At 40.3% G+C, this 576716-nt stretch overlaps 5 protein-coding genes and 1 long non-coding RNA gene across 19 annotated transcripts; 3 read left to right on the forward strand and 3 right to left on the reverse strand.

Annotated features, from left to right (window-relative positions):
• The first annotated feature begins 16235 nt into the window (after positions 1-16235).
• On the forward strand, positions 16236-174964 carry RAPGEF4 (Rap guanine nucleotide exchange factor 4). Of its 8 annotated transcripts, XM_037397424.1 has the most exons (31): positions 16237-16397; positions 29372-29514; positions 30627-30715; positions 39167-39313; positions 90669-90741; positions 91773-91837; positions 117111-117164; positions 117466-117572; positions 119447-119568; positions 121072-121255; positions 127505-127589; positions 130575-130635; positions 131377-131453; positions 132572-132718; positions 134014-134129; positions 137348-137436; positions 139690-139768; positions 144461-144611; positions 145981-146069; positions 146537-146567; positions 146812-146890; positions 148685-148831; positions 150057-150154; positions 153180-153305; positions 153762-153940; positions 158515-158605; positions 160846-160896; positions 161535-161622; positions 161935-161999; positions 170458-170512; positions 172048-174964. In XM_037397424.1, exons 1-31 carry the CDS (start codon positions 16333-16335, stop codon positions 172173-172175), a joined length of 3081 nt encoding a protein of 1026 aa, XP_037253321.1. In that variant the 5' UTR covers positions 16237-16332; the 3' UTR covers positions 172176-174964. The 8 variants fall into 8 exon arrangements, with proteins under 8 accessions (XP_037253323.1, XP_037253321.1, XP_037253322.1 ...); XM_037397426.1 differs by lacking the exon at positions 148685-148831 and having other exon boundaries at positions 16236-16397; XM_037397425.1 differs by lacking the exon at positions 117111-117164 and having other exon boundaries at positions 16240-16397.
• An 8904-nt stretch (positions 174965-183868) lies between these two features.
• On the forward strand, positions 183869-276770 carry MAP3K20 (mitogen-activated protein kinase kinase kinase 20). Of its 5 annotated transcripts, XM_037396408.1 has the most exons (21): positions 183957-184041; positions 184721-184940; positions 190528-190717; positions 215308-215395; positions 219687-219788; positions 220554-220619; positions 221582-221610; positions 221715-221852; positions 227870-227956; positions 231555-231629; positions 236588-236694; positions 242573-242708; positions 253962-254006; positions 254896-254926; positions 255046-255185; positions 256404-256466; positions 257450-257542; positions 268562-268678; positions 270237-270311; positions 271356-271506; positions 275110-276770. In XM_037396408.1, the coding sequence occupies exons 3-21, from the start codon at positions 190559-190561 to the stop codon at positions 275787-275789; spliced, it is 2382 nt and encodes a 793-aa protein (XP_037252305.1). In that variant the 5' UTR covers positions 183957-184041; positions 184721-184940; positions 190528-190558; the 3' UTR covers positions 275790-276770. The 5 variants fall into 5 exon arrangements, with proteins under 5 accessions (XP_037252307.1, XP_037252309.1, XP_037252310.1 ...); XM_037396410.1 differs by lacking the exon at positions 184721-184940 and having other exon boundaries at positions 183869-184046; XM_037396412.1 differs by lacking the exon at positions 184721-184940 and having other exon boundaries at positions 183870-184041.
• A 9540-nt stretch (positions 276771-286310) lies between these two features.
• Positions 286311-296116, forward strand: CDCA7 (cell division cycle associated 7). Its single transcript, XM_037398292.1, has 10 exons — positions 286311-286417; positions 288057-288197; positions 288595-288705; positions 290138-290395; positions 290841-290918; positions 291656-291841; positions 292243-292383; positions 292816-292965; positions 293544-293680; positions 293996-296116. The coding sequence occupies exons 1-10, from the start codon at positions 286397-286399 to the stop codon at positions 294024-294026; spliced, it is 1254 nt and encodes a 417-aa protein (XP_037254189.1). The 5' UTR covers positions 286311-286396; the 3' UTR covers positions 294027-296116.
• Positions 296117-340596: 44480 nt separating this feature from the next.
• On the reverse strand, positions 340597-343637 carry LOC119152624. Its single transcript, XM_037398163.1, has 2 exons — positions 343241-343637; positions 340597-342879 (listed from the first exon to the last, which is right to left on the reverse strand). Exons 1-2 carry the CDS (start codon positions 343316-343318, stop codon positions 342304-342306), a joined length of 654 nt encoding a protein of 217 aa, XP_037254060.1. The 5' UTR covers positions 343319-343637; the 3' UTR covers positions 340597-342303.
• Positions 343638-353638: 10001 nt separating this feature from the next.
• LOC119151999 lies at positions 353639-357419 on the reverse strand. The gene is made up of 3 exons (XR_005105642.1): positions 357281-357419; positions 355899-355974; positions 353639-353918 (listed from the first exon to the last, which is right to left on the reverse strand). It is a non-coding gene; the product is annotated as an uncharacterized LOC119151999 (long non-coding RNA).
• A 160427-nt stretch (positions 357420-517846) lies between these two features.
• SP3 (Sp3 transcription factor) lies at positions 517847-554399 on the reverse strand. 3 transcript variants are annotated; one of them, XM_037398600.1, is made up of 8 exons: positions 553953-554399; positions 553503-553627; positions 553208-553324; positions 542776-542866; positions 541504-542670; positions 528939-529131; positions 521889-522085; positions 517847-519607 (listed from the first exon to the last, which is right to left on the reverse strand). In XM_037398600.1, the coding sequence occupies exons 1-8, from the start codon at positions 553957-553959 to the stop codon at positions 519291-519293; spliced, it is 2214 nt and encodes a 737-aa protein (XP_037254497.1). In that variant the 5' UTR covers positions 553960-554399; the 3' UTR covers positions 517847-519290. The 3 variants fall into 3 exon arrangements, with proteins under 3 accessions (XP_037254497.1, XP_037254496.1, XP_037254498.1); XM_037398599.1 differs by having other exon boundaries at positions 541504-542866; XM_037398601.1 differs by lacking the exons at positions 553208-553324; positions 553503-553627; positions 553953-554399 and adding an exon at positions 545361-548028 and having other exon boundaries at positions 541504-542866.
• Positions 554400-576716: the final 22317 nt, after the last annotated feature.

Consider the following 576716-nt stretch of genomic DNA (forward strand, 5'->3'; position numbering starts at 1 on the left):
AATACAGTGAAATTCTGTGAGATTCTATTCTGAAAAATAGAAGGGGACTAATCATAGCGTTTAAAATTAGTGGTAGCTTATCTTGAAAGGATCATATGATCACATTTTTATCTGCAAATGGGAACAGTGAGAACTACTTAAATATATACAGTTGGTGAACTTGTGGCTAAGACAAACAATTATAAAAACATTCTCTAACTTTCTTGGAGTATGAATCATCTTCCACACAGTTTTACATGGTAAAATTGTGATCTTGTAAGTCATGATAATTTCAGTACTTTTTTTTTTTACTACATTACTTTATCCAGCAGAGAAAGCTCAGAAACTGCAACTACAGAATCTCACAAAACTAGAGAAGAATGAATAGGTACTATAGATTACAGCATATTAATCAGTGGCTGATAGAATCTCACAGCAAAATTTGGTATGATCCTTCAGCTGGTATTTAATTAATTAATGTGAGGAATCATTATGACAGATATATTGAAAACATCAGTGAAAAATTCCATTGATTCCTCTTTACGCAAACTGAGTCATCCAAAGACAGCGTCAGTACTTCTTAGGCCACGTGTTTATACTCACACTAGAAGATGCCTGAAATCTCACCAACATTTTTTCCCTGAAATATCAATATAATACTTCTTTTACTATCCTGAATACTTAGGTAGTTTTAAAAAGAATAATACTAAAGGATCAGTATGCTGCATAGGAAATACTAGTAACAATTCACTGTGATTGTGAAGTTTAAGTTCAGTTTGATTGTTTTGTCATTTCTTAGTCTGATTGTTGTCAGTTTTGTGCACCTTGTTTGCTTCTTTGAAACTACCAACCAGGGAAACCCTGATCATTGAGTACCATCTTTATATGATGGGGGCTTTTGGCTATTGTTAGAGATCACTGTTTTTTTTGTGAGAAATGACTTATTTATGAAATTAAATTACCTGTATTTCTGCAACACAATCACTGACAAAAAATGTTTACTGTCTGTAGTACCTTTCAGGTTTGGCCCTAATAAACTGGATAATAGTGTCAGAGACTTCTTGTTGTTACTTTTTAAACCACCACCTTCATAGTGATATGACAACAAAAACTTGAAAAGAAATGACAAAAAGAATAGGAATAACAAGATCACATAAAGTCTTCAGCATATGTATACATGACTCTCTTTATTCCACTAAAACCCAGGGAATTTTCAAATGCTGTAATACTACAAAGGTGCAAAAAATGTCAGAAATTAATGTAAAATGTTAATTGGTTTCTGCCTGCTTTTAAAAATAATTTGTAAATCTTCTTGACAACAGCTAGAAGGGTAAGTAAAATAACAGTGTTTGTCTTAGAATAATCTAGGAATATATTTCCATTGCCCCATATATTTACCCAGACAATTATTGTGTAGATCTGTAGTTTTCCAGATTCTTTTCCCTTGTTTCCACATTATTTGCAGAAGTGTAGTCTTATACTGAAAGGCTTTCTAATCCGGCTTTTGGATGTGGAAGGGAAGGTTGGCTTTTTTTCTGATGATTATGAAGTCAGAACATTTCTGGTGACAGCTAGAGCTTCCCTTACATCCAACAAGCTATTGTCCAGCAGCTTGTGAGCTGATAGATATATCTGTCTTCAAACAAAGTCTGATTTAGTTTTATCTAACTTCTCCAGTCTAAGAAGATATGCTATTTTTATCAGAAATTGAACAAGACCGGTTTCATAAATGAAGAAAGTTATTTTCAGATACTTTGTTTTGAAGAGGATTTCTGGAATTCTCAACATAAGCTTTTCAACACATTTCCCAGTCAGATGGTCCTTTAATTTCTGCTTTGATACAGAGCTGTGCAGTTCACTGTCTACTGTCTGGAAAGCTAAATTTAATTATATCCATAGAGTGAAGAATAAAAGCATGGACCACGCACACTGGTGAATGCAATTCACTTTGCAAATTGTTTTTATGGTAATGTTGGAGAAGGTAGCAGATACTCACTTTGCAGTGGTAGGAACAGGAAGAACAGTTCCGTTTCTTGCAGTGGAACAATGAACGGCAAAAACATTGAGAATAATAATAATCACCTTTCTACAGAGCCAGACTAGGGTCACTTGACTGCTGAGGTCACTTGGCTAAACTTCCAAACTAATTCACGTTCAGTTCCTTTTTTATTTAATTTACGAGAAATCTAAAAAGCTGTTGTTAAGATTGCATACAAATCCTACTTTGTGCACCATGAGGAAATAAGCAGTTTTGATTAAAACTAAAATTGGAAATATAAATAGGCCAAAACCAAAAGGCAGTAGTCGGAATTTCTAAACCAAGGCATGGTAAAAATTTAAGGAAAGCAGAAGGAAAGTATTGTCAGAAGTGATACAAATGTCATCACCTTCTTGCACTACAAATGAAGACAAGTGAAGCACAACAACATTACTTTCAAATCACTCTTTTATATATATATATATATAAAAGTGTTTATATATATAGTGTCTTATAATTGCCTTGTCTGCTATGGCATAAAATATTCTTCTGCCAGAAAATGAGCATCATTTTCATAAACTGTGCTTTTGAAATAATAGAAAATGTAGAGTATGTTAGAGCATAATGTTAGTTAATCTGATTTCATGTAGTAGTTGCAAGTGCAAAAGCATCATGCAACAGTACGATTTGTATCAAGCACATTAATCTTCTCAGAGTGGTGGTTAATAGTACCAAAATGCTGTACAAGGTGAATGTGTTTGTACTTCTTGTACCCAGCAGCCTTAGGGTGATGGATTACAGATTCCATTCCACTTTCTCCAAACCCCCATGCAAGACAGTGATAAGAAAAATGTTGTCTGTGCCCTGTGTTTGGGGTCTACAGGATCTACAGGGCCACTTCTGCATAGCTGTGCATAACACTTCTCTTCCACTCCTACTCCAGACTCACTCAGGTTAATGGCAAAACTTCTGTGTCCCTGAGAACTTTTTCTTGGGCTCTTGACACCATATGGAAGCAGTGCTGCTAGCTTGCTCTGGATCCTCTGTCAAACTGCTGCTGAACACTTGCTTCCCAGAAGAATCTGTATAAAACCAAAGCTTTCAAGGTTTTCTTCTTCCTATGCCTCATTCAGCTGTTAGATTTATTTTATGGATAAACTTTTATGGTCAAAATAAGAGATTGGGTACCTGTGTCAGCTAGAAACATGTAACAGGTTTGTGAATGTTAAGTAGCTCTGGGAAGGAAGGCTGCCTGCCTGCTGGAGTGCTTTTTAGTACCGAGGCTATTGCGTTAGTAAAGTACATGGTCAATAGAGATGGATGTTTCTCACTAAATATCTGCTAAATATAACTGTATTAAGGCTTCTAGACTCACCAGTGAGCAAACATAAGAGCCTTACCCTATAAGTAATTAAGATGACTAAAGCCACCACTCCACTGCTGCCTAAGACTGGAACACATATATGCTTGAAGCGTCAATACTAAAACCCAACTATGTCCCCAAAACAAGGCTGTATCACAACATCAGTGTAGGTGCACTCCATCACTGGTAACAATATTGTCATGTTACATATTTTCTTTGTAAAAAACACTACCAATAAGATAATGCCTGAAAATGTTTTTGTGGGAAGTGAGTGCAGCACTGCAGATTTTTTTACATTAGTTTGATCTCACACCGTGCTGTCCCTCCTTTCCTTCCTGCCCAATACAATTTTAGCAATGGTCAAGGTTTTTAAAAGATCAGGCTGGAAATCAAGAGCCTGTACTTGATTTCCATACTACTCACAAATGGCACACACAAAATTTCAAGTTATCACAATCAGTGCCTTTTTCCTACTAAAAAGACTCTGTATTCACATAGGGTAAACTCAAAGGAAAAGCACATAAAAATGCATTTTCTCTTCATAGTATTCCTTTGGCATGGATAGGAAGTATTTAAAGTACAGCAGATGTGCTTCTGCTGTACAATGGAAATGAAGTCTTTTATAACATCTGTTTAAATATTTTTTACTTCAATACATATTGCTGTAATTGGACAGTGGCATGTTATCCTCCTCTTGTTCTTCTTTCCCAGAGGGAAAGAAGCCCAGTGTTTGTTTCAAATATTTAAATGTTTTACAAGATTATAATAACATGACATCATATTTCTTGGCCTACTGAGGGCAAACCCAAAAATGCCTTAAAAAATGAAAGTTGTACAATCTGCTTATTTCCCTGGTTTGTCACCTAGCAAATATTAACTGAAGCATTTTTGGTGGATTTGTGTAACATGTTCTTAATGGAAGGATACTGTAAACTCATCTCTTCCAGAGAGGAGAAAGCCTAGAATAAATCAGACCCATTGCCAAAGTGAAATTAGATGATTTAGTCAAAGGCAATGTGCTTACACAGTGTACATCCCTCAAAACTCAAAAACCTTAGCTGAAAATCTAAAATTGGTGTAAGCCAGAAAAAAGATCAACAGCAGTGATTCAGCATTTTGCTTGTTTAAGATTTCCCGGGATCATGTTGCAACAGAAAGAGATGTGTAGTATCTGCATCCCTAATTCACTCTGATTTCACCCTAGGAAATTTATTCGGTTGTGTAAAAGGCATGAACTTAATAAAACTCTCCAAAACTTGTAATCACATTGTTTAGAAACTGTTTTGGCAAAGGTGGGCTGACTAACTACTGCTATTTTGAGGGCCTAAATTACTGAGTAGAGCAAATGCAGGTACTTCTATGAACTTATGTTTTGAGAGCTCTGCTAAGGAGGTAAAAAAGAGAAGGATGGGCACATGTGCTTCAAAAAATGTCTAGAGGTGACAACATTTTTTGATCAGCACATGGCTCATAAATTGACCAGTTTTAGCCCTCATACTGAGGCTGTGCCACAGAAGCATCCCTGGGGACTATGAGAACATGAGGGCTTCTGGATGTTCTGAACATCCAGTGAGGGCTGGAAGCATGCCAAGAAGGTTGTCTGAGGGTAGTGTTGCTGAACTGTACTGAGATCTAGCCCATACTCATCCTGCTGTGAAGCAAGAGAATCAGAGGGAATCCTGAAGTGAACAGTCCTCAGAGATCCTTTTCCATCCTAGCCCTCTGAGGTACCCAGTAGGTTCATTTTTATAGCTCTTAACTAGAGGAAGTATTCACATGCAGTAAGGAAAGCCGGCGACTACTGGTGGCCACAAATGACGTGTATCTGAACACTATTGAAATTGCAAAGTCAAGCACTCATAATCTAGGAAATGACTGGATTAAAATCATCCATGGCTAATGTGTATATGTGTGTTGATGTTATTTATGATCCATGCCCCCCCTTTTTTTTTCATTAGGATGCCTCTCTGATGCAATGAACAAATGGACTATGCTTCCCCAATGAACTTAGTTTTCTCTTTGTTGTTCATATCCTGTGTTTAACTTAATACAGTCTGTTCAGACCCTATTGTGACCACAAGATTAATGACATCTTTATGAGCTTTTCTTTGCACTCATCACTGTAGAATCAAAGTATTTTTCAAGTATTATTAACTTTCATAACAGTGCTGGAAAATAGAGGTATCACTGTTATTGCCTCTTTTCAGAGGGTTCAGTAGGATGAACTCAGAGGCTTTAGCTCCAGCCTCTGAGACATCCTGCATGTGTGTGCTCTCACTGGAAAAAACCCCAAAACCTGGACTGATTTTCAGAACGGACATCCTTTCAGATCTTAGGTCCCTGTTTGAGACCAGGAACACAATAAAAGCACTTAAAGAAAGGGTCACCAGAATGCTCACAATAGCAGAACAATGCATATGTTCTAAGCTGTTTGGGTGACTGAACAACATTGTCTGAGGCTTTCTGACAGACCCCAAATATGGAAAAATTCAGTTTAACATCTTAAAATTTGACAAACCCATGAATTTCTGAAAAGAGAGCCCAAGTGTGATAAATGTAAAGCAACCTTCATTTTGTCACCAGTATGACCAATGGTAGCTCTGGCAGTACAGACCACACGGAGTCTGGCAGGTTGGGGGTCCCAGAAGACATTCTCTAGTCCTGCTTCCTTTTCCACCTCCCATGGCTGGAATACTTCAGCAATCTTACAATGAAGCTTAAGCTTTCTAGGAACAGTCATCCAAAACAAACTCACAGAATTTTGCCTTTCCACGGGGAGCTGACTGTGCCAGCCTTAACTTGTGAACTACAATGCATTTCAAGATCCAGACTTGGAATAATGAAAGATCTATTTCCCATATCTGTTTTGTCTCATTTTATTTGAACATGAGCCAGTAAAGCATCTTTGTAGCACAGAAAGCCTACAGCATTCTGGGCTGCTTTATGGAGAGTATGGCCAGTATGTCGAGAGATGTGATTATTCTCCTCTACCCAGCACTGATGAGTCCACATCTGGAGTGCTGTGTCCAGTTCTGGGCTCCCCATATAAAACAGATATACAGGAGAGAGCCCTGGAAAGGTCAATGAAGATGGTTAAGGGACTAGAGCATCTGACATAGAGGGAGAGGCTGAGAGAGCTGGAACTGATCAACCTGGGGAAGAGAAGACTCAGGAGGGATCCTAGCAATATTTATAAATATTTGATGGGGGTGGAATAAGGAAGACACAGCCATGCTCCTCTCAGGGATATCCAGAGACAGAAATAGAGACAACAGGCACAAATTGAAGTGTAGAAAATTTCACTTGAATGTTAAAAAAAATTAATTACTGTTAAGAGTGATTGAATAATGGAACAGGTTAGGTTGAATAGAAATAGAACAAGAACACAAAAATCAAAATGTCAAAAAATGTTAATATGGAATGAATCCCTGCCTTGTCAGGAGCAAGATGTGGCTATGGGAGGATAATACAGGCTGCCAGCAATTATGCAATATTTTGTCACTTCTCTTTCTCTTTTCAGGTTTCAAATACCATAGTTGATGAGCCATTAGGCCAATGAGGAGGTGCTTCCTCACTGCATTTCTTGGATGCTTCTAGAAGCCCAACTTCTTCTGCTTAGTGTCTAAGAGGTCATTGTCTCCTGTTACTTCCCCAGTGGTAGCTTCATTTTTTTCTTTATCTGTGTGTAATTTTCTAAATTAGATTCTTCTCCATGGTCCTTGAGAAATTCAGAGCCAGTACAAATTTGGAGTCAATGAACTTCTGACCCAGCAATCTCTTTTCTTTCCTGATGCTCACCTCTTACCCTTTTTGTGCTCACCTCTCATTGCCTTTTTTTCCTAGCTTTTGTTTATCAACCTTTCCCATCTTTCCACTATGAAAGAAGCATTAGAAAAACGAGCACTTCAAGATAATTTAAAAGCTTCTGTCAGGCATGAATGTTGCTAATTTCAGAGGACAAGGAAAATCTGAAATGCGGTCTTTCTTCCATCAAGAAAATCAGAGAACACTGAAGATAACAGAGCATCTGTGTAAAGATTTGCTGTATGCTGTACAGTGTCCGCTTAAAGCCTTCAAATTTGTATAACTTTTCTCTAGAACCAATATGACTTAAATGGGAAACAATTCATGCTTCAAACTAGATATTTGTTGTTTTTATGCTACTGTCATGTCAGTAACATATTCTTAATCCATTCAGGTATCCTCCTGTTGTTTTTATACACATGGGGTAGCACCTCATGATTGCTATTTGATCACAGGGGTGCTATAGCTCGGTTTCCTGTTACACAGCTCCACAGTCTGGTTTTTAACCAAAAAATGCCACTAGACTGTACCAGCCAGGATGTAGCCCAAAGCCATGGCAGTTTTTTTCCCCACTTACCAAATGGGTCATCTTTTTTCTCAGCCAGAATACATTATTAGGGCTGCCTGGGCTGTATTCAGCTCATTCTTTAGCCATTTGGTCTGAACTATTTGCACGTATAAGCCTGCAAGCAAATTTATGATGAAGTGTATTTTCAAAGCTGTGAAAAGAAGACTATACACATTATATATGCTCTGAAGTGTATTGTGTCGTTTTTACCATGTAAATAAATGATTTAATTTGCTTTTCTTGTTTCATTTGCCTAATGTCATTATTTGTTTTTTTGTGGGTGTGTGCTGGTGCCCCCAGCAAGCTCTCAGAAAAACTAAATCTGTAATGCTGTTGAGTCAAACCTTGCAGAAAGAATTAACTCATTTACTGTATTGTGATGAATAAATAGCTGCATTGAATACATATGAAGCTGCATAATCAATTATTGTATACATGTGTTGTCATGTGCAAATGTCACATATGTTTACCTATAACAGACCATACTGCAGCGTACAAGTAAATAAAAGGTCTGAATGCTTTCATTAGAGTACTCCTATGATGCTAATTACAATCCTGTCTTTAGAGTAGTGAAGAACACCTATGTAAACAGGACAGTCTCAGGCTTATTGAATGTTCTTGACCTTGATTGAATGTAATTATGAAATTATTACTTGCACTGAAATAATTTGTGGGGTTTATCTGAGTTGTCTTTACAGAATTGGACTCATAGATGTCCATCTTCTTGACTGAAAGAATTTGCAGAAAACTAGAATTTTCAGAAAGTAATTGGAAGACTTGTTTCTTTATTCATTGCAGATCACAAGTCATTATTTCATGTAAGGTCTAATAAAATTACATGTCCCAGTTATATAGGACTCACTGACAAAGCTTTTAAGAAGTGTTTATTTTATGATAGTATTTCACAAATCTCAATTTTAAAAAGAAGGAATCAATGGGACAGCTAAGGCTCCTCACTTCTTTTTAAAAACAACAGGCAATGGGAACTATTGAAATCACCTGTGAGCCACAGGGCAGGAAAGTACCATGTCCCTTTTCCCTTGAAAACCTATTAATTCTACGGAAAGGTGTGGTACTCACATAAATATAATACTACTGAGAGGTTGTTTCGTGCATTATCATGAAGGAGCTCAGAAGGACTGCAGCTGACTGATTTTATGCCACACATCTTGTGAATAATACAAAAATAGAGATAAACAGAAGAATCTTGACATTGCATCAGGGCTTTGTTTTTTAAGCACCTATACATCACTACAAAATTGTGCAAAGAATTATAAACAGGTATATTTGATTTCTGGAACTGATTGCTAGAAGAAATGGGGAACAGACTTTAGGAAAAATAGATTTCCTAGTGAACAAGTAATGTTGAAAATGAAATCTGTTTCAATTGTCTGGAAAGATCAGTATTATGAATATAAAGAACCTAAGGAGGATCACCTTCTACAATCACAAAAAATTCTCTTGCTGAGCTATCTGCTCTGTGAAGACATGGCAACTACAGGGATGTTTAATACGATACCTTACACTTAAGCATTTCCAGGCTTTGCCTCAGACTCCACCTAGTAAAATGATGAAAACTAGTTATTTCATAATAACAAATTAGGATAGCCTAATGGCTTCAATAACAGCTGTAGCAAATGTAGGGGTAGGCCATGAACTAGTGCTATTCCTGCTGAGAAGTACATCCATCTGTATCTAGCAGAGAGAGCCGATGCTAAGTTGTGAAGATAAAACTTGCCCCGAACAGTTAAAAATGTGTTCATTGGGCTCTACAGCTAAGCAAAACCGCCTTTCCTTTCAGCCTTTGATGACAATTTATGATTGTTGAAATACAGCAAAGCTGACAAGGAAGGATAAAGGAATAAGGAATTATACATACAGACAGTAAGAAATTAATTTGCTTTTGTACCTTCGGTGAAAGAAAGAGTGAGTAATTACAATCCAATGATTAATTCTATTAGCCATGGTAAGTTAAGTATGTTCCAGATAAAGTGAGACATTTGAGCTGACGCTGCTGTGTGAATAAGGTACAGCGGAGGTTCTAAGTGCATGCTGGTTTGTCATAAATGAACAGTTGTAGGGTCAGGTCAGGCCTGGAGGCAGCACTGCTTTCAGACAGTGGGGAGCTAAAATAATGTACCTGTCAGGCCCTTGGGGGTACGTGGAGAGCCAGCCTAGCACTCTGTGAATCCTATTCCTATTATGGCATAAAGCCTGACCCTCTTGACCATGTCTATGATTCAGCTCCAGCTGATCAGTTTAATTCCGGTCTGTTAAGAAGCACTGTCTGCCCTGTGCTCATAGAATAAGGAGCATGATGGCAGGCTGTGTGGGTCTAGTGTGGCACTAAGTTCTACTGGCACATGAATGTTGTACTGAAAAGGGACATAGCACAGTGTGAGTCCCAGCCTGCCTTGTATCTCTGTCAACTGCTAAGTATTTTCCTGGTATTTATCATCTTGAAATGCCTTATGTTGTCTTGAGCTCTGTGTACAAATTTCTGTTTAAACCCAGTATGTTGATGTGTCTGTAGATCTAAACACTAATAAATTGAAAGAACATTTATGTAAAGTATTGCATCTTCAAAGTACTGTACTTCATCAGCTAATTAATCTTTACAATACTCTTGTGACTAAATTAGAACTTGTTATTTATTTAAATAGATTTTCTTTTTCCTGTGAAATAAGATTCTGAGATTCTGCCCTCCGTTTCCAGCCCAGCTATCTAAGACTTGACGTAACAGGGGAAGTGGATTAAACAGAATAGCCCCATTCATACCTTCCGCTGCTCATCTAGTTTTGTAAGACTGGAAGAAGTTGGCAGGGTTCCTATGGAGAAAACCCCTATTCAAAAGCAAGTAGTTAAAGTAAAAATATGAAGCCTATGCATACCCATAATGTTGTCAACTAATAATTTAGAGCCTACTTCTTACGGTGTTGTTTCTATGAGTCTTTTTGGAATTAATCTTAGCATATGGGCTCAGATTTCAAGTGTGTAAATCAAATGACCATCTGTTCAAAATGTGACTCCACAGAAAGGCTTTGATACTGGTCATCAAACAGAAAAATGTTGATAGCACTTCCATACAACATGTTGCTAAACCTGTGCCAAGTAATAATACAAAAGGTGATTGCTGCATCATGTTTTCTTAATGAGAAATGCTATCACATTATCATGCTATAATTTGAGAGTATTTTATTTCAAGGAATATAAAATGATACAATCCTCCTTGTGTTAGCTTACTATGATGTGGACAAAATTTTTATTTTACATTCATTAGGAAGGACAATGTCAAGCAAGGATGGGTAAAATGATGTAGCATACAGCACTGTATGTAGCGAATAAGCAATCCTTCACTGTTCAGAAAATCTGCCTAACTAGCAAGACAGATATAAAATTGGACATACAGTGTAAGTCAAATTGCCTCTTTTGCCTTCAGGAATTTAAGAACAGTTCTGGTCCTGCTGAATGCAACAGCAAATTGCCAACTAGTTTTAAAGAGCCCAGAATCTGAACTTCTTTGATTCACATAAACATCAACTCAGCTGTGTTTTCTCCATCTTGCACCTGTGCTTAGGCTACACGTTCTATATAGGAATCTGTATATTTTTTTCCCATTATATCTGTTTCTTATCAGTCTATCTGTATCTCACTTGTATCTGTTTTGTTGTTGGCAACACTAAGACCTTTTCCAGAATATCATGCTAGAGCTATCATGAAGCACGGTGTAAGGGTTTCCTGAAGATGGGGGAAAGGCTTGTGTTGCCATGGAATTTTTGAAAAAGGTGCTTTGAAGGGAACTGGGGAGTTGTCCTGATCAGTGAGGAGGACAGGAGTAAGAAAGAGATAGAACAGGGAACAATGCAGGAAGTTAATTTGGGAAGGAAGTCCTTACTTGTTCTAAAAATGCCTTTGCTATGTCATTTATATGCTGGGTTTAAGGATTAGCATTGGAGAAGAGAAACAGTATGTTGCTTGTAGGCTTTACAGGACAGTCTTATTAATGTAGGCACTAGTTTTAAGTTTGTACATCAACCCATCTTTTGTGCCCTCACAGCATACAAATCCCAAAAGAACTCACATGCAGATTTCTCTGTCTTTATTCCACTATGTCCTGATTACTCCTTTGAAGTCAGTAGGTGTTGTGTATGTACAAACGATAATACATTTTGGTTCCTATAACCCTAACCACACTGATTGTGGCACTGCTGAATTCTAAATACGCATGATAGTTCTCTCAGTCTGACAGACAAGTGACAAACTTGGGATCCTCTAGAGAATCAAAATCTTCAATGTTTTAAAGCTGCTGGAGCTGGCCTTATCTTACCCTGTATCCCAGTTGTATTTTAGAGACAAAGGATTGTAGCCAATGCCTTGCACTATCAATTAGGTTTAGTCAGTCTGAACTAGAAGAGTCCTGAGGCTGAGCAATACTTCAACAGACATAGGAATAAGGGGAGTATGCTGGTGGCTGGAAGCCAGCTGTTTCCCCTAGGTACTCTCAGGAACACAGACAGCCAGAACTGAGGACTGAGTTCAATGGGCAGGTTATAGATTGTATCTGCTAATTCCTCACTACGTCATAACTGCAACTTCATTGGTATGAAGTATTACATATTGCATCCAAAACTTCTGCAGAAAATAGGGCAACCTCTACTGTTCTTTGTTTTAACAGTATTATTGCAGTTGCTTGAAGTTCTTGATATAATTAGTGGTGTAAAGAGGTTTCCACATTTTTTACTCTATTACTGCGTAACACACACCTTAATAAATACATTTAGTGTTTTTTTTTCAAGCTCTAACAACCATCATTTAGTCTTTTGGTTCATTTTTTCATAGCAGGTTCCTGTTTGAGGGGAATGTATTTTTTTCTGGAAAATTTTAGCAAGAGCTCTTTGGCCATATTTGAGTAAAAAAAAAAGTGAAGGAATGAGTATTTGTATTGGCAATAAAAAGCAAAGAAAGAGTCAAGGTATGAAATTCAACATGATCTGCTTATGTCCCATAATGTAAACAACAGTTTGGACTCTACACTTTCTGCCTCTTAGTCTTACAGGCACAGGATAACTTAAAGGCTGCCTGATTTCTGGTTTTCTGTGGCTTAAGGGCTTCTGCTTGGCCATGTCACTCCTTTGTAAACTGTGAAAAGTTAAAAGGCCAGTTGATCTTTCACATACCTCAGCTGGCAAATCTCCATTTCCCAGCAGCAATCTCCTTTGAAAGCAGCTGCCATTCCAAATTTTGACTGCATAATCAAGTCTCACAAATCAGATTCTAAAAAGTCCCATTCACCTTCTATTCAACAGGGAGAAATTAAATCTGAAACATTATTGTGGAGTTCCACAAACGCTGAAAAAGAAGGATCTGTTTCTGAGAAAGATATTTTTGCTTTACTGGTCATTTTAATGATGCATAATCCTTTATGTTTTCTCAGGTAAAACTTCACAAAAGGTGTAATAGAAGGCATGTGTAGTTATAGACGAGACTAAGCATAATTGCATTTTTGGCCATTAACAGTCCTGGGTCTCAAATACCTTTTGGGTCATCTCTTTTTCACACAAGTGTGTAGCTGAAAAAAGTAATGAAGAATGGGCACTATGAGGCACCAAGAAGAGATACAGTCCTTGTACTAATGAAGTGTGGTTCAGCATTTTCCTTCTAGCATATGCTCTTATTCACAGATGAACGAGTATTTGACTCCATTAACATAAGGCCAGTACTCTCAAATTACATGTTTCCTGAGGTTGTTATGGTCTGAATTCTTAAGAATCACAGAATAATCTGCATTCAGTTTGACTTGTCATGTGAGATAATATACTGCTTATTTGGTACCTTATATCTCATGAGAACATGCACTGACCTGGGTCCAGGATTTCAGATTTCAGTAGTCAGGAGCTCCTGACATTTCTGTACAGTTTGGAGACCTCTTTGGTTGACACAGATACCTGAACCAATCAAATATTTACTCCCTGCTGCCCAAGTTTCTCTGAGAGGTTTCACTCATGTCTTAATCGGAAAGCTACATGATTACTCATACATAATCCAACTGCCAGAAGTATATTTTGGCTGTCATGCTCTAATTGCTGCCTAACTGAGACACTTCTGAATGAAGTATGGCTATACCCAGGGTTCCTAGCCCACTCTGGGCTTGTCTAACTTGCACAGCCTACAAAGTGTTAAACTCTGGCTTAACGACTACTTCCCAAAAAGGTACATCTCTGAAGGGTGTCTGCCCACAGCCAGGCACCTGAGCGACATCCCCTTCATGTCTACAGGCACTGCATTTCTTGGAATCAGAAGCATTATTAACTGCAGAGGGTTGTCCCAGGGCAGGTAGGTTCTTTGGTCAAGGGTAGGTTCATGAGCATTGAGAAAGGTTTTCACAAGTTGCATCCCAGGATAGCATTCCAAAGGTCTTGTCATTTCAAGCTCAGGCTACTTTCTCCCAGACATCTGCTTACCAAGGAAATATCCCGGCTTGCTACCTTTTACGGAGGCCTAGCCTGTCCTCTAGTGGTTGGGTCATTAAACGTTGCATGGATGGGAGAGGACAAGAGGTGGCTTGAGTGAACGCTGAACTGTTACAGCACCGTGGTTTTGCTGACAGCTACAGTGTTGCTATGTACAAAACTGCTGGTACTGGTATGCGTAATGCTGTTTGTGTCAATGTAACAGTCCGTGAGAAAAGATAAAGGCCTTCAGCTAGCAGTCATTTCTGGGCTCCTTCTCAGGCCTGATGCCAACTACAAGGAAAGAGCATCACTGCAGCTTAAACTGAGTTCAGGGGAGAAAGGGCTGTAAGGGGTGCCTTATGTGATTGCTCTGTAAGGAAAACTGTAATTATGTGGAATAATGTGATGAATGTTTTATAATGGAAGTACAAAATTAGTGAACTTTATTGATTCATCTGTAATGTACATACTATTTTATAAATAATTAATTTGAAAATTTAGTTTCTTACATTTGAAGCTCTTGTTCTGTTGGTTCCCAAACACTCACATATTGGGGAATGATAGCATTGATTTTCCTCAAGTAGGTTGATTTCTTAGTGCAAGAATTTCTCATTTTTTCCACCATGGAATATAGCAAAGGAAGAGCTGCAGCTTTGATCTCACTGACTGGCAGCCTCTTCTATTCCTCTGGCATGCACTTTAATTTTTTTAAGGCAAAATGAAAGAATTGGCTTTTGTGGCATTCTCCTCTGCTATGCCAATTTCTTAGCTGTATCCTTTTAGCAACCGGGATTTTTAGATTTATTTCCTTAGATTTTTCATCATACTGTTCAGTATCCTGATGTTAACATTTATTTCTATTAAAGTGCTGAAGAAGCTGTGGCAGCAATGAGGCCATTAAAAGGGAGATGTGAAATGTGAAGTAGTGCATGTATGTAAGAAAATTACACTTGGTACAGCAAAAGAGATTAGAACAGAGGGCAGAGAAAATCACCCATGGAGAACTGTAAGCGCACTGGCAGATTATCAGCATCTGAATTAAACATTTGTGTCCACACTGAGAGGAGTTACAAGCCTGAAGGAAGGCACAGTTTGAGTTTCACTTTGCTATCATCTACACATAACCCCAAACACCCTGCCAAATTTTTTGTAGCTTCCTAGCCTTCTACCACACGGCTCAAGGCAGGCTGTGTTGACTGTAAACTGAAGCTTATGGTTATACACAGATTACTTGGGAAGATAAAATCTAAATCCTGGAATATTTTGGAGAAAACATTTCATATAGAACTTTGCAAAACAGGGAGACCTGCTGCTCTGCATTCCTTCCTCTGCTCATCACTTTTTTAATCATGTATGCATTAGCATCCTTAAAAAACCTGCATCTTGCAGGCCACACTATCACAACAGAAGGGTGTGGATGGTTTTCATTGTATACTAGACTCATCTTTCTCATGCTGCGTTGGATTCCTTCCAATTGCTAAATCCTATTCAAAGGCTGTACTGCCCAGTTCATTTTTCACCTACGATAAACCAGAGCCTTCAGGACACAGTTTCATGGGCAATGACAGGACAGACAGCAGGCTGGAGGAAGGCTTCAGAAAAATTCCCGAAATGTGGACTGCACCTTCCTTCCACTCAGCTACTGTGTGTTTACTACGGGGGGACTGGTGCACAGGTCTCTGGAGAACTGCTAAAATACTCCTGAGCTGCTTATAATAATTGAAAAGCTTGTATTTCCCCCACCCCCAGAGTCAAGGACATCTGTGGTGAAGCAAGGGCAGGGAACAGTAAGCCGGCCTCAAGCGTGCGTGCTGAGGGGCTCACCGAAGTCGGAGGGGGACAACACCTTCCAGGAGGGAGTGCCTCCTTCCCGCCCCCTCCCCGGGCGGCTACCTGCCGGCTGCTGGGCGGCAGGGCCGGGCTCTCCTCCCGGCCGGGCCGGCAGGTGCCCCGGGCGGCCGAGGGGGCCGCCAGGTCGCAGGCCAGCGGCGGGCCGAGGCGGGCGACGGGCAGGCAGATCCGCACCCCGCTGCCTGCGGCGGGCAGGGCGCGCTGCCGCGGGGGCCTGGGCGAGCCCATCGCGCCGTGCGCGGAGGGAGGGAGCGAGGGAGGACGGACCGACCGACCGGCGGGCGGGCGGGGGGAGCCGCCGCCAGCCGGGTGCGCGGCGACCTGATCCCCGTCCAACATGGTCGCCGCTCACACCTCCCATTCCTCATCCTCCAGCGAGTGGATCGCTTGCCTGGATAAAAGGTATCGGCATCTTCACAGGAGCGGCTGCGGATGGATGCTGTGTGCGTGTAACCTGCCCCCCCCCCCCCCCCGGCCTGCATGCATGCATGTATGTATGTATGTATGTATGTATGTATACGTGTGTGTGTGCTGACACCCCCCCTTCCCTGCTCCTCATCAGATCCTGCCTTACATAAGGAGCGTGCCGGTGGGAGGCAAATGCCCGGAGGAAGTGGAGCCGAGGCGGCGGAGCCGGATAAGGGCTGGAAACGCTCGGGGCAGCGGAGGGGATGGGCAGTTCCCACTGGGATACTGCTCGGCGCCGGGCTCTGCTGCCCGGAAAATGCCGCACGTGGTGGAGGAGGGGGAGCTCCAGGGCGGGGAGAGGGCCCCGCGGCCCGGGGGCCTCGGGCTGCCGGCCAGGGACCCGCCGTGCCGGCCATGGCACACCCGCTGCCCGCGGCGTTCGCGCCCCAGCCCGCCGTCCTCCCCGCCTCAGCCCTTCGCCTCGCCTCACCTCAGCACACCGGCCCCCGCCTCACCTCAGCACACAGCCGTCCGCCCCAGCCGCGGCGCGATTGGGCGGGAAATGACAGACCCTCGCCTCAGAAGGCTCCGCGCGCAAGCGGGTGGGTGCAAGAGTGTTGGCCCGGGGCGGGGGGGAGGGGGGGCGGAGAAAATGTCCGCCCTGGCAGAGGCCGCCGGAGGCTCCCTCAGCGGCCACAGCCTCTCCCTGCTGTGGCGTCCCGGGGGCCTGCGGCTGGTCCCCGGCTGGTGGCGGCCTTTGCCGCGGGTCAGGTACAGGTGGGCGGCCAGCACTGCGTGAGTGGGAGTTAGGGCTGGCTAACGTGTGCTCAGAGGTGGTGTACAGGCAAATTATCTATTATTTAAAAAAAAAATAAAAAAAATGCTTCGGAGTGCTTTCCCTAGGTGTTACAGGTACAAGTGTCTCGCAATGTCGAGTTGCACAGGGGTGGTTTGAACGTCCTTTGCTTTAATTCCTCACCTTCAGTGCTTGCTGGCTTAGTTCAGAAGTGGTTTGATTTCTGAATGCTCAGTCGCCTGTAGTTTAGGAGAACGGCTAACAAGAATTTAGACCATAAATATGCTATAAGGTTCAAATAAAGCTATCAGAGTGAATTACTTACGTGATATATTGTGGTTTACGGAGCATCATTAAGCCAGCTTTTGACAGTTGATGCCACTTGGGGTGGTGCTGTGAAGAGAAACCTTTGTGCACACAGGAGGAACCTTCCCCTTCTCATAATTTCTACCATTTCCAGGTAACCTCCTAGTGTTGTAGGACTGCACCTCTTTGTAGGTTTTCCTTAACAATCCAGGCAGCAGACTGTTAGTAAAACTTCTGGTCTAGACACCTGCCACAGATACTGATCCCCCTCTTTAACACGTGACAAATTAAAAGAAGACTAACCTCTTAGAGGTTAGGTAATGTGTATAAATGTTGGAAGTACTCTAAATGCAAATGCAAACAGAGCTGATGATGGTAACCTAGGCATATAACAACCAAAATAAAGCAGAGGGCTCGATTCTCAGCTCTAAACTGACATTGAGCAGATGTGAAGAAGCAGAGTATTAGCCCTAGTACTTTTAGATAGGTGATCTTGTAATTTCTCTGGTTTCTTAGATGCAAAATACATTGTGAGGTTTTTGTTACTTGGAGTAAGCTAGTAAAACCAATTTGTTGAGTGGAAAGAATCAGTTCCAGGTGTCTTGAAGGATGATGTAGTATTATCCTTTTTTTCCAGAAGGCAATCTGGATGTAAGACAAGCTCAGGACGTGAGAGATTGTAGTTTTTTTTTCCTGGTCTCTACCATGCTTTGCTTTGTGATCATAGGAAATACACGTTTTTTTCTGATTTTCCCATTTAAAAAATAGTTAAAGCTATGTTGGAAAAGTACTGTAGGAATCAAAGTACCATTAGATAAAGCATTATTAATTAATTTACACACTTGTATTTCTAGAGTGTATTTCTTTTCTGAGGATGATGATCTATGAAAGTACTCACTTGAATTTTTATGTGATTTCTATGTATTTTAAGCCTTTTAAAACATCTTCTAGCATTTTCTAACCTAGTTGTGGATTTTGTAAATACAGGTTCATTTAACGAGTCAGTTCTCTGTAGGATACCATGTGTTTTTATTAAATAATACATTAGTTTTAATATGTTTTAGTTAATATATTAGTGTTTTCAGGAGGAAGGCATACTAAACCTGGTATTTTAGAATTTTAGGTGGCCCTCAGCAAAGACAATTAAAATGGCATGTAATATGGATTATCCATCTCCATTCTTTTAAAAAGCAGGAGAATTAAACCCTAAATGGAAATAACAAAATACATCACATACATAAATGATGTATTTTGTATATGTTCTTCATGTTTTTCCCCAAGTCGCCTATCAAACAGGAACTACTAACATCTAAAATGAAAGCACATATGAAGAACCATCAAAATGTTTCAGGAAAAATGTTATTACCGTATATGGTACTGTGGGCTAGGACCATCAGTGCTTCTACCATGCAGCTTCCATGTGTGTTTACTAACTACAAAAGCAAAAGATTAGTACTTCAAAACACAATACACAGGACAGAATTTATATATAAAGTCACAAGTACAAAGGTAAGGAAAAGCAGGGACAAAAAAGTTCTGAACACTGTGCTCTGTGAAGAATATTTTATTTTTGCAGGGGAGAGAGATGGTCAGTGGTGAGCAACTGTACATCCTGATTGTACCTGGAATTGTAAATATTTTTTCTGTTAAGGAAACCAGTGCTTTTACCTTTGAAGTGAATAGTTGCTTTACCACTGATTTCCTAGGGAGTAGAAGCATGCCTACCGTCTTGGCATTTTTCTGGATGTCCAGTCTGGAGATAATTAAAAGAAGGTTGCTGATTTATGCAAGCGTGTATAATTAGCTTAGGAACAATGCCTTCTCTACTGTCATGGTTTCTTTCACACTAAAGACTGTCTAACCAGGAAATTTCCATGTTGATATAGCTTTACTGAATGGTAGACAAAGTATTTTTTACATAACTATTCTCTAAACTTGATCACAGTTATGAATTCAGGTAATTGTTTTAATTGAATTAAAATACAAACTTTTTAATGATGTATAGCATTCACAACAGTCAGAGATCCCAGGATTTCATACCTGCCTATTGCACCTTTCGTTTTTCTCTGTGTTAATTGTAGACTTCAGTGCCTTAGCAGAGTGGAAGAGCAGATCACAGAGCAAAGCATCTAACTGCTAGCCTGCTGTGCTAAGAATGTTATGATCTTTGCTCAGCTATTTATGAATTATTTAAATATTAATGGGTGTTTAGAGGACATATAGTACATACTGAGCTTTTATATCCCTGTTAGACTTTTGACTTGCGTCATTTATACCTTACAAAACCCCAAGTAACACATACAGGGTTGTATCTCATGTCTGTACCTCAAGCCAGGCTCTCATAGATTTGAGTGTAAATTCAGACTGAAGCTTGTAACAGCAACATATTTGAATCAGGATTTGTTTTTTAGTTCATTGTAACATGTATTTGAGATGTAAGTTATTTGTATATGCTTAGCAGTCAACAGGTCTCTTGTGAGTATACAGATAGGCTAGAATGAAGAACTGATATTCTGAAAGAATTGTAAAAGAAATATGGAAAATGCTTGTCATCCTCTGTAACCTCTAACTATATCAATGATAATGGGTTATAGATTTATAATCAGGCAATATTGTGAATATTTTAGAATTGCATTATGATGCTATTCTATGTACTTTTAAAATATATTTTTATGTGATTGGTAAGACATAGACTTTTATATATTTTAAATTTCTACCATTGCTTTTTATTTGTAACAAATCCCTAGAAATACCACCACCATTTTTTACATAGTTTGAATCTGAACAAAATCATGGGCATACACTGGAGCTCCTAGCTCCTATTGGCCTGTGTGCTTCATGTTTTCTCTCTGTATGCAGTACGTGTCTAAGCTGGTGTATGCTTGGATGAAGTCTGTGTGGGGATATATCAGCAGCAGGCACCGTGGTGGATGTGGAAACCCAGAGACAGAGCAGTATAGACATAGCTGAAGTGCTTTCTAGCACTCAGACAAAAATGCAATCTTCTGAGAGTGATGAATAATAACAAGGTTATCTTCCTGCATCATACAACTCATTTTCTAGTCCAGTGCAAAGGTACAGTCTTTCATGAATAATAAAAAAACCCTTTTTCTTTCCGTATCTTCTCAGACAGACCAAAATAATTGTTCATATAGCTTGCTATTAGCTTGTAGGTCTGTGCATTTTATTGAATATATGAATTCAAAGTAACTCATAGTGAGAGCAGGAGTTGTATTTTAAACAAATTTGAGCTCTTCTATTCTCTGCTCACGGGCTTAGGCATTTCTAGTATCAGTTTCCATTTGTTACATGCAGTTACAGTAAGTTACACACTTGTTCTAAGGACAGGTATTAAGAGAAAGAGAAAGTGATTGCTCTAGCACTCATGTATATAAACACTGTCATGGCCCACCAGAGCAAACTGGTATGTGCATATGGCTATTAGATCGTGATATATTCAAATTCAGTTGATAGTCTTGTGAAGTGGCCACAGGATTGGTGTGGCACTTGTGCAACTGTATGTTTCACCAAGTGGTGTTGGAAACATATCTAAACTGTCATTGTCTGAATTATTTTTGGTGTTAGGCTTTGATCTCTAAAATTCTGTATTTTGAGGAGATTAATTTTCTTTTATAACAAAACCTCATATTTCAGCAAAGAAATAAAAAAACAACAAACCAAAATCATGCCCTCAAAGTCAGGTGGCCACCAGATATTTTTCAAAAAGTATTCTTATCCAGTGTGACATCTGTTTTTGTCTGCATCTTACAATTTGCTGCATGTAACAAACATGATACTTTATGATACTTTCTTTGTTCTGTTAGTATTTTCTGCACTCTTATTTGGCATGATCACTTACTATTCCTGCTGCTTTATCAGTATGAATGTTATGTTATATTTATCAACAAATGTTTCCTGAACTGACTTTCCACTTCATCTTTGAATCCAGAAGTTGTAAAAATGTATGTCAGTGTAAATCTGTAGAAGTTATTTCATAGTTACTGTAAGTTTTAAATTCTCATTAGCTGTAACAATGCAGATCCTAAATGGGTAAGGGTGCATTTAGCATAGTATGTTGGTGGATGGCAGTGGCTAGAGTTTGAATCGAAGGATATCATCACTTGTGCATATTGTTCAATTATAAATTTCGTTTGCAATGTATCTCAGAGTCTGTTCATATTTAAGTGCTTTTAATGCCTGTTATGAAGCTACAGTGCTGGTTAATGTAATTTCATCCAGATCTACTTCTGTCAAATAGAATTTTAACTGTCCTGAGCTCCAGTTCACAGTTATGGAAGTAGGAGGGTTTATTTAATAAGGTTTAGTCACTCTTTGGTTGCAAAGCATGCACCATACATAAAACTTATCATAAATGAAAGGAGACAATTTCCTTGCAATTTTACTTTTTCTCTTGAAGTATTTTGTCTTTTTAAAAAGCACATGAAGATGAAAAAAAATTGTTATGTTTAGTTTCTTATTATAGCTGTATTGTTCAGGTAGTGTGTTTTTAATTTAAGATAAATCTTTGCGAATGTCATTACTTAATAAATACATATTTTGCCATTCCATTGTTTATAAAGATCTAAAAGTTGACCTATGTGTATGTAAAGAAATGAAGCACACTTCATTACTCACTCTGTCAAACCCTCCAATAGTTTTTCAGTGCATTGGTCAAACTAAGTTGAAGGCACAAATGTAACTGAGTAATGATATGAGTGTGTAGGTAAAGGAGAGTCCCTCATATCTGCATTCTTTTGGCCCTCACCGAGGAAGACAGATTACAAATCTGTAACTATTACAAATTCTGTCACTGCAGCTGATAGCCAATCAATCTGCATTTAACCGGCAGGTCAATCAGTGCTTGAGTAGGTCAGGATTATCTACAGCATTTCTTGTGCCTTGCATAGCAGGACATGAGAGATTATCACAGGGGTTCTCTGTGTAGGTGACAGGGGTTCTGAGTATAGGTGATAGTAGTACTTTGTTGGAAACTAAGTATCAGCAGTTTTACTTGTGTTGCATTTTTTTTTTTTTTTTTTACTCTGGAATGATTTGTATGTCTGAAAATCCTAGGGTATGGAGTTTAAATAAATTTTTATTTACTGTGTGTCAGAGGAAATGTGAAAACTGGAATCCCAAAGTCTCATAAAATGGAAATCAAAAGAAAAGAATTTTATTATTGTTTGAAAACCTCATGACAAAGCTTTTCCCATGGCAAGGGAAAAAGAAGCTGAGATGCGAATGCTGAAAACATGGATTTGGTAGTACTACTGTGACAAGTGCAAAGTGCCTGTTAGGGAGAGCTGATCGCTGGCTGTCCCCACAGAAGTAAACCCTTAGCTGGACATTACTTCAGATTAAAAGTAACTTCATTTATATCTAGGATTTAAGTCTCTTAGCACAGGTCTAAAGTGCTTTGATAGGTCACTGGCATCCCTCTCTCAAACTTTCCTTGTACAAAGAGAGATTAAAAGGCAAAGAGCCTTACAGCATTGCCTGGAGGAGAGAGGTGCTTCAGTGTTGTCTTGCTCTCACTAAGGGAAAACAGTATCTTGCTACTAGTATTATTCTGCATCCTACTGCTTTGCTTTTCTGCCTGTCAGGAAAGGGTAGGAGAAATTACAGGTAGCATAGAGGAATGATCTGGTTTCAATGGCATTCCCTGCTGCTCTTAGCTAATGTTTCAAAACAGAATATGCTTTAAAATACTATTAAAATTCACCAAATGGTCCATGGTAGCGGTTACTGGTACGTTCCAGCTCATAGAGTTTGCCTTTGCATGTTTGAATAGATGCTTCAGTTTTAACCCTGAGATGAACAAATTTTATTTGTCTGTTATGTATTGTGATACTCTGCTTTCTATGAACAGCCTTGCCAGTGGAAGAAATACATCATATCTGCTCCTCTTTTGTGGGCTGTTCATTGCTGTATGAAATGCAATGTTGCCCTTTTAAACAGTTAAAAAGAGCAAGGGAAGGAAATGGACTGCAGTGTTTTCATTCAGTTAGAGGAGGGTTCAGATTTTTTAACAGATATAGAAAAAAATTTTTTTAAACTCTAATGGCATCTTGGCAAAGAAGGTAAAACTACATGTTTTCTGTTTTTTCTTTTTCAAGTGTCAAATCAATTATGAGGAAGAACTGAAAAAAAGGACTTATCATGTGGTAGTAGAGGAAGTAATAGGTTGTGGTTAGATAACCTTGATAAAAACAAACTAAAAAACCTCCAGCTTGTTCCTTCTAGGTTAACAAGTCTTTCATAGCATACATAAACATTCAAATATTTAATCTTAACACCACTGAAAGTTTTTTTATACAGCTGTATATGCTACACATGAAAACTTCTCCAAATTGTATGTGTGAAGAATTTTAGCAGTTATCCTCTGTCTGTATTTAAACTTTGAGCTTGAATAATTCGTTTGTACTTTAAAATAGCCTTTTGAAGATACACTTCTGGCAGATTTTTTGGTAACCTTCTCTTACAGATTCTCGAGCAGACATTGTCAAGAAAATTGTTATTTCTATAAAATACATACTTGAAATCTTCACAACCAAATAAATCAAGGGTAAAATATCCTTTAAAGAAGCCTTATTGACATAATTGGATAGAGATGTATAGCATTGATGCTGTCACGTGTATATGTGTGCTGTGATACTGTATTGAAGAAGCAGGAGAAGATCGATTGTGTCTTCTGTGAAAACATTACTGCCAGATAAGACTTACTGTGCTCTGAAGAAGCAAATCAGTAATATAAACAAGGAGCTAGATAAAGCGTTCAGTGGTCAAATAAAGTAGAAAAGCTTGTAGAGTAGTGAAAATAAATACTCTTGCTTTCTGTGATTTCCAGATAATTTTGTAGTCCTGTTTTGCAACACTGAAAATGTCCATCTCACTTTGGCCACAGTGAAATGGGATATCAGTGCAGTAACCTGCTGAGATACAAATTTAGGGACGATTGTATTAAACTGAAGACTGGAGTGGGGGTGCAGGAGTGTCATCCACGCATTATCCTTCATGGTAAGAGATACTGAGTGTGAAGTTTTCATTTCCAAATCAGTCATTCCTCCTGCATGGTTTTGTCCTGGTTTGCTATGGCGTGATACCTACCCAGTTTTGGTTGCTGGTCAGTTAGTGACTAGGTATGGTTACTACAACAGCTGCTAAAGCTCTTTCTGAACTTGTACGCTGCAGACTTAAGGGAAGTGGAGATACAGCAGCAGCTGCCCCACAAAGATACTGAAAAGTTGGGGAAAAGGACTAAGAAGCTGTTTTTTTAAGCAAAAAAGATTCAGACAAATGTAATAGTTCCACAGTCTGTTTTACTTAAATTTTATTTTGAGTGGGTCAGCTGAGGGAGTGGGTCCTTCATTGGATAGTCATAGATTTTCTATGAGAAGGATAGTGTTGCCTTAAAATGCTTTTACCCTAGCTCATAGATCTACCAAATTGTTGAGAGCTGAAGAATTTTCATTGATTTAAGAGAGCTGTCCACACTTTTAGATTCACCTAAAAGGTCCTATTCCATTCATTGTGCTAGAGCTTTCAGAAACGTGACTACACTTGGGAAAGGACAGCAGCTTTAGCAGAAAATCCAGTGGTATGAAATGCACCAAAATGCATTTTCTAACTTCTTATGCTCACGAATATCAAGTTACAACTCTGCTGCATCAGCAGCGAGGGGACACTTCAGAAACATACCAGCATCAATGTCACAGAACAGAACAGAAAAGCATCCCCACCAGCACTAGTTTAGCAGAGAGGAGCCAAACTCAGTGGGATTGCTCTCTAGGGAACAGCAGTGGTGATCACAGGAGTGTCTTCAGGTGCTCTGGTGTGGTCTGGAAAAAGCCTTTCCTGAGGCTTTTGGAGCCATGTAGGGGCTGTAGGGAGATCCACAAGATTCACCTCTTTGGGGTTGACTTCTGCAGCCCATCTCCCTGTTTTGAGGAATGGTTCTTTTCTGGATTAATACCACTGCCTCCTATCAGTGCTGCTACAGTCACATTAAAGCTTGAATAATTCTCCATCTGGCATCAGTAGTACTTTTCTAATTAATAGGTTTAATCATTAATGTTCTAAGGAATATATTGTAATATTAGCTGTTTAAATATTACCCTAAACTATGCTTTTATAAAGATGAGTTTACAGCAATTTAGTAGGATAGCTGCAATGAGGAAGTAAATTTATGTTGTCCTGTACTGATGTTGTTCCATGCTAGGCAGCTTGTACCTAGAATAGAGAACATAATTCGGCATCATAAATAGATTAATTAATGTTAATTTAATGATGATGACGATAGTTACCATGATGATAATTTTATTAAAAGATGGTGGAAAAGCAGTTAATTGATGCCATGGTATTTTATTATTCTTGTTATGGTCTCTCTAAGTAAAACTATCCTTTTAAAACCAGTGTTGTTGTTATAGATTATAAGCACTTCATAGAAATGAGTTTGAATGCTACTAGTATTACTGTTACACTGCAATCTGGAGTTTTTACACAGGCAAAATTCCATGTCCTAGTAAGGACTAAGGGCCAGCTCAGCTTGGGACACCTACTGTTAATTCATTCCTTACTCCTAAACTCTGAGGACTTTTCCCAGGAGCAATGATCAAATCCAAGGGCATTTTGTTGATAACCTGGATCCTAGTTCATTTTTATGCTAATTCACAATATTAACCAAACAGCTAAATCTTAATCTAGGTGTTTGTCTGTATGCCTCATTTAAGAGGCATTAATTAGTTGTGACTATGGTGTACAGTTAGGATTCCTGCTGCACTTTTTTTTTTTTTTTTTGGTAAAGCACAGCTCGGGAGAAGGTACCTTTTCTAAGATAGATTAATGGTTAAATCATTCACTGAAATCCTCCCAAATTCTAGCTTAGTTTCCAAATGTGGTGGATCAAAATGTATGCTCTCCCAGTAAAAATATTTCTGGAAATTTCGTTGTACACAGTAATATTAAACTTAGTATATTTTGAAGAGAGGCTATTGAAATAAATGGCTTGCAGTAATGAATTAAGAAACATTGAAACATTGTAAGAAATATAACAATTTTCAGACTACTGCTATGTGTATTACTTAGAAATTTGTTTAGAGCATGTCTGTGTGTCCCCCTTCAGGTGCCCACTTCATGCACTCCAAGTGGAAGTAACTGCTGCTAATGCAAAGCGCTGTAGCTCAGCTACTTGCTAACATAAACCACTAGGATCACACAACTTTAATCTGACTTTCCCAGTAAATATGGAGTTTGGTTTCTCACTGCTGTGCTAATGTTTAAAGCTCTGAAAAGCATGGCTCACCTACCTGTGAGAATGCTTGTTCTTCCATGGTGACTCATGCTACTGGGATCATGAAGCAGTTCTGTTAGAAGAGCAAGCTTTTTTCCTGCAGTTCCAAGACACTCCTTGCCACGTCAGTGGAAGTGAGCCCTGATCTTGCCACCTTCTGAACTAGAGAGAAGCTCCGTCTCCTGAGCCTTCAGCAACTCAGGAAAAAAAGCTACACAGTCTATGAATTATATCCCCCTAAATCTTATCCTTCTGACAGGATCAGAAGTGGAAGAAATTTCTGCACTCGCGTTTCAGAAACAGCATTGAGAGAACAGTGTTGATTAAGTTTATATGACCTAATGCATGTTGTTTGCTAACCTTGTTTGCTTTTTCCCTGTCCAACTGCATCAAACAATTAAAACCACTGCACGCAGAGGTCTTAGAGTCAATTCTATGCACATGAACTAGTGGACTTGAACAGAGTCAGCTGTGAGCAGTTGTATCAATGAAACAGTTTCGGACACACTTTTTCTAGGAAAAGGGGATAGCCTGAAATAATATCCCTTTTTTTCTTTGTCAGGTTTTGCTGTTAATTTTGGGATTCCATAAATCAAGGGTGTTAGAGTTTCAAGTGCTAGTGTAGTTTGGGTAGGCATCTTGTCTAAATGGATTTAAAATCTGTTTGCAAGCTGCGCCTCCTAATCTTCTTAAAATAATTTTGACAAGAGGGTTAATGCTTATTAGTACCTGTCAGCTAGTGCACAGTAAAAAAAAAGGAATGGGTGAAAATCTTACTTGAAATATTTCAAAAGGGAGCTGTTGTAGTTGGTTGTGGTTTGAAGTGTTAAGAGGATGCCACTGTGATGTAGAAGCAACTGTATACACCAGAGAGGAGTTATTCTCATCTGTAGTTAATAAGGGCAAGCTGGAGTATAAATGAGGATAGAGATTTAATCCCTTCTAGACTTAATTCAATAAGAAAGATGAGAGACAGAGATTCAATGTGAGTAGCATCTGGGCTTCTTTCTTGAGACAAATATTTGGATCCTTTAAGTCTTTGATTCTAAAGAGGAATCTTTAATTTTTCTTTTTTTTTTTTTTTTTGTGAGAAGGAGTGCTTAAACTGTGGATGTAACAATGAGATGATAAAGATATGTATTTGTGAACTTAGTCTTTGTTCATTGTAAGCTACCTGACTTCTGTTCATTTAGAAGCTCATCCACTGGCTAAAAGAACATTCTGTCAGTAAAATTAACGGACAGCATTCGAGTGAATGATAGGTTTAATGATTGCTGCCAGTCTTCTATCTTTCTGGTAGCCCTTTATACATAAATGATTTCTGCATCTGATCCAGCATGATCTTCTAGGAATGTTCTATTTTTCTGTGCATAGTGGTAGGCATTTAGTCTGTTATGAAAGATTCTTTCTAATGTTCTCAGCGAGTGCTTAGCTTACCTGCTGATTCATAATGTTTGACAATCACATTTAAAGTGTATGTTATGGAGCTAATTCACTTTAGTTTCATAAATATCTAGTAGTTTTCTGAACCTGCTGAACTGCTGGTCCATATGCTACTTTGCTGGAGGGAGTTCTACAATTTTATTTTCCTTGAAATCTTGGTTTTTTTAAAGGTGTTACTGTCACAGGTTTTAAATATTTTAAGTATTTGTATTAAGGCTCTTTACTCTTACTAATGAAGAGTTTAGATTCTTGCTTGCATATTTAATTTGTCCAACATTAAGAGACAGGAACTGCATAAAAGAGAATGTACTTTAATAAAGTTGTCTTTCTTGCTTGCAAGTGAGTAAACAGAACACTAAAGTTAGTTTGTACCCAGTGAAATGCCCAAGAGATATGGATATAGGAGTTACTGCTGATACCATAATCTTTTTGCCAGATAGATAGCTTCTATTTTGGGCACCGATTCCACAGACCTTTTGTATGTTTGGACATCTGATTTGTGGTGTTCCTGTATAAACTTGCAACTATGTCTCATTGTAAGCTCTGTAAGGACTGTGTAATTACTGCAGCAGGACTTCAGTGTTAAATGAAGCTTCTGGACACTGCCGCTGTTGATAATAATTATGCTCAAGTTGATAACAGTCAGTTGTTAGGATGTTTTGGAAGGGTTTTGTAGAGGAATGCAGTGGGTTGATTAACATTGATAATATACAGCTGTAGCCTTGCCTCGAAGGCATTGGGTTGATTGACATGGATGATGTGCAGCTGTAGCTTGTTCCTACTTAGCTTTAGTTAAGTAGTTTAATAGCACTGAGGATTGTGGGACACTGAGGTGGTTGGATGGAGGAGGGGTAGTGTAGTCTGGCCTTTGGAGGAAGGCGATACAGCACGGGCTGTAGAATCTGACTGATGGTAAAAGTCTTTTTGCAGCCTGCTGATTTGTTTGTGCTGCAACAATTTGTGCCCCGTGTGAGGCTGAGTTGGACTCCAACTACAACAGGGTTTCATTATGTACCTGTGAAATGGATTTTAATTGATTTATGTTATAATGTAACATTTGTAAGTTTGGTGCATGCAGATGGGGATGTTTCTCTGATGAAGCCGTTGAGAATTTTGTCCTTTGTTTTCTTGCAGACCGTTGGAACGTTCCAGTGAAGATGTAGATATAATATTTTCACGACTGAAAGAAGTGAAAGCTTTTGAGAAATTTCACCCAAACCTTCTCCAGCAGATATGTCTCTGTGGATATTATGAAAATCTGGAAAAAGGAATTACATGTAAGAGAGCTTCACATGATGATCTATTTTATGTGAAAAAATTGGGGGTTAGTTGGGATTGTCTCTAGGAGATTGAAGAAAGAGCACAATCAGTGGAACAGCCATAAAAACGTTTGCAGCCATAGTCATGGGGGAAGGCAGGACTAAAGTACTGCTTGCTCTACAAATACAGTGTGTAGTGAATCTATGGCAACAAGGAACGCACTGGATTTAGGACTATGCTACTGTTTCGTTGAAAGATTAGAAGCAAGTCATTTCACTTAAATCTCGTTTTTCCCCTGTAAATGTATTATTGATCTCTTTTGTAGGTGTGTTGTGATGTCAGGGGCAAAAGCCTATCACTTATGCATATCATTAATAGGATGTGGTTTGCAGTTGCTCTTGGTAACGCAAGACAGATTTGCAGAACTGTGTACTGCTGTGGGGTACAACAGCTCTGTGCTTGCTCTGGCAGCCCGTGTGCCAGATGAAGGTGGACAGCCGTACTTGGTCTGTGAAGCTGAGATGGAAATAAGTGGTGGACCTGAGATGGGAATTTGTGAGTTCCCAGAGCCGTACCATGGGAATAGTTGATGGAGACCTGTGGTGTTTAGTAGAGTCTCAGGTACCCCTCAAGTAAATTTAGCATGCTTTAGTCACACAGCACTGGAGTTTGCTTAGAGTAATAGGAATTCTAATGGTCTGTAATCACACAGTTGGAATGCCTGAACATCAAAGTCCTGCAGCTGCTTCTCAGCCAGAACTTTTACGGAAGTCAGTGGAAGCTGTGTCTGCATCAGAAGATTCTGAATTTCAAAGGGATAATGTTCAGAAAGTCTTTTTTTATTATTTTGTTTATTAACTAAGATCACAGTAAAAGAGAAGCAAACGGGATGAGTGAAGCAATTCTGTGTGGTTTCATTGTTTCTGTACCGTATCGACCAGTTTACTAAAATACATGCTTTCCAGTGTAATTTGAAATATTATTGTAATCATAAGTAACTAGTCTGATATGCCAAACTCTATAGTGCCAGTAGTATGACTACAGTGGTACACTAATATGAGGGAAAATATTTGTTAATGTTGTCAAACTTAAGGAGATAGCTCTTATTTACAAGATTTCATCTTTCCAGTATTCCGTCAGGGTGATATTGGGACGAACTGGTATGCTGTTCTGACAGGATCACTGGATGTGAAGGTTTCTGATACAAGCAACCACCAGGTAAAATAGATTTTTCATTGAAACCATCCAGTCAGTAGTACTAAGAAAGAGTATGACATACTGAGGTAGATAACGACAACATATATTGTACAGGTATTTCGTCTTGTCACAATCTCTGAGTCTCATTTAGTTTTAGTTGTCCTGTGTCTGTGGAGGCAAATCATGCCGTTGATTCCAAAAAACCTGAAATGTAATGCTCTAGAAAGGTGTCTACATTTTAATATGAAACAAGACTCCTCTGTCTTTTCTAATAATGTCATATGAAGTGAAGCTGAAGATATGAGAGTTGTTAATTCATTCCCTGGAAATATTTTAATTCATGCCTTGCTCAGAAAGTTCAAACCAAACCTACCAACAGTGCAGTCTTATAACAGCATACTGCAGTCTCCACTGCAAGAATGGGTATCATAGTAATAGCAGAGTATTGGAACTGCTGCCATGTTAGACCAGAAGGCTGGAGGTAATACCTGTTCAGTGGTAAGAAACAGAAGAACAAGTAAAATTCCCCCCCAACTGCAAGCAATTTCTCATATCTTGGCACTCCTGGATTTACAAAATTGGAAATATAGAGTAAATACAAAAAAAAGAAGTATAAGATTTCTTCTGGGAATAGTCTCCCACACATGTTGTCTAATGTCATGCTGACAAGTCAAGTACTTCCTGGTGTGAGCTCAGTCTTCTGGCAAGGCATCGTCCCATTCCCTACTTCCATGTTTGAGATCTGGGATTGTCCCATCAAGTAGCCTAGCATGGGGTTGTACCTCTGACATGTTACTCGTACCTTCACATGAGTGGTGTAGCTATCCTGGACCTGAAGTATAACACGACCTGTTTTTCCCACCTTGACTGAATATAGCATGCGTGGGGTGGTGTATTCTTTGCTCAAAGTTTGGCTGACTGGAGAAGATTTCTTGCTCATAGCAGACTTACAGAAATTAGATTTTTTCACTTTGTTGAGCACTGTATCACCAGCGAAATTGGGTCAGAATGCAAGTCAGGACAGTGTGTGAGCTCTAGGTCTTTCTACTTCTTACAGTAAAATGATAGCTACAAAAGGGACTTCCTTCATATAATTATTTTTGGCAGCCTCTTTACTGTGCTAAGTAGAGACTGATTGAGAGTATAATTAGCCTATTTTGAGCAATTCTCAGCATGGCCTGGCTGTCATTAGTATTGTCACAATTTGGAACGGTACTGGGCTCTTATGAGACCCTTTTCTGTGCAGGTCTAAAGCAATCAGGAATATTTTCTGGTGTTTGCCAAAAGATGGCACTATGCTGTTGTTAAGGTCCAAAGTTCTTTACTGAATGAGAAAAAAAATATACCCACAAAAGTATTCTGGATGAGGAAGTTAAATTTAAAGTCTGTTTGGAGTGTTGCTCCATTTTAGCCTTTTAAGAAATGTAATGTAAATGGTTTTTTTCTACTTGTTCAAGTTTACTGGATTTTCCTACCAATAGGAAACTGCAGAACTACAATTCATGTAGCTGTAGTTCTAGAAATTATATTCTGCAGTAATTTCTTAACTTCATGTTTCCTTGTCACAGGAACAATGAACTGAATTCTTACGGCTGCCTAGTTCTCTTATGATAGAGCCTCACTGCCGAAAGGACAGCAGCTCATGCATTTACCATTCCAGTTCTTGTTAAGTTTGGTGGTTGCAGACTTCTAAATAGTATTTGAGTCTAATATTTTCTCTGGTTTTCCTCCAGCTTGGTGTTTGTAGAATGTCCCTCCTTGGTCTGCTCCTTGTCCTGCCTTTAACCTCCTAGGTGCCCTGTTCCAGTCTTGTCAGTACCCCTTGTTGGCATGGTACTAGCTATTCTTGAGCTTGAAGTACTTGCTAGCGCTCCCTGCCTACTGTGCTCACTACAAACCCAGACGATGGAGGAAGTACAGTGTAGCTCCATAGGCAGGCAGCTCTGACAGACTCAGTTGCTGTAATTGTGCCAGCAAATTCCAGCTAGGAATGGATGACCAGTTGTGAAGATGAAAGGATGCTTGTAACCTATCTTGGAGCGCATTTTCCAACAACAGCACTCAGGAGCCAAAAGTTCATTCACAATGTCATAGTAATTATTAATTGCTCTGCCATTACTATGATACCATAAATTGCACAAATGCTAATGAGAAACTTCCAACAGAGCAGAAGAGATACAGAAGTTTGCTTGAGTTTACAAGTTTAGAAGTTTGGAGTCTCATGTAAATGTACAGAAAGAGTCTGACATCTTTCCTAGGAAGAGAGAAGCTAACTTTGTATTTAGGTTTCTGTTGTTTAAAAAGATGTAAGACATGACTAATAATTTTTTAATACTTAAGATGAGTGGGAGGTTGTACTCAATGACCTCCCGAGTTTTCCTGCAGCTTGAATTATCATATGATTATATGTTGATGCCTAAAGTGTTAATGTAAATACAGAAAATCAATTCTCTTGATTAAAAATTAGTCCTGCTTTACTAGGTGTTTATCTGTCTGCCCAGGGGAGTTAAATTTCAGCAAGCCTGGGAATAAATACATTGTGTAGCAGCTACCATGTGCTATCTCTTTATGCAGTCAGCCTTGGTGTTTGGTAGCTTTTGCCTATAAAAATGCAGTAAGTTATTGTGCACTTGCTGTTTACTAAGAATGTCTTAATGGCCTTTACTCCTACAGAGGCATGTAGTTACATCTTGCACTAGAAATTATATCTAAAAGCACTAATGAATCAATGCTTCAATGTAGCTAGTGAAGTATTAATTCATACACGTTCTTGCTGCACATTAGCTTACTTACGCAGGCCCCTGTGATTTCTCACAAAAAGTGTTAGTAATACTGATTAGGACCAAGTTAAGAATTCATATAAACAGAAATATAAACACTACCTATTTTTTTCTGTTATGATAGGAGGAAGCATTCCATGTACTGATTTAAATGTTTTAATAAAGCAAAACACGAATACTTAGGATCTCATAGATAGGTCTTGCTTTCACGTATGTAGAAAAACCTTCTGACTGCTTGCAGAACTGTATTATGTCACAAGAGGGCAGTGTTACAATACATAACAAACGGCGTATGGTCAATGTTTAATACTAAAATGACTAGTTTGAAAGCCATATTCAACTAATTACAATATATCTGTTTTAAAGAGTTTGACCAGAGCAGATTTCTCTGTTACTGTTGGTTCTGTTCCACTGCGGTGGTAAAATATGCTAGCTGCTGCTGATCATGGTGGTAATTTAATTTGCCATTGAAATGGATAGAGATCTGACAGGATTACTCATCTAGTGCATTGAGTGGTGGCTGGTCTGCTTTTGCTTTCTATACTCTTTTCTATACTAAATTTATTAATTTTCTGGGTATTCAACAATCAAGAAGAGACTGAAGATCACTTTTTTTTTTTTTAAAGTAAAAATGTCACACTATGAATTGAAGAGGTAAGTGTAATGAACTGTGTTGGTCTTGTCTCAACTTATTTGTAGCAAATACCCTGATAAATATTGTACTTAAGTCACACAAAGACTTAGTCAGTCCCCTTCAAAACAAACAGAAAATGCAGCCTCTTCAGAATCTATCAGAAAGAGGCCTTTGCCCTCAGTTATGAACAGATTCTGAATTTAATTTTTTTTGGCACTGTTACCTACTCAATGTTACAACCAAGGTATATAGTAATAAAAGGCACTCTTAGAGATATTCCTAGTTTGGTGGTGGTGTAAATATACTGCTGACTGCCTTGTGTATGTTTAATTTTTGAACCCTGTTTTTAAAACAAAACCCTGTTTTAAAAACAAAAGTTCTAACAGATAACTGGTAACATCTCAGCATAAAGCTGGGAATAAATGCATTATGACAAAAGCATCAGTGTGACAGTTTTCTCAGATTCTGCAGCATTGTGTTTTGCTGAATTAGATTCAGAGCTTTTCACCCCAAATGATTATGATTTATATTCCTATCTGATAAAACAGGAAGGCACAAAGAGAAGAAAGACAAAGACCAAATAGCAGTTTGATCTGCAGTTTTGCTGTAGTATGCCAGCTGAATCAGTGTATGTGCTGGAGGATATTGCTAGTTTGTCTTGCCTGTGTTTTTAGTGGAGTTTTTTTGAGCTGATCAGTTTTTAAAAATAGACCAAACTTTAGAAACAATTAGCCTTTTATAGAAAAGCTTTAAAGGAGGAGCTGTGTGTGCTTGGGTGGTACAGCAGTGTCAGTTGTAGGAAGATGCAGAGGGCTGGGGATCAAAAGCCAAGTGAGTTGGTGGGGTTGCTGAGAAGAATGTGAAGAAAGAGGTTCAGCTGTCCCTGTAAGAGGGGGAAGCATTTCCTGGCTGTTTGAAACTGAGGACAAAGCAGGTATGTGTTAAGATGAAGTGGAAGCAAGGAAGGGAATTTAAGCAGGACAGTCCTTGCAATATTGCATTCTGCATGTAAATGCCATTATATGTGCATGAAAACAGTAATTTTGTATTTTGGAGATTACCTATGTGAAGTTGTGACATAGGTTTGTGCTATATTCTGTAGCAGGGGTCCTCAAACTTTTTAACCAGTGGGCTGGCGTGTGGATGAAGTGGCAGGCGGTCATCTGCGGCTGCTTGGTTTCCCCCCTCAGCCCCCAGCGGGGCTGGGGGTGGGTGGGGCGGGGGGGTTCTGTAAATACCGGGGGCCAGATTGAGGACCCTGGGGGGCCGTATCCAGCCCGCGGGCCATAGTTTGAGGACCCCTGGTCTGTAGTGTAAATATGCCCAAGATAGCTAGCTTTAAATTATATGGTTTGAGAACTGCTCTACCAATTCTGACACAGAGGTTGGCTGCACAAGTACTCAGCTGAGAAGCAGGGTGTGTTTTCCTATGCTGAGCTCCACAGTGTTGTAGTTGTACTAATTTTGGTTTTGAATTTAGCTTATTGAAAGGTAATATAGAGAAATCATTTCTGTCTGCCAGGTAACCTAGGAAAAAGTTCAAGACATTGCAGGTAGCTTTTAGAGCTATAGAAAAGTATGGAAATAATGAATGTTATTACAGTCCCATTAATCTGTCTGTAAATATTTTACTTAGGAGCTAGGAGAGAAGTTGGTCACAATCTTAGAAGTATGCTTCCTTTGAGCAAATCACTTTGTCTTATGTATAAAGAGGATGGCCTATCGTATGTTGGCAAACTGCAGTTCTATTGTGGGAGTAGCAGTTTGATAAGGATTTCCTTTCTGAATGGCTGAAACATACTGCAGTTGAGGTAATCGAACAGTAAGTCCCCTTCAAAATAAACAGAAAATGCAGCCTGTTTAGAATCTATCAGAAAGAGGTCTTTACCCTCAGTTATGAACAGGTTCTGAATTTATTTTTTTTGACGCTGTTACCTACCCAATGTTACAAACAAGGTATATAGTATATTGAATTTATAGAACTGATAGTTTACGTTCATGTGAACCCTTTGGTTTCTCTGTTATAAAAGGAAATTTTTGCTCAGGACAAACTGAACTGTGTCAAAGTAATAATAAGCAAACTTCAAAATGCCAGCTTTTGCACAGCTCCAGTTAATCATGGAGATGGTATGGAGTCCTGGAGGGACACAGATGCAGGGGTGAGATAAAGGTACAAGGTGTGAGAGAATGATGAAATTAAAACTAAACTGGCTACATCAACTCCCTTATAAATTCAAAACATTGCATGAACTAAAGTTTCAAAGGAAAGTCCCCAATCCCTTTCAACCCAGAACCTGTAATTTTTTTTTCCTATTTTCTTTCTTCATTTCTCTTTCAGACACCATGGTTTTATTTACACACAGTACAAGAATTCTGTTTGCCACGTTGGAAAATAAAGTGTCACAAGTCAGGGAGGAGCATGTAGGGATGTGCCTTGTGATGGTGGGGGGAGTCAGGCAGATCCTTGTTTCTCATTCTTGTCCATTCCATAGAATGATCTTACGAATTCAATAATGTTTTAGGTTGATGTGAGGATGAAGTTTAACAGCTCTTTCACTGCATGTGTCTCACCTGCCAGTGAGTCAATGAAACTGAATACACAAACAGCCTCTGATGTGAATGCTACCATTTTATAGTGTGTTCAGTGGACCGCTATCAATGGAAACAATCTCATCTTTTTAAGTCTCTAATTCTGCCTTTTAAATAGCTGTGTGAATTTTAGCTGGTTACCAGCAGCTGGAACCCCCTGCTGCTTCTGGGATTGCAGAGGGGAACAGCAAACTGAGTTTTGAGCTGCCAGCAATCCTCCTGAAGTCTACACTGAACAGCAGGAGGTTCTTGAGTGCAAGGTTAACAGGTGTAACAGGAAATGCACACCTGATTCCCCGGGAGACTGGAGATACATGAACGTGGGGCAGAGGGAAGATGCATCTCTGAAGTCTTGAAGAAGACAGATGGGCTTGCTCCCTTGCTGGCTGTGAAACTTCATCTGTGTGGAGAGCAATGCTGGCTGGGATAAAAATCTGAAAGAACTTTCACTTGATAGAAGCCTGGACTTTACTTTAATGAATGTAGATAGGACCATTCCAGTTCCTTGACTTAACACCCCACAATGTTAATTTATTTCTCAGGCTGAACAGTTGCCTCATCAAAAGTTATCTTAGAAAGTGGTTCCTTAACCAACACCTTTCTTTTTCTCCTCTTCTCTTATCTCTCTTGGAAGAGATACTCTTTAGTGTTGTAAAGAATCAAAAAAGGTGAAGCATTTCAAGAGTTTGGTTTTTTTGGAGGGAGGGAAGGGAATGAGAAAGAAGTTGGAACTTTATTTAGAAAGTTAAGAATAATGTACTGGAGACTTGGACATCAAATTTCATGTGAGCAGTAGGCACATTTTCTTTGTAGCTCCTTTGAGTGCAATTGTGAGTATAGTAGCATGCATATAGTGTTTCAGCTCTGAAAGGTAAGCTTGTTAAGGCACAACTTTAGTCTATAACCTCTACTATAGACTATAGAGACCTCTGTTTAGGTGCCTAGGTGCTTATTCATAAATGTTTTTTCTTTTAAACAGTGCCTGTTCATATTTGCCTTCCTTGAAAATTTATTTCTGACAGTTGGTAAATTCTTCCTAGATCCTTTCTGAGACATAATTGATTTTGTTTTCCTGAACACATAATTTTATATGGTAAAATCTGAGCAAAAGCAATTTGCTATGGTTCAGGGAACTGGACTATTATGGGCATTTGTCTTTGTAATGCAATTATAAAGCTACTAACTTGATCTTAATAACATTTGCCTATTACCACTTATTAGATGCATGAAAGGAAAACAATGCAATTTTAAATACAGAAAATGATGCTGAAGTATGCTCATGCTTCTCTCCTGGATTATCAGCCACAAAGATGTAGCAGATGGGATGGCAAAATCTTCTGCTTTTATTTTTGTAGATGTTTCACGAATCAGTTTTAGAATTAAATTCTATTTATAATGTTGTATTAAGTAAAACTAGCATATTTTTAATATGTTTATGTATATTTGTGTGTGTGTATGATTTCCTTAGGTGCAGTTTGTATCAATTGAAATTATGAATGCTGTTGCTATTTTTTTCATTACTCAAAACACAGTCAGTTAAGGCCCAACTTAGAGATGTAGGTAAGTGTTCAGCTTCAAGCCTGTACTCAGGAACGTAGCAACTTGTAAGCCTAAAACAGAAAATGTATCTAAAAATCTTGATCAGCAAGTTATTTAATTGCTGGTAGTCTATTTTTTTTCTACAATAGCTCATAATTAATATTGGAACTATTACAGAGGAGTTCCTGGCCAAGGGGATTGATTTAGACATCTTTCCATCACATGAATGGCATGTGCTCATACAGACTTTTTTGAAGTGGACTTTGCTGCATGTTTGGGACCATCCTGAGTCCTCTGTTCCAGGTTATTTTGGACTTCGAGTTCTCTTGAAATCTCTGACTTATGTGAAAATATTATTGTTCTTTGTCTGGCACTTAATTGGTAGGCATCCATTAACATTTGAGATGGTTGAACTGCACGACTGTGTTGCTCACAGACCTTGTACAATAAAGAAATGCATTATAAATACAAGAAGATAGTATAATTGAAAGTTAGGATTACTGAGAAAACATAACTGTCACCTTTTCTTTCTGATGAGGGTAGCCAATGTAGGGCAGAAATTTATATTCCAAGATTGCATTTCTGATTTCTCTCACATTTTTAAAGAATCTCATCATTGCAACAGTCTTTAGAGGCAGATGAACAGAGGTCATAACCTTCTTCCAAAGATAAAGGTGACTTTTGTGTTCTCTGCTTTGCAGACAGAAGTGTCTATTTCAACTGGTCATAGAAAATGGAAGTAATGCTTGCTTCCACATTGAAGATTCATGTTTTGTTAATCATCATATTGACTTTTTGTTGGCATTTTTAATTAATATTCTTTTAAAGCAAATTGCTGGAAAACCATGAGGCAGTGCTATTAGAAAATGCGACATAAAGACTCTTAAAACATCCCGGAATATTTAATGTCCTTTTATTTTTGATTCAAAGGATGCTGTGACAATATGCACTTTGGGAATAGGAACTGCTTTTGGAGAGTCCATTCTGGATAACACTCCTCGCCATGCTACTATCGTTACCCGAGAACATAGCGAGCTCCTTCGAATTGAGCAGAAGGACTTTAAAGCACTTTGGGAGGTAAATTCAGTTTTATTTGCAGTTTATGCAGAAAAAGTGATACAATGTTTGAAGTCTTTATAATGAAATATAAGCACATTTATACTGTAAGCGAGGTAATAATTCTTTTAAATTAGTTTGGATAAAAAGTTATTTTTTCTTAGCGTTTCACGTTCTGCATGATTACATACTCTTGTATTTCTTTCTTGCAGACTTCTTCTAATGAGGTAGCATTAGTGGAATTCATTTGTATACTGCAGGTGTTGCTTTCTTGGCCTTAAACTTGCTTATGAGGAGAGTCTATCCTTAATATACTCTGGTATTATAAATTATTCTCCTTTACTCCTGTCTCATCACCAGCTGTACGAGGTTTAGAATTTGCAGATGGATCAAGATCACTTAAAAATTAAGTTACTGACTGTATGTGAATTACCCTAAAACTTTCCTTTGTGGAGAACATACTGCTGAGGTTATCAGTTTGTAATCTGTGTGTACTTTGGTATCCACACTGAGAAGACTTCATTAACACGTTACTGTGCAAAGTTATTGAACTTCAATCAGTTTGTGTTTTTGTAAGCATTACACTTGATTTAAAAAGTTCTGGAATTTGGAAGGCATCCTCTTGGCCTGGCCTATGCTGCCAGCTTGTTTTAAATGGTGACTGTACATATTTACATGTTGTTTAGAGCTGTCAGATGGTGTGACAGTGTCATAAAGTTGCAGATCTAGGGACACTGTTTAAGACATAGATGTTGGTTGTAGCATTTTCTTCAGCTTCTGTCCGAAGTGCAGACAGATGGATTTTTTTTTTTGGCTTTCTCTTTTCCTGAGAAAAAGCAGTGAGCAGTATTATACTCCAAATAATCGTCCTAAAGCAGTACCTAAAGTAAGGCAATCGGAAAGAAAGGCAAATCCACAAGTAGCTATACTGACTGAGGAAATGGCACTAGTATCACCTGTCTGCAAATACGTTGCCTTGAAAAGGTGCAGCGTGGTCAAAGCATGCAAGACTATGTGTAAATTAAATGTGCTTGCCACTGAACAGTCTCTGCTCTGACAATACCAGATTTCATCCTTGAATTGCATACCCAAAAAATGGTACAACTTATGGCTAATGTCTACAGCTAAAAAAAATGCTAGTAAAGTCTTATAGCAAATGTGAAGAAATTCACAGTGCAGTATTTTTCTGCAGTTAATGCTTTTTTCCATACAGGAACTGCATTATAGTTTTAGACCCTGGCATTAAAAGATTAAAACAGATGAGACCACTGGCTTATATAACATATACTATGCTTGCTGCTGGTTGGAAATTTTTATGTGGATAGTGCTTTACAAGCTCATGATGGAGGAGAATAAATCCAGTTGTAGGTTTCTCAAGACTATTTTTTTAAATTCACTTTTAATTGGCGTAAGCAGAGTAATTTCTGCTATGTATATGACTTCTGGTAAGCATTCAGAGATGTTAAGTTTCCTATCAGAAATACTGGGGGAGTGGAAGTTAAGTTCCCTTCTTAAAAACTGTGAACCTTAAAACAAACCTAAAGTTGTTTTAAAACAAAAATGCTTATGTGATTTGCTCTTTAATCACTAATACAACGTTATGTCTAACAGTTTTGCTGATTTTGATGAGTTTTTTGATCATAGATGCTTTTGGAAAAGTTCATGTGTTGAAAGTATTGGGAGCTGGGAGCTATCATAGGAAGCCTTAGTACGCATTTTGTATGGTGCTGATTTTATGAAATTGTGTGGTAGAGCATGTCACAGATGCTGCAGGTGTCAGTCACAGACCACAATTTAGCTTTGTGGTGTTTCTTTGTCTTTTGTGCAGTTTTACAGTGAATGCTTAAAGTATTTTGGTGTACTTTCTTTCAAGGAGGCTATCCCTGTGCTGTTAGTGAGTGTAAAATTATGGCACAAAATATATGGCTTTTCTGGTTAGTCTGAGGCAGAATTAAGTTGTTCATTTTTTTCAAGGTAATATTTGTTTCCTTGTAATCTACTAGTCCCAAAATGCACATAAACTGCAGCTAAAGTATAATAAACAGACAGAAGATTATTGAAGAAAATTTCCCCAAAAGATACTAGCAATAGCAGCAGTAGTATGTTGCTGTTGTTGTTACTATTATTATTATCTGAAGAAAAGAACATACTTTTCTTTAGGGCAACTTTTTGTTATGTTATGGATGTTGTGGTGTTTTGTCTGCCTTATCCTGAGATTCAAGTATATTTGCTGTGACAAAGACCATACGGGGAAATGGTTATTGACACAGTGTTGTGCTGTTCAGTTAAATTTTTTTTTTGTTGTTTTTAATGAAAACCCACAAAAAGTCAAGAGTGGATCACAGATATTTATTGTCAGTGGTATCATGGAAAAAATTGGAAAAGGCAACATTGTCAGTGTCATTTACCAGATATGGTAAAAACTAAAATCTAATGCATACACATTTCAACTCTCCAGACAGTGAGGAGTCAATTCCAAAAGGAAGTAGTTGCTCTGTTAAATTGTTGAATAGTTCTGAATAATGCAATACTGCAATTTAAGAACAATCTAAATAAACTGTAGGGTCGGAATTCTTAAAATAGTTACTGCTTTTATGAATGTAGGATTTTTATAATTAATAATAGTACTAAAAAAAAAAAAATACATTTTGCATATAATTAAGTTTTCTGGGTTACCTCCCTCCCCTGAAATGCACTTTCAGGGAAACTTTACTTTTTTCTCTCTTTTGAGGGAAAGAACAAATGAAAAATGTCTGTTAGCTGATGAAAGATTTTTGGCCTACAGAGCATGGAAATTCCAAGACTGTAATGTTTAATATTATTTTTAGGTTGTGAATATAATCTTGGAAAATGAATTGGTATCAATTGATACAGTACTGACTTTAATTTATTGTGCAGCTAACCTGAAATGATAGGAATAAGAGCTATGAACTATCTTCCTTTATAGTAAAAATTTGTTAACACAGAAACCTATTGATGATGAAGTTTGTGTTTGCAACAAATGCTTTTCTATCCCAAATCTATGCAGTTCTTTACAGACAAATAAATATGCATATATACTTCTTTTGAAATTTTCATTACAAATCCTGAGACTAGATTGTAAGAGAGAAAGATATAATACCTATCTATTTTAGTTATTTCTAAGTGTAGAAAGACTTTGCAGAATCTCTGTAACTTCATATTATGAATTTACTGACTCTTCTGAGTTTTGTTTAAATTGAAAAGTAACTTTTTCATGTATTAGCTGTCTCTAAGAAACAGTTGTATTGATAGAATGTTTCACAGACCAGGTGTGCTTTATTAACATACTTAATCCATAATATACAGCAAAGTGTATTAATTTCTTTGAGTACAAATTATAATTGCGTGTGTACCTGAAAGGAGATTGTACTTCTGAGCAGACTGTTTTATCATTATTCTTCTGTCAGTTTTATAGATTTAAATACTGTTTAAGGAAAAGATAGGATATTCTTTATTAAAAATGTAGTAAAATGCCTTCTGTAATACACAGAACCACATATTCAATCAACCCTTTAAATACAGAAATATTTTATATGACTTTCATTTTTAACAGTCAGGGAATGCTGATCAAAACAAAAGGTATTGTCCTGATAACAACCATTACCAGTTAAAATGGCCTAGTCTTTTCTTTAATGACTGTCTGCTGAAGTAGTATCCTGTTCGGGAACATAGGTTGAACTTCTAAGCTTACTTATCCTTGGAGACTTGTTTTCAATCAATGGCTGCTCTAGCAGATTGGAGATGATGGAATCTCTGGTTAGGTTCTCAGACAGCTGAATACTGTTCTTTGATGAAGAAGCTCTAGAAGGTTATGGGAATGACTGGTGACATGCTTTTATGCAGCAATTGCCCCTGGCTTTCATCTCTGAAGAGCACTAGCAAACATGAAAAAAGTTATTTATCACTGTTGTAATACTGTGGACTTCCAAGGTGCTCTATGAATCTATAGGACGAGGTACTCTTTGTGTTGATAACTTGCTTTTTCCCTCTTTAGCATCACTGAGTGTGGTGCTAGCTACCTTGCCCAAAAAACTGTTTCAAAGCACAAAGGAAAACACATCCAAAAATAAACATGAAAGCAGAAGGCTACACGTGAGGAGCTCTGGTCATGCACATCCTGTTGGGTCACTGGGTTGCTCCACCCCTAATAGTTGGATTCTTTTAAGCAGAGGAGGAGTGAAATACATCCATTTCAGTAGTGTTATCATTACAGAAGTTCTCTGTAGTTCATCCTCAAGATTTGTGCTTTCATGCAGTTGCAAACTGATTCAAACCCAGACAGGAAGGGAGTGAATCTGCTGAGAGGTGACTTATTTTTAGAGGTCTTTCCTACCACAGTGAATTACTCAGCCTTCCTTGGATAACATACAAATAACCAATTTCCTTTTGTGTGGAATAAGATTATGTTAGAAGTTACTGAACATGCCTTGAGAAACATTTGATCTTGAGTAAATGAAGAACAACTATTACTTCGGTATACAGTAACTTTGGAGAGAGGGAGTCTTGCCCCTGTAAGGTCAGAGTGAATATTTTAATTTGTTTTAATTCATATTCAGCACCACTTATGCGTCTTGTAGTCTGATAAAATGTAGCGTAACTTGCTTCCTGCCTTTGCTCATCTGATGATAATTCAGTAGCCTGTAGCAGACTTCACTGCTCTGAAAAGATAGCTTTGGGAGAAGCAGCTTTTTTACCATCTTTGTTTTCTGAACACTGTGGATGTTAGTTTTTAATGAGCTAGTTTAAAAACAGATCCTCTGTCAGAGCAGAAGAAATCTTACATACTGTTCTGATGGAATGCGGTGTAGGAAATACGTGTATGAAATGGCACGCTGACTTAAACTTTGTAGCACTGTTCCTGAGATTTCTAAATAAGGCTTAAGTTCATCAGAATTGAGACCACAGCTCTTACTGCATTTGCGTGTAATACCAGTTTGTCTTTTTAAGGTGTATGTAATCATATCCCTTCTATCAAGGTATAATATAATCTTATACCTCATTTTTTGTGTCAGGATTATGGCAGCAGGGATTTTGAAAGCACTGTAAAATGTTAATGAAAATGAACATGTAAGGATTTTTTTGTTATATCCGTATGGCCCTACTGTAAGTACATTATTTATCAAAGTATGTTACTGAATCTCTTGTAGGTGTTTTGCAGTGTGATTCAGTAGGCAGCATTTCAGAGATGCAATCTTTTACTCACCTTAGGCTGGAAAATACATGTTACATTGCTACTTGAGAATGTTCTTGCTTATTTCTCTGCTAGACTCCTGAATGCTTCAACATGTTTAAGGAGTATTAGGAATCTTATGTAAATGTCAGTAGTTTCTGATGTACCTTTTCACCAATGAGTATTCCATACCAGAAATTCTTTCCAGTTTAAGTGAGAGATTAGATTTGATCTGAGAAATTAAATATTGAGAGGGGGGGAATCAAACAAAAAATCAGATTCATGTCCAACCCTTGAGCTGTCAGCTTGATTTAAGGTATACTACTCTGCCAGTTTATAGCCCCATAATCAATTGCAGAAGTCTTTGCTCTGATTTACTGATTTCCAATAGGGAAACATAATAGAGATATAAAACTATAGTTAATAAAATATAGAATATTTAGCTTTACAGAATGGGTGATCATGTGATTTAAAATAGTGAAGTGCTTGGAGACTCACAAAAGTATAAAAAGGTGGTCTTGGAACACTCAGCTGTATTTGCCTGCTTCTGTCACACTCTCCATTGACTGCTGAAACTCTACCTTGATGATTTCTTCCTCTAATGAGGTTTTATTTGAGAAATGTGAAGTTGATCAAATTGTAAGAGCCTGTATTTGCAATGTAGCTAATACTGTGTTCACCAACCTCTCAAATAGCCATTTTGTCAGTATAAGGAAAAAATATTCCATGTTATCAGATACAGCATACAACACAAAAGGAAGTTGTGGAAGGGCCCAAGTGTGTGGAATCTGTTGCCTTATGCTGTCTGCAAATCTTCAGTTGATGACCAATTCAAATCTGTGTGCAAAGAAACAAGCTAGTGTGAGAAACATTGACAAATGAAGTGGTTAGGCAAGCAGGAGATTTTTTTTCCTAGAGTGACACATGGAAGAAAGAGGAATATAAAAAGTCCTTCTCCCCTCCCTAGCTTTAGAATATGACAGTAAACACAGAATAGGCAAGATGTGAGCAAAGCTTTGGGAATAACTAACATAACACCTTCATACCTTCTGTGTTAATACTGATAAAGCATGCAAGTGAGTAGCAGGGGAAAATTTCAAAATTGTTATGATACCAAGAAGGCCAGATTGCACTCCCAGTTTTGCTGGTGTGAATTGAGCATATTTCAGGTGAATACAGTAAAATTGCTTTGCTAAACGTGGAGCTAAGTGGGAGCAGCGTCTGGCCTTTAGTGCTTGCTGTTACATTGATTTTGACCATCCTTGTGATATGCTTTTACGGTTTTTTCTCTTGTTTTGCTTTGTCAATTTCTAATTTTAATGAGTGGTGCTCTGTCTGGTAGAGCAGATATAAATTACTATGGAATGGCATTCTATCCTCAGTAGACAGACTTACATCAGAACAAGCCATGTTTGTCAGCATAGCAAACACAGTGACTGCTGCTTTCATTCAGGTATATTAATCGCTTCATGTTTTAAAAAATGGATGCAGAATTTGTGAACGCTATTTATGACAGCGTATCTCTTAAGGTAACCTTCCTGGCCATTGGCAGTGGAGAAACATGTCTAGGAACTAGATTTTTCACTTCAGTAACACAGTTTTTCTCTTGACCTGACATGCACTGGTAGAAGTGTACAAGTCTTTTGATAGTCTTACTATGATCTGTTCTTTGCTAAATAATAGCATTATGACTAAAAAGTTTACGCTCGATATTTGTCCACTCTGTCAGATAATTTGCTGTGCCATTACATGTAGTATTTAGTAATGTCAGTGAGGCAGAACTTCTGCAGAAGACCAAGGGATCCAGTTAGTTTTGACTCTCTAAGTATCCTTTTCTTTGTTGTTATTCTTGGTTTATGGTGACAGGCACAGGCGCTTCAGGCACCTCTTAAGTGACTGAAAAGATTGAAAAATAACAAGCTGATTGGAAAGGCCTGATCATTCCTCATGTCTCTCTGCAACAAACTTACCTGGTGCATGTTTTTCTGTCATCCTTACAATCAGTTTGCACTTCAGTCTCCTAGCTTATTCTATTTCAATAGCAACATTTTGTAACTGTGTCACTGATCTCCGTGTGGAGGTGGAATAAGGCTTTGTAGATCTGATTTCTCTGAAATCATACTAGCATGCCATTTCTCATGGGTGCAAATCTGTATCACTGTAGTAATGCACGTCAGCTTGAAGCCCCTGTTGAATCTATTATACCAGACACTGTGCACAAATATATTGTCATTCTTATTTACAGCTTTTGTAAATGTTTATATGTTTATTTACACTTCAAAGGGTCTTAAATTATGTTGCAGAAAGCTTGACTTATTTGAGGTTCCTTCTTAGATAAAAAGAAATAGAAACATCCCGTTAGTCTCCCTGGTAAGTAATGCCTTTATTGGTTTTCTCATATTTTATCATGGTTAGAGGTAAAGTTGAAAAATATGAATTCATCCAATTTTCAAGTACAGAAATTATTTTGATTAATTCTTAAAATATTTAAATTACAGAAAAACATCTGACAAACTGAAATGTATACACTTAGTCTGCAGATGTTTTTGAGGCTGCTATCTTTCTTTGAAGCTTTACTGCCAAACTTGCACTTTCTATAACCAGCTTTTTTATTAGCAAAGGAATTGCTTTTCATCTTCAGCAGATTGTATTATTTAATGTGGTATTTCTAAGTGTGATGTGTTAAATGGCAAATACATATATTGCAAAACAACTGGGAGCCTGAAAATCTTATTTCAGGGAGCAAATTTCTGGCCTTTCTTCAGTTCATTTTTATTAGGTAAAAATGTCTTTCAGAAGAACTGTAAGTTTTGAAGCTTATAAATTTTTTTCTGACTTTTTTCCCAAATATACATTAACTATCAAATATGTGTCTCATTCTCATCTGTCGCAGAGAAAAAATGCATAACACAGAATTATTTGTTTGTAGAAATGGGTGTGTAATCTATCTACTATGTATTGTGTGTATGTATTACTACATTAAATTTATATTTGCCTTGTCAAATTGCCTGGAGCTTTAGTTCTAACTGCATTTGTGGTTGGCAGTGTCCTTTCCTGCCTTAGAATGGATACCAAAGTGATCAACTGCGTAAGGCTTTGCTTACACTTCTAAACTTTTGGATTTGACACAGACTATCTGTTCCTTAACTCAACTGTAGGATCATATGTGGATGAGATTATTTTGGAGACTGATACTTTCTGATCTTGTCAGTGTTATCATCTCAATCCTTGGTTTCTTTTCAGATGAGTGGTGATTTTTCTTCCTTACAGAAGAGGTTAATCTATTATTACTGCTTCCTCCAGGTTCTTGAGGAAAATAGTGAGACCTTAGAAGCTTTCTTTCAGCGACAAATTTTTTGTTGCTTTACAGCAATGGATATGGTTATGTGTTCCTTCAAGGCATTCCTATAGAATGCGTGCTTGTATGCTGCGTTTGAATGGGTGCTTTCTACTTGTGCTATATAAAGGGTCAGGCAAATAATGTGAAACCATTTAGTAGATCAATGGATATGTTTTAATATTGACATTTTAAAAATCCATTAGCTTAAACCTGCTGGCATTAAAAAAGTCTTTGACAACAAGATCTGTGGCAGTAGAAGATCTTATGCAGATTAACAAGCCGAAAGCAAGGTTTTTCCATTATATGATTATTTTTTATTCTGACAGTCTTGTTCTTGTTTATAAAAATTTTGTGAAAAATTGTGAAAAGCAAGGAAAGCGAGTCCTATGTAGTGGAATGTAAATTGCTCCTTCCTTAAGGAAGCACTCCCTTGAGTGAGCATTCAACACCTTAAAACTCAAAACAAGTTAAACCCCAGACATTATCAATTTATTAGGTATATGGATTAATAAATGGGCTCAAAAAAAGTGCCCTTTGCTTGCCTTAGTACAGTTCTGATAGATGTTTTTTTCTGGTCATAATCAGAGCTGTAATGCTCAGTGTTTGCCCTTTAGACTGGTTCCTCCCCTCTTTTCATCCATGGTGAAACCCTGCCTTATTGAAGTCAATGGGCATTGTGGGATTTCAACCCAGGTAATTACTAATTGCATCCCTCTCCTTGTATAATATACAGCACAGGCTGTTAGGAGTAGGCTTAAATCCTCTACCCACTTCCCTTCTGTAACAGTTCCTGTCCACTGACATAGTTGATGCAATGTGAGAGCATGAGGCTGGAATCATTCAAATGATTTTGTGGCTTAGTAGTAGTTCAGGAGTGCTTAACAAAGTGGTCAACCCAATACTTGTACTGAGGTAAATTATATCAAAGTCTTGCAAACCCTAGGCATTCCAGGGGTACGCTTAAAAATGAAAATATAAAGACTTGAAACTGAAAATGGAATATTTCCTGTTGCAGAGAATAATAACTACAGGGCCCAACCTGTCATCTGTGCTGATATGGCCAGTCCCAGATATCAAGAAGAGAAAGAGGTGTAAAAAAAACCCGAATAACCCATGTGCTTGCTCTTGAATCAATCCTTGTTTCAATCTGAGCAGTGGAACCCTGAGTTCTCGGGGTTAGTGGGTGTTGCTCTAATTCCATTAGTTCAGTGTGCTAAAAAATTCCTGGAAATCTGTTTACCAGGAATGTGAAAGTATCAGGCCTGAAACATCCCTGGGGCCTGCAGGCCCTCAGATCTTTAAATCTCAAGAGGATTTATGGAGCAAGCGGTTCATAGATAATTTTCTTTTCTTTTGGTGAATGATTGTTTATGCCACAAATAGTCAAGAGCAGGTGACTTTCTAAGGCATGTGGTCCTTGTATTTTTATACTCTAATGAAGTGGATGTTCACAGAACTTGTGTTTTCAGCTAATATTTCTTTTAAAGCCTGTTGTTGAAATCAGTGGTTTATCAGAATTTGTGGATTCATAGCATCAGTCTGATGTGATGCTTAAAGCTCATTTTCTTTATCCTTCGTCTCATGCCTGATTAGGTAAGACCATTAGTGTGTATTTCCTATGAACTATTTTAAGCAGAGTTCAGCAGTTAAATCTCAAATGAAGAAGTTAAAAGAAAACTGAAACTCACAAATAAAAGATTATACACTAAATATATTCTGACTGAATTTTACTTCTGTTCATTTTAGATTACACTGATAAAATAATCTTGTCCTTCTAGATGCTGTACTTAGCTTTAGGCCAGGCTTTTATAACATTTGTTTGGGGGTGATAAATAATTAGCATTTAAAATTAAACCTTGCCATTCTGCATTGAGTACTTATTGATACAATCCAGCTTGCCTGTGTTTCAACCTCTGACCGTTTCCTGGGTAATTTCTATTTAATTTTGCATTCAATATCTCTCTTGACCTTTGAAAAATATCTTTTCTGACTACCAATGCAAACCATTTTCTTGAAGTATTAACCACTTAATTTTCCAACATAGACAAACTTTATTAATTTCCACAAAGCCCTATCCAGATGTTCAGTACAGGTTAGTGGAAACGGGTAGAAGAATTTTGTTTAAGCATAATAAACATGTGCATGACAATACGGTTTTTCTGTGACCTAGTCTTTGAGAAACTGAGTCCTTCAAATAAGTCATGCTGTTCTGAAAGGACTGAGTTATAAGGGAACTTGTTTGAGTGACTTAGGCTTTTATGCTTAATTCTCTCTGGGGATAATGCTGGAGACTCTCAGTACAATTAAGGGAAGATTAAAAGCTCAGTACAGGCTTATTTTCTCTCTTCTTTCTTTCTGCCAATACCCTTCAAGCCTGTGTCCTCTCCAGAAGCATGAAACATTTTTCAAAGGCCTTTTTTCTTTCTGCCATCATTTCTTGGGCAGTTTTCTGGTATACATCTCTCCCACAGATTTATGAATATGGTTTCTCTTTCTGCTTTTGTTCCTGCTAGCATTTAGTGCCAATTTGGTTGATCTCTGGTTAAGAGTTCATTGTTATTTCTCCTTAGGTTTGTCTGTGACATTCAGACCTTATTAGATAACTGGGGATCCCCAAGCAGTTAGGAAATAACTCTTGCACTGTTGAGGTTGGTGAGAATTATGCCATCACTCAGTATTAGCACGTTTGCTCTGCAGAGCTGAAGGAGTGAAATGTAGTAAAAGTGTATACAATTAAGCAGATACGTCTGAATATGCTGATGGAGTAGATTTGATTAGTGAAAAGGTACCCATTTTACATGATGCTTTATCAAAGAAGAGCTACACTTCAATCTGAGTATGTAATAGCTGGGGCACTTACCTATGCTGTTGCTTTGGTATGGTTGAAAGATTCTATGCTTTGAGATTACAGCAGAAGTTCACACCAGTACTCTCATTTTTGCAGGTTGTTTCTGTCTGATGTATTTACATACATCTGTCGTATGGAGTTGCCTTATAGAGGATGTTACCTCTATCTAATTTCATATACAAAATGTACCTTGTGTCATTTTATTCCGAGACAGACTTTTCCTGTTTTAACAACAGCATGTAGATTTTTCTGCCTTTTAACCTTTCTGAAGGATTACTTGATATGACTTCAGAAAGTGATGCATACTAGTCAGCCCACAAGTAGTGATACTTGAATGGATTGTTGTCAAGTTTGTACTCTAAAATCATGTAAAGGTGTGAGGCACAGGAAATCCTGGAAATGCTTTGAGACCTACCAATGGTAGGAATATGGATTTTACTACTGTAAGAATTCTCTAAGGGATTGATTTTAGATGGACACCCATACTGTTAATCCAAGTATCATTACAGAATGGTGGGTGAATTACCTTTCCTGGTATCCATTAACTGCACAATGTCTTTGGATGGGAATTGAGTTAATCTGTATTGAATAAGCTGTAATGAATGGTTGTGATATCCAGAAGCAGACTATGAGTTGTATTTTGCCTCCTTATTTAACAAAATGATTCATACTACTAGTATGAATTTTATGCTTTATAATGAGTGAGGAAATAGTAGACCCACAAAAACCAGCCCTTGTCATGCTGTTCTGTTACAAACAGTTTCTGCAGGGAGATGGAGAGGTACTTCCTATCTCCCTACTCCCCTGAGGGAGAACAGTGGCAGAGCTCACCCTTTGTGGTAGTATGTGTATGTAAAAATAATATCAAATGTCTAAAAAGAAATAGTGTGATTGACTATTTATTCTTTCTTGTGTTCAGCTAATGCAAAACCTTAGCATGTTTCTTCCGTCCTTGACAACTAACATTTCTGTTGATTTTTTTCCTTTTAAGTATACCTTTACTGCTAAGACTTTCGCTTCTTTATTTCAGTCTGCATATGCATATCTTCATTATCTGATAATGCTATTGCCATGTGTACAGTTTAAAATGACTAATTTAATATGCTAAAGGGCTTTATGCAGAAGGAAAATGCAACTCTTAATTTGAAAGCTGTTAAAGTAATAATGAATGCTATCTTTATATTAGATGTGTTCTTTTTAAATGAACATTTTTAAATGGCTTGCTTTGTGTGAGTAGAATTTGCTATGAGATGCCCATCTGACTGTCCCCAAAATCAGATTGCTTAGCATGATAAAAATAAATAGAAACATCTATGGAAGTTTGGGTACTATAGAAAAGAAAATCTCTTAATGTTGCTTGTAAAATTTTCAAACTGTAAGCAGGTTATGTGCTTCACTACTGCTCATGAGTGTGCTGTGTTCTGTAGTGGCACCTTTATCTTGGCATTTTTACTGTCACAGCAGTGCTTGTCTATTTATGGTAGGCATTAATCACAAACTGCCACATAAGAGAAGTGGAGGGAAGATATTTTCTCAGATATTCTGCATGGTGAGAGAGCAGTGGCATGGAACAGTATTTGGAATCTCAAAACAGGATGGTTCAGTTCCATTAAGTTGTTTACTTTTTTAACAGTATCTAGAAAGGCACAATATTCTTAAGCCAAACCTGTCCAATTATACTCATATCGTTGCAGTAATGGACAGTAGAATTTGCTGTGCCTGTGGCATAAAGCTCCACATACTGTCTCCTGACTTTTGCTGTAACAAACACCTGCTTATTTCAGAGAAGCTTATAAAGTGCCCTTGATAAACTGTTTACGTGTTGTAAAAAAGGACCATAACAGCATAGCATACTGCATAAATAAAAACCTGTTGTGGTTCCTCCTCATCATTCTTATGTCTGACTGGTTCTGTCCCTTCTTTTGGAACTAAAATGAAGTCTTTATTTAATGAGATCTTGATTTCCATTTCTCTCACGCCATCACTTTCTCCATCTCCCCTCCAGAGAGCTATGGTATGTTCTCTAAAGTTTTGTCTTTGCACATTATAAGTATCCATGACAAATGGCTCATGAATGGTTGCTGCCTTTGGAGAAATATTCCAGAGTCAAGTGCATCCCATGCTACTGACAAATTTATTCTCATTTCCCCTCCAAATTTTTTTTGGAGTTCATTCTTTGGTTCTTGTCTGTACTGCTTTCTTGCCCCTCAGGTGATTTCTCTCTGTCTTCAGTACTTATATGCTTCCCTATTTGCACACTGTGGTCATGTCTATGTTTTGTCATAACAACAAAAAATTTTACAAAATTACATGTCTGTTCTCAGTTTTCCTGAAATGTCATTGTGCTGCTTTGTATAAGCTCTCTGGAAGACAAAATGATATCTTTCATGTATATCTGGAGCATACCTAATCTGATGTTTGCTGCCAGTGTTACATGCCAGAATTTGATAATTGTGAGATAACAGCATTTTGCTATTGTATTAATAAAGACTGTCACTGTAGTTGAGGTTACTTAAATATCTATACAGAGCTAGAAATGATGGCAGTGGGAGGCGTGCTGTATACTCCAACTATGTTCAGGATTATTGCTTCCTAGACTTTGCTCACTCACTAGCTCTATGTAAATGATGTCTCCATTGAATTTTTCCAAATGGATCTTTTCCTCAGCATTGCTAATTCCCGAGAGACTTATTCTATTTATTTTTTGTCCAGTGTTTTTATCTTCTCCTTATTTAGTGTTTTCATAATATGTTATCAAGCTGTTTATTCTCCCTTTGAGATTATGAATATAAAAAAAATCAGAACCCAGCCATTCAGTACTTCTTTAGACACCTCCCTTTTTGTGTTGCCACGTTTCGTTATCTTTGATTGCAGTCATTTAGCCAGTTGTTAATTTGCATGACAGTGCTTCTACCCAAGGCATTATCTTTTTTTAAGATGAACTATGGCTATTAAATATTTTACTGATACTAAAATATGTGACAGCTACTACATTGCTTTCTTCTACTACTTGAGTGATTAAAAGAAAAAAAAACAGCAACCCACATGTAAAGCCTCCAACTCTGATTAAATCTGTTTTGCTGCTTTACGGATTTGTTTCTGTTAACTATGAGTGAAGACTTTCTGATCCAACTGTAGCAATGTTTCCTGCTTCACTCTTGAAAAGTAATTTCCAAGTATTTTTGGGTTTATGCTAATTGTAAGGTACCTTAGGACATGGTGCTAGATACAGCCTGGTCTGAATTGAAATGATTAGTGATGGTAAAAATAATGCCATCCATGTGGATTGGATGGAAAATAGTGGAAAATTACTGCAGTTCTGGTATTGTAAAGGTCTTCAGAATCAATTGTGAAAATTCACTCCCAAATGAAGGGGAAAAAGTGTATTAGAAAATAAGGTACTGGCAAGGATACAAAATTCCAGTTATTTTTCTTTTACTCACCTGTTTTCATTTCTTTCCTGAGTTATTCCTAGCTGTGCCAGGACAAAATTCACCACAGCATAAACTGGTGCAACCTGCATTCCATTAATCTTTGGCATATCTGCTAAAACTTAAATTAAAGCAAATTAAGTTTTTTATTGGCACTGCCTCACAATGACCCTTTGTAATAATTATTGTTCTGCTACGTTTGCCCCTCTGTCAATATGTACATCATTGAATAAATACAGAATATAACTTCCGAATATTTTCTTGTGAATACATATTACTCTGTAATATGGTAAGTATTTATTTCCACTTGCTGCAGAAAGTTTCTGGTGTTTGTGGAGTATCCCTTTGTGCCCATGTTGCAAGAAAGCATGAAGAGGAAGGAGTGACCTTAAACTCACCTCCAACTTTACCTTTTTGTTTCATGTCCCACTTTGTTCTCCAGTCCAAAGCTGACTGGCTAACTGCTTAGTAGCAGCTAATCAAGGTCAGGAAGATAAAGCAGAAATACAATAATTATACACCACATTTTGCAGAAGCTGCAACATTCAAAGCATGCACAGTTGATTTCAATGACTAACAGAAATTATTTTCCATCTCCTTCTATGCAGGATTTCTGTAAATATTCAAGTGAAAGTATATTGAGTAAGTTCATTAGTGAAGTGGGTGTCAGTTTCTTCCCCCAAGTAACAAGTGATCGGACAAGAGGAAATGGCCTCAAGCTGCACCAGGGGAGGTTTAGATTGGTTATTAGGAGAAAACTGTTCACTGAAAGGGTTGTTAAGCATTGGAACAGGCTGCCCACGGAAGTCGCTATCCCTGGAGGCACTTAAAAGATGTGGCACTTAGGGGCATGGTTTAGTGATGGACTTGGCAGTGCTAGATTACCAGTTGGACTCAATGATCTTAAAGGTCTTTTCCAACCTAAATGATTCTATGCTCAGGTGTTTGATTGTTAATGTTGTGCTTATCCCTGTGACGTGGCTGAAACAAGTAACTTTTGTTTCTTTGTCAGCTCAACAAACCTGACGCTTTTTGGACATCTGATTACTCATTTATGCTGCTATGCAGTAAGACAGTTTATAACTGTCATCCTTTATTTCATCTGCAACCTGTAGTCTGAAAAGGACATTTCACAACACTGACACTAACATACAAGTCAACATAGGGACATTTTGAGGAAAGTGAGAAAGTCAGCTTCATTGTAACACTCCTAAGGAAAGCATGAGGCTGATGTTAGCTATACAGAAGGATAAGATGTAGGCTTGTGCTTTCTACCTATTCAACTTTTTCCAATGATTCTCAGTACAGTATTGTTTGGCAAGAGTGTTCTGGAGCCCATAGGACAACATATAATCTCTTCTATTTTGTTCTTAGTTGATCGTTGCTCCTTATGTAGCCCATGTCATGGTCTGTGCAGTTTGTACCTAGTAGACTCCTCTGATTTTTAGGGATCTGTGTTTGAAATGACATCTCAACATTTATTTTGAAAGAAGGATCCCCATTTTTCTTGGGTTTCCCTGCTCTTTTTCTTGCAGAGAGCCCTTGAAATGTAAACTGGATACCTGGGGTTAAAGCCTTCCTACTGATTTATTTTCCCTAAACATCATTGATTATTTGGTCTTCTATTCACTAAAGCCAAGGCTATACTAAAATTTTGCTGGCAGGGTTGTGGGGAAAATGTCAGTGTTATGTTGGGAAAACGGGTTTTGTGTGGTATAGTTAGCCTAATGTAGGGCTGGTATAAGAAATAGTTGCAAAAGAGCTTTTGCTGGCACAAATTGTATTATCACTAGGATAATTTGCTGGCTGAGGTTAAAATGTAGAGCAAGTGCTGAGTTGGCCTTCTGAAACTTGTAGTATATTCCCTTAATTTTTCCATGTCGTGGTAATGGTACAAGGGAGAAATGGGCCGTCACTGGTTAGACAGACTACCGGTTCTTCCCTGGGGAAAGCCTAAGATGTGCCAGCTATTGTGCAAAAGGCAGGTCATATAAACCTGTTGTTGAAAATAAGTTGGTTAGCAAATTTGATAAAGGCATTTAATTTTACCCTCTTGGTTTCTCCGTATGCAAGGTGAGAAGGTACTATATATGATTCCTGAAAGCTTTTTGATGATTAAGTAGTTGAACGTGCTATAAATGTTCAGATGTATCATATGCAACACTTACTTGAACACACAGACTCTCAACTGAAGAGACTGCCCTTTACTGCGCTTTCTTGGGCCTCAGCATGAGCAGCTAGGTGCCCTTTCTGTGATGGGACTCTTGACTGTGGCTTAAAAATGTGTGTGGGTGGGGTTTTTTTTGTGTGTAGCTTTTGCAGGGTTTTAGATGTCTCCCAGAAAATAACTTTATTGATTGTTTAACCTCCAAAATTCTTTCTGCCAGTCTCAGTCTAATATTTGACATTTTAAACAAATCAATTACTAGCATAAATAAGCACTCTTGATATCGTATCCGTGGTTTTGAGAACATGCATTTTTTTACATGCATGTTTTTATTTGTTTGAAATTACAGTGGGCTTGGAATCAAGAATAAATTAGAAATGCATTTATAAGTCTTCTAAAATAAATAATCTTTCCTGAGCAACACTCTCCTTACAAAACATTGTTTTGTTCTTTCATTTTCCCCCCAATTAGCTATCTTCCCTTTTAGTAAGGTTTTAATGTGGTTTTTGCAATAGAGAAGTCATGTTTAATTAAAACTTACTTGCATGTTTTCACTTACGGTTGATAATTTGTTCAACTTTACACTTTCAGTTGCCTTGAGTAATTTTCTGTAGAAATACATACAATCGATTGGCATGTTTGAAGTATTAGTGTGTCATTTGCATAGCTTGTGTAACATTTCAGCAAACCACTGGGGCTTAGGAAGCGCAGATGATGCTTTTTAGCAGCAAACAGTGATACGATGGCTATTCTTTCTTCTCTCAGTGAAGTTGGTTCCAGTTCTTCCAGCAGGGAGAACTGGAAATTGTTATCAAACCAACATGTTGTTTCAATAAATAACTGGGAACTAAGCAAGTGGGCCAGCAGTAATGTTCATATTTTTGCTTGACACAAGTGAATGCAGATGGATGTTAATTCTTGCTTCATGGCCTCGTGTAGTATAGCAGAGAAAAATACATACTAACACATCCCAGTTGGTATATGTCAGAACTCTATCACAGATAAAGCTGTTGTAATTTTTAGCTGCTGGAGATGAGATGGTAGGAGGCTTAAATTTTATTACAACCATGTATAAAACCCACAGTTTGTTTGGTCTACTAAAATAAAATCTATGGTAAGTCTTTGAGTGGAACATAGTATGTATGGTTCTGCTCACTCACGTTTAGAAGAGAAGAACTCAGACTGGGATAGGTGCAGAGAAGGACTACCATGGTAAGGGAGATGGAGTGTCTATTTTATATGGCAAGACTACAAGAGTCTTGGTTAGTCTGTTGATGTGAAAGGTGATAGGGAATAAGATTGCTGTCTATAAATGCATAAGACCACCACTCGGGGAGTAACTTCTTAGAGAACAGTGCTTCTCAGAAGCAGGTGGCTACTAACGCAGTTTAATCGTACATTAGAAGTTTCTTTCTAACCATCAGAGCAATGAGGTTCCAAATCAAGCTTCTAATGAGAGTCTGGGGGCAAAAAAATACATGTTTAAAGTGGAGTTTAATTCTTTTTTTAGTTTTCTGCATCTACCTGCAATAGTAGCTCCAGTGCTGTTCCTACATCAGATTCTGGTATCTTGGCTAAATACTTTTTTCCCAGTACAGCAAAGACCTACATGAAACCATGGGGTCTAAATTTTAAGTTCTTAGTGAAATGGCATCCTTAAAACTGATACTGCCTTTAGAGTTGACAGCACTTCTCACTTTTGTTTGCCACATTCATGTCATGCTCCTTTTTGTTGGTAGAAGCTGTTGGGAAGTTCAGTATCATTCTGTCCCCTCTCTAATGTTGTGAATCTTGAATTCTGTGGCACATTTCTCCACAGAAGGGGAGGAGCACTCCTAGCTGGAGCACTGTTGGCAGAGTAGCACCATTTCTTTTAGGACACTGCCCTGAGGCATGACGGTTGGAATTTGAATTTCATCCCCAGAGAAGGCAACTGAAGGTAGAACTAATGCTCTTTAAGTGAGTCCAGTCCTGAGGAGGATTTAAAGCCAGATGGAAACACAGAACCCTGCCTCCATCTTTCTTGAAATAGAGACCTTCAGGTCTTTGAATGTGTGATGGTAGGCTCCTATCATCCACAGAGACTTCTCAAATTCAGACTTATAAGAGGCTTACTCATGATGTGCAAGGGGCTGCCTGAAGGCTGGGAGGGCATGAGGTTGAATGTATGTCAGCTCTTCAGTGTTTCCATTTAGCCAGCTGCTGGCAGCTTGGCACTGCGGATGCCTTGAAACTTTCTTCAGGTACCTTTCCTCTGTAGATTCTCACTCTGGCTTCTGGATGCCCTTCTGTAGTCACTTATTTCATTCCTTATCAACAACACACAAAAAGAGGAGGAAAGCTGGGGAAGCTTGAAGTCATGTGCAGTCCCACACCTAGCTCTAAAACTGCTTTTGTAGCAATTCTGTGCTAATGAGCATGCTTAGCTCTTTGCTACGTTCTGTTGCTGAGGTTGCTGTGCCTCTGTGGCAGGTGTAAAAATAAGTATCTGTAAAATCCAGAAAGCACTCTGAAATGGATGTTGCCACATTTTGCCAGAGTAGGTTTTCACATTAGACCAAAAATAGCCCCTCTTTGTTTTAGGATTTACTATAATGAGTTAATTCTATTTCCTTCTTTCTTTTCTGATTTCCTGTTTAAGGTAAGACACTCCATGTAATGTTTTTCTCAAATGAATGCTGATAATAGAGAATAGGTCTTTATGAGTAGCTGAGACTTTTCTGCTATTCAAATATTACTAATGTTTAAGTGGCACATATTTCTTGTTTAATATTCAGGTATGGCATTTGTTGTTTAAAAACAGAGAGGAATACTTCTGTGATCAGGAGTAGTGGCTAGGAACAGCAATGATGTGAGTCATCTTGACAGTGAGCAAACTTGTCAGAATGTTCACATTTTCAAGATGGATGGTCTAAGACATCCATTTTTTCCTAAATATTTTTCAGAGTCCTAATGAAAATTTAAACAGCTGTGTCTCATGGTGTCTTGAATTGAAAAGACCATGAATTAACAATTGCATTTTAACGCTAAAATACTATTTGTTTACTGGAAAGTCAAAATAGTAACAATGAGAATGTCAGGTTCTTTGTAATACTTTTAATAGCTGGATTCCACAATCCCATAGTGTAAAAAATGTAATCTTAAGGAGAAAAGGGAGAATTCATAATGAACACATACACTATAAGGCACTGAAATAGTTTTTAACCAAAGGAATTTGTATGTTAAATAGCTTTAATGTATAAGGTACTTAGGGCTTATGAAATAAAGCAAGTTGTTTGCATTAACTAATTTTGCATTGTCTACTTCTTTGGAATAAACTAGAATTTCACAATGTGCATATAATACCTTTGTGTTACAGATTGAAAATCCTATGTTCCTGGCTGAAAAGTTGGTGTGTTACAGCTGCCTCTTGTCTAGGGCCATCTGCATAGGGTAATATTCCTTTAACAGAATAAATCACAAAAAGACTATAGCAGACTTACTGGAACCATTATTCTGTATCTCTGACTACTGTTCTTGCCAAAGATATTAAAAAAGGAGGGTCAGTGTATAAAAACATGATATTTGTGTGTTTCAGAAAGAAAAAAAAAAATGTTCTACACTCACTGGCTCTTTAATTCGGATTGCCAATGATAATGCAGAGTCTACTGCTAAAGAAAGGTAGGATGCAGAAGCAGAAACATTAGTGCTAATCTGCTGCAGAAGGACTAGATAAATCAGCACAGCTCTCATACATCACTAAGAGAGAAGCTGATTGCAACTTGACCATGTGCCTAAGTGGTCACATCAGCAACAAGCACGGAGCATGGATAAAAAAACTAAAATGTACCCTTAGGGCTACTTGCTGTGCAGGACCTATAATAACATATCAATGTAAGTTGAAGATTTCATTATTTTTTATTTCCTTCTGTTGTGATTATTGTTTACAAGACTGTATTTTTATTTTGCATAGATTTAGGGGAAATATAATGAAGTATATACTAAGCAGATAATAGTTTGATACTATTTGTCTGTGAATAATAATGGGCTTTATTACTGTGTGTCTCAACATAGTTCTTTCTTTGAAGATGTTTTCATTTTTAATCCTAAGTCATGTCTTAGAAATTGAGTAAGGTTTTGGATGAGATTGTAGTGAGATCTCTCTTAATTTCTGTCATCTTACATTTCAAAATGATTTGAAAGACAGAATGCCACAAATATATGTATGTATTGTACCGTGAGAATTTTTGCATGTTTTTATTCTTTCTGTTAAGAAAAATGTTCATAAAGAGTGATTTCTCTGGACCTTTTTACTTCTGAATTAAGTGCAGATGGTAATTTTCCTACAATTTTTAAAATTTGTGCAGTTGTTTAATATCACTTAAGCATCTGCAAAAAGGGAAGGCAGGGGTAAGATGGAAACTGAATAAGCATTGATTGCTAGTCTGAAAATTAAATTTTAAAAGTTTTTGCAGTAAATCTGATTTCAGTTCATTTTTTACTAAATTAATTATTTAAATTGAGGGTCATGTACAGCAAACACGTGTGAAACTATCCTGGGTAGCCCACATTTCCTGCTGTATCAGACTATAAACATGTTGGTTGTAGCTACTCAGGAATACCCTAATCATAGAATTCAGAGCAGAATGTTTAAATAATGCATGGGAGAATAAAAAGGAAAGGTGGAATTTCACTGTTCAGATATTAAGGTGGTGCTTTGCTCAAAGAGAAAAAATACATAATAAAAGCTACTGATGTGGAATTTCAGGCTTTCTCTCATGGCTTTAGGGCATGAGGCAGGGAAGCCCAAGACAGGTCTTGCTGTGCAGTCTGAAAGTGAGGGAAATTTGGAAGCATTTCTAAAAAATAAAAAGAATAATGTTTTATTTACTTACTTATTTTTAGGGAAAGATAGGGGCTTCAAGCAAACAAATTATGAAATGAAAAAGGAGTGAAGGATGCTTCAGTGATAGGAACTTGTGAAAATATGTGTACAAATACATTTGTTTTATAGTGTTGTAGATATGACCAAATGTAATAAGAGACTTAGAAGCAGAAAAAGCCTGCATGTGTTTAGTCTACAAATGGTTTATTTTTGTGGCAATTGAAAAATGTAGGGATAGTTGTATGGCAGTTGTCCCCTTCACAGAGCTAAAATACTCAGAATGTGGGCCAGTTTCTCGAGGGACAGATATTTTGTGTAGGTCTTAACCAAAACAAAAGTTACGGTTTATCTATTAATAGTTACAACAAGAATGATAGATGGGAATGGAGAAGGGGGAAGGTAAAGCTTTATGGCAAAAGGTTGCTCATTCTACCCAACAGAATATATAACTAACCTGGCCAACTGGCAAATGAAATGTGGACCAAGTGGAGAGTTTATTTTTGTACAAATATGCATATGCAGGATCATACGGGCTCTCAGTTGTACTTAGCCCCTGAAGCTGAATTCCCGTTGGGAACCCACAGCTTTAACAGTCCGACTTATGAAATAATAAACACATAAAGAGAGGCAACAGGAATCCAAGAGCATTGGTGATTTCTTTGACCTTGTTACTTCTGTGCTAATGTACCCAATGTATTAAGTTGTAAACTCCATGGCAAAGATTCCTATATTTTTGTTCTGGGAAATATTCTTCTTTCACGAGTGACACAGTAGTATAATCAAATCTGGCTTCTCTTAATGGAGTTGAGCTTCTGTTGGTAAAATAAAGGCATCCTTTTTTTTGTGATTTGTGTTTATCGGAACAGCAGGAGATGATTCTGATTTACAAAGATAATGAAACAAGTAAGTGATTTTCTTTCTTTTTTTTGTAACTGGACGCAATCTGTAAAGATTCCTACCAAAGTTATATCTGAACAGTTAGAAGTGCTGTGTCTGCTAAGATAGTCTACAGTTGAGTTCATATTGTGATCTTAAAAGAAACATTTGCTTCTGTGTGTTTCTGTGAAGTTTCATAATGCAGTCACAGTTAAAACTAGGTGCTAAATGAGTTACACTGCATATGACAGAACTTGGACTTAGGTTACTGCTTCTTTTAAGTTTCCTTTTTAGTTGAAGGGACTGGAGACTGCTGAGTGCCTTTTGTAGGCTGTTTGGTCTTGGATGCAGTTTCCATTAGTCAAAACAAGGCACATCCTCTTCCTCTAGAGTGAAATTCAGAATGTATCTGTTTATTATGCTGAGTGTTTCAGTGTTATCTGTAAGCTCTTCCACTAGACTGTTTTTTGTCTCGTTTCCACCTTCAGTTTTAGGCAATAAATTTATGCTAATTATAGTTTCTTGTACTTCAGAGAAAAGTGTGCTAATGGACACTAATCCCTGCACTTTCAGAGCTGCAGGGGGCTCACTGATGCCAATTTCAGTATATTGAATTTGCTTATACCTACGATATTCAGGCAAACACACAAAATATTCTTACTCCCATTGAGTTTAATGGAAAAGCTCCTATTTACCAAGGTTACCAAGGCAGGGCCTGAGACCTTAAAGCAGCATGAGCCCTATGGTGGTATCTCACACAAAAAGGCTGTTCTGAGAAAGATACCTGAATATAATCATAGGAGTTCAAGCATTTCTTCTAGTTTTCTGTCTACAAAACAGTACAACTTCGTGGAACTGGAAAGACTGGCCTCTGCTATCTGTGTTGGTCACAAAAGAAAATTGTATTGTCCCAAGGACAGGGCCTTCAGGTCCTGTGATATCGAAGGAGAAAGTGTATTGCTATAACAAATATGTTGTGTTTCCGTCCTGAAGCTTACCATTTCTGTTGGCCAGGACAAGGAGTGACATGGCTTTCCTTCTTCCTGCTCTTCCTTGTCTTTTCTGGGCACTAGTCACATCTGATAAAAGGAGACATCATTTTGCAACTATCCCAAGAGACCTAGGAACTGTTCTCACATACTTTAAAGATCTACAGTTCTTATCTTGCTTTATGCATATGCAGGCCTAAGAGCCCATTGATTTCTTCCACAAGTTCAATAATTGCTAATCCATCCACTGAACTGTCTGGAATACTCCATAGGACAACCAGCAGAAGCTGGCATAAAATGTTAACTCACAAGCTACAGTGTATAAAGTAGCCACAGATCAACTCGCCTACTTTCACAGCAGCAGTTACCTGCTGAAGTACACACAGAAAATTGTGATAAATGACTTTGTCCTCAGACAGTGTTGCACATTCTGTGAAGACAATACACATGGTAAATGTCTCAACAAAGTGAAGTCTCGTCCTAGTATTTTCTTTTAGGGAAACAGTGACTTTCTGGAAAGGGCAAAAGAATTTTACATGTAAGTTAAGAGAAACAGTACCAATTACAGCTTACAAGAAAAACAAACTTTTATAACTCAATTGGGTCCTCTAATCAAATCTTGGAACCTGTGTGGAAAACCATTTAACAGTTATAAGCTGTTACAGAAGATCATACCTGGAAAGGAATTTCCTTGGTATTTCTCCTTCTAGCTTTCATGTAGTTTTCCCAGCCTTGCTAAATGCTGTTTCTGAAGTCCCTTTCTTCCAGAACCTAGTGAACTGCATGGTATCAGACTCTGCTGTGGGGCACATACAACAATGATCTCAAGCCAGTAGCTCCTAAGGACAATGACTCCTCTGATCTTTCAGTCTTGTTTAAGGGAGACTTAAAATGAAAACATGTTCAAAATGGGATCATGCAGATGGATGTCTATAACTTTGCTATTCAGTGAAAATTATAGACTCCGAATTAGGATGACAGTGTCTCGTGAAGTTTTGTAAAGCTTTTAATAGTTTTTGTTACCTCTCTTTTACTATCCTGGAAAGTAAATAGTTACATATTGGATAACCATATGGATGATTTGTTAGTGTATTTTAAGAAGATTGCTCAGATGGCTCCGAGCCCATAATGGCAATGCCAGGATTTTTATGTACTGAAAATCTAAACAAATAACTAAAAAATGGAGGGAGCAATCACTGAAAGGAAGAGTGAATGGTAAAATGTAGAATCCATCTTTATCATCAGTGACTGAGATCAAGGCCATGGGAGAAGTATAGTGTGACTTCTCGTGCTACACTTGGGCCATGTCCCACTTAGCTTTCCAGTTTGAGCTGGGGAAGCAGTATGGGTGTCTGTTCCTTGTTTCCGGTCACAGCACTAGGCTGCCCCTGCTCTTTTTAAAACTCCATGTTCCTGTGTCTGTTTTTTTTTATTTCCTCAGTGACTCCAGCTGAACTTCCTAGCAGAAGGGGTGGAGACTCAGGTTGCACTTTTCATCAGAAGCCCATACAAACCCCATTTCTCAACTTACCACCTTAACATAGCAACTTCTTGTCATAACAAGGCCATTGAATAACCTGACATTTTCCTTGGGTAGGTGATGAGTGGTGGGAGTAAGGAGGGAGGCAGAAAGAAAGGTGTGAAGAATAATTCAATGAAAATTCTTGAGGGACTGAGTAATTCCTTCAGGGAGGTGTCTCATCATTTTTGTTTGGTGCTTGAACGCTGCTTATACAATTTATACATACACTTTTAGGCTGTTCAAGTGAAAAATGACCCTATAATCTAAGTCCGCTCATAGCACTGTAAATGCAACCTCACTGAAGGGAAGGAACTGTTTGAAACACTGACACTGTCATAGTTTAGTAAGGATGTATCATGTTTTGTAAAGCACATAATTCTCGTAACGGGAAAGCTTCAGATGTTTTAAACCCTGGCAATTTTTCATCCAGCGGAGAGATTTGAGAAATACCCAGGCAGCAAGCCTTTTCTCAGATGAGACAGAGTGGGTTGTTTTATATCAGGAGCTCCATTTCCTACTTTGCTTCCTCTGCCAGAAATTCTCTTGCCAGAAACTCTGTCATTTCAGCTTTTATCTGTTTTTGAGGGGAATGAAGTTAACCATCCCAGTATCATCGCCATCACTACAACAAAAAAACCTGCAGACAGTGGAAGGCTATGGAAAACTGATAATTGGACACAATTGCAGATTTCCTCAGGCCATGATAAGCAGTAATAAAATTGCCAGCTCCATTTTGCATTGGGGAGATATTTGGTACAGATCTATGCCTTTAATATTAAAGTAATCTGTGGACAATTCTGAAACAACAGGGTAGCAAATGTTTTGTTTATGTCTTTTACTACATTTGCTGTATTGCCACATATACAATTAACCGTTGCAGCCATATAACTATGTTCTGGTACTGGATCCGTGCCTTTGAAGGAACACACAGCACAGGTTAGATTTTTTCAGGAGCTTAAAAAAGTTAAATGTAATCATGAAAATTTTCAACATTAGGCTACAGTAATTAAAACTATTCCTCTTTAGTCTATATATATATATATGCAAGACCACATATGCAAGGACTTCCCCACTGAAGCCTGCATTTGACAGAGAATTTGATCAAGAGTATTACCAAGCAAGCAAGCTGGAAGCTTTAACACACATAAGACGGTGTGGTTTTTATACCATGTGATAACAGTGTTTCTGATTGCTGAGTTCTTTATGAGTAGTATAAGTTAGTAGAGAGTATTAGTATGGAAGTGTGGATGCTCAGCAGTCAGAGAGACCTCTGTCAATTTCATTTGTTGCTTTTCATGTCCGTTACTGCTGTGGTGAATGGCAGCATTCCAGATTGCATCCGAGTCAAATGTATTATTCTGCAGAGTGATGCTTTTCTGAGGAAGAGAATATCCAGGGTCCAGGTCTGAAGGGTTTTTTGCAGTTTTGGTGAACTCACCTGAGAAGAACAGTCAATATGCAAGTGTAACTGCTGAAAGTCTGTAACGTTATTTTCTCTGTATGTCAAGAGGCAGTCAGTGAATGCTTGCAAAGGGGTTTTTTTTGGCTGAGGAATAAAAAAGCATAACTGAGGAGACACTGTGCTGGGGGTTAACATGATTTGTCACTTTCCCCCCCCCCCTTTTTTTTTTTATTTTTCAAATTAATATCTGTAGTGTGCTAATAACTTCAAAGCAATGACGAATAAAATGGTTATTATCTTTGTTGTACATGCATTGTAGCCAATTTTGAAAGTGGCTAGCAGTTATCCAAAAGATTCTGTGACATTTAGACAGCCATGGTGGTAGTAGTGGTAGTGGTGCAGGGTGTCAAAAAACAAGAAAGTTGAACAGGAGTGACGCACATACTTCTTTAAGGAGCTGGAGCACTGGAAGACTAGCAGAAAGTTGTTAATGCAATAATAGATGTCACTTCAAATAGAGAGAGCAAGTGAATAAAAATACAAGCCCACTCACATTCTTTGGTAGCTGAGAACATTTGTACCCAGTGAACATAGTCTTGAAGGCACTGATATGGCTTTTCACCCCAATATGCTCTCCCTAATTCACTGTAGTTTTACTCCCATATGTATATAAAGTCCTCCAAATAAACTAAGCACAAAAATCCTCTGCAGAAAGGATTTTGTAAAAAAACTGGATGTTAATGCTCTAAAGGAGACTAGAGTATCTCATGGGATTAGTGAGTAGGTGGGAGGAGCCGATTGCCTCAGGCATAGCCAAGGGCCTTTAATTCCAGCTAGTCATTAATCCCCCTGTAATGCCCTATGCTGATGCCACAGTTCCTGTTACAACACAGAAATAGAAAGCTGACTGACCTATGGACTTTGATGGGTTATGTTAATCTTATAATGATTGCTTATATTTCTAAATGCTCATCACTACAGCATTGGACAGAGTTTCCGTTTGTAAGCTTCATGTCTTTCCAGAGAGTTAGTGCTTCATTTGTTACTCATAGGAAGCCTGCAGTGATGTTATTGGTATTCCATTCTGTCGCAGCCTTTAAATAAATCTTGAAAACATTATAGCCTATATGAAGTATGCTCTGTGTATTGAGTCAAAGTACTCTCTAAAAGTAATTAGTATACATATTTTCATATCTGGAGAAAATGAAAATTGAACATGTGGTTCCTTTACTCTGTGGTTGCCATGTAAGGCAAAGTGTGGTTTAAGTTGCATTTGTTTTAGGTTTTGGTTTCATTGTTTTTTTTAAAAAAGTCCTGATATTTTAATGATTTTTTTTCAATACCCAAAAAAAGGGAAATAAAGGACAGACTAGTTATAAATCATTTGGAAGCAGCTGCCATCACATGCCCTTTACATGTGCGCTTATGTACTCAACAGTACACAATAAAAGCATTGCTGGGCAGATCTTAAAGTGCAGGAGGAAAAAGTTCAAGAGCAAGAGACTGCCCCCAGCTCCCAGCTTAGCAGATCATGTGAACACACATGACTCTAAGCAGCACAGAGTTTAGGTAGCAAACAGCAGCTGTGAGAATTTCCAGAATGTTAGACTTGTGTGTCTGTTTAAAATTTTCTCCTAAAATGTTTTTGCTCAAGAAGAAAGCTATTAATCTGACCTTTACATAGAGTCCTTTTTTGTCAGGGATCCCAAAGTGTTTTACAGATGCAGAGATTTGGTACTGACATGCACAAGTCAGAGGGAAAGTTAACAGGCTGACTGCACCATGGCTGCAAAGAACTTTGGCAATGCAGAAAAATGACTGACTACAGGTGGACTTCACTACTACGTTCCCTGAAAGACCATACAGCAATACTGCGTAGCAGCTCAGGTCGGGAAGTGTGGGATACTTTACTCAGCTGAAAACATAGGTGAGTTAACAACACTAGACTGTACGAGAACAATGGTAAACTGCTTTAAAAAGAGAAGAGGCAGCAGCTGAGCTCTCTGTAATTGGCACTTGTGGTGAAAACATAGATTGTATTGCTGAAATGTGAAATTCCAGCATTACATTGATTCCAGGAAAGAGAGTATGAGGTTGTTTGAGGGTTGATTTAGAATAAATAACCACTTCCTACAGTGCTGTCTGTGCTCATTATTTACCCAGCTGGGCCTTGTTTAGTTTATAAATTCAAAATCCACTACAGCAGAGTGTTGGGGCATATTAGAACAAAAAAGGAGGCTTAGGATAGACTGTCTTTTGGTATACTCAAAATGTCTACAATTTATAGAATATGTTCATAGGAGAAGTTGTACGTAAAGTTTAGCAGTGGTAGGATGGTAGAAGGTTAGTATATGGATATTTTTACCACTTCTTGTATGTGAAATCTCATTACCCTTGTACCTGTCTCATAGACATAGAGGGAGAAGAGCCTAAAACCAAAGTTCTTTCATTTTAGAAAGACTAGTTGGAATTCTTTTACGTTCAGTTATGTTTGCTAATTCTAACATTTCAGCACCTTTCCTTGAAAACTAGTGTTTTTCAGAATGGGTGTTTTTCAAATCCGTTTTGTTATTCCTTTTCCTTCCTCTGACTTTACTGTTAAGTTTGGCTTGCCACTATGCAGGAGGAGGAAAGATGAAGGAAGGAGGAGGTGGTAACCCTCTTTGCTCTGCTTACTACCTGTTCTCCCTCTTTCCACTGGCACAAAATAAATTTTGTACTGTTTACAGAGCTGTCAGAGACAAAGAGGGGTGGGAGGGAGGAAGAGGACAACAGAAAAAGGTAAGAATGGGAAGAAACCTTTGCCCTCTGGAGTCATGGTGAGGTAAACATGCATCCATTCACCCATCTGAGAATGACTGTAGTGTGAATTAGATCATTTTAGTGCATAATGAGAATTTACTCTCCTACAACTGGGAATTAGCTAATAAAGTCTTAATTCCATTTCTCTGTGACCGAAGAATTTTTTAAAATTGTACAAGTTAAATGATGAATTAACTCAGCAAACTAGTCCCTTAGAGATGGTATTTACCAGGTGAATCAGGGGAGCTGACTGATGTAATCCTGATCTTCCATGAAGGTATGTATATGGCTTTATCAGGTACTCCCTGATGGCCTGGGCAGTCCTGCAGAAACCCACGGGGGGGATTGTGCTACCTGGCGGTGTATGCACAGTACTGAAAAATTCATGTGGAATTAGGGGTTTGTGTCTTTATCCCAGAAACCTGAAAGTAGTTTCCTTTGATTCTTTTTCTTAGCAGATCTCCTGTCCGTTAGCTTTGATGATCTGTGGGGTCTGAAATATTGCAGACTTCTGTTTCAAAGGTTGTTCTATAGGTAGGAGTATTTGAAACCAAAGGGAGGATGTTTGGAGCTCTGTGTGGACCTAACTCAACAGAGTTTAATGTGTGTTGGACATAAATGGAGGTCTGCAGTACCAGTACATACAGGCATGACTGGAAACCACCGGGCTAAACCCATCCCAAGATAGTAGTGACTTCCTACTCCCTGTCTAAAATGTTCCAGAGAGGGACAAGCAATCCTTATGTACTGTTTCTAAAGAGACATGTCACAGCAGTTTGATGCTGATTTACTGCTATTTGAATTATCTGGTTTGAGTTTCCTTTTTCTCTGAAAGGACTTTTTTCCAAATATTTTTAAACTTCCTTCCTCGTGTTTGTCTTTTTTCCAGATTCCAAAATTAGATCAAGTCACATTTCCTCATGGAACTTCTGCTGTAAGGAGGCATTGAGCTTTTGCAGCCCCTAATCTGAAGGTGCCTGCTCCAGTGGATGACCTGCGCTGTCATGCACGCTATCCAAAAACAATTGGACAATGGCAAACTTTAAAAGTTAATGCATGTCCTGATTACTGTCCCACCCCCCTCAGCTTGTGATTTCTGACTCTTTCTTGATGTCGCTGAGTCCTGTTTGTTGAAGGTACTATTTAATCCATGACTTGCCTGCTGCATTCTTGTTTGACCTGTTAACTGTTAAAGCAAAGAAGTTATTTTAAGAATGGGCTTGTCAAAGAGGGAATGTCTCATCCCTTCAAAGACCTCTAAGGATTAATATTTGATTAAAATGTGACTGCAGCATGAAAATGGGTGCCCTGTGTCTTTTTGTAAATGAATGACTAGCAAACTTGTGGACTGTCTGGTTTTTAATTGGCAAATTATTCAGTGAATGCTTCAGGGGGAATTGCAGGGGAGGGTGAGGAGTGAGTTGATTTTTAGATAAATTCATTGCTACTTTTATTCCTAGAGATAGTCTGAAGATGACTAAATCCCCAGATGTATCCACAGATGCAGTTTAAATTCCCTCTCTGGAAAAGAGGAAGAGGACATGCCCTAAAACATAGGATAACCCCCCAGGCCCTGACTTGTGCAGCCCCATATCAAAACCAGGAGGTTGGGTTTGTGGTCATCTTAGTGGTGGCTGTACATATGACCCAAGCAACTGCTGCACCATTCTTTTTGCCTGCTGCTTTCTTTATGAATTTCAGTGAATGTCTACTGATAAAATCTGCTCTCAAAAGGGCTTGGAGACCAAATTCCTGTCCATTTTCATGTTCTGATGGATCAGAAGGACAGCCAAATCTTTAGATATGATTATGTACGCTCTACAGAAGACTCTAGGACAGTTGGTACAGAGAGGGAAAATAATGGGTAGACTTACTGTATAGTTACCTAAATACATGAGTGGATAACACTGTATCAGTCTACTGGAAAATACCGCGGAAAGGGGTATCAGGACAAGGAAAGAAGCATAGCTTGAATTTGTTTAGTTTTACTTTTGAGTTTGTAAGTCTTGATAGCACTTTGTAAAAAGAAGAGACTGTCCCATTTGATATGTATGGGTTTGATGTTGCTATCTTTGCTTCTCTAAGTAATGTAATCCGATGTAACAGCTCATTAGACACAAAGGGCTCCAGAAGCAGTCTCTTTGAGTATGCCTCTTGCTGGGTCAGCGTGCGGCTTCTGCAGAGGTCTTTGACTAATTGTCTTTCCTTGATAGTTGGCTGCTGACTTCATAGTAGGAACAGAATAGCAGAAAGTATTTTGAAATGAAAGAACAAAGCCCGAAGGGCTACTTTTATTTCCAAAGCACTCTCTTTCAAACCATAAAGCTTGGTAGAAGTGAGATGTGCGGGCAGCCTCTAGTACCTAGATTACCCCTGCACTGTGGACAGGCCACGGAGTAGTGGTGCCAGCTGCAGTCAGAGACTTCTTTTTTTACATGCTCAATGATCTGGAAGACAGACAATTGGGAATGTTTGATTAATATGGGTATTTATCTTTATACAGCTGGAGACAATGAGACATTCCATGCAGATTCAGGGTGCATGGGAGTCAACTGTTGTTTTAGCTTTTCTCAGTGGAAAAGGGGCCATTATTTTTAATGACAAGAAAGACTATACAAATAGATCTTGAATCACCTTAATGTTACATTTTTCTTTTTTGCCTGATGTTAATTAAATTGCTTCAGCGAGATACTCTGAAATGCAATATAGGGTGGAATATATGCAATATATACGTATGTTTGCATCTTCTTCATTTCCATTGCAAGACTGCTAAAATGTTATATAAAAGATGTAAACCCAATTTGTTGTAACATTGGAAAGGAAAACCAAGTGCTCTGTTGCTTTTTTAGAGTTTTATAGAGTGCTTTGGTTACTTTTGTAAATGCCTTAACTGATCTTGTGTGGAAAAATGTGGCTATTTTCTCATGTTACAAAGAGGCAAATATTTCCTCAGGATTTGCCTTGCCCCTTTCTGGCTATTCTTTCTTGGCTTTGCAAGCAATTTCATAAAGTCCCAAATCTGTTCAGTGCTCCCTGTTCACAGTAGGCCCCCCTTCTCAATTTTTGCAGACCTGGCCAAGAAGATGACGTGTTGGGCACAGGAGCAGGAGCCAACAGTTGGCAGGGCATAGGCCATTGTTGCATTGAATGCTTTGTATTGTGGTACCACAGCCAACAGCCATGGGATGCATGGGAACGTGTGAAGGGATTGGATGTAATCTGGATTTGCTGTGATTCTTTAGAAAGGGATTTCCAAGAAAAGAGATTTATAGACAGAGTAACATCATGCATTGCCACTCAATATCATCAATGTCTAGTACAAAGCTTTGAAGCTGGGAATACACATAATTAGATGCTGTTTAAGAATAGACTGCATAAGGAAGCAAAGATGGTAAGAGGGTTGCAAGTGGGTGGTATTGCATAGCTGCATCCATTAGTGACTTGAACTCCTTGAAGAGTACATTAGACAGAGTTGTACCTGAATGAAAACTTAGCATTTGAGATCTTTGTGGAAGTAGGCCTTACTATGTTAAGGGAAAAAGAACATTTCCAAAAATGTTTTGTTACAAATTTATTTATAGTTTCAAGGTTGAAAAAGGTGTAGCTGCAATGACTTATATAGCTAACATAAAAGTCTCAGTGGGTTCATTCCAGGTGCACTCCTCTCTTAGGTCTCCCTGATTTTAGCCAGTAGCTTCTGTTTTACTAATATTGGTGACTTCTGTCACTTCTTAAGAGGACACTGAAGAGCAGGAATGGGTTTTCCAGTGATCTGCAAGATATATTTTGAAACATCACAGAAAGGTTTCGAATCTGGGCTGACCTTATTTGTGGGTAGCAATGTCCCAGACATGATGGACTGGCTGTCATCATATTTGTAGGGCTGGAAATTTCTAGGGTTGGTCATACAGCCTGGTAATGAGGCATATGCAGTATTGCCTCATTCTCTTTAACATTAACAGTTTGAACTCAATACCAGCTATATGTATCATGTACCCTTGTAATTTAAATTGTAATGGTGTGCAACAACAGCAATAGCTCAGTGAAAATGTATTTAGAAAATGATGCACATGGTAGATTAAATTACTGATCTAACTGGAATGTTTAGACTCCAGGTATGTCGTGTTGAACTTGGACAGAATAGAGGCCTGGGAGAAATATATAGTCCCTGTAATGCTGCATTTTTTTAGTCATAATGGAATTGTAACTAAAATTCCTGCTGGTCTTTGACTGATGGTCCTGGCCATCCTATGTGCTTCTGAAATACAGTTTAGCATAACAGAGTTTCTCCAGCTTTCACCCAGCTTACTCACAATAGGGAAAGGTTTTCCAGATAGCCAGGGAAGCCGTGTCAATCCCTAGTTACTCTTGTGCCCAAGCTCCTGTTGTTTGTGCCAGCTTGCTTGCTTACCCATAGCCATATTCATCTCCCAGGGAGACAGTGCTGGCTTGTCAGACTGCAGTTGCCCTGAACAGCCAGCATAATGGTTCAAATTAGGGCAGCTGTTTTCACAAGCTGCCTCTGACATTAAATGAAACAGAACTGGCCCAGTGCTTAGCACTTTGGAAAAGCCATCCTCTTTGCAAAAAGCATTTTAATTCTGAATAAAACATTGGGTTGGCTTTTAGCTCATGAATAGCACTTTATTCCACTTCAATAAATATCAGTACCGACAAGTAACCACATCATGTCATGACCTTACCTAAGTGTATGGCAACATTCCAAGTTAATTTTGGCTATTATTTCCACAAATGCTTAGGTCAGGTTTTCATAGGTATTTGATTCCTAGTTTGGCAGTGCTTTTGCAGGCACAAGGGCTGTAAAACAACCTGACCAACTATCAAGGCTCCATGGACTAGTTCTGGCACTTGAGAGTAACTCAGGTACTGCCTTCCCAGACTCCTCCTGAGGAGTTTGCTTCTTTGAGGAGCATGTGACAGTTGAGTGCTGAAAGACAACTGAAGAGCTAGAATTTTATGGGAAGGTTTGGAAAGCAGTATTGCTTTATTAATAGTGAAAGTTAAAGCAATTAAAAGTCAGTGGAAGACAAATGCACTCTTATCCTACTTGTGCTCTCCAGAGTCCATGAGGAAGGGATGTCTACCAGGGTGCAAACAGGGAAACAAGTTTTCTTCTTGCCTCACCAGGACCCTGATTCAGACAGTCTGCTTTCTGCTTGGACAACTGAATGAAATGCCTTGGACAACAGAATGAAGCTTCTAATGCTACTGTAAGATCATTCCCACTACAGTCCCAACCAGCAGTCGCTTGGTCTTGTCGTGTGCTATCATTGCAAAGATGAACTTCTCATCATGGTTCCCCTTTTTAAGACTGTATTTGAATAGAGGGTCATCTTCATTTAATAACCCTCTTATTGGAGTTGGAGGCTTGATAAAGATAGTTCATAACCTCACATGGAAGCCCGAAGTTATCATATGCTCATTGTGGGATTGTTAAGAGGGCCAGCACTTAGGTAACTGTGTTTCTGAATGCTGAAATACCTTTAAATTCTGTCCCTGGGATCACTGAATGTCAGTGCTGTGTAGTTTCTGAAACGCCTAAGTCGTTGCTATAAATGGAGCGTGGTTGCTTAAGTAATTTCAGTGCTTTAGGATATTTTGTACCCTCAGCTTGTTTGCCAGTTAAATAGGGAAGGTTATTTTGTTGCAGATGCTCTGTGTAGGCTATCACTCAAAATATTAACATTAGAAAGTGTAGACTCCTGCCAGATTTCTCTTGACATTTTTTATTTAGTGCAGAGAAAAGCAGATTGAGGTTCGCCATTTAGTGTTTGATGGAAGGCCCTCTCTCTGTCAGTGCTCTGTTCCTATACAGCAACGAAATCCCACATACTGTACTATATTCTGCCAGGAAATCTGCTAACCTTTCATGTAATATGTAATAGGTTTTATAGCCAGTGCTGCAGAGCTGTTTTCCATACAGGAGGTTTTTCAGCTATTTTTTTCTGCTGCCTTGGTAGGATGCAATGGTTCATTCTACAGTGCCAGATGTACATAAAACAGGAAATTATATACTGTTCTCTTGCTTATTGAGCAGAGAGAAGAATCTACTTTTAAAACCTAGCTGGGAGAGGTTGCTAGAAATGCCAAGTTTAAAGAGGCAGATCAAGTATGGGAGATGAGAAGGCAAGACAAAACTTGCCTGAATGTGATGATGAATGCTAAATCTCAACTGAAATGCAGTTGATGTACTGACATTAAAGGGAATGTACTGAATATATAATGACTGTGGATATATGCATGGGGTTTTGTATTGTAAGATAATAAAATGAGTAGTTCTTTGTACATACATTTACTGACACTGATGGGAATCTCAGGAGAGCTCTAATGATCTATATTTAAAGAGATATCAGCCCAGTTACATACTGTAGTGTTTGTCTATTCCTGAAGGAATGCAAAATAATATTATTTTGTTTAGCAGTTCTGTGGGATCCTTAATCTACATACCTTGAAGCGTTTTACAAATATTAAGTATTTAATTCAGTAGCATTCCACTGGGCTGTGTTCACAGGGATGGTGATGCACTGATTATAGAGATCAAGTTAAACAGTCCCTCATGAATAACCCTGGTGCCCAACTGGTCACCCCTAGCTTGCAGGTTCTTTCTATTTGGCCTCTGGCCTTTTCCTGTCAGGTACCAGGGAGCAGCTGCTTGGCTACCCTGCTGCCTAATAGCCAAGTGCCTCCTGCTGCCCATCAGGCTGTTTCAGTGTCTGAAAACTGAACTCTGCCACTTGTCCATGCAGGAAGAGAGTATGGCTTGGGCTGCGTGACAAGGAGCCACCGCAAAGCAGGCCTCTGGATGCTGTAGCTGCAGAGGTTTGACCATTCTGCTGCAAGGCATGAAAAGAGAACCATAAAGGAACATACCAAACATAGTATTCATTCTCATTAGTAAGCCATGCCTAACATGTGACACTGAGAATTTTAGTTCTAAGGAGATGAATCTTTTATCTTTCAGAAACTTCTAAAACATACTGATAAATTCAGAGATGATTTGGGTCAGGCTCTTTGTAGCATTTTCTACTAGACAGAGCCACTTTAGGAGCTGTTTTTTATGCGTGTGTTACTGTTCTTTGTACTGTTTAGGGTGATGGTGAGAGATCTAGATAAAATGTAGCTCTGCACAAATTAGAGAAAAGACAATCAGCTTCTCTACTGGGAGTGCTGCTCCAACAAAGGAAGTGTCAGTTCAGTCCAAAGTCTTGTCACTTACCTTTCATCTGGTAGCTTGAAACAGCTTTTCTGGTCACCATCGTCTCCTTCTGCTACTAGTATACACTCTGGAAACCCCTCCTGAATTACATCTCTCTGTTGTTCTAATTAAGCTGATATATAAGCATTATTTGAGTTTTATGTCTTTTGGAAAAAAGTCACACTGACTTGAAATTGGAGTAACACATTGGTGCATCAGACCTTTAGTTTCTGTCTTGGGGCGGAGGAAATCAGCAGGCTTGTGTTGGTCTTGCTTGGCATCTTATTTTGCTCACTTCTTCATTAAAATGGCACCTTTGAACACTTGTAGCTATTTTCCTTTGTAAGAGGCCAGATTTGATGCAGCTATTGTTGACAAATAATCCCCTATTAAGTATTCGGGCACTAGCACTTTCTTCTCTTCTCTGTGTTTTCCCACTTGTTTCTGTTTGCAGCAGGATTAGCTCTAGCTGAAGCTAGCACTACAGACACTCACTGGGCCCTGCAGTCATTCAGTAGGTCTGCAGGCCTGTTTGCATGTCATCTTTGTAACGCCTGTCAAGTTTGTTAAGCTTAGGTACCGGTGATTGGAAACCTTTGTGATTTTGCCATGAAAAACCACCACCAGATGTTTTTACAAGACAGTGGCAAGAGTATGTCATACCTATTCCATAGGGCTTTTGTTTACTGTTTTTGGAACCTACAGTGATTTCCTAAAGCTTGAGTTGAAAACAATTTCTGAAATCGTTATGTGGTTCTTCTGCGGAGGGACCTTTGAAGTCCTGTGCTTATCTGCGTTCCCTATTGCTGAGGCAGTGCAACAGTGCCTGGGAATAGAAGAGGGCCAGGACACAGCTGGAACATAGGCTGGCTGTATGTGGCCCTTCCCAAGGATGAAATTTCTCACTGCAGAAATGAACAGGAAATCTGTTAAAGGGTAGTCTGACTTCACATTTCCCAGTTTGAACCAGTTTTGGTTCAAGTATCAGTTATGGTGAGTGAGTGGCAACTTGGGAATATGACAGAGATCTCCTGAGATCTAGTCTTCAGTATTAGTTAGTGGACAATACGCCTTCCTGCCAGAAGGCAGGTGCTCGTTAGTGCTATTGGAACAGATCAATAAATACAAATCAGTTTTGCTGAAGCCAGTGAAGCTGTTAATTTATGTCAGCTAAGGATCCATTCCAACACAGGTGTGTATGATGGACTTTAACTCCATAGGAGTTATGCAAATAATGAACTTGCATAAAAGACAGAGATTACAGTGGCTGTCTTATCTAAAAGATACCAAGACTCTCACCAAGATACCAAGAAATCTGAAGTTTATGAAACTAAAGAGACAGTATAAAATTGCATTCTGTGATGCTCTTTAAAGAACCAGCTAGCAATGTGTAGGGGAATACTTGTAAATTGAAAACTAGCCAGTTAAATATGGTAAGCATATGTGTACAGCTTCGTATTCTATAACACTGAATTCCCCTCAGTACTTTCAAAGGAAGACAGATCAGATAAACAGCAGTTACCATATGGGGAAAAAAAAAATATATATTATATGGAAACAATATTTTTGCCTTATTTCTAATGTGTTTGATTTTTATTACAATATGGGTTTCAAAACTTGTCTCTAATACTGTTTTAGAGTTGTGAGTTAACAGAAGAATTAAGTGAAGTGAATTTAGATGTGAAGGCAGCGTTTTCTGTCTGTTAATGAAAACTTTCTTACAGGCTGTTCTATAATTACACTTGTGGCTTGGTGGATAATGCCTTGTTCCCATACGCAAGTCATTTGATTCCTCTGGTGCCTCATAATGCTCAAGAAGCATGGACTCTTGCAGTGACTCATGCTGTAGCTTATTTTACTGCATATTCTATATAAAGACTGTCTTTGAACGGTAAGTGGATACACAGTATCAAAGTGACAATAACAAGCTTTGTCTGTCTTGCTTCACGACAGAGAAAGAGCCCTACAAAAACAGACGGAAGTGTAGGTCGTTGCAAATTAGGTAGCCCTTCAATTAAGAAATGCTCTAACTCTAGTATTACCAGTGACCTCGTCTTGTCTTCTAGAGGGACTGAAAATCTTGTCCCAGTATAACAATATGCTTGCTTCAAGAATTAATCATTTTTCTTGCTGTCAGAAAAAGGGTGAAGTATAGCAGATTACTTCTCAATAGAACCTGCCTCTCTCCTATCAGAGGTGCATAACAATACCCATGCATATTTTTTACCACTGTAACAGCACGTAATAGCAATGTATTCCAAGCCAGAGCTGCCTGTTTCAGATGCTTAGCACCTTCATTACTGGTGCCCACAAAATCCTGAAAAATAGCAACTTTAGGACATGCCAGTGTGTGGTCATAATGAAAACACTTAGAATTGCTAAGAATAAGAATTGAAGTTGCAAGTAAGTTTGGGATATAAAGATAATCACAGCCAATGAAAATGATTGAAAAGTTTTTCTGTGAGTGGAAGGACTCAAAAAGCTGATTTCCTTTCCATTTTTGCTCTTTCCTGCCACCAATATTTACCATAACTTCCATGATGTATCTTCTTGATGGTAAACAACATATGTGGTGTTTGAAGTTATATCCTCAAGGATTAGCCAGCTGATGTGAGTGTACAGACTGGTCAGCTGGCTGTTACTGAGTGAATGGGTGACAAAGAGCGCTGCCTTCTTTTCCCTTAGTCGTAACAGAATATTTGGGATCTCTCTCCTATCAGTAATTTTTATTTAGTTTCTAGGACCTTATTTGAACCCTATCTCAAATTTGGTTAAAATTTTTCCACTGGAGTCAAAAAGTGACTGGGAAGAAGGGAGGAAAGGGAGGAATTTCCTGCCAGGCAAAGCAGTTACGTTTCCTTAGGAAGGCAGAGCAGCAGAATGGAGTCTGTTTACTCGGAGCTGAGTACAGAAGGTCTGACACATTTTGGCCACAATTATAACACAGACAGCAAGGTTTGTTTGGGTGTGCTTTTAATGAGAAGGTTGGGAAAATTATCAGGGACTGTTCAGTGTAACAGAAACAGACAGAAAGATGAGTGGACAAGATGCTTTCTCCTCCCAGCTGCCACTGCACAGCCAGACCCCGGGTTATTTACTGTGTCCTCCTAGCAGGGCCTTTAAAAAAACACTTTGTAATGTCCTTGTTGAGTCTCTTCGAATTTTCAAAATGTACTTGTGCAATGTAAGTCTTAAGCAATCCATTCATCTTCATTTGATAATCTACAGAAATTATTTAAAATCATAATGTAGTAATATTATGCACTGTTATTTTTCCTGCTCTTCTGAAAACCAATTTAGTTTGCTTTCCATGTAAAACCAGTGTATTTATCTAGTACAGCTGTTTTCTTTGTGTAAATATTATTCATTGCAATACATTGTTTCCAATGGGTTTGGAAGAAGAACAGCCAGGGTTCATGAGAAGCAGGTGGTAGCGCCTCCCCAGCACAGCCTGATTTATTTATTTTAATACCTTTTTGTCATCCTTTAAACAAACAAATGAAAAATGATTCCATAAAAAAGAAGGAAATAAGATATTTAAGAAGTGAACAATTGAAAGCAATGAACTAGAATGATGTTTTACTTTCAAAACTAATGTGTTACTCTACATCCTGGTTGTATTAAACCTATTAATCTAGTGGGGTAGGTTGAGATTTCAATATGCTAGTGAAAATTCTTTTAGCCATGTGCAAGGGGGTACCCAGAAGAAATGACTGTTTGCCCAAATGGAACAGAAACATAAAAGTTCAGAAAATTTATTCAGTTTCTAGTGAGCTTGCTATCAAATAGGTAACTTTTAAAGTCAAGTATAAGTTTTAGAATATACTTTTAAAAGCCAGGTTTTCCAGAATGGCAAACTTAAGTGCCACCAATGTTTCATGGAACATTTTTAGCCAGCTTGATAGAAGTTGTCTCTCCCCTGAGGAGCTGGTACTTGGGCATTTGTGTTGACAGGTTTAGGATGCTTGATCTTGGCAAATTGTTTCTGAAGGAGTCTTAGTGCAGGAATCAGATTTTCTCATTGCCTCTCAGATATGGAATTTCCTTGCCAAATTGCCTCACAGAACTGCTGTGTTTTTACATATGTGTTCTATGGCCAAGTTTAATGGTCTGTTAGTGAGCCTTCAGTGACTGCCTTTCTCTTACAGTTGATTACAGTCTTCCACCATCATCATTTGTGTAGTCCTTCCTCGTAAACTTATTAACTGTGCCTCTTTGAATCTGGTCATGTCTAGTTAAACCTCTGTTTGGGATAGTGTTGGCTCTGTTTCTCCTTTGCATCCCTTTTTGGTGGTATAGCTGTAGTGCAAGGATGTAACAAATACCATTCTTTTACATCCCTGAGAGTGTTTCCTAAGGCATTCTCATTTCAGCCTTTTGAGGTCTGTCCTGTGATGACTGCCAAAGCTGTGAACTTCTTGTTCTCAGTTTTCTCATGCTCTGGTATAATTTTATTTGCTTTATGTGAACAGAAATCCCCAGTGAAATATCCTCTTCTTGTATTTAGTTAGTTTGTGCCATTCTGCACCTTCTGTACTGTGCCACTTGCCTGCTTGCATCCTGTCTCTAAGTGCACTGTGAGCCTTTCTGGGTGGGAGGCAGGAGAGACAGGATCTGACCTTTCATATTGTGTGTAGAACTTAGCAACGTTGGACCCCAGTCAAGATGATTTCAGGGCTCTGTTGGACAGGGGAGGAGACTGATATGATGTCGTACTCTTCTCCTTCCACCCTTTTTCTTTTTCTGGAAAGATTATTTTTCAGTTTAGTTCAGTACTTTACCCTTCATTGTTGGAATTGTCTCCATTTTTTTATGTGCCTCTTGCTTCATTTTTTTCTTTTGGTCATGTGTAGATTCATCCTTAACATCTTTTTGCTATTTTTTCCACCTAAGAAAATCTACAGTGCATCTTTATTACTGTGCCCAGCTGCATGTCTCGAATGCTTTTTAATCTTGATGATAGATAACATGACAGGTTATAGTGAGAATGGAGGCTGATAGTGAGGAATGAAAATCAAGGTCACTGGTTTTTGTGATTATATATTTTACTGTGAAAGAAACTCCCATTAAAATAAAATGAAATAAATAGAAAACAAAGGCTTTTGAATATAAAATTCCTGCTCACACTGAAGTGTCAGCCTAGTCAAACTAGGCTGCAGGCTTGATACTCAGCTCAATTGGAAAAAACACAATTTGAGTAATATTTAAATGGTAACCAAAAGGATTTGGATTATTTTTACCCATCTGAATTGATCTGTGAGAATATTCTGTAATTTCTTTAAACAGGTCACTCAGAATCTCAGAGTAGTTTGGACTCTGCTTGTCTTCCTTTGAAACTCCCATTTTCTATCCTATTTTCTTCTAATTTTGCTTATAATTTACATCCTGGTGCCACAACATAAAAAAATAGCAAAGGAAAACAATGCTTATGGAAAATAGAGATTAAGCTTGTGATTGGAAAATTGGTAGAAGTTGTGTTATGTGCTGTTCATCTTGATCTGCAGAATCTTGTAAGCCTAGCCTGTCGCAACGACAGGCAGATTTAAGGAGCCTAGCTTCCGCCTGTTGTGAAATTGCTATCTAAGACATCAACAGGTAGAAGTGCTTCTTTGGTGGCAACAAGAGAGAGGAGGGAGTTAATTTATTAGGCATATCTGTCAGTCAGTTCATACTGTCTCCTTTTCTTAGTGTGCCGTCTTCCCTGAGCTCTGTCCACTCCTTGTGATACCTCATCTGCTCAGTGGACTGAAGAAATCTATTTAGGCTGTGTATTGCACTCCCCTGCTACCCTTCACCCATTGCTCACCAGAACATTTTCGCTTGCTTCTTATTTCTTGTTAATGTTTCTTTCTTAGCTAACAGTTAACTTTCAGTGGGACTTTCTTCATTCTTTTCCATCCCTGTGTGCCTCCGTTCCTCACTGTCCTCTCCTGTGATGAGGTTTAAAAATGTTTCGAGGGCTGAGGTGAAATGAATAATGTTACTGTACATTATGTCTAAAGAAATGATTGCGTGAGAAACAGCCACAGCAGGACTCTGGGTTAGAATCACAGATCAGCATTTGGTGTGCAAGCTTTTGTACTAAGTAAAATGTCGGAGGGAAAAACCTTGAAAACTTCCCTGTCCACGTAAGGCTGTTGTATTGAAGGTTGTTAAGGTATTTTACCTAATCTCTGTGTTACAGCACAACTGAATTCTTAACGTTGTCTGCATTTCAGTTTGATAAAAGTCAGTTGTTCCTCTCCAGTATGTTTTGATATCTTTAGACAAGATGCAGCTGTACAGGTCTATCAGAGGAGACTATGTTTCACAGGCCTTTTCAGGGAGCTTCAGAGGTGAGGGCCATGAGATGTTGGGCTGCGCATGTGGATGTCAGGCAGTATAGCTAAACACTGTGTTACAAAGTAGTTGAAATATTATTGTGAACTCTGGTGGGGAAGTACCACAGCCAGCATTTATTATAATATACTGTGCATGAAGGGGCCTCTGGATGTGAGCAGCTGGACCCACGAGAGATTTATGCTGTCAAGGTAATTCTAGTGGTGCCATTGCACTGACTGCTAGCTGAGTTGGAGCTCAGGTATTTTGGGGTCCTGTTGAGTGATACCAGTCTGATTGTGAGTGATTTTCTGTGTTGGAATACACTCGTTTCCATGCACTAGAAGGAGCAGGCTATGTTCAGTCATACTTCCTGAATTATAATTATTTAGTTTGTTTTTAGGTTTTCCCCTCTTATTTTATATGGTACATGTCTTTACTTCACAGCAGTGTTACTGAGTGAGCTGCACAAACTGCTTTTAAAGCAGCTCACACTGTAATCAAAATAATGCTTTAAAAACATTGAAGAAAGGCTAATGTTAGAAGGGAAATTCCCTTGTATGTTTACTTACTTACATTTATGAAATAGCCTCATTATTGTTAGGCAGAATCGAGTAAAAACAACCGCTTTGAGGAATTACCCATGAAAAGGAAGCCTTTAATATTAGAAGAGTATTGGAAGTTGTTATGTGTTTGTTTCTGTGAGAAGCAAAAGCATGGCATTAGACTGACCCAACAGAACTCATTAAGAGGTTTATATTGATTGTAGAGGAATTAATATTTAACCTAGAGTTTCCTTTCAGATGAAAACAAGTTTCTAGACCAACATAATTCTGTGCTTAGAGGTTTTAAATATGAAAAGCAGAGTTACAGATCTGCTCACCATTTTGCTTTTTCTTTGTTTCAGATCTCCTTGTACAAAAATACAAGGGGAGGAAAGAGAAGAAGCTGTTTATGAACAATAGATAAAGCCACTGCTGCACACAATGTCAACATAAGGCCAATATGTCATTTAAGTTGCATTTAAAACCTATTTTTAGGACTTAAGTACTGCACAGACCTTGTGGTGACCTTACAGAATTTCATTACAGAGGAGCATGACTTCAACCCACTGTCAGAGCACAGCCTGCACTGAGAGGTTTGCAGCTTCTCTCTATCTCAGTGGTACATACCTAGTTCCACATACATTTCTTCAGATGAAGCCTTTTTCATAACGTTAATGCAAAGATATGTTGGTCATATGTATCAGGCCTTCTGTATCTGCAAGGTGGTAATCTCAGGGTGGAACAAGAACTTGGTTTAGAGGCTCTTCTGACTTCTCTAATACACACAATCCTTGCTTTTTACTTGCGCTGCAGGTTAAGATACGTGATCAGAAACAAGGCACGTGTGTTGCTGCAATTACAGAATTTACCACTCTGTCAAAGCACTTTAGAAACATAAATGTCTTCTTGGTGTGACCTTTTGTCTCAGCTGACGCTCTGTTCCAGAAAAATGCCAAAGATCAGTGCAGGGAGGCACACCATATGGAAGAAACAGTGTAGGCGGCAGCCCATAGCTGCCCAGGCAAGGAGCTGGACAAAGCCAGCCTCATCCTGTGTTTGCAAGTCTCATATTACCTGTCTCTGATTTTCCTTGTACACTGTCTTCTTGCATAGCATACCCAGACTGAGCTCACCTGAAAAGGTGCATCTCTGATTCCCTCCTCATTAAAATAGTGTATCTGAAAATAGGAAATGTGACTGCTTCAGGGTAAAAGGAAGTATTTTGTGCCTAGCACTTTAGGAAATTGTTCTTGGAACAGGTTTCCCTTGTGCATGACCCATAAGATGATGCCAGACTTAGCTTGATCTAACTGCTGTCAATGTAGATTTAAAGGTTGGCTGTAGTGGTAAGAAAATTTATGTTAAAGTGGTAACTTCTAGTAGTTCTGCTCTTTGTTTTTGAGACATATTTGCTAGCTTTGCTAATAAAGATGGAGGTTTACAGTTGCAGGTATACATAGCAGAACAGTTTGAAGAAGAGTGAGATTCTATTCTGCCACTTACATAATACAGAAAATTCCAGCTAAGGTGTGATTTGCCACCTCTCTCCTACAAGTGATAATGAAAGGGGAAGGAAGGAGAGCACAGCTTTATTTTCTGATCTTGTATTGATATTGAAGCACTGCTGCTGACAGTCATCATCATCTGATTTTAAAGGGAACAAATTCAACACAGATACAACTGTGAAAAAGTAAATACAGAATTGTATGATGCTTTTTTTCAGCCACTTTTGAAAATTTGAACTTCACATTAAAAGCAGTTAAATTGTTACATTTTTTTTCCTTTAACTAGTTTATCTATTCTAGGGTTACACAAGTGTAGTAAAAGAAAACACATAAATCAAGTGGACTGTTTGTTCTTCTTCATTTATTTTCTTTGTCCTCTTTTAAGTGTATGCAATTTTTCCCACCCCTCCCAACCAAGTCCTGTCTCCACCCAACTGCATTTCCTGAGTGGATTCCTCTAGGAGAGAGAATCGGAGGGCTGCATGACGGCATTTCTATATTTAAATTAGATGGAGCAGAATAGACTGTGTAATTTGTTTAATCACTGCTCATGCTCTAATTTCCTTGGATTTGATTTTTTGCAGTGCAGTCTTATCTTCGGGTTTCTATCTGGTAGCCAAGTCTGCTATTTGGCATGATTTCAGGGAGCTGGGTGCATTTCTCTTCTCAACTAAATATCAAGGGGATTCTGTGGTGAAGCAAATTCTGCATACAGAGCTTTTCAAGCACGATAAATTGATTTAAGTGGGAATGTGACAGAAAAATATATGCCTCCAAAACAAAGAGATAAAATAAAATCTAAAGCATAGTTGATTAGAGCCATGCAGAAACATTCAGAAGATGGTAAATAGGTAAATAAATGGAAAAGATGCAGATTCATCTGCTGTTATATAAACTGTACTAATTCTGGGATCAGGATTCAGCAATTTTAGTACAGGCATTTCCTGTATTTATTTTATCTAAATATGACTAAATGGTACTTCACTTCTGCTATTTCAGGCCTTGTCTATCTCATTTTAATGACTTGATAGACTGACGTATACATAACAGTCTCTGTTCAGTAAGTCATGGTAAGATCTTCTATTTTTCCACCATACATAAAGATATGTTTTTGCTAAACAAAAGCATTGGTTTTTTTCCTGATTTGTCTTTATCCTTTCCTTTAGAAATATCGTAATTCTGTTCTCTTACCTATACCGTGAGTGACAGTGAATATATATATTTTGTGAATGACAAAGACAAGTGTTGAGTAATACTCAGGATATTTTGTGTTCTGGAGTGAAGCACCAGCTTCAAGCAATGATTCACTATCCAGTGTAAAATAGCCATGGGTCAGGTCCTTTTTGTGATATCCAGTTAAGTGACATTGACCTGAAATGTAGGGAAATTCTCTGATTGAGCTTGCTTGGAGAAATACGCTTAGTAATTTGTAAACTTAGAAGGTGGTATCTGAAATCAGAATTATGCCAGTCTCATCTGTGGGTCTCGGCACATACTATTGGGCAATAGCAAGTGTATTTTTTGGTTTCCCCTGTGTAACAAGATTGGGTAAAACCAGCTATGAATATGATTATCAGGGTTGGGTTTTTTTGTGGAATTCTGTAAGAATTAAGAATTAAAAACTTTTTATGGGAAAACACTAATGGATAGTGGGCAGATGACCTGAGATTTTACCTGTCAGTTCAGTAAAGAGCAACCTTTGGAGCATCAGATCTAAAGGCAAAGATCTAGACTCTGAGACAGCAATCTCTGCTTGCTTTGATGGGTGAAAAGAGAGTCCAGGGATCTTCAGGGGCTCATTCACACCTCTCCTTATTGTTCTGGAGAGAAGAGAAGAAGAAACAATGCACCATGGGAGTGACGCACCCTGATGAGTAATACTCACAAGGGAGGGTGGTTCATTGCCAAAATTATATGACTGGTGCAGCCAACTCAGAGAAAGAACAGAGTTGTACTGAGAGCATCAGTGATCAATTATTTATTGTCAAAAGAAAATAGAGAAGCTGGCTTACATTGTCAAGGTACAGCATATATTTTCCAAGACAAACCATTGCAGGAATATGGACAGCTAGTACTAGGAGGATTGCCAAAGTCAGGTAAGAGTCAACAGTATCTAATAAAACAGTTAACGTTTTGAAAAGTGTGTGTGGAAAGGGCACCTTGATGTTTGGCCTAGAATTCCTACAACTGAAATGAATTATTTTGTGTTACTTCCAAATTTGCAAGTAATGAAGTCTCTGCCTTGTCACCTTCTCTGCTGCCACTGCTAGGTGGAACAGGAGGCAGCAGAAGTGCATCTGGTCAAGAGTGACACTGTGGGTTGAGATTGTGAGTCAGGGAGAAGGAGAAAGAAAAAGAGAGTTCATGTATTCAACCAAGCACCTGTTGCGGTCTACAAAACTTCTTCCAATGTTACCAGATACTTCCTAGCATCTGGTCACATGTAGGTTCACATTGGCACGGGGAAGCATCAGAAACCTGACTTGACTCCCATGTGCTACAAACCGCCATTGCCTGGGTCCTTATCACACAGTCCATCAAATACTCTTTCCTGACTGGAGAACTGCTGCACTTGAGGGGAGTATCTGGTGTGGAACCTGCGTTCAAATATTTATTCCTTTCATCAGTCCTGAGTCTTTCCTGTTAAGAGTTCTCTGGTTTTGCTACACAATGCACATAGACAACAAAGGCTCATCATTTTTCTTCACACCTACCTGGCTTGTTTTGGAGTGTTTGTATTGTATAGATCTATTTTTTGCTCCTTCTTTCCCTTTAAACAGGTGTTAGCTCTTCAGTACATGCAGCAGAATAGAAGAGACTAACTACAGAGGCATATTTTATATACCTTATGTATGCTAGAAAAATTTGTAAGGAATTTATAGAGATAGCTTGCATCAGAATTATGGTAATTGCCTTTCTAAACATTAACATATAAAAATACACCAAATCATGTTCACAGAGTAGAAGAAAATCTATTGTAGTCATGAAAACCTCTGAGACTAACTGCAGCTAACTGTCAATGCAGTCTAAATAAGAGCATGTGAAGGAACACACTGGAAAATCTGACAATGAAGGGCCTTAGGAACTGTTGGTAGGAAGTTCACCCACAGCACCTCCTCAGTAAGGCAAGTGTGTGATTCACTTTCCTCCATTTCTCCCATCCCCAACTATTCCTTGTCAGCACTCTTCAGTGCTTCAGGCTGTATCAGTGGCTGAAAAGGTCGTGTTAATTTTCACCACTGCATGGATATGAGGTGGTCAGTAACTGGAAGAAAAAAATACTGTCTTTATTACTTGTGTTGTCATATTAGGTGCAGGAAGTGTCATCTTTAAGCTGTTGCATGGTAGAGTCTGTAAGTTGATAGAAATCTGAAGACAAAGTGAATAGGTCACAGTGTAATTTTAAAACCTGCTTGTCATGTTGGATTTAAAGAACTTGAGGACTTTTGGTAATAAACAAGCTTATGATGATTTGCTAACTGTTGCTGTCTTTCATAAGGAAAGCCTTTCCTGGCTTCATACTACCAGTGGAATACATTTTCAAAAGCCTTTTGTAAATATTTAGTCTGTTAATCTTCAGGATGATTTTAAATGCCACCTACGAGTACAATTTAACTTTAACTTGCATTTTCTTTTGATTTACAGACATTACAGTAACACCATAGGTCTCACAGTCAGTATTGTGTTTTCCTCATTTTCTCAGCTTTCAGAGCTCTCATGCATGGAACTTCATTATTCTGTCTGATACTGTGAATTTTTATGCAGTTACCAAGTCTTTGCATACTTGTTTCTCAGCAAACATTGTTTCCATGACTTCTTGACAAATAAGTGTCCCTTGACATTTAATTTGACTGATGATGTGATGCAATTTTAAGTGTAAATTATACCTCCTATGTCAACCCACACCCCACTGAGTTATCTTCACGGGAGACCAAGTGTAGGCAGTCGTATCAGCCCTCCCTCCAGATACCCAGATACAGAAGGTAGTTTCGTTTATGCAGAAGTCCCCTGGATGAGTCTGAACAACTTGAGTTTTCTGAGGGCATGTCTTGAATTAGTGCCTCTTCTGGTAATGCTGCCTGAACTCCTTTACAGGCAACACTGCTCACTGGGCTTGCTGTACCAGACTCGGAAGTAGACTCATCCTGTGGCAGGGTCAGACCTTCATGTGGAAGATGCCAGCGTTGAACTCCTTGTCAGTCTGTGCTTTTGTTTCTGGTGGGCTTTGGGATTAGCTGCCTACTTTGAAGTGTTATATGCAATTCTGGCTTGTTCTAACTGTAGGTATTTTTGTTAAGCTAGGCCTCCAGATCTTTAGGAAATTATATGGTGTGTTCTATGTTTCATTTCATGAGAAGAATAATCAGGAAAAATATTACAGAATTAATCAGAAGGGAAACTGTCATGTGGTGTATGATGATTGTGAACGTGGTATAGGAAATAAAAGAGAAAATGACGGTCTTCCTGCAATTCAAGTTCATTATCAAGGTAGATTAAATGTAGACTAATAATGTGTTTCTGGGAAAATGCTGTTTTGGGAAAAACAGAACAAAGAAACAAATATAATCTGAATGGTGAGGAAGAACAAAAGGAAAAAAACCTATAAAATTTGATTTTATCACATCCTATATGAAACATTTCAATTTTCCATCTCTAAGTCACATTTCAAGACAAAATTCAGTAGAAGGTAGAATAAAACATTTATCTACTGTTTGAGTAAAATGTTATTTCAGCCCCTTGTGACATGCTTTCCCTTGTTTCATTTGGCCAACCAAAATGAGTTTTTCTTTTGTTTTATGTATGCGATATACTAGTTGAACTGAGAAAATAATTATTTCTCATGTTCTTCCTCTCACTGAGTTCCAGGCATAGGACTGGATGCAGAGGATGGTAAAGTGAACAGTTTGGGAAAGAAAATAGGAGATTTTTACCCTCAAATGAGGTAGCATGTATTTTATGTGACTAACCAGGGATATAACACAGTTTTGCCTCTGTAAGTTTTCGGCTGGATTATGGATGAGATTTAGATAATGTGTAACTAAGCTATAGGATTTAATAGCTTGTCTAAAAGTAGGATTGGATTATTAAGATTAATGTAGTCTTTGTAGCTTTTGTTATTATTTGGAATGCAAGACATTCAGTCTTTAGTGCTAGAATTGATGTTATTTTCATACCCATTTCCAAGAAAAAGAAATGTTAACAGGATAATTCAAGCATCTGTTAAAATCCAGCAGACCACTTTCTAAAAGTTAATACATCCAAACAGCTCCATAGAGCAAAGGATAACATTTTCAAATTAAAATTGTACTATAAGGGAAATCTTCTGTCTCGGTTGTTATGTGTGCTTAGTTGAAACCTCCATGAATTTCAGCTGGTTGGTTGTTCACAATCAGCTCGTTGCACACCCTGAGGACTGCATGACACATTTTATTTATGCTGATAATCAGCATCCCTGTTGCACAAGCTTGTTTTCTGACAGTTCCAAAAGAGAATTATAAATGTTTACCCCTAAGCATGACAATAATACAGTATGATTGAAAACAAAAAATGTGTCACTTCTTCATTGAATGTTTTGTATTTGATAAAAGGATATTTTTTCCATTTGGTGTTATTTTTTAGCTTCTGTGAATTTCTTAAGCCCTAGACAGAGCTTTGAACCTTATTAATCATGTCACTAGCATTCACTGAAGAAAAATACCGGTTACTGATATCAGTTACAATTGTGTAGTTCACAGCAGTAGGAGGGACATTATTTTTATGGTTGCAAAGTTTCATCTATAATACAGTTTGTGTGTGTGTGTTTACATAACGCAAGGTTCTGGGTTTATGCTGGGTTTATGTGTTTCATAAACTTTGGTTTCTGAAAACCAAAGTTAGTGCGTTGGAATTAAATGTTTAGTAGTTTTGCACTAAATCCTGTATATTTCAAATTGACACCAAAATTGTAGTGGTACCTGATTCGCATGAATCCTTAGTTAACCGCCTTGTCTCCATCCCTACATTAAAGCGGCTTTCTAGCTTGAGTTCAGCTGAGTAGTGCAATTTCAAATGAGCTTTAAAACAGCCTTTATGGGAAATCACACAACTAAGTACAATATTGATTTATTAGAACCCTCAAAGTCATACTCTGGGGAAGATGGAGGAGGAAACTGTTTTAGCACAACTTTTGATAAAACAAAGGCAGCGTGCTCCAGTCAAGAAAGTAGGCTGTGTGGTGTTAAAAGACATGTCTGACTACCTCATATTTTGTGTGTGCATGTGAGGCACGAGGCAGCAGACACACAAATGTAAATACTACCTAATCCATTGAACAGCTTTATACATTTGTACCTGACTGAATGTGCCATTGATGTCTTTCAGAAATATCGACAGTATATGTCTGGACTTCTCACTCCTCCTTATGGTGTTATGGAAACTGGCTCCAACAATGACAGTAAGTGTGAGAAAATAGATGTTAAAGGTTAGAAAAAAAAGAAAAGAGAAGAAAGGGATAGATGAAAGTCCTCTAGTTTTGAGTGTTGGAATTTACATGTTAAATGCAATTCAGTATTATGACTGTATTAATACTGCATATAGTAGGAAATACTTTGGAACTTGCCTAACTGCATTCCCAGCTGTATCCAAGTGTACACAGAGCTGTACACAAATCTGCACTATGAGCCAGGCCTGTTGGTCAAAGCATACTGTATGATGTCACTTAACATTTAACTGGTTATAGGTGTTGCGTTATTTCCGTGGAACATGGCCATGAGTCCCGCTACTGAAATAAATATAACAAACTGACTTATTTTTTTAGTTGGGATGGGCTACACAACTTGCTTGGGAACCTAGGTTAGTGCTTGATCAGACAGCCTGCAGTAAACATGCTGCTGCCTGACCTTAGTTACATAGCTAAATAAGTTTGGGTATGTCTCTGCCTCATGAGAACCTGTCAAACTGTGGGACAGGGTTGCAGACACAAATCCAAGGGCAGCCTTTGGAATGCATCACTTCTGTAAATGAAGGTACTTTCATTTAGTTGCCAGAGGATTATTTAGATGCCTACCAGGACAATATCTGATGGCTAACAATTGCATCTGCAAATTTTGTCCCATATGTTATGTGTTCAGTATGTTCTATTTGTGAAACAATAGCATAGCATAGCATTTGACTCCAGGTACTAAAACACAGGTAATGTAAAATAAAAAAGCTGTAAGTAATTCCTGTATAAAGACTTCAAATATTACGTTGTGAGAAAGTACTATGTTTAGCAAGCTGTTTATAGTACTTACACAAGTTAGTTTTTTGTGTTCACAAGAGAAAACTTTTGTATGAATAAATCTGGTTTGCTCTTAAAAAATCGTAGATTAATGTGTAAGTTATCAAAGTATCGAACCCTCCAATCCCCTATTCTAGTAATAAATATCTCCACTGTTACTTAAAGAATGTACAGTATGTATCTATTTTCTGTATTCTTTTTTTTAGGAATGCCAGATAAGGACAGTATGTCAAGCAGTGCTCTTTGCCAAGTTTCTAAAAATTGTAATAAGGTAAATCACACCTAGTTTTGCCTTTGCTTTTTGACTGGGGGAGCGGGGGGCGGACGGGCAGGAATTTGGTAATAAAAATGCAAAAGTACAGCATAAAATTGAAAAGAACCAGGTGCAAATACAAAGCATGTCATTGCTGCATGTGAGTACAGTATAGCATTGTGCCATACAACTGGAAAAAGTAACTGGTTCTGGATCACCGTTATGAGAAAGTATACTGCTGCCCAAGTTTGTGTTACAATCTGGTTGTCCTATCTTTGTCAGAAAGGCGCTGAGGGTAAAGAAGAAAAGCAGCACTGTGACAAGACCAGTGCATTGCCGATGGATCGTAAAATTCATAACTAAATCCTATTTTAAGGCTTAACTGAGTCTTAACTGATGCATAGGCATTGTTCCGGCCCTTTGCTCAGGGTGAATTTTCTCCTGTGTTCAGAGAGCAGCTCTACATGCCAGTTCCCCTTTGTAAAATAGTTCTGTGCTTTCAGCCTCACCAGAGGAAGAACCCACATGAAAGAACTCATGAATATTTCTATGCCGGGTTTAAAGTAATTATAATAGTGGGAAGAAATAGTGTTGGGCGTTGCTGTAAAGATTAATAACTTTTAGAATTTTTTATAGCAGGAGTAGAAAAGTTACAGTAATAAATAGATGCTTGGATGCCTTCTTTCTGGACATAGGAGTTTAATTGGATGCATTTGTGTGATGTTATTAAAAGGTTAAAGGTATTTTTGGTACACAAAATACATGTCTTGACAGCAGATAAAGACAATGAATATTTTAGTGTGTTTCCTTAATGCGAAAATAACTGCTTCCACCTCTCCCTGTCTGTCTGTCCTGCTTCCTCAAGGGTACTGACCTTTCTTGTCACATTCAGCCTTTATTAAATGTATAAATGTAACAGTATGCAGTTCCTCTTACTAGAGTCTTTTTCACTAATGCTATACCACTTCCTGACACAGCCTTATCCTGCAGGAAAATAAACATTTTTCTATGTGGTGAGCAATAACGCTTAGATACTTAGATAGCACCTTTCATTCTGTAAGCATTTACAAACAATTATGAGTTAAGTCTCAGTGCTTCTCTAAGAAGGCAGAATCACAGAATGCTCAGGGTTGGAAGGGACCTCTGGACATATTCTAGTCAAACCCCCTGCTAAAGCTGGTTCTCCTAGGGCAGGTAAGGTGTTGGCATTTCAATGCTACACTTGGAGTTAGGTCAGATCAAGGGTGTTGCCTGACCTCTCAGTGAAAGCACTAGGCATAGAATCCAAACTAAAAGATGTTGTATTTTCTGAAACAGAGGTAGTAAGGTAAAAACATTTTTCTTTTCTAGAAGGTGGTATCCCCACAATCCTGGGCAGTGATGCACAGCTAAGGGTGGTACAGACCTTCAGGTAAAAAGTGTTTTAGAAACTGAGCAAAATTTAGTGACTAATACCGCTGCCAATAGCTGTGCTCTTCTAGCACAACAGGACTCTTCCCACACAAAGTAATGTTCACCTGGGTAGGAGACAGAACTTGGCTGGGGCAGGCTCAAACTGTTCAGTGACTTTTACAGGAATAAGATCCTTTGCAAACCATATTAATTTCCTTTCCAAGACACATATATAAAACAACCATCCTTCTCCCTCCCACGCTGTACACATTTCTGTGGAGAAGCCGAGAGAGTAAGTATGTAACAGATGCTTGTCACCTTGTCTCATGCTGGAGGAACTCAGACAGTCCCATGGCAAATGTGGCAGAAGAAGCTACACAGTGTATGAATCCTAGATCTGTGTTTTTGCCACATGGCCACAGTTCTCTTCAGTTACATTAAGTGAAAGGTAAACGCAGCAGAGATAAATATCTGAGTGTTTTGTTTACTGCATGCAAGCTTCATTCCCGCAATTTTAAGCTGGACAGCTGTTACAGTGCTTGCACAACATGTCCATCTTTGTGCTCGGCAGTCAGTTTTGAATGATCAGGGAGATACTGGGATTGCAGGGCCAAATTCCTGGAATTGTTGCCATCTATTTGAAATACAAAATAACAGCATACCAGAAAACAGCCCTGTGTTTGTGTATTTTATGTATTTTGCTTATTTTAGAGTGATATATGACTGTCAGGATGGCTACAGCATCAGGGAAGGGCATTCATCCAGGGAACGGGAAGAGTTTGCAGGACACCTTTAGACTACCTGATATCTTTAGATTGCCAGAATGATGTGGGACTGGCAGCAAATACATCTCAGAGAGGTCTGCAGGCTACTCTGTAATGTCCAGAAAAAGACTGAGTGAGGAGCTTTCTGAGATTCAGAGAAAGTTCCTCAAAATCTTTTGAATGGTAAGAAAACATTACACTCTTAGTGTAACCTTACTCCTTAGAAGGAGATAACACCTTCAGTATTTCTGATCATAATAATGCTTTTATTCTGGGGGATGTGTGTTGTTTTAACCTTCCAGGGAAGTTTATAACTATAAGTAATTTGCTTTAAATGAATTTTAATCTATTCCACTCTTGCAATACGAAAAGCATGTTTTTCTCTTTTAGCCTGTGCTGAGCCTTTTACAACCACCGTAATAGATTATTTTCCCTATTTGATAATTATTTGAGTTTCATCTTCATAGCTCAATTTTTTTTCTACTGTCACATGTATTAGTTTTTGATGAGTAATGTAAGATTTTTCTTTTAATACATGCCTTGAAATCTTCTCACCATATGGGGATGTTTGCTTTTCATTAGACTCTATAAAAAAAATATTTTTGGAGAAGGCAGCAAAGATACTTTTTTTTTTTTACTAAACACAAATTCATTTGCATTTAGGGTTACATTATTGCACATCATTTGATGCAATATAACAGTTAAATTGAGCATAAAATACTGAGACAGAGTATACTGCTGCCTCAGTTATATTTTGGGGAATGGAAACAAAGTCAATTTAAAGCTGTCTTACATAAGGGAAGATAACACAGCTTAGGTCTTTTTAACTAGTCAGTCTAATACCTGTACACTGGTCTCTCTAGCTGTAGTTTTTGAAAATTCCTGTGGGGCAGAGTTAGATATAACTGCATCTGTGAGATGAATATAACCCTCAAGCCAAAATTACAAAATCAATAATAATTTCAAATACATTTTTGGAAAAGATACAGAAGAGTACTTAGAACACAGGGGAGGTCAGGTTCCAGTGTGCAGACAGAATAGGTAGTGCTTCTGTTTCCATATATTACCAGCAGAGCTGGCAGCAGGGTTACACAGAGCTTCCCACTACAAGATCCTGTTCTTACAATTTGGCCACTTTTTCACTGTTTATGCTGAATTTGCCATGCTGAGAGTATGCTTCTGGCTGTTTTTTAAATTGAAATGGATCACACCTCTCTGACATTGAGTTTTGGGGAAAATACATAGCACATATTAAATAACTTTTCCCAGTGATACAGTAGCAATGCTGTCCTTTGGAATAGGAGGTTGACATCTGGGGCTTGTTCTGGCAGTAAGGAGTGCCATTTGCAACCCCCTACAAAATAAACTGTATTGTTAAGACTTGAAAAATCTCAGTTGAAACTGGCTCACTAGAGGCTCGTTACGGTTTAACTGCAGGCTTGTGCACACAGGCTGTGTGCGTTGTGTGTGCAGCATTCCCACACTATTCGTCTTTGGTTCTGGGCTGCCTGGGCATTCCTGTGTTGATGCTCAGTGGTATGGGTTTTCTCGCAATCATTCATTCTAGTTGCTAGAGCGACATTTTGATTATTATAAAGCCAGACAGTAACTGAAAAACAGTTGTCTTCCCTGTGCTTTTTCACCCCCTACTGGTGCCCAAGTGGGAAATGAGTAAAGAAATATCCCTTTCAGCTCTGGAGACATGAGATATGTGATAGTTTTAAAGAAGAGTGCATTGCAGAAATGTGTTGTAGAGGCACAGGAACGAATGTGGAGAAGAACAGAGGACAGACCCATTGAAAGCATGAACTACTCCTTTGCGATGGAGTGTGGTGCTGAATGTTTTTTTCTGCTAACAGTAAATGTCTTAAACTCCTTTGCAAACTGTGGATGCTATGTCTAAGATAACAGGAATGATCCACAGAAGGAATAGAAATCTGTAATTAAAAACAATTATTCAATTTACTCAAGTAGCTGGTAGTCAAAAAGTCCTAATCCTGCTAATGATCCAAGCTGAAGTTTTATATTGTTTTTCATAATGGAATCTCCATATTGCAGTTTGCTAAAAGAACCCCCACGTCCTCAAGAAACTGCACCTACACACACACACAAAAATTAAATAATTCTGCTTGAAAGGAAGGCTGAAAAATTAAGTGCTCAAAAGCAGAGAATTTCAAGAATGGAGGCTGACTGAGCAGTGTTAATGAAGTCCTCTTATCCATGTTTATGGTACAGACTTCAGTTCTTCATGTTTATTAAGGTACAGACTTTGATTACCTGCTCACATATATTTTTCCAGTGACATACTCAATTAAAACAACACCTCATATCAAAACCCATACTAGCTTTCTTTTTGTACAACTTAATCTCTATGACTGTTTAAAACCTACATAAATTTCCGCCTTCATTGAAAGCATACATCCTGAAAGAGGGAAAAGTGCTTCTTCGTCTCCTTTGTACTGATGAAACCATACTGAACGCAGAAGATATAAGCAGATTAAGTTGTACAAACTCATACAGTCATTCTTGCTATTAGGTAAACAATACGTCTTTTTGCTGAAATCTCACTCATGCTTTATTTCTGTTAAGTCTTTGGATTTCTATTGTCATCAAGAGTTGCAGGAACTCCCCCTAGTGCACGAATATTTGAGAAACACATGGATCAAGTTTGTGAAGTTTACAGGCTGAAATGTCCCCTTGTTGTTTTTCATGTAATGACCAAATGGTCTAGACTGGAAGCTTATTTGAATTGGTTTATTTGAAGGCATTTTGTATAGCAAAGCTACTATAGGATGTGCTGAAATACTCCTCTGAAAGTCACCTTTTCATCCATATTCTTCCCTGGTTAATTTGGTGTAATCTAAATGTAGATTACTGAATTTTTAATAAGGCTTAGGTGCCGTACTGATTTTTATGCATTTAAATAATTTGAGTGATTGTGAAAACATGATTTGTTATTTTATCAACTCTAAATGCATTTAATAAAATTATATCCAAAAGATTTTTTCAGTTGACAGAGAATGATATAATCTAAGTGTTAATCCTCAAAATACTGCAATTTTCAACATTGCCAGGCAAATGAATATTCACTTATTTCAATCTTCCAGCACTTAAGTATGGCTCTGGGCATTCGAAAGTATACTTTTTTTAAAGATGACATGGCAGCCTTGAAGAGTCTACACAAGACACCATTAATAATCATATTCATTCACCATATTAGCTACTCTAGCAATAAACCCAGTAATTTTACCTCTTATTTCCCTATATTTCAATTTATTTTTCCCAGATGACCGAGAAGAAGACTTATCTTTTAACATATTCGGTAGATTGTCAAATGTGGAATTTGATAAAGCATTAGCAGAATGCCAAGGGAAATGTTTCACATGCTTATGAAATTTTCAGCCTAGAAGAAACAATAAAAAGAGAGATAGAGCAGGGAAGCAGGCAGTGTTCTAGCAAGGTGCGATGACAAGGTGTTTGTTTGGAAGTGTTAACGTCTCCAACATGCATATGAAAACTGTGTTATATCAGAACTGATTTTCTATGTGGATGGTTTATATAACTGTCCAGTGGTATGTGTGCATTAATTCCTCTCCTCTCTCGGGCTCTGTGCCAGAGTCAGTTCTACTATACAATGTTAGCATAGGTTAAAAAAATAATTCCCTTTCATTTTCTGTTTTTGACGTGATTGCATAAAAGCACTATGTGCAAACATTTCTAAATAATGTCTTCATACAGTCCTAACTGTACCAATTACTTTTAGGGGCTGCTCTGATATTTTGGCACCAATTTCACATATATGAAAGTAATTTGCTTAGAGGTCTGTTCACGTTCTTCATTTTACTCTAAGTGGAAGTGCTCAGGGTTCAATCATTATCGCAGCCTGTAACAATTTGGCTAGTGCAGGGGCTGTGCATATAGTCCCTGGCAATGAGTCACATGGTGACAGCATATGGCAGGAGAGATAACAAAGACAGGAGTGTGAGATGAGTAGGAGTCTGCGAAAAATACATTTTTCATATGTTAGTAATGAACTTCATCATGAAAAATGTGAAGGTCTTTATATGTCATCAGAGCTCCTTAATATAAACAAAATTGTTAGTAGGTCTGCTGACTTACATAAGTAGACTTTGCATAAACTAAATTGTTGCAGAACCACAGGGAAGGTTTTGGTACATTGGTATCTCCAATTCCAGCCATATGGAGATGATACACAGCTGTAGGTTTCCCTTCTAAATGCCAGTGTGAGTAGCGATGCCTCAAAGAAAACCTTGCACTTGCACCACCCCATCTTCTGTTACCCTGTTCGGCTACCTGATAATCTATGAAATATCTGTGACCCATGATTTCATTGTGTACCCTGAATTCTGGAGACCCTAATGGCAGTTCCTACTGGCAACAGTTTTTTATGCTGTAACTAATGATATAATTGAGCTCCAATCTGACCAGTACAGAACTAGCCAGAGTAGTCCCGATACGAAACCTGCAGATTGGGTTAGTGATTCTCATTTGATCTATTATTATACAGAAATTAGTAGCATTGTGGAGAAAAAGAGCAGAATCCTTGGTCCAAGTTGCTGTGTATTTACCAGTCTACATGTCAAAATAATTTCTCTTCAGTGTGTACTTGATTCAGGTCAAAGATCCCTGGTCCTTGAAGCCCTCACATGAATTTGGAAGAAAAAACATGGTCCTTTCTTTCTACAATGAGTTTTTATTGTGGTGGTTCTAAGGACAGCTCTAAGGATAAATAGATCTGTCTGCAATGGTAGTGAGATTGGTAAGAGATGGAGACGGGACTTCTCTTGGTAGATGAATTAAACTTTTTGTAGAAAAGGGCAGAATTTTGCAATCTACAGATGCTAAAGGAGTATTCTTAATGTTAAATTTTACTCTCATTTTAGCAACAGAGGATTAAATATATGTAGGTGTATTTCAGTTTTAAAATATAAACAAATTGACACATTTATCTTGGGAGAAGATGAAATGGGAAGGATACTGAATAGTGTCCGATAGCACAGCACAGTTGAATTGTTACCACCTGAAGACAGGGCTTCCCTTTTCTGTCAAAGCTGCAAAACTTCAGAAGCAACCGCTGCCCTTTGCTCCGGAATAAAAAACTGAGCTTGGAAAGGTGTGTCTGCATCTATCCTTCTTTAAGTGCTGTAATGACTTTCTGAGTCATGGTGAAACTACCTGCAAGATCCAAATCAGTGTAGTGTGGGTTTTATCATTAGGGAGGGGGGAAGAATGGAGAATGAGAGGTTTGGGGGAGAGAGAGAGAGACCTCTGTTACCAGCAGAACAATCCATATACTCAAGTCAATATTAAAGCTAAACTATATGAGTTTTTAGTTGCATGACCTTTACATCTGAATATTAATATGAATTCTGAATGAACAGTCCCCTCAAGCAGTCATCACTGTTATTTTGGTGGTCTCCACTTCTCTTGCTTTAAAAAAAAAATATTATGTCAGTCTTTATTGCAATTTATGTGTATCCTAAAGCCCTGCAATTCTTGTTTGTGCGGGGTGCTGTGATGCAAAGGAGGGATGAAGGCTTCTGCTACAAAGAGCTTGCAGTCACAGAAAAGATGGAGTGACTGTCAGACAGAAAGGTGCTGGTTTACTCAGAACATTGTAAGGCATGGGATTTATATGTGTTCACACATTTCAAGTGACTTTTCTTGCAGGACCTTATTGTGATCAGTCCTTGGTGCGATAATCCTAAGAGACACTATGAATGGGAGGAAGAATTTCAGAAATCAGTAGACAAATGGAAAACTAAGTGATACATATTTCTTCATTGATCTTGTGATTTGGTGGGGATCTAACTCACACTGTTGGCTGCCTTCAGGGTAGCAGAGTAAGCAAGTACTCACCTCCTCCCTACTAACCTCCGCACAAAAGGGTGCTTGTGATAGGATGGGAAGGGCAGTTTGGCTGAAGAGATATTTTCCCTTTCTAACTCCTCTTGCCTAGCAGAATAACTGTTGCTATCACAGTTTAGATAAATAAAATAAATAATGTAAAAATAACAGAAATTATTAGAAAATACTAGAATTTGTAAAATACTCAATATTGTGGAGTAGGTATGGGACCTTCTTTCAACAGCAGCATCACTCTCAGTTCCAGTTGTCTGGGGAAACAGCATATTGCCTTACCTGCCAGTGCTGGCAAGGGCAGTCTGATAATATATACTGCGGAGTCACATTTGATGACTCCTGCTCCTTGGCTGTGTCTTCTCTGTGATTCTGTCCCAACCCATAAAAACCATGCACGTATGCTCCATTTATCTCTTGCACTTGAAAGGCAGAAAGTAATTATACTGAGAAAAAAAGATAGTCCTTTTCAAGGTTCATGTCTTCAGATAAGTCAAGCGTATACAAGTAACACATTTGGCACTTATATTTGAAACAGCAAAATGAATTTTTTTGAATCTTATAATTATTTTCTCAAGTTTGGCAGAAAAATTGGATCAGGGATCTTAAAATCAGATTCATTCTAGTCACTCATATAATCTCTCACAGAGCATTTTGACTGCCTGTCCTACAACGTGTGCTGGAAATTGGTATTCCACAAAGTCAATTATAGTTCTGAGTCTGTAAGAAGTAATCAATGTGTCTGATCTGATCATTTAGCAGCATCTTTTTTTGTCTGTGTACAGATGACAAAAATTTGAGAGGTTAATAAATAGTGGAGAAAAGCTGTCCAGTGATTTTGTTCTTCTTTTTGTGCTAGCTACTTAAGAACAGGAGCCTTGTTGTGCTGGCTCCACGTGAAGAGCAACACCACCAAACCAAGCGTTCAGCTTGTGGTGCTCATTTAGAGCCATTCTGAGTTAGAATTGCTGAGGCAAAAATGTCTGATATCTACGACAGAGCCAAAAAGGTAATTAGGACTATTATCTCCAGTGATGGTTAAGGAACAAGTGCTGCTCAGGTATTTAAAGATTTATGATTTCTGACTTTTCATTATTTATTCTTTTTGTAAATATCCTTCTGGAAGAGAGCTTGGCACAAGACTGTGAACATATTTGATGTTTGTGTGCTAGATCATCTGTGATACAGCTGTCTTAAAGATAACAGTTAGTGAAGAAATACAAATACACATAGCTGAATTGACTACCAGAAAAATACATAACTTAGATTCCAAAATATAAATGAAAAAAAACCCTCAAACCCAAAAGATTAGTCTTACTTCCATTACCAGTTATTACACTGCTTCTAATTAGGATTAATCAGCCACATTCGTTTTCATCTTAGGAAATTAAATTATATAAACAATTTGTATAATAACCTTAAATATGAACTGGATGGAGAAAGAGCCAGTAGATTAACAGGGGAGAATTATGATTAATTCTTTGTAAACCTCCCAGTACTGCTTTGTCCAACCTCACTCTTGGAAGTAGCTAAATTCAAATGCATGAATCTGAGTGGGCTGAAGAAACGTCATCTCTCATGCCACTCTTCCCTTGTAGGCTTTTGCACAACAGCTCAGATGGTTACTTTTCACCCAAACCTGTTTTGTGACACAGTCCATCTTAGAGCAGCATGAGGGCCAGCATTTACATCAGGAACAGAGGTGGGAGAGGGTGGCTGTGCAATAGGAAGATAGTGAGAGCATCATGTCCCAGAGCAGAGCACCATTTGGCCCAGGGAGAACCACAGGGCTGTGGCTGCCCTTCTACAGCAGCTTCCAGTGACCTGTACTGGGACTGTAGGGCACCTGTCCTCCCCCATGTCCCCTCTCTGACATCCCTTCTCTCTGCATCCAGCTACATGTGCTCTCTCCTCCATCACACTGACACTCCTGCTTGACTGGTGGTGGTAAGGGAGCAGAACTGACAGAAACACCCTTTATATGAGCTTAATTTTCTGCTGTTTTGGATGAAAAATAGCTTCCTGGCCAGGGCCAGCACGCAACAGGGCAGAGCCTGGGTGTGGAGTTCAAGGAGGGGATAGACCACAGTGGTCTTGTTTGAGGCTGCTGTGAACTGTCTGCAGCCTTAAACATCTGGCCTCTGCATAATGCACTACCAGGCCTGTCAGCTACAGGCTGAGGCTCTCTCCTGCCCCAAACCTGGCATTTCTGCCAGCCCATGTCAGCTGCAGGGGAAGCAGAGGGACAACTGGCAGGGGATCGCTTTGTCAGGGCAGCTTGCAGCTCTATTGCAGTTCACTGCTAAATCACAAAAGAAATACGGTCTCCTGTGTTTAAATACAAATTTGTATTATTTGTATAAATAACAATTTATTATTGCTGTAATACACATACAGATCCAGGCAAATATTTCTTCCCCTCTTCCCCCCCCCCCCCCCCCCGGCCTTGGATTGTTTTAATTGTGTGATGAGGGATTTTCAGCTTGTGGTCTGCAGGCTGCTGGGTTCTGGCAGCTTTTCCAAATGAATCTGGGAAATGAACCTAAGAAAAGCCTATTGTTACTTGCTGCATAAGGTTCCTCATCTTTACTGGCAAAACTATAGGGGTCCACAAGATAAAGGAGCCTAACACACACACACACCCCTCCCCTTTTGTTTCCCCTGGTTCAGTTCACACTCTGCTGAGTGTCAGTGTTAGCTGCTACAGATTCCAGAGCAATGTTGGAAAAACCTGTCGACAAAACTCTTAACAGTAAGGTTTCTGGCATTGCTTATACTAAACGTATAGCGACTGCTCCACAGCAGTCCTGGGCCTGTGTAATAGAATGGCTCTCTTGTCTTCCTGATACTGATCCAAACTGGGGGAAGGAGGAAGGAGAAGAAAATCAGGAGGTTGCCTTGCTAGAGCTCCTGAATGCTACTTAGTCTGTTCGGTTTCTTCAGTGTTACAGTCAGTGTTCTTGAAATGCTGTCTTTTGTGTTTTGTCTGGCTTTTCTGCTATGAGGTCTGGGGTGGAGAACCTGGATTGCTGCCTGGAAAGCTCTGTGTGACCTTGTGGTAGTACAGACACAGGAGAATCTGCAATAATATTGGACTTCACTGTACCAGAAATTCCTCAGGGGAGGATGCATCTTCCGTTCCCCCAGACAGTCTCCTAGACCAACTGTCATGGAGAAGCTGAAGATTCCTACATCACTGCACAAATTATATTTTTTGTAACATAAGTTAGCTGGGAATACTCTATGTACATTCAGTATTTCCAGGCAAGCTGTTTTGGATTACAGTAATTAAACTTCTCTGGAACAGCAAACATTTTCACACTGTGATTTCCTTAACATACTGCAACAGTCCTTATTAGAAAGAATACAGCCCACAAAGAGTCACTAAAGAGTCAATTAAGCCAGAGAAGATTTTTGGATTATGTCTAAAAAGGAGGTGAGTAGTTGACAGATGGCAGGGACAGAAATTCAGCTGGACAAAGCAATATTTTTAGCGATGATGTGAAAATTAAAGCCAACATTAAAGAGAAATAGGAGAAAGGGGATAAATTACAAAATACATACAATAGGTCCCTTTCCATTTCACAAGGACAGGGCTGGTTCTGTGATATCCCTAAAAGCCAGACATCACAGAATTTACACAGCTTGGGCTGCATACTGAGAGAGCTAAAAAGAGGTCATCTCTTTCAGAAACATACTATGGTGAATTGGGATGTAAAGAGATGTGGTTAGCTAGGGAAAATGCAGGTAGAGTAATTTCACCTTTCCATCAGTCTTGGGTTAATTATTGCAGTTTTCTGTGTGCATTGGTGGAGCAATTTTTTTTCTCAAGTTGCAAGAAAGATTCATTTAGCAACAGAAGCAGCTTTAGAAACGTCTGTCCCTCACTAGTTATCAGGGAGGATGAGCTGAAATTCAGAACAGTAAGATCAAATGTGAACAGGCTTGATTTAAATGATAGCAAGTTAGGCAACTACAAGCTCTGTAGGAAGTTAGGAGGAGGGAAAGAACAAATTTACAAATATGAAATATCTACTATTTTCCAGTGCTGATTATATTTTGTTCAGGTTGACAGGAATTAATACTGTTACTCTTTTACTGTTCTCTGGGGGAATACCTACTGTTCACACAGATGCACATTAACTCAATGTTTGTATTTTATTTACTGATTATTCCCATTGCATTATGGAATTAATGTGAAAAAAAGTGCATATTAATCCATGTTGTTCAGAACTAATAATTTGATTCCAAATACCTTTGTATGTTTTTTATCAATACATTTACTGCCGCTAAGGTATGTGAAGACCTCTGAATTAACTGATTAACTAATACAACAGCTTTGAGCTTCATTTCACACTAGTTAAGTATGTAAGACTACAATTGGATTTTACTGTAAAAGAAAAAGAAAAGTCCTTGCCCTTCACAGACAGTATTTCCCCCTGAATGTATGCTGTTGGACTTTGCTCTTTACTAAATTGGGTGATGATGTCCCCTCACAGCAGGAGGAGGTAATGATGTTAGTGGGTTGTCCTCAGAAGATGCGTGTTATCCCTCGTGACCAGGTCCCTTCTGTTTTGGTTAGATCTGTCCAGTCATGAAGGTTCATTGTGGTTAGCAGAGCTGTGGCAATGCTAACAAGTCACAGGAGCTGTATCTTGTGTTGGAAGCACTAGGAAGAAGGGTGCTACCCTAACAAGACCACAACCCAATTTTGAAAACCACCCAATAGATAAACTGCACAGTCTGAGAGGCTTGGATGAGGCAGCATAGGTAGCAGTCAGCACATCAGCACCCTCCACTTTGACAAGCTTTTTGTAGACATCATGGGAAATAGAAGTTTTAAGGAAGATAAGAAGGTTGTTTTGTGGATACTTGCCAAGAGCAGAATGCTTGTCTTTTCCACTGACGCAAAAATAGGTAAATTAAACAGAAGTGCTTGAATGGTTTTTATGTTTATGACAGAAGACTTAAAGTTGTTCAAGAAAAGAAATGCTTGGCTGAAAGAAGATGTTTATGCTCTTTTAAAAATGTGTTCTGGTCTAGTCATCAGTGTGGGATTTCTTTCCTCTATTTACTTTCACATAATATAGAAACAATAATTTACCTTTTTAAAGAAATATATTCTGTGAAGATGGGAAACCAATACAGATCATTAAAAATCTCCTGTGAAGTAGGATAACAGAAGGTGTTGATGGGGTATTGATAGATTATACCTTCTCAGTTTCATTTTTAGCAAAAATTCGTTTCTGAAAAGGGTGACAGAAAGAAGAGTGAGGACTAGATAGGGCAGCTGGAATCTGAGGCAGATGTGCCGGTCTCCTTCAATGTTTCTTCATTTCATGTACATTCACACAATGCACTGTCCTGAACTTGGAGAATAAGGAATGTGGGATCACCAGAAGAGACACAAAATGAGTTTAAATTAACCTCTCTTCCCCGCTTGCCAGAGGGTTTACCTTGTTGCTGACCTCCCCAGGGAATTCAGGAGGCAACCTTCAATGCCCTCTAGCCCTGCCTCACTTTGATGACTTTTCCTTTCTGTGTTAAAAACCATTATAAAAAGCTTAGAATGAATTTGTAGACACTACACTTCCAGGATTTCAGTTGCAGCGTTCAGCAGTGTTTTTAGTTGCTCGTTCTCATCACTTGTCAGAAATGTGAGTAGTTACTGTCATCCTCATTTTACAGATGGAGAAGCTGAAATACTCAGAGGTGGAATGGCTAGCTGGGGTCACACAATACATAAACTGCTGTCACCCAGGAGACAGGTGCTCTTGCCTCACTTGGGTGGTGTTTTGACTACCCTGAAGTCAAGAGTTTTACCATTGATTTTAATAGGTTCACAATTTCACCCACTAATTCACACTCCATCCAGGTTTTGGCACCCTTATGTTTGGCATGAAACCACTTCGTCTAAAATTTCACCACCTAGTCCTCAGAGGGCAGTTCTGGCATCTGGCTGTAATCAAAGTGCAAGAGAGCCCATCCTGCCTGTCTAGAGGCATGCCTCCTGGGAGGTGGGAGATGTGTGCAGAAGTTATAAAGGTATCTGGAAACAAATTAAATAAAACCTACAGAAGCTCATTAACATTTAACTTCCCTTTAGTTTGCCTTTTGAATAGTTGTGTACCTATAGCATGGGTCAGAGGCAGGTCTTAAAAACCAGTAACCTTGCTGCCTAATATTTACCATACTTTTTCATCTTTATCGTTATAGTTTGTTTCTCAAGAAGTAAATGATTTCAGGTAAACATACTATTAAAACCATGGATACCGAGAAACCAGGAATTCTCATGAGAAACAATGAAAAAAATGCTTCATTCTTTTATAGGTTAACAAAAATGCAGCAGCAGAGAAACCCGTGACAATGCTGGCTTGAGATACCTTATGACAACTGTAGTCATACCTCTGTCAGAATATTGGGAATGCTCACAGCAGAGTTAGCATTTTCTGGCATTTTATTCAGTGCATGCAGTGTAGTTATAGCAGCTGTTTCATTGTAGTGGGGAAGTAGAAAAATGACAGGAAAATAAGACATCATTAGCCATGTTCTCAGGGTTTTTGTGCACTGGTCATAGTCTGTTTCAATATTCTTTTTCCCTTTGACATTCACAGTGAAGTATCATTTTTGGTAATGGCTGAATCATTTTGTGTTAAAAGGATGGACATTTACAGTTTGTCAAATAAACATTGTAGAAGTGTTAATAATGCAATTTCAATTTAACTTTCTAAAATAAATTTGCTACACAGATTGTATTTGAGAATTTAAAGGGACACATTTTCCTGTTTATGCTATTAATACATGTAGATTACTAAAGAAAAGCAATTTTAGAATGTTTTTTAAAATACAGCTTAGTCTTCACATTGTATTACATTTAAAGAATATAGATTTTAAAACAGTCATCATTACTCTGAATATTTTGATAGTAGTCCATTTACTGACAGTATTCAAAGTGTTTTACAAAGGTAGAAATTATTACTATTCCTCTCTCTAAAAAGAGGAAAATGAAACATGGTGTGATTATGTGATTTGCACAAGGTCATGTAGTCAGAAAAAAAAGAATAAAACTGAGCTGTCTTAACTACTGATCCTTTCTACTAGTCTATTTTGCTTAGTTTCGTTAGTTAAATATATGGGTATTTAGATTACAGGTGCTGTAGTTTTATGAAACTCAGAAGATTTTTAAAATGTGATTAATTCCTGTTTCTGTGGATGTTCCTTAATTTTGCGAACAGCCCTGTGACTGTGTGTTCCTCCATTCATACCTTGCCCTGCTTCCCACTTTTGCTGCTCACAGATGTTTCTTAAGAAACTGTATGGTTATCTTTTGTGAGCATGGGTGGTTTGAAAATGCTTTGGTAATACAATTTTAGATTATCTAGACTGGCTACAGGTCCTTTTGATACTTGCATTGTTTGGTAAACATAGATGAAGAGCAGAAACAAGTGCTCTTTCTGAGTAATTTGTCCTTTGTTAATTGCAAAGTGTTGCTAAGTCACCTACAGACTTGCTGTGAGGTCAATCATTGGCAGTTTTGGACTTCTCCAGTTAGGAGATGTGAGCAGGCATTTTGCTCCAGTGCTGTCTCGTGGAGAGTGCTGGGGAGCACAGGCTGGTTCTCTCAGCTGCTAAATACATTTTGAGGAGATAGCAAAGAGGTCACTGAAATGTGTCCAGCATGGTAGTGATGATTGCATTTCTATTTCCACAGTTTTTGTCTTCTAGAGGAGCGTAGTGAGGTCTCCCTGCAGATATGGTGGTCTGGGTTGGACAGAGCTCAGTCCTTGTAACATAGAATCACAGAATTGTTTAGGTTAGAAAAGACCTTTAGCTCATCAAGTCCAAGTGGTAACCCAGCAGTGCCAAACCACTAAACCATGTCCCTAAGTACCACATCTACATGTCTTTTAAATACCTCCAAGGATGGTGACTCCACTACTTCCCTCGGTGTAGAGGAATGAAGGCAGTGGGTTGATTGTCATTGATAATATGCAGCTGTGGCCTTGCCAGTGGGCAAGTGGGTTGATTGACATGGATGATGTCCTGCTAAGTAGTTTAATAGCACTGAGGATTGTGGCAGAGGCGGTAGGATGGAGGAGTAGTGTGGTCTGGCCTCTGGAGGAAGGAGAAACAGCATGGACTAGTAGAATCTGACCAATGGTAAAAGCCTTGTTGCAGCCTACTAGTTTGTGCTGCAACAACTGGTACCCTGTGTGAGGCTGACTGAGTTGGATTGCGACTACAACACCTCGGCAGCCTATTCCAATGCTTGACAACCCTTTTGGTGAAGAAGGTTTTGCTAATATCCAACCTAAACCTCCCCCGGTGCAACTTGAGGCCATTTCCTCTTGTCCTATCACTTGTTACTTGGGGGAAGAGACAGACCCCCACCATGCTACAACCTCCTTTCAAATACTTGTAAACAGAGAGGGTGGGCTGTGTGTGAGTTCAATAGAAATCCCTAAAGCTAATTATATGCCTTTCTTTCATTGTTAAAAGCTCTCCTTCTCCTATGGGACACTATTGTGTAAGGTCTGTGGGAGGCTTATTGGAGGTAGGACAGAGATGATATAGAAAAGTACAAGGAAGAAAGGGATTCATACAAAGGTGAGCAAGGAAAATATTATAGACTGGATTTGGGAAGTAATTGCCTTCTGATGTGATCAAGAGTATTTTTTTCCCCTCATATCTTTCTCTTTCTCATTTTTAAAAGACTTTGGTTGGAAATTAACCTGTATTTCATCACTCTGTCCTGTCTTCTGTAAGAGGGTGGTGGCATGTCCAGACCAGTCTACACTGATTACAAACTGAAAATGTTTGATGTAGTTAGTATGTCATCGGTTACTTCCTCGAGTGTCACAAATAAGCAGCAGATCAGTTTTTGTGTGCTCTGCTAGTGTTCAGTTTGTTCAAGTACAAGCTTAAAAGCATAGAAAACAGCATCTAAGTTTTTTATTCCTTACAATTTTAGTACCACTAACTCCCTTATATTTTGCATTTAATTGCTGTTCTTTGGATTTTCTTTCTTACATGCAGTTTCCCAAATTTTCTGACCTATCCCCTAAATTAGGTTAAAAAACCAAATTTGATTGTTGAAATGTTTGCTTTTATCAGCATAGTAATTGTGAAAGTTAAAAAAAAAAACCAACAAAAAACAAGAACAAATGAAAAAAACCTTCATGACTGCTTTGGATTTGCAAAAAAATTTCAACATGTATATGTTTTATTTGTATTGGTAGATTAGGGGATTCTTGTCCAAGTTCTTTTCACTTGGAAGAGTGTCCACTTCTGCTCAGCTGCCTGCTGGCATGAAAAACCTTTGTATTTTTGGGACTAATTCAAATCAGACTTTTAAGCCTGTTAATGTAATGAGTATCTAAGGGCTTAATGTAAAGTTCTGCTGAGATCCTTTAATGACTGAAAGAGGATGGCCTGCTACGTTGTGCAAGGAAAATCTACCTCTTATAGAGTGTTGGCAACAGCCCTGTTTCTTGTAGGGTGTTTTTTTGTATCTTGCTTGAGGAAATCTACTGTGGGCATCAGAAACTCTTAAGAGTAAGTTGTTTTGCTAAGGTTGCTCAATGATTGAACTGATGATTCTGTTCCCTTAGCTTACAGATGGGAAGTAATTCAAACTACCTAAAATCATGTTTATTAATGCTGCTGTTTGGCATAGGGAAACGGATTTTGTGCCTGTATATTTAGGCTGTAACAGTGTCAATGACAATTCATTTATGCTTCCCCAAGGCAATAGTAGAAATAGTTGATGATCAAAGCAAAATTATGCCACCAGGTATTCAGGAAGATTCCATGTCAACATTCTTTATAACTGAATATGATACTACTGTTTTATAAACTTCACATTTTCACTTTGTCCTGGGATTCTGCCTTGACTTAAGAAGATAATAAGGGCAAAGACTGTTATGTATACATCCCAACCATGAGAAGTCCCTGTGGCAGAGAGTGTGTGCCAAGGTTTCTTGTGGACCATGCAGCCTGGGGGGCTGGTTAGAGGTCATGACTTGGGTTGTTTTCTGATGACAAGCATTGATCAGTGTATCAGCATGTTCTACATAGGGCTACTCCAGAGATCCAGCATAGGCTAACAGAGCACAGAAATTCCTACAATATTGGTTACATTTTCCTTCAAGTTTTGAGAAAAATAGTTTTCAAAGGACCTTTTAATGACAGGATCTTTGGCCAGCTGCTTCTCTGATGTTTTGCAGTAAGCTGCATTCACTAAGTATGTTGTCTTACCTGCAGCATCCTAGCAGAGATTGCTGCAGTCTGCATAGTCACATTCTCTCTCTGCAGATGGAAATAGGACCAATGGTACTGACTTCAGGATACTCTATCCAAGACTACTTTCCACCTGGAAATGCACTCCCACAGCTATACTGTATGCTCAGCTTTCTCTCTGCTATATGGTTATCCTGTAGCACTGGAAATACTGATTCATATTGGGAAAAATCATCTATACAAAGGCTCCTCATCTTTGGAGCTCTTATCTGTGCCTTTGGTCCGAAGTAGCTCAGATAGATGATGTATTACAAAAAAAGGCAACAGTTTGGAAACGGACATACAGATTTGAGAAAGAATCATAAAAGCAGAAGCAGGAGGTATTGTGTGGGAGGGCTGTGGGGACCTTTTCTAATTGTCAGCTGTATCTTACTGACTGGTTATACTTTCACCACTATTGTGGGAATGCTTTTTTGTATGTTTTATTTCCTCCCATGTGAACCAGTTAGGGCATTGATAGCCTTTCAGGAGATGTGTACAAGGATATTCAAGCATGTCTTTCATAAATGACAATCATCAGAAGTCATTTGGAATAGGTAAGAGCTAAAGATGCTCTGCTTCCTGAAATACACTTAAGAGAATCATCAGATGCTATGGGCCTGATTCAAAACCCATTGAGTCAGTTAGGGATTTACCAGTAATTTCAGTGGGATTTGGATTAGGCCCTAAATCACCAATGAGCAGTAAATACTGAGGATGTAAAACAAACAGATCTCTTAGTGATGTGGCTGTTGCTGCTGCCACCTTTCGACTTGTGTGGCTTTTGTCCTTTGTTTCTTCTGGATTCGCTGGCAGTCAGAGGAAAACAGATGTCACTTGCAATTCTTTTCAGTGCCCCAGTCGGAAATAAAGGGATCAACAGTAGTGCACAGGTTTAGCCGATCACCCTGGTAACCTCACATGCCATGCTTAACTCCAGTAAATACCAAAACTTGTTCTCTGTTCAGAGATGAGCTACACTGAGGTCATGGGAAAAACATGATTCATTGGCTTTTGTTTTATTTCATCTTAGTTCTTTGCAATACACATCTCCTACGTTAACATTTGAGAGTAGTAAGTTAGGTCCCCTCCATCGTTTCGTTCTATAGATCCAAACTGCTGTAGATCTAAAGCATTCATTCATATGTAAAGGCTCAGAAGAATCATCCCTTTACAGCTATTTAACAAGGGGAATAGAAAAATGTATTTTTATAAGAGGTGTTCTTGGATTTTATTTAGCAGATTCAAGTGACTTGACAAATGCAGACCTTGTCATTCATTATATTATTTCTTTTTTGGCATATGGCTTGCTCAGTGATGTAAGAAGCACAGAAATAAAGGCAGCCCTTGCCCTATAGTTTGAAATCTAAGGCCTATTTCTCTAGTGATTAAATGTGTGCATATAATTATACACATGAATAGTCCTATTTAAATCTATGGTATTGCTCTCATGCATAAATATTGGAATCTTCAAAGGAATAGAGTCTAAAGTTGTTACTTTACCTGGTTCACCCAGTTTAACTAGGGAGTTTTGTCATTGGCTTCATGAAGCATTTGTTTGAATGATACGAATGTGAATGCATAAATGTTCAGATATGGAGTTTGTCAATGTTAACGCTGAAAGCCATTTTATTACACTTTCTTATAATAATTTTCTGCTTCCCCCTACTAACACCTGCAGCCTTCCTTTCTCTACCCTCCAGACCCATATGCACCTTCTCCCCTACGGGGGCATCAGCATGTCATGTGCACTAGTTGGAAAAGGGCATGAAGTAGCTAAAGCTTCAAAATAATGCTGCTGTATTGCTTTATCTCACGCTGAAGGAGGGCTAAGAGCAGGTATGCTTGATACTGCTGTGGCCAGGAGATGGGTAATAATTTGTAAACTGCTCTAATTGGCTTGCATATTGGGCTGTTCACATGATAACTTTTCCCTTATTCAGAAGTTCTGAAAAATGTGGTTATCAAGTAGCTGTAGTCATACACCTCTGTGCAACATGTGTGTACTTAAGTCACATTAATTCTTCACAGATAGCATAATCTGTTAAGAAGGTAATCAAACATCTTCTCACTCTGCTTTTTTACAGGGTGAGTTAGTTCTAAGTCCTTTCTAAGCATCCCTTAATGGGAGAGCTGAGATTGTAGACTTACAAAACATTTCTTGGACTTCAGTCAAGTTGTGACTGTTATCCTAAGGTACGACCCTTTACAGAATCCTTTTTTTTCTGACGGGAAGTTGTTCCTGGATCACTGTATCTCTTATAAACTAACTGACGTTACATTTCTCCGCCTTTGAAGCATGACTGGCCTTTCTGTAGCAAACTCAGTCCAAGCCCTGTTGCATTGCAGCTCGTCGCTGGTGCAGCCAGAGTTCACTGCATTGGCTTTGAAAGGCTGTAACTTTGAGGGGACTCTCTGCTGGGCATGTCTTTTGGATGGCAACGACATTGTTCGTCAGTAGGAATGACTGCCTTTCTGTCTTGTAGACCAGGTTTGCTGCTCTGGGGCTTGTTCAGGCACCACCTTGTGGTTGAATTAATTTTAGACACGTAAGGGTGTCCTCAAAAATGGCAGGGTGCCACATGGTGAGGCTAAAAGGTATTTCAGGAAAGCCTCTAGTCCACCTCTGAGCCACATGCACGATTCATGATCACTGTGTCACTTCTGACAGATACCTTAGGTATCCTCCCAAGCCTCCAAAGATGGAGGAACCACACCTCCCTGGCAATCTGTGACAGTATTCACTGGCCACACTGTTAGAAAAGCTTCACCGATGCCTAACCTGAACTTCTCTTACAGCAATTTAATCTCTTCCTGGTCTCTGCACGATGGACTAGGTCACTTCTTTCTTCTTTTCAAAGGCCTTTTAAATCCAAAGACTCTTACCACACTTTTGCTAAGACTTGATTTTTCCTTAGCTGAACAACTTCGATTATTTATGTTGTGCTTTCTGATTAGTCTTGTTGCTCTCCTCTAAATTCTGTCCAGTTGGTTTAGATGCTTGTGAGGTGGGCAGGTGAGACACACTGCTTTAGCTTAGATCTTACCAAGGCTGACTGAAGCAGAACTGCATTATGTATCTAATCTGTTACTACGTCTCAGTACAGTATTGGTTGCTTTCACACAAGTATGGCATTGCTTATTCAGTTCTGTTTAATACTATTATAAACCTTATTTCTTTTTTCTATGGAACTGTGCTAAGACACTTGTTCCCTACCCTGTCTTTATACAGCTGATTCTGCCGCTTCAGAAAAGTAGTCAGCACTACCTGTGTTGCATAACAGCATCACAATTTTTTCAGACCAATGTCAAAACTGTATCAAACTCTAAACTTATTCCCCAAATGTACATGCAGTCTCTCCAGTCCTGAATTCTCCTGCAGAACCAATCAGTGTATGTTCTACTTCATCCTGTGTTAATATTTAATATTATCAGATGTGATATATTCTTGAGAATGCTGCTCAGGACAGACCTCTGGTATGACTGCCAGTTTGACTAAGCTTCACTGGTAATGGCTTTCAAAATACAGTTTTCTAGCTGACTTTGCACCTGTTTTAAAAGAATTTAATCTGCCCTTTGCAGGAAAGAATATCTTATGAGACAGTGCCAAAGTTTTACTGAAGCAAAGGGTTGAAAATCTACTGTTTCTTCCCTAATTGATCAATGTTGCTGCCCGGTCACGGAAAGAAATGAGATGTGTGGCATGATTTGTTCTTGATTAATACATGTCACGTGATTCATCTCCCTGTTCTTTTCCAGGTGCTTACAAATGGACTTTTTTCTGGGCAGACAACTTAAGCTGACATTTTTCAGCTCCTCCTTTTCCCTTATTTCTGTCTTCAGCTGCCTTCCTTAGGCCCCAGGAGCTGTCAGAGGTGGCTGCTGACCACCTTTTAGTTTCTTCAAGCTACTCAAGTTTCCTGCATGAAATTCTACAAACCCAGCCAATCTGGAAATAGCTAATTTATGTAATCTTTTCTCAATCATTCTTTTGGTTTTTTCAGGCTGAGGTTTTACTCCTGTCATTCTACTACTTAGCCATGTGTCTGCCACTGATCTTTCTAATGAACACTGATAAAAAATAAATCAACTGCTTCTGGCCTTCTTGAATTGTCTGTCAATAGATTTCCTTCTGTTGAACAGTAGATCAATGCTTTTTATTTTCTTTGCTTTACTGCTAAAGTACTTGTGGAATATTTTTGTACCTCTTGACATTTCTTGGTAGATCTGTCTCATTTTATACCTTTGATTTTCTAATTCTGTCATTTGTTACTCAATTTATTTTTTTATACTTTCCTTTTGTAAACCCCCTAGTTTCTGCTTTCTGTGCATTTCCTTCTTGTATTTCAATGAAAAGCTCTTTCATTAGCTGAGCCTTTACTACACCTTCTAGCTCTGTACTAGTATATATTGTATGTGTGGTTAGTATTGTTTCTTTAAGTAACTGCAAGCTCTCTTCAACTCTTTTTACCATACACTTGCTCCCCCATGACCTGCTCTAGGAATTTAGCTATCAGTATTCTGGTTTTATGGAATTTTTTTCTTCCTAGACCATTGTTTCCACTTTGATGTTCTTACTTCCTTCTGTAAAGTTCTGACACGGGACCATTTCATGATCACCTTCACCCAAGTTACATTCTGTCTTTGCACCTGATCCTTCTGTATTGGTCAGGATCAAATGTAGGTGAACAAGCCTTCCTGCTGCTTTCTGCAGATTCTTGTGCTGCACCTTAGCTTTCACCTTGGGTTTTTTCTGTACTTTTGGGTTGAATCAGATTTCCTCTAAATGCTCTCTTTTCTTTTCTTTTTTTTTTTTTTTTATTAGGATGGGAGGTTTATTGACAAATCTTCATCTATATTAATTTTTTCCCCTACTACTTTTATGCATTTTTGTTGCAGCTTAACGAAAACTCTTAATGAACAAAAATGTGTATTCATTTTCACTAGTCTATTGCTGTAAAAGTTTCTTATGTTTTGTCTTACACATTGTACATCTCCTTTCAAGTGTATTCTTAACTAGAAATAAAATCTGGAAGCTAGATTGAGTATATTGTGCTTTACTGATTTTAAAAAAATAATCTTTTAAGAGCATAGAATTTTAAAATGATTTTCATAGTGACTTAAATGCCAATTTAGCCAACCATTTAAGTATATATTTACCTTCAGTCTCATAGAGCTTGATGAGGACTTGAAATCCTTTAAAAAGAAATTGGAAGGAAAACTTATTACTACTCAGAGCGATATCTCTGACTTCATTGTTTATTTATATAGTTGTTTGAAACTGTTATTCAGTGGGTTTCTTTGCATTAGAGGCATCTTTCAAAAGATTATTGCTATTCATAGCATGCTTTAACTGCAAATGTAGACTGTCTAAATCATGTTCCACATAGTACCAGGAACCAAGAAACATTGAGAGATGTTCTACGGCTGTTCTGGTGGGACAGAAATATTTGTAATTTAAATGAGTCTTTGAAAAGTTGTTGACTTATCAATGAGAAAAATCAGGAATCCCAGTTTAATTGTATGGATTTGCCTTTTTAGAGACTTCTTGTAAGGTAGGAGTGGAAATGAAAAACCATTTGCATTACTTTCCATATACAGGCTTCTCCATTAAGATTATCTTATCTTTATTGATTTTTGTTATGTGCTTCCCTCATTCTCCCCTTCCTGTCTGACCTATAGTCTCCTGGTGCATTTGTAGCTCCTAGCACTATTTGATTACTAGAAGGTCTTTATCACATCATTAAAGCCCTGTGGGAGCTAACAAACAGATGTCCAGCTTAAGAAAGCTGATACCCGTCAACCCAGCCGTACATGGCGTGTGTCTCACCACACACATACTTCTGACCCGGTGTCCTGCCCTTGCTGTGTGGATTAAGGGACCCGTGGCTGCCACGGGCCGAGGTGCAAGGTCTTGCCTTGGTGGGAAACCTCTGTGTTTGGCATGATCTGCCTTCTCGGCAAGCGCAGAATCCCAGCCAAATCCAGCCCTTGTGTCATGTCTCCTGGCATTTCTCACTAGAAGTAAATTTGGTCCATGCTGTTAACTACCAGTCCCAACAAAGCAAAACATCTTCTCATCATCCTGAGGTAGCAGCTGAACTGCTGAACAGTTTTGCTCTCCTTTGTCTCCATTTATACTGTCCTTTAACCCTTTACTTTCCTTTCTCCTCTGGGTTGTGCTATATGCTTCCTGTCTCCTTTCACGTGTTTATTACATGCCTGTTTTCCCACTTCTTTTATCCTCCTTCCCTGCTTCTCTCTTGTAGCCCCGATAGTCTTACCTTTCACTTTTCCCTTTGCAGAATCCAGTCACCGCCTTTACGTTTTGCTTTTTCCTTCACCAGCCCCTTTGTGAAAGTCCTTACCCAGGTCTCTGCGAGTGGCCTGCATGCTCTTGCATTTCAGAGGGTGGCTATAAGAGGGTTGCCAGCTAGGCCTTACCATAGTTTAGAAGAGACAGATAGTGGGGCCAGAGCTTTTCTTTATTGCGGTTTCTTGTGCTATGCTGTAAGGGAGAAGAGAGCTGAGCAGGAAAAGGTGCTGAAGGAGGAGAGATTTTCGGGGGGGGGGGGGGCTGAATGGCGGAGGCAGCCACCTGCAGAGGAATGCTTTCATGCCCATTGTGGGTCAAAACCAGCAAGGAGAAGAGCTAGCTATGCCTGCGTAGCTTCAGATCTGGTGTGATGTTTGGCCACTGCACACTTCATTAGTACTTCAGAAAGTTTAACACGCATTTGTTATTCATCTTCACATGTCATGTCACTGTTTGAATTTGCTGAGCTTTAAGAGCAAAGTTTATCTCCAGGATGTCTTCAGAGAGCTTTTTCTACTCGCGTGCCCTGGGCAGAACTTGGACTTACGTGTCATTCTTTGTTTTAACAGCTTCTTTGTTCAGTTTTTTATTTCAGTCTTTATTTTATTTTACCGTTCAACCTTTAAAAATGTATTTCATTTAATTTCATTTTATTTTTCAGACACCTCTTATTGAACCTCACATCCCACAACGTCCTACTAAAACCATTACACAGGTAATAGGACATAGGTGTGCTGTAGAGCCAGGCTGCTGCTAGACAAATGGAAATAACTCCTATTTCCAACATTGTGATGTGTATCAGCTGAAGTAAGGCTTTCTGTTAGATGTGATAAGTATATGAGGCTTAAAATCCTGAATAAATACTACATCGCTCTGCAAAAGTAAGCATCTGTGCAAGGACTTTTACCTTAGGGAAAAGAGAACTTGTGGGGGTTTTTTGCAGAAAGCAGTATAGAGATTGCAGAAAGTTTAAAATCTGTGTCTTGGTCCCTTTTTTTTTCTCCATGATCACCAAGGTTCCTTCAGAAAAGATCCTCAGAGCTGGAAAGATTTTGCGGAATACAATTCTGTCCCGAGCACCTCACATGATAAGGGATCGTAAATACCATCTGAAGACTTACAGGTGTGTGAGCTGATTGTATAGAGGTCTCTGAATTTTTATGCCTGCCATCCTCTGATTTGTGATTTATGCCTTGCCATACTCGCAGGTCTCAAAAGGTCTGAAATTATTCTGTGATGCTATTTGAGTCTGGATGTTATGCAGTCTTTAATGGGCCTGGTAAATCTTTTCTCAAGTAATTTGACTGGAAATTGAGTCCATGATTGTGAACAGAGCGTTCACATTCAAAAACTCTTCCAAAGTTAATAGCATAGTTAGCTGGAATATTCTGTGCAATACCAAGTTAAAATGTAGATTCTGTTCTCTTTGTATAACAGTAAGAGATAATGGGAAAGTTCATTAATATATTACGTTACTGTACTGATTGCCACAGCAGTGTTGTTCAGCGTCGAGTTCTGAAAATTCAGCTGGTGAGAAACATTCCTTATGTAGGTTTTCTCCTCTATTTAAAATTATATTTGCTCAGTGTATTGCCAGGCTTTCTTATCTTCCTGCTGGTGGCAGCACTGCCTTGCTGAAATGAGATAACAATGGCACTTGTAGAATAGTAATATGACTTCAAAGAGTCAGAATCTATGTTGGCTTAAGAAACAATCAATTTGTTTTAGTCTCTACTGTTTAAATCAAATATCTAATGCATTATTTAGAGTATATTTAAATAAAAATTGGTTTAAAATCTCTGAGTATGTCTTTTTCTAAATAGTCAATCAAAATGTTGGTGATCTGCTTTTGAGATAAGTGCATTGATTTTCCATATTTCAGTCCAAAATGTGTTTGGAGTTTGTGAGTTAATCTGAGAATATATCATGATATGCCATTGCTCATTGTTCCAGAAGAATAAAAGAGCATGTATGATAAATGAAGACCGGTGCTGGTCTTATCTTATCTTTTATCTTATACATAATTGGGAAAAACTCTTACTGTTCTCTCTTTGATTTTTTTTTAAATATGAAAGGCCAAAATTTAGATTGGGTCCAGGTGAGAGAAAGTTTTGTCATCAAAATGGGATTTTAATTGGAAGAGCATTATTTCAGCTCAATTTCAGCAATTTCAGTATTACCTATTTCCTTAGTCTCCGAAAGTGATGCATGAATTGTGAGCCACGAGAGCCTGTCTAGAAGGACTAGCCAGCTTCCTCTCTGTTCTGCGTGTGATCAGTTACAGATTTGTATGGATTTGATCCCATTGCTTATTTGCTTCTGTTCTGCTGAGTATGACAAAAAATTTTATTTAGTTGACCATGTGGCTTTTTGGTTTTTTCCCCCCTCTTTGGGCATTCTCCAGACCTTGAGGCCTGTTGTTGTCTGCCTGTGGGTCATTCAGGAGCTGCGAGGTGACCAGCACCTACCATGACAGAGCCTCAGAAATGCTGTAGACAAACCAGTAGTCCCCAGATACAGTGTGGGCAGAGTTTGATTACAAATGGAGGAACACCCTCATAACACCCACTCTTCCCGTGGAGGCTGTTCTCATTGGCAAAGCTTTTACAGTGTTAGATGATTGTTTTAACACAGGATTCTGAAGAGCGTGTGGCTTTTGCTTTCCCATGGTATACGGAGAAGGTTTTCTTTGAAATCTAGGTTGGAGGTTATTGCACTGGTGCAACAGGTCTTATACCAGGTGCCACAGGCTCAATCTGATCCCCTGAACTTTGCATTTCCCAAAACACTTGTTATTCTGTTGAGGTGATCCTCTCAAAACTGAACACCTTCACTGGTATTTTAAGCATGTACGCATAGATGGTGGTATTGTGTTTTCCACAGCGAGATTTGACTAAGGTTAGACAGAGTTTAAGGTATCATTGTTCTTGGCAGACAGCGTGTGATCGCTCTCTGGCTAGCTGCCTTTTCATTTCTATCTATTCATTTGTCCTTCAGGCAGTGCTGTGTGGGGACGGAACTAGTTGACTGGATGATGCAGCAAAGTCCTTGTGTCCATTCACGAACCCAGGCTGTTGGCATGTGGCAAGTATTGCTGGAAGAAGGTGTTCTTAACCATGGTAAGATAGAGAAAATCAGCATCTTTACTAAAACATGGGCAACGTGTGACATCAGTGCCTCTCTAGATCTCTTTCATGAAAAACAAAGGGATCATGAGCCCAAAAGAAATGCTGCAGAACAGCTTGTTCGTTCGTAAATGCAGGTGCAACACACAGACAGTATTCCATGAATCTTGCTACCAATATACCTTTTTAACTTATGAGAATATTGAAAAGTAAACAAACAATTTATAATGATAACTCTGATACTTAGGAGTACACTGACTTGTTCATATATTGCAAGAGCTGGATAGCACTCAGGCCAAAACCAAAAGATGTATTACCATACACAAAACTGATCTTCATCAAAGATCTGCAGCATTTGGAAGTGAATGTGAGCACTTGTACTCGGATCCATAATTTTGGAATGATTTTTAGTGGATTTGGAATGGTTCCCAAATTCAGCACTCCAAATATTCCAGTGCAGATATCTGGGATTTTGTTAGTTTTCTGACTGTATTTTACATTGATTTTCAGTTTTCATTTGGCAGGATTTACTCAGTAACAGGATATTATAGCCCTCAAAAGGGTAGCTTTCTAAAGCAATATTCATATTTGAAGCTGTGCATGTACAGTTTTATTAAATTCAAAAGAGCTCCTCTATTACAGTACACTTCCTTTTATCCTCTGTTGTGCTTCCCACATCCCAGAGAGGAATTTCCATGCTGAGAAGACAGATTGTTTCCACCGCTTCCTTACCCTAAGGGCTTTAGCTTTAATTCCTGCCAGATATTCCCTTGAACTCCGAGTTGCAAGCTGCATCATAGTATCCAACACAACATCACTCTGACTTGCTTGGAAGACCAAGGGCTTGTCCTTTACCATATCATAGCCTCTTTTTAGATAAAGTTCTTCTCTTGGCTGTCTTTCAGTTCAGTTCTTCCACCACGACACAGGTCGATGAACTTGCCCCTGGGATTATATCCTGATGATGTACATTTCTGGTACATCAGAAAGAGTTTAAATGCTTTTGTTACCTTTTAGCCCAGTCTGAAACATGTAGGGTAAGGTGTTCGTGCTAGGGAACACCTCTTAGAAATTGATGATGTAACCATTTCCCCAGTGTGAATTATTTGCTTAAATAAAATGGTTTGAAACAAAACCAGATCTAATAAGAAAAAAACACACGCATGTATGTATACATGTATGCATGTTGTGTATATGCACACATACATATGTTGTAGAGAATAAGATCTGTCCCAGCTGAAATCGGGACACGCACAACACACATATATAGAAGCCTTTTAGAAAGCATTTGTAGTACACAATTTAAAAGTGTACCCTTCAAGCTACATAATTTGGATATATGTGAGAAATGAAGGTGTTTCATAATCTTGCAATTTCTCTGTAGCTTTCTTCCCTTCTTAACTAATAAAACTGTGATATATATGATGCTACACAAATTTCTACAAGGTTAAATTTAATGAGGAGAGCTTAGTGTCTCATATGTTGTGTTGTTCTCAGTGGACCAGGAACACCACTTTCAAGACAAATACTTGTTTTACCGATTTTTGGATGATGAGCGGGAAGATGCCCCTTTACCAACTGAGGAAGAGAAAAAGGAGTGTGATGAGGAGCTGCAGGATACTATGCTGCTTCTGTCTCAGATTGGGCCAGATGCTCACATGAGGATGATTCTTAGAAAACCGTAAGCACATTAATGAGTTAATATTATACATGAGCCTTCCTTGTGACATGGAAACAAGGTAAATCTACATTTATTGTCAGGCATCTTTTAGCCAGTTATTTCACTTCAGTGCCAGTTTGTTCGGTCTCTGAAGTTTTTAAGTCCGTATTAAGTCATTTCCAGTCCTTATTAATGCTTATAAGTTGAACTGTGTGTTGAGAATCACCATCAAAGGCTTTGAATGCCATCATACTCACCTTGAGGAAAATGCTACATTATGATTTTTTATCTTGTTTCTGAGCCTCCCCAAAAGTAAGTTGTAGGTAACAGAAGAGTCCTGCTCTGTTAACACTTTCTGTGTAGATGTGCCATTCAATTAACTATGCTGCTTTCAGTTATTGTGAGTAGAGTGGTAGGGTGGCAGCAGGCACCTTTCAAGTACAATTGTCAGTGGCAGGCATTAATTAGATTTATTCTTGATAGAACTTAATTGAATTAAGACAGGCTGGACGTGGCCTGTTGCGGTTTGCTGGCAAGGTGTGAAATGTGGATCTGTGGGTTTATTTATCCATTTTTATTGTTATAAAATCAACACATGCTCTCTGTACCTAGGCCACAGAGGATATCTGCCTAACCTTTTCATAGCTATCAGATCATGTCCTTTCACACATCGGTGGGCTAACCATCCTTTCAACAATATATTCTGGTCACACTGAAAACTGCGCTAAAGGCCTTTTTTATAGGCAGCTTTATAGTGACTTCAAAGCAACCAGTATAAACTCTGTTTGACCCTCCATTGAAGGCAACCTCTTCATTATGCAGGTAGTGTTTAAGGGCCACTGAGGACACATTTTACTGCTAATTAAGCACACTGAGAGTAATGAATTACTTAAACTCATCTCACTGAAGATTTACTTGTAAGGGTCAAATCAAGAAAGATACATACACAAAGCAGGATTCTGCTCCTTTGAGGCCATTGGAAAAGTTTGTCTTTGCTGTACGATAGAAGTGGGCTCTGCCTACATGAGAAACTTTTTTATACTAAAAATGTTTTGAATCTGCTTAACACAAGTGCTTGCTCCTGTTCTATTCCTGTCTTTATCCTTCCCCCGCTCCTTTCTTGTCTCTGTGTTGTCTGTTTAGATTGTAAGCTCATTTAGATGGCATTTTTCCAAAACCTGATAAAAGCATCTAGTTTCAAAAGTGTCATCAGATACTTGTGCCTTTAAAAATAGGTATCACTGCCATGCAGCAATAGTTTTAAAAGTATAAATTCTCTTTCCTCTGTTTAATAGATGCCTAGTCAAACACAACCAAAGGATCACTCACTCCCTGTCACAGAAAATACATAGACAAATCAGACTGGGAGCATGGTGATTCCATAAACCCTTATGGTGTCAGGGAAGCGAGTGAGGTGTTTTCCCCTCACATAGACGTCCTGTGCATTCTCGACTGGGGAGCAGAAGGGTTTCCTGCACCCGTGAGCAGACACCTTTACCTCAGACTGACTGAGCAGGCTGGCTCTTGGAGAATTGCCCCCTTAGGTTATCCTGGGTTTTGGCTGCCTACTACGTTTGTTTTCCATCATAACTTTCAGAGCAGACAGTGTAAGTTTACCCTGGCAGGATCGATGTTGATTATCATCCACACTCCTTGCAGACAGCTGAAAGACTGGAATGATGCTGTGGAAAGTACTGCTTTCCCCTCTGTGTTGTCACTTGCATAGCATCATCTGAAAGAATATTCATAGGAGCTTTTTCATGCAATATAGTGAGGGGAAAGAGGTTTTCTCAAGACTGACAGCTATCTGACATCTTTCCCTATCCGTGTCCCTGAAAGTGCTTATTTTTGCTGCCCTTTGCTCATGGAAGCAAGCCTGTACTGCCAGGCACTGTATTATCTACCGTTCTAGTATTCAGTTTACATACGTTATGATTTTTTTAGTTGAAAATCCACCCTGGGCTGAGCTGTGCCAAAGCTGTTAAAATCTCCATGAATCCTCAGAGTCCTGCTAGTTTTGAGTAGACATGGTTACAGCTGCCAGAAGTTCAAGGAACTGTCAGGGCTTCAGAGATGGTGGCTCTAGCTGACCTGAACAGGACCCACAATTTTCAAACCAACACAGCTGCATTTTATAATAGTCACCATTTCCAGAGAGGTTGCAGAACTCAGATAATTACCCTGAAAGAAATAAGACAATATTCTTTGATGAGAAGATTACTTTGAGAATTTGATTGTATAATGAAGCTGTTGCTTTGAAAGGTACTTTCTATTGTTCAAAATCTGAAAATCTCTAGCAAAAAGTGTCACTTGTTTTGACAGCAGACTTAAAAAATTCTCTGTTTATTACATTAACTGCAGCATTTTAACTGTCAAACTGTGAAAGAATGTTCTATAGTTTAAAAAACAGAATAGAGCTCAGGGAAATTTTTGGCAGGCTCTTGTTGCTATTGGGTGTTTTTTTTTTCTTTGGAAACACATACACTGAATGTGAAAATAGCTTTTTGTGAAGTAGCAAACAGCTCTCTGCTCCTTTTAATGCCTGGAGCGCAGTGCAGACCTTGAACAAGTCCCTAGAAAAATTATTATAGAATTAACACAGCTCTTCCTTACAAGTATTTCTGTCCTTCAGTATGAAAATACATCATGAAAACATTTTAATAGATATTTTTATTTGATTTTAATGGTGTTCAGATATAGGTAACTTGATGGTAAACCCTAATTAAATAGGTTGCTATAATACATAGCTAAACATAATAACAGGAGTCTTTAAAGGGAGAATGATATTCATCAGACAACAGTATTTAACTCAGACGATATTATGGATTATATTCTTTTTTTTAATACTCTAGGCTACAGTAAGTTAGCAGTATGACTGAAATAATAAATCTGTGTTATATATTCTTGGTGACTTCACTCAGCAAATTTTTTTCACAGTACAAAGACTGATATTACATGTGACCAGTAATCAAATTTTAGTGTCATTTGCAGAAGTAAGCTGGACAGGATGCTAGGGAGAGGAAGTGAAAACAAATCTAAACATGGCGAACAGCACAAAATACATACATAATCAAATAACAGTTATTGCTAAGAATCTATAGCTTTTTGAAGGTCTTGTAAAAATTAAGCAAGATATATTTATTCTCTTGTTCTTAAATTTTTTTATTTAAATATTCTACCCAGCTGTTAATGGTAAGAACCACACTGGATTTCTCCATAAAGACTGTATTAAGTTCCATAGTCCTTGATGGAGTTTCCTGCCAACAACATTTAATAAACCAAGTGTTATTCCTGGGACAGGAAATACAAATTATTTTTCCACATATCAGTTCACTTACATTGATGGGTACTATATGTGGTAAATGGTATTTATAGAGTTAATCAAGGAGCAGTGATTCAAGTACAAAGATTCTGTAATTAGCTTCCATGCTAGAGTAAGTGACCATGCATTCACTTTATCACTTTCACACTCAGAGGCAGGTAGTGGGTAAAATTATTAATGTCTCCTATATATTCTTTGTGGTACTTGAAAACAAAATTTGTATTCCGGAAATATATGCTTATTTGACATATAATCACAATGTCATGGGGTCTCTGATCTTTTGGCTTGTTCTTATTATTTGAGAATTTTCTGTTTAGCTGTGTAATAAAAATAATCAATAATATTGCTTGTATGTACATGGTTTGTCAATGGCAAAGTGCTATGTTATTGTCAACATCCTAGTCACAGAGAAGCTCAATGTCTCTGACCTTGATAAATTCTCCAAACACTGAACAGTTTTTATTGATCACTTAATATCACCTGAGTTCTGCTGTTCATTAATGTGTAGCCTCATTCTCTACCTATTCCATTTATTATCCTGTCTCTAACCAGCTATTGCTGTTAGAGTGTGTCCCCTGCAGAAACTAGGTCTTTACACAGCAGGATCCTAGAAATCAACATCAGTGGGTCACCACACAGGTTTTACGGAAGCAGTGATGCCTAATATCTCTCCATGTGACATCTGCAGGCACGGTAGTAAAGACTGGGTACGTCCACTATAGATCATCTCTCCTCCCAATGTGCTAACACAGGAGGCAAGTGAACATACCAAAAGAAGAGTGTACCCTTTTGTCTTGATAGAATTTGACGTATTAAGACATGATCCTTTTTATTTTAATTTCATGTAGAAATTTGTTAATTTTTTACACTGTTTTCCGTTTTCCAAAACATGCTGGCTTTGCAAGCATGTAATAGAGTTAATTTTTTTACTTGCTATGGGAAGTATTATTTGTTAAAATCCTTACCTTGTGTTTCTTAAATCTCCAGTGAAAGGTAGCCAGTGCTGGCTTAGCTTTATTCTGCACTTAATTAAGCTGCTACTGCCCCACATAAATCACTAGGAATGGCAGCCTTATAATTTCAAGCCAAATTTAGAAATAGTAAAGAGTTTTTTGAGTCACTAGAGGGCACAGCAGTACCAAACCACTTTCTGTTTCTCCCTTAACTGTATGAGAAAAGAATAGTTTCATCGAATTTTTATTTTTTTTCTAAATTGGATTTTAATTTGGGGAATAATAAATGCATGTCATTGGTAAGTGAAGAATGGATGAAAAGTACAGCTTGCTTAGCAGAGATGTTGGTTGTCCTTATGTTTTCTATGACTTCTTCAGTACTTCTGAAAATCTCCGTCAAGCTTCTTCTGTAAGAAGATGCAATATAACTGCAGAGTGGCATGATTGCTGGGTGCTTTCTCTACCTCACACATGATTAGGTGATTAGGCAGAAAACCTACAGAGCACTATATTTCTTTATATGACTTCCCTGATTCTCTAGATACTAGAATGTCCTGTAATGTTGACATTTTAGGAGGAAAACTTCTGTCAGAAAGGTTCATTGCAACATTTTTTTAGGACTGTCCAAAGATTCAACTGTGCTGTTAATTCTTTTGACACCACATGTTGCAGACAGCAGGATTTGGAACTGTGCACTAGCCTGCTCTTAATGTTGGCATGGAAACCTTCTCCTTTGAAACTCCTGCCCCTGGACTGGACTTCCTGTACCCCATTTCCTCATATCTTAAATGTATCCTTTCTCCCTGCTTATGACTAGATTGCTCTTTTCTTCTGTTCTTGGCCCATGGATTTAATTATTTATATTATTCTTTTCACAAATGTAAACCACATTGTTTGAAAGGACTTAGTCCTATAAAAGTAACTTGGGATAATGCTTTAAAGGATTTTTTTTCCTCTGTGTGTGTGTACGTAACTCCAATGCACTGCCTGAAATTATATCACAGGAGAATTTGTCCTTTTAGAAAGTAGGATTGTATTAGACACTTCAACCGAAGAGGATCTTGTCTGTGGGCAAAAGATCAGGAGTTACTCAAGCTCCTACAAATCCTTCTCATAGGTACCGTTTATTAGATCCTCCAAAGCATCTCTGGCACATGGTAGTCCTCAGAGTATTTATGTCCTTTTTTAGCAATCAGAAATTTTTGCAGTGCATAGACTACAAAAATGCAATTATTGCAGTCACAGTGAAATGTATAAATTCCTCATTCCTTGTTGTGCTATAGGATTATTCCTTCATCAATGTATGCTTTTTATTAATGGCAGCTTCTTGTATTTTTCAGTGAGAGAAGTTGAAACTACTGAGTGGTTCTGATTTACCTTTGTGGCTAAACAACAGCACTCAGCATTAACTCTGCAGCAGTCATTTACTGTCCTCCAAGATGCACTGCTGCCTCTCCCAATTTGTTCAGCAGAAATGCACGCACTCCTTTATAAACCACTACTCTCCCAATTTGTTCAGCAGAAATGCACGCACTCCTTTATAAACCACTACTCTCCCAATTTGTTCAGCAGAAATGCACGCACTCCTTTATAAACCACTACTACGGTCTGTTTGCTACAACTAATTAGCGGCACATGCAAAGAAGAGTGCAGGTCCCACACTCAGGAGTCCTTTTGAAAGGAACAGATCTTTATGTACCATTTCTGATTTATCTGACCATTTTACATATAGAACACTTGATTTCATCTGGAAAGCTGCCTAATCAGGATCTCTCTAAAGTGGTTGCCATGGCTGCTGCTCGGTGTCATTCAGGTGGTTTCGTAGTGCTTCCATCCTTTGTGTGTTTCAGTCCTCCGGCCAGAACCATTGTTTAGTCCCTGTTTATTGACAATGTACCCTTCATTAGACAGTACAACAGCATTTTGTGTTGTTTTGTACTTCTCTGATTTTGGGCATTTATTGCATTTTGCTGTCCTTTTATCTTCTCTGTATAGGCCTGGACAGAGAACTGTAGATGACTTAGAATTTATATATGAGGAACTTCTTCACATTAAGGCCTTATCTCATCTTTCTACCACAGTAAGTATTCTTAAAAATATAACTCATTGCCAAAAGGGACGTTGAATTTTGGCTTCTGATGCTTTACTAGAATTGGAGTGCCTATAACCCTTTCCATTTATACTTGCCATGCAAAGAAGTTATTTCCACCTGTGAGGACTGCCCAAGCACTATGCAGATTTAGGTTGTCTTTTGGATTTCAGATATAATTCTTTTCATGTTTCTGCACAGCTGCTACCTCGCCCACTTGGCGCAGATGCTCCCATCTGGGTCCATATCTGAGTTTAAATTAAGATGCATGCAATCTGACCTGACACCTGGGAATGTGGTGCTCCTGAATTTTGCAGAATAGATGTCTGATTTCTGAACTGTAAGAAGTCTTGGCTTGGACCAGTTAGGAGGGGGAATTACACAGTGCAGAAAGGTGTACAGTGTAATGCTGGCTGGTTAGTTTGGTCGTTGAGTGAAGGAAGCCTCATCAGACACCTTCTCTCTGAGTGGGCAAGAGCAATGTAGAGAACCAAGAATAGATGAAATGGAGAAAATGCCTTGGAGGAGAGAAGGTAAATGTTTAAAGTCTCACCATCACTGACACACTGTGTAGGTAACTGAAGCAAGCTAAATAGCCCTTGGTAGCAGCAAGATGCGGGTGCTTTCAGAAAAAGGAAGCCAGTCAGAAAGTAGATTTATGTTTGGCAATAGCTCCTTTGGAAGCTCTTGATATTTTCAGTAATTCTCAGCTAACTTGGACAGATGCAGCTAATAATGAAGCTACAGAAGTATTACAGAAAGATAGTGCGCCGTGCAAACATACAACACCTGAGCAATGTTTTTTGAAAAGACTATGTATCCAGATTTAGTAACTGAGCTAAGAGGGAACAGCTAGACAAAATCCTTAAGCATCTCCGGGATGCAGAAAGTATTTAAAGAAAGACTTCTGTAACATCCAGAAATCACACTTTTCAAATCAAACAAAAGAAACTACCCAAGGTAGAGAGATACTGAGAGGGTGTGGGAAACACTCAATACTACAGACATAACCCAGAACAAAAAACCTGAAACATGGAATGTTTCCAGCTCAGAAGAAATTCAGACTTAGTCAGAATCCACAGCAGATAGCATATAGAACAAAAATGGCAAATGATACAAACTGCAAGAAGTACTTGGCATTTTGAAGAAGTGCAATTAATTCTATGTTTAGTAGGAATTTGGAAATGCCAGCATATTACATGCAGCATGAACTAAAGCAGAAGACAGAAACCATGACTAGTCTAGAGGAAGCCTTCAGAGGAGCAACAAACAGCATTGCTTCTATGAACCATAAGATTAATGGTCAATCAACTTGGAAGCAAATGGAATGTATATTCATTTTAAGCAAGCTGTAATTCCTAAAGTATTAAGTTTTCTAGATATGCCACAAGCAGCGGGAAGTAAAATGGATAAAACTCAAGTCACATGGTGGTGAACCCTGCTAGAGAAGCCTGTGAAGTTAATATATGAATGAAAAACAATTACATAATACAGTGTTAAAAACGAAATTCTTGGCTTCATCAAGAGGATTCATACACTGAAGAGGCAAATGACTGAAACAACTGTGAAGACATCTCAGGACGTACAAGGACAGGAACGCTCTTAATGGGGCTGTGTTTCCAATACTCATGAAAGCATCATTGCCTTCAGGCAGAGGCTATAAAAGAGCTCGGTGAGCTAATAGTTATAGAAATCACAGACCTTTGGGTGCATTCACTGCTGGTGTATTAAAAAAATCTGTCCAAACACCTCTGTTTATCCCTCTTCTCCAGACTGCAACAAAGATTGCTTTGTACTGGCTGTCAGGAAGGAGTTCTGGGAGAGGTGGCTGGTCTGGTATGTTTATGCTTGGTGCCTGAGTAAAGGTTTGGTGGGTGCCCTTAGGACATCAGAGCCTAAGTTTGTCCACCGATCTTAGGAGATACCTCCACCAGACTCTCATCTTGATTGTGTCCAGAATTTGAGAGTTCCACCCCAAGTTTTTTCTTCATGGCTTAAATTTTTTTTTCAATTTAAACAGTTGGGAGAATAGTGTGAAAACATTGCTCTAAATATATGTTGGAGCCAGCTTTTGATGGTTAAGTTACACGGTAGTACCTCTGTCACCAGCTGACATTCTCTGAAAACAGGAATCCCACTACTTGGAAATCAGCCTCCAGGTCCTTGGAGACTTGCAGCTGTATGAAGAGAAACAGAAGGCACACAGGAAAACTCAGGATAATATGAGGTTCCCAGTGCTGCTACTATTTTGTGCAAGTAACACTAACAGTGTTTGCAGTGAGAAAAAGCAGTTGCGAACAGTGGCTCACTAGAGGTAGCTGCCCAGTCAGTCATAAGAGCTAATCACACCAGAGCAATCCAAACCCAGTGAGGAGCGGGCTGACACCAAGCCCAGTGTCACATTCTCTGGTTCCTGGATGAGGTAGTGAGCTGGCCGCTTTGCCCGGGAAGCTGTCAGGCAGAGAGGGGCCTCAGCAGGTCCAGATGGCTGTGCCTCACAGCTCAACACAGCAGAAGTGGCCAGGCTTGTGTCAGTAAGGGGAAGGATACCAATTTCTCAGGGAAGAGCAGGAGTCCTGCAGAGCCCTATGAAGTAATTGACAATTGCTACCTGTCTTCTGTGATAGATTAACTATTGCTGTTTGAAATTTTCCATCATGTTAATGTTAATGTTAATTGTTAATGATGGTTTCATGTGTGTGTGTAAGAAGAAAGATGTGGAGACCTGGATCTTAAAGATGCCCTTGTCTGAGCTATTTGGAACCAGGAAATGTGGAGGTTTATGTTCTGTCAAGCAGATCAGTAGGAAACAGGACATCAAATGAAGCAGCCCATTGTCTGGCTGTGTGACTCTGAATGAGTGCTGGACGATGCAGAGGGAAGGAAAGCAGTAACTGGGGTATATTATGTGACTTCCTCTCATCAGGAAGAATAAGATATATACAAAACCTATAATTTCTCTCTCTTTATTTTAAGGTAAAGCGAGAATTGGCAGGTGTCCTCATTTTTGAGTCGCATCCCAAAGCAGGAACGGTCTGTAAGTAAATGGAGTCCTGTCAGATCTTTCTCATCTGTGGTATGAACATTTAAATTCTTAATGTTTAAATTACAAGAGCAAAACTGGAATGCGCTCTTCAAACTTGAGTGGCCTTCAGTGTTTAAAACCTGATGTAATAGGTGTTGGCTTAGTCTGTTGCCAATTGTAGGAACAGTACCAAAATTAATTCTATATTCTTGGTTGGATGTATGTATCACTGACAGTTTGGGCATGCTTTTATCTAGAATTTTGGGTTGGACCAGTCTTTATTTAAATTGCATTTTAATGTTACCCCTGTATTAAAAAAGAAAATGCTGCACAAAATAAAGGATATAAAATGTTAGTTTACTCAGATGTGTTTATACTAAGAAGTTTTGCCAAATGAATGTCAAATTCACAGCGACTAGAGAACTGGGTTAGAGCACGGTGCTACTGGTGGGATCCAAATCTGTGTGCTGAGTAGTAGTTGATAACCTGACAGGTATCGATAGTTGTTACAATTGTCACGGAAAACAAAAGCAACTTTCACATCCATGTAATGAAATGGCTACTATATGAGTGTGGGGTTTTTTTCTAAAATCTGAAGGCAATTGCTTTTAAAATCATAGTGTGCCCTTTTTAAATGTAGACATTAGTATGATTGCAGTACAGTTACCTTAGATTTTATTGAGTGCAGAATCTGGCCCATTTATATTTTGAATAACTATATTCTCACTGTAACATCTTTTCTCTCTCTTGTAGTATTTAATCAGGGAGAAGAAGGCACTTCTTGGTACATTATCCTAAAGGGATCCGTAAACGTAGTCATTTATGGCAAGGTATTTTTTTCAGAAGCCTTTGTATATAATTCTTATTATTAAAATGTTAAGAGTAAACTGAAGGAATACAGTTTAATTTAGAGCAAAATTACTTTGTCTGAGGAAACAAAATGAATGCAATTTTTATTAAGAAATGATCCAGTGTTTTCACTGATTATACTTCCAGTTGATTGCTTTATAATTTCAGGATACATTACACACTTTCTGAATATAATTCAGAAAAGTTATAGGACAAATGTGCTGGAATTTGGTGAGTTGCCAGACTTTTGCCTCATGGGGGGTTTCGCCCTGTCCCTTTGCCACCATATTTTCTTCTATTTGTACATCTAACTTCTCTCATGGATGTCAGGCATGTCTGAAAGGAGTACTGCTTTGTGACTAGTCATTCTGAGGTTGGATGAATGGCTCCCAAATTTATGCCAGCTCTTCATTTCAGTTAAGCTGTAGACTGAAAAGCATCTCTATTAAATTTCCTGTTTATGAGAGAGATTTTTCAAGGCAAAAAATAGGACTTTGATACACAGGAATCCCTTGAGTCTTCAGAAATCTTTAAAAATTTAGAAATCCCTGCTTCCATACTGATTTCTCATTCAGTGACAGAACCCTCCATTCTGAACACCAAGCATTTCACCAAAATGTAGCATAGAGGCCCTGATGCTAAGTCATTTCCTAAGTAACCCATGTTTAGCTACATTATTTACAACACTGGGTAGGCTAGATCCTCTCTTACTATAAATTGGAGTAAATAGAGCACTGCTGATTTACACCAGCTGAGGATGTAGTGTTACATGTTATTTCTGCAAACTTAATTTTATTTTTTACGGCCTCTATAAATAAAAAACAAACAACTCAACAACTTTCTGTCTTCAGCAGGGGTAGAAGAGTCCTTCAAGCTGAATGTAATTTCAGAGAACAAGCCAATTCTTTTCTATTCTTGCTTTTCTTTAGTAATAACCAGCTATCAAGTATTGTATCCTCGTCATTACTTTGGCAGTTGATTTCCTGCCAAATAGATTTGATTTGGTATTTGATTGTGAAGTCCAGTGTTTGTACAAGGACTTTCAATACAATCCAGAGTAATGATGGTTTTTTGCATGTAAATGTTTTGCTCTGTGCAGGGTGTGGTATGTACTCTACATGAAGGAGATGATTTTGGCAAGTTAGCACTAGTGAATGATGCTCCCAGAGCAGCATCCATTGTTCTGCGTGAAGACAACTGCCACTTCTTGAGAGTAGACAAGGAAGACTTCAACAGGATCCTTAGGGTAAGAGTGGGAAGGGCCACCCCAACAGCATATCAGAACTTGCAGATTTTTCTAGAGTTTGTCTTATTTTTATGGATATATTGCTATTGATAACCCTGTTTGAAGCGTCCCTAATTACAGAACAGAGATGCGACAGTCTAGAAGATCAAGTGAAGAATATATTAATCAACTTTCCTCTTGTTCTGTTCATAGCTCAGCCATGAAAATGGAACCAAACGCAATCCTTTGTCTCTCACATTTCTATGGTCTAGAATTTTTCAAGTGCTCATTTTTTTCTTCTGCTGTCCCGGATTTCTGGGTGATCTTTCATCCAAATATTGGATAAAACAAGATCAGCCATTCTCCCAGATAGGTCAGTGTCAGGTACCTTAAACTCAGTAGATTCAAGGCAGAATCAAGTGGCAAATTAAGTAGGCTGCAGGTAAGTAAATACACAGATGCCTTTATCAGAGAGCTCTAGAAAGATACTCCCAGACTAATTTTACAGTTACTCACATTAGGGCAAATATGTTCCAAAGTCCAGCTGTAGTTCTGTAAATACAGGCAGTTTTGTGGTCATTCATAGTATAGGAAGTCAAAACCAGTATCTTTCTGTATTCAAATGTATACATGCCCAGTATTGCAGCAATAAAACCAGTCCAGAGTACTGTGCTAGAAAAATGATGTAAGATCATGTTTACTGTATAAAAGGAATGAGGATCCCATTGGCAGTAAGGCTGGGTTGGCCATGGAGACTCCCAGCTGATTTAGCTTTGGTTGATACTTCAAAGAAGATTAAAGTCTCCCTGATTTTAATCTGTGTTATTTGAATGCACATTATATTCAATTCTTTTTTTCTTTTTTCTATTGTGATAGGGTAGTAGAAAATGAAAAGTTTACTGACAGTTTACTGAGCCAAGACTTGCTATATAAGTGCCATTTTCTTTTCTTGTTGAGAAGACAGAAGTCAGATTATAGATAATCACGTTCATGTATAAGTGGGGACAGAGATTACATTACATGTGAAAGGTCTGGGATTTGGGCTCTGCTTTCTGGCAACCCTTTTTCCTTTGCATAGGCAGAGATTTTTTACATGGTTCTTGCTCTAGTCCCTCCCACAATTCTTTGCCTCTTCCTCTAGTGCCAGTGCTTCCCTCTTGATTCTGTCTGGGAGAAAAGCAGAATAAAGATAGATAAATACAGGGGAAAAGAACCAACCCCAGAGTCTTTTGTGTTCGAAAGTCATGCACTTTTTTAGAGTCACTAATCAGCCAAATCAGGTGCAATTACTTTATTAAAAGTAACTTGTCTTGCAGGATGTGGAAGCAAATACAGTAAGACTCAAAGAACATGACCAAGATGTCTTGGTGTTGGAGAAGATCCCAGCAGGAAACAGAGTTTCTAATCAAGGAAACTCACAGCCTCAGCACAAGTATGTTTTCATTCAATAGTTCAAATGTCAGACAATGATTAACCTTTTCATACGGTATTGTTATCCAAACAATAGCATATTCCCCCTTTCTGTGGAAGAATGCAGCGCATATAAAGTGGGGTTTTTTTAATCATCAGCTGATCACATGCCCCATACTGGATAATATATCCATTTCCAGCAGCACACCAGTTCTATGTCTTTACACAATAATTCTCTAAAGATCTCACTGTAAATACTTATCTCATGTAATAGCTTCTAAATAGACTGCACATGGAGAATGCTGAAACCTTATTAAGCTGAGCTACTGTGTAAAATACGTGAGGAAAATACTTTGTTTTATTGTTAAGTACAGATATTTTCATCTTGGATTTTGAGCTCTGGATTCTAATAAGAGTTTGCTAGGTACAATTTACGTACAAAACTAAGATCTCATGCAATGAACGTTGCACAGCTTATCTTACAGAATAGGTTTGCACTGTAATAACAATATTCATTATGTTTTCTTTACTTTCTTACTGAAAGGGCAAAAGTACAATTCTGTTTGGATACTACTGTGATAAGAGTAGAGTCAGGCTATTATCATTCCAAATGTTGGTAAAACCCCTAAAGGCTTTGTAAAAACGTTATTTGCAAATGGATGCGCAATTTTCTTCAGAAACAACTGCAGCAAAATAAGCACCAAGAAGTTTTGAATCCTTTACGATAGACCATACTTTTTCTCAAAGGAAAAGCTAATTTACTGTGAGATATTTTGAGTATAGTTTTTATCTGATCTGGGATTTCATATACCTGTTTTATCTGCCTAACTGAATGTAAAGATTTCTAAAAATCTGTGAAGGGTTGAATAAACAATTCCTTGGGGTTTTTTTATACACACATTTCACATATTTCAGAAACTGTCATTTCATCTTTCGCTTGATCTATTGGAAATAACAAAGTATGCCCCCAGGAAAACATGTACTCTTACAACAAATTTTTCATTGTCTAAATGGGGGGAACTTGACTGCAGCTGGTGGACTTGCATCAGCAGCTGCAACGCAGAGCAACTTGGTTATAGATTTAAATGCATTTTCTTGGGTCTGATAAATTTTTCATACTTAAAAAGTGAAAGTTTAATTTAAACATACGTCAAACACTACCTTCCTTGCAAACTGTTTGCACAAGCATTATTTGTATTACTTAACATTTTCTTGTTCAGAATTTGATAAAAATAGCTAGAGACATTGATGATCTTTGGTTAAGTTAGGCTGTATTTTAGAGCTTACATTCCAGAAATCTTTTCAGGTAAAGCTCAGAATTTCATTTCTATATATATTTCATGCATTTGGTCAGCTTTTTGGTACTAATCAATGTGCCAGCAAGGCAGCTTTTGCTGATAATAATGACAAATAGATATAAGCTACACAGTTCACTGTTTTTCGGCAGTCAGATTACTTTGTTAATAGTGTGTTGGCAGCATCTTTTTGTTTAATATATTTCTAAGTGATTTCACTGGGTTTGGAGATAACATTGTTTCTTTTGTTAGTAAATAGAGTAAGTGGTTACATTTATGCTCGAGAGTCCAAATCAAAGTTACTGATGCATTCTGATTTCTAGAATGTGTTACTGGAATGTTTAACTGAGTGTTCAGTACTTTTGAAAATCACTATGCCCAAAAAAGAAGCTTCACCAGGGACCTCTTCTTAAACTCTTGCTGCTTTGCCCTTAATCGGGTAGCTTACATCTGCTGTCCCTTCAGATGAGCTGCCCTTTGGGCTTTGCTCCCTAAGGAGATATATATAGCATTTGCACCAGAGAAATGTTCCGCATCAGAGTTGTTCCCCGAGATATCCAGTCAACCAAGAAACTTATTTTCTTCATCTTAGTCTTGAGGAAAACTTCACTTTGGGAGCAGATCCTCTCAGCTGCAGTTTGGAATCTACTACCTTCTCTACTGAGGAGGCATAGCTCCTACATAGCTCCCTGAGCTGCGCTTTCAGTGACAGTTTTGCTTCGAAGGACTAGCTCTGAAGTTCTCGCTCCCAAGATCTAACTCTTTATGGGTGATCACACTCATACAGGATGAATTCAGCAGCCCTGCAAGTCACTTCACTGTTCATTTTCACTTTCATATTCAGAGTACAGCAACCTGTGATTTCTCTGCTTCACTCACTTAGATACTTGGTTAGTATCTCTGCGAGAATGTGCACTGGCTTAACAAGTGTTTGTGTTCTTGGGACATCAATCCAGTTCTTCCAAAGGGGTTGGCAGGTAAAAGAACTGTGACGGTCAGCGCTCAAAGTGAGGAGGAGCTCCCAGGAGCTCAGCTCCACCACTTATTTCTCAGCAGGAGCAGAGTATCTTCACTTCTCGGGTTTTTTTCTTTCTTTTTTTTTTTTTTTTTTAAAGTTTCATACTTTATCAGTTGGATTCTAAAAAAAAAAAAAGGATGCAAAGATTGAAAGAATGTAGAGAAAGATAAAAAAATCTGATCTGCAAGGAAAGAAAAAAAAATATGACAGGACAAGTTTAGCATATCATGATATTCTGCTGGTACTAAAAATCTTGCCAGTGTTTTTGCATGAAGCAGAAAAACCTGACTATTGCACTACTTCTCTCACCTCCCTTAATTTACTGCAGGAAATGGTACAATCCTAAGTTCATCCACTTGAAAAACTTTACTTACCTCGGCTATCTAAGGCATTGCACAAATCTGAAGATACAGTGTGCTATTTCATAATCTGCCCCCATCTTCTCGGACCAACCCCTGTCAGTGATGCTGAAGGAAATTGTTTTCTTGCTCTGGCACTGATACATACCAGTTCTCATTTCATGCTCATAGTAAGTCTGTTAAGACCCTCTAATGACCGTGAATTGCTATCATTACTGAGATACTTATTTTCAGTGGAGAAGCATTTCTGATTGCACTTCCCCAGGTTTGCACCAGTGCAGCTCTGCTGATTGCAATATAACTGTGATGGTGTAATACTGGAGTACCTGTGCAGGGAGGGGGCCATCTGTCATCTCACACTCCCTGGATAGTGTTATTGCTCCCATTTTACAGGGGTAAGCCAACAAAGTTTTTGAGTGGTTTTGTCCTAAACCACGCAGAGATTCTGGTTAGGGGAGGTGTTTTGTACTCTGGCACTCAGCAGTCCTGGTCTTCTCACTGGTACACAGCTCTTTCTTGATTAGCTCTTTTGCCTATGAGACACTAACTGTTCCTTTCCGTCCCTCAGGTATATTGTGATGTCAGGAACCCCAGAGAAAATTTTAGAGCACTTTCTAGAAACTATGCGCCTTGAAGCAACTTTAAACGAAGCAACAGGTATCTACATGACAAAGGCTGTGTTATTATTACTGCATAAGATGGTCTTGCTGTGGGAACACTGCAATGTGATGCTTTGAAAAGCAGCTAGTGGTATTTTTCCCCAGAATAAGAACTATCCACTGCTCTGAAACAACCCCAAGAAAACCTAGGAAATCCAGAATTAAAGACAACAGTCCACTCCTCCTAACCCGCTCTTCTGTATTTGTACTTTCGGTTCAGAGTAGAAGAGCAAAATCCCAAAAGGTGCCTGACTGCTACTCATGACTTTAATTAGGCACAACAATAACAGGACAGAGCATATGTTACCACCCAAAGATAAAGGTACTCATACTTCTTGTTCTGGATGTCACTTCATACTGTGAACGATCTTGATACTTCTGGCCATTGCATTATGCTAGTATAAGTATTCCCAAATTTTCATCTTTTATTCAATTTAAATTACTTGTTTGTGATACTTTCCCATGTGCATTGGAAGAGTTGTTACTCAAAAGAGAAGAACTCAGCATGCCATGGGCAAAGTCCCAGGAATACAGGTTGCAGCAGCTGCACTTAGGCTGATTCTCGTTAGTGTAAAGAAAACAGAACAGAGAATTTACATCTAGGGTTATAGATATTTGCTAGCTTACTATTATTATTTTAATTTTTAAAAAGTCAGGCACAAAAAATTCCTCCTAATTATGATAAAGTAATGCAAATGCAGAGACTTTTATATTAAGCTGCATAATATCCCTTTATCAAGTTCTTTTTACATTGCAGATGTCTGAGAAGTATATATGTGTTCATAAATTCAGTTAATCTGTTACTGACCTCATAGTACTGGAAAAACCTGTATAGTGCTCCATAAATGGTGGAAGAATTGAAAGATTATAGAAATCCTTCTGCAGTGTGTGTTTTAACCACTTTTTTAAGAAGGAAAATGATCCTTTCATAGGTATCTGTTTGTTAGGAATACAAGCCAAATGTTGTTCTTTAAGCTTGCAAGTATATAATCACAAGTTTACTATTCATAGTGTGCATGCATTGTACATTTGTCTGAAATAAATCAGTTTTTAAATCTTTTAAAACTTTTCCCCAAAACATCCAATTACAAGATTATATGTATGTTCTAATGGCATACAAAATGTCACAACACAAAACTATTTTTAGGGTATGGAAGCTTAGAGTGCTGGAAAATAGAATCTTTAGTTTATGCCATTCCTTTAAAAACAGTAAAAATCCACTTTGCTCTGAATATTATGCAAAGAAAAAGTCCCACCCATCTGGACATGAGTTTTGTCAACTGAGAGATATTTTCATATATAAATTACAGTGTAAACAATGGTGTGATATTGCATTAGACAGTTATATTGCCATATTTTTTCTGACATCCCTTTCTTACAGGGTTTTTAAATGTTTCTCTTATCTCAAAAGTTGCAGTGTAGAAATGATACCCCAGGGTATTGTGTTTGTTGTTTATCAGTGGTTCCATATAAGACTTGCATAGTTTAGAAGTAAAATAAAGTTTATTCTTATGCCAAACGTATTCCAACCTCTGCAGCCAGGCTTTATGACTCCTTCTTCTTGTCAGAATATAAAGACAACACAAACTGGGATTTTCACCAGCACTACCACAGATCATTTTAACAGAAAAAATAGCATGCCATTTTTTGCCAGAGAAAATGTCAGTCATATTGTTCATATACATTTTAATGTAAATGTAGCAGCTGTGATATTTTTGAATCAAAATAAAACCAGAAATTTGACTGTCCATTTACCTCTTTTAGGCCTTCTGCTCATTGCTAGGAAAACAGCAAAGAATTAAATTATTTGCTTTCTCCTGTGTGGTACATCCTAAATGTGCTGTCTGGTAGTTCCCTGAAGCAAAATGCAGCAGCATTTCTTAAGTACCCAGATGTGGCAGGTCTGATTCTTCTTATGCTACTATCTCTACACCTATAGAGAAGTATGTCCAAATATTTTGCTTTAGCACAGATGTGGGGTTTTTTCTGTGGCAGATTTCCCTTTGACACAAGCAAATGCCTGTTAAGTGCAATAAAACTCATGCAGACAAGAATAAAAGCTTAATATTTCAGCTTATTTTTGTTCATTCCCCGTTTTCATACTTAATGCCTACAAACAAAGTGCAAAAATACCCCTTTATTATCTGCAGAGGGCTAATAAGATATTTCAGCTGAAAGAAAACTCATCCTTGTGAGCCCCAAGCTGTTTGCAGGGGCTTAATTGACTGTTTTCTTTCTTCTCTCTTCACAGATTCTGTTTTAAATGATTTTATTATGATGCACTGTGTTTTTATGCCAAATAGTCAGCTCTGCCCAGCCTTGATGGCGCAATATCCTTTTGTAAGGGAAAAGTAACATCCCTTTAACAGCTATCCCTATTGGTGATGAGACTGAAGCTTCTCTCAAGAAGTACATCATGTTTCATGGAGGCTGTGCCTTGTGGGTAGGTTCTCGGTGTCTGACTAACAGCTGTCCATAGCTCAACAACTCTGAAATGGATAGTGTATACCCATGATGAGATATAGTCCTGGAGCATGAAACCGGTATCTTTCCTGTATTAATTACCATTCCAATGGGAAGAAATATACTGTTCCTCCACCAGATAAGTGAAATCACATAAAGGTTTGGATTACTCTTCCTGTATCCTTTCTGTCTGGCTTGGTTTTTGCTGAACTACGGCATCTAGATTTTAACTAAGATGGTCATGTTTTAGTGATTTCAGTGGTCCACTATCTAGATTACAGCTGCAAACTGCCTTAAGCAAAAGGATGCCTAAACTAGTAGAATAATGAGTAAATAGTCCTAGGTGCTGTCATGGTAGTTAGGAATAAAAATAATAATAGTCTATCACAAGTGTTAACAAACTGCAAGAAACTTCAATTGCATGCAGATACCTCGGGGCTGAAAGCTTGCAGTGGATAGCATTGAGAACCAGAGGTGATTCTTGTAGCGTCTGCGTGTTTTACAGAAGGAGTCTGTGAAATGTCCATCAGTCAGTTACTGGCAGGTCATTTAGTTTGGGGAGCTGTTGGGCACTGAGAGTTTTCCTTGTGCACAGTGACTTGAAGCTATCAAGTGACAGGGAGTATTAAATAAACACACAATGTTTTCTGTTTTATAGAATTCTGACAGGAGTATAACAACTTCAATTCCCTATTTATTTTTTTTAGAATCGGATTGGTGTGAAAATGTGCTTTTCTTAAAGCTCAGTGGGGCGAGTGACATCTGGGAAAGCTAACACTCTGAAACCGCAAAATAGAGCATCGTGTCCTTGTCTGGCAAGCTTGAGAATCCATTTATGTTACTCCTAGCAAGGACAGTAATTGTTTTGAAAACCTTTGGACCCATAAACTGGTCTGCAGAAAATTGTTCGTACACCTGAAACAAGCACATATTTTAAAACGACATAGTTTTGGATATCAAAAGTATTGTGAAATGCTGTGGCTGACAGCTTTGAGAGAGGAAGAAAAGGGCAGCACTTTTTATGTTGTGGGTTTTTTTTTTCTTTCTGATTTATTTAGCTCATATTATTCAATCAGTCCATTTGAGACTCGGGCTTGTCTATCCTCAGTTATAATAGTATACCTCTGATACCAAATAACTGGGAAAATCGGATGCATAAGCAAAATGTACCTCATTGTTTACAGGGGAAAAGCTTTTCCGAAGATCAAAGTGGTAGTGTCACTTATGTACATGCATTCACTTGTGATGAAATTTATTCTGGAGAAGAGGCTAAGACCATGGTGTTAAGTGGGTCATGGCAGGCATCGTGCTAATTCTTTCCAGAGAGGAGGAGGGCTGGAAGTAACTGGTGTCCCACTGCTTTAGTGTTAGTTTTTCCTAGAGCTGAATTACTGTTTATTTGGGCCGTTCTGAATATGGAAAATCAAACTGCTCTGTTGATTGTACCATTGAAATCTATTGTTGGAGTTGAAAGGTTGCTAACAAAGCTCATCTTTTTTGAGCAAAATCAGTCTATAAAAATGTTTGCTGGTGCTGTGAGACTAAGGAAAGATTAGTTATGCTCAGTGAGGAAATTAAAAAAGAAGAAAGGTGATTCAGTCAGAGACTGCTTTTGCTCCAGCTCCCAGTTTTGAATCAATTCAAGTCTATTTTCCTACACCCACTTAAGATACTATTTTAGCTAGCAGCATGCGAGTGTGAGTACAGCTAGACCACTGTAGTGCTTTCAAGCATAGTACAGGGTATAAATTATTGGGATTTTCACTTCTTTTACAGCAGCGTTTTGTCATCTGTAATTTCTTTAATCCTGAAAGGAATGGAAGAGTACACCATTTTGGCTAAGTAACATCATTGCTTGCTGCAGATTCAGTGGTTATACTGTGCTGTCCCTTGGCACACTACTCTTTTTTAGTCATTAAAGCACATGGGTCCTGTAATATCAGAAAAAATCACATACTTCTTTTTTTATAGGGAAGCCAAGGGCATGCTCCCCTGTCCTGGATCAGGGCATCAGTTCTGTGTGTTGGACCAAGGCCCCAGGGCCCCTGTTTCCCACTCTTCACAGAGACGGAAATGGACACATTCTCAGAGCTTACAGCTTGTCAGAGGGAAGCAGGGCAAAGCCCAGAAGAAAACTTGAAATAGAGTAGATCTCCAAAAGTGCACTTGGCATGGTGCCAGCGTGTGAGCATGTGTGCAGGTGTGCATCTTTTTAAAGGACAGTAGTCCTTTAAAAAGGACTTTTTAGGACTTTTTTATTATTCATAAAATAATAGATCCTGCAGTAGCCTCATTTTACTTATGAGGAAATCAGAAGATCCCACTCTATCAAATAAAACATATTTGGGACACAATACTTTGTGACAGTTACTTTGTAATAAACAATAAGAACAAATGGGAAACGTTTCATTGACCTTTTTCATTAGGAAGTGTACTTTATTACCTTTATGTGTAATTAGGAAGTGTACATTACCTTTATGAAGTGTAAAATTCTTTTGTTCCTTGTAGAAGATAGCCCTTTGGCATGTTTCTGTATGAATGTTTTGTAAACCTCCTTTACCATCACACCAGCAAAGTAGTTTGCATTCTGTTGTAGTAATGGGTGCTGATTTTGCACAGCTCCTGGTATGGTTAAGTGTTCTTATGCAGGGAAGAACATACATCAGAATTACTTCCAGTTAGGAGTGTGTGCTAGACATAATTAGAAATAGATATATATATATATAAATCAAACCATGTTGGTGTTGATAAGTATTTCACAATTATCTGACACTTGTTGCAGGTATACATGATATTTTACTTCTGATTGCAGTCTGCAGTGAAGCTTCATCCTGTAGGCCCCTTAAAAATGGCAGAACCCTTCATTGACTTTCCCTGTGATAATGTTAATAAAAGAGCAATTAATATAAATGAACAGTAAAAAGACAGAAAAAATGACCAGTGCCTGTGGTGAGTCAGTTAATAAGAAAGTAAAAATACATGAAATTATTACAGTGTTTGAAAGGTAAAAATGGCATGAGAAAAATTACTCAGTAGAATATTAAACTTGCTCCCTGAGACATTAGAGCACATATCTTACGATATATTATTTACTTCTTATGACCCTTTGACTAATTTACTCCCATAAATTTACTGACATGTTTAGTTCTCTAGTAATTTTAAACCTTTCCAAATGAAATTACAATGCAGATTTCTGGAATTTTGTCAGTCAAACAAGCATCTCACTAACCCTGGTAGCACGTCAAATCTGCAGAGGTTTTGGGCAGGGGGATCATTTGAAAAGTGTGAGTTAATAGATGCTTTTTTCCATTATCTTTTATCAGTATTTGTTAGAGAAGTGCTTCTAAATGAGAAGCTTGAAAGAAATATCTTAGATAATGTTGATTTTAATTAATATTTTAATTTTCTAATTAATATTTTAAAATCTTTTGTTAGAGCAACTGAAAGTGCACCTTGAAAGGATGCTGGACTTCACTGTGAGTGAAAAAATGTCAGGATTTTAATATTAAGCATTGCTATGTGGTTGGGAATAGTATTATTCATGACAATCCAGAATCAGAATTTTGGTATCAGGGAAGGAAAGCTGAAGATGTTACTGCACTCATTCTGTGTTTACTTCACATTCAGCCATGAGTTTATTGGGAAGCAGTTTAAGTATTTGTTGATAACCTCTGATCAGTGAGAAGGCGGCACACAATTTTTCATATCCTGCTTCTGCTGGGGATTCTTCATTTTTGCATAGGTTAAAGGCTGAAATTATCTCAGTTTATTATCCATTGTGCCTTTACTTTTTTCTTGGTTTCTTCCTTTCAATAGGTGTTACTTTGGCCTTTTTGTTAGTTGCATATTTTTGTAACGTTTACACTTCTAATGAAAAAGGTCAATGAAACGTTTCCCATTTGTTCTTATTGTTTATTACAAAATAACTGTCACAAAGTATTGTGTCCCAAATATGTTTTATTTGATAGAGTGGGATCTTCTGATTTCCTCATAAGTAAAATGAGGCTACTGCAGGATCTATTATTTTACCCCATGCCTCTAGGCTGTGAACTTCCAGGTCCCCCTACCATAATGGGACTGAGGTTCACCTTGGGTTGCAGTAGCTTCTAAAAACAAAAAGGAATAACACTGGTCATTCAGTCCAGTGGTCTTCACAAATGGAAGACTGGATTTGTTAATATACACAAAGTGACATTTTTTGTTTTCTTCAGCTGTCTCCAAAGAAGAACAAGGAGAAATATCCTTCTTGTCTCCACAGTTAATACTCTTCCCTATTGTTCCAAATATCATTTGTGTTCTGCTACCCTACCACAAGTGTCTCTGTGGTGGGATTGTGATCGTTCCTGTGCTCTTCAGAGAATTCACTGTCTTTCTGCTTTTTAGTATGAACATGAAAGGTTTGCAAGTCTTTATGCTAGCGTCAGTTAGAAATCAAAAGTATATATTGGAAAGTTATGTTTGAACACCCTGAAAATGGTTTGTTGCAAGTCAGTTGTTTGTGAATTCTTACTGGGTTTGATATTTTCAATCACTGAGTGTTCTCCTTGACACCATGGCACCTATCATGCCCAGCCTTCCCAGGGTACAGAGCAGGAGAAAATGGATTATGCCCTCAACAATAAAAGGCGAGTCATTCGACTGGTTCTGCAGTGGGCTGCTTTATACGGAGATTTACTACAAGAAGATGAAGCAGCAATGGCCTTTTTGGAGGTATAAAGGAATTGTTGTATCATTGTACTGAAAAGTACCTACCAGGCAAGATAAGCTGAAAGCCCGTTTCCAGTCTGTAGGATTCTGTTATGAACTATAGAGAAATAGGTCATTTCCAAGTGCAAACTCATAACTATTTTCTTAGGTTTGGCTGCAGACAGCATATGCGCTACAACAGTGCTTGAACCATTGTCAGCCTCTGGACCTCTGAAAATACCTGCCAGAGTTGCAGACCCCTTTTAAAGCACTGCATGGGTAGATTGCTTTATAGCAATGGATGAATTTGCCTTTTTTTAGTGTTTTCTTGTGGATAGTTCAGAGGCTCTACAGCTTGAACTGGGGGGGCTCTTTATGCCTGCCTGAGGTGTGCCAGGAAGAAGCTGGAAGGTTCTCTCTACAAAACAAAAAAACCTTTCCAATTGAGTGAAAGCTGTACTATAACTTCTATAACTTTCCTTTCCAATTGAGTGAAAGCTGTACTACAGCTTTTATAACTTAAGACCTTTGTCCTCAGAACCCTTCTGATCCCTTAAAATCATAATCATTTAATTCTGTCAAACATTGGTTGTAAAGTCTTTGTGGTAGATGCCATATCCTTGTGTCTCTGAGATAAAATGCACTGCCAATGTCATGTTAAGTAGTCTTGATTGCCATTATTACTATATATTTTGTTTATGGAACACAGTCCCATACGTTACTGGCTGAATGGAAGTTCTCACCCCAAGGAGCTTAAAACTGAATCTAAGATAAGTGTTACAGGGAAACAGAGAGGGGCCTTAAGTATGACAGACATACAGCAAGCCCACATGGGAAAGCTTTTCATAATAGACAAGCTTTGGAAACAGACATAGTGTCTTTCATTATTCCAGAAGTTAAAGAACAATTACTAGTTGCAAGGACATAGATCCTTCTTTGGGACAGTTTTATGCAAGTGTGGCAGGAAGAGGTTTGAATAGGTTTATTGTCATGGATGGGAGCAGCTGAGAGTCAACAACTCAGTAGCACATGAACCGCTAAGAACTGCAACAGTGGTGAGTAAAAAAAACCCATCATGCCAGTTTATTTGTGAATTTTATAGTCTTTATCCTTAATAATCTCAAAATGCAGTTTTTGCACAAACAGTCAATGGTTACACAGTGAGCTAAGGAGCCTCATCAGACTTCCCTTCTGCCTGTGTAACACTTGCTGTAAATCAGCTGGAGATAAACATGTAGAAGTAATAGAGCGTTGGGCCCAGCATGTGTTCCTCTATGCAGATTATCATTCTTTATAATCATTAAGCTATCAGATGTCATCTCATAATCCTCTATCCTGAGTACTGCTCATTTACCCCTACGGTTATTTAAAGACTATTCTGTATCATTTACAGGAATTTTATGTATCTGTATCAGATGATACCAGAATGATTGCAGCACTAAAGGAGCAACTTCCAGAGCTAGAGAAAACTGTAAAGCAAGTGTAAGAACAGTTTTTGCTTCTTTCCTCCCCCTGCCCTTTTTCTCTGTAAATAGATGAAGAAAACTTATTGCATATATCTATTAAAAATCAATTCTATGAATGCAACTCAGTCATAGAAGACTGAATGTTTGCATGCAAGCTTGTTTTTATGAATGTCTGTGGCCCTCTTTTCACATCATTCTTGCAAACACCAAACTCTCATTAAAATGTTGACAGAAGGAATAAGAAATTATGTACACAATGTGAAACTAAACTGGATGCTTATTTCATGCTTACATGGACTTTGTATAGTATTTTCCCTTCCTTGATCATAGATAAGTATGGTGTCATCTTGTCTTTTCGTATATGCAAACATGAATATGTTGCTACTGTAGTTTGACAGGTGGTCCATGTTCTATAGGTGGTTTTGTACACAAAATCTTCCAGCTAATACTCAATTCTGTATTCTGTGCTTTACCTTTTTATAGTTCTGAAGAACCTAAAGCACCACAAAAGAAGGTAAGATAATTTATTTGTACATTTTCTAAAGTAAAAGCTTTAGCACAGCAAATCCATAAGCATCTTCTCTTTAGTAATCATGGATATATTAAAACAACACATTGAGAAATAGCTTTTAACATTAGGTATCAAATTCTGCACTGCTACTCTTTTTTGTGCCATTAGTAAGAGATCTAGTTTAGTTCATGCCTACCCCATAATGTTTCTTTTTGCATTAATGTCAGTCCTGATGATTCATTTTCAGCACAAAGTTCTTCTTCAGCTGTTCAACACAAGTGATGACAGAGCACAGAAACGCCAGCCTATCAGGGGCAGCGACGAAGGTGAGTTCCTTCTCTGCAAAATTTTCTTGAGCCACTGAGATTTGCACTAAATTAGTCTCTCCCTTAAAAAAAGTGGTCCAAACCTAAACAAAAGTACCTATTTAGAGTTTTGAAGCCTGGCCTGAAGCAAACTGTTTGCTTTTGCTCGCCCAATATTTTCCATCATTGATTTGAAGTGCTATCAAACACTGTGCTTCCTCAGAGAAAGATGTAAAAACCTTTAAAATAGGGAATGAAGAAAACAGATAAGAACCAGTATAGACAGTGTACTGCAGGTAATGGCAGTGCAATAAATAGTGAGTGCTGAAGGTCATGTTTGAGCCTCTGTCTGCCCTGCATAGTCTGAGCTAACATGTACAGCTGTTCCTTTGAGAGATAGGAGTGGAGCAGATAATCATGCCATGGATCTCTGCCCTGTGGCACACAGCCTACAAACCAAAATCTGCTGGTTTGCCCTATTGCTATTGTTTGATTCTCTACAGAGATTAAGGTAAAATTTACAGCAGTATCAGAATATAATTTTCAGTTGTACTGGCTTTTCATATTGTCTTTTACTTCAGGCAGGTTAAAGCACTGCTGTGTGAACAAAATCCTAAGCTCTGATGATGAGGTCTGTTCATTGTAAACAAAGATACATGCCCCTTAAAACTCATAAATCTGAGGATTTCTTTGCAACTGCTAGGGCCAGTCCCCATGCTTGTTTTGGTGCATCTTCATCACAGAAAATAGCTTCTGCTTCAAGGTATTTGATATTAAAGGATAGCTCTTGCTAGTGAACAGAAGTAAAAATAAGGGAACAAAATGCAAGGTCATATAGCTGAGAAAGCTGGTGGCATAAATCAAGCCAACAGAAGAGCCATTTCAAAGGCTGGAAGCAACTGCATATGAACAACAGCCATCCTGGCAGGCATGCAGCTTCTGTTGTCCATATCAGTAGTTTTTCTTCTAGGTCTACAAAGAGCAAAACAGTTCTGCTGCCAGGGAAGTACTACTTCTTGTGTCTGTGTGGACAAGCAATAACTGCCCCTTTCATATGGCTGCACCGTTCTCATTCGTAGGGCAGGCAGCACACTGAACGCTGAAAATCCAGTGGACAGTTATAACCCCAGGAACTGCTTGGCTTGGCAGCTGCACTGAAGGAATATTTTGCTAACTTTTTATGTCTTACATTCATGTCACTTTGGGCGGCCTTGCTTTTTGCAGACTAATATACTATCCTGTTGATTTCTAGGCAGCCAGGGGCCTGAGTTCATGTATTATTCTTGTGAGCCCATCTGTACTGTACACCCAAGTGCATGCTTATTCTTAGGGTATTTTTCTTCATTATCTACAACATTCTTGATCTAGCAATTACATATTTGCTTGTAAAAAACAGGTTGCAACACAGTTTGATTTAAGTTCTGATTGTAACCAAAACTATTTTCAAATACATTTTGTAAATATGAAAATTATTTTCCTGTAATTAAGTGAGTTTGCAGCCAGTTTTCCTGACTCTTGAAAAGAAGTGTTGATTTAAGATATTATAAAGTCTGGAACATAACACAGTGCCAGATTAAATTGGCAGCCATAAATAATTTAGCAGTACTGAAACACTAGTACTTCGTGGTTCACTAAAAGCTCTGGGAAATCAGCGATTTTTATACTAGAAATTGTAGAACATCTGAGGCATGGGGAGCTATCAAAACTGTAGTGATTTATTGTTCCTTTGTTTAATTTGTGAGGAGTGGTTACTGATGTAAAGTTGCATCTCTGGTTGTTACATGTGGCATGCACAGTGCAATCTTTTTTCTTTAGTTCTGTTTAAGGTGTACTGCATAGACCAAACCTATACCACTATCCGGGTACCAGTGTCTTCCTCTGTGAAGGAAGTGATCAGTGCAGTAGCAGATAAGCTGGGTTCTGGAGAAGGCCTCATCATAGTAAAGATGAGTTCAGGAGGAGGTACTGTACTTGCATCATCTTATACACTTCCTGCTTACGGTGGAGGAGAATGTTGGGAGGGATTGCAAGACTATTTCATTGAAGGCTTTTATATCCACGTGCATGTTTGGCTGGTACACAGGTTCTGTCTTAGAGGCAAGTCCTTTCCCTACTGCAGGCACAGAATGGAGCTCACATGGGAGGCAGGGAAAATGGAGAAGCTTGTGTATCTGCATGTTACAGACTAGAGATACGCCAAGTTTCCTTCACTGTAACACTTGTAAGAGTTTATTAACAACAGAAATAGGAGGTAAGCATGGATAATGTCAGGCTAGATATAAGAATCAGCAACAGCAGAAAACACAGCAGTGCAGACATTCCAGTAGTGGTCACTACCATTCTGGCCACTCTGTCCATGCAAACCACTACTGCGCAACTTAGTGCCAAGCCCACTGACCTGGAGTTTGCAAAGGGTCAGGAGTCAGCTCCCCACTATGGGCTGTGGAAACTGGAGAGTAACTGCAAGGTTAATTCTGCTGGAGAAGTGGTGTTGCTGAAGTGCTCTGGTTGAGTATGACTGTGTGGACACACACAGAGCTAATGAAAGCTGTGTTGGAAGGCATTTTTGCAAACAATGATGCCTGCCAAAACCAGCTCACTTCCTGAGAACTGACACCAGGCAGCTCTACTTTTTGCAATTGCAGCAATTTTTTATTGTCAGATTTGCTGACAGCCATCGCATGCTAGAAGAGACTGTTTTCTAAGTTACTTCATTATCTTTTCTTTACCTGTGATGCGATCCTCTTTTAGCACTGCTGTAATGAGATTTGCATACAGCTGCATTTCATCACCACCTTATGCAGTTACTGTCTTCCAAGCCAATTTCTATTAAGAACAGCTCTCCAGATGCTTACAGCTCAGAGAAGAATGGATGGAGTCCCTAATTATGGCTGAATTTTTGCAGGTAGTTTCTAGATACGGCAGCACAGGCTTCGTGACCTGTCTGTACAGTTTGGGGCTGGAATTCTAGTCCTCTGTGCCAGTTCTATAGAAGACTGGTTTGGGCTGAGCTTCTTGTCACATTTCTTCAATAAAGAGGACCTTGCTGTCATCTATTTTGTATCCTGCACATTGGTTTACTGTGAAAAAATTGTTCTCAGAATGGTGATCTGTGCAGCTGTTGGATCAGTCCTTGTTGTAAATCCTACATATATATAATAAACAATCTTTTGTTTCATGTTTACAGAAAAGGTTGTGCTCAAACCTCATGATGTTTCAGTGTTTACAACTCTCAGTGTTAATGGACGGCTGTTCGCCTGCCCACGTGATCAGTTCGATTCTTTGGTATGTATGTATGCAGTTCTCAGGAAGTTCAATTCTTCAGTTTCTTTGAACACTTGGCCCTTTTTGCATTATCAATGCTTTAGGTAAGAACTAGTGGTAACATTCACAACAAAGGGCTTGTCACAGTGCCATGGGATAAGCCCTGAAATGAAAACAAGGTAATGTTATAATTTCCTAAATTAGAGCAGAAATCCATCTGGTCCATGTGCCAGCACTTGATCCCAGAATTCTCTGTGTCACACTGAGCATTTAGGAAGAGCTGAATATTGTCACTAAGACACGCAGTAATTCCTGATTACAGAATTATCTCCTCAAGGCCACAGGGATATATTCTTGAAGATAGAGGTTACCGATTAAAGCATTCTGGAGAGTTGATTCCAACAGTAAATTCCTTAAAATCTTGTAATTTCTCATCCTCACAAAATACTGTGTCAAAATTCCAGATGCTTCTAAGCAGAATCACAGAAAATATTCCTGGTGGAAAGCCTGTTTTTCCTTAGGTAGAATTGATCATAAGTACTTACAGTTTATACAGTAATTCTAACAATCCCCATGGGGTCTGCTTTTATAGAGTTTGATTTGACTGTACTTTTTGTTCCTTTTATTTCTTTAAAAACAAATGTCATTGCCAAGTCATGTCAGCATGAACTCTATTACTCCTAGCCTTGTTTCAGCCTCCTGTATGCTTTTAACAAGCCACTTAGTATGTATGCCTGATTTCTTTTATAGATATGGTAAAATCTATGCTTTGCTGCTGCTTTCAATTTAGTAACCAGGGAATGCATATCCAGCATACTGTAGTTCCATGCAGAGACACCTCTTGTTCAGTTTATTAAATTCTGGTGTTCCCTTAAGGTTAATTAATCCTGCCAAGTAGATACCTTCATGGGGCATGCTACTTTAAAGCAGGGGTGTTGCATCAGTACAACTATGCTGGGTACTTTTATACGGCTCTGAATTGTCTGTGTAGACCTAGGTTTGGCAGCAAATTGTCCTGACTTTCCTTGCCTTTTCCCCTGTGCTATTTACTGTGGAGCAAGTACTCAAAATGCTACAGGGAGCTCTAAGACGTGGCTGCAATGTGCTAGTTTTCATCAACTGGACTGGATTTGGTAGGAATTAGGGAGGAACACTCAGCACCCTGAAAAAGGTTCTCAGCACTGTGTAACAGAATACATGCCCTTATCTGCTGCAACTTTTCAAGGAGGTATAAACAAATTGAATAATGTTACAGCTTTACCTGCCTCACAGTTTAATCCTTTTATGTTCCAATCTCTGGCTGCTGCCTGTGCATGCACATTTATTCACATTACACTTGGCAATTCCCATGTGAAAATTGTTCTAGGTTAGATGAATTTTCAAATATGCAATGAGTTTACCTTTAAGTGTTTCTTTCCTAGCCTTGGAAAACATGTGTTTGTTATGGTAACAGCTATGTTGTGTTTGTCTCCAAACAGGGGAAAAAAACCCCTTTTTCAGAATGTGGGTGATTCTCTTTCTACAGATTTCCACAAATTAGGATTTTCTACACAAAACTGCTGTACTTTTAATTCATACTCTGTCTTAAACTAAAGAAATTTTGTGTTTGTGCAAATCCCAATTTAAAGCAATCTGCAGCTGTAATAAGATTGATGGCTGTCCTGATTTTTTTTCAATAGTACTTTTCTTATATACACTATTTTTTGAAATTTTAGATGGAGCTTTTAAGGAAATAATACCTGTGGTTTAGTTTAATAATTTTAAATTCATTTGTATTGTGATGATATTTGAAAGGCAAGTTTTTCCTAGAGTACAAAACAAGAACTCATACAGAAATAAGGTTCCTACATACTGTGTGTTATTGAGAAAGTAATTTGATGTATTAATCCAGTCAGTACTTTTTCTAAGGATAATATAATATTTTTATATAAAAGGGAATCCATTTAGTAAGGTAATTTTTAATATTGCATTATGCAAATATGGTCTGTTAATCTTGCAGAGTCGGTTGAGTTTGTACTCAGGAAGGATCCTGCTGACAGTTCAGTGTTCTGTAATTATCTAACAAAGACCCGATGAGAAATTGGGAAACTTGGAAGGGAACTCTGCTGCCCTCTCCTGGAAACAAAACAATGAAAACTCGGGTTCACAGGAAGCTTTACTGATGTAACGTTATTTGAATTTGCAGGAGGGCTGGTTGATAGTATTTTAGCAGCAGTGGTTCAAACACTTTGACCCTAACATACACAACAGACTACTTCAAATCTGACTTGATCTCAAGTCATGTTTTAAATCTCACCTTAGTATAAGATTCACTTGTGTGCAAAACGGTGTATCACATCTCATTCATTGGGTGGTATGGAAGCGTCTTTCAAAAATGTTTTATGCCTGAATGATTTAAAGGATCCTTTCTCATAAGATTGTGTGCGTATAATTTTAATTAGCATAGCCAGGAGTTTTGCAGTCACAAACAGTGGATCCCTGTAGCGTCAAAGGGAAAGTATGAGGCTTATTTTATAAATGATCAGAAGATCTTGCAATCACTGCAGATTTCTGAAGTATGGCAGATGTAATAATTCTCATTATTAGAATCACTAACTTGCAAAAGTATTTGGCTTGCGCTTTGTGGTCTAGTTATTTGTATATGTGAAAAAGGAAACCGATAACAAAAGCTGTGTTGAAAGACCTATGCTCCTAAACAAACATACGTGCTTTACTTAGCACAACATGTATTGAAGTATTTATTTCTGGCTTCAAATTTTAGAACAATGCTAAAAATAACACGCTGAGAACAGTCTGTTTTATTTCCTTACATTGCCTCTGAAGAGCTTTCAGAATTTTCCTGACTATCCTGTGCATAGTGGATACTGATTTTGCACAGGGCTTCTCATTTCCTAAGCCCAGCCTGTGGTTATAAGCAAATTTCAATTTTACTTTAGAAACATCCTTAGGAAAGTGGTCACTGGAAAAAAAAGCATTATGGAAGAAAAGCACCAGTCATGCAATTTAGTATTTCTAAAACATTTTTATACCATTCTTACATTTGTAGGCACCGTTACCAGAACAAGAAGGACCATCTACTGGTACAGTAGGAACGTTTGAACTCATGAGTTCAAAAGACTTAGCACATCAGATGACAATTTATGACTGGGAGCTCTTCAACTGTGTGCATGAGGTATGAGGATCTATCTATTCATCAGATCAGAATCTGTTAGAAAATGTTTAGTTGTACATTGTAAGTTTGTTTGTTATTTGCGAAACTTTCTCTAAGCTTGAATTTCAAAAATACTATAATAAAGTCACCTACAAGTTCTGAAGGTATAAGGTATTCTTAATTCTATAGGTAAATTGCAAAAATGAAGTTAAGCTTTTCCTGGGCACATGCTGCTTATTCAATTGCTTTTACGTGTTTTAAGGTATTAAGCTATTTATACATATTCTGTAGTTAGACTTTTAGCATGCCTCAGCTATTGTCTGCTGGGTTTGTACCCTGAACCCTTGTCATCTGTACAGCAATAAACGTAAACTGCAGAGGAAGTTTCAGGCTAGATACTCACCTGCTCATTCTTAGCCTCTTTCCTCTGTCCAAAAGATTTCTTAAAAAAATCCCAAACTATTTTCTTTTTCCTAGCTGGAATTGATCTATCACACTTTTGGAAGGCATAATTTTAAAAAGACCACAGCAAACCTGGACTTGTTTTTAAGAAGATTTAACGAAATTCAGTTCTGGGTGGTCACTGAGATTTGTCTTTGCTCTCAACTCAGCAAGCGTGTTCAGCTGTTAAAGAAGTACATCAAGATAGCAGCCCAGTAAGTATACAATCATCTGTCAGCTGGAATGAGGTTCGGTATAGTCAATTTGTTGTTATTTTTCTTTTTTCAAGCAGCCATGCACAGCAGAGGTTAAAACCTTCTCTATTTGATAATTCTGTCCATTTCCTTATAGGGCTGTATATAACCTTGTTAATAGATACTCTTCTTTCCTGTCCTGCTCTCCATTGCTCCTTGATCTGTGATCTCTTAGGGCCATGTTTTCACATCAAATTTGTGAGTAAATATATTTTGGTTCGTTAGGACAATCCTTCATTTACCCTTACATGCATTAGCAAATATTAATACATGTGAATTGGTAAGTAGTAACAGAACTGAGCCTTAATTTTCTTGAGAACAGAATAGTTTCTGGTGCAGTTCAGGAAAACCATTCTCAGAATTTCCCTGAGTGGGAAAAAACAAGAGGGGAGAGCAAAGAGGTGTAGGTATGGAGATGATGAGACACGTTGCCCTCAGCCCACTTGGGATGTTTTTCTAATACTTTTGTTTAAAAATGCAACAGGATGAATGTCCTTTTTTGTTACTAAGTGCTGGGTCTGAGGTTGGATAGGAGGCAATTCTTGCTGTCTTCTGTTCTCTTACTGGTATTAAAACTGAAACTCTTTGGAGCCTTCGTGCCAGAGCTGCCGTGACAACTTGTCCCTGAAGTCAAGGCAAGGGTGTGCCTGGCTGAGGAGGGAGCAGGGGCAGGGCCCTGCCCGGCATAGCTGGGGGTTTTTATGGCTGTTGCCCTGCTCCTTCCTTCCTCCCTGCCCGGGTCGGCGGCGGCTGGCGGTGCCGCCTGAGCAAACAGCGGGCGCTGCCTCTCCGAGCGGCCTGTCACTCCGGGCACTGTTACTGGGGTCCTTTAGGCAGTCTCGCTGAACAAAGAAGTTATTACTTGCAGATAAACCACGAGGTTTAACTTCTTCGCATCGTTAAAGGCAGCAGTGTGAAGGCAGCCTGCCACAGGGCCGTGATGGCGCACTCCTGCCAGCGAGCAGGGCAGGCCCACGGCTGGCAGGGCCGCCCCCGGGCTGCCTGGGGCCGGCGGCTGCGCCCAGCGGGAGGCTCCCAAACCCCAATGCCGTCGGGAGCAGGCTGCTGTTCAGAATGGGGCAGAATTTCCCTCTTTAGTTCCTAAAAACACGCATTCGGCCTATGGGCCACGGGCCGGCGAAGGCAGCCGCCGGCCGGGCGGGCCGTGTCCAGCAGGGGGCGCTAGCGCCCGCGCACCGGCGCCGCCGCGTCTTCCCCAGAGCCAGAGGCGTGAGACGGGGAAATCTTGGAATGCGGTAAGTTAAGATACAGCAGCAATTTCCATAAACGCTTGAAACCAAGTCTCCTAAAAATTACAGTTCAATATCTCCTTAATAAGCCGCCCTAGCCCGTGGGTTCCTCAGTGTCATGGGTCTAACTCTATGCTATTTACAACAGCTTGACAACCTCCTGTTTACTTCCATGTTTCTGGTATCGCTGCAATGCTAAAAATAAACAGCTAAAAGCGGTCTGCGCCGCTGAGCCCTCTTTGTCTGCTAAAAGCAGAGAAATGCGAAGCACAAGATTTTCCTGTGTGCAAAGTAAGCGAGCGGGTTTAATTGCGACGGCTGGAAGGGCCAGGGAAGTTGTGCCAGGCGGCTGCCCTCTGCGCAGTGTTGCCATGGCAGCAGGTGCCACAGCCTGCCTGCAACAAACACGGCGTGCACCCAAGGCAGACAGGAGAGAAAGCCAAGGGACTGCATCAAAGATGAGGGCCCAGGCCTTGCAGCAGTATCTTTGAGGAAGTTTTGCTTGTGAAGATCCTTGAGACGTAATGAGGACTTTACCCTACCTAGAAGTACTAGACTCATTAGAAAAGTGTTTGGGGAGAACAGCTCAGTGCTGTGCCATTAATCTTAGGCATGACTGGTGGTAACGAGATGCCTTGCACATACCAATTTTCAAAGACGACTGTTAGTGAGCACGCTGTTTCAGTTCTGTGACTCGGGGCTTAGGCGGCATTGCAGAAGGCACATCATTTTGTGTCTGCCACCCACACACCCTGTGATACGTGCTCGCTGTCTGTGCCAGTAAGCACGAGGCTGAGTGCTGGCTCACGCAGGTCCAAGTGCTGGCTCCAAGTGCTGTGCACACGTGCTTTCTGCTCTAGGAGCTGGTTTTGCCTTTGCATCTACTGGGAAAGGATGCAGAGGTTACTAGGTTCGTCTCTGTTCTCCAGCTATTGTAGGAATAAACTTTCAACCAAAAGGCAGAAGTTAACTGTGTTTCCTACAGTGGGTTCTTCCCTTACTAATTGTATGAGAAAGGCCTTCTAGGATGTACTTGTGCATACTCTTACGGGTATTCACAAACCCAGTTTGTGTGCATTTCCTCTTCGCAGATAAACCCACAGGCTATTTAGAAGCCTTCTTGTGTATCACTGTACTCAAGACATTTTCATTCTGTATTTGAAAATCATTCTTTCCATACACACGCATATATTCTAAGCTCAGGAAGCCTGTAAGAAATTTTTGAAGGGTGTGTGTTTACAGAGAAAATGCCAAGACGAATATGCTCGTCTAAGTACTGAGAGATTTTAACCACGTGTGTGTTTGTCTTGGAGACAAGGTGTGTACATATGTCTCAGTTCACAATTCATACTAACAGAAAGATTTTTCCAATACAGTCTGGTTTGGGAGGCAGAGGGACCTCTGCTCTGAGCAGGCTGTGGTGCTTTGGAGGATCCACTTTCAGACATTTTACAGACAGTATATATGCAGCACTGTCCCTAGAGAACCACCTTACAGTGGTCTGGAACTGAGCTATATAGTGTAGAGCCCGTAGAATTTACAGAAAATTTGGTGTAGAATGTCATACATCTAGATGGATTTTTATTTTTAACTTTGTTAAATTACGTTGCTTAACAGGGTGTTTGGCAAAACTTTTCCTTTTTAAAATGAAAGATACATGGAAATTACATATTGCAGATACATTTGCAGCTGCTTACTATGTTTGAGCACTGCTGTTGTGTGGTACTAATTATTCTTACCATGCCACCGTTTATTCTCAATGTCACAGGCTGTGGACAGATATCCCTTTCTGGATTTAGTTGTACCTAGGGAAGAGGTTATCACTGACAGCCTATCCCGGCTGCTTTTCATCCTTGTCCCCTCTCACATCCACTAATGAGGCGCTCCTTGACCTGCTCTAGTCAGAATAAGTTGGCATAGCTTCACCATTTCAGCTCATCGTTGCTAACCTTGCTCACTGTCCCTAAACTGATGTGGGAGAATTTTGTATGAGCAGCTCCGCCAGAAGATCTGAGGGGGCAGCAGTCTCCAACAGACAGACCATCAGATAGGAGAGATCGTTTTTTCACATGCTCAGTGTTCACACAGTGCAGACACAAGTGAGGCCCAGATCTAAAGGACTCACCCACTCAATACAGCGAGTCTGGTGAAATGGAGGGACAGAGAGAACAGAATAACAACAGGGTGATGGGGCAATTATGGGGTCGGACAGTAGGATGTGATGACTGTACTAATTTCATCTGGAGCTGAGGATACCTCAGAGAAGCCAAGAGCTTCAACAACAGATAAAAAAAAAATCTATCCAAGAATCGTAGCTTGAATCTTGCAGAAGTTTTCTTGATAAACAGTAAAAGAAGCAGCAACTGAGGTGCTGAAATCAAATTTTGGCAAATCAGCTGTGAAAAACAGCAAATGATTTGCAGGAACCTAGTGTGACACAGATTTATAAGATATAGGCTTTATTCTTTCTCTTTTCTTCCCATCGAGTCAACAAGCCACCTGATGCGGTCCCAGTTGAGCAGTTGTGTGGGCTGTTCCTGCCCGATTGTGTCGACTCCTGCATATGGTGTATTGGATCTTCCATAATAATCACTTACATGTTCCAGTTTTTCCTGATTGATAACATAAGTTCTCCTTTGCGTTAGGGATGAAGTGTGACCTACAGCTCCAGTGCCCAGGACCTCCTTAATGATGCTGGTAACAAATGGCAGTTCTTTGTTTGAAACATCCTAGAGAGTTCCAGAATCTACGCATACTAGTTAGAAATCATATATAGCATTGACACACAGGCATCTCTAGACAGCCGGTCGTCTCCCTTTAAAAGGACTCTGTGCACCTGTAAATCGCAATGAAGACCATCTAGGGACAGCTTCCAGCATTCAGTAGCTGTTCAGAAGCTGTCGGTGAGTTCTGCAGCAAATGAGGTTGTAAAACAGTGGCTTCCCATTTCTGGTATTCCCTTGGACTGAACAGAGCCCCGTTTCAGGACTGTGTTTCTGGCCGGGAAGGAGCTTCAAAGACTCCTTTAATGTCCTTAATGTCCTTGCAGGATCTGGCACCCAGTGGAGTGGAAGCAGGAGGTCATTTTAGGAGGGGAAAGGAGCCTCCAGAGTGTGGTGAATTACTGACACATTGGTGAGGTGGTGTGCCGCAGGCATGCTGGCCGGGGCTGCCCATATTGTTCCATCTGTGCTAGATGCCTGAGTTCAGCTCTCTTAGGGTTGTCATGTGTACTTCTGCCCTGACTGATACATACAACTTAAAACCTGGCCCTTTTTGTTTCAGCTGTAAAGAATACAAAAATCTGAACTCCTTTTTCGCTATTATTATGGGACTGAGTAATGTTGCTGTGAGCCGTCTCTCGTTAACATGGGAGGTAAGTCTTAGCTAAAATCCACTTCCAAGAAGTTTGGCTGGGATTTGTGCTTTTAGTTAGCAAAAACATAACTGGGGCCTTTGTTATTGATAAAATTAGATCTACTAATTCAGCTCCTGAGCAGCTTTAGCCAAGGCTGACAATTTTTATTAGTAAGGCAGTATGCCCATAGATGTGTTGAATACTCACCAGCAGTTACCAGGAGTAACTTCTGCTTCAACTTCAGCTTCTAGTGGTGAGCTAAACGCCCAACAAGATGAGCAAGTTAGGCAGTTAACCTCTTAGATTAGCCCATCCTCTGTTTGGCTTTACTGATCATTTGGTGAGATCACTCCATAGATACTTCTCCAAAATATTTCCTCTGTTAATACACACTATTTTCTGATCTCTGTATGGACTCTGTTGCCCTATTAAAATGGGGGTTTGTCCTAGCCAGTTCTGGTTTTCTCTCTGACGTGCATTACCCTGCTTTCTGTCAGTTTGGCCTTCATTCTCAGAGCTTCCACCTTTTTCTTTGGCTTTGCTCTTTTGTATGTGAGTATATAAAATGGGTGTGATGTCCAGCAGGGTGAGGTAGTAAGCGCATGTAACCACTAAGAACACACTGGTTGTCAAAAGCAGTGCAGATTCGAATATGCGTGTATTTTTTTCATTAGAAATTCAGAACAGTTAGCATGACTGAGGTCATTGATGCAAGTGAGACCAAAATTTGAACAACTCTAAAAAAGTGCTCTGAAATAGGAGATCAGACTAACAGCTGAGAAGACACCAGCCCAGTTTTCTAAAGTACACCTTGCAACTGACAAATGCGATCAGTGCTGAAGGCAAAGATTTGCAGATCGGTTTCTCAAAATAATGACCCTTCGTTTGTGGCTACTGAGAGGAATAGTTGGGAGAGCTGAGGCAGTACAAGAGTAGCATGACAAGAGAAGAGGGAATTGAACTTATATACTATATACAGCAGTCTGAAGTGGGCACAGGGTCTGAGCTGGAGGGGCACAAATCATGAGTTCAGGGAAATGTTATCACACTCTGGTTCTGTAGGGCAGTCAGTTTATCAAGAGAATCTCTGCAGCTTGGTTTTTAGCCAGATGTATATACAGAATATAACTAAAACCAAACACATCAAGACCTGAATTTTTTGCTATGTTATCATGCATTTACATTAGTTGCATGCACAAATTAGATATTTGCAGGTGCAAATGTCCAATTATACCACTTATTTCACAAATACCTAATCTGTATGCATATGCAAACTAGGCACACAGTTGTTGACACACATCATTAAAAATTAGGCCCTTGCTGTGGCACAGTGTAAATAGCTTGCTAGGGTACACACTCCAAATGTAGAAAGTATTGCAAAAAATAATTTCTGCACTATAAAGTCTCTATTAATTTTTAATGTTACCTGCTGCCAGTAATAGTCCGATTTAATCAGCAAATATAGAGAAATTTCTTACTAAAACGAGAAAGCTGACATATTCTGAGTATGCATGAAACATTACTGTGATCTCTCAAACTAATTTATAACATATCCTATAGTCTTTATAGTAAAATTATTTAATATGTATAACATAACATGAGGGGGAAAGAAAATACTTAGTAAAGCCTATCGCGTTGCGACCACTGCATGATCAACTGACCATATTTGTGTAGGCATTTTGGACTGAAAAACTATTCATTAATTTATACCCCAGAAAGCAGTAGAGGCCCTTGGCTGCTGGGCAGGTCAAGAATTTGAGTGATAGTTGGTGAAACATCAGCATGAACAAAAAAACCTCCTGGAAATGCCCAGGCATGGATTTGAATGTTGCAAGGGCAGTTCATCATTGGTATGAATAATTAAGCTGAGCTACCCCTATGCAAGCCGTGTGTAAATTATATTTTCAGATAGCCTATAAACAGGAATGTCCTGAAACCATCGGCTTCAGCTTCTGCTTACTTTCTGAATTCAGTGATTGCAACGTAAGCCAAACAAAAACCTGAATCTAAACATCCCAAAGGAGTAAATTCAAGTTGGGGTTTAAATCAGGATCCAGGTTTCATGGCTGGTCCCGTCTCTATTTATAATCTGGTTGCTAGGAAACATGTTGTATTTTAGATTAGCACATTGTTAGAAATATCTGGCAAAAAGAGCACTTTCCTGACTTAGGGCGTTGTAGAAGGAACTAGCATTTACAGTAAAATCATCACACAAATTGGATTTAATTAAGGTTTGCTATTTTTGTTTTTATTAACAGAAACTTCCAAGCAAGTTCAAGAAGATCTATGCAGAGTTTGAAAGCTTAATGGTGAATAGCAATAGATCCCTTATTCTATGCACAATCTGAGCTAATTCAGTTTCTGAGTAACTGATTTGAATTCCTTGATTCAGAACATTTTATATGTCCTTGTTTGACTTTAAGAAGTTTATGATCCCATTTTAGAGCTGCTAAAACAAGTATGTATGACTAATAAATTATACTCTTAGGAACCTACTCTGAGAGAACTTATGTACCACTCAAAGTTAATCTGGGAACTCAGAAAAGCTTTATCACATGTTTTCCGACAGTACATATGGGAAATTATATTTTCCAACCTGGATTTTTCCAGGCAATACATTTTAGTGTTATGGCATATGCAAAACTGGATCTGCAGCTGCAAGGCGGGAGGAAAAATATGTGGTTCCTTTTATGAACAATTTGTTTGTAATCATATCTTACCTTGCTATTTGGCATGAAAAATGTTTGTGTTTAGCAGCTGCATTCTCATCATGTAAGCTGTATGGGAGAATGGTAGAAGGTGTCTTAGTTTGCAGATGTACTTTTGAAGCCATGGGAGAAAATAATTATTTTAAGAAATGCCATGACATCTAAATAAATGCATACAGTGTCTCAACACATATAATAATACATATTAGTAATTATTTTATTTCTCTTTTTTTCTTAAGGATCCATCAAGAAACCATAGGGCCTACAGACTAACTGTAGCTAAATTGGACCCTCCAATAATTCCTTTCATGCCACTACTTATAAAAGGTAAGCTTGGACATTACCAGAATTATTAACGTGAAAGCTATTTGTCAAATATTTGAAGAACAAGAGCAGCAGAAAGAAAAAGCAAAAATCATTCTCAGCGTGAGGTATGATCTTTTTCCATTATGAAAAGCATGACAAAAAGACAAGAAAAACTGCTTTAGTACATCTGAATATTACTAGTCTCAGAAATGCTGCAAATTAAAAACTACATGTTTTACTTTTATAGCTGCTTTGATTTTTATAAGGGATAGACAAAACATTCTGCTGTTTTGTATGGCCATGATTCAGTAATGGGCTTTTATTTCTATACAGACATGACGTTTACTCATGAGGGAAACAAGACATTCACTGACAATCTAGTAAACTTCGAAAAAATGGTATGTATGACATATTTGAAATGAAACTTTTAAAAGACCTCCCTATTCATCTCTTCAAGAGTGAACTTCTCAACAATGGCTACATCCAGGGCTACAGAAAGTGAAGGCAGGACCAAGAGCTGGCAGAAATAGTCTGCGTTGTGCACAGCACCTGGACATCTGAATTTCTGGAAAACTTCACAGAGGTGGAGAAGAAACTGCCCACTGAGCCATGCACAGCCAAAATGTTTCCTAGGAGAGGCAGCAGCAGTGACAGGAAGGAGAGCTGTTAGAGACAATTTTTAACAGCCAGTTTGGGACCAAGCTGTGATTTTAACTGCTGTTCCTTCAAACAGGACTGAACTGCCTCAGGCTGGGATAGCTCTGCATTGCTCCTCAGAGATTGAAAGGAGCTTTAACACAGAACGTGCACAACATCTTATTTTCTTCTTTCCTTTAACAAGTGACAGGAGACTTCTGTGACTTGATTGCTTTCATACTGGAAAGGGCGATCAATGATAGAAGGCTATCTGATTTATTTTAAATCCTGCATCTAGGCTCTCATCATTTCAAACAGTGTTGTCAAAAACTGCAGGTAGCCAACTTCCCATGGCAGAAATCTCAACTGAAACTGAAGCTTCTCAGCAGTAAGAAGCCATTTTCTTGGTTGCCAAAGCCACGTTCTTAATGTGGTTAATGACATCTGCATCCGAGAACCAGTGTTAGCCAAGCCTAGCTATGAGCAGCTGCACTGCAACATCAAACCCGAGTTACTGTTCCAGCAGTAAAGCTCCATTCAGCAGCCACACTAGAGGATATCTACTCTGGCACCTGTATCTGCTTGTTCTTAGTACCACAGTAACCAGGACCACGCCACGGTTATTTCCACTGCACTGCAGGAGAGCTTGTCTTACCTTCTGAGCATTGATGCCGCAGAGGGGAAAAAAGGAGGACTTTCAACTCTTTAGAAAATTTCACACAAAAGTGGTCATCACTCTGAGTCAATTCTTCTGTCAGATTTTAGTCTGTAGCTCCGGGACAGCCTCTGTCCTAGGGTGAAAATACCTCTCTACTAAGCTGAGACTTTTTTGTGGCTAAGTTGTAGTGCTAATACCTGAGTAAGGGCCTGACCTCACTTTGCAATAATGACATTCTGTAGTTGCATACGCAGACTGTGTTGCCATCTTCTTTCAAAGGCCTTGAGCCTTCTACCTGCAGAAAAGGACTTTTTTCCTAGACTGCCTGTTCTAATTAGATAGATAAATATATTTATTTTAGTGTAGGTATTAGTAAATTAGATATTAGTAAATATTGTGGTGAACACAAAGGGATCTGGGTCTTGGCTGCAGCACGTTCGAACTAGAAGGGATGGCAGCTGCCCTGCTATAGCCATGGCTATGTGGCTCACTCCAGGTTCTCCACCTCTCCTGGCCTACTTGCACCTCCTGAGCCAGAAGGGCCGGTACAGCCACAGGCCTCAGAGCTGTTTGCCTCAGGCTCTTCTTTATGCCTGATTATGTGTCAAAGCCATTATAGGAACCGGGAGCTTTCCTGTGAGTGTTTGCCCATAGACAGAAGTTCAAGCCAGGCTTGTCATTTAGAAATGGTTCTGCACCACTGTATACCACAGTTTGGCACTCCCAAGGCCAAGACTGAATTTTATAGCAGCTTAAACTGATTTATATCTAGGCTGCTGCATGTCTGCCCTTTTCACTCTAGTCTGTGTATTGCTTTTATCTTCCGAAGTATGCTGTCTCCAGAACAGGGATATACTAGTAACACCCAAAAGTTTTAAATAAAATTTTATACTGCATCACCCATTTTGATCAGTAATCTGAGCTTTGAGCGTTTCTTTTAGGAGGGGAAAGTGAAGATCAGTAACGTATTTCTGATGCTGAATTTTTTTTTTGAAGAATCAGTGTAATGTGTCATGTTCTTCCACACAACAGAAAGGGAAACATTATCCTTTCTCAGTACTCTAAACCTTTCTTCAGTTGGTGCTCTACCTCAAAACTTCCTCTGCTTTTTTTCCAGGCCTTACTACAAGTCTATCTTTTGTGGGTTTAATGTTCTTCACTAGCTATTCTGGGTGCTTCTATAGTGTTTTTACTGCTTCTTTCAACCCGTAGGTCTTCAAAGCAACATGTATTCAGATTCCACCCGCATAATTCATTCAAATCCTAATGTGGACCTGGCAGTTTTAGCTTTTTGCATGTGTCATCGGGTCAAGCAAAGAAGAAAAGCCTACTGTTAAACCTCAGTCGATACTGCCTACTTGCGTTAAGCTTACAACTGTCACATCCACACATAATTGCCAGATATTAACTAGTGAAGACAAGACCACCCAACCACATAACTCTCAGATAAATTCACCTCTCTTTTACCTAAGTATAAACTTGAGGTAAATCTATGACATTATTCTGCCATTTTCAGGAGAAAAGCTGAAACCATAGTTCCTCACAGGAATCATGTTCCGCCACTTCTGGTTTTTCTGTTGTTTCTGCCTGTTTGTTCTGCTGCGTGATGTTCTGTCACAAGCAGATGGAGATACCTCTGAATATTGCTGGGAGCCACTCTTACTGAGCTGTCTAAAACATCTTTGTTCTTTGGAAAATGATTTCCCTTGATCCAGCCTAACTTTGATGCGTGCTGAAGTTTATGAATAAAAATATCTGGGTAGTTGCCGCTGGTGGTGCCATTTGCCACCAGAGGAGGTGAGTCCCTCTGACTCTCATGTAAGCACAGTGATGAAACCGAGAACAGCCTCTGGCATCATGTCTGCATTCTCGCCACAGAGCTCTGATCCCGACAGCTGATGTGCTGCTGACAACTTTATTCCTGTAACTGGCAGCCAAAAGTAGAGGTTTGATCTGGTGGGATCTCTTCAGCTGAAACAGCTCCTTTTAAATCTTTTTTATGTTTTCTGATGTTTCTGTTATCATTTATATTAAGCGATGCATCTTAAAACAAGCAGGAGCTGTCAGACAGTGTCTGAGCCAGGAGTTCCCCCAGTGCCAGAAACAGTGAGGCCTGGTTTCCCAAACGTTTGTGTTTCATGGCTGCCCGAGCTCTGCTCAGAGCTTTCCTCGTGGCTGGGGCATGTGTGGTTTCTTCATGGCTGGGGAATTCTGTGTGAATAGGGTTTTGTCATAACATAGGAACTTGCACTAGAGCCTTTTCTCTGAAGGAGACAGGAGAAGAGGGCACTTACACAATCTTTCTCTTGTCCACAGCCATCTATTTTCATACAAAATTAGTAGGAGCTTTCCTATGTTTGAAAACTCTGGGTTCTTTTTTCAAATTTGACAAAATTATCTCAAGAAGAAGGGAAAAACAGACAGATGGTGTTAACCCATATTATCCTAGACTTTTTTAGCAAGTCAAGCTAAAAAGGAGAAGGACTGAATCAATTTTTTCCTGCTGTACTTTCCTATAAATCGGTATTTTCAGAGTATTGCTGAGCTTTACCTGCTGCTGCCTTTGTAACTGTCTGCTCCTTCTTCCCCTTCCCCACTCCTGATCACTATGGATGCCTCTTATTTGGAGGAGGCTGTGAGGAGTGGGAGGGCAGGGGCAGCTAGCCAGGGAAGAGAATACCATGTGTGGTAGAGCCACAGCTATGTGTAAAGAGGGCAGTTTGTAAGCAGACCCATTTGGCTTGTACCAGATGTGGGCATACAATATTGAAGGTGTCAGAAACAGGTGTACTCGGTATACTCTTTGTATTTGCAGTGTACTTGTGCTCTATACTATGCCATTTATTGCATGAAGCAAGGCGGGGTGGTGGAAGAAATGAGCATTTGGTCTTAAAATCCAGCCTGGAACATGTTTGTTATACTTTTGTCAGTAAGTAAATAGAATAACTAAATTACTAGTATTAGTAATATGAGGCTTTAGTAAAAGACTTTGTCTTCAATACCAAACAAGACATGATTTTAGAAAGGCATTGAAGGTCTTTACTTATCTCACAGTAAGAAGCTGATGGAGACAAGGTACAGGCCGTTTCCACCATGGTGTTGCTCAGATGTACCTTCTAGGTTGGCATATACTCCATGACCTAGTGTGTTAAAAACTACCTGCATCTTTTCTCCACTAGTGAGTCGACAGTAGATGTTAGTTATGTTGCTTTAGAAGACCCCATCTATGTAAAAACTAAAGACATACTTGTCATAGAGGAACAAGGAATGAATAGGCTTGTAAAGTTTTTAAAATGCTGTAATTGTAGTATGGCAGGTTGAGGACATTTTGAGAGCTGCAGGTAGGTGAAAGATAAAAAGATGGCAGCAGACAGCAAACACAATTAGTTTGTGATCTAGAATACACATTGGTCTTTTAGGTCCATTAATGACCCTCTTTTCAGGTGAAGGAGTGCCCCCAAAACTGTCAGTAATACTAGTTCCTAGAAACTCTGTATGATTTAGCAAATAGAGGACAACCTACAACCTGCAGCACGGTACATGGCAATATATAACATTCAAGTGACACTGCTTTTATAGCTATATATTTAGAGAAAAAATAATTTCAAGCCCTTTCCTAGAATTATGTCTGGCCAAGGAAAGAAGAGAAAGTGAGGAAAGTACTGAGCATGACTCTCCTTAAGGACTAGCAATATTTCATACTCTTGACTGATACCGATTTCATACTGATTCTGCTTTTTTCAAACCTCAGCTGCATAATCCTGCAGTCTGACTGCCAGTACAGAATTTTGTATACATAGGCAGAGGGAAGATGCAATTATTTGGGAGCTTTACCAGCACCATTTCTCAAATCATCAGGCAGCCCGAACAAAGATCACTTTCCATGGCACCATCTCCATGTCGCACTACCCAGCATGTCTCAGATGTGGCACCTGTAGAGGGAGCAGAAGTCCCGAAAGAGCTCTGAAAGTGCTGACCTGCCATGGCAGCACAAGGCAGTGCCATGATGCTGGCCACCGCTGCTTCTTTTTGTCGAGCATCTTCACCCTTCAGGTGTGAAATGAGGATTAGAGAATCTGTGCATATTGGTTTTCGGGTTTTGTGGAGATGAACAAAAGGGAATTCACACACTGATCCTTCTGCAAAAAAAGGGCAAACATTCTTTCATTTTTGGAACATAAAGATTATGCAAAGAGTGTGTGACTAAAGCCCTTAGTAGTTTTTTATGGCATATATGAATATTTATAACATTTAGAAACCTGGGTTCGGAATGGATTAGAAGATAATGTGCTGGCCTGCTGCCACTATTCCAGACTGCGTAAAACTTGAAAGGGTATTGTTGTGTACATATAGCATGCTGGTAGTAGCGTTATACTGCATTATATTTTGCAGTTGGTTCTGTTTCAGAAAGATCCAGATTTAGGTTTGTACGGCTTTTTGGTAATGGTCTGTCTTAGCACAGTGAGCAAACAGGTTAATTTTTGCAGGCATTAACTAGAGGTAATCCTCTATTTGAAGAAAAATTGTAAGAAGCTGGCAATTAAACTTCCATCTGAACATTTTCTCAGCACATGTTTCTGGTTTTCTTGACTCAAAAGAAGACAATCCAACTTATCTACAATATTTAGGAAGATAAATTAACTCCTGTTTCATGTGCTATTCTTCTGTTCAAGTTGCACCTTCCAAAGGGAGCTCTTTTGAGTTTATATTAGACAGTACAACAACACTTGGGAAAACAAATTGTGAAAGGAGTTCTGCGAGGATACATAATGCTCCAGAATCTCTCCATTGGGTTGCAATGCTGTCCTCTGGCCACGGTTTCTCAATTTATTCTGCCTGAACACTCGCTTCCTCATTCCTTTGTTTTATCATTGTCAGGATACTTCTGAATGCACAGATTGAATGAGATTATCCTCAGAAACAGCCAAAGTAACTCCTTAAAACAAAGCCTCTCAGCTAACTGAAGGAATGCAGGCAGTTCAGCCTTCAACCAGAAGTCAGACAAGTTCATTGCTAGTTCAGTTTTCCTTGCCTGGAAGAGCCCATATAATGAGAAATTTGGAAGTAGTGAAAACTTTTAAAAAACCTTTGCCACACACAGGATTTATCTTCCAGTACAATACAGCATTACAGTACTTATTCTGAATGCTATGTGTTTTTTTCCAAACAAATTCCCCACATAAAGAAAAGAGTAAAATAATTCCACAGAACACACTTTTTTGGCTAAATCTAAGTTTTCACTTAACTAATCAAACACTGAGCCTACAGTATAGCTCCAAAGATCATTATGAAATGGGGCTTCAAAACCTAAACTTTTACAAGTATGAAAAATTAGGGCATGTATTGACAATCTATATAGAAAGCACATCAAGCAACATTAACTATCTTCATAAAAATGAAGTGTCCTTAGCAAGGCTTCTCTTGAAGTTAGACGCTCTGGAAACTTCATCATGTTGGCTGGTCCAGTTCAACTTTATGTCTCCTTCACGTAGTTATTTTAGGGGAGTACTTTTTGAAATTATATAGATCAAAATAGCAGCATCATACAACATAACCTAATTTGAATCCACAGACCTATGAAACATTCATGTTTACATGTGCATGTTGTTTTGATTTTCATTTGATTGGATTAGACTTGAAGAACCAACGCTGCGAAATGCAGTGCGTTCTGTCTCAAGTCAGTACAATAATGTGTACTTATCTTTGAGTATTTAAGAGGTTCTGTCGAAGTCAATGGGGCTTATTCACATGCTTAATGCTAAGCACATACGAGAGTGTCTGCAAAGTAAGTGCCTTAGAAAATCTGCCTCATAGTAATGGCTTGCAGAGGTATGAAAATTAACACAGTATAAAAATTACTCTTACTTGAAATTGACTTATTTTCTACGTGTAAATACATACAATTTAGGAACAATATAAATAGACTCAAATTCCTTATAACTTCTGGGAACTTGTGTTTTAGAATGAAAATATTTTAGATCGGTTTCAGAATAGCTACATTTCATTTGATTATACAATGTGAAATCCACAAAAATTTAGGACATGATATATTAATAGTGTTTCTAATGCTGACCACCAGCCATACCCAGTTTTGCATGCTTGACAGTGCATTAAACTAAGATTATTCAGTAAGTGTGTAAGGAATGTTTTACACTGGTGCTTCCCACTTCTGGTGTGACAGATTTCACAAAGGTATTTTATTCATAACATCATTTTCAAGTAAGATTATAATTCTGTATGAATTCTGAGCAACATATGCCCCAGGTTTTACTGTTTACTGGTAAGAAATACATCATTCCATTGTGTGAGGGCTTATGGCTATCTTGTTAATCTCACACAAAATTTCAAGAAGATATGAAGCAGCCTGGTGAGAGTGTGCTGTGTTGAAAGATGTAGCTGTGTTGTAATTGTTGGACCATGTTAAAGTGCTGGAACAAACATTAGACTCTGATTAGGAATAGCATTTCCCTCCTCTGCTTTTTCTTAAACTCAGCAAAATAAACTGAAACAAATGTTGTTGTTATCAACAGTGACTGAATCAAACTATCTAGCTAAGGAATTCAGGTTTATTGCTGAAGTTTCAGTTTATTTGATATTATGCAGAACAACAAGTTTTGCTCCTGCACTAGTGGGTATACTACCTGTGTGGTACTAATCATACAAGCCAGTTAAAATTTTGTAGTCTAGAACTAGATCTGAAATGTTTTGCTTTATGACTTACCTTCATTTCTGTTCTTAAAAACTATTGTAAAATAGCATCTGATTTATCAGCACAAAATGTATTAATATTTTCTTACCTGAGTGAAATGAGGGCTTATTTACTGAAGAGCAACGACAGCCAAGAAGGACTGAAGTGACTTCTTTTTTTGTGAATTGCCAGTAGAAGTGTCCACCAAAAGTGAATCCACCCTTCAAGTTGAGTTAGACAGACTTGTGCAAGCTAACACTGACTAACAGGTCTGTTTGATGAAACTTGCCTACAGGACCACAGTTCTAATGGTGGCCTTCTCACCTGTAAATCGAGCATACTTCTAGAGGGAATCAGTGAACATACACCCTCACGTGCTCATTTTACACTGTCATTTTCAGGGAGGGCTGTATTTTAAACTCAAACGCATGTGAAAGGTGAAGGCTTTTTAATTGCTGAATATGTTCTAGAAATGGCCTTGCTGTTAGGAACTGATGGTCTTAAAATTAACATGAGTATATACTCCAAGGTGTTCTACATTATATTCTTTTTACTTTTTAATGTGGGAAGATGTTATCAAAGAAATGCACATCGAAGGGGCTGATTTTCATTCTTAGTTAAGACATTTTACAGCATCCAAGCAAGGGAAAGGGTTCTCTGAGCGCATGTAAATTACACTCATGCTCATTTAAAGCCTGTGTAAATGTAAATCACACCCTACATATGAGGGTACCAGCATTAAAATTATATTTTCATTCGTATGACTGCTTTTATTGGCATATGTCTTCACACTCAGGCACAGTTAGGTGCTTCGTTTAAATGATGATGAAATACAGTGCTTGTTCTCTGATTGCATCCCATCTTTTCTTTCCAGCGCATGATTGCCAACACTGTCAGGACGGTGAAATTCTGCCGAAGCCAATCTTTCAGTAAGTGCATTACAACATCTGCACAGTCAGCATTATCATCAGTAGCTATAGTAATTACAACTAATTCTGTCTGTACCAGAATTGGAAAGCCTGGTTTCCAGTGATTCTTCCATATTTGGATCCTCCCGTGTTTCACAGGGTGAAGTATCCTTCAGGAAGCTCTAATAAGGGCCTTCTGCTCCATCTCTTTTTCTAAATATGTGAAGGAGCTAAATATTAGTGAGGTCTCCACACATCTGTCAGATTAGAATCAGTTGAAATTAGCTTCTGGGTTCAAAAGTGGTTGAAATAAGGCTAGCAGACAGCAGCACACAGATACATGCAAGATACTTGCTTAGATAAACCCTGTTTTTATAGGAAAGCAGTCCGGAAACATGACGTTTATAAATGACATAACTGCATAAGGTGGTGAACTTAAAACCAGTTTGTCAGTATCATTACCAGAACTTACTTGAGGCCATGTAAGATGACAGAGCTGTATGGTCAAACAGGCTTGCTCTGTGGTTCTCATCCCATCTAGGCACACCGTCAGTCCCAGTCACACTGGCATTTCCTCAGTGCTTCATTCATATTGCTCACAGCGGCCTTCCTCTTTCTCAAAGAACAGAAAAATTAATATAAAACAATGTATTTTTCTAAAAATAGTTTATTTTTATCCGGATCAAAGCTTAACTCTAGAATATCAATGTAAGGGAGCTTTTTTTCCCCCCTTCTGCCAGCAAGGTTTTTCTGGCTACGGATCTTTTAATTTTAATGTATTAAGCACTAATGAGGCCTCCACATGTTTAGAAATGGAAGTGGATTTTCACTATACATGATATAAATTGTCAGTATATAGATGTACCTGATCTAGGTCCTGTGCTTTCTGTGTGCGGGTATGTGTATTTATAAATAGATGCTTCATTATCTTTGTTTTAGAGAAGTTTAAGTTACGTAGCACACATTTCGTCAAATTGTCAGCCGTTCACTGTGAGGCTGCAATATCCAGATTTTACCTCGGTGGTACTTCATTAATTGTTGTTGGAGTAAATACAATGCGGTTATGTTAAGTAAAGGGGTAGTAAATTTTGAGGCTTGAGTGGGGGCGCCATTAAGCACTACAGCATTACAAATATTTAATACTGAGCTAGAAATGGGAGTTTTTCATGAAAGGAGGCTTAAATCAATAATACAGTTTTGAATCTGTGTGAAAGCTGCTGGTTCAAAAGCAGATGGGCAGCTTTAAATCATACTAGTTAGCTATGTAATTTACAGCTATTGACTGGTAAGGTGATGTATAAAACTGTAACCAAGGGCCATCAAGTTGAGTAAATGTAGCCAAGGATATCTGAGAGAAAAAGTTAATTTGTGGGGGTAGTAACCAGAAAGACTATCAGATATAGAGGAAAGGTTTCAAAGAGAGCAATTTCTAAATATTTTCTTTTTAACTCACCGGTATCTGGTGTTTCCTGTGACAGCTTGTGAAGAGTTATGCATTCTGTTCAGGCATTTGTTCATTTAAGGGTATCAATCCTACATCATTTCTCTTTCACCAGATCCCGACGTAGCCCTAACTAATAAGAACCATCAGGATGTTCGGAGCTATGTGCGGCAATTAAATGTGATTGACAACCAGAGAACTTTATCACAGATGTCTCACCGACTAGAACCGCGTCGAGCATAAACATTTGAAGCAATGATGAGAAATGATCTTTTATCCTGTCAAGGTCACTTGTTAAGAACTTCACTTTCTCTGCTACCGCACTGCCACTACAAAAACAAGCAAAAACATATTCTATGGTCTTAGGCAACGTACAATGTACCAGCCTGTCAGAGAACTTTGGCTGAGGAAGAATTTATGCACTGTAGCTGTACCAGGTGGCCGTGTTGTGAACTGTTAATTCATCTTAAAGTATAGTAAATGATTTCTCACATGGATAAAAAAGGCAAAAGATAAAATAGAATAGGTAGTGAAAAATGCACAAAAAGCTTCTAACAATTCTAAGGGAAGCAGTTTTTCTCCCTAATTAAAAATCTGTATTTTATGATTTATTCTCCAGGTCAGGACTAAAACTGATTATCAGTTTAGCTTGCCCAGCTACTGTTGACCTCAATAGAAGATGCATGTAAGTATCAGATGAAAGAATGTAGGTCCAAGAGATGTCCAAGGTATAGTTCCATTCAGAGAAGACTTAGAAATATTTCCATTTGAAATATAACAGATACAAAGAAAATCTCCTAATCTTAATCATACTGCCAACTACTGCAAGCAGTATGGCCATTTCAGACAACTGACAGGACTGAAAATATTTTGAATGATATATAGATTAATCTGTGTTTACATTTTACTTCTTTTTTTAAACTACCAATCAGGTTTTTACAGAATTCCATTATGATAATAAGGTTGTTTAAATCAATAGCATAAAGGTAGCAAAGTACTGGTTCAAAAAGAGCACAATATGCACAAATAGATTTCAAGAGAGTAATTTCCTGGACATTAAAACCTTAAACTTCAGCTATAATTAATTGTGGCTGGTTAACACATATTTTCTGGTCTTAAGCATTTACAAATATCTTAATTTTCAGCCAATTGTTTTGCACTTTCAATAGACTGTAAATAAATTCTAATTCATTATGTTCTAGAATATTTATTTATGTAATAGCTATTGTGCCAAAATAATTCAGTTTTATTTATTTTGTTTAGCATGTTATGGGAGTGCAGCTTTTGTCTGTATACTTTTGTGCGCATTTTATGTGTAGGAATTGTGTGATGTATGTTTTCTGTAAATAACATGCAGTACCTTATTAAATATAATTGCTGGAAAGGTTTAGTCACTGGCCTTATTTGCACTTTCAGCTTCAATCCTGCATAATACCAATGCTATTAATTGGCTGATACTGCAAACTTCTCTTGTCATTTGCTGGGCCTCGAAACCGCAGTTAGCCTACATCCACTGTGATATGGGTGACCAACGTAAAGCCAGTCAGATCCATCCCTGCCACTGGGGATGGCTGTCTTGCAGTGATGTAACACTATGGTTTTATTAGCTGGTTTCTTAGCTTAGAAGTTTCTAAGGAGGCTTCCCACCCCCCCATGTAAAGACAGAAAAAGACATTTAAATTGGAAAGGTTTAAAGGAAGAAGGGATGTATTCTTAATTTTAGCTCTGACTGATTTGTCCTGCTCGGTCACTAAAGTGAGCACTACAGGTTGCTGTGTCTTGACAGGATTTTATCTCAGGGTGGTAACTCAAGTCGAGGCCTTGGCTAATATGGCACTCAAGAGGCCTCTGGCTTCGGTCACCTCAGGGAGGTCTATCAGGTCCTGCAGCCATGCAGGAAGAGGCAATCTGGCCTGTACGTTTCTCCCCTCCAGGATTATTTGTGCTAGCCCAAATACCCTTGGGATGGCTGCACTACTGCTGGGCGAGCGCTGATGGTGGCCAAGCACGTGCCAAGGGAACGATGACGTTCAAATGGCAGAAGTCTTTCCTATTGCATTCACACCAGCTCTGCTCTGCGAAGCTGGACGTCATAAAAATGATTAAGCCCACAATTAGAAGTTGCGACTATTATGTCATAATTAATGACCTCATTAATACAGTCTACATTTCGCCTCAGACGCAGAGTATAGTTTTCTTGGCGCTGATCAGGACTGTGTGGAGTCAGTATACACGTAAATATTTTACCTTTTTTACCTATAAAAGAATTACATCCTTTTAGTCAAAACACAAATTCTGCAAAAGCTGAGAGTCACCAGGGAAATGCTGACACACAGAACCACTATCTGCTCAGTACCTGCATTCTGGAAAGGAAAGAATTACACAGTTAAGAAATATTCTGCAGCATGATGAAATAATTTATTTTAACTTTGCTGTCTGACTAGAAGTTCAAGATGATTCAGAGGAAAACCAGCTAATAACGTAGAGACAGATTTGTGTCTTGCTATTTCAAGTGAGAAATATTCCTTATTTCCATTTGTACTTCTCTGTGAATATACTTCATATGGCCTTTTCAGATACAGAATCTTCCCAGAAGCAAAGTATGCAGTAGAATAAACTACAGGGACACAATTAATTCAAAAGACATTTTTATCTTTACCATCAATTTATAACATTTGTGAGTTCATGATTTTATTTGTTCCAGATTTGTTCCTATTGTTTGGACTTTCATTTATTTCTGTATTAACTGGTTTATAAAGCTGCCAAGTTTCAGCTTGGCTCTGCACATAGACCGATTCTTCATCCATTTAGTATGTTTTTATCCCCTTGGTTTATTCTTTTATTCCTTAGAACCTCTAACTGTTTTACTTACTTCTTGCCTAACAGTCTCTATCATGCAGATACATCCCAGTGATACAAAGAGAGGTTTTACGGCACCTCCTTATCAACAAATAAATGCAGTTTACCTACTCAATGAAACTGGTACCTGGCATTTTTTAATTTTCCAATAAAGGGTGCTGTATAAATAACAAGTGTTGCTATCTCTGTATCTAACTCATTCAAGTGGCTCAGTTGCTATGGTGCTGATCGCTATCTACATACCTAGAGATTAAATTAATAAAACTACCTTCTGGCTCTGGGATCCATAGTGGGCTTCTCTCGCTCCCTGTGTTGACTCTACAACAGGAAGGCAGCTGTCGATGTATTATTGCTGCATGAAGTCTAAGCAACTGTTGCAAAAGTGTGAAGAATGAATAGGCACTCAGGAAACACTGACATGTCAGAGCGCCCACGCTGCCTTCACCCTGTGCTTGCAGCTGCAAGTCACAACTTGATCCTGCTGCAGTGAAGAGCCAGCCCTTACCCGCTGACCCTCGGGGCCCGTCTGTAAGGCAGGGCTCAGATGCTGTGCCAACACAGCCAAGCAAAAGCAGGTGGGCACCGCTCGGGGTCCATGCTGCTTTACTTGTGGCACTTGGCCTGATTTTGGCCCACACCAACTAGCACTGCATGAGAGCATCCAGCCGTTATTTGTGGGGGAGCACGCGCCAGGGACTATTTCCAGCAGGTCTGGCCTTGTCTCCGTCCCCTCCCCAGAGTCGTCCAGCAGGACCCAGGATGCTTTGCACCTCCATCACATTGCTTGCATGAACAGCATAAACACTGTGGCACAGCTCCCTCCTTGTTTCAACACTGCAGACTGAAAAAACAGAAACCTGTTCAAACCCATGAGTATGTCTGAGGCTCACAGGTTGTACAGTGCGATTTAGCTGGTCCATGCTACTTGGCCTCAGGCTCCAGAGTCCCTGACCCTGTTTTATTTACTGGCAGAGTCATAGCTGTAATTTTAAGATGATAGGTGACCGGGAGGCAGTGTCCATGATAAACATCTGCTACCTGGGCCCACAGAGCAGGGATGGTGACACCTTGGGCACTTTCTGCGTTACAGGGTTCCACTGCTGATGTGGTTTTTTGCTCAAGCAGCAGTACAGGGCACAGACACCTCTATTTAGGGCTACAGAGCCTGAAGAGTCACAGGGTACAGCTCTCCCCTCTCGCCTGGCACATTTTGCTATTGCTGCTTTGTTAGAATTTGCTGCTTTTCTCAGAGACCAAGCCTAATGCTGGCCATCGCTAGACAGAGCCAGGGAACAAAGGTTAAATCCAGGGAGGCTAAATCAAACATACCAGGAGAATACAACTGTCTGGTGAATGCAGGATCAAAAATATTTTCCCTGGACATCTTGTTGAAACCCAATCAACCACAAAGACTTGACAGTGCCAGATAAAAGACTTGAAATGTATTTGCAGGACTCCACAGATGGAGGTTTTGGGGTTTTTCCTCCTAAGGAAACGCTGTGCAGGTGCACAGCCTCTGCAGACCAGGTACAAAGGGAGAGACAGAGACAAAAAAATTCCTCTTTTCAAAGAGACACTAGCAAAACAACCTTTTAAGTATAAGAAGTTTAAATACAATTTAGAAATCTTACAAAATAAGTTAGAGAGAAATCAAAAGGTTTAACCTGCAGGGGTACCAGAAGAGATAATGAATTTTGCTTTTTTTAAAAAAAAAAAAAAAAGAAATATTTTAACAAAATTATAAGTCTAAATTGTTAACATAGCTTCTTAGTAAGGTCAACTGCATAATATACTGTACCTTAACCTCTTCCAGCAATTTTTAAACACCACGCAGCTTAAATAGACTACTTCTGAATTCAGCGGTATTTCTTCTGGGAGCTCTGAATGCAAATCAAGAGGTAATAGTGGAAGAAAATTAAAAGATGTCCTATTCTCATTTCATTTTTTGTACTGATAATAAGGAAAGCAGCATAGAGAGTGGTATGGCAAAGTGAACCTCTAACTTGAATAGCTTTTCTTTCACTGTTAATCTGAAATGCATTACACCCTGCCTTTTCAAATAATCATAATGTTCTTTACTGTAGCCTGCATTAAAGTTTAGCAGGCACAAGCAGCAGCTGTCACCAGAGGTCAAGGTATTAGCAATCAAAGAAAATAATGACGAGATTAAAAAGTTATCATTAAAATTACTAAACCAGAAACTTCTATAGCAGCCTATCTTCACAGCCCTGCCTCGGGGGCCATAGCTGCACCCAGGGAACCCCCACCACTCTCAGACATCTCCCCAGGGCAGTGCCATGGGGCTGGCCGGCCCTCGGCTAGGGTGAGGGCACAGTTGGCCTTAGTGGCTGGAGGGGACCCTCACCTCCCCGCCTCTCTTGGGAATGGACACTGCTGCCCCAAACCAACTCCTGCAGGGCAGGGAGCTCCCCGACACGGCTGGTGGCTAAAACCTGACCCCCACCTTCTCACTGTGATGACAGGTCAGTGTGCTAGGGAGCATCCAGGGTATATCCTCCATGCATTTACCTACACGCCATCTGCCCCATGCACTGCTTTAGCAGTAAAATCCAGCTCTCACACAACACCGAACTAAGGAAATAACTTGTAAATTCACAAAGGAAAGTAATCCAACCATGGTCTTGGCCGTTTATGACTCAAGTGATGGGGGGACTATTGTAAAAAGGAAGATTCTTGTAATTAAAAGGGAAAAAAAGAGCACGTACAGCTACAACATCTACCACTTACATCTAACTTGAAGGATATTTCAACAAAAGGTTCGTCTTTAATAGGTTTGGCACTCAAAGGTAATTTCTGAATTCAAAATAAACTCAGAAAACTACATGAAAATGCATAAAGAATGCATAATTACTGACGCAAATTGGAGTATTTTTCTTGGAAACTCCATGTAATGAAAATGTGACACACAGGGGTACTGGTAAAAGACTGACCTTTATTTCCTGGCCCTAATCCATTTGGGTCAGAGTGACAAAAAGCAAAGCCTTTGTCACATGGCAGGGGTCAGCCAGTCGTGTTTAATTTTTTTTCTCATTTTGCTTTCAAATGCAAATAAAGCACATTACCAATGAAAATAATGATTGTAAATGAATACCTCAATTAAAGGAAATTTACATAAAGATAGGTAGGATGGAGGTGACAGTAGATACTCCAACGCCCTAACAGACAATAATCCATTTCTTAATCAACTTCTGTCAATAATCATAAGCCTTCTGCTCTCCATGGTTTCCTCATTATAACACCACCTCTTGTGTTTTTAAATAGTTCTTTCTTCAGATGCTGTCCGAGCCAGCAAGTGAATCTGCTAGCTGTATTTGCCGACTCTTTGTGGTTTTTCACAGGTGTACATTATTTCTGCACAGGAGTACTGTCGGCAGCATTGTGGATGTTCTCAGATAACAGAGAGCCAGTGTTGCCTTGGGTTTTCTTTAGATGTCCTCATTCTCTGTAGGACTGACCCTTGAGGGCTGCGGTACTGGCAGGTTGCTGCCTAGTGTCTGTTTGAAATCTAACATTTCCTTCCATTTGTAATTCCTGCCCTAATGTTTCTCCTGTTCCAGTTGTCTGGCATGTAACTCCTTTGTGATGCTCCTGATCAGTTAGCGCTGTTGCCAGAAACTAGTTAGAGGTTCGCACAGATTTTTATTTTTTCCTTCCTGTCGCAACTAGCTGTTGTTAATAGTGTGCTAGCGCATGGGGGAGTGGAAGGGGGGGTGGGGGTGTTCACCTTTTTTTGGAAACACAGGCAAAGGGACTGAGACAGTATGTACAGCTAAACAGATTTATCCAGAATAAGGGCTTTTCTGAGGCAGTCTAATATTATGGTCATTTTTAGTCTTATTTCATCTCTAAATCCAAAGAGAAAAAGATGTGATCTTCAATAGACAGATTTGGTTCTAATGAATGTACGCTGGATTAAACAAGCAGCAAAAAGTGTAAGCTACTAATACTACCATACATCATTAAAAGGAGCCAATTATTTTCTTTCTTGTTCAAACCGACTCCCTGTCAATGGTGGCCAAAGTTGTCATGATTCCAGTGGCTGCCTTTAGTTTCCAACAAAGGTAAATGTACTAACATGTTAGACACTAATTAGCTTTAATATAGAAAACAGCATACGATGCTTTAAACCAGCTGTTGAATGTTCTGTGTTGTCATCTTCCCTTGGTAGTCCTCAGAGACAGAACTGTGCCTGCCTTTCCCCAGACTCCCTAGGACCAAGCAACCTATTGGAAAAAAAGTACGAGGGAAATAGAAGGGACTGGTGCTTCAGTGAAGCTTGCAGTAGTGCGGATTAGAAAACGCAAATGGGCACGGCAACAATAAATTCAGCATGGCTTTAAAACAAAGAAAACAGTGTTAAGCCATATTGCATTTTAGAGAAAAAATGTGCTGAAATTAGAACAACAAATTAAGTCTATTGGACCACAAAATTTAATATAAGAAGGAGTACGAGCTATATATATAATTAAAAGTATGTAATGAAATGGTAACCGAGCAGAGTACTAGTGAGTGGATTACTGCTGAGTACAATGATCAGCTAAAAACTGTGGTGCCAGAAAAAGATAAGAAAACCATTCTTGTAAAACAATCAAGAAATGTATTTCTTGTTAATATTTTGCCATTCCATTGCTATCTCATTGTTAATTATATTGACATTTTTGTAGAAGTTATATGTGCTTTTATACTGCACACATGCCTGATCAAAAGACAAACAGCGTACAAGCTGTAGCCTGCCAGTTCTGAAAACCATTATGCACAAAGCAGGTATTTGATCCACATGTAATACAGCCATTGCACACAAGCCTCCTCTGCCACACGAATACCTGTATTTTATCATTCTAATCTGTATTTAATAATTCTGTTTAATAACTTTATAATTAATGATTAGTATTTTCTAATAATATATTTATAATTTTGTTAAATATAAAATATAGGCACTTTCACAAATTCCTTTTTTTTCTCTCCAACACAAAAAACAGATGAGAAAATAACAGCAGAAAAAAATACCCCTTGTGTGAGTCTAAGAGAAGTACGATGGTTAGTACGGGCTCTATCTTTCTTCATTCCCTGTGAAAGTCAAGAGTGAGCTGCTACCCACAGCACACCAAAGGCTGGGCTGCTGAAACAAACAGGAATCACAGCCCCAGCTGTGCGGGCATGGGGGCTGCACGAAGCATCAGGTAGGTATTTGTGGGTGCATGCTCACCCTGTCATTTACAGCAAGAAAGGCAGGATAGCCTCTGAGCCAAATCCAAACGCAATTCCTTAGATTTTCCACTTGTCATCTCTCAGAAAGATGAAATGCTGCTTATTTTGGCTAGCAGTGCTATGCAAGTTCTCTTTTAGTCATGAAACCAACCCTGCTCTTTATCTTTTGGGGTGTAACTGCAGAGGTCTGTGATGGCAGCATATCTGGACATACCTGCACAAATTTCAGTCTGGACAGTGCAAGCAAAAATAATGATGCAGAGAGGGTTTTCAGGCGAGCCACTCATCCACCTCTTCCAGGTCACAAACCTGATGGTATAAATGGCATAAAATTAATGCTACCATATTGTCACTCCTAGTATTGCTCAGACTAGCTAAACACTAGTGCATATGCTAGTGCTACAGCTTCTATAGCAATGTGTGTTCCTAGTACATCCCAGGCATGACTGCCACCATGTTTTCTGGCCAATTTTTTTAAGCTAAAAAGGGAGGCAAGCCACAGCAGCCAGAGAAGCAGAACTGCTTCAAAGAACCTCAGTACTAAGCCTGAGCTGAACTCTGAGCCAGTCTTGAAGGAGAACTGAAAAATACGGAGCAGGTGTCCACCTTCAAATTATCTGTGTCTAGAGTTTCACATAGTTTAAGCTGGCATAAACCATCGCTACTGCTAAAAAAGCACTTCCAGGCTCTGTCCCCTCTCAGCTGCTCATATCAGCCCCTGCGCCTCTCCTGCCTTTGTGCCGGCACGAGTCTTTGTGCAATCACCCGATGACCTGAATTCAGATCTGGGTGAAAACTGATTGCTTTTCCCTGCAGTAGCTTCGCCTCCGCAGCCCAGTTCACTGCACAGCCGTGCAAAAGCTGTGCTGGCAGAAGGCAAGGTGGGCAGCGCAGCAGCAAGAACAGGGCCTGCCAGGCAGGGGAGGGGTGTGACGGCTGCTTTCGGCAGGCAGGATGATTTAAACGACCTGGATGTACGCATGAAACTATATTTTCCATGCTGAAAGGTGGTAAGACACCACTGCACACCCAGTGTGGCATTAAGATGTAGAGACAATTCATATGAATCCTCTCAACTCTAAAACTGAGTTAAAAGTTACTAGAGCTGCCTTTATCTTTTGCCAGTGGCTGCGGCTTTACAATAACTTTTGTTAGCTTTTAAATATTTTCTTTTTCTGCCTGTTCCATATAAATTGAAGAAACCTGAGATTAGGATTGAGTTCTCCAGAGCTAATTTACAAGTTTCCCAGTTTGAATCTGCTGCCTCAAAAACAGGGGCAAACCATACTGCCATGTGTTGGCTCATGGGTTTATATGGTATTATGGCCAAGCAAGAAACTGCCATTACTCTGATTTCTGACGTTTTCTAGCTAATTTTTTAGTTTTCATAATGGAAAAAAACTTGAAAGGATCTAAAGACTCACTAGCCAGAGGGCAGAAAGAATACAAGCCCCAGAATTCACACTTAAAACCTTGTAGTAATTCCAGCTTCAGGATAGTGTACCACTGGGTTTGGATGGTCCTTGAGCAGGCTGCTTTTGCTCTCTTGTCCTCTAATACAATAAATGAAGTTACACGTTTTAAACAGCAGCATGTTAACACAGTGTCTGATGCAGACTCGGCACTCCTAGTCTTGGAGTAGGAAATATTAACCACCCCCTCATTTCTCATGCACTACTGGAATAGTTTCTTTCTTTCTGCAACCAGGGCCTAAAGTCAGACATGATAAATCCCAGCTCTGCAGATACACAGCCATAGACAAAATGCCTGCACAAAGTCCCCTAGGCAAGAGACCTCAGAACGCAAGTGTTCTGCTCTCTGAAAATGCCTATGAATCAAGAGATTTAACATGTAAATAGATTTTAAAATAATTTGACCAACTGGCAATTGCCTCAGACAGGAAGGATAAACAAGTTACAGCATTTAAGAGACTAAGTATGTGGTACCTCTCCCCCTCCAGAGCATGAGTTTCATGTGATTTGCATTTGATATTTGTTATTTCCTCTAAAATGTGGCACCTTTGATTGACCTTGTGTGGAGACTTCTCCAGGTTCACCAGAAGATCTGTTCACAATAAAGCACGAGCGCTTTCAGATCACACAGAACGTGCCTGAAAGTGCCCTATGAAGGGGAAGCCAGAGCATGCCGGCCTCCTTCACTGCTTATCCTGGCAATGCTGAGCCTGTCCCGTGGGTGAAAAGGAGCCACCAGCACCTGCTTTTTGACTTTCTTAGCATCTTCATGTACTTATTACTCTGAGTGCCTAAGATCTCGCTGAACTTTATTCAGGTTAGTTATTATGGCTCAGTGAAATAATATATCTCACTTTATGCCTATAAATGTATACTTGTGCTCCACTGGTTTAATCCAACTGTTTTTTTATGTTCCCTCATGCCAAAATAACACACCTTGGGGAAGAGCCTCTGATGTTCATGAAATTATTGTATTTGATTCATCGGTAAAGTGTTCTTCCATGATTCACCTCGATACCGTACTACATCTTTGTGATGTACAATTAACGTATATGATTCATTGCGATGCTGCACTCCTTTTTGTGATTCATTGTGCTACACAGCTGATTTTTATACGGCAGATCTACACATACGTGTAACAACAGTCAAGTATGAGAGATCATGAGGGGCTGCGATCCTCCGGTGCAGGTAAACCTGCAGTATACAGACACTACGTCAGCTGGCAAGTGCGGACACTACGTCAGCTGGCCAGTGTGGTGCGAAGTGGCAATGGGCGCTGCTGACTCGCATGACGCTGATACAAAAAGTGTACTGTCACAGTCCTGTGATGCATTTGCCTCAGCAGAAAAATTGTTTGCCCCCCCAAGTCTTTTGAGCCACTTTCCTCAAGCGTGACAGCTTATCTTCAATTTGCAGAATGTTTTTCGCAACAGCAGGGCACCTCCATGGCATTAAAACGTTTGGGTAAGGAAGGCTCCGTGTGGCTTCCCTGCGTGGAGGTGGGCTGACTGTGTTTCCTTCCTGACCTGTGGCGACCATCCCGAGGGCACGGGGGCCTCATGAGCGCCATGACCCAGCGGATGGAGAAGGGCAGGCCGGAGGCCTGGCTCCGGCAGCGGGACCTGCTCCCTCCCCACTCCCGGGGACCTCCAGAGCCCCTGACCTGCGCCCACAGCAGCCCGTCGGCCCCAGGCTACCCCCAGCACGGAGAAGATGCTGCTGCTGATGGGGGAACACCATCCCGGCTCTGGGGGCACAAAGGTAAAGCAGCAGATTTTGAAATCACCATCATCTGGTCACCTTGGTAATACTTTCAGCTACATTTTGCTAAGCTGCCTGTCACTGGGGCAGCACCCCTGGAAGGACGGCACCCGCGCCTCCAGGGCCGCGGCCACGGCGTTGTGAGGGGAAAGCATCGAGCGGGCAGGCCCGGCTGGGCCCAGGCGGCTCTCCCTGACCTCGGCGCGGGCAGCCACGGCGCAGGCACCCCGGCCCGCCCCGGGCAACCCAGGCCACCCTTGCAGCCCGCGCTCCAGCCCGCTCGCCTCACGGCGGCTGCCGCTGCGGCCGGGGCCCGGGCTGTGCGGGGCCAGGCGCTCCCCGCTCGCCAGTGCGGCGGGGCCGAGGGGTGGGCACGCCGCCCTCCGCGGCCGGAGGCGCCGCCCGGGGCCGCCCCAGCCTCGCCGCCCCGCACGCCGCCCCGCACGCCGCCCCGCACGCCGCCCCGCACGCCGCCCCGCACGCCGCCCCGCACGCCGCCCCGCACGCCGCCCCGCACGCCGCCCCGCACGCCGCCCGCCGGCCCCGCGCCTCGCCCCCTACAGGCGGGGCGGCACCCCCAGGCGCGGCCTCGCCTCCCCCGCGGGGCTCGGCGCAGAGCGCGGGGTGGCGCCGCTGCGAGGCGGCGCGGGGGCGGCGGCGGCACCCCGGCACCAACCGGAAGCGCGGGGGACGGAGCGGGAGACGCGGTCGCGCCGGTTCCAGCCTCCTTCGGCGGCCCCGGCATCGGCGCCGCTCGGGTCCCGCCAGCCCGGAGTCCCTCGGGGAAGGTGAGGTGGGTGAGGCGCCCCCCCGGCGCGCCCGGGAGGGGGCCAGCGGCTGCGCGGTGGGTGCGCGCTGCGCTGGGCGGGGGGGTCGGCCGGGCCGCGGGGTCGGACTGGGCCGGGCCGTGGGTGTCCCCGCCGGGCTCGACGTTTCCACCCGCCGAAGCAACTTGGCAGAGCCCTGGCGGGGGGGCACCCGGCCGGCCCGAGCCCCGCCTGACCTTGCGTCGCCCCGGGGCGCAGCCGCCAGCGCCGTCCCCCGCCGGCAGGCAGCGGCGCCCACGCGTGGCCGGGCCGTGCGGCGGGGCGGGGGTCCCGGGCGCCGCCGGGGGCCGGGCAGGGCCGGGCGCGGTGGTGCCGGTACCCGCCGTGGGGAGCGCGGGGAGCGGCGGCTGCGCGGGGCCGCCCGCCGGGACGGGGCTGGCGGCGGGACACGGGCGCGGGGCCGCTGGACTCCCCCCGCCCGCAGACGGGGCTCGGCACACGGTCACTTCACCCGCACCTGCTGCCTTCTGGTGATCCGGGCGTTAAATCCCGCGGGTCAGGCTGTGAGGTGCCACTGCCCTTCCCTTCCGTTTTTTTCCTCCCCCCCCCCCCCCCCCCCCCCCCCGCCTTCCCCCCGCCCCCGGAGTTCGCCCCTTTCCCACCAGTATGCCTTTTTTTTGCCTTTTTTTTTTTTTTTTAGCACGTGTGTGGTGCGAGCCATCCGTTCCCCCTCTAACCGGCATGCTTTGCTGTGAGGCTTAGACAGAGCCATCGCGAAAGCCATGGATCATTACTTTTTCGAAATTCCAGAAGCAGAAATAATTTGAAAGCACTGGATTAACTGGGTCGCTGCCTGAAAACATCATAGCTTTCCGCAGGAGGCATGCGGTTAGATGTTTTCAGGACTTTGCCCTGAAATTGTAAGTTCTCACGAGCCTTCTTGTCCTATCTGCCCACACTGTGCTTTGCGTACCGGTGGCGTTGTGTGAATCATGGCCTGGCACAGAAGGGCCACCAAACCAAGGACCGGGACCCAGCAGTCGCGCCCATGCAAGGACCCTGCGACCCAGTGGGCTGGGGTGCAGGTTCGGGTGCCTTGTCCTTCAGGTGCGTTGTTGCGTGCATGCTCCTGGCAGGCATCGCTGACAAGCTTTAATGTCAGCTAAGTGAGCAGTTTAAAGTTTCTCCGAGATAAAATGTTTTCTATTTAAAGTGAAGCCATTAAACCCTTCAGTCTGTGCTATTGACATAGCTTGGGTCGAAAATAGTTCTTTTCCTGAAGCACTCAAACTGTTTAGGCTGAGTTGAACTCTCTTTCTGTAGCACTGATGGTTATATAAATTCAAATAAAATTAGAAATGTTATTAATGGAAGTTATGCCGAATTCTTAGGTTCTGACAAAGGACAGGCTCAAATGTTGTTGCTCCTGTAACTAAGGTAGGCAGAGCCATGCGTCCAGTCTCACTGTCTGCAGGGCTGCTGCTTGGTCTGATTAAGAAAGTTTAGGAATTGTAGGGGTTGTTGACTTTGTTTTAACTTACAGAGAGATCAGAAGATTAAGATATATTTAATTTGGAGTTGTGCTTGGGGTTTGTTTGCATCTTATCCGTCAGCAGTTCATGATATGATAAAAGGGTCTTTTATTTATAAATACTTCCTTCTGCAGTGTCCCTGGTGGCTCACTATCGCTGTAACTCCTTTTCTGTTTTCTGTTTAGACAAGGCAGTGGTTGGCCATGTTTTGGCATTTGACTGGGGGGTTGGGGCTTTTGGGGAAGGGGGTGGCTTTTTTTTTCCTGCTTTGAAAAAAAGGGCTAAATAAATACGCTGCTGCAGAAATCCAGGTTGATATGCTCGAGGACTGTAGGCCATTGGTTGGATAGAAAGGATGATTTGGGTCTAAAAATGGATGGTCAAAGATCCTGAAAGCAAATGGGCTGTTTTCCCAAATAAGGAAACTTGGCACATTCTGCTGTGTATTTTAAGATAGCACAAGTGTAGTGTGCTACTACTTTATTGGCAATATGTTGGCAGCATGCCTTCCGGAAAGAAGCGCTGAATCCTGCTTCGTGGAACCAGACAGTGAAGTGAGGGCAGTGAGTTGTGTGGTTGTTTCCTTTAGTAAATCACAAAGGGTTTTCCTGAAGTAATCAGATATTTAAGGAGCATCAGGTGCACGTGTAAGATGAGGGATGCAATTTTCAGTTCAGCAGCCATACACTGAGCAAAATAAGAGTTGTAGTTACTGTGCAATTTGTGCTGAATTCTTTCCAGCCTCCTGTCTCTAACTTGTAAGCCCTTCAGTGGAAGCTCTCTATGCTCCGGGAGCAGTAGCTGAATGACAGATAGTGGGGTCTTCTGGCTTGTACGTGGAATAGAGCAGAGAGCTGGGCATGGCAGCACTTCCCCTGCAGTTCAGGCTGGTTTGTGGGAAGCTGGGAGGTACGAGTGCATGTGTCTGGATCTTCCAGTGTTACTGTGCTAGGATGCAGGTTGGGGCAGCCTGCTGCTGGGTTGGTTTGCAAGCCATCCGCTTGGGTTCTTGGGGGTTCTCTTACCCTGGGAGGGGGGAATCAGGGGGGAACAGGAGGTGTGGGACCTCAGCAGGGTCTTGGGAAGGGACCCCCATGCAAGTTACACCCACAAAGTGCTCTAATCGCAACAAGCCAGTGATGGCAGATTGTTTCCTACACCAAGCGCTTACTGCTGTACTGAACTGAGCTTATTGTAGCTCAATAGCTTTCTGCAAAGTGACTCTGCGTAATAGAGTCCTGACATGTTAAATACTAATGCTTAATAATGCAAAGCCTATTAAATGCCGCCAAATGTGGCTCAGATCTGTTTCTTTTTAGTGTGAAACCAACAGCTTCTAACAGCATGCTCAAGTAAGTTACTATGAGGAAAAAAATGACACAGGAGAAGGTGGGGATGTTGTTGCAAGATTACAAGCTCATGTTGATGAGTAGAAATAAAACAGAAAAAGGAGCAAGTTGTTGTTGTCGTCACCAAATAATAAAAAAAAAAAAGATCCCATAGGAATAATTGAAATAACCAACAATTGAGTTATTTCTTGAAGTACCTGTCATTCACTGTTTCTGAACTGACAGTTTCATTTCATCGACAACAAGCGACAAAGTCAGTTGCGGTTGACATGGTGTTCGCTGCTGCTACATGATGACAGCAGTTAAACACTTGAAACTGTGTTAGTGGGGAAGGATGGTGCTGATGCCAAACCTTGGTTGTGCTGTCTGCCTGCGTGCGGGGGAATTGTCGTAATGCTCCTGGCCCCAGCCTGGAGACCGTGATGCAGAGGACTGCTCTCCTGGCTGCAGAAGCGTAAGAAATGAAGAGGTGCCTTGCACTGTTGGAATGATGTGCTTGTTTTGGATGCAAGTGTAAGACTGTGGAGTTCAATGAAATACCTGATTTGTTTGGTTTTTTCTCAACCAATGGTATAAACTCAGATTGTTAAGTATCTTTTAAAAGAGGATGACAAGTTAATAACTGTGTGTGGATTTGTTGCATGCAGTTGTGACTCTAAACAGTTGTTTTCTCAAACATAACAATGAGATTGATCTGTCTAATTGAGGATTAACTACCTTGCATCTGCAAACGTGGAGTGATATTTAAACAGGTCTGTGCCTTCATCTAGAAGGAGAAAACTGTATACCTGACTTAGGCTGTCATTAATTCCAGGTCTCTAAGTAGTGTCCCATGCAAATCTACCTTCTCTGGAAAAAAAGCATCTGGAAGAATCTGATACAAATGAATGAATCATTCTTGAAATTATATTGCTTTATTGTATGCTGGTGCCCGTAGCATCTGCAGCTGATTGACTGCTGTAGATAAATTTGAAATTGGGGAAGGTGTTGAAGGAATGAGCAGTAGCTTCTGCAAATGCTTGTGTGCTGGGCACTGTGTTGCGGTTGCATAAATGTTTAGGTAAAGTTTTAAGCAGCAAGGCGTACCCATCAGAAAAGTACTCACTGGTATTTATCAAGTGTCTGGTGTGCATGTTATACCATCTTGAGGTCTGTTTTCTGTGAAACCTTGGAATAACATGTTCTATCTTAGCGTAACTTTCAGAAGTCAAATAATTTACTTGTTTATACAGATTATTTGGTTCTTCTGGATGAGCAATAATTTCAAATAATTTGACAGTTCTTCAGAATGTTGAATTTAGATAGGAAGGCTAGAAATGTTTGTTTCCTGTGACCTGTTTTTCTTTAGTTTTATGTTCCTTCTGCCATCCCAAACACAGCCATCTGCTATCAGCTGTTCACACTTTCCTGTCAAATTTATGGTCCAGTCAGTCCATACGCTTTTGCCTGTGAGTAGCATTACTTTTCTGAATAATTCTGTTGTCAGTAAGGAGACTGCACTGAAGCATAATTACCCATATGCATAAACATGTGCAGGGCTGTGGCCTTAAATTGTGAGGTCTCTGGGCTGGGAAGCTGACCTGTTTTATTTGTCTATAAAGTGTCACCTATGCTTGAGACACTGTGTACACAGCATTAATTTGGAGCAGCTGCCGGAGCAGAGGCGGCAAATGAGCTTTTGTTTCTGAAGCAGACCTGGCAAAGAGCAAAAAGTTAGAACTAGCTTTGCCACCCTCCTGATTTGCAGGAGTGACTGATTTCCTTTCCCTTGAGCTTTCTCTAAATAAAATGTGTGCAAGAGGGTGCAAAAGATGTCTCTGGGATGGCAGGAAATCACACAACAGTGACAAGGTTGAAACAAGAGCAAAAGGTCAGCAGAAGAGTTCAGGCACTTGTATCAGGGAAGGAACTGGCAGGCCACTGGAAGGATGGACTTTATTTCGTGTCCCATGGGTAACCCCTGCTCGTGACTCACGGAGCTGGAGAAAGAGCGTTCTTGTTCACTCACAGAGAGCTTTGTAGGCTGGCTGTTGCTGAAAGGTGTGCTTGAAGCCTGCCCCCTCCTAAACGCAATGCCTTCTGTAAACATAGGTTGTCACGGTCTTGTCAGTGCTTGCGTTTGCAGTTACGGGTGGTGAGGAGATGTAAAACGAAGCAGGCAGTTTCAGCAAAGGCTCTGTGCAATATCCCTTATGCAATATGTAGAAAAATGTTGGTGTCTTCATCTCTCATTTGGAGAATAGCTGCAACCAAACAGTGCCAGACATTTCTGGTCAAATGATATCTCAAAATGTTAATCAGATTAGCTGCACAGTCAGGAGAGCTCGGGGCGAAATTGTGTCTTTGTGTTTGTTACAGAAGGGACTGGGATAAAGGCGTTTTGGCAGTTGTCAGTGCTCGGTGTATTACAGGTGCATTTCCCAGCCCTGGACATGTAATGTGCGGGCTCCATCTCAAAAAGCCCTAAGGGCTGGAGGCTCCCAGAGGACACCGTATGTTCTGGTACTGTTGTTAGAGTGTAATTTTGGAGGTGTAATTTTCACCAGTAACCCAAAAATCTCTTATCTCTCTCTCTTTTTTTTTTTTTTTTTTTGAGGTGGGGCTTGTTTTATTCAAACCTGTCTCTTTCATTTTATGCTGGTAAGTTTGCTTTTGTTAATAGCAAGTATAGTAACTTTTGCTGGTAACGAAAACTACTTTGTCTAAGCTGGTGCAGGCATGCAGATGGTTCTGGAGGATACTGTGTCCTGCAGTCCTACTAAGGACCTGAGGCTTCCTGATCTTACACCATTAAAAAAAGATGCCTAAAATTAGTGATTATTCATGCATTTAGATGATAGCGTTTCTTGGAATTCGCTATGGGCATAAGCTTTTATCGCTGTGAAATCTCCAAGAAGGACGTTCTGTTCCCCTGGCAGCAGACATGGGATCATCTCTTGAAACTGCTGACACCGGTCTTGGCATAGGCTGCAGAATTTCACATACTGTAACCTAGATAAATTACCGTGTACTTGTGCTTTGTTACAACATGCGAACAGAACTGAGTCACTCGGGAAGAGACATTTACCATGGCCAGGTTTTTCCACATCCTCGCGCGGAGCAGTCCTACCTTGCCGCAAGCGCCGGCAGCACGCGTGGTGCGTGCCAGGTTGCCGCTGCCCGCCTGCAGGAAGGCTGCCGGCCCGGCCGGCATCGCGCGCTGTGTGCGTGGCCATCGCAGCAGGAGAGCTGGCATGCCAGGGCGTGCCTGCGCTCCTAGGCAAGCTCGGAGCAGAGGGCACGCTTCCCAGCCATCGGTGCGCTTCGCTCGCGTCGGGGAAGGCAGCGACACGCCTGCCTTTCACAGAGCCGCTTCCAAGGTGTTCGGAAAACGTCAGTATCGCTCTGAAGAGTATTTTTAGTCATTTCTGTCTCCCAGCTGCTCCTAATAGCTTGTGCAAATTATGCAAACATTTGCGCAGCCTGTTGGAGTGTGAGTTCCCAGGCTCTTTTCCCTACTGTTCCCCACGGATTATACTATAGCGTGTTTGTGGTGACAGGTTCTGGTTTTGGGGTGTTTGAGCATGAGTGAGAAAGTCCGTAAGTCCTCAGAGCATATGCATTAATGAAAGCTTTTCTCTTCACAGGTTTTGCTGTGGTATATTTTGTCATTATGAGATGTCGTCTACAAGTGCTTCATTTGTGCAAATTAGATTTGATGACTTGCAGTTTTTTGAGAACTGCGGTGGAGGGAGTTTCGGGAGCGTCTACCGAGCCCGATGGATTTCTCAGGACAAGGAGGTGGCTGTAAAGAAGCTGCTCAAAATAGAAAAAGAGGTAAGAGTGTACTTTTCATTCACTTTGCTGTGGAAACAAGGACAGAAATTATTTTCTGGTGTCTCCTGTCCTCTAGCTAATGGAGGCAAACTACCTTGGGCTGTTTGTTTGTTTAATTACAAAAACCCCATAACTGGATGATGTTACAGTAAAGGCACACTGAGGGAGCCTCAGCTGAGGATGCCGCTGATTTAAAGCATTATTATACTGTTTATTGCCCTCTCCCACTTTTCTTGTTTAGTAGCTCCTCTCTGCTGTGATCCTAAGGAGGAGAGCTAGCTGCACCTGTGGAGCTAGTAATTTCTCTTTAATACTGCTGGGCATGTTGCTAGATAGGAAGAGGTAGCGTTCACTGTCTTTGCCTGCTTCCATTTTCTCCCGTTTACATCTGGTCTTCTAAGCTCTGTGGTTTGTATCTGTACGTTCATGTGTGTTGCTTGGAGTTGTCTCTTCCCTGGCTGCTGCAGGTTGTGATCTGGAGCTCCACTAGCTCTGAGATAATCATAGCCGTGCTTCAGCTTGGTCTCACCTTGCAGTGAAGTTTAAGCCTGACTGTTCTACCAGTCACCTTCCCACACGGCATCCTGTGCACCTGAAAAGGCAGACAGGTCCTTGGCAGTCCTGTGGGAAAAGGCAGAATGAACTTACTGCACATTTACCAACTAAGGTTGGTTTGAGTTTGTGGGGGTTTTCTTTTTTTTTTTTTTCTTTTTTTTTTTTTAAGAAGACTTTTAGGTTTACCTAAAAATACCTCCTGATCCTCAGCTTTGTACAGTCCTAGCAGAGACACACTGTGTGTGGTCCTCACGGCGCTCCAGCGTGCCTGCTGCTCACCACTGCTGATGCAGCAGCGAGAACACACCAGTGTAGTGATGGGCTGCACAGTTACTGGACAGATGTTCCAGCACGTTTATATCCAACTTGTATACAATATTCTCGAAGTGTTTGAAGAAGATAGTTATAAGCTTGAGGACGGCAGGGCAGTGCTAGGCATAACATGCTTGGTAAATAATCAGACACCGAAGTTCATCCATCCACTGCTGCTGCAGCTGAGTTAGCATGATTACATCATGCTTTGAGGTGGGATAGGCATGTTTGATTGTGATTGAGCAAGTTGCTGTCTAAAATAATGTGGCTTATGATTTTTCCAGGATGGTTGGAGATGTACACCTTCAGTCCAATATTCATTTGTACCATTCTCTTTGATTCTACTATTTGTTAATACCAAAAGATATACAAAGACAAGTAAAATTGGTGCTATGCGGTATTGTAATGTGCTCCTTAAAAATCAACTGGCTGGCAGATCTTGGTACTGGTCAGTGAAGTATCTTTATTGAATAGGTGTGTTTGTGGTGGGATTTTGCAGGAGTCTGCTAAACCAGTTGCTAGATACTTCAGGCATTTTGAAAGAAAACTTAAAAACAGTATTACTGCATCTTGTGATGGCATAAACCTTAGTGGAATGGGAAATGATAGAGAAAGTAGGACCGTCATATGTTTTGCTTGACACAGTTGGGACATTCAAGAAAGATATAAACGGCCAAATACAATGTTTAGCTTGTAGTAATGAGGCATACAGGTTGCATGCTAGGAAAAGGAAACTGCTGGAAAGAATTTGGTACAATGTAAGGGTTTATTTAGTAATTCGTAAGACTTGCAGCTCATGAAGAGCTCCTATCATGGTGCTGTTAAGTAAGTTAGGTTAATGTCTTTGCATATCCAAGTGAGGATCAAGTCATTTGTAAGAACCAGGCGTCTTATCTTGGTTATGTGGCGCTGGGGAAATGGGCGTTAGGCAGTAGGTGCAGTCCTGGTTCTGCTGTGTTTAAAAGAATGTCAACCAACTGGAGGGGCAGCCCAAGGTGGACTGCAAAACACAAGGAGTGGAAGGCAGGGGGGCTGTGGATGGGTGCGTGTCGGAAGGGTGTGATGCACATCATTCAACAGGATGACTTGACAGAAGGGGAGCAAGTGCCTTCCAGCACAAAATTGTTTATTTTCCTTCAGACTGATCATCACTTGCAGCTTAAACTCAACAAGACAGGTTATAGTTGGAACAGTTTGTTGTGGGCACCTTCTCTCGAAAGTTTTCTGGGGAGACAGCAGATAGGCAAGTAGTGATGCCTTAAGTAAGTCTGGCTAGTTTTGCCAGAACTTGTCTGTCAAAAACCTTAGGAATTAAAAAGTAAAAGCTTGTTTAAAAAAAGTACATTTTCATATGAAGAAAATGCTGGACTCATTTAATCTAGTGCAAAAAGTTACTGCATGAACAAATGGTTGGGATCTGAAGCCAGACAAATTAGAATGGGAAATAAAGCACAAATTACAAGGAGTGAGGATGACTAACGCTTGAAGCAGACTACAGACTGAAAGAGCAAAGGTGGAGAATCCTTTCCGTCTCTTCATGTCTTCACGTTGAGATGTCTTTTTGGACAGTGGTTTTTGTCAAGTTGTTGAGCTCAACACAAGAGCAGCTTGCTGAAGTGTAGTGGCCCATGATGTACTAGAGGCCAGCCTCTGTGGCCTGAAGGTCTGTTCTGACCCTCACGGCTGTTGAGTTGTTTACACATGTAGTATGTTTGTCTGTAGTGTTGACAGTAATGAATGTCTGTGACTGAACTGTCCTGAAAGTCACGGTGAGTCAATGGCTTTTCTGATAACAATAGAAAAATAACTTGCCATAACTGTATGTATCTGTTTAGTAGATATTTGGATGGTTTCCATTTAGTCCAGAAAATTAATTATTACTCTTCCTGGTTTGTTTGAAAGGAAGTATCCTTGTAACTCTATGACTGATTGTCTTGTGTTTCTGTTAACTGCTGCCAATAATCCATAACAACTGATTAAAGGGAAAACAGGACAGTTGGGAAAAGCTTGCTCAGAGGAATTTCTTGCTAGCCTCGTCCAAGGGCACAAGCCAAGTCAATAGAGCTGTGGTATCATTCTGCAAATATGTTGTATCTGTGTTTCATTTTATTAAACAAGCCAATCGAAACCAGCAAAGATCCTGAAGACTTCATATTAGCCAAGTGGCTAACAAGTTCTAACATGTGAAACAAAGCAATTTTTGTTTCAGTATATAGCAGCATATCGAACTAAAATGTAGGCTCGGGAAAACTTACAAATACTTGGAAGGGTGTTGCTCAGACAGATTTCTTCAAAACTTTACAGTCTCAGAAATGGGAAGACATCTGCAAGGCATTAACTTTTTACAGACAGGCATTAAAATGTGACTGTATGGGAAGAGGTGCATGTTTATGTGAATAAGGTACAGCTAAATAGGTCTGCTGACAAAAATAAATGTGCTGCAAGGCCTTGATTAGAGTATCAGATTTGAAAACTCTGGACAAGACTTCTGCTGGTTAAGTAAACCATAGGAGTGTGTCTGGAGTGATTAAATAACAGCAAAACCAAAATTAAATTGCTATTTTACTATCCAGTCCAAGCACTTTAACAGTTTTAGGTTTTAAGCAAGGAACAGGAATTCCATGTGAATTGTTTTATGGAAAATCAGACCATCGGCATGATGTTTATGATGCATGTGGCAGGAGTAGAAATGCCTCCTGTAGTACAATGCGTGCTTGCTCCTTTTGCCCTAAGTGATAATTATGTGTACTCACTGAAGAAAATCGCACACCTACTACTCGGGAAGTTACTTGGTATTTTTGTGAATGATTTATATGAATTACTGGATAAGCCTGTAATTTGGCACCCACCGGAATGGATGGGAACGATTGGGCCCAAAGGCCTTGCTGTGCAAATTGCTGGCAGCTCTTTTGACTTCATTATCTTGAGCAGATAACTGGAGGAGTGAAATGTTACGGATGTTGCTTTATGCCTGGCCATGTTAGCTTTTCACTGAGTAGCACTCACCTCTTTTGATTGTACCTCTCTGAAGCTCACCTCTTGCTTCTCACTGCTTTTGAAGGCTGTGCTTTCGGTGGCTGGTTTTTGGCAGCTGGCATCTGATCTAGGCTGTAGTTCTTCACCAGGAGACTTATTACTGCTGCAATTTTACCTGAAACTTGAATTTAATTTTAATGTCACTGCTCTGTGGAAGTACTCCCTGATCCATGAACTGTCTCTGTGCTATGGATGAACAGCAGTATTGCACCTGATTTGCTTGCTTCAGCTGTTACAACCGTGGTACTTCGGTAGGAGTTTGTTTGGTTTCATGCAGTACAGCTGTTCCTGGATTCCTTCAAAATGCTGGTTGGTGGTCTGTGCAAACTGCAGGAAGGTGGTGGAAAAAAACCCCAGTAAAATGTAACTGTAATCTAGTTAGGAAATACTTCTGGTCAACTGACAGAACTGACTTCTGCATGAAAGATGTTAGATTGAATAGGATTAACTACTCATGCTTTTTGTTCAGTCATGTCTGTGCGATGCATTTGAGTTTTATGAGACTCAAAAATAAAAACATGTTTTTACTAGTTCTGATGCTATATTGCTGGAAGTCTTGACTACCATAGAAATAAATTTTATATTTTTATGTTTTCTTGTATGTAGTATGTGTGCAATAAGCTTTAGGGGATCTTTTAATGCTTCATAAAATTTTTTGTACATATATATAATGCAGGGGGGTATAATGCAGCTTGTTCACTTTTTCAATTTTATGATCCACTTCTGGAAGGGACTGTCCAGAACACATGGATTGTGCCCGTACCTTCCAAAGGGGATGAGTTAAGTATAACCACGTGCATGCCATTGGACTTACCTCACTCATGTCTGTAGTCCTAAAACAGAGCATGTGGTAATTTTAATGTGGGTCATAAGAGTAAGGACTGGGAATGACTTTCAAGAGTAATAAGAAAAACAAGAGAGTAAAACAGGGCAAAACAAACCAAACTGAAACTGATACTTAGCCCTGACAGGACTAAAAATAGTAGATGTTCTTTTTGCTCACAATTTGTATCTGGTATTGGTGCTTGGGTGCCAGCCTTGGCTGTAGCGAAGGACAATTTTGATGCTTTTTAACTATTTTATTAGCTCTTTCTAGGAGCTCCTACTCCTTTACCCCCCTCATGTCTGACTTGGTGAGTATTGAGAGTGGTTCAAGGTAATATCTGCCAGGAAATGTCTGGATTTACCTGGTTCCAGCTCGGAGCAGGGGGATGGCAAACCCTGTGTTTCCCACCTGTGGTCCTTTCGTGCAGGTGCTATTGCTAATGAACAGTGAGAGAGGGCTTAGAGTGCGTGCGGTATAAGGGTCCATAAGGTGCAGGAGTCAAATATATGAACTTTCCAGACGTATCTGTGCCTATATTGGAAAATTACAGACTTCATGAAAAAATGAAAGGTTGTACATCCCCAGAGTAAGTGATCTTATGGGAACCCTTCCAGCTCCATATTCATTTAAAGAAATACTGCTATATCATGTTAACAGCTGAAAGGAAATAAAACTGCATTTATTATACCAGAGGGGTGTCTGAAGATGTCTTTGTTTCTTTTTTACGGAGTCATTATTTTGCAGGCTTTTCTGTTTCTTTTTTATATTTTGGTAAAGGAAATGGCATAGAGCACTCCTCCTGGTGCTGACTGGCATATTCCCGAACAGTATCAAGAGGACACTCGGTACCCTTTGTAGACTGTGGAAGTTGTCAGAATGGGTTCAGATGCTCCAGCTGTTGCATAATATGTATCTTGCAGAATAAATCGTTTTGGATAGGGCAGACTTCTGCAATAAATCTCTGCTTTTGAGTTTGCCCTACTCTCGGCTTTCATTCAAGGGGGATTTTCTGGAGGCCTTGATTTTGTAAATGAATGTCATGTTTTCAGATGTCAAGAAAGTCACTGCATTAGATTTTCTTAGTGGGTGCTTTGCATAAGACTGTATAGTAAGTGTTGAGGGGTCTATGTGTTGCAAGCAAAATGATACCAAAACTCCATTGGTATTTGGGAGATACCAGTATAATGTAAGACAATGTAATATTGCTGAAGAACAGGCTTCAGTTCCGTTTTCTCTGCTTCAAGAAGAAACTTAATTCCACTCTGTCTCTGCTCCCCCAAAAAGATCTTAAAAATTTAACAATCCAGGCACAGAAACATGCTTTGTCTATATTTTGCTACATTTTATTGTAGCAGATTTTTTTACTTGTGTAAAACATTTTTATACCACACTTTTCATTAGATGAGTTAATGTTTTTCACAGTTGCTTCATGTAAATAATGAGTATTTGTAGCACAAGTTGTGTGGCTTACTGAGGTTTTTTGACCAGCTTCATTTGAGATTCTTACTTACAAAGGCTTGTGTATACTCGTTCTTTTAAATCAAGCCAGTTTTGGCTTAATTTGATTTAGACATCATCTTCAATGAAACTGGCATGTCAGGGCGCAGGCTGGCAGTCTGTGGCTTCAAAAGTTATTTTGAGTCAGTTGAGACATAGTGACTGTCAGCATTGTCATCTTAGCTTGCAATAAATGAGAAGCAATTTTGCAAGTGCTGGGAAGCTGGCTGTAGTCATATTTTAGAAGTTACCTTATCCTTTTTTTTTATCAGCTAAACCACCATATTTTGTACTGAAATTGTAAATAATTAAGCACACATCCTTCTGTTGACTGGTGTGCAGAACAGTGACTACATAAAAAAAACTTGATAAACAGGTAAATTAATAAGCTAAGATGCACCAGATATATCTGTTGTTCCCTATCACTTGACTCTTCAGTTGCCCTAAACTTTGTCCAGGTGAAGCAAAATTACCTTGCATGTGCTGCTGGTCAAGTTGCCATAGCTTGGTTGAGGCACAGGAACGTACTGTGTGCCTGATCCCTGGGTTAGGAATATCTCTGTGAGGTCTGGGGCCTCTTACCTCAATTATCTTTAATTTTGTTTTTACAGAAGGTGCAACAAGTTTTTATGCCAGCATTCTACAAATTATGGATAAATGTTGTTTAGAATAGGAGAAAAAAACTGTCTCTGATTATTTAGAAAGCACTCTTTCTTATCCTTTTTGCTATCCACAGTACGCAGCCTGTTAGGGTATTATTAAATATTATTTAGTTTCAAAATTAAATGCCATTGTGTCTTGTCTTAATTATTGTGTCAATTTGCTGCAAGTTTTTGTTTGACAGTGGGTTGCTCAAGTGGCCAGTAGATACCTAACCACAATTAAAGGGGATTTTTCCTAGTTCTTTATTTTGCTCTAGATATGTTTCTCCCTTTTCTGTTTTCTTTTTGCATGGGCTCAGTTATTATTTATAATTTGGAGGAGAGGTTCTGTTGCTTATCTCTCTGCCAGCAACCCTTGACATCAAACGGCAGCTCTTCTGTTTCCCCTCCCACGACATTCTCTGACCTCGAGCTTCTGTTAAAGTGATCAACTGCAAAATGGTATTTTTGGATGTATAAGCTGTCCTGAAGCTTTGCTGTAGAACTCTCATGGATATGGAAGAGAAGCTTTTCTGTCAAGGTGGTGTTTTAGGCTGTTGCAGGCTCAAGTAATCGAGGGTTGGTTCAAGTTAGTCTTATCTCTTCATTTGTCTGACTACATAGTTTTCTTAAAACAAGGTTACAGTACAAAATTGCGTGGCAGGTGAGATCTAGTGGTAGCTTTAGAGTATGGTAAGTGTGTGTTTGAGTCTTGGGTGCTTTGAGGGACAGCTGACAATCTGTCTGTGACATGCATTGAAGTCTCTTGGTGTTGCAGTCCCTGTGGACACTAATTAAATAATTTTCACTCAACTGCAGCATATGGAATTATTGTTTCTGATACTACCAAAGTTGCTTTTGAGGTGTGTGGAAGTATTGTTTGAGTCTAACACAGTTTCTGGCTTGTTGAACGCCTGTGTGATGGTACAAATTAAGTTAGGGATCTGTGCTGGAGTTGATGTGATCTGTGTCTGGGGTCATCAGTCTTGTGGAGGCTGTTTTTCACAGAGGTATCCGAAACCGAGCACTGAGGCCACAGTCTTTGGTTGGGGACCCCAAAGTACCTGCCATGCACATGGCAGCAATGGAATTTTGAACAACATGTTTCGCCCTCTTAAGAGGGCAGTAAAACACTGAATAGGACTAGGTATGTCCTCCTTTACTTGCCTTCCCCGCCCTTAATTTTTGACTGGCTTTGCATGAGTTGCATAAGGGTCTGGGGCACAAGATTACTTGAAAACGTTGAAGAAGAATATATAAAAATATATATCCTAACTTTAAGGGAAGCATAAAAATAAATCTTTTTAATTGTAATGATGCAACTAGGACTGTAAAAGTTACTTCACATTTACCTACTGTCACTTGTTAAGGTGCTGATAGAAAAAGTTTTCCTTTTTAAGTGGGCAGTATAAACAGTCACAAAGAAGCATTCGGACCTGTTTATGTTAGCTGAAAGCTGCAGAGGAGCCCAGGGAACAGCTTCAGCCTTAACTCTTTCTCTCGTACTCAATTAATTGCACTTACACACTGGGGAGATGGGGCCAGTAAGGGCAATACAGAGCTGCTGTCTGACCCAACTGCCTCCAAGCTGCCCTGTTTGTCTCCTAAAATGTGTTTCATCTGTTAGTGCTCAGCTACTGGGGAGGGATCCAGTTTGCAAATACATGTTCATTTATTAGATTAATGTTTAGTGAACCTCCATTCTGCATAATTTCTATTCAAGAAAGCTGGCTCCACTGGGAAACTGGGGGACTCGAGTAACGGTGATGGTTCCTGTGCCTCCTCTGTGTCCCCTGCAGCTATGGTGCCTGGTGAGCGGGGCAGCCCATGGCACACAGGAGGGACCCCCTATGGCTGCAGCTCCTTGGCGACATAGTGCCTGGACCCTGGATGTCACTGGAAGGGGACAGTTGCCACACATCTTCTGCTTCGCTTCTTCTGACTCTAGTTGCTCATTTATTTTACTCCATAACCTCTGAAAATTGAAGTTTCTTATGGATAAATGTTGTAAGTAGGGGAGAGAAAAAAAAAAAGTGTCGTGATACGCAAAACCCGCAGGTGTGTATCAGGCACTTGAGTTTACAGCAGCCAGATTGAAAATAAGCATGGTTTGTAAAAGCCCTTGAGCTGCTGTAGGAGAAGCGAGGAAGCTGTTAGTAGGTGCAGGAAGGCAACGTGTAGTTGCTTTGTACAGAGTTCATCTTTCGGAAGGTAGAAAAACCAAGAGGCAGGCATGCAGGCTGGGTGGGTGTCAGCCTTTCGATGGAAGCTGAAGCTCTCTGCAAGTTTTTATCTGGCACAGGCAGAGTAGGAGAGGTGAGTAGGTGGTTGTTCTGGAAACTTGTTAGAATAATCTAGTTGCTGCACCCTCGGGTGAGTGAGCAACATTTTCTGAGAGGGTATCTTTTCCTTTTCCTTGGAAGAATCACAGAGCAGAGAAAATGTAACTGTGCAGTTAGAGGGGGGAAAGCACAGAAATCATTCATTCTGTGTCTAATTGTATAATAACCTTAATTTTAGTAATGTCAGATGAATTTGCGGCAGTTGTATCAAAGATGATGGCTTATAAGTAGTGATTGGTGGGTTTCCTTTTCAGTGAACTGTGTACTTTTAATCTCCTAAACCATGGGAAAAGCTTTTTTACTTTTGACTTCTATGCAGTGTGTCTGTGTGTGCTGGGCTGCTACATGTGATGCAAGTATGTAGCAACAGATGGCTAACATTTGGAGCTGTTGAATTGCTCTTCCTTTTGGATGTTGCCTTGCTAGTACCCCCTGTAAGAGTTTGCAAGGGCCCTAAAGGCATGTATGAGATCCAGAACCCCACTTACTGGGGCCACACATTTCGGAGGTCTGCTCTTAACTTTTGCTTTTTTGGTCATTTATGTATTTATACCAAAGTCTTTGTTATTGTAAAGTCTTCTCTCCCTGCCAGTGACCCATCTGTCCTGAGCAGAAGTTGGCAGTGGTGTGGTTTCTGGCACCGTCCCCCAAGTGGTTTACTCTGTTCCCATTGCAAACAGCTTCCCTGTTGGTGCTACGGTTCTGGACAGAGTCCTGCGATTTGTCATGGACTAGGAATAAAGCTCTGTTCTCCCAGGGTAAACAAGCATATTGTTACTTAATAAATCTGAAATCCGAATGATGAAACCTCTTGCCTTTTCATTACTCTTGTTTCTGTGCTGTCCTGTGAGAAGGGAGAGATTCCCTGCCCATTACGGCTGTTACAGAGACGAATGTGGAGTAACAGCACTAACAGGGTGCCTGGCTCAAGAAATTCAGGGTGAGTGACACTTGATTCTGTAACAACACTGGCATCGGCTGTTAGCTCAAGTGACATGGTCGTTGCCTTGAAACTGTGACCTGAGTTCCCTTTCTGGGAAAGAAAAAAACCCGCAGACCCATTTCAAAGACCAGGGCAGCTGCTTTGTTTGTCTTTTAAAATCTGTATCTCTGCCTTTTTGCTTGGTCAGTGTTTAGAACCATTAAAATGTAAACGTGACATGGGGACTGAGATCCTGCAGCTAGAGCTCCTTTATAATTACATATTCAGCCACAACTGTACAAAGGAAAATGAGAGTCCCTTTTCCTTTATATACCGTGTTTCAGTTTTGCCTTAGGTTTAAATTGGCATTTTGGACTGTGTTCACTGGAGCCACTGAAGAGCTTATCAGAAAAGGAAGGAAACAGAGGGAGGGAAAGAAAGATTTCCAAATGACAACCTTTTGAATAGTCCAAGTTCAATCCCTAAAACAAAAAGTGGAATCTTTTTTTTTTCTAAATAATGTGCTCTACAGTCTCACCTCTCATCTTGAGAAACATGAAAGAGCAAGTTAAAGAGATGACCCAAATCACAGAGTTCCTTTGAGAGAAGAAATTCAGCTGTTTTGAACACTTACAATCAAAGGAAGTGGTTTCCCTAATTACATGAACTATGTGAAAGCTCTCAGAATAGCTCTTCCACCCCAGGATTCCTTGCACTTTAGAAGTTTGCATAAAAGCTCACATGGAGAATCAGATGCAAAGTGTTTGATTCAAATTTTATTAGGCAGAAGTGAGCATACATTCCTATCTCTGGGTTTGACAGCTGGTTGGGTTTGGACCACCGTCCAGGGTTTGATGGATTTCAGTCTTGTACTTTAAAATCTTTCACTCTTCAGGTTCTCTGGTGAGACACCCCTTTCAAGAGAAAAGTAGAAATGAAAAAATGGAGAAGGGGTAGAGGGGTCCCTTTGTGAGCTTTCTGTTGAGGATTCTTCTTAGGCTGTTCATGGTTGTGAAAATCCATCCCTGTACACAGCGTTTAAAAGAATGAGGAATTTTAATTCCTCTCATTTTAAAGAAGCTGTGTATCTTAAAATATATATTTGGAAGATCTGGGATCTGAATTCTACGACTTCAATGTTATTCTAGCACCACCATTTACTTCAACCCATCAGAATTCTGAATTCACTAGAGACTTTGAACAAAACCCCAGTATTTTCAGAAGGTTATTACACCTTGTGTTTCTTTTTGTGCATATAAAGGTATGTTAGTCTAAACTAAAAAGCGAGGACGTTATGAAAAGATGCAGGACACTTCTAAAGGCTTAAAAGCTCTGTTCCTAACAATTTCCTTTTCAAAAAAAGAGGTTTGCTTTTTTGCTGGTTTGGGAGTAGTGGGAGCAAGCAATGGAGAGCTTGAAGCAGTATCAAGATAATTTTCGAATGTAGGCACCTGAAGTTAAGTGCATCATTGGCCTAACTGAAATGCTCAGTTTTTGCCAAATTTTGGCAGAGTAGGGTATAATTTTTTTTTTGCTCTGTAGGAGGTGTTTTTATTTCTCAAACAGTTTATTAGCTAAAAATGTAGTTAGGTTTTTAGCAATTTATGAGCATTCATCACAAAATTATCTGTCCTGAAAGTGCTAAAGACAGGTATCTAATCTTTACCCAGCTAAAACTAAAAACGATTCTTCCTTTCCAAACCATCTCTGAAACTAACAATGTAGTACTGTCCCTGTGGATACAATATGGAATAATTCATGGTTGAATTATTAATAAATAATACTTGCAAGGTTTGCAGTTATATGTGAGACCATCACACTTGCTCTGCACAACAGTGATCACCAAATGGGTTTATATTCTCCACTCAGAGCCAACTATGGTAATTATATCCAGATTTGATAAAGATAGAGATAATTGATGAAATGGGCCTTGAAGAGAAATCTCTAAGCCCTCCGAACTGCAGCAGTTCAAACTCAGGAAGGCAGGCAGGCAGTGACTGCCTTGTGGAGATACAGGATCAGCTGAAAGCTCTTTATAGTAACACTGTATACTAATAACAAGATGCCACTAATTCCACCTGAAGAAGAAATGTTACTCTGGGTACCTTTTCCCTGCCAATACTGCATCTTTCTTGTAAGAGAGTTAGCCTTCCTAAGCTCCACGGTGGGGTTTTTTTTTCCTTCTCCTTTTTTTTTTTTTTTTTTCCAGGCAGAAAGGACTTTCCCTGGGATCAGGGAATTGCCCCCTGTAAGTGAACACCCTCAGCAGGACAGTGGTTTTGCAAGTAAAGTGCACAGCACAGCAGCCGCATATGTGGAAGGGGAGGGGAGATGTCATGTAGCATTATAGCACTCTGACAGGGTGGAAAAAGAGTTCTGGCTGTGCCCACTAGAGAGACGTGTCTCGGGCAGCGAAGCTTTGTGATCGCTATTGCTAGAGGATGATTTTGCTTGGACGAAAGAGAATGCTTAAAGTCGTGCCACCCTTGCTTGAGCTGAAGGCGGCATGGAAAATTATATCTGCTTGTGTCTGATCCTCAGTGGGAGCTGATTTCTCCCTGAATGTAAATTAGAATGGTCCTCAGACAAGTTTTGCATACCTTTGGTCTTGGAAAATGGGAAGCTGTGGTATATGGGATGCTGTTATTCTTCCACACCAAAGGAGATGTTGCAAGTTTGAATGTGCTCTGTGCCACCAAAACAGCACGGAGCTCCTGGGCCCTGGATCCAGCTCATGTGTGCGCTCTGTTCATTGCAGTGAACCTTGCCAATCTAATCCTTGTCATACTCAGAGCATAAATCAAACAGTAATTGTGCAAGGACTACAGGTATTGCTAGAATAGGAAGAGATGCAAATTCTTTATGCTGCACTCAGGTTCAGACTGGGATTGTCATTAGCTGCAGCCTGATGCCTCCTCTTTGGCTTTTCAGGTACAGCCCATGGGAGAGAGGTTTCATTAATGGTGTGACCCTGGTCCTGAATTTGCTGTGGGCTCATGTAATACATTCCCACTTCCTCTTCGCTGTTTCATGTATTGTAGGTCCTCAGGAAGCACAGTGCAGGGTGATGGAGGAAGTAGTGCAAGTCAGCTGTTTTGTAATCACAAAATAGATGATCCCCAATTTATTAACCGGCCCTTTAAATGTTCTTAATTCCCCCTTGGGTATGTGTGTGATGCTTCTCTCATATTTATTTCTGATGTGTCTGGAATTTTTCTAACAAAGTGGTGGAAGAAAAATTCAAATTAAGTGTGAAGGTGCACATTACTGGTGTGGAAGTAGAAACTTGAAAATGGAGAAACGCTAGAGCTGAGTGTGGTTGCAAGATGTTCTTTGCCTTTAGATGTTTACCCTAAAATACACTGTGGTTACACTGTGGAACTTTATTGCAGTACTGTTATTTTTGCATTCAACTGTATTCCGTTTACCACTTTTCCTACATCTGTCATCTTCTAGAAATTTTCATCTGTTTGTGTGTGTGAGTTAGAACAATTCTCAGAAACACTTTCTACATGTTAGAGGATGAGAATTAATGGTATGTGTGATGCTGTGATTTTTCCACATTTCCAGCTCTCCTTAGAGGAAATGCTTCCGGCTTGCATGTGCTCCCTTCGACCAAACCATCACAAAGCTGGAGCAGGTCTCAGGCTTTGTGTTCTCAGTTTGGCTCATTATTCAGTTTAGCTCTTTCTGGTGGGTTTGAACCACAGAGCCAAGGTTGTAGCACAGACATGGATGGAGGTTATAGTACCTCTGGTCGTTCTGTTGTAACTTTGGGGAAGGAACTGGCTTGGGATACTGCTCTGTGGTTGGAGAAGGGCAATGAGAAGGTCAGACTTTTGGCTTAATTTGGTGTCCTGTGGTGGTACAAAAACTGCGAGTTCTCTGCTCCTTTCAAGTCTGCGGCTCACAAAACTTACTGCCTCTGCCTTTGAGGGATACCAGGTTACTGTAACTAGTCTCTCTTACTCTTCTAGATAGGTTCTATCTAGATTTCCAGTTTTATACAAAGTGGATACTGATACTGATACACTGATACTGGTATTCAAGTTACTGCCTTTTTAGATGATGTATTTTGAGGCTGACCACTTCTATTCTTGTATAGATAATATGTCAACATAATTTTTTTTTTTAAGTTTTCTTTCTGAAAGCGATTTCTTAATAACAAGGATTAGAAATGAAATTATTTTGTCTTAGTAGAAAGAGCTTGAGCTACCGTGAAGGTAGGCAGAAGAATCCCAAGAAAAAAATAAACAGTTGATCTATTTTCCTATAAAGGTAAAAGCTTGAAGTTTCAGGTTTTGTTTAGTTTTAATTTTTTGACCATCACTACCCAGTAGGGGTAGCATTTGAGCCAAGTTTCTAAGTCAAATACAATTTTCAATCTTAGACAAAGAAGACTGACTTTTCTGAAAAGCAGATAGGGAATTTATGTCCTGAAACTTTAGTTTTGTTGGGAATGGAGACTCTGTTCCCTAGTGGTCTAGGTGGTAGCGTGGACGTAGCCAGAGAGCTGCTGTGGAGTTTGTTGTTCTGGCTATGGCATGATGGCATGGTTCTGGTTAAAGGGCAGTGACATGCAATTGGAGAAGGTGCAAATCAGATTTTGGTGGAGTTGGAAGTCCTGTGTTTCCAGAGGCTCTTCTTGCCAATCCCGGCAAGGTGAAAGGGAGATCTCGCTGTAACCTGAGGAAGGGTGCTTACTGCTTAAGTCATGGTAAAGAGAAAGAAGACTTGCTAAGTCACAAGAGAAAGCTTGCTGCTCGGGATTCAGGAAGGAAGGTGATCTGTCACTAATGCATAGTAAAACCAAAACTGGAAGCGGGTTCGTGATGAACCACCGTGATTCATGGTGGACTGTTTTGACAGTTGCACATAAAACCATGACGTGCATCATGCAGATAATGCATTCAGATAGTGTACAGCAGTCAGAGATTCAGATTATGGTGACAACTCATTTTCTTGAAAACCCCAGTTTTTGTGAGCTTGTGCTTATGGCATAGGTAAATGTGCCAGGAAAAATGCTTGTTGTCCATGGAGGACTCTCAGACGCTTCAGCAGGAGAACATCTGTAGCTGGCAGCTACTTTCTCTCCTTTCTTTTATGCCAGCTGGTCACAGCTAGAATTTCTGTGCTGAAAGTTTTATGTCTTTTTTTAAAGTAGGTGGTCTCTGCATAGGGGTGATTCTTTGCTTTTCTGCAGGGGCAGGTAATTTTTGAGTGATAACTGGGGAGAACCTTCCTACAGAGCTCTCATAGCCCATGTGAAAAGCAAAATCCCACATGGTTCCCCAGCAGCTGGTGTTAATATGTGAGAGAGGTAAGACATCTTGTGCTGTGTTGTTTCATGAGCAGGCTCAGCTGCCTGGTTGAAGAACTTTTTCTGGAATTGTAACAATCACTGGGATTCCAGTAAGAGAGATCCCCACCAAATTCTGTCCCTGTCATTAGGTACAGTAGGTTGGGTTTATCTGCTCTTAAGATGGGTCTGAAGTGAGTGCGCATCAAGAGCATGATGACACTTTTTCTTGGTTAAATTACAGTTTTCATGATGAAGTTGGAGAAAATACTTCAGTAGGAAGATCATAGCTGCTTTAGAGGAGTGGATCAGGATTCGCGAGTACAGCTGCTGCTGTCTCTGGTGCAGTCTGTACTAATTGCTCAGCAGAAGCCACTGTATAATGAGATGAGACTTGTTCTTCTGAGTTGTCTTATCCAGATTCCTTACTAGTACTCTGCAGGCCTCAGAAGAATCACTGCTCTGGCTGGATACGCATGGAGCAAGCCTTCCTGCAGGCAGCGTTTATTTGACGTTTCCTCTTCCGTTGCTCCTAAGCACTGCAAGAGACTTCTTGAGGGGATTGGGTTTGCCCGTCACTGTTGTACCAGAATGTCTTTTCAACAAGGTGCTGATGAGACTGAAGTGGCTTTGATCTCAGAAATAATTTCCTTGGATATTTTTCCATTGTTGGTTCTGGAAAGATGCGGGTATTGCGTATTAGCCATGATACCTGCTTACCTGTGGAGTGAGCAGGGAGTCAGTTTCATGTTTTGTTACTCCCTAGCATTTTAGAGATGTCGTGGGTTTTGTTGCTATACTGTACAGTTAAAGCAGGCTTGTGTTCATAATGATTGTGAGTAAATGGGAAAATTTCCTAACATCGAGAAGAGAAGTGATGATTGCTGAAAATAAACTGCTCTATGGGAGCTCAGGTATTTCAAGCCTGCTCTTTAGTCCACTCATCCATTGTTTCTATTCAATTGCTGGTATTGCTTTGCAGCTGGAGGCAGCTTCTTACTCTAAGTCTGGCTGAATGAAATATTTATAATATTGCAGGACATTGTTCATTTCTAAACTCTTATGCCATTACAAATACATAGTTTATGTGTGTTTTGAAGGGTTTTACTAACTGTGAATAACACTAATGAAATCCATGCTATTCCTCTTGTTCTTGGCAGATCTCCCTGTATCAGGTACTTTAATATTAAATGCTGATACAATCTCAGGCTGTATGCTGCAAAATGTAATGCTCCTGTGGGATATGTTTGGATGTTGTGGATTTCTAGCTGAAACTGGTATGAAAATGAGTTATTTTTCCATAATCTTTGTGCGTTTTCCTTTTTTTTTTTTTTGTTTTTTGTTTCGTGGTTTTTGGTTGGTTTTTTTTGTGGTAAATGGCCATGTAGTTGTAACTTTACTTTAAAAGCTGTTTTCAGTCATCTTAACCTTACTGTAAGGATTTCCTGCAGAAAATGCCCTTGCTTAGTTTTATCATAAATGCTGCAGCTTCTGGAAACAGCCTCATCTCTCACTGATAGCAAGTTTTTAACCCCCATCATGAGGAAGACAAACACCATAAACCTGCAATTGCTTGGGTAACGCTGGGTGGGTTCCACGTGGTGCTTGTACTGGGCTGATGTACGTCAGTGGCAGGATCAAGCCAGTTAACTTGATCTAGCTCCCTCTTTCTGCGTAAGGCAGAGGGTCCACTGCCACATCACTGGAACAAATCTCCTTGTGATTTTTGGAGGGACCAGCCTGCTTTCCGTGAGCTGAGCAGGCCTTTGCAGTGATTTGATGGGCATGTTCTGAATTCACTAGACAGTACTTCTAATTCCGTAGCCTTCACATTATCTTTAAAACTGCCAAGCTATGCGCAAAGGTTGCCATAAAAAGTTGTGGTGGAGTGTAAAATTCAGTTTTCCTTTCAAATGGTCAATATCCAGTACATTTTACTAGTAACATGTCCTACGGCGTTCCTTACTTCCTAATATGCTCATACACATTTGCTACTGCATGATGCAAATGAAATATTTTAAAGTAAATTAGATAAGATGTTATAGCACATAATAAATTTATGTCTGTTTTCCTTCAATATGGTACATTGTGACAGTTCAACAGAACTGAGGTATCTTGGTAATGTTTTTTTTCCCCCTTCAAGACTGCAACCTAAAAGTCAATACAAGGTAAAGTGTGTGTTTCTACCACAGTATTTCCAAAAATGAGAATTGTGTGGTGATATGAAACAGTGGATTTAAAATAATAAGATGATTATTTAGCAATGATAATTTAGTAGTTTCCTTTATATTTCCACTTTTTACTCTCTGGGACTTGTAACAGTGTAGGACATAATTTTTGATGCAGATTTGATGCTTTGAAACATTTGCTCACTCAAAATGCTTTTTAAGTACATTTTGTACATTATTGTAGATGTATTTACATTCTGTTATTTAGAGAAGTGCTGGTGGCATCAATATGAGAATGTAATTTAACTCTTCTGTGTGGTTTATGAAACTGTATCCCAATAACACTGAATATATATGGCTGTCTTCAAAGACATAACAAATGCTGACAAGAGTTTTAACTTGTTAATGGGCTGTAGAAAATATTTGGGATAAGTTATCCTCTAAATGAATACTGAAAAGAACGCCAAGCTCACACAGCTTCAAGTAACATGCAACCATAGTTTTAAGAACTATGATGGCCTTTTGAAATGGGTGGTAACATCCTTGTGCTGGGAGCGTGCCCACAGCACTTATCAAAGCACGTGATAACTCTTCTTTGCAGTTTTAAGATCTCTCTGAGGATTCTTTGGCTTTGCCATGTTCCTGTGGTTTTCCTCTTGCATTGTTAATAACAAAGACAGTTTAATAGGTTTAACAAACATTCTCTGAACTGGATAATCAGTGTGCTTTGCTTCTAGTTAGCTTTCTTCTTGGGGACCCCAAAGCACAAAACCTTTGTGTTTTGTTTTTGTTTTTCTTTTTCCTTACAAAACTTTATAAGAACAGACAAAGCAGTAGGCAAAGTCCTAGATTGTTATTTTCTGCTTGATTTTCTTTTTAATGTTCAAAACTGTAATAATTGCTTAACATCCCTACTGTATAATTCTTACTAGTAGTTTTATATTTCTAAAATTATTTAAGTATCCCTTTATTTATTGCATATTGAGAGGATAATTTGCTAGCAATGATAGAATGGTAGTTGTCTAAGGCTATGGCATGAGAATAGAAAGAGTTAAATTACATAAACTTTCTATATCCTGCTAATTAAGAATTGTATTCGGTTTAACTTTCAAAAGGTTAGAAACAATAAAGTAGTGAAAATTATCTGCTGCAGGTAATTTTTGTCTTCTATCAAAACCTTAACGGGATTTGAAAAGAATCATCGTATAGCTGTATAATATGTATATTAAAGCATATAAACCATAAATACCTTGTAAAAAAAGTATGAAATTTTTTGTTTTGGCTTAATGAGTTGTCAGCATTACATTTTAAAAAAATCATAATCCTGTAGGATTCTAAGATGCATATTTTACTAGTGTTTTCTAGCTGAACTGTAGCTTTAGGTGCTGATTGTCTTAGTATTGTGTCTGTGAAATGGTGTTTTGGGCTTGTTTACATAGAGAAATGAGTGTATTGTAAGAAACATCATCCATTATTAGACATCAGTGAATTCATAGGAGAGCATTCCTGAGGCACTGGAAATGGACACAGACTGAATGTATTTCTGAGCATGAATATGGAAATAAAGGTTTGAGATTGATTTGTGTTAGCATTCTGTGTCTTTTTTTGTATGTGGTTTCAGTGATAGAATGATTTTAATAAAACATCAACTGGTCTCATCCAGCTGCCCTTTTTATTAGAGTGTAAACCACCTCAAGAGCAACTAAGCTACAACACTCCCAAGAACATGACAAAGGTCAAAGACTTTAAAATGGTACAAGACTTAGAAAAAAATACATTTTCTGAGCTGTCTTAAGTGTGCCTAAATACCTACTTAATAAACATGGCAAACATTTATTTGGAAAAGTAAATAATCAAACTATTGCACAATGTAATAATAAATATTATAAGGCAGTTAAAGAAGTTGTGTTAACTGGACTCCTTAAGTAGCTAGCCATGTCTAACCCTGTAATTCTGCACAGAGCAAAGGTGCCTCTTGCTCTGCAGTTAACTGATTTATTAGCAGGAGAGTTTTTAGGCTGCTGGTTGACCCAGTGTTCTCCTGAGGGGCTACAGCTGTTTCCTGGGTTAATCCTAAACCAGCGTGCTCGGGCCAGCGTGGAAGGGTGACAGGAGTTTGCCTTTTCCAGCCAGCTGCTCCAAAGGCACCTGGAAGAAATGGTGGTTAAGTTGCTGTGGGCCCAGTTTGCCCAGACCCAAGCAAAAAAGTCTTTTGATACTGAGAAGACTTTTGATAATCTGCAGACAGATGTTCTTTTGCAGACCCAGCTGTACTTCTGGAAGAGCCTGACAGCCCAAACCCTTGATCACTTCTCTTGACTATGTGTGTGAATATAACAACTTTCTAACGTATTTCCAAGGAAGACCAGAGTAACTAAAATATGCTGAGTTGTGTGGTCTTTGCTAACTTTAGCTGCCTTGGGATAGGGAGCTCTAACGAGCAGCTGTGGCTGGTATGAGTAGCTGGCAGGCAACAACACAGCTGTATGCAAAGTGCCTCCATCCACATCCTTACTGCCTTTGTGGCTGCAATTAAAGATCTGACGATACGGCCTTGTCCGTGTTCCTGAGTAATGCTGGCTCAGCATCGGTGGCTGTTGCCTACGTCTGCAGTCAGTGCCGACCTTGAAGGTCTCGTCAGAGCTGGGATGCGTCTGCTGCTCCTGCTGCACCGGCACTGGATAGAGCAAAAGCAAGCTAGGAGTTGTGTCATGCCAGGGGGCTGAGGCGTGTGCTGAGCCTAACGACACCACTAAGACTCTCCAGGTAGGTTGTTTTGTCCCATTATCTGCTGCTGGCTATGCTCCAAATCTGTGTTGGTGGTTTCTGTCCAGAAACTGCTGAACGCAGACAAGGCTTCCAGGAAGACCCCTCTTTTTTACCTCCTGAAAATACTTCAGATACGATTATTCATGCATAGTTGTTTGTACTAGAAGGTTTAAGAGCAGTACTAGCGGGTCTAGAAGCATCTGTAGGGTGATGTCAGCCATAGATGATGTAATTGACATTTTCACATATGTCAATAAGCAGAGATTAAACAGGCATAAAAGAAATTGCCAGTTAAGCACTATGATCCATACCATGGTTCATAGGACACAATTAGTTTGTACACTGAGGGATTACCTGAGTTCCTAAGTCTTATACTGTAGTTTTCTTATGAACTGGGCTTGATTTACAGTAAGGCTACAGGAGTCGGTGAGTGAGAATTAAATTAAAATTTTCCAGTGTAATTTGATCTGACCTTGGATTTTGTGATAGTGATTAAATTACGTAAACAGTGGATTAGTTTGTATAGATTTCTGAATCCCTTTGCCTTTGAGAAATAGCATCTAGTCTATAATTCCCTTCAGTGGGACTTGAAAGGGACATAATTTCACCCATACCTGTGGTGTAAGTACATTGTGAATGGTTGTAGTGTGGTTTGATGATCAGTACCAGGCTGTGACTAAGTTTATCACAGGATTAAGCATAACGCTCAGCTCTGTTGCAGTCACCTTCTGTGTCTGAATGTGTCTCTCTGTTACGTCCAAGGAGTTTGTATTTATGTGTTTGGGTTGTGTCTTTCCTTCAGTTGAGCTTCCTCTAGTTCTGCTTCAATCCAACATAAAAAAAATAAATTTCTGTCTTTCACACAAAAAAGTAATTTAAGGAAGTAATTGAAGACTTGTTACTTGTAGTCACCATGGCTTTAGGAAGGAAATTAATGTTCATTTAAGTTGTGTGAGATGGATAGCAGCTTTATGGAGGGAAGTGTGTCTTGCCCAAGCCAGTGAGGGCTGCCTGCTTCAGAGGCCTTTAGGCAGACAGATGCATGGCAGGATTTTCTTCCAAGCATTTAGGCATTTTGGATTTAAGTATGAGTTTGATGCTTAAAGGTGATTCTAAATATTCTTGTAAGTGCCTAAGAGACCTTTGAAAAAAATGGTCTTTAACCACCACTTTGTAATTTGCTATCTGAAAGTCAGTCTTTCATTGAAATATTGCACCTCCTTGTCAAAAAAAGTACAAAAGCTTCAAAGATGTGGATTGATTTGTTCTCGCTGTAAGGAATAAGTGTCTTTAAATTGGCTAATAAGAGTTCACAGCTGATCTACGACAACTGAAAAGAGCAAAACATGAAAGGAATAGTCCAGAATCGCTAGTGCTAACAACAGCAAAGTGATTAAAAGTGTTTAGAAAGGATTTCTTTCAGAAGTAGTGGTCCTTAGAAAGAGTTGGCGTCTTTCTCCCCCCAGTTCTTAATTTGGAATATCTGTGGGCAATTAGTGAGTGCCTTTCCTTAATCTTAGATGGAAGCTTCCTTTGGTGTCTGTTAAAGCCCGGGTTAGAGTATGAACATGAATGTGAAGATGATATTATTAGCCATGGTCGACACAGCATTTCTTCTTACTCCTGGAATGTGATCTCAGTCTGTAATACGCTGTAAGTAAGATTATCTTAGAAAATAATTATTTTTGACTCTCCAAATAACAAAGCACTGTGTGTCGGTATGCCTGTGGCAGCAAAGAACTCATCCTCTTGGCCCGGTGCTGCTTGTGGTGGTTACCCATTCCAGGGTAGCACTGGGTGATGGCTGCAGTGCAGCCCCTCCTGTTGTCCAGTGAGCCTGGTGGGCTTCTGCTGGATCGAGCCACATGTTGTGTGAGACAGCAGATGGTCACTGGGTTCTGCACATTGCTGCAGTGGAATAGGGAGCTATGGCACTTGGGTGTGTTCATCATGTGGCATTTTTAATCGTTCTCTATGGAAGATTCATGTAGGACTACTTATGTAGTAGCCAGGACCTAAATATATTATGCCATGGGAACATTGAATGTGAGACCAGTCAGTTTAATTCTGATGAGCTGTTGAGGTACATCTATTGTAAACGCCAGCAGGTGGTGTGCACAGTGCTTTGAAGACACAGATTTTTAAATACTGTACAAGAAGATATTTCTATTCCACTCATCTTGACCAAGGTGTTCAAGAAAAGATGGTCTAGATAATTTGTCTAATGTTCTTTGTGGCCTGCTATTCCTGTCTCATTTCAAACAGTATTCAGATAGGCAGTCAAGGAGTATGAGGGGTCCTGTTTATGGGGTAGGAATTGGAGGACATTCCCCAATTTGGTACTTCCTAAAGAAGATAAAACCATGATACAAACGTTTTTGAAGTATAGGGATCTTGGGTTTGCTAGCCCTTGGAGATGGCATTTTGAATGACTAACTAGGCTGTAATCTGCATGTTCCAGCCTACTACAGAAGGTTGGAGGTGCAGCTCATGAAGCAGGCAGTGCTGGTGCCGGAGTCCCTTGCCTTCGGAGGCTGGTGGGGCTGCGGCTGGAGAGCAGAGCTCCTGCTGCTGACAGATCCCTTGCTAATCTGACAGATCCCTTCTCGGATCCCTTGACTGGCTGTAGGAGCCTTGCAATTTCCCTGCACATGAGTCTTCCCACATTTGCCTAGCTAGCTACCGATTAAGTTATTTTGTGGACTTGTCGGCGACTCAGTCTGCAGTATGATTTGCTGAAAACAGCGTATATTTTACAAATTACTTTACTGGTATTGTGAAAAAAGATTACTCACTTCATAGTAACACTGTTTCCCTTGCTGAGCAGGCTAAGCAGCATAAAGAATACTGTGACCCAAGTTAAGTTCAAAGCTATAGTTAAAGATTTAATTAAGTATGTATATATGTCAGTGCATTAGCTAAAGATAAAGGTCTTAATTCATAACTGTGTGGAAGTTACTCAAAAAAGGCTTTAAGCAACAACAGCAAAAAATTGAGCCATATGATGCCTTTATCTGTAATCATGCAGTTATGCACATGTATCATGGTACCAGCTATAAAACACAGGTCAAAAAAATACTGCTTTGCTATGGCTTTACATTTATTACAGGAGCACTAGCTGATGTACCATGGTCTTCTGCATCAAAGCTGCTATAGTGTTTCCAGTGAATCTACAAGGCCACAAAATAATTTAATTGGCAGCTATCTAAGCAAATGTGGGAGGACTTGTCTAGAGGTAAACAGTAAACTCCTACAGCCAGTCAAGGGATCTGAGAAGGGATATGTCAGATCAGATATTTTTGATAAGTTCAGAGAAATTAGTTGTGATTTTGTTCTTGTTAGATGATCTTGGCTGGTATAGAGTTAACATAATCTCAAAGTCTTAAAGTAATGCGTTGCTGTAAACAAAAATATGTATCTGTATTTGCATGGTAAGTATATTTGGGTAAAAACATCTGTCTAAAGTATCTTGAGTATTTATTTTAATATACTATAGAAGCAAAGCTATTGAGAGACCCTGAAGGAGATACCTGACCTGTTTTCTCAAAAACTGCAAGGTTTCTATTTCTGTGGATACATTCTCATTGTCTTCCAGTCTCATCCTCAAACCTAGAAGCATTGTTCAAGTGGAATTTGAAGGTTTTGTATATTTATCCAGAATTTCCAAACATCTGCAGTCTTCTCTGAGGAGCAGTGTCAACTGCACTGCTGGCTATTTGGCACTCTCAAGCTTGCTTGCTGTGTGTATTCCATCAAACCCTACAGCGCATGCCTGGAAACTCCACGTTTCCAGTAAATATTGGATGGAACTGCGTGTGCATGGTATGCTCTCACAGCCTGAAGTGCTGGACTTGCTGAACCCATAGTACTTTGTGCATAAACACAAATTCTGGATAGGGCTGCTGCAACTCTGCCAAAAATTGCAGATCCTTCTTTTGAACAAAGTTTTCCAAGGCCTTCAGTTTTTCCAAAGACTTAGCTTCTACATCTGTGCCTTGGCCATAAAAGAATAGTTGGGTTTTTTTTTTATATTTTTTTGCCAAACTCTCTCAGGATGTTTTCAAATGCCAAGCATTTGTGAACAATTTTTCCTAGATACATGTGTGTGTTTATATGTATGTTTTATATATGTGTGTGTGTGTATACCTGCTTGGGTATAAAATCAACTATTGTAGTAAATGTCCCATTCTTAATTGTCTAACTTGTTCGTTTGTTTTCAACAGGCAGAAATACTCAGTGTCCTCAGTCACAAAAACATCATTCAGTTCTATGGAGCTGTCATTGAACCTCCAAATTATGGCATAGTTACAGGTAAGGATTTTTGTCTGACCTTTGTTTCAATTTTGTAGAACTCCAGTGTTAGAAGGTATTGGCTTTACCCAATTTCAGTGTTTTGCTAATTGCTCTGTCCTTCTTGGACGTTAGAGTGCTCAGCACCACCTGCCTCAATGTAAGTTGGAGTGCTGGAGGTGGGAACCAGGCTGGGAGCGTGGCTGGTAGCAGCACAGAGACAGTTGGAGCCTGGGGTTGTCTTCATACACAAACTCAGCACTTCTTCAAATAGAAGCTTTTACTATGTTCTCTTACCCTGTTCTGTAAATTGATTTTCCATTTTAACTGACGTGTGACAGAAGTAGAGGTTCTCATGATACAAAGTTCTGGCATGTTTTGTAAAAAGGAAAGGCTTGAGAGTCTGCTTAGAGCAAAGGTGCACAGTGAGTTCTGCCTGTATTGAAAATAGGAGAATCTGCACTGGCAACTTCCCAGCTGTGGGAAGAGCTTGAAATAGTGGTTTATTAGACACCATAAGACAACTCCATTTATTCAACTGGAAACTAGGCTTCATTCGTTCTCATGTTCTCGGAATTATGCAGAGGTTGGCTTTTGTGGTTTTGTTGGGTTTTGGGATCTTTGGAGTTTGAGTGGGTTTGGTGTATTTTCTTCTATCACCGTTTTAAGCTCCCTTGGGAGTTGGTCCAGATACAAAATTACATAACAGATAATGTAATTAGTCCCTTTCCTGTGTGGGAGAAACTAGGTAAGATAGCAGTAGAAAATAAACCCTAAGCAAAGAAATCTACCATCTGCTGAAACACATGTTTGGAGAGGTAAAAACCATGAAAGCGTGGATTAGGAGACATGTTTTGGCATGTCTGTAACACTTCAAAGAGTGTTATGTGAAGAGTAGTCTTTGCACGTGGCACAGTGTAATACCAGTTTGAAACACTGCCATTCAGGTTTTTACTGGTTCTCGGATGGAGAGAATCTGTGAAAATTCAGTTATTTCTACCTGTCTCTTAGACATCCAATTATCACAGTAGATGGCAGTGTAATCCGGTGGGAGCACATCTGCAATACTGCGCTGTTCAGATCATGGGGAGCTTTACTTACGGAGCATCAGCCTACTGGAGGTCACAGTGTTGCAACCAGTACTCCAGAGGGGCATAGGTGACCACAGTCTATGCCACTCAGAGGATGCACTAGTGACAGCATATAGGCAGGAACTTGAATACCTTCTCAAAGCACTAAAAATTTTATAAAGCTAGTAAATCAAGTAATGTAATTTTACTATAATTTATAACATAAGAGTAATAAGTGTCGACCAGCAAGCAGAGTAACAAAGGAGATATGTAATCAACAACGCAGGGTGATGTCTGTGTCAGAAAGGCCTCAGTTTGGTCTCACAGAAGGTTAACGTTCAAAAGACATTTGACCTGCTGCTTGCCAGTCACAGGACAGAAAGCCGCTGAAGTAGTTCATTATGTCATTGGGAATGGGGACTCTAACCATCTGTGAGAAAAAGACTATGCTGTGTAGTCCAACCACTTTGTTACTTGGGGAGCTCTGATTCCACCCTGGCTAAAGAAAAAAGCTTTAACAAACTGCATTGGTTCTCCCTGCAGCTTCCAAGGAGACTGCAGTCCCGTGGGTTGGAAGGGAAGCAAGGCTCTGTTTTCCCACACTATTTTCAAATGAGAGAATGGCTACTGAGAGAAGAAATGTTAATTGCACTTGAAAGACCTTTTAGAAAGTTTTTCACTCCATGATCTTCTGGATGGCCTTCAGTGTTGCAGACTTAATCCCATGTTTAGTCAGAGATCCATTTCTTACAAGGGAAAATCCCAAACAAGAAGAAATCCCGAGGAACTAATATTTCTTCAGAGTGATGGAGATGAGAGGGCATTCAGCCAAGCATTGGCATGTACCAAGCGTTCACTGCCCATAACAGCTTGCGTGGGACTGTCAGAGAGTTCTCTGCGAAAGGCTGCATCTGCAGTCAAAACACGTTTCCCTGCTGGGATGTATGTCAGTGTTCTAACTGATCATCCTGCCTGGTGAGCTGCTAACGTGGATCACGTCATTCTAGGTGTGACTGGCTGTCTCTGTCAACAGCGGTCTTGATGTCTAGCTTTCAGATCTGGTTTTTGACCGCAGCTGCCACCTCCCAAAAGGTTTTCAGAGCCTGTGACCCCTGTCTGCACAGAAGCGTGTGGTGCATCCCACAGCCCATCGCAGGGTGGGTCCAGTCAGGCATTCAGAGCATTTCTTTCTAAAGCAAATACCTCTTTTCCGTTATTGACAGAAAATTATTGTTGTGATATGATTTCCAAATCTGTAGGCTCCTAGTAAAAACCTGTGGCACAATAAATACATGGAAGAAATACTAAAGGATTGAGCTTTGTTGATTGACACTTGCTTGCCTCTGTTCACACAGAGTGGCAAAGGGCTCGGGGAGCTGCGTTGTCCCTGACCCTGGTAGCTCAAGTTATGCGTTGTAAAGGCATGCAAAGCGTGCAGCCAACCTATTCCTGAAGAATCCATTTATAAGACAGATGATGACATCATGGGTAAAAAAAGCTCATGTTTTAATTGAGGAAATGTGCAGGTCAGCAGCTTACTCCTCTTTTGGTGACATCAGAAGCAACATTTCTGTCTCCTGCAGTGGCTCCTTTCAGCAGCAGGTCCTGAACCTAACTTGCCACTTGAGTGTTTACTTTCAAGGGAGTTCCAGTTTTCTCCCTCTTTCCTTCCATTTAGCGCCAGAATCTTCTCATATGACCTACCATGTTCTAGGCTGCAGAGCAGTTTTGTCCCAGAGCTTCCTGCCCCACGCAGCAATCTCCCAATGGTTTTGATTTCCTTGATAAGGACCAATGTTTATTTTTTATGCATTTAGTCTGTCACGTATCATTCATTAATATTATTAACCACAATTTGGATATATTTGATGTACTCTTAGAGGGAATGATTTTGTGGCTGCTTTGAAATAGCTGAAATTGAGCATTTCAAATGCCAGCTGCTTTGCCACCTTAGGTATGAAGATTTTGGGAGTCTCGCAAATAGGTGTTAAATTCTGCCTGAGAAGCATGCCGAATACCCTTGGGAGAGACTGATGAAAACTTAAAGTTGCTTCTTGCATCCCCCTGGTCTTTGTGCTATATGGGCTATACTGGGTGGCATGTGCCCACTCTGTCTTGGCCACCAGATAGAAGAAAACGTGTCAGCTGCTTCAACTGACCAACCTTCTCTTGTTTTTTCGGTGAAACATGAATGAATACTAAACAAGCATAAAGCTTATTTAATAAATACTAAGCAGAGGAGCTACAGCCTTTAGATTGCTGAACGTGACCTGCAGCACATGGAAATCTGGCCTGCTTACCTCAGGGTCAGATCTCTAGTTTCATCATTCCATGTTTTTCATGAACAAATGATTTGATCTGCTACTCTCTTCCTCCATGGAAATAGGAAAATAAAATTTTAATTTCCCTTTCTGCTTGCAAACCCTTTCTTCCTAACAGAATATTACATATATAACACCTAGTTTAAAAAAAAAATAAAAAATAAATCATCCTTTGTTATGGGGCATGATTTATATGCAGTACTGCTCACCAGTGGGGCGTATCCTCTTGTCTTTGGAAACAGGTTTTGATACCACAAAATTCTCATCCATTAACTGTTCTTCTGATCAGGAGCAGCAAGTTTAGATATGCCAGAAGTTCAGTTTATATGAAAGTGGTGTTATGGAGGTTTTAGTTGTCTCCAGTTTCACACCCAAATGCATGTAGGTGTAACTAGCTTGTTATTCCAGCTCTCAGCCCATGAGCTCTGACAGTTGGGCTGGATTCCATCTGCCACACTTGCAAACACCAACAGGCCAAAAAATCCCTTGTTTATATCCATGTAGTCCTGCTGTGGGTTTCTGTAGGTGTACTTGAGAGAAGTTAAGAAAAAGGTCTGTTGATCCTGAACAAGGAGCATCCAGAACTTTTTGCTCTGGAATTTGAATTGCTTTGCCTGAGCTTTCTAGACACCCGACCTTTCTAATGCCTTTTCATTTTAATGCCTATTGTTATACATAATTGTACCTTTTTTGTTTGTTTGTTTACCCGTAGCAGTAGATTATATCTGTGTTGGGATAATCAGAACAGACTATGACTCTTCTACTACTGTAATAATAATATTAACTGCTGAACCCAAATTCTTTGTCATTAAGCCAGAGGCTGACTGCTTTCTGAACTGGCAGAGTTTCCATTAGATCTTTCAGTTTAGATGCAGTGTTTTAAAATGTCATGTGAGTGAGTTTGTTGTTGTTTTTTAACAGAGTATGCTTCTGCTGGCTCACTGTTTGATTACATTAATAGTAACAAAAGTGAAGAGATGGATATGGATCATATCATGACCTGGGCAACTGACATAGCTAAAGGTAAGCAAGAGAAGCGGTGCATTACTGTCCTACACAGGCAGCAAAGTGTACAGCTGGAGATGCTTTCCTTAGGAAGGCTTTTCTGACTTCATATACTTTCTTATTCAAATCAAGAAAAAAAACCCAAACTAACCAAATGTACATAAAAAAAGCAAACCCTATTCACTGTTTTTTAATACGTTCCTGGGTTATTAGGAAGCCAATTTCTGGAGTGAACATGGCTTCTATGAGCCAATTTTACTTCTGGTTTGCCCCTGAGTCCCAAGAGGATAATTCTGCTGATATAGAGTAATTATGAGGTAAAGTGCATAATTATCCTTACATTTGATTGGAATTGGGACGTTTAAGAAAGCTAAGGACTTACTCTCAGCAAACATACTGAAATTCCTCATATAGTAATGCAGAACAAACTGTTTCATCTTTTGTGTTCTCTGTGACCGCACAAGAATTAGTGTAAACTAATGAACAAAGAGTAAACTCGTATCTTGGCTTCCCTGTGTGGACACCACCTTAGAAAAAATAACCAAGTATGACATTAAAAGCCATTAAAATACCCATATACATGCTCTGAGAGATATATGAGCTTTGCTTAGTGTTTTTTACTCAGATTATGGGAAACTTTGCTTCTCCTGCAGTATATCAATATGGCATACAGGTATGCCAGCTTGTAGGGAGTACAGTTAATGGCAACCAGAACACATGACTGCTGATACGTGATGGCCACACTCAGCCTGCCTAACTAGATTGCTCCCTTGTTTTGTGTAGGAATGCACTATTTACACATGGAAGCTCCAGTCAAAGTAATCCACAGAGATCTGAAGTCCAGGAATGGTAAAGTAGCAAAACACTGAAACGCTTTGCATTTGCTGTTACCTGTTAACATAGCCTTTAAATCTATACCTCAGCTTTGTGAACAAGCAGTACTAACACACACCTTGGCTCTCATCAAGCTACATATGTTGAGGCACAGAAGAGCCTGTTCCCTCCTCCCCATCCTGAGCCTCTCTACGCTTCATTACAGTTAGAGCACTGTGGAGGGCTCTTTCAAGTTGTGTCTTGCTGACCATGATTGTACCCAGCTTAGCAGCTGTCAGACATTGCCTGGACACTCCTCACTTCCTTTTTCTATTTGGAAAGGTTGAGTACCAGAAAAGGCTGGCAGACACCAGACACAATAGACTGGATAAGGTCTGTTATTTCTTATCTGAAAATCTTACCTTTACTGGGGCCTGTTTTGACGTTTGACACATAGATACTCATGCTGTTGAGTAATATGCACTCAGTGTGGAGCTGCACTGGTTAGTCTGTACTTGGCAGTTGACAACCATTTCTGAAATTTGCTGAACATTGCCTTTTAACTGAAATTTTCACTAGTAATAGTAGTGGGGTAGGAGGGACACAGATTTTAATAATGCACACAGGGAGATAAGTTAAGAAGAGTCTAGATCTCACCTCACTTGAAAGATTTTTTATTAATGAAACTTTCAGAGAGCTTCTTGTTAAGCCTAACTAGATTGGGGAGAATGGAGTTTATCTGTGTTTTATCTATAGCTGTGTTGCTGCCTTTGAACTCAGTAAGGCCTGAAAGGTTTTGCGTTTGTTCAGAGGCTTGCAGGTCAGCAGATCTTCTCTAAAGCTTCTCAAGGAAACCAGGGCAATTGTGCATGTGTGCATGTTCAGGTGCTGGCTCACCATGAGATCATTTTCTTGACAAAAAGCAGTCTTTTGCTGTAAAAGTGTGTTGTGTTTATTTTTAATAGCATTCTTGTAACCTATTGTTTTTTCATTTTCAGTTGTTATAGCTGCTGATGGCGTGTTAAAGGTATGAACACTTTATTTGTAGAGACATGCTGCTACTTGTTTTGATGCCTAATGAATGAGGTTGATACTCTAATATCTGTTTATTTTTTTATTTATTTTTGCCAGATCTGTGACTTTGGTGCCTCAAGGTTCCACTCACATACAACACACATGTCATTAGTGGGCACTTTTCCATGGATGGCCCCAGAAGTTATCCAAAGTCTCCCAGTGTCTGAAACATGCGACACATATTCATATGGAGTAGTGAGTACCTCTCATTTCCCTATGTGTAGTAGCAGTTCTCTGGTGTGATGGAATTAGAGAGATGCAAGAGCAATTCTACATAAGGATGACAAAAAATACCATGCTTGCTTTCAAGATTGACCCATAATTTATAATTATATGTTTGAAAATTATAGGAAGAACAATGTCTTGCATGTTTAGCAAGATCCTTATCTGATTAGATTAGCAGCATGCCAGTGTGGGAAGTGCATGCTTTTCCGAAAGTATTCAGCTTATGCCTGAAGGGTTGGAGGAGCCACTGAACTATCTGCATCATGAACCTCTGCTTTTGTTTTTTGGTGGAACAGAGGAGAAGCCTGTTTTGCAATAGGTGTAAACAGGATGAAATTATTAGGGTTCCACTTTCTGTAAAATGGGAGCATTGCTTATTTTATATTAAAAAGTTAGCCACTTCTCCATGCTTAATCGTTTAAAAGACCCTGCTATCATTAGCTGTGAGAATAGAGACTGTGCCTTTTGTGGAGGTACAGGTCCCATCTGAAAATACAGAAAAGGCCAGCATTGCTTTGCCATTTTTCTGAAGGGGGAACAATCAAAGTTCATCAGAATCTCAGGTTTGCAGGTACAGTAATGTGAATTATTTCGCTCTGTCCACAGTTAAACTCTAATTTGGTTTTGCTGTGTTTTGCTGTGTAATACAAAATAGGCTAGAAATAGCCGTACCGGTCAGACCAGTTGTGTGCCTAGTGCCATAGCCTTTCTCTGGCAGAGAACAGGAATGAATACTTTGGGGGGGAAAGGAAGTGGGTTTGTAGTTTCCATGCATAGCCGTGTATTGACCGTTTTTGGTTGTGGATACAAGGGTTGGTGGCAGAATGAGGAATTCTTTCAGTACCTGTCAAGTATTGCCTCTTTTTCTTTGAGTGGTGAGAGGAGACAGGTGTGAGGGAGGCACTATGGTTTTAAGCTAGCACCTACGGCTATACGTAGTTAAGCTGATGTCCTAATGGAAGATGACTTAACCTTTTTCCAGTCAGTTGTTCATAGTGAAAAAATAGATGAGAGATGATGTGGCATCGCTGACAAATGAAAGGCTGAAGATTTGCAAGGAGGAAGAAAAAGCCTATATTGGCAGATCCAAAATCCTTGCTTGCTTTAACTGAACTAGGTCACAAAACAGTAACGGAACATAAGCTAACAAATGTAAATGTTACTGTAAAGTGTTACTGGAAGCAATTACATATTATCCACTGAAGGGAGACATTCCCGTTTCAAAACAGAGCAGAAAGGTTAGAGAAGAAATTCCAGACATGGTCTTAGAGCTCAAACCGCTTCCGTAGTCATCTTGGTGTGAATTGACTTTAAGGAACATTGTAGAAGTGGGAGAAGGTAAGAAATTGTTTAGTATCTTATCATGTCAAGTATTACCAGAGCCTTGGGAACAGTATGTCACACAGTCTTATTTTTCCTCGTCCAAAAAGTAAAGGTCCTTTGACTGTTCTGTGCTTGGAGGTAAAACTCAACTACTCAACTACCCTCCATATGAAAACTGTTCGGTGTTACCAGAATATTTTAATGTGGTTACGGGTGTATATTGCTACTTTAGTATGCCTAATAATACATGACCCTCATTTTTTAATATATTGTTTTTGAGCTAATGTGCTCTACTGTGGGTGGAAGCTTATGAATTCATAAGCACTTAGGAATGAATTTCTTTTTATAACTCCAGTCTTGGAACACCATTGTTTTCAGAGTGGAGTTACAGGCATAGAAATGAAGAATGGCATTGGCCCAAGTTCTCTGTTGATGAAATTACTGACATAATGGGGTTATTCCAGCAAGAAATTGTCCGAATATAACATTGAAAGATGGAGTCTCCCAGTAATAAGTGTAAGACTGTCAGAGAATTAGCTAGGAGACTGAAAACAAAAAATCTTAGAAAGGGTGTTTTTGTCTTTTCAAATCATTATCATCTATAAAAACAGAATTTAAAAATCCCTTTTCAAAGTGTAACACTTGCCAGCAGCTTTTGTGCTAGAGAGACAAATCTGCTTTTCTTCAGTTAAAGTCTTGTTAACAAAGAACAGAATCCTTTCAAATGTAAACTAGTAAGATGCTAGGAATAGATACTCTGTTTGCAATATTTGTTGCCTTCCCCATGGTTTTCTTTAATTTCTTTTCTGCTGTTGTTTTTTTTTTTTTTTTTTTCCCCTGACTGGCTTTTCTTTCCACGAACCACTCTGTGATTTTAAATATTCTGCTTAAGGTGTGCGAGAGCTTTTTTCCATGAAGTGTCAAAGGCTTTCTGCAGCCTTATCGGTCAGAGTTGCTCCTCCGCTGTAAAGAGTTTTCCTCTTTGTGAACAGTTGCATCCCTCTTTATGGCTAATGTTCAGATTAGCTTGTCCTGCTTTTCATAGGTGGTTAAAGAGGTCCATATATTCTCTCTGAGATATATAGTAAACAATTTATAATACTGCCATGAAATGCTGAAGTTAAATGTTCCAGGAGATCTTGCACTTCCCTTCAGCCATGCTGTGATTTTTATCCATTTTCAAGCCTATACTCTAAACAAGATATCAAGTGTTGCAAGTCATCAACCCAGAAATTGACTTATATGTTGCTCTGTGTTGCTCAAAAATGATTCCTCGCATCTCTTCCAGACATGAAAGTGTATGTGGGATGACAATGTTCACTCTAAAAGCTGTTTTGAAATCATGAAGATATATGCTTAGAATGTGTTACCCTGGCAAAAATTTTTGCAGTGCATATTTGTGTATCAGTATAAGTGTGTTTAATCGTAGAAAGCTTATGTGATGTAGCTGAATTATTTTAACACTTAAAAGAATAAAAAAGTAAAGCCATTAATTGTCTGTTGGTAGCATAGAGACTGCCGTTAAATGTAGCAGCTGTTATGCTCCTAGCAATAGTTCATACATTGCTCTAACTATGAGGACATATGTTATTTATAGAGGGAATGTTGGCCAGCTCCAGGGGTTATCCCTTGCTCTTTTTGAAAAGAATTATGAGATCTTTAACTTCCACTTGGATCAATGCAGAGAGGACTGACCTAATTTTCATGCCTAAGGGCAGTACCTGTAAGAGTACAACACTTTCTGCTCATGCTGTACTTCTCTTAATTGTGGCTCCTGACCCTCATCTGTGAACACTTCCCTACCAAGAGAAAACATTTGGGTTTTTTCGGTGAAGAAGTTCAGACTGTTTGCTTTTTCTCAAATTACTCATTTGGATGTTCCTTATCCTATATGGCACTTTGAATCTTCAGCTTTGCACTGGGTTGGGGATGTAGGCGTTTTGTTGTTTTGGGTTTTTTCCTTTTGGTTGTTGTCACATAGTTGAGAAGATATGAACTGAAATGCGCAGCTGAGCTTACAGAAATAAGTGTGTGAGCTTTTTCTGAAGACCATATAGTTCTTATTCTAAGCTTCATGTATAGGATGAGCATTCATACATTTGTCTCTCCTTTTTCTGTTTCTCTGTATGCAGAGAAGAGCCCAACATCTTCAGAGGCTACAGGTTACAAACCACTATATTAAATGATCTTGCTTTGTTTTCCGTCATTATATCTAGCTTGGCTGTTTCTCTGTGAGCACCTGCTGTCTGTCATCACAGAGAAGTGATGTGATCAGGAAAGCAGGTGATGCTCACCATCAGAGATGGGAGGGGAAGTGAACCGTGTCAGTCTCAATTAAATTACACCAGAAATGGAAGATAGATTGATTTCCATATGAGGTGAGCTGGGGAGGCAGTTCTGAAAATGAAGAGAATGTATCTCACAATAAAGAGGCCAGGGTAAGTCAGGCTTCTTTCTTTCTGCTGCTGAATGACTCTGGGGACGGGAAGAGACAAATGGGAATGCAGAAGATAACCCATTTGCTGCTTTTTAAAAGACTGATAATGCAGTTATCAGTCCTTAGCTGATGACTCAGGGTAGCTAATCCATGAGATGGGGTTGAAAGTCCTATAAAACTGAAGATAGAGACTTGTCCCCTTTGGAAGGAAAGGCTTTATGTATACCATTGGCCTGAATGTGCATTGGTTTAGATCATTTTCTAAACCTGTGTAAATAAATACAAGGATTTCTGACATCCCACTTTTCTATCTTTTACTTTCTTCTACTATTAGTAAAAATAAGGTGTATTGTGTCAGATTGTTGTTTTTCTCTTGAACTCTGTTTTATGTCTTGAAGTGTTTTATGATAGCACTGCTAGTTTAGGAAGGCAGTGATCCGTACCAGCAGTGGAAATAAACACTAAAGGTGTCATGATAAAGGAATTCAGTGCAAAATGTTCTGCACAAATGTACATGCATGAGTGAAACGAGACAACCCTTAAAATTTACAGTCTTCTGAAAGAAAGGTAGCAGAGTTTTCCAGCTCAGGGCTCTTGGAGACATTTAACATGTATTTCATTATGTTCTTTACTTAGAGCAGTATCTAAATACATCTTCCATCTGATGGGCAAACTTGAGTTTTTTCTCTGTGGCTTCATGGTACAGCTGTACCGATGAGGTGGCTCTGCAAGGCTGCTCAACTTCATGTTGGATTTGGCCCAGGGGCTTTTGTTTTAAACTGGCTGTTTTGTATGCTGCATTTTTTGTCTGAAGTATATGGGACTGCTAAGTTATTTCCTTCTCTTGCCATTAAGTTTCCTTCTCTACCAGTACAGCGGTGATAATTGGAATTACAAATTGAGGTGCCTTTGAATACCTCTGTGATAGCTTTTCCCAAATATTACTTATTCCCATGAAAACTCTCTTTTTACTTATTTTTCCAAGATACCCTTACCTTTACTAATCAGTGTTCTGACTCTAGCAGAACCATTCAAATAGGTCTATTGATGGACTACCCTGTTCACTTGATTAAATGCCCAACTCTGCTTCCATGCATTGTTTCTGCTTGAGCTGCATCTGCTGATATTCTCACATTTTCTTTCTAATTAACTTCATAGTTGGCCAGAATACGTTCAAAATGATGTAGCTGGAATAAGCCTGGGAACTAACCCAAATAGTGAGGATGTAGATACTTGAATACAGAGACTTGCGTAAAGATCTTAATGCATTTGGTCAGATCCTACGTAAACGATGTCTTTGTTGTTGTTACACGTGGTATATGAGCAGAAGAAAAAGTTTGTATGTAGATAATTGTAACAAGCTATGTATATGAAGGTTCTGATTAAAAAAAAAAAAAAAAAGACAAGGAAAAATAAAACATATACACAAGTGAAGGTACAAAGGGCCTCTTAATTTGGTTCCAATATGTAGCCCCTATGGTAGAAAAACTAGTTGGATTCATTGGCTTGAAGCTTTTTTGGTGATGCCAAACTCTTTTCTACTGAACAGCTTAGATTCTCGGGTACTGTGTTATTAGAAGGCTAAAAGCATGCAAACTTATGAGATCTTTCTATATCTAAGGACAGTGCATCTATAAGATACCAAGGAGAACAGAGTAATTTTCTATATGCTGTGTATGTTTAGTTTAACGTAATCACATAATTGGAGATAAACAATTACAGTTTCACTTGCAAAATTATGTTTAGTATTTTCATAGGCTATCGCAGGAGCAAAATACCTTTTGGGTCATATTCTGACTACTGAGAAGCATAGTTGCAATCGTATAGAAATATTTTTAAATGCAAAATGCCTACAAAGCAAAGATGTGTCTAGTTGGGACTGAGAAGGAGAGGAGGAGTTCATTGTCTTCCCAAGTCTCAACTGCCAAATGTGGACTTTATAGTGTACAAAGAAACTAAAAAGCATTTTCCATGGCTCTCACAAAATTGCAGGCATTAGACCCCACACAATCCAGTTTTTCATCTCTGCTTTTCTGTAGAGGAAAAAGCAGAAACATTCAAATTAATTTAGTGAGAGGATCTTGCATACAAACACTGGTCCAAGTTCCTGCAAATGGAAACTGGTTGCCTGATAATTGGATACAGAATAGTGCTATATCAAGGTTTAATAATGTATTTAAAATACAAAGTACAGAAATAAAAATTCTTTTCTTTTTTTCTGTTCCAGGTTCTCTGGGAGATGCTAACAAGGGAGGTCCCCTTTAAAGGCTTGGAAGGATTACAAGTAGCTTGGCTTGTAGTGGAAAAAAACGAGGTAAGACTACGTTTCTACATTCAGGTACATAGATCAGAAAACAGTATTGGGGTTTTGCAAAAGACTTTTTCATCTTCTTCAAATTGAAAGTAAGTTCACGCGTATGGAAAGATTAGCAGTAGGAGCTAACACAAAGGGTCAAAGTGATGTTATTCCTCATGAATGGACCCTTTACATCTAATTGTTGCAGCTTCACGTCGTGATGCTGTAGATCAAAAATTGTACAAGTACTGTACTAGTTTCTCAGTCTCAATTGTAAAACCTAGGGGTTTGTTCTTAGTGATGAAAGAAGCCATTGCGTCCAAGGTAGGGGAACAGTTTAACTCCATCTCCTGCGTTTAGGACATCTTTTTACTGGCCGGGAGTTGATATATCTGTAAGAGACCTTCAGCTACTTCAACTTAACTCTCCCAGCAGGAGTCACTATAGTACAAGAAACTGCCGCTTAGATGAAAATTTCAAAAATAAAAGAAGAAAAAATAGTTTTAAAAAAAGAGAGAAATTACAGTTTTGCCACCTACGTTCAACACTACATTGAAGATGAGCTTCTCACTGGTATCGGCAAGGCTGTGGCATAGCTGCAAGCCTCCTCATGCAGAGTCTTTCCATTTCAAAAGCACTTCAGTGGTGTAAACACCGTTTGTACAGTGTCCCCAGCCTCGCTTTTCTTCTTCACACAAATTGAGGCTTTCAGTTAGTTGGACATGTGAGCGTATATCTGAACACATAGTCCCTTGATATCAAAGACAGTAACTACATTTAAAAAACATTTAAAGTTGTGACTGTACCACACACAGACAAGCATGGAAATCCTCCACAAAGATGAAACCTCCTCTATCTAGACACAGCAGAAGCTTGGGAAACATTACAATGGCGAGGCAGTGGCTGTACAATACAGGTTCCTATTATTCTACATAAACTGTTTCTCAAAATGCTTCAGAGTTAAACAGAGGAGTTAGGTTTCCTCCTCTTAGTTTAATTTTTTTTTTGTTGGTGTTTTTTATCCCCTCTTTTTTTTCCCCCCCCCCCCCCCCTTCTATTTGAGGACTGGATTAATTCTGGTGAGAGATGCTGTGATATACCAATTAGTTGGAAATGCTGCACTAACAGTGTGAAGATTATGAATGTGGTCTTCTACAGTGTTTATCAGAGCAGGAGGCACAAAGAGGCTCCTTCTCTTAGTTTAGGAAAAGCCTCATACAGCATTTTGAAGGACGAACTATAAAGCCTTCCATCAACAGCATTTGTTTCCTGTGCATACCATGTGCAGTTTTATGTAAGGGGTTCAGAGTGGCGTTGGGAATGTTGTAAAGAGGTGTAGTCGTACACTGAAAGATGTCAGAGGGTACAACACACATTTTCTACAGTTCTCCAGAGCAAGTAACTGTAAAATACAATACAAACAAAATGTGGATATGGCGACTACGTGACTCATGGCTGAGGAAACCTAAGGGGTGACATTTTCAGAGCCAGCTGTTTGTCTGCCAGGTGCCACTAGCCTGTTGCTACCATCTTCTTTGGAAGGGTGCCAGGGAGCTTAGAGGGCAGTAACACTTGCTCACATAGTTTTTATTTCTTCTGGCCATCATTTAGGGAGCATGCCCAGCATAAGCCTTGTAAAAGTCAGCTTGTGCTACTTTTCTTCATAGTTTCTGTGTGCCAAAGCAAGTGCAAGGGTCAGATTCTGCTGTCAGTTCAATCTGTTGGCATCAACGGGGTTGCATGGTTCCAGTTCACAACAGAATTGAATCACTGTTGAGCTAGTCCTTCATTTTTTTGCACTGCAAGTCTCTTGTTAAAATCAGTGTGGGGCTGAGGCTAAAACATAATTGTGTAGGGTGAAAAATCCCCCTTTGCAAAGTCTGAGCCCAACAGATGAAGTGGATTTGAATGATTCTGTATGGGTCTTTTTCAACTCTTAGCATAATTTCACAGTGTTTTGGGTTTTTTTTCTAGTAGATTTCTATACAAGTACATATTTTTTTCCTACGGAATATTAAAACACAAGAGTTCAGCTTATGCTAGGTGTAATCTCATAATCATCTTTATTATAATATGACACTTTTGGAACCTGCTACCTCTGTATGGTATGACAGATAACATTCTGCATAAGTGAGACACACATAAATGGTAATTGCAACTGATTTTCCACCTCCTGGAACAGTGAGGGTTACACACAAGTACTTCAGCAAGACTAGCCAGTGTATTTTTAGGCTAATGAGTCAACCAGAGATCAAGCACCAGTACAATTTGTTTATGCATTGTACAAATTTCTGTGTATTTCTTGCACAGAAAGCTTTGCACCTTAAGGTATTACATTATTTTAATGATCATACTCCTGCAGTGCCCTGGGTTTGTATCTCATGTTTCCAGTTTTCATGGTGTTCAAATGCTTGTGGAGCAGCAGAATTTGTTAACTCTTGCTTTGGCTGCTGTGGCTTGTAAGGCTTTGCAGGTCACGCTGCAGTAATACAATGGTACAGTTTGAGACAACTTGCTCTGCTTTGCTTCTGCAATGACAATAGTTGGACTGATGAAAGGGTCTTCCTGGCAGGTTGATCTGAACAGGACTGTAATACCTGGTTCTCACCTGTTACAGGACAGGGAACCCTTTTTCCAGTCTGACCCCTCTTATATTTGGACTTACTTTCACTGAGTAACTGTTTCTTATCTATGTATGTTTTTTTAATTTAGTATGAAACATGTGAAGTTGGTTAACGGCCTTAGCTGGAGCAGAGGGATCTCCTTATATGTGTAATGTTGTTGGGATGCACATTTAACCAGCCAGAGAGGCTTCAGTGGCTCTGTGTGTATATATGAGAAAGGATTTGCTTTTAGGCTTTCCAGTCTGGAGGCAGAGTCTTTAAACTAAAAGTCTTCTAAGACTGGCTGAGGGAATCTTTTCATGGTTTAAAACTCTCAGTAAAGGAAACCAGACAAGCTTCAAACTGACTCTCTGTAGTCAGTGGTCCTGGCTGTAACCAACAACTCCCTGTCTTCAGTCATCAGGAAATATTTATATGAGTTCACGGTGCTCTCTGAGTGCTTTCTGAGATCTGCATGTCCTCATTAATCCTTCTGACCACAGGCTCATGAAACGTCTCTTGTGTCATGTAGAGCTTCACTTAACTCTTTTTCACTGAGTTAATGTGATCCATATTTCAGCCATTTGTTGTATCAAAAGTGATTATAGTATTGTACAGCTGGATCATCTGTGTGGGAGAAAGGAATTAAGGCAGGCTGTATGTTATACCTGCCTTGATAAGCATCTTAGAATACCATGCAGTAACCTCCACAAACTGCTGTGTTTTAGTATTAAAAGCTGTTTGTCTCATTTTTACTTCCTTGTCTCTGAGCTTTCTTAAGGAGCTCCATTTGTGCATTAGTTCCATTCCTTCCTTACAGGTCTATTAATTAATTGTACATCTCACTAGTGTTAGTAATTATGATTTTTCTTTAATAATAAGTTTTTGTATTGTGTTCAGAAGAAAGAAGAGTGTGTTTTACTACTTTTGATTGCATTGTTCTTATAGGAAATCTGTTAGTAGCGGCTTAAAGGGAAATGCTTCCAATAACTGGTGCTTTCTCTCTCCATTAGAGATTAACCATTCCAAGCAGTTGTCCCCAGAGTTTTGCAGAACTGATGCACCAATGCTGGGATGCCGATTCAAAGGTAATTTAATGGGTGTTTGATTTCTATACCACCACCTCCTGCCTTGTTTTGCCAAGTGTGTTAGCATTTCTTTGGAGGACAAGTCTCAGCTAACAGTATCGATGCATGCTGACAGACACATTTCTTCACAAAGGTAGGTGGGGCTGTCTTTTTAATGGGTTTACATATATATACCTAAATGTCTCTCTTTCCCTTGTAATCAAGAGTGCTACTAACTTAACCTGGCTACTAAAGACAATGGCCATAAACAATGTGAGATGGCAACAGTGTAGTCATTTTGGAGCAAGAGAAAAATTGTTCTTTTCTATTTTCTTCCAATAGTCAAAAAGTCTGTAAAATGCGGGTAGAAACAGCAGCAATGCATTCTAAATTAACATTAAACCTTTCCTGATCTTTTCCCTTAGGACTTTGAATGATGAGCTTTATAACAATTCTGTTGTAATAAGAGAAGTACTGTAATATACTCTTTAACCATGAAAACAGAGTAGACATACAAGTTAAAGAGCCAAACTATTGTCAGTATTAATCTGCCCCTACAAGAATAAACTATAAGAGAAATTAAAGAGAGTATTTAGTTGGTAAAAGTTTTTGTATATTATGGGAGTTAACATTCTTTAAATGGACTCTGCTACCATCCTGTTGTACATAAAACTGGCTGGAAAGAGCCTGTGGGCATACTAGCTTTATTACCAAGGATTAGTATCCAGTTCCTTTGCTTATGAAGGTATTTGAGAGAGGGAAGTATAGTATATGGAGGAAAGGAAAGGAAATAATACCTTTAATAACTACTCCCAAGTGTCAGCATCACTAACAAATGCCATAGAATAAGAATTACTGGAACTGCTTTTCTGTAATTGCAGCACATACTAGATGAGCTTGCACTCTGCCTTGATTTAGCTACATATCTAAGTGTCCAGAAGGCTGTTGCTGTTTTTCAAGGAGAGGGAGGGATCTGCATGTTGTAAAAGAAGGATGGTCAGCCGTCAGGCAGAGTTCTGTCTGCCTGAGTAATACACCTGGCTGCGAGCTGGTTCCTGGGAGCAGTGCTCCCAGGGGTGTCTCTGATGTGTGCAAGAGTGAATCTTGTGTTAGATGGGTTTTTCTGACAGTCTCCTCTTTGCTGCTTTTTTCATGCAGCTTCTCTTCTGTTAAGCAATTATAAATGCTTTGTTCACATGACTGAAATGGAGTAATCTCTGGTCACAGTTTGGGCATGTGACCGACTTATTCAGTCACATGTTGGGAAAGGATCACTACTTAAAGCTCTCAAAATGCCTTGATAAAAGGCTGTGTGGCCTGCATGAGCCAAAAGATGGAGCACACTCCTCTAAAATACTGCTCTCTGTAACGTTCCCTTTTAGCAAGGATTAGCTTTAGAAAATCAGATAGTCAGTGCATGAACAAGTTACTGAAGGTCAAGCGGGGGTGAGCTTGAGGATGCCAGCTGCTCAAAAGCAATCGCTGAGGTACACACTTTTAGCCCACAGAAGGCATGAGGTGTCTTTGGGTGGCTTACCCCTGAGAAAATAGGAATGTGCATTTACTGTGGGGATAAGGAATACACTTGGAGAGCTGCTGCAAAGCAGCTGGAGTATCAGACATGGCTCATACTGTAACTTCCTCATAGGAAATGGATAGTTACTAACTTTGCTTTGAATTCTTAAGAATTTCTTCATATATGGAGAAAAATGTCCCTAGTGCATTGCTCCACATGATATTCGTAATGGTAATCTTTATACAGTTTAAACTGTGCTAGTTGAAACAAACAGTCCCTAGTGGGTTCAAAACATTTTACTAAAATGTTAATTACTAATTATTTTAAGTCAGTAATTATTCAAGAACAATCTCTGTTTAACTACGTATCTTATATAATTACTTCCACATGTTAAAATCTCTACCAAACAAGCTGCTTTTGCTTGGGTACTACATAATGGTACAAACAAGGTTGCTCATCACTGAGGCCTTTTGTTACTGGGGATACTTGCTTTTGAAACACAGGTGAGTGGTTCTTTCTCATTTCATCTGTTCCTTCAGTTTATCCCCACTTTAACATCAAAGATGTTTATATATTAGTGAATATTTTAATGGAAATCAGAAACCTGGAAACAGAGAAGCAGCAAGAAAGGAAAGCCATATGGATTAAATATCCTGTTTTTATGCAGACCTGTTTAGTAGGAAATATTGAATGGAACAGCAGCCAGAATTATTGCTGGAGGGGCATATATTTTAAAGATTATTGTGAGAGACATCACAGATATAAAGGGAAGCAGTTTTCAAAGGCGACTCATGCCTTGGTATTTTAAGAATCTCTTACAAGGACTGACTTGAGATGCCTGACTGTCTAGAGAGTGCTAAGCAGTCATCCACTGAAAATAAGACTTTCTTTTTTTTTTTTTTTTAAAAAAAAAAAAAAGGCTTCTCAGCTTGGGCTCCCAATTTCATCAATCCTTTCTTGCCAGTTTTAACCAAGGTATCAGTCTGCACTTACAGTGCATTTATTAAATCAGAAATCATCCTTGCCTAGGGTGAAGAAACCAACAAAACCCACATGGCAGTGTAGACTTGTGTCTTCCTGTCAGCTTTGCCTCCCAGGAAACTGGTACTTGTAAATCTGGCAGCTACAAAGGTAGCAGGGTAGCTCGTGGCTGTTCACAGAAATCGCACAGCCAGAGATGTCCAAGCTCTGTCAGCACTGTGTGACTGTGCGTTTGCTGCAGCTCCAGTTGTGCAACTCAACAGCTCCTTTGCCTGCAGCATAGGACCCAAAGAGTGCTGCTCCTCCCAAATCAGTCAGTTGGTGCTTTCACCCACCCTTAGTAAAAGTCCTGTTCTCTGTCACCATTTCCACTCCAGTTACTCCAGGCAGACCTGATAGTAATGTTGACTGTGCTTATGTGGTGTCAGCCCTGCCCTATACCTGCCAGTATACCCCCGAGAAAGAAGGAGCAAGCAAAACTCCTCAAAAGTGCTTTGTAAAAGAAATCTAAATAAGCCATAAAAAACTGTAATTAATGCAACATGGGGATGTTTGCCCTTCATCTCTTCCTGAAAACAAAATCAGTTTAGTACAGGCATATTACACACCTGCCAGTCTGTTGGACAGTACGTAGCAGAGACAGTACCCTGGTGTATTGGTGGGGAGCCATGATCGTGTCTGGCAACTTCTTCACCATTTGGGAGGCTCTTGAATCCCCTCAGCATTTCACAGCCACTGCTAGGTTGGTTACAAGAGGTGCAGCTGTAGCAGCAAGAAGGGTGCGAGGGCTGCTGAGAAGTTCTCCTGCCCTAAAGCTGCACCAGAGTTGTGCGTCCTGGTTGGTGTCAGGGTGAATATTGTGCTTTGCGCCCCTGGCACGGCACACTCCCTGACTGGGGAGGTTCATGCTCTTCCAGGACATGTTCAGAGGGTCTGCTCAGCTGTGGCAGGTCCAGCAGCACCATGCATGTAGGGGGAGGATTGCTGCCTCCTCCAGCCCCCCTGTAAATGCAGGGGGGACCTGACTGGGTTTCCACACTGGGACTTTTATCAACAAGTGCAAGCAATGTGCAGCTGAATAGGCACCTGCTGCCGTGCTGCTTGTATGCGCCCAGGTTGCCACTCCATGGACGCTGGGCTGGGGGCCAAACTATAAGTACATGGTGGATGCGACAGGCACTGTTGCAAAGAAAATCTGCATAGCTCATCCAACTGCCTGTTGCCTGAAATCACAGAGATGGACCAAAAAGTGACAGACAAAGCCTCCAGTTACAGCCAGCTAGTGCAGCATTACAGTATAAGAGAGCTTGTCTCTTTTTTTGTTATGCATTTGACACTTTTTCATGCTGTTTGACATTTAAAAGAAAGAAATTGTCGTTCTTTTATAATGTGGAAATCACTTGGATCTTCCTGGGAGAGACACCTCAGCATTGTTCCTAATTGTTTTTGTGCTCCCGAATTAAAATGCACGTTTTAATTGCAGCATCTGTAATTTTAGCAGAAATGGTATAATTACAGGCACGATAGAGAGAGAATGTGCATCATCCCCTTATTATGTATCTACGTTTTGTTTCAACCTTTTGTCTCAACCTTGTCTGGGGTCTGTCAAACAGACTAACAGAGTCAGTGCTCTTTCAAGAAACATCTAACTGTGGCTTTTTCAGTTATTATCCTACTTCATAGCTTCCTTTTGGGACTAAGGGGAAAGTAGAAAATACAGAAAAGTTTTAACAGCTTTCCGTGACTAGTGAGCACAGTGGGTGCTGGATGGAGAGCACTGGAACCAAAAGTTCAGTAAATGAGCCCAGGACAGAAGAGAACACTGGCATGAGCTTGGCTGCCAGTCGAGACACCCGGCTCTAGCCTCAGTCTTCCCTCCTTCCCCAGCTGCTGCTGAGGTGGCAAAGTGAGAGGTTTATCTGGAAAGTCTGTCTTCTGCAAGGGGGGAACCGCAGACAGAAACCCATTTTTGTTGGGCAGCTAAGTAACTTATTCACACATTAAAGAGTTTGGGTTACTGCCTGTAAAAGGGCATCTGTCTAATTACCCATTGCTAATGAGTCCAGCCTTCTCCTTCTGGCAAGATTTTCCTTCTTAGCTTGAGGAAAACTTTATTGTTCAGAATTAAGAATCTTGATGGTTATTGATTCTACTAATGTTGTATAATGCTCTTATTGAGTACCAAAAGGTTTTACCGGAAGAGGAGTATGGGAGGAGACGGAGCTAAGGCTTGAGCCCTACTAGCTTATGTGACTCTTCCCACACTGACCTCTTCTTCAGTGGGAAGAACAAAAAAAAACCCCATTTACAAATTTAGTTGTCTTGTAGGATGCTGTGTTCAGAAAACAGCATCCCAATTTCTGTTGCTTGCAGTCTTTCTATTGAAAAAATCCTGCAAATAATTTTACGCAGTAGTAGTTGTATGTGAATGCAAATGCTGTGTTTTGTTTTTGTTTGTTTGTTGTTGTCGTTTTGTCTTCAGAAAAGGCCGTCTTTCAAGCAAATCATTTCAATCCTGGAATCTATGTCAAATGACAGCAGCCTTCCAGACCAGTGTAACTCATTCCTGCATAACAAGGCGGAGTGGAGGTAAGTTTCCTTCCTCCCAAGATGAAATGATGTGGTTTTCCTTTGAAATGGTGTGAGTCCATATTCTTTTCAGAAGGACATCAGACTGATGATGTGTTGGTAGAAAATATCTGCGCTTGAGGTATTTTTAGAATGCAGCTTACCTTGTTGTTTTTCAGGAATGCCCAGAATGTTGTGAAACTTGCATTAGGAGCCAATGCACTTAGCTGTACCCTATACTTATTATTCCACTGGTTTAGGTGTCATGATATTTATGGTTTTATGACTCGCATCTTAAAACCGATTATGTGTTTTCAGTCAGTCGTGTGGGGTCAAAACAACTCAGGTATATGTATGTTTGATGCAGTTTTCATAGAAAGTTTATAGGCATATGTTTATATTTAAAAAGAAATTAAAAGGAATGGTATTTTTTTTTCCCAAATCAAGCCTCCATTTGTCTTTGCTTGTATGCATTCTGCCATTTTTTGTGCATACCCGCCTTTGCATTGGCTTTGTGTCCATGCATTCAGCTCACACACACACCCAGACCAGCCCTGTTTTTGCACAGCGCACCCGCATCAATTGAGTGGATGATTTCACCGATTGCTGAGTGTAATTTTTATTCATAAGTGATTATAAACGGAGATGAGATTTGAGACAATTTGATTGCATAATGCAGTTTCACATGAAAAGTTTTGGCCTTTTTTCTGTATGTGCCAAAACTTCAAAACCCTGTTCCTGATTGGAAAGCTTGCAGCCTCGCAGCACATCTTTCTGTTTGCAAAAGAAAACTGAAAACAGATCTGCAGAGGCAGAAGATCTTTACCAGACGGTCGTGCCTCAGTCTATATTAAGAAGCGTTGGCGCAGCTCCAGGTGAGCTGGGAGCAGAAATAACGGGAAGATTCCCTGCCTGCAGGCAGCGCAGGGATCGAAGAAACCTGGAGCAGGGGCGGATGGGGAAGAGCGCGGGGAAACGGGGCAGGTTTCAGATCCAGCGTCCCACGCATCCTCCGCAGGCTCCCACGGGAGAGCGAGGCGTGCTGCGCTAACCGGGCGCCTGGAAAAAGTGAGCTGGCGGCGGGACGCCCCCGGTCACGTGGCGGGAGTATAAATAGCGGGTGGGGGCCGGGGGGGGCCGGGGCTCCTGCCCTGACTCAGCAGCGCCGGCGGCAGCCCCCGCGGCCTCGGGCACCGGCACCGGCGGCGGCAGCGCGCCACCTCCTGGCGGCAGCGCCCGCCTGCGCCTGCCCGCGCCTGTGCCCGCCTTGTGCCCGCGCCTGCCTGTGCCCGCCTCTGCCCGTGCCCGCCTGTGCCCGCCCGTGCCTGCCTGCGCCTGTGCCCGCCCGTGCCTGCCTGCGCCTGTGCATGCCCATGCCTGTGCCTGTGCCTGCCTGCCCCAGCCCGCCTGCCCCTGCCTGCCCGCCCGCGCCTGCCTACACCTGTGCCTGCCTGCACCTGCACCTGCCGGGGCCAGGCCGGGCCGGGACACACTCCCCACGGGCAGCGCTGCACGGCTCCCCGCGAGCACCCCCTTGCCCATGCCCAGCTCTCAGTCGCATCGCGGGGATGTTATCCGTGGTGTTGCTTTTGTGGTGCTGGCAGTGTGCCCGCTTGCCACCCAAATCAGTGTGCTCAGGCTTTGGACAGGTGACAGATATTTAAAGTGTAAGACTTGCATTTAAAGTGTAAGTCTCTTGGCCGCCGTTAGCTGTGCAGACTCTGCACGTCGTATTGTGGTTTTGGCAGCAGGCAGAGTACAAGGAGGGCTAGAAGAAAAATATCCCCCAGTGAGGTATTTCTGATACACCCCTATATAGTAAAAATACTTGTAAAAACTAAATTCCTTCAGGAAAAACAAATAACTACTTAAATCTTGCCAATATAGCAGAACAAAAGCCGTGCTAGTTAACGTTTGGTAATGTTCAACTTCTGTCTTTCACTGCATGGATTAATTTCTTGGAACATGACGCGGGTAGGCCAAGTGTTTCCTGCAGATTTTATTTTGATGCACTGAAATTGCTCAGATGAGGAATGGCTAACAAGGTGCCAGTAGAAAGCCAAGTAGAAAGAAAAAGGGTTTTGGCACTACCAAGGCACAGAAGAACTTCTTACCATGGAAACTTGTGTTAAAAGTAAATTTGGCTGCTGCTTTTTTTTTTTTTTTTTTTTTTTTTTTTTAAAGAATAAATGGCTTGGAAACAAGGAAATGTAAGAGAGAAAATAAAATGCATGAGAGGACGTGATTTGCCCAAAAGCAAAGATGATTTCTGAATTAAGTGAAAGTGAACACGCAAGCGCAGAAAGACCCAGAGCTGTGTGGGGTCTTGCTGGGGCGCAGGGGAAGGGCGGCACTCTCCTCTTACCTGGTTCTGGTAGCGGCAGCCTTCCCTGATGCAAAAGCAATACCGGCATGGAGACACTCATGGTTAATGCAATGAACAGAAAGTATGCACAAAATGTGCAGGTTAAAGTGGATTAGAGACTTGTATGCATGAAGTGATCCGAAGGGATAAGCTAAAACAGGCTAAAACCATTTCTAGTACAGTTGCACAGAAGTTTAGTGTGTGCTAACTTCTGCATTGAAAAATCTTTGCTTTTACTCATTGCTTTGTTTTTTTAATATTTTTGAGCTCATAGTGATTTGCAAAGAGATTGTTGAACCAGGAATAGGGAAAGAATGAGATGCGTTACCGAGAAATAGGGAATTTTAATGAAGCCCGGCTGTCAGAGCCCCGGAGAAGAGTGGGCTTGGGAAAAGCGAAGGTTATGCTTGTTCCTTTGAGGGACCTCCAAATTAGTGATCCAGATACTGCACTTTCACAGGGATACTGCACTTACCAAAGCAAATCAAAGCTCAGACAAGCTGGATTACATTTTTTCCCGCTATTAAAAAAGGCAAGGTGAGGTTCTTTTTGTATAGACACATGCAAAAAATGTATCTGTAATGGCAAGTAACCAGAGTCTTCAATGTCACTGGCTGGCTGGCGTGAAAAGTGAGAGTGGGCCGAGTCTATACGTGACCGACAGAGGTGATAAGATAAAGGACACTTTGACCTATCTGTAACGTGGTTGCATTTGCAATGTTTACTGGTCTTGGTGTTTATATTAATAATAATTTTAATCTGCCTGTTCTATCATTTCATTAAAATAATTCAGTATCTTATTTCCTAACTGTTCTACCCTTCACGTTTTTCTTATTTAATCCAAGAGGGCCACTATCTTAATGATGAAGTTGCACAGGTCTGCCTTATGTTTAAGTTCATGTTCTGTGATCTTTTTGGAGTTCTTTCTCAGGTCTTTTTTATTACAGTAGGAAAAAATTACTGTTGAAGTAATGATGTTCCAATTCAGTGAGAGATCACATTTGTCTGCATTTAGTCAGATGTACTAACTGCATTCCTTCTTCCATCCTCTCCCCACGAATGCCTATTCTAATGATTAAAATAGTCTATTAGTGATACTTACATTAGTGTATCTGTAGCAATTCAAGTCATATAAACAAATGCCAGTCATTGTTTTTAATCTGTAACTGTTTATGGTTTCTAATAATACAGTAAACATTCCTCACTGTCACAGAATGAGATTATTCTAGAAAAGCCAGTAAGCTCAGATTGCAGAACAGAAGCAAACAAATCCACATGCCCTACCACGTATAATGTTTCAAGCTGCTTCATTTATGAAGTAAGACTCATTAACTGGGCAATGTACGTTAGCTTTCTCTTTAATTACACTGTTTTATTATACAGTGGAATTATTTTTCAGAATGCAACCGTTTTCACAGACTGACCTTTTATTATAAGAGAAGTTTCTATCTGATGAAGAGAGGTAATTACAGCACAAAATAGACTTTTGATATACAGAAAGCTATAGTTACCAGGATGTTCCCAGTGCAGAATGTTATTTAAAAGATAACTTAATTTACATATTTTAAAAATTATGGAGTTGCATACAAGCAGCAGTGATGTTGAGAGACAAACTAAGAAAAGCAGCGCTTGCAACTATGCTCAAATTGCTCTGTAGTTCCCACTGTAGATTGCATAGCATATGTTGCACCCAACAGAAGGGGTTTACGGTAGAGAAATGAGTGTTTGGAGAGGAGTCACTTTCTGCCCTTCTGTCCAGTGGTTTTTAGTGTTGATCCTTTATTATCTCTTTAGGATGTGTGACCACTTTCTACCCAGCACAGATTTCACCCTTCACCTTTGCATGCCTAAATAAGAGAGAGAATTTTGCTTCAAATCTGAAGCATAATAATTGTGAGGGGCATTTGTTCTGACCACCACATTGAACAGCTCACTCAGCAGGATTTAAGTGTGATAAGTGCCCTTGCCCCAGGTGGCTGATTTTTGCAGCAGAATTAAGCGTGGTGGTAGAGTTTGCTAGTTATTCCAGCTCTGAATCCTTTCACTGTACTTGGTAAGCGTTGCGCTCTGACAGGGATGCCTTGTTAAAGTACGAAATCTGTAAGATTTGACACACTTGAAATATTTACTTAAATAGGCTATTTGGGTATGCGTTTTCCCACACTGAGAGCCTGAACTCCTTTAGCTTGATACTGGAGAAGAACTTAATCATTCCATGCTATGAGAAATTTACAGGGAGACACAATTTTCTTCTCTTTTTCTCTCCTCCTTCCCCCCCCAATAGAAATGACAACTAACTTTGTTAGTCCTTTTAATTATTTAAAAAAAAAACCCCACATTAAAAAGCAGATTTTGTTTGCAGTGTGTTTACAAAGGGAAAATGTGAAAGTCTGAGCAGATTTGGCATTGCAGAGTCCCAGTAGCTGTCTTCAGAGCTCTCTTTAGGATCTCGGGCTCCTTAGGAGCTCGCTCTCTCTAGGAGGAAAAAGAAATGCTGTGACTCCCACAGTGTGAACAGGAAACAGTTGAAGTAATAGTCAAAACACAGGTGCCAGGCAGTGCACAGTCTCCCAGTCAGTCACAGAAATGGTCTGTTAAATGGAAATACAACCTCTGATACAAATTGGAGGTTTTTCTTTGGTGATCTTACAAGCAGAAAAACATGGCTGAATTTAGTGACAGAATTATTTTTCTGTGCCTTCTAATATATGCCCTGCATTTGTAGTGCAAAACTGATTAAACTCTTTTCCAAGAGCAGTTCAGTTCATGTGTTTGAAAGATGCTGTCCATCAGAAAGCATGTCAGAGCACTTTGTGAAGGGATGAGGTACATGCAGTGCAACCCAACAAAGACAGTGTCCAAAGCTTCTTAGAGTACTGCCTTCACTTCTGCCTTTCTCATTTTTCACACCTTTGCAGGTATGGTGAGAGGCAGAAGAAGGTAAACCAAAGCCTTTTGTTCCTAACTTGAAAAGCTTGTATTTTTAACCATTTTCAGGGCTGGGTCATATCATGGTTTATGTTCTTTCTCTTATATTTTCACCCAGAGAAACAGGAAGTAAGTGGGAAAAACACCCCAGTGCTGCTTCTGTGTATCTTAAGTCCAAGTAATATTTATAGCAAAGTTATAAACCCAGGCAAATGGGCTTCTTAGACTGCCCATATTGTGTTGCTAATAATAGTCCCATTACCAGTTCTTAATGCAGTTTCTTTATGGTTAAGATTATGTTTCATGATGTTGAGGGAAAAGACGACATTTTAGTTTTTAAACTGTTGTTATATAAAATGTTGTATGGCATTTTACTGTTTTAAATGTTATTCTTCTTCAACTGAAGGTATTACAGTTATTCTCAAGTATAAACATTGCCAGTTTTTCTTAAAGCTCTGAAAGGCTTTGCATTTGGTAATTAAATGAACTGCTTGAGTTGGTGTTGCACTTCTCAGCCTTTCACATTTAATGAACATTGAAGTGGGAATTATGAACAATTTATATGTGTCAGGAAAAGACAAGACGTAACAAATTGTCTCCATGCAGATGTGAAATTGAGGCAACCTTAGAGAGACTAAAGAAACTGGAGCGCGATCTGAGCTTCAAAGAGCAGGAGCTAAAGGAACGGGAGCGACGTTTGAGGATGTGGGAGCAGAAGCTGACTGAACAATCCAATACTCCCGTAAGTAGACAATAATTCAACCTATCATCTTATTTCAGAAAGTATTTGGAGCTTTGTCTATGTAAATCTAAAGACACACCAAGGAAATAGTGCCCCTGTTTTTTTGTAGTTGTTCCTTTGGCCCAATTAAAGTCTGTTTTATTACATCACTGCAAATAACTATACTATTTTTTAAAGTTTCATCATAATACATTAGATATCATATACTGCTGACAGTTCGTATTGTGCCATGGGCGCTTAAGCAGTTTCCCATTGATTTATTTGCAGTTCTCAGCTTTAAAAGTTTATTGCATTAAATAAATTCATTTTTCAACTAGAAAGCTGTTGACTTGAATGGATGTAGGATTCAGTCTTAAATGTAAGAATCGTTTGTTTCTTGCAGAAGGCGGCTTGGGAAACCTATGTAATTTGAGGTTTTTTTTATTGTTCTGTTCTTTCTCTTTGAGAAGAAGCAAATTTCTATTCTGTGGAAAAGGGGGTCAAAATCTGAAGTATTAATTTAGGGCTTTGTTCATAATTTTAGTTAACATACTTGTACTGGCCAGTTACCAGCTGTTAGGATTGCCACATTTCTATTAATAAATTGAACAAAACCCCTTTGTTGGATTACCTTGAATTTCTTGATGAAATTGTGATGTTCTTGACTACTGATTGGCAGAGGGAGGACCACAGGGTTAATGCATGGCTAGACATACTACAACAGAATTGTTTTTAAGAAAAATACTGCATTACCTACTTGGTTTTGAAGCACTCACCAAAACAAATACCAAATTAAGGTTGCAGTAGCATATATTGCTATATTATGCAGTATTCTCACGCACAATTTTATCCTACTTGTAACCTTGATTCCAACCAGACCCATTTACATAAAACTTGTTTTTAAGGCAGAGATTATTGCTGGTGTTTGAATGAAGTTGCATTCATGTTCCAGCTGTGAACATGCAGTAATGAAATCATGAAGAATGAATGTTTTCCTATGTGCAGATATTGTATGTTCTCAGTAGATATCTATATGCCTGCTTTAACGCTTGCAAACTTCCAGTAACTGAGCTGTGGGTCATCATCTATCCTGAGCACAGCATGAGACACAGCCTTAATGAGCAAATCTTTTCACGAGGAAGGCCCTAGGGGTTTTTATGCTGTACTTGCTTATGACTTATACTTTTCACTTAGAGCTGGTATTGCTGAAAGAGTAAAGCATTGTGCTGAGGCCTATTGTGCTGAGCATGAACTATCTTTCTGCGTAACATTAACCCAACTCTCCTATTGCATTTAAATGCAATTTCTTCTAATAGAGAAATATAGATTTGTTTTTTTTCCATAGATCTTTAGTGAACTGTTACATGGAACAACTTTAAAAAAAAAAGCCCTTCTGTTGGAAAAAAAATTTGAAATACTAGCAAAATTTGGCTCATTCAAGCAGGATTGGTTGTAAATCATTTGCAAAATATCCCTGGGTATTCTGTTTGCAGGCTGTAATCCTTGGAATCAAGTTTCTACCTCCCTACCTCCCTCGGTTCAGGGTATGTCTTCAGCAGTATCAAACTGGAGGATTGCAACAGGGAGGTGCACTGCTCGATTTTTAAGCTATCTTGGCTGTAAAAGCAGTAGTAAAGATATTGCAACCAGAGCTAATAACACAGCTTAGGGTGCCCACTAGGCTTATATCTCGTTCTTAACCAACACTAGGCCTTGTTGTGCCTTAGCTGGTACTGTCATCCCCGCTCTGCTCTCTGTGGTCACTTAGTTTTGCTCTGCAGTGAAGACCAGAGGCCAGCAGATACTGCTAAAGCGGTGTGCAGGAGGAGAAACTCCAACCAAGTGAAAGGAGAACAGGGAAGCTGTCTCTTCCACTTGATTCTCCAGTGTTTCAGGGTTGGTAGAAGCTTCGTCCTGCCATCCTGCACAGTAGGTAGCTATTAGTGGCAGGCTGTTCCTACTCCAAAGAATAAGGTATAGCTTTACATACATCAGCATGAGAGAAGGATGAGGCCAATCTTTAGAAACACTTCTGTGAAAGTAGTTTTCTCCCTGCTCTTGTTTTGACCCCATTTCTGCTGTGTCTTACACAACAGACACCGTTGAGTCTGATCTCTGCAAATTCCCTTTGTGCAGATCTCCAAGAGCCTCTTGCACAAGGGAATCAGGAGCCTTTTGGAGGAGTAAAATTTATCCACAGCTGCAGTGAAATGGGAGACTTCTTTTGAAAGACCTGACTTTAAGAAGGGAGTGTATGTAGCTAAGCTGAAGCTCATATTTAGAGGAAGACAGTGAGCAAGACATAAAATCCAGACACTCACCTCTGGTGCCATGCACCTGCAGGTGGTCATTTAAGAAGAACAGTGGCTTGCACAGAGACTGGGGATCCCAGCCATCTATAAGGATCTTTTCATGATAGTTATCATATGCAGCGTGACACCTTTTTGCAAAGAGTTCCTAAGTTCTCCAGATAACAAGATGGCAAAGTACAAAGTAAGGTGATTATAACTCATTAAATGAGCCACAGTTACAGCCCGTTCGCAGCTAACCCGCTGCCAGGCATTGGACAAACACCCAGCAATGTATTTTAGTGGAAAGCTGTTTTGCAGCTGCTTTGATTCTTGTAGGGAATTCTTCCCATATGTCAGGGGATGCTTTTCCATGATCTAAAGTGACTAAAACTCCAGTAGCTGACAGAAGAACTACCTTGGAAGTGAGTCATGTGTGCTGAGCATCTTGTTTCTGTGGCTAGATCTCTTCATCCCTAGGAGCTTTTGGTGTCCTTGATCTGAGTAGCGCTCTGGTGATGGTGTAATTGTTTTTTCCTATAAAGCCAGGTGTACAGAAGCTTAGCTGCAGGTTCTTTCATCACTTAGCCATAGGACGCATGAAAAGTACGGCACCCCATCTCTCCAGCTTCTTAATTTTTTGTTTCTTAAGCCATGCTCACTAACTTCTGTTAACCACAACACGAAGAGGAAGCCAGTGTAAGCAGGGAAAAGTCAAGAGTGACAAAATATAGATACTGTCCTTTTTAATGATAGACAATTTGCCAGTATCACTGGTTTTGCTGAGAAATGGTCACTCTGTGGGCAGCCTGGCTATGGAGCCTCCTGTGTTACAGACCAGGGCATCACCACAATGACCCTTGTAACTCTGTGTGACCTAGTGCCATTGATTCTTCAGTTAGGTTTCTGATTAGGTTAAAAAAGATGTGGAAAATCATGAATTTGGGACAGGTAGTTTTGCAGACAGCTGCAAAGTGGAAAGAAAGGCCAGTTGAGGTGTTCACACACAGCTCCTTTGCTGTTGCTTTAGTAGGTAGCTTAATTTAGGATGAAACTCCTGAGTTTTTACTCCCTGCGGAGAACAGGCAAGTGTGTCACAGAGGTTACTAGCCCGGCCACTCTGAAGAGGCGTTAGTCATTATTTATCTGGAAAGGCACGCTTCATTTGTTATTACACATCGACTGGCTCAGGAAAATACCATTATCTGTAGGTAAAGATTAAATCAGTAGGGATTTAATATGATGTACAACCAAATAGCAGGTATCTATTGATATCACTTTAAAAAAAAAAGTAAAAAGAAAAAAAAGAAAAAGCAACCAAGCTGAAGCAGCTGACCAGCCAACCAAACAGCCCCTCTTCCCCTGCCTGCTCCTCCCTGGGACATCTTCCAGAAGCAAGGTGCTGGTGCAAGCTGGAGGCCGGTCCCCGTGTCCTTTGTGTTGGCGAGAGGCTGGTTTCTGATTGTGGCCATCACAGGGTGACCCCTTCCTCTCCTTTTGAGCATACACTCAAAACCAGTCTTTGCACAAGTAATACTGCTGCTGTTATTTCTGATGTTTAGAGGGCTGCTACTTCTGCACCAAACCTTGGGAGCTTGTTTGGGTTCTCTGATCTTAACGCAATTTATTCTTCAATCCTGAAAGGTTCAATTAAGCAACTCACTCAGACTTCTGTTGTACCACATTGCCTTGGGAGCCAGTCCGCCTGGCTGGGAAATGTCACATTCTGTTTTACGTTATACAAAATAGAAGGATTGAAGAGTTTGAACCTTCTTTTGTCATGAAAGCTCTGCTACCATGTCTTGCCATGCAACTCAGTGATTTTGCACTTCCGTTTAAGAACAATGACCCCAGAATGAAGCTGTCTGGTTTAATGAATTCTTACTTGATCTCTGTGTTTAGATTCACTAATCGTCGTGCTTTCTGTTGATTGCCAACTAATCTGGTGGTGTCTTTTTCCTTGATTTTTAAATTGGTTCTAACTTTCACTTTTGCTCTGTCCTTTCCTCCTTTAAATAGTTTCTCTTACCTCTTGCTGCAAGAATGTCTGAGGAGTCTTACTTTGAATCTAAAACAGAGGAGTCAAACAGTGCAGAGATGTCATGTCAGATCACAGCAACAAGTAACGGGGAGGTAGCTGGCATGAACCAAAGTCTGAAGGCCTTGATGATGACGGGCTTTGGGGATATCTTCTCTCTGAACCAAGCAGGATCTGTCCTGCATTCTGGAATGCAGATAAACATGCAAGCCAAAAAGAATTCTTCTAAAACCACCTCTATGAGAAAAGGGAAGAAAATCAACATGGCTTTGGGTTTCAGTGAATTCAACTGGTCAGATGACGATGATGATGATGATGATGATTTTGATGACACAGATGATAGCAGCGAATGAAATCAGTTATAGAATTAACCCTGAAATTGATTTTAGCAAAGCAAAACAATAAAGTTTTAGAACAAGAATCCTGTCAGTTTGGTCTGTTTAAATCCTGTAAAAGAAAAAAAAAAAAAAAAAAAAGTGAGAAGTTTCCCAGACTGAGTATGTTTGTGTGTAGAAAGACATGTTGTTTTTGTTTAGATTGTGCTGACTTATTTCTGCGTTGATTAAATTTGAACTAAACTTTCCGAACTAAGTGAGATATTCTTTTAAGAACCGTGATTATATCTTTAATTCTTGATGCCTGATTACAGAAAGTATGGCCAGATAAACTTAAGATCTGGAAACATTGGGGGAAACTTCAATGCCATTAATGCCATTAATGTACTTCAGATTTTTCTTTTGTGTTGTCATTTCCCTTACCCCTTTCATTGTCAATCGTGAATATACTTGTACTTCCAGATTTGCTGTTCTCTACAATCCATTCTTTCTTACTGATGCAGTGGAGGGGTTTGCTGTGTTTCTAGTTTAAAGCCTTTTTCAAGGCAGCATTGCGGGAAGTCACAAATGCGTTTCTAGGAAGAGAGAAGCTTGGTTGAGGGGAAGGGAGGGGTTAGTTAAATACACAGTTTTAAAACTGAATAGCAGCAGAATTCAGATAATCCCTATTAGTAGATTATTTGTAAAACTGATCTTTTTTTCCTCTCATGTGTGTGCATGCATATATAATTCCCTCTAGCAAAGTGAACTGCAATCGGACCTCTGCATCTATTACCAGATATTGTGATCTAGAAGCTAATTTTCAGTTATGCTGATGTAAATCCAGGAAGCCTCACTAACTTTGATCGACTTATTCTTGTACCTGAGATTAAAAATCGGTGTTAGTAAACGTTGATTCTGCAAGATTGCTAAGCCATGGGTGCTGCCCTTATGAAAGGACAAAGAGAAGCCACTGTGACATTTCAGCTTGGACCCCACTACTGGGGCTTATGTGAAATTTTCCATGATGATGGTAACGTGAGGAATATTTACGAGTCTTTGCGTACTTGTTTTTTTGCAGCTACAAGTATTGCCACTGCTATTATGACTTACCATAAAACTCAGTGTGTAACAATCTGCTGCGATAATTGCCTGCCAGGCACTTAGGTTGAGAGCAGTGAGTATGTTTCTCCTGATGACCCCTTTAGTGGTGATGCAGAAGGAGGGAGGGAAACCAGTGCAAACACAAATGCAGGTTAGAAAGGAAGATTCTGTAAAATATTTGTCCAAGGAGGAAGGGCAGCTTTTCAAAAGAAAAATGTTACTGTCTAGTTGAGCTGTAGTGGGAATAAGCTATCAAAATTCCATTCTCAATTACTAGAGGGGTTTCTTTTATGAAAACTTCTGTTTTTGAGTGGCTTCTTTAATTATAGGCTTGCCTGTTACACAGCTCTAACCTACATATTATGGTGAGTGCTTTTGTAGATAGCTTGGAGAGAAATAGATACATTAGATAACAGCAGGCCTGAAATCGTTACATGTTCAAGCAACAAAAGAGAAAGTTCTTTGAAGGAGCTTTTTTAGAGTGCGGATGGGCACCTCTTCGAGTTGTGAGAGAGAATTGGTTTATCCTTGAGCATCAGCACTGGTCTGGTAACCTGCAAGGCAGCAAGCGCTGTTCTTCAAGCTAGCCTACTCCACTCAGTTTGCACAGGATTAGACCCTCCAAGATGCTTAATTTCTGTAGGATGTCATTCCACATTCCGCCTTCTTACTAACAGTTGCAAATCCATTGGCTTGAAGGTAACCCTTTTGTATCAGGAAGCTTTTCTCATGCCGGAATTGTAATTTAAATGATACAATAAATTTACAGAGTATCCCAAGGAGGAACTTGCTCCTTCCACACAGGTAGGGATTGCTTCTTAGGTCCACCAAAGCAACCTGATCTTAGGGAGAAAAAGGGACATTGAAGGGCAAATAATTAAATGGAAGTAAGAGCAAATAGGCTGCTTCCAGTGCAGATTTGTACTATTTTTGTAAGTCTACTTCTGCTAACACCCACAGCAATGATGCTATTTTTGTAACTGCACCCAGGAAAAATTGATGGATTTGTGTAATCTAATATGTGCACTTTAGATCTTAAGATGTGTGTCATTGTGCATAAATTACTGTACCACATGAGCAGTGTAGGGTTGTACAGCTTTAACTGAAAATGAAATTTGGTTCATTACATTAAGTAGTCAAAAAAAACCCAAAAATCTGTCCCTAGCACTGACGTTTTGCACTTTTTTAGCATCTGGCAATCTCAGAGCACTTTATGGACGTTTATATTTGCATAGGTTTTAACTGAATTTATAAATCCTCTCCTTAATCTTTACAGAAGTAAAAATAGTCCTTAAGTAATATGACACAGGGTTTCATAGTTGAAAGATCACAAGATTTAAGTCTGTCGAAAAGGTTTTGTGTTTACTCAGACAATGTAACTTATTTCAGCAAAATACCATCAGTATTTGGTAGCATGCTCATAGGAATTTCCTCTATCTCCTTAGTTCTAGTACTTGTTGATAAATCAAAGCTGGATTTTTTTTTCCCTCTTCCCCTTTCTATCCCCATACATTATATTTGTCAAAGCAAATTAAGCTATATTAAGGGAAAATTTAAACTTTTGTAAAACTTACCTGTCTGTTCAAAGTAGCAAAGGTGGTCCCTGAATCGTAGAGGTGATGACATATGGCAAACTCTTCTGATGCAGTTCCCTTGAGATAGTCTTGTATTTAGGATATTGGCTATGCTTGCTAAAAATATTGATTGCATTTTTACTTTCCTGTGATGCCTTTTATACCAGATGCCAAAAATCATATGTGAGAACCAAGTAGTGTTGCTTCTGCCTCTGATATGCTTCTCACTAGATAAAGGTTTTGAAAGTGGCTCTGGTGGGCAGGTATGTTGGTTGGAGGAGGTCAGAGTATTTCATCTTCCACGCCTGATTTCCCTCAGCAGCGCAACCCAGTCTGTCTTGTACCTGTATCAGCACCAGGGTATATAGGTCTCCACAACAGTCCATAGCCACATAGTCCATCAGCTTATGGAAAGCATTAACCGAATGCAAAAGGTGTTTCTCTGGCTGCTCTGGGCTGTGAGCAAAGCCACCAAAAGCCTTCCTGTGCCTCATACACCTCTCGGCTCACTAGTCCCCACGAGGCTTTTTGGGACCTTCCATAAAGCCCTGGAGGTATCTACAGTAAAATAATATTGCTGTATTTGCCAGAGGGGGAGGGGGAGAGCCAGGCCTGAACTTTGTGTTTTTACCGGGCTGTTGTATTGCCAGTGTTGTCTTAGATGGGTGCGTGGCCTGAGAGAGGAATGGTGAGGACTGGCTTTTGCCTTGTTCAAAGATACAGGGTGACTGGGACCAAGGCAGGATGTCCAACTCCCGATTCCCTTTCTTTTCCTTCAGCAGTGGGGAAAAAATGTAAGAGGGAATTAATGGAGGAAAACTTTTGATCTAGTCGTTTTTGTGGCGATCACACCCCTAATTCCTTTGAGTAGCAAGTGTGCTAAGGCATGGTGTGTAGGTGTGCTGTACTCCCAGCTGGCTGTGTGCTGCCTGATGTGGTGCTTGTCCCCTCTAGGTGGGAAGGGCTTCCAGGAGGTGAGGTCTGGCACAGCTCCTTGGCACGCAGACCTGTTCAGGAGTGGTCATTTGTTTATCCTTCCAAAGGTTTTGTTAGATGTTGATTCCCTTTTCTTCTGGGTTTTAAAGTGGTTATTCTGAGTTAACTACTTGATGCAATGATGATTTATATTGCTATCAGCAGTAACAGTAAATCTGTAGTGTGCATATAGCTGTTAAGTATTCAGCAGCGTTACTGTGTCTTTAGTACTGTAGTTCCTTTTTCTGTAATCAGGCAGCTTTTACAGGTTTTTAATAAGACCTCTAACTTGACAGAGGTTTTAACTACAGTCCTAGGTAGAACGATCAGGTAGAAAACTGAGTTCATTTAGTAATTTTCACAGCCCTTAAAATGCACTGGTAGGAATCTGGAGGAGAGACATTTCCCTTTCCCCCCAGACTTCGACTTTGTGTACACTGTAAAATCTACACAGAGATTTCTGATGTGTGAAGATTTAATTTTAAAACTATAGAACCAACAACCTTCTTTAAACATTTTATATTGTGTGCTAAATATTCATATGCCTTTTAAAGTCAGATATAGTCCACTGCATTTCTTGCTTTTGCACTACTCAAGAGGTTTTGTATGGAATACTAGGAGTCAATGCTACTTACACTTCAAGTGTGAACCGATAAAATTTGAATAGAAAATACTTTCATGGTGTTAGAAAACGTCATTTTCCCTTCTGAAAAAACAAAGTTGAGTGCAACGCCTGTGCCAAAACTCTTGTGCTGTAAACTGAATTTATCATTTGTGTGGAACATGCAATGTTACACTTCTGTGTGGTAAAACCTTGCAGCGTCAGTTACTCTCTTTATTGCACTTGACATATGATGTCTTGTTTTGATCACGCTGTGGATTTGATTTTTCCAGTGTAAAACCAAAGCAAACAAACAAAAAGAAACCATGCAATGTATTCAATTTCCTCAATTGGTGTCATAAACTTCCTTTGATGTGAACTTTTTCCTTTGCTTCTCTTTGTTCCAGACTTCTATTTTGCAATAAACATTTTGACAGTAAATTTTATGCATCTGTGTCCCTGTGTAAAATGCTGGTGTTTCAAGAGGTTCCTTATTGTCTGCTGGTTTAAGTCACTTTTGCATTATTCACTGTGTGACATTTCTCCTTTATTCTCCCATCTTTTTTTTTAAATTGAAAAATTCAGAATGTATTCTGCCACTAGTTATATTTAAACATGGGAAAAGCTGGAAAAAATCCATTGTGCAACTAAAAACACAGTATTGCACTTCTGCAGTAAATGATTCAGTTGTACAAATTATTGTACCAGGCTCCTCCCGCAGCACCAGCTGGTACGTACAAAAGGTACGGCCCACCACCTTCCGAAGGATGTTTACGATTGCCGCTTGCCCTCCCTCACGTTCAGGTGTTGCCCCCAGCACTACTTTTGCCCCACAGTGTCCTGCCCAGGCTGCGGGTAGCTGTTACCATAGGGAATGCCGGACTAAGAGCAGGTAGTATGGTACAGTAGAGAGAAAGAGTCAGGGAGGTCTCCTTTTCTCTGGCAGATGCATCTTCCCTTCTGCCGCTTCACCCCGATGCCTCTGGCCCTGTCCCCTTCAGGGATGCAGTGGGCAAAAGGATGGGTTTGAGGGTCTGCTAGGTCCTCCTCACAGAGGTGGGTTCAGCTGGTCTCATGGACAGTTTGTGCCCAGCAAGGTTTGGCTAAGACATGGATGGGGGAGGAGGAAGAGGATCTGAAGAGTCCGCAAAGTGGGGTGGGCAGCAAAAGGTCATAGATATGGAGGCAGAAGTCAAGGGGTGTTGGGCAGTCACAAGTCCTTCGGTGGGAGTTTCACGTGGATGCTGCACAGGGTGCTTCACAGCGGTGGCTGAAAGTTGTGGGCAGGTTGTGCTGGACCCTGGTCTCCTGGCTGGAGAGCTGGAGGCAGGTGGGGGGAGTGCCTGCCGGGGGGGTACGCTTGGCCTGTGGGTGGGGGCTGGAGGGGTCATAGGTGGCAGGGCTCTCCGGACGAGGTAACAAAGCCTTGGAGGCTGGTGGGTAACCGAGCTGAGTGTCTCATCAGTCAATGTGGTGTACATGGAATAAGTTTGCAACTGTGTCATGGTATTGAGCCTTTGGGAGATGCTGGTGGTTCGAATACATACCTACCAATTCATGTTACCCCTCTAGCCGGATAAAACTGCCAAGAAGGTGAAGCTTGGGATACCATGTGCTTGAATGAGTGAAATGGCAATCGGTATTATAGTGACATCTTCTCCTATGTCAGTTTTCAAATCATCCCAGAATTTCACCTAACGCAGCCGTTCTCCTGTCCATCCACTGTGGTTTCCTTGTGCTTCAAGCTGGAGTACCACAAAGTGTGCCCGGCAGGGGCTGCAGCACGGGAGGGGGCTGGGAAGCGCTGCACTCCTGCAGCCTCACGGGAGCGGTTACGAAGCATTGACAGAAACCAAAAGAGCCTTGTCTGTACAGGAAGACTAGCCACAGTGGCCCAAATCCAAAATCTGCTTGCCCTGCCATCTCATGATGGTTTTCCTTCCTTCTGCAGAAAATACCCATCATTCGGGAGAGAGTCATAATGACAGCGTTATTTTTATTGCAGAAATCAGGTGGTACCAAAGCTGTTGCAAAAGCAAAAGCCTTTGCATAGTGTCAGAGCTAAGAGGAGAGGCAGCTAAAGCATCCCGCTCCGTGGGATGGTTGACTTTTTCTTCCTAAATTGTTTCTATTGGAGATCTGCTGATAATTTTGCCTACGTAAAGTGATGGGATCGATTTAGCACCGTGCTGTTGGAGCCAGCCCATAGTCAGTGCGAGTCCAAGGGTTTAGTATGTCAGGGTGAGAGTCGCAGCCTAAAACCTTGCCCTTTGCTGGGGAAAAGGAACCAAATAAAACCAGCCACCAGAGTAAAATTTGGGTGGAGGGGGGGAGAAAAATGGTCAGACGGTTTTCTTTTCAATTCATATCTCTCACACAGTTGCTGCCCTCCTTTGATATTTGTGCATGGACCGAAGATGATGTGGTGAGTACTTTGTGTTCGTGCGGCCAGCGCTGCACTGCTGGAGCTCCAGCAAGTCACGGTGGGTTTGGAGGGAGGGAAAGCTGCATCAGAACATCTGGGTGAGATTTTACTGCTGTTTGTTTGGTGAAACGTGTACCAAAAAAGGTTTTTAAGTGACCAGGAGTAAATTAAGGACTCAAATGATCTTCATAAAACCACCACATTCTCCAATGTCCAGAAAACAGCGGGAGCTGGGAGCTGGGAGATGACACCTCTCTAAGCAAGACCTGTCCTGGACAGGACAAAATGGGTTCAAAGGTTTTGTCCCACTGTGTGCCACCAGAACGGCAACAAACTCTGAAAGAAAACTAAGGGTTTTTTAAGGGGTGTGGAAAATCCCTTTCATATAAAATAATGGCATTGAGTCTTTTTTACCTTTTTATTCAGTTAAAAGGCTAAACAAGAAACATCAGTGATTTATCTCTAGCAGAGTCATGTGTCATAGTGGTTTTAATGTCCCACCTAGCACCCTCCTTGTGTCGTGTGTCATGGGGTTGTTTGGCTAACGTTTGCTGAAGGACTGTCTGGAAAGCCAGTGCAAAAGTCAGAACAGCCCTGGCTCCTTAACTTCAGCCCTTTCAGCGTGTGACAGATGGCTGAGCTTCTGCTCTGGTCATTTCTGGTGTTCTTCATAACGGTAAACTGAGGAAGGTGGCTGTAAAATAGGAGGCAGTTTTAAAAAGCTGGGTAAAAGTAATCACCTTCTTTGGTGAATCTTGAGTCCTTTAACCCAAAGTGAGAAATATTTTTTAAGTTTTGTTTTTAAAAAAATGATTACTTGTGAACTCCAAATAACTGAAATACAGATTTTGATAGCGTGAACTTCAAGACTGATTCCTCTTTTTTGCAGTTTTTCTGGATGCAACAACTTACTAGAAAAGGTAAAAGCTGTTCATAAGTACCTTCATAATTCACATTTATGAATATACATACATTTGCTCATCTTTCTCCCTTCAGTAAAGCACCCTATGGATTTCTAAGTAACCTCTCTTATCTTAAGGCGATGCCTCTGGTGAAATGAGTGTGTATGCTAGCTTGTTTAAGGAACATCATATCACTGGGAAACGATTGCTTCTTCTGGAAGAAGAGGATTTAAAAGACATGGGAATTGTTGCCAGAGGACACATCATCCATTTGAAGGTATTTACCAGCATGTGTTTAATGTTGCAATAGGTCATAGTGTGAATATCAAGAAGGAGTCTATGAGTTTTCAGTAGTATTAATAAGCAAAAAAAGTTACGAAGTTGAATAGAGAACATATTTGGTATAAACCACCCCCCACCACCACCGCTACCCTGTCCCGAGTTACTGGTTTGTATGGATCTAGAACCAAAAGCAACCTGAGCATTGTATGAGGTATGGAACTGTGCTGTGGTCTTGATACTCCTCTGCAGTTCTTGGTTTTCCTGTGGGCTGGACTGTCAGTACTGCTGCAGATTTGCCTAGGACAGCCATTCTCCTGTCAGAAAGCTTTGGATATCTTCAGAGAGAGTTCTGCCCAAAGATTTCTATTCAGCTGAGGGAGAACAGATACGAAAACAGTTATTTGAACTGAAATCTCTGGAGTTCTTAACTTTCACATCTCATCTATATCTTAAAACATACTTTAACAAAACCCCATTAAACAACTTGAAAGCTGGTTGATGGCCAGGTTGCTTTGTTTTAAAAGCTTTGTTTCATGGTGGTTTAAATATCTTATGTTTGTAATGAGTTAAGAAAACATCGTGGCCTGGAAAATATGATCACGGCAGCAGTAATAGTATTAATACTGTAGCCACAGGAGAGAGTTCAGTTTCCTGGCAGTCAGCTTTGGAAAAGGATTTCTCTAGAAGCAGCATCTATAATTCTGTTGGGTCTCAATGATTTTATACCACAATTTACTAGTAAAGAGATACTTGTATCCTAATTGCTAGTCCTGCAAATTTAGCTTCATAAGTCACACAGCTTTATTCCCCTTCTGCTCATCAGCCATTTTTTCCATGCCACACACCGTTACTGATATATTTAATTTACATTTCCTACAGGGAAAAGTATTGAAACTTAATAAAGTCAATAATGCCCAAAATGAAATATTTCAGCTTCCTGGGTTGATTGAGCATAAATAAAAACAACCAAAACAACCCCCCAAACATCTCTTTCTCTGATTAAGCAGATCTGATTCTGAATGCGAAATGGGGCCGATCTACCGTGGCGGTTTCCAGAACAGGGCTGTATTTTAAACTCCTCTCACATACCCTAATGTATCCACAACGGAAAACAGTGCACACAGAGTTGCACTGGTTTTCATGCTGGTATTTGCAGTATGAGATACTGAATAACCCTCGTCTGATTTTGTTGGGTGTTTGTTTTTTTTTCTAGACTGCTATTGAGAAGTTAACCCATGACTACCTAAATCTGTTTCATTTTCCACCATTAATTAAGGCAAGTCTTGTTATCTACATAAGAAGTGCTTCTCGTGTTGGTATGAATACTTTACTGTTCTCACGTCTCACCATTCCTGCCATTTGTGGGGGCGTGATCCTGCAGAGGGTTGTGACAGATGTGGAGGGTCAACAGCAGCAATGGGTCACATCACAACAAGTAATAGAATAATAGTTTTTCAAGGAGGCTGTAAGATTTTATCATGGAACCAGTAGTATTAAATTGAAAGACTACTGGTTGAGATTCCTGTGCTGTCATTGATCAGAAATTACTCTTAAGAGCCCTTCCTCCAAACTGGTGCCACCAGCTGCTCACCACTGAAGAGCAGCAGGCCCCTGGCTTAGAGCGAGCCCATCATTCCTTAGGTAGTTAATGTTACAGGAGAGAAGAATGATTTAAGATGTCTGGTCACCCTTGTGTTAACCTGTTGGCTTTCTGGTATCAGTAGCAATAGCCTTGCAAAAGGGAGAGAGTGTCTGGGAACCTTGTGGTTGGCAGAGCGGATATTGCCTGATTTAATCTCATGAGCTAATCAAGCAGTTCTAGACCCCAAAGCCTGAAGTAGCTGTTTTAGTCATAATTTATTGCGCAGCTATAGAGGGAAATCCACTTAAAGTGAATTTACATACAGCGAAACACTGTTCCCTGAAGGGGAAAATGAAAGTTAGGGCTTCACCGCCGTGCCAGCTGCAATTCCAATGGCAGTGGCTGCCACGATGCTCACAGCAGTACTGTGCCGTGCCAGTGCGGCTCGCCCAGGAGCAGGCATCACGCAGCATCTCCCCACTGCGTGCCATGAACCCATGCAGAAGCCCTGGCCCCCCTCGGAGCAGCGCGGTCGGGGCAGAGGGATGGCCCCCTTTCTGCTGCCTGCCAGACTGGCAGCGCCCGAAAGGCAAAACCTTTCTGCCAGTGAAGGCCTTGCCTCTGTCTCCCAGCGGGTTGCAGTAGGTGTGGAGTCTCACAGTGCCTTTTTTTGGCAGGATTCTGCAGGTGGAGCCGAAGAAAACGTAGAGAAAGTAGTGAATCTTGAACTCGTTTTTGGTTACCACTTGAAGCCAGGAAGTGGTCCAAAGGTAAGCCGGGAGCGCTACGTTGGTTTGGTTGGTTAACAGTCACTGCCCAGAGGGTCCAGTATCTTCTGGACACAGAACGATAATTTGCGGCAAGAACCTTCCTGGCTGGCCAGCAGGGCTGCATTGGTGGTGGGGAGCCTGCTCCCCAGAGCAGGCGAGGAAGAAAGAGTGGCACAGAAAGCCTTGACTGAAAGCTTTTGTTTCTCCGTGAAGCATTTTTTTAATCGTAATTTTTGTAATTCAGGCTTTCACTTTGTTCCTTTATCCCGATGGGTGTGAAATAACAACCCATTTATGCAAAAAACCCGCCATTCACAGTTGGGCAGTGCTGTGCGCCTGATGTTAGTGGACAGACTATTACTTCAGTGTCGGCGGAAAGATGGTGTCTTTTTGTGCAACCAAGAGGGGGTTGGAAAATACATGGTGTGTGTGGCTGCTGGCTGGGGAGGACAGGACTGGTCCTGGCAGTGACTGTGTTCACTCATGGTGCTGGGGGAGGGAAGGGTAAGGGCAGCACATTGCAGGTGGCAAAACTACTGTGCAGCATCTGGTAAAAGGCAATTACCAGCATGGCACACCCTAATCAAACCTCAGCTCCAAGCCGAGCTGGTTCAAGGATCTGTGCTGGTTGCGCTCTGTGTAACAGGAGTGTTGACGACTCCAGATGTTCCAGCAAAGCATTTCCACTGCATTGTCTTTTCTCGAGAGCGAGGTTTGTCCCATGCTTTTTGTTTTCTTTATCCAGCCTGCCACGGACTCTGAGTTCAAGGGTTTTAGAATTAATCATCTATGTGGAAATGATGTGCAAAGCATTTCTGAGTTAGAGTCAGGGGTTGTGACAGCAGGATTTGTTTCCTTTTTGTATTTGACAAATCTGCATTGTGTGTCCACCCTAAACTTGTGGGTGGCTGACTTTCATCTTGTGTTATCTGGCTGCTTTGCTTTCAGGGCATATTGTTTGCAGAAGTCTCTTGATTTCTGTACTTGGTGGTGCTTGCAGAGAAAGCATTTAGGTTTGTACTTAGTAGGAACTTGGACTCGTACTGAAATCATTTCATCAATTTGAAAAAGCCTTTTGCTTTTTGTCTGGAGATTTCCTTTTTTTGTTTGTTTCTTTTATCCTAAGCACTTTTTTTTCTATGAAAATCTTCTCCATCACTATGTGAATTACTTAGACTGTCTCACTGTTCTTGAATGCATGTAGCTTGTGATGCTGTACAGCTGCTTTTTTGTAAATGTGCATCTTTCTCTCCAATGTGCAACTCTTCAAGGAACTTAAAAGTCCATAAATAGCTTGTATCTCCCTTCCATTTCCAGTATGGATTGTGTGCCGTAGTGCAGGGAGGTGGACAGCTCTCCCCAGGAAAGAGCAAGAGGAGTGAACAGACCTCTGAGTGTTGGAGAGGAATTAAGGTTGCACTAAAGCCAGCTAAGTTTGATGACAAGTATATATTTTAGCCATGATGGCAAAATTGGCAAATATGACAGTGTGCCAGAGTCTGCAGGACAGAAACTGAACTGCTACGGGAGAACAGGGCTAGCTCGGTGGCCCGGCACAGTGCCAACATAGCTTTGCAGGTGTCTGACATGCCAACTGAGAACGCTTCTTTTTTTTTTGTCCTGCCTTCCCCGTGACCTCCTAATTGGTCCTCTGCTCTGTGTGCTCTCAGGCCCCTTCCTAAGGAAGCCATTCCCTCCGAAGCGGTGGTGCGCCAGGCATGCCTTCCCTGGCATCTGCCCTGCACAGCACCCGTGTCCCTGATGCTGTTCCAGGGAATGTGCAAGTTGAGTTTATCTGGGCTGGAAACTTCTGTCCTATATCTGCTTATTAATGCATACCTGCCTTTAAAGATGTTGCAGCTAAGCCAGTTTTAAAACGTGGACTGGAAGCAGTAGATCAACTGAGCTTTTGGGCAAGATGCTAGGGCCAACATGAGCAGGATCATTTGCATTAAACATAACACTAACGAAGACTGGTGTGATACTACAATACAGAAAATTTGGCTAGTTTGCTGCTTTGAAAATCCCTGGATACAATCTTCTAGCTCCCCTAGAGGCTGCTTTAAGCCAGCTACTGCTGCCATCCAGATTTGTTCTAAAATGATTTGGAGATACTGGGTAAACCAGGATCGAAGGGTTTAAACTTCTTTTACTGTTCTGTTTTTGTAAAAGAGTGGTGCCTGTTCCTGTAAAAGTAGGTCAGCAGAAGCACTTGGGATTGTACCTTCCACCATCTTTATAGCTAAAAAGCTGGCCTACATCAGTTTAAAAATAAATTTCTCAAAGGAACTTTACCCTAATCAGTCCCTGTAACCAGCTGCCTAGCTAAGAAGCCTTTCTCCTGTTTTAGCCATGAGAAAAGAGAGGCTATAAGCTCAAATCTGGGTTACAAGTTGAGAACATGTGTTCCCTGGGTGATGCACAGGCTGCTGGACCTGCGTGCGTCAGGGGAGGTTATTGGGCTCGGCTGGGCGCTGGTGCAGCACAGCAGGAAGGGCTGCGCACAGGGGGACAGGTCACACCGGGAGGTGTTACCCCAGGCTGGCGCTGCGCTGCTCTCCTGGACTGAGTTCCCCTCAGTGATTGTAGTGCATCTCCTGGTGTAGTGGCACCTGGAAGCCAGCCCGTCCACACGCTCGGAAGGGGCTCTGCCAAAGTGTGGGACAGGATGGACACCTGGGACAAGCGCACGCTCCTGATCCAAGCTAAAGCTCTGGCGTGAGCGCAGCCTTGGTGTGCAGCACGATGTACTGCGAGGCCACGGGGCGTTAAAGTGCTGGCTGAGCTGGTCCAGGACCCAGAAACCCTTTGGTGGGCGCAGGTTTAATTCAGATGCGTTGGCTGGTCATAGCACAGCCCCATCTCGGGTGTGAAGGTGGTTCCGTGGGGCACAGGTGGCTGCTCCTGGTGCTGCAGCGAGCCCTGGTAGCACAGCCAGCGCACCTGCTGCGTAAGCAGGCACAAACTTGAGGGCTGTAGGAACGGCAGTGCCTTTTAGCAGGGATCCTGATGAATGTACCTCAGGATGGCATTTGCATGTTCAGCCTTGTCTGTACGCTGAATGCAATGTTGACTTCCCAGTACGCAACTTTACCAGCCTCAGATTTGTTATCTAATTTAAACTGCATCTTCTAGTGGGATTGTGTTGGTTTCCACCAGCTGACAGATGCAGTCATTTCATTACAGTTTCCTTTCCTTTTTAGCTGCATCTTTGGAGGTGATGAAAGCTCAGTTGACCTTTGTGCTCTCCGAATGCATCAGGAGTGAGTGCTGCAAAGCTAACCTGGTTTTTAGAGGTTTCTTTTCCAACTCTTGTAGTTTGAGTTATGTGGTTATTTCCATTCACTTCCTTTTAATGACCTTTCTGTACACAATTCCCACTGAGCTGAAAGATGATAGTTTTAGACATTTTATATGATTTTTTTCCCACAAATTAAAAAAAAAAGGGGGGGACACACACCAATTAACTCCAAGATACCAAAGAGGGTAAAAAAACAAACCCTGGCAATTGTGGCTTGAGCTGATTTGCAGAACTGCAGAGGGAATTTTCAATGGCTTTCTCATCCTGGGTGGCTCATTAAAATTTCCCAATCAGGGAAAGGTGTCTGAGCTGTGTCAGCTCCACACTGATGAATCACCCAACCCCTTAAGATGGATGGTTCACAGTCTTTTTGTCTCCTGTTGATGCGTTCTTTAGTTTTGGTCCTCAAAAGGGCAGATTTCACCATGCCTTTGAATGTTTTCATTTTTTACCGAGTGTGGCACAATGTGACCTATATCCAAACACAAAGCCTTGCAGTGGGCTCACCATTTTGCCTTATTTTTCCCCAGTTTCCTCTCCCTCCATTTGACAAGCTGAGGAGCAAAGGCTCTTCAAAACCATCTGCTAACTGTGTGAACTATTTTCTAGCCTTGAATATCCAAACTGGGATATATTTTAATGCTATTATTTAAATGTTCAAAAGTGAATGTAATATTAAGGCTAATTTAGAGAGACGTTGTGACCAGCTCCTCATGTGGACAACCCTGGGCTGGCAAAATGCAGGCAGTACCAGACAAAATGGTAACTGGAATGCAGTTTCACAAGTGTTCAAGAGCATTTCTGCTGCTTCTGCCTCTTCACCCTCCCACTACATCAACAGGCACGAAACCTTTCTTTACTTTCTTAAAAATAATTCCTACTTCAGACAGATGAGATATAACATCACCAGTTTAATTTGCCCCTTACAGAGGAAAAATTACTCCTCACCTTGCAAATGTGGCAAAAAATAAAGCAAGGGCCAAGGTCTAAAATTTAAAATTCCAGTTTTGTAGGTTTTCACTCGTATATATTCCCCATGCTCTATAGGTATATTAACCCACTTCAGTAAGTAAAGCTGGCAGAGGAACTGGTTTTATCTGACCCTTCCTTTGCAAAATATTTGCAAGTACCTTGACTTCCTAACATGGAGTTGTTTAGCCTCACCTCAAAACCTCTTCTAAAGCCTCTCTCTTTAATTACATCTGAAAGCACAAAGCTCAAAGCTACTAAAGCCTAACAGTTGATGCAAGAATCAGAGTAGCTGTGTTTGTCACTTTCACAGATTTGCTCCTATTCCAGTAAGCAGTCAGTAAAGGGGTAAATACTTTGTGAAGAAAAAGTAATAGCTAAGCTGTAAAATAAAATCACAGCCATGTTTAAATATAAGCAGCACCATTAAGAATTGGTTAATGTAGTCCACCAAGGAGGTGGATCAGTGGTAGGGTGTTAGAAGTTTAGTGCAGGTGGTCTGAATTCCTTGTATTATTTTTTTTCAAGAGACTTTTCGGGACCATGTATTGTTTTTACACAAGGTGGAGCTGGTATAACTCCATCGCCTCCACTTGGATTGCTCCAGCTGTAGCATCCATGTGTAACTGAGGTGAAAGTCAAGCCAACACCTTTTAAAATCATTGTGTAGGCGGCGCTGAGCCAGGGATTCCCATCAGAAATGATTCCATAATCCTGCAGAGGTGTATAGACTTTTCAGCTAGGTAATTTGCTCAGCTGAATTTCTAGACTTTTTAATCTCAAGCTTTATTTTCATACCTTGGCCACTCTGAATTAGCTTGCTGCCTTTCACACACGGCCCCTCACGTGTACAGCCTCAGTCACGGGTATATCTGTGGAAGCACGGGCAGGTCGCAGTGGTCTGGACGCTTGGAATGCCCCCTCCAGCCAGAAGCCTGGAAGAGGAGTCACACGTGTGGGAAGTGCCCAGCGGCCCTGCCATGCCTTTCCTGAGCTCCTGCACACCCTTGTCCCCGCAGCTGACATCCCGTCCTGTGGGGCTGCAAACCACCGTGTGTGAGCTGCAGCCTCGGCAGGCCCCCCCTGTCAGCGGGGCCATGGTGCCAGCACAGCTCCATCGCGCTGCTCCCACGAGCAGTCCCCAGGGAACGCCAGCGGAGGATGGGGCTGGCTCAGACGGCACAGGAGGGCACCTGCGCAGCACCCAGGGAAGGGACTTGTGTCTTCCATGCTTCCACCTTTCCAATCCCGCTGTTGCACACAGGCGGCTCATGTGGATGGTGATGCCTGTGGCCGTGGCAGTCCTCTTCTGCGGGACCGCCATCATCGCAGAGCTCTCCGTCTGGGCTGCTACAGCCCACTTCCCTTGGGTGCCAGCGCCCAGCACGCAGTGGGTCCCAGTGTTTACCGTTGCGCTCCCCCCATGCGGCACGGCACGGCACATCGCCGCGCAGCGCTGGATGTCAGAGGAAGGTGCTGTCGGGACGGGTGTGCTGGTTCCAGGCGGCCTGCGTGGGTGTTGGAAAGGCCTCGTGCTTCTCCTGGCAAAGCCTCTGCCAGCGGCGCCTGTTGCCTTGTGGAGGAGTAAGGGCTCTGGCTTTCGGAGAAGGCACCCGGGCAACTGATAACATAAATATATCTTGCGCTTGCTTTGTTTCTGTATGTTTTAAGACCATCTCTCTCGGAAGGCCTCCCCTCCGCCCCTGTTTTTTTCTGCCTGCACAGCTGAAACAAAACCGGCGGTGGAGCCACCTTCTCTTGCAGGAGCCCGGCTGGCAGCAGCCTGCCCTGACCTGAGACACCAGCCATTGTTAAGGGTATAACACATTTACATATTTTGCAATAAAACATCAGTTATTTGCATTACTGTGTCAAGTTTTATTTGATTCTTTCACCTAAAAATGACTCATTTTCCTTTCTTGTATTTTAAAAACCAACTACTCTAAGCTTGTTTGAGAATAATCAAAAATTGCCCATTTAGCTAGAAGTCATTTTCTTTTCAAAAGGCAAATGTTATTTAATCTTTCAGCTGTTCATTGTGCCATCATAAATACTTTCTTTTCAGCACAGTTGTGGGGACTGAAATGAGCCCACTAATTGCCTCCCATTTCGACTGACATGTGGTGGTTTAGTGGAAAGAGAACACAGCGGGGAGAAGGAAATAGGAGGCTGAGAAAATGAGAGCTAATTATTTTCACTGCCTCATGTCAGGCTCTGTGTCAGCCTTGTTTTTACAAACTGGAAGGTTTAGCACTAAATAAAACAAACTGGCGTCATGTTTTTATATACTGGCAGTGTCATGGAAGCAGCTGCACATCTCAAAGACAATATAATGCCTGCATTCGCATGGACACCATCTGACAGCCACTGTGAGCCACTGCTAATGAGGATATCACAGTGGTGCCAAGTGAAAGGTGCTGAATTATGTATGATTCTTCATCAGTGCAGCAATAGTCCTGTACATCATTATGAGACATTGTTTTGCTGAAGAGATTAAAACATTCTTAGTTCCAGACCCTGCAACCTATACACGCTACAAGAGGTTATTAATGGAATTTTTAGGGAGAGTTTCTTGTGGATTTCTTTTTGGTTAAAAATATCTCATGGGACAAAGCCATGGTGGGTCATGACACTATATATATAAAGAAGAGAAGCAAATTAACCGTAATTGTGTTATCTTCCTTTAAATCCAGAATAATAAAATATAGTGTAGCAGGGTGATACATAATGATAAATAACCCAAGTGCTGTCACTGGATGTTCAACTCTAATGCCTTTAAAACAGCAGGTTTCAGCAGCTGAGATAGATAATAGCTAAGAATGTAAAGGAGCTTCTGGGGACCTAAATCATCAACATGCTACTACTTTTAGTACCAGCATGACCAACATTTTTTTCGTATTTGTTTCATCTTGCGTTACATCTTACTTTTCTTCTAATATTCAGTTGCCTGCTACGATGCCGTTTCCATTTTTTCTTCAATCTTAAAAAAAAAAAAAAGAAGAAGAAAAAAAAAAGGTTTATTGCAACCACTGATTTTAAAATAATCCTGGATTTGGGCCTCCTTGAAAAACGGGGTGTCTCCCCAGCCAGAGTTTTTAAGCTGTTGTTGCAGGAGACATGTTTGTTGTTTAAAGCCTGTGCCTGATTTTCGTTTCCCTTTCCATTTTTGTTGCAGGCGCTAGCACATATGGGGTTAAAGTATTGTCACCACGGTGAGCTGGAGACTTAATTTTTAAAGAGTTCATGTTTTTCTGTTTTGAAGCTGGGGAGAGGTGGCTCAAAATACATGTATGATTTGCTTTTCTACAATCATTTGCAGAGGCTGCTGATTTATTTGCTTTGTCAAAGTGTTATTTGGAAATGTTTTTCACACAAAGTTTTGCTGGTTGTGTCTCTCCGTTCTTAAACTGGGGTGTGTTTTTTTAAACAAAAAGCTGAAATTCTTTATTTCAATCAAAATGGAGCAGGTACATATTGGGAGGGATTTTAATGCTTGAATTACAAGATGTCTAGGGAAATCTCTTTGAAGGACTTGTATAAGTACATTTATCAACCAGACCTTTTGAACAAGCCATTTCCAAATTATTTTCCCACATACATCTGGTACTAAATAGAGTCTCGATCCAAGAAATCTTACGACTTCAATTCAAAGAATTGAAAGACGTATACTTGATTATTCTAGCCAATTTTTTTGCTTAAGTAGCTAAGTGTCTCTTTCCTATTTGTTGCTAAATAAGAACCTAAAACTCGATCGGAAACCAGGGAAATATATCCCTTTCTGCCGCACACAAATCTCACATTAGTAACTGTGTGGTTGAACAAAATTATTACCAAGTTTGTAAAACAAGTAGCCACCTACCTATCTCAGATATTTCCCAAGTGCCTTGATTGAAAGTCACCTAGCTGGTGTCTTTTCTCCTTCCTTCCTTCCTTCTTTCTTTCTGTCTTTTCTATCTTTTCTCTTTTTCTCCCAGCCTCCCCTTCCCTTTCTCTCCCCTCTTTATTTCCCTGCCTGCCATTCTGTCGTTTTCTCTCTCCTTTCCTCTGATGATTTCACAGCAACACAATATGAACATCTTTCTAAATAAAACAAGACACGTATTCTTGAGCGACCAGAGAAGGTGTGCTTAGTGTGGTAATTTGCCTTTTTGGTATCTGTGCGGTGTGGCTGGAGAGGACTCCAAGGAGGACTGAAGGTTTGGGGGCTGGATCTGAAGGACAGGAGAGTGTATTCCTTTCTCTGAAGCTGCAGTTGGGCACTGGAGAAGGCGGTGTTTGTGCAGGGCTCGAGCATCCACAGCTGCGTGGGGCAGCCTGATTCGTTACTGCACGGAGCGGGCTCCTGCGTGCGTGGCGGAGCCGGCGAGGGCCGGGCACGGGCAGGGGCCCGCAGCCTGCCAGACCCTGGATTTACACAGCTTGTCAGCCTTTTCTTTAGAGGTGGTCGTGTGATTTATGTTGTTTATTAAAATGAGCTCACGTTTGTCAGATCTATAGGAAGGGTCTGTAGAGAGATGTGAGTGAACAGCACAAAATCCTGAGTTGTGAGGGCACAGGAGCCCTGGCACAAAGCGTAGCTCTGGCTCTCGGGTGCTTGGCACTGGTTTCACAGCAGGAGATGCGCTGAATTAACTGGAGGGTAGTATTTTATGTCAATGTTTTGTTCTTTCCTTGGCTCAGGTGTTTTTGTAAAACTTAGAAATGTCACCAAGTGCCTTGTCTCTAATCTCAGGTTTGATCTGCAATAGGAAATCCAGGTAGCATGAATTTAGGAAGTCCTGCAAAAACGTCTGGCAACAAAGACGGTGGTGCAGGTTGAGGAGCACAATCTGAGAGGCGAGGAGGAGCCAAAGACAACTCGCCTTGCTGTTGCTGTCCAGTTACATAGCGCCTGTGGTCCTCAGCCAGCATCAGGGCCAGTGTGTCATGCTCTTCCTACCTGGGAAGAGACAGGCTTAACCCTAGGTTAGCTCATACCCAAAAAAGCAGGGGAGAAAAGGGACATGCAAAGAGATACAGTCCATGATTAGGAAACGGGGGCACAAGGCAACTTCGGCACCTTGTCAGATTGTGCAGGAAGCTGATGGTAGAACTGGAAACTGAACTTGGTGCCTCCGAGTCTCGGTCTGATACCCTGACCGCTGGACCACAGTTCCCATCACTCAAACGTGCACCGGGGTGATGCAAAAACCAATTCACACGTCCACTCTGCTCATAAAATGTGGAAGCTTTCAATGGGGACAGATGGACACACAGGGCCAAATGCTTTCATAAGCATAATTTGTTGTTGCGGTTCGGAAATGATTATACTCCAGTTTTCTTTCATCTTGGAATTGCCAATTCAATGCCTGATTGAAAGCTTTGAGACTTCTGAGGGCTGAGCTCCTACGTTACATTTATGAGAGATGCACGTGCAAACACTAGCAGATAATCGCATGTGCGAACGGATACTTTTTAGGCTGCTGTACGTTTGTGTGTGCAAATAACTGCTTACGCAAGCCTTTGACCCTAAGCGGCCATCTGTGTCCCCATTGAAAGTTTTTTGCATTTTCTGTGCAGAATTGAGGAGAAGACTGCCTCCCACAAATGCTGAGACCGCACCTGCCTGGCTGGTGGCACGCGGCGGGGACAGAGCCTCCTGAACCCCTGGCGTGTCTGGAGGAGCTCCTTGTCTGAGGGGCAGATCCCTCCTGTCTGCATGGAGGTGGAGACACTCTGCTTCACTGCAGCCTCTGTTGTCCCTCAGGGGACCGATTTTTGGAGGAGCTCAGTGCACCGGACCGTATCTAACCCCCAAAGCACCTGCCAGGCACACCAGCGGATGTCGGCTGGTTTGCACCACGGACAGGCAGTTGCCAGTCCCCAGTGGGAGCCTCCCTGGGCACAGGCACAAACCTTGGTCCCAGCACCTAGCCTGCATGGGATGTCCTGCAGGATGCTGCCAGAGCTGTCAGCTTCTGTAGGCTCACACCCATGCAAAGTGTTGGATGTTGGCCCCACATTCAGCTCATAGGATTATTTAAGGATACCTTTCATTGCTTTGGTTTATTAGATTCACTATGGTTATTTTCTAAGCTGAGCTTGCTTATAATTAATAGTGCAGTTGAGGTGAGCAGAAGTTGCTGCCTAGTGCTTTGCTGGGCACTCGGTATCTGAAGTAACTGAGCTGTGATAACCAGCTCACCCTCCTGTCCATTATCTGAGCAACTGTCTTAACGGTGTTTCACAGACCCTCTGGTCATTCGTTCCTGGGTTCACCAGGAAGGTGTCCCTGGGGCTGGCTGCCAGCACTGGCTGTGACCCCACGTGACGGCTCCCACCGCTGCCCTGTGCCTCCACCGCCACGCGGGTGGGCAGAGCTCCCGCGCCGCTCACGTGAATGGGCTGTCTGGCCAGGTGGGTGAAGCCACTGTCCTCCTGGTGGCTCCCTTCAGGAGATCCACACCTCTGAAGACATCCAGACCTGTCCACGTAGCGACTGTCTCTCGGGCTGAGCTAGGAGGAAAGCAAACAAGAGAACCTGAGGGTTTTCCAGTATCAACACTTTTACTGGAAAACATGCATGTCCTAAAATATGTATAAGTTCCTTATCTTTCTCCTTGGGTTATTTTTTGCCTCCATATATTGAGGATTAGGTTTTGGGTTGTTTTGGCTTTTGGTTTTGTTTCATTTTGTTGTTGTTGTTGTTGTTGGTTTTTTTTTTTAATTTGTATTCTAACAATCCAGCATTCTTTTTTTATTATTCATAGGATTGTAAATGGAAAATGTACATGGAGATGGACGGGGATGAAATTGCAATAACCTACATAAAAGATGTGACATTCAACACTAACCTACCTGATGTAGAGATTTTAAAGATGACAAAGGTATTTACAGCCTTAAAGCTTTCACGAATTCACAGATCTCAAACAAAGACATTAAAATACCACAGCAGTCGACTTTTGTGCTTTCGGAAGCTCAATCTCTTGACAGCTTTTAAATAAAATGCACATTTTAAACAGATTTGTATCATAATAGGAGTTAGGTATTTTGGTTCTCTTTTAAGCTGACAATAATGTTAACAATAGAAAAATAAGAGAAGGAACTAATTTATATTTTCTTGTTTTAATTCCATGTTATATCCTCTGAATTTATTACCACTTTTAAAGAAAAGAATGTTCAAAAAATTACTTTCCTTTTCAAGAGAAAAAAGCTGATTTAAATGTTCCAGTTTGAAACTTGATGTGATTTGTCTGGGTTGGGGTTTTTTTCCTCTCTTTATCTTTTTTTGACATGGTTTCAGAACTTTTACGTGGTTCTAAAACTCCCTCTTTCATGCAACAATGGGTTGCAAAGACTGAAACCCATCAACAGACAGTACAGCACTGAACATCTGCAATTCAGTGTCACTGGGCATTTTACCTTATTTCAGAACCTGCCTGCAAATATTTACCAGCCAGCATTTAGACTGCTTTTACCGTAAGCAACAGAGGCTTTGTAAATGCAGAGGGTATTCTGTTTGCTGATATTTTAATTGTTTGGTTTTGTTAATGTGCTCCACTTCATAACAGCTAACAAAATAAATTTCTAAATGAAAAAGTATACAGTTTGATTACTAATTAGAATGCTGCTCCACTGTGCACTGATAAAAACCCTCAAACTCCTGAATGCTTTTATCTGTGATTTTTTTTGGCAAAATTTTGGTGGAACCTTGGTTATTTTTTCTAAAGGAAAAACTGAAAATCAGATTCTCAACAGTCAGAACTTTAAGGAAAATGTAAGAGATGAGTACTTGCCAAGAAGTATTCTAATATTTAATTCACACTAGTACTATGTTTATAGTTAGTGATTTCTGGAACAACACCTGTGATTTTTTAAACTACTACTACTATTGTTGTTGTTGTTGTTATTATTATTATTATTATTATTTTGCAAAATACTTTTCTCTTTAATTTTCAACTTAGACATTTTAATTTTTTCCTTTAAAAAAAAGGCTTACAGTTATATAAACTAACAGCTAGATACAATAACATTAATTTTTCACATACTTCAATGTGTATTTCACATACTTCAACTTTTATATCTGTCAGTGAACACCTCTGAGACTCTCTAGATATTTGTTCTTGCTGGCCTCTGTAAGTCTAGCAGAAAAGAACTGTACATGCACAATAATGAAAAAGGTTTATGCCCCCATGAAAACATTACACATTGTCTTACCTCCTGTCTGTTATTTATAGAAATCTCTTCTCAGTTTCCTTTGGTAAACAAGGAAGTAAATAATTCCTAAATGTATTGCTTTGTCTCATAAGATTTAAAGAAAAGTAGTGCTGTTAACAATACAGAAACGGATGAAAAAAGCAGATGTTAAAAATATCTTTAGGGTATTTCAGAAACAAGTCAGGAGATGAAGAGCACCTTATAAAACTCCTAACATGTTTTTTTCAGCCACCGTTTGTGATGGAGAAATGGATTGTGGGGATAGAAGAACACCAGTCTGTTGAATGTGTTGTTACATATGAGGTAAGCTCTAAGAAACAAATTAAAGAAGTGTTTATCCAAGATAAAACCTACATGGGAGGTGTGGAAATAGCATCCTTTGGCTTTGTTATATCCTATAATCAAGTCTCAGCAGCCTGTAATTAATTGTAAAATCTAAAGTTCAGAGCAAAAGCTGAATAAGGTTTACAGAGACAACATCCTCAGCCTGCTGCCTGGGACGGCTCTTTTTCTCAAGGACGAAAACTCCTTTTGCTTGAAGGGTAATGGCAGTGTTGTTTGCATTACTTGAAGAGACTGGTTTTTTACCTTTTCAGTGAAGTGCTAATTAGGAGAGCAGAGAAGCAACAGGATAAGAAAGAAAGTGAAAAGTCAAAAGTAAAATAAGATAAAATGAAACCAGGAATAGAATTTAAAGTGATAGAAGTTAGTCTTTGTAAAAGGAGTTTGCGGTTAATTACAAATGTGCTTCTATAGAGACCAATGGTGTTTGTCACAAGGAGGCTAATCACTGGGATTCCAGCTCTGTCCTGAGCAGGGATTCAAGAAGTGATGGAGAGACAGAGAAATCCGGGACCTCACTTGTCTGTCTCAGAAGTGGAGAACAGTAGTTTTCTTTCAGCCTGAAGTTTCTCGCAAGAGTCATAGGTTCTTGACAGCAAATTGAAGAGCTTGATACTCCAGGAAAGTTTTGTGGAGGGTCCCCCCGCAAAGATACCTGCTTAGTCCTACCTCTTTTAGCAGAAAGCACTGCCTGTTTGATGCTCACATTAATATAACTAGTAAAATATCTTTTTGTGTTTGTAGAGGAAGGCCTTCAGATCTTTCCTCCACATGGTACATGAATTGAAACAGTTATTCACTACCACATTTTTAGCATAATCACAAAATACCAGCCAAAATTATCTAGTCTAAAAATACTTGAGGACTGGCTGAGTGGTTTTGCAAAACAGACTCTATATTGAAAATGCTGCTGCTGCTCGGGCACTAGTGGAAGTTCCCTCTTAGGAGAGCTTAGTGGGTTGTGTGTTATTATGTCCTCATGCTTGTTGTGTCCTTCCTGAGCAGAGTGATGTTAGAGCTCCCAAAACCACCAGGCACGTCCAAGCTATCTGCTGGAGCAAGGTGAAAGCGCAGGACGAGGTTGAGACAGTGCAGCTCATGATCCAAACCTCGCTCCCCAACTCGGAGGGGAATTCACGGAGCAGATCCAACTCAAGTAAGACAATACATGCAAACTTCATTGCTGATGTCATGTCGTGGTTTAACCCCAGCCAGTAACTAAGTACCATGCAGCCACCTGGAGGGATGGGGAGGAGAGTCGGAAAGGAATGTAAAACTCAAGTGTTGGTATAAGTACAATTTAATAATTGAAATAAAATAAAACAAAACCAATAATAATTATAATAATAACAGTTATCATGAAAAGGAGGGAGAAGGGGAGAGGAATGGAATCCAAAGGGAAGGGAGAAAGAAAACAAGTGATGCACAATACAACTGCTTCCCACTGGCTGTTTTGAGGATTTGGGGAGCCAGTGCTTTCAGCAGCTTTTATCCTGGCTTCCTTTCCCTGCAATGCAAATTCAGCAGGAGTGCTTTGGCCAGCTCCTTCCTCCTGCTCTTGGCCACCCAGCACACAGGGAGCTATGCACAGATGTTGTGCTTGGATACAGAGCCCTTCCTGGAAGAGATGTTTGGGTGCAGATTGCTCTTGGTCTGGCCAGTGCTCTTGCAGAGGGGGACACACATACCAAGGCTGTAGCCTCAGAAACTGCACATGGGTTGGCAAAAAGTCCGCTGTGGGTGATACGCTGTTCTGACAGGTACATGCTGCCAGCCTGGCAGACCCCATAGTGCTCCTGATGTCCTGCTGTCTGCGAGGAGGAGTGAAGTCTTCTTCCACAGCTCAGCCTGCCCGTTTGAACCAGCCCTGGTTCATCATTATCTGACTCTGGAATAGTGTTTGGTTATGGCTTCTGGGGCTTGACTTGTTCAGTGAGATACATTTAATAATACAGTGGGCTTTATGCTGCAGTCTTCATTTCCTAACTAAAGTATGCTACTCACATAGTCAAACTCAACTCAGTTGACTCTAGCACAGTTCTTCCTTTAAGATCTGCTGTTCTTTTTGTAAAGGTGTTTGTTAACCAAAGCTGTGTTTCTGATTGAGTTCACAGAAATGTTTGGGTTGGGACAGCTGAGGGGCAGCACAGGAGCTGGAACAAAATACCCGTCAGCGGAGGGTGAATTTCTCTGATTTTACACTACTGCCAAATGTAGAATGGTCTTGAGAATTGAGAGGTGCTGGGTTTTGACTACTAACACATCTAAAATGGATGGTCTTATTCCTAAGCCATTGTGATCCTTTAGCAACACAAGTGTGTTCGGTAATGCAGATGGGACCTAAAGCATGTCCTAAAAGATACATTTTCACTGTGGATTAGCTCTGCTGATGGAGATTACCCTAGTTTCAGGGTGATGAGCCGTACAGCCATACCAAAGTGTGGTAGTTGGCTCTGCCACAGTAAGCTGGGCTGCTTTCATTTTTTTGCAGCAAGCAGTGGGAGGGCTTTGTCTGTCTGTCCTTTTGGCACATGGAGGAGTTACAAGAAGGCACTAATATATTGTCGGCACCCAAGTGGATAGGCATGGTTCAGAGGAGGTGGGTTACCAGGCAGCGTGAAAGCTGTGCCTCAGCTCTACCAAGCCTTCTGGCCTGTCTTCTTTACCAGACCACCCACCTCAGATTTAAACCGCCACCAAATCCAAGCACAATGATAAGGATACCTGTCTGAGAGGCTAAAATAACCAGTAGTGAAGGTACTACCTCTGTGGGCTGCCACACAGAGCATTTAACTCATCATACAGAGTTGGTGGCTCAGAGGCCACATGAGGGAGAAGCCCCCAGCCCACAGGAGGTGCGAGGCAGCCCACAGGGCAGTCAGGGAGGTTCCCTGATGGGCAACTGGTCCCTTGGCTGGCGACTGCAGCTGGCCACAAGGAGCAGGGACTGAACAGCCTGAAGACACTGGAGGGAGCTCCGCGTTCAGGACAGCATCGGCACTGGTCCTACAGGGCATGTCGTGGCCACCTGAAAGCTGATAACATGTGAAGACCCAAACTCAAGTCCTGAGCCTGCTGCCTGCAGGTTTATGAGTCCTGTGTTTTACGTCCACAACCTGGGTAGGAGGGCACGTGGGAACGGCAGAGGAGATGGTGTCTAGTGAGTACATTTCAGCATGCACGTTTCTTTTGAAACCATGACTTTCAAGGAGGTTAAGAAGCAGAGAAGGCAATTCCCATCTGTCTTTCCATGAGAGGAGGTTCCTCTCTCAGTGCAGCTAGAGCTATCTGCTGTGGTGGTGTCACGCTCGCACCTTGACAGGAAACACAGTTTCCTTTTGATGTATTTGACATTAAGTTGAAGTGATTTAATTCTCTTAGGATTCAAACAAAGTCTGGGGAAAGGAGGAATGGAAGAGACCATCCATTACATCTTAACAGGAACAATCCTAAGGAGGACAAAGCCGCTAACCAGCTCCCACAGAACTCCCCGCAGCCAATTGCAGCATTGCAGCGAGAGGCAGAGGGCTCACAGCATGCGAGTTTTTCCCTGGAAAACCAGCAAAAGGCGAGATTAGAGCTGGAGTCTTCTGTTGAAGACAATAACATTTCAGTCATGTTTATGCTGCTTCAAGCTGGCAGGGTTATCCTTTCCTGTTGGAATGATTAGCAATCTTTAGGGACAAATCTCTCTAGGCCAAAATAATTCAAGCTGCTGCCTATGGGTTTTTGGCCAGAGCTGTGGCCTTGGATAAGAGGAATTCCTGGTCTCTGCTCTACCCATAAAGTAGCAAACTAGGCAGTCCTCGAAGTTCAAATGGAAAATGTACAACTGTTGTATCTGCTGTAGGCTTTCATGCAAACCACAGGACTGAGTTTCAAAAGCACTTCAGTCTGATCTCTGGGAGCTACAACTTCTGTTACAACCCCAGAGCTGTGACAGGAGGTGTGAGGGAACTGTAATAGCCCAAGTTGCTGACAGTTAAGCACTGCCTGAGCTATCCTGCCTGAAGCCAGCTGCCTCACTGATTTTCCTAAGCTGGGGCTTAGACTCAGTATCTGGAGCATGCAAAGTAGATTGACTTCTGAATTTGTAGTAATAACAACAGCTGAAGTGGCTCTGGTTGTTGTGGTGTGTAGCCCTTTGAAGAGGAAATGGAGTGAGAGGAGGGAGTGTGGCTGCTGCAGCAGGGGTTTGCGCTGGGGTCTGCACTGCCTCCGTCTGCGCTCAGCTGTGAGCGGTGTGACTGTGCTGGCTGGGAGAGACGCAGGTGGAGAGCAATGCAGTGGTGCCAGCACCTTGGAGTGCCCACTCCATGCCTGCACTGGAGGTCTCCAGGCTCTTTTGCAATGAAAGCTGTGGAGAAATCTGCCGAGGCTGCCAGGAGCATCACAGGAAATGTTTAAAATCAGGTTGGGTTAAAAACACTGGGAGGGACTTGGGAGTGGGAACCCACCTGAGCAGCCAAATGGATGGTTCAGCAAGCGTCTTCTAGTCTAAGCTCCATAATCAGCACTGGCATCATAGATATTTGCATCACTTGCTATTTTAAAAGTCCAACATTGTGTTCAACAATAATATTGAACATATTCAAAACTAGGACAATTTGCTGCAAAGCTGGGAGGGAAGGGGTGCTTTAAGTTGTGTTGAGGTTCTTTCAAGAGAAACCCTGGTACCTAACCTCACACCTTTGGTAAACCAGGGAGCAGTTTTCCATCAGTTCACAGAAAGCTGACTCCATTTCTGTTTCCCTGCCAGGTGTGGACAGCCAGTGGATGCAGACACTGCGGATGCACCAAATAGCGAAAGCCATTTCTCTCCAGCACGGCCACCCGCACAGCCCAACCACCGTCACCCACTACCTGCCCTACCTTCACAGCCAGGACTCCTACGCTGCTGCCGTGAGGAGGACACGTGGCCCCGTCAGTTACCAGTTCACATCCATCAGCCACTCCAGAAACTCCTCTCCCCTCTCGCACGGTTTGATGAGAAACCTCTCGAATCTGCAGCTGAACTCGAAAGGCAGCAGCACCTCCAGCACAGCCTCTGACACCCCTTCGGAGAGGGACAGGTCTGCCGGCAAAGGCCGGAACACCTCGCACAGCGGTAACTCCTGCAGCTCCTCGGACGGGCGGCACAGCGGGACCAGCTCCCCGGTGCCCCCCCGGCACTCGGGAAGAGCTGGCAGGACTTCCTTGCCAGCAGCCCCCCCGGCATACCAGCACCGCAGGTACCCCCGCGCCCCCCCCCAGCCCAACGCCATCCCGGGCATGCCCCCGCAGGGCGAGAGCGAGCCCAGGAGGGGCGAAGGGGAGAGCAGGGTCGGCGAGGGCGGGTGGATAAGGGTGCAGCACGCAAAGAAGCCACACAGGCAGGTGGCCGGCAAGGCGGGGAGGGAGAGGCCCAGGGGGAGCTGGCGGGGCCGGAGGACGTTCTGAGGACGGTGGTTGCCCCTTAATTTAACTGAACGTTCAGCCTAGAGAAGATGTGCCTGCTCCTACTCAATTCGCCACATGGAAGCCAGACTTCGCATCCTCGCTGGCCGGTGCGGCCTGGGGCCTGCCGGTGGAAGGGGAAGGCTGCCCACCTCTCCTGTCACGCTTGGTGCCGAGGGATTTAATCTGATTTTCTCCCCACTGTTTGGCTGCTCCTGTTCTTAGCTGACTGGATATCCACTGATTTGCTTAATATTTCAACAATAAAATCAGTAAGGCATAGCCAGGTGCCACAACAGAAGGCTCTCCATTTCATCCTTAAAGAAGGAGTTGTGCTGCTACGTCTCCCCTTGCCTTGCTTACATCTCCAGATGCCGAGTCCAGCTCTGAGCAGGGTCTCCCCACCCCTTGTTCCATCTGCATCTGTCAGGGCTATAGGAAGAGGTCGTATTTTTATCAGATGAACATAGTCTGAAAAACAGGAACACAGGGAGATTTTCCTGCAGGTCCACTCCAGTAGCTTTACTTCTCCACTTCAGCTCGCCATCCCCTCTCAGGAATTTCTCACCTTGCTCTTTACTAAAAGCCCCGATACCACTGAGCACGCTCCATCGTGTACACAGCTGTAATCAGAAGGAGAAACAAAACCTAGGCTTTATTCTTTTGAGGGGAAAAATTAAAATAGAGGGAGAAAAAGGCATTGCCTTTATCACAGTTACATCTGTCCCCACTGAGGTCTATGATAGCATTTATTCCAGGGCAGCAGGAATTTTTAATTGAATTTTTAAATGTGGCCAGACTGTGTCGCTTTTGTCTTTCAGTCTTTAGGTAGTAAAGGCAAGGTCAGCAAAGTTTCTGATTAATGTGGTCTTTAGCTCCACTGAGAACAAAGACACAGCTGTACACTCACTTGACATCAGAAGGTTTCTTCATGGCCTTTTCACTCCAAGTTGATTTCACACAATTAAAAAGGAAAAAAAAAAAGTTAGGGTTTCCCAAGATGCAAGAAGGTGAAAAAAAAAAGGAAGACACAGATAAAGGAAGCTGAACCCAAAGAACACATGGTACCCTCTGAAAGCCAAGAAACTGTACATTAGAGATACCTTTGAACAAGGTGCTACATACAATCCATGCCAACCAGTGCTTGCTGGCATGCAGTTGTGAGCAATGCTGGAGGAGCTGCCGGCACATCACCCCCTCGATAACCCCTATCACCATAGCCCCATCACTGAATGTTCAAAAGGAAATGTAAATTCCCTGCTCCACACAAAGGCCACTCCTGGGGGTATGTGCAGCTCTCCTCCCTCTGATTCCCACCAGCCCCAATGAGGGCCGAGTCCCGTGGTGGGTTTCTCAACACCTACTTGAGTGAACTGGGACATTTCATGAGATCAGGACAGGGTCCACCAAAACCAGTGGAGCAGGACACAACTGATAACAAGTGTCAGGAATTGAATCTGTCCTTTAAGCAGCTTTTCCTCTAACAACAGTTAGGAGCAGAAAAAATACTAGGAAGCTTTACCTGGAAGTGAATGGGACTGCATGTGAAGCTCTGTGATAACAAAGCTTGCAGCTTGCCTGTGGCTTCAGAGTGGTTGAAAGCTGGTTAGTAACCCAGCTTCTGGCCCTGGTTTATTGAACCTGACAACTAGTTTGGGGGACATAGACAATCCACCATTGGGTGTTTCTCTGACACAACTTAGCAGGAGACCGGGATTTTTCTAGGTTGGGGAATCCTTCCCTAACATCTTTTGCCATGACCAAAATGGGCCGGAGGGTACCAGCTGATGGTAACTGCCACTGAGAGCACTTGCTAGAAATGAGCTTGTGTTACTAAAATTTGGATATGCATCTTGGGACGTAAGATCAAGTTTCATGGTTGGACCTCCACAAATCCTAGAAAGAAATTGCAGGGGTTTGGAAGGGCACGTTTCTTTCCCAAGGTGATGAGGATGGTGCTGTAGTTGTACAGGCCTGAAAACAAGGCCCTACCGAGCAGACGCTGTGGGCTGGTGGTGGCAACTCAAGATTTATCAGCTGCCTATGGCTGATTGTCAAGATGTCCAGGAGGATCCTTCTGCTGTTTGTAAGCAATTCAATGCTGTGCCTGATTTTAATCTGCAGTGTACCGTCTGTCCACATCTGTCATATTAAAGCGTTCATTAACATCTAAAGGAGGAGCGGATGGTATTGATCACACTTATTAAAATTAAATAATCAAGCAATAGTAACTGATTAGAAATCCTCTTGCATCAGCATTGCTAGTTAAAGCAGCAACGAGTGAACTTGTTGAAAAAAAAAGTCTCAGCAAGATCTAGTTTTCTATCTCATTTTTATCACTCTTAATGTGGCTACTCCTTACTCCTTATCTTGGTAATAATTCATTATAAGTCAAATTAAGCTTACATTTTCACCCCCCAGTACTTTTTTCCAAAGTACTTTTTCAAGCAATTTATTTCCATGTTTTACCAGCATGCAGCTGTGCACAGCAATGTAGAAAGTCGGACTGTCTTGGGCGACTACACTTCAGCAAATGTCTGCTCTTTGGAAAGGAGCCATGCTGGTTTTTTTTATCTTACAAGTCTGTTAAAGCCAATAATATTTAAGTACCAGTATGTCTAGATATGCACACTAGGAGCTGGACACACTGCCATCCCATCCATATACATGTCCTCGGCAGTGCTACACACCTTCACTCCGTGGCTGATTCTGCAAGTGGCACAAGTACCACTGCTGTAAAGCCACCCCTTGTTTCCCTGGCTCTCCTTTCTCTTGATCTTCGTATCTCCAAGCACTGATGTTGCCATTTTCTTAATCCCCAAAAGGTACCTGCATTTTCCTTTTCCACAGTTTAAAATGCTCTGGATGGTAAGAAGTTAGCTCTGGGATGGCTGCTGGAATGGATGATGAAAAATAGCGGAGAACTCATAAAGGCAAATTGAGAACTGGACGTCCAAAGTAAGTGAGTATTTGCGTCCAATGGGGAGAACGTTTACAGAATCAGATACAGATTTTCTTTTTTTTCTTTTTTTTTTTTTTTTCCCCAATGAAAGTGTGAGACTGACTGTCAGAGCTTACACAGAATCTGTTTGTTCGTCCAGCAACATTTTACTCCGGATCTTGTGGGAATCACAAGAGTTGCCCACCTCCCCCTGGATGCCAGACATCTGCAGAAAGGTTTCAGGGTGAACAGCAGCGTCTCTCTCCAGCTGCTAGTTCTTAACCCTGCCAGTGCGATAGGAGGGAGAAAGCGGTGCTCAGCTCAGACAGGAAGAGCTGGTTAACCTCAGCATTATGGTCCTTGGTTTTCTGAAACCTTACAGGCTTTCCCCGCTGCAGCTGACGTCCTCATGGCATGATCAAAAATGATGCTGAGACTTCTTTCTTTTTCTGCCAACAAAATGTGTGATTCAATTTTTTACGCTTTTTTTTTTTTTTACTTTCCCATATATCTAGTAATGTCTTCAAAAAAATGAGAAAAGGAAAACAGGAGGATGGAGAGTAGGCACTTAACACTGAGGTTAACAATCCTTCTTTAGCTCTGCAAGGTGTCCCAGAGCTGGGTCTGACCCTGGTGGATACTGGGGCTTCCTAAGTACACAAATTTCCCCAGCAGTGCTGTGGTACCTGCTCTACTGTCAGAGGGACTGGTCGTAAGAGGCAAGTGTTGCAGGCACCTGCTCCACAGAGGGACTGACAGCCAGCCCAGCAGTCTGACATGGTGCTGCATGGGGAAGAGGCCTAGAGACTGCGATCTGGGGGGGCATGTTCCCTGTGTCCTGCAGGTCAGTGGCATGTCTGCTGCTGTGCTGCAAACCACCTGGCGGTTCCAGCACCTGTGAAACTCTGCTCCAAAGCACAGTGGGCAGCATGTGAATGTGAGACTCCCTGGAGCAAAAACATTGCCCAGTCCTGCAAACACAGACTGCTTTTGTTCACATGCAGCCAGGGCTCGAGGGGCCTGCCCATGTGCAGCTTGCTTGACAGAGCCGAAGGCATTTCTGAAAGGCGCAGAGCGGCTCAGAGGGCTTTTGTAGCTGCTCATCTGCCTGGGTGGGAAGAGGATGAAGCAGCAAAGTAACCCGTCTCCCAGCTCAGCCTCTCACACAAGCCTTTCCTTGTCCCACAAAGCCTTTGCAAATTCACAGAAGGATGATTGTTGCAGAGGTGACAGCCCACTGAACAGTCCAAGGGGCCCCAAAATCATAAACAACCCCGGGCTGTTCCTCACCCTAACCCTTTGTGACATGAGTAGACTGTCTGTCTGTCCTGGGGCAGTGGAGCTGCAGAGGCTGCTTTTTGTGGCCTGGGCAGAAATTCCACCCAGCTCAGTGTTTGATTTGGGCAGGCTGTAATCTTTCTCTCTCGCAACATTTCTAGTTGTTGCTTTGGCCTCGTTGATTTCAAAAGATGTACCGAAACATTATGCCTATGCTGCAGGCATCAGGAAGATAAGCAAAAGTAATGGTCAGAGAGGGAAGATGGGGTGGCCGTCAACTCCTTTTTGCTGGGAGACGCGGCTGCCAGGGTTCCAGCCTGCCCAACTGCTGCCACAGTGTGCTGTACCTCTGTGCTGGGGGGCATGTGGTCATACTGACTGGGTGGGATGGGATGACCAGCTGCTGAGACCTGCCTGCAGCAGGGGGGATGCCAGTGACCCCTCTGTCTCCTCATCTACAGCCAGATCTCCGTGATGCCATGCCAGTGGGCAAAACACTGCCATGCTCCCAGGAACGGTGGCTTTCAGAGCTGGTGTTCATTGGTGTTGTTGCTGCTGGTCAATTATTTCCATGAAATGCTAGAGAAAACAAACCCAGTTCCTGTTCAGCTGAGAGAGGAGAGAGCCCATTTGTACCTCTCCCAGCCACTGCCATGGCTGAGCTAATGCCATGTGAGAACCTGCTTTCTCACTGGCATTGGTGTGAAACAGAGATGGGTATTTTTGAGCAATGCTTACTTTTGAAAGAAAATATTTGCTGCTGCAATTTTGCTCTTTGTAATCTTTTCCCACTGATTATTTTCTAGCAGTTGGCCATGTCTGACAGCAACGCCACCCTCCCTGGGCACACACCAAAACCCCATATGCTGACCACAACCTGGCGAGTTGCTGAGCTGATTTAAGGAGCAGAAGTTGCCCAAACCCTCTGTGTCCCCCCTCCCTCCTACTCAGAGCAACAGCCTTTGGCCAGGGCACCCCTTACCACTGTCCTCACCAGCTCAGCCAGTGCTGCTGAGGATCAAGCCCCAAGTATTTTAAGACTTTCTGTAAACTTGCTGCCAAGAATACTGGACCATGTATCAAAGACAAGCACTTGACTTTTTTTATTATGCCAGAGAATGCGCTTTGACATCATCATCATCATCATTATTATTATTATTATTACTACTTTAGGCTGGGAAAGTTGGCAGTTGCTTTTGTAACTATGGAAAAACCCCACTGAGAACCCCCCTGACATCCCATGTCACTAAAATGGAACCAAGCAGCTGTGCTACCTCTGAAAATTACATCTGACAATTATTTTCTGTATATGTGTCCACCACAGAAGGGTTTTTAAATAATATTCTTATCTAATGAAGTGCAAAAGCTTAGCAGTTCAAGCCAATTTGTTGCAAAAAGTTAGAGGTTATGGAGGAGCAGTCTATTACCGCAATAACACTAATAATGGTCAGCCAAGATCACATTTGAGTACATGTAAATACAGGGCATTTGAGATTAACATCTCAGAAGACAGAGGAATGGCACTGGGAGGCAGCAGCAGCCTGCGGTTCCTGGGAGCCAGGGGTGAAGCATGGGGCCCCTCTCTGCAGCTCCCACCCCAGCAACACCCCACCACTCCCACCCCAGCTGCCCGCCTGCCCCAAGGGTCAGTGCCTCCTCCTAGAAGCTCCATGAAGTGGTTTTGCAGGTGCTGACAGACTACAGACACGAATGCTTTGCCATGTAGAATGAAGCAGCTTAATATACCTGGGGCTCAACATACGCATTTCTTTCCCTGCCTTAGCAAGAAAGGTGAGGGCTCCCTGCAGCAGAGGGCATTTCCCTCGTGCTGTGAAAAAACAAGAAGGGCCTGAAACCTTGAGGTGTACCCTGGGGACCCCCAGCAGGCAGTAGCAAGCCCCAAGAGTCTTTCTACCTCTTGTCCCCCCAGCTCTGCTTCCTCTCTCCTGAGGGAGCTGCCAGCAGAGAGGTCCCTGAGGAGAAGGTTAAGCCACCGCCTGTCTCCACACTCCCATCCTCTCCCAGCAACCACATCTCGCTGAAGGCTGGTGAAGGCAATGCAAATCAACATTCGCTAAGAGGCAGTGGCAAAGCTTATATAAAGGGGCAAAAAACCAGACTGCAGTAAGTATTTTTTATTATTTTCTGATAGCCTCCTGTTTCCCACAGCTATGCATTTGCAGAACATTTTGTAAGCAATTTCTTTATGATGTGACTTAATCTATTTTGTGTTTTCAAAGGGAAATACAAATCAAAGCCCAAGAGTGAAAGGCTGAGATCTTGACCTTTTAAAAGTGGCTGCTGCATTTCAACAATAGCTACTTTTTGATCAACATTTTTTGCTCTGCATTTTGTGGAATGGCTACAGAATACTCAAATGAGCATTATAATTACATTCCCATAATGTGCATCACAATGCTCTAGGCTCCGAATGATCTGCTACGATGTATGCTTGGAATAACCATTAAGATTTCTATCAAAACTGACCACATTTCAGCCGTTCTCTTCGTGTGCTGATGGATATAGGTTCCTAGAAGTGTTTATCGACTGCACCTTTTCTCTCCCTGGACTGTATTTATTCCTTTGGTTTTCCATCTCTTATTGTTTCCATTTTTATGGTGTTGCCAGTTTGCATCAAAGAAACATGGTATCGAATAGGATCAGACATGACCACCTTCAATTCAACATGCAGGATGCATTTGCAGCCAGGCTTTACTAATAAGGAACATACAGCAAAGAACAAGGAGGTACAAACCTGTTAAATTGGAAAGAGAAAATCTATTTTTCCTTGGAAAGAGAAAAATGGAAAAATATACTAATTGCATTGTGGAGGTATTTTGTGGAGCTGGTACAGCTGGTCTTGGCTATAAACTGATTATATGTGCTAAATATTTTAATTTACATTTATTTAAAAAAATCTGGTTCTACTTATCAGAGCACAATGTCGACGTATTTACAGTAAAAAAGTACTTTATAAAAAATTATGTCCAGCAAACGTGTATAGGTCTAACTATAATTAAATCTCCAAAACTGGATATCCTCCTGCTTCTGTAGAAGAACAAGTGTCCTTCCTGGGTTGCAATCAATAGCAGGTTACCTGATTATACACCTTATTGTCTTTGTATAGTAGCGTTAGCCACTGGAGGGTGACATGTGAACAAATACATATGTGTGATTGGATCTTTTACAGAAACACACCTTTCAAGAGAGAGAAAAACAATTAGTGTGTGTTATAGGTTACCGATTTACAATTTACATCATAAATCAATGTCTGATTATTTTAATGCAAAATGTTTTTAGCTTAATTTTTTTGCACTAACAGTTTCAATAACACACTATAATTTGCTCAGATGAAGAGGTGATTGGACAGCTCTTACAGAAATTTTTAATTACTGTCATTAGTGGCTACAATCTTATTCTTTTCTATGGAGCTAAGATATGTGTTATTCCATTGTGCTACAGGTACTTACTCTGCAGTCGTGAGAATTCAAATTCTCCCTTTCCACTGGAATACTTGCATCTGTAAATCTGTGTCACTCTGCAAGTGCCATCACGATAATTACTAGCATCACACAAACATTAATAAATGTATCCACATGCTATTTTAGGCAGGTAGAAATTTATCACCCCAATTTAAAGGGAAAAAAAGGGGGGAAATAGAGCATAAAGTGTGTTGTCCATAGTCAAGATAGGAAGTGTGTCGGAGCGCCAGGGATAGGGCAGCAGGAGTTATGCCTCCAGAGAGAAAAGCTGTGTTGCGATGCTGACAGCCGAAATCTGCGGGGTGACATGGAGGACATCGCTTGTCCTTCGCGCCGGTGGACCAAAGGTCACATTTACTGTTTCTGACAATGGAGCTATTGTTGTTGGAGGTCTGTATTCTTGCTACTGCTTGAGGCTCCTAATATGTAAACAACTTTGATTCCCCCAGACAGATGCAGAAAGACGTTGCACGCTCAATCTACTGCACGTCCCTCTGTAATTTCAGCCGATTCCCTTAGATCTTCAAAGGGCTGCTACCGTATACTGACAACTCATTTGAAGGACTATTTTCTTGGAAACACCTGGTAAAATACTCCAGATAATCTTGCTGACACCCCGAGGAATGAGCTTGCCCTGTAGCTGGGCAGCAGGGAAGACAGAGGCTGGTAGTACTGGACAGGCCATGCAGGACCCGGACAGGCGGATGGAACAGGCAGGGATGTTTTCTTCCGCTCATATTAGCCTAACTTGAGTTAAATGTGGCTGAAAATGCAATGCTCATCTGGGTTTAGCTTTGCATGTCCTCAGCCATTGTAAAAAGGACAGTGGTGCTGCCAGCATCTCAACAAACATTATGAAACCTTTTCCGTCACAGTAAAGCCAGTTGGTAGGTTTGTTCTGCCCATCCACTGAGCATACATGCCTCGTACTATAAGAAGGGAAGCCGCTGCTCTTCACATACTTCCCATTTCTCTTCTCCCTTTCCTGCCCCCTTCTCCCCAGTCCTCTGTAAAATATGTGAGCTGACACACAGTTTTCAATAAACTAATTCTTTTTCACATATTTTTTAAAAAAGATCTGAAAATACGGTCTACAAAATGCCCTGTCCATTTTCCCCACAAACTCCCTGCTCTGGCCTATTAATTTGAAACCCATTTGACTACGTGTTGTTTGAAGAATGCTGTTTCCATTAAGCCTTAAATGGAAAATTGACCGCAGTTGGAAGTACGGATTCAGCTAGCTCCATCAGTACTCCGTAACATTTCATGTGGTGCTCTTAGAAGCTGTGAAGGTTGGCTACTTTTCTAGTAAAATCCTGATAATCATGGTTCAAGATGTTACGGGCTGTTACTGCTCAGAAGCTGGATCTCTTTGCCTATGCAAGTAAAGTAGTATTTGTAGGGCGGGGTTTTTTTCTGAAAGAAGTAAAAGTACATAAAACTTCAGGAAACACCACCCCCACCCCTGCCAGCTTCCCAGCTGAGCTGTCTTGTTTGGAAACCATCTGGGTAGCAATCCTCCACTAACAGGGATTTAGAGGAATCTAGTGCGGTCTGGTTGCCCGAGAAGCAGGTTTAGTTCATCTGCTTTTGTGCATGCACTGAGAAGTGAGAAGCCAGCAGTGCAGGTAAGTATGTAATTACAGGCTTCTTTCAAATGGACATACTTGTACACCACGGACTGCAGCAGGCACAGGAAGAGTAACGCCCACAGACAACAAAACCTCCACGAGGGCCCTTGTACCCTATTGTGCCATAGCCTATTTACAGGCTTTGGCTTGGAGACAATTTGCGGTTTGCTTTACACAGGCCCAGGCTGCGCATGGGCTGCACGCGCACGGGGCCTCCCTCCCTCGCCCGCCGCCGGGAAGGCACCTGCATAACCTGAGCGGCTGCATCGAGCCCTGCGCAAACCGCCGGATAAACGGAGGATTATAGCAAACACCGGGGCCACAAATCCCATGCGGCTACTTCCCCATTACCGTTGCTGCCAAAATAACATGTTTAACAGCTGCATTTGATTTAACGAGATTTACAAACATCACATAAAATGGTTTGCAACAACTGACGATCTATTTTCTTCCGGCCTGCTCTCAAGTAGTGTCTTGTTTGCAAAGCGCAAGGCAACCAAGCTCTTTGTGACATCCTGTTGGCACCGCTGGACTCTCCAGGGAGCAGAGGCCGCGGGTGTCACCGCCCTGTCATGGCCAGGCCGACCCGCGCCGGCGCGCCCCGTTGCTGGCGGCTGCTGCTGAGCAGGTTGTCCCCATGTCCCCAGCAGGCGCAGTGACCGCCCGGCCTCGCGGGCTGGGGCGCCCGGCAGCTCCGCGGGGCCTCGGGGCGCAGCGTGCCCGGGGGGCGGCCAGGGCGCGGACCACCGCCCCCCTTCGTGGCGGCCCCCCCCGCCCCGGCTGACGGGCAGGGCTGGGGGGCTGATGCAGAGCGGTGGCAAGAGACCCCGCTTTGGCACGTGAAATTAAAAACACTCAAACGCAGAGTCCGAGGCTAAGCGGGCTCCCCCGGCCCCTCACCCCGCCCCGCGCGCGCGCCCCTCCCCTCTGGCGCGCGAGTCCCGCCGCGTTCCGCCCGGGAGGTTTTCGCGCCATAGGACCAGGCCCTGGCAGCTACACAAACCCCGTACCGCGAATAAAAAAAAAAAAAACCAAAACAACGGGAACCCCCGCACTAGACGCTCCGGGGCACCCCGAGAGAGCTAAGGTGTTCGTAGCAGGGATGAACGGGCGTCCGTGGGGCGGGCACGCCGGGTGCCCGATCCCGACGGGGTGCGCGCTGCATCTGCCAGGACGCGGGCGCTAACGCGGGGAAAGCGCCGTCGGGCCCCGCCCCCCCGCGCTCCCAGCCGCTTTGGCGCGAACCTTCAGTTCCCCGCTGCTCGCCCCGCCGCCAGCATGGCTCCGCCGCGCCCGCAGGTGAGCGCTGCCCGCGGCGGGGGGCTGCCCGCTGGGTTCCCGGGACGGCTGCGGGGTCGCCGCTGCTGGCGGCGGCCTTGGTGCCGCGCTCTCCCGCGGCCCTGCGGGGTCTCACGCCGGGCTGTGGGGAGGGTGCTGGGCTCGGGCGGGGCGGGGTGAAGCGAGGCGAGCCTTTGGGCTGGGGCTCGCCGGGCGCCCCGGGGGCAGCCCCGCTACGCAGAGCGGCAGCCCCGGGCTTGCTGCCCCGCCGCGGCCCTGGGGCTTCCCGTGCACGGCGGTGCCCTCGCCCGCATGACTGGGGTAGAGGGCTCGGCTTTGGAGCCGCTCTGGGCGTGGAGTAGGCGGCCCGGCGCCCCCGTCTTCTGCCCCTCGCCTCGCAGCTGCCCCGGCCGCCGGTACGACCGGGGGCGGGAGGGCGGTGGCGCGGGGAGTGGGCTGCTAGCGGGTGGGTGGGGGTACCTCACGGGAGGGGGGAGGCGGCCCCGCCGTGCGGGCGTGGAGCCCCCGGGCTCGGGGGAGCGGGGCGGAGGGGGTCGCTATGGGGCGGGCGGCCCCGCGGTGGGCGGCCCCAGCCTAGCGGGAGGCGGGGGCCGCCGGCCGCGCCCCGGGCGGGAAGGCGCGTTTTTGGGCCGGTGGCGACTGCCGAGGCTCCCGGCCCGAGCTTCGCCGTGCTGGCGGCCCGCCGGTGCTTCCCGGCCTGCCGCGGGGGCCCCTCCGGCCCGGCGCTCCCTCAGCCGCGGCAGGCGACGCCAGAAACCGCCGCTGTTGTGCCCGGAGCCCGGCCGGGTTCCCCGTCAGCACCAGCAGGGCCGTGAGGCGGGGGCGAGCCTCGGGGCGGCTGCGGTCCGCGCCGGGAGAAGCAGCGACCTGAAGGGAGCCGGGGAGGGGGAGGGGAGGCGAGGCCTCGCCTCTCTGGCCCTGGCTGGCCGCTCGTCAAACCCTGTTGGTGGAGGGGCGGTGGGGCGGGCGGTCCCAGCGGGCCGGTAACGGTGAGCCTTGGGCAGCCACCAGCGCGGGAGCGACGCGCTCGGCCTTCGGGCCACTGCCACCCTCGGCCGGTAAAATGGGGCGCTGCCGGTGGGAACGTTCGCTGGGAAGTAAAAACCTGAAGCCTTTTCAACCTAGTAATAAAATCAGCAAGAGAGCAAGCTGTTGTCTAGAACGGTTGTTTCAGAGCTCCTCTATTTTGTGAATATGGTCCTTGGCTCCTTCCTTAACAACTGCGGAGTGTTTAGTATTTGCCTCGCATAAAAAGTAATTAAATCAAAGCAGATTTCCAGGTACTATTTGTGTAGTTGTACTTTGCTTTCCAGCATTGCTTGTGGTGGAATGCTTATGAAGGATATGATTTTTGTGTATATTTCTACTTGGCTGTTTTATAAAAGAAGTATTTCTAAATACTGAACAACATGCATTTGTAACAACGATAAGAAATAGAGCAGAAACTATTCCCATTTCTAACTTTGGGAATTACTTCAAACCTGTGATAATTCTGCTGACCTTTGTTCACATCCTAAACATCCTGTTAAACATCCTAAAATGTTCAAACCTCTTAAACTTCAATGTAAGGTTATTCTTAAAAGCTAGTATGCTACAGTAGTTCTCTCTTACTAATGCTGTTGCTGTTGCCCTTTTGCAGCGCCAAGGTCGTTCAGGAAGGAAAAACTTCACAGCATTCCGAAATACAGCGTTCCGAAATACAAAACTGATTCCCATGGAAACATCCTCATCCTCTGATGACAGTTGTGATAGTTTTGGTTCTGATAATTTTGCAAACGCTGTAAGTACAGTACAAGAACAAGTAAAACAGAATGTGCACTGCTGGTAAAGCTTGCAAAAATGTGAAGCAGGTAAAGTTAGTAAATGTGCATGATTAAAACTGCTTCCTCTGCTTATGTTTTTGTATAGTAGTTATAAATCTGTGCTATATGCTGTAATTTCATTTTGCTCTTCAGCTATGCTTCTAGGTAGTTGGAAATGGATTAGTTAGTTATTCTAGCCTTTGAAATATCACCTAACCTAACATGCCTTATAATTTCCAGCTGTGGTTCTGAAACCCCTTGTTAAATGCCTTAACTATTTTTTCTTTATTAAAAAAGCTATTTGCTTATATTGTACTTGTAAATGTGAATCCTTTTCTGTACAACTTCGGTTAAAGGCTATTTTATTCTTCATAGAAACGCAAGTTTAGGTCGGATATTGGAGAAGAACTGGCAAAAATTTTTCATGAGGCCTCTGATGATGAGTCCTTCTGTGGCTTTTCAGAAAATGAGATTCAAGATGCGTTGGTAAGACAGACTGGTTTAGTTTGCAATTTTAAATTTAAATTCTGACATGTTATTAATTAAAAATAATGGCAGCTTCGGCTTGAAAGTCAAATAAAGAAGCATTGTTCTATTTAATGTACAGTCTAAGTAGCCATTCATTTCCTTTTTGCTTCTGTAAAAAGCCCACAAGATCCTGTGCTTTACAAGTTCAGAATACAATCTGCCATACGGATTTTGAAATGGAAAACCTCTTAAAACTGCCCTTGCTGGATGTTACTCTGTTAGACTCAATATTCCAGTTTTCCTCAATGGGAAATGTTATGCTAGCCCATGGACTCCAGCAAACCTGAGGAAAAGTCCTATGCCTATTGACATACAGTCAGACCTGCACTCTTGGCAATGTAACAGGAAATGCTGTACTTTTTTAGTAGTAGAAAAAAAGTGGTAGGAGGTGAAATCCACCTTCCTGCTTTTCCTGGACAGCAGTCCAAGAGCAGTTTTATTGCTTAAAAAGACCAGTAGTTGGTATTTAGTAGAGAAAGCAGAAGTGGTATCATGTTTGATGTAAAATAGGTTCGTTGTAACTTCAGAAACATGCTGAGGAATGGCTAGAAAAGAATAACATCTGATTGGAAGAGGACGAGTCTGAGTTAAATAATACGCAACAGTAAAGAGAAAAAGTAGGAGACAAAGGAATCAATAACTACAGACAATGGGCAACCAGAGCCACATACCTGGTTTAATAAGATCCTGTGCAAATAAGATTGCTATTTGAGACTGACAGTCTATGCAAATGAAGCAGGAAGCCTGTTGTTAACTTATGAACAAAATAAGACAGTCTTGGAGTCAAAGCCTATTGTAAAATGGACTTTTTAACTAAAGAATTTAATTTCTGACCTTGCTGAACCCTTGGCTCTTGAGAAAGTTGTAAGCGAGGCATCAGAATTCAAAGATATGAAAATACTGGGATTTTATTCATAAGTATTTCATTGGCTGTAGAAGGAAGTTTTCACTTGACGTTGATACTGAGAGAGGATTATTCTTGATAGCTTACAAACTTTGGTTTGACCCTTTGAAAACTGTAGGTTTTTTACAGCCAATTACAATATGTTGCTATATGGAGCCCTTTAAAGGCAATACTTTCTCACACTCGCCTACAGACTGTCTTTGCTTAGACAGCTAAGACTGCTGCAACTGAAGTCAAGGTCCTTTTCTGATGTGTTGCAGCATTACAGTGTGGCACGCTGTGAGTTTTTTTATCTTCATGCCCTGTTCTCCCCTTGCCCCCTTATACACCCCACCACACACACCCCCAAGTTACTTGAGCACTAGGACTGGTGACCTAAGTGTCAATAGATTTTAGCCAGGTAGCGTTTTTAACAACCCCCAAACAAAATATTGTTGAAGATCAAATCACTTGTATTTATGTGTTTCCATTCTGGTTTGTTCACAGAAACTGGAATCTGATTCAGAGGAGAATAACACAAGTACTGAAAGTAAGTTAGCTCAGAAAAGGCAGAAATGCCCAATTCCTCTAAAAGTAGCCATGAAGTTTCCACCTCGAAGATCAGAGAGGAGGAAGGGTGAAATGGAACCTTTTCCTGAAGAGCTGGTGCCTGCTCCAGATTCAGATCCAGACTCTGACTCTGAAGAAAAGGGTGCCATGTTTTTAGAAAAGAGAGCTTTAAACATCAAGGAAAACAAAGCAATGGCAAGTACTCAATGTTCCCCTTGGGGGTCTCTTTACTTTCCCACCCCCACTCCCCCACCCCCGCCCCTTGACTCTTAGGGGACCTCTTTGGTTGTCCAGAGTAACTCTAATGGGAATTGTGTGAATGCATTAAGAGGAATTTACATTCCTGATACTTAAATCTGATACTTTATGCCCACTGGCATGTGAAAATGTGGAGGCTAAGTACTTCAGTAAAAATCCATAGGCTGCAAGCCTAAAGAACAGGGCTTCAGCATAATAAGCTTGAGCATTTTCAAATTACTTGCAGTCACTAGAACATAAATAAGACATAAAAGTAAAAAGTTGAAGAGTGACTGTTTTCCGCTAAGTAATTGTACTTCTAGCCAATTGCCCTAATCTAATAGTCTGTAATGGCACATAAACACCCTTTTAAGGCTCTGCTTCCTTTTCTTTCCCTTGTTAGCTTGCAAAACTAATGGCCGAGTTGCAAAATGTTTCTGGTATCTTTGCTGGGAGAAAGTCATTGCCAACTGTCAGTCATGTAAGTATAAACTTATTATGTTTGCTTTCAGATTTCTGATGGTCAAATTCTGATGTTATGAAACAAGGCTCTAATAAACCATGTAAATCAAAGTCCAGTTCAGAATTTTATTGCTTCCTAAAACAGGCACCCTCATTGTGCGATTCTCTTTTGATTTGCCACCGTATAAAGCGAAACAGATTAATTCATAAAGGTTAGGCATCTTCACAGGCCAATAAAACTAAACAAGGTGTGTGTAAATATGTATTTATACGAAGGTTGGAGGTAAGGGAGGCAGCTCAGACTTTGAAGCTCAAGCCTGAATATTCTGCGAGTTTGGAATCTTGAAAAAACCCCTGATGTCTGGCATAACAAACTCCTTAAAGAAGGTTGGGTTGTGAATTGGCAGTGTAATGAATTTCACTGTTAATTTACCTGTAAGCTCTGTGAAGATGGGAACAACACTACAAGTCACAACTCCTCATAGATATGGGTTCTTCTGCTGCATGGGGGAATTACTGTATCTTACACCTCCACAGATGCAAAATTGCTTTTGATTATTTCTCTGCAGCTTGCAGAATGCCCAAGATGAGTTTGCCTAGGATGTTTTTATCTTGTGTTTTCTGATTTGGGACGGGGGAGATTTGCTTGTGGGAAAGACAGAAGGAAGAGGTGTCTTTCAGGGGAGGAATTCATAGCAGGAACAAGAGCTGTCTGGGTTTTAGCCTGTTTAATTAAGGGCTCTTAAACTTTGCCAGGGGCCAAAGCAGATTTCAAGGCGTTCATTGCCCAGAAGTGCTTTGAGGAGGAACCCAGACCGAAGTTCTCGGCCTCACACAAGATCCAGGTCCCTCATAGAAGGTCCTCCTCTTTTACCGGAAGAGGAAGATGATGACCGGTACATTTTAGTGAGAAGAAGAAAGATGTCTGATGAATACCTGGAGGTAAGTTGAGGTTCTAGCTCTCCGTTTGCAGGTTGATCATGAAGGTGGTTTTGTATCAAGGAAATAGCAATTCATACATAACTGATAAAGATTATGAGTATGCCGTTGCCTGGGAAGAAATACAGAAAATAGCATGTTGTATGTGTTCTCTGTTTTCCCTTGCCTTATCTTTGAAAAATCACTTCCTCTTGCACTCCAGCAGGAATTAGGCACCCTGAAGGTGACAGACCCTAGGAAAGGTGCTAAAGCTGCATCCATATCTTACGTCTTTGTAAAGATCTGTTACCTCTTATTTAAATATGATAGGTGCTTGAGACTTTGGCATTTCTCTGAAGATCCTCACATTGTTTTTGTAGAGGTTTTGCTGAAGCTAATACAAAAGTGTTGTCTTCACTATTCAGCATGAAGCCCGAACTTCCAGGAGGGGTTGTCGTGGTGCCATGGCTTTTCCACACGTTGTGCGTCCAGTTGAGGAGATAACAGAAGAAGAACTGGATAATATTTGTGGATCTGCAAGAGATAAAGTATATAACAGGACCATGGTAAGTATATTCCAGCTTTGTGAAATGCATACTTTTTGAAGTGATTTCCTGCTTGTGGTTTAGTATCAAAATAGAGCGGACTCTCTCCCACTGAGGGGAAGAATGTGTGTGATTTCTGGGAGAAGTATGCCTAAGATCTTGAGATGTCATCTGTTGTCTTTCCCTGAATTTATAGAATGGTCTTTACCAAGCCAATTAGCTTGCTTTCAGCCTGGAACAACTGTAGTACCTAAGTGATACCAGCCAAGGAAAGTGAGTAACAGATACTGAAGGTGCAGTGTTACAACAGTCTTGGTTCAGACTTGCAGGGTGGCTTTCTGTTTCAGGATAGGCACTGCTAGCTGCCCAAGAGATTGCTTGTTAAATGCTCTATTCCCCTAACTCAAGAGCCATCTTTAATGTCTTGTTTCCTGAACTGTTCCTGTGTTCTAGGGATCCACCTGTCATCAGTGTCGCCAAAAAACCATAGACACCAAGACAAATTGTCGTAACCCTGATTGCGTAGGAGTGCGGGGCCAGTTCTGTGGGCCATGCCTCCGCAATAGGTATGGAGAAGACGTCAGAACAGCGTTGCTGGATCCAGTAAGATACTTTTAATATTGGCTTTATTGTGCTTAACCAATGCATCTCTCTGCTCAAGTTACTCGTAGCTTAAGAGTTTTAGCAGGGGAACTGCTTACAGTACTGTAGTACATAATGCAGTCCTAGTTTGATTCAGACTGACTCACAGTAGCTTGTGTTGTGTAGAAGTCCTTGTAGTTAATGCTTCTGTAGCTTTATTTGCAGGAGTTAACTATGAGAACAGAGCTCCAACATTTCTGTATTTGAGTATCAGAATAATGTTCTCTTTTGCCTTGTGTTAGTGCTTAATGCCCTACGGAAAGAAACCGTATTGTGGACAAAGTACTGTTGTTGTGGGCTGTGAAAGTGGTGCAGGAGTTGAGCAGGGTGGCATGCTTCCTGTGGTTATGTGCAAGGCAGGCAAAGGAGAGTTTAATGCCTTACAACTGAAGAATCTGCTCTTGCGTCGGTTTAGACAACTTTTGCAGCACTGATGTTCACAGCAGAACTCTGTGTGGAGCAGGGCCTTTTTGAAGTTGTGGATGTGAACTATGTATATTCCAGTTCGGTTAAAAAGGCTTGTTCTGTCTTCCATTTAGACCTGGAGGTGCCCACCGTGTCGTGGAATCTGCAACTGTAGCTTCTGCAGACAGCGAGATGGCCGATGTGCTACGGGTGTCCTGGTCTATCTGGCCAAGTACCATGGCTATGACAATGTCCATGCCTACTTGAAAAGGTAAGTATGCCATCATGTCAGAGCAGAGTCAGGCCACCAAGTGGGATAAGCAGCTCAAAACAGGGAGAGGAGAGCTCTCCACATCCCAGTTTGTCAGGTAAATCTCAAGATCAGTCCATATTGCCTTTAGAATAATCTGAGACTTCGCCATATGATTTTTCTGACATCTTGGTTCTTAATCAACACGAGCGGTATATCCACTCAGTCTTTTGGCTCTCAACTTCAGTTGTGTTCATTGTCAGGGCTTCCACTAATTTGTCAGTTTCCAAATAGTATTTTGCCACAAGCTAACTCATGTTTCTACTTGTCTTTCAGTCTGAAACAAGAACTTGGAATGGAAGATTGAAGCCGTGACTGTCTTTAAATTGCATACTCTTTCACCAATGTCATATTATTGCCTACAGTGAATTGTTTAATCAAATGAGACTACAAAGCCAGTGCTGCCTTTCTCTTCTCTTCTGGGTAAAAAAGGATAAAGAACTTAAACTTGTCTCAGTGCAAATAATCCTTGGGAAAACTGTTTAATGAAGGTCTTTGCCCACAGGCCATTGTTTGCTTTTTAAGCAGCTTTGCAAATCAGATAGCATCAGTCCTTGCTTTCATGCCAATAACCCTGCCTGCCCCCACCCCCAAAAGGAGATAGGGTCTTATTCATCAGTGATCTGTGCTGCAGGTGTATTCATGCTTTGTAGTTGATGACAAAAATATACAGATGTTCTGAAAATTCAGGGCACTGTTCCCCACTGAACCAAGCACTTCAGGCCAACTTCTTCTGCAGTACAGACTCTTACTGAACATAAATGATTCAACAGAAGCTAAAATTCTGTAAAACAACAATGCCTTCTTAAGGTCAAAAGGGAAGCCCTAAAAGTTGTGGCTGAGCAGTCTCCAAGCACCAATATTTATACTCAAAGAGCATGTTGACCATTTTAAGAGAGATTCGCAGAGTGACTGAAAATGCAGCAGGGACAGTCCAAGGTGGCACTTTGTATTTTTGTTCAGCTGGGAGGAGGCTGCTGGTGCAAGCTTCCACAGTACCAGCACTACCACTGCTGCATAGTCATGACAGTGACATGAATGTACTGGTATGTGTTGTGGACTGACTACTCTGTCTAAAAACAATCTGTACCCTTTGTTAAATTACTGTGTTTGTGGGTTCTCTTCTCCCTGCTCTTTTTGCAACTGCAGAACTGCTGCTTTGCAGAATCGGCACTGGTCCTGGGGAAGAGGAATGCTTCCAGGCAGGGCTTGGCATGTGGCTGTTGGCCAACTACAAGTGGATGAAAGATGGTAACCTGTTGAGTTTGGTTATTAGGAAAGGGGGCAATGACAAGCAATGGCTGGAATTAGAAGCCTGAATTTTTTCACCTCTAAAAATCAAAGACTTTCTAAACTACAGTCCAGCTTAAAGTGAGTTACTCTTCCAGTTGCATAGTGGCATAAACATAAATAGACAATGTTCTCAAGGGACACCCTCGTTTTAGTAATGGATGAGAACAATTGCCTCATCAAAAAGACTTTTAAATTAAAATAAATAAAAAGGGAGATGTGGTGGGTTGCATACAGTTTGTGAGCACTTAGAGATGTGGTTAGTGCTGTGGTCTGCTCCTTAACAGTCCAGCCATATTTCTGTGTCTGAGTCTGCATTATTGTAGAAGGCTATTCTGCATGATGTTAATGAACCATGAGTACAGCAAAAACGGAGTTGAAGAGTTTTAATGTGCTGTGTGTGTGGATGGGGTCTTGTGTACTCAGTGCTGTAGAAAAGAAGATGCCATGAAAACTGCATCTGGAGGACCACAAAGTGTATAAAAGCGCTTAGTTTGGTTATGGAAACTACTGTATAAGCTTTGTATAAGGTTTAGAATGTAATGTTAATAAATGTACAGTCAAACAGTAGAAGAATCAACTTGCTTTTATTGAGCAATAGAACAAGGCATGGGTTTAGACTTAGACTTACCTGCTTGTACAGTATTTGTGCTGTGTGTATACATAATGATCCACAGTTTATACCTTACTGGAGATTACATCAGTATGTGGGGGAGGGGAGAGGAATTTAGAAAGAAAAGCTATTTATGTCTCAGACTTGCAGTTCTGTTTCATAAATCATCTGTCCTATTGAAAATCTCCTATCCTCTCTTTTTTTATAGTGTGAAGAGCTGTGCAATCTGAGTTGGAGAGTGCTTTACTCTCTAGGTACATTTTGTGAAGAAGGAACTCTAGAAATACATGTTCTGAGAGATCAGAGCCATTTTTAATTTTTTTTTTTTCTTTCTAATTGCTGGCCTTGCCTTCTGATTGCTACAGTGTTAAAGAGCCGAGCTAAAAGCAAACCTTGCATCATAACCACAGAGACTGCTGTATTTGGGTTTACTCAGATCTACAGCGTTTGGTACAAAGATTTTATTTTGAAAATCAAAACTTTCTGGATTAGAATTTTTGCCTGTTAACTGTTTTTAAAAAGCCCACTAGAGCTGTACTTAAATTTTACTACCTTTCAGGTAAACTTTAGTTGCAAACTAAAGGAGTCAGTTATTTCTGTTGTTATACCTGGGGGAGCAGTTGGACTAGGACATCTTCCTCTTCCCAGCCCCGTGTCCCTGAACCAGGCTTGCATTGATATTCATGCTGCTTGGATTGTATTGTTTGGTACCTGATGACTAATTTGTGATAGAAATACATATGTGCTGAGTCCAGGCCAGATATAGACTTCAAGCACGTGTGCTATGTGCTTACCCTTCTGCTCTTTTTTTTTTTTTTTTTTTTTTTCTTTAAACTAGTTGCCTATGTCCTGAGCTGAGAAGGGTGAGGAGGAGGATATCATCATTCTGGACACAAGTAAAAAGTCAGGTGCCTGCTGCTATATATATATTTTAAATTCCGCCCCCCACCCCCGCCAACCAAACTCTGAAGTAACTTCTCTTGGGAGCTCTGTGCTGGAGCAGAGAATTACTTGGGGGGGCCTGATTGCAGGCTGACAGTGCTGAAACTGTGTTTGATAATTGTGCTGCTTGCTTTTGCGTCGGTGTAGCTGAGTCTAGAGAGAGGAGTTAAGTGTGACTCTGGCAGAAGATTATGCAAAGCCGACCTGTAGTTGAAGAGGAACAGGAAAGAAGTGATCAAGCAGGGTGACTGAGCTGTCCCAAGATACTCTGTACTGGTAAAACCCTCATGTTGACTCTAGCCTAAAAGTTTTGTGTAAATGCATCACCCTTCATCGTGCTGCTGGTGTAGTATGTTAGTTTATGGTTTATGTGATGATTTTGAGGTGTGTCTCAATACACCTTTTTCCCCAGGCCTCTATACCACGGCTACTTTTAAGTACTGTTGATACTAACTCGACAAAAAGTTAAAGAGCTTATGGATTATATCTGCAGCAAATGGGCAGCAATTTAAGAAATTTCATGTGGAAAAGATCCTAACTCTTGTCAGCTTTCCAAAAAAAAAAAAAGTGCATGGAAATAGAGTATCACCATTAAAGTAAGAACAGAAGAATGAATCTCATGTGTGAGGTAGAATGACTTGGTTATTGGCTGTATGACTTTATTCTCTCACTACTCTCAGCTCTAGGGCCAGGTGACGTTGCGCCTAGGTCTGACACAGCTGCTAATTTTTTTTTAACCTGGTATAATTCTTTATAACTGCTAGAAATAGAATACTGGAAAGAGTAATAGGCAAATCACATTCCAGTTCCTTAGACCTTTGTTCCTTCTGGTGGGAAGGTGGATGGGAATGGCCTTTGTGGCTATGTAGTAGTCTGAGAGAAGTGACTATGCCAGAAAGGTGAGTGATAACTGCTTTTTTAAAATAAGTTAAATATGTAAATAAACCCCCAAGCTTGCTTATGAGTAAACTTATCATTGGTGATAGTATCCACTGATGGAATTGGCCTAACCCACCTTACTATCAGAAGATTCTCTTAGACTGGTACATGTTAATAGATATATTATTTGCTTCTTCCTTGTCTCATTTAGCCACATGCTGAAGCATTAGGTCTCTTTAGATCTTGAGAGAAGGATTTTTGTTGTCTTTAGCTATTAAGCAGGGTTTTTTTCTTTACAAGTTAGTTACAAAAACAGCATTGAAGTGTTGCTTCACAGGCTGATAAGTAGCATACGCTGTACATTCCAGAGCAACATGCTGGGCTGCAATGGAAACCTGTAAACTAGGTGTTAGTTTTGGAAAGTGCCTCCCATCCCTTCCTAGCCTCATGGGCTAATATACCTTTATTTTGTCTGCCAGAAACCTAAAAACGTATTTTAGAGAGAACAGCAAGGAGATGGTAACAACAAAGCATCATCATCATTTGCTTGGGCAGGCTAATGGGATCAAAAGGCAAAAGTCTAGTCAGAGAACAGCTTTCAGTGTTCCAGGGTGAGGGAACACAGCTGACTTTGAAACCTTATCTGTAACACACAATGTAGGTCTGAAGCATTTGGCAACAGAGTCACCCACTGACCTCTGCTGGCATAAACCAGTTTGTTCTCTTACAGCTTTTTGTTAGTGCAGCTCTGGTATGGCTAATGGCGTAAGCTAGTGTGGAGATTTTGGAAACACTGCCTGCTGTTCTTTCATGTTCTTGGCCTCGCAACAAAAACAAGTGAGTAAAAGATACAGCTTGCTTTGCCGAGTATAGGCTGGCCAGCCTATGGGGTCCTGAACACCAGCACCCAGGTAATGCCGAGCTGTGTGGTAGATGGGATAATGAGTGTATGGGCTCCAAATGTTGAGAGGACAGAATCACGTTTTCACAGGTCTCACCCTTCTTCCAAATAATTATCCTGGGGCTCCTAGGTGGGTGTCAAAAAACCTACAAACCCTTTTGAGGTTGGGGTGGCAAACAGGAGGGGAATTGTATGTTTGAACCCAAAAATACAATGATCGGTGCAAGTGGTGGTAGTCTGAAACTGGGAGGTGAGGGAGGAATTGGGATTCCTGTGGTGACTGATACTTAGAAGAAGTTGTGGATAATGAATTTGTATGAAAACATGTCTAGAGCACAGAGCTACAGTCATGTTAAACAAGATCTGCTTGCTGCTATTTGGTATGGGCTCTCTTCCAGCTAGAACTGGTCAAGCTCAGGTTGCAGGGATGGAAGACAGTTCTGTTAAATGAAAAAAATAAACCAAAAGTCATGGTGTGGTCAGGATGGGGTAAGAAGGCATTGCATCTGTCTCTTTTATTAGTACTGTTTTAGTAGTATTTATGCTGATCACTTGAACTAGAAGAACAATGAGTTGTAGATCCTGCTGCGTTGAGCCCTATTCTTACAATCTTTCCCCTGGAGTATGTCTGCAGGTAAAACTGCCGGCTACTCCTGAGAATTGAAACAACATCCTTCCTGTCTGTTAGTGTCATTGCAGGCAGGCAGAATGAAACTGTGTGCTACGTTGTGTCAAGAGGTATAAGTAGCAGAAGCCTATGGCAAGCATCCTGATTTTCTTTTAATCATGTACACAGCAATGAACCAATCCTGCCAGCACTACTTCTGGCCTTGCTTTACCTCCTTTTAATTTGAATGTCCGTGTAAAAGTGGTATCTTTGTAAGTTACTACATAAACTGGGTGTTCACAAGACTGCCACCAGGGCTGAGGGTGAGAGGGCTCCCACAAATACAAAAATTTGTGGTGTTCGTGTTTTCAGAAAATTAGCAGATGCATCTCCTCCCTGAATATCCAAACAAACTCCTGTTTGAAAATAAAGCTACTGGAAAGACTATACTGAAAATGTAAAATGTAAACATTTTAAGACTTCAGAGATACTTGGATGTTTTCTGTTTTATTATATAGCTGAAGTAAAGAAGTTCAATCAGTGCCAACCATTTTGTTTAATACCTTGGAGATTCACCATCTTTAGATGTGCTATAAAGTTCCAGATCTAGAGGCTTATCCTATATTATTACTCAAATGTGAATGAACATAGGCACTCTTATCTTACGTGATTCTGTTCTTGTATAGCTTATTAGCAGAATTTAGCAGTAGGAAAGATCCTATTTCTTAGTGCTTTTGTGCTATGGTTTTTTTGTTGTTGGGTGTGGGGGGGGTGGTTTCGGTTTTGGGCATTTCTTTTTGAGGCTGGTTGTAATGTGAATACAAGTGATAACAGTGAATCATCAGGGAAAAAAAACCCCTTTGGAAATAAGCCAGAGTCAAATTCTTTTCTCGTGCTCTGTTCAATCTGCTTCCTCTTTAAAAGAAAACTTTCACATTAGCAGAAAAATAAATGCTTAGCCAGAGTTCTTTTTGTGTCCCTTTCAGCAGGGAGAAGGGGATGAGTGTGCCGAGCTCAATGCCCATGCTGGCTTCCTCCTGCCGTGGAGAGTTAACACTCTAAAAGCTTTTTCTTCCCCCTTTATTTCTGTTTCCATTTAATTCTTATGAAAAAGTTGTGATGTTACAATTTTGGTATTGGAAACCAAGTGCAGAGTTTTGTTGTGAGGAACTGAACTGCTTTGATATAATCCCAGTTTTTTTTCTGGGAGAAGTTGACTTCTAGTTTTTAAATGGTTGCTGTGGCTAGAAAACAGCATCTGCACTGTGAAGCTCTGAAGAGTAAATAAAAATATACCAGTGTATATATGGTATCTGTGTGCTCATTACAGCGTACAGATCCAGTGTTCTCTCAAAGCCTTCTGATATGATCTTAAACAAGTCACTTTTTCTGCAGCTCTGATGCCAAAATCCATTCACCCACATAGCTAGAGACTGCTTTAGGAAAAATTAACAACTGAATGTTCTTGACATGATTACAGTTCATTTTCATTGATGCAGACTTACCCACAGCAAGGAATAATGCACTGCTTTTTTTTTTTTTTCCCTGTGTACCTTTTAAACACAGACTGGAGATACACACCCTTTCTCCTTGCCAGCAGAGTCAGTCTATTTCTTAGACATACTCGCTATTAAGTATATTATGCATTATGGCTGAAACAAGGGAGTTAAGAATATTGCGGTCTATTAGGTACCATTTTGTTTATTCCTGCCTGTTTTTCCAGTTCCAGGAGCTCATGTCTAACATGTTAGGGGTTTTTTTCCAGTTCTGAGGAAAAGTTATGGATGAGATGAACAGTTTGGCTGATATCAGGCTTAGCTAACTTGCTAATTAAGCCTGACTGCTGAGATCTATCATCTGTTTTTTCCTGTATAGATATCACATTACACTTTTAACGTCTTGGGATCCACAGGGAGATGTGATTCCTGCCAGATCTTAGGGTTCCCTACTATCTAGTGAAAGAGCCAGCCTAGCTGGAATACCCTTGCTCCACCTGGTACACCATGGCTTGCTGTACAATATGCAAGAAGATGGGGATTTTGTAAAGGGATTCTCAGAAGCCCCCATCGTAAATGGCTTAGTTTGTACAAAGCACTCAACTCCTCCTTACAGTTCAAAACCACCTAAATCTCTTTCTGCCTCAATTTCTGATCAATGTTTTCTTGGTGTTTGCCTGGCACCTAAAACATGTTGACCTTATCCCTCAGAATATAGTTATTGGAGGAGAGGTACTGGAGGTGTCGGACAACAGTAGTGCAGGGCGCTTACTATTACTTTTACCTGTAGCTGTACTGAGCTCTGCAGTGCTGTGGTTAGCGTGTTTCTGGGACACGGAGCACCAAAAATGCAGAGGAAGAAAAGCTGTCTTGTAATAAGAGGCAACTAAGGTGGATCTAGTCCTAAGGTCCTGTGTAGAGTTAATTGCCTACAGTTCATTTGGAGGTAATGTGTAAGGGGGAAGTGTTGCACGTTGATGAAAGTCAGAGAAGCTCTTCTGATGACATACAGTGACATATCAGTTACTGTACTTTACTCGTTCCAGTGAAATTTGGTGGAGGCCACATCACTGTTTGGCCACAGCAAGGAGGCTGAGTAGGAGATACTGCGCTAACAATATCAAGACTCCCCAGGTTTCCTTAAACTAAATAACCAAGGGAGAAAATGCAGCTCATTCAAAAATGTCCAATAAATAGGGAAAAATCATTTCAGGTATATGAATTGCCCTCCGTGACCCTGCATTTACCCACACACATTTTTCTCTTGGCCTAAATGAAAGACTTGTTCAAACAAAAAAACCCTGATGGCACAGGCCAGCAGTGCTATTTGTTAGATGACAAAAATTTCAAGGATTTTCTCCTGATGCTGAGCTCGTCCAATGTATACCCTAAGACACTGCCTTTTGTTGCAGTTCAGAGGTTTGTACGCTGAAGTCTGCAATTGCTGAAAAAGCTGTAAATGATGCTGGAAAGTAAATGTAATTTGTAATTTTGGTTTGAACTATAGTTTCGTATTCAGCATATTATGTATTTCTGTATTTTTCTTGAACCTTAGGAGAATGTTTCATCTGATCAACTGACCTAAAAGTGAATGAAACATAAGGCATCATTGTTTGTTCATGGGTTAGTTCTCAGAGATAAAATGCTTTGTTGTATCCTGCTAATATATCCTAAATTTTTTGGTATCACTGACTTACAAGTCAGAGACACCAGACTAAAGCAGGCTGCAGGTTGGAGCACTCCTCCTTGACCTCCAGACAAACCCTTCATCTTCACTAATGTGCATTATTTTACTTTTTTGCAACAGATACCCCGATTTCTGTTTTGCCATCTGCTCTGTGGCAATTGACTCTTCAGAGGGCTGGCTATTTATTACCAGCTATGGCTAGGAATACAGTAAATTCTTTATAAAATAAAAATCAATACTGACTGACATATTGCGTATTAAAGAAAATAATTGTTTATGGCACTCAGCTTAAGCTGTTCTGGTAATCACGTTGAAAAATACAATATTTATTCATTAGATCAAATTTAATGAGGCCTCCTGGCAGTAATTATAAAAATTACTGTAGCAGTAAATTACTAATGAGTTGTGATGTGCTTCCTACCTGTGAGGAAGGACTGGGGGTTGAAAAACCTGATATCCAGACAGCACTAGGGAGGGTGAGATCTTGAGGCTAGGAGTCAAGCTCACAGCAGCGCAGAAGTTGTTCACTGCACCTGAATGGTAAGGAAAAAAAATAAAGCAGAGAGACTCGTAACTGGGAGTTTCACTTTAAATAGACAGTAACTCTGGGTTTGTTTCCAAACCGACACATATAGGCAAGGGAACAATGGTATCGATGGGAGGAAGAGACGACTTTGCCCTGTGTACATCATCTTGTCTACAAAAGCAGCTGAGGTGACCTAATTTACTGTAGCAGCTCTGAGGCTAGGAACAACTTGCTTTCTGGTTGTTATCATGCAAAACACAGTAAAGAGGACAATGTTTTCTTAGTGCCCTTAAATCTTCAAAACAGTCACCTAAGATGCAGAGCTAAGACAAAGGTTGAAATCCTTCCCCCCACCCCCCCACCCCCCTTGCTTTGATGCAGGGAGCTTGGCCTGGATTTATTTCTTCTGAGACAAAGCTTTAAGGAATGCGGAGGCTTTCAGTAGCAAGTGGTACACAGTATGAATAACACCAAGGCACAAAGGTGTAAAAACGGTGCCACTTCTATCAAAAGTCCAGGTTTCTGCTGAGTACAGGGTGTTGCTGCAGTAGCAGAGGCTGGCTAGAGAAAGGGGTTCTGCTGCATGCTGAAATTAATGCACAAGTGAATTGGCATATAATTATGTCTTTTTCTGTAGCTTGCAAAGGTGCCATAGGTTTGACAAGTGGCCTTTGGGATTATAAAACAGTGAATAGGCTGGCTTTTAGCAAATATTTGCTGCAAAAGATTAATCCTGGGTTCAGACATCTACCCAAAATCAAATAGAAGGCTGTGAATTTTCATTTCTTACAGCACAAACTGCTCTTAAATATACTGTTGAGCCTTGAAAAGGAGTAGGGAAGTCTAGCACAATTTATCTTACGGTGGTATGTTGCGCTAAAAGGGACCATTTCCACACACTCATAAAAGTGAAGTCAAAGGGGAGAGAAGTGTGTCCATCCACCCTTGAGACATCTTCCAAACCCCTTGAAGGAAGCAGAAATGCAGGGCCCTTGCACACAACCTGTTTCTCTACAGCAATGCTGGCCTTTGTGGAGCTGTGGGTTCCTTAAGCTGGAAGAGCCCCTAGGATTCAAGCACTGCAGTACTGAGCCTGTGACCCTATGTGGCTTTAGCCTCACACCTAAATAAATGTATACACTGAAAAATACATACAATTGGGTCTTCCAAAACCTTGGGCAAGCTAGTGAATGATCAGTGACAGGTCAGCATGTAGCAGGATTATTTTGCAGTTTCCGTAGTTTCAAGAAAAAAGGGTACACCTTCGTTACCTGCTCTAAAAAGCAGTGGTTTGCAGTGATTTAGCTAAATGATATTACCTAGCTTCTTGTTACGGAAATAAGCAGGAAGAGCTTTTGCCATGATGCAGTTACAAAAAGACAATATCTCTCTGCTAACCAAAAATTAATCTTCTCCAACTTTGTTGCCACAAAATCCTCAGAGCCTGCTCTGTCTGTGCTGTTATGTCAACACTATTGCAGTCACACTGCAGAGAAAAAACATCCATTTTTGGCTGGGAAGATGGTATCTTGCCTGCTAGCGCTGCCACACATTTCCTCAGTGACCTTAGGAAATTCAGCTCTCTCCCCGTTTCCCTTTTTAAAGCATGGAAATCCTCTCCAGGCTTTCCCTTGCAGTCTGATACTGTCTGGAAGAGAAAATAAAGTATGGGGTTTTTTTTATTATTAGCTAAACTGAATTTGGCAATGGACAGATGTTCACTTTGCATACAGCTGTGCTGGCTGAAGATGCATTTTTCTGTCGTTCTGGAGCTGTTGTGAGGCTAAATTAACACTGATAGAAAATTCTGTGGTCTTCAGATAGAAAACACTTTAGAAATAGGAGTTACTGTGGGCTGGATGTTCAGAGCTGCTGTCAGCCAGAGCTGAAATCAGCTGGAGCCCTGAACTACAATAGTTTACATTAATGTAGTGGTAGTTCATGGCTGGCACAGGAATTTGGATCAATCTACATTAAAAAAGCTCTCAAGTAAATACAAAAGGTAGACTTGGTGGAACAATCCTTTTTTTTTTTTCTTTTTTTCTTTTTTTTTCTTCTTACTTTTCTTTTTTTAGACTGCAGCATGTAGGTCTGATGACTTATGCCCAGAAGACTACAAGCTTTCACCACAGGCTGGCTGACTATTGTCTCATGATGCAAAATGGATTTTCAGTTAGTATTGTGAATTCTTACGGAATCTTACGGTGGTAAAATGGGAGCAATTTACCTAATGTTTCTTCTTCAACATCTATGAAATTAATTTAATGTGTGTGGAGTGGGGGGATACTGTGGAACTAAACCTAAAAACTAAATAATTATGAAGCTTTTAAGAGAGAATGTCTCACAATCTAACATAAGTAGTAAGATTGTTGCTGTGCACTATTACTATAATTAAATTACATTATGTTGTTGCATTAAACTAATCCGTCAGTAATACTGTACTTAGCAGTAAGGTTCTGTCACATAAACATTACGAGCCTTTAAACTTCTGCGTTTTGTCTTGCAAAATGCAGGGAAAATACAGAAATTGGAGCAGCAGAATATAACATGAAAAGCTGTAGTAGTGGAAAAAGGCCAGCTAGTTCAACATGCCAGTCCTTTTAAAGCAGGTAAGTTAAGAGTGTTAGAATACATTTACCAAAAGGGTGGAACATGAGATGTATGCATGAGGTGCCTGCTATTACTTTGAAAATATTAGGTACCGATCTAAAAATTATCTTTTTGGTATTTTCCTGAACTTTAGAACATGTTAAAGGTTAAATCAGAAGCTGCTGAGAGTAAACTGTTAAGAAAAGCATGCAAATAATAACTGAAATGAATGCAATCTTTTCTCTGAACAGAGGCAGAAAAAGAAGGAGGCTGCAGATCACTTAGACTATGATCAGTGAAACAGGGCAGCTGATCAGAGGGATGCAGCCTTTAGAACAATGTTAGCTCTTGCAGACCCAGGAAGCAGAATAATATTTTTCAAACTGAAGACTTCACTCCCATCGTAACAGATCAAACCATCATTTAGACCAGCAGATCCCGTCTTCTCTCAGCCTGGTAAGCTGTTGTACATTTATTCTGGTGCCAGATCTTTTCCAAATGGATTACTGGAATTTTCATCCACATCCTGTTGACAGCTATCCCTTCCTCACATTTGCAAAATACAGACCATCTTAATTGTTCCTTTTTGTTATCATGCACAAACAATTACTTGGATTTTAGCAAAAATTATTAAGGAAAATGACAAGCAGATTTTCCTTTATATAGCATACAAACATACACTGTAAACTTACTGTTTGCCACACTGCTGTGACTGGAGCTACAGCATTTGCTGTAGTTCCTGTATATGCCTCTGCCTTTAAGTGTTCACTGAACCATCTTGGTCTGCAGTCCTTGTGATCTAATTGTGCACGCAATATGCTGGGATGGCCATGATGTTCATTAAGGATTCAGAATGTATACAGGGGTTCTCTTCTAGCTCCTGGGGGTAGGAATAGGATAAAAACATTATGAGACTTTATTAAGTCTTGTAAGACTGCCACCCCTTGCCTCTGGGAGCTTCAGGAGTGGGAATTAGCCTTTACAGGGAGGTTACCATCCGTAATACATATTTATGCTGTGTCCATCATGTATAAGAATGCTCTCAGTAAAACTTACACTAAGCTATAATAATACTTTGCACTTCTTTGTTGCCTTTCATCTGAGGATTTTATTGTGCCTTTAAAAGCTTTCATTAACTAAAATTCACAACCCCGTTGTGCAGTAACTGTGCATTAACACCTCCACCATATGCAAAATACAGTTTCAGAGAAGCAAAGGCTGGTGTTGGTTTAAAAAGCTGGAAAGAATGGGAGGGGGGAAAAAAACCTGGAATTGATTATTCCCACATCTATGTGCAAGCCCTGCGTTTTCTATCTAAAATATCTTAGGCTTGGATTGATGCTCTGACTGCACTTTGCTGCATTTTTAAATGCTGATGTGTGTCAAATTTAGCATTGTTTCAAAATTTTCAAGACATCCATTTCCAGGTTCATTTATTATCTGCTGGAAATCTATCCTTTGATAACTGGATGCAGATGTGGCAATGAGAGTGATATAATTGCCTGTGGAGCTAGGTACGCATTTTCACTATTGTTAAGCCACAGGGTCTAGTTTCCCCAGGATGTGTATGACTCTTGTGAATGCCAGTTACATACATTCCTGAGAAGAGAATGTGCCCCTAAAGCTACAATGTCCTTCGCACATAGCCTCCAATCCTCTACAAAGCTTACATTTCACAGGATTCAACAGTATTGGTTCTTTTGGGATCAATGAGAAACTCACCACCCATCTCCAGTATCTCTGAATTACAGAGCAGAACCAGATCAAACACAGAAGAGTTCCCTCATTTATCCTGCCTCTGTAATACATCAGAGTGTGTGCTGCATTCATTTTGTGTAGGCGGACTGGTGTCGAATGTACTCTGTGAACATATTTATAAAGGATTAACCTGTGCCTGGTATTCCTAAAAAACTGATTTAGTTAAAATACATATTTTATTCTACTTGTCTCAACCATAACAAATCATTCCTGTTTAGCTTTGATATTAGTCACTTTTGCTGGAATGTAATATAGTGCACATTATTGGTAGTCCTGCTATGTATGACAGGCTTTTTTTCCCCCAGCCAATACTTCTCAGTGCATTGTATGATCTGCATCTGAGACTTTTAACCTGCAGTGAAAGTGTTCGCTAACAGAATGTACTGCTTAGCAAACACCGAAGCACTGAGGATTTGAACAGGGTGCTCTTGCTTTAAAAGTGTTTAGAAGCGAATGGGTAGCAGAAGGTCAGGAATCACAGGCGCTGGGAAGGACCTAGATGTGCTGTGTACCTGGGATGCTCTGTGTGATCTGCCACGCTAGGAAGGATCCAGTCATGTGAAGCTCCTGGACTGCAAACAATTGCAGCCCACCCCTCCCACCAGCCCCAAGTTAAGTATGTATGTTTTAAAATATTTACTTTGACACAGGCAATATTTAGAAATTTGTTTTATGTAGGAGGATTAAAAGGAAATACAAATTAATAGCTTAGCAATGGGAAATTCTGACCCTCATCTGCAATATGTAAAGAAAGCTCGAAAACGTTAATAGGAATTTGAGAAGCTGCTGTCTAGGAACTTGCCATAAAACAAAAGGAGGGCATGCTTCTGATGAAGGGTTAAGGGTAAGTTACTATAAAGAACACAGCCACAGGGTAAATGACCAAAGCAAACACTGGAAAACCTATTACTTCAGATGTGTGACAGCCAGACTTCAGGCTTCTTCTCACCTTCAACCTGGGATTCAGGGCTTGGTTTGGTTTTGGTTCTGGTGTTTTGTTCTGGTTTTGGGGTTTTTTTACTTTGTATCAGCTGTGATTGCAACTGTGTGAAAAAGCTTATAGAGTTTTCAATATCTAACATCTTCTGGTAGAAAGGAATGGTGGTAGTTGATTATATTTTTGCCACTTATCTGATTGCTTTTGAATTCAAGTAATCTGTTCTTGATACCGTATTTTTTGTGTAGCTTGTGTGTCAGATATTATTTGTTGTACCATCCATCTGTCTTATCTAGGTAGAAGAAAATGCAAAAATCAGTGTGCGTGTGTTGAGGGGGGTGGGGTGGGAGGATTCTTCTTAGCAGCCCATCCAGCATTTTTTCTAGTTAATTTTCTTCCCCATTGTTGGAATACCAACTCAGAAGCTTGCAAATGTTTCTTTTTCTTGCCAAGACAGTGGTACTCTTGCCCTGGCACACATTAATGTTTTTTTCCCTTTTCTTGTGTTTTGAGTGCAGCTGAACAACAAATTCCTCTCTGTTTAACAAGCAACTTCCTCATATTAAGTTGTCTCCATACCAAAGTATCTTTCTTTATTTCAGCAGAGCTCTGCGTTTGTATTTGTTAATTAAGTACTGACAAGCGAATAGCAGCAAGTGCAGCAATATTTTGTGCTTGCGGGCTTTCAGAGCAGCCCCTGTGGAACCTGAGCCTGCCTGTTTCAATGAGCCACGGTAGCAGCCTTGCTTTGACAGGTAGCCAGTAAGACAGCAAACTGGTATTCAGGAAATGAGAGAGGCTCCTTCAAAAGAAGTCTAACCTCTTTGCTGCTATTCCATGTGCATTAGACTTAATGGTACTCTCAGAAATTTTCATGCAAGTTACACCCATTTCATACTCATACCGTTTCAAGCCTGAAACCTAGATTATTTCAAGTTTTACAGCACCAAAATAATTTGCTGCCTGCTTTCTCACCAGTGTAAGAGGTTTTCTTTAGGTGGAAGTTGGCTCATCATAGGAGGACATGGGTAGATGGGTAGGTGTGTGTACCTGCATCTGGAGTTCTTTTGTTCTCTCCCAGTTGGCTTTGATTGTTAAAACAACCATTTCAGTAATTTATTGGCTGGCTTTTCAGGGAAAAAAAATCTTGGTTTGAGAGAGGTTGTCATAATGTTGCTCCCCAACTTGACTGACAGGCACCTTTGCGAACACACAGCATGTTTCATCTCAGAGCACTCGACGAATATCCTTAACCCCCCTCTCTGGACCAGCCCACCCCTACTTGCAATGCTCCCTGCTTCTTCTCGAAGGATTGCAATCCCTGCCTTTTGTTCCTCCTTCTCAGGAGTTAATACCTCCCCACCTTACAAGTCAGCAGTGGATTCTGTCAGTTAAAAACCCCAAATAACAAACCCTCCTACCCTGAAGGCCTTTTCCTTTCAAGCATGTATTTTTCTATCCTGCAAGGGAGTCAGTGCCATAACCCTGAGCTTTCATGGAATAGTTTCTAAGTCTGTATCTGTGTATTATGAATATCTTCCAAAGAGGGAAAGAACATCCCTTCTTCTGGCAGCTGCTATGTTTTGTGACTTCCTGCCCCCCTTCTCCACTACCTTCCGCTCCTTACAAGCCCCTGTACTTCACCCCCTCTACATGCAATGTCTCCTTTCAAATCCTCCTGCACTGCTGCTGTCACCTCAGCCTGCTCCAGCCGTTGCCTGCCAGTGCAGTCACAGCCCAGAACCCAAACATATTTGCCTCTGTTAAGAGATCCCACTGTTGGTCTTTTGCAGATTTCCAGAAAGCTGGATGACCTGTGACACAAGCTTCCAGTCTTTCTCTTCCACCCACACTCTTTTTCCCTATCTGTTGGATTTTTCTCTGAATTTCTGTAGCCTGAAAAAGAAAGCATCAGCTTGGTTTTTTTCCTTTTACCCCATTTAACATCACTGGCATCACATCCCCATCTTTCTAGCTGAGGTCATCTTTTTTTGGTGCTGTTCAGTGTTGCTTCTTGCTTCCTAACAAGCTGCTGTTAAGAAATGCTAGACACATCTTCGGCCCTGGGGATAGCTGACTGTCTCTAACCCAGAGACAGGAGACTGCTGGCTCAGGGGCAAGAGGAGACTCCTATACAGAAACGTGAAACACTATGTGACACATAGGGCCAGCTTATAAAGGGAAGCATTAACAGAATTCATGTTCATTTCAGAGACGTAGAAAAGGATCCTGAAGACAAACTGAATATCTGAGATTATTAGCTGATCTGACATCATCTCCTTCATTTAATCACTCGCGTTTGCTGTTTCTGACAAATTTGGCTGAGGCCATGATGCTTAAACTGTGCGTGTATCCAGATTTTCCCCCATCACCTCCTCACCCCCACCTCACCTTACTTTGAAATGGCATCTGCTTAGATAACAAAAGTTTTTATCTGATGTCTTAGACAGTGGCATGTCAGGTAGGCATATACGAGACAGAGGGATTTAAAAAACAGGGAGGATAAGATCAGAATGACTGAGTCCTCATACTTTGCAGTATGCATAACAGAGTGGTATAGAGGGGATGTCCTTCCCTGCAGGAAGCTCATGGCTTCTGCTACTGACAACAATTACTATGGGCTTTTTAGATGTGACAGTGATTCAAGTTTTGTTTTCAGTCTCTGTTGTGTTTTTTTCATCTCCCCAGATCCAAGGGACTGAGGGCCAAGCAGATCCGGCCACTCCTCTAGTCATGTTCATGCGTGACCTCTTTGGTGCTCATGACAGGCCTCCCTTTCACCTGCTCCCCCGTCCCTCCCCATACATGCTTTGTTCCAGGCAAGAGGCTGTCTTGGAGCCCAGCTGCATAACACAGCATCTTCTGGCCATGTTTTTGCTCTGTAGTGACTTGCTGCATTTTGCACCTGATGGCAAAAGATAATCTGTCACCTCAAATCCTACTAGTTCTGCAAGACAGCTTTCGTATAATCAGTGGGTACTTTTACCCTCTTTTTTCCAAACATGAATATAAGGTCCAGCTTGACTCCCCCATATATATTTTTTTAAAGAAAGCAGCTGTGTTGTCCTTCAGGAAAACAGCTTGTAATTTGGCATTACTGCATTATATCCCCTAGGCAACGCTTTCTGCCTTCAGGACATATATTTATCACAGACATCACAGTATCTCTATGGTGCTTTAGTTTTCCATCAAGGGACGCTAAAAGAGCATTTAATTCCATAAAGCTCTTATTGATCTTCACCACAATGTACCTCTGGTGCTTCTCTCAATGTCCTCTCTGCTGAACAACATTTCTTTTTCCTCTCTTGATCTCTCAGAAGTCTGAACTGATCTCAGAAGTGTGGGCTTGCTTTGCCTTCTAGTGCTGCCTGTCTTTGTGCTAGGCAAAACTTTCCTGTCCTTTGGTCAGCTCTCCAGTCCTGGTTAGCTCCATCAGCCAGTGGCTCTTTGCCTTACTCAGGAGGCTTCCAAGGAGAGTTTAATGTATGTCAGCACTGGATGGCTTTTCACTTTTTGTTCTCAGTTTCGCTTTTGGTATTACGAGGCAGCCATGCAGAGTAGGTAGACAGACACATCTTAAAATGCATTCAATTATGATGAACGGAAACATGATAGCCCTGCTACTTGCTCTGATTTTCTCCAAGTTCTTAATGCAAGGCACTTTCTTAATTGCTGCTCCTCCTGGTGACTGTTTCACCCTTGAGCTCAGAGCAGTACCCTTCTATTGTTACAAATTCTGATCCCAAAAGACACAAGAAACCAAGCTTAGTCTTCTGAGTAGGAGATACTAAGTGCTACAGCACTTGCCAAACCTATTTGATCAGCAGACACAGCCGGAGAAAAAAGCAAGCAAGCGAGGAAGAAGTGGGAATGCAAATTTCAGAGAAATCTTTCAAAGTCTGCAGTAATTGGCAAGGTAACTGCAAGGCTCTTTCTGCTTTTTGTAACACTGGTAATATCAGTTTATGATAAAAAGCTATTCTGAGTTACACAAGAAGGTGAGATATTTGCCAAAAAAATTCTTTAGTTCCTATTCTATTTTTTATGATGGACAAGAAGCACCATCCATACTGATTGACTGTTGGCATGCAACTTACCACTGAGCAACTGTATGTTGATGGATAAGCCAGTCTCATCCAAGTGTCAGGAAGATTATCAAAAAAAGGAGCTGTCTGTAGTCGCTCCATCTCTGAGGAGATTGCCAACTCACCCTAACAAAAGAAAACATTAGTGTGCTATTTGCGTCTCACAAAGAGGCTGTGATAAGATGACACGATAAATGATAGAGGGCTTTTTTTCCCCCAGTAAAAACACATAAGGTAGCTAAATCGTCAAGTGTAAAGAATATCTTTGCTCTTGCAACTGGGGTGAGTAATTTATTTTTTTTAAAAGGGGAAATGGTCAGAAAAACAAGAATGTAGGTTCTGGGTTTTCTGGATTTCTTAAATTTGCTCTAATTGCATTAAGTAATTATATGATATAGTAATCCATATACATACGCAGAGAAGCACCCACCTACGCATATGTACAGGGAGAAAATGATGAAGGGCCAAATTACTAACTTGCTTTCAGATATCCCACAGAAAATTGTACATGCAATCAAGCTACCATTCTGCTGGCTTGCTTGCACTAATGGCTACTTGAGTGCCCATGTTTTGTTACTTTGAATTAAAGATTGAAAGGAAGGTAATTCTAGGTGGCAAAAAAAGGACGTCCCTTTAACAAACTAGCCCTATGAATTAGATTTTTCAGTACCTAGTCTTGGAGTGGTATGCATTAACTACAGCTGTGCATGCATATACCATGATTGTGTAAATTGCTAGTAATGCCCAAGAAGCTACTTGGTTGCCTAATTCCATCATTTGAACATATATTAAAAGTTAGGGCAGCAGGTATGTGGCTCGTTGAGATTGCTACATATTATGAAAATTTGGCCCTGCAAGGTTAAGAACATTACGTGTTGCTATTCAGCGCTTTGTTGGCGTTGAGAGATATATTATTACAAAATAATGCCAAGGATGTGTGATGAGTTACTCATGTCCTTTTTACCTAGCTTCACTGCAGCTAGTAGACACGCAGTGAGATCAGAACTAGGGTGTTACTGTTACTGTACCTTTCCTCTCAGTTAATGGCCATCTCCTAATGATGGTCAAATGCCAGGTACTAATGTCTTTGAGCATGTTGATCATTTAACACTGTTTGAACCATGTGCCTTATGTTCTGTATGAAGTAGCATTTGTTTTCAGCATCAGAGGGTCTCTGAGGTATCAAAGAGCTGCCTCCCTTCTCTACTTTGGGTTGCCTAAAACACACTTGAACACACACCATAACTAGCAACCAGATCTGTTAGCAGTTGTAACAGAGGAGCCAAACTCCTGCAGTAGCAGAAGAGAACATCCCCGTCTTACCTCTGGGTCCACACTGAAACAGGAGTCAGACTGAGACTGTAATCAGAGGCCTTGCATTCTGCTTCCTAGTATTGAGAGAGAGAGGATTTCAGTCTCCTGAGCAGTTTAATGATGATTTTTTTCACAGATATTGAAACAGATCGTTTGATATACAAAGATGAGTTACATGTTTGAAGTAGGCAGTTTATGAAAGTACAATTTTTTAATCAATGAAATTGGAAAGAAGCTCCCCAAGTATCACTCACAAACGCCTTTTACTGACATCTACACTGATGCTATGTTTAAACCCATGCATCCCCTAAGATTAGTAAAGCAAAGCACACATACTTTCAGACCTAAATTAAGTTCTTGAATAGAATGCCTTACCTCATGTATCAGCAGATCCGATCTCTCATATTCTGGAAAACAAATCAGTTTATGTGAGGAGCGTTCGGCTGGTGCTTGGATAAAAGATCTGATCTTAGTTTCTTCTGAAAGTGGTTTTATTTCTGTATGTTGTCTAGCTCTGCCTTCACCTTCAAGAGATACCTTGTTGTCTTGAGGCAAGTGCCTCACGTACACACTTCTGTGGTAATGTAAAGGAAATTATAAACTTTGTGTCTTAACTTCATGCAATGAAAGCAGTTCTACTGCCTTCATGTCATAGTATGAAGGATATCAAAGATGTATCCTGTGAAATGGAGGAGGAGTGGAAGACCTGTGCAGGTCCATGCTGTTAGGAAGAAAAGCAAATTCTGCCTCGTAGCTTGCAAATAATGGCATTTTGCAGACTGACAAAGGATCCTGAATGGCCCAACCCTATTAATATATCGTAACACTTCATCAAGATCTTTTTTCCCTGTGGCACAAAAATAATACACATATTTATGTCTCATGCATACTAGAGATCCTGCATTACAGCTTTCAGATTGAATCCCTGTAAAAAACAGGTATGAAAATATCTAATTCTATTGAAATTGGTGGCCACAGGACTAAAAAAACCCCTAAAACCAGAGACATCACACCATCTTGTGACAAATTTGCAGCCTGCTCTGTGTTTTGACTGACCTTGTCTTCCACAGCTTGGGAGACTCCTTCCCCAGTGACAGAGTATCTGAATTGCAGCTCTAATAGCATGTGGAGCATGTTGCCTGCAGTTATTACAAAAGCAATCTCCACATTGGGGTGCGGGCCATAACGGATGGGGCTTTGGGGAGGTAGCATTTCATCCATATTTTTATGGTAACCTTCATAATCCAGGTTTGAAGAGGCTGCAAACCCAGAAGCAAGCACTGACTTCCTATCAAACTGTCAAGGAAATAATAAAAACCCTGTCACCAAGACACTGGTGACAGTCCTTGCTAGACAGAATAAGCAACATGCTTAGGCATAAATGGAATTGTTCTGTTAGGAGTAATTTCTGAGAACAAGACTTTTATAACACTTTTACATCCGTGGAAATTAATCTGATTTTTCTCCCATTTTAATTAGCTTCTTTCACGTCACACCCAAGTTCTGATGTTTGCAAGAAAAAAGAATATGAATTTTCTAATAATCAGATTATTCTTAGTTAGAAAACAGCCGAGAGATTATTTTAATGTTAAAATAGAGACAGAAATATTTTAAAAGAAAAATGTTATTTCTTCCAAATTACAAAGTGCTGCTCTCTGGTGTAACATTATTATTGTGTGTAGCAACTTATTAAATGAAGCAATTTATGGTAGCATCTCTGAAAAATGCCAACCTTTATTGAAATGAAAGCAAGTAATAGCATAAGGACTGTAAAATAAAAAGGCAGACTACCTTCTTTTAGACCATTACAAAAATACATGTATTGTCTATTTGACAATCAATGTACTACCATAAAATAAAATGGATCTGTGGTATCATCATAATTTCTATTTCAAATGGTTTGCTGAGAGCCAAATTGTCTCTTTTATAGAAAAGAATGACAAATGGTTTAATTCAATATCACACACGTGTGTATATATATGAGCTGAAATTCTGTTGCAACTCAGAGCTGTTAGGCAAATATTTCAGTATCATCACAAGTTTAAAAACAACAGACACGTGGGAGTACATCCATTCATTTACACTTGTACTGACTTAAAATTAAAAATGTTATTTCATGCTTTTAAAGTACTGCTGTGGGACGTTAAGGACTGCTGAATTCTTACAGCTCTGAGATACTTTTCAGCCTGCCAAGATGCGTGATGATGGTGATAACAACAGCGGTAGTGCAGGATCTTTAAAATAACATGGGACTCGTTCCTGGAAGATAAATAAACACCATTTTCACTAACCCCTCTTTGATGATTCAGCATTTCTGATGCAACAAAGTGAAATAATGAATGTAAAATAACAACAGGTTTGTGTGGGATGGGAAAGGGAAAATGAGCATGTGCATCGTTGGAATTTCTGCAGAAACTGTAGGGAAAAAACCCTATTACAAATGGCACTTCCCCCCCCCCCCCCCGCAAAATTCCTCCTCTTGTTTTACTGTTCACTACATTTCCTTCTTTTATTCCTTTTTCTGATCTCGTCCTTTTGTTCCCCTTCCTCTGATGCTTGTCCTTGCTCGGCGCAGCGGGAGGCTGCTGGCAGCTGGGGACGGAGCGGCCGGACGGCGGGCGCTGGCAGGTGAGCTGCGGCGGCGGGGCGCGGGTGCGGGGCCGGCCTGCTCCTGCCGCTCCTGCCCGCCTCGCCGGGCTCTGCCCCGGGACAGGGTGGGTGCCCGGGCCCCGCGTGTGGCACCGGGAGCGGTGCACCCCTGCCCCGCGGGGGGCTGGCGGGGGACGAGCGGGTGAATGTGCTTTGGTGAGGACGGGGCGCAGGTGCCTCCCATCTCCGCCAGGCGACGGGTACAGCCCCCGGCGCCGGGCACGGGCAGGGGTGAGCACAGGGTGCTCCCCGCAGGCGGGGGACAGGGACGGGGACAGGGACAGGGGTTTTTTCTCCCTCTCGCGAAGCAGTTTTGTATTGCCCGCGGCCCCGTGGCCGGCGTTGCGGGGCGGCCGCCGGGCTGGCGCAGCGTTAGAGGCAGTGCTGGCCGCGCTCAGGGATCAGAGGTCACCGCCGCAGGGCAGCGGGGCCCGAGGTACCCAACGCTCGGCCCACGCAGGACGCCATGCCTCAGAGGAGCGCGACCGCGGCCGGGTACGTGGGTGAGGAAGTGCCGGTTGATGGCATGCGCGCCCCCCGGCCGTGCGCCCGGCGCCGCGGGGGCTGCAGGTAGCGACGCCCGGCCCAGCCGCCACCGGCGCCACGGGCCTGGCACTGCCCGGGGCCCGGGCCGGCCCTGCCGGCGGAGCGGCGAGGGCAGCACCGTAGGGGCCCTGGGGTTGCGGACATCACTCGGGCAGCGCCCGGTGGCTTGCGTGCCGGGGGCCGCAGGGCGTGCGGCGGGGCGCCGGGCAGCTCCCCGCGGGCAGGGGCGCGGCGGGCGGCCCCTCTCCAGCCATAACCCAAACGTCTGCGAGAGGAAACCCCCCTCAGGGACCGGCCGGCCCCCAGCCCCCGCCGGGGCCACGCCGGAGGGCACAGGCCTCTCGCCCGGGCCGGCCCCCCGGCTCCGAGCGCTCCGCCGGCAGCGCCGCCGCAGGCCCGGCGGGAAGGGCTGCCCGGGCCCGCCGCTGCGAGCGCCCCCCGCCCGTGCCCCCCCGCCGGCGCCCGCAACGGGCGGCGCCCGCCCGCGCCTCCGCCACGGCCCGCGGCGCCGCCAGGGCGGCGGCGGGAGCGGCTGCCGGCAGGGGGCGCTCTGGCTCCGGGAACGCGCCGCCGCCGCTGCCCCGGCCGCTTCCCGCTCCCCGCCCCCCCCCCCCCCCCCCCCCGCCGCCCACGGCCCCGGCCCCGGGCGCCCGGCAGGTACCGCGGCTTGGCACGGCACCGCGCTGCCGCGGGGGAGCGAGGAGGTTCCGAGCGAGGAGGTTCCGAGCCCCAGGGCCGCGCCCGGCCACCGGCCCGAGGGGCCCGGCCCGAGGCACCCCGCGCGCCCCCGCCAGCAGCGGCGCCGGGCGGGGCGGGACGCGGGGCCGCCCGCAGAAGTTGGCGGGGCAGCCCCCCTTCCCCTCCCCCCCCCTTCCCCTCCCCTCCCCTCCCCTCCCCTCCCCGCGGCGGGCACCCCCCCTCCATCCCTCCCCCGCGGCGGGCCGCTCTCCCGGGGTGCTGCCGGGAGAGGGTTTTCGGGCAGAAGAGACGCCGCGGTAATTTTTGCACAGGGTTTTGAGAACATGCTGCTTGAATGCCGGTACCGAAAAGCAGTGTTTCGGTGTTTGTGTGATCGGTGAGTTGTTTGGCAGCCAGGTTGCTGCTCCAGCGCGGGTCCTTACTCCAAAGAGGGACCCGATGCCTTGGGGCACAGCCTGCAGCTGCTGCCCATACCCACCTGTGCTTGTACGTATCTCTTGAGAGTCAGTAACAAAAATATGTTTTCATTAAAAGCCTCCTGAAACAAAGATTAAAGAGTATGGAGGAAAATGTGATAGCCTAGCAGCCGAAGCGCTCTGTCCTCTTACGTACGATCCAAACGTTTTGGACCGACATAAACTGTGGCTGATTTACCTCTGCTGAAGACCTAATTCTGGCGCACAAGGTACTCGGAAACATGTAAAAGGTATTCCAGAGACACAAAAAACCATGGTCTCATATTCCAAGAAAAATCAAACTAAGCTAGACTAAACCAAAATAAATTCTTATTCTGCACTACAGCAATTACCTGTAGTGACTGCAAATTCTTTGTTTCCTGTACACACAGGCATGTTTTTAACCAGAAGCTGTATGCGATGCTTTAAACCAAAAAGAAGTAATTTCTTGTTTGATTTTTTTTTCCATGCTGATAGATGTGTGGTTATTCTGCTTTAGGATATGTGAACAAATCTTTAAGAAATAGAATGCATTCTGCTGTATTACTGCATATCCTGTGAAGGCTTTGAGTGACTTCAGTGCTGTAAGTGGCTTTAAAAGGAGAAGTTTAGTAGTCACATTTTTTAAGTTTTATTTCTCTGGTGCTTTACTTGCTTGGTCAAATGTAACTAGTGCAGCACGGTGATCAGGCAGCATTTCAGGTAGTGGCTTTTCGGTTATTTTAACAGGAGGTTTCCCAAATCTCCCCTGGCATGAGATGTTCTGTAGAAGGGGCAGGTTCCTCACGCTGAAACCCCACTGCCCTGCTGACTTCCTTCCCTGGGCTTCCTCAGTAATTTCTCTAATGTGTCAAGCTACTTTGCTAGAAAATAAATATTCAGAGATGGGGAGGGAGGGGGGGAGAAGGGAGGAAAAAACAGGCCTCCCAGCGAGCTATTGATTTGAAATACGAAACATATTATTGATACAAGAAAAACCCAGACATAAGGAAGCAGTTTGATATTGCACAATATTTGAAAAAAATCCGGTGCATCTGTTTAGCACAATATACTGCATAATGACAGCAATCTTCCCTGTTTGTATCTATTCATCTGATTATACAGCATAACAATTCTTTTTGCTACACATTTATTTACTAAAGGATTTTTTTTTAATGGATGATAAATTAGTAAATCAGATATCATGTGCTTGGGAAAATACGTTAGTTGACTCCCTACACACAAGATAGTTGCAGTTCGTATTTTATGTGATATTCAGTGATACTTGTATATACAGATTAAGTTATGTGCTTCCTTTGTGGCGAAGACAAAGGAAGTTTTAAATCACTATTTAGTACTCTTTCATCTGGGCACATGTTATTTTGAAAAGCTTCAGTTTTTAACACTGCAATGCAGCACTGATGTAATGAAGAGCTTTGACTTACTTGAAGTATAACCCAGTGGCCTTCTTTTGATGCCTTTTCCATAGCTATTTCTGCTACAGCTTCCTGTCCTTGACCCAATGATACATTGTGAAGTTCTCCTGAGTCAATGGTAAATTCAAACTTGTTCCCTAAACAGAACAATATACTGTACTACTTCGAGCCAAATAATGAAGTGTTCAAACAAGCATGTGTTATACACACAGTGTTTAAAGGGCACCACATCACGTGAGTCACCAAAGTAAAAAACCAGCCCACAAAAATATAGTTTCAATAGATCATCTGAGCTCAGATATTGTGTTGCTCTCTGGGTAGTATTCCGTATTAGCAAAATGCTGCTGTCTAAAAGTGGAACAATTGATTCCTGCTAATGGATTCCTACCTATTGCCTATATAAATATTTCAATGAATGCAGAAGTGGATATGTTAGAAATGTATCTAAAGAAAAAATAAGAAATTAAATTAATGTCTCACTAAAGGCAGCATTACACGCAGGCAGTAAATACAAAGGACTCAACAGAAGTCCTCACACTGGCACTAGGAGGTAGTTTGGTCAGAGGAGGGTTGGTAAGTTTTCAGCGTATCTAGGCAGTAGCGTCAAATCTGTTGCTCAAGTATCCTTATACAAAGCTGATGACTTGCACTAGTAAAAATGCAGAAGAGCACACAGCTACCTCTTATTTCAGAAAGCAGCCACCATTCACCCAGGCAGCTGCCTGAGTCAAGCACTGTAACTTTCATCAGATAGTATGTGTTCCAGATGTAATGCCGTCTGTGGGTTAACATGTGCCAGCACTCGGCAGTCGTGGAAGGGCCTCATTTATTTCTCTGGTTGTGGTAGGCAGAATATCTAAGACCAGTGGTACTGCTAACTAATTTGGTAAAAAATTATTTTATTTCATAGTAAATGATGTGTTTTCTTATGATTGTTAGTAATAGGGTCTAGTCTGGACTGACGGGTCAGAATCGACAAGAGGACCAGTCCAGGAGATAAACACGACTGGGGAACAGCACTACCTTCTTTGAAAGTTTTTGTGGACAGTGGCCACATTTTGTTCCAAGTTACATTTGTGCAAAGTTCCCATAAATTAAGAATTACAGTTGACAGAGCCTCGGGGAAAACAACAGGTAAGGTGTAAGACCCATCTATGGGGCATAATATTTTATCATGACTTCTGTTTGGTAGAGATCCAAGTACAACACACGTTAGGGTCACTCACAGTGCAAAATCTGTCCTTCAAAGGGCTGAGGCTAGTAATGCAAACTGACAGCACAAGTCATCCCAGCCGATCTGCTGTCTCACATAATTATTGGGTTTGGGAGATAACTTTTTGCTTTTATTTTTAGAAATTCTTTTAGAAATGTCTCTTTTCTGGACATTCCGACTCCATTGCTTCTGCTTGTCCTTTCCAGGGGCCTTCAGTATCTCCGTCCAGGTAAAAAAAATTATTCATCTTTGTTCACACTTGAATAAATACTCTGTAGAGCCAGTACGTTGGAGCACAAGCACATGGGTTTTGAAAATCAATGTAACTAAAGTTTTTGATTTTTAAAAGCCTGTGTGGGATCATTATTATAGACACACTGTACCCTGATTTCTTTCCATGCGGAGTCAGAGGCAAAAATCAAGTAACTGATGACACAGTGGTCGATGTAAATTCAGAGTTCACAAAGCATCAGTTTCGTTTTCTGTAACTAAAAGCTTTAGGACAGAACAGCTGTGAAATTAATAGAAAAGATTTGTAATATTTATCAGTGTTCATTTTTGCATAGGCTTTGAATTTTATTTGTGGCCAATTTCTCCATTTAGAAGATTTTTAAGGCTTTTAAAACCATGCAATACAGACTCTGGGTATCATAAGTTTAAATCATACACATATAGAAACATTCCTCGTAGCGCATGATTCCGTTCACAGATGATGATTAAGTGTGTCAGCTTGCAAGACCAGCTAAGCCTTCACCAAAATATGGACAAAATTCTACATGTCAGGCTTTTCTGAGATGTCTGCCTTCACAAATTAAATGTGGACTTTTGTGCGTAAGGCTTTTAGTGTGTCAACAAGGCTAGAAACACTGAATTGTGCTGAGAAGGAGTATTAATACAGTATTCCAAGGTCAGTTGAACTCAGATTTCTCTAGAAGAGGAACAGGTTATATTAAGAAATTGCCAGATCAAAGATAGATAGTGAAATGCTTAAAATTTTAAAGTCTCTAAGAACCAGATCTTAAATTTTCTACTGTTGCAAAAAAACCCCAAAAAGGGAGCTCCACACCATTATTTATCACATTGTACAGGGATGTGCTGTGTTCTGTTACTTGCTATTTAATCCAGAGGTGCATTCAGCTATGTATTGGTAGCGAGCACTGAGTTTTAAGCCATCAGAGCAGCAGAAGATAGGACAGAAATAAACTTCGCTGCAAATGCCCTTTCGAAAAAGAACAGGCATTTTGAGAGGGGAGGGAAGGAGTTTCCCTGTCCCTGGCGGAGTTTATTATTCTCTGGGAACAGGTAAACCAACCCTGGCTCATGAAGATACTTTAGAATAGGAAATGTTTTGCCTTTGAAATGTACCAGATTACATGTCATTTCAAATAGTGTTCACGGCGAAGATACCCCTGGGACCACCTTACAAGAGCTTTATTTCTTGCCTGCAAATTAGTCAGTTCAAAACACTTCTCCTCTCATCTCTGCCTTCGGCTCTTAATACCACACACACACCATTCGTGAAATAGGGGATATGAATGAAAAGACCCTGAATACAATAGTACAATTTAAAAAATAAAACAAAGGACTGTAAAGGCAAGAACAAGGCGGGTTTCAGCCGGCAAGAAAAACGAATGAAATTCTGGTGCATTTTTGGAGGCATTTCAATAAACCCTCTTTCCCGTTTCAGCAGGGGCTCATTGAAACAGCTATGTTTTCCAAGTGGCAGACAGACAATAGCATCTAAATTATTTTTAAGAAAGCACTCACAGCACTAGGCGCCCACTACTACTAAATCCGTCTTAGAGGAGAAGGGTGGAGGCAGAAGATAGGTCAACAAATGTATCAAGTTCTTTGTGTAATGCCTCACTGACATTTTCCAACTCCCTCAGCTGGCTTTTATTTTTTTATTTTTTTTTCCAGGATCCTGGTAAAACATAGTAAAGGATTTAAGGTTATCGTCTGTCTCTCTCTAACTTCTGACATCTCTTTATAACAAGAAAGAGCCACAGCCAACTGTAACAGGAGGGCAACACAATGAATCCTGGTAAGACAGGGAAGGGGGGAGGTTCAACTTTGCTGCCCCTTTGCCCCTATTTCTTCCTCACAGAACAGAAGTGCCATCTGTTCCTAGTCCTAACATGCATGCATTTGATTTCCATTCAGTAATAACTAACACAGGAAAAAGATTATCAAGTGATCTAAAGCACTATCAACATTAGCAAGTCTTCCCCATCCAGTGTTTTGTTTGCACCTCCAAAGATCAGCAGATGAAATGGATATGGGCAAGTGCCTTAATTGCCTAGAATTATTCTATTCTCTGGTAGAGGACCATATGGTCAAGGTGTGGAACATGACCAGACTAAGGATGTTTAGGTGCTTGGGTCAGAACAAGATTTAGAAAAATCAGACAAGAGGATGGATGTTTAGATTCTCCAACCTGAATTCAGTGCACCGATCTCTATTACTTGGTGCTGTAATACATCATTACAATAAGGCAAAATCAAGTCACAGTGTGTTGTGTGAGGCTAGACAGTCAGTATTAAAGTATGAGCTTGTTTCAAAAGAATCTGTAAAAATGTTTCTTAGGCTTCACAGTCAAACTTTTCACAAATAAAAAGCACAGCACCACCAAACCACCAAACACCTTCCAGGCCAGCAAACTTGGTTAAAGATTGTGCTGGTTTTGGTTGGGATAGAGTTAATTTTCTCCACAGTAGCTGGTACAGGCTGTGTTTTGGATCTGTGCTGGAAACAGTGTTGATAATACAGAGATGCTTTAGTTATTGCTGAGCAGGGCTTACCCAGAGTCAAGGGCTTTTCTGCTCCTCACCCCACCCCACCAGCGAGCAGGCTGGGAGGGGACACAGCCGGGACAGCTGAACCCAGTGACCAAAGGGATATTCCATACCATATGGCATCGTGCTCGGCGTGTAAGCTAGGAGAAACGTTGGCCGCAGCTCAGGCACTCGCTGGACATTGGTCGGTTAGTGGTGAGCAGTTGTTCTACATTTGCATCACTTGTCTGTCCTGCATTTTATTTCTTCTTTTTTTTTGTGTTTGTTTTTTATTTGCCTTTTCATTAAAATGTATTATTATTGTTGTTATTATTATTTGATTTTATTTTATTTACGTTATTAAACTGTTCTTAACTTAACCCACAAGTTTTCTCACTTCTACCCTTCCAGTTCTTTTCCCCCCATCCTGCTGGGGGGAGTGAGCGAGCAGCTGTGTGGTGCTTAGTTGCTGGATGGGGGTAAACCACAACAAAGGTCCAAAATACCAATGAGACACTGCAGGTGCCGAAGACCCCGTGGGTCCCTCAGTTATGCCCGGCCATGCCTGATGTCTTATTGTTGAAAGTAATGGGGTGCAGCACCAGATGCCAGTGAAGGAAAGGTGCCTACGTGCTGTTTGCAAAGCAAGGTAACAATTAAACAATAGGTGCCGTGGGATTTCTCTGTCCCAGCCCTTCAGGCTTTCCAGTGCTCTTTCCTTTTGCTGTCTATACCTGATTATTTTAGCCGTCTCTCATTTCTTCATCTTCTCATCTTTTCTCCCTTTGCTGCAGCTGCCTGCTTACCTTGTTACTTAAGGCACTTCTATGGCCAGAAATTGACCATGTTGTCAGACCCCAGCTTTCCTCCCAGGGACTGGTGAAGGACCTCAAGCCTGAGAGGAGCATGGCCAGAAGCATTATAATGAAAATTATAAACCTTGTAAAATGGCTCAAGAGGGCGAAGCCTAGAAAATGGCTAGTAAGTAGCTTGTGCTTTCAACTAGCTTATCTTGAGCAAGTCAAATATCGCTTAAACTGTATCTGAAATCTGAAGCTGATCTGTCTGGGAAACCTACTGCTGTCTACATTGTCAAAATACATGAGACAACATTTCGTTTCTCCAAATTTCCATTAATTTCATTGCCTTCTTTTCTTTCTTTTCCTCCTACACCAGGATGACACTTCTGAAGCACACTTTTAAGAGCATAATTTGATCAAATGATCCAAGGGAACTCCCTATAGACATCCATGATTTATCTGTTCTAAAGGTTGGCGTGCATGACACTAGCAATTGGTTTAACCCCAGTTAATTTTTAGATAATAAATATATTGTGTTTTTTCCAGGTGAGGACTGTGTTTTGTTTACACAGCTCGCTCAGAAATGTATCAAAGGCAGGGCCCAGCCACGCGTGGTGGTGAACGTTCTGAGCATCCCAACCTCAACCGGAGTGGAAGGTGCTTGGCGCCTCGCTGGAGTCAGCCATTGTGCATGTCCTTATGCAAGGTGCTCGTTAGGTGACTTCCAGATGACCTCACGGTGACGGGGCAGGATTTCACTGGTTAGCTGATTTATGGTTCAGTACAGTAGATACTTTGTGCTCTGAAAAGAAGTCAGGTCATCAGCTGAATCTGAATTTCTTTGTCCTCCCTTTCCCTTCTCTGTTTGGGATTTCACTTTCCGGCTCACAGCACATGCACTGGAAGCCAAAGAAGCCTCTTTTATTAGGTTAGTATTTTCATCCTAGTCCTGACTCACATCTGTGCAGGCTTTGGGCTCCTCTGCTCTGTACCCATTTATCACTCTTTTCAAAGGGAAGAAGGAAACTCGTGGTACGGGTGCAAAACTTAGAAGAGATCTGTGCCGAATAAGAGCAAGAACACAGCTGCACAAGACTCAGCATACTTCTCACAGGCAAAATGCAGTGAAGGAAAAGATGGCATTTTAAGCTAAATGAGACATCATTATACAATACTCTTTACATTCAGCTCATTCTAGGAAGAATATATACATGTGGCAGCAGCACCCGGGACATGAAGAGCTACTTTGAAAGTAGATGCGGTTCCCAGTGTTTGAGATGAGGATGGATAGTGGAGAGAGAAAATCGGCTGTCCCTGCAGAGGTGCCCCCAGCCACAGCAGCGTCTGCGAAGTCGTGCATTTCTGTCCTTAACGGGAAAGCAGCCTGGCCTGGCTGAGAGCAAGTGCACTGTGTAGGAAGCGTTTCAGACAGGCATTCATTGCCTGAGGAGGAAGGTTCCAGTGGCCCAGCAGAGCTGGTTTGCAGCACAAACGACTCAAGCTACAGCAGAGAGACCCAGGCAGAAGTACACAGACCTATCCCTATTCCCTCCCAGTGTGGCAAAGCAGGAAGGCATGCAAGTGAGACCTGAAAATCATTAGGCAAAGGGCTGTTCCATGGCTGCATGGCCACACGTACAGGTACCCACACACGGAGTCATAAATGGGAGCTCATGCAGGGCTCCTACTGTACCAGGGAGGCTGACTGGGCTGTGCAAGTAAGCTTTTTCCTTCCAAACAGACCGATGTAAATGATAGCTGAGGGTGTATCGCAGGCGGTCAGGTTCTTTACACTCAGCCTCACGTTGTCAGAGGGTTTTGCTCACTGCACTGCCCTGTGAAGTACAACAGTAAAAGCCTGTGACAGGAGAGAAAGAAAGTTGTAAGCCAGTGGTAGCACTAGATTAAAACAGCAGCACGCAAACACACTGACCTCTTCCTGAGTGGTAACCTTGAGTGAGAGCTAATTCACTGGATTGATTTTATTCAGCTTGTCCATGAGAAAATAGAGCACAGCAGCACTGACTGCTACTGGCCAAAAGTGCTTGCGAGCTTCAGTGATCTTTATGGTGTTTATTTCAGCTTCCAGGTCCTTAAAGATATGGGCAAAGTTAAGATGTAGTATTACACTCAAAAGTCTTATTGGCAAAAGGCACAACATATATGCATCTAAGAATGTATTGTTAGTCCAATTAATGTTTTAAACAGTCTAATAGTCAGTATTACTTAATACAGGAAAGCCTCATTAGCACTAGAGTTAAATTGCTACACAAAATTTTCCCTGTTCTCTAGTGTTGTGCTTACTCCTCCAGTGCTCCTTTGGGGTCTTAAGATTGACACTTTGGCATTTCTCAAAAGGAATGGGGGAGTATTATGATGAGTCATCACCAGGAGGAGTGTGATACTCATGGGAGGGGATGTCTTCCTCCTCAGTCTGGTGTCTGCTTGGATTTAGTTTTATATGTTTTCTTAACACTTATCAGTTTACTGTGATTAAATGACTGATTTGTGTCATCTGTGTCTGTATTCTTCCCTGTGACTTATTCTAGAGCTATAGGTAGTTCCATCCACAATGAATAACAATTTGTTATTCCTATAAATCAGAGTTAAACTGAACTAAATCTAGTGAAGAGTACCTCACAGCTGGACAATTGCTATCGCAGCTGAAACAAGTTAATATCTATTTAGCCCCAGACAAACCCAGGGAATGGCTGACACTGTCATGTGAAGACAAACCTTGTTACTTTTTAGTAATAATGGCAAAGTCACATTTACTGGGCTATAAAGTCCCTTTGGATAGTCTGTAAATTGCAGAGTTCAGCAAGGGTTTGCAAACCCTCCTATGGCTGCAGAATCATGACTGAGCAGCAGAACTTGGAAGCATTCACACTTTCCTGTCTTGTCGTGAATCAGGACAATGTATATAGGTCTGATTGACTCGGTTTTCTTCATTGCCATCAGGAGACCAGCTAACAAGAAGCATCTGGTTTTCATTGCCAATATGACTGTACAATCAGCAAGAATACTGTGATTATTAAAATGAGAGCTATAGGTTGTAGAGCTAAGTTAAAAATTCCTGTAGCTGTAGGAGACATAGTGTAACCTATACGGGTATAGTGTAATTAAGATCACATGCTTGAATCTAAGATACGTCTCACTCACACACACACAAAATCAGGCAGGTTTTACACGAGGTAATGCACAACAATTTCTGGAACTGGGTCTGTACACAAACACAACTAGATCCCATATATATGATTAGAGATTGATTAGAAACAGAAGGAGAAATGTCATAGTCACATCTGGTTAACTTTTGAACTAAGCAATCATCTGAAGAGTAGAAACTAATATCTTCACATATCTATTGCATACTTCAATGCTATTTGCTGGCATTCTTCTGAAAAGACTCACTGGAATATTCCATTTTCTTTGACAGTCTGTGTTCACAGATGCAGATCTTTAATATCAGAAACACACACTTCCAAAATTATCTGATCCGCTTCTCAGTAACAAAAAGAACTTTTCCATCAGCTTGATACATAACTACCTATCTTACATATATGCAGTGTTTCCACCACGTGCTAGGTTCAAGATGTTTTAAAATACTTCCAATACAATAGTACACAAACAGTGCATAGATGTAAAAAATACGATTTTCCATGGCAAAAAAATTATACCTTGTTGATCCATTGTTGCTTCTATGTTTAATAAGCACTCAAAATTTCAACCATACTTGTAAACATATGTATATTTTAGTGTTACAAGTGTAGGCATTCGTATCTTGGTGATCTGTTGAGCATGGTCACTCTCAATGAGAAGGATGTACAGACCTCCCCATCTGGGGGAACCTCACTTTGAGAGTGGCACAAGCTCCCAGGGCTCCTCCACCAATATTTCACCACCCTCATAGTAGGAATTTTTTCTGATCCCTGCTCAGACTTCTCGTTGCCTCTTTCCTGCCCTTGTGCACCTCTGAGAAAAACCTGGCTCTGTCTTCTCTGTAGCCTCTTACAAAGTATTTTTAGACAGCAATAAATCCCCCTACCCTCCTGGCCTTTTCAAGGCTGAAGAATCGCAGCTCCCTCAGCCTCTCCTCGCATGCTACCTGCTCCAGCCAGCACTGGATTAGTGCCAGTAGGTTAATGTCTTTCTTGTACTGTAGGAGATAATGGTAATTAAATTCATACTTTTCATTTATAACATCTATTTTTGTTCATATAATTACTGGTAGTGTAAGACTTTTAACTTGTTCTACAGCTGTACCCTCTTCTTGAGTTTTATCCTGTTCAGTGTAATTGGATGTGCACCTACTTCAGCTTTCAGTTTCCCTCCTCTGAAGTCCAAATTTCTCCTTGCACTGCCAGTTCTTCAGTTGCCTCTTTTGCCACTAATCAGGCAGCCCATGCTTCAGCACATTATAGGCCTTTCAAGAGAAAAATGCAGGGTATTTTGTTTTTTAATTTTGCAAAAGCTTGTTCTGCTTCCTGGATACATCTATAAGAAGCTGGAATCCAAGGGTATGGTCCCCTCTGAAGAGCTGAATAACACACTGGCCTTGGACCAATGAAGTTTAATAAGGAGAATACTTCTAAAGAAGATCCACAATTTGAAAATTAGGAGAGTAGCAGAGCTCTTTTGAGTTTGCAGCATTTCTGACAGCACTTGGCTCTGCCATATCCCAGTATGGAGTGCTCCTGAGTTTCTTCTGCAGTCAACAAGACAGAGGATATGCAGGACTTAGCGGAAAGTATTCTTCCTTTTGAAGGATCAGGCTCTTGAAGAACCCCCTGCTGTTAGGAATATACCTCTTCAGGTACTTAAAATTATTTAATTAGCATTATAAATGTTAGTAAGAACACAGTTGACAAATCATTCTATCAAAGGTAACGGAGCTGTAATTGCAGATGGCACAGAATTTAGTACAAAAGATGGTGTTTCCAGAATTTGTTTTTAAAGTGTTTTAAAAGGCTGAATAAAGAAAGGAAACAAGCAAGCTATCAGGCAGTGGATTTTTTCCCCCCTCAGTGTTTTTTATGGACTAAGAATAGAGGGAACACATAGCAAGCATCTTGCTATTAAATTTGCCCATGACAAATAGTGCAGCTGCGTGTGGTGTGCAAGAACATCTGTAGAATCATGACACATGCAGAATCCCCCACACTAGGAACGTGACATTACACTGAAAACAATTCAGTGGTAAAAGCAACATAAATCCATTTTATATAATCTTTCTCCACCTTCTCCTCCCCCTTCAATTTGGAATTGTGTTAACTGAAGGATTCTGTCCCTCCTTCATGGCATCAGTAAATGTAAAAACGTAAAAGTGACTAAGCCTTTCAGGAGTGTTCCCTTCCTTCATTAACAGCTAGAATGCCAGTATGTCTTTCCTGAAGAAACAGAAAGTTTAAGAAAGAATAACCAGTGGCAGAAATGCACTAGACACCAGAGCTTACTCCAAGTGGAACTTGACACCATTTGCAGATGCAATTTAACTCTTCAGAAATCAAGGGGTGATTTTCTGTGTCGCTGTATCTTGTGCAGTTTTTCAGTTCGAAGTGAGCAGTTGGATTGCTACTAGTCTTTACTTCACCCATGTAAATGACAGCACAAAGTACAGTGGCATGGAAAAGTCTGTCTAAAATGTGCAGCTTTCTAAAGTAAGGGGAAACTCCTTGCCTGGGATTTTGTGAGGTCCCACAGCTTACCATTCAAATGTAGCTATTGTTGAAGTTGGTAAAAGTTCCTTTAAGTTCCGCATGGTCACAAAGGAGGAATGTGCCTTACTCAAAATCCTCGAAGGCTTTTATTTTCCCCAAAATTATTTAAAAAAAATGTTTGCTTCCTACTTCTAAATACTCTATTGTTTGCTCTCTGAAATAGTTCCTTTGTAATCTGGAGGGTTTAAAAGTAAGAAATTTTATAATGGCAATGCAAACACTGTTTTCTGTAAAGTCTGAAGTTGTTAAAAACTATGTGATGGCAATACCATGAGAAGGCAACATATGCATGCTGTTAATACCTGGATCATCATTTGCTTGTTTCTTTGGAAGCATCTTTTCAGTTGTTAGGACAGCTCAGGCATAACTGCATGAAGCTCCAAGAACATTTCCACATCCTTTATGCAGGCTGCAGGGCAAGCCTGAAGGTAGAACAGTCAGCCAGCTGGGTCATAATTTCAACTCTATGCCCATTAGATTCCTGCAACCTATATGCAAAACCACAACCCCTGTGAGAGATTTCCTTAAGGATTTTTTTGATAGCATGCATTTTGAGTTTACTGACTTGCTGATATTCTTTGGTCAAGTCCTTTGAACTTTGCTTCATTCACCATCCGAACAAAGCTTTTCCTATTTGAGAGAGACATACTGTGCATAAAAGAGAAGGGTTTTAAAGCACTCTGACAATGGGAAAGATACAACTGATATCACCTGACGTTTGCTTACTATTAAGGTTGTATTTATGTCTTGATTAAATTAGATATGATTCCTTGTTTAATAATACAATGATTTTTAACATCCACTTCCTTGTTTGCATGTTCAGTAACTGCTTGCACGAGCTACATAATCGTGTGAATCACCATAGCAGAAAGGAGCGTCATGTGCCCTGCAAAGCAGTTACGGAGTTGGAAAATGCTGGATTTTTTTCCACTTACCCTGACTTTCATGTGGAGAAGCACACGTCCAGTGGCCAGACATTGTTGCAGTCAACTGTGGCCGCTCCAGGCTAGAAATGAGTGTTGCATCCTGCTCACTAATCCTTCCATTGGTGGTGCTTGTGTTCTAGGTGGTCTCTCGGGTAAATGGTCTAACAGACGTGAACAGCTCCATGTAGTCTGGCCTCCAGGTAATATAAATAGTGATACAATTTTTAACAAGTCAGTACTGTAAGAAGTTGTGGAAAAAAATACTAGAGAAAGCTACTTTATATGGTAACTAAAATGGAAGACTAAAGTTCCCCTCTTGGAGATTTTACTTTAAATAAAGAGTTTTATGGTGATTTTAAAAAGTGTTCTATTTTTCTCATGATGGGACCAGAGTGATTCTTGGAGAGCAGACACAGAAATGGATAGATTCACCATGGATAAGTGATTTGACAAATACAGATTATGAAATAAATATGACTCTAAAACATATTTGGTTTAGACCCAAAGGATCCAAATTCAGCATCAGAATGATGATTATTGTAGCTGATCTAATTCTTTTAGTTGTTTGCCATCATTTCTATTTCTGCTGCTGTGAGACTTGTTTACAGCTTCTCAGCCAGAAGAATATCCCGAAGGAAATAACTGTCAGCAGCCAAAAAAAGTATCTGTAATTCATCCTAAAGCACTGTCAACTTAATTTTAATTTTTCTGCTTTATGAGTTCAGGCTGAAGTGGTAAGTTTGCAAATCCATAAATCAAACCATATTAATAAAGGAAATACGTATCTCTTTTTAAATTACGCTGTTTTCCTAGAACTTCATTGTAAGCACAGATTTTAGTAGTTAAATCTTCAATTACTAGAAACAGGAGAAAGAAATAAAATTGTGAAACGTATGCTGTGCATTATAGAAAGGTTTAAAATAGAAAAACTAGCTGACTATTGCAAATGCACACTGAACATCCAGATTTATGATTAAGTTTCCTACAGTTACGTCTGGGAGGAGCCATGTACAGGTTGCATCAGCTTCCTTCACCAAAGAAAAATTTTGGGATGCTAATCCCCCGCTGGCGGAGCTAGCTGTTGAGCAGAAAGACCAGTATGGTACCCACAGTATTGCATCTCAAAACATTCCCAAATTCGTGTCATACCTGCAGTGTGTCACGTGGACACGGATGTGGGGGTGTGCGAAGGCCTCGCTGTGCTCCGATGGCGCTGTTTGATTTACAGTTACTAACGCTCACTGTGGTGTCCAGGCAGGGAAGCTGTGTGCTGCTGAAGATACTGAAAAGCCAACAAAAAGTTAACAAGTACAGGTAGGGCCCTGAGCCTTAGGGGAAGCTCTGCTAGGTATTTACGGTCTGCCGGGAGGTGTTTTGTTGATGGTGGTGTGCAACGGTGCCTACCTTTACTGTGCAGTTTGTTTAACTGCATGCAGCAGCGTGGCAGCCTGCCACCGTGCCTGTGCAGGGCAGCTGAGCCTGAAGGCAATGGCCCTGCTCCTGAAGGCAATAGCCCTGCTCCCTGAAGGCAATCCCTGCTCCCTGAAGGCAGTGGCCCTGCTCTCTGAAGGCAATGCCCTGCTCCCTGAAGGCAATGGCCCTGATCCTGAAGGCAATGGCCCTGCTCCCTGAAGGCAATGCCCTGCTCCCTGAAGGCAATGGCCCTGCTCCCTGAAGGCAATGGCCCTGCTCCTGAAGGCAATGGCCCTGATCCTGAAGGCAATAGCCCTGCTCCTGAAGGCAATCCCTGCTCCCTGAAGGCAGTGGCCCTGCTCCCTGAAGGCAATGCCCTGCTCCTGAAGGCAATCCCTGCTCCCTGAAGGCAGTGGCCCTGCTCCCTGAAGGCAATGCCCTGCTCCCTGAAGGCAACGGCCCTGCTCCTGAAGGCAACAGCCCTGCTCCCTGAAGGCAATCCCTGCTCCCTGAAGGCAGTGGCCCTGCTCCCTGAAGGCAATGCCCTGCTCCCTGAAGGCAATGGCCCTGATCCTGAAGGCAATGGCCCTGCTCCCTGAAGGCAATCCCTGCTCCCTGAAGGCAGTGGCCCTGCTCCCTGAAGGCAATGCCCTGCTCCCTGAAGGCAATGGCCCTGATCCTGAAGGCAATGCCCTGCTCCCTGAAGGCAATCCCTGCTCCCTGAAGGCAGTGGCCCTGCTCTCTGAAGGCAATGCCCTGCTCCCTGAAGGCAATGGCCCTGATCCTGAAGGCAATGGCCCTGCTCCCTGAAGGCAATGCCCTGCTCCCTGAAGGCAATGGCCCTGCTCCCTGAAGGCAATGGCCCTGCTCCTGAAGGCAATGGCCCTGCTCCTGAAGGCAATCCCTACTCCCTGAAGGCAATGGCCCTGCTCCCTGAAGGCAATGGCCCTGATCCTGAAGGCAATAGCCCTGCTCCTGAAGGCAATCCCTACTCCCTGAAGGCAGTGGCCCTGCTCCCTGAAGGCAATGCCCTGCTCCCTGAAGGCAGTGGCCCTGCTCCCTGAAGGCAATGGCCCTGCTCCTGAAGGCAATGGCCCTGCTCCCTGAAGGCAATGCCCTGCTCCCTGAAGGCAATGGCCCTGCTCCTGAAGGCAATAGCCCTGCTCCCTGAAGGCAATGCCCTGCTCCCTGAAGGCAGTGGCCCTGCTCCCTGAAGGCAATGGCCTGCTCCCTGAAGGCAATAGCCCTGCTCCCTGAAGGCAATGCCCTGCTCCCTGAAGGCAATGCCCTGCTCCCTGAAGGCAATGGCCCTGCTCCTGAAGGCAATGGCCCTGCTCCCTGAAGGCAATGCCCTGCTCCCTGAAGGCAGTGGCCCTGCTCCTGAAGGCAATGGCCCTGCTCCCTGAAGACAACGGCCCTGCTCCCTGAAGGCAATGCCCTGCTCCCTGAAGGCAATGGCCCTGCTCCTGAAGGCAGTGGCCCTGATCCTGAAGGCAATGGCCCTGCTCCCTGAAGGCAATGGCCCTGCTCCTGAAGGCAATGGCCCTGCTCCCTGAAGGCAATGCCCTGCTCCCTGAAGGCAATGCCCTGCTCCCTGAACGCAATAACCCTGCTCCTGAAGGCAATGCCCTGCTCCCTGAAGGCAGTGGCCCTGCTCCCTGAAGGCAATGCCCTGCTCCCTGAAGGCAATGCCCTGCTCCCTGAAGGCAATGGCCCTGCTCCCTGAAGGCAATGCCCTGCTCCCTGAAGGCAATGGCCCTGCTCCCTGAAGGCAATGCCCTGCTCCCTGAAGGCAATGGCCCTGATCCTGAAGGCAACGGCCCTGCTCCTGAAGGCAATCCCTGCTCCCTGAAGGCAGTGGCCCTGCTCCCTGAAGGCAGTGGCTCTGCTCCCTGAAGGCAATGCCCTGCTCCCTGAAGGCAATGGCCCTGCTCCCTGAAGGCAATGGCCCTGCTCCCTGAAGGCAATGGCCCTGCTCCCTGAAGGCAATGGCCTGCTCCCTGAAGGCAATGGCCCTGCTCCTGAAGGCAATAGCCCTGCTCCTGAAGGCAATGGCCCTGATCCTGAAGGCAATAGCCCTGCTCCCTGAAGGCAATGGCCTGCTCCCTATGGCCCTGCTCCTGAAGGCAATGGCCTGCTCCCTGAAGGCAATGGCCCTGATCCTGAAGGCAATGGCCCTGATCCTGAAGGCAATGGCCCTGCTCCCTGAAGGCAATGCCCTGCTCCCTGAAGGCAATGGCCCTGCTCCTGAAGGCAATGCCCTGCTCCTGAAGGCAATGGCCCTGATCCTGAAGGCAATGCCCTGCAGACAGCGGGCTGGGTGCTCTTCCCCTCACCTCGCCTGCAGAGCCTCTGGCACACAAGGCTTAGAGCCAGGGGGAGGAAATTGTTGCGTGTTGCTTCATATACCGTAGAATTTGATGGTTTCAGGCGTGGTGTTTTGCTGAAGTAAGTTGTAATGGTGAAGGCTGTTTATGAGTTCAAAAGCTGAGTCCAGGCTGGTGTTCTGGTGTCTTCTGAAGCCTGGAACTTGCTGCACGAGTCTTGGGTGCCTGTCATGGGTACATTAACATCCCTGTGTCCTCAGTTCAGCTGTGGCTAGATATCTACTGCCCATAAGCAGATTTAACAGACTCAAAAGGGAAAGCAGATTTACATGCAAGCAGTACTGGTGGTTTAAAGAATGCTACCTGGGAACATTGATATAATCCTGTTCCTAGCTGTGTTGTGACTCCAGAGCCGTCTCCTTGGGTTGCAGCTAAGTTTTTCTAGATTTATAATAGCAGAAATGAGTAGGTTGCGTGGCCCTCTAAGCACAGTGTGGAGAAGCATGTGTGCATGTTTGTGTATCAGGCTCAGCCCACCGAGGCCAGCGAGAGGTGTGCTGTGCTGTGAAGCCTCCCAGCATGTGCAAGTGCTGTTCTGGGGGCCTGTGACAGATGTAAGAGCAATGCAGACACTCATGAAATGTCCTCAGTCTGGGCTTTCCAAATGTTTCCAAACTGACCTCACTCATCCCGAGTAACGGTGAAGCTGGTTCAAGTTCTTTAGGTCTAAAAGTCTGATTCTGAGAGCAGATTTGAAAGCTTTCTGGGAAGGATCAGTGAAAAAGCTGGTGAAACCTACATCCCTGAGTGCAAGGACAGCAGCCTGGCAGTCAGTGTGAGCACAGTCCCGTGTCTGCAGTTCTGCAAACTGGGGAAAAACGTGCAGAATTCATTGTCCCAGGACACAGCTTATTGACGCAGAAAGAGCAAAACCTCAGCATGCATTCAGACTCAGAACTGCAACCAGCATTTACTGAATAGCAGCCACTTTCTGAGTCTGAACACATGATGAAAATCCTCTTTGGATCAAATGCTCCCAGGGGAGCAAGAAATTCAAGATGCTGTTCCACCCTGGGCTGGTGCATAGTGCTAGATCAATACTCAGCATAAAGAGCTTTCTGCTTGTCAGTGCAGTATGGGGGTGGCAGTCGGGGGGGACACTTGTAACAAGCAAAACCAGCAAGCAGCATGTAAAGTAACGTGAGAAAATGAAGGTGGCGATAAAGAAGAGGTGGAAGGTACGGTACCGAGTGGGGCACCGTGATGGCTGCGTTCGAAAGCATTTCACTTCTCAGCTTGAACTTCTTAATTTGGGAGTTTCACAGTAATTTTGACTAAGCTCAAAGAGTAATAATTTCAGTGCTCTGGCTCGCTAAACACTTGCTTGCAGTCTAACTAAGCAGCAAAGATCAGAGCCGAAGGAATTCGGTGCCTTAACAGCACTCTCTCCAGCCTGCACTGTCGGTAAGTGCTGTCCTGTGACAACCTTCTCGGGGTCAAGCGATTTAGAGAGCGCAGGCAAGGCTGGGTGCAGGAGCCCTGTGTACTCAGACACAATCCTGAGTAGCAGAGGCTGCGAGGAAATATTTTCTGTCATTTACCAGAGGGGCAGGGGAGGGGAGGGAGAACTCCTGGTAGCTGTAGGAGGGGCAGTCGGTACAGCTAAACTAGAAGGAGGGGAAGGGCTCAGGAATATAATGAGGAGGTGGGGGAAATGACACTGGAATAAAAGGGTGAGTGTATGAGATACCCACTCATCCTGGCCTTCCTCTGTTCAAAGCACTCCCTCAAAGGGTGGGTAGAAGACTTGAATAGAGGGGATGGATGTCAAAATATTTCCATAAGGAATATAGTGTAATAAATCAGAGAAAAAGGGCAGAATGGAGGCAAGGAGCGAACGGTAGGAGAATTATTTTTATTCTAAGTGAATGATTATGTCTCCTGGGTGATTACACATCAGGATGGCGGCGTGTTGGGGAGGACTATTCAGCTAGATAGAAAGGAGTGCTCAAATTGCAATCATTGAACTATAGTGCATGCAAGGGTGTAAGAAAGGGACAAATAAACAAGCAAAAATCCAGATAAAGTCAACATGTCCAGGGCACTGCGGTCCTTGGGAGTTAAGGTAACTGTCATATGGATGTAGGAAGACAGCTTTCAGAGGAAGGTACTTTGAATACCTGCAGAACATAATGAGAGAGAAAGCTGATGGAGAAAATAACAGACTATTAAAGTACTTTGAACATAAATAACTTGAAAGTACTGGGTCAGGTACAAGATTGATTATTTCTTCAAATATTTTTATTGAAACAGGGACTCCAGCAAGAAATACCTGCTGTATAACACGCACCTGTAAGAATCATACCAGTACAGGACTGGCAAAAGACAAGGGATACAGTGCCAGTGTACTGTATCCCATTCATTATAGTCCAATGAGCTGAATGTAGGAAACTGCTTTAGCAGAGTTGTTATGGTTCCTGGGGCATTAAGAAAACACCTTGTGCAACATCAGGAGTTCAGAAAAAAATAGTTGCCGTGTTTCCTCGATAGCTCAGCATCTGGTTTTACTGTCACTAGTACTTGGAGCTGCCAACCAGCTCTTTCCCTTTTTGACTCAAACAGGTAACTTTTAAATCTGAACCAGGTTTAGCTTTTATCCATTTGATCCCTGGTGCTGAGGGTTGAGCAGTATGTGCCCGTGATGACTATATATGTAAGACCAGGGGCTTTTTTTGTGGCTATGGTACTGCTAGGCACTGCCATCACTTTTCTGTTTAGAATTGTTGTATCATCAGTGACTGGCTCAAGAAATTTTATTCCTGGAATGGGGATTTGGAATAATAAAGGTTAAGTTTTAAATTCCTAGTTACAGAGGCTGGTATGTCTCAGCATTCACTCACTTGTTTTTTTTGTGAGAATAAGCAGCATCTGTGCAAAAACCATAAAATTTCTCCTCACTTCACTCAAAAGTCAGGGAAAAAACAGATAAGGATTCCTGCAACGAATCCAACAGCCCTTATTTTGCCTCCAAGAGGTTACTGGGAACTTTGTGCTGGGGAATTTCTGAACTCATCTTTGTTCCATGTGGAGCAAGGTCAGCAATTACTATGGGAACCTTGGCCAGTTATGCTTTCAGATGTTTAAAGTTACAGTTATCTTGCTTTATTTACATGCTTGTAATTTATTTCCAGGTGTTTTATGAGGACACAGAAGGTTATGTCACAGTACCTTTTTTCCGTGCGTTAAGGGAGGGTGTTCTAACACTCCAAGCTTCTGCTGCCCAGGTACCCTCTGCTGAAGCAATCCTTTGGTAGCGTGGAGAGACCGCAGTGCCGAACAGATTAAGTGCCGCCCGTTCTGTCCACTAGTATATGGGACGGAATATAGCAAGGAAAAGAGAATGCCAAAGCCTTAGTGGTCTGGTGTCCCTGACAGTCAGTGTAGTAAGGTGAACAAACTGCAGAAACTCTTGAGTTATTTTCCATAGCAGCCTGGCATTCAGAGAGACCCAGGACACAGGGACTGTAACTGCCACTACTCGCCGTTTCCCCGCTTCCCCAGACTGGCTTTCTGGCCAAAGTTAAAATGATTCATGAGATTCTGCACTGATTTCACTGCAAGCTTCCACATTTGCATAAGTAAAAGCTTATGCAGCTTCTGTAGGGAGAATCTTAGTGAAATTGCAGTACAAAACATCGATATTATGTAATTATAGTAGTTCATCGTAACTTAAATGAAATTGTTACTTTAAACTTGCTCTAAGTGGCTCACAATGGAACTTTTGTATGACACACCTACAAAACAAATGAGTTAATCACAATATGTGTCATTTTTAATTTTTCTCTTTCATTTTTCTTTCAGTCATTCTCTCTTTGTAATTAGCATGAAGACTATCCTTCAGTCAAAACTAGCCACCTGGAAAGTTTCAGCTTGTAATATGCAGCTTTTTTGTGAATTATGAATGTGCAAAAAAAGAGACCTTTCTCCCCACACCCCCTTCCTTGCATAATTCAAATATGAATGAATGAATTTTATTCAGGCTTGCCAAAAAAAATCATATTTCAGCTGATAACAAGCATGAAGAATTTCAGATGAAAGGGACTTTTTTAAAAAAAGAATATTATGAGCATGGGAGAACAGCAGGCTGAGACGGAAGTCTCAGTGCAGCCTTAACTGTAACAATTGCTAGCAAGCAAATACTATAGCCAAGCACTAAATCTTGCTTTGTGCTGCCCTGGTGCACAGTAGTGGGGAGAGAATAGAATAATAAAAGCGATCCCCTTATGCAAACAGCAGGGCATAGCACTCAACAGAATACAAGAAGAAGGTGAGCCTGCCTACTGTTCTGGCTTGCTAACCATATTCCCAAGGTCTGTGGGTTAGTTGTCACCTCTAGCTCCAGTCAGCTAGCAAATGTACTTCAAACATAGCAAGGGGCACATTTTGGCCCTTTCCAGAAGAACATTTTACCAATTCATTGCCTCCAAATATACTGTCCTATTAAATGAAGTATTTGAAGGAAGTTCATATAAGCAACATGGTGGTTTAACAGGTCAAAAAGGGAATGGAATAGCTGCTAGATTTTTTCTGATTAACCATGTATTCTAAAAAATACAGAACTGCGAAGAAGGTATTATATGCAAGCCCTCACTTACCTTATTGCTTTTCAAGCAAAACAGGCAGAGATTTTGGCTCACACCAGTACCACGTCGAAAATGAACTACCATAGGAAAGAAGGATTGTGATCCAGAACACATTTCTGCATCACTTTTTCTCTTGTTCCTAATACCGCTCAGTTGATAAGCCCAGCTCTCCTTTTCTACCTAGAAAACAGGATCAAAGAAACATTCCTTTACCGGTTATCAAAGAACCTGCCCACTACTGTGGCTAGACAGTAGCGAGTACTTCAGTATTACCTTATGGATTCACATTGGTTAGAGGATTAACAGAAAGGATTTGCATGTGGCAAACCTGGTCATAAAAACATCCCCTTCTAGTCTGACACAAGTTGACCGTTGCGAGTTGAGTTTGGCAGCGAGTAACCAAAATTGAGTTGTCAGCAACCTTTTGCATAGTAGAAAAAAGTTGTTGCTTTCTTGTGCAGATGCAAGAGTTTCTGTGGGAAAACGGAACATAATCACGGTTCTGAATGTCTCTGTGGATTGGTAATGTCTCTAATACATAGATCACTTGTGCAAATTCAGTCCCAGCTGGATGGGAAATTATTGAAAATGGTTGTTGTTTGATTGATATAAAATGAGTTGTCAGCTTGATTCAATGCCTCCAGGGCAGATGTCCACAGCATAATTGGCACCTGTCAGAAGCAAAGAATTCCTTGGTACAGAGTAACAACGCCTCATGCAACCACCCAAAACAGTCCTTGCATGCCAGGGCTCAGAGAAGAAGACAGGAAAAAAAGAGTTTCTACTTCTGGGCAGGGTCTTTTATGCTATAAAGTCAATAAAAGATTTGACACCTGGTGCGAGCTTTTCCCTGGGATCCTGGCTAGATGCTATCCGCTCTCCTGCTGTTTGGTCAACACTTTACCTAATAGAGGAAAACACACAAATTTTTTTATTTGTTTTTACTGTCATGTCAAGGTGTATTTATAAGGAGTGATTAATAAAGAGATTTTTACATATTTGCGTATTATAAGAAATGTTGTGAACAATTTTACTTGCCCATTTCTTGAGCAATTCTCCTCACAGCAATAAGTTAACCACGCAACTAGGGAAATAAGAGAGTGTGTTCTCAGCAAAAAACAAGTCAAAGAAAGAGCCAGGACTGACAGTACAGCAGTGTCAGTATTACAGTTTGCTAATCGTAAACAGTGACCTATTCTTTACCAGAAACTGGATTAAACTGGACCAAATAGCTGTCATATGGTTATTACTGCCTTTGACTGAGTGTGGTACAGCTAACAACAGGAATGAATTCAATTTCCCACCACCAATCTGTCGAGCTTCTTCATGGAGCTGGTGCTTTGGGAGGTACCAGCTGAAGGGCTTTCCATTAAAACTCATTTTACTGTCTTCATCTAGTGCATGGCTCAACTTTCCTTCTTTCCTTTCATCTCTGTTTCCTCCTTTAGATTATTTTTCATTATGCCTCCCCCCCCAACATACACACACTTTGCCTTTCATCTCTATATGTATGCTATTCCAGCACTTGTCAGCCCCAGCAGGAGGCACATGGTAGAACCAAGCAATATGATATGTTAGGTGGAAGAAAATATTATTATCAGACGCCTTAGAACAATCATTTATTGTCACACTTTAAAGAGGTCTGCTATGTTATTTATTTTATTATTCTGTATTAGGTACATGGTTTAATTTTACAGGCATTATTAATCACTAAAATACATTACACTTTCAGCCAGGATGTTAACATTTTAAATGCATTCATCTTGTTGCTTTAAACAGAAACAATGGGCCTTCTGCACTGCCCTCCCTCCCCTCTAGTCAATAAATCCTTTCTATTGATTCAGGAAATAACTCTAAGCACTGTTTTATATTTTAAGTTCCACTAGCCACACTCAGCCATATAATTTTGCTTAATAACAAATGGATCTTCTATTTTTGCTGGTTAGTACATATTTGGTTATCAAATTCAGCTTGAAAGTACTGGGTAGAAGGAGCACAAAACCTATAATGGCAGTGAGGCACCACAAGAGATTTCTTAAATGAATGTTACAATAAAATAAAGTATCTGTAAAAAGTGTGTGTGTGTGCACGCGTATAGAAAGCAGCCTCATCAGTAGATGAATGATAAGTGAAAAATCCATCAGTGAGTATGGATTCCCTTGAGCCAGCCTGGATCAACAGACAATATGGATTTTTGATAATTCATGGCTTTGCCATTATTTATTCTCTCCTGAAATACTCCTTGCAAATCTCAGAGAGATAATTAGAGAATTATCATACTGCTTAACTAAGTAGTGCAAATTATATTGTATTCTATGTATCCCAACCCAGGGCAGTATCATTAGTGTTGTTTAATTGTTACAAATACAGTCATCGCATTTTAATAAATTGCCTTCATTGTCAATATCTACAATCGACTATTTATCTTCTGTTAATGTTCGTGGATAGGTTAGTTACCAGGTAATCTTACAGTTAATGTACACCACAATGAAGCAAAATGTAAGAAAATGCAAAGGTCAAAACCATGTTTCTATTATGAAAAAAATGAATGATAATGACATAATTTTTTCAGCTCATCAGGTTCTTTGCTAAGTGCCTCTGTTATTGCCAGATCAGTAGTGTATAACAAAGAAGTGCTTTCTGTAGGCTGCTTCATTAGCCTGCCCTGTAGGACCTCACCTCAGACCTTTCACTAATCTGTTGGCCAGCTCAATAGCCTTGTTAGTTCTATTCACTTCTTCCTGGCAGCGGATTTTCTCAGCTGTAGCTCTCTCAAAGGCAGTGGTTAAGGCAGCCAGGATTGTGTCTAGTTCCTTCAAATAAAAACAGTAAGAAACAACTTTGGACATTGTAGGAACACATAAAAATATTTCTGCTGTCCCATTTTGTATTTCTGAAAGTTAAATTACACAGTGCAAGAAAAGGTGTAAACATTAACCGCACTCAGAATTTGGTCTAGGTCATGCTCCAAAGGTGGGTTCGGGAAAACCTGGGGGAAAATGTAGCTGGTCTTCTGATTTTCCCCACTTGTTCAGAACAGCCTTCAAAATGAAATTACAAACTTGATCTTATATCAGTTAAAAAGGAATGTCACCTTCTCCCAGAGGATTCTGGAACGAAGTGAAATATATTTCTTATTACAGCTGTATATTCTCTACAGGAGATCAAAAACTTGAAAATATGGCTGTTTGGAAACTAAAGAGAACAGAAGGGTTTAAAGATGATAGATAAAATACTTGAAAACACACAAGGCAGTGTCCTTTGCTGACTTGCAGTTAGACTGTGCTTCCCAGAGCAAAACCCATTTCTGAAAATACAGCCTGAAGTCCCCGGCCACTTCGGATTTGGGAGCAAGCAGCTCGGTGTCTGGTCCATCAAAGCATTTAACACAAACAGTCCCACTGGGTCAAAGCCTTAGTTATTCCCAGAGGGAGGAGTGGAAGATAATTCAGCATGGATGACTGAGCATGAGGACAAGGAGAGAACGACATGCGACCCAGGAGAGTCACAGGCAAAGCACCCAAATGACTCCGAGTGCAGAAGACAAGCCGGCTGATAAATGAACCATCAGAAAGGTGCTGTAAGGCTCCAGCATAGCGAGGCACACAAGGAGAGGTGTCGCTGGGTGCTTGTGGACAGAGCGAGTGTCTGGAGCCCAGGGCTGTCCGGGCAGCCAGCAAAACACGCATGAACAAAGTGTGACTCTCTAGCAGCAAACTTGGGCTCAGCAAATAGGTGCCCACGCAGCTCAACCGAACACAGCAGTATTCCCCAGGGAAAGTCAGAGCTGAGCATGGCTCTTGCGAGAAGGCTGTGCGTTCTCCCAGCTGTGCTGCTGACGAGCTCTGTGCACCTTGGGGACGACCAAGGTATGTCGCTGGGAATCTCCCTGGTGCGATGCCGGATAAGCGCCTGAAGTGCCCTATTGCTTCCTGCCTCAAGGCAGCATGAGGCGGTACCTGTGTGCGTTACAGGACACAAAAAGGAACTAACTGGGTGACGGCACAGGTAGGTATGTCATTGGGAAGGTTTGCAAAAACAGAGTAAATTACAGAACAAACATTTCGAAACAGGGCCCAAAGATATTTCTTCTCTTTAAAGAAGGGGCTTTACAGCACCCACCCAGCCTACAGGGAGTCAGGAGTGCACGCACAGAGCTGGGGCACGTTACCTGCTGCCTTTGTGTGCCTCCGTGCAGGGGGAGAGCAGGCAGTACCTGCGTTAGAAATGTGCCCTGTCAGCAAGGCTGAGCGAGGCACACCAGCCCAGTCCTGGCCCTCCTTCTGCACAGGGAAGACCCAGGCGCTGACTGGAACTCACCGTGCGTGAAGGCAAGCATCTGCTGTCATCCCGAGGCATGTCGTGCGGCTGCAGAGGCTGGGGATGTGGTCCAATCATTTACCTGAAACTTAAAAATGTGAGTGATGAATTGTACTGGCAAATACCTTTGTGGCAAATACAACGAATCATGCTCAAAATACCTCAGACAGAGAAAGGTCTTATAAATAATTAATTGAATTTGAGAGGCCCCTAAAATGACCAAAAAAACCAGCTTTTAAAAAACATCAAGTGGTCCTGACTTTAAAGTTCAGGTCCTTGGCCCAACCAGGATTCCAGCTTTCCCTGAGATTTCCACTTCCCACTGCAGTGCGCTCCTACAAAGCTTGTTGCTGGATACGTATATACATTGCCTATACACAAATGACGGCTGACAAATGGGTAGCAATAGGTCTGCGAGTGAGATCAAGGACCAGCACTTAGGCACTGAACCTAAGGGGACGGAGAGAGAAAAAAGCGAAAAAGCTACCTGCTGTGCTGAGCATGATGCTGCAGCTCTCATGGCGGGGAGCAGAACTTGCTTGAAGCTGTTTTTAGCAGGTCGTTCAGGAACTAGGAATGATTTTATACTGCAGTTTTGGCTCTACTGAGCCAGGCTGAAACACATTGTGCACTACCCTGCCCTCAGACCATTCAGTGTTCGGCAAGTCTTGTAAAAGAGTAAAATAAAAAGGAGGTATCTGAAGCAAAAATATAAGTGGACAACAGAGACATAAAAGATAGATATATATATGTGGTTAAACAATGGAAGAACAATTCCAGTTCATGCAGGTCAAACCTGGGACTTGTGAATGGTGCCAGAGACAGTGAAAGTGGCGGCGTGTGGATGGGCAGGAGCTGCATGGGAATGGGAAGTGGCAAGCTCCTCCACAAATTTTTTCAAGGTTTTTGTCATATGAAACATTGTGTCCCAGGAAAGGTATGTGGCTCACTGTTGGGTGCCACTTTCTCCCTCTCACCTTTTTCTACCTCATTTGCAACGTGAGCACCCCTTCCCAGTACCCCTGCTCAGCTGGTAAGTTGTCTGTGGTGGGGAACGGATTTGGGCAAGGACAGAGAGGCCAAACTGCAGGTAAAGAGCGAAGCTGCGCAGCACTGCTCCCTGTTCAAATGGAAACCCAGAACAATCAGGCCCTTAATGTTTTACAATTCATTTGACTATCCACATTTTGACTTTCTGTAAATAATGTGCTAAATGGATAAAAGAAGATACCATTTTTCCTTCTTTCCCCTGAGTTACTGATAACAAGACAAGTTCCTTCCCTTACAGTTTGTGCATATAAATGTGATTAATGTAAAAAAAAAAAAATTAAAGTGCCAAAATCTCTTTCTCTCTCTCTCTCTCTCTCTCTTTTTTTTAAAGCATTGCCCTTTTCAAAACAAGGGGAAATTCAGTATAGTTTCAGTGCCACAGTGATCAAACAGTGTCACATCACTATGGCAATTGCTGCCCAGGCCAGGAATACAGATCAGCTTTAATTGTGCAACGCCTTATTGCTGGTGCATGTCAATCAGAACCTATGAATTGAGAAAAATTTGCTCTGTTCATTCTGTTAAATGATGTATCCAATTAAACCTGTTAGAATTCATGATCTTCAGTCAAGGTTAAATGAAAGTAGTTACTCCTGTCAGCTAGGTGATTAAATGCTGCCTACATCAGGCACATTTATGTGCAAAATTAAAATTTTGGTATAAAGCATGAATCTTTATGCATGCCAGTTAATTATCTTGCGGTTCCTCCATTTATTAAATGCCCACTGCATTTCTTCTTAATCATCAGCTTCCTTTCAAAACTTATTTCATACTCTACATTATACCAAATTTCAATGTTTAAAATGAAATGCTTTCTCAATGAAAACTTCCTCTTTTCAAGGGTTTGGCTGTTGCTATGTTACTAAAGATGGCCATTAACAGTTTTTTTAGCCATTATGCAGAAGGTCTATTTGTGTTGTTTTGTTCGATTCTGAGAGCGTGATAGGAATCCCTGGAGCTGCTGCTGTTGGGCAGTTCCTCCTTCCCAGAACTATTTGAGTTCTGCTGCACATCAGCCAACTTCAGCACATGACAAGGGCAGCGGTAAAACTAACAGCAGTTGTGCTGCTGCTTCCACACGCAGGAGTGGGAAGGCAACAGGGCAGTGCAGCACCGCAGGGCACGCGTGATGCCAGCCGCCGGGCCCTGCTGCCCACTGTCCTCAGCAGCGGGGCCAGCAAATCCAAGCTGGACCTGCTGGGACCAGAGGCACCACAGCTGCCAGGCAGGGCACCGCTGATGCCCTTCGCTGAGGGCTCGGAGGGCTGGCCCCCTTCCTTCTGCCAGCCTGTGGAGCTGTTTCTGTATTCCCTTTGGTTTGGCAATGTGATGTGTCCTGTGTGCCCTAGGCAGTTACCATATTGCAATATCATATTTTAATTAGAAGAAAAATTATGTGTTGCATGCTTGAATTACATTAAATTGCATATTTATATTTATAAGACACAGTATTGGCAGAATTTAAACACTACGTGAATTGAGGAACCAGAATTCAGGTGTATTATAGCGATTTGTAGCTGAAACATTTGCTAGAAATACGTACAAAGCAGAGCAGTACCAAATGCTAATTTAATACCCTAAGACAACGCTCTGTGCTCTTACAAGCACAATTTCTCATATTCCATGAGAGCATTTATCCCCTTTCATTATGAAAAGGTATTAAGAACCTTTGTTACAAACAAGCAACATAAAAAATATGTCATACCGCTTATGACTACTAATGAATAATATCATTTAAAATAGACTTGGAAATAAACTAGTATAACACTTTCTACTAAACCATTACTATAAATATGCACAAGGTTGTTATTAAAGATAAATGCACACAGTAATTTTCTACTTGTAGGTTTTACAGGTATAATTTCGAATCATACAATATTTTTTAAAACACATCACAGGGATGGAAACCAACAGAAAGACTGACTGGCAGCGATTCCTTGTGATCAATATGTGATGTCTCCATCTATCTTTGAGGGCCCACATAAATTATATCGTGGTAGTGTGAACCTTCAAGACGGGTGATGTGATTAACTTGTTCAGGGTCACAACGGGGAGCGCCTGATCAGAAGGATTTTACACCTGTGGCACCGCGTAGCCGCAGCCGCCCGTGCAGGGACCCGGTGGGTGCCCGGTGCTCTGCCGGGGCGCGGGGAGGCTGCGGGCAGCCAGCCTCCGCTTCACGGGCCGGAGGGGCAGCTCGTTTTCCCTGCACCGTGTGTGCCCACAGTTTAGAGAGCTGTTCGGTGGCACACGGAGGTACGAGTGTCGGGCAGAGCTGTGCCGAGCCCCTGAGCCCCCCGGGAAGCCACGGCACAGCCAGCAGCGGTGGCTGCTCCAGCCTCCCCTTCCCAGCCGCAGCAGCCTCTCTGCTCCAGGCCCCAGCGAAGCGGCAGCAGACAAAAGACCCCTCCTCTCCTGCTCCCCTATCAGCTGCAAATAATGGACTTCTCTCTCCTGGCAGCTGCGGAGAAAAACACAGATATTTTTTCCTTTTTGTTCAGCAAATATAAGCTGTAAGTTAAAGCCCGACATCTTTAGATACCTCAACAAAAGAGGAAAAAAGGGAATCTTCACACTCACAGAGAATAATTCCTCAGGGGTCTGGCAGGAGACAGTGACGCTCCAGGGAAGGTAGTTGGAGAATAAGCCTCTTTGCAGGTTTCTGGGATGTCTGTTGCTGAACCGCTTCAACTCACTTGGACCATCTAGAACTTACATTTAATCCCATTCTTCTTTCTCTACATGTTCTTACTTTTGCTCCCGTCCTCTAAAACCAGATATCATAAGCTGTGAACCCCAGGTCCAATATGCCTTAATGTCACCCCTTGAAACAATACTGGCAGGACAATTTATTTCTGCTCAAAACAATTTCCCCATCTTAAAATTGTGATTGTTAGGTTAACATCCCATTGAGATGAGAGAAGAAAAGAGCTGCAGTTGCAGGTTGTGTCTAAAATTTTAAGGAAGGCAAGCTGCACTGATTTATCCTTGGCATACTGTTTTATATCCATAAGAGCAAAAAACTTCTTTTTAGTGGCAGATTAAATTGTGCAGAAACTGACTGACACTGATAAGGCAAACATCGCAGTCTGCTTAAACAGGCTGAGAGCTGCACATCAAAGACTGCTTGGCCACCAGAATGTAAGTGTGTACAAACACACTCGCTGGTTTATTTGGTTTCATAAGCAATTTTATCTTAGAGACACATATAAAGCAATATAATAAAATAAAATTAGCATGGGATTACCTATTTTTAGTAGACAGATTTACGAAGAATTTGTGGTTTAGATTATAGTCATTTTCAGGAAACTTACTTAGAAAGTAATTAAGCATATTTTATCCATTAATTCATATTTTTTTTGTTTTGCATTGTGCTACTGAAATAAAACTAAAAACTATGGAATGGAAGGAATTTTTTTAACTGATTATTATAAATGAATAGAACAAGGGTTGTTAATGTTTGTCATTTTCCTTATCTGTACACATGAATATGTTATATGCTCATTTCCATTGCAAATAGAACATCAGAATGATCATCGCAAACTGAAATATACTGTACATTTAATTTCTTCATTTCTTTGAAAATACCACTGACAAAAATAATCAATTGCTACTATTCTTCTACTAAAGCTTTGCAGCTCCATGGAAATTGAGTGAATTAGTAGTGTCCATCCAGAATAAAGCAGGCAACATACTCTGGAGGGTCATTATTATTCACTGCTGAAACAAAGTCAGCCTGTGGAGCCCTGAACCATGACTGGGCAATTGCACAAGGCACTGTACAAACATGTGGCCGCCCTGTTTCTTGCACACCTCTGCTCCATCTTCCTCACGTTTAAGGAAACAAAATAAAAGCAGAAAGATGTGACTGCTTACCACAGCTACACCAGTGAGTAAATACTGAAGGAAAAGAACTATTTGAGATAAAGGACAAGGTTGTCATAAGAACGAATGTGTATAAAATGGCTGTGAATACATTTAGAGCGGCAATTAGGAGGTTTCTATCCATCGGAGTGGTGAGGTTCTGGAGTAGCATTCCTATAGGAGCCATGGGGCACAAGGAACCTCCCAAGGGTTAAGGAAAAACACACTCTCTTTGGGAAAGAGATTACAGACTTTAGCTTTCTGTTTACTATTCTGTGATTACTTTGCAAAGTTTACTTCACTCCTCCTCATTTGGCCCTAGAGACTTCCAGAACGTATTAATTAATTAAAAAATACAGTGAGAGATAGTGCTTAGCCTGGAGTGTTTTTTTCATCACAGAAAAAAGAACCAAAGGAAGAACGAGCTGTAAGAGCAAGCGTCAACTCTGAGCTTAGAATGACATTCAGAGGTACAGAAAAAAGCTACTCAAGATGGAAGGAGGACTGGTATTCTTCACATAATGATGAGGCTCTGTTGGCCAGAAAATGAAAAATATGTAGAATAAATACACAGGAATAAAACTATAGGATGAATACATAACAGGAACATAAACCACACCCTTCTGAACTGAGTGGAACTGACATCCATGTACGCTTGTTTTACTGCTAATGGGACACTGGGTCATACCCCGAAACCCCTTACTTATGCAAGTAATCCCACTAAAATCAATGGGAAGCCGTGACTGTAATGACTGCTTCCTTGTCTCTGCTAGGGATTGCAAGGTCAGGTCCATTTTCTGTGCAATATTGGATGAATGCTAGAAAATCAATACCTCTATTGAGACGACTTCTTTTGGAGTAAAAATAAACCTGGATCATTTTGAGTTCATATGTTCATTGTTCCTGTTTTTATAAATTCCTTTTGAAAGCAAAATGGTCAAATCAAAACGAGTGAAATGCTCACCTTTCTGGTGTGTTTTACAGCTTGTTGTTATACCTAGCTTTGTAATGCCATAAAGGTTAAAGGCAATTTTGTAGTTTCTTTGAATTTATTTTCTATCAGTTAAAATAGATATACGCTCAAGGTCACTGTTTTATGATATTTTTGTTTTAGCAATTCCCCCCTATTCAAATGACTGAGGACTGAGGGATGGGTGGAGGGAAACAGAACGCTGGCGTCTGTTGTTTCAGGAATTTTGCTATATTATGGAAAAAATTTTGGTATTTTTGCCATAGAAAATTCAAAGGAAGGAGTTTCTTTTTTAATAAAATATTTCAGTGCAGTTGCAGAAATATAACTCATTGTTATGGAGCACTGCTTTGGTAGCATGGAAAAAATTTACTCAATTTTGTTCACATTACAGGTTATTATTGTACTTCAATCACTGTGGAGCACCTTCAACTATCACTTTGTTTGAAATGTCTAAACCTAGCTTGGTATCCTTATTCTTAGTTTGCTACTAATCTACAATCACACCAACTTGTAACTGTGTCCAAATCGAATTTTCAGACAGAAATACGTTAAATCCCTGCATTTGGTTGCCTTATGCTTCACTTGTGGTGAGTCAAAAGGAAGTTATGATTAATTCAAGGCATACAAATAAACTGTTTTCAAGGTTGTCTAATAGCTTCAGGTTGTTCTGCAGCAATGGCAAGCCCTTGGCTTGAATGAGAGTCTGAGACCCATTTCATTATGTTGGAGGTGTGATCAGCTTCATGTCTGGCACGCATAGCAGACTGCAGTAGAATTCAAACAGTGGCTATAAAAGGCATCATATCACGGAAAGTAACAGTAATTCCTTTAACTGTGGTTACTATCAGAATACCTTAGAAATCTAAAGCCTGCCAATGAAGAGGCTAAAGAATAGTAGCTGGTGGGATTTCTCCCAGAGAAAGTTCCTTAAAGTTTTGAGAAAATGCATCCCAAATCCACTCCGCATTCATGGAACCCTAGACCTGAAGCGTTTGGTTGACCCAGCTCAAGTATGTTTCCTGAGGAATTTTATTTAGCAAGTATCAATGGAAGGATGAGTTCTCTTTCAATCCCACTTAATGGGAATTTTGGATGATCAAGAAATAAAACTGCTTTGATACCCAGGGTTCAGCTAAGGCAATTGTGTTTTTCCTGGGTCCAATACAAAAGTATGGACTTACCCTAGGATTCCAGCTCAGCTGGATTTATTGGCGTGCTGGGCAGCAAATCCAAGGATGTGTTCAGTGCTCACTCCCTTTTACCCAGCTCTGCGCAGCCTGTTTCCCACCTGCTGTGTGACACATTAGCCATAACTTCTTCCACTCTTGCACCACTGAACAAGTGCCTGTAGTTTGGCTCTATGACTGCTAACAACATTACTGACGAAGCAATGCTCCACAATGTATAACAGTAAGCTGTTGTAACACATATTTACCTAATAACATACGCTTTTCAGATGCACTATGCTTGTATTGTTTTCGGAGCGGTATTGCTCATACAACAAATTTACTAGCATTAACATTCTTAATAGTACAAAAAATGTAATTGAAAATCCAGGAAAACAATTGGGACCATTAAAACCTCACACACGCACAGCACAATACTACAGCAAGTGATCACCAGCGTCTTCACCGTGTGCCCTGCTTTACTTCGTTACCTGCTTGTTATATTATTCATGAAAAAAAGCTAACCCAGAGCCCAAAGCAGTGGACACCATACCATCTATTTTTTAACTAACTGTGGTGCCTACAGGATAAGAATAAAAGTATTCCAGTTCTAGGAGAAGTATAAAAATTAGGCATCAAAACAGGTCAGATACTTACATATATCTTTTTGATGTGCTCATATGATAGGAGAGCGGATTGATAAAGGACAGAAGAAATGCTAAATATGCACCATGACAAACAGTGAAAAATTAAGTAGTGTAACTAACATTAATTACACTCTAGTAAGATGAATAGGCTGCTCATCATTAATGAGAATGTACACCTTTGTCTAAGTTTCACATCTACCTGTGATAAATGTGCTAATGGCGATAAAATACATCATAGTAACATTTGAATTAACAGCACACTAATAGATTGACATACAAGTATGAATAAAGCATTTAATCATAAACATTGTACCACACCTAACAGCAAATTTTCTTTTCTGCATATATATCAAGCAAAATGGGTAAACATTACAACCTTATTTTAGCCGATGCTGAGATAATCTAATAGTATTACCTCATACTATCCCAATATTTGTAATCCAGATTATTAGATACTTAAACAGTGTTTTCTGGGAGACATTCAGGCAGTTTAATTAAAGAGTAAGGGGGATTTCTGAATAGAAAGGGTGGGGCTTTATCTCAGTACAAACTACCCACTGACTGTTGCCCATGTGGCAGGGATGGAATATCCAAGCAATCTTTATGATGGGTTGACTCCAATGCCTATTAAAGGATTGACTTTAATTTATGCTTAATGAAAAGCAAAGCAAGCCTACAACACTTACCTGTATCTTTAGCAGCCTTTCCCTCCTGCATGTCCCGTGCCTTTCTCCTGGCAGAGAGGCAGGGGGGTGCTTGAGCCGGGCACGCAGCGTGGACAGCCAGCACTGCCTTCTGTGCCTGAGGAGCCAGAGCCGCAGGCAGCTGCAGCCTCCCCATGTTGGAGAAGCTGGATGGGCAGCTGCCACGCTGTGCCCTGTGCCTCCGTAGCAGCCCTATGGGGACGGTCCTGCGGGTGGCCATGGTGACCTCTCCCACTCCACCCACTGCCGTCTGAACGGCTCCCGAGCACCTGGGCCTGGAAGGCACTTCTGCTCATCCGGGAAGAGCCGCCTTGCAGCACAGCTACGCTGCCCAATGCCACCACCGAGAAGCACGTGAAGTGCTTGTGCTCTGTTACAGGGTCTCAGGCGGGGGCGAGCAGGGACTCCCAGCTGAGCAGCTGTGAGAGGCAGCTGGAAGTGAAGACCTGTGACACTGCTCCAGCCAGACTCACAGCACAACATCTCACTGGTCTCCCCTGGAAGATGAGACTTCGGTCCTTTTGGCTAACCAGTGATTTCTGCTGGGCACGGAGCCAGAGCACAAAGCACTAACTGGCACAAGCTTTCCTCCTCACCCAGGGCCAAAGCTCCAAGCGTGGCTGGGAAGAGGGATGGATTTCACTGCCCATCTTCTTCTCTCATGAGCCATTCCCAAAGTCTCCATTTCAATGAAGAGCTGAGCTTGGCAGGCAGCAATGAGAAAGCGGAGAGGTGAAGAACAGGAGGAACCTGCAGGCTCAGTAGTAGCAAGCAGGGCTCTGCTACGGGTAAGACTAGCAAATGGCATAAAGACCGGCTGTAATTCACAGAGCAAACATTGTGAATTAGTTAAACATTGTCAAGAGGGAATTGCTTTAGCCTAATACTTTCCAGAAGATCATTCAAACAGTGCAAGATCATCAGTGTATTTTTAATGCAATTAAGCAGATGGTTTAAAATACTTTAATTACTGCCAGGGCTCACCTAGGCTGCATGGTAGATGACACTGGACTTGTGCAATGCCTGATACAAAATTCTGTTATAAAATCCTAAGAGACAGTATACAAGCAACGTACACTACTCAAGCACAACTGATCTATCTGCATGGACCACAGAAAGGTTCTGCAGAAGGTCGGCAGGCCTGCGGACACAAGTGAAAAATCGTGCCTGCTGCTATTCTTGTAAACTGCGCTGCCAAGGCGACTTGGGCTCGTTATCTGCTGGGGGAGGCTACTGCAGCATCCCAGGGGGAAGGAAGTCCCCACATGCAGAACAAGGCACGCACACGTGGCCAAAGCACTTCAGTCTAGCTTTCCTCTTCTATCTAAACTGACAAATTGCTCCAGGAAATCTGGAAGTCTTGACAGCTAATGTAGGGATTTCAAACTGTTTATATATTTTATACTATTCTACTGCAGCATAAGCAAGCCAGCCAGCAATATAATATGGTATGACTGCACTGGTAGTTGCCGTGCTCACATTGAAAACATACAGTTTAGTCTTTCTTTGTTACACTAAATGGTACATTACCCTAGTGCTGTTTTCCTTCGCATTCCAGCTGGCAACTTATTGATTAGGGGAACACTTCTGAGCTTTTCCCTCCCATGCAATAATCTTTATAATTTCACATTTCTAAATGCTAAAAGTGCACTAATGCAAGTGGGAAGAGTTTCCTCTGCTATTTCACATACTTGAGAAGATGTTATTGATTCATATGCTCTGCTCCGAAAGTGCTTTGTGAAGGCAGTAAGTATTATTATTTTCATTTTAGCAAGCAGGAAAATGGCACACAGATTGCCCAAGGTCACCCTGCAGATCAGTGAGAGAACCAGGATTAAATTCAGATCTTCTGGGTCCCTGTGCAGACTATTCTGCTGAGCTATTTTTGGAAGGTCAGAACACTCCAAATGAAGCACGGCCATGATACACAACCCATTCTCACATTTTAAAAATAATTTATGACATTCAAAACATTTTTTCTCCAGTACCTTTTAATGGCTATAAGCATGAAGTGAGTTCTTTGTGTTAACAAAAGAAAAGCTGAAAAAAGCAAAATTTAAAAATTTCGAGCTGAAGAAACTTACAACAGTTTAGCTCCTACCTCCTGGACTCTAATGATGTTAACAACCCAAGCAGCAGCAGCTGAAATTTTGCTTGCACAAATTTTGAGTTGAACTCTGGGTCACAGAGATAATCTTCTTTTACTGTTTTACCAATAACTGCAGAAATGTATTCGTTATCAAAATTAATATGCTTTTGCGGAAAACCATCTACCTAGGGAAAAAAACCAAAAAGATATGTGAAGATTTACTAATCAGGTGATAAAATTTGAAGCTTGTGGAAATTTCAATATGTGCCACAAAGATACCAGCTTGGTAAGTTGTGGATCAGTATCAGCAATGGTAAAAAAATGTTTCAAATAGGTTTTTAATACATATTTGGAATGTTAAGTTTGGCTATTTCTTCTGACACTAAATCTGTTCTTTCCAAACATGTGACCTGAAAATACAAGTATGTAGCCACAGTATCATGAGATTTAACTAGTGAAACCTAAAAAATGTATTAGTACAGAGACCTCACATAGACAGAAAGCAAAATATAGTTCATGTATTTAAATATTCTGTTATGTTTGTTAAAAAGAAAAAAACAATTACAAATTCTAAAGGACAGCCTGGGGTTTTTACTGTCAATATATAGCATATAACACTCTGTTCTGGTCTTTACTTTGCGTAAGCAACTCCCATGGATGTCAGTATGTTAAGACTAACTGCAGGGAACTATTTTCCCATGGATCCTGTTGCTATTTTCAAATGGATAATGCTGTCTTCTTAAGCCCACAGTTCTGAGTATCTTTAGTATTAGGCGTTTCCTTCTTATACAGGCTTGTTCTCTGATCTCAACAAGTCTTCTGGGTAATCTAGCAATTTGCTAACAGCAGCCTCATAAAGAAAAATAACACAAAGCTTTCATTTCACATGCAAACTATGCAAATATTGTATATCTCAATAATGTGTTTTGCAATCACTGTTTTAAATGTCTGTGATCCTGGGGATATTCTAGCTGTTCCAGGATATGGGAAACAATTCATCTCTGGAGACAAACTTTACTTAATTGGACTAATGACCAATTTACTAACATGAACTGCACTTGAAACATGCAGTAATTTATTTCTTTTATTCACCAGGGACTGTTGTCTTTCTGAAATAGATCAGTAAGAAACCAAAGTAACAAAATATTTTTGATTCGTTACTTTGCAGAAATGTAATTTTTAAATGTGTCATCTAAATGAGGTATTAACTCCAGTGGGTCAATCATTAACTTAATTTTAAGCAACAACTTGAATTGTCTTATTTTCTTCACTGATCAATAGATCAAACTGGGTCTTCCAACTAGTGGCATGAATAATCCCTGGGATAGAACTGATTACAAAACTACTAATGATTAATAACTCAGGATAAACTGAAACTTCACTTATACAGTAGTCAAGATATGATCTTCACACATAGCATTTCCTGCCACGCTTTGTATTCCCACATGGGACTTCTGCAGAAGGCTGTGTGTGCAGCCCTGCACAGACACTGCCTTAAAGTATACTGGAAGACAGAGAGCTGAAAAACCCATACCCCTTTGAGGCTTTCAGCAGTTTTATAGTCAGCTATGACAGTCAATTATTTTACTTTATAATTTCAGTATGTTGTTACTTTGCATGACCATCAACAAATTTCCAGTCACTCCTTCTATTGGAAGACTGGGGTTATATTCTCAAAGATATGGATAGTGGCATCCGGAGAGGTTGAAATATAAATGTGTTCCCCCACATACCTGTCTCAATTTTAAACCAGTAAGGACCAATACCACCAGCCTTTGACTGTCCATCGCACCAAGGGGGACAGAGCAATTTGTGAAGTGTGTATCAGTATCTTCACCTCAGAACCGTCAACTGTATTTTTGTAATTACTCTGTCCTTTACACCACGACCAAATTAAAGAGAGGCATAGCTGGTATTCTTACTCTCTCACTCAGAAAAGAATTGTTCAATCTAATATGATGGGAAGTGTGTCTTTTTCCTGATGTGCATTTTGAACTCTTTTTATTTATACTTCTCAATCATTTAACTTTAGACAACCTGGAGAAAAGAGCAGGGACTGAAGGCTGGAGCACAGCCTGGATGCTCTAAGTCTGCTATACCATGATTGCAGTATTGCTGCTGGGGACTGCCACAAGACCACTCACAATAACTGTTACTTCACTCACCTGAAGGCATCCAGCGCGTCATCTAGTCTTGTTCTCAGCCTAACCTGTCGGCAGGGGTTATACAGTTACACTGCTCCTGGCAATTAGAAAAGAAATCCACAATGTTTTTCTTCCCGTGAAAGCTTCTGAAAACATTTGTGGTTTCCCTTTCAGGTATGTGAGGCACAAAGAAAATTCTTTTTCTTCTAGGAAATCTATTATCTATCTATACATTAAAGATCCATTAATGACAAAATTCTTCTTCTCTCCACAATAAACAGCTATTGATACATAACAAGTGTAAGGCTTTGGAACTTTACTCTCTATTCTGGATCTCATGAGAGCTACTACAGAATGAATGAGGATCGGAACCTTACACAGGATAGGTAGGATTCACTCTGCCCATGCCACCCCATGAAGCTAGCTTTAAAATGTGCTGGTGCTTAACAGAGGTTGCAAAGGACGCAATGTTGAAACTGAACCTTTGGTGCCTGACACTATCAGGTACATGAAATTCATCAGCATGATAAGTGTTCCCCTCATGCATTATCAATAGCCATCTTTCTTACATGGTATGAAATTAATCTTTCACTTGAAGCAACTTTCTCTTGGTCACTATATCTTATTTCTTGGAGACAAATGGACAGGATGTGCTACAGAGAGAAATCCAGCACAAAGGAGATGAAGCAATGCAAACAGGCATGCTGTAAACTTCCCACCATCTACCTCTTTGGCATCTCAACACCACTGTCACCAGCTGCTCAGCAGAATGATGAAATTTAGTATTTCCCAAATCTCAAGCAAAGCGAACAGGAATTTTTCCCTCTTCACACATGGGCGTTATTGGGAAATTGCAGGCCTCCAAGGCATGGCAAGAACAGGGTACGATGTGGGTAGGCATTAGCTCCTCTTAGAACTGCCTACGTACTTTAGAGCAAGCAAAGCTGACCACTCTGCTCTCAGCTGTGGTTGTCTGATATGGTTCAGTCCAAACAAGCCCGATAATGACATCACTCTCAAGGGCTGGCACAGGGTTGCAATAATAGTACATGTCAGGCTGAAATTTGTGAAGCTTCTTTGGAGAAAGATTTTCTGTGGCACCCATCTGGGGAATCTGGGGTTTTGACATGCTTCTTGGAGTCTTTATGTTTCCTAAAAACATATTGACATTTAAGAAGTATATTCTTTGGCAATATTTAAATACACCACATTTTGCAGAAGTAAGATGGCAAAGGGGCTTGCAATTAACTTGGGAACATTTTTGGAATTTGACAAGCTCCTGCCATTTCTGTGATCTTTGATATTTTCTTGAAATACCACTAGAAAACCTGTGCTTAGCAATAAAACCTCATTTAGTTGGACTGTTCAAATAAACCACATTTCTTAAACGTGCTCATATTCACCTTTTCAATTGCTGCCTTCAGGAATATCTTTGCAGTTTTCCAGCCTCAGTCCTCTCGATTTTTTCCCTTGGAAACACAAGGCTCCACGATGCTGCATTGTACTGGTAACAGTTGGAGTAGATTCAGGAAAGTTCTCAAATCTGTCAGGTTTACCTAAAAGATTACAAAGCTCAGTTGTAAGAAGTATAGATCCAAAACTTACAACTGGTGAAAAATATTCTTATCATTCTACCACAGACCAAGAAATAGAGACACATTTTTGTATTTAAATATTTAAGGCAGTATTTTCTGCATTAAGAGCAGGGTCAGCTTTAGCAAGGTCATCTTTAGACTCTTGTTGCTGTTTCACAACTTTTGCCTGAGTAGCAACAACCTGGAAAATATCACACCTCCATTTTCACACCCACTGCAGTCATGCTGCATGGCAAACAATGATTAGAAACAAATGTATTTACAGCCCAATGAAACCAACGTATTTACAACCTAGTCCAGCTCAGGAAACCCCTCAACTTCAAATTCAATTGCACAGGTGCAAATGACAGCCTATTTAACACTTGATTTAAATTTCAAGGTTTTACAAATTAAAGAGGCTTATTACATATGCCATACTTCTAGCTCTGAAGGATACCATTTCTATATGAAAGCTACAAGATTTGTGAGTAGTCTATGCAGTTAAATAAAACCATAATTTTGACATCTTAAAATTTAAACATTATCATTCTAGGAAAAATCGAGGCATACAAAATGTCAGTCACAAATATGATGAATTTGTATATCTGCAAATGAACAGCTTGTTTGTTAATGCAATAAAGCAAGTATGTGAAATCTGTAACATACTGTCTTCTCTAATATTTTGCATCTCTTATTTCCATTAACACTCAATGAATACCCAATATGAAAGCACAGAGAAGAGCTATGAGGATGACTGTCACCAGCATCAGTAATGCTAACAAATGCCTGGCATTTCAATCAAAAGGAATGCGTGCACTGGACAGAATGAGCCAATGGGAACCGAATCCCAACCAGATGCTGTGCCAAATCACTTGAATTTATGCCCAGTGGCAATTGTGCAATAGCTGGAAGTTTGGATGCACATCCCTCATTGTGAGTATGGTCATACTAAAAAGGGTGAATTAAATCAATACAAAGCTGCTTTCAGTTGGATGCGAAGGCTAACAGAAACGTGTTCTAGTTCAAAGCAGAGGAGCAGACAGTGACACTTGTTACTAAACACTGGCTGGCAAACATGACACAAAGGAAAGACCTGAGGCAGCAGTCTCCATGTCGATGGGATATGTATCGCTGATGGAGGAAACCAAGAAGCTACCTTGTTTTCTAGATTCCTCATCTTTCTTGGCAGCAAAGATGAAATTGAAGGGAAGGGGGGGCAGGGGGCAGCAACACAGTGCAGAGAAGCCATATGCTCTACTCTCTGCTTTACCTTTAATGTAAAGAGAAAAGACATTGGACATACACATAAAAAAGTAACCGGTACAGAATCTTCTGTAAAACAGTTCGAAAAAATGGATTCTGACAGTGCAACGTTTCTTTTAAATTGCTTACCAGGTGCTTTATTTGGGGTACAAAGCTGAGGCCCTCTCCCTGACCTCACGCCTCTGATACAGAGACAGAAGTGCCATTCTACCTGTTTCTATCAGCCCTGGAGAAAGAGAACAGATTAGCTTGTTTGGAAGTGCAGCCTTAAAAAAATAAACATGGATCTGCAGGCATTCAAACAGTAGAAATTCCCCGTAAAATGTGCCTGCTCCACACATTGCCTGAACCCTGCAGCCAGGCTCGCTTTTTAGAGCTACTCACTTCTACAGCTGCTCTGAGCAGCCACCATCTCCCAGACAGAGAACAGCTGGGGAACAGGGACAGAGGACAAAAGCACTGGTTCTGCAACCCCCCTCACACGTGGATACAACTCGAGCTATACCAGTTTGAACGTATGAATCACCACACACATATAAGTATGTATGTGTAGACATCGATACGGTATTTAGGTTTATACATACACTTGTGTATTTATATTACCATCACACAAGACAGCAGCTCATTTCCACCTTATGCGGATGTTAATAGATGTATGCATATTCTGCTCTTCATTACAATCTGTGATGACTTTACCAAGTTTTTCTGCACACCGTCCTATTTTGTCAGTCTGTGCCTTGGTGTCTTTGTTTCTCTGATGAAGTACTCTCTCTCAAAGAGCAAGCTTAGACCTTAGCTCTTCCACTTAAATTATTGCAGAAGAGAATTGGTAATTAACTTTTAACAAGATTTAAATGATATTAAAAACAGACAGTTAAAAGGAGACATTGCCTTGGGCTTTGTTGTAAATTTGTATAATTATTTTTAGTCCTCTGGAGGATGCATTATTATGTTTCTGTATTTATAAAAATACTGCCCTGGAGGCACCAAAATGAATTTTATAGTTCACTGATTTGCATATTAATGTTAGTCTTGTGGTGTCAAATGTATTTTTTAGCAAATAAATGTCCATGACAATTATCAAAATTTCCAAAGAATTTTATAATATTTTGGACATGCATTAATTAATTTATTTTTTTAAAATGTATGCTGTAAAGACAAGTAAGAAAACCAGCACGGCACAGCGATAAACATAGAGAAGAGAGATGAACCAGATGAACTAAAGAAAATACGTACAGATTTTTAACTGTTCTGAATTGTAACAGTTTTGGTAAGCGTTAAGTAAAAACTCAAGGTCTGATCCAAAGGCCTTCGAAGACACTTGGGCTGAGGATTTTTAACAATACAGTTCTGTACATATGCGTTCTTATAAAAACATAGTCACTGTGAAAGATCCTTCTCTTGATCAAGTGTCCTTAGATACTTTCCAGAATGATAATAAAAACTAGGGATAAAAAATATTACTTGCTACAGCCCAAAATAATGAGAGAGGCTGGAACTGTAACGTCCAAGTATGGTACTACCACTATAGCAAAGGCTCTGGTTTAATGGTGGGAGATCAGGCATGTAGAGCCATCTCTTCTAAGCTGCTACGTACAGAAAACAGTAGGTTAAGGTTTGTTGTTCTCATTTATGAATCTAGCCTGTAAAATCCCAATAGATCCACAGTTGGTTTTACCCCTTATTTGTCTTGCATTTCATAATTTTTAAGAGGCATTTTCAAAGCTAGAAGTCCTATTCCTAGAGTGCCAAGAAAGGTATAGGCTTCTGGAGCTTGTCTAGACAATCGCAGATTAACAATAATGATATCATACTAATTCAGGATTCAGTCCTGTTATGTGTATGTAGGGAAAACTCTTACCAGCAGTCAGTCAAAAGACAATGAAGTGAATGGGACATTTCTCTGTGCATGGATGGAGAAATTACAATCATAGTTAATAGTAATCCATTTTGTTATCAAGATAAATCCATTGGCCTTGCAGTTTATCTCCCTATGGAGCTAATGTATTGTCAGCTGAAATAATGTGTTATTATCAGCGCAATAATTATCATTGTAATAATCTTAAACAATTATTTGGATTAGAAACTGGTCATATTGTCCAAGTTTACGAGGAGGGCTAAATACAAATTTTGTGATTTTTATACATACAGAGTGGAGATGAGATGCTTTTTGTGTGCCAATAATTAAAAGAGAAGATGCCATCTCAGTGGCTAATAGTAGCAGATAAGGTGAATTTTACAAAAGCAGTTGAGTGTCAGTCAACTGCTGGCTTAGGGCAACACTTGTTAGGCCATAAATGAGCTGATTGCATGTTCAGAACTACAATTTCCATGAAGTCTTATTCAAGGAGTTATTAATGATCATTATTTAACTGTGACAAAATGGTGTCACAGAGGGAATGTATACCTGACACTCTCCACCAGTCCCTTGCAAGCATTAACTCCTGATACGTGAACTTTTGCCCTGCATACAAATTACCCAGAATGTTTAAATGAAAAGCAAAAATACTTTAAAAATAGAAATAAAATAAAAGATGAGCAGTCAAGACTGAGTAAAATGTTTCTGGGATGCTTCAAGGTTGATTGCCAATCATGAATATAATCATGGGGACAAAATGTCTGAAAAAGCAAGCACAGAAAAATCTTGTGTTTCTTTTTTTTAAAATCAGAAAATCTTTGGTGGGTTATTGAGATCATTTGCGCTTGGAATTTTGTACCCACAACTGACTGTAGCAAATAAATTACAAACGTGGTTCTATAGAACGTGCCCTTGCAAAGTGCTAAGTATTGGCTTTGAGATGAAAGGCAGGCAGGCGTGGAAAACACCCAACTCCTTGGAATACCGAAGGTGAAGAGAATAAATGACAATACTGGCAACGGATCAGATATGAGCATGCAATCACTGTACTGCAGGGTACGTCACAGCACATGGCACAATATTTATGCTAGCCATGTGGTGGCTATGAAAGGATAGGCTGTGAAACTACCTGATTCAGCATGAAGTCTGCCAGGCAAAGCTTCTCTTTAAAAATCTTTGATCAAATTTGAGCTAGCAGAGTGAGTTGTAGTGGTATGGACTTTTGTATATATGAGATTGGAATAATTTTGACTCACAATAACATGCCATAATCCCCTATTTAGTATTGTGTGGTCCCATGATTTACAATACCTGAATACAGACAGAGAAGTATACTTACTGTTAGTAAAATATACTTAGCCTTTATTTGCAGTGTAAACCTTCCATAAACAAAGAGTTTATGGAACAGAACCCATTTATCTTCAAGGGTTTGCCAAAGATATAATGAGGTTTACACAAAAAAAAAAAAATTATAAACAGTACCGCATTTAACAAACAAGTATTTGGAAGAGCTACTGGTAGAGATGTAGCTCGTGATTTTGAAAAACAATTTTCCAGTTTTCCTGTTTTTCCTATGCTTGCCCTGGGGTTAAAACTAAATTCAGAGGAAATCTTTTTTACACATACACAATCCTGCTTCATCAAGGAGATAGAGTTTTGCAGGCAAATGTTCAGAGTGGTTCTACCAGTACTCCGAACTAAGGAGGAGTCCCAACTCTTTGAATTTGCTGAGACAATGTAATCCTGCCCTGCCCCTTGTGGGTTGCTTGCATAGCAAACTATTTAGGTATAAGAGAAGTGAAGGTAAAACTGCTGCTAGGTTTATCTTTGATCTACACAGAAGCAGCATCACAAGGAGGCCCTGGAAATCAGATTACACACAACAGTGTCTGTGTACCTGTGTAGTCACATTGCTAGTGTAATACTACAGAAAACTGATTTATTAACAACTTCTTGTTCCAGGATTTTGCAGCCCTGTTTCATACTTTTAATGCCTCATTATACAGAATCTGTACCTCTGGACCCTTCCTTTTCTGGGTGGTGTCATTCTGAAGTAATATATTATCAGTTTCCATCATATGGTGATGCATCACCAGAATACATCGGAAGAACAACTGGCTCAGTCTCTCAATCCTTGGCGTCCAGCAATATCTGACTGTGATGATATATTACATGAACTCTTCAGCCTATCATTGTAATACATCAAAACAAGGCACTGGTCGGAAGGTGTATTACTCAAAAGAAAGGCAAAGCTGAGTGGACCTGTCTGAGATGGGTTCTGGTTTAATTATGAAATAGAAGTTGCAGTACACTACTCAGAGAAGGTTTGTTAGCTTCAAAATTTTGCTGCATCAGTAAAACAGAAATTCATACAGATTATATTATAGGAGAAGGTCACATTGTTACTCAGTTTGGAGACAAACACCTCGACAGCTAGAAGTCTGTGCAAATATAGCAGTGTGCTGTGTATCAGAGAGGCTGCACATTTCATAATTGAGCCAAGTGGGATTTGAGTTCAACTGATAAACATAAGTACCAAGTCTTATGCTTTTCATTTCTTTGTGGAAAAGAGACAAAAACCTGATATTTGAGCGTGGTAACTGAAAGAGCATCCCACCAGTGCGTCCTTACTGCTGCCTCTTTTGGTGGCACTCTCAGCAGGTTCTGGGTGATGCTGCGAGTCTGCAGAAAAGCAGCAGCAGGGAAGAGGGCCTGAGGCACTTGCAGGAAAAGAACTGGAGGTGAAAAAAGAAAAAACCAGAAATGGAGCCAATCATCAGTGAATAAATATAAAAGATTATTTGATTAAAGACTTTCTATATAAGCTTAATTACTGTAGCTATTTACACCACTCTTCACCTTGCCAAATGAACAAGAACCTCCCACTGATCAGGACTGAAGACTTGCCATAGGAGTGTCTTGGACTGTTAAAGTGATGGCAAATCTATTTCCTCCTCTGGGGTCACAAGGGGTGCAGTAGAGACTGCCTACATTCCTCTCTCCATTTAACCGGGGCTTCCATTCTGTTCAAAAGCAGGAAATGCTCCTGAAGTGTTCCCTCTGGATTGGATTCATGAAGAGTCGGAGTATGAGCTGCATTTTTCACCTGCACACCCAGTGATGACAGGAAGGGCGTGATATGAAGTACAACCCATTAGAACTAAGGCAGCAAAAAGTTCACTTGCCTCTAACGTCAGAAGTACTTTTTTCTCAGTATTGTTTCAAAGACTTGGCTGCCTCACATTTTTCTATCTCAGGCTCCAGCTTCTTTTTAACAGGGCTCTGGATAGCTCCTTCAGTGTATGCTACTAACCTCACATCCCACTGTTTTCTCTATGTCCCTGCAATATTAGCCTCCATGATCCCTTCCTCCTCCTGCCTGTCATACTGCTACGCACTCAGCTTTATATGCTTCCAGTAATGCCCTTAGAATTGAACACTTACGTGAATGAAAATTCCTGTAATCTTAATTCAGTCCCTTTACATCCTGTTGTTCTACCTACACAAAATAAACTTTGGTTGGTTTGGTACAGATAAGCATATGCTAAAACCAGGTACAGTATAATATTACTTTAATCTGTGTCTTTTTTCCTTTCACTGCTATTCTTCATTGCTCTAGAACAGAACAGAATATTCCAGTTGGAAAGGGATCTAAAATGATCATTTAGTCCATCTGCTCTCTATCTAAAAGTAGAGAAGACTTTCTGAGTGAGAGCTGCAGCACCTGAATTTACATTACAAGCAGAAAAGAACAGAGATTAATTCATGGTGTGTTGGGAAACTGAGGGAAGCACATTTTTCTGCTCTATGCTTCTGTTCAGTAGAAGCAGCCAGTATTTAATGCTCTTTAGGAGATATTTGAGAATATAAGCTGATCTGAGATGGGGACAATGGACAACAGTCGGTCCAGATAGCGTAGTATATTATAAGCATCATGAACCAAAGTCATACCTGAAAATGAACATTTCACCAATGTGTTATATTCATCCGGACAATTTTAGCCCTGTGTTGTTATTTTATAAGAAGAACTAAACAGTCCTTTATTTACGAGATGGCTTACATTGACATGCATGACAAGAGCCCCTGAATAAAACATGCAGGGAGAACAGATTAAAAGTGTGATCAGTAGTTAAATGAGAACGGACTAACATAGGACAGTTACACCCACTTTTGTAAGCCTTGAAAATGGTTCAGTGTGTTATAGATTTAGTTGTGAATGTGGATGACTTGTCCTTTGCTGAAGTACCTCCCTGTATTGGTGTTGCGGGAGGGTGTGAGTGAGGATTAAGGACAATAGAGACATGGATGACACATGTAAACACCGGTTACAAAATAGCAGGAAGGAGAGGAATTGATTAATGGATGACATCCCATAAGGATGCCTCAGTGAGGGGACAGGTGAGACAGCTGCCGAGATAAAGAGTGCCTCAGTAAAAGAATCTTCCTTCACTAGCTTGCTGTTCTTTAAAATACCAGAGTCCTGCAGAATGCACCTTTTCAGTACAATGTGAAAGAGCAGCTCCATAGCGGCATGGCCACCTGAGGTGTGTGCCCTCTGTCACACAATGCGGTAACTACTGTGACCTCCCTGGTTTTCCTTACTGATGCAGTGACTCCATCTGTCCCAGTAGCTAAGAACTTGGATCTTGTACCAGGAATGTAGCAATGCAAGTACACTATAGAAGTCAGAAATGTGGTGCGGTTAGCCATTTCCAGTGTCACCTTCCTGATACGGAAAGCAGAATAAACAGAAAATAAGAGTAGGGTACTATTCAACCACTTCATTCAAGTAAAATCAGCAGATCAAGAATTTACACTCTGATTGCACTTGGAACATGTATCCTTGTTCAGTGGGATTACAGCTGAGCCACATAACTGCTTGTGATTTATTGACTGAAAGGGACAGATTTGTCTGTGGTAACCTGTTCGATCTAGATGAGGATGTCCCTGCTCATTGCAGGGGGTTGGACCAGATGATCTTTAAAGGTCCCTTCCAACCCAAACCATTCTATGATTCTATGACTCAGGCCTGCTGATGTCAGGCCACACTGCCTGGTGGAAACCTCACAGAGTTACAGAGCAAACCAGCCTTTGGCCACTAACCCTCACCCGGTCCCTGTGCTGCACCCTATGAACTCTGAAGGGAATAGTCTGGAACAAACAACAACTGCTGAAAGGTATGCCACACTTCACAGACAAAAAAGGCAAAGTATCCATGCTGAGTCATTTTAGCCTTCCTTAGACGAGACAGGAAAGGACAGAAGGAGAACTTTTGGAAGAAGGAATTCATTGCTCTTCTTCTCTCTCTGGCAGATACTACTGAAGGATGACCTGGGACAGGTGTTATTGGGATATATGAAACAAATTATGTGTTGATAAATACTTATGTTTACACTCAGCAGAGTTTTTAACATGAAAAAACCATACCAGCCAGCCTGTGAACTCCACGGAGAACTTAACATATATCAGTGGATTGTACAAGAAGCTCCTGTATATTGTGACAATCACCAAAGCTAGGCAGCCAGTTAAGGACCTTGAGAGATATAACAAAATCATATTTTTGTCACAATCGTTTACCTGTTTTCTCTAATTGCATTATGTGACTTCAGAGCACATGTGGTTAGTTGCCTAGACTGGTACCTAATACTGCAGGTTGTCCAGAACATAACTTTTCTGCTTCCAAGCATCATGCCCCCACCAACATACTGATAAAAATAGTGGTTAGAGTGTGCCCCTGTTCACGTATGCATAAATAAATCCATTTTAATGAGCTGAATGAACCCAGTCGTTAACCTAAGGCACACCCACACTGTAGGCCATTCTAAAGAGGCACACAGAGATGATAGACTCAACCCCACAAATGCTCATACAACTGAATTTTGTCCTGACTTTTACTAGCCAGTGAATTCAAGACAAAAATGAATAAATCAAGGTCCACTACCTTGTATATCTTCTTTCTTCCAGGAACTCAGAGCAATAAACCCTTCAGAGAAGGTCACTTTTTTTAACCTCATCTAAGAATCTACTTGAAGTTAGTGTGGCACTTGATTCTGACACTCTCTGCAATATCAGTGCTCCGTTGTCGTTTAGTATTTGGACAGCTGACTTGCTATATTGTTCTGTTTCTGTGAAAATAATTCCTTGTGTTGACTACACATTCTTTTCTTCTTCATTTCTATATTACAAATAATATTAAGCTCATCAGGAGCATTATTAGTAACTTATTGTTACCTTTTCCAATGTACTTTGAAGACCAACATTCCCCAGCCACAAGTGTCAGCATATTAAGTGCTGTTCAGACATTTGAACATAATATACTCTGTTTCTAAGGCTTCCGTTGTATTACTAGTATGATAATTATTACAGCAAATGATAAAATAGTGCAAAATTGTTTTCTCCCCCCTTAATAACATAAATAAAAGGAGCAATTAATTTCCTACAATAAAAACAGGCAATACAATAACGTACAAATGTGGAGTTTCTTCATTATTGCATCAAATTGCAAAACGGAAACATATAATTTCAAAAGGCTCATAAGCAAAAATGGAAACACAGCTGATGTTGCGTCAGCATGTAGTACAAAACTGTGAAGCTTGCACAGCTCACAGCTAGTCTCCTCAAATGAACCAGTTAACATTTCTAAATGAAAATACATAACACAAAGAAGCTTCTCCTTTTTCAAAGGCAATTCCACAGTTTAAGACAATTTTCCAGGATGTTACTTCTGCATATCCATGCAATACTGTAAGCTTATAGCATCACCAGTTATTTTAAAATCTTTCTATCATGCATAGCTACATCTATAGCTTTATTGATGCATCTTATGACAGATGGCAATAATGTTTTCAAATGGAATCAACATACTTCAAAACTGCTACACCTCCCTCTGCACCCCATGTACTTACCAGATGTGTTTTTAAACCGTCTTTCCACACTGGTATTTTGGTTTGTTTGGTTTTAGGTTGCTGAGAAAAGGTAACACATTTTCTTTGACATCTCGTGCAATTTTACAAGTATTCAGGGCACATTCCCTGCTTTGCATGGAAAATGTATTTGCACAGTTGTCAGAATGATGGACAGGGGGAGAATGATAGGAAGGAGCACTGATCTTTGCTTGTTATTACATACAATAGCCCAGTAGGAATCATGATGTGTTGGTGAGACAAACTGTGTCCCATTCTGGAACATATTAAGTTTGTCTCCAGGACACACATGACTTCACTAGGGTGTCTAACCTCATTCATAATAGATGCTAATCTTTTCAGGGCTGACTGATGACAGCACTTCCTGCCCTTCACGGAATTAGAGCTGGGTTTTATCAAAGGACTCAAACTGCCTGCTAATTAGACTAATTCCCTTCATCATGAATTATTTATTTCCATTGGTAACCGACCACTGTGACATTAATGGGTTCTGCTCAACTTAGTTTCATACTAATATACACTATAAGTTAAATGTTTAAAAACTCCTGATACTTCACTCCAGGTCAAGTGTATCTTCACATAACTCTTGATGTTTTCAATAAAGTTTTGATAATTAAAGACCATTAGAATAAAGCACTCATTGCTAAGAGAAAGAAAATTAAGAATAATTTTAAAATTCTGAACTAAAGTTGTTGGGTGTTTTTTTCCCAAAATGTGAGGTAGTAAATAAAATTTATTTAAGATAAATGATAAGAGTGGTCTGCTGCAGTAACAGGGTTTCAAGATAATTCACAGAACTAAATGCATACCCTCAGCCTGAACACGTAGTGCCTATGTATTCAAAATTCTCACCCAGTGCAAGAAATTTTGGGGTTCCAGAAACTAAGTTCCATACTCAGGTAACAAGTATCAAACACACAAACACAAAATAAAGAATACCTGGACAGACAAAAGCACTGCAGCCCAGTTCCGCAGGGTGGAGAAGGCCAAAGGCAGAGTGTGGGTCATCAGTGAGATGGAACTGGGAAAAACACAAAGCATCATTCTGGGATGTCTTAGCAGCAGGATCTGAGCAGGACACCAGAGGTCACCTATGGAATATGTACGAAATCTCAGCAAGAAAATTGATGGCTGTTTCTTGGCATCGATATTCAAAAGTTATATTGACAACTGAAAAGAAGTCCGTGGAAGAGCAACAAAAAATTAGAGGAATTTAGAAAACAGGACCAATGGTGAAAGAATTAGAATAATGGTTAGAAGAAGAGATGAGAGTATGATGACATTTTCACTTACACAGAAAGATGTTATGGTAGGCTGGTGATCACTTTCCTCCATGTCCACCACAAGCAGGACAAGAAATAATTTCAGTCTGAAGCCATGAAGATTTAGCTGAGAAATTGGGAAAAGGTTTCCTAGCTGTGAGGACAGAGAAGCACATATCCAACCTAGACAAGAAGGTGATGAAATTCTCACCACTAAAGGAATTTTGGCCAGACTAGATAGGCAGATGATTGTTAGAGAAGGCTTAGGTGTATATGAACTCAGCTCTGTCACAAAATTATTTTCTAAGGCAGAAAGAAATGTCAGCTCTGTTACCATACAATTTCTCTTCTTCAGAACTTTGCTGTTTCTAAAGAAAAAAAACTCCTACTGAAAATTTGTGATTATTTGAATATTTCTCAATGATAAGAATGTCTATTTTAGGAATGTTCTATACAGAATAATGTTTCAATTTTCTATAATTTAACTGTTGGTCTTTTCTACTGTCATCAGAGACAATGAAATTGACTTTCATGCAATTAACTAATGGAATTTTTGTGACTCATGCACAGGATAGTATAGTTCAGGCTGTACATTTTACAATGGCATTGTTTTGTATTGTAGTGGGTTGACCCTGGCTGGATGTTATGTGCCCACCAAGCTGCTCCATCACTCTCCTCCTCAGCAGGACAGAGAGGGAGAAAATAAGATGGAAAAGAACTTGTGGGTCTGGATAAAGGCAGTTTAATAATGCAAAAACAAAGCACATGGGGAAGCAAATGAAAACAAGAGGTTTACTCTCTGCTTTCCATCAGCAGGTGATGTCCAGCCGCTTCCTGGGAAGCAGGGCTTCAGTATGTGTAGCCATTGCTACAGAAGGCAAATGTCATAATAACGAATACTGTCCCTGCTCCCCCTTAGATTTTATTGCTGAGCAGACGTCATATGGCATGGAATATCCCTTTGGTCAGTTTGGGTCATCTGTCCTGGTTCTGTCCCCTCCCAGGATCTTGCCCATCCCCAGTCTACTGGGTGAGGAGGAGGGAAACATTAGAAAGACAGCCTTGATGCTGTTGGAGCACTGCTCAGCAGTAGCCAAAATACTGGTGTGTTATCAACACCTTTCTAGCTACCAGTACAAAGCACAGCACTGTGAGGGCTGCTATGGGGAAAAAGAACTCTATCTCAGCCAGATCCAATAGACTTCTTTACCTGAGCTCTTTGGAGATCAAGAGACAACATACCACTTGGTCACTGATGTCGCCTCTGAACCTCTTATCTTTCAGCAAAATGTGAAGACTTTCTACTTATTACAGAGCTGGGCTCAAAGTTTCAATACATTTTATACTCATGACCAAACAGTGCATATTCTCACTCATTTCACAAAACAAGTTTTGTTCTGTTTTGATTATTCTGTCTGTGAAAAATAAGAAAAATGTAGCAACACATCAGAAGGATCAATAAGAGGCTTGTTTGGGGTAATATTTGTAATGGTAAGGTGAATTTAAAATAATAAACAGCAGAAGACAGCGGGACAGAATAATTTATATTCCTTAGCCTAATAAAGACTTGGACTACAGTATATTTGACAAATAGTCTTTCATGTGATAGCTATAAAAGAACACATATCTTTCTAATCCATAGTGATAACACAGAAGTCAGATAAAAATGAACAGAGATGATATTCAATAAGCCCATGTACATTTCTATCACAGTGTGAGATACTTCGGCTGTGAAAATAAAGGTGTTATTTTTCCACTGTTGAAATAATACAGAATCAATGAAAGGCAACTGTGAGCCTCAATGGCATCAAGGGGTTTCTGTTGACATTCACAAACCAAATGAGCAGAGCTCTGCTGGATTGAGATGTCACCAGAAGCCCCAAGATGGCATTACAGCCTTGTTTTTGTAAGTTGTGGGTTTTTTGCAATAAACACATCCAACTGCTTTTTTGTTTTAATTGAAAAGTCACTTTTTACATTTCTTCTTGTTTTTTCTCCTCATCTTTTTTTTCAGGTTATCTGCCCTACTCTACCTGCCTTCCTCTTTGCTGCACCCCATTCTCCTACCTCCTGCCCCAGCCATCCTCTTCTTGCCTTTCTCTCTTTTTTCATTTATCATCTTTCTTTCCTGGTTCTCTGACTCCCCAAATCAAAACATTTCTGGAATGGGTGTGTTTGCTTAGTGTGTTAGCAGCGCTCCCTAATGTCATTTCACCAGCACAAACCATTCTTTCAGCACTGTGGATAGACTATCCTATTAAGCCGAAAGAAATGTCACTGATGTACAACTCGTTATTTGTATAGAACAAGAGACTTCAAGTAGCTCCTGATGCAGCAATATAAAATAGCTTTCATTTCAGAACTAATAATACCTGACACTTGAACAGAGACTTCCATTCGACGTTCTCAAACCATTTCACAGGCATTAATGAATTATGTCTCACAAGTATGCTCTGACAAACAGGCTATTCCCATTTCACAGATGGAGATAACTGAGGAGGAAAGAGAGGGGTAATTTGTTATTACAACATCTCTCAGGACCCAGTTCTTCACTGTTGTATTTAAAGAGTTTCTATTGCTGGCTTCAAGCCAACAGTGAGTAAATAACATTAGAGAGCACTCAGATGTTCCAAGCCTCAGTCCTTTAATAGGAGATCTCTTCTCTTTACATAGCAGAGTATGTTCTCCTTGAAAACTGGTGTATAGACACCTTTGGGGACATTTTATTTCATAATCTTAATTCATATGTTACTAAGGAAAAGGAGATTTTGTGCTAAATTGCTCTACCATCATAAGTTACACCCAGCTAACCCACCTTTTAATTCTTTATAAGCCTTTGACAACAGGGAATTCTTGAGGGTGAGCACTTTTTAAAATGTGACATGAAAAGTGTATTCTGCTTTAAAAAGATAAAGCATGACCAGAAATTTATCTTTCAGCATCATGAAAATCAGCTAAGATCACAAAATAAGAGGACAGTGGGCAGACAGCCCTTGCAAATTATGTGTCAAAGAATTCAGACAGACTGGTAACTACAATTTGCCTGAATTAACAATTAAAATTATGAGTGTGTGCAGTGTTACTCAAACTGTTCCTGAACTGTGCTTATCAGAATTGGTTGATATCATGAGACATGACAAAAAGATGTCACTCACATGTTGTATAATGGTCAGCTCTTAGTAGTTAATTTTAGAAGTTTCTCTTGTTTGAAAAATTGATAGAAGAAAAGTTACATGAAAATATATTTAGATATATTTTTATGGAGAGTATATAGATACAAAAGGAGCATCAAGACTTGGAGTGAAAGGCCAAGGAAGAGCACAGTTATATGTGGGGCCATCAAGAACAATGTCTTTAAAACAAAGAAGTTTTCACTGTGTTCATGTGCACAATTTAAGGCAGGATAAACTTGCTTACAGAACAGGATGAAGAGGGCTGGTCAGAAAAAAAATGTTTGCTATTACAAAAAACCTATATAATTAAAATTGGTCTTGAGCAAAGATGGAAAAGCTAACAGTTGCTCCAGTTTCTGAAACTAAGGACAGTAGGAAGAAATGAAGAATCTTGCACAGATTTTTTCCATTTGTTATTTGGGTCTTTCTCAGATCCTGGTCACTAAACAGTCAAGGAAGCATAAGAAGTTACGTTTTTGTAGAGGGCTGAAGTAGTCACGAGGTATTGCACAGGAGTGAGTGAATAACTGTGTGGGATGCTAAAGCAGCGGAGCAGAACCAGACAGGTTATTCTGAGAGGCAAAGAGAGCAGTAGAAAGTTAGTATTGTGGGTCTGGGAAATTGGATGTGAGGGACAAAGAGGGACAAGAAAGAAGAAAAAAAATCAGCTAGGTTGAGCAGCCACTCATTCTGATTTGCTACAGGGGAGTCAAGGAGGATCACTGGAGTGAGAAAAAGGGGAGCTGCACTGGACTGGGCACTTCTGGCAGTTGAAGAGCATAATTTGTTCCTTGATTTTTAACAGTGTCATTATGTTTGTGGCACATGAACCCAGTTCATTTAGGAAGGGAATTTATCTCCCCTTCTTTGCAGGCAACACCTTGAAGGCAATGCTGAGTGAATCACTCCTGCATTATGACACAGTCTACATCCTGTCTCAGAATAAAGTTCCCTGCAAATATGAGGTGCTATGACACGTACAAATCATCCATCAAAATAAAACCATTGTCCCTAGTACCAGCCCACAAGCAAACCTCCACATGAAGTACATCTAACCCAAACTCACCCAGCCATAAACAACATAAATATAAATATAGGGAGCCTCATGCTATATACAATGCTTTTGTGTTTCCTATCTATCTAGAGGAACATCCCCATCCAAATTCCAAGCTAGAAGTTGGAAAGCAAATATTACTTGCATGTGTGTAAGATGCATGTGAAAGCCAAAGGGTTCCCAAGTCCCCACTCCTGGTTTTTCCCAAGTCTGGTAGCTAGCTCATCCACCCTCTCAGGAAAACTGCTCTCTTCTTTCGAGCTGAAGAGCTGGGATTTATAGACACCTGCCTAACTACAACATCCAGCTGCTGCTTTTGAAATAAAGAACAGGTCTGCGATTTGTTACAAGCCACCTACATGCATAAAAGGCACCCCCGCAAATTCTGTTGGTGATGGATTCTTTGCAGAACATTGCTTTGAAACGAGCCTCCATGCTAAAATGAACAATTAGACAGTTGCCACAAAATCAGCATCATTTTGGTTCTACATCTCCACATCACCCATCAGAATAGAGTCTACGTTTCACTGGACTTTTGGACATCATCAAAACAAGCATGCTGTGTAACAGCAACATAAGACAGAGATGGGATCATAAAGTACATATTTTGCTGTACAGAACACTGCCAGCCACGATGTGGAGGCAGGAGGTGTATTTTCAGAATTGTCTTCTATAAGAAACAGAATCAACTGGCAGAAAACTTCATGGGGAACTGGTGGGTATTTATAGTGGCCATGTATTAGCATTGTATTTAAGCTCACCAGAAGTCCAGTGCCTGCAACACTTCTTACTTTAGTCTGGTAATTTACAAGGGCAATAACTTTGAAATTTTGATATTTTTTAAAATTTTTGTTTTGGTGACAAGAGATCCATGCTCAGCTAAAGTTATGCCCCTGATTGTCCCAAAGGTAAAGTGAAGCTTAGGCACATGAGTACTTTAAACAAATGTCCATGGGTAAATCCAGTAAATAGAAATGAAAATTATTTTTCATTTCCTATAAAACTTTCCTGTTCCAGGAAGCTAAAACAAAGAGATATCTGCTTTATTTCATCACATACAATTATGCAACTACTACTATTTCTGGAGATACTGGCATGTGAGAATTACTCTTTCAGCATGAAGGAACCAAACAAAAAATACCCAAACAGTAAAAACTTTGCTATTTATGCATGAGAAGATTTTTGAACCACTCAGTGAGTCATTTTATGGAGCAATTAACTTTCCTTTTTATGTAGATATTTTTTCTTCGTCTGCCACCTTTTTAATAGTCCCTTGCATAAATTGGTAAAATAATTTCTCATTCCCTCAGAAACAACAGCTGCATTGTGAACTCCTGAATTGGCATGTCATTGGAATATATTATAATAATTCAGAAACTGCTGCCATTTCTGTCAAGCTTTCATTCATACGAAGGTTGCTTCAAACACCCCATCCTCCCTCCCCCTTTCATCGCTATTGCTGATCTCAGATTGTCCAGCCCCTTCCCCTGCTCTCCAAACTCCCTCTCCCACCTCCAGTCTCAGCTCTCTCTCTCTCTCTCAAGCTCTTGACACAAATCTCCTTCCCTTGCCCCTCCCCAGATCTGGCTCTCTGTAGCCTTCTCAGTCGAATTAGACACAAACAACTTGTCTTGACTTTCAAAGCCCTTTGTGGTCTACCCACTCACCACTGACCCTCTCGTGTTCAACATCAAAAGGTCAGCTCCTGCTTCCAATTAGTCTGTGAGCCAAGGTACCTTCCTCTGACTGTAATGCTTACACAACAAGCCCAGTCATGCTCTTTCCTCTGTTGCCCCTCACACCTGGGGAAGGAATGGTCTACCAGTATCTGCAAAGTCTTCACATTTTGCCTTTCTGCATCACCCCTCGGATCTTCACTTTGCCTTCAGAAACCACAGCAAGAGCTAGGCTGGTTGTGTGCCAGGGCAATGCTAACCAACACAACAGAAGGGCTTCCTAGGGGTCCTCCCTTGTTTGTACCTCATTGCTCTCAGTCCTCCACGGAGAAATATAATTCTTGTTTACACTGTTTTGCAGGACCTTGCTGGGGGAGTTTTGGCTGATAACTTGAACGTGTGGGTCCTGCAAAGATACAAAAAATAATTAACAAGAGAAACAATAAGGGAAGTACAGATCCTTGGTTTCTAGGGCCCAGACTTGGCCACTGCAAAGCACACATCAATCGAAAATTGTTACTGAATGAAAAATCCTGGCCTGTCACCCACAGCTTCAGGGTGGACCTTTCTCTCTGAAGTCTGGCAAAACTGTACACAGCTCACGTGGTTCTAACTTAGCTAAAGTTGTGTAGAATTCCACAGATTGGGCAAAACATTTGTTTTGTTGATCAATTTCAGAGCCCTCCCCCAACTACTAAAAATTCTTTCAGTCTCAAAGAAACAGTGACCAGTGTACTTTAACTTGAGCAAATTCAGTCACCTCGCCTCAGCATTTCTGTTGAAAATAGCTGCACTGGATTTGGTTGCAGTTTTCCCAAAATATCAGGCTGAGGTATAATTGCAGAAAAAAATAATTCTGATAAAAGTTATAAGTAACTGAAATTCTATTAAGTATCTGAAATCCATTCATACGAATAACTGAAAACATGGCCATTCAATGGGATGTTTAAGGCAAACTGATAGATGATGCTCCCAGCTCCATTATTATAAACATAGTGGTTTATTATGAAGATAATTGTGGGTTGTTCAAGTGGAGGATGGAGATGCATGTGTGGGAAGTAGCAGAATGGAGGTAGCCAAGTGAGTAGAGTGTAGGTGAATAGCTGAATGGCTTAACTGTTAATTTCCTTGGGTTTTTTATGATTCCATTAGTATTCAGAGGAGTGGGATCTAACTCTAAGAACTTTTCCAAGCAGGGAAAAAATCACACATAACGTGTACATAACCGTGTGAAATACAGAAACACTATGCATTGCATTACATAATTTACCTGAAAGTTGTAGCTTGTTGACAGAAAGGCCCTGCTGGGTTTCACAACCTGGGAATGTGGCTTTCAGGAAGCAAATTATTCCTCGTGAAATGAGCAACAATGCCATTTGCTTCATACCTCTGACACAATATTTAGCTCTGCCATTTAAATATAATTGCTCTATTTTTACAGTGTTAGTGCTATTGATAAATGCAGTTTGCAAGGAATAAGTAAATTCTCTAATAGTGATAAAGTGATTGTTTATTTAAAGAAAAAGTGGGAAAGCTGACACTTATTCCACATTCTAGGTTTACAAAAAAATGTTACCATTATTATGGTAGCTTAGTTATGGTAATGGTTCAAGGTTTTTGTGGTCTAGTATTTTTAATACTACAGTGTAATCTACTCCAGTCATCCTTGACAGAGAATAAAGATGGGTTTTCAAGGATCCCAGCTTTTAAGCTGTGTGGAAATGCCCATTTCCTGTCTTGAGAGTAATTACATATACACACAGAGAAAAAGACAATGATATTTTGAGTGGTATTTATAAACTGAATCTAGGACAAGGTGCACATTTCTGCCAAAACCCAGTTTTTTCATGGCTAAATTCACTATGTACCCAGAAATCCCATAGTGCTAGTAAAATTGCCATCTTTAATGGGCATTTCATCCCTCTGGCAATCAACTGCATCCTTTAGCACTGACATGAAGCCATCACTTAAAAACAGCTTGTCATTTTCCAGTGAATATAAAATTTATACTGTTCTACAAAGTTAGGAGAAAAAAATATCCCAAACCTTCTAACACCCATTTCATGAATAATATGTCAATACATGTATATATATCTTTAAACAGACATAAAATGTGAAGGCTTTTGGCTCCACAGTTTCCATCCTCCCTCTCCTTTTTTGGTGAAATTCTTTCCATGCCTGCCTGAAACACTGGACTTCAAACTTAGCCAAACTAGTCTTCCAACTGGCAATACAGCCTTGACCTCTGAGTGCAAACAACCATTCCTGATGGACTGGCAGCAAGAATCTGAATTTATGACATCTTAGCCAACTACATTCTCCAGATCAGTTAAATAAGGTGTTCATTTTGGTGCAGAGGACAAAGAGCTGATATTTCCAAATGGAGGGGGGCGGGGGGAAAATCATAATAACACATTGTAACATAAGCTGAATCAAATAACTACCTTCTCAGTGATATTACTGCTGACAGCACCCAAGGCTCCCAGACACCACATATGAGTCAGTCAATGGCTGTGCAGTTCACCAGGACTGGAAACATGTTTTTATTTTAAAACTCATGCAAACAGGAGAAACTTCTGGCTGTGTTGTGGGGTTTTTTTCCTCCCAACATCAGACAGGCACATCAGGAGTTTATCTTGATTTCACAGAATTTTACCTGAAAGAAAAACATATTTTCTTAGTCAAAATAATTTAGAAATTAAATTGTTTGAGCTTCTATTTTAAAAAAAAGGAAATTAAGTTTAATTGTAGTCAACAGTTTTAAAAGCTGAAATATCAGGATCTCATTTTGCTCAACAAAACATTTCCTTCAGCCTGAAAATTTACTGAAATACATAGGAAAACATATATGTAAAGGCAGGTATGTATGTAAGTATCTATCTCTCTATAAAATCAGTGACTGCCTTGTCAAAAAGTCCTTCAAAATAAGTCTTTTCTAAATGCTACAGAGAACAGAGGAATCCTCACTTTTAAAAAGCAAGCCTTAAAAGAAAAGTCAGGAGACAATATGCTAAAAACTAGCACACATGCTCTGCCAGAAACTTGCTTTTTGTTTTTATTTGCCGCTTTCTAACATGAATGTTAAGATGTTACACTGACAAAGTCCTTTTACAATCAAGATCACTTCAGCAGGTCTTACAGACTCTGATACTATTGTGCACTGTCAGCTCAATTATTCTAAGGCAAAATCCAGTCAGTTTCTGACACGCTCTTGGCCTGTTTTGTGTTCATCATAAGATATTGGTGCAATTTTATCCGAGACTAAGATTTAGTCATAAATACTTCATGACTCTACTATACAGACAAATCCATGATCCACCTAAGCATGTGCACAGCTGGATACAAATGCAAACAATGCACAGCATAAGAAGAAACAATAGAAAGGGACAGCTCTAAAAATTAATGCAACTTAAATAGACCTAGAATAAAAATTAGCACGTTTTAAAATGTAATTCAAAACAGTATTTTAGAGAGTAATCTCAGTGGTGTTGTGGAGAGTTGGTGCTTATTTAAAATCATGCACTTTTTTTCAGGTTTTTCAGTTTCTTCTGGTTGCCATACAGTGCGTAGGCAATTCCAGCAGCCTCTCTGCTGGAAGCTGGATGCTGTTGCATTCAGATTTAGTATCATATGGCCAGTGCCCACACCCTCACAAAATAAGAATTGCTCGTTATTTCACCTTCCTTTAGTTCCAAATAACACTGTTAGCCCTAACTTTAAGCACAAGTAGGTATATTCTACCGTCCATTTTAGTATGAATGACATGACTCTGCCTAACTATGTGGCAAGGAACAGATCTGCTTTTCTTTTTCTCTCTCTTCACAGTACAACAGGGCATCATGAGGCTTTCTGCAGGATTATGAAAAATTCCTCTGAAGATCTCTCATCTCTGACTGTGTGAGTCACTTCGGAGCACCAGAAAGCTGCTTCAGGACCAGACTTACATTCTTTGGGCTGTAAATACCTTATTTTCTCACTTAGGCACCTTCTGTAAATACTTAAACACTCAATCACGTGAAACTAACCTGTTGGAAAGGGCTGGATCACACTTAAAACTAGGTCAAGTACAGATTACCGAAACACAGAAGTGGATCAAATGACACCCAGCTGGTGAAGCTTTGTGGAACCCTACAAGAGGTCAGAACTCAAAATGTTTCACTTCTATTATGTTTTGCTTTCTCTGCTTCAGGAAATCTAAATAAATAACGTAAGAACTTACCAGGACCTTTTTTAACCTTTTGGAAGCAGACATGGTTTCTGCGTGCCCTCTGAAGAATTCCTGTATGAAGGTCAGCACTTGGAGAATCTGATGGTGAACAGGACAGCAAAGATTACAGAGTTATCCAAAGCTATCCATCATCCAAATAAAGGGAAAGCAGCAGGTATTGATCAGTTCTCTGGAGAAATGTTGAAAGGCAGTGGGAAGGTCAAAACATGGAGGTTACACTGTCTTGGAAAGGAACGAAATCAAGAACAAATGACAGGGGCAGGACAACAAATTCTCAATGTACTTATGTACAGTATGTATACTGTAGCACAGCTGAAGGGAAATTTCAGACTGCACACACAAATACACTATGGAAATATATCGTATGTCGAAAAGGTGAGGCACATAGGGATGCCAAACTATGACCTAGGACAAGGCAGAGGGGAAATAGGGAAAATCTTATGCAGCCATTAGTGTAAAAGCCAGTTGTATCTGGGACCTGTTTGTTACAGATCTGCAATTTCTACCAGTTATTGAATGGAATTTGTCAGAGAACAAAATGTAAATATGCAAAATATTGTATCTAAAGCAGATGAGAATTATGAAAGAGTGGCTGAAAGACAAAGAAACATACTCCTTAAGGCACTTCTCATTTTAGTTTACAAAACTCTTTCCTCCATTTGTGAAATGTTGCCAAGTACCTTTTCCTTGGTACCCGAGCTAGAACTGCTGAGACTGCAAACTCTTGGTTCTAGCTACCTCTATTCAGCTAAGCACAACACAGAGAAGTATACCAAACACTGGCTGCTATGCAAGCATGCTCTGCCACAAGCCCTACTGCCATAAATGCTGTACTATCTGGTTCAAGTGGGAACCTGACACTATGATGTATCACAAATCAAAGAATTAATTTGAAGGAAAAAGTCCATCTGCAGAGCAGAGATAATCAAACAAATGCTTGAAAAATGGTTTAAACCAGGCTAGAAATCTTAAGGAATTATTTTGGAAAAATTATGAAGCATGAGGTTATGCTTAAACCCACATGAAACAAGCTACGTTTATGCTATTTTTTAATTAAACAGTAAATACCACACATTACTCAAAAGCCTGAAAAATTTAATATGAAATTATATCTGGAAAAAACCAGGAAATTCTATGCCTGCAACATTAACTCATCTGAATTTTATTTCCTCCTATCTTTGAAAGAAAATGAACAATGAAGAATCCTATTTATTCCCATGACTAGTGACATTACAAACATCAAGTCTGGCCCAGTCATCTGTATCTCCACTTAAGCAAACAACATAGGTGAATAAGCATTTGGCAGAGATTCGAGGTTACTCTATATGTTAAATTACTGTTTTGTAACTGATCACCTACTGGGACAATTATAACAAATAGGTGAAGCATTTTCCACTGAACGTTCTCTACAGCATCATCTCATAGTGACTCTCACCATGATTCTAATTGGCAAAATAAATCTGGTTGGGGGAAATAGAGCCACCTAAAACCAAGCTAACTTTTCTTTTCTTTGGTTTCATTCTCCAGTCCAGGAAAAAAAACCCTGTTGTGTGTGTTTGCTCCATGCTAAAAGCCCAGGAAAGGGAAGCCCAGGTAAGGGCCTTCTCACACATGCCTGTAAAGGATGCACAAATACCACGCCAAAAGTGTTTGGATTGCTTTCAGCAGCACAGTAGTATAAATAACATGAGACTGTATGTGCTTTCAAAACAGTCTGGATTTTTTTCTCCTTTGGGCTGCTTTTACACTTGCGTAACTAATTCATTGCATTTACACTAACAAGGTAGAATTAGTCCCATGTATCTGCTCACTTCCTTCATAAAATTATGGTTTTATTACTGCCAGCAACACAGTCAGAGGTGGTTGTGTTTAACTCTACTTTGCCCCTAATGTCAAATTTGTAATTCATAAATCTGCCAAATCCTACAACTTTCAGAAGTATGCTGGGGAATGCGTCAGCAGATGTTACTTCAGAAACAACATTTGAGTTATATTGGAGATGAAAAAGAAAATAATTAGAATATTTTCCCAGTATCTTCAGGAAGCATTATCAATAAGAAAACAGCGCTCAACTGATGTAGCCTTGTGGCGTTACTTACACAAAGTTTAATTCAAGTTTCCAAAAATACCTACCTCCTCACTTGGCGTGCAGAAGGGTGCCTTGCTCAGGTCTACAGAGCTTTTTGCCATTAGCTAGCCTACTCAGGTGAGCTACTGCAGAAAGTCAGTGGGAGTTACTGTGGCATTGACAGTGGGAAGCCAGTGGCTAAATCTATTCATGCAAACTAGCTGGCTCAGACAGGTACCTTTTCTTTTTACGCCAACTTGAAGCTGGGGAAGCTGCTCTTAAGTACCTTTCAAAATCTGTAACATGATTTTACCATTTCTGCCACTCAAGCTTTTTCTCCAAAAGCAAAAAAAGAATGAGACACTATGATCTGAAGTGGAGTTTTCCTAACTTACTCTTATCTTGCAGGTAATACAAGGATTAAAAGGGTGATTTTATGAGCCATCCTATAACTGGGTTCTGCACGTAAAAAGAATAAATCAATACATTGATTTTTCCTCACTAACAAAGATAATTTACCAGAAACACTGTATTTATTACAATTCATTCGGCTGTATTTCTGCCTGGTGAACTTATTTGTCAATTGTAAAAGGAAAAAAAATGCTTTCATCATTCCCATTTGTTGTCCTTTCTCACCCCTCTCCTTTACTCACCTTTAACTGTTGACAAATTCCATCAATAAAAAAATTGCCAGCCATTCTCTCATGAATCTGCCTGGCTAAACCCTTGTAATTCCATGCCAGCAGAAGAAATTATTTGCCTTGGCTAAACGATGCAGATATCACCAGAAAGTACAAGTATTCTTGTCTACAATGCAAGATCACTACATTGAACTCACAGCCTACTTTGCAAATTCACACTCCATAGCTTACAGTGATGTTAATTAGTGGGGAAGAGCAACAAGACCTTCCAAAGGTTTTAGCACTTCTCACTTTGGAATCTCAGAGCACTCTGCAAAAATAAATAAATTCTGCCTCATAAGATCCTTGCAAATTAAATCCTTTCCTGAAAGAAAAAAATAACATCTAGGACAGGAAAAAAAAAAAAAGAACCAACCTGAGCCCCCAAAACTAAGAGCCATGTTATGAATCTGCCCCCAAAACTAAGAGGCATGTTATGAATCTGTTCTTGCTTTTGGTAGAAATGGTTTGCACAGATAGACACATTTAAATTAATTGGACTATTCAGTCAGAAAACGTTGCACTACAAAGAACCTAAAAAGATAATGTACTCCAGCCACTCTACCAAAACAGGTCATTATGCAAGGTGTATTTTATCTAGTTTCCAGCAAAGCTTTCCCAATGTCCCTAGATAGCCTGGGATATTGTCAAGTTGCTTTTATAATCTGATTTTTTTAAATAATATCCAGGATAAACTTTTTCTGGAAATTATATTAACATCTTTTTCTGTTTTTCTTCCTAAACTTTTACTTCTTTGTGTTTCTAAATTGCAAGTTTTTTAAAGCAGCAACTGCTTCTAATTATGCTGATACATTAACTCACAGAACCTTCCTTCTTGAAGTTTCTAGAATATAAAACAATAATAGAAAACAAATACAAAAGAAACAAAAAAGATCCTACTGATCTTTATTCTTTATTTTGTGCTCTAGCAAACTTTCAGGTTTTAATCATATTGAAAATAATCAGCCCTGGTCCCAGTTTTCACTGTAACAATATTTTAACCACGAAATATTACTGATTTCCTGCCATACTTTGCACATTATTGCCATCCTTCTCACAAGACACTATCAAGCAAACTGCAAGACTTTTTTTATCTGACAAAAATGTCAAGAAAATGAAGAAATGTTGTTCTTAATTTTTATTTATTTATTTATTGGTAATAGGTGCTTTTGATTCACTAAAAGCTTTCCATCCTCTCATTCTCTTACCTTTTTCCTCATCTTCAGACTTGTCCTCACGTAGAACAGGCTCTTTCGATGTTCTTTCACTACTTCAATCAGAGTGATGGTAGTACCGACTTAGAGTTACCCTCTTTGGCTTGGGTGGCAGTTAATTTCATGCTTTTACCCAGAATTTCACCACAGGCACCTCATTTTTTCAGTTCATCTTCTGTGAACTTTTCTTTCCAGTGATCATCACTAGCACATTTTACCACAAATGTGAATGTAAACAATGATCCCTGAAGTAGGGAGAGCACAAGAGGGGGTGAACGCATACAATGGTGAAAAAACATTAATTCTGCTTCTTTCACAACATCTTTATCTCTAACACTTACAATTGAAATGTAAAAGGTCTGGTTATCACCCACAGGCCACAGCTGGAGACAAAACATCTCCCTCTGCAATGACAGCCATGACTGACACTTGCTTCAGGGTCAGAAAGGGATCCAAAGGTTGCTTTTGTTTTAACATGTCCTTTCAACATTTTCTTTTTAGCTCAGAAATACAATAAATACAAACTAGAAAATGTCTTTGCTTCCCCAGTGAAGTTTTTCTGGAAATGTCACTTAATTTTTTTCATCAGAAAATGTTATTGCATTTATTTCAATCTATACTTTTTATTCTTTTGGGTGACTTTTTGCAAAAACTGTTCCTTCCTCCTTGTCAAGTGCACTTATGGGATGTTTAGTTTTTCTTCATTTTTGGAAATTTTTAGATTGTCAAAATTATGTTTCAGTTGTTCCTCCTCGTAGAATTTTATTATTTTTTTTTAAGATGGTGCAGTTCTGAGTTGTTAGAATGGGGGGGAAAAAAAAGGAGAAATCAGCAAAGAGAGAGAAAGACAAGAAACAGCAAACTAAATCGGGGCTGTTTTCCAAAACAAAAATGTCAACTAAAATTTCCGTTCTGTGTTTCACTAAAAATCACTCATTTTAAAAAACCCTATACAAATTTCGAAGTTTTACTTGGATGGGAATATTCTTCTGTCACAAATTACATTGCAGAGCAATAGTTACGACAAATGTACAGCAAATCACCTCCAAATTGTCACCTTTTCTTTTTCAGTCTCTGTTTCCAGGTTTCCTTTCTTGTCTTCTCCTATGACTTCTTTCATGCACACTCCCTTCTTCTTTCTAGAAATAACCTTATGCCTCTCATCTCTTTGAGCTTTTAGAAAACCTCTTTCTATATAATACCTCTCTATACCTTCGCTCCATCTCCTCTAAAATTTCCTACTTCTCTTTGGTTTATTCCTTCTTTCTTGCCCTTGTGTTGGTTACCTAATTCCCTCAGCTCTACACTCATTCTTCACTTGAGTCTCCTCTGTGTTCTCAGTAGAAAACATTGATACCCATTCCTATTGGCACTGGCTTGCTTTCATCACATGCAATCCAAATCCAAATAACTATACCCTTGAGGGAGGAGGAAAAAGGAAAAAGAAATATTTCTCTCTGTGCATGCAACTCACTGATCTGTGCCTGCTTTTCTTCAAATTCAAACTTACTCTAACATGGCAGACAGCGAGCAGAACACTGAGAGTGCAACACTGCTGGGCAGCCACTGCTGTGATGTTTGGGCTGCATGTGGTGTTGCAGAAGCACAAGCTACGCAGACAGTTGCAGTCTCCTGCTCAGAAATCAGTACAGAGCCTCCAATAGCAAGGAACATAACTGGAATGATGTGAGTAGGGTTGTTTCCAACCAGAGATGCTTTGCAACCCTTTATACTTCTTCCCCCTCCAGCTGACAAGATCCACCTTCACTGATTCTCAGATAGGGTTCCCTTGCAGCAAATCTGATGTTATTCCAATTGATTAGCTAAGAAGATAATTTCCAAGACTAGGAACAGACTTTTCTGAATTACTAAAGGGAACAATATGAAGCTTTTCATTTCCATGGTCAGTATGAATGGGAAAGCAGAATAAATTAGGATGTAAGAGTCTTCATTTTTCATAGTTTTCCTCCCTGTGGAGGATTTTCATTTTTTATTTTATTTTAAGTGATGAGAGAGACAATCTGGATGTCAATGATCTCAGGGCGGCAACATGGGACCCATCTCAGTCAATGTCTCTAGGTACAGTACAAATAAGAAATAACGATCTTGGCAATATCCAAATTTCTAAGAGATTTTTTGGAAATAGTATCACAGAGATTAAATGCTACTTCTAATTTTTTAATCAGTTTCTCACAGACAGCAATGCACAGGTGCCTTGACCTTAAACTTAGGTAATTACTATAATTAAAGAGCTAATGCTCCATTCACGAATGTCTGCTGCACTATCTCTATTGTCTAAAACCCATTATTCTGCATGTAGTTCCTTTTCTGTTCCCTGTTTCTTTGGAACCCTTCCAAGATTTGCTCAGTTATTGTTTAAAGCCTTTCTCAGTATGTTAGTGTGTTGGTATTCTGTGCTCTGCATCCTATGACTTATGGATTATTCCAATTCTGGAGAGATATTTTCTATATCCATTCACAGCCATTATTCATCCCATATCCAGCAAATGTAATACCTTTCTAATCAATCATTACTGCTAACTCTCCAAATAAAACCATCCTTTCTTTCTTATGTTAAGCAAATTAGTCAAATGAATGTTTTGTAAAACCTGCTGCCTTTTTCAGTCCCATGGCTCCCAGCCTGTCTCACTCCTCCTCCTCTTTCTTACTGCCTTCATTAGTGAGCACTACCCATATACCTCAGCTATATTTACAGGACTATTTGGTCTTACTGATTTTGTCACCAGAATGAAGTCTACGCAAATGAAAGACTTTGTCAGTGTGGCTGCCAAACTGTATAATTTTCCAACCCCAAATTTCTGTCCAAATTAATTTTAAATGGCTTTAGCTGGGGAGTGGGAGGGAGGTACACACACTGAAGATAAATATTTTCAGTTTCAGACATTTTAAAGAAAACTAATGTATTGATTAAAAGAAAGCAGCATTTCTCTCCTGCTTTACCCTACAGGTCATCCTGGATAGAAGAAAGATTGGTTCAATTCCTTCTTCTGCCTGATGGGCTTTGAACCATATCTATTGGAAGAATGTTTAACTATCATATTATGGAGTTCTCATATTCTGGGATAAAGTCACACTCAATCTCTCCTGCTGGTGCTATTCCACTTGGCTTAATACACTTAAATATTCTGACAGACAGTTAAAATGACTCCATAACCTGAGGTCTGGGGTACTCATGTGGAAAATGGGACTTCAGGGTTCAAGTTCTTGCTTTAATAAGTATCTAAACATTTTTAAATAAAGTAGAGCTTTAACAGGAAAAAACGAAGGAACTTAAACCAAAGTATGACACAATACAGTCTCCAAGGCATTCTCATGGACAGTGACAACTGCTGAGGAGGAAAGAGGATGAGGCCCAGGCCTTCAACAGATGAAGGACGTGACAAAGAATGAGGATTCACTGACTATGTGAAACTAGTGCAGACAACTATTGTAGTCTCAGTTAAGAATGGCTCAGCCACCAACTTTGCTGAAAATTTTCGCATGACAGAAGATATATTTTAGCTTAAAAACCTTGAAAAAATGTTCATCAAACACTAATTATCCTTCATTTTTTCTAATCACAATAATAGGGAAATATATGTCCTTACATAAGAAGCTTGGGGGACGGAAGGGACATATTTCTGCCAAACTATATCCTTGGCAGTTAGAATTCAGTAAATTTTATTATCATAGAAAATAGCAACCAATGTGGGATGGTAGGCAGGGCAAGAAACAAACAGAAAAGGAGTTGAGTTATAAATATACAACCATCTCTAAAACTGACCTCTTTAGTGAAAAATAAGTACTGCTGCTTAACATCTCTGTTGCTCTTCTGTACAACAGGTGAAGGATGGATATCTACTTTGGAGATGTTACTTGAAGTTCCATTTCCTGTGAAGTACAGATCTTAAGGTGAAAACACATAATGATTTTTTGATAACCATATATAAACAATCTGTGAAATGATATTTTGTATCATTTCTATGGAAAAATGAAAATATACAGAGAGCAGCTTCTGCTTCATAACAGCTATAAGATCTTGCTTCTGTCAGACACTGAAGAATATACCTAGCTTAAAATGTAAATGCAGTCCATAAAGACGTACATTTATAAAGCTTGTCAAAGAACACCACAAATCACACACACTATTCCATGGGAGAAATACCATAAGTAACATCCAACTGATCTGTTAAAAATTTACTTCTGTCATGACCCTGAATGTTCCTTCCTCAAAACAGGGGTGCCTTTTTAAAAAGAACTCCCTTATATTTTCAGAAATTATGTTTTCTTTTATTCATAAAGTGTTCATTAATTAAAGCAAGCCAATGTTGTCAGCAGAGATGCATCTGTTACTCTTAGAAGTCTCTAGGACAAATCCTGTTTCGGTGACGTCTGTCTTACTATTGTCCTAATGGAGCAAATGGCTAAAGACAGAGTTCTTTCTGATGTATATGTGTTATATATGCAATTAAGTCTTGCTATAGTGAAGAATCACTGTCAGCAGAGATTATTTTAATGGATGTACAGTATTACTTTAAACTAAGTCTTCACCATCTGTTCATCTTAATTACAAATGCAAAACCAACATATCTTACATTAGCATCAGAAAATGGGGAAATATCAGTGACTGAAATGTCCATATATACTCTTTGTGCAATACTGCACGCATCTGTGCTGTTTTTCGTCTCCTCTTCCAAGCAACACAAATTGGGAAGGGGGGAGGAAAGAAGGGGATAGAAACGTGCTTATTCCTCACAGATAATTTTCTGGCATGGTTGAATACTTTTTCTGGCAAACAAGGATTCATTATAAAAGATTTCAATATATTATGCTTCAGAATGCTTTCCAAAAGTATGTACTCTACTTGCACTCGTACCTCATTCTAGTTCTTTCTGGTTGCCAGATAAGCATGGAAAATGAAAGAAAGAGCCAACACATGCTAATACCATCTAATAAATCACAAAAAAAAAGCAGGTAAAAAAATGCAGAAATATTTTTAATCTAACCAAAATAAGACAAAATTAGGAAGTAAAATTAAAAAAATATAGGTTTAAATTTCTGACATGGCATTACTTTTTATGGACCAGGTGGACATTGGGAAAATAACAAACTAAGTGAGAATACAACCTCGATGGTGGAAATCCATAGTCTGCTGCAATTTGGTAGTTTTCTAGTAGATTGGTGTTTGGTCCTACAAGCGTGCACGACTACGGGAAGCAGTACTACAACAGTTAAGACAGAGTTAAGTTTACTGATTTTTAAATACTTTGCTATCCCCTTGCTGACTCAGCTTATCCAGAAATTTATTGTGCTTTCTGGGTGCCCCAGTCAAGATCATCAACCTGAATCTGAGAGTGTTTGACAAAAGGTCCCGATGTACATCACTACTTGATATATATTGCTTGAGGCAACTTGATGAGACAGAGAAAGAAAGTGCCCACCGGTGTCACTGTGAGTGGGTTGGCTCAAGAGGATTTACTGCAGTATATGATGAAGTCTGCATTTAAATTCTTATTCTTGATTTAGCAGCTTTTTGCAAATTTCACACATTATTCTGTAGGAAGTAAAATTGTAACATACGCAGAATTAACTTACATTGTAATACAAGAAAAGTTCTGAAATAAAACTGTATCTGAGTTCTAGGCCAAAATAATCACACTGAAATCATCATCAGCACAACGCTAAAGAAAGATAATGATAAACAATGCCTCAGATTCCTAATCCTGGCTCTTTAGAGAGATTCCAGCCTTCACAGTGCTAGAATTTATGACACTATAAATTAGTTTGCTTTTCTATAACACTATAAACAAAAATAAGGCCAGAGCTAATACAGTAGGTACTATTCTCTCCCCTCTGGCTAAATCTCCAGATACTTTTGAGTTCTACCTCTTGCACCCACAGGACCAGATGGCATCCACACATTTTCACTGAGAAACTCTGGCCCAGTTCCACTTGTAAAACACCTTCCAGACTTATACTGAAATTAAGAATTTGTTTTCTCAGGCAATCTAGACATTGTTTAGGGTGATAGAACACCTGTCTTCACAGGATTATGACCCAGAATGAAAGGAAACTCAAGGAAAATGATAAACTAGTGTCTTGCAAGATACTTATTTGTGCCAAAAAAAAAATGCAAAAAACCCCCACAAACAACAACCCACCTAATTCCAAAACCCTGGCAAGATTCTATCAACCTCAAATTTTCAAACTAGTCCTCATCAAACACCAGAGTCAGCTTCTAATCCATTTTGCAAGCAAGGTATATCCAAAGCCAAAATTCTGGTTTGGCACATTCATCCCGAGATATCCATAGTATTATAGTATTACATAAATTCAGGAGAAACAAAAGCGATGATATAATTCTCCACTTTACATATAAGAAAAAATGCATAGATTAGTCTAACTCCAAACTGAGAGACAAGATTAGCAGACAACCCCTTTGTGCAGATTCTTATCGCTAAATGATAAGCACTTCAAAAGAGAGAGGGCATTGTGTTTTTAAGCGTAACTCAGAGGTATAGGATGCAGGACTAGTTGATATATAAACACTGCAGCAGCTGTAAGCATCTATAACTACAGTATAAAGAACAACTTCTACACAAGACTTTATATTAGGGAAAATAAGTTTGGAGAGATATTTCCCCAAAATTTTTTACTTCAAAAGTTGTCAGGAAAAGCACCACAAATCATTAATGCTGATAATTTGCACTGGGGAAATGTGTATGGCCTTACGTTACACCATCTTACATAATATCAAAATATGAAAACCAAAACCATTTAGTAACACACAGTGTTTTTACTGATTGCACATAATTATGTTAAGCAGCTTCTTCTAACAGTGTCACAGAGGTGATTTAATAGCTCCTATAACTCATCTTCCCAGCTGAACTCTCCCCTCTGCTGATGAAGCCTATTCAAAGCCTACTGCCCTTTGCTCATTTTACCATCTTTTATTTCTAAACTGTTTTGATCATAAATATTTTTGGCGAAATTCTTCTTTCCTCTGAACAAATTTTCTGTGGACATCTCATCTCAGCTAGATGAATGATGTATAAGGAAGCATGTCCTTATTGCTGTTCTCATTATCATTTACCTGAAAGCACCGTGTCATCAATAAGCACAAGAAATCACTCATCGGGTATCTGACGTGTGTAAAGTATTGCAGCTTCCTTCCTTCAGCGTCAAAGCAAAATGTGGTTCTGAGAAGGACACTCACGCAATGCATTTCTAACAAAATGAAAGGAAAACCCGCCCCCTAGAAATACCAAAAGGAAAAAGAACGTTTTCGAATGTTCCCATGCCATTCAAACAGAGAAAACTTCACCTGAAAAAGCAAATATGCACGCGCTGAAAATGCACAGAGCGCTGGGGAGCGACGGGCATTAACAACCAGCTTTAAGAAAGCCCAACAAAACTAACCTGGCAACAGTTAAAAAGCAAGCCCTACCATTCTAGCTGGCGTAGGAGGGCATTCGCAGTCGGGGCAGGGCGACAAGCGGGGAGCGGGCCCGGCGCAGGGCGGCCGGCGGGTGCGGGTCCCTAGGGGGCAGCACGCAATTAGCGATCCGCAGGGGCGGCTACTGCCACCGAGGCGGCCACCGCTGCCCAGCCGCGAGCAAGCGGCTCGCTTTCAGAGCGGCTTGCTGATCACACGCTATAAACCCGTGCGGTTGAACGACTTGCGATCGCAAATATTGTCCCCTAGGATGGTTACATTTTCTAGTGAAATGCAGGGATCGCAGAATGTACGGACAACAAGCAGACAGAATGAACGAAAAGCAGTAAAGCACTCCTGTGGGGGTGGAGTGGGGGTGGTAGATAGAAGTGAAATAAGCATCAAAGTCGGCTTGATTATAAAGGTAAAGTAAAACTTGAGATGATAATATATATCGCGCACAATTATCTCTATATAATTTTCAAAAGAAGAGCTGCTATTGAGTTTATAAATCAAATTAAATCATTGATACAGCAAGGTTTTTCTGATTTAGGTCAGAATTGCATGATTTTTCATACAATAGGGTAAACAAATCAAATTTGTATTTTTGTTTCTAGATAAAAGTGCTGCAATACTTACAGCATTGGCCTGCTGAAACTATCAAATAGAGAAGTACCTTTATTCAGTTTTAAACTCAGATCTAGCGATCAGAGCAGGCTTGAAGAATGCTGAGAGAATATCTGCGCTATACAGGACTGTCCGTCAGTAAAACCATAATTTTGCATTTTGAATAATATAGGTGCCAGGATATGGCCACCTTGTAAATCAGCAATTTTAATGGATGCCTCTATATTGCGTGTATATCTGCAGGTGTTGATGATGATTTTTTTCTTGAGAATACAGAAACAGGAATTCTGGCTATCCATATCATATAGCAGTATACACGAGACACAGGTATGGCCCATTCACATGTAATTTTCTTCCGCTCTTCCTGATGCCAAGCTAAAGCTGATAAATAATGTTAATGTTCTTTTATACTAAATCCATAATTTAGAATCAGAAATCAAATATGGAAATGTCTGCAACTGGACAAGATTTTATCTTTCCTGTGTTATTTCTTTGTTACTGAGGACTAATGCCTTTCTCTGATAGTTACAACCACAGCCTCCCAATGCTGTCCTCTAAGCATGGGCTTCCGCACAAAGTGCTATCCTACCATGAAGACTGCCATATTAAAGCCACTTCTGGAAACTTCACATAGATCATCAGCTTTGCAGGCACATGAATCAAAGTTAAAATTTCTGAGACACAAGGATAAATATAAATTATTATCAGGACAGAGTCCATACCTGCTTTTTTCTTTGAGGATGTCCATTACAAAATTCAGGGGGTAAAACAAAAAACAGGAGGGAGCATGTTTTGATTACAATACATGGACAATCCAGTCTCCTCAGACAAAGTCTTCTGGCCCACTGTAGTTGCATATGAGAAACTTACAGTCCCTTAAAAGGATATGGTGTCTAGCAAGCTTAAAGGTCTTCAGATTTCTTTGGCTTTGCTGTTAAGATTTTCATTTAATTATTTTATTTATTTATTTATTTTTAGAATCATCTGTGATCAAAGCTTGAATCCAAGGTTTAAAATTAAACAGAGGAAGGTCTGACTATATGTTCAGATGATCTGAAAACTTATAGACCTGAGCTCAACCACAAGGTCATTACCTTCTGTTTAGAGCAGGTTTAAAGCAGGATGGAAAATCAGGGTTGCAATTCTATGAGAGTCTTTCTTCAAGAAGAAAAATTTTGCTTAATAAAAAAGATTACACATTTTCAAACTTTCCAGAAGAAGGGGCAGAGGAGTTAATTTTGAGATAATCAAAATATTTTGAAAATTTCAAAGTAACAGCAAGCCAAGAAGCTGAGTGATTACCAGCTTCAGAGCAAAGAGCCCAGAATCCGTGGAAACTTAGCTTGTGTCTTTTAGAAATTCATCAAAGCCAAGACATTTTGGTTGCCATTAGTCTGGGGCTTTTTGTGTGAAAATTTGTTTCATTACTACATATCAAAGCAGCAGTATTTCATAAGAAAAAGATTCAACAGAAACACCATGAATGTACCTGTTTCTAAAACAAAACTAAGAAATAGACTAACAAATATACTCAGGGGAAAGGAGAATCAGTCTTCAATCAATATTGCCTTCAGCATCGTGCTGTGAGAGACTATCACCCATTAGACATCCAGGAGTAAACTTCTTGGTTACAGAACTTTGCTGATGAGAACACCAGAAAATCTTTTCTCTGCAGCTTTCATTTCTGATATTCTGGACTCCATTACATAGTATTCTTTCATCATTGACTACATTTTATTATGCACTGTAAATGTAAAATACTTATTTTACTTACTATAATTGTAGGCATATCTCTAGTAAAAGATCCATCTTTGGAGCCTTTCTACTCATGTAAAAATAATCATTTAGAAATCTATTAATACCACTATAGTTTTACTGACCATATATTTTGAGGAAGTTGTAATTTTTTTGTCAGTCAAAATGGGGTTAATTTCTCATTATTTTCAATGAATTTCCCATAGATTAAATAATGTTAGCTACCTGTTACTACATCATACTTGAAGTTAAATTTCTCTGTAATGCAGATCCCATGGGCTTGAAGAATTTGAATCTGATGAACATGCTGAGTTAATTAGAAGCAACATTCCCTGTCATGTCAGAACAAAAGCTAGTTACAAGTAACCTTGAAATATTATCTGTTTCATGAAATGGTGTAAACAAGGAGCTGACAACTTTTAAAGAGCAACTGGCAAAATTATATGTTTCTTTCCCAAATTACAGATAAATTGTGATAGCAGGAACCCAGTAGGAGCCAGGAGACACTGTTTCTAAGGCATTTAGGTTTCACCTAGTCGGTTGGCTGGTACTATATCACTCTCTCTGTGAGGTGGAGTTTTCCCAGCTTGCGCTGAGTTCCACAGAGCCAAGAACTGAGATCTGCTGCCTCTCCCAGTGCTTCTTTCGGCACCGCAGCCTGCATCTCCTGCCTGGGCTGCACATCATTTGACATAGATCCCTCTCTGTATTGGGAACTTGTGACATAGGTTGCTGATGCTGGTCTGAACTTGGGATAGGTGGCCGATGTTTTGCAGCCCAAGTAACATAAACATGAAGGTTAAATTAGCATTCCTTACAAAGACCAAGAAAAAGAAAGAAGAAAGCAGCAGATGAGAAAAATACACACACATGTGGTGAGATGCCTTCTTTGTTTGCTTTCTGGCATTGTTTAGCAATGGAAAGCACTTAAAAGAACAGGCTATGTATGGAACCAGACAATTCACAGAGCAGTATTCCAGGGTTGAAATTTACAGCCTCTGCAACGACAGGGAGAAGAAACTCTACAACCTGCTGTTGAACTTTAATCCCACTGCCTACACACAGCCTGACTGGGGTCATTACTTGTGAAAAGCAAACACTCTCCCATTGCTGGCATTTGGGAGTCAGCAACACCATATGAACTGTTGTGACAGAAGAACAAAATGCCGCAGTAAACCAAAATCCATACCCTGAGCATCTCCTGAAGTCTAGTGACTTGATGAACCTCTAGCAAGCTGTGAAAGGCTGCTAAACAGTATAGACTTTGCCTGACACAATTTGCAACTCCAGTAAAGAGCACACTGCCATAAGGAGTCTCAAGAATGCAACTGATAGGATAATCATAGAAATAAGACTATTTATTCCTAAGATACTTGATCTATCAAAAGTGATGGGCTAGAAAATAGCAGTAAGATCTTCACAGGCTGATCCACGCTGCAAACTACTGATCTGAATTTCTGTCTTTCCAAGAGCAGCCAGTGGGAATTAGAAGTTTTGACTGAAACCCGCTCTACATTTTGGGGTAATTCAACTTTTCTAAAGGTAGTTTCCCTAGGGAAACTAATTTGCGTCATTCCCATTCTCATTCAGTCATACTTCATGCTCGTCTGTTGATTCAAAGTTGGTAATTCTCACCAGCCAGTTGCAATAAAAATTAAGAGACTTGAAAGGTCATCCAGGTTTCAGAATGATGTTAACATCAGAAAAGATGTTAAGCTCATCCAGGTTTCAGAAAAGCCCCAAACCCCATATGGCCATGTTAAAAAAATAATAATAAAAAAAAAATTACTAATGTTCTGATACAGGAAAGGCTGCAGTATTAAATTACCACTTGTATCCTGGAACTCAGATGGGAGTGCAGCCCTGGGTCATAATTCCACAGAAAACCTGGCTTTGTTTTTCTCTTCATAGAAATAATTTTGTGGGGTTTTTTCCCCTCAGTGGTAACCCTAGGCAAAATGCTGTGAAGAATGACTCTTGTAATTTATCCACAGAGAATATGTGAAATATCACGCTGTGGAACTGTAGGCAGCATCAGAAAGCTCTACTCTCTGCCTTAGTACTAACCTAAAGTAAGATACTTGTGAGCAGCATTTTGCCTATAGGCTAGGCTATTTTGTTTCTGGTTTTTGCTGTTGATAAGCAACAGGGCTGTTCTGCTTTCATCCCCGATAAACAGATCTGACTACCTGCCAGTACAGTTAGAGGATGATAGCAGTTTCTGGTTAGCACTGGTGTTGGCTGACTCTCAACAAGAGATGCAGTTCTACTGCCCTAAGCTCTGCTCCTGTAGATTTTGAGACAAAAAAATTTGTTATAGGTTGCTAATACAAAATGAACATTTATAACCATGAAAGAATAAGTTTTTCTTACGTGACTTACTGAAATTCCGACTTGGATAAAATAACAAGTTCTTCTGTCTGTGATTGAGGAGGTTCTCTTTTATTACAGAGAAGCAGCACAACAAACTTATGCTATCTCAGACTGCATGACATCTGGCCTCAGGCTCAGTGCGGTTTCTACATGCACTGCTTCCTGTCAGAGTAATTAAGTGCATTTTTCTTGATTAACAAAAATCCAAACAAGATAAAGAGCTAATTTGCTTTCTGCTCTGGGTCCCAGTGGATGAAGGCTGTACATATTTCTTGGGGGTTCCTTACCATTTTCACTTCAGTGCTGAGATAAATGTAATGACTTTACTAAGAATGCCATAAACAGGTAATTTTTGGATGCACCAAGGTTTCTGTAATAAGAAATACTATTTAAATTTATACTAGTCACTTTGGGCTTGAGGAGCTGAAAGCAAGGAGCCAATATGAACAGAAATATTTTCTTATTTCATCTTCCTGTGGAAAGGAAGAGGTGCAGATTTTGAGTTAACACTTGCCAGCAATTCAAAGCTGCTATTTACATTTGCATGAGAAACAGAAGGTGAAACAATACATAGAAAACAAATCTGACCAAGGCCATTTTACAGTTCAAACTATGTGGAATGCAGTAAGTGAACACCCAGCAAAAACAATGAGTAATTTTTTCTAATAAATTAATGTGGAAATAGTCACTTGTATGAGCAGTCTTTAATCAAATAACATAGTGACTTTCTGCCAAATTTTGTGGTGGGAAAGATTAAATAAATAACTGAAATAATTGGAAATGAACTGAATTGGTGCTGAAGTTGGCATCCTGGCACAAAAATAAAGTTTGTGTAGGAATGGGAAGAAAAACAACTTTATCAAGCACTTGTCAGATTTAGAAACATGGAAGGTATGCCTCAAACTCCACTAAAAGATTTAGCAAATTTACATGTAAATCCCATTCTCTCTTCCCATCTACTCTTTTAAATTTCTTTTCAAAACCCTGCGAATTCTAACCATATAGGAGTAACTGCTCCTGTATGAGGTGACCCCATGGAATATATTAAGCAGACAATAGCTTATCCATCATGGAACCCCTTTGCAAAATGTGGGGATAGTTTAACAGCACTAAATAAATCTCTTTCCTAAAGCTCTGTGTTGGTTTTTAACAGGCAGGGTTGTTTCTGGTTTGTGGGATTTTTTTCAAATAACCTTCATTTCCTATCCACATAAAATGTAGTATGTTTGAAACCACTCTAACATTGTAATAAGGAGTTTTAAAATACCCAGATGGGTCAAACCACCGTCTGCTTTGGGGTTCTATGGTGGATTTGACATGACCAGCCGCAGGCCTGCCGGTCATGCTGAGAAGCAGCCAACAATTCACAGTGGGCAAAGACAACCTGGAAACATTAGAAGTAAAAATGGTTACATTTCATATTAAAACTGTGCTGAATGTCTGGCTTAGCCTGGTCATTTGGGGCACTCAGCATATATCTCTAAAGCTGTGAGGTTATTTTTAATAATCTTGCAGGTCACCTTTAAATGAATTTGCACTTCAGTGATTACCTTTGCTAGAGCATGTATTATACCTACCAAAAGTAAGGAAATTTAACCGTGCTGCTTGGCACCCTCAGACAGAACACAGTTCATTGCAGCATGAAGCTCATTGTAGTGCTTTAATGATTCAGTTAAAATTCTGGTCAGCTTCTCCCAATCAGATACGGGAAAGTAACAAGGTTCTCCAACACCATGGGCAAAGTGGCAGTAAATTAGTAGCTTATGGATAAATATGTGCTCATCAACACCCTGGTGGTAACAATATACAGATATAAACAAGTATTCACCCAGCATATTAACCCTTTACCACAATTTTCTCCTCCGTGTGTGTGTGTGTACACTTATGAAGTCTGGGAATGATCCTGTTAGCTATAGAACAATATCAGACAGTATTTTAGTTTTTTCTGTCAGCCTCTGGCAGAGTGCCATTTCTAGAAGTCTAGCTTCAAGATCTCTTGGACTGTGTCTTCTCTCTGGAGAGAGTTGAAAAGGGTATAAAATGTAATGCAGATTTTGGTGATAGCTTTTTATTTCAGCTCCTTTCCTGGAGGGAAATGAGTTCACCCCAAAATGTCAAGATTATTTTTCCCAGGCATTTTATGCTATTTATATATAATTTCACATAGTTTTACTCTATTTTCCTTGGAGCACACTCTACTTCAGCATACTCTCCATTGATTCCTCTAGTCTTCACCATGGCATGCAGCCATAAGGTGGTAGCGTCTGAGCAGAAGAAAGGTAAATAGTCTTATTACAAAGAAGCTTGAACAAGTCTGCTGCTCCAAGTAAAACAGAGGACAGAATACTTCTTATGACTGCACTGATTTGTTTTTATCGTCTTTTCTATTATACTGAAATTAGGTTCTTTCAGACCAGGAACAGAACAATAAAAATTTTTTCTGTAATAAACAATTAATCTGCCAAGTATATAGTTCCCATATCATGACATCATTTTCATCTTCCTAACGCTTAGAAAATAATAAGGCATGAAACAGGGCAGATACAGACATGTACATCTTACCTCACGTATTAAGAATCACACCTCAAAGTACCTTCTGTAGCATGGATGAGAAATTGAGTTAAAATCTTCAATATCTTTTTTCTCCATACATTTAACTGAGCAAATACAGGATGACTTCACAATGCCATAAAAGTCAACAGGAATCTATATATCACTGAGGTGGTGAAAATGTTCCCTGCAAAATATTTTCACTTTTTTTCCCTTATACATGATACCGTCAATCCCTCATTAGAAACTGTTTCAGTCAGTGATATGCATTCTTGGGTCACCCAAACATGAACGCTTGCTTTCCACAGTATGTATGTTTAATGGGCAATTAATGACCTGTTGTAAAAGGGGTTCTATAATGAGGTTGTGTGTTTGCCTTGGGAACAGTGAACCCTCCCTTCTGTAACTGTCATCTTTGTTGTAATCCCATTTTATTTACCTCTGACACACGTCTTTCTCTTCAGGAAAGCCTAAGTGTATGCTACTGGAGTCCCAGCAAGTGTTTAAAACTTCTTTTTTCTAGATTGCCTCTTTTGTCCTGTATTCTTCCCAGCTTCGCTCCCAATACAGATTACCCTGACACACTGAATACCAAAGGACTATACCGCCATTATAAACAGCACATCAGACCTGAGTTTGCCTAAGACACTTTTTCCCTTGTTTCTGATGCATTGTTCAGCTCAATGCTTTTGGGTACCCTTCATTAACTATCACGCTGGTACTCCAACTCTCCATTTTCTCATTGCTTGTTACCAGTCAACAAATTCTTGGCCTTGTTAAAGGCACTGAAAATGTTCCACTTGACTTCAGGATTTCACCCAGAGTGAATCCTCTTATTATTTTCTAAGCGTTAGGAAGATGAAAATGATGTCATGATATGGGAACTATATACTTGGCAGATTAATTTCTTCAGCATGGTTTCTTCAAGAAGATTGCATTCATTTTTAGGAACTGGCAGATTAAAGTCTGTCTGCCACTAAGTGCTAATACAAATGCATTCACTGGGGCTTTTGCAGTATGGAGTTACCCTGATACTTAAGACTAAATCCAGCAAGCATGCTAATAGGTAATTGGTGAGCAGATGGCCCATGTAACCATACTTCTCCTAACATCTTCATATTCATGTACCAGCTAACTCAATGTCATTTATCTATTTTTATGCCTAGCACACAGAACTGTTGGGAAATTTTATTTGGAAATTTTCCACGATTAGGGTATTTCTTGTGAAAATGCTCCTTTTTGCAGTGACTTTTTGATCCAGCTATATTATGAGATTCTGAAAACTGACATCCTGCTCTCCTCCTTGCTTCTAAACAGATGCTAAATAAGCAGCTCTCAGGAACTATGGGTAAAATTCTGACCTCAATCCAAAGATGAATATTTCCAAATGCATTGAAAAAGGAATTTGTCTTTAAAATCTAGAGAGAACATACAAAATATCAGAAACCACTGTCATACAGAAAAACAATTTATGCTTTCAACAGCACAGTTGTGCCAGCAGTGCCTCTTAAAACCAGAAATATTTAAATGTTTGTAACATCGATTCCCCTTTGCCAACCTCACATGCGCTCTCTCAGGCTTCCGACATTGCTGCTGTCTCCCACGCACCTGCTGATGGTCTCACTACTGCTCACTTGTTGCCAGCTTGATCCACAGTACTAAAAATGTTCTCACTCATATAGAAAATGACAGCTGAAATTGTTAAAAGCTGACTCAGATGGGAATGATAAACAAAAAGCAAACCACCTTGGGGAAAAATTAACACCAGGTGCACTGAGTTGCCACATTTTATGGTACTTTGACAATAATTTTTCAGGGGGGGTGGGGGGGAGTACATTCAGAAATGCTGGATGTCTTTTGCTCCCTTTTATTCCTTTCCTCCACCCTCCTCACTTTCTGCCTGCAGCACGCAACAGGCAGTATGAGGATTGTGATGAGAGTGCTTTTTCTAGAGAAATCCTGCCAAACTTTGTGGGCACAAGGCAGCAGAACTAAATAGGAAGACTATTTATGTTTGAAAAGATAACTATCATGACAACAGTTGAATGTGGACTTAAAAAGGGCTGAGGAAGGAAGTGTAGAGCTATCACGTCCAATGGGAATCACTTGGACTTCTCAGCACCCTGCATGCTCCCTCCTCTCTGCAGTCTGCTCTGCAATTAGGTACAGGGTAACTGTTGTCCATGTACTTGCAACGAGTGAAAGCACAGCACATGGCTACAGAGTTACGAAACTCGGAGGGAGGAGGAGGACATTTCAGGGATTGTGCTTCAGTTTGTTGGCTAAAAAAACAACCAAACAAACAAAAAACAAACAGCAAAAAAAGAGAGAGAAAGCAAAAAAAGAAAGAAGCAGCTGGCAGCTTTAATCCAGAGCCCAAAAGATGTCCTTTGCTATGTCAGGCTTCATCTATTAGATGACTCCTTCATAGGCTGTAGCAGAGTGGAAAGATACCACGTAAGCTTCATGTGAGCTGCCTTCAATAGGAAAACTGAATCAGAGTTACGTGGGAACCAGAACTCTGCAGACATGCTTACATGGCGGTTTCAAGATAAGTGATTAAGCAAGCAGGGACCATGGATCTGCCACATTTCAGTTGTTTCTGGTACTTGTGTCAGCTTGTTCAAGGTTTACACTACATGGCACAGTAGCTTGCTGTACAGACAGGCTCAGAATAAACACATTTGGGAGTACTACTATTTGCAGCAACTGTTCACATTGAGTTTTAGAGCAGTCTGGAACACAGACCTAATTTCTTAATCACATGTCAGCTTGTCATGGGTGTCAAAATTTGGAGCTTTCCAAAAATTCTTGTTGTAGCATGTCTACATTTTGCCCTCCACATTGCTGTGAAGTCATCTATCTCATTCATGCTCTCAACTGGATTAGAGGCATGAGTCCAATATTCTGAAAAATTGGTCTTACCCTCTTGTTCCTACTACTCCCTTCTCCAAGGAGGAGTGCCTTGGAAAGGCACAAGAAACAAGACATGTGACATCTACTAGTAGATCTAGTAAATGTACCTATAAATACTAAACTTTTAACTATAACCTTCATACAACAGAAACCTAGGAAATAAAATCATGGCTGTTATGTAACACATTACAATTTTAAAAATAATAATTAAACCCAACAACAACTGAAACTCCTAGCAAAGTTTTAGACCTGACTGAATCTGATGTAAAAGTATGTAAAACATGATCAAACTTATTACGGCATTTTTACCCTTTAGAGTTTATAAGAAAACTTTCAGGCTTATAGGAGAGTTATATCCTAAGATTTTACAGGCACTTCTGTTCTGATAATTACAACATCCCAGATATCTTATGGCTGAGATCCTTACTGCCCGAGAGTGCTACATTTTTTCTGGCATAAGAAAATAGTATTACAGAATTTAGATGTTCAGGCACGTTAGCTACTCTGAGTATTGACATAGCCTATACATGTATATTTGGGGCCCTCTCCACTGAGTTAGACTACAGATGTTAAAAAACAAGTGTTACAGAAATCATGCAAGAATCTATCACATTTAGTAAAGAGAAAGAGCAACATGAACTACAGAACTACATGGAAAGACCCCCTGTATTACCTGGAATATAGGCATCCAATCTCTTAAATTAAAAACATAATTGAATCCAGTCACTGTGCGTAGAAAGTTTTGGGTCATTTTCTGATGCAGACAGATTGCATCTTTTATGAGCAAGATGACAGATTTCAGCACACTGTAACTGCAGCTCTGGTGTTGGAAAAGAATATTTATGGTCCTGCTCTGTATGGTGGTTAGAGCACCCATCTCTGGAAAGCAGACAGCAAACAGAGAGAAATGTTTCTGAGAGATTAAAAAAAATAGCATGTGTGGAGAAAAAGGATAATTATTTCTTTTAAAATATAGCCACATAAATATTTAAATAATATTGAAACCCAGAAATTGAAAGCATAAGTTGAAAAGGTTTTCACAGCCAAAGCACACATACCTTATTCACTCCCTGTCTCACTCGATGGAGATCATAATTACTATCAAGTTAGTATGAAACCTGCCGAATGAGCCTGACTTCAGGGCAGTGTGCTCCTTTGCAGCTGTTTTCTTTCCAGAATGCATAATAATCTGTGTATATTTAATCAAATTGGGATAGTTCAGAGTCTGAATGTTGTTTAGAAAAAAGAAAAAAAAAAAAGGCAGATAGCACCTTAGTGGAGTACCAGGCAAAGAGGAACTGTAATAAAGTTGTTAAATTTCTTAGGAAAAGTAGTATTTTGATCCTGTATCTTGGATCGACCTAATTAGAATTCTATTATTAACATCTTTATGGTCTTTTCAACAGTCACCTAAAAAAAAAGGAACTCCGAAAAATTACCCAAGGATGTTTTTTTTCTGCCAGGTGTTGCTCAGGTAGAACTGGTCAAATCACAGAATCTGTCATTTGCAGAACATTTCTATGTGAAAGAAAAAAAACAAAAACAACCCACCTGTACATCAGAAAGTTAAAAGCAACATGTCTTGAAGCTAAACAAAAGTTTATAAAACTCATTCAATTTTGTAGAAATTATACTTTTGATCGGTCAGAGTTTTCAAATGAAATCATGCCGTAGAATGTTCCTAATCAATCTAAATGTAAAATGCACCAATATATACAGTATCAGAACTTTGATTCTCTACAGTGAAACCCAAGTGGTATGAGAAGCTATTTGATATGTGTTTCTCAATACTATCTATTAGCAAAAAAAAATGTTGACAAGTTCAAATATAATGCAGACAACACCTCAAATGCTGGAAAGATGGTTTCAGGTAAATGCAGAAACACAATTTTTAAAATATATATTTGTAGTTATGAAAAGATATTGAAACTACACAGATAAAGTCACTGCTTAGGAAAGAACTCAATGTAAGGCAAAGAAACCATGCTAAACGTATTTCAGAGTGACCAGTTTAAATATAAGCATAAAAGAAGTTGAACAGTACAAAATGGTAGCCAGGCATAAGGTCTACTATTGAAGAGAAAAGGACTCCTGCACTTTAAGTTAATTAGGTCTATTAATTTCAGCTGCCATTAGTAGGTGAAAAGAAGTGAACCTGACCTTGCACTCCTTGTGCAAGGGGATGAGTGAACAGTTGAAACACCAACTGAACCTGCCCACTGAAACTCTCTCTGCAGTCAGGACACCACTCTGACCTGACTCAAACCCAACACGGAATCTCAGGATAAGAAGCCAGCTAATAGGAAAAGGGTCTTTAAGAGTCTATAATAAAAAAATGTCATGGTATTACTTTAGTATTAAGACTATAATATTACTTTTGATACTTTATTTTCTCCAAAAAACATGATCTAATTTAGCAATAAGTCACAACTGTCTAGATGTGAAAAATTTGTATGTGTAATTTACCTGTGATGACACACAAGCCCATATGACCAGCCATATCAGTTCAGAGTAAGGATTCATCCAGACTAGGCTGTAGTCAGCAGCAGCCACCCAAAGAGGAGGAAGAACGAGACAAGCGTTTCCCCCCTAATACTCTCATAATGTCCAGATATTTTCAGCTCAGATTTTCTGAGTTGATTGTGTTTTGCCTACACAGGTAATGTGGCAGCCTTCCAGAGGTAAACATTGGTCTCTTCGTGAATACATGAAAACTTTTGTTCATTACAGCCTTTGGAAAGGAGTTTCAAATGCCCTTTACCCACTGCATGAACTCCCTCTTCTTGTTATAAACTTCTCTCTTGCATTCCCTTCACATGTTCTTGCACTATAAGAGACAGCAAATAGTCAGTCCGCATCCACCTTCTTGCTAGAAGTTGTGATTTTGTTGACCTCTAATATATCTGCTCAGGTTGCCTCTTTTCCAGGCTATCAAGTCTCAGCCTCTGTACAGAAGCTGTTCACTGGTTTTGTCACCTTTATTGCCCTTCTCCGCACCTTTTCCAGTTCTAAAACATTGGTTTTGCAATGACTACAATTTTGCATGACTAGAATTGCATGTAATTTTCAATGTCCAGGTGAACCATGGCTTTATGTAATGGAATAATTATGTTTTCTGTTTGTTCCCTGTTACTTCCCTAATAACTCCTAATATTTGATTTGCCTTTGGTTTTTTGGGGGTTTTTTTTGACTGCTGCCAAGCACTGAGCTGATGTTTTCATGAAGCTATTTATCATAACCCTGAGGTCTTACTCTTCAGTGGTAATTGTCAATTCAGGACCCATCACCTTCTACATGAAATTGGCTTGGTTTTCCCAATGTACATGTACTTTACATTTATCTACACCAAGCTTCATCTGGGTTATTTTATTACCAAAGCGCTTTAGCAATTCTTCACAGCTGGTCTTCATCATTACTACCTGGAAGAACTTCACATCATCACCAAACTTTGTCACTTCATTATTCACCCCTATTTCCAGGTATCTTATGTATGGTTTTAAACAGCGTGGAACTCCCCTGGTGACCTCTCCTCCCTTGCATGGACCAGTCAGTTACTCTTATCCTCTGTTTCTCACTTTCTTGCCGGTTATTAAACTATGTGGCAACTCTTTCCTATGTTGTGGCTGTTTAATTTCCATATAAGCCCTTGCAGTTTTGTCAAAAGCCTGTTGGAAACCCAAGCAGAGTGCATTGGTCAGACCACTCTTCATGCTTGCTGTTCAAACACATTCAGCTGCTTCAGCTTTCAGACCTTTTTGGTGGAAACTGCCAATTACTGTCTATTACTACTCATTCTGTCCTTTGGTACTGTCAATTCATTCTGGGTTTTGGTACTGTTATTCCTTCCTCAGTTTTTTCAATTTTAGACAGACCTTTGCTGATGTCCCCACCAAAAAAGGTGGGAATAGCCACGGTTTTACTCACAGCAAATATCAGTACAAAAAATGAGTTGGCTTCCCTGGAAAGCCTTTATCCTCTGAGTAGCCATTTTGTGTGCTGGTCATCAAGTGTTTCTGCTGAAGTGATTAAAAAAGGTTTAGTGAAATTTTTGAACACTGAAACTAGTTACTCCTCAAAATCTTTTGGCTACACTGATTAGAGTTTTATATTTAGTCTTTACAGTCCTTCCTGCATTCTTTGTTTGGACACAACTTCAATTTTCTGAATAATCCTTCCTATTTCTTGTAGCTTGCTTTCCTTTGCTGATTAGCCATGTCAGCCACCTTTTACCCTTTCTGAAATCTTTCCCAAAGGATGGGGCATGCTCTGCTGCTGTGCCCTTAGCTCAGTGATCTTGCTCCTTGGAAGGATTTAATTCTTTCAGTGGTCCATTTTAGCTTCTTTTCAGTGGGCTTCCCTGTTTTCACAGTGTTGCTCTTTTTGAAGTTAAGCACGCTTGTGGTGGATTTTTTGGCCTTTGTTGCTCCTGTTGGAGAACTGAAGTACGTTATGGTTACTGTCACAGAGTGGCGATTCCATTGTGAGATTTTGAACCAGATCCTGCACATCACTCAATACACAAACAAGCTGTCACTGAGAGTGGTCCAGTTGTTTACGGACCTGATCTCAGCCCCCCTCTCTGCTTTGCTGCTCAGCCAGCTCAGTCACAGGTGCATGGCTCTGCTGGATGATTTGCACGTGGGTCTGTCGGAAATGGGATTAAGGGAACCAAATTGTGGCTTCCTTTAGTAGACTATGCGTTTAATAAACATAGTGGACAAACTAGGTTGCAGAAAAGTGTAGTGCCTGTTGAGGTAAATATTCCATATATGCACATCTTAGCAGACATATTTTACTGTTTTTTGGAATTCAAACCCTAACCGCCTTAAAAATGGAACCCCCTGAGCCTGAGCATGGGTACAGGTGGTGGCAGCCAAGATTTGGCACAAGGCATGTCTGCTACACAGCTACTAGAAACAGCTCCTTTGACCTGGCAAACAAAACATAGCAACACACCCTCCACAAAACTCTGAAACAAATTAATCACAAAACAATTTTAAACAAAATGAAGTTAACCCTTAAAAAAAAAAAAAAGCCCCCCTCAGGCAGAGCTTTGCTCCCTTCTCTTCATCTTTCATGACAGACAGAACTATGAAGTTCACTAGAGGTTTCCATGTCTCTCTGCATTGTGTGTGGCAGGTTTCCAGGCCCTGCCAAGTGTAGCACCATAAATCCCTTAAGACACAAAAGCAGACAAATAGTCCTGCTGGTGTGTAAAGGTTTGGAGACCTCTGCATACTCTTTCACTGTACTCCTTAGAGAATCAAAAGACTTTTCAGGAGACCTGGTGTGTCTTATGCATGATTCTTGTTTTACAATACAGTGCTTATTCCCTATGTGGGCTACTGGGGGTGCCTTGGCAACGGGTCTAACTGATGGATTCCCTATATAACCCATCCCCTCAGCACCTTTTATCTGGTACTTATAACTGCATCATTCCTTGTCTGCTCTGTGTGAGACAGAGCACCATCTGTCTGCTGTGCAAGGCTGTAACAAAATGTTAGGATGTTCATTCTCTTTAAATTAAGAGCTTGAGTGTTACCATGAGCGAAAACATTTTGTTAAAATACGGCATTTGGTGCACCTACCCAAAGATGCTGATTTATTGAAAAACTTCCAGCAGTGGGATTCATGCATGTGACACACTGACAATTGCGAATTTCTTTTAAAATCAGTTTCTGTCTGTCATACCTATGTAGTTACAAAATAACAAAGGGATAATAAAGCTCAATTGTATATTCACAGTTTGAGATTTCTATTGACAGATCTTCACACTGAATGCTTCTGCAAGAAAGTGTGATTATGTAGGTCTCTGTTAAAAGAACTAAAAACCTCTCCTTTGTTACAACTCTCTTACACACCATTTCTATCATTTGGAATCTTTAAGTGATGTGTCAAAGTTGACAGGCCCAAATTTGGCCTCCTCTCACCAAATTATATTTGTAGATTTAGAATATCTTCTACATAAGAAAAAATCCCAGCAGCCAACCTCTCCAAGACAAGGGCCAACTTCTTTGCCTAACTGCAGGTCAGCCAGCAAGCCAGCAACAATCTATCCTTTTGCCCACAAAATCCGTGTTTCTACACAAACCATCTCATGACCTACATATTAAGTTGATATCAGGCTGAAAAAACACTTTGGTTACTCGTTTACTTATGGGTTAGATGGTTTTATTAGTCCAGTTTGTTACCTCTAACCTTCCACTGCACTTGTTGAGAGCTCTATTATATTACAGGCATGCAAGTGCTCTACCAGAGCTTTGCTTAAAACTAACAGAGCCAACCTTCTGGGTTCTCTTCTGTCACACGTTATGTTGCATGGGATTAACAATGGCAGCTAGTTTAACTTCCTGGATCTTTGTTTTCTAGCCTGCAAATTAGGTCAATAACATTTTCCCAATCTATGGAAGCTGGGTGGTTCACTTTGTCTAAAGGAATCCTGAACCTGTATCAGCTAAAATTTAGAGGGAGGGAGGGAAAGCGAGGAGATATTTTTTAAAAAATGTATGTATGTGTATATATATAATTAAAGACAATCTGTTTGGTTTTGATTCACTGAGAACCCAAAAGAATTTCAAGAATAAATTTATGGGTTTGTAAAAAAAAAAAATACTTTGAGATACTAAAATGTGAAGTGCATGACGTAGGACTGTAAGTCTCACTGTTGAGCTGTTCTTGACTAAAGAAAAAGAATAATTTCAGGTCAGAAAAACTGTTAACCTCTTAGATACTTTAAAAAAACCAACAACAACGAGGAAAACTTGGATTCACAGCTCTTCTCCTCCTGCTCACATAGAAATCCAGTAGAAATCCGAAAAGGATTCATTTGAGTGCGTATGCCTAGAGTAGGCCATTAGATCATAATCTGTTTTGGTTTAGATTTGTTAGAGTGCTCTATCCAGAAGACTAAAATTTGATCCAAGCATCCTAAAGTAATTATTCTAAACTCCTAGTCAGTTTTAGCCACTTTTTCTTCAGATACATAAGTGTATTTTATAAGAAGTGAAATAACTGCAAATGACAGACTAAAGGCATCTTCCTTGATCCATCTCTATCTCCCCTTTTGGAAACTTTAACAGGGTACACAATGGTGATTTTGACTTCCTGGACACATTATGCTTCAAAGCCTTTCAAGCAAAAAGATAACAAGTCCAGAAGCTCCCACACCTTAGTAGACTACTGGGCTTTTGTGAAAGAAATAGCAACATCTCTTTTTCCCTTTCATTCAGGAAGCCCCAAAATATTTGACACAAATAAAGCTTTGTGACTGTATGTCCACATCAGGTAGGAACTCTCAATGACCCAAGGACCCTGAAGAAAGACCATAACAGAAATCTCCACAGGTAGCAATGAGGAACCCATAGAAACCCTGCTAGGCTCTGAGGTTGCATTAGTTTTCCTACATGCTCCTTTTATGCTGAAATTTTCCCTGTGAGGTTTCCTTGTAGAAAGATTTCCACAGGCAGATAGCAGGTGAGGAACCAGAGGCCTCAGAGCTAGCACACAAGCTAAAGCTCCCACAGTCTGCATCTGACTTACAAGGAATTAATGGCTTTTACGGTGAGTTGTTTTTCTTCTGAAGGCTTTCTATCTCTTCTCCCACTCTGCAGTCCAGGGCAAGGACACAACATCCCATAACTCTCTTTTCTCTGAAATCTCAGGTACTCAGCATTAAAATGAATATCACAGACTCATTCTGGTTCTTACACCACTAAAAATCCTAAGCAAATCCTAATAACAAAAGTAGAGACAAACACCGTAATAGGATCATCTTAAATAAATAGCATCAACTGAAAACTATTAAAAATTTTGTGATGGCTGTAGTCAAGGCATTGCTGGATTAAAGCATGAAGCTAAATGGAAGAAGAAGCATTAGTATCAGGAATATAAAGATCATGAGTGAAATTAATTACCTTTAACAGCACAATGGAGCATAATTTCTCTGTTTTTCTCTTCTAAGGGTTTTTGAGAACACCTGCCAACAGAGTAGATACTGTTACAGCAAACGTTAAGACAATGCCTCAGGCCTATAAATATCCAAAAAAGTGTTTCACTTTAAGCACAAGTCCTCCCAGGAGACAGCTCATGGGGTCTACCTCACCCAAACTGCTCTAACACCAATTGCTTCAGAGCCTAAATGTCATTTTTTGGATAGTAATTTGAATGAATTGCTTCCCCTCTCCCAGACCAAAATTAACATGGTCAGATACAATTAACTGAAATCATATATGATGTTTCTCATTAGTCATCTGTAATATCTCAGATTTTACCACAGACATAAAACACTCCCACAGTTTTCAGCATAGTTTCTATTGTTTCAGACCTTGGAAAACCCAAATATTCCTGGTATGTTGGCACAACCTCCCTTTATTGCTCTGCCTTTAAAGTCCATTTAGAAAAGAGATGCCAGACTACAATGTAAAAAAAGGAAATACCCTTTTCTGTTTTTCACAGTGCTGAACTGTGTACAGGAAGCGGGAGAATAAAGTTTCCTCACTAGGATGTGGACACAGAGGGGCTGGAAGTCTAGCTCCATCTACAAAATGTCCTTTAATTTTCTGCCTTTCCTACCATGTTTGCTCAGCGGATGCTGAAGGTCCCCCAAACCTCATAAAGTTAAATGAGGTCTTCAACTCATTTTTCACTAGTAACAGAGAGGATGTCAACTCAGGACTTGCAGATTCTGAGTGTTATATTTTTTTTTGCCATTGACACATCCTCCTTGTTCGCTGTTTTTTCCATTCATTTTGATTAATTTTTGTTCAGCAAATCCTGTGCAGGAATCTCTGAAATTAGTTTTACCTGGCTTAACTATGGCACTGCAGACTGCAGGATGCACACAAACAACAGATAATATTTTAAAATTTGTCTTTACTATAAAGGCAGCAAAAATAAACCTGTGTATCACAGTATTCTCTGCTCATGTCCAACAATTCAAAATTGAATAACCAGTGTGCTAAAATCCCTGTAATTGCAATTATCTCTTTCTCCCTCCCTCTTGAAATGTAGGTTATAGAACTAATAGTTTGTATCAGGAAAATAGTAATTTAAATTTTCACATTTATGACAATGAGTGATAGTTATAGTGCATTAAATAAGTGATTTGCTCTCCTAAAAAACATGTCTAGATTTGATCAAGGATAGGTAAAAAGGATGTCAAAAATTCTATCAGAATTGACAGCATTTCTATTGAAGAGTTACCATTCATCGTTAATTTAGCTAATTGAGTTAGTCAGAGGCTGTGCATGTGGTATAAGGATTTTTGTCCTGATTTTTTTAAATCCTTTTTTTTCTACCAGTACTACTCAGAAGTGACTCCACTGATTCTTTTACGTCTCAAGTGGTGCAAAACAAATCTACCAGAAAAAATCCAGCTGACCAAAATATAACGAATGTTACAAACACTGATGCACAGGAGATAACTGTGTAGTAACTGCAAGAAACTGGGGCTATTGCATAATTTTCTGATAGTTCGATAACCTTGGCAGACAGAAGGACCTCTTCCCCAGCTTCAGCCTTTCTAACCAACATAATTGATTCCCCTTTCTTCAGAAAGACAGCTACAAGACATTACAAGCAAACTGTCCAGCAACAAGAATGAAGACAACACATTTGCAAAGACAGGATACAGAAATACCTCTACATTAGCAGCAAAAGGAAAGATTATGTTAAACTGTTAGGAGAGCTCAAACAATGATATCAATCACTATACTTGTATGTTTTTCGTATACCAACTCTACAGGTAGTCAATTAATAGGCAAAGTAAAAGAGTGGAAATACACAGCATGTAACAATACACAGACTTTACATTCATCTTATTTTTTTTTGGTAATACTTAAGGATTACTAGCACCACAAACTAAAATGCAAATAGGTATTCCAGCAAGATTGCACTGTATAGCATTTGTAACTCAGTGTAGTAGAATACTGCATTTTCCTGTCACTGAAAAGGTGGTGAAATGTAGTATTAGAATTATTGCAGTATCTATATGCACATTTTCCAATATGAACGGTATGCCATAAACATAACTCATTCTACTACTGCATGATTATGTTGAAATAATATAACATGGTCATAAATGAAGAAAAATGATGTTGAATTGCTTGCTGTATTGAAATACTATTCAAGAAGATCAGAATTAAAATAGGGACACTTAGTAAATACTGCAGCAATGGTTTTATTCTTTGAAAAGTGTCAATTGTATGTGAAAATGAAACTACAGATACACTTCAATATTTATCGCGCCAGGTACTTCATTCACATTGTAGAAAATAGCCATATCAATGGCAGAAATGAGGTATGAAGTTAGCTTGTGTAGTGGATAAAATTATAATCTGATGAGGTGGTGGGGAAAGAAAAAAAATTGCTCTCTATAAATCTCCAAGTGAAAAATAAAATATAGGGCTTCATAATGCCTTATCATTTAGATGAACCTATGAACTGGAGGGGCCAGACAAAAAACCGAATACACTTAATATGTCAGATGTGGGTTTTTATATTGGAAAACACTCTACATAATTCAGACACATTACAGTTATCTGGCTGTTTATATAAAATACGTTGAGATAAGCTGTGAGTGAAATAGTTTTAGATGAGGAAGCAGAATTGTCTCAGGATTAAAACAGCCTCTAAAAGATGGGGTCAATTAGTTCAATTCTTGTTCTTGCCAGTAACAGTGATTTTTTGGGCAAGTCATTTAATTCAGTTTTATCTCCTCCATCTGCATAACAGATATGCTGTTATTAGGTCCCTCACTGGGATGGTATGTGGTTTAATAGTCTTAACATTGAGGTCCTTGGCTGTAGGGTTCTACATAAACACAACTATTTCATTCTGACAGATGGCAGCACCTTTGAGCTAAGACTGCAACTAACTTCCACTTACAAATTATTTCCCTTTATAGTTCTGGCTTGGTAAGTGGCCTAGCTTAAAAATTGCTGGTTTTTTTCCTGAATGCTTGCAACTGTTTCTGTCAATAAAATTGACAAAGGAAGAAAAATGAGGAGGAAAATAAGGTGCTAGAGGGAATGCTCATACCACACAATTGAGCATGACGCAGAGACTACAGAAGTAACACTAGCCAAGCTGATTACAGAACTTGGACAAGCAAGCTAACCTGGCTAGTTAGCCAGCCTTCGCAGAGTTGTTCTGAAGACTCACTGGGCACTGTGAGGACTCACTGTTTCATACCAATTCAGCTTGTACTACCTTGAGGAATCAAGCTACTTATCATGTCATTGGCTTTCCTGGTGCAGATTAGTCTGGAAAACAGTAGTAGCAAACCTTCAAATTACCAGTACTTACTATTTCTGAAAAGTGAAATAAATTTGATGGAAATTTTCTCTACCAAAAGCTACAAAACAGACACCCACTTTCCAGATGAGACAACATAGGAGTACAGAAAGACAATCTGCCAAAGGTCCTCTACCACAATCACTTTGCAGACCTTTGAGGAGAAAATTATCCTCTCAGACTATAAGTAAATGTCTCTTTGATATCACCAAACAGGAAATATCTGAAGGATGCTTAAAACTTTCAAATTATTAAACCAAAGCAGTGAAAGGTGCTAAAAGATGACAATACTCACATGCAAAACTGAAGTAGTTTAGGAGCATCAGAAAGAGTAACAGTATCATCAATCTTATACAGCCCATATAATAAACATTTTTATTAAGTATTAAAAATGCCTAGTTAGTCACCACATGAGTGATATAAATGCAGGCCAGGAGCCAGCTGGATCTTTCAGAACAAAGCACTCACCCAGCAACAAGTGTATCCTATTCATCAAGTAGAGACAAATGTAATGTTACAGCATGATTTTCTGTGCCAAAGAACTGCGCACTTAACATGCCCCACAATACTGTCATCCTCCTTCAATGAAGCTGTCAGGTCCAGCAACAAGACCATGCAGGAGAACTGCCTCAAGTGCAAATGAAGGGAAAAAAGGGTGGAGAACTGGAGAAGTCCATGGTATGTTTAAAGGGAAAGTAAATGAATTCTTACTTTCCCCCTAACAGAATCTAAGAACTTGCTGATAAGAGACCTGCAAGGCCATTAGGAAGTTTAGCACTGGTAAATATGGGCTTAGTCTCTAAACTGGAGCACTGACATTAGCTAGGAAAGTTGTTTAGAAACAAGACCTTCAGCTCCACCTGTTCAGGGAAAATTCTTTCTTGGCAAAGAATGAAGTGAAAGATAGAAAGAAACAAAGAAAAATAGCAAAAGAGAGAAACCCTGAGGAAATACTAATCAGTAAAATAAAAATGAGAGAAGAGATGGGCATGGGGAGACATAGAGCCATGGACAAGTATTTTGGTTTTGGTTTGGGGTTTTTTTGTTGTCTTTTTTTTTTCTTTTTTTTTTTTTTAATCCAATGTGAATTAATTCTTGTTGCCACCAGAAGTTAATTTCTTTCCAGTGTGAACCCTTTGGTAGTAAAAATTATGTGGAGCATCTCTTTTAAGAGGTGCTGAAGTTTATCACCTGGCCTTTGTTGTAATGCATGGGTCTAGATTGCAGCCTAATGACACTACACCTTCACAGGTGAGTGCAGCAGTGCCTGGATGTGCACTGCAGGAGGAAAGAAAGAGATGAGGGAAGGGAAAAGAGTGGGGACCTCACTCTCTTCCGCCTTGGGGCTATGTCAGCAATTTTCTCATTACAAACATAAACCTAGCAGCACAGCACACCTGCTGAGCAAGGCCTCTAGTACTTACAGACCGTTTAAGGGAATCAGACTTCATAGAAAAAAATGCATGCATGTGCAGTAACATATATCTGTCTGTATCACACACCCTAGCATCTGCAACACGTCATCTAGCTCATTTGGTCCTGGATTTGCTACATATTAGTTTGGGCGATGGCCCCAAGTAAGGGGAATTTGTTTGCTCTGGCACAGCCACATAGGCTCTCAGCAGAAAGAAAGCAGCTTTGTGAATGACACAAGAAGGACATGGTGGATCAGTGGCAAAGACTGTATCCAGATCACATTGGACAGCATCTTACAGACAGCCTTTGGGTTTGCTGTGCAAGTAATTCAGCTTGTTGATTCCTGCTTACCTCTAGGCCAAGTTTGGCAAGTACAGCATCTTGTGGGGACAAGACTGGGCAAGAAAGGCAGTTGAGCAGATGTGGGTTCATGCATACTGCATATGGGGGGAGCTTGCAAACACTCCTCCCTTCCGCTTGTTACATGCATCCCTTCAAGTGATGGGTATTTCCCGTTTGCTTTTTTTTTTTTCCTCTGGGTGTGCAGGGAGAGAGAAAGGAGCCATCCTCCCATGCTGGCTCGGTCCAATCCTTGTCATAGCTCAATATTAAAGTGCCCAGGAAACAGAGGTTTTCCACAAAAGCACACTTTGCTGATGGTCTAGAAAGGGTTGAGTCTGGAAAGGATGGAGCAGATGGAGAAGCCTGTTGTTCCTGCCAGTCAGCAAAACAGATACCAGGAAGAAGGACGAGTTGAAGAGCAGAGATTTGTTGTTTAAAGGGGTTGAGAGGAAAGGTTTCCAAGTGAAGAGAAACCCAGGAGCACAAACATAAGTTACAGGGTGCCTAGGAGGTAGTGATTTCCCTGGTGCAGGAACAAGCCCTCACTTACAGAAGCAAACCGTGCTGAGGCTGTTTGCAGAGATTATAACACTGGGATGGCTAAAGGCCCTCTGTCACCCAATAAAGGTTATCCCTTCTGCAACCCTGTGTTTGAAATGGTTCCTCTGGTCCTTGCAGAGAGATCCAATGGCATTTTTCACACTGATGCCAACCTGAACTCACAGACTTGAGGAGAGTCAATATCCAGTGAGAATGTGGAACCTAACTGGGTCCTCTACAGGTGTTGTGGTTGTCAGAGTACTTATCAAAACAGATCCTGTCAAAAAAACCTCTCATACGTAACAGTTCATAGAAGCCCTTAGAGACTCTGCAGCAATGTCAGGGTAGGGCGGTTTAATTTGCATTGGGTAGGCTCACAACTCCAGAGGATGGTGCAAAGAAAGGCAACTGCACTGAAATCCAAATGCTAAAGAATGTGTTTCTTAGTGGGAATTAACTAAGTCAAAAAAATCAGCATCCATTTAGAAAAATGCAAGCCACTACAGTCTAAGAAAAAGCAGACCTAGTGAAAAGGAACAACATGGAAAGTAATTACAACAGAAGGGCCCCATGGAGACAAGGAATACAAAGTTAGACTTGAGCATACACTGCATTTTGGAAATGTTGCCTTAGAGCTAGAACACCACTGTTGTGAAGCTTCATATTATTAACTTTCTTCCCCCAAACCAGGATCTCTGCTTGGATTTCATCTTCCATTGGAGCAAGTGTGGCATGGCAGCACATGGTAGAAATTAGCAAGGAACCACTAAAGAGAACAAGGAGCCCCAGCTACAGCCACTCTGGTAGCAATTTCAAATGTAAATATCTCCTTTTTCTACCCAAGTATTTGGGGTGGTGTTGTATTTTCTTTCTTTCTGTCTTTCTTTCTTTTTTATGGAAGTCAAAACTGTTGCAGAACCTTTGAAATTAAATAGTTTCTTTAGTCAGAAATTTTTTCAGCCAAAATCATGTTAGAAAATCTTGAACAGCATTTGACATATATTTGGATGAAAAATTAAATAGGGTTTAGAGACTTGAGATTCTTGACATATGTTTGAGATTATATATTAGAACTTAGATGCTTCTTGAGCATTGTACTGATTCGCTGATCACTTTACTTTCTCTTTGTTAAAAACAACAGTTGTAACTTTACTAGAATACTAACAGTGAGAAAAACTGCCAACAGCACTGAGCAGAACTTCAGAATGGGAAACAGACAAAGTAACAAAGAGATGCATCGGACTGTGCAGTATTATCTTAAGTAACACAGTCAAACTTGCTGTTCTCCTGTTTAAAACTAGAAGCACTAGAAAATGTACCTATCCTACCATTACAACGTCACATGGTCATCAGAAGTAGCTCTTCTCTAATTAGGGTTTTCTCTGACCAAAGAGATCAGACACATTAAGCAAAAACAGTGCAGCCTAATATTTGAAAGCACCTGTCAGTCTTGGCCAGTCTACAAAACCCACATGAACATGTGTCTCATTGACAGCACTGCAGGGGCTCACATAGCGCATGACACTGACTTACCTGTAAGAGGGAAATGAAGTACAGCCAGGCAATGCGTTCTGCCTTTCTCTTGGAACAATATCACAAACCAAATTATTTTCCTTTGCTGCACAAATCCTTTTACCTCAGCTGAGTAAGCTAATATTTACTAACGTACAGAGCTCACAACTGAGTTTCCATGTGCCCCTGTTCTTGCTGACTGCAAATTGAGTTTGGCTTTGCAGCACTTTCAGCAAGATGTTAAGCTTGTTTCAATTGCAAAAAATGCAAATTTTCTGTTCGCCTCCTCCAGTTTGGCTTTTAGAGACATATAAATATTTCTGAGATTTTGGGCACGGTGCCCATTTTTCACTGCTTACTTTATGTTAGGAACACAAGTGGTACAGCCAAAATAATGAAAACCAATGATATTATCTTGTAAATTATAGTACTTAGAAAAATAAAATGATAAAATAAAATGTAATAAAATAAGCAGTGGTAAGAGACATAAACCATGCAAAACACCAAAAACAACCTAGTGTAAACATTTTGGCCACTGTGCTCTAAACTGCAAAATGCTGATTTTAGAGTGAAGATTTTCTTATTGTATTGCTATAGAGTACTATATAAGTAGTAGAGTGCTGATTTCCAGATATCCTGAGGTGAAATATGTGGGGACCAAGGCAGGAGGATACACACTTGCCCTGAGAAGTGTGGCTGGCAGACTTCGGGCGCAGGGCTTGGGTCATTTCAAGAATTGTGCCCTTTACTTTGATCATCTTCCCTGGCCCGAAAAAAGCTGGCAAAGCTTAGGCCAAATTTTTTCTTTAATGTGCAATTGCCCAGGTGACTTTAGAGGAGAGATGATTAGTCTGGAATTTTATACTGAAGTGAAACTGCAGCTTTGAAAACAGGTACAATGGCTTAAAAGCACACCTCAGCCTCATGCTGAGAGATTTAACTGATGCACAGAAATTCGTAACAGCAGCAATGACAGGTCTCCAGTATAGATATATCGCTGGTAGTGGTACATACATTGAAGAAACTGTTGTGGAAACATTTACTTCAGAATATGCAAAAATCTGTCCCACACCACTTAGGAGGAAAAGCAGAAAGATAGGTGAGCATCACCTCGCTCATGCTGGCATGTGGTTTCCTAGAGGTATATGCAAGTCTATCAACATTAGGCAATGAACTCCAGTTTAAGTGTCCTCAGGAGAAAATGTTCAGTCATAAATCATGTTATGAAGAAGCAGCAAACCAAAGAACTCCATCACCCTAAGAACTCTGCTGCTCACTAGAAGGAAGGCGTGGAGAGGACACTGAGCTCTGCTGCACCTGTGCAGTATATGCAGCCAGAGCAGCCTGTGCATACTGGGTCCAGAAACCAAATAACACTGGGACTTTGGAAATGTATTATGGTCACTGATGTCTGCTAGTACTCACTATCATCACCTATGCTCACTAGATTACCTTGCACATGCTTCACCTTTATTTAGGTGTGCATTTAGCCCCAGGAGACTGGGCATCCTTTTACAAAGCTGAAACCTAATCCTGCTTGCTCTGTAGGAACATAATCAGACCAATTTACTCATGTAAAACTGTCTTATTCTTTTCACAAGCAGAAGTCCTAGAACAGAATGCCTCTCACAGCACAACTGGAATTTAGGTTCTCCTACAGAATTTTAAAAACTACATCAAAGAATTCTTTTCCACTTCTGGGGAATGAAAAAAAGTAAAATGTCCAAATCCAGAATGTGCCCCATTAGGCATGCAGAAGAGAAAGTCTTTATGCATTTACTACCTCCAAAATATTAATTTACTTTTTTTCTTTAGCTCCACTTGCCAGCTTCAGATCCTGTGTTATTAACACTGAAGTTGATAGTAAATACCTACTGCCTTCTGTGAGAACAGGTGCATAATATCAAGTTCAGTGTGATATATCATTCACTACCATATGAAAAGTGTAAAAATGCATGTATGTAAAGGTGTATGTTCCATTAATGCACTATTAGTCTAATTTATAGGAATAAATTTGCACAATAAAATCCTCCGCAGTTAATGGCACTTAGAAATTTATCACAAAGCAGCAATGAAATGTCCAGAGTTCTGCCAGCAATGTAATGATAATCATCACATATTTGCAAGACTGCCACAAAGCAACACAATTCAGCGTTGTCCAGAATGTTCAATATTGCAATGAAAAGCACAAACTGTAGTTCAAATAAGTCTTCACTATGAATGCATTGGGTCATTTACCTTAACAATGTGAACGTGCTCTCATTATTATGTTCAACTTGATTAGTGTGTAGTCTAACATTTAAAAGTGCACTTCAGATGGAAGAAGGTATGAATGCATGATTGGTTCCTAATAAATTGAGCAACCCCCTAATGAACTGCTAGGGATCTATAAGAAACTGGTAGATACTAGACATAGACACTCAGAACCAGAAAAAAAGTGGTAATGGCAAGGGGAAGACAGAGTAAAATTTCCTAAAAACATTTATACACTCTACTGTAATGCCCATTGCTATCTGAAATAGTAGCAGGGCATAGGAAGGTGTACAGTTCTAGAGAAAGACATTAGAAATTTGCTGGGGAAAGGATCATTGCTATTAAAGGTCAACATGTAAATGAGCACTTTAGCTGATGTGATTTGGAGCCATGTTACACAACTGTATCTTATAATAGAGCAGGAGAACAACATTTCCTCTCCATTGGTGTCTAGGAACGTTTTCTTCAAATGACATTGTCATACAAAAGCAAGTTAGAAGAAAAGTAAAATCTATAAAATCTGTATTCAGAGGACTGGGCTGATTTAATAGGGAAGATGAAATAAAGAATTTAGCTAAGTAACAATGAAGTGAGAGCACAAGTCCACAGCCATTTGAAGAGAGTTGACAGATAATTCCTTTTTAGGAAATCGGAATATATGATTACTTAGAAATTAACTTAGATTACATATAGGAAAGAGTGAACATAAGAAACATTGTCTCACTACTGAAATGTATGAGGTAGCAAAATTCTTCTTTGTGAAAAAAGTAAAAGTTTCCTCAGTATGAGACACTGAAACTGAAGCTCTGTAGTGAATTAAGGGCAGGGAGTGAATTCACCTCTGAATTCTGCACTTTCGTGTTAGCAGTGAGAGCCTTGCTACTCCCCCTTATCCAGGTATCAGACTGTCTCAGAAATTGCATTGTAAGACATCTCAGCCTTATTCTGTTTCTCTGAGTCCTTAATCTTTGCTGTCTGGACGTCTAAGCATAGCAGGTGTTTTTTCCCCCCTGCCTTCCCCTGTGGGGTGGTGGGAGAAGTAATTATAAGACAGGTAAGTGAAAAAAGCAGTTTGGCACTTTTGTCCCCCTGAAAGGTGTAGTAGTCCATGTCTAAAAGCCTCCACTTCATATGAAAGTGACTGTTCAAGCTGAGTTGTGTTGTTTTATACACACACAAATCAATGTAAGACTGGACTGCAATGAGTTAGCTGCAGTGTGGCAATGCTTATGTATTTATCTGGGGCACTACTACATGAATACCTTTGTTCTTCTCTAAAATGATTCCTACCTCCGTGTACCTGACAGCTACATGCTCCTCCCACTGAATCAGTAGCCATGGAAGAAAGATTTCAGGATTGTAATGCTTTCTTTTCCTATTATATTCTACTGGTTAGAAAAAAAAACCAACCCAAAACCTAAATCCACACATGCAAAACACAATTTTGCAATAATTTGCTTACCTGGGGGAGATGCACTTCACCTCAAGGTAACAGCAAGATCATCTGCTAGTAGCAGAATCTCTCATGAAAGCTGCAAATATGAAACAGAAACAGCATAAACCTGATGACATGCATGCACCTGGCCAAAGCTGTGCTCTTTCCCAGGAAACCCTGTCAGCCCACCTCAAATTCGCAACAACAAAACAGGAATAAATGGTATTCCTTTCAACATCAAGAGTGACAACAAAAGTAGCGAGAATAGGTTTAGTACTTTTTTTCTTCAGTGGCATCGGCTGGTTGCCACTAGTAGAGGCACCAACTCCTTCAAAAAGCGAGAAGGTACCACTGGGTAGAGGGACATGATTTTCCCCATGCCGGAGTGACCCACTGGACAGGATTCAGAATTGAGTTTAAGGAAGTAAGAGCCTGCAAAAAAGGCTCAAAGTATAATTTTGGGTAAATTGTGCCATGCCTCAGTTTTTCTGTCTATAACTTGAAATTGTTTGAGAACCTCAACTGAAAGCACTCAGCATTTAAAATGTCAGCTGTTAAATATTCACCACTGTCATTGTTACAGAAAAGGGAAAACAGACAAGAGAATATTTGATGCAACAGAGAAGCCAATACTTGCAGAAGATACCCAGACAAGGAGGGAATATATTTGCTTGGGCAAGAAATAACAGCTTTATCTCAGGAGGAAAAATAAATAGAAGGCATGAACCGTCTGGATGTTCACATGCTGTATCATGGGCATATAAAGCTGGAGAATGGGCTACGTGGCTACCTTTGCGTGGTGATGAACCTGTGCTAGTAAATCCATCCTCTCCGTATTCCAAGCATCCAGGTTTCTGAAGCAACTAATGACTTCCCCCTGCCCTGACCTCACTTCAGAAAAAGCCAGGGATAGCTATTCTGCAGTAGTTTCCTACGTGAAAAATCTCTTTCTGCCTGGAGAGTAACCTTTTTGTTTATTCCACTTTGAAGTAGGCTAAGTTAGACTGCAGAAAGGCACTGGGCTGGGGGGTGGGGAAGTCCATTGTGAAAGGAAGTGTGGAAGAGCCATTTTAATTCATACCCTCTCCTGTTTCACCAAAGTTGCCTCTGGCAGGTGAGACCCTCAGTGTTGGTTGAGCTAACTGAGGATGCCCATACACAGCACAGTGGAGAGTCCAGATGCTTCTGAAGAGGTTAGATTAGATACAAGAAGCAGTAAATGTGCAATAGCTCAGCCCTCCCAGCTCCCTCACACAGTAATATTCTGCTTCTCTAGTATTATCATATTGCTTTAAGTACCTGGCGTAATCTGAGCTATTCCCTTACCGCATGCCACATTTGAAGAAATAGGGCCTACTCTCACAGTGCAATGATCTTTCATCAGTCTGGTAACAGAATCTTCTGTTTATATACTGCCCATGTGTTTGTGGCTGAGTATATCTGCAAACTGCCTAAATAACTGCAAACATACCCACTTAAAGAAATTAATTTGTTTTAATTGAATGTAAGCAAAAAATCCCAAACAGAATCCTATTATAGCATCCTTTCTGGCACTCCTATTAAATGGGTGTGGCTTTCTTCATTGACAAGAAAGACACAAAAGCAAAATCAATATGGTGTGAGTCTAAAGAGAAGGTGGAAAGGACACCACAGCAAATTTGACATATGACTTTGGAGAAACTGTTCAGTGCTTCAGCCTTCCCTTCCACAAAACAAGACAGATGATGCATTTTGTTAATGATAAAGTAAGACAACAAGTTCTGTCTAAGGGCTCAGTGTTATTGCTATTTCTACTTCTCAAATTAGCATAACAGATTAGACAGGTCATCGGCTCCTTGGGGGAAAAAAAGGCCAAACACCAACACACAAATAAAAACCAACCCCAAAAACAACCTACAAACAAACCAAACAGGCAGGGATACTGGTATTCTGCCTGCCACACAAGTGGTGGAGTTTTAGGTTGAGTCAATCTTTTTGTCAAGCACAATTAGAGCTTCACATTTCCTTGTGCCCCTACATTTTTGCATATATATATTGTTGAATAGAGGCAAATTCAGCTGGTCAAGTAACCACGACGGCTTCATATAACTATGCCTCCCTGCCCACTACAGGATTATGGCTCTTGGGACCTTTCAGCTACAATGCTCTGGGGGCTGTGGCTGCAACTACATTGTGTGTGTTCTTCCCAAACCCAGTTTTTATGACTCACAGAAACTCATTTGTGTATGTGAATTACTGGCTTTTCAATTGACAGTGAGGGAGCAAAAAACCATCTACAAAAGAAAAGCTCATCTACTTACATTATAGTCTCACACATTTTACTATGTGTTTACTGTCAGAATGTGTTGCAGTTAATATCTGAATCTCTGCCAGGCTGCTGACAGACAGAATATGATCCATCTTAAGATATTTTTTTTTGTGAAGTGAGAACTGTTAGTCTGTAAATACTGTGTGCAATAATAGAAACATTAATTTGACATAGCTATATGTTTCAAAAACGTTTGTAGTTTCCTTACATTTTCTATTCTCTTTGCAATTCCAATCAGCAAATGCATGTTCATTGATGCCTGGAGTTGCTACAGCATATTTCAAGATACACAAATTATAGGAAATACTTAGTTCACTGCTACTGTTAAAATGGTGCCTTGTTATCTAGCAGCTTTAGATTTGCCCATTGTTGCTCTTAAAATCAAACACAAACCTGAAATCTCTACACAAATCATGACAAGGACACTGAATAAAATCAGAGCAAAGGAGCACAGTGGAAATCTGATAAACTTTTCCAGCTAATTACAAGGCTTATCTCTCAATGAGGCAAACAAAAGCAAACAAGACTGAAGCAAATGGAAGAGCTCTAGATTCAAGCCACACTAGAATTTTCCCTAAATTTCACAGCACAATTTCTTCGCTCCCCAGGTTTTACACAGCATGTTTAAACTTAGACATTTTTAAACTTCAAAATGATCCACATACTGCAGAGGACTTAACTGGCATGTACATGGCATCCTAGGGCATTCTCTACCCTATTTCTCGTTTGCATCTCCTGGAGCCCAATTCTTCAAACGACAACATCAGAATCATTACGTTCTGCTGCCTTTCATAGCTGTTGCAGTTTTCTCACATTCCCTGTCTGTTTTAGAGCATACTGTGAGACAGCATTAGATTATGTAATGAACATCCTTAAACCAAAAAAATGCCACTCAAAACCCCTTTTTATCTTCATTGTCTCTGCTAGGGTACTGAACATACATCCATCCCATTTAAAAACAATGAAGAATATTAATTTTTATGGTTTTTAGTAGACCTGTGTATGGAAGAGTCATTTTCTGCCTTGATTCCTTTAAACTTGCATGTGTTAAAGGAGAATAAATGTACGCTCGCAGGATGGCAAAATACAGCCACCAGAAAATCTTAGACTCTAGCCAGCCCTATTCAACTCTTTTTTTTTTTTCCCCTTCACTGAGCTTTGCATAAAGCTAACCCAAACCCACATGGATTTCTATAATATCCAAAAAGAATGACAATGAGTGATGTGATGTAGGTGGAAACTGCCTGAAGAAACCTAAATTGTAACAGGAAAAAAAAATTGACATTTTAGATTTTAAATGTTACACAGTTTTTATAAAGCTTCAGTCAATTTATTTTATTTATTCTAATGAAGAGCATTACAACTGCTTTACTGCACTGAAGCAAGCATCGATCACACCATTAATCACACCTTGTGAATAGTCACAAATCAAGTTCTAACAGCAAGCACTGAATCAGGAGCAATGAAGCATAAACTCCTTCACAATTTATGATCTCTCCAATTGCATCTTTTCAACCATTAAATTGCAAGATACCATAAATTTTTATCTTCTTCACTTCAGTCACATTATTGATTCTGCCTTGTGAAATATAGAATAGCTGTAAATCTAGGCTATTGAATTAAATTTAAAGTCTTGACTTCAGAAAAGAAACCCAACACACTGCCATGGCTGTTAATTTACACTGAGGAACAAATGATAGAAACATTAAAATTTAAATGGACAACAGGGATTTCAAAGAGCCATAGTTCTGTCAATCCTAGTCCTTGTCAACCTTGAGGGCTTCTCTTTTAGCCAAATATTAGATCACAAAATATAGTAAAATACAAGCTCCAGGTGGATGCAGAACAGGTAATTGTTGTAAACAAGTAAACAAAGAAGAGGCTAAATCAAAGCTACTGAATAAATGTTTAGGCTTTAAATAGCTCCACTGAATTCAGCACAATTTATCTAACTACAAGGCTGAGGTGCTTTAATACAAATAAAATTGGCATACAAGTGATAGTACATCTTCAGTCGTCAGGTCCCTAGTGAAAAGGCAGATTGCCTTAATATGTCTGCAAGATTCTCTCTAGGCCAGCACAGGCAGGTTCTTCAGGGAACAGTGTGTGTCCATCAGAAATGAAAAGAAAGATCCACCAAGGTGGAAACCTCTATGGATGGTTGGGAACAACAAATGCAGACAGAAATGGAAGCTCCCAAGGAGGTGGAAGGATGTTAAAGTAGACCTGGAAAGTATCATGCATTGGAGGAAAACCCAGGGAGTGACCTGGCTTTCCAGGGTACCGCTAGAGAAGGGGGAGCTTCCTGATGCCATTGTAGGTTGCCCCCATGAGACTGGTGTCTGGTCAAGGCCAAATGCTGGGTGCTGGCTGCTGCTGCTCCACATGCCCCAGCTTTCCAGGTGCCTGGACATGGCTCACAGTCCTCTCCCAGCCCATGAGGTGTTTCTCCCTACTGCTCCAGGGGAACTGGGCTGGTCCCCTACAAGCCCCTTGCCTTCAAGGTGAAGGCTTTACGCCAGCATGACAGAACACTTCCACCATTTCTGTCCCACCAAAGGAGCCCCAACTTGACAGCGAGTACACGCCTGGGTACGGAGCTCCCTGCCCCGCTACATGTCCTCCAACTCCCTCCTGCCGGGAGTACAAACTTGCCCTCGCCACAAGCTCAGAAACACATTGTTTGCTACACAGCTTATGGGATTCAGAGGCTTAAATCAGCTTTCTGGCACAGTGCTTACATAAATCCCCCGCCCCTCAGGAAAAGGCCATATAAATGTTTGCAGACAGGAGGAACAGAAGCAGAGCAGACTGAGCCAAGAGGCAGCGGCTCAGCTCCGTCCGGGCCTCCCACATCGCGTGGCCCAGCCATGGCCCCTGTACCTCGGCCTCCATGGCAGCAGCAGAGCAAGGGGGTCACCCCCTCCCAGGGAGCCGGCAGGAGGCAGGCCCCAGGCCACCCACAACTGCACTGGAGAGAGGAGAAGGGGCAGGGGGTGAGGGAAACAGCTGAGGGCACAGCCAAGGTGAGAGCCGGCAAGGCAGGCAGGCTCTCCTCTCACTGGGTGCGCAGGGCGTGGAAAGGGGTATTTCATCACCAGGAGCAGCTCCACAGACCACGCTCCCTGAGCTCCCAGCGATGGCCGCCTGCTCCCCTCACAGCTGCCTGTGGAGGAGGCTGGGGTGGAGGCAAGGCTGGAGCAGCTGAGATGACACTCTGGCAAGTGATTCAACCTCAGGGTGGTGGGGATACCGGCACTCCTAGCCCAGGCTCTGTTGACATATTCAGAAGTTGCCTACAGGTACTCAGTTGTCTTGAGCCCAATTTAATCACGGAAATCAAGTAAACTAAAGGGATGGTCTGAAGATCTGTAAGGTAAGGCATTGGAACTGAGGGGTGGGATCACCCTTCCCTGACCAGCATGAACCTTCTCAGCTCCCATTCGTTTCCTCTATCAGCCTTCCCGTTCCATAAGTACAGTTATCTCCCAACTCTGCATATAGAAACGTTTTGCCAGATGGTAAATGTTGCAACTGTTTTTATGCTTTCACTTGGGCCCACCATTTTCCTATCCACCTATCAACTCAAGAGTCAAGAAGAACAAAACCCTTAAGGAGCTGAAAAGCAGTAACTACAAAACTGCAATTCAAAACTTACCTCTATCACTTCTTGCACAGTCTACTGGTAGCACCACAGTACTTTCTCAGTACAATATCACACCATAACAGATCATACTATTTCAGACAGAAAAGTTCTTTGGCACCACACTTAGCAGAGGTATATAAAGCCAGAATTTATATCAAAAATATTTCATAAATTCCTACAAACCACAGAAAGCAATGTTGATGACAATGTTATATCCCAAATATGCTAAATGCACCGTGTTCCTGGGCTGCCATTTTTCATTAGGGAAATAGGTACTCACTGCTTGGGATTGATGTGGCCCATACTGAGAAATGAGTACCTGTGTGCTGTGTCACCATTTCCCCAGTACCAGCAGCAAGCACCTCCACAGTGGATTTAATCAGAATAGATATTGCTTTCTAGACCAAGGAGAAATGCATTTCAGTACCAACTGAGCCAATGCCCAGCAGAAACCTTCTATGTAAAGCCACATACAAATATGAAGTATTTTGGAACTTCAACTCAGGTTATTTACAATCAGATTCACAACTCAGTTATGCCAAATAAACACACCATTTGTTCTGTGGATTCTGTATCATGCTACTACTACTCTATGTCCTTTGGATTCCCACTGATCACAGAGCTGCTTTGTTGATTACCATCACCTGAACTCCAATGCTACAACTTGTAAGCCTTCCTGAACCGTGCAGTAACTATCCAAAACATGCTGCTGTTTCTACCATTATTAAACTAGCTCATATCTGGAAAGGCATATCGACTTCCCTTTTAACATCCGGATTTTTTTCAGACCAAAGAGTGAACTTACATTAGGTCGAGGGAGTAAATGAGAAGGAAACTGTATTACCCTTTTTAGTTTGCTCCATCAGTTATTAAATTCCATAAGGTAATCAATTAGCTAGAAAACGGTAAAACTAAACACATGAGACATGCTACTTTCAATAAATATTTTTATGGCACACAGCAATAGAAATGATCCAACTTGAAATGGCCATAGGCTTGCCTCACATCCAGAAGTTTTAAGTTCTGTTGTCAGACTCACCTCAAACTCCTTTGACTTGCTTTTGTCTGAAATTTGTTTTTTTAAAACCAGAAAGATGATGTGCATATCTGAAGCCCTAGTGCATCCTCATTCTGCTGCTGGCAGAAATTCTTATGATCATGGTTACTTTCATTTCACTTCCTATTTCAAGCAAAAAATGAAAAGCACAATATACCAAAATGCCAAACTCGAACTATGAGTAAGCACAAATCTTGAGGAACGGACAGTGCTTGCCCTTAAAGTCTTTTCCTTTTTTTATTGTGAATTAAAACTGCATGCACATCAGTGGTGCTTCCCATGCTACTATGGACCAAACTAAAGAAAGAACCAAAGCCCAATAGAGAGTTTGATGTGTCTCTTACTAAACTCTCAGAAACATTTTGCACCTTAAGATTTGGGTTCCCGGGGGGGAGTGGGGGGGGCGGGGAGCAGGGAGGGGCAGGGCGAGAAAGAGCTGTCTAGCAGCAAGTCTTGTTTATTCAAAGCTTCTGCTCAGGAGTCTTGAGTATCCCAGAAATAGTATGGCTCATGACTAACAATGGAGAACTGTGAGGTGTATGTGTACAGTATGGGGAAACAGGGCAAAAGGAGTTGTCAAAGCTGATGCTCCTGCATGAGGGACAATCTGCAGGGCCAAGGACATTCTTCTAGCAGGAGAAGGCATGGCAAATAGAAAACACTTAACCATATCCAGGTTCATAATTTATAATACAGAGGTAATATTTACTATATGAGTAACTCAACTGAATTTGAAAATAACAAACCAACACACTTTCTTCTTGTGGAAAAACACAGATGAGAGACTTTTCTTCATACAATACCTGTTATACTCAGACACTTATCTTTACAAATTAAATATACTTCACAGAGCTGAGAAGACCGGCCTCAGCATGCAATCCTGTAATGAAGAGAAAGCCTTGAACAAAAAAACAACAACAGAGGCTTTAATACAGTCCTCACAAACATTTTATTAACAATAAAATGGCTAATTTGAGACTATGTCTCAGACTCTGGGCACATAAATCCCAGCTCTAAGTTTGGGAACATAACTTTTTTCCATCTATCACTCAGTAAAGTATCTTGACTGACCTCAGACAGCGTTGTAAAAAGTATTGCTTGTGGAAGTTTAAAAATGGGGCTACAGTGCTGGATGTTGACAGTATGAATGAATTAGTAATTTTTCCTAACAGGAGTACATGCAAGCTCACTGTAGCCAAAAAAAGGCCTTCCGTAATTATGTGTGTAAATGCATAGCTCTGGTCTCCAGATATCCACCCTTTCTAGGTCTGGACACCACTTCAGAATAACGCTTGTGTGCAGGCTCTCTACCTCCATGCCATGAAAAGTGCTTAGTCTGGATGTGGCCTGTACTGTCTGAATAGTGGTGATTACACTCGTTCATTGGTGTAGACACAGCACCTATGCTTAGATTTGGCTTGTCCCACATGCCATAGGATTTTATTATAAAATAAATAAATATTCAACTTCATATTCTTTCATAAAAAAAAAAACCAAACATGCTCCTAATTAGGCCTGCATAAAAACTGCTGGAACTGCTTTGTGCACCTAAACCAAAAGCCTGGATTCAAAGAGGACACAGCTTTCAAGAATTCAAAAGTTAGATCTGAATTTGCAGCTAAAGCCCATGTCTTGTATACTATTCAAAAAGCTCTAGTTTTACTTCTGCCTTCTTCACAGCTGAACCATTTGATCAAAAACATTTTTTAAACTCAGAAAGTCACTCTGAAACTCACTACAAAATGTAATGCCAGCACCCTTGCACAATTATTTCTGTTTTTAAAATTATGGCAGTTTTGGTACAATAATCTAGGTTCCAGAACCTCTCTAGATGGTAGTTTCTACAATTTTTCGTGAACATTACCGATCAGGCTGAATCTGATTAAATGTAGCCTTCCCCACTTCTGAACATTACCAGCAAGTCACTTTAAACTGGAGATTTTTTTGTTCAAAGAAAATCTAATAATCAGTACTTTTCTTGAGAATTCATGTCTGTCCTTGCCTTAAAAAAAAGGAGGGGAGGGTACAGAAATGTGGCATAATGCTGAACATCAGGAACAAATGGCTGTTGTCCTTCGTGTGACATGAGATTCTAAGGAGCCAAGAACCATATGACAATCCAAAACAGGAAATTATGTGAGTGGCTGCTTGTTGCCGATTACGTGAAGGAGAAGTACTTGTATACTAGAATAGCATGAGAGAGCTCTATAGAGACAGCTCTGACCGTCATTGGGAAGGGTAAACGCTACAGCACTCTTATAATGTTCTTTTTCCAGGACACAATGGTATTTGTTTGAAGGGGTAAGGAGGAAGACTGCCAAGCAAGGAAAAGGACAGATCCATTGTGCAACAAGAAAAGTACTGGCTGTGCTGTAAAGCAGCAGGTGCCGAGGATAACACAGGGTTTCCAGCAAAGGGTGTGGTGGTTAGGCCTTCTAGTGGCTATGACCAGTATCAGCAGTCTGTGAAGAGCAGTGCACTGCTCTCTCCAGAAAACACCAGGATTCCCCAAAGTTTTCCTTGGTCTTCAGAAGGATTCTGCCTTGCACGAAACTGTTCTTAGGAAGATGGCTAGGGCTGTTCTCCTCTTTGGCCACATGCAGTCCTACCAGATAGGAGTAAGCAACAAAAGTAAATACCGTTGGGTATATAATTATTTTCTAAATATTTACAAGACACATTTTAAAGAAGGTATTTCTAATGTGACCTGCAAATCACCATTTACTAAGCAACAAATTAATTAGTAAAATTCTTTGGAGAATCTGAAAATCTTGGCACAGCAATATTTTAGTCAAAGTTGGGGAGGATCTGTAGCAATCTGCAATAAAAACCTGACAAATAAACCTCGCAATTTCTAAGAAACTGTTGTCAGTACAGAGATAGCACTATCCTATGGAGGGAAAACAACCCTGAACATAAAAGAGAAAAATGCATCAGAATAAAGACATAAATATGAATCCCTGGCCCAGAAGCTACACCAGGTCACATAACAGCCATCTGTTGTATTTCTTGCTCATAAAGGAGTCCATTTTCACAGCTCTGTAAGTTTGCCAGGGTAGACTCTTCAGAATAGGACTAACATGAAAAAACAGGTAAAAATTTTTTCTCTCTTCTAAAGGAAATATCTTGACTCCAAATAATTTGTGGCCTCAGCACTGGCTAGGGGTGACAGCAGAATCTTGATGAGTGAGAGTATAAAGGAATATGGGCAACAGTATTGAGACAGTATTGATGCTTACCTTAAAAAAACCTATATAAGACAAGCTTGGGGTTGATGAATGGTTTCTGCATATGTGACATTTTAGGGACTGCTGACGGCAGCAACTTTTGGCAGCGTGGTGATGTTGAAGTGATTCTGGGAGCCAGAGACTGTTGGAAAGCAAGAAACGATGGGATCTGCTCTGCATTTTTGGCTGAATGTACTAGTGAGTGCATGAGTCACACCCTTCACTTTGTAATTTTTGTCTGGTTGATTGATATGAGAACACCAAAGTATTTCACTGAAGATAGGTCTCAAACTCAGATATTAAAAAGATTGTTCATCTTCTTTGTTATACAATGTTCACTGCCTTTGTTCTGGATTGCTTTGAATATCCATTTTGTCATTCAGTAAATGTTTCCTTTTGTGCTCAAAACAAACAGCCTTTCTCCATCATGGCTGAGAGAAGATGGCATTTAAAGGTAGAGCCGTGAATTAAGTAATCTTAGACTGAATGTGTACATTACAGGAACATTTTACTTCTCAACAGGGGTATTTCAGAATGCTAAGCAAATTTTGTGAATTTTGTAATGGCTGTTTGGGCAATACATATTATCTCAAAACATTGGTGCAATTATTGCAATTCTGAATGATGTTAACATTACAGAGTCAACTCCACTAGCTAAATACAGATCTGGTCAGTACAAAAGAGAAAGCATGGCAAAACAAGGTGGAAAACCCCTAGAGAAGGCTGAATGTATAATAAAATCAGAAAATGTGAGAAAGTCTGAACTGGACACTCAGCAAAAGGTGGAAGCGACAGACCTACTGCAAGTTCACTCCAGCATTTGGCATGCGAGGCAGGGTCATGAATGCCTGTACATGGCCATGAAAATAAAGTAATAAATATTATGATTTATTTGAGTTACAATAACTGTTATTGACTACTCAGATTTTCTGCATAGGTGACAACTACTCTTCTCTGATTACCAGTTAAGACAATATTTTATTACATTTCCCATTTATCTACATTTATTTGCTTGCCTAGGCTTTTGCAGCTGAGTGGAGATAAAGCATCATTAGTCTATGGCAGAATTGCCAATTGAAAAAAGGATTTTGCTACCGGGCATGTGGGAAGGCAAGAAAACACTCCTGTCACTGCCCTGAAGCCAGAACCACATTACTAAATTATCCACCTCACACCCCCTGCACACGATCGGGCCCCAGGCTCTGCTTAGATTTAGCCAACAGGCAGTGACCTTTCCCATGTGCCAGAATTAGACTAGCAGTAACTGTAGAATAACATTGCTCTGTTACCGTCTACTATTACTCTTGTGGATTTTAAACTCATTCAGAAATCCTGTTGCAGAACTTCCAAATCCAAACTAACTAAAGCTTGAAATCAGACCTTAACATGCCCACTCAAGTTTCAAAAGTTGTGTTTCTCTGTAGCAGACGGCATACATGTTGCAATCCCCCAACTCTGCAGAAGGGAAATTACAGTGTGCATACTTGATAAAGAATGGGAATGATGCAGATGTTTACCATACCATGATTTTTATGATTTCATACATGAAATGTGCCTGACTGCTGAAGACTGCTCTCCTATTTAACAGCATGACAGGCAGATACCATGTTTTCCATGGCACTGTACATTTAGTTTCTTGGGAGCAAACTTGCATCACTGTATAATTAGACAGTTATATTTATGTGCACCTGCTGTGTCAATGACTCTTCTCCGTGCCTTGACATGTCAAACGTGAAATTAGCCTGTGTCTTCTAGAAATGTCTGTAGTAAAGGGTGAGGAGACGCTTTTCTTTAGGGTCAAGTCTTGCAGGCATTGCACCTGCTTTTCTCTAGGGTCAAATATTGCAGGCATTGCACCTGAAGCAGTGAACTTGCATCTAGATGCACTGACCAACTAATACACATTGCTTTGTAGCCTTCAACAGGGTGTATATTGCATTCTTTTCTAAGCCAGCCCAACTTTAATGACCATAGAAGGACAAAATGGTGTTGAGTTCGTACTGGCAAAGCAAACAACTGCAAATGCTCCACACGCCGGCATGCTCTCTTTACCTTTCAGTTCTCTCATCTGTAACAAGCACCTTTGAAAACCAGGTTGGACAGTAAGGAGCAGAATGGTAATCCTGCTCTTACTGTTACCCATACTGTGCCATTTTAAAACCATTATTCACATACATATCAGAAAGGATATTAAGATTTGCTCTTTGCAAGTGTCAGTCCAGATCTGCATAAATCCAGAAAAGTGTAACATAAAAAATAACCAACATAATCTTTGACATAACAACAAAAGTAGTGGTGACAAATAGTGGGAATTTATATTGACACTATAACTCTGCTGTTGAATCAGATGGCAGAACTTCACCTAGCATATTTACTTACTCAGTCTTTTGGTTTAACATATTTAACTACATATGGCATTACTGAATTATAGCATAAAGCTGAATGTGCTGAGTGCCCATAATTCCCATTGACTTCCCAGTGGAATGGAAAGGACACCTAGCACTTTGCAGGGTGAGAGTGCAGCATGTTCCTATGCCTGCTTCTGTTTCTAGCTCTCCTGTAGCAGAATCTCCTAATATGTATTCCAGATGGCTTCTGTTTGAAGTGCCATTCCTTCCAAACCCAACTGCTAATAAACTCCCTATAGATTACAATCTGGAGGCTGGGAATTTCTGCTTCACTCTACAGCAAGGAAATCTGTAGGCACTTTAATCTGTGTATTGATAGTTGCAGTGTTAATACATAAATCCACTTAGGGCTGCACTTTACTAAACAGAATCCTTAAAGATTAGAAAAGCCACTGATCCAACTAGGTATATTTATTACCAGTGAGACGACTTAAATTTACCAGCACAATGAGTTCACTAGCAATGAAACAAACACACCAAAAAGATACAATTTTCATGTCCTATCCGCTGCAAGATCTAGTCTCAAAATCAAGTACAAATGAAACCACCTGACTGTGTTGGCTCACTTTCAACACACCGGTCTCCCTGACTTTGCCAAAGAAATGTTCTGAGTCTCACACTGTGAACGACAGAATATGTGACTCCAGTGGCCCATAAAAAGAAGCAGAGAAAATGTAAAGCTGGCAGACAATGTCATCTACCGGCAACAACTGTATGACTTCATAAATCTTTTCTGTTTTTTCAGCTCCAAAGGTACATCTTCAAGACCAGAATTATTTGTAACTTCAGCCATGCAGTGTCGTTAAAGCATGCTCTCATATATTTTATTTTCCTAAGGAAAAAAAGGGACGGCTAATATCATACCTGACATATAGGTATGACTCAACAGAAGTCAATGGAACTGCATCACTTGCTGCAAGAATAAAATTGACCCAGAGTTCTTGTTTGATTTCAACTTATCAAGAGAAACCCAGTGCTAAAATTAGCTTACAGTTAGAAGTCACATGGTCACACAAATAAATCTCTTCCTGCTAGTTCTGTGAAGACGCCTCTGGCTGTGAACCATGGCCATCTGTGGGCAATAATCCTGTCTATCTAATAAATATCAGGCAAGATCATAAATTATGTGAGGCTGCACTGTACATTAGAGTAAAGGAACAATGACAGATGGCAAAAAGCCCATGAGGTCACCGCACAGGCGAATAGGAGTGTGCAAAATGTAGTGAAGGAACTGCTGGGAAATGTAGGAACATAGAGCCTTCAAAAATATTTTTCAAAGAGTAAAAATAAAGATAATTAAACTGCAAAAATACAGGTAAAGAACCATCCTGCCTGTGCTGCCATCTCACAGAAAAGGAAACACACCTATATCTTTACAGTCAGACCACTATCACCATTAAGCCTTTGCCCTACCTTGTGGGAAGTGGAGAGCCATACAGTCTGAAAAGAAGTCTCAGAGGGAAACTCTGTTCAGGAATTATACAATGCTCTAGGTACTTTCTCTCCTCAGAAAATGAAAGTGCAGGACAACAATGTGGATGGAAAATGCCTGTTAGGAACAGCTCTAAAATTCACCTGTCTTTCAGAAGAGGTACTCTCCTGTGGTTCTTCCCAGGCACCACAGCAATCAAACTGGAATATATGAAATCAGATTCTGAAACTATTAGAAAGGCAGATGGCAGCTAATTAAACCAGCAAAGAACTTTAGATATTGGAACCTTGCCTTCCTACCTTAAGTCTGTTTATAGCTTTAAAAATGAAAAATACCTCTGCATCTAAAATCAAATAGTCCTTTCGTAGCAAGTAGCCTGATGCTTTCATTAATCTGGTAATTTTGGTTTTGGGCTCCAGCATAAGTGTACTCACATAGACAGTGTCACCTCTGGGTGCTGTAGTTAAGTTGCCGCTCAAAAACGGCTGATTTCAAGCCCTGGAAGTCTTAGTGAAATATCATCATTACTTGGTAGTGATAGAACTTAACAAAAAAAAGCTTGTTTTTCAGTAGCTACAATATTTGTTAAAACAAGGCTCATGGAGTAGCCAAGTAAACCCAATTTTTTTCCTGCAAAACACTACATTGGCTTCTTAACTGATTCTTATACCCTACATATTTTGCACAATATGCATTAAAAGAAAACATCTTGGTGATTTCTCAGGTCTACTGCATATCATGGGATCAAGAAAATGGGACATTTTCCATTTTAACCAGATTTTCATCTGCTTCTACCTCCTCTACTTATATAGTTCTCTTTGCCTGTACAGTTTTTCTTTGCACTTCTATGTTAGAGGATTTTCCCCCCAACTTAAGAACACAGAGACAAGTAGGACTTCAAACGATTCTTCTGAAAGTGGAAAAAAAATTATTTAAACTTTATTTGCTCAACATTAACCTCCAATCACTTGGGTTAAAGATTTTATATTGTTTCATATACTGATTCTGAAAGAACACTGGCAAATACATCAACGAAAATTTGATCTTGTTGCTACTGGCAGATTTTGTACATCACTGACTTGCCACAGTTGTCCCTACAGAACATAGTCCTTATTTACACTACTCATAACACTAATCCAAAATCACCGGAGACTTCATAAGCACTGTCTGAAGTGCAAATCCCAACATACTTCAACGTCAACGTGTTTATCCCATGGATTCATCAAGCTCTGAGTTGATCATTATAAAACTGATGGCATTGCTTATGTGTAACAATGTTAAACACAGGATAATTTCTGCAGGATTGGCATCTCATCTAGTACAGATTTGAATTTTGTGTGAAAACCCAATGTCTGCTTTCCAATAGCACTTACAATAGTGTTGCAAAATAATTTCAGAGAATTGAAATCTTTCAAAATCTTTCTGGAAGACTGAAATATCAACAGTTACCAAGAGTGAAGAACGCACTATTATTATCCTCCAAAAAAGAAATAACACATGGGAGTTTTATCAGCCTTTAAGCAGTAAACAAAATGCACTGGAACATTCAAGCCAATTTCACTGGTTGGGAGAGTAATCACCACCCAGAAAATTAGGACAAAATTTTCTGACTGAACAACAAATTAACTTCACTGCATTACAGAGATGAGTAATTACACTTTAGATCATACTTTACAAAATCTGAGACATTCATTAAAGGACAGGTGATGGTTGAAGGCAGTTACAAATCTCCTCCTAGGGCACAGGGATCATGTGTATATTTAAGTCATCTGGAGACTGTAAAGGGAAAAGTCGTACCTGTCTGCTCCCTATTCACACCAGCCAGCAGGCAGAAGCCAGCCCAAAGTGCACACAGATATATATTAAAAGACATGGTCATGGCTGCTGCTGTGTCCTCCTACTTCTGAAGGAAAAAAGGAGGCAAAAATTTTCCACGCAAAGCTTTGGAAACTCCCAGAGTTAAGACTTTTACATTGAACAATGCATTAAGAATATCTGGGAGGGAAAATCCTGTGCTGACAGATGGGAGGACTGGATGATCTACAACGGTCTGTTCCATTTTTAAATTCTATCATCAGATTTGTCCTCAAGTACAAACCCTCTAGGAGTTTCTTGGGGGCGGTGCATCCCTCCACAACCCCTACTGCGGGCTCCGGCTTAAAAGCCACAATAGAGTCCTTAGAATCTAACAACAAGAGCTATTCTAGGCGCTGGTTAGGAAAATGGGATTTAAAGGAAGTTTCTACTATTGTGCAAAATTAGGGCAAAAAATCTTCTTTCAGATAAGCAACAAAGTATATCAATTCCAACAGTTTGCTCTCCTGCTGTTGTATCCATCATAAAGAAAGACAGACTTTCTATGGTGAATAAAGGTGATCGTCTAATCAATTAAGATTTCATAGAAAATACAGAACAATTCAGCTGTCTGCCCCACCCTCTTCCCAGGTTGAAACAGGACCTTTCCACTTTACTCTGCATGTCACTTTTGTTAAAATGACAGGCACCTCACAGAAAACACCAAACATACATGTAGAGAGAGAAGAATTCCCATTTTGAGATCCACCACAGAAGTGAAAGTTTTTGAGCTATAAATTTGATTGCTCTGTGCATTGGACAATTGCTTAGATAGCATGACATGTATCATTCTCACATATGTAGTTATTTCTGTATTACATTCTGATCACAATTTCACTTCTTTTAATTACACCAATATAAAGAAAATGTGTTTGTGAAACTGACGTGAAGTACACATTGCACAGAAGTACTAGTAATATGATTCACTGACCTCACTATTGTCCATGACTGTTCAGTGACTCAGTTGTATACGGTCAATATTTCCACCAAGCACAATCTATTTGGGGCTATCATGGACTGTGGCAGAGTATTTTTTTTCCCCACAGTTATTGAAAACAGGCCTTTCAGTTTAAGTCAGAAATTTGATTCCCTTTAGCCATAGTCATGTAAGTTGTTAGTCATTCCTTTATCAAATTTAACTTGGAAGTCTCTAAGGTATCTTCAACTCCTCCACTGAAGGATAAAGAAACCTCCAATGTTCACATGTGTTGACAGTCTTAAGGCTAACGTCACTCCACAATGACATTAACTTCATGTCAGTATAAGTGTTATGCAGCATCTTTAGTCACCAATGACAAGAGCAATGCCAGAGCATAGCTACATTTTCTCTTTATCTGGAAACAAGTCTGAAATAAGTTCATGACTTGTGATCCTTTCATATTCAGAAAACGTAAGTAAAGAAAGAGGCATAAAAAAAATTTTAAATGTAGAAGGTTAGCACTGAACTCACAATACTTGAAATGCATTCTAACAGACTTTTTCTGTTGCTAGTATTTGTTTACAAGGTTTGACTTAATATAAAGAGAAAAGATAAAGAGTACAATAAATTAAACAAAGCATGGACTGGTGTCTACATGAGATGCAGAGAAAATGCATGGACAAAAGGAAGGAAGAGATAGCCCCTAAAAATAAACTATAGATAAGACATTACAATATAGGTAACATCACACCTTAGACAATCTATAAAAATCCCCAGCATTTGCATAATACACGGATTTTATTCAACTTTCCTGAGTTCACACTGTGATTTGTAGTCTGTTGTTCTGCTCTGAGGTTATGGTGCTAATGCTTTTTACGTATTGAACTTGCAACACATTGTTTTACTAAAATATTTCCCTTAAAAACTCCAAGAAATTAGCAAGCAAAACAGGGGGGTTTGGAGGGTATTTGGAAATATATTTTATTTTACTCGACTTTTCTGTATTCCAGCATTTCCAACCAGAAAGACTGTCACAGCCAGCAGTGTTTCTAATGGTGAGAACTGAGTCAAGAGGTTTTAAAATAAAAATTACTGATAACCTGACACAGACAGATATATTTTACAAATACCCCTACAGCATTAAAAAACTGTAAACCCCCCAGACTTGTATTAAGGATTTCCACCCACCCACCCCCCATCCCCGACAGAATTATTCTGGAGATTTTCTTTAAGGGGAAGAGAAGGAACGTCTACAAAGAAGGGTTGTCTCCCTCCCAGAGCTTTAAACTAAGCTACTTCAGAAAGCTGACTGACATAAAGAAGTGGAAATTCTCAAATGATTGCTTTATTTATCTGGACAAAGCTGGGCTAGTGTTGACACATTTTCAAATGTTTCTAACTTAGAGGATTATCATGAAGCATACACAGCCCCCTCAAAGCGGTAACTGTTTAACCCTGCTCTTTGCAGCAGTGATCTTTTTATATAGATCACTTGGGATTTACCTAAAAAAAAAAGCTAATAAGGAATTTAGATGTGTTCTAAACACATGGAAAAACAGACTTTAAGTACGCTAATGCTTATACCTTCCTGGCGTAAGGCAAACATCCCTACAGCAATTTCAATAAAATGCTATGATCTTAAAATATGGTACAGACATGCATGTTAATAGGATTCAGTATAGTAAACCTATGCAGGAGAGAGTCTCTGCAATCATACTGCAAGACCTGGCTTACCAGAACTGATGAATACCTCATGGAGATCAGCTTGTCTCGGACCTCAATCAAATCATAGAGGTCTTTGATCCTAGGCCAGATGAAAATCCACAAAGCCAATCATTAAATACATCACCGTTTTTCTCACAAAGTATCTGCAAAATAAAAAAAGCTTAGAATTTCCATAACTGGCAGCATGAATAAACAAGTTAAGATTGTAGACAGAAGGGTGAGCTGCATACCTGGTGGGTACCAGGCCCAACAAGCCCTTCAGATAGCAGAGTCATGAAACCACGGTACAAAAGTAAAGAAAGAGGCAGGAGAAACAGTCAAGAGGGCAAAGAGTATTAAAAAATTAATAAGGGCCTTACCATGCTGCAAACTGCTATCTTATTTTCTCTCTCCATCTGGCAGTCTGTTACTGGATCATCAGATACCAGGACAATTCAAGCATAGCATGACCTTGTTCTGGATTTCAGTCAGTTTTTCAGAATTGTGTGACAAATGGATGATCAACTGGTCTAGCTACTCACACCAGTGCTGGCTGCTGTTTCATTCATCTTTGTAGCACTGGTCATCCCTGCTCTAGTACTTTTGGCACTTCCTCTTTGATTACTTCCCATCCCATTGAGAAGCTCAGGTAACAAAGTCCAATTTGCAAACTACTCAGGATTCTCTGAGTCTGATATAAAGTAATTTGAAACATTGCAACTCTGTTAATTATCTCAGTCACTGCAGACACCATCTGAGACAAAAGAGTGACGTTTGTGGAAGACACAGAGGTATAACTAGGCAGGACTGTAGACAGAAGTGGAACATAAAGACCACTCACAAAGCCACAGATGCTTTACTGTGTATTGATTTATACTGCAATCCCTACAGCAATACATATATCTCACATGAAAATCTTTTTAGGGAGCTTAATATGTTGGAATTGGTAGTAGGTTTATTTTAATAAATGGGCATTTGATGCCACTATTACTGTTTCCCTGCAAAGGAAATTAATGTATCAAACCTTACTTTGTGGGTGTTGCTATAAATTTTGATACATCTCTGAGGAAGATGAAAAAGATAAATATCAGTCCAATAAAAAACGTAGTTATACAAAAATTAAATCCCATGAGCCTACGTGTGCAGGAAAATTACTTGCAACATACACCATAAAAAAAACAGAGAATAAAAAAAAATTACAAAGATCAGCAGCTAATAGGAATCACAGTAGTTACAGCAATATTTTGTGAACAGCATTGACCTTTGATGCCAGCATCCTTCTATTCCATCTGATCATATAGATGACTTGCATAGATCTTTAAAGCCTCTTGTGGCCAACATCAGGTAGCATTAGTTGCAAATACCCTGCCAATTTGAAGAGAATGAAGAAATACAGAAAAACAAGTTTTTTAACTTCCCATGTAGTTATTTCAAATGCTTTCTGTGTTTGTCAATCCTTTTCTGTACCTGTCACAGCCATTCTCTTCAGATTTATATTATAAATAAAACTCCGTGTCAGAACACATTTGCCCTGCTACAAGAAATTCTGAAATTAAAAAATTACAGAGAAAGAAAGATTAAGGCTTCAGTGTTATGCAACTTCAGAACTCAGACTTGGCATTAGTTAAGAACTAATAGCAAATTCACTATAAGCAGCATATACTTCATGAACTTTTCTTCAGAAAAGATGACACAGACTGTAATTAAAGATAATTAGTGTGTCAGATTCGGATAGCCTGAATTAGAAACTTAATGCTTTGACCACTCTTTTTATCAAAAGGTACTTTATAGGCCTGGCCTGAAGAATTAATTGTCTAGACCAACATGGCATAAAATGACAAAGCATCACACCTTCGGAGGAAAAAACCCATGGCAAAATTAAATAGTGACAATCAAACTGCAGTATTTGTTTGTGTTTCATTAGGCATTTGGGTCCAAATTCAGCATAACACTAAGCCCATGATTAAGGTTCCATTGAAATCAAAATCAAACCATTCGCAGCATATGCCTAAAGTTTGGTATGTGTTTCCATGTTTTTTTGAATATAGCTAGACTGTTAAAAAAAATTAAAAACCGAACAACAAAAGTACAATCCTGTTAGAGATTTTGGCAATTTGTTTCAAGAATACCAGGCCAAGCTGCTGAATAAGTTAAGACAATACCATCTGGATTTCTAAAATGAAGCTTCCTAAACTGTTGTCATTATCTAGATTGAAGCACAACAAAGCAAAAAAACAACATAAGTAAAGAAATAACTTTTTAAATTCCGTGTCAAAACATTATTTTTTAATCACGATTCCTGTTAACAACATTCCATCAAATCAATTATAGTGCAGTGACAAAGCAGACTAGTGACTTTGGTGATTTAATGAATTACCTGCTGAAAAGTAAAGTATGACAAAAGTTGGTGTAAATGAGATCCATCACTTTGAAGGGGGTGGTCCTCAGCCTCCCTTACAAAGGCCAGCTCTGTCAGTCTTGCTAGTGCATCCTTCCTGGACCCTATATGAGAAGCAAAGCCATATTTGCTAATTTACTTTGGGTTAGTGGCTTGGGCCTGTAGGCAAAAGTAGATAAAAGGCAATTTAAAACAATTCCAATTATTAAAATAGAAATCAAATTCAGGTAATGAAAAAAGAAAGCCCAGTGTTGGCACAGAAGTGCTATATTATTATCCAATATTCCATTTCACTATTGTGCAAGTCAGATATCAATATAGACACTGATTTAAATATGTATTTGTGTGTATATGTACAAACATATATATACATATGCTATAATCTAAGAGAAAGAAACAGAAAACCCTATTGTGCCTTTTCTTACTGTTACAGCTAGTAATGGCATTAGCCAGATGTTGAAACTCATAGGCATCAAACAACAGTGATCATTATAGTCTTCAATCACCCCATTTAGAATTTACAATAAGCTAAGCAGAAAACCATTATTTCCACCTTCAATATAAAGTTTTCCTCAGGTTGCAAACAGAGTTCTGCAATGGCCTGATGCACCATCTGTTCTAACTTCAGAAACCTTTTCTGTGAAACTTCCAGGAAAGGGAACAAGCTACTGACAAGACTGGAATACAAGGACATCATTAGTTAGCATCATAGTAAGATTAGAATCCCTTGAGGGCTCTCATCAAACCCTAGATTAAAACGAAACAAAGAGAGAGAGAAAAGACTGACATTATAGTAACAAACCGTAATATAAGGCATAAAATTAACAAACATTATGAATTAATCATACTTAGACAATTATAATCCATATGGCTAGTTAAACTCAATCTGCTACCTGTAGTGACATAGTCTGGATACTGTATATTCAAAGCCAGTGCATTTCTCCAGGATGTAATTACTTAATTTTGTGAATGAGAAAATGATGTGTAAAAGCCAATGTTTCCATGGATTCAATGCCCCAAGCCAGATAAAATGCATGAATGCTTATCAAATCTCATGACACTTTTTAACCCTATTTCATCATACTCTTATTACCTTTAGGTATGTAGAAGCAATACATTCATATTCACTACTAAGGTTAATACAAGAAATAAACTGGGTTCAAAGTTTTGTTTTCTGCAAACAGGAGTCTTAACAATTACATACCAATGGATGGCATAAGATTGATGAAATCAGTAATTCTTCTGAAGCTTTTTCATCACTTGAAGCATATACATTTGGATCCTGGAAATAACCGCTTTCTTCTTCCCATTCCACCTACATTCAGACAGGAGATTTCAGTCTTTCAGAGGACATGGTCTTGAGATTGTGGTTCAAGTCTACTCCTTTGTCACATGTAACACACCATATCTGGTGACACTGTGCATTTGAGGGGAGGGGGAGAGACCAAGCCAGCTGTCAAATATTTTAGTCCTATGTGTATTCTGTGAGGAATTTCAAGCCAATGCTTGGTCCTTCCCTATCCCAGTCTTGAAGTCCAACCTGTTATAGAACATCTGGAAGATTCTCACAAAACAGTTTACATCCAATATAAGCAAATCATTTGGGCAATATAAAAATATAGTTCATTACCTTGCCTGTATCCTCAACAGACCCAAATTAAAAAAACATGAACACGTAAAGTAATAATATGTATGCACAAAAAAAGGGAGCTGTTACACGGAAAAAGACCAATAGGAACCTCGGAACTCTCTCAAGCTTTCTACCATCTAGTTATTCAGAGTGGGCTGCCAGAACCAAGAAAGACTCTATTCTTACATGCCTATTAGAGGATTTGTTTTGGAGGAAGGAGAGGGCATCACCTTTCACTTACCTCAGAGTGATTTTTCCAGTGGTGACAGAACATAAGAGATCAATGGCAGATGACATTCCTGGTCGTCTGTTGCAGCTTTAATGCTGAACAACCGCAAGCAACTTGGGTTTGCTTTTACCGGCATGCAAGTAATAGGTTAAATTATTATTACAAATAGGTAGGACTAGCAAATCACACAGTGAACAACAAAAACAACAACTACTGAACATTTTATGAAATAGTGAGGGCTCAGCAGAGCTACAACAGTGACATGCTCATAGGTCTAGAAGTTATCATCTGTTCTTCCATAATTAAATATCCATAACGTAATACCAAAATCCAACACAGCTCTATAAGCCTCAGGTTTACTTCATTCCTGTTATTTCAGGAACACAATCGTAACCAAGACATTTCATTAGTTTGAGACCCTGGTCATAGAAATCCAAGTTACTTGGCATCTATAAGTGAAAGTGCAAAAGAAATATATAATGACACTTTGAAATACAGACATTTATTATCCCCAGCATTTTATTACTTCAAATATTAAGACTGATGCAATCAGATACAATATAAGTTATACACAAAACATTTCTGGGTTGGGTTTTTTTGTTTGGGTTTTGGTTTGGTTTGGGTTTTTTTCAGTGGACAGGTACAAAGAAATGGAACATTTTCACTTTCCCAGTCTCTGAATGGAGTGCATTATTTAGAAAACATGTTATTTTTCTTTGGGTTCATAATCTCATTTATCTTCATTATTTCTGACTTGTGACACCTACTACATTAGGTGATTCCAGAGAGGACATTTGGTTTCCTTCATAGATGGTATGATGTGCCCTGAATATATTTAAAAATTACACTGCATTGTCACAAGCAAGCTAATCCCAGAGAGAGCACAGAAGGCTTTAGAACACAATGGGGCTTTCTCACTGGTTAAGAGCAGTCTTGGCCCTGATGGCAATGATCAGTAAATGCTTCCGTTATTCAACAATATATATTTCATTAAAGAAACCAAAGGGCACTCTGGTCAGTCTAGAGTGATTGTCAATGCACGTTTTGAATGGTTACATTCAGCTTTCAGCCACATGCTTTACACTACCCGTGAGGAGTGCTATCCTTGCCATGAAATCCTGTACTTGTCATGTCTTATTGCTTAATTAAAATAATGTAATCAAAAACCTCACAGAACAAATGTTGACTGAACAAATTATGCTAATGTTATATATGTCTACTATTCACATATTACTTTGAACAGAATAAGTTGACTAACGTGTTAATAAAATGAAACATACCCAACTACCTTGTCAAATGCTATTTTTATCGCAGCATTTACATACATTTGTCGTGAAGGGGGTACATTCTGAGTAAAAGGAATAAACACTGTTATGATTAAACATGTCTGACATGATGTTTTCATCCGAGCATCAGGCAATGCCACATGCATAGGAAAATCACACTCATACAGTCATAAGGCCAATGGCCTCATAGCAAAATTAAACTTACATTGAGCAGGGCATTTTGATTTAGTAAGGAGATGCACCGGATTATATTTGCTCTGAATTTGGCCCCGAGTACTTGGGTGAAAAATGTGGCACAAAGCTTGAACCAAGTATAGCCTGGTAGGACTGAACGCTGCGTTTCACAGAGGCCAGAAGAATTTTTTTATGGAAGGGAGAAACTGAGCAGAATCCTCACTGTCCCCACAGGAAGTTATCAGTGTCAGGATGCAAGGGGGACCCAGTCCCCTCACACAAGCCGACTCTCCGTGCCAGGAAGGACTTTAAAAGTGTTGCACTTACAAAAATTGGTAGTTAAGGAAAAGGGGAGGAACAGAAAGACTAGTAAGGAAAGGGACTGGAGAAGTGGTGCCATTTGTCCCTTTGGAAAAGGCCAGGTAAACCTATATAATTATGCACCCCAGCTTTCTTAGAAAGGACAGGTCTTTAAGCAGCCTTCCTTCCTCTTACTTTCTGAAGGCACTGGAAAGAGATAATCAAGACCTGAGCTCATACAAGAGTGTACACTAATGACTTGTCTGCTTTCTCTCTTACTGCTGCTGGCATTCAAGTACAATGCCAAGAGTATTTCTAACATTCTTGCTACTGAATATGCTGGGAATCCTCTATAGTCCATTTCTAATGGATGCTGCCCTGCCCCCCAAATTCTTTAGTATGCTTGCCTAGCAGCAGCATTACCAGAAAGTTTAATTTTTTTCCTCCAGCACCCATTTAGATACAATACAATGTGTAGAGACAGATCAACTTTCTCACAAGTCACCTTGAATTTGCAGCTCTTCTGATGTCAACACTACTTCACATAGAAGTCTGAAATCACCATTGTATAAGCTTTGCAGGTTGGAAAGAAAACATGAACATGGGAGACAGAGTTGTACTGCCACCATCCTCTCACTATGTTGTTGATTATGAGAATTTGTGCCTAATCTATAGACAAAAGCATAAGTGGCTTAATGACATCAAATTAATTAACAAGATACTTAAGAGAAATAGGGATGTTTTATAGCAATCTTTGAACCTGGACATTTTCAGATTTAAAAATTATCAGGAAACAAACTTAATACTAGCAATAAAAAAGACAAGATTAAGAGAACTCCATTAGTGGTTCACAGATCAATAAATATTTTTTTGTCTTAGATTAAAAGACTATAAATATAACAGAATTTGATAAGCACAAAACCTTAATTTTATATTAAGCCTATTTCCAAAAAAGGAAGCCTATGTGTTTTTCCAGAATAATGATACAACAAAAAGAGAAAGGCAGTAAAATCTGAATTTAGCATACACAAACAAGAAAATTTGTGCTAAATCTCTTTTGGAATAGTCAGAAAAAAATCATTTAATGAAACAGAAATACTTTAGTGCTGTATACCATCTTTTACCTAAATATTTCAGATACTCAAGGGGGAAGAAACTTTCCAGATTTAAGTTAAAAAAAAAGTTGCCTCTCCCACACAGTATCACATAGCTCAAATTCTTAATAATGTTAGCTCCCTCACAGTCTTCTGTAATCTGTTTTGCAATGGAATATACCATTAGATCTTAAAGTCTTCTCTCGAGTCCTTCTAGCAAACTACCCTCATGTCAGTTTCTTGATCTTCTCCAGCCTTTGCCTATTTCTTAATAGCTGTAGCTTTACTTTAAGACCCAATGCTATAATTAAAAAAAAAAAAAGGGGGGGTGGCGGGGTGTCAGGTTTTTTATATGCACCAAAAAAGATCTTTGGTATTTTCTGGAAGATCTGTTTTCTGGATTTGCTGCTACAAAAATCTGCCATCTTCAATTCAGTAGTCTCACTCAAAAATCAGAAAAATGTTACTGTGTCATAGGATAACATAAAAGTAAGCTTGAAAAATCACTTTCTTTTTTTACTTTATTCTTTGGCCAAACACTATCCTGTAGTATCTTAACTGAAAGAATCACAACAGAAAGCATATCTACAGAAATGCAACTGAGTTCATAAAAGCATTCCTATACTCCAGTTTGGTATAAACCTTTATAGATACTTCAAATGAGTGACGGTAAAAAAGAAAAAGAGCCAGCTGGGCTGACAAGGGCCCAAAATACCAAGACAGACTGTATTTTTATATATAAGGAGTGTTCTAAACATAGTTCATTCGATTCACAGAGATCTCAGAAAAGATTGTAGGTACTTTTGTTGCTATATATGTTAGAGGGATAACCCTAGAAATACTCTAATGGCACTTTGCATCTTTTCTGATTGAGGACAAAGGGATGCTTATTCATTCACTGTGAGGTGGCAATTAAGAAGTGTACCTTCAAAAGAGGGCTCCACTGGCCTTCTAAAGGCACTTACTTTGAAACATGCTATTCTAGAGAGACTGGGAAGTAGCCTGCCTTTAGGAGAATGCTACCCCCAGAGATCCACAGAAGCATAGTGTCATAGAAGCATTTAGGTTGGAAAAGACTCATAATGCCCAGAAATTTCAGAAAAAGCAAGGCACCACCCCATGTATCAGATCTAAAGTAACTTCACACACCACAGATAGAAGCATAGAATCACACAACAGCTGAGGATGGAAGAGATATCTGAAGATCATCTAGTTCAAACCCCCTGCTTGAAGTGGATCAATTAGAGCAGGCTGCTTAGGGCTATGTCCAGTTGGGTTGTGAATGTCCCCAAGGATGGGGACTTTACAACCTTTCTGGTCTACTTGTTCTACTGTTTGACTTCTTTATGATAAATATTTGTTTTTCTGATGTTCAAGTGGAATTTCCTTTATTTCAGTTTGTGCTCATTGCCTGTCATCCTGTCACTGGGTACCACTGAAGAGAGTCTGGGTCCATCTTCTTTGCTCTCTACCATTAGGTATTTATACACATTGAAAAGATTTGCCTTGAGCCTTCTCTTCTCAAGGCTGAATAGTGTCAGCTCTCTCAGCCTCTCCTCAAATGCCAGATGTTCCAATCCCTTAACAATCTTTATGGCCCTTCACTGGAATTGGTCCAATATGTCCACGTCTTTCTTGTACTGGGGAGCAGTACAAGAGCACAGTCTTGCTGCTTTCATCCTGTTTCATTTAGTGGTGTCTTACGCCTCTTGTATACTCCTAGTGCTATAAGCTTTATCATTAATTATTCACTCTTATTTTTATATCTGACCACATATTCTATGCTTAAACGAGATCTGCATTTTTATTTAATGGGTGTGATACTTCATATATCAAAATTTACAACAGTTACTTTTAATCTCCTCTGCTAAGAAAAACACAGAATAGTCCAGCAAGAGGGTTGTTTAATTTGGTTCAAGAATTTTTGAAATTAAAACAATTAGTAGAATGAGGTAAATTGCCATCTATCTAACGTTCTAATAACTTATATCAAGCCCAGTAGAATACGGAAACCAATTATTGCATTGTCTTAGATTCAGAAGTAATACAACATACATAATCTCATCAACAACAGTGGATCTATGAAATAAGAGTATAAAATTAATCAATTAGTCTATTCCTGAATTAATGATGTAAAGAAAAAGCAGCAGACAAGGGCAGGGTTGTATATAACACCACACTCCTCTTTTTGCTAATGACACACTTTATATAATTCAGTCTGATTTTAAATTTAAAACAAACTCTCTAGGGCAGGGCCAGTGATGAATTTTACCAGCATTTTGGTCTCCAAATTATTTGTGTTTGAGATATCATTCCTCTGTCCTTTAGTTTCACCTACTGTGTGTATTATGGCGCTCTCCTGTGATCAGTTCCACTTGTCCAGCATATTTCAATGTATTGCACGCAACAGCCATATCTTCATAGCATAGCTCTGTTTACTTATTTCTAAAGATCCTCAGGACCTCATTTTGTGCACGCTACATTTGCAGAAGCTCTAGGTAGGTTATAAACACATAAGGAGTATTAATCCTCATGCTTCATGATATCAATCAAGGGGCTCAAGTGCACCCTCAGTAAGTTTGCAGATGACACCAAGCTGGGGGGGAGTGTTGATCATCTTGAGGGCAGGAGGCTCTGCAGAGGGTAGTCTGGACAGGCTCGACCAATGGGCTGAGGTCAGTTGTATGAGGTTCAACAGGGAGAAGTGCCAGGTCCTGCACTTGGGCACAACAAGCCCCCACAATGCTATAGGCTTGGGGAAGAGTGGCTGGAAAGCTGCCTGGTGGGAAAGGACCTGGGGGTCCTTACACCAGGGGAGATTTAGATTGGATATTGGGAAAAAATTCTTCACTGAAAGGTAGTGGTTGAGTATTGGAACAGGCTGCCCAGGGAGGTGGTGGAATCACCACCCCTGAAGATGTTTAAAAAATGCAGATATGGTGCTTAGCAACATGATTTATTGATGAACTTGGCAGTCCTGGGTTAATGGTTGGCCTTGATGATTTCAAAGGTCTTTTCTAACCTAAATGATTCTGTGATTCTACGATTCTATATAAATTTTATACCTGTAGGATGCTGCAAAAATTTTCCACGGTTATTATTAATGACCAATGACAACATTTTCCACAACTGGAGAAGTCTTATCCCACATGTAAACTTTTAAACTTCCTCTAAAGATTCAGCTCCAGGACACTGAAGGCAGAAGAGTGTCCTTTTGGTCTGACCTATAGTCTATTCTGAATCAGCATTTTTCTTCCTTTCAAATCATTACTTTTTTAACCGTTCTATGACTCTCCCGTAGGCTGCTGATATTTAAACAGAGTCAGCCCGATACCTACAGCTTGGTAACCACTGCAAAATTCAGTTAGCCAGGCCTTCTGTACGTGACAGAAATTGTTTGCAATTAAGAAATACAGTAGTGTTGTAATTGTCATTCTGGCAATGAAATAGATAAAACTGCAAGAAAATTTTTAAGTATTTTTAATACCGAGGACCAGATGATCAGCAGATAAAAGAACCTGGTTCAGCTGACTTCAGCACTGTCTTGACAACAACCTTTCCTGTTCAGATCATAACAAACTAAGCACATGGAGGTGTGACTACCTTGCTTTTCAGATGCAATTATTCTAAACTGATATAAAGCTTCAGGTATGTAAGATATGATTTTATCATTGACCTGAGCAAAGAACTTGTCTATCTCTTCATTAGAGAATAAAGCACTCCTCCTTTTGCCCCTGCCTACTCATCTGAGGAAATATGGAACAAAAATCAGTGGCATAAAGCCAGAGATACTGTGTGAATGCTAGCCAAATAAGCTTCAGAAGAAAATGTTTCTCTCTGTGTTTCTTTGTACCATCAGATCATACTGAATTCTAGGCTTACTGTTAGATTACTAAATATTACAGCTAAGGGAAATCAGGCTGTCAGAAATATTTAATGTCAAAAATATTACAAGTGAAAATTCTAGTAAAATTCCTTTTTACATTTTCTCCTTCCAAAAGCAGTATCATTTCAGTGCAAAATGGCCACAGGTTGCAATATTTCCATCTTTTTTAACAATTCTCTAATTGCTAGCAGGTTGCCAGATTTTTACACAATCTTAGTCAAATACATTCCTTCATCGTCTATTCACTCAGAATGGCTGAAAACAGTTACCAGAGATCACCCTAGGTTCTTGGTCATTTCTGGTTTCATGTCTCAGCAGGACTCACATAAGTAGTGAGATTTGGTATATGTTTCATGCAGAAACAGCCTTTGTCACAGCATGAATCAGAACTGAAGTTACATGACACAGCTAACTAACGAAGACTTTCCAAATAACTGATTTTCACAAATTAGAAAATACCAAATAGGCAAATACTGCACTAGATTAACCACAGCTATGTATCTGCTCTCTAACATGGACCAGCACCAGAATCTTTAGAACACAATGCAGCCTACCTTTATAGACTGGACGGGTACAGAACAAGACAAAATTCTCTTACTCATTGTACTGTGAAGCAGAACAATAGACTTTTTGCTCTCTTCTTCCTTTGTATTCAGTGGAACATTAATAGATTTGAACTCATAGTTCATTTGAGGAGATTACTGCAATTTAACATACACTCAGTAGTAAAAAAAAAAAAACTGAACCCAAAATCATCACTGAAAAAATACCAACTATATCGAAAAAGGAAAGGTGATCTTATGGAAGAGCTGGTCATAGCCACCTACATTGTTAACTCTCTTGGGTGTCTGCAGTCATCTTGATCTCAAGTCTGTGGTCAACGATCCTGCTACTGCCATTCTGATTGCAATGTGACTGCTCACAAAGATCGGGACTTTAACCACCAGTGAGAACATTCTGCTTCCACAGGCCTGGACTGGCTGCTGAACCTTTATGTCTGTTATGGTGAAGACAAAATTTTCAATAGTAGTGACCTCAACCATATGTTGCCCCTCAGATGAACTAGGTGCAAGTTTTAAGCAGCAATTTGTTATTCTTCTGCTTTCACTTCTGGTGCTAATGACACCTGGCCAGCTTGCACCAGGTGTGCTTTAGGCTTATTTCCTGTTATAGAATAAAGTTGTTCTTTCTCCTGTCGATTTATAAAAATCAAGGAATGCTAGCTAATGCCCAGGTCTTGAAAAATGCATACCTGTGATTTTGCCCATGCATTTTCTTCCTTGTCTCCTGCTGACCACAGTCTTCAACAAGACACTAGAATCTTCAGGGCCAGTCTGACTAGAAAGACAAAAAATATATAACTTACTAGAGTGCTGTCAGTTACTTAAAACAATGCATTTGAAGAAAGAAAATATCTGCCTATTATGGTCATCTTACCTTTTACTTTGACAAAGTTTTAGAGCACAGTGTAACTTGGAAATGGAGAAGATCTTTTAATGAGTGTGGAATAGCACTCCATCTCAAAAGACAGGTTTATGGAGGAAAGTGAACTGCTACAGTCTGATTTTATGACTTCACTGTCAAAGGATATCAGTCACTTATTTCCTGAACACTGCCCTCTTCATATAGCTTCATATAGCTCCTGTTACAGTGAAAAACTAAAATCAAGAGAAAACTCTAAATATTCATACATATATAGCACATGGATTCTGTGTGCTTCTGTCTCACTCTGCTGGCTGCTTAGTTTGAGAAACACAGCAAAAAAGGATAAAAACTATTGAGATATGTCAGTCTCCATGACTCCAAACAAATAATTTATCTGCTGCAGCCTACTCTTTCCTATGGATTGTTATTTTAGATGGCAAATTTGGAGTAACAATTATGATTGACAATGTACTAGTAGTAAGAAGTAAGGTAACTGATACAGTTTGTTTTCTTTTAAAAGTGACTTCTCACAAGCACTGTCAACATTTCAGAGGTTTCTGCGGAACACTACTTCGATCAGCTAAAAAATATGACCTCAGCCCAAATAGCGTAATATATATTCTTTGGGAAGACTAGCATTTAATTGTACTTAATGTGTCTGCAAGTTCTACCCACAGGGGAAAAAAACAACAACAAACAAACCAGAAATCACTACTGAAAGACAAAGCATCGCTAGGGAAGGGTGAGTGACTGACACCTTTGATCTTCTGGCTCATCTGGTCCAGCAGGAAGCACAAAGACTTCCTGAGGAAAAGCCCTACACACTCTGGCAGTTTCAACCCAAAGAAAGCACATCAGCCATTCCCAGAACAGGCTTCGTGCCAAGGTAGATGGTTTCCTCAAGAAAATGATAAATTACTCTGGTTGAGTTTGTGGGGGTTTTTGTTGGTTTGGTTGTGGTATTTTTAATCCTAAGTCATTTCCTAGAGCTAGGTATGCAAAACTGAACATAGGCTAACACTTTTTGGTAAATTAAAGTAGAATGCCACACTTGCAACATTCAGCTCCTAGTCACGCACTGATTAACATCATGTCTGTTTCTGGTCTGATCTGACATATTCTTTAATATTGCCTTTGAGAAAGGGTCACCAAAATGAGGTTTTTGCTGCTGAAATGGTGAGTGCTGGCACATATGCAGACATTTCCCATCCTCATTCCAACAGAAAGCAGAAGTAAATTTAAGCTGCATGTAGATCCACATGTGAAAAAATGCACCATAAGTATTTACCACTTTAAAGCTGTCATGTGCTCTTCAAGATTTAATTTTTCAGATAACCACAGATTAAAAGAGAAATCCTGATTCCTTAATAAACACAAATTTGAGGCAAGAATCTAAGCATCCCTGATGCAGCACAGTTCCTACTAATATCAACTTAAGATCTGATTGTATATTGAAATCTTGTTTCTGTTTTAAAAGTTCTGAACCCCCAAAGTGAATGCAGAGACTATCCAAGGGGCTTCATTCAATCAGGTATGAAGCAAAAAGACTGTCCTCAGTCTATTGCCACAGGCAAGAAAGTCTGAAACGGGAATAAAAGGAGAGCTTGTTTGAGAAGCTACTGATAAACAATGCAGAAGTGTCTGAGCAAAGGCGTGCCTAATCAGCTGGTATACCAACATTCTTCTCCAACAAGAGAAGACTTAAGAAGAAGAAAAAAAAAAAAAAAAAGTCCTTTACTGTTACCTCTGGCAGAGAAGCAGATACTCTTGCCCTGATGGCTGTGCATCCACCTGGAGACCTGGGCTTCTTGAAAAACATCTTTTCCCTTCATCCCACATTCTACTTTGGTGGGAGAATGCTGCTTCAGACAACTTGATGAAGTGGATACATAGAGGGCCAAGCATCAAAAATCAGGCCTCTGTGTTTTGATCTACTTAAAAGTATTGATTTCAGGATAGGCGAGAGCATGATTTGAATCATGTTTCCTTCAGTAAGTAGGGTTGATAACATTTTTAGTAAAAGTGAGATCGATCATCCAGAGCAACTAATGCAAAGGAGGTAAGACCTTTTTGTTTGGTTAGAATGGCAAAGCATCTCAAGCCAGAAGATGAGAAATGGCTGATAAAACTGTAATTTAACTGATAGCAGAAGTTTGATTTTCTCACTTTAGGTAGTGCACAAGTAGCCTCACTTTTTTAAATAGTACAAGAAGGAGTGCAGATCAAAGCCTTAGACAGATGCCATCTCATGCTAGTGGTTTTCTTCTTATTTTGAAGAATTGACCTGAGTAAGAGTTACTTTGAAGAACCACAAAAGGGCACTAAATATCATTAACAGAATTCCAAAATATTTCACACACATAAAATGAAAATGTAATCTGTTTCTGTATTCAGTTGTGATCACCAAATATGAACCAAAATTAGAAAAGGGAGAGCAGAAATGGGCTTGGAAAGAACAGTATTATTTTGATTGAGATGTTCTACAAGAAAATTCCACCATGCATACACCTTCTTTCATTAGGCTTTTCCATAATTCCATCCACAGTGCTATTCCCCCAACTGTCCAACCACAAAGTCATCTTACCCAGGAACAGCATGAGACAGCATTCCCTCCAAATATAACAAAGTAGGAATTTCTTCTCCCCTAACCACACATAAATGCTCTTGAAGAACTCTCACCTATCTGTGTTTTCATTTTGCCTCACAGACTTCTTGTGGTCTCAGTCGAGGCGGATTTCTTCACTTCCTAACCACTGTTATTTTTCACCTACTTGAAGAAATCTTTTCTCTTGTTTATCAATGTGCTCTTTCATCTCCCATGCTAGCAGGCACCAGTGGTTCTCCTTGCTTCCTCTAAATCTCCCAGGCTCATTAGTCCTCTTCTCCGTCCTTGATCTTCGTATTCTTCACCTTTGTGATTGCTTTCCATGTGCTTTCTCATATCTGTGACTTTCTGAACACCTTTTCCCTTAGCACTGCAGTACTTCTGCTTTCTTCTGTGACCATCTCCACATGATCCTCTAACCCTGCAGTATTTCTTGTTATTGCTGTAAACTGCTCATCTTTGCTTGCAGGTCTGCCTCCATTGGCTTCTGAGGAATCAGGCTATTTCTTTTGTCCTTTCCTGATGAAGATGCTCAATCTTTCTGCCTTTTGCTCTGTCAGTCACCCTCCTTTGTTCGTTCTTGTACACCTCTCCGACACATTGATCCCGCAGCTTCATGAAGAGATAATCGATCATATCTCCCTCTTCCCATTTGGTGAAATCTAAGCAGCCAAACTCCCTTGTCTTTTCTTATTAGCTGTTTTTATCATATGCAAGGAAGTTATCGTTTTTATAACTATTTCTACAATTATGAAATTATATTTGGAGAGTGATAGCATTGCATTAAGATGCCTCTTCTATTAAGTAAGAGGACTAGCATTTAAAAAAAGTTATCAACCACAGTTTCCTGTTCAAGCTCACAGGAAACTTTTTACAGAATAAAAAATAATGAAGAAACAAACATGTTTTACAGTTGTAATTCTAATTTCATGTTCTATTTGTTCATGGTTTTAGGGTTGTAGCTATTTGGAAAGTACTGCAGAATATTATTTCATTAGGTCATTTCTACTGCCATGGAGAACAAAGTGTGCTTTGGAGATCGACATTTTTTGCTATATACACAGTAGTGGTGCAACATAAGCACTATTGACGCAACATTGCCCACTCTGTATTTCAAGTAGCTTCAACTCTTAACGTAGGGCTAAAGTAGTAAACCAATCTCTCCATGTCTGCTCAATATTTGACCTCTCTCTTTAGACAACAAAGGCTAGAAATGGGACTTCTAAAACATACCAATGCACAACTATCTGATGGTGCTGCTATGTTTGTGGGTTTTGAGGGGTTTTTTCCTTTGGGTTTTTTTTGTTTTGTTTTTATTTTCCTTGTTTGCTTATGTTTTGGGGTTTTTTTTTTACTCTGTTAGAAGGCCACAATAGTTTATGGAACATAAACTCTTCAAGCTGATATAAACATGATAGAAACATTAACAAGATACAGTGATTCCATGTTTCTGGCTCAAACACTTTTATAGCTGAGCTATGTGAAGACACCAACAGTAACAAGGACACCCATTCTCCGACAACCTCTTCTACCACCTATGGATGTCAACAAGAGACTTTTCATTGACTTGGAGCAGGTTCTAATTAGTTGGGAACAGCATGTGCATGCTCCGCCACTCAGGGGATGAAATGGTTTGTTAGCAGACCACATGGTTTTGATTAGTGGCCTAATGAACTAATGCCTCAAATCAACAGGAAATGTGGCATCTGGTCAGCATTTCATTGCTTCCTTAAGCCCTAGCCACACCTTTCTACCCCCTCCAGCTCTCTTATGCTATATCCCAGTACACAAGAATGTTAAGGAAATAACTATTTAGAAGAAAAAAAGTAGATATTAATATATTAATTGTTACAAGTGAGACATGAGGAAAGAAATGCTGCTGTTTCCAATATTCTATGGCACAAGTTTCTGCCAACTGAGGCAAAAATCTGAGGTCTTCACTAATTTTAACTGTCCAATATTTGCTTCAGTGTGTTCTTTAAATAACTGACCAGAGTTAATGACGTAAAACACATTTATTAACTCATAAACCTATTTGTATCTAGTAGTTGTTGAAGTACTCTTCACTGACATTTTCATGCTGTAACATATTGAGATGGTTGTATCTGTGACAAATAATTTTACTTGGTTTTTACAGAGCCCCCGACCCCCACCCAAAATTCTAATTAATAGGGATTCCATATTTCCACACAGCTTGTCAGTTTGATTATTTAAGTACTTATTCAGTGTACTAAAGACCCTAATCACCCCTTCAAAGCATGCAGCTCTATATAAGGCCTCCAGTGTCTGAAATACATAAGGATCATCATCATCATAATAGCATGGCAGCTGTGCTTCCTATAAGCCAGAAAAGTTGGTCCTGTATACAACAGACACACCTCAGCTACTGTGTGCCATCTGCCTAGTTAGCAGTTAGACAGCCACAGCAGATAGAAAACAGCTGCTCCTGACAATATGAAAAACATCAGTACTTCCTTAAAGGCTTTGGCAATGTGGATAAACAATTTCAGTGAAAAGAATATTTTAAATTGCTGCAAATTTTCGATGCAACTGCTATTATGCATCACACCACAACAAAGTGATTATGCTCAGTAGAATGGATTTTGTTCAGCAACTGTAAGAGTGTTGAGAGGTTTTTTGTTGGGTTTTGGTTTTTTTCCACAGTTTTACAGAATAACATTTAAAAAGGCTAAGAGACCATTGTCCTGGACAAGAAGGTTTCATGGCACATCATGATAAAAAAATAAAATAGAAAAGAGGCACTGTAAGTTAAGTACGTTTTTTTTTATTTTCATGAGTTTATTGTATACTACTTCTTGCACTATTTATTTAGGTCATTTATGTAAACATGGGATTTCTGAGTAACCTCAATACCATGTGTCTAGCCTACAGCAAAATTATGATTTACAACAAAGCAAAAGTAAAGCAGTATTATACTGAAGTCTTTACCATCACAGGAATAGGAGGGTGTTTGGAAATGTGGGGGGAGACAGGGCAATCCTTGTTCTTGGCAGCCACGTGTTGCCAAAAGTTGAACTTTATTATGAGTAAACATGTTAAAATGCAACATGTAGAAGGATGACAGGCTACGGAGAATGGATGAATAGATATATACACTACACACACCCCCCATACCTACAGTTTTTCTTTTCTCTCTTGTTATTCCTCATGAATAAATGGTAAAGCTTTAGGTGTCTGACTCTGCAATGAAGCTGCCCATTCAAACTGGGGGCTCTGTGCACCCTTTGGAGGTCAGAACCATCTCTTGCCTGCAGCTGGTTGCAGATAGGATGAATGCAAGATACAACAGCTATCTCTCACCTGTGTAACCACGCACAGGAAAGCAGACATTGCATGGTGTCCCTTGCCACCTCCTTCCTGTCTGAGTGGTCATGGTCTGAAGGTGGAGTAGCAAATTACTGTAAATGGGCCCCAGGAGTGCTGAAGTCAGGCGTGGAAAGAGTTAGCAGTACAGACTCCACCTGAGAAATGGATAGGAAAATAAAACCTATTTATAAAAAAAAAAAAAAAAAAGCAAATCTGTCTGGAAACATAACACAATTGCTGTTTTTTATTTTGTATGTATTAAACTTTCAAGCTATCTGCAATAAATGTGAGGTTTTATATTAATTGTGAACAGATCAGTAATTGGAGGCAAATTAATGAGAAACCTGCTGTCACATTACAGCATACATTTTTAACAGAAGTCTTTAAACATTTGGACAAAATATCTATATATTTTTAAATGGTAATTCTTTAACTGGTAAATGTAATTATCTAACTCTAAAGCAAAAAATATAAAAGGACAAAAATGGATTGAATCAAAATATTCTGTCATTGCCATACATAAGCCACCAGAATATCTTTTCAACAAATGAAATTATTCTTTATTTTATGCTTTTAAAAATGCATTAGTGTAATTGCTCTGCAACAAATTACCTTCTGCACTATAAGCGTGGCTACAACATCCCTCGCATGTACATCAATTGTGCATATTGTCATGATGTTCTGATGATCACCAGGGGTGAGTTCCCCTAACAGCATGTTTATAAGGGCATTCAGTTGAGCAATCTGCAAAATAATTATATTTCAATGGAGATATTACACTGTGGGGGAAAAAAACCCTATTATATGTCAAGTGCTAAATGGAGCAGTTATAGAACCAAGACACATTTATTGGTGCTTTTAATCAAAGCAAATAACTTTTGCAAACTAATAATGGTGTTGTTTTCTTACAATTTTAATTTGATTCCTTAATAACAAAAATACACTTTTCAGCTGGTGCCCAGAACTTAATTTCAGAACAGATAAATACTAGTCTGATACTGCACTTGGGATAGTAGTCTGAAACTGCACACGATAAAGCTACTAGATGTATAAACTATTGCATGGGTACTTTTAAACAGCACTTCCAAAATAGTCACAATAAATAATAATAAAAAAAACCAAACCACAACTATTTGGGACCCTATTCCCTTGGACATGATGTCTCCTTTTAGTCAGAGGAACATGAAAAGCAGGATCGCTGAACAGCCTCCTTCATCAGACTGCTATGTAATTCCCTGTCCTGATGGGAATGGTGACATTGAAAAGGTGTCCCAGAGTGCCTGCTTTCATGGCCCTGGAAGCCAGTGGCAATCACTATGCATTAGAGCTATTCCAAAGCATCCAGACATCTTATTTTAAAAAGAAAGGAAAAAAAAAAAAAAAAAGGTGATGCTTCTGAACAAAACCAATAAAGTATTTGTTGGGGGGTTTGGAAGGGTAGGAGAGATGGAGGAAGATGGGGACACTGGAACAGTCCTAAAGTCCACTTGCTGCTAAAATAACAAGTACAGATCTGCTAATTAAACAGTTGCAAGACAAATTCTTCTGACTGAGCCTGCCAAAACCACTCAGGCCCCGATTTTGCAAAGCTGTTTCATGCAGAATCCCACCTTTGCCAACAGAGGAAACTTTGCACTGATGCAAGAAACAGGATTTTAAACACACATATGCTTAGTAGATTGATAGTGGCAAGTAGTGTAACACCTTCTAGAGATCACTGGGTTTTACATTTAGATTTTGTAAACTACTAAGGTATCATAGATTTGATTTACACCATAAGACTTATGTCTTCTCTTAAAATTACTATTCTCATAAATTTTGTGTGTAACAGGTTCACATACCTACCTGTGGTTGCAGCCTTTCAGATTATTTCCAACCTTTCTTCCAGATTCTTGAAGGAAATTTCAACATCCTCAGCTTACCAAGTCTCAATATCCATCAAGCATTGGTGTTGAATGATCAAATAACCACTGATTTTCTAGTTTATCCCTACATGCTTCTTCAAATTCCATGGGTGTTTTTTTTTCCTGAAAAGCTGTACAGAGATCCTTTTAAATGTTAGCCAATATTCTACCTAATGTAAATACTATTTTCTTTATCATTATATAGAAGGAATTTATACACAAAACATTACAAAATGTTATTAACATCACAGATTTCATTGTGTTGCTTCTGGAGATCTGTCTTGCCAAACCTGCTTCCTGGCAAAATACAGAACATACAGACCTGAAACCTGTGCAGGCCAGATGACTGCACTTCAGCACCCGGGAGGACAGACCAACATCTATCCTACCTCCAGGCTCCAAGCCCAAGTTACACCATGTAAAATACACTGTGATCTGCCTGCTTAGAACACAGGTTCATTATAAACAAAAACCTTGGTGGTGTTCTGCTCTTTTCACCCAGTCTCTCCTTTGATTAAAAAAAAATAATCTTACTTCACCTACTGAAATCCCTTGTCATAACAGTACCAAAGTGTGCAGATCTGTGCTGAGCAAGTCAGACCGCTGACAATAGTTTTGCTTTCTTCATTACCCTTGTAGAGTGGCACGTGAGCCTCATATGAATTTGCAGAGAGCAGGATGAAAATAACTCATTTTTGGTATGCTTGTCTTGTGTCGTGCCTTTCTCCCTAACAACAGACGTATAAAAGTTTGTGAACCTGAGAGACAGAATTTTACAAAGATTTCACTTAGACTGGAACTCCTGGAGTTCCCGCAAAGGAGAAAATAGCTATAGAAAAAAAAATGGGGTAAAAATCCCTAAACTTTGCTTTCTTTCAGTATACTGCTCATGCAGTAACATGACTTACACATTCTGCAATGTACAGTACTGACTGGATTTATAGCGTGTGTTTCCTACCAGTATGAAAAGAATGATTTTGGTGGCCTACATCCAAAGACACAGCAGTGGATCACTGTTCATATTACTCAGTGATTGCATATAATTTGGCATCACTGAAACAATCGCAGCTCTGAAAAGGTTGAGCTCTAGGCTATTATGAAGACTAAATTAACTCTCATCACTTGAGTGAATGATCCATTCACACCAAGGTCAAAATCACTAGCTGAGCAGCATGGGAAAGATGACACTATAGCTGACTGACCTGCAGTTGTCTATGGATAAGACTTTATACTTATTATTCTGTGAGACAACCTGGATTCTACTAAAAACATTAAGTTAGCCATTTACTGTAAAAAAAAAAAATCTCTGTGGAAGAAAATAAAATCCAAACTATCCACATTCCCCCCATCCCCTTTGCTACTTGAGTTCAGACAAAGTATGGGCGCTGTGTGTGAGTGACTGAAGTTGCTGAGGCAGAAATGAAAGTTCAGGAGGAAAATGAGGTGAGATTTTTCTTGGTTTCCTTTTGGAATATCTTAAACTAGCCTACAGATCAGACACTTGAGTGCATTGCCGAGACATGAGAATAGGAAAGAAAGGAGGTTAGCAGGTGCTTAACAGAAAGACACTGCAGTCTCCCAAAGAATACAAATTCCTTTTTCTGGAGGAGAAAGAACTGTTTTCTTTTTATTAATTCTTATTTCTTTTTCTGTCTCCAATTTGAGTTGATCAAATATGAAATTTCCATGTGGTAGGATAGCCTGATACTGTTTTTTCTGAATAGCAATTAATAGTTAAAATAGAAAATTTTTTGCTGAACAAAACATTTTTCTTAAAACAGCCACCAGCAAAGGTCAAATCTTTTAACTTTTGAGTTAATATTAATCTCTGCATCCATCTGCACTGTCATAAGTTATGACTTATGTCATATGACTTAAGTCATAGACATAAGTCATATGACTTAAGAGTTATCTGATCTTTGTGACTCACTTTCTTTAGGCAGCCCATCTCTCATACTGCATGTTGCTATGTGATTGTGGAAATCATGTTATTGGTGACTGGCTGAACTACAGAAAGACAGCACGATGTGTCATGGGATATACAGTCCAGACGACACAGGTCCCACCATGGAGGAGTGGGAAATAAATAACTACAGTTTCCAGTATAGGCCCAGGGGTGCCAACAGCATGAGCTGTCGAGCTACCTGATTGCTGGGACCTCTGCCTCATGCCACTACATAGTAATGACTCTGTCAAAAGCAGCTGATATTTTTGATCCAAGATTTTATGGTTTAATTTACTTTTCCTGATGAGAAGTTTACCCAAAGCATCATTTTCCCACAGAAAATGTTAATGCCTATCTTTTTTTTTTTTTTATTTATTGCCTAAACTCTTCCTGCTCCTCTCAGAAGCCTAGGCTGCATGTTAGGTGATTCTACCTGAACCTCAACACACACTTGTTCTGGCTCTGAAACCTAGGTGGATTTAGTTATGCTGGCTCTTAAAACTTACTAGTTATACCATTTCCAGTGTGTAAGGATACTTTCAATTAGAAAGATGAGTCTTTAAATTCTGAGATTACTAAACTAGTTTCAACAAGCTATTTTCCCATCACCTTTGCATAGAATTACAATTCAGCGAGCCTCAGGGGAAGAAAGAAAAGGATGTAGACAAGAACCATGCTTTGTACTACTGGCAAACAGTTCTAGGATGACAGGATGGACAAAAGACATTCACATTTTCCCTTGAGTTCACCTCAATGCTAAATGGCTTTGACCTCAGAATTGATGAAGCTTCTCCCATTAGAAGTACCAGTGTGGTCTGGACAGGGAGTCTAAGGCTTCTAGAATTATTTGCTTCATCTGTTTCTAATTCAGCAGAACAGTAGGCAAGTAAATACACTACTCGGTAATCTGACGTTCTTCACAAAACACAGACCTTTGAAAAGTATATGTAACTGCAGTTCATACTGCCAGATCCTTATTCTCATCAAATTTTAGGTAACATTGTCAAATAACTTCAGTACATTTCAGTCTGCTGATAGACATTGAAGAAAGCTGCAGTTAGCATAATTTTCATTTGGCTAAGCACAGCAATTGAAGAACACTATAATCTAGGGTGAAAAGTTTCCCTGCTTTGAACTATTTCCCTCAGAAAATATTTTTAGTAAAACTGCTGCAGAGAGGAAGCAGCATCATGGAGGAGTGAGACTCCCATCAACCACAGAGATTGCAGAGTCCTTCTGATAAAGCCTAAGCAAGGAAAATTATAAAGCACTTTTTGGAACTATTTTGAGAAATACTACAGTTGTAGTGTTAGAAAAAGTTAGAATTAGTTGTTATTAAAAGAGTCAAATCAGCTCAAGAGTAATGACAAACGAAACCAAAATCAAACAAAATGAACAGAGCCAAACCAAGGCAAGTCATTCTTCTGCTTTCTATGCCGCAATCTTTCTGTATAATCTTAGTGTCTAAATAGGTGTTTGAGATTGTCAGAGGAAAGATTTGCAGAGGAAAGATTAGAGCAGGTGCTGTAAAACTGAAAGTATTTCTATTGTTTTAAGATCCTCTGTGTTAAATACTAATCTGCAACAGATTACTGATCAGCAACATCAGGAAACAGAGGAAGACCTTATACCATTTGACCTTGCCTTTTCCAACAGTATGCATAAAATGGAAATATGCATATTTTCTTAAAAATGTCAAACAAGGAAATAAACTCTTACCACATTACCATCTGTGGTCTCTGAGATTCTCAGCAGAACACCTGCCCAGTAGTATCCAAGAAAGACTTGCAATTTTCCAGGTTTTTTTGATTTCCACAGGTTTCTGTGAAATACCAGAAAGGCTGAAGTAGACTTTAAAGCCTAAGATTCACCATCGTCTGCATCTACTTTTTCTACTGCTGTTTCTCCTACTGCTTTAGCTACACTTTTCTGTTTATCTTGCAGCTCTTCTGTGCAGTTGAAGAATGAAAAAGTCCTCCAATGTGTTATTCACCATTCCTTAAAAACTTTGCCTTAGAAATAAGGCACAAACAAATCAGGCATAAAGGTACCCAAAATTCTGCAAAGCCACCAGAACATAAACACTATTGCATTTGTAATTGCTTAGTTCTGAATTATAAGATGGTTTTGTTTTCAGACACTTAACCATTGAGTCGAAAGCAACACATCTCCCAGCTCCATAGTGCTTTGACAGGTCTTCATTTATTATGCAACAGGCAATTGTGAACAAGAAGACAGAAGCAATGAAGAAGCAAGCAGGTTAGTGAATGCATCTTGGAGTTTGACTTCTGAATCTCACATGAAAACGAGCTGGGTAATTTGCTGGTTACCAAAGAAAAAATAAACTTAGAAAGATATTTTCAGAAGTACTTTGAGATTTGGGAGTTCAATCCTGTAATACTTGCTTCTCCAATTTTTTAACTCCTTTGAGTTCAGAAACCCTCTAATGAAGGGTATTTAACAAGTTACAGGCTCCTACATAATGTAGAGTACTCTGAACCGGAGAGGTCATTGCAAGTAGCAAAACACCATTCATTAGGGAAATGATCGCATTTGCAAATCTTCCAAGCTCTATCTCCATGTGTTCAACATTTATTTGTTTCCATGAAGTTTTCATCCAATCTTTAATACTTGTCTATAAAACTTCAAAAATAAACAAACAGATCCTAAAACATTCTAAGCAAAGCCTGTGGCAACTGAAAACGGAAGGAAGGTTTCCAACTTATCAGCAGGTGAATATTTATGAATATGTATGGTATAAAAATGCAACAATATCGGTTTCAGAATCTGAAACCTACTGATGTTGAGATTCAGTTTAAGAGGATTTATATTCTTTGATCTTTGTGCTAGAACTCTTTTATAGGGAAAGAATTCTGCCTAAACTGCATGGGTTTGGGGTTTTTTAAGGTTTTTTTTTAATTTATTTCAAACTTCAAAACATGTTTCAAAAGTATTAAAAGTCCAGAACTATGAACAAGTTCACTTCCTATACAATGCTTTTTCAGTAACATTAATTGATGAGAGCCCTGAAAATAACAAAAAAAGAAAGAACTAAATTTCAAACCTGAGGTAAGCAGGTATATCTCTTTTCTAGTCATAAAATACACTCCTGCTTTCTTTGGAGATTAATTTGTTTCAAGAACCTCAAAGAAAATCAAATTAAGGTAAACATTTGATACTCTGGGAAACTGAAAGCAAAAGTATATTAAAGCAGGGAAATAACGTATAAGCAATGATTCCAAATAAAACTGAATCTTTCCATAGAATTGCTCATCTGGCAATATTAATGCAAAAAACAATGGTCTCGCTTGAACATCTCTGGAAAAATCACCTGGAATATGTATTCAGTAAAAAACGTTGCAGTACTGCTACTTGAAGTACTTTAGTGTATGAGTGCTCTACATCAATATTAAGTGACTTTATTCCTGAGAAATTACACTTCTATGAAAACAACGGTAGTGGACAGCTGAGCAAGATACAATTATACTACAATTATAAGTATCTCCCACATGTAAATCAGCAGATTAGAATGTAAAAGTCTACCTGACATTAAGACAGACATAGTTTTGCTTTGGGACTAAGGATTCATTGAATTCAAAACTTCAAGTAAATTTCAAGTATCCCAAATTCTCATTAACCAAAACCAATTAGCTGCAATACTCCCATAGTGTCACTACAATTCTATTGCAATGGCAAAATCATTATGGTACAAGATACTAAAACTAATGGAATATATTTAGCAATAAGCTTTACGAAAGATTTGAATTCTGTTGATAAAATGATTTCAAGTTTAGATCAACTTGTATTTAAACAAACTGAACAATGGTTTGGTCATTAAAAAAAATAAAATAAATAAAAATCAGGAAGATCTCTTGCTTCCTAATCTTGTCAGGCACTTGGTTTCATCAGAACAGAGGGAGCTTTTCCTATTCTTCCACAACAATATCTTCACCTCTGAGGTAACTGTGCAGTCATGGACATTAAAATAAATTTTGTCCTCTCCTGGAGACTGAATGGCTTGTGTACAGCTACAATTACCTCTAAGGAAAAGCTGATGAAAAGAGAAATCCTTGACGACCACTGAAAGGGACTCCTGTCATTCCAAACAAATACAAGTGAAGCTGGAAGCCAGATTAGTGACTTAATCATAAACTATAAGTCAATAGACAGGATCCTGTTATAATCCATCCAAGGCCAGGTTTTCATAGTTCTTATGTTATAAAATAGGACTGCTGCAAAGGTTATTCTCCTAGGGGATTATTAAATGGCCGTTTTGAAACCTTCTTTCTTTAGGCTAAAGAAAATAGAGAGGAAAACAAGAGACAGTTGTATAATTTCCTGAAAGACGCTGTAAGAAACTTATCCCCACCAGGAACCATGCTATCCATCTGAATCCATAATAATGCGCATTTAGGTCTGGAACTCCTCCAACTTCAAACTGAGTTGTCCAATTTCATAAAAAATAGTGAAAAAAACACTGTTTCCTCCTTGATGACCTCTGAAGGCCCTTTTTACAGCCATACACAACAATTCAGAATACAAGAAAAATTACAGATCCGATACTCCAGCAGTGCCAATACTGTCAGATATTGAAAAGTACAAATTGAGGCAGACAGTATGATACTGTGGGTGCACACAGTACTGTGTGAGGCTTTTTCTTCTCACTGCTCTTCATTGCTTATTTGTGCAGACACCATTACACATTTCCATCCAAAGAGGGTTATGATAATGAACTACTAGCATTTATTTTGTAAGGTGAGTTAAACTAAGTCTAAGCCTGTAATATTGTTCAGTTCATAGACAGAATAATTTCATATTGTTCCCAAGACTACTTGAGAACAGAGTTCATAGGTTCAGAATACTTGAGCAAAACCCCAAAAAGCACATTTCAAAGTTCCTTCCTCAACCATTCACTCCACATATGTGTTAAGCATGAGGCACGCCCCTAGCCTGTTCTGTGTCCAAGCCTGTTCTATTTATGAGATATGCCCATACCTTTGTGGTGCTTCCTGATCCTGTCCATTCAGGAACTGAGCTGCAGGCCTGGGAAACAAGCCAGACACTTTGTTGTGGCAACACATGGTAGTAGCATGCCTGGAAAACTGAATGCTCTCCAGCCACTTAAAGCCTTGTTTTCCCACTGCACAATCCTCAGAAAGTCTAGGCTTTTTTTTTTTTTTTTTTTATTCACAGCTTACGTCTGTATTACTTTGGTGCTGATAAGCCATGTTTCTGTAGCTTTAGTGCTATAAAGAGCTCCTCTAAAGTTTGCTTAACTGGGTTCACACTATGATACAGGCACTAATTGTGCTGTGTTATATTGAAATTGAAAGATGCTACAAGATTTGCAGGTGAAAAGCATAGTCAGAGCATTAACTTGATTTCCTCAGTTCGTCTAATCAAAATGATCAATTCTGTCCTGAAAATTGAATTTCAAGGATTTGCCTCTCCCACAAGATTTTTGCACTTTAAGTTGGTGTAAGTATAAATGAACTACATTTCCAATCATACATGTACAAATTTGTGGGAAACTTTCAACTGTCAGGCCACCTCTCTAGGGTCCCACTTTATACCAATGTGCCTCTGACTCATGCTACAGCTTGCAGCTCAGCAGAATTGCTGCCCAGTGCCCATTGTCATGGGAAGCAGAGTTCTACACTTGCCGATCCCCAGTCACCACAATCTCGCCTTTAACATCAGAAAATCATAAAACTTAGAAACTTTGCAGTTAAAGTATACAGAAATTCACTAAGATTTGAGATCTGTTCTATTTTTTTCTTTTACCTAGCTAAAAACCTATTGCATTTTAGATACCCAAAGAATTTTACACATTCAAAATTTCCCTGGATGTCTATTCAAACTTAAACATCCCCTTCTGCTCTAAGGATTTCCTGCGGTTCCTATAGTCTTTATCTGAATACTAAAGGAATTATTGCCTGCCCTCACCTTACTTTTAGAAGTGTTAATGTCTTTTAGATAAGCTGAGGCAGAGCCTTTTTGTATTCAGGAGGTAAACAGAAGTGTATTAACAAGTATCCTAATACTTTGCTTAATTGTTAATAAATTCTATATTATACATCACAAAATAAATCTATTAAACCCAGCTGTTAGAAGGGGCAGGAGGGATTCAACTCATATTTCATCACATCTCCAAATCTCTGTTTCATTTGCACAGAAAAACCTACTTTGCATGAACCAATGAGCAAGAATAATGCACACAATTTGTGTCTTCATCGGGATATAGCAGCACCCAGAAAACTCTGGCATGATCATACTTGGGTTTTGAGGTGTAGTATGATATGGACCCAATGGAACTTGACAGGGCTCCTTATCACTGACCCTTAGATTGAAATAAACCCCAAATTCTTATAGGCAGATAATTTACCCAAGAAAAGCAACTGAGCCTTACATGCAAAAATGGCATAAGACAACAATTAAACACATACTACTTGTTCGCAAAAGGAATAGCACTTTCTGTCCTGACCTTCGCCTCTCCTCCTGCTGTGCCTTCCCCTAAAATGCCTGTGGAGGTCAGTAATGCATAAAGCTGATAGGGGACTGTGACTACCAGGTCCATGCAATGTACTGATGGTGGAATCTTTCCTCTGCAAATACACGAAGGTCTGCTCACTATCAACACTTCACAGGAAACCGCTGGGGTCATCATCCATACCACTATAAACAAATGCGTAAGTATGTACATATTTAGACACATACGCATACTCTTTTTTTCCTCACACACACTTAAAATCGTGAAGCCTGCAAATTAACATGAAAGCAAGACAAAGTAGATGATCTCTGTCCTGGACAACTTGCTATCCAGTCTAATAACTGAAGTGGCAGAGAAGTGGGAGTATTTCAAATACAACAAGGGATAAGAGGAAGACAGGTTTATAGAACTATGAACGTTAAGTGACTTGGTTTCAACAAATCCATGTTTTGGGGTTCCAAGTATATTTTTTGTTTGTTCATTTGGTTAATGAAATCTGAGGGAAAAATTATTCCTCTTTTGAATAATTGTTTTCCGCTCTTCTTATTCATGTAACCAATCATTATCGCCAGTGTGTCACACACTTATGTTTCTGTCTTTTTATAAATCAATCACTTGGAACACAATATTGAAATGGTACTTATCAATAGCCTATCCTGTCTGCTAAATACAAAGAAAGGCATTCTGACTTTTATCTACTTTGCTGTTTAACAGTGCAGTGAACGAGACCATTGCTGAGCAAACCAGTCAAACAAGCTTTTTCCAGGTACATAACAGCAAACCAATTTGTATATTTGGCACTGGAGGACAGGTGCAAGTCAGCACCAAAAACTGAGAACTGTAGTCATAATACAAGTGAATACAATTTTATGTTGTTTTATTATAAATAAAGTACTAAACATCACCTTTGTCTTCCAAGTGTACATACAAAATTTTATTTCCTGTGTCAGGCATACAAAAGCACCTAGAACAGGCTGTAATATTTATCTATGCACAACCTTGAATAAGCAGCTCTTGTTCTGTTATTTTTGGTCATGATTGGATGCTAATTAGGCATACAAATGGATAAGCTTTTTGGATGTGCAAAGGGATAAAAGTAAGTTTATGGCAGGTAAAGTCTATTACACGAATGTTAATATATACATAGTCAAAATCCATGCATGGATATTTAAGCTTATCTTCATCAGAAGAAAATTATGCTGTCTTACAGCAAGTTAGTTAACTAAGTTGATGTAAAATTCTAGTTTGAAACAATTCATTTCACAGTCAGTGGAGATCTAGTTAAGCGATCAGTGCATTGCATGTAGCCCATCCTGTCCTAAAGGGCATATCTAAATAGGTCAGACGAACTGCACCCAGAAAGTCCTCATTTCTCTCCACTGACTGTAAACACAGTCTACAAAGACTAGTTCAGGTGTCAATAACTATCCTTAATTCAACCTGCTAGGTTATAGCAAGGTTACAAACTGTCTTGTCGCCACTTGATAATTGGATGCTTCTATTTTACCATAAGAATACATGTTAGTCTTGGAGATACAGCATCACTGCATGAAGGAAGGGTTCCTGAAGAAGCAGAAATGCCATAAAGTCCATTTTAAGAAGAGAGTGTCAACACAGATACTTAAGTTTGGAGCTGAAGTTTTCCCCGATTCAGAAATACAAAGTTCCCGATTCAAATCTCTCTCAATTGTTTTGCTGCTTAGGGTAAGACGTGCTCACTTGGATAAGTATGGAATTATACTGTTCCAGAACAAGTTCACAAAAGATGACAGCTCAGGTCAGTCCAGCACTGGGCTCTCTGCTGCCCAGAGGACTGCCCAAATCACTTTCAGGTGACAGTTCATGGAACAGGCCTCTCTGCTAGTATGTTCAAAAGAGGACAAAGGCTCTCCCACAGAGGAAGAACTAAGAAACATCAAGCAGCTATTTGTCCTTTCCAAGAGGCTTTCCTGGCTCTTGTACTAGGCGATATGCTAAAAGAGCAACTCTGCTCTAGTCAAAGTTAATAAAAATTCAGGGATTCTATCTGTGAAAAAAATTGAAGCAGCACAGCTAGACAGGGCTTGACATACCCCAGCTCTTGAGAACTCTGGCGTCATGGTTCTTTTCTGTCTGGACCCACCATGATATAACATAGCGATCTGGATTCTGTTCTGTAGTGACAGCTATGACCAATTCCCTCCGAATTCAGACAAAACTAGTTGCACACATCTGGCAGCTAAAGTGTCAGGCTCCTGGATTACCAGCTACTTGCACCTTTAAGGCATTTATTTTTCTTATTCAGCATTTCTGTTTTCAATACAAAAGTGTAAAGACATGCAGGATAATTTGGCACTCTCTCATAGCGTTGCTTTTCAAGGCCAAGTGGTAGTAAAATATTTTTCAAATAAGAAGGATTTGGGCTTATTTTTTGGAAAAAAGAGATTCTTTTTATAACGTTTACTTCCATATATGTTTCCATTATAGCTCTTGTAAGCCTAAGCAAGGTGAAAATTACAGTAAAAACTTAAGGGCTTAACTTTGAAAGCAGATACCTTTGCTAAATTCTACATTCTTTCATTTAACTACTAAAAACATACATATTTATGCAATATATGTTAACACACACACATAGGCAAGGCAAGAATATAAGGAAAGCAAAGCTTGTCTTCCAGTTTCTTTGAGGAATGTTTACCATTGTGGTCCAGAACTCTAGTTTTTGAAAAGGTCAAAAGAAAAGGGAAAAAAATAAAGACTTTAAAATCATAGCAACATTGGAGAAAGATCATAACCAAACAGCATATTGATGTGTTTGCCCAGAATCTGTTAATTCTTATTTTGTCTGCTTTGCAATCATTTTTGTTTATATGTGCATAAACAATTTAGAGTTGTGTTTTAAAATACACTGTTATTCAAATGAGGAAACAGGGTGCATTTTCAAAGCAAGTAGTAACTACAAGAAAGTAAAAAGAAATTAAATAACTTTCCAAGGGTCTTCTTCCCTCTTCTTGTCTTATACCGGGGTCCTCAAACTTTTTAAACGGGGGGCCTGCGCGCGGATGCAGTGGCAGGCAGTCATCTGCGGCTGCTTGGTTTCCCCCCCAACCCCCGGCGGGGGGGGTGGGGGGTTCTGTAAATACCGGGGGCCGGACTGAGGACCCTGGGGGGCCGTATCTGGCCCACGGGCTGTAGTTTGAAGACCCCTGTCTTATACTATCTAAGGGGTCTCTAAATTTAGCAAAACCGAACAATAACACCTGAAATGATCTATATTTTTCTTTTTGGTGAAAGTCTCTCTTTCCTTGGCTTAAAAGGTGAACACCTCTTTTTCCTGTTACAGGAGAGGCCTTACTCTTGAAAGCCCACTATATGAGACAGTAAAATGGCATCAACAAAGAACTGTTTCAGCCATTTCTAATCTGGTATGTACACTTCAGAAAGATGTAGCCAGAAGCGTTTTCAGCTCAATCTGCTGCCTTGCAGTATCTTTATAAACTTGCACACACAGAAGGCTTTGTCTTCCATCATCTACTAGTACCTTGATATACACTGTAAGAATGTTTTATGCTTTGTCCAGAAATTTCTTCTTCTCCATTTTTTCCATTTTTTTTGTCATTACTGGTTGTCCTGGTGGGAAAGCAAGTCGGGGACATAGGTCACCATGTTTAAGAGAAGGATCATTGTATGATCCTGAACAAAAAAAGGAAAGAAGACCCATAGTGAAGTATGTGGTCAGAGGAGTTTAGCTGTTCTTCCTTCTAGCAGAGACACAACATTCCTACCATCAAAAGTAGCATGACATCCATTGGGAGTCTCTGGCCAGTGCCTTTATCACAGCTACTTCCCTGCACAGGAAATAAAGCTGTCCCAGACACATGCAATAAATTTATACTCTACAAAAGCGTTACAGTTATCCTGCTTATCTGACACAGACACGGCATGTCAGGCAAATCCTGCCAATTCCGTTCTGGTTTTTAAGGGAATCCAAGAAAGACAGACACTAAGGCTTGGCTACAGGTTTGATGAATTGCTCATGCCAGGCACATCCAGTTTGCAGGCTCACTGACTGAGCACCTGTGCACTAGAAGAATAGCATAGCCAGCTCTCCCAATGAAGAAGCATGTGAAAGAGTGAGGACATAGAGACTCCTCATCACCCTTTGTCTGGTGGATCCTCTTGGTATTTATAGAAGTTCTCAAAGGTAGCACCAAGGAGCAACAATGAGAGAGCAGCCTCCTTAGCCTGATAGTCACATGCTTGGGTTGCCTTATGCTCCTGTCACAGGGTGGAGCGAGTCAACATTAGTCAACTCAAAGGAACATTTATGGAGAAAAGGTTTTCCTTCAAATGCAGAAACAGTGTCTGTGAATGACCTTTCTGCTGAGTGCACCTGTGGTAGATTCCTTCCATATTCCAAATTCACCAGCTGATTTACAATTAGCACCTGTTTGTGAATATAGTCCAGAAGGTAGATACAGGTCCCCAGCAGACCTGAACCACAGGGTGGCAGGGGACACACAACACCACCAAAACCCCTGAAAACCCAAAGTAAACAAAAAAAAATTACTATACCACACACATCTCACACTCTTATTTTGGTCTATTCAGCAGCCACTGAGCCCCACATGCCCAAACAACACTCCAGTGACAATTCAAAAAACAAGGAGAAAACAATGATTAAAAAAATTTACTTCTAACTTTGGTCTCAAGTTCATAATCAGCCTGCAATTAGAATATACTTTAGAATAATTTCAAGATTTCATCAACAGAATTTTAAAAGAATACAGATGGATTCCTTATTTAGTTCCTGATTATGACAGAGAAACAAATGCATTTTTAAATAATTCATCAGTTGCTGACTTTAAGATGAGATTTGTGAACCTTTCTTAAGGCAAAGATCATGAGAACAGACATTCAAGACGCAATATACTCAGATGAGCTACTCTTTCTCTAAAATATATTTCTCGTTGAAAGTTTTTCGTTACATTTTTTATTCTCATGTTGTGGAATACTTGAGAATATACCCTGATAAATAATGCTGATGCAGTTTTTATTTTGACTGTAAACTGTGATTAGTACTTCAAGATATTGACAGTGACGGATGTGTCATAACAGTTCATAAAATAATGATTATCCTTAACTTATCCATATCCTGGAAAGGAGCTTACACATCAAATCTAATGATGACTTTTTTTTAGTCTAAAACTATACTGTTTAACCTGAAAGATACAACTTATTTATTGAATTAGGGTTCCTTAGAGGTTAAGCAAGTAATCCATGGAGACTGTTCCATAACTTTTCCTTAGCTGCCATTCATTAAATATGTTCCATCTCATGAACTATGAATCATTTCATTTTTAAGCACTCTTTTATTTCGTTTAAATTTACCTAAAACTTTATTAGATTCAGTCAGTTCAGCCTTGACAGACAGCCCGCATACATTTAAAACATTCCCAGTGGAGAAGCATAAAACATTTAAAATCTATATTTGATCTGACAACAGCAGCACCGTGTTTGAATTAGAAACAGATTAGACATAATTGAAGATAAAGAGGCCACAAGCATCACTCCCATTTTGGTGGAGTGGGCTTTAAATTATCAGATTCATCCAGAATACATTACTGAGAAACATTGAATTGTTATCTTTAGACAGCCTTTTCTAAGAGTTTACAATTTCTCAGTTCAGTGAAGCTTGCCACCAGCTTGTTATCAGAACAAAAAACGAAAAATCATTCGGTTCAGAGCACAGAACTGATCTCACCTCCAAAAGTACACATTTTCTTCTGATAACAGACACTTCTTTGGACTGCAGAGGTACCACTTCATGCTTTACCGTGAAGGCAATCTTTTTAAGATTCTTCCACTTTTCAGGTAATGCCTAACAACATTATAAGTAGATACTGTCTGTCAGTTTGCAGAACCAACAACCCTCTCCACAGAGAAACACACATACTTTCATCCTCCCCTCCTTCCCCCATTTTTTTCCCTGTTTTGAAAAATATTAGTTGACTGTGTGTCATTCCTTCCCTATGTCATTATGCAGTGACAACCATGGACTCAGGGTAATTTACAAAATGTAATTTATGCAAGAGATAAAAGTCTGTTTACAACGTCTTGCAGTTTCTAGTTAGAACATGTTTCTGTACATTAAATTTAGAAATATATCTCAACAGTATAAAAAGCCACCCCAGTGATGCAACTTTCTATGAAATAGTTTGATAAATACATTATTGTTTTGACCCACCCATACAAACAGTGCAAAAGTGCACATAGTGACAACTCAATGCATTAGTATGTCCCAAGCTCAGTGTTAAGTGTTTTCACTTACCTGCTTAGATCTTAGCAAGGGTGTGCTTGACCCCAGTCTGGTCCCAAAAAAGTTGCATTACTTATATTGCTTGTAGACATCCCAAAGACTCATCTAACTCTACAGGATATACCTGTTGCTGGCAAAAAGGTCAGCCACAATTGTGGCTGAATAAGGACAAGGACTTGCTCACAACATGCATGATTAGGCACTGTAGTTTGAAAGGCAACTACACAAATATTTTTGTTGTTGTTGTTTTGGAAAATTTACATAGGGCTTTTGCAAACATTTGTGTTTACTTTGAATCTCATTCTATATAATTCCACAATTCTGTGACAGATGAACTTGATTGCCTCCTTGCAAGTCATATTGCTTGAAAAGGTTTACCAATCACTATTTGAAGCAAGTTGGCTAGAAGTTTAATAAACACTAGCAATCCTGACAACATACTCATAAATAAGAATGCAATGAAATATCTATCTATAAACTGTACTTTAAAAATGGTATTTCTTGGTGTTTATTTTTCAGCTGCATTAAGAGAAATGAAAGATGAAAATTGAAAAGTAAAGAAACTATCTGGACAGATTCCTCATTTTCATATGAAGTGTGAGTTTTTACACTTCCAGCAAATCATGCCAGGGGAAAACAAAATAACTACAGAAACACCTTTAGTCATTTGGAAAAATCAGGTGGAAAGCAAAGCTCTGATTCAAAAAGAACTAGTATTTTACATGCTAAAGCAGTCAAATAAAATATTAGTGCTTTTTTTTTTTTTTTCCTCACTGCTTGAGCTTTTGGTCTGCCAGCACTTTTCTAAGTTAAGTTATATTACAGAGCATCACTCAAATTTTTCAAGATGGTTGTCCTTAATCTACATGTACCATCTGAGACCATCTCTGCACCTCTGTGTACAGGCACATACTCATCAGGGAACAGTAAGGGCTGGCTGCTTCCCAAGGGAAGGTGAGCCAGGAGCTCACCCCACCACAGGGCCTTAAGCACGACAGCAGAGACAGGGTGCATCACTAACCCTACACAGCCAGCAACGAACCACACCCTGGTCCCACCAGGGGGTACAGCCAGGAGGGATAAGAGGGACAGAGATAAGCTACAGCGTACAGCCATAGGGGACCATCCAGGAGAGCATACCTACTTAGAGCATAGGTCCAGATCCAGGACCACCCAGGAGGCAAGGACAGAAGCAGGCACACCTACCACCTAACTCAGAGAGAGACTGAAGCCCCAGGGCTGAGTTTAAGTGGAGCTCCCTGGGTGGGGGGTGGAGCCCCCAGGTGAGGCTGGGCAGGACCATTAAAGGCCGATTAGAGCACTCAGGCCCATGACAGTCTGCACACAAGCAAAGTAATTAAGCTGCTAATTACCTGACCTACATGCACAAACAAGGAATGCCCTGATCCTGTAAGATTAAGACTACTCAGTAGATTTTTACAGGATCAGAATTTAGCCTGCCTCAGGTTATACACAGAAAAATCTTTTAATTTTAGAGACAGAGGCAGAATTAAGACATTTTCAGTAGCTGCTTGCCAGGTCTTATTTATGAAAACTAAATTCAAAGGTACCCTGTGAATTTCTTAGCTAAAATCAGTTGGAAAATAGATTTCCAATTAACCAGAAACATTCATGTTCAAAAATTATTTTTGTCCCAGTGGGGTAGTAGACAAAACCAACCTTTCAACTCTTTTTATTTAAAATATGTGCATATAAAATGCAGTAGTGGATTACCCCATGTTTCATGCATTCATCTGGATTGCGAGAGAGCACCAAGACCAAGGTTCTGCTATAAATCAGACACTGGATTAAGTCCACTATACCTCCCATCCTACCCTGAACAAGAATCTTTGGTTACTTGAGCCATGTGATCCCTCTGTATCTCTCAAATCTGCTCTTAGACCCAAGGACCAAGGAGGAGTGTTTGTTGTTTGTGACTGAATTTCTGGTTTGGCTGAAATGCTAGCACAAATACAAAAACAAAAGCAAAAATTTCCAGATGTGCCTTCTAAGACACATTTTGTGCAACCTGGAAATCCTATTCTGTGAAAGGCAGACCACATAAACTAATGGTCCTGTCTGGCCTTAAAATCAATGTTTCATTAATAAAGGACATCTATAGTTAAAAACCGCCTTTATCTTATGACCACTTGGGTGAAAACATTACCTACCACTGATAAATAAGTTTTTCTCCTAAACATTTTAATTGATTCCTAGGAGGACAGTGCTGGTACAGCATCGATGAACACTTCTCATTAAGTCTCTTGAATGAAACTTGAGAGCACTTTAGAGAAGTCCACAGTGTCTCTATTCTAGACCCAATTAAGTCAACAGAGTATTTACTTCAGAGTTGGGAACAGACAGCAGATATCATTTTATATTTTAAAATATATCCAGTAGAAAAGTGCCCAAGCGAAACTGCTCTACGAAATACAAATTAAAATCATATAAGCTCATTTAGAGTTATTTTTATTTTGTTCCTATTTAAGTACGTGCCAAAGTTTTATAGATGTTATATTGAACCCTTACTTCCAATTCTGCATAGCATCCTTACCCCCATTTCTGGCAGCTGCTATTTGCAAGTTTTCAAGAGGTCAGTTTTAGGACTTTGAAAATGTCATCTATGGATTCCTGGTCCTGTATAGCCACTGGATGTCCCATTATTTCACACAGAGCTGTGCACTCTCCTCCTCACACTTTCTTAGGCAAACCTGTCTCTGGTTTCATGAATGAGTCTCTCCATTCAGTAACGCTAATAATATGTAATGTAAGAAAATGTCAAGTTAATTAGCACAGAGCACTTGAAAACTTAAGGCAAACCATACACATCAATTATATTAATGAACAAGTAAATGCAATCAGATAAAACAGAAGTATTGTGTCAAACCTTGGTTGGTGGCCTCTTTTTTTTGCTCTTTCTAAACAAGAAAGAAATGCATTTCATACATATGACAGGATATTCTTGAGAAATATCATGACTCATTTACATTTGACCATCTCTTCCTTTTCTGCATCTACTGCATGTTGTTCAAGTAATAACCCTACGTGGGTTCTCAGTGCTGCAGAATCAGGGGCAAGGGCTTGCTGTCTGACAGCAGGAAATGGCTCAGGTGGGCATCTGAGGGGATGGGTGCAGCACCATGATCCACATCAATATTTTAGAAGAGTCCAGGACTGCCGCTAATTTCAAAGAGCTCTTCTTCCAGAGAATGGATCTTCAGAATACCACAAAGCCAGTGTTCAGTCTAGATACCAGCTCTCATGCTCTAGTCCTGCTCTAGTTTTTCAGCGTGGTGAGAAGCACCGTTTTGAAGTGCATTATAGATACAAATTTATACCAAAGATGACACAGAAATGTTAAAAGTCCTTACTCATACAGTAATGTATGAGTTTTACTCATACAGTAATGAGCAAAAAATACAATCCACACCAATCAAAGAAGAAATAACTATTTCCAAGATATTATAAACACCTTAAATACATCAACATTTTTATGAATTTGATGTTTATCCAGAATAAATTTAAGGCCAAAGAAGTTATGCTTATTGTCCCAAGGAAACTTCCAAGGCAGCAGGGGGATCAAAGTCTTCAAAATATCTCTATTGTCTCGTGGCTAAAAGGGATGAAAGGGACTTAAAGAGATCCTTCAGTCCATCCTTCTGAATTTAAATAAAAATGTATATACACCTATAGAAAGGAAATTACATATATTTCTCTGTGTGTGTGTGTATACATAAAAATATACATGAAACAGAAACCAGAGAAGCTTGCCTAAACCTGAGCTGTTTTCCTTAAAAATTGAGGTCCATTTTTTTTTAATTTAACTCACCAATTATATTTAAAAGGCTTATGGGTCAATTTGATTTGAAACAAGTATTAAAAAATCTTCTGATTTTAAGATTCACTATCTTCTTTAAAATATTGGCCCTAAAAGAAAAAAAAAAACACAACATGGTGAACACTAGATTTTAAACAAATCAACAAGATAATGTAATTATTTATATTTCCTTAAAATAGGCACAAGAAAAAGAAGTAAAGAAACCTCTGCAAAAATGAAAATACCTGTTCCTTAGAATGCAGTAAGTCTTGTGAACATTCTGGAAGCTCATAATTTTAATAAGGTTCCAGCTACCCTTTACTAAGAAATTGTCCACAGAGCAGAAACTGCTTCACACATCCAATTTTATCATCCATCCATTAAGTACCACCATTTGTTAAAGTGTTGCTCCAGAACATAGTGACCAAGTTCCTTTTCTTCATAGCTACTTGACTTATCTCTTTCAGGGTATCCATCTGTTCTACATCATGCTGAATGAACACCCAGAAATGAAAAAGCATTGGAGGCAAAGACTAAATTGAAGAAAGAAAAGATGTCCTTAAAGCCAAGTCACATGCCAAGACCCAAGATATTGTACTGATGCAAATGACAACTTGTCAGTTAGCAACAAGTTTCCTGTCTGCTCCTGGAAAAAGTTAGTAGGAAATGACTGCTTGGGTACGTATTTCTACAAGTATTATAATTTCTGTTTCACACATCATACTAACATAAAAAAATTCAGAGTACCTACTGTCATCAGCCAGACACAAAACATTGTACTCGTTATTCCTCACATCACTTAACGTTGCTTAAACTTTCAATACTTGCTAGTGAGATGGGTTGTGATTCAGATCCTTATGGCCATCAATGTCACTTTCTAGTAAAGCTCAAAAAATTGGAATCTTGAGTCCAGGCATCTTCACCAAGAGTTTTCTTAGCCCATGAACAGATTTCTAATCCCATGGAGAAATGATGAAAATATCTTAACTGGCTGCACTGCTACGGCTAGTAAAGAGTTCACTGAGGGTCACAAACGCCACCCTTTCTAACACTGGCGTTGAAGATACTGTTTTGCTGGCCAAGGTAATGGACTCACTAAAGCCCAGAGTCAAAACTAAGGAACCTTCCTGCTTCTAAGGGTACCAGTAAAGCACAGTTTACAAATACAAGCTGTTGCCTGTTGCAAATAACACAACCATTTCCATTTACACAGACAGTATCACCTGGTGGAGAAAGAAGAACGAGGAAATTCAACATCCATAAAGCACAGATTATGCTAACATGGTTCTATATGCCTGAGTACGCAGTTTAGGACCTTCATTTCCACAGTTTTCTCTTTGGTCCTAGCTTAAAAATAGCCAGCCCAGCAGTGACAGACTCAACGAACAGGCAAGTCTTCCTGTCCACTCAACAGGCATTGCCAGTAAACCTTCACATCGTTGCTGCTGAGTACTGTGGAATCAGTAGCCATGAAGTTTGGAGAAATATCAAGCTGGCAAAAGCCAAAAGAGCTTCAGAAAGTTTTTGAGCTGACTATTTGCTTTGGTCGTCTTCTATCTTTTCCTTTGCTGTTTCCTCATTGTTTCTCCAGCAGCTCGCTTTTCCATTCTCCCCTGTTCTATAAACATCCCTTCTTTTCTTAACTGTTATTTTACCCTCCCTTTGTTTATTTTTCACTGTTATACAGTTTAATCAATTTACAGTAAATCTGTTTTTCCCCTGGGTAAACTGTGGTATTTTGATATATTTATGTATTGATATTTGCTTCCACCTCACATAAAAAAATTTTAAAAAGGAAGGAATTGCACAGAGATTTTTGCATGTCCTCCTAGTCTGGCAAAAATAGTCTTGCAAAAAAACATGCATTAACACTAAATCTCTAGAAAAAGTTTTTAACTGTAATTCACAAACCACTTTTGATGCTCTCTGTGGACATAACCTCATAGCTTATAGAGAAGGAAAGTATTGTGGATATATAAGCTCAGTGGTACTTGCAGATCTGGGAGCAGAAATAGTATCAGGTGTCCTGATGAGAAATGAGGCACCAAGAGAGAAAACATTTAACCAGTAATAATAAAATCCCAAACAGTTCTTGAGAAATACCCAGCCTGGAATATAGCTATAGAAGTCATTTGACACCAAATATTCAGTAATACATGCACTCTAAAGCCAAAGCCTGCCTGTGCACAATACACAAGGAAAAGTAGAAGGTAAATTCATGAACCAGCTTTGCAAACAGTCCATCCAGTGGTAGACTTCAGTGTGTATTAGAAAGGCACTCTCAATTGGGCAAGTGAACCAGAAGAAGTTAAAAAATTGTTAGCCAATATAATTCAAAGAATGTGTGCTGGTGGCTGATGGAAATAACTGGATACATTCATAAAACAAGAGAGGCAGAGGTTAAGGAGAGCAGAATATGACAGCTCACAGTGAACAGATGGGAAAACCTCACAGCCTCTCTTGAGATATTAGCCTTCTTGGCATAAACCACTGGATAGGGGTGACTCAGATGAGAAAACGACTACATTCAAATGCCTAGAGGAAAGGTCAATTGTGACACTTTAAAAAAAAATAAAATGAAAAGTAGCAGAAGTAACAATACCTGAAAAGGGTCTTTTCCGAGGTTTTTGACAAATCTGTCTACAGGTGATGCAGTATCATAGATGTTTTTGATTAGTTCCTCCATAATATCACAGAAATTGCCAATTAAGTCTAAAGAAGGTTTAAAAGTCGTTTCACTGCTATTAAGAGCAAGCTGCACTTCATATAAAGGAGTGGATTTAAATGTTGTCTCAGTGTTTTCAGACAGATACTGAAGAGAACACTTGATAGCTTTGAACAGCCCATCTACAATCATGTGGTCTATGTATTTAGTGTAGAGTTTCCATTCATCAGAAAGAGGATCTGCCTGGAGCAAATACTGATTGTCCTGGAAAGACTAATTCAGAGAATCAGTAACAGGGGTTTAGAATTGCTCTTCCCAGTGTGGATTTCTTATCCCAGCTAACTGATCAGTCCAGGAATAAAGGAACTCTCACTTTGATGAAGAAAAGCATTCCCACTATTTACAACATAATTACCTTTTCATTGTAACTTTTACAAGTACATCTGGAACTAATTACTGAAAACTATTTCCCTTTGGAGTTAGGTTTGCATCAGCAAGTGCAAATATTGGAAAACAGTTTTAGCTTTTACTTAATTCTGGGTTTTCTAAGTATTTACACCTATTTAGTGACAATAGCTACTCCCCAGACAAAATGTTTACTGGGCCTACTATTATGTAGACTATGGTGGATTTTTTCTACTGTTTCTGAATTCATAATCCATAGTTTGAACATTCCCCTTTATTTTTCTTCTTTTTTTTTTTTAATCAAAGGATAGGAGAAAAGATTTCTGTCTTTTTTTTTTTTTACTCCATCTATACAACGTCCAATTTCACATTATGCTTGACTATTCAGATTCTCTCATCCACTTTTAAATGCTTTTTAAAAAACCTGTCTGCTCATTACAATCCCAGAGATCTGCACTCTGTTAGAGTTAGAGGCAGGCATCAGGTGTTTGTCAAAACTCTCCAATTCATGTATTCCACTTCTCTTTACAGCATGGTCTTCCTTAGCCTCTGGCACAGCTTTGTAATTACAGTTAAATTTGCAGTATAAGGAGAGTAAGAAAACCGTAAAAAGAATAAGAGTTTATCAGAAATATTTTTGATGAGATTCCTTCCTTCTTTGTTCAGTCTGTTTAGTCAAGAAACCCTGAAAGATCAATTGTACCAAAACCAAGTTTACTTGTTATGCTCCAATAAACTGTTGATCTTTTCCCTTAGGAAAGAAGGAAGAAAATCAAATGTATTCAAACTTCTAGTTTTAAAAATATCTAATGCCAGGTCCTCTGTGAATACAACCTTGTTCTTATTAAATCAGCAGAGTCTGCATCCTGTTTATACATCAGCAGAGATTCTGGCTTTCAGTGTAAACAGAATGTGCCAGGATAGCCTGTAAAACTGAATGTTTCTGGCTCTCTGTAAGACAGATGACTGGGCAAAAGCAGTACAAGTTTCTCTATATTGCAGCTCTTCCTTTGTCTTTCTGCCATAGCTTCTGTGTGAAATACCCAGATTTTAGCTCATAGACAATGCAGCCAGACTGGCACAATTCTGAATGTGGACATTACCCTGTTTCAAAACTGGATGATATCCGCTTGTTCCTGTTATATAACAATCTGTTTAGATCGTAGAAAAGTCTATTTTACTGGCTGTCCTTATGCAGACTAGAATCATTTAAGCTAAATTCAATCCAGCATCACAACTTTGATTAAAAAGATCCATATTAACTTTTACAGAAAAACTCAATATGTATCTGCATGGTTCATGAGATGCCATTCCCATCAGCAGAGAGAAGTCCCATTAGGTAACTTTCTCCTTTGTTTCTGCAGGGGAGGCTGCAACACTTCCAGTCAGTACTGCCTACAGTAATGGCAGTAGTTTTGTCAGTATACATCTCTGGGAACTGGACTAAAATCACCAATAGATTTGATTCCAGTCCCTGAAAAGCATTCTGTTCAGCCTGCTAAGAGGAGAAATTCTGTCATCTATTACTAGTCTCATAAACCACTTATTCTTGATTTCATAAATTTCCTTGATGGCAGGAATTAGTTCTGTCCATGCATTGAGTCACCCTTTTGTATTCAAAGGAAAATATACATACACTCAATAAGACTACAATGTACTATTAACTACGAACTGCAGAGTAACAACCATCCAGCAGACAAGATAATCGGGAAAAACAGTTGAACACAGTTTGGTTTTGGTTTAGTGTAGTTGAAGATTTGAAGAGTTTATTATCAATCTTCTAGTAAGTCTTCATATTCACACACATCTGTCAAAAAGAATCTTTATTTACCTTGTAAAGTGTGCGTTTCTTGCAATATGAGAGCTGCAACTGCTTGGTGTTGGAAGGATGTTGTAAAATCTCAGGATATTGCACCTCTTGGAGAAAGAGCAGAAAGCTACAGAATCACAAAATATTTTGTTATTCAGGAGGCAATCAGACACTAACTAAAAAGCTTTCTCAAGTTACCACATCATAACTACAGAATTTACATCGGCCTCCTGAAAGCGAGCTACAAGTCTTTGCCATCTATATCCTGCAGTTCTAGTCACTTCATTGAGATCCCATGTACAATATCCTTTTTTAAAAATGAAATCTGCGTAACATTTCTCTTATTTTAAATCACTAGTGCTTCTCAGTGAATACGTAGCGTAGTACAAATGTAGTACATTAATTATACAATCCTGCTATACTTTTTTGTAACCTGAAGTAAAAATTTAAGAAATCTGATACATAACTTGTGCTTAGCTCTAGAACAAAAGAGAATTTTTACCATAAACAAGATAATTGCTAAAACATTTAAAATAAATCCTTAATGTAGTGAAATTTACTGCTGTGTTACTTTCTGATTAAAATTACGTCCTACCATCCAAATTCCAGAGAATTATTACACTGAGGTCTGAGGTACAGAGGTGTAGATCCTGTGTCTAGCAGAGGTACTTTTCTTCATTGCATCAATCCATCCATTCCAATACTCTCTCATATTTTTGCAATATAGAATTTGTTTCCTCTATCTGCAAAATTCTAGAGACGAAAGAGATTTCATCTCAATGTCATTTCTAAGTACACAGTGTGGCTATAACTTCAGAGAGCGCCTGAAGTGTTTTAAGCCCCATCATACAGTGTTTTACAGCAATACTTACAGATGATTGATGTGCTTAAAATGTGTTCTGTGCCTGAGAAGCCTCTCGTAACTCCTAAGACCATTTTAAACTGCCTGTAGTCACTGGCATGTTTTTATAAAGTGCATCACATCCATTCCTTAACTTAAACAAACAGAAACATTTATGGTGATGGACTGCCAGTTTTGCCATTGTATAAGCTGTACATAAAACACCAAATCCGGTCTCAGTGACTAAAGAGGTAGCAGCTTCAGATCCAAAATGCTGTCTCTGAGCAAAATACCCAAGGGCTCCCTGGGACAAGTAAATTGGGCGACAGAGGAGTTTTGGGTGTTCCACAGAGATGCTTTCATTCCCCACTCTGTGAAACATCCATCAATCTAGAAAGAAGGAGGCCTCCTGCTGGCCGCAGGCAAGTCCAGTGATTGTTTGGGAATTCCACTGACTTTTCTGACATGCCACAGAAAGGAAAATGTATTCGCAAAGCCTGGGTAACTGCAGGGTGTTCCTTTGGCAAAACTTCAGCAATAAATGTATGGATGATACTACAACAGTGGGCTGCAAATACCAATAACGGTACTGTTGTATAGTCACAAGACCCACAATGAAGAAAGATCTCTCAGACCTCAAGTCATTTGTCACCATGCAGATCTTGACCCTTATTCTAAGAGCATTCTGGAATCTGATTTCTGCTCTAACTGCCAAGACAGCCAATTGCTCTTTCTTTAGATTTTTCTTACAGAGAACAAGTTTCTTCACATTTTGTGAAGAATTTTCCTCTCTTCCACATGATCCCTGCATAAATCAGAGAAATCAGGAAAAAAATTCAGTGAGGAGGATACTTACAAGTATGATTCAATACTTATGGAACAGTGTATAAAAATGAAAAAACATCCTATAAGAACTTTTTGAGTACCTGTTTCGTATTTGTCAGTCATGTCAAAGTATATCTGTAATTGCTAATATAATGATGTGCAGATCTGAGCTTTTAGAGACAGGAAATACACCAAAATGTCACTGGCCACATCAGCTTTCTTGTGCGTCTATGCAATCTCTGCTGTAATTATTTTCCATTGGGATTCTAAAGAACTGGATATGGCCTTTCAGATATTTGTCTAACTCCATTTTATCCTTTAAGTGTTTTGCTTTCACTGAATTGAATCAGAAGGTAATTTGGTTGGGGGGGGTGGGTGGGTGGAAAAGAATTCTGAGCATCTGCATGTTCATTTTAAAGTGGAAGTTTAACATAATTTGAATTTCAATGACATAAAATGAGAAAATGTTCAGATTTCAAGTATTTTTAATTTTCTCATGAACATTTCAGCAGCCTCCAGAACTTGTGTTTTGGTTCACAAGAGCATCTGCCTTTTAAAATCTCCCTGTTTCCTGCTACTATCGCTACTCTGTCAAGTTCCTTTTTACAGTATCTCCTTTTTCAAATCCTAATGCAGGGAGAAGTGATCTGCCATACTCCGAAGTATGAGTGCCTCATTTCCACACAGACAATAAGTATCATTACAAACTTAATCAGTAAAGAGAGAATTTAAAAATATTTAACTTCCAAAGCCTGCATTTTGGCCAAAAGGACTGACAAAACTGCAAGTCCTCCCAATGGTACAGTAAATCTTCTCAGAATGAACTAAATCATGAAATTACCATGAAATGTGCTTGCAAGCAAGCTAGAAATACTATGAAAAACTGCCTGTCTCATGACTTTTCAAGAATTCTGATTTTGGTTTTGTTCAGAAGCCAGAAGTGCCAAAACTGACAATGCATGAAAATGAGCAATGTTCCAAAAGCCATGGCAGCATTTTGAGAAGATTAGCAAAAATCCACTGCAGCTTTATTTTGAATGCTATTCAGCTTTCTCCTAAGTCATATGGCTAATTTCAGTTTGTGTGGAAATAAGTTTCCTTACTTCCTGTTTACTTTAGAAACAGAGTTATTAGCCATACAAAATTTCATCTCTCATACCTTAGTATTTGCTGGCTTGAAAAATACGACGCTGTTCTAAGCGTCTTTATGTTTCTTTCAAGGAGAAAAGATTTTTAATTTTTATCACCAAAGTGTGAAAATGAACAGAAAAAAAAAATTTCTCCTCTTGTTAGCATATAATAGATACACGAGTATGTACTTGCAGAACAGTAATACTACTAAAAACTGCACAGCAGAAAACAAAAGAAGAGCTTGGAACTAAACTGCTATGAAAATACAGCATGTGTCTAATGATAAGAAAGAAAGTCGGTAGGTATAATCCAGAAAACAGGCAAAGAAAATTACTCTGTTCCTGATATGTGTATCCTGTATACTGCATATAAAACTGTAAATACTATTAAAAATATAATTGAAAATAGCTAATTACTTAAAACATGTCAAACAGCAATCCAAATAAAATATATACGTCTGGGGAAAAAAGAGGTAACTAGATTAATTAATAATATATATTAGATTAATTAAATTAATAAATAATAAAATCAAAGTAAATAATTAAAATAATAATAATCACATCAAAACAAATAGAAGAGGGGAGATTTTCCCTACTTACTGCCTTTGATTCTCAAAGATCTCTTCGTAGCAGGTAATTTCCTCATCAAATACTGACAGAAGAACAGCAAAATTGGGATAAAAGCTGGAACTGTTGGATTACTGGATTACTAAATACATGCAAATTTGCAGAAAATTCATTGAACAATAAATAAAGAACTGCAATTCTATTCTAAAACATCTTACTCTAAACCCTGCATTTTTCTCAATTGTTATTTTGTTAAAATAACTTCTAACCATTTTACTAATTCATTGCTTTTTTTTATTTTTGGCTTGAAAAGTAAACTAGGAATAGCATTAGGAATCCTATTTTACAGCTATGTATATTGCTTCTTCATATGCAAAATTAACATTTTGTGTGAAATGTAATGGTATTGAGGAAAAGATTATTAGGAACTGAATTATGTGAACTAATCTAATAAAGCCATTAAAAATCAAATATAGGAAAACAAAAATAACAGAAAAATCTAAGTACCTTTAGTATGAATGGAAGAAAAATGAACACAGAAGAAAATATAACTGTTTCTAGATAGATAGATATGAAAATAGATATATGAATTATTTATATAAGTAGTTAGTAGGATAAACTTTATCTTTGCTCAATTTGTAGGAATGGTTCTGAGAGACAGTTACAAATGGGGGCTGGAACAGCAATGTGAAAGACCCATATCTTGTACCACTGGAAATCAGATGCAACAACATGGCTAAAAAATACCTTTTAAGAAGGCATGAAGTACCTGAGGGATGATGACAAAACTCTCTAACTTGCATTAATCACTGTAGACCCATTCCAAAACAGAGGACACTGGAATCGGCATCTATAAATATGAGGAAACATTTTGAAATAGTATTGTGAGACTACTGTAGCCTCACAAGCAGCATTGGCCAGGAACTGATGCTTTTTCAGACATCCTTGGTAGCTCTTAAACTACAACAATGGCTCAAAAGGCTAGTGGCACAAAGCTCCAAGGAAATCATTCTGGCAGAAAAGAGAAAACCAGCAGTCCTAAAGCACTGGACAACCATCAGTCATAGTTTCTCCACATACCCAAGTAATTTCAGAGATCTTGATGGACTGAGATGACAAAAATTCTTTTTCCTCCAATCTGATTGCACCTTTCAGTTAACATCACTTAGAAAAAATGTTGTAGGAGGTAATCCTAGAAATTCTTAACTGTTGCATAATTGCCTGTTGAGTCTGTAACAATCCGGCTTCTTCATGGGAATACTCACAGTCCAAAATAAGTCGTCTTACTCTTTAAATGTAGTTATAATCATTCCCATGATACTGTGGGAAATGGCACTGAAGCTACCACTTCTTCAGATGTCACGTCTGCAAAAGACAAATTGCAGATGCCTGGTGGACAAATTCAAGAAATACAACCAAAATGTTTATAGTGTGATTTTATATAATTTTCCCCAATAAAATGTTTGCTGTATATGAATATGTATTACCAACAGCAGCCTCAGTTTCTGGCAGTTTGTGGTAAAATATCTCATAAGCACTAATATTCTGAACTCACTACATTCATGCTGACAGCACAAATTACAGTATTTCATTATATTGCATCTTTACTGTGTATTTTATTTATCTCTGTTGTGCTTTTTAGTTTTTGGCATCTTTTCAAAACCTTTACCTGTGTTCTGCTGTTCTGGGGGTTTTTGTAGCTTCTTTTGCTTTGTAGACAGAGCAGTATCTTCTACTTTCATATGCTACAAAGTTCATTAGTTCAGAAAGCTTATGCAGTCTCTCAGTGACACCAAATTGTGCTTCTGAACTGCTATGCAGCTGCAAAGATAGCCTGTGTATTAAATCACCAATTTTGACAACCTGTGAAACACTGCTGGTAAATATGCTCTTTATGGCAAAGCCAGCTTAATTTAGCAGTTCAGTTTTGAAGAGAAATGTCACAGTAAATATGTATGTTACCTATAAGCAATTCACAATTAAACTGGTTTGCACACTGTTTAGTGTTTGTTAGAACTTCATGTCTTGGTTCTCTGTGTCTCTTCACAGCTCCCAAATAATATAGCGTCCATAAAAATTGGAACTTCTCATGGGGCATCTAAGTTTGCTCTCTGCTATAACATCTACATTGACTTCATTGTTTCTGAATCTCCTTGAAAGAGGACATTTTCCTAGATCTGAAAAGCTTCAATAATTAACACCTTCATTTGGCAACACGTTCCATTGTATAGCTCTTAAGAGTAAGTACTTTGTCTTCAATTAACTTGGTTTCTTCTAGAGTAAGATTATGGCCCAGTCTCACCATAGGCATAAGGTAACATGCTTCTATTCACTTCAACAGTTGCACATCTAGATATGAACAGTTAGTGAGCTTCATTTGGTGACATTTATCATTCTTCATACCCATTGCAAAACCTTGTCTTCTTTTTAGTGTTTGCAAAGCAAATTTTATTAACAACTTTTTATTTTTATTTATTTGCTTGCCTCTCTGGAAGACCGTTTCTAAAGAGCAGCTTTTGAGGAGAGAACTTTTATCCACTTTTTTTTTTTTTTTGGAGGGGGGGGCGGATTCTATAAGGGTCATAAGCACCTGCATCTTGTAAAACTAAAAGGAATGTATGTGGTAATGGCCCTCACTTTCTTCTGAAACTTCCTACCCAGGTTTGAAATTTTATATATCAGAAGTGAATTAGAACTTGGATCTACAACACTTACATCCTGTGTTTTGCTGTACTACTTCCTATGGGACTAGTGAGTTATTTTGCTGAACATATCTGCTGGATAAAAAAATATGTGCTGTAAAGAGTTAGCTTCTCCCTGTGCCGATTGCTTTCATCAGAATCATCTTTCTTCAACAAAGAGAGTACACGCTTCCCGTGTTCCTCAGTCAGCCATATCCTATCAATCATCTGCTTTCTTCCTCAACTACAGCACAATGTCCACTTCCTCCCATGTTTTCCTTTCCCTCCCCTTGTTCTGCCTTCTCCATTACAAGCGATATGTTTGTATGCTTATACAAACTCCTTCTCCTACCTCTTGATTATATGATGCATCTACTTTTATGGTTGTCGTACTTGTTGGGATGCATTTGTACAGCACTGTTGGCAAACCTCTTCTGTCTCAGCAGGAAGCTGTTCCTCACAGCAATTATACCTGATGGCTTTCTTTCCATTTTCCTCCAGCTTCCCAAGAAATCATTATTTTCTGAAAACCTATGAATTCTCCCTTAGAGTCTTATATAACTCAATGTATTCAACCATCTCTTTTCCATCCATCTTCTGTTTTCCATCATGTTTTTCATTTTGTTAGATATTTGGCTCATTTACTCATATATTATCTACTCTGATACTTTATATTTTTCCACACTATTTTGATTGTTATTTTCTTTAAAATTTCTGGAGTTTACATGAGAACAAGATACACAACTCCCACTGATTTTAGTAACTCACGTTGACTTTAATGTGAGTTTTGTCACCAGCTCCCTGGCAACTCTGAAAATACAGGGGCTGGTGGGTATCACTTATTTTTTTGCACCTCCTTCCAATAGGAGTTTAGAATCACTTATTTAAAAAAATAATCTTTTAAAAGCTTTTTCTGTTTTTGTGATCTCACATTATTATGACTTTTAATAGCTGTGAAACCAAAGAAGACATTTTCATGTAAGTTATAGTATTTGAGCTCTGCACATCCAGATTCAGAACAAATTAAGAAAGGTTAGTCATTTTCCCTTAAATCACAGCCATATTTTGCCCTTGCTTTTATTGTTGCAGTCTATGGTGGTCTTCTCTTGTCTGTTGCAGATGAGCACACATCTTGAATAATGAATGAGTCTGCCATCAAAAATATGCAAATCTTGTTCTGCATTTCAGTATTTGGACATATCAATTTCCTAAATCTTCTCTTCTAACTTGAGCTATTAATGATGATAAGACAATTCTCTAACTCTACCAGACTACCTATTCTTCATCCAACAGCAACTCCTATTTTTACTAGGATGTCAATTTCTGTATTTTTTCATATATCATTTCCTTATTCTTCCACAGCGTTTGTGTATCTTAAGTAGTAGCCAGAGTGTCTACAGGTATAAGAAGAAGGTAAAAGGTAAAAGTAATGTATTCTTATAGACCATCTGAAATAACTAAGAACAGGTGAACTTTTAGGCTCATAGTCCCTTCATCTATATCTTAATCTTGTGTTCTTTCCAACAAGACTAAAACCCACTGTTACAGTTTAGTCATCTAAAAAAAATATTTTTTTCTTTTTATAAAAAAAATATTTTTTCTTTTTATAAAAAAAATATTTTTTCTTTTTATAAAAAATATTTTCTTATATACATATATATATATAAAATAATTTCTTTTATAGAAAGAAAATATTCTTTTTATCCACCTTTTTCATGAATCTCCAAAGGCAGTTTCTCCAAACCTGGGTATTTTTGTACCCATTTTTCAATCAAGCCAATTGTCTCATAGCTACAATTTCTAGTGAAATTGAAGACAGTAGGTTTTAGCTACTTGTCATATTTGCTTTTAAAGTCAATCCAGCAGTTTAAAAAAAAATTAAACTGGACATTAGGAATACCTACTGTAAATGAGAACATGAAGTCTTTATTCAAGGCCAGACTGTGATTATCCTTTATGTAATCTCAAGGGAAAAAAATAATGGAAGGGTTTTATATCATAATATACTGGCAGCCAACAGTTGCTGTGGTCCTGAACACTTCCTATGAAGACCAAGGTATGGGCAGAGCCCTGAGCCACCTTCCCAGACCATTAAGGAAGCTGGCCATGGAGAACTGAGATTCCAAAAAGGCCTGGATATCTTAATGCACAAAAGTTTTTGCATCAACTTTGTCAGAGAGGTAATACATACAGTATCACTTACTGTGAACAAAACGGGATTACATTCACAGTCTACCATTGCTTCTTAGTCAAATAAATTGTGATTGGAGTCAGGGTAACCATATGTCCCTGCATATAAAGTGACTTCCAACCACAATGACTGATATATATATATATATATATATATATATATATATATAGTCTTCAAACTAATGTAAGTTTGTGTTGTAAACAGATTTTCAGTTATTACCATTTATTTTAGTTGAGGTTGAGGAGATATACCTCATTTGTCCATATTTTTCAGATTTTCTTTCCCCATTTCTTTACTGAGAGACATTTACTGCATGTGAAAGAAAGCTTTATAAAAGTTGATAACATTTATCCAGCAACAAAAGTCTCAGGCATTGAAAAAAGAATATTTGCCAAAAATATTTATTTCCCAACATTTTCTATTTAATTACATAAAGGCTAAATCTGCACGTGAACCAAATATAAATAAATGAAAAAAATTAAGCTATGCAAGTACAAAAATTAAAAAAGAAAAATTTTTTTTAAAAAAAGAGAGAGAAAACCCCAAACCTGTAGGTGTGCAAAACAGTCTAGCTGCAGCATGATTTATTTTTGTTCTGTCACCCTTATTCACACCATGTCAAATTTTAGCTCCAAGTCCTGAAACATATTCAAGGCAGCTAAGTTTTCATTGGAGGTCTGCATTTTTCAGGATCAGGGCCTGCTTCACCAGGTGATCATACCAACATAAATTACACTACTTAATGTACAATTCTAATATATATTAATCACAGCACATACTCAAGTATTTATCAAAATGTTTCTCAACATAGTTATTTCACACTATAGAATTTTGAGATATGAAATAGATTAAATACTTTACCTTAGCAGCAGATTCTAATCCTTTTGACTCGTGAAACGCAGGATTTAATATTGTTCCTAAGTGGTGACCATTCATTTGCCAAGTGAATCTGACATAATGAGAGAGCTTCCTGCATTACAAATGTATGGAAAGTTCTGTCTCAGAATTCAATTACAAGTATTAATACTTGCTATTCAGAGCAACAGCTCCAAAATAAAGCTCTTTAATTTCAGATTATAATTGAAAGTGTAACCAAATTATTGTATATTCTATCGCTTTTGGCACCACTGACAAATACAGGAACTAATCCTGTACCTGCTACTCACATTAACACTAATGCAAGTAATCGCATTCAAATTAAGAATGTGTAAATAAAGATTATTCATGTAAGTAACAATTACAAGATAGGGTGGATAAATCCACTGGAATTGAATGATACAATCCATTTATTTAGTTTCTTTCTCTAAGGTATGTGTTTTCACATGCCTGGTTGAAGCTAAAAGTACAACTGAGAATACAAGACCCTAAATAACAGATACTGCACAGGGTGCAGTCAACAGCCCTGATACCAGTTGCTGAGTTTACAAAAAAAGCAGCTCCCAAGACCTCGCTGCATCCCTCAGTTCATGTTCTCCTACACGTTCATACAATCTAGGAGGCTTCTGACTCAAGCATGGGGCTCTACCTTACGAAATATTATTTAAGCAGGTATAGCCTGCTGCCATGACAGTCCCATTAGAGGGAATGAGACAGAAAAAAATGTTGGCAAGATTACACTTTAAATTTTCTACTTTAATTTTTCTGCCTCTGTTTTAGATACTCACCCCACCACTACTCAGTTACAGTACCAACAATTTACCATGACATAGCATTATAACTCAGATAATAACATCAAAGGAGCATTTGAGTAAGAAAAAAATTTTTAAATCATATCACCGTTCTTCTTAAAAAGAACTGAATAAAAATGCTATGGATAAAAATCAGATTTAGACTACAGTTTTCCAAGGTGCCTGGTACTTCCAAACATTTGCATGCTTATAATCTTCTTATACACAGCTCCACAACCAGGACTGGACCATTCTAACCACACTTCTGCTGTATAGCTGGGAATGTAATAAGTACAGCTGAACTGGTGACGAAAGGAATTCACTTGTGTAGACCCAGAGCTTCCCAGTCAGCTTCCCATGATTTCCACTCACCATGAGCCATCAGTCATGCCTCAATCTGCCTCTGTGGCAGCTGGGCTTCTTGCTAGCCCTTACTAACAGTCCAGAGCTATGTGAAATCTTCAGTCCTTCCAACGGCCAGGTAAAGGCAAATAGTTTGTAAGTTAAAAGTAAAGTTTTGTGGATTAACTTCCTAATCTGTGTCACTCCTAGAAGGATAAGTATTTTTATACAATTTGTTTTAAAAATAAGAAAGCTGTATCTAGATTAAGCATGTGTCTTCTGTGCAAGAGTAATAATCACATTTCACCAAAAATTGAATAAGTCTATCGTGTAAATGAAGGACTCCCTAAGCACACATTATCAAGAGAGACCATAGCAATCTATCATTTCAATGATCCCTGAACAACAGGATCTGTAAGTAATTTTGATAGAACAGATTGTGACAGCTTCATAGGAATTATTACAAGTTGCATTGGCAAATATCTATAGAGTAAAAGGTATCAAAAGACGATGTAGGCCATTGTGTCAATTCACAGATGCTCAAACATTGAAAGCAGCCTTGCTAAAATCAGTAAAGGGTTCACTAGAATAAAAAGACACAGTGATGGTACAGGAGTGGCTGAAGTATCACGAATGAGATAACCATACTAAGGAAATCAAATGAAGACTTTGTTGTTAAATGAAAACATAAATAAACTAAAAAAATTTCTTTTCATCCTTCAGAAAAAACAAAACTAAGCACCATACTCATATATAAAAGCAGTATGCACATATGTATATTAACTTGACTGGCCTCCCAGTCAACCTACCAGTCCTGAGAGTTAAACGTGTAAGAACAGAAAAGTCTGGATGTTTTTTTTACAAGAAGCCCAAGTTATTAATGCATGGCATAGTCTGGTATAGGTGGAAGTAGGTGTGCTAGCATTATTTGGGTTATAAATCTTTTACCCTCAGCTCCTTCATTTGTCCTTGTATGTCATCTTACGCAGAGATAGTCACAAGAAATTCACCAAGGACAACGCGAGAAAACTGCACTAACCTTCTCCTTGAGGAACAATTGTGGGTTTAAGAAAATATTTTTCCATTTTACAGAACTCTCAAACAAGACACAATGAAATACTTCAAAGATGGTGACAGCAGATAGAAAAACTTGACTCTCTCTTCTCAACTTCTCTGCAAAAGATCTAAGAAGATGCTGTTTGTGAGAGTGAATGAGTGGGATTTATCTGCCAGTCCATACCTGTGAGTAGTCAGAAAGGGAATAATTTAGAACAGTTCAGAAATGCTTGTCCACAGTAGTTTAGTCTTTCATGTCAACCCTTCCTTTACCACTGGCATTAGTGTATCTTGTCAATAGAAAGGTGTTTACATTTTGACAATTTTGCATTTGTAAAAAGAAACAATGGAACATTAGAAGGACAAGCTGAAATGAGGAGAAGTTAGCATGTCAATGCCCTAGCAAAAGGCCAGTTATGTGCTTACAATGTGCTACCTAATTTTCAGCATCTTGACGTTAAATAACTATTCCATTTATGTTCTCTCTCCTCAGGGATCACTCCATGCCTAATGAACAAAAGCAATTCAGACTGACACAGAACATTTCATCAGTACCTCATTGTCCCTGACAAAAGCTAGTAATTGAGCCTTCCTCTCCTTCCTACTACTTTCAGTGGGAGCTTTGCCACAAAGTGCATGGGAGTTAGAGGTGTCTCAGTTCCCAGCGCTATTGCGAGGTGCAAGTATGGTTCACAACTTTAATGCATTACAGGAGACACAGACCACAAGATGGTGTTCTAAATGCACATTAGAAGCCAAAAACACCAGATCCCAACACACCCTGATAATGACTTATTTACCTAAATTGTAACACCTCTTTTCCACATTTTTTTGAAACTTTGATGTTTCTCAGTGTTGCTATTCACCAACTTCAAACAACTTTTGAAATTAAAGCAAACTAAAAAGGAAGACATATAACTGCCTCTACAGAAAGAGCTCTATGGAAATGTTACAACATTTATATTTACTAACCTGTTGTAATCCAGTGGGCTGTGTTTACTTTTCCACATTAGTCTTCCAATGCCCACGAAACTCTTCCTTCATGCACTGAAATTCTTCACTGAACGCCTTTCCTTTCTGACTCCAATCCCTATTTTCTCCATCTGAGAGGGTCAGTAGCTGGTGTGAAAAGTGTTAGGGAGCAGCAGAAGAGTTTGAAACATCAAAGCTTCTTCTAACCTCCTCTTTCACCAATAAAATGTTTACTTTTGGTGACTTCAGCAAAACTTACTTTAGTCACTGTCAGTGGCTTCATTCACGTGCCACTAGCATTGGAAGGTATCTTTGCTTTTTATACACAAGAAATAGATTTGTTTGCTAAAAAATGCATATTGAGACAACCCAAAAATAACTGCCCACTTAGTAAACAGTTTGAGCTAGCTACAAAACTTTTACTTCAGTGCCATTTGTAAAATAGGATTAGTGTTGGCAACCTACTCCTTGTACCTTCTATCATATAAAGACTTGAGCAGTCAGCTAGGAATTTGAAGGCATTTGAAGTCACATATTTATCCCATATTTGCCCCCTTTAGAGAGTGTCCTCTCTGAGAATCTTTCTCCCATTCTTCTCCTGGGATTTCAGGTGAGCAATTTCAAGATATCAGTTGTCCTTCAATAACTTTTCTTTCATTAAGCTATCAAAATTCATTTTGCTAATTTAGGCAGTCCCCAACACATGTACAAAATTTAAATCTAATTGTAATAAATAAAAAAAGCAAAAAAGGTGAGTGCTACAGAATGCAAACCTGATAATGTAGTAACCTTATGCTGCCAAAGAAAGGATTACTTGGCACCAGGTCACAAGCTCCATGCAGACACAAAAGTGAGACTGCAACAGGGTCAGACTCAAGAATTTCAGTCCTCACTGAAACACTTTCACTAAAAATCCAACTGTTTGCTTTCCAGATACAAGTTCTTCTGCTCTCTGCTTCAGGACAGTCAGTGCAATTCAGCTTTGGTTCAAAACCCCCATATTATCACAGTGTATATTAGCTCAGGAAAAAAAGAAACACTAAAACAGCTGTGGAGCCTTTAGACTGAAGCTGTCTTCTGTCCACTGCTCAGAAGACCTTGTGTCTGTTAAAATCAGTCTACACAGGCAGAGATACCTTGATTCATTTGCTTATAGTTAAATGTTCTTCTTTCCTGATAACTTTGAAATTAATTTCACTGTACTAAAGCTATTTTTTTAAAAACACACTATAGCAACAATATGATTATGGGACAATGTTGATTAATCAGAGTTTAACTGCTGCAAACAAACCATTTTCAAAAGTAGATTCCTTCTCCACAGTAATTGCTAATTACAGCCAAAACATCCTAGCTTTCCTTGTCTCAACTGAATATGCACATGGTTTTTCTGACAGTTCATGCAACATAGACTGCACTATGTTCCTAGTCCACTGCTTTTTATTAAAATATAAGACATAAAATTGTATTTAATTTTGTATTAAGTTTAAATATTAAAGTGATTACACTACCCCACTATACAGCAACATTTCAAAAACTTCATTAAACTGAGAAAATACCAGTGCAGGAGCGAAGTCCCACTGTTTAACAGCTTCGCCCTTTTCCAGAGCTCTAAGGAATTGTCATCTCTTAAGTACAAAAAATTTTATTGAAACTTCTGAATGCATACACCTTGTTGGATATTTTCAATTTTTCTTCTAGGTCTATTTTGAAAGATCTCAGCATAAGTATATTTTAGTTTCTAAAAATACATATAATTATTCCCATAAGCTTGAAATCTTGCAGTTCTATGTTTCAAAATATAGAATTCTGGTTAATCATATAGCTGTGCAATATCAACCTGTGATAGTGATGATATCCCTGTAAAATAAATGAGTAAAAATTGTTTTGCTCTTCAGAGCTTAATGTATAAAAATTAATGCCCATTTTGTTCTAGAAGTGCATGAAGTACAGAGAGACATATAAACCTTGACTGAGAAACTGACCTGAAGTGTACATGCATTACTATGACAGTCTGGGTACATATTTAGTGGTATCAAGGAGATCTGTGGTAGAGTAAGTTGAATAAATGAAACAAATTTCTAGAGCAGGAAGGGAGGCAGAAGCAGCAGCATTTGGGGCTTTGAGAAGGATCTCTTGTAGAAAAACCCCATGGATTAGCATCAACCTGAAATTATTTTCTTTCATTCTGAAGATTTTTATCCTTCTCCTTTTTCCAAATAAATGAAAAATGCCATGCCAAAAAAAAGAAGGAAAAACAGAAACCTTTTTGGTTTTAATTTCTCAAAACAGAGCAATTGAGCAATTCAACTTAAAAAAAACCAAATAAAATCCACCAAAACCCCTATGATCAAATACTCAATATCAGATGTTCTGATTTTTTTTTAAATTTACTTTCATTTTTTTCGCAGTAAAAATGTTTTCCAATGTTGAGCAAAAGTTAGGAATCATTTGAATTTTTCAAAGATCATTTTTATCATGAGTACACTATGAACAGTGAAAACATTTTCCTACCCTTAGAACTATCTTTTCCTCAACATCGTGCAAGATTGATGACAAAACGGCATGGAGTAACTGTTCAGAGACGAATTTTGTCTTTAAGCAGCAAAGGTATTGATTTCGTGCAACACTGGGGAGCTAGCCGGTTTGCACCAGACAAACTAGCTCTGAAGTTTTCAGTGAAAAGTCAGGTAATTTATACAGTTTATCTTTCCTAATTATTCAGAGTACATTTATTTCTCAACACAAACAGAGCATCACCCAAAGCATTGTACCAAACTCATCCTGATTAATCTTTTTAAGACCTTGCTCTGTGTCAAGATGTAGTAAATATTTACATCCTCATGCTTCACTCTAGTCCCCTGTATAATGATATGCTGCCATATACTGCTGCCTATACCGTCTTTACTTAAAGTCTGATTCATTAATGATTGCAAGGCACACTGAGATGCTCACTTAAAAGCATCATGTCAGGCACAGCTGAAAAAGCATCATAAATGAAGTGTCATTATAATAAAATTCAACTTTTCTATAAGAAAAAGCACAATTACATTCATATGTATTTCTGAAACACTAGAAAGAATGATATCAAAAGTTTTTAATCAACAAAAATGCACTGCTATCCACATTTAAGTACAGAAGAGATTATTCAGTAACGATTCTATTTTTAACATCTCATATTTGTGATCTGGAAGCCAAGTAAAAGAATAGGCTTAAGATGATCCTTACCAGACACAATACAACTGAGAATTAAAATCTGCATCTCTGCTTTTTTCCTGCTCTCCTATGCCAAGGTGCAACAAAGAGGCCTAGCTCCAGGTGATTTGATGTGCCATATGTGCTGCATTTCCTGCACACGCTAGGAGTTGAGAACAGCATTTCCAGGTTTACAGCTCGTCTGATTTTCTTGCTTTTTGTCAGTTTAAGCCTGCCCCCTCCTGTTGTTTATATATTTTATTTGTGTCCTTTTTGTTGTTGCTGTTGTTTTTGTGGGTTTTTTTTTAATACCAAGGACAATTTAAAACATACAACAAAAAGGCACAGGAAGGGAAAATGGAAGTGTTCCCTGAAAGACTTACAGCCAAATTCAGCCCTTCGGAGAATCTGCTCACGGAAGCATGAAATTTTCACAGATGTCCATGTACTACAAGGGTAGCATGACTGACATGTTCTGCTGCCCTTGCTATTCAGAGTATTTTTGTGGGTGGCTCTGGGTGTGGGAGAGGCTTCTCTTTCACAATGTTTCAAAACACAAATCAGCATAGCCATTTTCAAAAGGGGAAGACATATACTAAAAATGCTGACCCATATGCTGAGCTTTAGCCCCTCTGAGTGGTCCTGCTGACTTTGAAGGGGCTATTCATATGCGAAAGGTACAGCATGTGGCATGGGCTCAGTTGTATAGTGAGATTTTAGGAGGTACGCCAGCTTTGCTGATGCACCTCAGATTGATTAACTGGTTCTGAGCTCTGCCATGGAAGGGCAACAACGAACACAGGAGGCAGAGTCACTGTGGGTCATGCTGCAGCTGTGCTCTGCAGAGCTTCAACAGCAGTGATGCTGGCATGGGAAAGAAAAGAACAGGGAAACAAGACCATTCAGGACTACAGCTTAGAGGGTATTATTATAGCCACCATACATCATATCTTCTACTAGAAGAACACCCTACCTCCAAAGGGTAGTTCCTCACACACAGACTCTTCATGGAGCAAGTATATTCACCCAGGTCTGCAGAGGCAGTAAAATGGGAATCACTGGCAGTAATTGCCCTCCAGCCACAGCTTCCCGTTGGGATTTGGCATGATGGTCTAAGCACTGCCAGAAGCAACAGAACAATGAGATAAATCCAATGCTACAGACTAGTCACTTCTCAGATTAATTTAGAAACTAAGTCTACAAAAGCAGCTAGTATTGATAAACATTTCGCATTTAAGTACTGTGAACCAGATTTCCCACTCCCCAAATATCTCTATCCAAATCTCCTAAAAAAAAGACCAAAACATTTTAAAATAAATTCCATGCATAAGCCTATTTCTAGCAACCAAATGTCTACAAGAACAGGGTTCAGGGTCAACAGTGCTAATCCGAAAAAGACCGCTCGCAACAAAACAATATAGTTAACTTCACAATCCTATTTTATTTCCACATTCTGGTCTGTAAGACTGTTTTCTGACCACATTGGTGTAATTAAATAACAATGAATCTCTTATTAAATACAAGGCCTGATTCTCGTCGCACAGGAATTGATGGCAAAGTTGCTAGCTGAAGTTTGGAACTGATCACACTCTATTTATACCTAACATATATAACATGCTATGGTTTTGCTTTGGGGTTTTTTTTTTTGGTTTGTTGGTTTTTTTCCACAGGAAAAAGATCTGGCAGCGTACATCTGTTTCACAGTAAAAACAAGATATTAATATTACCCAGTAATTCAGCTGCTTCCCAGCCTTTGGGCAAACTTTGGTGAAGTGAGCAGACCCTCTGTTTTCATACTTGTTAATTCTGCCAGCTTCCTCTTCAGGAATTTACATGAGAATATGTTCATTTTCATGCAAGTTAGAGTCTGGGTTGTTGTTGTTTTTTTTTTTCAAATAGCTTTCCAAAATAATAAGTATCATCTGGTTGTAAAGTTACACCCTGCACTATGAGTTAGGTGCCGAGTGTCTGTTTAGTAAAGAAAATACAGTAAACCAGTATCATAATGCACAAAATGGATTCCAGCAGGTTACACTGAATGCAAATCACTGGGGGGGAGGTGGGGGGGGAGCAGAGCTAAAAACTTTCAGATAGTGTATTAATAACTCCCAGCAATGTTGAAAAAAATAATAAACTGTAAAATACTTTTTCTACTGAACACATTCATCACCAAAAGAGGAGGAGGAACTTTCTTGTTATAGAAACTTACACTAGTGCAGGAAATATATCTTCTGGAATTCCAGCTGAAAAACAGAAAAAGAATTATATTTTCTATTTCTCCCGGGAGACCTCTTTAAATTATCAAGGTAGAGACTCAGTAGGAAGCTATTTAACATACAAGTTTTATTGATCATATCTGTCTTTGGAGTGAAATTGTTGTCCTCAGCTGCCTTGATTTCAGCCACTCCTGGTTCTCCTACCACTTTACCAACCATTCTTTCAGTGTATCAGCAGAGGTCAAAAGATGAACACAGGTTTACATGCACTACTCCCACAATTCCAGTCCAGAACAGGCTAAGCAAATGCAACATTTGTACTGCCAGGGCACTGGAAGAGGGCTTTTGTGTAAACAACATGCGATTCTTCAAATTAAGGCCTAGGGAAGACTTAAATAGTACTAACACCTTTGAGTTACCCTCCTGCATATCCTTAAACCATTGACTGAACTCCCAATGTCTTGTCCCAGCACACACAGGATTCAAGAGTTAACCCTGGAGCTGGCTGCCTGAGAAGACAGTTGTTTCAATCTCCTAGTCAAGAGTTTGGAGGTGATTGTGACACAGCAATAAATCCTGAGAGCCAAAGGTTCATTCTTTAAGTTGGAAGTCCTGTAACAGGACTACAGATAACCTAAAATATTCACCTCTTAAAGAAAAAAAAAGAGTGGTGTCTCCCTTAAATGTGAGAGTGCATACAATGGGGGGGGGGGGGCGGAGAAAAAGAAAAAAAGTAAAGGAATGTGTGAGACAGATTCTGGGATAGACAGAGTTAATTGTTTGGTAAGAAATTCTATCACTGTTCAGAGATGATCTACATAGTTCAGCATATAATGTAATATGCTCCTCTTAAAGGAAGTTGTCAGTGTCTGATGGGTTTTTATTACAATTGCTCACTATAAAACGCACTATTTAATTACTAGCATGAAAGTGGTTCTAGCATAAAGAAGGGGAAATGAGACCTCTCCACCTTTTCAACAGTTAATGCACTTGTGCATGTAAAAATACAATGCTTTTTCATATGTATTTTTAATGATGCATTGCATTTTCTTAGATCTATGCGATGTAATTTCCCTGTTGATGCCCTTAGATATGATGCAATACCTAAATCAATATATGACCACAATATATAATTTAAATAAAACCAAAATTCTGAAGATATTGGTCAAGAAGAGATTAGTGATTTTGTCCCCAACTTCACAGTCCATTAAATGGCACATGTCTAAGTGTTCAGCTTCTAAAATATGCTGTCTTTCCCAAGACATTCAATGCTGATCTTCTAAGATAAGACAACTATTTCCAAAATGTTGAATTACCACTTCTGCAAAGCTGTGCATAATCTGGAACTTGACACTGTTTTTAACAAACCAACCAGATTTCAAAACATCCATTCTTGAAGATTATACAGTTACTGTAATAAAGTAATTGTCAAAATAAACAAACTAACACAGAACATAATGACAGAGAACACAAATATTTTTAAGTGAGTGTCAGGTTTTCAATGAAGCAGAGCACAAGTCAGAGTGTCTGACAGACTTTTTTGGTGTGCATCTTAGAATCCACAAACCATAAGTGTACATGGCCATTCAATATTTATATGCATTATCAACGAAACAACTAAACATCATGTGAATTTTCTTTACCCTGACTAAAATCTCCTGTACCAGGACAACCACATCCATTGGGAAAGCAGTATTATTTGGAAAGAGGCCAGATCAGACAGATGGCAGAGAAAAGGGGATCAGTGAAATGTTCAGAGTTGGAAAGTTTCAGTAGTAATGTAACATTTTAAAGGACAAAGAAATTGGTTGGTCTTTTTGGCTTCTGATACTCGTAAAAACAAAGAAAGGCATGTCATCAACAAAACAAAATTTTCTAAATTAAACCAAATAAATATAATCACCTGTGGTTTTGAAAAGATCTGAACTATTTAATGAAGCAAGGTATCAAAATGCATACATTCTCTTCATATATATTCCAAAATATTTTCCTGTTTTCCAAATGAGTACACATCGTATAAAAAAACCCCATGCCTCTTAGCTTCCTTAATTTTTAAGATAAGTTTTTGAAACTAGGGTAATTTAATTCTTCTTACGTTCTGCATGAACGTCTGTAACTTTCAACTTTTCAACTGTGATAAAAATGTACCAGATTCAGTTCAGGTGTATGATCAACAGGCTACACACTTCAAGTCACTGCTCTTTATTTGATGTAGGGCAGCTCACAAAAACCTGAAGTAAACAGACACTGTCTGTTTTCATGTTTCATGCACTGCATTTATGGATGCCCAGTGAAACCCTGAAGTAAAGATTTAACCAGATCTAATCAAGCTATCAAACAATGATTCAAGCAGACCTGTTTCTGTTGCCAACAATACATAAAACATTGATGTGGCTCCATCATCCAGCCACGTTGACTCCTCATCCAGGAGACTCTGGGAGATTGATAAAGTTGGGAATGAAGCTCTGACTCATACAACTGCATCCATAGGGCTAAGGGAGATAGGTGGCTCGTTGCATTATTAATAATGCAATGAGCATCAGCTGAAACATTGGCAGAAATCCTGGCAAACTAAAGTTATCTTTTGCAGACCCTCTGAACAGTTCAGGGGAAATATTTTAGATAGCCACCCTATGAGGGCTCCTGCAAACATTTTCATGTTAAACCCAAGTCATGTATATGTACATATTCTTTGTATTGGCTCCTGTCCAGCTCAAACACACAGGCAATATGGATCCCACTGTGCCAGTCATCATGTTACACAATTATTTTTATTTATGCTGCCACAAATAAAGAATTAAAGATAAAAGTGGTACCTCTGGAATGAAATCTAGCTTTTGTTGTTAAGATTATTTCCTTGCCCAGTGACATAAAAGTGAGCAGTATGCCATTATGTGGATAAAACAATTAAAAAGTTTTTCAGAACTAACTCTGTCATCATGGACAGCAAAATTACTGCTGCAAGGAGCCACCAGCACATTTGTTTTCATTATAACCAAATGCACCATTCCCATCCAAATGATAATTTGACGGGGGTGGTGGGGTGGTTTTCAACTCATGACAATTTATCCACGTCAGTGTTTATTATCTTACTGTCACGAAAGCTCCTATGCAGACTGCCAGTTTGCTATCTATACATGAGTTTAAAGCAGTATTTTGCCTGATCAGAAATGTCAAGCAAGTTATTATTTTGCATTTGCCAAAATTATTTTGTAATAGGTCACAGGTTTTTTTTCTTAAAAAGCAATCTGTACGGAATTTCTTAAAATATTAGATAGCCAATCCAATGCATCTATTGGATTAGTATAGTTTCATTGGAGTACAGTGCCATAGTTTCAATGGAATGTATGTTGGAACAAAAATTTTGGCTAGTTGTAATGAAAATAAGTATAAATTCTTAACCATATTTTCTGTTAACCACTTTTATTAATTCTCAGATGACAGTTCTTTTGTCCACTTACAAGAATATAAAGCTGGAAAAAAAGCTGGTTTATTATTAGCAAAACACCAAGATTCGTAAATGCTGAGTCTCAGCACAAATCTGAACATTTTACATACTACTCTGGGAAAATAACAAAGACACAGCAAAATATGACAACAAGGATATAGCCATGTAAAGAAATACAGAAGACTTCATTAGTGATCAGTGTTTCAGTTATGAGGGAACTGGATTTCTGGCTGCAGCTTGTTCCTTCAGATTTTAAGATTTCCTGTCTTTAAAAAACCCTCTCATAATCTCTGTTGAACATTTTCCCAACTACCACCAACCCTCATCATGTTTACCTTTACATAATGTTGGTATGTGCTCTCTAAAGTTGTTTCCATCTTTTCTGCCTGAAATTTTTCTGAGGTACACCAGTCCCTGACTCACTCAGTTGGCACCAGCAGTCGGCAACGCTCTTCTTGATAACCTTGACTTTCTTGACTTGAGGTTTAACATTTTCTATTACTTCTAAAATCTGCTTGCCTTTGCATGGGATGTATGGAGAAATCCCTGTGACAGTGCCCTTCAGCTTGCCAGCTTTCTATCAGGTATTTTGTTTCTTTGCTCTCCCATGTCTGCATCTGAAGTCTCTAACCTTACACCTACACTGCAACTTCTTTGGGCCTCTGTGCTTAGTTAGTCTTCCCACCACCCACCCACCCACCCCCAACATTACCTCTTTTTACTTCAAACACAATTCCCTTTAGTGCACACATGCCAACACAAACTACTTCAGTGCCCCAACCCCTGCATCTTTCTGTCCATACATTCTCATCCACTCTCTGGCAGCTCCCTCTGATCACTAGCTGATGATCAGTGTGGCTGAAATAGAGATGTTACTCTCCCCACTCCTCTCTCTCCAAGTTAACTTTGCATAAAGTCTCCTGTCACAGCCACAGTGGATAATACTGCCCATTGCTCAAACACATGATCCAGACGTCATCTTCAACTTAGACATCTCTATAGGACCTCTCCTAATAGCTGTGTATTACTATTACAGACCCTTGCTATTTAGTGCATGAGGTAAAGTTTTCCCACCCATCCATATAGATAAAAGTCTTCTCCAAGCTCTCATCATCTCACATGTTGGATACTCCAGTACTGTTTCTTCCAATTCTGCCAAATGCCACCTTGTTAGATTGTCAAATAAGAACACCCACATACACTTTACCCTACACTGCCCTTCACACTTGGGAGGAGCTTTACAGAAATACCTGTGCAGGATCCTGTTATCTAAATCCTTCCTTCAAACTCTCTTTTACCACGGTGCCAATAAAATGCTGAGAAAACTGCTGTGCTATGCTCCCAGACCCGCACTGTCACTGGCTCCTTCTGCTTCCCTGTCTCCATGTCCACCTGCTGTCATCTCTCATTTTACACCTACACTGCAAGGACTTTAGGCCAGGGACAGACTCTTGTGCTTTTATAGTGCCACCCAGAGCAATGGCCATTTTGTGAACAGGACTTCTGGAGAACATAAACCAGTACTGCAAACCACAGCAAAGCATCACTGTGGTAAGAGCAACTGTCTCTGTCAGCATAGCTTTCCTTACTACAGAAGGGAGAAATACCCCAGCAGACCTTTCTTCCCACACTTGTCTGCTTGCAGCTTCTTTTGACAAAACAGTGCCTGCTTGACTTGGAAGCAGTCTGTCCAAGGGACACATCAGTGGCTCACACTTTGAAGCCTGTCTAGCAGTCAACCAGCCCTCTTTCCCTCATCAGAGAAGGAATAAGGTAAACCTTCAAGAGATACTGAAAAAAACCCCCAAACAGAACCAGTATCAAAGCAAGCAGGGGCCAGATCCAGAACCTATTATATTTAAAGGAAATGCTAAATTTACTTTAATGGGCTTTGACAAAGGTCCACTGTTACAAAGAAAAACAGGCTTTTGCTGAAATTGGTCGAGTCATCACAGTAAGAGGCAGAGCTCTCTTCCAGTCCCACCACTGAGTTATTCAGCCATTCCCCAGCCACCTGCTGGCAGTTCGCACTCCCTCTACGGGCTGCCTTCCCCTAAAACTAACACGTTCCAGCTGTTCTGTGGTCCCAGACCTTAACCCTTGCCTCCCCTGACTAAGTACTTGCTGTCTTCCTCTGCATCTTCTCTTTTCCCAAGCAACTTCGTGTCACATTCTTTGTGCAACTCTGTGATGAGGCCTAAGAGAAAGGTGAACCGTTTATACTGCAGAGTAAGACAAACAAGACCCAAACTGGAATCTTCTTCCTTTGAATTCAAGCATGGGAATTCTGGAGGGGTGAAGAAGATAAAAATAATTATCTGTTTTGGATCTGAACATTTTGCAACCACTTACCACTTGGTATTTTAATTCTAATGAGATCATAAAAATAAATGGTCTAAAAACAGCTCTTTAGCATTGCCCTTTTAAATTTATATCTTATTAAACAAAATTAGTCTTTGCCACTCAAGTTCTTTATATATACTCTCTATATACTTTTCATATATATATATCTGGATATGCACTTCCTTATTCTAGTTCTATAGGAAAATTTCTGCCTTTTCATATTTATAATACAATATTATAGCAGACACACCCTTAGTACAGTTGCCATGTATTACTGGTCATCATGAGAACAAAGTAAAGGAAAAAACTCTTACAGTTTCCTTATATTTTGATTTCACTAAACTAAACAAAAAAGTATTATGAGAATTTCATATGTGTCTTCTTGTCATCCATTTCTTTCCCCAGACACTGATAATCAGATACAGCACACAGAATGAGTACTTATTCTTCAGCTCCATCCATGGTTCCCAACTATTAGGTGAAGGGTAAGTAAGTTCTTGCTGTCATTAATTCTTCAAGATTACTTTACTTTGCTGCTTTTGAAAATACATTTTCACATCCTCAGGCACTGTGTGTGGCCAGCCATCGTAACTGTTTCAGCTGGAAGAAACATCAAGTAGAATCTGTCAATAAGTCAAACACACAGAAACAACTGAGGTTCTAAAATGTGAATCTGAGAGATGGGGGGGAGGGGGGGGGGAGAATACTTAGACTTCTGAAAGAAACCTTTCAGCGATGAGAGGTCTACAACAACTGTACAGAGACAAAGATAACACTCCCCTTCACATTCCAGCTGTTCACATATGAAGAGTCAATTAATATTCTGTATATTCTGTCTGTTTTGTGACAGGACATACAAAGTCCATATTATTTAGTCATTAGCTGATATACCTTATTGCAGGACGAATCTACCCTGTCAAATTCCTACAGACAGAAGCATTTGGGGCTGAAAGTAAAATATCCACCAGTGATAATATTGACTTGCAGCTTATTGGAGGTATTTACATATGGAAAGCCAGCTGTTAAAAGGAGAAAGCTGATTCAGTGTTCTCTATAAGGATTTAAGACAGTTTGAGAAACAGCTTCAGTTATTAGGAACAAAGTTTTGCTGATCATCAAACATACTAACAGGAGCCTAAAGCGCACCTGGGCCTCCCCCTGAACTTTCACATACTTGAGAGTTCTTACCAGTAAAGGAAAAAAGGATTGGAATAGCATTTTTTTGCTGTAGAGAAATAGAGAAACAAATAAAATTCATTCCAATTTTGAATTTTTTACTTGTATACAGTGATACATATATATCTATATATCTACATTCTCAATCTTTAAAAACAGTTTTGAAATTACATATTACTTCTACGGGCATCAGGAACTGTACAGCATGGAAATAATTAGCACACTGTATATCCACAGGAAGTATTTCAACAGATAGATATAGAAAAACAGGGATAAAATGGATTACTCCAAAGCATTCAGGAATTGGTGCAGAGATATTTCAAAATCCTGCAGTTGAATTCTGAAAAAAACAATAAGCAAATATGGGAAATCCTCTGCAAACCACAAAAAAAAAAATCCTGTGAATGAGGACTCATCTTCTCTACTAAGCCCATATCCAGAGGCTTTTCCCTACCCCTAAGGAAGGTAAGCAATGAGATATGGAATCTAGTTTGGATATTTCTTTTTAGATCAAGTTTGAATTATTACTTGGTTCCTTTTACCTTTTGTAATTTGGAGGTTTTAGATCCCGCACTTAAGCTTTCTAAATGCAGAGCCTATTTGAAACTTTTCACCACAATATGAGTACTTTGTGAAAGAAGAGAGCCGGTAGTGTCTACCAACCAAGACTACAACTGACTTTCAAGACAGCCCAGATGGCAGTCACGTGGGTTTTGGTATATGCTTCATTTGAAGATGCTAAAATTATATGTCTGAAAACTGGGGATTTGAGAAGTGTTGATTTTAATCCTAAGTTACAAATCTCTCAAATGTATTTTTCTATTTTACTCTTGCAGGAGATTTATAGAGAAACTGAAAACACAGATTGCCTACTCAAACTTCTTTTAATGGAAATTGGTATACTAGTAAAATAGCCTTCAATTGTCACACTTACAATGGCTGCAGGAAGGCCAAGGTATGGGGACAAAGGGCAAGAGGCATAACTTTGTCTCTCTTCTCTTTACCATTTCAAGTAACTGGCACCCTTACTATCAACTAGATTAAATATGATTATTATATCCTTCTAATATACTGTACAACAGTGAAGTTTAATAGAGATGCTTTAGCAAGCTCTTGCAAAGCAATGCATCCACTCCCAAAAGCAAAAGCTGACCTGTGTTTAAAAGCATAGTGATTGCTATTACAAGTTGCTAAATAATGTGTTTAGAAGTATTTAAAAGACCTGATCTTTGAGCTAGCTGGCATTTTTCTGGAGATATTTTCTATTATTTTTTTTTCTTACTCAGATGGCTTCAAATGGTGATTTGGGCAGCTGGAACCTAGGGGCATATTTGCTTCATTACATACATTATTTTGTCAGCTGGAGCTGATTTTTTGTTAATATACAGATGGACACAGAAAACCTTCAAAGACTTTACAAATATATTTTGTTTTAAATGTAAATACACCCTGGTATCATTAATAGCCAAGCTAGCTTGTTTCTTTTAGCATTCTACGCCTTATATGCCAATAATCTCAGGGCTTTATTTTGCCTGATATAAATTTTCATTAAGCCTGAGGAGGGCTCTTTCTGTCTTTCCTGACTGATTCAGGTTTAATTGGCCTCTAAGGATAGTAAGCTGCTTGAGAGTTCTTTCAGAATCTGTGTTCCTCTGCTTCTTTGCCAAATATTTTTTTATTTAATCTAGCAATTTATTCTATCAGCTTCTTTTCCCCATTTTCCCTGCCAGAGACAAAGCTGATACATTTTTTCTCTCATCAGATTTTGTAAACATTCCCTCCCATCAGTGCTGTCAAAAGAAACACTGTCTTCCCTGTAGCTCCACCTTTTCTTTCAAAGACCATTCTGATACGTTCTAAAAAGGTTTCGTCAGAAGATTTTTGCTATTTGCCTCTACTCCAGTCTAAGTGAATCCTCATAACAGATGTGTGGGCTGACCATGCCATTTAACCTCTTTCCAGCAAGGCCAAACCAAGTGTAAGGAAGTCAGAAAGATATAGCGTGAAAGAAAAAAAAAAACAAAGAAAAAAAAAACACCAAAAGAACCCTCTTACATAAGGAATTCAAAATTATACAGAAGAGTACTTTCCTTTCAATTTACTTTCTCTTTCTTAATAATCATATAGAAACCTTAGAGCTTTTTTTCCTTCTTTCTATCAGGGAAGACTAGGATTCTTACATGATTTCCTTTAAAACGAATTAAAGAGTTTTGCTATCATTGTGCAGTTTCCTGTTTTTTCATTCTCTTCTGTATGGCTACAGAAGCCTCCATTTCAGCAATATATTATTTCCATAAACAGTACTGAATCTATTATTTGCTTGCCATACCTCCAATCGTGCTTTCACGGTTTCAGAAATAGCCCCATTCTGCAACAGTAATTAGCAGATTTCTAAGCTGGTAGCTTACAGTTTGCTTTTTTGGGCTGCCTTTGTAGCCAGTACTCCTCTGTGCAGCTTTATTTATTTAACAAATTTCCAACTATAAAGTCTATGGCAGTCAAAGCCATCTCTCTTCTCGTAGATGACCACAACATTCAAATTAATGGCCATTTCATACAGCTGAGTAATTGGAAAGCCAAGCTTAGCCTGAGATGGATTTTGATCTCTCACAGATAATACCTGGATTTTCAGTAGTGTGCACTGTAAGCTAGAAATTTTGAACCATGTCATTCTCAAATATGCTCTCATGTTCATGTCACATTCTAACGTACAAGAGACTTTGAAAATGGAAAAGACAATTATTCCAGAATTTGGTGAAGTTCCAGATAGTAGCAGCAGAAATTGCATCAAGAGGAGTCTAGCAAAAGGCAATAATCTACTGTACAACAGTTTTTATTTCTAGGAGCTAAAAATTGCACAGAAAGGCTAAAAATTTATATTTTGTACTTTCTATAACAGGGAGAGAGGACAGAGGAAGGACTCCAGAGAGATAAAGAGAATGTGTGATAAAGAATAGAGAGGGGATAGAGAAATAAAATGTTAAGACAGAGAAATGATTGAAAGAAGCAGTCTGCTTCTGACCCAAATGTGGCAGACGTTTCCCATTAAAGCAGCTATCTCAAATTAACACCTTGAACGAAATTTTGTGTCCACTGAACATCAAGGGGGACAAGATTCCACCCAATCTTTGAGGTAAAACCAAATAACTGGATAGATGTTTAAGACTGCCATTAAAATGCTTTCTGTAGTCTGTCTTGAAATGAAAAAAATGAGAGACGAGCACGGAAATAGTTTACGAGTTCCATGCAAGTATTTATGCTTACCTGGCTGAAGAGAAGCAGGAAAGCATGTTCTCCTAGCTCAGATGCTTGCTTCTGACTAGTCTTGGACCCTTTCACTACCTTTGTCTTCCTCAGAACATGCAAAATTTTTATGCTCCAAAAAGTAGGAATCTTAAGATAACAATCAATAATATTTCTTTGCCTCACTAAGTTTACATATACAAAGGATTTATATAGTGAAGGATACAAAATTTCTTTCTTTTAAGAGTGAAGCCCCACATTACCCCATAAGCATCAAATACTATACCTGTATTTCAGATGTTTTTTAAGTCTTGGGATTTCAGGACCATGTTTCGCTTGTCTGCTATGCACAAATCTTCTGCACACATTAAACTGACAGATCATAAAGTGTGCTGCCAAACATAGAAACTAAACAAGAAAAGAGCAGAAAACTTTCCATCTCTGTGATCTTTTCCAGTTATTGCTACTTCAAGTGTTCCTTCAATTAAGCACAGGTTAAAATATACTCAAATAGAGGTTGCAGACTGTTTATATTTGACATGTCAAATGCATGGGGGTTTTGGTGATATTTCTTTTTAACTTACATAACTTGATTACTTTTTTATAAAATTGTTGCAATCTTTTACAGCTGTTTATATGCTCTGGTCCTGAAATCTGCAACCTTCTTATAAGTATCTGGTAATGAATTTCAAAACCAGCCTGTTTCTAAAGTATGAAAAAAGTCATGAACATCAGGTGAAAATTTACAGCCCTTACTCAATATAAGTGTTTCACTTGACTCATTTTTTGTAGTGTAACACTGAACCAAGCTTTCCTGTGGCAATCCGTTGCTTTTGTCACAAAAGGAGATGTGAGGCTTACCAAAACAAAAGCATAAAACTTGTTTGTGAGCAATAAATTGTTTATGAATATGAATATTTGACTACATTTTTTTATAAAAGTGAGAATGAGGGGGTTTTTTCTAATTATATAGGCTTCATTGTATGGAATTATATAGATGGGATAATATGATCTTGCATAGATTTTAAACCCTATGTGATGACAGGACAAGGACATTCACAAATAGCTTTTACCTTTATATTTGCAGATATAAAGGTTCCTTGCAGTGACATCAGGCCACAGTTAACTCTCTGCTCCCTTTTTACATGTTCAATATTCAAGAACAGGGTCTTCTGTTTTTCCACACTGTCTCTCTCATAAGCAGGACGGAACAAAGTTTTGACCATTTGTACACCAAAGCTGTCTGCCTCCCACAAATAAACACACAGGAAACATCTGCTGCTCTCGCTCAAAGAGGCAGGAAGAGCAAAGGGGCTTCTAAGAAATCTGCAGAGCTGCAGAAGAGGTGTGCGTTATGTGAGGCTGAAAACTAAGGCAGTGAGAGGATTAACACTGGGAAGTGACAGTTCACCTCCATTACTCTGCTGCTGAAGTTGGAGCTCATCCATGATTGCTCTGTATTCCCATCCACTAGTGTTTGGCATTGTACATGTACTGAGAGGGAAAACTGTAAAATATGCCAGATCCTACAATCCTGCATTTGAAATATTTCTTATTTCTATTCCTTCCTCTGAGGACTGTTAAGACTTCCAGGGAAGCTAGAAAATGCCTCCCGCTCCAAATCTCAGATGAGCAAATACATAATTGGGCATATAAAAAAGCTAATTAGCACTATGGAAAATAGTGCTATTCTAATTCTTCAGGTAAATACTAATTGGGGGGGTCATTGTTTTAAGCAAATGTAAAAGAAGTTCCCAAATGACATTAAGTATTGGTATAATTTTAAAAGATGTGTTATTTACAGGAAAGACTTGAATAGTTCCTTTGGAAGTATTTCAAGCTGTTAAATAATTACGTATTTAGGATACATTACATTTAGTAAAAACATCTACAAATGTACATGGAAAAATTATGACTAAATCCCTTATCTCAGATGGCAGCTTTGGCACAAATAACCCCAAATGGAACTACGGATTTAAGCCAAGAACGTAAAACACTGACCAGTGTATGACACCCCCTCACAGCCGCAGTGACCCTCCTCACTTCTCACGGGCATGGCAGCACACTGACCAAATGTCACTTAAAAACAAAGCCCAACACTGACCAAAGGTTGCTTAAAAACAAAGCCCAAGGCCACACGCTCACACCCTTGGCCCACACCCCCACCAGACGCATGCCACCTCCAGCACCTGCTCGCCCTTTCCCTCAGCCCCACATGCCGCTTGTGCCGCCTCATAACAGCGTGGGGCCGTAGCGCCTGCCCTACCGCTAGGCCGTGGATTACCTGCTGCAAGCGGGACCTGCGCCAGCCCTTTGGACTGGTCTCCAAAATAAATAATGTTACTGAAATCGTGCTCTGTGTGTGTGTGCACACCTGCAGGGCCAGGCACAGCGGAGCAGCTGGCTGGGGAGCCACAGGGCTCTGGAGGTGTGTGGGGGTCTGTGGGTCCTCCACCAGGCAGGAGGGTCCCTGTGGGACCTGGGCCTACAGCACCCACACAGGCCGGCTGCGGCCTTCCCGCCTGGCAAGCGAGCTGTGGAGAGCGGCTCTAACCACAGCAGGCAAACAGAGCTTAGTGGCTGGGGAACTGAGAAATAACCTCTTCCTCACATAGCAAATAAAGCCAACATGCCAAAGAACCGTGAAAGCGAAGAGGCAAACAAGCCTCATTTTGCCACAGGACCAAGCTCCTCTCTCATTTTCTCTTAGTTTCCAATCCAGTTCCCAAACCCTCGTGTCCCTGCATTTAAAATGAAAGGATGGGATTCAGCCAAGACACTGCCCAAACAGCAGTCCACTCTTCAATCTTCAGTGTACATCTCTTTCTCTGCACCATAAATCAGTCTCAGTAGTGCATACTGCCAGATAGATACAAGCTTTATTAGTCCTCAGGCAATAATGCATCTCCATGGCAAACCTGTCTAGCATGTGCTCTCTTGTTGGGTTTATAGTATCTGGTGACCTGGGGAGAATTATGACAGGAAAGAGGCGTACAAAGCAGTAAAGAACCAAAAGACAGTGAGGACTGCTATGAAAACACCATGAATGCCTGAAAGCTTTATGCAGCACTCAAACTTAGCCTTCTGCCCCCCTTTTCCCACTTTACCACATCTCGTCCGATCCATCTACAGCCCCCCTGAACAGCTGCATTCACTCTTGTGAACCTGGACCCAAAAAGGTTTCAGTGGGGAGACCAGCGACTAGGACCCCATACGTTATATCAACTCTTACCGTTACATGTCTCCACAGACTTCTGCAGCCCTGCCCCAGGTCAGCTGTCCAACCCATCTGTTCCTACCTTTTTCCCACCACCCTCACTTCATTCTCATGTTCACAAGTCTTCTTACCAGCCCATAAGCTGTGCCACAAGAGCACACTTTTTGTTAACTGCTTGTTTAGTGTCTGGTACTAACAAGCTGCTTGTTACCAGCTCACTTAGCTCTTCTTACCCACTCCCCAGTGCTGCTCTTAAAAAATACGGCAAAGTGCTGCTATACAGCCCTGTTATTGGCTCCAACCACACTTGAACATTAATTGTTTCTTTATGTAAGGCTGTAGCAGAGGTCCCAACAGGGATCCAAGGCTTGCACAGTAAGGGATACAGCCATGCCAGATCAGCTTGTGCTCAACACCTCCGAAATGGGCAGAGCATGACCAGAAACAGCAGGAGCTCACAGAAGTAGAAGGGCTGGTGGAAGGTCCCAGAACAGGTTGCAGTCAAGCTAACAATTAAGACATAGCTTCTTCCCTTTCAGAAGCCATTGTTTTCACCACTAAACCTTCCAGCACTATGATTTGTAGTACTAGAACCAGACTCTAGTACCAGGGAAAACAATGGTCCCACAGAATACAAAAAAAAAAGGTCTCCAAAACCCACAGTGAGCAGAAGCAATAGGGTTTTTTTGTATTCATCTACCTTCCCTAGTACTGATGATGACTCATGCATTGGCCTGGACACAGAGGATAGCAATCAATTTAACCAGTAAATGTAGATCAGACCCATCAGAAACACCATCATGACCTCTCCACCATGGGGTGAACCCATGCAGAGTATCTCAGTGATTTTCCATGCAAATATCTACTATGGTGCCATTTCTTAACACAGCAGCAATGGTTGCTTACAATATAACAGAGTAGACTGTTACTCTCCTCTAAGTGTTTGTCTGTCAAATCAAAACACAACTTGATGGAGGAAAAAAATCCCAGTTAGGAAACATCTGTGATGAAGCAGCCATTTGTGGCTTTTGTGCATGAATTATTAATAAAATTCTGTGAATACCTTGCACAGGGAAGTAAGTGCTATAGAAACAGAAGGGAGAACTTAAGAATGTGGGTAGGTGGGAAGCTCAACATATGTGAAAGTCAGGAACTCCTTCGGATAACATAAGATTTCAGTGATATTTCATCCATGCCTGGATCAACCATCTCTCTGATAATTCTCTTGTCAGGGGCCAAGAGGTCCTTACTTGAAAGACCTTTCTCGAGAAAGGTCTGTCGGACTGTATGATGCCACTTACCAGCTAATCATTGGTGCTTGAAAACTACTTGCTACAGTGATCCAGCAGCATATAAACCTTACAAAGGTATTGTTCTTCAAACAGTTTTGTGAAAATGCAAATACGCTTTAAGACGTATAAAGAAGTAAATCTTGCTCTATTTGTAGGCAGGCCACCAGCATGCCCAAGATTTGAGCTTTCAGAGGCAACAGGAAAGCTGTGCACAAACAACAAATAGTTCCCAGTCTTGCTTTGGAACCTTTTCCTGGTGGTGTTCATCTCATGTTGATTTCAAAATCTGTGTAATCAGACTTTTCATCTAAAGAGAAAGCATAGCAGAGGAGGGAAGGTTATTTCCTTACAGGTAATTTTCAGAGCATACTTCTGCCTACTCAGCAATGATAGGGCTTGAGAATGTGTACCAACTTGTCTGGCCAGGGGCTTGGTCAGTGTCAAGATGCAAAAGTGAGCTCTGGAGTTAGGCAGAGACTCTGGTTTGAGTCAGAAATTACTCTTCTTTCCTTACTTTCAAGGTTAAAGAAGGAAACATACGTACAAGCCCTTGTACAAAATGTTTCCTTTCAAAACTATCTTTCAGAAACTAGAGCACAGAATAACTGATGCAAACCACCACTGTGGAAAACAGATATAATTCTTGTCTAGTAGAAACACTAAGGGTAGCACAGGGTCTTTCTCTGCTGGGTGCTCAAAGCAGAGCTGTGTATTATAACTTACTACCTTTGTTTTATGTTTTCCTTAATTTCAAAATATGCAAACATTAAACTTTGGGCAATTTGAGGTCCCAATGACCACCAAACTATGGGATACTATACATACTTTGCAGCTAGCTATGACTGTTGGAGATAGCGGAGACTTACCACTGATGTGAAGGGTAGGTTTTCACTGGCAAGAACATTTCTGGATTCTAGGTGAAAATGAAGAATCTTCAAATAACATATTATCTCCCCATACAACAGATACAGTTTAATGTATGTAAATACTATATACATCACAGAACATCACGTATTGTGTATCTAAAAATTAAATTATGTACAAATTTTATAGTTATTTTCCAAGCACAAAGGCACACTGCAAAAAAAGGCATGCAGCACAATTCTAAGCAAAGGGACAACCTGAAACTTTGGACTGCTGCAATACCCCAAAATCACACTCAAGAATATTTTTTTTGGGGGGTGGTGGGGTGGTGGGGGGGTTTCTTTTGGTTTTTTTTGAGGGTGTTGTTGCTGCTGTTGTTGTTTTATGTCTGTGGCCTACTGGACATCTCAGGAATTGTGAAGTACCAACATACCTGGACAAGAGGGGTGGAAGGCTCCCACAGACCACTGTTTCCCTGCCAGGAAGAGGTGTGGTTGCAGGTTCTTGTGATAAATTACATTTGGAGCAATACTTGAGACTGCATAAAGCACCTACACATCTGACTAAAATTCTAGCAGACGTCCAACAGACACGGACTATAGGAACAATGTACCAGAATACACTGAAGTAGTAAGGAACAGCAATTCTGGAGCATCAAAGGGAGGTGGTCTTTTTATAGAAAATATCACCTGCCAGATAAGATCTGAGTCAGCCGCGTCAGCTTCTTCTTCCCTGTTCTACAGTGCCTGCTCCACACTTCTGGTGGTAATGGCGGTAGTAAAAAGCTAGAGGAAAGACAGCCACCTGCTCATTAGTTATTTAACTTAAAAGAACTAAGAACCACTTGACAGGCAACTATTAGCTCCATTCCCTCATTCCCCAACGCCCAGAACAACTTGTTAGAGAACATATCAGAGCTTTCCTAAAGCCTTCGGGAAGGCTTATCTTACCGATTCCAGCATCTCAAAATGCCTCAAACCAAAGCCTGATATTTCTTGTTCAGACAAGCTGAAAGAGGAGCTCTATGGAGTCTCTTCCCAGAGGAAAATCTGTATCTTCAAACCAGAAATCCTGCTCCTCACAAGTGTTTCAGTGATTGTATCATTCTCCTTAGTCATATTGCCCCTTGGCCTCCTAAGCAGCGATGATTAAAACCTCTTGTTCTCTGCAAGAATGGGTAGTAAGTAGCTTTTAACTTGCAGAGATCAAACCATTAGTTCATTCACAAATCATCCCAAGAACACTTAGATTATAGCAAGTATACATACAGGCCTTGTACTTACTGAAAATAAGTACCCTGGCTGTTAAAACTGGTAACATGGGCTGCATTGAAGCTCATGCTCTCTTGCAGAACCAGTTTTAAGGTCTTCTTAATTAGTGATTACATCAGACTGCAAGAGATGCCAACCACCCAAGGATCTAATGGCTACCACAGCACGAAACCATACAAGCAAGGAAGCCCAATGTCAAAATAAATGTGTAAAATGCTACAGATTATAACAAGCAAGAGGCACATCAAGCAACCCTTGAAGAACTGATTCCCACATAAAACTCAGAAAGCCTTCTACAGAATGCACAGTTTTGTCTTTGTATCGTATGAGCTGCTGCAGTGACCACAAAAGTAAGCCATGAAGTAGCAACAGTCCTAGATATACCAAAGATCTAATACCTGGGCTTGTGAACCTTTGCCCTGGAGGTGAACAGAGATCTTTCAAAAATCACTGTCACGCAACGTGAACACATGCAGCAGCGTTCCCAAATAACAGAAATGCTATGGCTGTGAGCCTTTAGGCAGACAGCCCTTAGACTGCAGGCTTTCCATCAGACTTTTTCCTATACATTTCCAAAGTTACTTTCTTCCAAAACTTCTACCTTCTGAAGCTTCTTAACAAAAATATCCTTTAAAAAAAAAGCCTAAACATTAATTAACCAGTACTGAACATTAAAGTTCAAAATAATCTCATCTTCAGCAACGAGGCATCAAAACCTTTGGCACCAAAACACCTTAATCTACAGATGCATGTATTGTTCCTTTGAAAACTTTGAAAAGCAGTTTCATTAAGAAAGTAGCCCTCTTCCCTCCCTCTTAAAATAATGCGCTAATAAATATAATAAATAAATATAAATAAAAACAAATAGCTAGAGATGAGAAACAGAACCCAAGTATTAGAAATCAAAGTAATTTACACTAACACACTCTGTGAACTACCTGTCTAAAGGAAACGGATTCAAGAGTATGTTAAAATACTGACAATATCCATGGAACAGTGCAAGTCTAAGCAGTACTGTCTTCTCTCCAAGCGGCTGCTCTTGTGACTTCCCAACCAATTTCACTCTCTTATTTTAAGTAGAAGATTAATCTGATGGTGACTTAACTCCCTTTTTTCTTACCTGTCAATTCCTGGTGCTCTGGATCTCAAAAGATTTGCATTAATGTTTTTTCCATTAAACTGCAAACATGGAAAATCTTCCCTTGACTTTTTCCAGTTTTCTCTTTTCTAAGCTAAAATCTACCTGGCTTATCGTAAATTATCCTGGTCTGTCCTCTGGCCATTTGATACTCCAAGACTTTAAACTTCACAAATAAAAGCTTTTCACTTTCATTAGAATATCGTATACAACCGTCACTCTTTAATCTCAACAATTCTCACTGGTCTTTCTTACTCCATCTAAAACATCCCTTTTATCCAGTTTCCTATCAAGACCGTCTGTATTGTGGCATGCAAGTATCACAGGACTTAAATGCAACTTTATTTTCATATTCTATATGATAGGGCCTATGTTTCCTCCGTGCCCTGCTCAGCATAAGGCCAAAAAAATTACCACTACACCAACACAGTATATAGCACATGCATGCCTGTGCACATATAAATGGGGTTTTTTGAGAGCAAGGTGGGATATTACCACATATATATCTTGCCCACAGGGAAAAGAAACACAATTTCTACTTCCCACCATCCAGTGCAAAATAACAAAACATCTCAGGCAATCAAGATGTATTATGAAATTACACCTTGTTAGTTAACAAGAAGTACAGTAAACTCAAGTCAAAAGAAAAAAAAAATAGTGTTTTATTAACTACCACACTGTTATAATACACTTTAAACGTACAATAAGGTAGCCTTTAAATTTGAGGTGGTTTTAAGAATAACAAATGAACAGATTTCCAAATGTTTGTAAATAGGTGAACTGCAGTAATTATTGTTGTACATTTTTTGAAAATGGTATAGCACTTACAGACTGGCTATATAACTTCATTTTGTACATTTTTCTATAATTGAAAATATAAACAGTAATTAAAAAATAAAAAGAAAATTCAGCATAATAAAAAACATATATGTTTATCAGTTAAATGTACTGGATACATACAATTTTTAAGGGAAGAAGCAAAAAAGGAAAGATGGCTGATATTTAAATGCAGATTGACTAACCAAAAACTAAACAACAAACAAATAAAAGCCTCATAAAACCCCTAGTTCACTATGACTATATCCATATGTTTGGGAGTACTGTCAATATGGAAGTGATTTTTCTGTTGTATTTGCATATGTTATATTTTACTGGTAATTTACACGATGGCTTTTAAGGCCCTGGCAGACAGATGTTTTTGGAAAAAGATCTGATAAAAATCACTGCTGAGACGCAATACACCTTATTTTTGGTCCTCCAATGTTCAAAAGAAGGGATATACTTCACTATAACATTTGCCTTACCACCCAAATGCCTCAACCTATACATACTTATTTTTTTTAACATTTTAAGCTTTTTAAACATTGGTTATATTGCCCACCTTGGTTATTGAAAGAATATTAACAAGACATCGTTTTGGCAAATTAAATCTTAAACATGGCTTTTCAATAGGATTTAAAAGGTGACTATCCCTAGAGTTCCATGTTAAAATGTAGTTTTCAAAATCTTACAAGAGTAATGCTTAAAATATTGTACATAGTTAACCTAATTAAAATAATTAGCTTCAAAATGACAAGTTGATGAGCTAAGTAAAGCCTACACTATGTAACATTTGCTTGGAAACTTGATTTGTCAGTTATGCATAATAAAAATTCCAGTCATCAAGAAAATTACAAAATTTCTTTTATCATAACATGATTTCTTTTCACCCATCAACTTCTTTTATCTTACAATAGATAAATACCAACATGTTCTCATTTTTTTACACTAAACCACACAGGATTGATGCATTTGGTTAGACTACCATTTCCATCATTAAATTCTTTTTTTTTTTAATATAACTTGGTAAAATTTCATCTCTTCTAGATTCCAAAAGTACCTACAAAACCCATGCAATTTTACCATTTTAATATACTATGGAATATCATACAAAGTAAGGCATTTCAGTGTCATGTATAACCAAGTTACTGTCAATCCAAAAATTTTTGCACATCAATAAAAAGATATCTAAGAACTTAGGAACAATATTCTTCTCACTACTGTATAAAAATAACCACAATTAATAGGTATCTTGTGTAATATTTACTCCATTGTCTCGTTTCCCGAAACTGTGACAAGCTGTAAAGGTATTTCAGTGTTGGTAAGAATATCCTGATTGCTGGTGCCAGATGTATTAACAGTTCCTATTCCTGAAACAGAACCTTGTTGAATATTTGCAAGGATAAGTGTTGTTCCTCCTGCAGTAATCAAAGTATCATCAGGTGTTGCTTCTACTGATGCCAGCACTGTACTGCTAGAGTGAATACCTTTTTTATTCTGATGTGTTTTAATGTGTTTGGCAAGGTGGTCACTTCTCATAAAGCGTTTTGAACATTCTGGACAGACAAATTTCTTCTCACCTGTCACAGAAGATAAGAAAAAAAGTTTTCAAGAAGGTTAAAAATACCACATGCACACAAAAAACTGGGATAACTTACTGCCTTTAAGAGGCAGAATTCTAACATCTATACTGAAGAAAAAAGCAATCCAACACGATAAACATGTGTGTTACATTTCTACACACTCCTATAAATCTATAAACTATACACTATATATAAATTTCTATACACTCCTATAAATCCTTTAAGAGAACTGATTTATTTTTCTGTGTCCCACAATGTTTGGGGAGATCTTTCAGGCAAGCTAAAGAATATTGCCATCTCATATCCTCAGGCTGCTAATTTTCACTGCAATTATTACCAATAAATAACTCTTAAGAGGAAAACAAAAGTTGCAAATGCTGGACAGGGAAGACTACATGAGCTCCTGCAGGACCACACTTGAGACTGACGGGCAAGATCATAGGGTAATTCACGTCTGAAGTCCCCCTGGAGGACTCTAGTCTGATGCCTCTCTAAGCAGGGTCAGCTATGAGGTCAGACCTAGTTCCTCAGGAATTTATCCAGTTTGGTCTTGAAAAACTTCAAGTATGGAGACCGCAGAAACTCTCTGGGAATCCTGTTCCAGTGTCTGGCTGTCCTCACAATGAAAAAAGTTTTTATTTGGATCTGTCTGAACCTCTCGTCTGTTGTCTCTCATCATCCGACCAATGCACCACCATGGAAAGTCTGGTTTTGTCTTCTCAATGGTGGTCTTGCAGGTACTAGAGGGTTGCTGTTAAGCTCCCTCCTGCCCTTAACTGTTCTCTTCGTGCAGCTTTTGAATAAGCTCAGTTCCTACAGCTTGTCCTCATACAGCTCCAGCTTCCTGATCATCTTGGTCACCCTTCAGTGAACTTATCCCTGTTGATCAATGTCTTTGTTATACTGGGGGCTGAAAAGTAGATGCAATATTCTAGATGCAGTCTAACCAGTGCTGAGAAGAAGGGGATAATCATTTCCCTCGAAACAGCGTCTCTGCTTCTGTTGATACCACCCTGGCCATATTTGCCTGCTGGCTTCTGCTCATGGTTCTGGAAGTCTATCAAGACTCCCAGGTACTTTTCAGTAGAGCTGCTTCCTGACTCTCAGTGCTTAGTCTGTGTTGCTGCAAGGGTTCATACTCCATGCCAGGTGCAGTACTTAAGTGTTTATCCTTGCTGAATTTCATAAGGTTCCTGTCAGCCCGTTCCTTCAGCCTCAGTCCCTCTGAATAGCAGCCTTGCCCTCAAATGCACTGACTGGTTACCCCAGTTTGGTGCCACCTGCAAACCCAAGAAGAGTGCACTCTGTTGCCTCCTCCAGGTCAGTGATAAACATGTTAAAACAGGTCAAACAATAGATGCCTGCAATTCTCTACTTTTTATTACTACACAGGCAGACTAGGAGTCACTAGTAATACCCTCTGAGCTGGATCATTCAACTGGCCTCTTTTTTTTTTTTTAACCCATCTGGCTGTCCATCCAGACAGACTGTAACATCCCAGCCTGGGTTCAAGTATCCAACACATCTAACAAAGACACACCATTAGGTACAAAACAAGATATTTTTCACAGGCGTTGCAAAGACATTTTTCTAAGTAATGTAAATACTGATAAGCATATAAATTAATCTATTGTCACTGGGTTTTTCAAATAGTCTAATTTTAGAAGTTAAGCATCCTGTAGAATGTAATTAAGGGTTTAGTTTGTAAGAAGATAGGTAATATAGACAACAGATTTGAAACAAAACGCTCCTTGGAAAGGTGGAAGGTCTAGACTACTTTCTTTTCTTTGTATTACACAAAAGGAGAGACGTGAACCTGGACTCCCAAACAGGTGGTCTAACCATGAAACTAGAAGATGCAGAACAGTGCACCATCACATGCTCTTCCTTGATTTTGTGAATGACTTCTGATCTCTTGGCTATTTAGCCCCCTATTTTTCTTTTTTAAAATGAGAGAAAACTATTGAAGTTTTAAGCTGGAACAACAGTTCTAATCTGGTTCAAATTAAATGCATTCCTGAATCGAAGTATTCTACTTAAGCTATATTAATTATTAGCTTAAATGTCAGTTCTGAATCAAAAAAGGTGGCTATTTTTCCTCCACTGACCTGCCAAAGAAACCAAAGTGTATTACACAGCTCTAAGTATCAGCCAATTTTAGAAAAGTCACACAACATTGAAATCAATCCAAGACCTGTTCTCCTCTTAAAAGTTATTTATTGAAGCCCTCTCTGTGACATGTCTTTAGTTAAATGCACCAGAATCAAAGACTGAAAACCTGTGTGTGTTCTTCGGTGTCGCTGAAGCTCATCACTGCGAGTGAACCTTTTGCCACAGAACATCCAAGTACAAACAAATGGACGCTCTCCAGAGTGCCAGCGGAGATGAGCTCTCAAATGTGAAGTTTTCCCATATACTTTGCCACATCCTGGTATGTGACAAATGTGTTGCTTCTTTTTTCCCAAGTTAGAGCCTCTGTTAAAAAAAAAAAAAAAAAAAAAAAAAAAAAAGAGAGAGAGAGAGAGAAAGTTTTTCCTTTTAATATATTCCTCCTAAATACGGGTCATACATATAAGTGGGGTTACATATACCAACAGATCTGCAAACAAACCTCAGCAGCTTCCCATTTTTGTTTCAAATACAATCAGAATCCAGTACACTCCATAAGAAGCTGGAACTAAATTGTATAATGCTATCCTGATTCTGCAACAACCTATAAATTCAACAGCATATGAAATTTAAAAGACAGAAGTGTACTCTTTAGCAAGCATACACATATATGAAGCTGGAAATAACAGTCATTACAGCAGCTTGTATTACTTTGATGCTGAAGTGCCCATATTTTAAATTTCTCCCAGTTCCAGTTTCCACCATACCAAAGACAGTTTTGGCAAAGAAAACCACAAATGACTACAACTGCCAAAACGGAAACTGGGGGTTTTGGCAACTAGGAAGAGAACAGATGGGAATTCTGGCATCTTGGGGAAACCTAAGAAAACATTTGGGGTTGGAGGACAAGAATACTAACCTGATATTTCCCCTAAAAGAGTGGCAATGAAACAACCGATTTTGCTGACATTTAAATTAATTCCTTGGTATTTCAGGGAATAAAAAAATCCATCAAAATGAACACATAGATCACAGATAGTATAATCCAGACTACTGAGCCTGATGCCTGTTTTAAGATGCTGCCTCACCAAAATGGCAGGTGCTGATTCAGGGGAAGCATCCAACAAAAAAAGCCTAACCTTTTTTTTTTTTTTTTCTTTTTCTTTCTTTTTTTTTTTTTTTAAATAAAATCACCAGAGGTAAGAGCCTCTGAAGACCCAGAGAAAGAGACCAGTCTGGCCAGCACAGGGCATCATGATTGATTTTAGCCAATTTAAGTGTTTGCTGCTGCTGAAAGGGGCACCCCAGGGAACAGATCCGGCTGACAACGCAGCTGTATGAGTGGCAAATGCTGGTACAAGGGAGGAGATGGGAAAATGCAGCCAAGCATCAGGCCACCTTATTCATCAGCAATGTTAACTTAGAACAGCTTAAGTGGATTCTGAAATCACAGTCTTGGGCACTCCATCCTCCATGACTGATTATACAATTTCCAGTTGCCTCCCCAGGGCAATTATTTTCCTTAAATTGGGTGCTCAACTTCTGCTTAATTGTCCAGTTGCTGAAGGATTTGCCAAGCAGCTATTAAACCTAGATTCTCATTCCTGTGTTCAGAACAATTCTGGTTTACCTCTAACGAGTGTTCAGGGGAAAATGCACATATACTTTAAGGAGCTAGCCCTTGGAGCAAGCATTTCTAAACAGGCACAGAAATTAACTCGCTCTAAAAACTCAGAGCACCTAAAGGGAATTCCAACCTAAGTACATATGCACCTAAAACATTCTGGACAGTCCAGAAAAGGAAGGAGATAAAATTCAGTTAAGTCCTAAAAAATGTTTCTGAAAAGTCTCAATATAGAGTGATCTTCTTAGTGCTTCATTAGTCATTTTGTCTTGGAAGAAAAAACTATCACACACTCTAATTGGTTTGTCCTGACAATGGGGTTTTTACTTCAGAACAAATTCAACAGCAGTAGTAGAGTCCAGAAGTTTTTTGACCCTGCTGTGGCAGCAGTAGACTCATATGAGCCTATGGATATAGTGACAGAAGAGATCTTCTGTCTGATCCATCTAATTTTTTTGGTTTTATTGCCACCACTCAGTCCTTAGCCTCACAGAAAGTTCACCTGTTTTATCCAACTTGTTTATAAATTACATGCAAAAAATTCTCTGACATCTGACCTGACATCTAGAGCTCTCTCATCACAATTAATCTTGGCAAGAGTACTTCTGACTTAATTTTCCTTTTTCAAATGTCCCAAAAGAGTATTACTACTTTGGACCAAGACAAACATTGCCTTTTTTACATCTCCTACCTCAGCCAAAACATCCATTTTTGGTAACCTTTACTACACACATAAATTATCTAAACTGTCAGGTTCACACTCTTCCATGGCCTTCCCTCAAGCCAAGATTAAAAGCAAAATTAACTGTAATGTCAGGCATTTAACATCATACTATACCACCTACACAAAAGCCCAATACTCTGCAAGTTTTTGAACATTCAGCCAATCTCAACAGCATTTAGCAAAATGCGTTTAGCTTGCCCCCTTCCTTCTCTAGTTTCTCAGCCTCTGCAGATGTCTTGGCCACCACAGAAAACTCACTGTACCTGTAACAGTTCCAGTAGCATTCATCTATCAGCACAAAGCACACAGCTCCCCAGATTCCAAGGAAGAAATTTTCTGTGTTCCTCCTTTTCCCTTACTGCAACCAGTTCCACAGTTCTCAGGCTCTGCTTTCACCTTCATCTAATGACTCAGTTGTAGACAGCTCTTCCTCAGGTCCTCTTGTTTGGTAGCTCAAGGCATCCAGCAATTGCAGTGCAAGGTAAAGGAACACCCATGGCTCTTCTCCGTTACACAGTCTTGGGAACTGAAAGAATTCTCCACAGGATCCCACTATCCTATGTCTTTAATTGCCTGTCCAACTCCATGTAACCGTAAGATGTGCTCAGCCTGTGCTTATTATAACAAAATGTATTTCTGTATTTGAGAATACATTTCTGTATATAGAGTATTTTTATGTATTTGGTATTTCATCCTCACATCTTCTCCAAACATATTATAGCCTTCCCCTCCACAATAACCAGCACAAATATTTTGTAACTTTGCATGATACAGTACATAGTTGTGACACAAGTGACATGAAATCACATAAAAATTCCCTTAGAATAATTTTAAGATTCTGAAGTCTATCACTTGAAGTTGCTTAATTGCACCTTTAGTCTAGACTGAAAGAAACCAAGGTTCAACTCTTGGTCAGCTTACTGTGCATAGGTGGTGTAGCACATAATTCTAAGCACCTCATCTAACTGGTGACAAAATTTCTTAACAGACTCCGAAGTTCAAAGTGAGATGAAAGTGAAGAGATTCACCGAATGAAATCCGCAAGACTTCTGTGAATGAGTAACTATGTGTATTTATTCTACACAGCTTCATATAGGCATCTGCATGTTTGCTTCATGTGTGCTCTAAACAGACTGGATGCGAGCCAAATTCTGTCTGGATGCTTTGCATCTGTGACACGCTGGCACCATGCCCTAACACATCATGCTGAGAGGCCTTTCTTGCTGCACTGGCCAATAACCATCATCACTGAGTAAAGGATATGACTCAGGCCTACTCCTTGACTGGAGTCTTCCAATTAATATTTAAGTATTTTCACAGTACATTTTAGCTTTATAAAGACTGGAAACCATGTTTCTCAGTAACCATGCAGAATGCAATGATTTAAGCAGGCGACACCATCTACTGAGAAACTGGACTTCCAGTCCAGCAGTACTTCCAGGGGGAACATCAAGTATTTCAAGGGCAAAACATACACTTATTAGTCACTTTAAGAACATGTATTTTAGAGTTAAGTACCTGAAATGGTACTCAGAAGCACTGTTCCTCTACAGATCCAGACAGTAGTAGTTACATCTCAATGTCATTTCAGATGTAACTGAGAGAAGGGTGAAACCTCCAGATATAACTGAGAGAAGGATGAACTTTCCACCTAACTTCAGACACCCTAGCCAGGAACCTAATACAGTCTGTTTGGGATCAGAGTCATCCTTTGAGGTCCACCTCTCTCCCCCACTCCCCTTCCCCACATACACACACTTGCTTATCCTCCATTTACTATATAAGCTTGAGGCTACAAAGTTTTAATTTACATATCTAATAAATCATCCTCTTCCTTTCCTACCTTCCTCCCTGCCAAGTAAGGTAAAGATAACAGTGGTTCATAGGACTGGTGCAAATAGAAATCCTTTAAAGACTGCGATGTAGTCTAATTCTGTATCTAGAGTCAAAAAACCCCAATAAAACCCAGCAAGAACACCTCATCCTCCTTTGCATCCAGAAAACAGAAAAGAAATGCCAAAACTAAGGCTACACAAAATATGAAATTATGAGGAAGCTTGCATATGTGAAACCATGAATTTACCTCTTCCTACCCCCTTCAGTGCATAGAAGGGATAGTATTCACTGAGTGAAATGTTACTCAGCTTTTTCATACTGATTTAATGTGCTTTTCTTGTCCTACTAGTTACATATTATTTAAGTACTCTCTTAAATACAGAATTATTCATTTCCCCAGGGTTTTTTTGTCCTCATCATGGGTACTCACAATACTCAGTGTCTAAGCGATGCACAAACATTACTGAATTTATCATCTTGCAACACTCCTGTGTAGTCAACTTGAACTAGTACAATCATTTCATACATCCAAATATAAGGTAGAAACAGATTAAGGCCAAAATTGTCAAACATCCACCAGCTTGAGGTGTGAAGTTCATCATAGCAGAAGCATTCTTTTCTTAGAGTACTGTAGATGTAAACGATTCAGCTCAATTGACTTGTTTACAGGAAAGAACTTGATACTTCTGCAGTGGAAAAGATGAGGTGAACAGACAAACACCTCTAAAACTTCAGAGCCTTGTTGCTGCAGTCCCATATCTTGCTCCCTAAATGCTTTCCAGTTTCTGCAGTAGGTGAAATAGATGCCAGTCATTACACAGCACCGATTCGAACCCTGTGCATCATCCACCCCATCCACTGAATGGCACTGGGGTTGTACGAAAAAAGTAGTATGCAGTCATGTAATTAGAAACCGAATGATAATGCATATACACAAGGGATTAAATTAAAGTTGCCCAGTGTATCTTAACTGCAGCATTTGACAACTTCCAAGTTTTTAATTTTGGAACCGTAACATCATTTTAAGAATTGTGAACGTTATCTGAAAAAATTTATAAAAGCAAATGTCCTATTATCTGAAACTCCGCAAGACATCGGCAGACTTGAAAGACAAATCAAAACTCAGATTTACAGCACTAAAGATAAACAAGTAACTGTAGCAGCTATGGAACATGACCAATGTGTATCAGAGGAGAAGAGAAGTATTCCTCCAAGTAGGCTTACTGCTTTTTGTTAAGGCTCTGAAGGAATTCTGCATTCTGGTGGGAAAGTTGCTCTAGCAACTGCAGGCACTTTCACACTCTTTCTGTTTCCCCACCATTGTCTCCCTCATTATCCTGTTTCTATTCCAGTTCTAATTCTTCTCACATCCTGACTTCCTGTCCTACTTTCCCTACTTACTCTGCACATTTGATGTGTCCAGTCCTTCCTCTACAGTGCATTTCAGATTCTCACCTATCTAAACTGTTCTAGCTCATTATCTGAACTGCTTTATAAATTCCCATATCTGAGTTTCCATCAGACCACACCCTTCTCCTGACTTGATCAAAACCACCTCTCAAGAAGTTTCTCTCTTGGGCTTTGACTTTAAGATCTGGTCTCCTCTTAGAAAGAGGAGGATTTTAAAGTAAAGATGTCTCTAAATTAAAGCCACTGTAGTTTGGAATAAAGCACAAGAAGATGGAATGTATGAAATCTCTGTGTTTCCTAAGAGTACAGCCACAGTGCAAATCACATTTTCAGTTTTCTCCCAGATTGAAGCAAATCTCAATCCAGGGTGTACTTTGGGCAGATCTTCATGGCAGAGCCAGGGTTCACCAAGAGCTCAGAAACATCTGTGCCAGGTTTCAGTGAAATACACATAGGAATGAGGAAGATGATGGACCAAGATGCTGTATAATCTTAACTGAAGATATTATCACTAGCTTCATTTATGACGTAAATGTATGAGTTTTTGTCTTAACCACTTAACATGTACTTGGCATAGCTGCCTATGGTATTACCTCTCCACGTTTGCAAAGAAGATATCTAGAACATACAGCAAAATCCCACAAGAGACTTTACAGTAGACATGTTGAGTCTGTAGTATTAGCAGTCTTAGAGCCATAGCACACTGACAGGCTCTTTAAAGAGAATTTGGCAATTTACACTATAGCTCTCACATAAATAAAGACTTCCATTTTAGAAAAGCAGCTACTATCAAAATAGATAAATTTTAGTGTACTGGGAAGAAGCCCCTGCACAATTATACCAAACACAAACACACCTAAATATTTTCATTGTAAAAGGCAGCCTATCATCCCTATTTCCTCTCATATCCATAACAGAGATGTTTAAAATGTAGTGTTTTGTAATAGAATAAAATCTTTATAATAACAAAAAGCTGAAGAATACTTTCATGAGATGTAGAATAATAAAACATGGCTTCCTATGCAGCCCTGAAATTTTATAAGAATTGGGACTTAGTGTACCTCTTTGTTAGCTAAACCTCCTCTAACTTCGACTGAAAACAATCAACCAGTTCAAAATTCAGTATTTAGAGTTATGATACAAACCTTGGTTTTCTTAGGAAGCCAGCAAATAAGAAAACTAGGATAACTGTATTTTCGTAACACTGTAAAGCAATCAAATCGTGGAAAAAAATGCTCAATCAGTGAGGAAGTGCAGGAACACAGGATTTAATCACGTCCTCGACATATGATAGGAAGCCAATCACAAATGTGCATATTCTAAAATATTTCATTTTCGCATTATTTAGGGCAATGTTCTATCTCCCTCACTTGTATTAGGTGACATCTAACTCCAGATTTTTCCAATTAATCTCAATGAAGTAACTCCCAGAGGATGAAATAATCTGCCCGTCCATCTGCAAACCCAGAAGTAAAGGTGGCAGTCCTTTACTGCATAAGCTTTTTTGCATAAGCATCTAGTTTTCTCTCACTGCAGACAACTGCTGTTAACTAAGGCTCCTTTTTTCCGCAGTCGTTATTTGTTTTCATCATTTCACGCATTATAAGACACTGAACATTACATACCTTCCACCACCTTCTTTGCAGTTGGGACATGTACAAGCTACTCGTCGCAGCCTTTTTCCCTCTTGATGTGGTTGGTCCCCTTCCTCATCTACAACCTGTACTCTCAAATGCGTTAGATCATTGGTATTCAGTGTAGAATCACCACTGAGCTGCCACTCTTCTGGATCAGGCTCCTCTTCTTTAATCCTAATATCTGAGGAAAAGAACAAACACAGATCCATAAGTAGCCCATTAAATAGAGAGAAGGAAACCAGAATGATCAAATCTTTTTACTGTTGAGAGCACTATGTCAGTCAAAAGTCAACATCCTTTATTGCATACTGACGTTGCTTCTGTGCCCTTGTAACCTGTAACGTATTTAAAAAGTTTACGTTACTATACATTTCAAAGTTGAAGACAAGCTATAACAAAGTATTAAAGTTTAAGTCTGAACTTGTCTTGGTAGAGAATGCTGTCACCAGGAGAATACAGCTTGCTTGAAACTTGGGAAAAACTGAGGAACAAGAGGTTGGGCAGACATTGAAAAAGACGTAAGCGCACGTTTCAAATGATCCTGAGTAGCCATTTATGTTCCCAAGGGATTTCTCAATTAGTATGACATGTAGCAGAAACAGCCATTCTCAATGGGTTCAGTACACAGCGATATATAAAGTACTATGAGAAATAAATTAAATAAAAGGTTTTGACCTAAGAAAGACCAAAATACCCAAGGAAAACAAAAAAAAAAAAAAATCATGTCTTTGTTCCAATTTCTCCTTCCCACCTCAAATGTATGCCTTTTCCACTACACACAGAAGAAAACATTTAGGGAAGAATGTTACTCAGCATTAGAGAGAGGTAAGCACTGCATGAACCACTTTAACACTTTGATGAGCCAGTAGTCAAAATAGGTCTTTGCAGTTTCATGGATGCAAAAATGCCTCTTAAGTTACCATCCTAGGACAGACATTTGCAAGACGTGTACCCTCTCCCTACAGAGCATCCATTCTATCTAATCCAAGAACTAATTACAGCATCATAGCACACTGTGATTTAAACTATTTAAACAGCTATTTAAACAAATTTACATTTTAATAACATTTTTCCCCTCAGACACTATTCTGGATTCCCAAGGATCTGAAAGTCTGTAAGTCTGGATTTCAAAAAAAGACAAGTTTCTATTTATCATTTTAGAAAGCTTAACCCCAGCCCCTTCTTTGGTTCAGCAGAGTAGTTTACTTTGGGTTTTTTCAGTGAAAATTATTAGCCACTAACAGAAACTAATAAGCAAACCATCAACTTCTCATTTTTTTATTTTATTGAAGCTTTGAACTAAAAGCTGTGTCCCTTTCTGGATGTATTTAAGACACTGCTTTCTCTGCAGAACAAACTCAGTTATGTAGATTTTTACCCTTAACTCAAACACTGAAACCCTAACTGAGCACTGTGGTGACCCTAAATTCTTTCTGGGAGTTAATGCATCAGCCATCATCCATATAATGAAGACAAAGCTGCACAGATTGCATGATAAAATATAAGAAAAACTGTGCTGAATCAAATCATAAACAGCATCCTGTCCCAGTAGAGATCAGGAAAGAAATTAAGATAAAACATGCAAAGACTAATAGTTACCTGGTCTCCCTTCCAAATAATCTCCAGCATTCATCTACTGGATAACAAGGATGTAGTTACACACAAAATTTACTTGGTGCTAGTGAAGTCTCAGACCAGTCTTTCCCAACACCACAGTTTGTCTTCCTTTTACTTGCATGTGCGTAACCATTTGTGGGACTGTGCTGTAAACTACATCAATTTAAGTCAATTTAACTTAGGTTAAAATAATTCTCTAGGAAACCACTGCATTGGGAAGAGAATTCTAGGTCAGAAACAGGGAAGTCTAGAATATTTTTCTGGTTTGGCTGCAAAAGTGAACGCTAGAAATTTAGGTTTGTATCTCTATGACAGACTCTGAGCTATGGGAATCCAGGAGCTAACATACATGCTTTTGCTGACTCTTTGTGCATATGGTAACACCTAGCAGAACTGCTGTGGGAAGCTTGTCCAAAGTCACCTGCACACTGAGTTCACTGCCACCATAAGAAGCTCACAATTTCAGACAGCAACATAAAAATATCTTTCATGTGAAACCTAGAAAACCTGTGGTGACTTCTAGTCTTCTGCATTAGCCACTATCTTTCCTATCATATTAAGTCATTTGCTGAAACTCACCTATGAAATAATTTTATTAACCATGATAATTTGTATATACATGTTTTATATAAAACTCATTTTACATAAGCAAATATTAAAACACTACACAGCATACAAAGAGTTTACAGAATTAATCTTTCAAACTGGATAATATTAAGTGTACTAATACATTCACTCATTCACTAATACATTCACAGTGACTTTAGAAAAAGGCAAAAGCCTGATTTACACAACAGGGCACGTAACAGGAATTTAAATACAGCAAAGTGGCAAGGCTGCCAGCACAAGCCAATTCAAGCCTCCAAGCAGTTCTTTAGGACTGGCTATGTTACACACCATACTCAAAATTCTTTTACCAATCACGTTCCACAAAATGTAATTGTATAAATTCTGATTTTATTTAAAATAAGGTTTAGAGTAATGTTAAAAAAAATAAAACACTGTAGTAAGATGCTAATTTCATTATGATCTTACTAACATTAGACAACAGCTTACAGTGAGTTTGTAAAGACAATAGCTGAATCCAGTCAGCACTGCATACACATACTTCAAAAGAGGTATCAACATGTCCTAGCAAAGATGAATGGATCAAATTAAAGTATGGATCTGTGCTCCCAAGACCCAACTCCACTACTGAAGTCAAACATTCCATGTAACATATGCTTTCTCCTGTTACACTGACACCCCAAAGTCACACTCTAATAACAGAGATACATCTAACAATAGAAACATGTCCGGAATATCTATTACTGCATGCCAGTATCCAGGACTTCCTACCTTCAACTCCTGCAATGTTTGTTCCACCTCACAAACTTTCATTGTGAGTTCCTTAAACTTTTTTCATCAGCATCTCTGTATTCCCAGTCCCTCCCAATCACCATCATTAATAGTTCTATAATGGTGAAGGCACAAATAAGCAAATTACTTGGACAAAAAAAAAAAAAAAGAGGGCCAGAAAAAATGCTAAGAGTTGAGGATACTGGAGAAAATAACAATTTGCATGGACATACAATAGTTTATAGTGTTATTTTAAAAAGTGCAAAACTGAAATGAAGTCAAAGTAGTACTGTCTGTGCTGTGCTTCCTGGTTATCTTGGTAAGGCATAAAGTGCAGCTATTACTTTAGGTATTCTTCAGAAGGACTATCCTCTACTTCAGGCACACAGAAAAGTACAATGCAAACTGGCAATTTACAGACAGGACTTGTTAATGCTTAATTACATAGATTATACTTTAAATAAAACAAAATCTAAAATATCAAAACCAAAGTGTTTATCTAGCCTTTCAGGGATGTAGTATAGCGGAGAGTGGATTGTGTGAAATCCCATAGTGAATCTGATTGTCTTAACAAGGTCCTCAGCAGCAATGACCCTGTTGCCCTCCAAGTTGTTTTACATTAGTGCAAAAGATGAGAGAAAATTCCATCACTATTTTTGGAGGGAGGAGGGGGCACCACTGTAATTTAGACAACAATAAGAAAATGAAGGAACAGAAGAGGTAAACCATGGAGAAGAGAAAAAGATAAGTCTTCTCCAATGCAATGGAACTGGAGATTATGCAAATTCATGCAGATAGCAATGACTCCACTCTTCTCCCTTGGTGTTCCTCTGGGCATGCTCTGTTCTAATTCAGTCTCAACTGACAGAATACTAGGTTTCATACATACTCTGCAAAAAATTGGGCCTAAAAAAATTTTACATAATCCCTAAAATCATTACAAGCTGATGCAAACACTGGAAAATCTGAGGCAGTATTTGTTTTCTACCAACTAAACACAGGCTAAATGAAGGTTACGTTGTTTTTACTACTCTTTTATTTCCACACTTCCAAATTATATACACCCCTACTTCTTAATTAAGTTCAAGACAGTACTAGGTAAGTATGAAGGGGAAAATTCAGACTAAGATACTCTTTCAAACTACCTACAGATTCTGAAAACTATACACTCTCTTCAAGTTCTTGGTGTCTAGCGAGCTAGATTTGTTTTAGGTTTTGCATTCCTCTAAAGGATAGAAACTGGGATCTTGGTGTACAATTTTGTTCCAAAGGTAGTATTTCACAGTGACAGAAATCCCAGATCTGGCTACAATATGAAGCAAGTTTAAGTGTATTTGGCAAATAAAAACAACTAAAATAGTTGTTTAAAGCACTTCAGACAAGAATAACTAAACTGACAGGATGAAACTATACAGATGCAAATGCAGCTTAAACTATTTTTGAGTACTCTTCAACTATAATCTGGTGTGGAGAGAATTCCTGCTGCCCATTGATACAGCCAGGTCATTTACCTACTCCACCATGTATCAGACGAATGCATCAGTTAAGCTCTACATTCTACCTTTATTTGTTTCAACTAGGACTTTTAAGAAAACGCTGTTTTCTTCAACTATGACAAAAGTTATTAGTTTACCCAACAGCCATAGAAACAGGGATAAATTGAGAAGGAAGATGCAGTGCGAAAATGCTTCATTTGAGGACTACACCACTACCAATTTTTTTTATGTCTGCCTCTGCAGAATGTCACCTAAAGGCACTCACAGCATTACCTGTAACTGTCTCCAAACTGCAGGCTTCTAGTTTAGCGGCTTTTCCTAGATGTTGAAAGCTACCCTGCCTTTTTACTCAGCTAAGTTTTACAAGTTCCTGATCTGAAAAGCAGAAATATGGTCTTTCAACTGAAAACAGATTTGCAGCATTGCACATACTTGCACACCAGTTTCCTCACAGCATCACAAATTGACTGTCTATAGTTTCCACATCTTGTTATCAGCCATACCTATTAATTTATTTTTGCAAGTACATGCTTCCCTTCCCACCCCTCCCAAGAAAACAGATGTGAATTCCCATCTCCCTTCCATCTTCTCTTGTTAATTTTGCTTTCAGTTTTCTCTACAGTGCAACCCACATTTCCTCAGTATCTTGACTCATCTTGCCTTAGTCTCTGGATATGAGGAAGATGTCCAAATAAAGATGTTCACATTTCTTAAGACACTGTCCTTGTTCATTCCTATCTAACTAAACTTCCTCAACTAAACTATCTAAATTAAACTCTCCCTACTAGCTGGCCACCTGTGCAGGTCCAGCAGACAGGAAACTCAAAAAGGTTAACGATTTCCACTCTGATTTGCCCCCCAAAACGTGAATGTGAATTTAGGCATTTTTATTATGTCATAAAATACAAGGCAACAGAAGATACACTACAGAATGTCATCTTGGAATACCTGTGAACCTCAACTCAGAAGAAACACTGTAATCTAGTTTCAACAGCTCTAAATCAGACTTTAAGTTTCTGACGAAAACAGTTGTGTACAAGTCTAAGAGCAGGACCTCACAGTACTGAATATTTAAAGCAGAACAAGAAAAATGATTAAAAATAGAGCTATAGGTATTTTTTTCTTGCAAGAAATGCCACATACTCTATTTCTAAGATAAATCCTATGCGTTATTGTAAGCCAATTATTTAAAAATTTGAATCACTGAAGTACTTAAGGCAGTGCTACCACAACACATATTATGTACCAAAAAAGTTATTTACCCTACAGGAACTGCAGTTCTTTGAGATGTGTTGTCTGTGGATTCTCGAGGTTTTGTATTCTCATGGACAGTAATGCCACAGCATGCCCTTAGATTTTCCTTTTTTCTACTACAGCTGAAAATATAAGAGGGGACAACTAGAAAGGGAGAAGAAGATGGATCACGATCAATACAGAAGAAGCCAGGAACTGCAGAAATAAGTAAGGAAAGCCAGAGGACACAGAATTCTGTGACCAGCAGGGTTAAGTATTCCTACATAAAAGAGTATTAGACTGCTACTAGGGTCAAACAACAGAATTGTCAGCAGTAATTCAGGAAGGCAGAACTGTTAAACAAGTATTTCTGCTCTGTTTATTTAGGTAAAAGCCAAATAATGGTCCTATCACTAGATGAGAATGAAAAGCTTCCCACTGTCAGTAAGTCAGGAAGATGTAAAAACAGCTACTGAAATAAACACTTAATAAATCAACAGATTAGGGTAATTTCCATTCAGTAATTTTAAGAGAAGGCTGAAGAGCTCTCTGCAGTTTTAATGCTGCAAGCCTTTGACCATGTGAATGCTCAGTGAAAACTAGCACTGTGATAATACTGAAAAAGCGTAAACAAAGACTCAAAGAAGTAGGGAAAGAATTAAAGCCACTCAAAATGGGATTATGGGAACAATTAGATTCAAAAGTATTTTTTTTTAATCAATTACAACATCATTGTTGATATAATATACTTGAAAGTTCTGCACAGCAAGTGACTTCTTGGGATACAGTAAAACATTTTGATTAAGAAAAGTGAAGTACAAACATACGCGGAATACATGGATTAAGAACTAGCACGAAGTTTGAATGCAGATTGAGAACCATCATTTCTGCCTGATAAATAATGAGGACATGTCACTGATACCTATTTTTCCCCCTTTTGTCCTTAAAATTTACTACCTTCTGAAAAAAACGTCTTCTACAAGCCGTGAAAGACAACCCATCTACAACCTAGCCTTATCTTCAAGAGGGCAATCACAGCTAGGATCCTGGTGAGCATTCCTGGCATTATGAAAAGACTGCCCTGTCCTTCGTAGAAACTTCAGATACTTTTTATGAGCGAGATACACTGAGAAGTTAGCTTGAGAGATCAGAACCAAAGTACCTGATCCTGCCAGGAGGTTCAAAAGGCAAAAAAACTGCACAGAACCTGAAACAATGGACCTAAAGTGCTGAGACTGCAGAAAGACAGAAGATGAGTTTCCAGCCTTCTTTTTAAGTTGAAGCTGTACTGGAAATAAAATCCCTTGATTCTTTCACTTCATGGATACTTGCCATACATCCCCACAGGTGTGAGAGTCTTCCTTTTGCTTCAGGAGTATCTTGTAAGAAGGGTATTTGAAAAATTGAAAAAGGAATGAGTACCTGAAACTGGATAATGTATTCTTTTGTGAACATACCGAGGATATCTGAGCCCAAGATAACTCAGGTTAACCTCCTTAACCTTGAGAATCTAAGTTGCATCACCAGACACTAACCATATCTGACAGAATATTCACTGAAGAATGACATACATACAACAAAGTTTCTGCTCACCACCATGGGCTGTAAGAAAATGAGCTGTTTCTAAACACAGAGCAGAAAAGCACATGAAGTACAGACACAGAGGGAGGATGCAACAGCTCAACCTTGTCAAGAATTTGAAGAAAAAAATGCAATTCTATTCCACAGCAGTAGATACTGCATTAAAAAAAAAAACCAACCAGAGTAGGTAACTAAAGTTATGCAAACTTTTTTACACTTGAAGTAAAACAGTTTACTATATACTGTTCTAAGCAAGATTGCAAAATGCATACAAGCATGATCGTCTAATTCTTCCACAATTTAACTTCCTTTGAAAATTATGAGAAGAGAAGGAATGCAATTTAAGCATGAGCAAACTGTTTACACAAGATTAGTACATAAATAGCTCTAATCTCTGCATTCACTTAAAATTTGCCAGTTTCCAACTTAACTTTTTGTATCAAAAATAAAACACTGGGGAAGTTTTTAACTATTATTACTTTACAACATGCAAACTAAACCTCAGGTGTAAATGGGACAGTGCAAGACAGATGTTCTCAAATGAAAATATTTACATAACATCATTGCTTCAGTTTACTTCATGCATTTCCTAAGACTTTATTTAATGATCAGATTCAATTTCATAATACCATGCCCTTCTCTCAAAAGCTTGGTATAAAGAATGCCTTAGAAGGGAGAGCTGCATACCTGAAATTAAAATCAATAAGATTAAAAACTGGAACTCAGAAAGAAAGAGAAAAAACTAAGTTGTCTAATACTGAAAACCAGCCAAAACTTTTATAAAGTTCTAGATGGCAGAAGAAAGCTATGCTTTAAGTAGCATTCTGCACTACTTTCCCAGAAGCATTAAAACATTGAAAAAACCAGCCCTGCAAGTAGAACTGTAAATGTTCCATTTTTAATTTTGTTTGTTTGGGGGTTTAGACTTTTACCTAACAGATGTCAGGCCAAAGCCCCACAAGATGCCAGCAGATGAAAGACAAGCTGTCACTTGAGCAACTATTTACCTTGAAAATTGTCAGCCAATTTTTTGGCCAAATTTAGAATAGCTGAATTACTTCAGCATGACAAAGACTTCAGGTTATGGCAGGAATGGTATGAAGTCCCCACCACAACCAACCACTCCCACTGTCCATAAGCTGGTATAAGTTGATCAGCAGGCGTGATTGTAAACTTCAGTGGTAGCAGGCCCATGAGTCCATTAAGTAGCTGTGAATACTCCTGCAGAGGAGGAGCTGGGAATAAAGATTTAGGAATTAAACCTCGATTTTGCAGTGGCACATCGCGTCAACTCTTGAAAGGAATCCCTTTGACTTTATTCCAACTGCAGACCAACCTGTAAAAGTGTTTGTAGGGTTTTTTATTTTTAAGTAAATGAATCTTCCAGCTGAGTGTTTCCAGGTTGATGAGCAGCAAAGCCCCTTCTTGAGCCAATGCTACCTTCTTTCAGTTCACTCGCTAGTTTCTTCAGATGCTACTGGAATAGCCAAAAGTAGTATTAAAAAAAAATAATAATGTATCCGGCATCTTATAAAAAGTTAAGCAACCTAGATAAGACCTGGTAAAATTGCCTTTTTTTCAAGAAATAATAAATCCAAAATTATGATTCAGTACAGTAATAAATTAGCTGAGACACTATTACAATTAGGTTTTGATTAACACTGTTAAGTCTCTTTTGTCTGGACAATGAGTTTAGGGGAAAAAAATAATCCAGTAACTTAATAGTTCTTTCAAATTGACAAAACTTACAGAATCCACCTGAAAACCAAGTCAATACATTTCAGTACCCTGTATTTCTCCAAAAGGAATGCTATTTTACATGAAATGTTTGAAGAAGAAATCTATAAACTTGCTAATAAAATTAAATACCTTTCTTGAACAGTTAAGCTGCTAAAAAGTGATGTGAGCCATGTGTGTAATGGCTCTTTTTGTAACACACACAATGCAGTATTTTATTACAAAATGCCAACAAGAGGAGTAGATTACTAGAGAGCTTTCTCAGGTTTAATTTCCTCTCAAGAACAGATGACTGAAGCCAGAACACAGGTGAGAAAGATACTTCTTTGCCCATGTTTAACACCTAGATACTATTTGATCTAGCTTTTCGTTTTGAAAAACAATGCTGAAGAAAGTTTTGGCTATGACTAACCAATACCCTTCCCTGCACCACAAGACAACACTAAGCACAATGAGGAATATGAAGTCTAATAAACATTCTATGGTAAGCTCAGCCAATGCTTTTCAGAACAAACTCAGTGCAGTGGAAGTCTGCGTATGTCCACCTCGTAAAGCGGACAATTTGGTAGAAGCACAATTACTGGACATTTTTCAAAGAAAACTGTACAGTTACTGGACAAAGCTATTAGCTTTGTATTAGGGTTATGATGACTTTCCATTATGTAAACAAAATGTAGGACCTAGGTAAAGAAATTTTTTCCTCTCACATACTCACAAGAACAGTAAAGATATCCTCTGCTGCTTACTTCAGAAGTGAGGTTTGGAAGAACACCTCTCACACAATGGGCTGTAGCTACCAAAATCTAAAACCTAACACACAGTCGTCACAGCTACACAGCTAACACAGCAATCTATGTATTTGGACCCATCTCTGACCCAAGACTAGGAATATGTTATTTTTATTTTTGCCTCAGGTAGAAAAGTTTTGCTAAATGAAAACAGGAAATACAACCCAACTGTATTTGTTATGAAGTGCATTATCTGGGTTGGGGCGAGAAAATACAGGGAAACCCTTCTTACCTTGCCTACCTCTCAGCCTTTAGCTTTTAACTTCTCTCATTCTGCTGTCCCTTCCGCATACCTTCCTCTTTCAGTTTAAGACTAAACTGTTTTTCCTCATTTGCAGATCAGAAGAGCAATGTACCTTTGACTGCAAAAGATTTTCCTATAATTTCATTATCTGCTTCCAACTGCATAATTATTGTTCAACCTGAAGAAAGGGTGCCATACCATATTGTAAGGGGTTATAAATAAAAAGGGGAGGAACATCACTGAAAAAGATTCTTTCAGACAACTTCTATATAGACAAAATAGGAGATGCATATGGAAAAGACACCGAAGGTCAATCAAGAAAATTCAGTCTGATTCTGTTAGTTAGAAGCAGTTTCACATTGATCATTACTTTGGAAAAGTGAGGTTTTTTGTAACATAAAGGAGGGACCAATTAAATTCTCCCCAAATCTAGGGGATGGCAGTTTTAATACCTTCCAGTCCATTTACTACTCCTAGACAAGTAGGAAAAATGTCACTATAAATCTCCACCCTATCTTTAATACAACCAGGTGTTTATAGCTATTCATTTCAGGCAATAGTTTCTGATATTAATCTACTGCTTCTGCCTATTTAATCACACTTCATATATTCCATTTACTTTCTTCCCTTCCCATGTGAAACTCCTCACAGGAAAATACAGTTAAGGAATGCCTGATGGAACTCCCTTGCATTTTATTATGAACCACCATTAAAATACTCTCAAGGACCATCAGACAAACTAATACACACAACAAGCTCAACTTCTTTTTCATGCATCTTATCTTTTGGTTCTTCTCTCCTTTTCCCTTCCTTCTTTCTTCTTAAGTTTCTGCTATGCTACTCCACAAGCAATAAAATCAGTTACATGATCCTACACCAAATATAAATCTCAGAAATAAGAAGCTCTCAATCTCTTATTTCACATTAGCCGCAGGGCCCTTTTTCCAAGAGTTAGATTCTGTATCTGAGTTTAGCTGTATTATCATGTACAATACATGCTTTTTGCTACTGATGTCTATGCCTACCTAATGATGTCCTCACGGGTAACAACACGTGATGGAAACAAACCCAGATGTTCTGTGGTCACTGGAAATAAAAAATTTAAAAATCCAGACTACTCAGCAGAGCAAATGCTGTGAGCAGCAACTCATCTGTTTGGTGCGCATGTTGCCTACAAGCCAATGAAGAACAGGCTTATCTAGATCTAGGTCTGGGTAACTTTGCCTTGGTAAGTCCTAATACAGAAGTAACTTTCAAAACAAGATTAACTAAAAAAACATCCCAGATTATTTTAAATTCAAAAGGGAAAGCAAGCTTCCTGACATAGAATATACCAGTATCAATATCTATGTAAGTATCATAATCAGTAGGCTTTTGAAACAAACCCAATTCAGCAGCTCCTCTAGGCATTTTCACTTAACATTGCATTCCTCTTACATGCTTAAATAGGCACACAATACAAAACATTTATGTTTTACTTAAACATTTATGCTTCAGTATCTTAATGAACCAGAGCCTTGGATCACATGATTATAGTAAAGCAGTCAGTCCCAAGCTAATTTTTTCAACAGATCCTTCCCAAATCACCTCTACCACTCACTCAGCCTCTTCTAACTAGCCTGGGCACAACCCAACAATGATGAGATTAAATGGCTTCTGGTACAGCAAAACGTCCTGAACCTCAATCACCCCTTACTCTTTCTTTTAGGTAGCTACGCCCTGAAATTTAGAATGCATTGTATCAAATTTACCAAAAATAAACAGGCACATTTATTTTTTCTTACACTAAGAAACACCTACTTTAAGAAAACTGCCTTTCTTCTCTGCTTACAGAGATAAAACACACTGTGAAGTTTATCATTAACAGCAGTACATTCTGAAACGCAATGTAATTAAGTAGTACTGGAAATTCACATATGTTCTTAAGCACAGCCTCCATTTTGATATTTACATGCTCGTTTCACTTATGCATTTTGTACATTGTAGTTACACTGATATTAATTCAGTCGGAAACAAATTTAACAAAACAGCAGATGAATACCACCTCAGGGGGCCTGAACATCTTCAGAGGGAAAAAAATGGTATCAACAGAAATATTTGTATTTTCCATGAAAACTTCATCTATTCAGAACTGGGAACAATGAGGTAATGCTAATGATACTGCTGCCTTAGAAGACTGGTAGTTGATAGATTTCCCCCTTCTCTATTTAGTATGCAGATCTTCTGCATGGTAAGACTTATAAGTGCTGATAAACCCTGTACTAGAAGTGCTGTTAACTAATATGACCAGTTGGGAGTTACAGGAGCTTACACTAAAAGAAGTGAGGTGGGACTATGTTTTACCATTACAGTGGTTTCTAATGCAATAGTAGTTCAAAATAAAATCTATCATCACTATGTTTAACCCCCTGTATTTTGTAGGCTTCCACAGCAAGACAATAATGTTACAATTATCACTAAACCAACTACATGCAATAATGAAACAAAATTTTCTGCAAAAAAATGAATAAAATAAATACCTGCAGGACTGCCAGCATTTTCTCCTTGATGCAGCTGAATACCAGCAGAATCTATAGAGTTTACTGTAACTGTCTGTAGATTTGGCAATTGAGCAGTGCTTAGACTAACTGGAGTTGACGTCAACGCCCCACCTGCTGCAACTTGACCAAGAGTGAGAGTCTGCACAGGGGTTAGAGTTATTTGTTGACCAGGTGCATTCTGAATTTGCAAGTTCTGCAAGTTCTGAACTCCTTGCACTTGAAATGTCTGCCAGGTTATCTGCCCAGAAGGGGTCACTGTTTGTGCCTGAATTAAAAAAGTTCCAGGATTCAGCTGCAGTTGAAGGTTTTGAAGAGCCTGATGAGATACGCTTTGACTTGCTTGCACACCATGGATTGTCTGTTGCGCAATACCTTGTACAATCTGGGCTTGACTGGTTGGCTGCTGAGACTCTTGAAGCTGTATGTGTTGTACAATTGGCTGTGCTGTGGAGACCTGAATATTCTGAGCCTGTGTGTCATCAGAGACTGATGTCTGGATGTAATTTCCCTGAAGATCAGAACTATGAACTTGACCACTAGTTGTGGTCAAGTTGTTTGCATTTTGTTCCAATATACTTGAACTGTCTATGGTAACGGGCAATTGTGATGAAGATGATGTTGGCACAAATAAGTCATTATCAGTGGCGGTTTCTGTAATTTCAGGAGAAACTTGCTCACCAGTCCTTTCAGAAGTATCTGAACTATCCATGGCCTGTCCAGTATTTATCAAGTGCCCATCTGCATTAATGCCTGCTGTCATGGTTTGAGAACCACTGCCAAGTCCCAGAGAATCTAGATCAACACTATTGATGGGTACAAAAGTAATATTTCCTGGCAGTCCAAGAGGGACATTAGCAACAACTTGTGCTTGGCCAGGGAAAGATGAACCACCAATTGCGACTCCCTGAACCTGGACTTGACCAGATTGTGATAAGATATTCTGAATATTAGCTGAAGGTGTTCCAGAGGCAATGATGGCTTGATTAGAGCCAGGAATGATCTGAATTTGACCAGTTTCTTGATTTATACTGCTATTATCAGAAGAGGCTGCAAAGCCAAGTTGAACCTGTTGACCATCCGCTGTCTGGATCTGGGGTATTACTTGGTATTGTACGTTAGACACTGTACCATTCGACGAATCTGATCCTGGTGCAACAGAAAAGATTTGTTGATTTTGCAAACTCTGAATAGGAAGGACATACTGCCCACTTGAAGTTACTGTGGCAGCACCTGGAATCTGTACTATATTACCAGCTTCATCCTTTATAGTGGCAGGAGCTGCAGACAAGACCTCCCATCTATTTGGAGTTGCTGTTAATTGCACAGAAGCCAAATCCCCTGTCTGAATAAAAAGAAAAAAGACAAGAGAAAATTAAAATGAGACATACAGACTATATGCTAGAACAGTCATGCAATTCAATGCTAGAGATTGATGTACTACTGGAAAACATGCAGTGGAGCCCATATGAACAGCAGCAACTGGATTAGAAATATGAAATACGGATTTTGTAAGCGAGCTAACGCCTAAGTCAGGGTAACCAACCTGTGGGTTGAGAGCTGCATGTTGCTCACAAGCAGGTCAAATGCAGCTCCTGTGCCATGGCTACGTCAGGTGACCAGCAGCAGGGTTATTCTGGTGTGGGGGCTGCTGGGTAATCCAAATCCCTGGTAGTGGGAAGAAGGGAGCTGGCAGAGGCTGCTGGAGCTCTCATTACCAGGTTACCCTGAAACTCAGTTATGCTCTTTACCTAGCCTGGCACCTATCGCACAGAAGTGGAGGAATCGCCATGAAGTTAGTGTCACCTGTATCTCCTGGAGCTCCACTGCCTTTTGACTCATATATGGTATAGATATGTAGTGACTCTCAGCAGTACAGAGAGTGTTAAGAGGTCACTTAGTCACACAGTTGGGAAGACTGGATACCTCAGTTTAAGTTACGCATAATACAAAGTCCTAGTATTTATAAGCTTATATGAGTTACTGTTTCACTACAGAAGATGACCTCTAAACGAAGGATTTTTACACAGTTGTATTAGTCATACGTACCTGGGGGGTGGGGGGGTGGGGGGTCAGGAATCTATCTTCATTAAGTTGGAACAATAGAAAAGGTCAATGTTTCAGAATAGACCCCCCAGACGGTTAAAGATTAAAGAATCTAAGGACTGATGTAGTATGCTTGTTTCTTATTCAGTAAAGAAAAGGTAAATTGCACTTACCTTTCTTTACCAAAGCAAGCTTTTTCAGAATAGAGTGTTAAGAATTAGATTTAACATCTTCCAATGCTTAGCACAGATTTGTGTAGTCAGCCAACCTCGTACTGTAAATAACCATCAATCTAAAAAAGATGTAGTTAAGTTTCTCCTTATCTGTTTAACGGCACTACAGTAAACCAATGGAATACTTGATATACTTGATATAAACTTGATATTTAGCAACAATTAAGTAACTTGTCTTACAACTCATTCAGCTCTGTGAAACAGATTTGGCTCTTTGGCAGAGTCCACAGGACACACGAAAAAGCTCTAGTTTGTCCTTCTGCACTGATCCTGTGATCACTCCTGGCAGGGAAGTTACAGGAGCATATCGCAGCCTCCTTCTGATGCTGCACTCCGCACTCTGACTTCCTTTAGAATAAAACCTGGATATGCAAAATACAGCACACAGCTTATTCTTCCCTAACATGGCATTGAGACGTAACCAGCCTGAATGAATCCATCCTGAGGCATGCATCTGAGTGAATTCAGTTCACAGTGTAGGCTGGGACTTTGCTAGTTTCACTTTCCTTTTAGGAACTGTGACATGAAAATGTTTACACGTATAAGAAAAATACTCTTTTTAAGTCTGAGTACTTAATTAGAGAAAGTTTTACTGTGCTTGGCAAGCTTCATTTCCAATAAGGAAACACATATCTTGGTTCTAAATTCCTCTCAAAAGCTGTACAAATAAAAATTGCAAATAAAAAAAGCATGCTAGCCTTCTTTTGCCCTCAAAGATATAATCTTTCAGCTAGAGTTTATTAGTGAATAGATACAGCATCACCAGAACAAAACAAATTGTATGGCCTTAATGCTTCAAGGATCAGAAAGATAAAAAGGAGTAACAGTAATTCCATTTTATTATTTTCTTTTCCTCTTTAGCCTTTCGATTTAAATAACATATTTAAATCCTTCAGTCTTTCAATCTTATAATTTATGAGATTAGAAAAAAATGCAATATTCCATATCATACCATCTTACCTAGTAAAAGGCAAAAAATTCCATTCTCCTCTGCTACCACATTAGCTTTAGACACTTGTGTTTAATGTTGTTTACACATAAGTACTGGTTGCTGAAATGCTGCTAAGAAAGTTCGTTAAGTACTCAATTCACTAGTATATAAATACTTATTAACTGAAGGTTTTATAAAGTATCAAAAGACCCATAAAAGTCATGGGTAAACATCAATCAGAAAATACCAAAAGCAAAAATGTGATTGTTGTATGCTTAATGTGTGTCATTATAAATGTATAATATAATTTGCTGATAGTATCTGTTAGAACAAGAGAGAAATTGAAAGTAATGGGAACCATTACAAGTCTGATGTAATTTCTCACTGATTTAAGACTATGTACAAGCAAATGCTGAATGTTTAGGTTATACCTGGACTGACCTAATACGCAATAGTATGTCTACTCATACATACATGAGTATCCTCCACAGAAATAGTTCAAAGGCAACCTGTCTCCTTCATGATAGACCTACATGATTATTGTCCTCCCTCCCCAAACACATGTTGATTTCCATATTGCCACTCAATGGCTTTTGCCCTTTTCATGTCAGACACCCATCTCTCCTCACCTTTTTATGATCTAATGACATCTTCCCTCAAATCATGCTTTGTAAGGGTTTTAGCTCAACAGACCATTCTTTTAGTACATGCACTTGCCAGTCCATGGAGAAGTTCAGGGTAGTCATGCATGTGGATATGAAGCTATTGCTACACATGGTACGTGAAATGCCTGTTACTCACATGTTGCTCTTACAGCTGGCTGTATCAGACACTACCAGATGAATCATGAGAAGGGAGGGGCAAAAAGAGGGTGAGTCTTCCAAGAAGCTATCTGGCAGCTATCAAAATTACTAGTATTAAAGCATGAAAACCCCTGTATGGTAATGAATATTTGAAGATGGTCTCAACCTAAACTGCTCATCAACCTGTCATAACAAGCTTGACTGTTACACTCTTTCTCAAAGTCTGCTGAGCTAGTAGGACATTTCTTAGACTCCTTTTCCTACTAAAACAAGCAGTAACCTTTCGCTGTGTCCTCAAGCTATTAAGCATTGCTGTAGCAACTCGAAGTTCTACCACTGATGTACAAGCAGCAACATCTACAGCCCACTCACTTACTGATCTTTAAAGCGCAGTTGTAGTAGACCAGAGTTTGTTTGCTGTCTCCCAGCCATCTGTGAAAAATACTTAAGAGGTCAGAGATAAAGCAACAGCTATTTTCCTTATCAACTGATACTCAGACAACAGTTAGTTGGAAACTGCTCCTTTAAGAAATGGCTTAACGGTTGCAATCCAAAGGCTCTGTGTCAAGAGGAGGGGACAAAGATCTGAGGAAAGTTCAGCTTTAGCAGTACTCAGCCAAGGAGGACAGAACAGGAAGCAATGAGGAATTCACTGGAAGCAGTATCAGGAAACAAGAGAGACGGGAGCAAAGCAAAGAGAGTAGCTGGCACAAGGCATGGGAAGAATTAAAATCAAATGATACCACCACCTGAAGAACAGTTAAGTACCACCAAAGAGTGGAAACAACCACCTCCCTTCAGCCTGTCTTTTGATTCTTTAGCAGGCTTTGTATAATTTCCAGTGGGTAAAATAAGATCTCTCTAAGCCAAAATTCCCATCCCTGAAGAATAAGGGGTCATGATAAATAAAAAATCTAGTAATTGTCTTTTTCACTTTATTCAGAGAAAATTAAAGCAACATTAAGTCAAATGTGGAAGGATATAAGAGGAATGCATACAGAAGATAAAATACCTTTAAAAAGTGATCTAAACCATATTGAGGGATGAGACTTGGGTTGAAAAAAATAAAACATCCTTCACCAAAGCAAAACAGGAAAGGGGAGAAACACCCCTGTAAGAACTGGTATATGTTGTAGGCACCTACATTTCAACATGCCAGATGTGATCAACTGGACACATGCCATTACCCATCAGTATTTTATTGCTAAAGAACCACCACACGTTTATCTGTGCTGGTCTATTGTGGACTGCTTTTTGCTGCACTTTTCAGAAAGTCACTTTTGCCCCATTTAGTCCTGGAGCAAAAGCATCAGCAAAACAAGCAGAGGTGGCCAGATAATGAGTCACGAGCTCCTAAACATTTAAAAATCACATACCTAATGAAGAAGATTGGCCAGTGTCTCATCCAAATTGTTGTTTTATGAAAGAGTTAGGGCTCTAATGCATGAGTTTAATACCATGTGTTTACTAAGCTACAGTAAACTATCTGTGCATTCTTAGGTCATTACAGATGTAAGATAAAATGCACTTGCTTCAACTCTCTCATTAAGGTATGAGCTAATACATTCTATCTTGTATTTGCCACAAGTTAAAAACATGTTCAAGATCAGTCACTGTGGTTCAGATGACACAAAGCTGCTTGTTAAGGCAAATTAACTCTGTTGCATGTTTCAGTCCTCTGCCAATGAAGCCACTTAATTCAGAGAAATACACTTGCCCAAATCAAAAGTTTAGAGAGAATCAAAGAATGTTTCAGGTAAAAAGTATTACCTGGGGCTGCTTAAAATGTTATTTTACAAGACAATTCCAATCCAGTGAAATATATTTAAAATTTAGTTGTGTCTCATTTAAGGAATGTCTACATCTTTTTGCTTGAGATGGACAACTGGACCCAAAACTTTAATAGCTTGTTTTTAATCAGAAGTTCAGAACATGTCTATAAATTAAGACTATAAAACATCCCTGACATTAGTAGAAACAAGAAAGATGCAATATTAAGGAATGAGACATGAAAACAAGGGGGCACTTTTAACTGTATTGTAAGTAACTTCATTTATTAATTATTAATCTATATATGTGTATTAATCCCCATATAACTGCATACCAAACTATAATTCTGCATAGAGTTTTGTGTGAAATGGTTCATTTTCCTTGTGCCTTCAAGTCAGATGCAGAAGGCTCTACCAAATCATCAAGAAGAACAAGAAAGAGAACCTGGGGCCAGTCAGCCTCAACTTGATCTTTGAGAAGGCAATGGAACAAATAACCTTGAAAATAACTTCCAAAAACTCTTGGGGAAAAAAAAAAAAGAAAGAAAAAAAAGATGGTGATCAGAAGCAGTCAGCCTAGACTTGGGAAGGAGAAATAATGCTTATTTAACTAACCTGACAACCTTCTACGATGAGATGACTGACTTGGTAGATGGGGTTAGACAGGGGATATTATTTACTACTACTTTAGTCAGGCTTTTGAACCTGCCCCCATAACATAAGAAGAAATTTTTTTATTATTTTTTTTTACAGTAAGGGTGATCAAACACTGGAACAGGCTGCCCAGAGAGGTTGTGGAATTCTCCATCCTTGGAGATACTCAAAACCCACAAGACAAAGTCCTGAGCAACCTGCTCTTGTTGATCGTGCTTTGAGCAAGGGGGTTAGACCAGACAATCTCCAGAGATTCTTACTAGCCTCAACTGTTCCATGGTATCTTACACTTACTAGTGTTTAAATATCAGAAAGAGAACTTTTTGGTTTATGCTGTCTTTACATACGTAAGTGTTTTAAAACATATATTTTCTTACTTTCTCTAAAACTGTAACAAGAAATGAAACAGAAATTTTTAAGGACATTCTTAAAGCACCTGTAAAAGAACTTCTACACTTGGTTCTGATCCAGCCCTAGGAAGACATAATTGGAATGCAAAAATCAAAGAACATTTTAAAAGGTGAGCTTCTGGACAGCAGCAGGAAAAATATACTTAGGCACTACATGCAACCTGAAACTTCTCTGTTCTGCAAAAGTATAAAACAGAGAAGCAAGACAATACCAGGCAGACTTTTCAATGGTGGCTGAACACACTCTGGTGCATCTGTTCACATCCAGAAATGTAGCATCAGGAAGCTGTATTATCATCCATAAAGGAGAAAAAAGATGTCAGAGTAACTCTGAGCTTCCTCAAAACCATCATACAGGCCAGAGAACTGAGAAGTATGGACAACCCTGACACATGGCATTCATCCATATTTTTGCCTAGCAGAAAACATGGAATTTAAAATGCCTTCATACTTCTCTGTCCTATCAGCACTATTACCATTTCCACCTAAACTGAGGTTAAGCTACTTGCATCTCAGATGGTTGAAGCACTGTTCTGAAGCATAAACAAACTGGAATCCCACATTTTCATTAAATTCCGTGAAGCACTGAAACTAAATTCTAAAGCTCCAGATATGCCAAAGCAGTTTTACAACACTCAACCTTTATTTGTAAAAGATACAAATGCTTTGTCTACAGCAGAGAAACGATACTCATCTTCCCCGCGCATTGCTAGTTATTAACCTCTCCAAATGTTTTCCACATATAGTTGGTAAGCAATATTCATTCCCCCCTGCTTTTTTTGCACTTTTTTTTTTTTAAGACTAAAGAATCAGTGCAGCCTGCAGTGCACTAGATGCAACTACATACTACAACTGGGGCAGTCACTTCTGACAGTTCCCATTCTTCGACTTTCTCAGCCAGCCTGCCACTTTTCACAATTCACCCGCCTTCCAGCCCTCCCACCCCATCCTCACATCAGTCTTGCACTGTATCCTCACCTATGCAAGTCATGCCCAGCACAAGAATGGCCCCTGGAGCATGATAGTTAAGACAGTGTCTTTAGCTTTGCATTGCAATGAAGAGAACATAAATAACTGATTATCATCTCAACTTTGTAGCTTCTTAAACAGTCATCTGACCATGAGACAACCGTATAACTGACCATCAAGACTCTGACCTAAATTTCAGAATCCTCCTCTTCTGTCTTCTCCCCTACGCACAGCTCTGCCATCTTCTGCTTTGCTTCTTTTTACCAAATGCTAAAATCTTTGCTGATGTTTAAACTGGAATGAAACTACAGAATATTTATAACTAGACAAAAAAGAATCCTAAACATGAAACTTTAAAGTAGAATTATTAGTCAATGGCAAACAATGAAAAAGCAAGACCCAAACTAAAACTTCTCAGACTTTAAATTCCCAAGAGAAAGAAAGCCATCCAGAGAAGTCAAAACATATGAGCAGTCATTCTAGGTCATATCATCCCAGCAAGGCTTTAACACATAACATCTGGCAGCAATATTCAAGGGGAAGTTTCCATGGCAAGTGTTTGAACCAACCATGGATGCAGCAGTATGGCAACTGAGGAAAAGATTCTCAGCTAAGGAAGCCATAAACTCAAGGCCACCTACATTAAAACCAAACACCAGCAGGCAAAACACAAAGCACCTGTCAGGTAATTGTAGGCAAATAAATCACTGTGTCAAAGCCTAAGCTAAAAGACTGCAATCTCCATCAACATACATAGATGACATCAGCAGTAATGGCTGCTAGTACTTTGTCATCCAAAAGTAAATACAGCTCTAACTAGAATCCACAGCCAAGCTGAAAACCTTGTGGACTACAGGCAGCCCGCCCAGTTCATTGACAGGATGGAAGGAAGGAGAGGGCTGAGTTTAGTTGTCAACAGCCTTTTTCACTTGCTTTCCATACCAAGCAGTTGCCACTTTCATTACTCTTTTTATTTTCACACTAATACTTTCACTGGCATAAAGTGGCATCCACTTCAACAGCAGGCTTGCATTCAGATACCAACACAGAATCATAGAATAATTTCAGTTGGGAAGGACCTCTGAAGGTCATTTGACCCAACCCCTGGGCTAAAAGCAGGGCCAACTAGATTGCAGCAAACACAATCAGATTTGCTCCAGCTCTTCCCCAAATCCCAGACATGCAATATTCCCTGTGTTCCTATGGGAGTTTTGTTGTTGCTGTTGCTTTTAAATCATACTGCTGGTCCTTGGGGAGCAGCTGCAGCATACCATTTCAGCCAGGAGAGCAATATGCAATAACTGGCTAGCCTAGTATACTGGCTCCAGCCCTGCCAGTTCCTACCAAGCAAATGTCAGTAAAGCATTAACAAAATAACCCGAAAAACACAGCATCACTACCCCTATACATGCAAGCTCTTCAAACGCTTCTAAAAGGAAATGCCTAGTTTAACTTCTACTATCCATTTATATGGATTGAGAGTTCTACCAGACGTTCAGCAGTCAGAACTGCAATCTGGGTATAGAAGATACTGGGATAGGGCCGCCTCCCCATCACTGCATTAGGCACCATCACCCATACACAAATATCACACTGATTCAGCTATACTCCTGAGAAAGGGATGAGCATCACAAACCCCAGGAAGACAACATGCCTGTGTCCAGGCATATAGATTTCATTTTCCATATGAGTTATGAGGTACTTCCAATTTAAACCTTTTTAGTTCTTCCTTCTTCCACCCCCCGATAAGATACACTAACAGGACCAGAAAAAAAATATCTTTATTGCACTAAATCCCTTTTGGCATTCTGTTTTTCACAAGGAATATATTTCAGGGACTTAAGTCCTTTCCCTCCCTTTATTAAGGTCATCTTAACTCCAGTGTCTAGTTCAGCTACTGTAAGTATCTTCTAAAATTTATATTTAGTTTCCACCCTAAATACTCTGAATCATTCAAGAGCTATGTTGTAAGAGTGTAAAAATTACCAGAATGCTATAAGCTAACTCACAGCAGATATGTAGGAGGGGCCTAGCTGTATGTATGAAAAGTAGTGAGTTTATATTCATATTCTGTTTTAACTAAGATTTTGGCTTCTCTTGAATTGCTTCCGCCTTGCCCTGAAAAGCCCCTTATAAATAAACATTACAACAGATGAATTTAACAGTAATAAAGAAGTTCTATTTCAAAATCACTTTGTCCATTTTGAACTATCAAGAACCATTTGTCCTGTACTAGCACCCAAGTACCCTGTCAGACCTAGCAATGCTCATGCTCGGTGACCAACCCATCCACAAGATGCACAATTCCAGCTTTAAAACAAGAAGAACCTTAAGGCAGAAATAGGAAAGCAAGCTATCATTTAAGCATTGTTCATTTCTCAGTGTGTATGTTTATGCAAGAGACAGATCCAACATTCCAATTTTCAGCACTGTATGTATCTGGTATTACCAGTGAAATCTTAGAGGTATCAGGCATTTAACGTCTGGAAAGATTTTTAAAAACATACTGCTTAATAAATGTGTTCCGCAAAAAAGACACTTGAAAGGGGGTCAGAATCTTAATATATTTTCGAGCTCTGTCATTAGTCTGCAACCTGCTGCGTGACCTTAGACAACTATTTCGCTTCAGCTTCCCTTTATGTAAAGTAAGATGAAATGTACAGACGCAAAGTATTTTAAAGTTTAGCAGTCAAGTATTTAGTGAACTTAACATTAACATTAACCTTTTGACACTTGTTAAAAAGCTTGCCAAAGCCACTTTGTCCACCAGTGCAATGCTTTGCATTTTTTCTTTCTATTTGCAGAATCCTAAAAGCATACAAGGTGGTTGTACAGGAAATTTAAAAACCAAGATTTACAAACAAACAAACAAGAAACAAGGTGGTTTTGCTCATTTTAAAACTTTTTTGCAAAAATACATAAATAAATAGAATTGTAGATGTAATATATGTGCTCTCCCGAGGACCAAGGCCAAAAAAGACTTCATCTAAGACTAAGGCCAAAAAAAGACTTCATCATGTCATTTTAAAACACATTTTGGAACTCCCTTTTAAAATACCGATATTTTTAGGTATCAGTTATTTAGAAACGCACCATCTCTTATTTTTATGAGCATATGTCAACAAGAGAGTTTAGCTAGACCGATTAAGGAACATGTGAGCTTCCATTAGGCTTTTGTTATGGAGATTGTTAAACTCGCTTCAACAAGAATACATTTCTAGTCTGCAAGATCCATCTCATCACACAAGGTCACAAGGTCATCAAGGCTCCTTTCAGAGCCGACAGCACATGAGAGAGGACAGAAATTAGGTTTGCAATACGAGGGACTGCACGATAACTGCACCTAGAAAAAACAGCGTCGACAGAGGAAGCAGCTTTCCACCACCGCGTTCGCTCCTAAACAGCCATTTTACTTCTAACTACATCCTTCCCTACAGCCAGCCTTCATTTTGTGTTCCTGCCTGGGTGCGCAGCTCCAGGCTGGGAGCTAAGGAGAGGATACCGGGGGTGTGCTCAGGTGGAGGTGAGATGCCTCCCAGCCTCGCCGGGTGCCGAGCGAGCCGCTCCGGTGCCAGAGCCGGGGGAGGGAGGTTTCCCGCCTCCCCCCCGTTTTTGAAAGTAAATGAAGGCGCCGCTCCCAATGGCGGGGGAGGGGGGAGCTAGGCTCCCTCCTCCTCCCGGGAGCCCGGCTCCTCCTGGAGAGGCAGGGGAGCCCGGGGACCCCTCTCCTGGCAGGTCGGCCCTGCTATCGTCCCTCCCCCCGGGCGGGCAGTGCCGCGTGTCCCGTCCCTCCCCCCGGGCGGGCGGGCTGGCTGGCTGTGCTGTCTCTCCCCCCGGCAGGCCGTGCGAGAGCGGCGGGGCGGGCACTCACCGCTCCGGCAGAGTGAGAGGCAGCGGCGGCGGCGGCGGCCTCATCCTCCTCCGGCGACGGCGGGCCGATCTTGCTGCAGGTGGCCGCCAGCAGAGCGAGCGGTGACGGCTGAGCGTCCTACCCACAATGGGCGGGTTCAGGGAGAGAAAGTGGGTGGCGGTTAGTGCGGGACAGCGACCGGGCTCCTCGCAGACGCGCACACAGGAAGCGGCGGCGGCGGCACCGGCTCCCGCACCCGCTCACAACGTGTCACCCGGGGGAGGGGGGGAAGGGGCCCGGCCGGGCCTGCGCTTACCTGGGGGGCGGCCGCCCCGGCGGAGGCCGAGGCGGCGCCGTTGCCGTGCTGGAGATATTCGCTGTGGCTGCTGCTGTCCACGTCTAAGGCAGCCATTTCCTCTTGTTTCACGGGCTTCTCGGGAGCTGCGGGCACAGCGGGGAGGGGGAGGGGAGAGTCACTGACGGGAGCGATCACCCCCCTCCCTCTCCCTCCCTCCCTCCCCCCCCCCCCCTAACCCCAGCGCTCCCCCCGCCCTCCCGCACGGAGCCCTCCTCCTCCTCCTCCTCCTCCTCCCCGTGCTGCTGCCCCTGCCCCTCTTCTCCCTCCTCCCCCTGCTCCTCCTGCTGCTGCTCTCAGTGCCGCTCTCGCCTCGCTCGCACACGGACGCTCCGGGGCCGGAGCGGGGACGCGCAGGGCCGGAGCAGGAGCAGGGAGCCCCGCGGGGCGGTTCGGTCGGTGCGTACGTACCGGTCATGGTGTGAGTGCGAGCGGCCGGCTGGCTGGCTGGGCGGGAGGCAGGCAGGCAGGCTGGCTGGCTCGCACACAGGCCCTGCTGGCTGGGGCTAGGCGGCTGCCGCCGGGGACATGCTTATTGTGCTCACGGGCTGAAGCGGCGGCGGCGGCCCGAGCCTACTCCGGGGTTTTTTTTCCTATTTTGATTGACGGTGCGGGAAAGCCGAAAGGTGGGGCTTGCAGCGGGAGAGGGGGCCCGGCCGACACCGCCGCCCGCCCGCCCGCCTGCCAGCCCGGAACTCCCGCCTACGCCCGCGCGCGCGCGCGCTCATTGGCTGCGCTTCGCCGCCGCCGTCGCTCGCACTGGCCGCCGGGCCTGCCAGTCACCCGCCAGGGGCGGTGGGGGCGCCCCATGCCGAGGCGGCTTCCTGTTTGCCAGGGCTTGTGCGAGGAACAATGAGCGGGACCCGCCGAGAGCCCGCGGCCTGCTCCGGCCCGGGCCCGCGCGGCCCCCGCGCCGCGGGGAGGCGGCCCAGCCGCCGCGCTACCCCGCCGCCGCCACTGCGCCGGGGCGACGCGGTCGCCGGGGCCTGGCCGCCCGCCCGCGCCGCAGGGGTCAGCGCAGAGGCACAGCTGCGCGGCGGCGCGCTCCCCCGCCCCCCCCCGTTCCCCCGCCGCGCAGGCGGCGCGGTGCGCCTGTGCCCGGGAGGCGCCGGGCTGGAGCCGCGCTCGTTTGAAATCTCCCTGGCGGGGGTATCACTCACGAGTGGCGACAGCCGCGGCTCCGGGGGGGAGGCCGCGCAGAGCCCTGCCCGCCGCCAGCGCTGCCGCCGCGCCTTGTCCCCGCCGGCGCTAAAATGTCGGCGCGCCTGCCCCAGGGGAGCCGGCCGCCCGGGCAGGCCGTGGCTGGCGGCTGCCCCCCGGTGCGGGACGGGGGCTGGGGTCAGCGGCGGCCGCTGGCTGGCGGCGCGTCCCGGCCCGGCGCCACGCCTCGGTGGCCGGCCCGCGGCCGTTGCGTAACGTGCTGGCTGCGGCGGGCTCGCACCTGGCTGCCCCGGCGGGCCGAGGCTGAAAAGCGCCATTGCCTCCTCTCTGAAACAAAACCCCTGGAGAGTCAGGCCGCAAGTGAGATTTTAAGGCGACCCGGCCTTCCGACGGGAGTGTCGGTGGTGACAACGTGCTGTGCTCGGGGCCGGGGAGCCAAGCATTGGCACGGATCGAGCGTTTATGCCAGCAGGTTTTATTTTAGCCCTCTTAAGGGGAGCTACTGAGATTCCCCTCACCACCGGCTTGCTGTCCTGGCCCTCGCATTATGCAACACAAATGAAAGCTGGAGCCCTGGGGTTGCTAAACGAAGACAGGAAATATGTTTAAAACATTATATACAAGATACAGAAACGGTTATTGGTGGGACCTGTTTCTTTGTTACACCACGGGGCCTGCAGAGGGTTCCGGTGAAGGGGAACGGCCGCCTGTCCTTGCATCCAAAGGCATGTGCAGGGCGGCAGGACCGGTATGCGTAGGGTGAGGTGGCGATTTTGGCCCTTAGCTTGTAAAGCCCCCAGATGAATGAATTTTTCTGAGTTACCTTCTTTTTGGTGTTCCAGCGAGTTTGTGAATGAGGCTGAAAAGTATTGGACTGAAGAACTCAAACCTACTTTCCAGTAACTGTAATGTGATTGTCACTGAGAATTACCTAGGAGGTACGGGGAGCCTAGTCTCGTATGTCCATAGCTGTCCTAAGTAGTTGAGGGCACAGGCTGCCCAGATAAACCCCAGGAGAAGTTAGTAACTAGGAAACCTAGAAACACGGTCAGGATTTTCAAGAGCCTCTCTGAGCAGAGGATAAATAGCGCTTTTTAATCAGTCCAGGACTATGACCTTGCAGTAAGTGCCCAGGCTTAGCCTAGAAACTATTACAGAACAGGAAAAAAATGGACTGAGAAAATGTGAATTTAGTATCAGGAAGTTATGAGGAAGACTGCAATATCTTCTACTGTCCATAGAAGACTGCTCTTACTGTGTGAGGTATAGTCTTATTTTAAGCCCATTTACTTTTGCTGGTGTGTTGAGAGTGCCTTCAGGTGACTTTTAATAATAAATAGTAAATTAATCCCAGAGCTGTTTATCACAACTCGTTTTTTTTAAAACAAAACAAAAAACCAAAAAACAACCAAAACCCAAACCTCACTTCCATAGTCTCTTGTGATTCTACTTTAGAATCAGTTGTTGGGAAATTAAATCTTAAAAGAAAATACTTTTTTGCAATTCTTTTGTTATTTTAATAACAGAACACTCAGAGAAGCAGAACTTGTAACTAGGGACAGAATTTCTATTTATTTTGACATAATATAATAATGCCAGAAATAATTTTTAGCCAGTAAAACCTTTAAAATGAGTCAGTTTATATACATAAGCAAATTTCAGGAGAAAAATGAAAATGCAAGATCACAATCCATAAGACTACTATAGTATCTAAAAAAAACCAATCCTGGTATAAAGTCTGTGATTTATTTTTCAAATATCACAGGTTGTTAGTGAAATATATGATAGCCTGTCATCCTGGAACCAGAGCTATTACAGATGACTTTGGGCTTCAGATAACCTAGAAATGGTTCGTATAAAGATTGATGCATAAGAGAAATATTTCCTGTTCGTATGCTGGGAAGGTGCGAATTACATTAAAAACTTGGCCCTTGCTGATTAGCATGGTATTGCCAATTATCATCAATGGCGTTTTGCTTTAGGAAGATAATGTCTAGGACTTGAACCAAATATGAAAGATGGTCTTTCTTTTGTAATTAAATATATGTTGAGAGCTCTGTGACTTCAGTGAGATGATGTCAATGGAGTAGTTTACCTGTATGGATCTGATTGCAGGCTTGGGACATAACTGCAATGTTTTAGGACAGAAGGATTTGAAATATCAATAATGAGATTGGTTTTAAACATTAAGGAGTTTTTCAGTGCAGTAAAGCTTGGATGTAAATAGGCTTCGCAACACTAGTTGGGGAGCACTTTTTCTAGTCATGTACCTAAAATTAGGGGGACACTGTGATGGTAATTCTAAATTCAGATAAAAAAGCAAACCATAATAGAATATTAATAGACTATTAAAAATAACTCTGAAAAATAGATAAATTACAAGAAAGTTGCAAAAAAGTTACGCTATTATGAAAAAGGGGTGTAAAGAAGAGACTCGGTCAGAAATGTTAAATTTAAACTGATCAATAATAATAAAATGTGTTTATTTACCATGTCCCAGTGGAGATCAAGAACACGTGAACAGCAAAATTCAATAGAAAAGTCCTGGATATCTCGGGAACATCGTTGTATCCATACTGGATGGAAGTTCTGCTAGGTGTTGGTCTTCCTGCTGAATTAGCACTGTGTTGATTTCCCCTTTGAGATTGAGCTCCATGCCCAATTAGAGGAGCCATTGTTTCCTCTTTCTTGAGATTACCCACCAGATGTACTGTATCAGTATGTAATCTGAATAAACTAACCATGACCCGTTCGTTATTAAAGAGCTTTGCCTCTTCTAGGCTGCTTGTGGTAAACTGCAGGTCCCAGGATGAGTTCTCAATCCATCTGCTGAAAATTATGTGTTGTAATTTGAGCTATGTAGATGCAGAGAAAGCAACACTCGTCTATACATAATGAGACTACTTCCACCAGATAGAAAAACACAGCTATTTTGCCTTTGCAGTAAGTAGCAGTAGAGTTCAGGAGAGGCAGTGACACCTAACAGCTTCAGACGAAGCTTCAGGGAAGGTTTTGAAAGATCAAGTAAAATGTAAAGAACGCTAGAACTTAACATCGACCCTGTAGTTCAGTTGTAAGCTTAATGCTGCATTTGGTCACTGTAACTTTTATCTCTCCTTGGTTTAAGTCTTGGAGCTCAGTATCTGTGAGGATATGGGTTCAGTACAAATTCAGAAGGAAATGCACCACCTGACACAACTTCCATCCAGTACAGTGCCTGCTACACTTGGAAATGTCTTTTCTGTCTATATACTCCTTTGAAACTTCTAACTTAAAAACATATTATTTCTGTCTTTTGTAGCCCTTTCTGTTGCTGACCCTGTGTTTATTTAAAGGAACATATTATTTAAGGGTCGTTGGTATGTGGTCCGGTTCAGTTTTCACATCCATGTTACTCTATTCCTCTGTAGAGTGGTGGTGTTGCCATGCCAAGCCCAGAATGCAACTGGACAAGACGGGCAGGAACACATTCTGCGGTGGTGTGTTCCATACCACTGGGAAAACGCAGATTCAGGTTACTTTAATTTGAAAGGCTGGGTATTAAATGTCATCGAAGAATCAGTAGGGATTCGATTCAACCTTAAAATGCAGTCTTTACTGAAGGGGCAACAAACAGAATTATTTGTAAATCTCATGGTTGAAAAAGCAACTAGGACAACAATTCAGAGGAGGTATTCTTTTAAATTTGAGGTACCTTTTAATTTAGTCATCTGTTCAAAATTTCAGTAGAACCTGGAGGGCCATATGTTTTGGTTTCTAGGTGCCAAACATTTACTTGGTAGTACAAAAGCCAAGATAATTACAAGTTTCTGAATGAGACCTATTCAACTTACAAGAATTCAACTTCATTATGAATTTCTGTCTTCCTTTCCAATTTGTTAAGTCTCAGGAAACAGGAAAAATAAACTAGCTGCTAGCCCTGGCCATTGCACTCTTCATTTCTGCGTCACCTATGTGCCTATTTGCCCAAGGATACTGGGAGATCTTTACATAGGGCAGGACTGACAGGAGTTTGATCTGTGAGGTTTCTTGCATCAGCCCATAGCAGTTGGAGATGGTTGCATGACTTGAGTTCATCCTTTTAGAAATAACAGAAATTAGTCCTTACCTGGTGTAAAATCAGCAAGGAAGCAGCAGTGGTCAGAGAAAGGTGTGGGCAGGCATCACGTTGTCATCCCCCAGAAAGCACTTCCCTATTCCGAGATGAGTGGCTATGAGAGCACAAATTTTGCAAGGCGGGAGCAGGCTTGAGCAGTGGGTGTGGTTTGACCAGAAGCAGCTGAGCCAACCTAATAGCTCATTGACCTCACCATAATTTAATCAACTTACTCAACTGCCGGAAAACAAACCCCGCAAAAGTACTGTTCCCCACATTGCAAGCTAAATTGAGTCAAACTAGACACAGCGGGGGACCGGGCTCCATGGGTGGGAGCAGATGAGGAGAGGTAAGACTCCCTTCAGCAGCAGCAAGTAGATTAATTCAGGGTGTCAAGCTTGCTAGACTGCACTGGAACTTGCTTTTGGCTATGTTTGTGTAAAGTGCCTGGCACTAGCCTGGGATTTCTAGCCTCTAGAGCACAAACAGTACTCGAGAGCATCTGAAATACGAAGGCATTTGTATAGTCTGCTGCACAAATACGATGCTATCCAAGTGTAATGATATAAAAGGCAATATGTATTATAAGTGAAACTGGGTTGTAGAAGAGCAATTTTTCTGTTTTAAATGGAAAAGCAATTCTAAAAATACTAGTTTCTGCCTGAAACAGCTCCACTAAAGGAAGTCAAAGAAATCTCTGGTACCTGGATCCAGCTGTTAGCAGGGAGACATTTGATTCCACTGAACTGGTCATGTCCAGTGTAAGCTGCTCATGGGATAAAGAAAGGCCTAGTGAACTAACGGGCAGCGCTGCAGTCACAGCAGGAACATGCCAGCTCCAGACACTTTCTGCACTTGACTGGAGGTCTGAGATATGCAACCTAGCCACAGTAAGAGGAAGAGCGTCTGAGTAAGTAGGCTAACAGCCCAGTCTGCGCACAAATCTAAAGGCTGTGACTCTTCACCAATACAGATGACAGATCTTCAAGGAATGGGGCCAACAGAAAGTCTGCCCAAGCTCTACACGTGCCAGTATGTGAGGACAGTCCACTGGAACATTGTTTCTAGCCTAGTCATTGTATTTATGAATTTTTTTAAGCAATTGAGGCAAAATAAGTCATGTTCCTTTTTAGTCAGAAATTCTTCCTCATTTGTTACAGCTGCAACTCTCCCTGGGTGATATATTTTTGTATATTTTGCAAATTGTCAAATTCCATGGGGACATCTTGATATTTAACTGGTAAACAGGCTCTTTCCTTAATAACATGTTAGAGAAAACTAATTCTGCTGGGTTTTCTTTCTCATGCTAGACTACGTGACTAAGAGGGGAAGAATTTCAGTGTACTTGCACAAGGTTTTTTTCCCATTAATTGTATTGTTTTGTGTTTAGTTGTGTATACAAATAAATAAAGAGTATATTAGTTATATCTTCCCTGTAAAATTTACGTGGGTTTTATTCAATTGGCAACTTATTCCATCTAAGTAAGAACTTTTTTCATTAAGAAAATCTTGTTTCTTACAAAGAGAAAACAAATTCATCCGATCTCTCTCATTTGGAGAGAGGTGGCAAGAAAAAGCAGACACATACATAGCTGCAAACTTCCCCTTTAGCAGGTAAATCACTGTAGACAGCTCTTTCATTTCACCTCGCTTAAATGAGAAATAAGTATCTCTTTTTCAAGCTTCCTAAAAGTTACTGCCTTTGGGCCCCTTCCGTATCCTCTTTGTTTATGTTGAATTCCTACCCTTCAAGGTCATCACAACAGATACAGTTTAATTATAGTAATAATTGAAAAAATCATAGATCCTTTAGGTAAGGTTAGAAAAATTGCTGAGAGGAAGAAGTGCATAACCATGACACGCAGAATCAGTAATATGGCATCTAAGGATCCTTCTCCATAGCCAGTCACAAAATGGGAATGGAAATAATTAGATACATAGATAAGTTCATCTGCAAGAAAAAACAATGTGTCTTGTTACGTACTCTTGTCTAGCGTTATTCTGTCTTTCTCCCAGTTTGGCATTTTACTTTTAATAGTACTGATAGAAAAAGTAGGGCATTGTGGAAATGAAAGAGACTGGCAAATTACATACATGCACATATGTTTACTGAAAAATTGAAAACGTGATAGCAGGAGTTAACATATTCTGAAAAGAAATATTTTTAGAGGGGTGAAGTGACTTATTTTTAGGAATCTCGGAAGGAATTCCCATTACCAGAGCAAGAGCAAGCAGGACTCCGTGGCTCCCTCTAGGAGAAGGAAGGCTGGGGCTGCAGTCCAAACCACATCCCTGCTCCGCTGGCAAGCCTCCTTCCAGCAGCCTAAAGGCCACAGGGTTAAGGTGGTCTGAGCAGCAAGGGATCAAATGTATGTCTACTTAAGGAGATTTGTAAACCTGGATGACAGCTCTAAATTCGTAGGTATCTTTAGGTGAGGGAGGTTTTTTGTTTCTTAAAAAAAACCCCAACACAACAACAAACCCTTGACAGGCTCTTTTTTATTAAAGAGGAGTTGTGGGCAGCGACTTCCAGAAGAGGGCTGAGGGCCATGTGTGGCAGGAGAACCTTCCCAGGAGGTGTTTGCAGGAGCAACCTGACCTTGCAGCAGTTCTCAGCATTTTGTTTCAGCTGGCAGTAGGGGACTCTAGACTGGCTGGCTTGGATGCCCCCGAGGTGCCTGATCCACTCTCACTCCCCTCTGAGGAACCCCGGTTGTGGGAGCAGAGTTCTGGCGTGTCCATGGTGGCACATAAAGCCTTTGCGGCTTTTCCTACAAGCATAATTTCATTTAAGTAGGCAAAAGCATTAAGAGCAACGGAACAAATGAGGTGTATGCCATTCTACTTATTAACTTTAAAAGAGGAGGTGGAAAGTTCTGGGATTCATTTCAGGTTTTTCTGTGTCTGTGTTTGCCCAATTTAAAATCTGGGCAAGACCATGGTAACATGTTCACCTTACCATTCTGCGATACCACAGATAAGTGGAATTGCATCACAAATGCTAAGGAAAAGAAAACTGAGTGAGATTTTACAATTCTTGGCTGGTCATAGAAAAAACTGTTTTCGGGGGGGAAGACAGTGATTAAAATTAATCTAAGAAATGCCTCAGTAAAAGAATCATCAGTCTATTTCAGCTTAAGTCTGAAAGAGGCACATTTGAGGCTTGAAAATTACAATAATTAACACAGTGATGGTGCTGACAAACAACAACAGACATTTTTTTAACTGCTAATTAACCTCTGGCTTCCGCAGACATTAGACATCTTTAAAAAATGTACATCTTCATCACCTTTTCTGCAGCTTACTAGTAATCACATAGTTCACACTACTTCTCAGACCATGCTGCAGATCACTCTTGGTCCTTTTGACCTGTTTTCATTTCAAAATTACTGCACAGCCTTCCTAATCTAATGATACTTGCAAACGTTTGCACTTGCTGCAGGTGTCCTTCCTATTTCTAAAAATTAATTAACGAAAGTTAATTATTTTTTAACGTATTGTTTCTCTCTCTTGTGTCAATTAATACCTGAATTATTGAAGTGGATCATTGCTATTAGTTTATTTTCACTAAGTTGGAAAACTCAGATCATCTTAATTACTTACAAATGAAGGGTAAAATACCTTCCTTGCTGTGGCAAAACTCCAAAAGATGTAATGGAGGCCGGATCTCACGGCAAGCCTATGTTCCCTGTACCTTGCAGCAGTCTCAGCAGGACCACTCAGGCACTGGAGGTGAGGCATGCATGCTCTGCGTAAGCAACGAGTATGCGGTTCTAGGATGAGGATCCCACTACATCTTTTAATTTTACAATACTAATGCCAGATTTTCAGCAGCACATGTTATGTTTAAACAGAGTGGTAATTGAATATTCTGTCCGTTGCACAGGAAAAAAAAAAAAAAAATCGGTTCATCCTCCTTTTCCTCTCCCAAAGAAAAAGCATTACAATACTTCTTTTCCTAGCCTGGATTCCTACAGAAATTAAAAGGGTTTGGAGATCATTATCTCTTCATATGTATAATAAATCTCTGTGTGTGTGTGCGCGCGCATGTGTGCACACATGCGTGCATGTACATACTTGCATGTTGTGCAAGAGAAAGAGAGGGAACAAGAACAAACAGTAGCCAATTTTAACCACATCTGACAGAGCAATAAAAGGCTAAAAATGTTACATTCCCATACATTTCATAAAAACAGGCTGCCAAGTAAAAGACGGGAGACCCAATGCAGTTAAACCCTTATTAAACACCAAGAAAGCTGCAGAGATGAAAGTTGTTATGAATACCCACCCACAGGAAAAGCTGCAGTCAGGGGTTTCAGATACTAGACCTAGGAGAACCCAAACAAGAGATTGCCCAAGGGAAACCAAGCCCTATCAGACCTGTAGCTCATGAGACTACTGGTTTGTGCCGGATTTCTGATCCATCGCTGTCTAGCCCTGAAGATGACATACTCAATTTTTGCTCTTTGAGTTTGGGAAGAAAAGATTATATTTTTTTCCATACAGATTTCTCAAACCTGATGAGCTAAAACCCAAGATGAAAGGAAGGACCAGAATTTGTTCTTAAAGACTCGGTGGGGTATTCTCACCAGTATCCACATGCAGCACACCAGACAAAGAGAAAACAGCATCTTCAGGTTCTCAGACCCTGGAAACTGGAGAAAAACTCCATGTCCTGGCAGCCTGGACTTTGGTCTTGTTTTAAGTTAGCAAGAGCCAATGCTGTTAAAAAAGCCTTTCATCCCACTTCCTAACCTGTCACATCACTGATGTCCAAGGATCTTACCATTCTCAAAAGTTTGGTGAGGGACACACATCTTGGGTCTGTTGACTTCACTGATTGTTCAGGAATACAGGTGTGGTATCCATGCAGAAGACACAGCTGGAGGAAGGAGTAAGTCAGCCTTCTTGGCGCTGTTGCCCCTTGCTGGTGCATTGCAGGGTCCTCAGCTCTGCTGGTCTGCTACAGACACATATGCCAGTGCCACGTGTCTTTGGCATCACACTTGGATGTTAAAGGAAAAGTGAAAGAGAGAGAGTCCAAACCAGGTGCTGCATAATGTACCAATAAACACACCATCTTCAAGACACTTACCCGCTGCAGTGCTTGTCTGGGTCACATTTCCCTCCTTTTTCATAGCTCGGGTGTGTTTGACAAGGATTGTTTGCTTCACCCCAGGGTTGCATGTTCATCACCTGTCTGCCACACATCCAGGAACAAACTCTGGTACTCCAACATTCACAGCCCCCCCAGGTGGCTGCCTGCCTTTTTATGTCCTAGTCACAGTAACTCATCTTTTATCTGTACCTCTCTTCTGCACTGTACACTTCAGACCCCCCTTTGCTAGGCACGTTCACATCTCTGAAAATATAATCCAGGAACTTTCTATTCACGTTGTGTAGCAAGGAAACTTGGCTGTCAAGCGCAGCAATCTTGCTCATAGGTGCCGAGGCAATCAATGGACCTAGGCTGCCTTGGATGCCTGTAGCCATATCTAGCCGTGCTCTGATTCACAGTCCTTCATACCCCACACAAAGGAACAAGAGATAATGAAAGAATTCAGCAGCCAAATCCTGCTATTCCCCTCTTCTTCCCAAAAAGGTTAACGGAAAAACGGAAATGCCCATTCTTGTCACAGTGTGACAAAAGGATGTGTGTGGCATTGTTATTATTATTGCTGCTACATGTGAGGTTAGCCTGAGATATTTTTAATATTTTTTTTTTTAAAATCTTTCATTGCTAAGAGAATAATAATGACCAGGCACAGTAATAAGAATCTTCCAAGTCTTGGAGCAATAAAATCAAGTTACAGTCTTCTAAACTAGCTGCATTTTGCACTTTTATGGGAAAATAAATACCCATTCTCTTCAGTACATTATCCCAGTGTTTCCTACACTCATCTAAAGTTAGAGAAGCAGCCTTCTTTTTGTGCTCTGTCATTCATTACTGAAGGATATAGAGAAGAAGTTAGAATAGCATGGTTGTCAAATAAGTAAGTATGTAACAGTCTGACTTCCACTTTAACAGCCTAAGGGAACAGTATCATAAAACCTTAGAAATTTGTCAGTACCCTTACCTTTTTTTATGTGACACTCAAGTTAGTCATTGGAGCAATTTTATTTCCTGGATGAATGATAATTCCCATAGTAGGACAATTCAACATAAGCATCTGCAATAAAACAGGTCAATTAAATCAGCAAGTTAATTCTAGGCCAGAGGAAAAAAGCTGTGTTATTCTTATTTACTGTTCCCTAGCAGTCAAGGCCCCAGGGCAGTGGGACTCTGCATGAACTAGAAGTTAACACATATGGCTCAATTTCTGAGTTTCTGGGACCCAGGCCCTCACAGTTCTGTAATTCCTGATAATGCTCCTAGTTGGAAGTGTTGTACTCGGAAAACATTTCCTTATTCCCATGATTTTCAGGCATCAAAGGAGGCAGGCTGGGAAGCAGGTTTCTGAAGGCCACAGAAAAAAGGGCACCCCACCAAAACACTTTTAGGGGTTTCCAAACGATCTGTGAAACTGTAATCTGCCTTTGGGCTTTCCATAAGGAGAAGAAAGTTATTGGTCAAAATCGGCATCAAAAGCCTCAATTTGGCTTCTGTAAAAAGCGTAAGTTAGGTATTACTTTTGTGGAATAGAAATCAATAGGAACAAAAGGATGTTAATGGTTTCCTACGGGGCAGGGAGGCAGCCACTCATGCATCAGAAGTGAGAGGCAGCTGACAACAGGAGCTGATGCTCCTTTCTCCCATTTCCCCATCAGTCTGCTGTTTACCCACATCTGATATGCAGGGCGTCAGTATGATGATTAAAAGGAGAGGGGTGACTTCACAGACAACATAACCTGCTGTATCCTGTGCAAAATAGCCTCGACCTGCCCAGTATCATGTATAATGCAACTCCCTCTTCCAGTCTGTACCAGACCATTTGGGATGTATTAACAGACTCTGGGAACCTCCAACTACTGACTACACAAAGTATTTTCATTGCTGCAGCTAATCTACAAAGACAAATATTTTCATGTTTACACTGTGAGAAACAAAACATCCTTGTCTCCCAATATAAAACATTTGCTCTTTGTTGGATACCAACACACTTCAACTCCAAAACTGTTTGAAATCCTGGCTTGTTGCTAATCTAATTCAGTGATGCCTGTTACAGAAGGAAATCAGACAACTCCCTCCAATACCACTCTACCTCCCTGTCAGAGGACTCGGTCTGTTGAGGATGTTCTCCTCATAAAATCTCTTGATCATGGAAGAGATTATCCCCATTTCACAGACATGAATGCAGGAGTATCGAGAGCCTTGCCAGAGGTCACACATGAAGTCTTATGGCAGAACCAAGAAATAAACTCCCATTTTTTTAATCCCAAACCATCCTCCCTTTCACCATCTTTCCACCTCAAAGAAGAATAATGGAGCAACATTCTTCCTTGTCCTCTGCTTTGAGTAAGAGCCTAATTATTAGACTACTACTCCATTCTATTCTTTGGAAAACATTTTTCCTTCCTGTTGTAGGTTTCCCACATACACATGCCTTCACAATTTGCAAAGTGCTGGCACACAGCATCAGCAAACGTCCCTGGCAAGCAGCAGGGGTTCTGCCTGCTCCGTGCACCTGTAGTTATGCAGAAGGAAAACAAGTCATTAATGGTGGGAGCGGCTCTGAATCCAGCAGGAACTTGGTCCTCTTGGGTGCTTTAGTGTCCAGGCAGGGAATCCTGCAAAGCCACACAGATCCTGCCGCCACCTGGCAGAGGCTCTCTGCTTTGGACCATTTCACACATGCCTGTGCGTAGAAAGCGTATCATTACAGGCCCTGGGCATTATAGCCAGTTTGACCTTTTCAGCCTGGATGTTAATAGAAGCCATTCCCAACATTTTGCCCATTAGCACTATCGCCAAGATACTGGCTGGAGATTAGTTAGATCTGGTTTTCCACTTTTTTTTTTTTTTTTTAAAAAAAAAAAGGTTGTGCTGTCCTTAAAAAAAACCAAAACAAACAAACAAACAAAAAGAACCCAATTTTTCCAAGTCCACTTGTGCAGTATTAGTAACTGTTTTGTTGAGGGACAGTGCTCTTCTCTCTGTCACCTCTGTATGGTTTTCAAGCCTTGCCACCTGCCCATCTAAGTTGTTAATTCTCTCTGACATTTCCCCGTATCTTTCTTCCAGAGAAGAAAGGGGCCATTGAAGAATATCGTGCAGAGTCTCAAGCAGTTCCCGAATTGATCCCTCAAGGCTCAGGCTGGTGAGAGGGCAGCCCGGCTCAGAGGCAGAGCCCGGCAGAATTTGTTGAGGAACCTTTGAGCCAGCAGCATGCTGCTTGAAAAGCCTTTCTCCTTCAGACACATTCGTGCCTCGAATCATTACCAAATATAGAATGTATTCTTTAAAAGATACTACTTTCCCCACATGAGGTATCTAAAACTGTTGGAAAAAGCAAAGCTGAAAAATACAATGATACCCCTTGCCATATATGAGATGTGATTAAATCAAAATACCCCAACAGCCTGACCTGGTGGCCATAGGAACCTTCACTTTACTCACCCAGGCAGGTGAACAAGATACAACCAAACTCCTCCAGGGCCAGGGGGTATTTATTCTCACACACACACACAGAGACACATGTACACCACCAGCTATGTGACAGACTACGCTGGCGCTGGCACACCTGCGGTCAAGCAGCCTGTTTGCATGTAGGAAGGGGCATGCCGTAGGACCATTGTTAAGAACAGGAAGATACTAAAAGTAACCAAAACAAAGACATTAACATTCCCTTCTTCAGATGCACTGTGGGTCTCACAGTTGCTGCTTCTCTCTGTCATCGTATCTGATTGTCACAGAAATGGTCTGTCCCAAAATAGCATTACCAGCTCCTCCCCTCCCAGCAGGGCTCCAGACCTAGGCACCCAGTGTCCCTGCAGCCCCTTGCCTTTCTGCCCAGTTGCTCTCTGGCTGCTCTTGCAACGCCGAGCATTGCAGGGCAGTGGGTGAGGCAGCGGTACGTGCCTTAGGCACACACACTTGCCCAAGAAGCCCAGAAGGAGCCCAGAGCAGCACGTTTGTTTTTACGTTTGAAGTGAAATTGTGATACAAAAAAACAATTTGCATGGTTTACATGATAGAGCCTTCCACTGGGAAAAGTAGTTCCCAGGAAAAGGTTAAAGATGTTCAGAAGGATAAAGTCCTTCCTCCTGCTGCTTTTTAGCCGCCTTCTTGCTGTATGTCTCCCTTTTTCCATTCCAGGAAGCAGGCTTGCATTTTAGTGGCAGTTCTTGATCTAAAAAACATTCCAGTCTCTTTCACACAAACAAGAAAAAAGTGTTTCTGATGCAGTGCTTACACTGGACAGTTGTTTCAGTCCCAAAAACTGTGTGCAGCAGGACTAAGCAGTGATTGTCCCCATGTACTCTGCACCAGTGAGGCCACACCTCGAATCCTGGGGTCAGTTTTGGACCCCTCACTGCAAGAGGGACATAGAGGTGCTGGAGCATGTCTAGAGAAGGACAATGAAGCTGGTGAAGGGTCTGGAGCACAAGTCTTATGAGGAGCAGCTGAGGGAACTGCTGGGGTTGTTTAGCCTGGAGAGGAGACTCGGGGGAGACCTTACCGCTCAATGCAGCTACCTGAAGGGAGGGTGCGGGCAGGTGGGGATCGGTCTCTTCTCCCAAGTAACAAGTGATAGGACAAGAAGAAATGGCCTCAGGTTGCGCCAGGGAGGTTTAGATTTGATGTTAGGAAAAATTTCCCCACCAAAAGGCTTGTCAAGCATTGGAACAGGCTGCCCAGGGAGGTGGTGGAGTCACCATCCCTGGAGGTATTTAATAGATGTATAGATGTGACACTTAGGGACACCGTTCAGTGATGGACTTGGCAGTGCTAGATTAGTGGCTGGACTCAATCTGAGATCTTTTCCAACCTAAGTAGTTTTATGATACTAAAAAAAGAGGGATAGCTCTCCCTCCCTTTGTCTCTTTTCCAGTTCTACCCAGTTTCTGGTCTGCTTCCGCTGTGGCTGATCTCTCCATGTTTTTCTCACCTATCTCCATGTTTTTCTCACCTTACTCACTCCATCCACCACCTGTGCATTTGACACAAGTCTGTTTTCAGCAGGCGTTTGTTTCCATGCTGAAGCCCTGAGCAAGCTCTGTTATGCAGCACAAACCAGCTGTGTATCGGTAGCCCGAAGCTGCAGTCACCCACCTTGTGTGCCAGCCCTGCTTAGACTTCTGTCTTTTCAGATGTGTGTCCTTGACGTCCTTCCCTACTCTTCAAGTAGGGGTACAGCTTCTCCTTCTAGTTCTTCTTCCAATTCTGCACAGTCTCCTCCAGGAGAGGAGTCGGGTGTTTTGAGCTGATGGAGGCTTTGCTGTGGGGGTCCAAACCCTTCAGAGCTGGTGGTCCCAGCTGGGCTCCTTTGCTCCTTCCCAACAAAGCTGCCCAGAATCCTGTTAAGGCTCAACATTCCCAGGAAACAGCAACCCTAGAGCAAATACCCTTTGCTGTTGCAACACAAGGTGTGTAAAGCACTGTATTTTGATGCACATTTGCTTGAACATTCAGAGGTCCCAGCTCATCTCAACAGTTCTCTGACTTGCCAATAACATTGCCTTGGCGTTTCTTTCCCTCGTGTGTAAAGACTAACCGTATTTAAGCCACTATTCAGGCCAAAACTGAAGGCTGCACAAGTAAATGGACAGTTCATCTGTTGTGTAATGTTTAACCACAGTATGAACTGAGCCCTAAGAAAACAGCAGCCGTTCACTGGGAGTAGCCCACTTAGGAATGGATTAGGAGTGTCATAATAACGAGATGCAATGTATATACCAGAAAAGCCTGTGCTCTGGGTTGTGTGCATCTGTGGCAAAATAGCACTTAAGTTCTGCAGCTCTGGGTGGTTATGCTGCTTGGTTGAATGAAGGAAAAAAATAGAGGGGAGGAGGGAAAGCAAACACTTACCGCTTCTGGGGTCGGAGCGCTGACAGTCTGCCCATGCTGCTGCTCTGCCTGAGTACCTGAACATTATTACGCTCGCGGTTCTGAGACACGAATACAAATACAACCCTTAGACGCTGGCCAGCTGATCGCTTCTGCCTTGCAACGTTTAGCATATTCATTTTGGTAGGTATCCTTTTATTAAAGAGTTGATAAATACAATCCGGACATTGAGGAAACAGGAAGACCCAGAATTCTTCCACATTGATACTGGGTTTCTAGAAGGTAAATCTAGTTAAGGCAAGTCTGACCCCCCTGCAGGAACTGAAAAAAAAAAAAAACCCACAAACAACCAAAACCCACATACTCCTAGTTTCCATCTTTGATCCACCAGCTTTACACATGGAGCACAGCATGTGTTCCATGGAATTTTGCTGAGGGCTATTTTCCCCTTGTGCTGCCAGTGAGACCCCAGGAGGTGCAGTGTGTCTGTTACAGCTGCAGGACAACAGCTGGGGGTCAAGAAAATCAGAGGCCAAAGGGGCATCAAAACTATTTTCTGACTCATCACAAAAAGCAACAGAGGGAGAAAAAAAATCTTTTAAATCCCCTCAAGATGTTTTAATATTAAACGTTAAAAGTTATACAGATGTGATACAAATTGCTCCCAAATAAAGAAGAACTTTGCAAGTAGCTATTAGAACACTACACAGTTTGTAGTAACACTACTAAACCCCCATACTTATAGTCTTCCCTTCTAACCCAGGGGTGTGCCAAAATGCAAAAAAAATAATTCTGGTAACAAGAACATTTACAGACAAAATGGTCTTGCAACATTTCCCAAGCTGTGAATAGTGGAAGCGCATTGGGATCCCACTTGTTCACACACACCATTCGAGCAGCAAACATCAGGTTTAAATATCGGGTCTCACCATAGGAGAGACACTATACAGCACCTGCTGGCCATCTGGCAGCTTGGTTCCAAAGAACTTAAAAGAAGTGAGTGAAGCAACGTATCACACTACTTAGCTTCTTATTAATGAACTGTTTCTAGCTGATGACTGTTCCTAGCTGCTCTGAGTTGGAGGTCGCTGAGCATGAGTTGATCCTAGTCTTCTCAACTACAGTGATGCAAAGAAAACCAGTATCTGCACAAAGGTCAGAGAGGGTTTACTGCTGAACACAGTGCTAACAGATGAGCAGAAGGTAAAATCAATCCATTTACTGTTACAGTCAGCCCAAGTTTGGGATTCTGGGGGCAGCCTACGCAGGTCTTTCCCTTTCAACACAAGGCAAGGATCATCCAAGTATCTGCTAAGAGAACTGTGTCTCCTGGTGTTGTTTTCTTAACGGCTGCACTGGCTTAGCCACTAGGGACTGCAAAAGAAGGTGTCCCATTGTGTTCAAGCCCAGTCGAGCAGCACTGGCAGGACTACCAGAGTCATACCCAACTGGCCCTGCAGGGAAGGGCAGCTCAACGCGGTTGTGCCTAAGCCAGACAAACCGTGGATCATCCCGTGATGCCGTATCGTTTCTCATACCCTACCTCTGAAGTTCTTGCTTCACTTTCATGACCTACAATATCTTCTTTCTGTTCCCTTCATTCCTAGCTATGCTTCGTATTTATAGAAGTTTTATACTTCTCTTTTTTTCAGCTTTGTCTATCCTGTTCTCTTGTTCTCAGTATTTCCACCCAAAGCTACATATTTTGTTCTCTCCTTTCAACATGCACATTTGGAACAAGCAGCATAACTGTGTGAGCTCTGTACTTGTCCCAGCACAAGCAAGGAGAGGAGGGGCACCAAGTAGAAATGAGAAAAAGAAATAGAGAAAGAGGTTGATGTCCTTGCAGCCGCCATGCTGCCCCTGAGCAAGGCTAGTCCTCCCAAGTAGCCTAGAGCCACCAACCCGCTTCATACCATAAGCAATGGCTTTAGCAACCCAAATGTCACAAGGCTTTGCCTCCTTCTGCCTGACATTCAGATATAGCAGAGGACGTAGTGGAACTCACCCATTAAAATGAGACCTTCGGTGGATCTCTCATGGACCTGCTGGAACGCCAAGCAGCTGCTGTGTTTCCAGCAGTCCAGGGCAGAATATACACGCTCCCTGGGAGAAGTCACCTTTGTTCCCAGCTCTTCTATTTCTGAAGTCCGATGAGTCCCGGTGGCCTCAGCATTGCACCCAGCCCAAAGCACAGCTCCAGTCAGCGCTCTCCTACTGTGCTGTTGCACTGGGACCTGCTAGGAAAGCTCCCGTGTAAGGTCCCAGCTCCTCCACCGTGCTGGTGTGGGGGAAGTGGGTTGCTGCCTTTGGCCGGTGGCCTCCGTGTGCTCCTCAAAAGCCCCAGGGAGATGAACAGGCCTTGTGAACTCTTGCATACACCTACCTTGATACGATTATGGGGTTGTAGACTTCAGGGGAAAAGCAGACCAATTCCTCCTTTCTACCCCTTCAGTCAAAGTAGTCTTAGAAATTCCTTTTAATAACAGCAAGCAATTTTTAAGTGGCTGTCATCTTTCAAATACTGAGTGATATCATGTATTCAGAGAGTCACAGCAAGGTTTTTGTCTTGAAAAAGCTTAATTTCCTGAAACATATATCAAAATCCCACCCTGTGAATCCCTTCTGTGCAACAGAGCTTTCCTTGTTAAAATCCTGCACAAGCATATTTCCTCCCCACTCCCTCAGGTACCATTCTCTCTATGTACATTACAATAACAACTGCGCCTTTACTAAGATTGAACACAATAACCAGGTCTTTGTAGAGGATAATTAACAGCCAGCAGTGAATCTTAGCGTTTATTCAATGGGGTATGAATGAGTTATGAAAATTCTTTTTTGCTGGAGAGGTAATGGGATATTGTTATGCTTGCATATGCTTTGCCTCTTGCATGATAGCATATTTACGGTGTTCATAGTTTAAAGTCAGAAATATGTACACACAATATTTTGCATTTGTATTCAGGCGGTTATGCCTCAACATGTTTGCCTCTTTCTGTCATTAACGAAATCCCCACTCCATCTGCATCTAATCCAAATTCCTCATGTCCGTTCTGAGCAGAATGAGTAGACCTGAGCCTCTCCAGCTGTTCCTAGAGATGCAAAGGTTCATTTCTGGAATTGAATTTCCAGTCTTATGTAAACTATCTAGATTCATGCTCTCTCACAGGATACTTCACAGAGTACTTGGAGGTAAATACAATGACATTACACAGTTCTGAAAATACATGGAGCCCCTAAATTTGTGTGTGCTTTTCATTTTGTGATAGAAAACTATGACGTTGTTCCTTACTATTGAACAGCTAAGTATGTATGAAAAACAGCAGCTCCCATTTGCAGTAGCGTATGTATATCTGTAGGGTATACTTGTGTATGTGTGTACATTAAATATAAAAAATACAGAAATATCTCTCAACTCTAAGACTAAAAACCAATTGCAGCATAATTTAAATGAGAACATGGGCTTTTTAAAGTAGAAACACTAATGACCACTGCTCAAAAAGCAAAAAGAAGATGAAACGTCCAGATTCGGGACTATTCCCAAAGCCCACATTCAGTTGTCATCCATGCTGCCAGGAAATGACTAAGAGAAAAGGGGGCTCGGGCTGAGGAAACACGCACTTTCACTGCTGACTCCCAAAACACCTTTTCCCCACTTTTTTGCAGCCCAAGAAATGTTGGTGTTCCAGAAGCTACTGCAGAAAGTGCTCAGCTCTCAGCTGGCGGTGCCTGCATCACCAGGGCACATCGAGATGTGACAGCTTAGGTGCAAAAGCCAGGTCGGGCTGTGGCAAGCTTTGTCGCTGCTGTTACTTGGGTTTGCATTGCTAAGCACACACGAAAACTTGGGAATGCTGCCAGAAAGGGAGCTTTTTGATCTGACCTTGGGCCTGTGAAATGGCTGGAAAAGCAATAACGTGATCGCTGGCATGCCAATGAGCGTGCCAGGCAGTCCGGGCTGGTGTAGGAATCCCAGCTGTAAATGGGCCACGACGGGGAGTTTCCCATTGCTGGCCAGGGTCTGCTGAAGCTGGCAACATGGCTGTACACGGGCACTTCACTGCAGCGCTCCTGACAACAGGCTTCACACCATTTCTGTAATTGTAACTGAATAGGTGGTTTTTTTCTTCTCCCCTGCAACCTAAAAATCCCCTTTCAGTCCAGCGAGTTGTTCACACTGAAGGCATGTTTCCAAAACAGCAATCTTAAGAGAGGATGGGGAATAAAAACATTGCAGCCCTCGGCAGCAGCGCAGCAGCCCTCAAAGGTGACCTCCAACAGCAGCCCGCAAGCCTCTGACCTCCCCTGCCCTTTTATCATATTTTAAAGGAGTCTTGAAAATGTTTTTCTTTGAAAACTAGCGGGGATACATGAGACGTTCTGCATGATGGTTTGTTTATTTGTTTGTTTTCATTTTGAAATGTGGGTCCTGTCTCTCCTGAAGGGAGCTCTGGCTAACCAAGCAACTAATGAAACAATAATATTGCCTGAGATGAGGGAATGAAAGTCTAGAGGGGGAAATGCATATTTATTTTTTTTTCTAATCTGACCGCTTAGCATTCCTTCTTCCTAGTTAACATCTACTGGAGTTCAGTCACCAACTGACATTTTGGAGAAACAAGCTTTTCTGCAATATATCCAAGAGCTCCACTCCTCCTAACAAAGCCTCTGTAGTTACCACACAGCCACCCGCCCACAGAACACTGTTTCAGGCGAGACCAACATTAGTACTGTGCACATTGTAGGAGTTAAACAAAGCAAAAAAAGAGGATTTGTCCACTATCTTTTTAACCACCATGCAATAAGAAAACACAACGAAAGAAAATAAGAATTGCTCTGTCAGTCACCTGTGGACAGCAGACGTGATGACCTGGAGATACTTATTTCATTTGCAGGGATTTCTTCTATGCATCATAAAACATGTGCTCTGCAGTCCTCCGCTGACGTATCCTGCACCGTGGTATAAAGAAAGACATAACATTTGAACTGCTGGCCAGAAGGCCACTTGGCAGTACTGCACTTGAAGTTATTCATTGCAAAGACGAGTCAGAAATGAGACTGCTTCTGCACAGGTACAGAAAAGCCACTCTTTGTAGGGGAGGGGGTTTTGACATTAAATTGGGTTCAGCAGGTGATGATGGAGATGCACATAATGAATTTGTAACTATGGGGAAGCAAAGCATCACTTTTGCCCCAGATAAGACCTGCAGCACTTTGCCATGTGCCCTGGCTCGCAGGAGGAGCCCTGCCCAGCTGCCCTGCCGCCAGCTGCACTGCTCCCTGACTGGGCTGACAGCGCTCCAGCACCTTCCCCAGCTCCGCAGCCGCGTCACAGCGACAAACACAAACACGGATTACTACACTAAACACGTCAGGCTAAGTCAATAGTTTAATAACCACTATTAAGGCTTTTCCAAATCCATTTAACAACTGTAAATTATTCCAAAATAAAATAGCCTCAGCCAATCAGCTGTGTAGTCACTGACCCACAACTATGTGCTTATTTCTCAATTAAGCAAATCTCTGCATCCTGGTTGGCTTTAGCTGCTTTTGTGGGTTTGTACGTCGCAAGATCCAGTATGTAAACCCCTGTCCCCTCCCCGAGAGCTGCAGCTGGCTGATCCTAACAGCAGGTACTGCAGCTTGGCCCTTGGTGGTGGTGATGCCGGTGCTGGGATAAACCTCTCCACCCTTGTCCCCTGCCATCCCCCTCCCGTCACATCCCCCAGCTGAAGCCATGCTGCTCAGCTGCCCCTGCCAGGGCGTGGGACCACCCTGAAGACCCTGTTTGCCTGCACAAGGGGAAGGGTCACTCACTGGCCGGCACTGTCCCTGAGCTCCCCAGGACAGAGCCGGGGCAGCTGCCCTCACCTCCTGGAGCAGCATCTGAACCCGTCGGGCTCAAGGGCTCGCTGGGGGCGCTTTGCTGGCACCGGGGAGACAAAGAGGCAGTGGCCACCCATGGGGAGGTGACGGGGTGGGGGAGGGCAGCGAGGCAGCGCCCTTAACCAGCCCGGGGCACCGCTCCGGAGAGTCTATGGTAGCCAATCCACCCGTCGTGGGGGGAGCAGGGAGAGCCTGTCAGGCACAGCAGGAATAATTGGGGGAGCTCCTAATTAATTTGATGATAACCCTACCCTATACTAACACACTCCACATGCAAAAATGGGTTAAAAATGCCAATTAGTGGTGGAAGTGAAAGGAAATGCAGGGGGGGGATTCAGGGAGCATCACACCACGCAGAGGCCTGGTGGCCCGCAGGTGTGCCAGGCCCCCAGCCGCACTGGCCTCCTTGGGCACCGGGGCGACCCGCTCACGGCTTTCATAGCCTTGTATCTGCTGTTGCCTGCGTCTCCCACGGGATGAGTTAGTTTTCTTCTCAGTACTCGCATCCCTCAACCAGCTGTAGGTGGGCTCATATACATGTCAGGGGTGCTCTAAATTGTTTTCCTGATCGGTTTTTCAAGACCCAAGATCCTCACCCTCCTCTGACACATGGGAGCCCGTGGGACCTGCGTGCCTGCAAGCCGTGGAGGGAAGCACGGCTGGTGGAGCAGAGCCTCAGCTGCTTTGAAAGCAGAGCTGTAGCTGCATGGCCAAGCTGGGCATCAACAGACGCCTTAATCCTTCCACAGCTGTGTCATCAGTTTTCTCATTTTTCTCGCCACTTGTCCAACCCATTGGGAGGTTTGGGGCGCAGAGGGCAGAGCAGCCCTCCCCCAGCTCCCTGGCCACCCCTGGGGCAGTGCCCGCGGAGTTGGCCCGAGGAGGGCACCTGCAAAGCCCACAGAGAGCCAGGACCCTGCAGGGAACCTGCAGCTGCCCCTTGCTGCCCACAGCACTCGTCACAAGCTGCTGCTAGTCCACGAATCAGAATTAGGAATTAATTTCTAAATACTGGTGTTGGCCTGCCACCAGCATTTAAGATAGCCTTTTTTATTTTTCTTCTATTAGTCTGCATGGAGCTGTT

The sequence above is a fragment of the Falco rusticolus genome, chromosome 8, assembly GCF_015220075.1.
Source record: "Falco rusticolus isolate bFalRus1 chromosome 8, bFalRus1.pri, whole genome shotgun sequence".
Classification (NCBI taxonomy): domain Eukaryota; kingdom Metazoa; phylum Chordata; class Aves; order Falconiformes; family Falconidae; genus Falco; species Falco rusticolus.

What these genes read in the sequence shown, in the direction of transcription:
- RAPGEF4 (XM_037397424.1), top strand. Translation starts at nt 16,333, where the DNA reads ATGGTCGCCGCTCACACCTCCCATTCCTCATCCTCCAGCGAGTGGATC. An exon ending in AGAAGGTGTTCTTAACCATG is followed by an intron (nt 119,569 to 121,071) that starts GTAAGATAGAGA and finishes TGTTGTTCTCAG; the next exon opens with TGGACCAGGAACACCACTTT. An exon ending in TGCCCAGCCTTGATGGCGCA is followed by an intron (nt 139,769 to 144,460) that starts ATATCCTTTTGT and finishes ACACCATGGCAC; the next exon opens with CTATCATGCCCAGCCTTCCC.
- MAP3K20 (XM_037396410.1), top strand. Translation starts at nt 190,559, where the DNA reads ATGTCGTCTACAAGTGCTTCATTTGTGCAAATTAGATTTGATGACTTG. An exon ending in TGCTCAAAATAGAAAAAGAG is followed by an intron (nt 190,718 to 215,307) that starts GTAAGAGTGTAC and finishes TGTTTTCAACAG; the next exon opens with GCAGAAATACTCAGTGTCCT. An exon ending in AGATCTGAAGTCCAGGAATG is followed by an intron (nt 220,620 to 221,581) that starts GTAAAGTAGCAA and finishes TTTCATTTTCAG; the next exon opens with TTGTTATAGCTGCTGATGGC.
- CDCA7 (XM_037398292.1), top strand. Translation starts at nt 286,397, where the DNA reads ATGGCTCCGCCGCGCCCGCAG. An exon ending in CTGATAATTTTGCAAACGCT is followed by an intron (nt 288,198 to 288,594) that starts GTAAGTACAGTA and finishes TATTCTTCATAG; the next exon opens with AAACGCAAGTTTAGGTCGGA. An exon ending in TCAAGGAAAACAAAGCAATG is followed by an intron (nt 290,396 to 290,840) that starts GCAAGTACTCAA and finishes TTCCCTTGTTAG; the next exon opens with CTTGCAAAACTAATGGCCGA.
- LOC119152624 (XM_037398163.1), bottom strand. Translation starts at nt 343,318, where the DNA reads ATGATTGGACCACATCCCCAGCCTCTGCAGCCGCACGACATGCCTCGG. An exon ending in GATGCTTGCCTTCACGCACG is followed by an intron (nt 342,880 to 343,240) that starts GTGAGTTCCAGT and finishes TAACGCACACAG; the next exon opens with GTACCGCCTCATGCTGCCTT.
- SP3 (XM_037398599.1), bottom strand. An exon ending in CCGGGGCGGCCGCCCCCCAG is followed by an intron (nt 553,325 to 553,502) that starts GTAAGCGCAGGC and finishes CATTGTGGGTAG; the next exon opens with GACGCTCAGCCGTCACCGCT. An exon ending in AAATGCTGGCAGTCCTGCAG is followed by an intron (nt 529,132 to 541,503) that starts GTATTTATTTTA and finishes TCTTTTCCTCAG; the next exon opens with ATATTAGGATTAAAGAAGAG.